General features: G+C 33.1%; 3 protein-coding genes across 7 annotated transcripts; all 3 read right to left on the bottom strand.

Moving 5' to 3' along the window:
* Positions 1-26589: 26589 nt before the first annotated feature.
* On the bottom strand, positions 26590-198400 carry LOC114336592 (voltage-dependent T-type calcium channel subunit alpha-1G). Of its 5 annotated transcripts, XR_007700207.1 has the most exons (30): positions 198174-198400; positions 180238-180472; positions 176181-176321; positions 163327-163442; positions 161965-162193; positions 160129-160306; positions 155721-156003; positions 153958-154050; positions 151253-151594; positions 148473-148626; positions 147530-147727; positions 146654-147083; positions 145996-146199; positions 113043-113202; positions 97534-97824; positions 93492-93665; positions 90152-90310; positions 83356-83694; positions 80266-80543; positions 74458-74650; positions 71310-71459; positions 69683-69844; positions 67799-68014; positions 63942-64134; positions 59956-60326; positions 55796-55997; positions 53182-53414; positions 51869-52042; positions 27221-31801; positions 26590-26986 (listed from the first exon to the last, which is right to left on the bottom strand). XR_007700207.1 is itself a non-coding variant. In XM_050658605.1 (29 exons), exons 2-29 carry the CDS (start codon positions 180380-180382, stop codon positions 31349-31351), a joined length of 6249 nt encoding a protein of 2082 aa, XP_050514562.1. In that variant the 5' UTR covers positions 180383-180472; positions 198174-198400; the 3' UTR covers positions 26590-31348. The 5 variants fall into 5 exon arrangements, 4 of the variants coding, with proteins under 4 accessions (XP_050514562.1, XP_050514561.1, XP_050514564.1 ...); XM_050658605.1 differs by lacking the exon at positions 113043-113202 and adding an exon at positions 134888-135035 and having other exon boundaries at positions 26590-31801; XM_050658604.1 differs by having other exon boundaries at positions 26590-31801.
* Positions 198401-219985: 21585 nt separating this feature from the next.
* On the bottom strand, positions 219986-241588 carry LOC126890185 (uncharacterized). Its single transcript, XM_050659040.1, has 5 exons — positions 241577-241588; positions 233973-234168; positions 229120-229332; positions 224361-224591; positions 219986-220256 (listed from the first exon to the last, which is right to left on the bottom strand). Exons 1-5 carry the CDS (start codon positions 241586-241588, stop codon positions 220087-220089), a joined length of 822 nt encoding a protein of 273 aa, XP_050514997.1. The 3' UTR covers positions 219986-220086.
* Positions 241589-241683: 95 nt separating this feature from the next.
* On the bottom strand, positions 241684-527410 carry LOC114336593 (uncharacterized). Its single transcript, XM_050658603.1, has 9 exons — positions 527235-527410; positions 370457-370754; positions 345062-345346; positions 294690-294906; positions 278527-278788; positions 265950-266134; positions 258952-259147; positions 257047-257259; positions 241684-248311 (listed from the first exon to the last, which is right to left on the bottom strand). Exons 1-9 carry the CDS (start codon positions 527305-527307, stop codon positions 247917-247919), a joined length of 2124 nt encoding a protein of 707 aa, XP_050514560.1. The 5' UTR covers positions 527308-527410; the 3' UTR covers positions 241684-247916.
* Between the last annotated feature and the right edge of the window lie 49306 nt (positions 527411-576716).

The following is a 576716-nucleotide window of genomic DNA, read 5'->3' as shown; positions in this document are numbered from 1 at the left end:
ATCCTCCTCGCCCCAATGAATTGTAGCACCCGAATGTCATTCTCTAGGGGTGAGCAAGTCTCTCAGGCTGGGTTAAATCACTATGCTTGCTTGCTTATTCTAGTACTGAATGGTACTCTAGCTTTAAGTCGGTAGGACACACCGCTTTCTAGAAAAATCGATTTGAAAATTTTTCGTCTTTTGCATTTGAAAAAAAATTTTCAAAAAGAAAACGGTGTATTTTACCAACTTAAAGCAAGAGTAACTTTTAGTACTAGAATACTTCATAATTTAATAATCTTGTGTCAAAAATGCTTAAAAATGAAACAAAAAAGTTATGCGATAAAATAACCGTTGACCTACCCAAATCTAATCACCCCTACTAATGAAATCAATTCATCTCTAGAATATAATTAAACTTGCCAGTTTTCGTTTTTCTAAATAAATTTTCTTTTGAAATTATTCAAAAAACGAAAAATTTTCAAATCCATTTTTATTTAAAGCAAGAGTACCTTTCAGTACTAGAATACTTCATAATTTAATAATCTAGTGTCATAAATGCTTAAAAATTAAAGACAAAAAAGTTATGCGATGAAGTAACCATTGCCCTACCCAAAACGGAAGCCTATGATCGGTAGTAGAAATTCGCAATGGATGGAATCGATTTATCTCTGGAAGATACCAATTTTTGTTTTTCTAACTAGAAGCGTTCTGGAGGTATTTAAGAAAAACTAATTACAAGACGCTATCTTCAAAGAGCTCTAACTCCCTTAGGCAGGGCCCCCGTAAGGGTTACTGGTGCCTGTGTGCAAAAAAAATTTTGGCGCCCCTTAAGACATTATAATAATTTTTATTTATTTTTTTAAGTTAGGTAGGTGCTTGAAATAAACCAAAAAGCTGAACTTTAGAAGTCATATTTACAGTCCATTCACACAAGGTAAAATATTGTTCTGAAGCTATTTCCTTGGATAAATGTGGATAAATATGGATAAATTGGAAATAAGCCACAATTTAACTAAAAAAATGATTTTATTAACGTTTCGACGTCCACATCGGATGTCGTTGTCAAAATACAAAATATGTATTAATAAATTAAACAAAAATGTTGTTGCTTAGTAAAAAAATTCTTCTAATAATTTAATTGAATATGACTAATTTATATCGGCAATTCATTTTAAAGTAGAAGACTTTAAAATGATGTTGACAATATTTATGAGTTGAGTTCCTGGGACGACTTTACTGAAACATTTGATTACATGAAATCAACCTAACCCAAAAATATCAGTCACAAAAAAATCATAGCATGCGTGATCTGTCTTTAAAAAGACAACCACATGCAACGGTGACAGTAAAATTCTCATGTTAGAGATTCCATAGTAAATCACCAGGAAAAAACCTCGTGATACTATGAACTATACTTTTACAATATTTTACTAAGGTAAAATATTGTAAAACCTCCGAATTTTAAAGAACCGCTTGGATTGACGTTTGGCATGACATTTGGCATACACATAGCTAACACATCACAGAAAAAAGTGATATTGAGCCGATATGTGCTTTTGCCCTGAATGTGACTTTCACCCCTTCTCGGGGATGAAAAACATATGTTCAAGAAGGTTCGGAATTTGATAAAATGGCTAATTTTAAACAACTTTTGTTCTGTAAAGTATTTTCACTAAGTCAATACTTTTCAAATTATTTGCGAGTAAATATGTTAATTTTTCAACAAAAAACACGTTTCTTATAATGAAAACTCATTATAATTTTTCTAAAGCGTTTTAAAGAAGCTATATTTTTGTTTTTTTAAGATTTTTTTTAACATCAAAAGTAAGTAAGTTACGCTCAAAATAATCATCCCTTTTTTGGCAAAAAAAAATCGGGAAAATCACCCCCTAATTGGCATTCTAAATGAAATTAATCGTTACCGCTTCACCACAAGTTACTTGCCTTATCTGTTGTTTATATGATCTAAAGCAGCGGTTCTCAATCTTTTTGAGTCATGTACCATTTAAAGTTTCTTTTATTATATTTCTATATTTTTAGATTGTATAATCAAGACTTACTATGTACTACTATTTTAAGTTTTTGTGTGTTTTCTGTACCACCGCAAATAATGATATGTACCACCAGTGGTACATGTACCACAGATTGAGAACCGCTGATCTAAAGTTTCATCGGTTCAGAATGCTTATATTTGAAAAGTCTGTACTTAAAAGGGCTTGAGCGAGCCACTATCAAGAGTGTATGCAAATTTTCAACAGCCATATCTTAACCAATTTTTGTCTTACAGGAAAAAAAATCCAAAATATTCAGAAAAGCAAAACCTAAATTCTTTACTGCTTGACATTTTTGGTATCACTAATAATTTTTAAGTTATTTGGAAAAAAAGGAATTTTTTCAAGATTAAAAAAAATTACTTTGAAATCAAATTTTTTCAAAAATGCTCACTTTAAACCGATGAAACTTACAGATCATATAAACAATACAGTATATAAAGTAAATGATAATGCGGTAACGATTAATTTCATTTGGAATGCTAATGAGGGGATGATTTTTACGATTTTTTTACCAAAAAAAGGTTGCTTGTTCTAGTTGCTAGAAACGTTTATAAAATCAAAACTAAAGCTTTTTCTTTTCTTTTCTTTTCTTTAGCTTTTCTTTAAAGAGCTTTTCTTTAAAGAAGTTGTAATGAATTTTACCCGAAAAGTGCTTAATTTTTTGGTTATTTCACGTTGAAATATTCTACTTGGAATTTGACGAATAATAACCTACTTTTAATTAGCTACAGCTCTGCTTCTACTGGGCTTTCAGGCTTCATATATTAATTATTTTTTTCACTTTTTTGTAAGCTATATTTTTGCTAAGAGTATTTTTCGATAAAATAATTAGTTTTTGACTTATTTGCGAAAAACCGTCTAAAAACGGGTTTTTTGTTGCAAAATGAACATGCAAATAACTCGAAAAGTAGTGACTCTATAAAACAAAATTTGCTTAGAATTAGTCAATTTATCCAATTCCGGACTTATTTTTAACGTATGTTTTTTACCCCCGAGAATACCCACAGGTATTCTCGGGCGTATTCTGAATATTACTTCTTTTCTTTTAGCTATGTGTATGACAAGTTTCATGTCAATATAAGCGGTTCTTTAAAACCCACAGCAAAAAACGTTAGTAAATGGACTATTATTTGTAGACTAAAAGATCAAAATGAAACAAACTTGACTTCGGTCATGTTCTCGCAAATGGGAATCGGCAGTAACTGGATGATATACTAATGAAATTTCGTGTGTGTTTATACTTAATCCTATTTAATTTCTCAACTTTTATTTTAAAATTAATTTTTGTTTTTTTTTTGTTTGTTTGTTGCTTTTGCGATTTTCGCCCCTGGGTTTTGGCGCCCCTAAAGGATGACGCCCGTGTGCATTGCACACTTTGCACAAATGGTAGCGGGGGCCCTGCCCTTAGGAAGCATTTTCGGACTACTTAGTTGAATTTGGTTAAATTGTCTTAAAATTATCTGAGGAATCTCCTGTCTTCGTTTGTCGGTAGAGTTTCTGGACACCCTGTATAATATGACAACTATCTCTATTTCTTGTGTTTGTATTTGTATATCGCAAGTTTTATAAAATTTTGAAACAAAATGAGGCAGGAACTAAAATTGGAATTATTTATGGTCTGCTCTTTTTAAGAAAAATAAAGCAGAACATAGTGGTGAAATACTCGACAAGGGAATCTATAATTTATTGCATTCACGACTTGTCGTCCACCGGGATAATAATATTTAGCGAACTAGTTCCTTTTATACCCACAAAAGTGAATAAAAATATAAACTAACACTAACAGTAAAGATTATTCAGATTTGATTACTGAATAGGGCGTCTACTATGTGCTTATATAGACCAGGGCGCATCTGTAAAAATATTAGTACATTTGGACGTTGAGAGGTGACTCAAATTTTTTTGCAGAAATTGCTTGAAAATAACTCAAATAATAATATTTGAGTTATCCTCCCTCTCAAAAAGGTCCGGAACATTGTTTAAATAATCAAAATGTCAAAAAATTAAGGAAAAATTCAATTTTTTTCTTCGTTTTTTGATTATAACTTTAAAAGTATTCATTTCCGAGAAAAGTTGTACTGACATAAAAGTTGTATAAATTTCCTACAATATAAAATTGGTTAAAAATTTCAAAAATAATCACCCTTGTTGCAAATAGCAATAATTGCGAAAAAACCATAGAAAAACAAGTATTCGCATTTTATGTTGTTCAACCCTTTATGCTAAACTTAGGACCTTCATATTTCACCCACAAAAACTGTATAATACAGTAAAACAATACTGTAAATTTAATTAAGATCGGTTCAACAGATTTTGCAAAATAAATTTGGCAATCCAGCTTTCGCAAAAAAAATTCATTTTTTCAAAATGTTACAGGACTGAAAATAAAGTAGATAGCAAGTTGAAATTTTTTTTGCTGATAGAAGTTTACTGTATCTTTTATTTGCAATTTGCAAAACTAAAATAGATTAATTACCACGGCGTCAGGAATTTTTTTAAAATAAACATTAATTATTGGTGCTACGCGCAGGACAGCGGATAGTTTTCTCTGATTGGGCATTCCAATGACATTTGATAATAGCCAGGGAGGTAGTGTCAAATTTGACAGGAGCATTTTAGCATGGCTATTTTCTTTTTATTTAGGTAGCTGTTCAAAAGCTTATTAACAAAAATGATGTGTCAGCTGGCCCAAAACCGGGGATTTTAGACAAGAAACGGTAAAATATGAAAGTTGATGGACAAACGCTACAACTTAAATGTCAATTATTTATATACGTTACTCAGAACATTTGATAGACTTGCTTACTTGGCTCCTACCTTTCACTCAGGAGATCCGGGTTCAAATCCTGGCGCGGAAAATTATTTTTGTTTTTTAAATTGACATTTTATTTTAAAAAATAGTTATTTTTATAATACCACGGCATGCCCACTTGGCCAGCTAACATTTTTTGCAACATACATGATGCAGCTGACGCTTTTTTATTACAATCTAAAATTCATAAATTATTGAATTATACTTTTTAATCTTTGCCACACTAGTCCAAGAATATTTTTTTATTATTAACTAGCTGACCCGGCAAACTTCGTACTGCCTTAAAACTAAATAATGTTTGAAAGTTTAATACCTAAAAATTACCAGAAAGCCAAAAAATACTAAAAAATATTGCGTACCTATACTTTTTCTACCAAATGCATAGTTTACGATTCTATAAGGAAAATAGGTACAGACAAACATTCATTTTTATGTATTATAGAGAATAGGGAAATATTTAGATTGCTATTAAAAAATGGGGGTTGGTGAGAGAAAAGTGAAAATTTAGGGTTGTATCTTTCGGTTCTACAACATATAAAATTAAGAAAAAACAGTTTGTCCAAAAAAATATCAAATAATGTCTCCCTTTCCACTTAGATTGTTGGTCTTACCAACTCAGGAACCTTCAGAGTTTCATGTACAACAAATTTGCTTATTAAGATCAATCATAATATTATGAAAATGCGTAGTTTGCGATTCTATAAAAGACAAACAGATTTTTTTATATTGTCTCGTATAAATAATAAAAACGTGGTATTATAAAAATAATTATTTTTCAAAATAAAATACCAAAAAAAAAACAAAACGAATTTTCCGCGCCAGGATTTGAACCTGGATCTCCTGAGTGAAAGGTAGGAGCCAAGTAAGCAAGGCTACCAAATGTTCTGAATAACGTGTATAAATATTTGACATTTAAGTTGTAGCGTTTGTCTATCAACTTTCATATTTTACCTTTGCTTGTCTAAAATCCCCGGTTTTGGGCCAGCTGACACATCATTTGTTAATAAGCTTTGGAACACCTACCTAAATAAAAAGAAACCAGCCATGCTAAAATGACTTTGACACTACCTCCCGGGCTATAATGATTGATACATTTTAATTTTTATTAAGTACATTTCGATATAAATAAATAAATTTGTTTATTGCAAAATAAAAACACATACTCTATCCTTTGAAATAACACTTTTTTTAGCAAAAACTTTCTTTGTTCATATATTTTAACTTGAGAATAAAAGTTTATTATTTTTAAACATAATATGCAATTGTTTAAACAATATTTCACAAACAATAATAAAATTAGTTTGATTTTTGTGGAATTAAAATATTAAAATACAACAAAATATAGAGTAACAAAATACTATATAAGATAAAGATTGGAAGAAATTTTGGTGGAAATCAACTTGTGTGAATCGAACACCGATGTCCTGCGCGTAGCACCAAAAATTAATGTTTATTTAAAAAATTTCGTGACGCCGTGGTAATTAATCGATCTTAATTTTGCAAATTGCAGATGAAAAGTACAGTACACTTATATAAGCAAAAAAAAAATTCAACTTGCTATCTGCTTTATTTTCAGTCCTGCAACATTTTAAAAAAATGAATTTTTTTTTGCGAAAGCTGGATTGCAAAATTTATTTTGCAAAATCTATTAAACCGATCTTAATGAAATTTACAGTGTTGTTTTACTATATCATAAAATTTTTCTGGGTAAAATATGAAGGTCCTAAGTGTAGCATAAATGGTTGAAAAACGTAAAATGCGAATACTTGTTTTTGTATGTATTTTTTCGCATTTATTGCTATTTTGCAACAAGGGTGACTATTTTTAAAATTTTTAACCTATTCTATATTGTAGGAAATTTATTTATGCAACTTTTATGTTAGTACAACTTTTCTCAGAAATGAATAGTTTTAAAGTTATAATCAAAAAACCAATGAAAAAATCGAATTTTTCCTTCATATTTTGATATTTTGATTATTTAAACAATGTTCCGGACCATTTTGAGTAGGAGGATAACTCAAATATTATTATTTGAGTTATTTTCAAGCAATTTCTGCAAAAAAATTTGAGTCACCTCTCAACGTCCATCTCAAAACAGATGCGCCCTGGACTAATAGGCGAGGCAACGAAGCATTAAACCTAGGAATTTTGTGCATAAGATGAATCGTCATGGAACTTGTTTGCATTCGATTCGAGAGCGTATCAGGAAATTTTGTGAACTAAATTAATCTCCGGCAAAAATTTTTGTGCATGAGAAAATGCAGTTTCAAAGTGCATCTAGAAGAGATGGAAAATGAAAAATTTAGAACTCAGGAAATATTGATGGAAATGAGTTCATTTTTATACTTGAACATTTTGGAGGTCACTGAACATGAATTTCATGACGGCGATGGTCTCCAAGGTACCTGATGCCCAGGGTGGAACTCATCGCCTAGGACGATCGAATAATTTGCGAAATAAAGATTGGATCGAAAAATTGAAAAATACGTGTTTAATATTTTTCAAAAATCTATCGAATGGCACTAAACACGACACCCCCCAGCTTTAAAATTTTAAAAGGAAATCCCCATTTGTTTTTGCAGATTTGGATTGCTTACGTAAAAAAATTACGTTAAAATAAGCAAATTTTATTCGAGACATTTTTTCGAATTGTGGATAGATGGCGCTATAATCGAAAAAATGATTTATCGTGATACCATAGGTAAATTATAGAAATGGTCTAATATCTCGAGAAATAGACTTCCAAATAAAAAACCAAAAAATACGTGTTTAATATTTTTCCAGAACCTATCGAATAACATCTAACACGACCCTCCACTCCACCCCTGAAGGTGGAGGGGAGTAACTTTAAAATCAAATAGGAATCCCCGTGTTTTATTGCAGATTTGGATTCCTCATGAAAATAAGTAACATTTATTTGAAACATTTTTTAGAATTGTTGACAGATGGCGCTAATAAATAGTGTTTTTCCGATTATAGCGCCATCTATCCATAATTCGAAAAAATGTCTCAAATAAAAGTTGTTTATTTTTAGGTAAGCAATCCAAATCTGCAATAAAAAAATGGGGGCTCCTATTTAAGATTTTTAAGTTACCCCACAGCCCACCTCCAGGGGGTGGAGAGTCGTGTTTGATGTTATTCGATAGGTTCTTGAAAAATATTGAACATGTATTTTTCAGTTTTTCGATCCAATCTTCATTTCGCGAATTATTCGATCGTCCTAGGCGAATAGTTCCACCCTGGGCACCAGGTACATTGGAGACCATCGCCGTCATGAAATTCGTGTTCAGTGACCTCCAATTCCCCCAAGTATAAACATTGAACTCATTTCCGTCAATATTTCCTGAGTTCTAAATTTTTCATTTTCCATCTCTTCGAGATGCACTTTGAAAATGCATTTTCCTTTTCACAAAATCTTTGGCCGGAGATCAATGTAGTTCACAAAATTGCCTGACACTCTCTCGAATCGAACGCAAAAAGTTGCATGACGATTCATCTTACTTTTGGCTGTTTAGTGCTTCCTTGCTTCGCCTATTGTACGTATTTCGGATTCACTTATTCTCATCAGAGCACTTGTGTAAAAGCACTCAACTAGAATCAAATCTTTTCATCCTTTCGGTGTGTTTATTAAAATAATTACAAAAGATGCAACTGTCTGTGTTACATAATACCTTAGACACATAGGCGTAACCAGGGGGTGGTTTTGGGGGTTATAACCCCCCCTTTGGATGTACTTTGAGCTCTATACGCTTAACACCACTATTATTCCATACTCCCCAGAGACCTTCAAGTAGATGTAACCCCCCCCCTTAGGATCATCCTGGTTACACCTCTGCTTAGACATCCTTCTAAAAGCGGTTCTTGTCTTCTAAACTCTGGATCTACTCTAATATCAAAGTAAACAATTTGATCAACTTGCTCAAACTTGGTACTATTTACATATGTATTATTGTATAGACGGTTTTATATTCTTTAGCTTACTTATTACGAGTATTTTGTTTTCCGTATGTTCAGATCCAGAGTCCAGATATTCTTCTTTACAGCTCTCAACGACACTGTCAAGTGATGTGTGCAGATCTTCTGAGTAGAAGCTACGAGTTTCACTGTGTCGTCCGCATATCGCAAATTATTGAAGACTTTACCTTTCACACTTATTTCTTCTTGTTTTCAGAAAGTTCATTTCGGAGTAAACGTTGAGGCGACAAGAGACACCCTGACGTGCTTCTCTTTTAATATTAAGAGCCTGTGATTCCAAGCCGTCATCCTGTATATTAATTGTATTTTGTAGCAATCAAGATATGTTCTAAAAAACGAAACTTCAAAATACAAAATCCAAACATGCAAAACTTGTTGCCGCTCTAAGTTAACAAAATATTGTAACCTGTTAATAGATGCTGTATCTTAATTTGGACCATAAATTACTCGGGAAAGGAAACAGAAACAGCTGAGATGAAGCTGCTGAGCCGCCGCTGTTAAAACTAATGTGATTATTCCACCCCTTCCCTGGGGACCTCGTTATATATGATTAGGTGCGCGTCATGCACTTTGTAAATATGAATAACAAACAGATACACTTGATAAAACTGTCACTTTACATTATTCTAAGTGAGAATGGCCAATATGTTTATCAAAATATAATATATAGAGGGCGAACATTATTTTTTTACCGAAGAAATTCAGTTTGAAAAAGTCAATAATTTCGTTTTCAACGTTAAAGAACGTTTTCCAACATTCTTTCACTGTTTTAAATAAATCAAAACGATAAATGCTAAATCCGCCATTATATTTTATCGAATGTACACTCACCGGCACAAAATTCCGCCACTAAAATGTTTGATTAAGTTTATAACTTTATTATTTGTACTCCGATTTTCAAGATTCTTGCATCAGTTTGTAGGTACATGTGATGGTACTGTGATTTCTGCTGTCTCTAGCTAGATCAAGATTAGTGGTTTTAATATTTCCATCAGTTTGCCATGTTTTATTCTATCGAACGCTTTTTGATATTCCAACTTCACTTGGTATCCCATTTTTATCTGCAGTTTTTTTATTCTTTCAAACGCGTTTCAAATGATTTTTGCACTTCTTGCGTCTTTATATTAACTTAATAATGAATAACCATTAACAATGTCGTTGCGACACAAAACTACAGCCGCGTCATCATCCCAGTTCAATCAGAGAGTGCAGCAAGCACCTCTACCGGTTTCGAAACTTATTAGTATCTAATCTGGAGGCACATATGCTGCTCTCTCTCTGACCCTACTAGGAAAAACCCCGACGTGCAGTCACGGATCGCAACGAACGAAATGGCAGGGATGCCCTAGCGGCAACTGCTAGCAAAAAACTAAGTTTTCAATCTAATAGCACATAAAACAACATCCAAAAATGTTATTAAACATCCTACCAGACTGAAAACAATGGGAACCTTCTCTGGTAACACCTCCGAGGCTTCTACAATTTGCAAGCCATAACGGATGCTGAGACTAAGGAAGATGAGGGAATTTTACAATTTATAATTCACGTCCCATCTGCTCAGCGCGGTAAAGTTCCAACGAGAATGGTTCCCTTCGTACTACAATCAGAGTAAACATATAAATCAAAAATGAATAACCATTTTCAATTTCGTTGCGACACGGTTTTTTTTATATTAACTTCTTTTCTTTTCACAATTGCTTCTACTGATTCTGGTTTAACGTCTTTTTTTATCCCCCTATATACAACTTCTAGATAGTGAATCCACTTACCTTTTTCTATGTTCTTCTTTTTCTTGATTTGCCTAACCGCGACGAATGTTGGTGATCATCACGGCAATCTTTATCTTATCTGCAGCAGTGCGGAAAAGCTGCACAGATGTCGTATTCAATCGGGTTCCGAGGCCCTTTTTAGCCAGGACCTCGCTTTTCAAATATTTTCCTTGCAGGATGTCTTGTAGAAGGACCAGTAGTAGAGTTGCACAAGTTTGACTTGAATGTTTAAACTTGACTTGAGTTTGACTTAATTTCAAGTCAAACTCAAGTCAATCCTTCTGACAAATAATTCAAGTCAAGTCAAACTGGTCAATAGTACAGGTTTGAAAATTCAAACTGTTTGTCAAACTAGTTTGAAAGAGTTTGAAAAATAATTTATTTAGTAGATATATTTTTTTGTCGAGATAGATATGTTAGTTGCCACTTAAGATAAGAAAATTAATAATACAAAAAGTGCCATATAAAAGTAACTTGATACAGGCAGCGAATATACTCAAAATGGGTCTTAAAATTCTTGAAAATGATTCATGTATGCTTAAAATTGCTTGCTGGCAAGTTTCGTTATATGTATCGATATCACTTTTTTTTTTGAGTGTGCCCGCACTTCACTCTCGCCGAAGTCGATCGAGGTTCAACAAGTACGAGAGTGTAGACGGCCACTTGTGTAACTTTGCCTAACTTCGTTCTACTTCCATTATCTGTCGGTCTGGCGCGTCCGAGTTTAAGGGATCTTTGTCAGTATCGCACCCTTTGAATGTGATCCTCGCGAAGTAGAACGAGTGTGTAGAGAGAGAGGCACTTCGGACTTCGGTCAACTTTGGCGAAGTAACTTCGCCGAGAGTGTAGAGCACGTTTTTGGTTTTTTTTATCATACCCAGCGTAATTTATTCTACTTTAACAAAAATTTATGAAGGAACAACAAAATATTATATTTTTGATAGAGTAGGTTTAATGAATTTTTTGTGACTTTGCAATGTCGTTTTAAAGAATTAGTTCACTATTTGTCATTTTATAACGCTGTTCTTTATTTTTACATAATACAAATATGTAGGTACTTTCAGAGTTGGGCGTATTTTAAATACATTGTATTTCAAATACTATTTAAAATACACTGACTAATGTATTTTGTATTTTGTATTTGAAATACCGGAGGCGAAAGTATTTTCTATTTCAAATACTCGAAATAGTATCTTGAAAATACTTTGATTGCAAAATACCCCTTTTGATATCTTGTAGTAATGTTTATGTGTTAGGATGAATCACCTCTTTGCGGCGTTAAATACCTGGACTTAGAATTAGGGGAGTAGGATTAGAAGATGAGTCAGTCATAAACCTGATCCCAGCAATTTAGTTTATGGCTGTGTTTGTGGCAATTCATTTTGGATTATTTTATTTTTGTCTCTATAACAAATTTGTATTTACACCAAAGAATATAAATTTTACACCACAAGTTAAGCACAACTAGTCTAACAATAGATAGATATTTAGTAAAACAATAAAGCCATAAAGCACAGCATGGAGCATAGTCCTATTTCCTATTATTCACTTCTTGCATTTTCGTCGTCAGCAAACATGTGGCCGGACAAATGATCCGCTCCACCCGGCGCTACGAAAGAAACAATTTACAGTGACTAGTGACTGCATACTATGGAGTGCTATGGATTTTTGTCTAAAAAAAACTAGAAAGATTGAAAAGTCAATTGAAATTTACATTTCGGAATATATTGAACCTAAGATTAAAAAAAAATAATCATTTTCGATAAAAAGTCGACGGCGATCAATGTGTTAGAATGTGTGTAACATATGTAATTTAAAATAACATTTTATTCAAACAAATAAGTTTTTCATTTTCGGTTTTTTGTTTTTGAAAAAAATTTAGGTTAACCTCCAAAAAAGTCTTGATAAAGAACACCAGATTGTAACCTCTTTGCATTAGCGACGGATCTACGGGGAGGGAAAAAGGGGAAATTTCCCCCTAACAAGGTTCAAAATTAAAGAAAAAAATGGTTGAAACATACAAATATATTACCTGATTGAAACTTAAACCACAGACAGACAAAGTCAACCCAATAAACACGCTAGTTAGAAAAATTGAGGGAACTTAATACATATAAGTTATTATTTATATCTTTTATGTAGTTTGGGTTTATCTTGCTTATTTTTTTGGTTGGTGTTTCACTGGAAGTTTCCCCCTAAAGCAAACTTCCCCTCCCAAGGCAAATGTCTAGATCCGCAACTGCTTTGCATTCTATTTTGAATAAAATTCGTCAGGAAGTAGGTATTTGTATTTTGAAAATATTTTCAAAATACCATTTTGTATTTTGTATTTGAAATACATCGGAGCAAAGTATTTTGTATTTGAAATACAAGCGCAAGAGTATTTTTTTATTTTGTATTTCAAATATTCATATACAGTATTTTGCCAAACTCTGTGCACTTTGCAATTTTCATTGTTTTGAAATCACCTGCCGCAACATCAAATAAATCAGTATATTTATTTTTCTTAATTAATTCTGCTTCAACTACAGATTTTTTCTTTTAATTTTTGCAGTGGGAATCCCTTTAAAATCAGACTTAATTTGTTCTGGTACTTATTCTGAGCCGAAAAATATTCAGGTTGAGATATTATGTTTTCACAAAGCACACGAACGTTATGTTTTCAAAACGAACGTAATAAACAAGCCAAACATCGACTTCTTAATATGAACTACAAACTAATTTGCGGAGTTACAGAGTACAGATTCAGGACTACCCAAATAAGTCAAAAGTCGGTACGCTCTTAATTAGAATTGGAAATAAACACGTTGCGCAACACGATATTCAAACTTCAAACTGTTTGAAGAAGTTTGATTTCAAGTCAAACCTAAAGATATCAAATTCAAGTCAAGTCAAACTTTTTTACAAAAAAAGTTTGGTTTTCAAGTCAAGTCAAGTTTGTTGAGTAAAATCAAACTAGTTTGACTTGATACATCTCTAACCAGTAGCGTACTGATAGATCAGCGGGCCCTGGTTCCAGTTGGGATGCGGGCCCCCGCTCAAAACAATAAATATAAATCATCGTATTATATCATAAAATATATCATAAAAACTCAAGCTAATTTATAGTCCATTTACTCACGGTTTTTGCTGTACCTACATTTTAAAGAACTGCTCGGATTGAGATGAAATTTGGCATACACATAGCTAACATGTCAAACAAAAAAAAGTGATACCTATTGTGCCGATGTGCACTTCTTCCCTAGGTATGTTTTACCCCTTCTCGGGTGAAAAACATACGTTCAAGATAAGTCCGGAATTGGATAAACTGACTAATGCTAAGCAACCTTTAAGTTCTATAGAGTTTTTTCACTAAATCAATACATTTCGAATTATTTGTGAGTGAATATGTTCATTTAAAAAAAAACACGTTTTGAGACGGTTTTTCGCCCTCAAAAAGTAAGTATTTTATCGAAAAAAATATTCTTAATAAAAATATAGTTTATAAAAAAAGTGAAAAATATGGAGTACCTATATACGGAGTCTTTAAACTCAGTAGGTCATGAAATAATGTAGGTTCTTATTCGTAAAATTCCAAATCAAATATTTCAACGTGAAATAACTAAAAATGAATCAATTTTCGAGAAAAAGTCATCACAACTTTTTTAATATAGGTTTGTTCCAACACGACGAAGAACCGAAGAACCGTCATGTTACTTGATAATTAACGTTCCATGGGTTCCATGAGAACGAAATAGTGCGTTCCATGGTACTGCGCAGGACGGTGATCGTTGTGTTGGAACAAACCTTATATTTTTGTCATTTTTTAGTTTCTAGCATCAATATTAACTATGTAACGCTCAAAATAAAGTTGGACACTTTCTTTGGTAAACAAATCGTAAAAATCACCCCCTAATTATCATCCCAAATGAAATTAATCATTACTGCTTCACAAGTTACTTGACTTATGTATTGCTTATATGATCTGTAAGTTTTACCGCTACAAAGTGCTCATTTTTGAAAACAATTTGGTTTTAAATTAAAAAAAATTTATAATAATTGTGAAAAATTTTGTTTTTTCAAAATAACTTTAATAATTATTGGTGATACCAAAAATCTTAACTATATTATAAAAAATATAGGTTTTGCTATTGTGAATATTTTGGACTTTTTGTTTTCCTGAAGACAAAAATTGGTTATAATATATGTCTGTTCAAATTTTGCATACACTCGGGATTAGTGACTCGTTTAAGCCCATTTGACTACAGCCTTTTCAAAAATAGGCACTTTGAACCAACGAATCTTACATATCTTATAAACAATAAGTAAAGTCATTTGTGAAGCGTTAATATAATTTTGGATGCTAATTAGAAAGTGATTTTCACGACTGTTTTACCAACAAAAAAAAAAAAGATACCAACATTATTTTGATCGGAATTTACTTACTTTTGATGTTAGAAACTAAAAAAAAAAAACAATAGACTAATAAAACAGTAAATCAATATTTATCCCATCATTTTTCATACTAATATAATTGATCACTTTACGCCAGCCGTTTTTATAAATAATGAAACTCAAAAATTTTCTGCATCCAAAATTCCAGTCATAATTAAAAACCTTATAAATAAAAACCTCATTAATATCGGAAAATTAACACAGCTTTTAAAAAATGGACATTGGAATACAATTTATATCAACAAAATAGATTCTGAAATTGCATAATATGATACATTTATAAATAAGTTAAATAATTACATACAAACCTCTAGGGAGATAAAACGCTTAAAAAATATATCAAAAAAACCCCTGGATAACGGTGGGGTTGATATCTTTTATCAAACGACGAGATTTTCTTAAAAAGAAATTAGTGTCTATATTATAGTGTCTTGTTATGTTTACCACTATTGTCTATTTAGAATTTAATTTCAATTTTTGAAATTAAATGTTGAAACATGGGTTTTGGAAAGCAGGTAAAACGTGTCAAACCTTACAACAGGGTTCCCTGTATTTCAATAAATTTTGTTTTCAAATTTTTTGAGGAATATGTATTCTTCGTTTTTATTTAAGTACCTACACAACAATTAAAATCTATTAAGCAGTTACATTTCCTATGTGTGTACTTGTGTAGTTCAAAATGTCTCCATCAAATTGCCCGCATCAAATTGTCCCCATCAAAATGCTCGCCTAAAAGCGGGCCCCTGCGGGGACCTGGCCCTGGTTCCGCGGAACCATGCTCAGTACGCCACTGAGAAGGAACTATCTGGATTAATTCGCATAATGTGTCCGGAATGTTGTAACTTTCGAGATTTGATGGTGGTCAGTACCTCTCAGTTCTTCTCTATTTTTCTGAGGACTTCATCTCTTAGTTCCCGAACTAGCCCAATGCCCAACCTGGAGAGCCAGGGACTCTTCTCAGTGGTGGATTTAGGGGGGGGGGCTAGAGGTGCTGTAGCACCGGGCCCCCAGGTTGAAGGGGCCCCCAGAAGACCTACACATTTGTCTAAAATTACGTATTTGGCATTCTGACGCGCCGTCGTACTTACCCTACCAAACTCCTCTTATTTATTGTAAAAATTACTTTAAAATTATTGTTGTATTGACAATTTCATATAATATTTTTTCTGAGAGAAAAGGAAAGGAACACCCGATAACCACCCTTTTATGACATGACATAAATGGCAACAGATTAGCAGGTATACTTTTACATCTCCTTTTCGGAAATCTTACAATACAATGCTTTTAAATCGCTCTGAAAGTTAAAGGTGTTTGACAAAAATACATGTCTTTCAATGGGTGCCATAAAGGTAAGAAATGAAATATAAAATATACCTACTTTACCCTTTAAGCTTAACAACAAGTAAAGCTTTTGTTTACAACCAAGTAAAGTACCTGAAGAACGTCAAAGACGACAATTAGTAATTAGTTTCGTTATCGATCTGCTCTATTGAGAATGACGTATTGGGGGAAATTGATTTTGAAAGTGTCATAAAAGCATTTGTTGAAAATAAACAAAGAAAAAAGCGTTACCTTGTCTTAGCCTTGTATCTTCTGCATAATTTTAAATGTACTGAAGTTTATATTGTTTTAATTTTTAAAGTGCCTTGTCAAAAAAGAGTTGGGTAGGGCCCTCTACAAGAATTAGCACCGGGCCCACTAATGAATAAATCCGCCCCTGACTCTTCTGTTAGGGTTACCATACCTTGGCCACGGGATTTCAGGAAGTAATACTACGGCTGCCTTCAGCGGAGTTTGTTAATATTCTCGGGTAAAGAAAAAGTGCTTATTGGTTCACTTTGATTATATGTATCGATCGAGGGATACTTAAACAAAAGAAAGTACAAAAAATATTTTTTGGTGGCTCTATATCCAAAATTTACATTCCCAAGCTAGTTATTTTGACTTATTTTGTCTACAAATACAAAACCATACGCATCCAATAAAAATGTCGTTAAAATTAAATTTAAGATGTTATTTTGTAACTAAACACATCTAGATATCCGTAAACAACGTGTAGAACATTTATAATCAAATCTGTGTTGTGTTATCTCTATTTCTAGTCTCGTAGTATTCGTTATTCGTGCCATAAGCATGCCATAAGCGGGGAGTTGGATTCCTCGGGGAATCCTGGTATTCAATTTCGCTTCATTATCGTCTAACGATTGACATTAAGTTTGGCCGAAGTGGGTAATAACGTGTTAAAAACTCAGTGGCGGATCACAAATTTTACTGGGAATATATTGAATTTATTTGAAATTAAAATTTTAATAACATAGTTATAATCATCCAAAATATTACAAAATCTACCTGCAAGGGATTTATACTAGGTACATGTAACAAACAGCTTTACGTGTACTGTTATCATGAACCATCAAATTAAACGTCCACAGCTGTCTCTTATAAAATGCAACCGATGATTTTAGATCTGAGTTGGTAAGCACCATTGAAGCTACGACAAATAATCCCCGGACAAAAAATCCCCACAAATTATCCCTGGACAAAAAATCCACGGACAAATAATCCCCGGACAAATAATCCCCGGACAAATAATCCCCGGACAAATAATCCCCTGGCAAATAATCTCCACAAATTTTTTTGGACAAAATATCCCCACAAAATATCCCGGACAAAGAATCTCCAAGGAATATTTGCTGCCGAATAGTGCTCTAAAAGTTTTCCCGAAATTTTACCAAATTTCGTATTCCAATTCCATGCTGAAAACTTCAAATTTTACATGACAAAAGAGTGTGAGTTTTTTCAAAAATTTTGGAAGATATGGGGAATGAGCTAAGGCCCCGTTCTCATGAAAGTCGCGTATCGCACGTTTTGATAACGCGCGATTACAACTAAATACATTTTACTTGAGACCGTTTACATGCCAACGCGCGTTTTACGTTAAGCGACTGTCATGAGAATGGGGCCTTAGCTCATTCCCCATATCTTCCAAGATTTTTGAAAAAACTCACACTCTTTTGTCATGTAAAATTTGAAGTTTTCAGCATGGAATTGGAATTCGAAATTTGGTAAAATTTCGGGAAAACTTTTAGAGAACTATTCGGCAGCAAATATTTCCTGGGGATTATTTGTCCGGGATTTTTTGTGGGGATTTTTTATCAAAAAAAATTTGTGGGGATTTTTTGTGGGGATTTTTTGCCCGGGGATTATTTGTCCGGGGATTATTTGTCCGGGATTTTTTGTGGGGATTTTTTGTCCAGGGATAATTTGTGAGGATTTTTTGTCCGGGATTATTTGTCCGGGGATTATTTGTCCGGACCCCGCACCGTTGTAAGTCGAAAGTGTATGTCCTTAATGTGGAACAGTCTTGGCAGTTTCTTTATCTCTCCTTTTTTCATCATATGCTTGATTAGCTTGTATTTGGTGTGACTTGTGATCTGAAGAGAGTTTTTTAATCTGGTCATTTGTACAAATTTTTAATTGCATAATAAATTTATCGCAGGTAAAACATGCATTAAGTTTTGGCTTTTTAAATCAAAGGTTAAGCTTTTTAAATTCCTATGAATAAATTCGGATAGATGAGTCCGCAGGTGAGGATAACAATTCGGACATATTTTGTAAAGTTATTCGAAGTGTGCTTTCGTGAATAGTGACTCACACAGTTGAAATTATATGTTTTTTTATATCTATTGGGGTTTCTTCACTAGTTTTAGTTTTTTGTATAGTATTTTCTCTCTTATCTTCTACAATACAACAATACCTGCTATCGTAGATTGTATCTTACTGTCAATATAGTCAAAATAAAGTTTTTGATTTCATCGAAAACGTTAAGACGACATATAAGCTGCTTTTTTCCATTTATAAAAAGAGAATAAACAAAAGTTCTTGATCTGCAGTTCACCTTGTCCAGATCCATTGTTCTTCGGCGACGTGAAGCAGTTTCTTTCACGTTTACCCCTGTCCGATTTCATTTTTAAGTCAGTTACTTTCACACAGAATATCTAGTAGTCCAGAAAGCCACTGCGCATCCGCTAGGAAAAATATTCCGATTCGGATTTTTTGCACAATCTTACTCAAAAAGGGCCCCTTTTAACAAATTTGCATGTTGCCAGGACCAAAGGTGGGTCAAAAATTTTTTAAACGTTTTTTTTGCTTTTTTCCTAAAATTATTTTTTTTGCATGGAATAAAGTTTTTTTTAGGTTTTTTGGATCATTCCAAACAGAAAAGGTCTTTAGTATCATTTCTCTAAAATTGATAGTTTTTGACATATATGCGATTAAAAATTGAAAAATTTCGAAATCGGCCATTTTTAACCCTGAAAAACTATGCGAAAAACTGAAAATTTGAATGTTGCCAAGGTAGCTAGATATTCTTTAAACATCGATTGATGAAATCCCGAAGAGTCTTTTGCAATGCAATATTCAAAACTCCTTTGTTTTTTAATTGCTAATATAATCAAGCGTGCGCGACACTATTTTCTACCGACAGTATGGTGCAAATGAAAAAAATAAATTCGTTATTTCATAAACCGACGACTTTAAGGAAAAATCTCGAAACAAGTCGATTTTTATTTTTAAGTTATGATATTGTGGCATATATAGTATACTAGTGACGTCATCCATCTGGGCGTGATGACGTAATCGATGATTTTTTTAAATGAGAATAGGGGTCGTGTGCTAGCTCATTTGAAAGGTTCTTCAATTCTATATTCAGTAATATAAACATTTACATAATTATTAATACAGGGTGTCCTACTTTTTTTTGTCAAACAATTTAATTCAATAAAAATTTTTTGGACACCCTGTATCAATAATTATGTAAATGTTTATATTACTAAATAGAGAATTGAAGAACCTTTCAAATGAGCCAGCACACGACCCCTACTCTCTTTTAAAAAATCATCGATTACGTCATCACGCCCAGATGGATGACGTCACTAGTATACCATATATGCCACAATATCATAACTTAAAAAATAACAATCTACCTGTTTCGGGATTTTCCTTAAAGTCGCCGGTTTACGAAATAACGAATTTATTTCTTTCATTTGCACCATACTCCAATACACATGCAACGGTGGAAAATAGTGTTGCGCACGCTTGATTAGCAATTAAAAAAACAAAGGAGTTTTGAATATTGTATTGCAAAAAACTCTTCGGGATTTCTTCAATCGATGTTTAAAGAATATGTACCTACCTTGGTAACATTCAAATTTTCAGTTTTTCACATAGTTTTTAAAGGTTAAAAATGGCCGATTTCGCAATTTTTCAGTTTTTAATCGCTTATATGTCAAAAACTATCAACTTTAGAGAAAAGTCACTAAAGACCTTTTCTGTTTGAAATGATCCAAAAAACCTAAAACAACGTTGCTCCATGCAAAAAAAATAATTTTAGGAAAAAAACAAAGAAAAACGTTTAAAAAATTTTTGACCCACTTTTGGTCCTGGCAACATGCAAATTTGTTAAAAGGGGTCCTTTTTGAGTAAAATTGTGCAAAAAATCCGAATCGGAATATTTTTTTGTAGCGGATGCGCAGTGGCTTTCTGGACTATAGGTATTTATATTGATTTTGTGTATGTATTTAGCTTTGAATGAATATTTTCATAGACTGTGCTTACTACACATTATACACCGTATATTATTAACCAAAACATTGAAAGAAATAAGAAACTTAAGAAACACAAAGTAATCAATATCCAAATTACAAATTAAATGAATAACTTACATGATATTCTTTTTTCTTGACTCCGTCAGCAGAGCCTATTTTACTTCAAATCAGACCCGAGGCACTACACAATTTTCGGGCCCCTAAATATAATTTAATAATAGATAATAATAATAGAAGAAAGAATTTTGAAAATTTATTTTGTTATTGTAATTAATTTTTTTTTTGGTGATCTTTCCGGGCCCCATTAAAATGCGGGCCCGAGCAGGGGCGTCATTTGATAGGGTCAGGGGGCATTTGCCCCCCCCCTGATCCTGAAAATGACTGAAATTTACAAAAAATAGATCAATTTTGTATTATGTTTACATATAAATGTATTGTATATATAATGCTTGTCCCCCCTAAGAAAATTTCAAATGACGCTCCTCATTGTTTAATAATATACAGGGCGAGTTGTTAATTTTTACAGAAATTTGTATTCGTCATAATTTTTGAACGGTAAGATCGATGTGTCTCTTATTTTGGTCAATTGTTACACTATTACCACCTAATCAACTCATTTATTCAAACTAGAAAAAAAGAACAGGTCTGGCTTTAAAAAATTAGTTTGTTTTGGTCTTAGAAAAAATTTCACCCTGTATACGGTTTTTGAAAACTCTAATAAGAATTTTACAAATTTGACAAATATGCAATTAAAATGGCATATTAATTTTTCCCCACACGATTACTTAATTTTTTATAAAAAAATCAAATTTTACTATGAATTAAAAGTTTGGTGAAGTGAACCATAGATTTAAAAAAATTAACTTTTATTACAAAAAGTAATTTTTTTTAACAAATATTTAATTTATAAGTAATAATACTACCACTGCTCGTGCTATACGTTTTAAATCGCACAACCCCTTTTAGCCAATTTCAAGAACTAAGTATTTGATAAAATTATTGATTCTTGTAACTAAGTAAGTAATAGAAATAATCACTAACTCTCAGGAGGTCTATTAGATAGTTGATGGTCCGACAAAGGTGAGTTTCATTTCGAAAATCTGCTATAAATCTCAACAAAAATTGTTTTATTTGTTTCGTTTTTTTATGTATGTTGTACACACACATATTTATTAAATTTAAACATGTAAATAAATCCGTTTATGTTTAACGTTCTACATATATGTACTTATTTTATTTTCCTTAATTTAAAAAATAAATTAACTGCATTTTGCCTTTTGAAATATAATTCTGAGAATTCAATAAAACGAGACTACCGATCAATCACTAAATAAATACTATAGAGGGCGATGTTTTAGTATTACTCAAAACAACCTGTTCCTTTTGAAATTCTGGAAATCAGCTAAAAGGGTTTTATTATTTACAACGTATGGCTCAAGCTGTGACAAGTATTAATACATAGTATGTATAAATTAAATATTTGTTAAAAAAAGAATAGATTTTGCAAGAAAAGTTAATTTTTTATTAAATCTATGGTTCACTTCACTAAACTTTTAATTCATAGTCAAATTTGATTTTTTTATAAAAAATTAAGTAATCGTGTGGGAAAAAATTGATACGCCATTTTAATTGCCTACTTGTCTAATTTGTAAAATTCTTATTAGAGTTTTCAAAAACCGTACACAGGGTGAAATTTTTTCTAAGACCAAAACGAACTAATTTTTTAAAGCAGGACCTGATTTTTTTCTAGTTTGAATAAATCAGTTGATTGGGTGGTAATAGTGTAGTGTAATGATTGACCAAAATAAGAGACACATCGACCTTACCGTTCAAAAATTATGACGAATACAACTTTTGTAAAAATTAACAACTCGCCCTGTAAATTATTAAACAATGGGCGCAGACACTTTTTAATGTTCATTTGGCACCCCATAGGGGCCACCATACGAGGTAGGTGTATGTACAGTTCCTCATGACTCACCCTATATAAAAAGTTGTTTGAAGTTAAAAACAATGTTCTAATATATTGCAATTAGGGGAGGGAAGGGCAAAGTGAAATAGTGGGGTAAAGCGAAATAGCCCGTTTTCAAATTCTTCTGCAAACGGAGCCATCACTGTTTACAATCCAATCAATGTTTAGAAGTAGTACGTGCTTATCGATCATTTTTTAACGGTCGTCTGTCGATGTTATTGAAAATATCACTATATATACATTTTTGGACGACCATTTGTAAAATCTGCAGGTGAGTGTAATTTCTAGTTCTTCTGTCTTATTTAACTAAACATATTTTTGAAAGCAACATACAAAAGCAATCATACTTAGCTATCTTTTATATAAAATATATATTATTAGGTTAGAGTTAAAAATTTTTACTGGGCAAGTTTGATTTTAAATCCATTTGGGGCAATGTGAAATGTTAATAGATGGGGCAAAGTGAACTATCGTTTCAGTTCGCCTCACTTGTAATTATACTTGATTGCTACGATTAAGAAGGAATATGTGTATTTCCAGGTGTAAAATGCGAAACTATAAACGAAAAACGACTCAATAACAATAGTCTGTGGAGCCAGTGACATCTGGAATCAAATCTTTGCGAACGGGGGACTTTGCCAAAATCAAGCTGATATGCAACACGGAATTTCTGTTGCTACGTTAAATTGGAAGATTAAATCCGGAAAAATAAGAAAGAAGCGCCAAGTAAGAAGCTAGGCCGATTTCAAACCGTACTCTAGACTATTTCACTTTACCCAACCATGCGGGGCAAAGTGAAAAAAAGACAATGCCTGACAAACCCGCGCATAACAAAAAAATTATTAACTTAATTTAATTTATATTTCGACATAATGATCTTAAACTATACTGTAATAAGGTGTGTTTTTTACAAAATTTCATTTCGAAAATTGTAAAATTTATTTAATTTCAAAGTTTAGCTTTCCACTTTACCCTACTCTCCCCTACTTATATATCCGTCTAATAAAAAAAAAATATTTGAAAATTTTTCTCAAATTAGGTACGGATACCAATATCATTTTCATTTATAACTCTTTTATTATTAATTTTACGAAGAAAAGTTATTCTTCATAAAAAGATCTGCATGGTGTAAAATCTAAGATGCAATCATCATAATAATATATCAAATGTTATCAATTTGGTTTGAAAAAGGAAGGTTTCTTACGTGACAATTTACAACAGTTTGACCAAAAAATAAAAAATAAGTATTTTTACACATGAAAAACTGAAGAAATACGAGCGATTCTTTCACAAAATTTTTGCAAATTTCCGTAAAATCTTTTTCCACCTACCTCTACCGAAAGTATACTTTTCCGGACCTGATTGTAGGGAGCAAAGTTGTACTTTTCCTCCCTAGGGAGGAAAATATTTTTCCTCCCTAGGGAGGAAAAGTAAAAGTGACGTCATGGTATTTCATTCATGAAATATAACTTATTGACGCCCTGTACATACATATTTTCTATTACGTAAGTATCTATACATTTTAACGTTTATTTAAAAACACTCTGTATTTTGCAGAATGGCAAAAAAACAGTAAATTGTTATTCTGATTTAACAATGTTTACATTAATAATTTGACTTATATTTGACAGTTGACAGTTATATTGTACCTACTTGTTAGTTTTAGTTCTAATAAATTTTGTTGGTTAGTTACATAAATAAATTAAGTAAAAATGAAAAAATTACTTGTTATTTGAGGAAGGTGGAAAAACCATATGTATAACATGGGAGTAAAGTGCCTTTTCCTCCCTTGAATGATTACTGCCCTCCGCTATGCGTCGGGCAGTAAACTTCATTCTCGGGAGGAAAAGTAGCACTTTCCTCCCTTGTTATACAAATAGCTATTTTTTGCGGAATTTTTCATTAATGGTGGTAAATTTTCACTACCTTCCTTTTTCAAATGCCGTACGATTTTTTTCCTGAGAACTGTCCGCCATCGGAACTACTTTTTTTCGAGGCCTTGACTTTGGCGCCCTCTACAGTATTAGTGTACGTGCATAAGGGAGCATTCACGTATTACGTAACGCAATTTTTGAAGATTTTTAACCCCCCCAACCTGCGTTACGTAATACTTGAACCGTCCCTAAATGAAAAATACTTTTTTTTGTGTTCTCTTATATTTAGAGAATTATAAGAGATATTAATATGTAAAAAGTTTTATGTTCATTTTTAATAAATGTTCTGAGAAAAAAAATCTTGAAAAAATACTTATTTTTGGTCTTCTAAAGTGTACTAGTACCTTAATACTATAAACAACTTTTCCTAATAGAAGTTTTCCATATTATGAATTAAAAATACGCAAATAAACAAAGTTTTCGTTATGATAATGCTCGAATTTTCAGCTTGTTTGGTATCTTTCTGTATTTTTCTTCCGTGTTCCTAGGCTTTTGCTTGCTTTAGGTATCTGTGTCATTTAGGTCATGAATCGGATTTTTTAGATTCTTTTTAGGCAGACTGAATCGATTTGGTAACCGTTTTGATTTCAAATAAAATTTTTAACAGATACTTTCTGACAGCGCCGGATAACTTGCTCCTTATATCGATCTTTAGAATTAGGGCCTATTCGACGCTCCTTAATAGGGTACAAGGAATACAAGAAGAAGTGGAAGAATTATGGATTCAAAATGGTATCATGTGCGACGATAGTTTTCAAATTATAAAAGTTTTCAAATTATAAAAAGTAAATAAAATCAAAATATTTTCGATAATTTTTTGATATTTAGGTTTTTACCGTTCTTTCCCATCCTAATGCTGTCTTTGTCTTTACCACTACAATATCTTTGTGCCTAATGTTGGAACTGGAACAACTTCCTTTTTCCTCACTTATTTTTCATTATTATTTTCCTCACTATTGCTGTGAATCTATTCCACTTTTAGTTTTTATATCAATGGATTATAAACAATTTCAATGGATTAAAAATAAAAATACAACAGGTTCCGAAATTTTTATTTTTTAAAACATTATTTCCTTCTAGTGGCGATAGCAAACAGCGTTCGAAAAAGTAGTGTTCTCTTCACTCATGGATGAAAATATATTTGTACCTACGGTGGCTTCTTGACTATTCGCTGATAGATGGCACTCGTAGTCGTGCTTTCTGGCATTTCTTTAATTATTACAAAAATGATTTCACTACTTGCTAATGAGAAATTAAAAAGGGAAAATCCCATGAGTTGACCATCGTTTAAACAAACTTAGGTACAATGAAGTAAAAAACTTCTTGTGTATGATGGCATATTTTTTTATTAAAAAATTTTAAAAATTCAAATGGATTATAAATCTTCAAAACGTTTTCGATCCAATCGGCAATCCGACCATCATCAGTGAAACGTCTTGATATTAGTTGAAACTAGCCACATTTTTGGTTATAAAAACCTTTAAGTTACTTTAATAAAATATTTATAAAATTATGATGACAAGAGGTCGATGTTAAAGGATTCGCTTTAAGGTAACATAAATGACTCTGCTCGAAAAATGAACAGTTCGTCCGATGAGTGATCCAAGACAACTGAGTTTTGATTCTTTCGGTATTTTTTTCTCTAATGTCTTGGCTTACTATGCTTTTTCTTATTGTCTTTTAAGTTCCTTATATTCTAGTAAATTTAGGTATGTAGTTATGTAGGTATATCCACGCAGTTTCTGTCCTTGATCTGTTCTGTTTCTTTATTTATTATTTTTTGGTTTCGGCTTCGTATGGGTTTTTTGATCGCAGTTTAAGTATATTCGTTCTTATCGTTTCTTCCAAATCATTTCTGCTTTTTCTTTTAATTAATCTATTGGCTTTAGCTGATTTTCAAGATGTTGTTGGTAAGTTCTTAGTAGATAACTACTAGAAGGCTACTAGAAGACTAAAATACAAATTCATTTTGCAAAAGGAACCCTAACTAGGGATCTTTTTGCAAAATTAATTTTTTTCTTTTTAATTTTTTTGCAAATAAAACAATCTAGTTAAAATAACACATTTTATTATACTTTTATACATCAAGTCTATAGACAGGTAAAAATTATATATCGAAAATACAAGACCGTTTAAAAAAGATTCTATTACAATATTATTTTTGAGTTACTTACTTATTTTTTATATTCTTACTTCTTACTTACTATATTTTGATAGTCCTACTACTCGTTTCAGTTTATCTAAATAATTTAAACATATCTAAGCACGGTGTGTGTAAACTAACAATAATAATAATTATTATATTTCTAATTAATTTAGTCTAAAACTCTATATTTTGATATAATCGATAATTTTGATATGGAGATCACGGAGGCTTAGGTATATTCTTTTTTCAATGAATCAAATTATAATTAATCGACTTGTAGAATGTTAATGTTTATTATCTACCTTTTTTTTTCTCTGATTCTGGCTTTGGTTTAGAACTAGAACCTTTAGCCACGTAATTGTATAACTTATCACTAAGTCAGGGGAGTAATGTGTAGTGTGTGTGTTGAGTAAGTGTCTTGTTACTTTGCAAAGTCGACGTCATTGTCTTTGCAAAGAGACGCTAATTGTTTCCGAACGTCTGCGGTCCCTCCGGTGAGTACCGATCCCACAAGGACAGAATTATTATCTACCTACATATATCTATATTTCGTAGGTTATACATAATCAGTAGTCAACGTTAAAATCTACTTATTTATGATTTAGTTCTGGCAAAACGTTTTTTGGTTCCATTTCAACATTTGCTGTAGATCAGCTTCAAGCAGCACAACTAAATCTTTATTGATAACTTCTTGAATGTATGGCTTACATTTGAATTTGGTGTCTTCTTTTTGTTTCTTTAACACTACTACCAAATAATATTCTCATTTTCTTATATCATTTGGTAATCCATGTTCACAATCCTATAAAATATTGCCTATTAGGTACGTTATCGCTTCTGCTTTCTACTTATTCTGATGCATCTATTTTCAAATATCTATTTGGAGGATTTTCATTAACTTTGACATGCATTCTCTAATTATAATGCAGTATCAGCTTATGTATTCATGACAATACTTTTGCAACTATTCGAAATGATTAATAAGAGATACCAAGCAATAATTGTCTAAGTTTTAATACTTGGATGTAGAGAAGAGGGTAAATAATAGGAAAAACTATTGATATAAATAATATCAAATACACTATCAGCAATTCTAGTAAGCAATGAATACTACCACATGCATGTATGTAACACTAAAGTATCCATACTTCATTGCATTCCAAGCAATGTTATTGGGATAAATAATAAATGCTACGATAGCAGATTTAGATGAGACACTTTAGATCTAGACCATTATTACCAATTATTTTTAAAAGTCAAACGTAACATCTAAGAATTTTTGTGCGTAGGTATACCAATTAATAAGTTGCAAATATTCTTTCTAAGACCGCTAAAAGAGCTTTTGGCGCTTTCAATATGAGTTATTATTTCATAGCTATTATTCCAGGTATCCTTAATATTGCAGCTCAAGTAGCATATTATTTTCTCCACTCTTTCTAGCAGTGTATAGCTTATTGTAATTTGGGCGTTTATGTTGGCGGTATTACTAATGATCATTATTTTTGTCTTCTTACAATTGAGTTTTAAGCAGTATTTATTACATGTTTCTACAACATTATCCATCATCCTTTGGAACCCTTTATAAGGTAGCCATTTACCGCAATACCATCTTCTGATTCATCCAAGCTTACTATAAATCTGTTGTCAGATAGTTTTTAAAAATGTTTACATTATTATGTATTTTTTTCTAAAAATATTTTTTGATTTAATATTTTCATGCCCAATCTAATTTCACCTAATTATGGTTACAATAAAATTTGGCTCAAATTATCACGAACTACTCACAAATTAAAGCAATTTGTTATAGGAAATGCTTAATAAATAATTAGGTATCGTAAAATAGCATTTAATGACAATACTACAATAGAGAGAAAACTTAGAAAATACTCATTCCAAGTTTCGACCAACCCTGTATATAAAAATTAAATATTTCGATATGTTAATGATTTTGGACAATAGCAGAATATATCAAAACAGTTTTGAATATGAATAGATTTTCTATGTCAAACCTGTACCATTCTACAGGGTGTTAATATTGTTAGGAAATTAATAAAAGTCGTAATTTTTTTTTAAACTAGGTAATTCATATAACATTACAAAACCTAATATTAAAAAACGAGAACATCGAGGAGAGTTTAAAGATGTAAAGATATATAGAGTGTTCCATTAAGTAAAAAAAATAGTTTGTTCCACCCGGTCAATATAGGTGGCCCTGTATATTTTAAAATATTTTTAGTCCTATTATCTATGCCCTATTTTTTTCCTTAACACTTTTTTTCGTATCTCCTATGACAAATGAGTACTTTTACTGCCTTTCACTAATGCCCCGCCCTGTATATAGCACACAATTTAGTTGTGGTTGTTATACAGGGTGTCCAGAAACTCTACCGACAAACGAAGACAGGAGATTTTACAGATAATTTTAAGACAATTTAGCCCAATTCACCTAGTCCGAAAATGCTTTCTAAGGGAGCTAGAGCTCTTTGAAAATGGCGTCTTATAATTAGTTTTTCTTAAATACCTTAAGAACCCTTTAATTTAGAAAAACAAAAATCGGTGCGTATATTTACCATCCAGAGATAAATCGATTCCATCCCATGCGAATTTCTAGTATCGATCATAGGCGTCCGTTTTGGGTAGGGCAACGGTTATTTTATCACATAACTTTTTTGCCTTTAACTTTTATGCATTTTTGCCACTGGATTATTAAATTGTGAGGTATTCTAGTACTAAAAGGTACTCTTGATTTAAGTTGGAAAAACACACGGTTTTGTAGAAAAATCGATTTGAAACTTTTTCGTTTTTTGAATTTGAAAAAAAATTGAAAAATTTTTTCAAAAAAAAAACGGTGTATGTAACCAACTTAAAGCAAGAGTAACTTTTAGTACTCGAATACCTCATAAGTTAATAATCTAGAGTCAAGAATGCTTAAAAATTAAAGACAAAATTGTTATGCGATAAAATAACCGTTGACCTACCCAAAACGGACGCATTTGACCCGTACTAGAAATTCGCATTTAATGAAATCGATTCGTCTCTGAAATATAAATAAACGTACCAGTTTTCGGATTTCTAAATAGTTTATTTTTGAATTGGTTTTGGAAATTCAAAAAAAAGAAAAATGTTCAAATCGATTTTTCTAGAAAACGGTGTATCCTTTCGACTTAAAACAAGAGTACCTTTTAGTTGTAAAATAACTCGCAATTTAATAATTCAGAGTCAAAAATGCTTTGAAATGAAAGATAAAAAGTTATGCGATAAAATAACTGTCCCCCTACCCAAAACGGACGCCTATGACCGGTACTAGAAATTCATTATGTATGGAATCGATTTATCTCTGGAAGATAAATATGTGTACCAATTTTTGTTTTTCTAAATGGAGGCGGTCTGGAGGTATTTAAGAAAAACTAATTACATGACGCCATCTTCAAAGAGCTCTAGCTCCCTTAGGAAGCATTTTCGGACTAGGTGAATTGGGTTAAAATATCTTAAAATTATCTGAGGAATCTGCTGTCTTCATTTGTCGGTAGAGCTTCTGGACACCCTGTATATTATAGTCTGTAGATCAACCCTAAAATATTATCCTCTACAGATAACAGTAATAGTGTCGAATTTGTTCACACATTTAAAAAATATAAATTTTAAGTATAAACAGTGGACCAAGAAATTTAACAATGTTTCTTAATTATTTCTCTCACTACGAAATATGCATGAGGGAGTAACAATAATTAGTGTTGGGACAGGTGTGGGAGATACTGATAAATTTCATATGTGACAGTAGGACTACACCGTGATTGGAAGGTTCGGTGTAGTTTTTTCGGAGTTCAGATTAGTTTTTATTTATTCTCATTTGTTTTGGATCAGGTAACAGTGAAACTACAGGGTAACATTCTTTGGTGTTGAATGTATGCTGATGAAGTCGTGTTAGTAGGAAATAGTGAAAGAGACAGAACAAAAACTGGAACAGTGGAGACAAGCTCTTAAGAAAAAAGGATTAAAACTTAGTAGGACAAAGACGGAATATTTGGAATGTCCGTTTAAAGATGGAGTTGCAACAAATAAAATGATATCTTTGGATGGTAAAATGATTGTGAAAAGTAAGAGTTTTAAGTACCTAGGATCGGTATTACAGAGTAATGGGGAAATAGATGGAGACGCTTGCAATAGAATTAGGGTTGGATGGTTGAAATGAAAAGAAGCAAATGTGTGTTGTGTGACAGAAAAATTCCAATGAAGCTGAAGGGAAAATTATATAAAACAGCCATACGACCGGCTATGATGTACGGAACTGAATGTTGGGCAGTTAAAAAGAAAGAGGGATAACGAATGCATGTGGCCGAAATGAAAATGCTTAGATGGATGAGAGGAGTAACAAAAAAGGATTGAAAAATTGCTGAATTGCGGGTTCCGGGAAGAGTAGGAGAGGAGGACCACAGATGACGTAGGGGGGGGGGAGACTTTTAGACAGGACATGTCGGTAAAGGGAATTGCTGTTGATATGACCCAAGGTAAAAACTTATGGAGTAATGCAATAAGGGAAGCCGACTCCGCATATGGATAATGCAAAGATAATGATGATCCCGTTACGAAATAATATTTTTCTTAGTTGTTCCTATTAACACAGTTCTTAAAGCCATTAACACCAAATAATAATTAAAAGTAACTTAAGTATTTTTTTGTCTTTTTTGAACTTTCGGAATTGATGGAATTGACAGTAAAACGGCGGATTCTTCACTGATATCCATCGACAGCTGTTTCCTGAGCAAGTTCTTGACACTGCCAGATCGTTGCAGCAGTACCTCTCTTTCCTGGGGAACCATCAAGAAAGACGGATTCTGTTCAACTTTCGGTTTATTTTTATGTTCGTCCTTCAGGAAGATATCTTTGTCTGGATTTTGTTGATACCCTTTGTCTCTTTTAATTTCTTCTGACACGGATCCTATACTATAAATGTCGGCCATGGATTCATCTGGACTCTTCAAGTTCTTTCTGCTAGGGCTGGGTGATGGTGAACTTTGAATAACCGAAATATTTTCGTTTATTATTGGATTTTCTATTTTTAAAGTGACCTTTGTCCCAGGAGGGGTATACGTGAAGTCGGATGGCAGTGACATAACCTGAAATAAATAAAAAGACAAACTTTTTTAAAAATGACATACTTATAATATAAATCGATATACTTTTATATTTTACATAAAACCATGCTTATGTTTAGATTGTTCTATCTAAATAACAATAGACAATTAAATGTTTTTCTAAAATATTTATCTCCAACAGTAATGTACGTTTTATAAATGACCCTTAAGCTGAGATCCCACGGAATGTGGCGTGGCACGCCATGAGAAATAGAAAATATGTAATCTTCTTCTTCGTCATGTGCCCCATCCTTTAAGGACATTGGCGATCCCTTGCATAACTAATCGCATCAACTTATATATTTTTCAGGTAAAGGAAAAGGAAGAGAAGGTAAATGCGTGGCAAAAGTGTCCTCTATTTGCTTTCTCCTAATTTCGTCGTCTCTTGTGCTTATATATTGTAAAAGCCGGAGATACAGGATGCAACCAGAAAGCAGCAGTTTATTAACGAAAAGTCTTAGATTTAAAATATTGTTTATTATACACTCACCGGCACAAAATTCCGCCACCCAAAATTTTTGATTAAGTTTGACAATTTATAACTTTATTATTTGTGCTTCGATTTTCAAGATTATTACACCAGTTTGTAGGTACATGTATTCATATTGTTCGGTATTATTCCGGTAGCAAAAAATTTTGCTTGCATGTCATTGTACAGGGGTGAAAGGAAGCGTTGTATTTTCTCCTAATTTTAAAAAATTCTGTGGAAAAATAGAATAGCTGATTTTGTTTCATAGTCCTGTCATATTTTCCCGGAGGCATCACCAACATTTTGTTTTTTGAATTATCCGAATATCTTTTTTCTTGTAAGAGCTGTACCATTTTTTGTAAATAAAAACACTGATTGACTCATACAATTGAGGTTGGATTGATAAGATTAGAATGACCCGCATGCAGCCCAGATCTCAATAATATTGAGCATTTATGGGATGAATAAAAAAAGCTATTTGCCGTCATCCTAGGCCTCCAGAAAATTTGTTACAGTTATGACCCTGGTAGAGGGATATCGGGCTATTCCCCAGGCAAGGAAAACACATCTTTATTAGATGCTAAACAGATTGCGAGCAGTCGTTGCTGCAAGAGGTGGACATAACCGCTATTGAATTGTTTTGTTGTTAAATTTGTTTTGTTTTGTTAATTTTAGTGCGTTTGATATGTTTAATTAAATAAACCTTCAAAGCAGTGTTTTTAATTACAGCTCTTACAAGAAAAGAGATATTCAGATAATTCAAAAAACAAGACCTTAGTGATACCTCCAGGATAATACAAAAGGAGTATGAAACAAAATCAGCTCTCCAATTTTTCCACAGAATTTTTTAAATTTAGGAGAAAAAACAACGCTTAGATTCACCCCCCGTATAATGCCATCTAAGCAAAAATTTTTTGTTACCGGAATAATAGCAATTGACATCAAAACATGTACCTACAAACTCGTGCAAGAATCTTAAAAATCGAAGTACAAATAATAAAGTTATAGATTGTCAAACTTAATCAAAAATTTTGGGTGGCGGAATTTTGTGCCGGTGAGTGTATTTTTATTTCAATTATTCTAATTGTTTAAAAAGTAGTAAACTTTGTATCTAGGGCTTTTCGTTGTTTTCCTCGAATTGCGAGAGATGTCGCTGGATTGCGTCTCAAAAGGTGTAATCATTGCATCACGATGGTTTTCCTTAAATAGGCAGGATTGTTGATATTCCTTTCAGAGTTGTGACTACATAGCTTCACTGAGGATGCATGGGATTCTGAAATAGGCTCTATGGAGATGGTGGTCCAACTCTGAATCAAATAAAAACAAAAACTGCCTTTATCTTTTTATATTTTTCATTTCTTAGTATGTAACCAAAATAGTTCATTTTTCTTTCTTTTATAGTGTTGAGTATTTCTTTTTCTTTTTTGCTAAATTTGTAATAATAAAAGATAAAAACTAAAAACGGGAAGCAACGTAACGTGAAATAGCATTATACCCCTCAAAATCTTGATTCACGATACTTGGGCTAGGACCGAACCATCTATTCATAGCCTTTGTAGATCGGCGCGAAGTCTCCCATCGTTTATCGGTAAATAAACGCGGTTCAAAGAAAGTCACAAGCTGATACAGGCTAGGTACGTACCCCTTCAACCCTTCTGACTCTGCTAGGTCTGGTACAGTCAGTACCACGCTAATTTTACTATGGAGTGGTCTAATGACGTTGTGTTGGAGTTTTTATTATTGTATGAATTAACCAACTTACTAAGATTGCTACCGCCCACACTGGTGGTGTATCCTCGCGCGTCAGCCGTGCTCTCGTTTTTTTCACTATTATCTATTTCCTATTTCTCTTTGCCGACATGAATTGGCGAAGAGTGCCACGTCCCATTCCATGGTATTCCGTCTACATAACTCATGTCATGGGATAGTTTTATGTAAAATGTATTATAGCTACTTATGCTGCTTGTGTCAAATATAATTGGAAGGTATACACATAATATCATAGGCGTAACCAGGATGATCCTAAGGGGGGGTTACAACTACCTGAAAGGGGGGGCTTACAACTACTGGAAGGTCTCTGAGGGCTATGGTGTTAAGCTTATAGAGCTCAAAGTACATCCCAATGGGGGGGTTATAACCCCCAAACCCCCCCCCCTGGTTACGCCTATGCATAATATAAATACTAATAAATGGTGAGAATTTGAAGACGATGATCATTAAAAGATATGAAGTAAATACATACGCACACCATAAAATTTAAAGAACTGAGTTGTTTGGATTTGTTCATAAATATTTTAGTCAAAAGTATAAAAAAAATGAAACAGATTTATTAAAAAGTAATTCAAAATATTTATGCCTGATTGCATCAACAAATCTTAAGCTCCAGCTTAGCCCAGCTTAGTTTATAGATAGGACCGTTAAGTATCACTTACGTTGCACCATAATTTTCGATTCTTATCTAAACACGTCTTGATTAGGACGAAGTTAAGATGCAATACACGTGGAAATCCATCGTGGCAAGCTGAAAATTGATCTAAGACTCAATGGTGCAACGCTTATATTTCCTAAGCTGAGCTTAAGGCACGTCTTACAAGATCTGTTGGTACAACCAGGCATAATTCCAGTGTGTTTTGAGAAACTGTTTTTGATCCTTTTAGTTAAAGTGCTCTCTCAATGGAGGTTGGCTACTAGAATTTCAAACTCTTCTTCTCTATCTCCAGCTGTTCTTATTATACGTCCAAAATTAGGCCTCTCCAGTTCTGTCCATTGTCAGATGTTTATCAGCCACGATAGTCTTTTCCTTCCTCGTCCCAAGTCGGAATCCGTAATCAACACCTTATCATCGGCGTATTTTGACTCAGCTCAGTTCAATAAATTTACTGGTGCGTTTATATTTTTGCTCATGACTACTATTTACTACTACTGCAGTGAATATTAAGCTAAGCTATAAACATGAATCAAATTTTGTTCATATCGAATTTTTTAAACTCCAAACTGTCAGTAAAGTTAAGCAAGTTTTTTGTAGCTTTGTAGTTTCAAATAGCCATATGAGAGACAAGTCAGACCATATGACTTATTTACATTTTTGTTTGAAAAAGGACTTTTTCTTAAAGTATGAGCTACAGGCAAACAGTAATGAGATTAGTAACATGCAAGAGTTTAGTATCATTTAAAAAGACATGCACAACAATCACAATGAGAATAAGATTGGGGAAAAGTCTTTTCAAACAAAATTTGTTTAAAGTAAACTATCTAATTTGAATGTACTTTTAAATATCTAATTTTGAATTTAAAATGAATGTTTCACGCTTCCAACAATTTTATTTCATGTACGCCGGTAAATATATGGTCTACTTTTCAACATTCAGTCATCTTTAAACATAGTGCCATACTAGCAATAATTACTAGAATTTTATCTTGTAGAAAACGGACTAGTGCGTTTTAGAAAATGTTCTCAGATAAGCTGCTTCACAGGATGATAAATTGGCGGAGTAGGTAAGAGATGGAAGTTAAAAATCAAACATATATTAGTATAAACGGTTCATCTGGTGTGGGAAGGTAAATCCTTCGAGCAATATATGCTCCTTGCAGAGATAGCATGACAAATGACTGAAGGCGCAGACACAACAGCGAGTTAGAGTCTCTTCGAAAAGGAAAATTTAGAAAGATATAATATATCTTTCTAAATTTTCCAAGAAATACCAAGTCAATTATAGATTATGTTATCACCAAACAAGAAACACACATACACGTTGAAGACGTAAGAGTATTAAGAGGACCGGAGTGTGGAACTGACCACTATATGGTAAGATCAAAATGTTTTCTACAGTATCGACCGCGACTACTACTTCAAAATGACAACCAACCAGCTCAATCAAAATCATTCGAGACGGATCTACCTAAATCTAAATACAATATTGATGCACTGCAAAACGACTCAACATCATTTTTATATAAGCTGCGGCTTAGCCAAAAATTGTCGAACCTGATCTACTCCTCAGCCCAGAATACATATAACGATATATTAAATAAAATTAATAAATCAGCTTATGAGGCGCTCGGCACAATCCAAAGGAACAAAAAGAATACTCCATTGTGGTGGACAGATGACATTGCTAATGCAGTACATAACAAGAAACAAGCGTATCAAAAATGGCTGCAAACAAATGACCCAGATAATAGACGAACGTATGCAAGATCAAACAGAGAAGTAAAAAATCTAGTAACGAAAGCAAAAAATATTTCCTGGGAAAGTAAATGCAAAGATCTCAACAAATATATAGGGTCAACAAGATCAAGAGAAGCATGGAAAACGATAAAAAATCTGAGAACAAACAGAAAATAAACTAGTAGAATAGATTTAATAGAAGAAAGATCTTGGATCGAACATTACTCGCAACTTTTGACTGAAATAAGACCGCAATTCACGAACATCAGTACAACAACATATGAAGTAGAATACGATGAAGACGATGAAATAACAGTACAGGAAGTCGAGAATGCAATACGAACTCTAGAAAATCGAAAGTCATGCGGACTACAAGGGATACCGAACGAATTACTAAAACACAGCCCACAAGTATTACGAGAATTACATGCGTATGTTTTCACCTTAGCACATATACAAAAAAGGAGATAGAAAAAATTGTTCAAACTACAGGGGGCTTAGTGTCATGAACTCACTCTCAAGACTCTATGGAAAAATACTAAAAAATAAAATTGAAAAAGAGATGACAGATGTAGAAGAACAAAATGGCTTTCGTGCAGGCAGATCCTGTATGGACAGCATATTTTCTCTAAAGCAGGTTATTGAGAAAATATTAGCCCACAACCTTTCCACCCATATAGTTTTTATTGATCTGGCAGAGGCATACGATAGTTTACCACTTTCAATGCTCTGGATAGCAATGGAAAAACAAGGAATAAGCAAAAAAATTATACAAGCAGTACAACAGCTTTACAAAAATATGACGGTAAACATTAAAACTGGAAACAAATTAACGAGAGAAATTCCTATTATTAAGGGCCTAAAGCAAGGCTGCTGCATAGCACCTACACTCTTTAAAATATATTTAAATGAGACACTCTCACTGTGGAGAAGAAAGTGCTGCAATATGGGCATCCCAATCGATGACGATAGATTGTACACAATACACTTCGCTGACGACCAAGCCATTCTAGTTGAAGACGAGAGTGATATAGACTATATGCTCAGAAAACTGGAAGAGGAGTACACTAAGTGGGGCCTTACAATTAATATACAGTCGGAAAAGTGAAAGAATACCCATGAACGAACATATAAAACACGCTGTATTTTCCTGTCACCGTGTCACACAAAAAATTGGCCAGCGCAAGTACATGTAATAATAATTATTACATGTACTTGCTCTGGCCAATTTTTTGTGTGACACGGTGACAGGAAAATACAGCGTGTTTTATATGTTCGTTCATGGGTATTCTTTCATTTTTCTTACTGTACAATAAACCGAGTACTTAGTTGTAGGAGAAACACCAGAACGCCTACAAATTGAAAAGGGAAATATGTATAAACCCAACAGAAGTCTTCAAATACTTAGGAGTCCAAATAACTTCAAAAGCAGGGAGTAACGATGAAATACATTCCAGGATTGGCCAAGCAAGATCAGTCACCAGACAGCTACACGGATTATTGTGGAGTAATAAAATAACAAAAGAAATAAAAGAAGAATGTATAAAACAATAATAGAAAGTATTGGGTTGTACGGCGCTGAACTCTGGGAAATCAACCAAAGAAACAAGTCAAAAATTAAGGCCATGAAATTGAACTATTGGAGACGATGTTGCCGACTCACTAGAGTTGATAGAGTGAGAAACGAAGATATTAGGAGACAAATGGAAATTAATCTAGATATAATAGACACAATCGAAGCCAAAAGACTTAACTAGTATGGACACCTTCAGAGATTGCCCGAAAATAGATGGCCGAAAAAAAATAGAAAAATGGACTCCACCCACTAGAAGAAAAGGAGGTAGACCAAGATGATCCTGGAGAGAAGATGTCGAAGATGCAATTACCACCAGAGACCTAAAAACTGAAGATTGCTTCGACAGAATACGCTGGAAATTAGGATGTGAGAAGCGGCGACAGATGTAGAAGACTCGCTTATTATATATTATATATGTAATATATCTTATATTTTTGACACGTGATACACAGTAACGACAATCGCTTTATAAACAGTGTGTTCTGGGAAAGGCCAGTTGGAAGAAGGTCTGTAGAAGGGCCTAGAAAGGGGTGGAAAGATTCAGTCAGAGAGGGTCTGGAGAAAATGGGAGTGAGACAATCGGAAATAGTGGCACAGAATAGACAATCTTGAAAGGCAATAGTAAACGTAGCAAAAATATATACAGGGTGCGCCACACCTTTGGTTTTCTTTGATTACGGCTAAGATATGGGATATACAAAAAATTTTTTTTAACAAAACTAATGTATATCAAAGCCGTCTATAATTTAAAATTATTTTCGATTATACAGGGTGAGTCAGAACGACGGTATGCACCAAAGTTGTATTTTTTAAATGGAACATCGTATATATTAAATTATTTTTGAATATAGTTTTAAAAATATGAAAAATTTGTATAAGGTCTTATAGGCCTAAAGTTAATAATTTTCAAAATATTTACATTTTTATTGAGAAAAATGGTAATGTTTATAGGGCTGTGGATTATGTTTCCAAGGTAATAAAAATTTAAGTGATAAGTTAAAGTTTTTATAATATAGTGTCATTTTTAAATAATTTAATATCTTTTACTTATTGCCATAAAATATACAGTGTGATCACTATTTGCAAATACAAAATTTTCTCATTTTTTTTAAATCGAACATCCTGTATATTAGTATTGCATTTTGTTGTCATTATTACAACCTTTCTTTTGGTATGAGGTTGTATGTACATAGCATGTTTGGTTTTGTAAATATTTAAACAAGAGCTATAGATTTTACTTTTCGCGGATATTTTATATCCGCGATAATTTTAATTAATTTTTTTTGCAAAAATACATACACTAAAATTATCAAAGATGAAAATAAAAACGTAATTAAAAACTAAAATAAAACGTATACGAGTGCACCTTAATTGAATTTAATAACTTTAAAATTATGTTACAACCAATATTTTACCATACTAATAAGTAATTAATATGGATAAATTAATTATTAAATTAAACAACTAACAACTATTTTAACATCTACCCTAGAAATTTTTCTACCCTACTAACTTTATTGTACCCAATTTTGTTAGTTAAATTGTATTTACGAGTAAGATCAGTTAATAACTTTTTAATTTACCTACATCTTGAGAACGTATAAAGTATGCTTTGAAACAGATGAACGTTATAGAAGTATATTATGAAGTAAATAGTATCTATGTAGTCGTGTCACAAAAGCTGGTACAGTAGACTCGCGATTATCCGAGGTAACTGGGACCGTGACTACCTCGGATACGGAAAAACTCGGTTAACACTGAGATTGGTTATATTGATAGAAAAACACGTAAATAATCATAACTGTGGATATTTTAATGACAAAATTAATACAGTACTGTCTATAAAAGATAAAAACATTTACCTTATCAATATTACTGTTTAAAAAGTCTTTGATTTTGCATAAGCTTTATTCCTCTTTTTGATTTTGAATCGGCGATGTTGCGTCAAGGTTGAAAATTGTAACTCACCTGTTATTACTTTTGCCTCGGTTAACCGAGGGGCTCGGATGACCGAGACTCGGATAATCGCGAGTCTACTGTAATAATTTCTAATGGGTTCGCCCAAAACATATGTCTTATCCATCAATTGTTCGGTTGAAAAATTGAAAATTAAAATATAAAAAATTGTTTCAAAAATTTCATCTACAAAAGTATTACCAGCTTTTGTAACACCAGTTAATACTATTTATATTAATAAATAATTTGGCTGATACATTTAACATTCATTTGTTTCAAAGCATACTTTATAATTATGTTCTCAAGATGTAAATTTTAAAAGGTAAATTAAAAGTTAACTAATATTACTCGTAAATACAATATAACTAACAATTAATTTGGTACAGGAAAGTTGCTGTGGTAGAAAAATTACTAGGGTAGATTTCAAATTTGGTTGTTTATTTAATTTAGTAACTAATTTAGGCATTCATTAGTATGGTAAAATATTTTTTGTAAAATAATTTAAAGTTATTAAATTCAATTGAATTGTACTAGTATACGATTTATTTATAATTTTTAATTACGTTTTTATTTTCATATTTGATATTTTAATGTATGTTTCTAAAACCAGATTATAATTATTTTTTTGCGAAAATTTTTTTTAATAAAAATCCGCAAAAACGTAAGATCTATAGTTTTTTTTTTAAATATCTACAAAACGAAACATGCTAGGTACATACAAACTTATACCAAAAGAAAGGTTGTAATATTTACTACAAAAGGCAATACTAATATACAGGGTATCCCATTAAAAAAAATGAGAAAATTTTGTATTTGCAAATAGTGATCACACTGTATATTTTATAGCTATATGTCAAAAATATATTAATTTATTTAAAAATAACAGTAAACTAAAAAAACTTTGACATGTAATTTAAATTTTTATTACCTTGGAAGCCTAATTCACAGCCCTTTGAATATTACCATTCTTCTCAATATAAGATATTTCGAAAATTGTTAACTTTAGGCCTATACTACCTTATATAAATTCTTAATATTTTTAAAAAATATATTCAAAAATGATTTAATATATAGGGTGTTCCATTTAAAAAAAACACAACTTTGGTTCGTAACGTCGTTCTGACTAACCCTGTATAATCGAAAATAATTTTAAATTATATACGGCTTTGATATACTTACATTCGTTTTGTTTAAAACATTTTTTTGTATATCCCATAGTTTAGCCGTAATCAAAGAAAACCAGAGGTTTGGCGCACCCTGTATAATACGTCGTCTATTAGAATTATCTATAAATTATCTTTTATTAGCCTTGAGATTTCTTGTGAATCAAGAGTCTGTTTTCCAAGAGTAACATCAAATAACGAATAATAGTTTTCCATTTGAGGGTTTTATTCATCTAATCATGGGATTAGCACTTTCTAATATTCTTCCAGTTCTTCTAGGTTTTTTCTTAAAACCTATGACCTATGACCTTTTTGTCTCTTTTCACTCATACGAATCTCTTCTTTCAATACCAAATAACTTAAGAAACAGAGCTCCGATTGAACAGTTTAAAGCATTATTGTAAACTTACGAAATACATGCAACCTATTTTGTTACATTCACTTCGAAACCGGGATCCAACGGCGCGTGGAGTGTCAGTCCTCGATCCAACACAGTTGGCGCGTCGAAATATAATAAGTCCATCCCTATGGAGCGTGAAGTATCGAGATTTTAGTGCCAGCTTCCTTTTGATCAACCGTGTTGATTTACCGATAAATAAAGGACTCACTGCACCGACCGTAGATCTTCAATGCTGGCTCTTGCGAAGACGGAGCCAACGGAGCGAAGAGTGGCAGTCTACCCGCCGTGGAATCCCGGTTTAATAGAGGTAAAGACGATACAACAAATTACTTATAAATGACATCTAATAAAGCATGCTTTAAAAGTGCAGTTATAAATTTTTATTTATAATTTTCAGTACAGGTTAACTGGGTTTATTATTGTAATAATTGCATACAAATATTTTAAGTATGTATAATGCTTTATCATAGTTAGGGACAGTTTATATTTTGTTAGTTATTTTGCGTATTTTGTTAAAAGGCGTTTAATAATTACTTACTATTTTTATCAAAAAAGAACATATTAACTTATCTGCTAAGGTTATTCTGGCTATATAAATTTACTGTTTTTATAAATATCATGTGACAATATGCTTATACTTAGAGCTACACAACAGTAAACAATTTTATCTACTCTATGTCATATTATGTATAACTTTTTAGTTTGTGAAAACTGTCATTATAGATAGCAGTGCGTGAAGGGTTTAAAGTGTGCGTGAAGTAACAATGTATTTTAAATGGGATTTACTTTTTCGCACACTTTCAATGGGTTTTTTGGCACACTTTCATATAATCAAATATCCTTAACTTTCGCGTTGTCATGGTGATGACAATATGAGCAATGACTTACAACAAAATTTTTGACAGTTTTGTGGTTTGAAAGTAGTTAGGATTTTTAAATGTCAAAGTTCTAAAAATTGTAGAATAGAAATGAATTCCAGTGACGAAGAGTTACAATTTTTTTATTTGTTCATGGTAGAGTAGATAAAATATTGTATGAAACTGTGCGTGAAGTATACTTTTTGCGAACTTACGCGATGTATAGCACTCGCTCCGTTGTCGCCCTTGCTCTAAAAATCGCGTGCGATCGCAAAAAGCATATTTCACGAACTGTTTCAAGTAAGCATTAAATACGATCTTCTAGGATAATAGCTAATTTAATAAAAAAGAAAAAGAACCTTAATAGAACCAAAAATTAATAGAACTACAGGAAACGCATCTTCTGAACAGATCTTCTGAAAATCAATAAGGATGTAAAAGAAGAAGATCCAATTTCTCCAATCTTCTCCATAAAATATCACTTCATGGTCAAAAATCATAAACAACACAGGATTACTAACAAAAAAAAAGAAGACGATCCAAGAATTTAGAAAAAGTCTCAAGCTTTGGTATTAGAAATAACTAAACGGTAAAGAAACAAGAGTGAAATAAATAAAGAAATAGAACAAGAAATTGGAGGAGAAATCAGAAATTAGGAAAATATTATAAAAGCAAGAACTTTAAAATAGATAGAACACATTAGGAAAGAAATAAGGAAAAAATCAAGAAAGAGGAAAATAATTAAAATAATTGACTGAAAAAAGAGATAGAAAGACAAAAAAAAAACAGACGTTGTACGAGTAGAGATACATACACAATTAACTCTCTAAAATAGATGTAAGAGGAATTCTTCTTTTTTCTTCTTTCTTAAGTTTTCCTTTTTAGGGATCGCTATTCTTTACTTTTCTTTACGACTCCTAAATAAAACGAATCCGCTATTATCAAATTATTTAAAAAGATATACAGGGTGTCCCGAAAAGATTGGTCATAAATTATACCACAGATTCTGGGGTCAAAAATAGGTTGATTGAACCTCACTTACCTATATACAATAGTGCACACAAAAAAAGTTACAGCCCTTTGAAGTTACAAAATGAAAATCGATTTATTTCCATATATCGAAAACTCTTAGAGATTTTTTATTGAAAATGGACCTGTGGCATGCTTATGGCAGCAACATCAAATAAAAATTAAAGTGAAATTTGTACACCCCATAAAAAATTTAGGGGGGTTTTGTTCCCTTAAACCCCTTAAACTTTTGTGTACGTTCCAATTAAATTACTTTTGTGACACCATTAGTGAAACACAATGATTTTAAAACTTTTTTGCCTCCTAGTACTTTTTCGATAAGCCACTGTTTATCGAGATATTTTGAATATTTGTCGAATCCACCACATATTTGTGTATGGTTAAATACGATTATAGAGACCTGTTAATAATCTGAAAATTTATTTATAATTTACATTTTCAGGGATATTTTGAAAAAGAAGCCACATCTCGATAAAAGGTGACGTATCAAAAAAAGACTAAGAGGCAAAAAAGTTTTAAAAACATTGTGTTTAACTAATGGTACCAAAATATTAGTTCAATTGGAACGTACACAAACATTTGGGGGGTTTAAAGGAAAAAACCCCCATAAATTTTTTATGCAAATATACTAAAAAAAAATAAGCCTTATGTCGATGAAAACTGGCTTATCGAAAAAATACTAGGAGGCCAAAAAGTTTTAAAAACGTTGTGATTAACTAATGGTACCACAATAATGAATTAATTGGAACGTACACAAAAGTTTGGGGGGGGGGTTTAAGGGAACAAAACCCCCATAAAATTTTCAATAAAAAATCTCTAAGAGTTTTCGATATATTGAAAAAAATCCATTTTCATTTTGAAACTTCAAAGGGCTGTAACTTTTTTATGAGCACATTTGTACTAAGGTAAGTTAGGTTCAATCGAACTATTTTTGGCCTCAGAATGTGTGGTATAATTTATGACTAATCTTTTCGGGACACCCTGTATAATAAAAATTGAAAAACACTATTCCATATACTATTGAAATAGAAGTTACTAAGCTCTTAGCTAGTTAATTGTTCTTTTTTAAAACACTATCTACAATATTTTGGTTGTTATGAGTGAAATGTTTTTAATTAGGAATAAAAATAATTACAAATGGAACATATCAAAAAATTTAAAAAATTTAAAAAATTCCAATTACTACTCAAAACTTACCTCTTTTGATTTTCTCCATGGTAACTTAGAAACAAGATATCCAACCGATAATTTGCTTCGTTTTTGCTACAAACAACGGGAGTAATCCAAAACGGGCATTTACTTAATAATATCACAAATCTTCTTTCACAATATATCCTTTTAAGTCAAATTTAGTTTCAGCTGTTTAGTAATATTTATTAAAGGGTATTCATTTTTTACAATACATAACTATTATGAGGGAAATTAAATGAATTAAATTATGATGTAGGTAACATAATTATACTTTTGTGTTTATGTTCTTAGTTTTTCTTCAAATATATTCCTGAATCCATATTCTGAATATCGGAAAGAACTTAAAGTAAATATTCAGTTTAAACAGCAGGAAATGAGAGAATCATATTTAAAACGTCATAGCCTCATAGAAATATCTTACCCCAGGCTGTGGGTGAAAAAACGTGATATAATTCAGGAATTTTTGCAACCTATCAGGTGTTGTAAAGGACGATGCCAGGAATAACTTATACTAAAATGTAACCAAAAATTTTGTGCGGTTTTTTATTTATGACGATTTTCATTTGTTAAATTTGCAATTTTTAAAGATTTTTAATTTTGCAGCTTAATATATTCATTTTAGAGAAAAAATTTTAAATAGAAAATTGTAGTAAATTAAAAAACCTACAATTTGAGCTATGGCAAGTTTAATTTGGTTAATACATTACTGCAAAACAGCCTGTGAAAAGTCCAAAATGGCCGTTTTTTGCAATTGCGTTATTAATTGTAAAAATAACTTTTATGTATTTTTTAAGGCTTTAAAATGAAGGTATTTCAATACTAAATATAAAAAAAATTGTAGTGCCCGATTTGTGAACTTGTTGCTTAGATATTATAATTTGTTTATCCCAAGAGGTCAAATGTCCAAGGCTATAACTTTTTGAAAAAAAAAATCGTACAGAGTTAGTCCAAGATCCACTCTACTTCTAAATACTTATATTTTCATATTCTGATGTAAATAAATGCGTATAACATTTTTCAACCTCCTATTTCGGGTTTGAAAATAAGGGGGCAAATTTCGTTATAAACATTTAGAACTGAAGCCGCCCCTGTACATCCGATGAGTTTTTAACTTGCAGGTTATTGTTTCTGAAGACAAAATAAAGATTCAAAACCAAATAAAAATTTCTTACGACCAACTGAAGCCGAGATAATAGTTTTTGTTTCCTTAAATCGTAGTGACTTTATTTATAACAATTAAGAAATTATTTCACAGTTATTGACCCAAGAAAGACTTATATTATCTTAAAATAAAAATTATTTTAACCGAAAATTACATTTAATTATTAAAAATGATTTTTAAAGGTAATGGAGATTTATTTTTCTTTTTTCTGTTTCTGTTTCTGTTTTTGCCTTAAATTTTAAAGCGACGCTTGGATTGACATGAAATTTGGCAAACACATAGATAACATGTTAAAGAATAAAAATGATATTGGGCCTCTGTGTGCTTTTGTCCTGGGGGTGAGTTTCACCCCTTATAAGGGGTGAAAAAACATATGTCCAAAGTAAGTTCGGAAATAGATAAAACGTCTAATTCTAAGCACCTTTCGTTCTATAGCATTTTTTCACCAAGTTAATACCTTTTGAGTTATTTTCGAGTAAATACCTTAATTTTTCAACAACAAAAAAAAACACGTTTTTAGGCGGTTTTTGACAAATAACTCAAAAAATAAGTATTTTATTGAAAAAAAGAGTTTTAACAAAAATATAGCAAATTAAAAATTGAAAAAAAATTATGTATGCATAAAATCTCTAGACCCAGTAGAAACAAAGTTCTAGCTAATGAAAAATAGGTTCATATCCGTTAAATTTCAAAGTGAACTATTTCAACGTGAAATAACCAAAAAATCATGCACTTTTTGGAAAAAAATCATTACAATTTTTTAAAGTATTTAAAAAAATATGTATATCTGTTTTTAAAAAATGTTTATAGCATCAAAAGTAAGCAAGTTACGCTGAAAATAAAGTTGATCCTTTTTTTATCAAAAAACTCGAAAGTCACCCCCTAATTACCAACTTAAATCAAATTAATCATTACCGCTTCACAAGTTACTTTGCTAATGTATTATTTATATGATCTGTAAGTATCATCGGTTCAAAGGGCTTATTTAAAAAAATGGTTATAAAGTAAATCTGTTTTAATTTTTAATTTTGAAAAAAATGTTTTTTTTAAATAACTTAAAATTTATTAATGTGACCAAAAATCACAAAGAGTAAAAAAAAACAGTTTTTGCTGTTATGAATATTTTGGATTTTTTGCTTTTTTTGGAAGGCAAAAATTTGTTAAGATATGGTTGTTCTAAATTTGCATACACTCGCGATTATTGACTAGTTCAAGTTCTTTTAACTACTGCCCCTTCAAAAATAAGCACTTTGAACCGATGAAACTTACAGACATAACCGACACATACACGTGTAAAACAACATTGAAGTAAAATTGATTAATTTCATTTTTGATGCTAATTAGGGGGTGACTTTCCCGAGTGTTTTGACAAAAAAAAAGAGATCAACTTTATTTTCAGCGAAACTTGCTTACTTTTGATGCTATAAACTTTTTTTAATAACAGATATACATATTTTTTTAAACACTTTAAAAAAGTTGTAATGATTTTTCTCCAAAAAGTGCATGATTTTTTGGGTATTTCACGTTGAAATAATTCACTTTGAAATTTGACGGATATGAACTTCTTTTTCATTAGCTAGAACTTTGTTTCTACAGGGTCTAGAGATTTCACGCATACACCATTTTTTTCAATTTTTAATTTGCTATATTTTTGTTAAAAGCCTTTTTTTCAATAAAATACTTACTTTTTGAGTTATTTGTCAAAAACCGCTTAAAAACGTGTTTTTTTGTTGTTGAAAAATAAAGGTATTTTCTCGAAAATAACTCGAAAGGTATTACTTGATGAAAAAATGCTATAGAACAAAAAGTGCTTAGAATTAGACGTTTTATCCATTTCCGAACTTATTTTGAACATGTATTTTTTCACCCATTATAAGGGGTGAAACTCACCCCCAGGACAAAAGCACACAGAGGCCCAATATCATTTTTATTCTTTAACATGTTATCTATGTATTTGCCAAATTTCATGTCAATCCAAGCGGTGCTTTAAAATTTAAAGCAAAAACCGTGATTAAATGTATTATAAGTTGCTAGCCGTTGCTAAGAGCAACCGACACAATAAAATCACAGTCGAAACGAAAAATAAATCTTCACTACACTTTAAAAATCATTTTTAATAATTAAATGTAACTTTCGGTTAAAATAATTTTTATTTTAAGATAATATGTCTTTCTTTAGTCAATTACTGTGAAATAATTTCTTAATTGTTATAAATAAAGTTACCTACTACGATTTAAGAAAACAAAAACAATTATCTCGACTTCAGTTGGTCGCAGGAAATTTTTATTTGGTTTTGAATCTTTATTTTGTCTTCAGCAACAATAATCTGCAAGTTAGAAACTCATAGGATGTACAGAGGCGGCTTCAGTTCTAAATGTTTATAACGAAATTTGCCCCCTTATTTTCAAACACGAAATAGGAGGTTGAAAAATGTTATACGCATTTATTTATATCAGAATATGAAAATATGTCTTTAGAAGGAGAGTGGATCTTGGATTAACTCTGTACGATTTTTTTTCAAAAAGTTAGAGCCTTGGATATTTGACCTCTTGGGATAAACAAATTATAATATCTAAGCAATAAGTTCACAAATCGGGCACTACAATTTTTTTTTATATTTAGTATTGAAAGATCTTCATTTTAAAGCCTTAAAAATACATAAAAGTTATTTTTACAATAAATAACGCAATTGCAAAAACGGCCATTTTGGACTTTTCGCAGGCTCTTTTGCAATAACGTATTAACGAAATTAAACTTGTAATAGCCCAAATTGTAGGTTTTTTTAATTTACTACAATTTTCTATTTAAAAGTTTTTCTCTAAAATGAATATCCTAAGCTGCAAAATTAAAAATCTTTAAAAATTGCAAATTTAACAAATGAAAATCGTCATAAAAAAAACCGCACAAAATTTTTGGTTACATTTTAGTATAAGTTATTCCTGGCATCGTACTTTACAACACCTGATAGGTTTCAAAAATTCCTGAATTATATCCTGAAATCGACCTATTTTTCACCCAGATCTTGCCGAAAGTAACTCAAAAGGAGAGATTCAACAAGTTGATAAACTTGTTTGTTGCCAAACAACATTGGTTTTATTTGACCTGTCGTCTTTGACAATAAAAAAAGACAACCAAATTTGGGCGAATTGATTTAAATGACACATTGGCATTGATGAATTTTTAAGCTAAGGATTTTAATTTTTACAGAATTTTTATTAAAATTTTATAGTGCATTTTAGATGCAGTCAAAACTACACAATTTAAATAAAATTTATTATCACTTCTGTACAAAGAACTTCAATTACATATTTTTGAGTGATATTTAGGAATGACACAAAATTTTCTAATATCGTTACAATTTAAATAGAATAACGAAAAGTTCGGGTGTAGGAGAAACTTAAGTATCCCCTTATTATAATATTGTGTCATGTGTCATTCACACAAAGCTAGTGCCTATTTTCACATTAAATCTCTAAACATGTGGTAAGACCATGCACTAGAGGTTTACTAACATATGTCAGAAGAAAAAGTGAAGAAGAAGGTTTTTGGGAGATAGAATATGTGATGCATTTAAATATGTTTACTTTTGATACATTGACTAAAACCAAACATAGTTAGAATGTCTTATTTAGGATTATTTTAAATAAATAATCATGTCATTGTAAAACGAGACAAGAGCCTTCTTATATTTTAGTTTGTTCAGAGAGCATCAAAATCACCTTAACCGGTTTCAAACTTTATTAGGTTATCACCAGAGAGTGCACATTTGACTATATCTTACTCATCGTGAGCCCATAGTCGTCCACTGCTGAACATAGGCCTCCCCGAAAAAACTTCCATTCAAACCTATCTTGCGCTGCTTCAATCCAGTTAGTACAAATCCTGTTTATGTCGTCAGTCCATCATGTAGCTGGTCTTTCCGGGTTTCGTCTATCCGCTCTCGGTCTCCACTCCATGATTTTATTTGGTCCACCTCTCATCTTTCATGGATCATTTCATCTCTGACTGACCACACTAAAATTCGGGCTGTCAGTATCGAAAAGGCAGTCGCTATAGTTCTTAATGTCTTTGATTGGAATCATGTAGCCTTAAGTCCTTGGCTTGTTATAGGTTATAGTGTAATGATGGTGTATAACCTTGGCATTTTGTGAAAGTTACATTGTCTGATTTTTCCTCGTTTATTTTTATTCTCCATCTACTATCTACTAGTACTAGACCATGTGTTTTTTCGTTCAGTGTTGTTTGTAAAGTGCTGGTTGTAATTTCGGGATTTTTGTGCTTCACCATAATTACATTATCATCTGCAAATGTAGCTGTTGGATGAGGGTCATCGGTTGGAAAGTAACTCCTCTTCTCAGTCGTTTCCTCATTGCCGAGTGTCGTGATTCCCTATAATACGAGCAACTATCTCTTTCCATTGGCTTCTGTCCTGAGCTTCCCTCATGGATTCAGAGAATGTTTTTCCACTGGCTTTCTGTACTTGATCCGTCCATCGAGTAGGTGAGCGACCTCTACTTCTGCGCCCTTTAACGTTTCCCGAAATTATAAGTCTCTCAAGATTATCATCACTTCTTCTTGCAATATGGCCGAAAAATTTTAAGACGATGGAGAGGCAAATAGAGGAAAGTCGAGTCTGAATATTAAGCTCTTGGAGGATTGAGTGATTTGTTCTGTGTTCCGTCCATGAGATCCGAAGCATTCTTTTCCAGCACCACATTTCAAAGGCGTCGATCCTTTTTCTGTCGTCCGATTTCATTGTCCATGTTTCGGATCCGTAATTAAATATGGGAAAAATTAAGGCACGTACTAATCTTATTTTGGTGTTCTTCGACAAGGAGCGATCTTTCCAGATTTTCGATAATCGACTCATAGCGTTTTTGGCCATGCCTATTCTCCTACGTATTTCTGTTTCACAAGATCCTGTATTACTGATGTAGGATCCTAGATAATTGAACTCGTTAACCACTTCAAACTGGTCTAAGGCTCCTGTTGTCTGAAGTGAATTTGAATAATCTACTATCATAATTTTTGTTTTTTGTTTATTGATCTTGAGCCCACATCTATTGCTTTCGGCTTCCACTAGCTGCAGCAGGCTGGACATTTCTTCTTCGGATGCAGTTATTAATGTTGTATCATCTGCATATCTGAGATTTGAGATCTTCTTTCCTGCGATAGAAATACCGCCATTCCATTTGTCGAGTACTTCTCATTATATATTCCCCATAGAAATTAAAACGACTTGGAGATAGAATACATCCTTGTCGGACTCCTCTACCTATTTTAAAAGGATCGGACTTATGGTTTTCAATTCTTATTCTGGTTTCACTGTTCTCATATAGGCTTTTCACCAGAGCTGACAGATGATCAGGAACCCCATATCTCATGTAGAACTTTTCACAAAACTGTCCAGTCTACACAGTCAAATGCCTTCTGATAATCCAAAAAGCAGATGATCATCGGAATTTTGAATTCTCGTGCTTTCTCAGTGAGTTGTCGCATATTAAGAATTTGCTCCCTTGTGCCTTTACCCTTCACGAAGCCTGCCTGTTCTTGTGGTATTTGTCTATCCAGGTATGTCTGCATGCGACACTTGATGATTCTCAACAGAATTTTACTTGGGTGTGAAATTAGTGAAATGGTTCGGTAGTTACTACATTTTGTGGTTACGCCTTTCTTATGAATGGGAGTAAATAGTGCGGTACACCAATCACTGGGCCATTTGCCGATTCTCCATACATGATTGCACAGTCTCCACATTAATTGGAGACCATGTCCACCCATGTTCTGTAAAAGTTCTGCCGTGATGTCATTGCAACCAGGTGATTTATTTCTTTTAAGGTGTTTTATGGCTTCATCGATTTCAGACCTTAGAATATCTGCTTCTAGGATTGTTGGAAAGTAACTATTCTTATAGTAAAAGAAATTATTATTAAAAATATTTAAATGCATCACTGAGTAGAATAGAAAATAAAGTATTTGTTAAGAAAATATATCTTTAATCCTCAATAAATTCTACAAGAACTACTAATTACATGTGTATAGGTAACACGATTAAATGCTAAATATCTAAAATCTTACTTTAACTAAGGTTTTCTTTTGTTGTGCCTGACATTCTTGGTCGGCTTGAAGAGCTAGATAGAGCTCTCTCGCGTTTCTTTCCTGTTTTTCAACAAATTCTCTCTCCAATTGAACGTCCATATCGTGTTCGTCTTCTAATTGTTTGTGAGATTCTTCTAGATGTTTCATTAGAACCTAGGAAGTGTACAGATATTTTATATGTCATTACACAAATATTCGACAAAATAAACAGAATCAAAAATGAAAAAAAGAGTTAATCACAAAGATGTACAAATGGCGTTTGTACAGGTTAGGAAGGTATACGACACCGTACCAAGGAAAGAACTGTACAAAGCAATGATAAAAATAGGGATCATTTAGGATCATCAAATGGGTAAACCAACACAATAATAGGTATGTATAAAAATCGGAAACAAAAAAGCCCTATCAGACAGAAACGTACTTATGGGAATGGTGGATTACCTCAACCGAAATGAAACGTAAGCTGTTTTTTAATTTTTCATTTTTTTATTTTACTCATATTTTGAGTACGCGGCATCAACTTTCGCTGGAATTTTTTCCTAGACGAATAGACGGGGTGTGACTGCATATTGTAGGGTCATTTCGTCTTCTTTATTCGTCGTCTCCTTGCCTTATAAATTGTAAAAGGCAGAGATTAAGGACGTTACCAGAAAGTGGTTCCAAGAGAATTTTCATGTTTAGATCTGGGACTTCTCATTTCTCTGTAATAGATGTCGCTACCGCTAGAGCGTCCGATACACAAAATTATTTTTACAATTCTGCTAACCCTAAAGGTACGAATTACGAAAGTAGCAGCAGACTGCAAACGGCAAACCGCAGACTGCAGCGACAGTGTCGTCTGCGGTCAGACCAATTCCGAGCAGAACTGCACTGAATCTGACAACAGCATTGCACGATAGGAATTTATAATAGTATAATATTAAAAGTCGTATAAGTAGGATGTCAGACGCAATGAACAACGATGAATTAATGTTATATCTTTTGATGGAAGAATCGCTGCGGTCTGCGGTCTGCCGTTTGCGGTCTTGTTCGGAATCGTCCCTTTAGTCTCTCATGCCTTTGTTTTTTTTATAGTTACTTCCCGACGGTACTTTTAAGTCCGCCTTATTTTTTCGGTCATAACTAAAAAAAAAGCTAAAAAAACTAGAAGTCAAACAATAAGGAATGCACGTAGTTTTCCCCTTGTTGCCATATTCTGAATTTGAAAAAATATATAGGGAATAATCATATTTTTTTGACATGCCATTTTACTGATCTACTACTGCTACTGTGCTACCGATAATAATACTTACTGCTACAACTACATTAACTAATACGAATTGAGCCATCAGGACGAATATAACAAAGAATATTGGAGCTATAATTGGAGATATGCAACAATTGTTGATACAGTCATCTCCGTGATCACAGTGTTCATCATCTAAGGTGTCTTTCATGATTCCATTCCAATTATCTCCGGTGGCTACCCTAAACAGAGTTAGAAATGCCATTCCAAAATTTTGAAAATGTGCGTGTTCACCCAATCCTAAAACAGAAATTTTTAATATTAAGACGAATATTTTTATTACATGTCAATTTTCTCTTAAACGTATAATTGAAACTCCCATACAATCACCCTGTATACAGGGTGAGGCAAATAAAGGGCCTATTAGAAATATCTCGAGAACTAAAGGCAACAGAATCATGAAAATTGGAATAAAGGGGTTTTGAAGAATGATCTATTAAATGAAAATATTTTCATCTCTTTGCAACTTCCGGTTATACCGGAAGTTGCTTATAACTTCGTTTTTTTAAATGGGACACCCTGTATATTTTTACATTTTTGGATTCTCTTCGATGTCTTCTTTCCTAAAATATGAGGTTTTGTAATATTATACAGGGTATTTTAAAAGATAATTACTTTTTTTTTATTAATTTCGTAGCAAAATTAACACCCTGTAGAATTGTAGTAGTTTGACATATAAAACTCTACTTACGTTCAAATGATTTTTAATATATGTACTCTACTATTGTTAAGAATCATTAGTATAGCTAAATTTTTAATTTTAGTATACAGGGTTGGTCGAAACTCGGAATGAGTATTTTCTGAGTTTTCTTAAATGGAACACCCTGTATTTTAGTATTGTAATGAAATGATATTTTATGGTACTTTTTTATTTCTGAAGCATTCCCTATACCTAACTGCTTTAATTTGTGCTTAATTGTTAATCGCACCAACAATCTTAACTACGTAGGTATTTTGATAGCTAAACCATTATTGGTAATTTTAAGGACCAGTCTGGATTAATATGTATTTATTTCTGAAAAATTATTTGGGATTGAGTATTTTCACGGCCAACCTAAAAAAATTTTACGTATTTTTTGTTGCAATTAATGTTTAGCTTGAATCACCAATAACTCACAAATTAAAGCAGTTAGGTATAGGGAATGCTTAAGAAATAAAAAAGTACTATAAAATATCATTTCACTACAATACAAAAATACAGGGTGTTCCATTTAAGAAAACTCAGAAAATACTCATTCCGAGTTTCGACTAACCCTGTATACTAAAATTAAAAATTTAGCTATACAAATGATTTTTAACAATAGTAGAGTATATTAAAAATCATTTGAACGTAAGTAGAGTTTTAGATGTCAAACTACTCCAATTCTACAGGGTGTGAATATTGCTACGAAATTAATAAAAAACGTAACTATCTTTTAAAATACCCTGTATAATATTACAAAATTGTATAATATTATTTTAAGAAAGAAGACATCGAAGAGAATCCAAAAATGTAAAAATATACAGGGTGTCCCATTTAAAAAAACGAAGTTATAAGCAACTTCCGATATAACCGGAAGTTCCAAAGAGATGACAATATCTTCATTTAATAGATCATCCTTCAAAACCCCTCTATTCAAATTTTCATGATTCTGTTGCCTTTAGTTCTCGAGATATTTCTAATAGGCCAGTTATCTGCCTCAACCTATATAAGTAAACATATAATACAAGATAATTATTAATATTAAGGGGGTAGGGATTGAAAATTTTGAAATTTTTTTATTATTTTAAATGAAGGTACATATCTTCAAGAACACTCTCTGAAAATTTCAGATTTCAGATTTTTCTTTTGTAAATTACTCCGCCATTCAAAAGCATATTCTGGTGTGTATCACTTTACGATTTGACAGACAAAAAGAAATTCAAAAGAAAAGTTTATCTCAAAAGTGTTCTTTTCAAAGGCGGTGGACATTGTGACTCAAAAACTATATGACCGACCCACCTGAAATTTTGATATTTTCTTTAGATATTTAGTGAGGTAACGCTGTCGTCGAGATACTTTTTGTTTTATGATTATATTTTGTTTAACAATATTTCGATATTTCGATACATAAATATTTCGATATTTATAAAAAATTTCGATATTTTGACTTTTGAGTGATACTAAAAACTCAAAACTCGTTAAAACAGACAGCATTACCTCGATAAACTCATAAGCTAATAAAATCTTTTTGAATTTTTTGTTTTACATGATCCAATGATTAGTTCTGATGTCCACCGCAAAATCCATTTTTTTAGGTGTCTGTAAAATTTGCAACTGTAGGCTTATTTTTCAATATTTTACTTTGAAATTTTTTTTGAATATTCTTTGAATTGTACTGAATATATTTATTTAATTTAAAAAGAAAGTAATTCGACCATAGTTGACCACATGTTCATTTTAATCCATACCCCCTTAACCCTTTCAGCTCCGGTGACGCGTATGCGCTTCCGAAGAAGACTATTGGCCAGTACCGTTGACGCGAAAGCGCGTCCAAGTATTCAAATGAAATTATTTCTGCCGTCAAGGGAGATGAGGCTGGAAATATTTCAGCGGATCTGAAAGGGTTAAACGAAACGTATTCGTAGTTTATCATATTTACCTTGACATGGAGTACAGCTGCAGTCCAATCTCCCAAATAATTCCACTCCCAGCGCAGCGAATATGAAAAACAATAAAAAGAACAGCAGTCCCAAATTTCCAACTTGTGGTAAAGCTTGCATGACGGTGTCTAAAAGAGCTCTTATACCTTTCGCCATTTTCAATAACTTCAAAACCCGTGCAATTCTCATTACTCTTAGAACCTAGAACAAAAATTTATTAATTTTCTAAAACGAATACAAAAGTACACTTCTTTATTCTCCTTGGTGTGCCGTGCTTGTTTTCAAACGTTGGCTATCGTCGTATTAATGAGCTGGTGGAATGTTTCAACAAAATTTTGAGCTCGTTACACTTAGCAGAAATTTAATATTTTAGTGTGGTGGGGGGTCAGCCCCCCACTACTTAAAAATAGGGATATTGAATCGATCTTTGCGACAGAATTACGAGCTATTTATGAGCTCTTGTAATGATATCGTTCCGATTTTTGAACTGAACCCCTTCACCCCCAAACAACTCTTTAATTGATTTAACTTAAGAGAAACATGCTGAAAAAAATTAAAATATATCGTATCGCGGATATAATTCCTATAGCTTATATATTCTAAGAATAAACTCTTAAATCACGCGCATTTCGATTATTGAGCTACAACCCCTTCTCAAGAAAACCACCCCATCTTCCCGGCTTAAGAGAGAGAGAGAGTTGTACTTAAAATGCATTAAATTAATTATTTGGCGACTACATATCATTTAATATTCTTTATTTTATCTGACTTTTACAAGTATTGAAATGTGTCAATTACAATACAATCAGTAAAAACTATAAGTACATAAAAACATTTAACATAAAAACATAATTTATGAGCTCCCAAAATACGCGCATTTAGATCATTAAATTGCAATTCCTTTGGTATAGTGCAGTCACTGAAGGTAAAAATCAACTATCACCTTCAATTTCGGTGAACCTTCATCCATTTTCACGAAAATTGGTGAATGGTTATAGGATACCTCAAGAAACAAAGGTGACATTGTGCTACCTTGCGTCTTTACCCTGAGGGTGGATACCGCCCCTTCTTGGGGGTGAAAATTATTTTATTAAAAATAACTCCACAAATCGATAGAAGGGCAAATTATAAGCAGAATTTGTTATATAAAGTTATTAAAATAAATCAATACTTTTTAGTTAGTGAAGATCAAAGGTTTTAATTTTTCGTGAAAAAATGCATGTTTTAAAGCGGTTTTTCATACATCACTTAAAAATTGTAAGTTTTTACAAAAAAGTTATCATTACCAAAATTAAAGCTTTGGAAAATCTTTTGTTATTAATTCAAAGGGAGTTATAGGTAATTAAATGTACCTACTCAAATCTAATTGTTGTTCTGAAGCTATTTTCTTGTGGCATTTTTGCAATTAACTAGTTTTGATGGGAAATAAGCCACAATTTTACTAAAAAAATTATTTTACAAATCTAATTATTCAAGCCTAATTAACAGGAAACCGATGCATTTTATAAAATATACTTAATATACATTTGTCAAAGTACTCAGAAATACCTATTAATTGAGCACCGAAAGAAGTTAATATGATCGAAGTTAAGCAAATGAACATGAAAATAATAGGACCCTTTCAAATTGTTTAGTAAACAGTGAAGAATAAAACGAACGGCATTTCCACAAAAATTAAAATCCTTAGTAATTCCTATAAGACTTTATTTACTTTATCATAAGTAATGACCTTAAACATTTTGACCGATTTAGAATGCATATTGTTAAAATATTTATATATATATGATTTAAAAAAATCAAAACTTTTTAAATTTTCGTAAATTATTTGCTTTTGATAATAACTCCAACAATACTCGAAACACGTAAAAAATTCTAGATAGGTAACGAAATTTGAGTTTTTTTATTATCAAGATTTTACTTGTCTTTTGATTTTTGTATGAATCAAAATAACCAAGATAGAAAACGTTTAAGTCTACATTTTACTGCGAGAACAATGTAACTGGAGCCCTTTAACCTATTATCCTAAAAAATAAAGTATTTGAATGATTAAATGTAATACAGTTTTATGGCTCTTGAAATTACCTTTCAAATAGTTGGATGTGCCTGATACCATAAAAATTAACAGAGTTATTCGAAGAAAAAAAAAACAAAATTATTTTTTAGTATAAATTTTGATGCTATTAACTTTTTCTGGAGCTCACTTGATAAGTATTTCTAAGTATTTAGTAAGTGTTATAAATTGCATCGTGTTCCCGTTATTTAAGCTTGGATCCTTAGATTTGAATACTCGCAGAAAAAAAAATATATATAAATATATTCAATTACTACTATAGCTTACTTTAAGTTAAGATTAAATGGTTTTACAAGTAAGGAATTTATTATGGTTTTTATTAGCTTCAATTTTAGTGATGAAAACTTCTTTGTAAAAACTTTTCTAAAACGCTTTACACCATGCATTTTTTCACCAAAAATTCGAATATTTGATCTTTAATAACTCAAAAAGTATTGATTTATTTTAATAACATTATTTAACAAATTTTGCTTAGAATTTGTCCCACTATCGATTTGTGGAATTATTTTTAATAAAGTAATTTTCACCCCCGCGAAGGGATGACATCTACCCTTGGCTAAAACTGCAAGTTGGTACCATGTTATTTTTGTTTCTTGAGGTATCCTCTATCCACTCACCAATTTTCGTAAAAATTAATGGAGGTTCACCGAAATCGAAGGTCTCAGTTGATGCGCGTGATTTAAGAGTTTATTCTTAGAATATAAGCTATACGAATTAAACTACTATTAACTTTTTTGGAAAACCTTACAGTTTTTGAACTTTAATAACTCAAAAATCTTTGAACTTTAATAACTCAAAAAGTATTGACTTATTTTAATAACTTTATATAACAAATTATGCTTATAATTTGTCCTTCTATCGATTTGTGGAGTTATTTTTAATAAGTAATTTTCACCCCCGAGAAGGGGCGGTATCCACCCTCAGGGTAAAGGCGCAAGGTAGCAACATGTCACCTTTGTTTCTTGAGGCATCTTATAACCACTCACCAATTTTCGTGAAAATCGATGAAGGTTCACCGAAATTGAAGGTGATAGTTGATTTTTACCTTCAGTGATGTAATGATCTAAATGAGCGTATTTTGGGAGCTCATAAATTATTAAATGATATGTAGTCGCCAAATAAATAATTTAATGCATTTTAAGTACAACTCCCTCGTAAGCCGGGAAGATGGGGTGGTTTTCTTACGAAGGGGTTGTAGCTCAATAATCGAAATGTACGTGATTTAAGAGTTGATTCTTGGAATATATAAGCTATAGGAATTATATCCGCGATACGATATATTTTATATATATAAATCAATTAAAGGGTTGTTTGGGGGTGAAGGGGATGAGCTCAAAAATCGAAACTATATCATTTTAAGAGCCCATAAATAGCTCGTAATTCTGTAGCAAAGATCGATTCAATATCCCTATTTTTAAGTAGTACTAAAATATTAAATTCCTGCTCAGTGTAACGAGCTCAAAATGTTTGATGTGCGGAATATGAAAGCTCATAAATAGCTCATAAATCAGCGCTACATATTTGTTTTTTAATTTTTGCAAGTGGGGGGGGGGGGGGGCAGCTCAACACGGGTCGTTCGTTGGATATGTGAACAAAAGTACACAGAGAACCCAAAATAGGCAAAATAGGCAGCTAATATTACATGAAAGTTACTAAGATACGAGAAGAAATAAAAAGAAGAAAAAGCCTGGTACAGAAAAGAAAAAACCAATTAAAAAAGAAACGATAAAATCATATAAGCTCAGAAACAAAGAAGTAGTAAAAATATTTGAGAAAAAAGTAAACTAAAAAAAGATATGGAATATAATCCAAGTAATAGAAGGAAACGAGGAAGACCAGTCAAGTCTTGGATGGAAACCATGACAGACAGAGACATTGATGAAGACACCATCATGAACCAATGATGGTGTCTACATGATCACCAAAGATGTAACTAGCACCGTCTATGAATAGTTAGTCAAAAGAAGCAGGAACTAAAACTAGAATTGTTATCCTCTACGCTTTTTAAGATGGAAAATACAAAGTAGAGCAAAGTGCATCCACGACCTGTGGTTCACCGTGATATATAATATTTGTTTATTTACTCACCCTTATTATTGTTGGATTAATCGGTATTATCTTCAGATCTTGCACTATCTCTTCAATAACAATTCCTACTACAGATAATATCACAATGGCTACATCAAGGAGATTCCATTTATCTTTGACGTATATCTTTATACCTAAGGCAACTAATTTCATTGTACTTTCTAAAATGAATACAGCCGTGAAGAAATAGTTAAAAATTCTGAGAGCGTATTCCCAATAATCTGGCATATGGTAACGTTCTGTGGCCATAGTAATGACATTCAAACCTATAACCAACGCTATGGCTAGATCGAAATACTTGGAAGTCACTATTTTATGAATCTCCAGTCTCCAAGGAGGATAATCAATGTAATATGGAAGCTCGTTCATTTCTGTAACAAAACAAAGTTAAGTAAGCATTCATTAGTTAATTCACAAGTCACACATATTCGATAGGATTTAAATCCGGTGAACAGGGTGGCCACGGCAAAACAGTAACACCTGCTTCTTGGAGAAAGTCCATAGTTATACGAGCAATATGGGTACGCGCATTGTCTTTCTGGAAAAGGACTCCGGTCGACGGCCGTCTACACAAGGCAGTCAAATGGTTTGTAAGATGTCATCAACATAACGCGTAGCTGTCATACTGCCTCGAATAAATACAAGTGGGGATCGGATACCATAGGCCAGTGGTGCTCAGACTTATACTGCGTGGGATCTACCACAGAAACTGCAAGCGTCCAGCGATCGACTGCTAGTAAAAAAAATTAAGATAAAAAATTTTATTGCACATTTCTATTTGATAAAAAGTTGTAACTACAGAGAGTTGTAATTATGCTTTTCATCTTAATTTGGTTTGGATATTGATGCATGGCCCTGTATATCATCCACAAGTTTTCATATTTGATGGTACGTAAATTACCGAGAGCCAAACAGAAGTATGATTATAGATGTTCGTCAGTTAGCCGATTACGATACTTTGATTTAACTACCTTAATTTGGGATAATGCAGACTCGCACAAGTACGTTGATTCAAAGAACGCTGTGCTGTGAGCTGCAGAGCTTGCGTCAAAGTTGGATATTTGTCAGACGATATGAAAGACCACAATTTCGTATCGGTCGCTCTGAACTTAGGTGTAGGGTAGGTATATCCAAAATTATTTTCAGTAAGGTACCCCATTTTGGACGGAAATGGTCTCCACATTGAAAGTAATGGATATTTCAGTGGCAATTTTTCGGGTCTAGGAAAGTTGGTCGACAACACTTCGTCGACAACATTTGGTCGACAAACAGTTGGTCGAATGCACAATTCATCGAATGTACAATTCGTCGACGAACATTTGTTCGAATGGATTTTTCGTCGACAAACTGTTATTTGTCTTTAGGAAAAAGGGCTTAATGGTGACAAACGACGGATTAAGCCAAGCGTCCACAGACCCGCATCGTACGCATCGTACGCAACGGATTTTAGTTTGACAATCGATAATGCGATCCGTACGATGCGGATCAGTGGACGCGGTTACATAAGTTTCTGTACAAGGCAAACTAAAATCCGTTGCGTACGATGCGTCCGATGCGTACGATGCGGGTCTGTGGACGCTTGCCTTTATTGGTTTTTATTTTGTTAACTGGAATATTGTATTATACATATCTGAATTTATTTATTTTTTTGGTTTTGTTAATTTTTTTTCTAAATCTTAATTATTTTTAAATTTAATGAAAAAATTGGCAGCAGTGGGAGAGCAGACAGCAAATATAAACCGATATTTTAATTAGTGATGTTGTACCGTTCTTCTTTTTGGTGTCGGCGCACTTGCGAACGGAGCATTTCCATACAATTGATACTTATCAATGATTTAGACTACAGCAGAAAATTTAAACAAAATCTTGAAAAAAAAAAATAAAAATCAATAATCATTCATTTGTCACAATTATTCCCTTTGGGTCTTTATCGACGAAAAATCCATTCGATCAAATGTCGACGAATTGTACATTCGATGAATTGTGCATTCGACCAACTGTTTGTCGACCAAATGTTGTCGACTAATTTTCCGTCGACGAAGTGTTCTCCACCAACTTTCCGACACCGCAATTTTTCCACGTCTTCTCAAGGAAATTGATTAGACATGAATGTAACAATATCAGTTTTTTAAAATCAGCGAAGCGTCTTTCAAACTCGCTATGAACTGCTTGTAGCTCCGTCTCGTAATAAACATAATTCAAATGAGGGGTTCATTTTCTTTTCTTCATTGATGGAAAGTTGTTTAAATCCTTCTGTTCATTTGATTAAATTAATAATTTCAATTTGCTGACAAAAGAATGTACTGCGCTTATCATATCGATAATTGATACTTGTTTTACTTTTACCTTGTAGTTCCAAATTAAGGAGGTTCAAATGGTTTGCTAAATCTGATACGAAAGCCAGATCACTGGGCCATTTTTCGTTTTGAAGTAGATGAGTGTCGTCCCCTCGATCTTCTAGAAAAGAAATTATTTCGGGAAGTAACTCCTGGAACCTATCTAAAAATTTTCCACGGCTCAACTACCTTAGTTCCTTTCCAAATTCCCAATTTTTGTTGTCATCTTTATTACAACATCCTCGTCCATATTTAAAATTTTGGAACACAAAACTTGCTGGTGAATGATGCAAGGAAATGAAAAAATAATGGAAAGTCTTCGTTAGCTCGACATAATGCATCAAATCCATTGATAACGCCAGTTATGGATGATGCACCATCTGTTGTAGTTACACTAGTTTGTAAATCGGTAGCTTGTAATGTTTTACAAAAATAAAAACGTATAATTTTCTCAGAGAGTTGTTTCTTTCAGAGACAGCATTTTTAACAATTCTTCTTTAGTCTACCTATTAGAAAATACACAACTGGATGGTATCAGTCATATCGGTTGACTCGTCAAATTGCAAAGGAAAGTACTCTACTGTATAATATCACTTTTAGCTTTGCTTTCCAAATATTTGCCCATGATTTCGATACGTCTTGTAATTGTTGGACGTGACAACCGGACTTCTTTGATATCACACATAATATCTGTTTTATTTTTGTCCCCAAATAAAACATTCGCAGCTTCAATTAATGCTTATTTCGTTACCTTTCCATTTTCAAACGGTTTCAGTTCCCGTCTTTTCCATTTGTATTTTTTCCGTGAATTACGATCGACTTCAAAAACTTTGGAGATCGACCGGTCGATCGCGATCGACCCTTTGAGCACCGCTGCCATAGGCAATAGACCCCTAAACCATTACTTCAACAGTCCTGTGTATATGCATTACGACCATCATGCATTCCTAAACAAAATCACGATTCATCGCTGAATGCTACATTATGCCTTTATGCCACCCAATGCTGCCGTTCTCTGCACCAATTCAAAAGTTGTGATGATAGTGGTCCGCAGTCAAAGGAAGCATTAGTCATGGGAGGAATGAAACTAGTCCAAAGGCTTGAATGCGACGGTATACTATACGCATAGGTCTACCTTATATTTCAAACTATTGGTTAGTATGGTCAACGATTTGACGCGTACTAGCAAAACGGTCTCGCAGAGCCAGTAATCTAAAGCTCCTATCTTGACGCTCCGTGGTGACCTCGGCTGATCGAGGTCATCACGACGAGGTTGTAGTATAGAATTCAGTATCTCAGTAGACTTAGTAAAATTGGTGAAAGCAACCCTCTTAACAGTCGACAGTAGGGTTATAATGCAGAACGTATTATCAAGAATATTCCAGGCACAGATAGGACTTCCACAAGGAGATAACCTATCAAGCTTTCTATTTAACATTGCCCTTGAAAACGCTATTAGAGAATCTGGAATTACAACAAGAGGAACCATTATTAATAGGAGTAAACAAAAACTAGCGTACGCCGATAACATCGGCATCATAGTAAGAAGAAAGGCGAATGTGGTCCAATCATTCAAGACATAAGAAGCAGCAACAAAAAACTTCAAAGTAGTCAAATGAGTACCGTGCTATTGTATCTTTTAATACTCACTTCTTCTTCGTTTTTCCATCTGCAACGCACGCTTGGCAGCTTTTCTAATCTTTTCTTCTTTTTCCTGTTCTTCTCTGCATCTATGAAAGTTTTCTACAACTACTCCAACAAACATGTTAAGTACAAAGAATCCAACTAATAGTATAAACGCTATAAAATATAACAGTCGCCATTCAGAATAATTCACCTTGGGCTAAAACAAAAAAATAATAGTTATAGAAGTGTTCCGTGGTGTGGTTATTGTCCACGAAAACAAATAAACGTAAAAACAACAAACTGTCAATAATATAATACTTTATTCGGTAAAAAACGTGTTTTGCTTATATCTCGTAAGGGTGTGTTATTGACCTATTCCGATGCACGCTGAGCCGTGACTGAACGGACTGAACTAGACTACAAACATTAATTTGTCATTATGTGGTTTTACCATATGGCCAGAAGATCTGGTATTTTAAAAGCTGAAAAGGCATTTTACCTGAATAGGGATATATTTCGTTTCTTAAAACTTAACAGGCCCTTCTATGCATATGGTTTGTATATTAAATGTAAATTTTAAATGGGACATCTTATTTCATTTTGAAAAAGTTATTAAAAATTAAAATTAAAATAGTAATAGTAATTGAAAATATAGTAATTGAAGCGTGTCGCCATAGAAGTATACAAAACTTTAATAATGTAATAATTTATATTAGACTGTTTGTAAAAACAAAACTTCTAGACAGGGAGGTATTGCAATTTTTAAGATATCCCAGGATAATGAAAAACAAAAAGTGTACTTATTATAGTGCTATTTTGAGAAAGGAAATAGACTGCAAGAGAACTGGACCACAATAATATTTTTTCCCCAGATCTACTGAAAAACGGAGCATTTTAACGTAAAAAACGGGTACATTTGACATATTTTACACTATATTTAACACCATGTTAAACGCTTTTTCTACGTCTATATATTCGGGCAATAAACGTTCGATATAAGTTCTGACTACATCCTGTATACTACAAGAATTGTTTTGAGAGCAGGAGAAGAATAATTGTTTTGATTTTCTGACTTACTATTACAAGAAGTGGCAGACGAAAAAAAGAAGAACGAATATACGTCAAAGTGTCTTTTTCGCACGACGCAAGTTTATTTTCTGACTATACCCTGTGAGCTCGTACGTAGAGGGGATATTTACAAATTCGCGAGCGCCAGTAGTGACAAGTTAAACCTTTACCGGAAATTTGAAATAAATGTCAAAGTGATTAATTTAAAATTAAAATTAAAAACATTAATTATAAATAAATATTAGTTGGTCAAAGCTATGGTATATATTTTTACCTTAAATATACTTACGTTTTAAATACTGAATTTAAGTTTTTTTAATGTTCTGTAATATGTAAATATAAATTAATCTATTAATCTTGGCGCCATCTACACGATAATTGTGAAAGTATCCGAAGTAAGAAATTAATATTTCATCAATAGAACGTAAACATTATTAGCAAAATCTTAAAAAAATCGATTACAATTTAATTATTTTTTTGCGTTGTAAATATTAAGCGATATCAATTAAATAATAAATTTAAAAATTACCGGTGAAAGTTGAATTAGTAGTCCGCTAGGAGCGACACCAGCGAAGCTCAGAGCGTATACCCTGTATATTACAAGAAGTAACAGAAGGAAAGAAGAAGAGTGTAATAGTGTCTTTTGCTATGTCTTTTGTCATGCTCTATGATTTTTCTATAGCATGACGTGACACCTCGCGCGTTAATATCGAGCGAATAGGAGCAAAGGTACGTATCTAATACCCCTTTAGCATAACTTCATGTTTGATTTTTCTCATACCTATTCGTTAAATCCTTTCATGTGATATGTCACACGTCTCCGTAAGTTAAACCGTTTAGGTTCTACAAGTTTAAGGCCCTTCTTATGACAATCCACTCTCAGCAACTATTCCTTACATAAACTCCTGGACAAAATTAACGCACCACTCATATTTCTCTCAATAATCTTTATTTATGTATAATTTACTGTACGACAAGTGGCCTATGGACCTTGTTTGACAGTGATAGTTGTTATGTAAGCTAATAATAGTCTTGTTCATAGAGAAATGTCTTGTTTTAACAATAATTTGTATTAAACTTCGTTTTAGACTAAAAGTGAGTTAAACTTTTCATAAAAAGTGCCGATTAAAGCAAAGTACTTGTGAGAAACAAGCTTTTTATTGGGATATTTTTCATCACATGCATGTTTGGAAGTTCATTTGCATAAAAATCAAATAAAAAAATGAACCTCCAAAGAAATTTGTCAATGGAGGAAGCAATGCGAGCATCGACTCTCCTAGATGAAGGATATTCAATGCGATACGTTGCAGATTTGTTAGGAAGACATATCATTCCAGCATCAATCGCAAAGTGAGGCGATATAATGAAACAAGGTCGTACCATCGAAGACCAGGACAAGGGCGAAAACGTTGTACTAATAAAATTGATGATCGTTTTTTGAGACAACGTGCTCTCAGATATAGGAGAGTCAACAGAAATTTGCTAAAAAATGAACTAGCAGATGTTCGAAATGTCGCAAAATCGTCTCGAACAGTTAGAAGACGTTTACATGAAGCAGAATTGAGCAACAGGAAACCGGCCAAAAAACCCTTGCTTACCAGAGAACACAGGGTTCAGAGATTGAATTTTGCAAGATTGCATCAAAATTGGACCATCGATGATTGGAAACGAGTTCTTTTCTCCGATGAGACTAGAGTAAGCCTAAAAGCTCCAGATGGTCGAGAGCGTGTCTGGCGAAGGCGAGGAGAAAGGTTTACCAGCTGCAATATCTCTCCTAAAGTACCTTTTGGTGGTGGCTCTAAAATGTTTGGGGGGGGGGGGGTGGATTTGTTTTGAAGCTCGTACGGAGTTGGTTCCCATACGTACGAGGTCTATGAATACCCATTATTACTTAGACAACATTATTGTCGAACATAATGCCTTTTGCTCCGTTTCTTGGACTTAATTTTTTATTCATGCAAGACAACGCTCGTCCTCATGTGGCTCGACAGGTTATTAACTACCTAAATGATGTTGCTATTCAATTATTAGAGTGGCCACCTAACAGTCCGGACATGAATCCTATAGAGCATCTATGGTACTATCTCAAAAAAAAGATTCGAACTCGTAGACCCCCTATTGCCAATCAAAACCAACTCATTGAGGCCGTTATTGAAGAGTGGGAGAATATTCCGCAAGCTTGTGTTGAACATTTGATATCAAGCATGCCTCGACTCATAAATGCAGTCATAAGAAGTAGAGGAGGACCTACACGGTATTAGTGTTGACCCAGATGGATTTTATTGTGTTACTTTACTGATTTTTTTCTTTTTGCAATTTGTAGTTATGCTAGCTTATTTACGCATTTCCGGCAAAAACAAATTTTTAAAGAAACAATAAGGAAAATTAAGGTCATGATAAAGTCATGTTGGACTTATTTGTAGATGTTTATTATTATTTCAATGTAACTTAGTTTTATTTTGTGTTAATATTGTAAATATTTAGATTAATTAAAGTGGTGCGTTAATTTTGTCCAGGAGTTTATTTAGTTTTCGAGCTATCGTTGTTCCAATGATCTCTCATAAAAAAGCGTTTAGCATGGTGTTAAATATAGTGTAAAAATATGTCAAAATGACCCGTTTTTGCATCAAAATGACCTGTTTTTTGTGTTACATTGCCCCGTTTTCCAATAGATCTGGGGAAAAAATATTATTGTTGTCCTATTTTCGTGCAGCCTATTTACTTGGGAAAACTGAGAAGAGAAAACTAAAGAAGTCCTCTAACAAATTTATAATATTGTGAATGATTGTTATCTCATTCTTATTGATTCTTACCTGTCTATCAACTCCTACCGCATCAAGTCCTGTATACATAATGTTTACCCAGCCATCTCTTGAGCTTAAGACGAATAGAGACATCAGAGCTTGAACTAAGTCATCAAAATTATATTTTTGGTTTTTCCAGTTGTATCCTTTAGCAATGCAGTCATCTTTTGTTTCAATGCCGGTTAAATTTTCAGCCACACAATAGTAGAAAGATCCTTTGAACAACTAAACAAGACACAATACATAGATAAATAGATAATATCATACATAATATGGCACGTGATGATTAAAACATATGTTTATCCGAAAGTAGGTCGCACTGTAGCGTGGACAATAAAACAGTCTGAACAGTGGCGGCTCGTCATTTTTTCAATAGGGGAGGCTATTCCTAACTGTAAATTATCTAGACAAATTTGCACCAGCAAAAAAAAAATCCGCCAAAAAAATCTAATTTAAGGCCCCATTTTTTTGACCATTTTTTATTTACATTTTGTAATATCATCATAATTCATAACTATTTCATAATATCATATCATTTTAAACATAGTTAGTATAATTGTAAAAGTGTATTACCAAAGTTTGTGTCGTTTAATTGTTAACAATTCTATCTCTGTAAGTAGATATGCATATCAAAATAAATACAGATTTGAAGTTTTGCAGTCCATACAGGTTGAAGGTTTACATTGTTTAAGATACTCAACTGAATTTTTTTAATTCTAAAAGCGGCTTACTCTGCGAATGCAAAAACACGGTAAATTACCGATATTTTGCTTTGCATTACAGATATCGGAAAAAGTTATTTAAACAAGTTGTTCCAAATATTATTCTAATTCCACATACCAAATTTCATCACAAAATTCGCACTTTTAGTTTTTTCATTATTTGTAGTCGGGATCCTAAAATCCGCAGAGGAGGCTGCTGGCCGAAAAATCTCACTTGACCGATCTCCGGGCAGCGTGTGAGTTAAGCGATGTGCAGCTCTAAGGAAACCGGGTCTCCTTAAACCATCCTTAAACGCTGCTGTGCTACGCGGAGCATTAGCAAGTGAGATTTTCCGGCCAGCAGCCTCCTCTGTGATTTTAGGATCCCGACTACAAATAATGAAAAAACTAAAAGTGCGAATTTTGTGCCGAAATTTGGTATGTGGGGTTAGAATATTATTTGGAAAAACTTGTTCAAATAACTTTTTGCGATATCTCTAACGTGTAGCAAAATAGCAAAGTAAACAAAACAGTGTAGCGTGTGTAAAAAATTTATGGGGAGGCTAAGCCTCCCTTGCCTCCTCTGACCAGCCGCCACTGAGTCTGAAATCAAAAAATTAAACTCCTTTGAGATGTGGTGCTACAGGAGAATCCACAGAATATCGTGGACTGAAAAAGTAACTAATATAGAGGTGTTACAAAGAATGAAGAAAGAATGTGAAGTTATAAAAACTGTTAAAATTAGAAAGATTCAATATCTGGGTCATATAATGAGGGGCGAGAAGTACGTATTACTTAGGTTAATTATGCAAGGGAAGATACAAGAGAAGGGAAACCCAGGACGACGCAAAATATCCTGGCTAAGAGATTTGAGAGAGTGGTTCGGTTGCAGCTCATTAGAATTATTTAGAAGTGCGGCCAATAAAATTAAAATAGCGATGATGATTTCCAACCTCCGATAGTGAAAGGAACCTGAAGAAGGTCGCACTAGCGAGGTGTCGCATTGTTATGTATAAAAAACGGTGAAGTTTAGTAGGCTTTATATACGACGTTGTAGTAAAAAGTATAAGACACGTTGAATCTAAAGGTCTAGAGATCGAGCAAAGATGTAAAATGCGAGAAGGATTGTTTAAGGGAATTTGAAATGTGTACTAATAAAAAATACTAAAAAATGTAAAAAGTTATTTCCTACCTGTACACCCAGTATTCCAAATATAATAAAAAACGTACAGCAAATGAGAACAATATTTCCGATAGGCCTAAGAGATGATAACAATGTCTGTACAACTAATTTTAATCCAGGAGCTCTATTTATTACTCTCAATGGGCGGAGTGATCTAAGTAGACGAAATACCTAAAACAAAATATTACATAATACATTAGAAAACTGACCGTAAATTTTCAAATAATACATACTTGAAATCTACGACTGGTTCAGGGTGGTATTTAAAAAATATGCCGAATGGTCTAAGTAGTTACGGACAACTTGTTATTGTTACAATTTTGATCTTTCTTTTAGTGAATCGTCTCCAATATATATCTTTAGTTGTAGTTCTGTTTCGTTTCTAAAATCATTACATTCCCAAAGCCAAAAGCATGGTTATTTTCTATAATATGCTTGCCTAAGGCTGTAATTTGTTTTTATTGTACACAATGTTTGTGTGCAATAACTCTTCTATGTAGATGTTGGCGTATTTGCCCAATATATATTGAACTGCAGTCTTTATAATTTATTTTATAAACAGCAACTTCACTTTGTTGAGAATTTTTTCAAAATTGTTAGAAAATAGAAAATTAGTTTTAAAATGCCTCATCTTCTTTAGTCCTAGCATCCGTTATGGCTTGCATTTTTAGAAGCCTTTAGTTGTAGTTCTGTTTCTTTTCTAAAATCATTACATTCCCAAAGCCAAAAGCATGGTTATTTTCTATAATATGCTTAGCTAAGGCAGTAGTTTGATTTTATTGTACACCATGTTTGTGTGCAATAACTCTTCTATGTAGATATTGGCGTATTTGCCCAATATATGTTGAATTGCAGTCTTTATAATTTATTTTATAAACAGCTACTTTACTTTGTTGAGAATTTTTTCAAAAATGTTAAAAAATTAGTTTTAAAATGCCTCACCTTCTTTGGTCCTACCATCCGTTATGGCTTGCATTTTTAGAAGTCTTTAGTTGTAGTTCTGTTTCTTTTCTAAAATAATTACATTCCCAAAGCCAAAATCATGGTTGTTTTCTATAATATGCTTAGCTAAGGCTGTAATTTGTTTTTATTGTACACCATGTTTGTGTGCAATAACTCTTCTATGTAGATATTGGCGTATTTGCCCAATATATGTTGAATTGCAGTCTTTATAATTTATTTAATAAACAGAAACTTTACTTTGTTGAAATTTTTTTCAAAAATGTTAGAAAATAGAAAGTTAGTTTTAAAATGCCTCATCTTCTTTAGTCTTAGCATCCGTTATGGCTTGCATTTTTAGAAGCCTCGGAGGTGTACCCAGAAAAATGGTCCCAATAGGTTTTAATCTAGTTGAATATAAAATTTAATTCAAATTTTATTGTATGTGCTATTAGTTTAAAACTTAGACATTTTTCTAGCAATTGTCGCTATGGCATCCTGCCATTTCGTTCGTTGCAATCCGAGACTGGAGACCGGGGGTTATTTTGGTTCAGTCAAAGATCGCTGACGAGAGACTCTCTGATTGAACTAAAGTATAATACGGCTTTAGGTTTCGTGTTGCAACGAAATGAAAATGGTTACGTATTCATTTTTATTAAAATCAGTTTTATTCGGCAAATGTATATATAAAACTTACTCTTAAAATTCCAAATATTCTTGAAGTTGTGTCGTTTATTAAGAACATTATGATATCTACTACAGATATTATTACTAAGGATCCATCCATGACATTCCATCCAGAAGTAAAGTACGCATTGGGTCCGTAACACATCCCAGATGCAACCACCTTCAAAAATATATTAAAATTACAATATAGATATAAAAATACTGTCATTCACAAATAGTTTTAAGATACGAGAGTCATCGTAGATTGCTACGTGCACTCAACTCTCCCACACTCTCACTCTACCACAGTCGTTCTCAATCTTTTTGAGTTATGTACCACAAAATACTTTTTATTATTCTTGGTACCACCTAATTGAAATACCTATCTAGCTAGGTAATCTAATTAACTACAAGAGTGGTGCTGATTGTGGCTGTTTTTGCGTTTTGTGTACCACCGCACATAATGATATGTACCACCAGTGGTACATGTACCACAGATTGAGAACCGCTGCTCTACCACTTCCGACTCGCTGCATTGCTCAGTGTCAGCCTAGCAGCCTTCAAGGATGCAGGTCTTGGTTGCTGTTGTGAAATTCATGCTCTGATACGTTTTTTTTAAATGCAAAATTCATTTCACCTATTGACATTCTCTTTCGTCTTCTTTAGCTGCCGTCTTCTTAGCGAAGCAAAGGTTGGCGATGACTTATGTAAGGTCTTCTCTATTTTGGTTTTTTTTTATTAAACTTTGAAAATCTAATCCTGTCCATTCTTTGATGTTGCGCAGCCAGGTCATTTGTCGTCTACCCGGGCAGCGTCTACCAGGTCATTTGTAACGGGTTGCTCTTTCAAGACGACAGACTCAGTGAACACAGGGTCATCAAGGGTCATCAAAACATAATAGTAATATTAAAACGATACAATACACAACACAATATATATACAACAGCAATCTCGCTACACGGAATCAACCTATCTACACATTCAGACTCGGAGCCATCGCATTTCAATCCAATGCGATAACATTAAACAGCGACACATAGTCACCCGTCCATCGTCACTACCGCTCACTGCAGTAACGGTTCCGGTGGAACGCCACGTCAACAATGAGGCGCCTACCTCGGCAAAGTACCGGCTCCATCCGCCGCATCTCTGGCATTGAGCTATTCTTAATTCAACACGTCAAGAATAACTGATTTTATGATTCTCCTCGTCGCCTTAAATACGCTCTCCATGACATTTCTCCTTCGGTTTCGCCTATTGGGGTATGTAGAGGGGATGCGCCAACATGGATACTCCTTCTACGGTCGACCGGCCGATCGCCAGCTGTGGGCATCATATCATTACACTATAATAAGCTGAAGGAAACAAATGCTAATGTTACGTGTTCTCTACTCTTCTTTATGGCTTGGAAGCGTGGACGTTGAAACAAATCCATTTGAATAAATTGGCCGCCTTTGAATTTTGGTGTTACAGAAGGATCCTACGAATATCATGGATTCAAAGAATGTCGAACGTGGAAGTAACTAGAAGGATAGGAAATCAACCGGAAATAATACTAACTATCAAAAGACGAAAACTTGTGTACTTGGGACATGTGATTAGAGGGCAAAAATACTCATTATTACAACTTATTATGCAAGGCAAAATCCGAGGAAAGCGAAATGTGGGAAGACGAAGAACATCCTGGCTTAAGAACTTACGGGAATGGTTCGAATGCAGTAGTGCAGAGCTATTTAGAGCGGCAGTCAACAGGGTCCGCATTGCCATGATGATTTCCAACCTTCGATAGAAGATGGAACTTAAAGAAGAAGAAGCTGAAGGAAGTTATACCTGCCGTGTCTAAATATATGTCCGTCCAAGATAAGATGTTTTACGTTTTTTGACAATTTCTGTCAGTTCACGTTCTCTATTCATACGCCTTAGAACTTCTTCATTTATATTGCGGTCGGTCTATGAAATTTTCAGAATACGACGAAATACCTACATCTCACAGCTCTCTAAACGTCGTAACGAGCTGACTGTTAACGTGGTATCATAGGGACAGATCAAGATTACGGATAGTGAGTATAACTGTCGCACCTTTAAGAAGATGTTTCTTGCCTGTTCCATTCTACATTTAACCTCTTGTTCTTGGTCTAAGATTTCATGTATCCAACATCCTAGGTTCTTAAACTCTTTCAGTTGTTCAACGAGATTGTTGTTGTCTAGTAGGTTTTTAACTGGTGTGTCCCTTTTTTTAGTTTTTTTTACATTCACCTTAAAGCTATATAGTTCTCCTTCTCGCACTACTTTGGTTAACAGAATTTGTAGTTCTTCTTCACTGCCAGCAATCAATACTATATCATCGGCGTACCTGATGTTGTTCACGATTTTTCCATTAACTTTTATTCTTTCTTGTGCTTCATCTAGAGCTCGTGCAAAGATTTCCTCTGAGTACAAGTTGAATATTGTCATTCATCGTCAGTTAATTGAAGTTTGTGGGTAAAAGTGCATATTATCTGCTCAACATGTTCACAAATGGTGCAAAGAATTCAGTAAAACCGGGACGGAAATTCACGATGAATTTGAAGGCCTTCCGCTCTGGTTTTTATCGTTAATAGGTCTTTACTGAATTCTCTACACCAGCGTACAATTGAGAACATGTTGAACAGATATGCACTTTGATTAACTGACGATAAATATCAATGGGTGAAACCCATTTTGCATTTAAAAAATGAATCACAGCATGAATCTCACATTGGCGATAACAGCGTCCGGGACCTCTCAGTACCGGATCAAGAAATTTTTTTCGGGGGGGGGGGTCATGGGTCTTGAGGGAGATTTAATTACTTGTCTTTGATGCACGGTCACTTAGTCTTACCAACCCTAGGATAAGTGGGTTTACAATTTGGGAGGGGTCATGACCCCCAGTGACACCCCCCTGGATCCGCCAGTGGGACCTCTATCTTAGAAGGCTGCTAGGCCGACACTGAGCAATACAGCGTGGCAGAAGTAGTGGATGACAGTGACAGAAAGCAGGAGTCGATGTGTAAGGCAGTGTTGTCAGATTTCTTCCAACACGTCGCACTTTTTCTCAGCAGAATAGAGAACATTTTTTTATGAATTACCCTCGTATTTTCTTGTAAATTGTTCTTCTTCTTAATTTGATAAGCATGTTTTTTGCGAATGTATATACTTACTTTAATAAACATTTCTGTAGCAAACACAATTGAAAAAATATAATTTGAACATTGTAAAAATATCTTTTCGGGACTGTCAGGTGGAATATTTGGTCTTTCCATTGCAAGTGTAATGCAATTCTGAGCTATGAAAATTAGTACCAAGTTATCAAACCAAGCTTGCTTTACTACCCAACAACAATATTTCCTAAACCTAAAATATAAATAATTTTTTTTTAAAAACTTACCATGAAGTGAAAGCTTCTAATGAAAAATGGTATAATAGTACGTTCTTTAAAGGTAAAATCTTGCAAAACCTCTAAATTTTAAAGAACTGCTTCTGTTGACATGAAATTTGGCATATACATAGCTGACAATTCAAAGAAAAAAGTGATATTGTGTCAATGTGTGCTTTTGCCCTAGGGGTGAGTTTCATCCCTTTAAGGGGTAAAAAATATATGTTTGAAATAAGTCCGGAAATGGATAAAATGACTAATTCTAAGCAACTTTTGTTTTATAAAGTTTTTTCACCAAGTTAATACTTTTCGAGTTATTTGCGAGTCAATATGTTAGCTTTTCTACAAAATATACACGTTTTCAGACGGTTTTTAGCAAATAACTCAAAAAGTAAGTATTTAGCTGAAAAAATAATTCTTATCAAAAATATAGCACGTAATAAACTGCAAAACATAGTGTATATATTAGGTCACTATACCTAGTAGAAGCAGAGTTATAGCTAATGAAAAATAGGTTCATATTCGTCCAAATCGAATATTTTAACTTGCCATAACCAAAAAACGAAGCACTTTTTTGGGGAAAACTCATTTTAACTTTTTTAAAGTGTTTAAATAATGCTTATTTTTGTTTTTGAAAAAAAAAAAAAATTAGCATCAAAAGTAAACAAGTTACGCTCAAAATAAAGTTAGTCCCTTTTTTTTGGTCAGAAATCGGGAAAATCACCCCCTAATTAGCATTTCAAATGAACTTAATTGTTATCACTTGACAAGTTTTTTACTCGCGTATGTATTGATCATATGATCTGTAAGTTTTATCGGTTCAATTGGTTCAAAGCCCTTATTTTCGAAAGAGCTGTAGTTAAAAGGCTTGAACGAGTCACTTATCACGAGTGTATGCAAATTTCGAAACACCGAATCTTAACCAATTTTGGTCTTACAGAAAAACAAAAAAATACAAAATATTCAGAAAAGTAGAGCCGACTTTTTTTATTGTTTAAGATTTTTGGCATCTCTAACAATTTTTATGTTATTAAAAAAAAACATTTTTTTCAAAATTAAAATTTTAAAAAATTTTACTTTAAAACCAAATTTTTTCAAAATTAAGCACTTTGAATCGATGAAACTTACAGATCATATAAACACAACATAAGTAAAGTAACTTGTGAAGCGGTAACGATTAGTTTAATTTAAGTTGCTAATTGGGGGGTGATCTTCCTGATTTTTTTTTTGCCAAAACAAAAGGGACCAACTTTATTTTCAGCGTAACTTGCTAGAAATTTTTTTTATAAAAACAGAAATAAAGCTTTTTTTAAATACTTTAAAAAAATTGTAATGTGTTTTCCCCAAGAATGCTTTATTATTTAGATATTTCACATTGAATTATTCTATTTGGAATTTTTCGAATATGAACCTATTTTTCATTAGCTATAACTCTGTTTTTGCTAGGTATAGAGACGTAATATATTATTGTGTATCATTTTGTCAATCAAAGATATAATAAAAACTTTATTTTTTTTAATATAACGCGGGCACATAAATTTGATACACCCTGTATATTGATTTGTAACTATTTATTATAAGTTAGTTTTAAGCAGTGGGTTTATCCTTAATGAGTTTTTCCCTGAAGAATTAAAGACATTAGTAAATAAAGTGATGTGAATAGACAATTTGTTTCGGGATTATAATTTTTAAAACGGTTGCTTTGTTACGGGAGAGGCCAAAAGCCACAGGTAATTATTATATTTAGAAAAGTAAGGTAGAGAAAGTTGGAATTTTAAGTCTCTTTGTTTAAGCCCCAAGTAAATTTGTAGAATTCCCGAAAAGTAATTATCATGAGTAGAAGTATTTGTTTGGAAGGATGCATGGGTTTTTCGAATTAAAAAAGTGGAATGGGGATGAGAGAAGGGTGAATGTTCAGATAGTTTGGAAAAGGAGATTATTATGTGACCGGCATCGGAGAAGAGTAGTCAAAGTTTTCGTGAATAGTTCAGAAGCAAGTACCAGTGGTTGTTAGATAGTGAAGAGTGTAGCTGAAAAGTGGAACGAGAGACAGATCAAATTGAGAAGAAATACCTCTTTGATTCTGTAAAGTCCAAGGGAGAGAATATTATTGTGAGAAAGAGAGGAGAGAATTTTGGAGTTGTTTTAACGAGTACTGGTCAAAAGAGGCCTGGCTCGTGTTTTGGAGAATTAGTTGCTGGTATGCTGTTGGATTGATGCTGAGAACGGAGAGGGCTTTGATGGGTAGCCTAACATAATCAACAAGGAAGAGCTGTTTGGGTCAAGAGGAGACATCATTGTGTGTGAATCAAAGGTCAGTCAATAACTTATGTGATAGATTTTCTTTATGTTCAGAAGTCAATTTTTTTTGAGTAAAAGCATATGAACTACAAATCAGCAACAAACCGATAAATATGAAAGCGATAAATATTGTTGAATTAAAATTAATTTATGTGGTAAAAGTTTCATTGGGACAGTTACGCCCACAGGATTTGATTGATAAATTTTCAGAGTATTGCTTTTGATAATAAAAGATATTTGTATTTGCTTATTTATGGTATTTCTATTTATTTCCTTTTCCTATTTTATCCCGATAAGGATCAACTAAGAGATACTGAAACCACGAGAAAGGATAAGTATAACCTAAGATAATTTAGTTATTTTTTTGTATGATAAAAAGACACCCTGAGATTTTTCTTAATTTTGTGTATGGTTTGCGACAAGTGAATAATTAATTAAATAAATACTAATTAATATAAAAGTAAGAGAAAGCAGATCATAACAATATACACCGTTTTTTTCACTTTTTTATAGGCTATAGTTTTGCTAAGAATAGTTTTTTTTGACAAAATGCTTGCGTTTTGAGTTATTTGCGAAAACCGTCTAAAAACGTGGTTATTTTGTTGAAAAATGAACACATTCACTTGCAAATAACTCGATAAGTATTGATTTGGTGAAAAACTCTATCGAACAAAAGTTGCTTAAAATTAGTTTATCCATTTCGGGACTTATCTTGGACATATATTTTTTCACCCCAGAGATGGGGTGCAACTCACCCCCAGGGCAAAAGCACATATCGGCACCATATCACTATGTACTATAATTTTATTAAATTTTTTAAAAAATATATCCAAAATGGATTTATAAAGATTCAGAACGTTTCCAGTCCTGTAGGGCCATCCTCCTTGAAAAACGTATATACATCTAGTAATTGAAAGTAGCCACAGAACGAGGTCAGATGACTCCTAAATTACATAATTGAAATTATAAATTTTATAACTATTGTGAAACTAGGTCGATTTTCGGAAAAATTGCCAAAATTACCAGAAGAATAAGATTAGCTTGGGCAGGATTTGGAAAACTGAGTTGGATCTTGAAAAGCACTAAAGCACAGTGTATCCTTCCTATGGTTCACAGACGTGGAGACTCACCAAGGCCAATATGGATAAAATAGTAAAGGCACAAAAAGCGATGGAAAGATCAATGCTGGGGGTGATACTTTTAGACAGAAAAACAAACAAATAGATTAAGAAGCAAAACAAAAGTAAAAGACGCAGGAGAAAATGCTGCAAAATTAAAATGGAGCTTCGCAAGACACAATGACCGACTGAAGGGTAATAGATGAAATCTCGAAATACGACAATGGAGACCATGGTTAGGAAGGAGAAGAAGAGGAAGGCCACAAATGAGATGGGCTGATGACATTAAGAAGATTGTAAGACACAACTAGAAGCAAGTGGAGCAAAATAGAAAAAACTGGATTGAATTGGGGGAGGTCCATGTCCAAAGTTGAATTACTTAAGGCTGAAGAAGAAGAAGGTTGTTTTTAAATAATTAAATTTTTAAGGGAAACCCAAAGATCCTTGCTCGAAATCATGGACGTAGTCCAACGAGTGGTAACAACCAACTAATAAAATCCTTGACTTCATTAGTTGATGAGACATGATTAAGGCGGATATGATATTCAAATCCAATAAATGATAGCAATGTTTTAGAGGCTATAACTTCGTTTTTCAATATCATTTATACCAGCGGACAACTACCTAATGGTTGGTCTAATTCACTGTTTATAGCTCTACCTAAGAAGACAACAGCAAAAACCTGTGGTGATTATATAGAACCATCAGTTTGTTAAACCATTTATTGAAAATTTTTCTGAAGGTAATACATGGTCGTATCTACAATAAATGTAAGGAATACCTGGATGACACACAGTTTGGTTTCCGTAACGGGTTTGGAACGAGAGAGGCACTGTTTGGAATGAACATACTTGCTCAAATATGTCGAGATATATCTGTAGATATATACTGTTGTTTTATTGACTTCCAAAAGGCAATTGATCATGTTAAGCACTCTATATTGATCGAAGCTCTAAAATACATTGGCTTGGACGGCAGAGATGTTCGAATAATTGCAAATTTATATTGGAATCAAACAACATCAGTTTTAGTAGATGGTGTGGAATCACAGCCTCTTAATATTAAAACAGGAGTACGGCAGGGATGTCTCTTGTCACCCCTGCTTTTCAACGTTAACTTCGAAAGAATTTTCAGAAAAGAACTTTCTGAAAAACAAGAAGGAATACTTGTGAACGGTGAAGTCATCAATAATTTGCGATACTCCTAGCTTATAGTCAAGAAGATCTGCAAACACTACTTGATAGTGTCGTTGAGAGTTGTAGGAACGCAGGTCTGGATCTGAACATACGGAAAACCAAAATACTCGTAATAAGTAAACAACAGCATATAAAACCGTCTATATATGTAAATAATACCAAACTTGAGCAAGTTGATAAAATCGTTTACCTTGGACAGCAATTAAATTGTAACGCAGAAAGTCACGGAGAAATTAGATCTAGGATAGAGCAGGCTAGAGCCGCTTTTAGAAGGATGTCCAAGGTGTTATGCAACAGAGACCTAAAATTGGCATTGAGGATCCGCCTACTTCGCTGCTACGTGTTGTCGGTCTTGCTTTATGGTGTCTAGTCCTGGACTGTGAATAAAATCGATCTAAATCGCCTTGAGGCTTTCGAAATGTGGTGCTATAGAAGAATTTTAAAAGTTTCCTGGGCGAAGAAGATTCGAAACTCCACTACGGAAAAGACTACTGAGATCATAAAAAGCATCAAGCAGAGAAAGCTGGAGTATTTTGGACATGTAATGAGAGGTCCCAAATATAGGTTGCTACAAAATATCATACAAGGAAAAATAGCAAGCAAACGCAGTCCAGGACGAAGAAGAACCTCCTGGTTGGAACTTCTGAGATTGGTATGGTGTTAATACAAGCATGCTATTTAGGGTGGCAGTGAATAAAATTAAGATAGCTATGATGGTAACCAACGTTCTGAAAGGACATGGTACATGAAGAAGTAGAAATCCACAAGGAAAAAAGTGTTCCTTAGCTGGCTGTATACCATATATCACAAAAAATTAATTAAAATCAGTTATAAAAGGTATATAATTTATTAAAATTCCCTTAAAGGGCTACATCATATATACAGAACGTTTTCGATCTTAATACAGATCATCATCAGTGTTGAACCTAAATTGATGTTGATCATATTGTAACCCATTCTAAATTCACGATTACTTACTTATTATCAGGTGAAAATAGATACAATGAATAGTCCTCTCTATTCTTTAAGAAATCAGCTGTCTGAAAAACCGAGGATATCTTTTTCTTTATTCTTGCCTTGATACCTTTGTCAATACTTAACTGTGGAAGTATTTTCTCATTAGATTTGTTAACAAATTTGATTGTATTAGTATTATTCTTCTTTGCGTGTACATTACTGTTTTTACTAACTTGGTTTTCTTGTATGGACGTTTTCTTAAAATAGTTTTTCCTTCTTAAATGTGCTGGAATTGGACTCTACAAAAAGTAAAACATAACATTACTAGTATCAGAAACATATGGAACTTCATACAAGAACTGTCTTGATTTTAAGATCCTACAGTATAATCATAGATAGATAATGCAGGGTTAGACTGTGGACAGCGATGCAGGAACTTAACTTTTCAAAAAAAAACTAATCAATTTGATATAGATGTGTATGGAACGGTTACGATGTAAGGTGAGAGTTGGATAACAATACTCGGAGACATTTGAAATAAACAATGGACGAAAACAGGGAGATGTACTTTCACCACAACTCTTCAACTTAGCTCTGGAAGACATAATCACAAGTGCAAGAATATTAAAACCGACTACAGTATTTCATCGAGAAGAACCAACTTACTGTTGGCATTTGCAGACGATATCGATATAATAGGAATTATTATATCGATTAAGGATAAAGGAGACTTTCGCCAGGTTCGAGAAGGAAGCAGAGACGATGGGTCTCCTAATCAATGAAAGTACAGCGAACTATATGTATATGAGCCGCAATAACCAAAACAGGTCAGGACATCACCATTGATGACTTTAACTTTAAGCGGGTTAGAGAATTTAAGTATCTTGGAACAACATTAACTGAAGATAATAACGGATCACAAGAAATAAACTATGGGATACAAGCCGGCAGCAGATGTCTTTATGCCCTTCAAAACCTTATAAAATCGAAAAAATTAACAAGACCTACAAAAATATAACTGTGTAAAACATTCATACGACCCGTAGTGATGTATGGCAGCGAAACATGGACGATAACAAAGGCAAACTAAGAGAGACTACGTGTTTGGAAAAGAAAAATTCTAAGGAAAATCTTTGGGCCTGTGCCTGATGAAGCAGCAGGGCAATATAAAATAAGAAATATACACAGACGCCAACATAATAAAAGAAATAAAGTCCAGAAGACAGAAGAATACTTAAATACCTAAATGGAATATTGTGGATAAAGTGGAGGAAACGTGGAGGATTAAAGATCATCAACGGAGAAAATAGAGGTTGCGGACGCTACGGTGATGGACGCCCTAAGACGATCAAACAGAACATCAAAGTTGGAGAAAATTCGAAATGAAATAATAAGAGAGAGAATGGGTGTAATAAAAACAATTACTGACGGCATAGAGAAAAAACAATTAATATGAGCTAGGAGAGACTCCCTAACAAGGAATGAGATGGACACCAAAAGTATAATGAAAAAGAGGAAGACCGAAAAAATCTTGGATTGGTTGTATACAGGGGTCTATGAGCGAAAGAAGATTATCTGATGAAGACTAGAACAACCAAGTGAACTGGTGCTTGGGCATCGGACAACGTCGCAGGACGTTATAAACCGACAACATATAAGTCCAGAAAACTCCAATGGGCAGGATACCTCAGAAGAGATTCTGATGAAACAACAGTCAGGCTGGTATGGTCCGAACTGGAAGAAGACCACATGGACGCCGTCGACTCCGGTGGTGGGATAATATAGCAGGAGACCTGAAAGCTATGGTTGTGGAGAACTGGATGGGGATTGCTCAAGAAAGAGATGAGTGGAGGCATGTTGTCGAGTCGGCTAACGCCACGGAAGAAGTGAGTAAGTAATAGTATAATTAAACATTTTTTACTGTTTATAACATTACCAAAAAAAGCAGGCCTACCAAATGTAGCGATTTTGGACTAATCACTTTGATGAGTCACACACGTAAGATACTTTTACCTATTATACAAAACCGAGTATTCCTTCTGTGCGAAACTAGAATGGGTAATAAGCAATTTGGATTTAGAAATGGTCTAGGAACTAGAGAAGTACTATTTTGTATGCTCGTTCTCTTACAAAAAAGTTGTGAATACCGAAAGAACGTTTATGTTTGTTCCATTGACTTCGAGAAGGCATTCGACCGAGTACAACATGACACATTTTTCGATTGCCTGCAGGCAGCCGGACTACGATATAAGACTGCTGAAATACTTATATTACAATCAAGTAGCCTCTATCCAAATTGGAGACAGTCGTACTGAAAAACTACCGATAAAACGTGGAGTACGACAAAGTTGTGTTTTATCACCCACCCTTTTTAATCTGTACTCTGAAGAAATCTTTAGGGAGGCTTTGGATGACAGACAAGAGGGAGTAAAGCTAGGCGGAGAAGTAATCAACAATATTAGATACGCTGACGATACAGCCATTCTTGCTGAAAATTTACAAGATCTTTACAAGATCTTGTTGAATGTAAATTGTAACTCTGATGAAGAGATAATAACTAGGATCGAAATATCACGAAAGGCTTTTATGACCTGGAAACCAGTTTTATGTAACAGAAACCTGTCGATGAATATTCGAAAGAAGGTCCTGAATTGTTATGTGTGGTCTATCCTATTGTATGGTTGTGAGACATGGACGTTAAAAACCACAATGCTAAACAAAATAGAAGCATTCGAATTGTGGTGCTTCGAAGAATCCTAAAGATCTTCTCCAAATGATGAATTCAGAACGTCTGCTCATAAGCATCATAAAGAGGAGAAAAACAGAATACTTCGGCCATATAATTCGAGGACCTAAATACCACCTGCTTCGCCTTTATAATACAATTAAAAGTGGATGGAAAGAGATGGATTGGTCGAAAGAAACTTTCATGGCTGCGTAATATTAGAGAATGGTGTGGCTGCAAAGTAGAAGAGTTATTTCGCGCAGCAGCCGATAGAGAGAGGTTTCAGGAAATTGTAAACACGATGACGGCCAACGTTTGAATACAGACACGGCACCTAAAGAAGAAGAAGGAACATTTTTCCAAATGATTCTAAAAATGTTACTTGCCTGCCCCTTTCCACTACATTGGGAATGATGTCTTCCATTATTTAATGGTATATTTTCGGCTGGTACTTCAGAAACGTTTTTGCTCTTTTTAAAACTAGACTTTGTAGCAACTTTTCTAGGACCTTCCCAACTACTTCGACTGGCTAAATGTTTGGTGCTTCCCGTGCAGAAAGCTGGACCAACCTTTTCTGAGTACGTTACTGTATTAGGTCCGCTTTTTTCATTATACGTGACTATTTTACATACTCTGCTGTTTGAATCGTCTACGCTACTGTGTTTAAATTGTCGAAAAGTCGACGGAGGTGGGGAGAGTTTTGGCGGGACTAGTAATTTCGAATTCTAAAAATTAAAACAATGATTAAGTTTTATATAAATTTAGTGTAATATCTCGATATTGTCAAAGTAACTTTCAGTCCAGGCGAGATATGTCGAAAAGCAGGCCATAATGGACATTTTCCATAGGAGTCTATTTTTTGCTGGAGTCACTTCTGGATATATTGACTCCAGCAATAATCACGATATCTTCTTATTTTTTAAGTGCCATCTCAGTGATGCGAGGTCGGCAATCATCATAGCTATTCGAACTTTAGAGACTACTGCTATGAAAAGTTCATTTATTGCATATCCGTACCATTATATCAGGGCCCGGATTACGTACACTCGATACGCATCGTATCCGCCATGTTTACCGTAGGGAGTGATTACAAAACCTCTTTTCCTACGTTGTCGATGCGAGTCAACTCGAAGGCACTGCTCGATACCTACGACCCTGTCGAGTTGCCAACTCGAACTATCTATCTCTCTCTGATAGATCGCTGATCTCCTATAACGCTTTCTCTCTTGCCGGTCCAAGTATAAAAATTAAGAAAAGTGAATACATAATGACATAACCTACTTACTTCATACTTTGATTTTTTCAATTTAAAAATAATGTAAATCGTTAACCAAACGATATTTAGATTATACACGGTTTTGATAATAATTCTCATGTTTTGAACATTAAAAAAATATATTGTTTAAATCTCCCAGTGAGGTGTTATTACACTCATTACACGGACAGAAGTTCTCTAATACATACTTTCCTATTTTAAAAATATGTGAAGGAAAGCTCTGACAGAATTCGATGAAGTGAATAGGTAGTTAGCAGTGACCATTACGACCTTTAGTAATATTTTTATATAACGTCTCGCATCTTTCCCTGGCCATTTAATCTTTAACGGTAAAAAATCATAATTAATCTCAAATTCTACTCAAGTTCGAAAATCATATATTTATATATCTAGGTACACGTTCACTGTATCATCCTTAGAATATAAAATAAACGTTTATAACAATTAAATATGTAATAAAAACTTTATTTTATATTCTATTGTAATAATGATTGAGGTTAATGAGAGAAATTCCTTGACATATAACGTGCACATCATTCCATTTGTTCGAAATATTATCCCGTAGGTTCAAAAATACGAAAATTGCCGATGATTTTCTGACAGTCTACTCGAACCCAGTTCGTAATCACTTTTTGGCTTCGATGCGTATTCGCATCGAGTTTGCCTACGGTTCGTTTTGCGATCTCGCATCGAGTGTTCGTAATCCCGCTGCAGGTTGCGCAGCCATAGCTATTCTATGTCTCCCTATGCTTCTTTTTCCTTGGATGTTTCCCTGCATAATAGTCCAAGTAATGAAGCTTGAAATAGGACAAAACCTCGCAATTTTTACAGAATGGATCGATTTGCTTGAAAATTTGAAAATAAGTAGTGGATAGTCCAAGGATCAAAATCTATATGATGCCGAAAGGCGCTTTTACCATGGGGGTGGTTGCCACCCCTGTTGGGGGTGGAAATTTTTAATTATATTTTGACCGCAAAAGTTGATAAAAACGTTCATTCTAAGCAAAACATGTTCTATACATTTTTTTGATAAAATTAATAGTTTTCGATTTATTTGCTATCGAAAGTGTTAGTATTATATCGAAAAATCAATGTTTTTAATAAGTTTTCTGCTAATAACTCCAAAAGTTTTCGTTTTATCAAAACAACCTTACTTAACAAAAATGTACTATTTGAAAAAATAAACAAAATCGTCTTTTTTAATTTTCTTCAAGACCAACAGTAATCAAGATATACATTATTATATGTAAGCTCTCCTTTGTCAAATGTTAAATATTGTAGTTTCAAAGTCAAAAGACGGGAAAAATATGCATTTTTCGAGAATAACTTGTAAAAACTAATTTAAAGAATTTAAAAATATCTATCTATAGAAATAAAAAAGAAGTCTCTAGCTCAAAAATTAAGTGACTTATAATGAAAAGAATGTCAGTCACTATTTTTTTCAGCGCAAAAGTGGTCGGAAGCAACCCCGTAACCACCACCCTAATTAAAACTAGTCATTGACCTTATTTGGTCTTATTTATTTATGTATTATTAATAAGTTCGAGAAGTTTGACTGACTTAGAATGATTCGTTTTCAAGAAAATGAAGTTAAAAGCGACTAACGATTTGTAGTTTGGAAAAAATGGCCTTTTCTTCTGAATAGAAAGATTAGCATCAGAGATGTGAAAAAATGTGCAAATATTAAATTGTAGCTAATTTAGTTCCCAAGAATTTGGTATGAAAAAATTTTTCTATGACAAAAATTAAGTGAGCTATTGACAATTAAAACTTGTAATAGCATGCAAAAGCCACCTTTACCAACCCTTTCAAAGTCACCTCTTTTTGTGACTAAGCATTTTAATAATATCTAATATTAATAGGCTTGTAGATCTTGTAAAATCCTACAAAATTCTTTTATACCAAACTTTTTAAGATACAAAATAAAAAAGTTACGGTTAAAAATCAACATATTTTTTTGAGAAAAAAAAAAAGGAGAAATTCAATTGTAAGCATAATAATGCAAGTTAGCGGTGTTTTTAGGCGTTGGCCTTATTCATTCTTCTTTAGTTGTGTATTATTATTAGATTCTAGAAGTTTGGCTGGCTTAGGAAGATTAGTTTTTAAAAATCTGAAGTTTAAAGCGAATAACGAATGTTTGCAATTTGGTAAAAAATGCCATTTTCTTCAGAATAGAAAGATTAGCATCAAAGATAAGAAGAAATGTTTAAAATGAAATTGTAGGTTATTTAATTCTTAAGAACTTGGTGTAAAAATTTTTTTTCTACGACAAACATTGAGTGAATAGTAAATGAGTATACTATAGAAGAACATTGATTTTTTCCATACAAAACTAACACTTTCGATAGCGAATAAATCGAAAACTATTAGTTTTATCAAAAAAATGTATACAACATTTTTTGCTTAGAATGAATGTTTTTATCAACTTTTGCTGTCAAAATATAATAAAAAATTTCCACCCCCGAGATGGGGTGGCAACCACCCCCATAATAAAAGCGCCTTTCGGCATCATATAGATTTTGATCCTTGGACTATCCACTATTTATTCTCAAATTTTCAAGCAAATCGATCCATTCTGTAAAAATTGCGGGGTGAAAAGCTTCGGTTCCTGGACTATAATGAGTTGGAGCAAGTTGTATCTCTCTCCACGTGTAATATGTCTGAGATATTAAAATTTTTTTGGTTTTGATTGTATTTAAGACTTCCATTTCTTTATTCATTTTTCCCAGAACCTCTTTGTTTGTGACGTGTTCTGTCCATGATATTTTCAGAATTCTTCTATACACCCACAATTCCAAGCTTCCATTCCATGAAACAAACGATGAGTCAACAAAATGTAGTACCTAGCCAACCTAATTCAGCGCTAACTTCAAATCTCTGGTGCAGAGCATTCTTCTCATTTTGTTAAAATTTGCTCTAGCCTTTTCTATTCTAATTTAATTTTCCTGGAAATAATAATTTGTGGAGTTGATCATTGTTCCAAGATATGCATATTGGTCCAGTTGTTCGACATTGGTTCCGTTTATGAGGAGATTCTCGTTATTTGTTTGAGATTTAGATCATATCATAAATTTTGTCTTCTTGATGTTCATAGTTAGACCGCACTCTTGGCCATACACTGCTATTCTATTCATCATTCTCTCACCAAGATCTTCAATATTTTCGGCTAAGCTGACAGTGTCTTCCGCTTATCTAATGTTGTTAAGTGGCTATCACGATATACATAAGCTTAATTTTTTATTTAACAAAATAAAGTTAAGACATTGTTTATTTATTAATTTTATTACGTTTATTTCTATTTATTACTTCTTTATTAACAAAATTCTTTAGGCTCTCCTAGTTGACGATTTCAATTTTTCAAAGCTTGATTGAGTCTTTTTTATATGTAAAAAATTTGAGACTATTTAAATTGCTTATTTTGGGCCCAGCATAATTGTGCAAATTTGAAATTTTTTGCGGACTCTTAGTTGCAAAATTATTACGCAAATGGGTCGAAAAAATTTAAAGTAGACACTATATTTTTTGCACTTTTTTTCCCAATTATTGCTATTTTTTAAACAATAAACAATAAATTTTCAATTTCGATTTACTCAAATATGTCAAATTGGAAAATAAACTTTTATCTTTTATATTTTTTTTTGTTAGAGCAATATCTCTCAATTTATAGGCCAAATATGGTAGCAAAATGCAAAAATTTTCGATTTTTTCATGATTATTGATATAGTCCATTCTTTCACGGGTTTCGCTCTAAATTTTAAAGAACCGCTTGGATTGAGATGAAATTTGGCATGCTTATAGCTTACATGTCAAAGAAAAAAAGTGATATTGTGCCGATGTGTGCTTTTGCCCTGGGGGTGACTTTCACCCCCTTTTGGGGGTGAAAAAATATATGTCCAAAATAAGTCCGGAAATGGGTAAACTGACTAATTTTAAGTAACTTTTGTTCTATAGAGCTTTTTCGCCAAGTCAACACTTTTCGAGTTAGTTGCGAGTGAATATGTTCATTTTTCAACAAAATAACCACATTTTTGGACGGTTTTTCGCAAATAACTCAAAAAGTAAGTATTTTGTCGAAAAAAACGTTCTTAGCCAAAATATAGCTTATAAAAAAGTAAAAAAAAATGGTGTACGCGTTAGGTCTCTGGATCTCGTAGAACCAGAGTTATAGCCAATGAAAAATAGATTCATATTCACCAAATTTCAAATAGAATATTTCGACGTGGAATATCCAAAAAATTAAGCACTTTTTGGGGAAAACTCATTATAACTTTTTTAAAGTGTTTTAAAAAATCTTTATTTCTGTTTTTAGAAAAAGTTTCTAGCATTAAATTTAAGCAAGTTACGCTCAAAATAAGGTTGGTCCCTTTTGTTTTTGCAAAAAAAATCGGGAAAACCAACCCCTAATTAGCAACTTAAATGAAATTAATCGTTACCGCTCCACAAATTATTTTACTTATGTTGTGTTTATATGATCTGTAAGTTTCATCGATTCAAAGTGCTTATTTTAAAAAAAAAATTTGGTTTTAAAAAAAAATATGCTATTTTTCAAAATAACTTAAAAATTGTTAGAGATACCAAAAATATCGAAGAACAAAAAAAGTCAGATTTGCTTTTTTGAATATCATGTATTTTTTGTTTTTCTGTTAGACAAAAATTGATTAAGATTTGGTGTTTCTAAATTTGCATACATTCGTGATCAATGACTCGTTCAACCCCTTTTAACTACAGCCCTTTCAATAATAAGGACTTTGAACCGATGAAACTTACAGATCATATAAAGAATATATACACGAGTCAAGAAACTTGTGAGGTCGTAACGATTAAGTTCATTTAAGATACTAATTAGGGGGTGATTTTCTCGATCTTTTTACCAAAACCAAAAGGGACTAACTTTATTTTGAGCGTAACTTGTTTAATTTTGATGCTAGAAATTTTTTTTATAAAACAAAAATGAAGATATTTTTAAACACTTTAAATAAGTTGTAATGAGTTTTCCTCGAAATGTGCTTCATTTTTGGTTATTTCACGTTAAAGTATTCCATTTAGAATTTGACGAATATGAACCTATTTTTTATTAGCTATAACTCTGCTTCTACTTGTTGTAGAGACGTGATGTATACACCATTTTTTTTAAAATTTTTTACAGGCTATATTTTTTTTAGAATGTTTTTTCGACAAAATACTTACTATTTGAGTTATTTGCGAAAAACCGTCTAAAAGCGTGGTTATTTTGTTGAAAAAATGAACATATTCACTGCCAAATAACTCGAAAAGTATTGACTTAGTGAAAAAACTCTATAGAACAAAAGTTACTTAAAATTATCCAGTTTATCCATTTCCTGACTTTCTTTGGACGAATATTTTTTCACCCCCAACAGGGGGTGAAAACCACCCCAGGGCAAAAGCACATATCTGCACAATATCACTTTTTTTCTTTGACTTGTTAGCTATGTGTATGCCAATTTTCATGTCAATCCAAGAGGTTCTTTAAAATTTAGAGGTTTTGCAATATTTTACCGTTAAAGAACGGACTAATACAAGATAAATATATTCTGAAGTAATTTCAGCAAAAAATGGGACTGCTATGGAAAATGTACAATTATTAAAAACAGATCTGGGTGAGCCTGGACTAATTTAATTTTGGTGAATATGTGTGTGTAGCCAATATAAAACACACTACAATTAGACCAGGGCATTTAGAACAAACACCGGAATAAATCGATTTTCAAATATAGCAACTACGTTTTGCAACTTTGCATTGTGTTCAGGATGAGGACTTTTCTCCTAATTTCATCCCGAACACAATGCAAAAAGTTGCAAGTCAATAGGTGATGTCAATGTTGTCAATGCAAATCGATTTATTTGTTCCTAAGTGTCCTGGTCTAGTTAAACACTTCCCATCTTACCTCAATTTTTTGAGTAATAACATTAACTGAAGGTTGAGTGCCTTCTTTTGTTGAGATTGAGTTGTTTACCTGAAATTGGAACTCCGAAAATTCTTTGAGTGTCATACTTGGCGAATCCTGCGGAGTTGCTGCAGTGTGCGTAATTATTGGAGGGGATGACTGAAAAGTAAATAAAATAATGATTAATCAACACCGTATTATTTTTTTGGATTAGAAAATAATATTTTATTTTGGAGACTTTGATTTTATATTTGCGGCAAATCCTGTTACCTCCGCCTCTGATAAGTACTTGGTGGATCGAGTAGTAACTATTAGCTATTGGGTGCGTTCGGACAACCACAGCGGCTGGATAGCTGAGCCAGCAGTAGCTGTCAGACGTCACCGCTGGAAGCCAGCCGCTGAGAGATTTACTAAGCTTTCCCTATCACGGCTGGATGCAACCACTCAGCCGATTTCTGCTGCCAGCCAGCCGCTATGGTCGTCCGAACGCACCCATTGTCGTGCTCAGATGAAAGAGGAGGTTAAGCGTAGGGATCATCCCTTTTCCGCAAAAAATATATTTTTACGAAATCCAGTCAGAGAACCTGAACGAGACTTTCGATGAAGATTAAAGCAACGAAATAAGGACAACGATTTGGAAACTATAACGTTGACGATACCGTGATCATAGCGAGTACCTTCAAGGGGTACACGACAATTAGACCGAAATCATTAGACCGAAAGCAGTAGACCGAACTCATTAGACCGAAAAGCACTTTACCGAAACCTCACTAGACCGAACCGCATTAGACCGAAATGGTAAATAAATTTAAAAAGTTTGCAGAAAATTATGCTAAGATTTTGTATATCTGTCTTTTTGTTTATTGTATTTTTTTTGTATTATTTTATTTATTATTGTGTTTCAATTTATCAATCAAAGACAGAATAACATTTTTTATTTTTTTAATATAACGTTGGCACATAAATTTGATACACCCTGTATATTGATTTGTAAATATTTATTAGAAGTTAGCTTTCAACGCAAGGTGGTTTCTCCTTAATGAATTTTTCCATGAAAAATATTAAAAATATTTTTGTAAATAAAAGTGAAGTGAAAGTTATTTAGGATTATTATTTTAAACCGATTGTTTATTACGGGAAAGGTCAAACCACAGGTAGATGTAATTATTAGTTTTTAGAAAAATAGAGGTAAAGAGAATTGGAATTTTAAATATGTTTGTTTAATGATAGGAATATTTAGATAATTTCCGAAAAGTCATAAGTTTTGAGTAGAATAGGGATGGCGGTTTTTGACAAAACACCGGTTTTCGGTTATACCGTTTTTTTTGCTGACGGTTTAACCTGGCGGTTATAACCGGCCAAAAAACCGGTTTTCGGGTTTTTTTAATCCAATAGGTTACAAAGTTACATTTACAATACACTTTAGTTTGCGATACTCCATTCGACTCGATATCAATATGATCAAAATTAGTACTATCGAAAGAACGTGTATTACTTTTAACACGTTTGTGTATTTGTAGAATATGTAGGTACATTTTAACTCATTTAATACTTCATGTATGAGAGTATCGTTTTGAAAACGTAGGGAAATTTTTGGAGATTCGTATTCGTAATCAGTAATTCGATATTCATAATAAGAGCATTATTTTTGGTAATCAGAAAAAGGCATTCACCCACTTTCAATGTCAAGAGTTAAGTGTGAAAAATAGATGATGTTTGCGTCTAATTCAACCAGATCACTTCTTATGTAAATATTATGATTACAAATACCTTTTCAAGGAAATATTATAATACAACTTAATTGTTTCTGGCTGATGTGAGATTGCACTTTTAGTTTGCTTCTGTATTTTCTAAAATAAAATAAAATTTGAATTATGGTTTTGTTTGGAATAATTACTTGAGAATAATAATTATGATTGGGATCCAAAATATTACCTAACCTAATCCTAATCACCGTAAAAAGCTAATAACCGGTTTTTACTTTAAAAAGAAAAAACCGGTTATAACCGGGACAAAAAACAACCGGTAAAACCGGTTATTGCGAAGTAAAAAAACCGGTTTTAGGCTTAAACCGGTAGGTTTTTCCCATCCCTAGAGTAGAAGTATTGTTTGATAGAATGACTAGATATTTTCGAATGAAACAGAGGAAGAGTGGAGAGAGAAATGTTTCTGATTGGCTTGGCAATTTGGAATGGGGAAAGTTTTGTTTGAATGTTGAGACAGTTTAGAAATGAAAAGATTAGTATGTTACCGGCAGCCGAGAGGAGCAGTCAAGATAAGGATCAACTAAAAGATACTGAAGCCACGAGAAAGGATAAGTATAACCTAAGAGAATTTAATTAATTTTTTTTTGACAAAAGGCACCCTGAGATTTTTTCTTAATAATTTTTATGTATGATTTGCGTTAATTAAATAATTGATCAAATAAATAATAACTAATATCATAGTAGTAAGAAGCAGATCATAACAATATAGACTGTGTAAATTGTTACTCTGTGCAGTCTGATATGAAATAATTTTCATCCGTTAAACAAATTAGTGAAGGTAAAAATAAATTAAGGGTAGAGTGACATTAACACCATTTTAACTGTTTATAATAACCATCCAAATAACATTTAGTTGTAGTTACATTAGTCTTATCTCTTTTACTGCGACGAGTAAAAAGAACTGCTTTTCGGTCTTCTGCTGTTCGGTCTAGTGAGGTTTCGGTAAAGTGCTTTTCGGTCTAATGATTTCGGTCTTTTTACAGTAAACCCCTTCAAGGAACAATAAACTATGGTGGAGTAACTCGCAGGCAGATCCCAATACGTCGGCCTAAAAATGAATATAACAAAATCAATGACAAACACAGACGAACCCAGACACATAACTATTAAATAGCACTGAGATAACTATAATTATGAATAGAAAGTCCAAGAGCAAATTTTGAAACTTGGCAAACAGAACAAAAATGCGGAAATCACAAGCAGACCAAGATTGGCAGGATTTGGAAACTCTGTTGGATACTTAAAACAATATATCATTCGATGGAAGGAGTTGGGAGACACCTATGTCCAAAAATGGACGATTAGAAGGCTGGAAGAAGAAGAAGTTTGAAGAAGAAAAGTGAACTCTTATATAAATAGTTGCTTGGAAATAAAAAAGAGCAGTTTACCTCAAACCCAAAATTATAATTATTATTTTGCGAATAAAAATAGATCTAAAGTAAAAAATGTATAAATTTTGCGGAAACAAATTTTAAATTGAATACCAATGGCCTTAGTTGTCGAGGCATTTTTAAGCTAAATAAAAAATTGATTGATTAATAAATAAATTAACTAAACTCTCTATATCAACTTACCCTTTTGATCGGAAGCCTTGCTAAACTTTCTTTTTGTATATTTGATTTCGGATCTCTATACCGAAATGGATAATTTCCGTTCAGATGAATATCCTTAAAATCACAGCTAGCTGCGTGCTGGTTCAAATTTTTGACATTTCTTGCTTCATCTGGCTTCCAATAATTTTTGTATTCCTAAAAGATGGTATTACTAAATACTTACTATGTCAGTCACCTGTTATGTCAGGTAGCTGCTGTCAACAAAAGAATAGCCAGACTAAAATTGAGATGGGCAGGACACATAGCTAGACTGATAGATGGGCGTTGGACAAATAGGTTATTGAAATGGAGACCAAAGAAATACAAGAGGATCATCGGTCGCCCACCCACATGATGGACTGACGATTTGAGAAGTCGAAAAAAAAACTTGATGTTACAGCTGGTTCCTAAAAAAACTGATAAGACTCTTAGTAATATTTGATTATTTTGAGCAGTGTATTTGATTGGTCTGATATTAATATTATATTTATTATGACAGACTGTCAAAGTCAGTTAAAATAAACAAACTAACTACTGATTACGACATATTATGTTAATTCATAAATTGTAATAATTATTAAGGTCTAAATTTTTATATTATTTTGAATTCCTGCATTTTCTAAAGAGTATTTAAATGATAGTTTTTACATAAAATAGGTTTGTTGTTATCATTTTTATTATTATTAAGGAATAAAACAAACGACTTAACTCAACAATATGTATATTAAAGCAATAATTGTAACCAACTTAAAAGATAACTGGGCACTACCAGAGGCTGCAAAACATTTTAACATAAGAAGAACCACAGTTTTTCTATAAAAAATGGAGGGAACAAGAAACTTTCGAAAGAAAGCGAGGGTCTGGAAGACCAAAACTTTACTGGACATCGCACACATTTTATGGAAAATATAATGTCACTCAAATTCAATAAAATTTATATGAATATATTCGTTTCAATTTAACGGTAAATTCTTATCATTGCGCAAACTCTTAATTTTCAATAATAAGAGCAGAAATTGATATAAATCAATCTGAAATCAAATGGGTAGGTACATAAGTTAGAAAGAGAGAAAATATTTTAAAATACCCAAATTATAGGTACTTCATAAATCTTCTCAGGCTATTAAGCATCTTACTATAATAGTTTCACTAATCCGCTTAGGCCCAGCGGGGTTTAAGCTGTTTTGAATAGCACCCAGAGCAATAGTGATTATAACTGACACGTTTATAGACTCCAAAAATGTGATTTCGATAAACTGTAATTGCAATTTGCGCCGTAATTAATCATAATTAAGAGTTGGCACAATGATAAGAATTGACCGTTAATTTAAAACGAATCTATTCGTATAAATTTTATTGAATTTGAGTGACATTATATTTTCCATAAGATGTGTGCGATGTCCTTTAGTTATATAAAAATAAAATTAATTTTTTGTAATATCTCCATCAGCAGTGGTAACAGCTTGTATTCTTCGGTCCATCTGTGTGAAAGGAACTCTGAGATTGTCTTCTTCAGAGAGCTCTTCCCAAACCTTGCTTTCTTTCGAGAGTTTCTTGTTCTCGCCATCTTTTATTAATATTAAAAACGGTTGTTCTGCTTACGTTAAAATAGTTCGCTACGGCAGATAGTGACCAATCATCTGCTAATTTCGTTACAATTCTTGATTTTAGTTCTTTGCCAGCATGTGGAGCCTTTTTAGGTTGAACAGAATAAGTTATCTGACAAATTTTAAGATTTGGCAATGACAGTGACAGTATGTAAATAATAGTTATTTACATAAATAGAAGTATTTATTATTCGGATACAATTAGCGTCTCTTTGCAAAGACAATGACGTCGACTTTGCAAAGTAACAAGACACTTACTCAACACACACACTACACGTTACACCTGAGTTATTGATAAGTTATCCAATTACGTGGCTAAAGGTTCTAGTTCTAAACCAAGGCCAGAATCAGAGAAAAAAAAGTATTTATTCTTCAAAATACACTGCTCAATTTTCTACAAAATACGCTTTAAGAGTCGTATCAGTTTTTTTTGGAAACAGCTGTACATGGATACACATGAAGTTCTGCGATGTCTCTTACGATACATTGGCCTATCAAGTTTGCATTGTCTAAGTACATCACATTCTATTTAGACTTATTAAACAATATATTATTTGGATTTACAGACATAATATTCTCTCATAATTCTCCATAAGGGACATCAGAGCCAGCCCATCGCCTTGTTTTAGCCCCCTAGTTATCTGGAGGGGACCTGAAGTGTGGGCCCAAGGCCTATTCATCATCAGCCTATAGTCGTCCACTGCTGAACATAGACCTCCTCAAAAAATTTCCATACAGATCTATCCTGCGCTGCTGCAATCCAATTGGTACAAATCCTCTTTATGTCGTCAGTCCATCTTGTGGGTGGTCTTCCCGGGTTCGTCTATCCGCTCTCGGTCTCCACTCCAAGATTTTTTGGTCCACCTATCATCTCTCATTCTAGCGACGTGTCCTGCCTAGTTCCATTTAATTTTGGCGATGTGTTTTATAATATCTTCTACACCACTTCTTCTAATTTCTTCTATTTTTACACTAGCTCTTAACGTTATCCCCAACAATGATCTATTATGGTATATTATTATATTATGGTATATCTTATTCCAAGGTCTACTATGTTGTTTTAAAAGCCATGATAATTTTTTTAGGGGTATTCTAGACTATTTAATGTAATGGTTATACGGTTTACCATTGGTTTTCTTCATCCGCCTTTGAGTCGAATTTTAAGGCTCTTTAGATTTACCATATCTTCCAGCCGAAGTTATTGGCCAGTAAGGGCAGTAAGTGTGTGATTGTGTAGATCGGTAACCACTCGGTACCTATCCGTGTTAGTCATCCATATTGTCCTATTATTAGGATTAAGACGTTTCGATGATTCCCTGCATCTCAAAAGCTTTCCCTCTTTCAAAAACTGTCATTGTAGGTAAGTTATTGTTATAATTGTTGTGTTATCTTATGTGCCAATCTTGTTCTTGATGTACCTATCCGTGACGAATGTGGGCGATCATCATGGCAATATTTATCTTATCTGAAGCACCGCGGAAAAGCTGCACAGTTGTTGTGTTGAACGAGGTTCTGTGATTCTTCAACTAGGATGTTCTTCTTCTTCCTGAACCCCGTTTTCCAAATATTTTTCCCACTAGGACGGCTTTTAGAAGGGCATATATGGATTAATTTAGCATAATGTGTCCGAAAAATTTTCGAGATTTGATGGCAGTCAGTACCTCTCGGTTATTGTTATTCTTCATTCTTCTGAAAACCTCCTCATTTGTGACTCGGTCAGTCGACGGGATTGTAAGTATTCTCCAATATAGCCATATCTCAACTGCTTCCAATTTTCTGCACAATCGCAGAAGATATGCCACATCTTCGTTAACCGTTCACGATTCCACACCATGAAAAACAACACAAAAGACATAGCATCGCCGAGTTCTTACTTTTATACTAAGAGATAGGTTGTGGCTCTTAAAAAAGGCTAACCATGGCTCTTAAAAAAGGCTCTTATCTCTTGCTTGTTGGTCCATTCTTCATTTATTATGGTGCCGAGGTAGTTGTAGGGCCTTACTCTTTCTACAGGGATTTCCTTTGTCTTCTTTACGTTTATATGGAGTTGTTATCATTCTTTATTTATTATGGTGTTTATACGTTTATATTTAGTCCATACTTTTGATTATAATACGTGATTTTGTTCATAAGGACATGTAGGTCTTCTAGGTTATACGCAAATATTAACGTGTCATTTGCATATCTGATGTTGTTTAGGTGCCAATATATTGTGTTAAATTTTTAAGTTTTGAAACTTTCAAGAGGAATGGCGACGGTAGATGCTTGACAAGGTGTTCATTGTTAGGTACATATCCTGTATAATAGACAAAATATATTTTATAAAAAATGGTAGTCATGTGAATGTGAATAAAGTCAAATGTACATGTAAACCAAACAAAGGTAAAGATAAACATAAAAATAAAGATAATACTTACCGGAAAACAATTCTCCGAGGAGCTAGATAAAGAATAATTACTATCTCCACAATTTCTGCGCAAACTGGCTTCAATAATGCACGACATTTTACGCTTTGCCAATTCTCTTTGTTCTCGTTCTCTGCGTTCATTTCTCTCTGAGCTAAATCCCTCGACAAGGATAGCAACTAACAAATTAAATAGCACATAGTTACCAAACGTCATTAAGGCAACAAAGTAAAGCGCGGCCCAATTTGAAGTTTTTGCCATTCCATTCGACAAAACTATGTTCCAGTCTTCTTGTGTTAAAATCTGGAATTGGTTGTATTGTATGATGAAAATATTTCATGGTTGTATTGTATGATGAATTGATTCTAATATTTTAAAAACAGCAACACATATGATTTACAAACAAAAAATAGAAGTAAATTAAATTACATACAATACGTTTAGTTTTAGATTAGATATGGGCGACTAAGGAAGTGCTTAAATTTGGCAACATTGCTTAGTTCACCATCCTTGTGACGAATGACAGCAGAGGACGGAGCGACGGAGTTAGAATCAGGTGCATTAAGGATCTCCCACACCGACGCGAAATTTTCGCAGCTGCATCCTACGCGGAAGCTTATAAACGTGTTCAGACCGGTTGGGGCGGTATTCGCAACGGTCGCGGCAGATCAGCGTTGTTTTCATGAAACGCTGCATGCAAGGTGGTTGACTCATTGTGCATCTTCCCAGGGGTTGTTGTCCTTAGCTCATTATCCATCCTGCTATTTCCAGGAAGGTAGAGAAATTACCAGGGGACATCTCCCCTATGTCGGCAGGTGTAGGCCGAGGCTCGCCGAATGCATACTCTCGTATTGACGATAACACCGGGCATTCACATAGTATATGCTCGACAACTTCGTCATCTCGTTCACAATTTCTGCACATAGCTGTGTCTACTAGCCCCAGTCTGTGGAAGTGTTTGCTTAGTTGACTATGGCCAGTTTAAAAATCAACTGTCAAGCGTAGATTTCTCCTAGTCATTCTCAAGTACTTTTCTGTTGCTGACTTCCTAAGGTTCCTTAGTGTTACCTTGGCAAGTCTATATCCTGACCCTTCTTCCCATCTTTTCACGGTTTGTGTGTGGGAATGACATTTGGCAATTTCCGCGATTGTTGTAGGAGACCAGCCAAAAAGATTACTAAGAGTCTTAGGCTTGTTGCCTTCCTCTTCCTAGCTAGCTGGGCCTCGATTTTTGACCCTTCACTTCGTTATCGAACGTACTCGCTTCGTATACTAAACAGATACGAAACGAATACGTTCGATAACGAAGCGAAGGGTTAAAAATCGAGGCCCTGGTCAGCAATGCGGTTGCCTTTATTTTTATTGTGCTCCGGATAACTACTTATCGGGAAGTTTATATGACAGATTTATTAAATATCTCCCAGATAAACTTCCCGATACTTAGTTATCGGGGGTAAAAAGACCGGTCCTAAAAATATAATTTATTCATATTTGTATGGCCAACAGCCGCGTCAGGTTTTACGCCAATGGGGGAAAACCTTGTCTGCTACCGCTACGCCTGCGAATGCTCCGCAACGGAAAATTGGCGTCGCAAAAGTTTCGCGTCGGTGTGGGGGATCCTTTAGAGATGGCAAGAGGGAACCGTCTCGTACTCTACGGCGCGCAGTGTTGCCATTTATAGTATTTATATCTAATTTAAAACTGAACATGCTGTATATGCCCGAAATAAAAAATTAAAATCATTTTAAAAGTGTGAATAAAAGCAAACACTTATAATTGCCTACAACAATTATATTCAAAATTGTGGGAAAAAATGGAATATGTAGCTGAAAACAGTGGTAAATCATGCATGAGTGAAAAATACATTAGTTGAGAAATGGAAATTGAAATATGGAATTACGATCTGTCAACAATTTTATTTGTTTGTTAATTCCTGAATACGGAGTATTAGCCCAGTAAATGAAAGGGAAATACGGCGATACCGTGCAATTTTCAGGGGCAACTCCGAATTGCATGAAAATTTGGATTTAGGTTCTACTTACCCTCCACTTCAAAGTTGAAATTGTGCCGTTGGTTGCTTTTACTTGGGGGGTGACAGTCACCCCTTCTAGTGGGTGAAAGAAACATACGTTCAAGATAAGAACGGAAATAGATAAATTTACTGATTGTAAGCATTTTTTGTTCTATAATGTTTTTTATGTAAGTCAATACCTCTCGAGTTATCTGCGATTAAAAATGTGTATTTTTCGACAAAAAAACTACGTTTTCAGACGGTTTTTCGCAAATAACTCAAAAAGTAAATATTTAATCAAAAAAGATATCCTTAGTAAAAGTATAGCTTATAAAAAACCTAAAAAAAATGGTGCACCAGTAAAGTCTGTCAAACAAGTAAAAACAAAGTTGTAGCTCATGAAAATACGTTCTTATTCGTCTAATTCCAAATCGAATATTTCAAGGTGAAATCACCGAAAAATTAAGCACTTTTCGGGAAAAACCCTTTCAGACTTTTTTAAAGTGTTAATAGAATGCTTTATTTTAATTGTTTACAAAAGTTTCTAGCATGAAAAATAAGCGAGTTACGCTCAAAATAAAGTTGGCCCTCTTTTTTTTTGGTAAACAAATCATGAAAATCTCCCCGTGTTTAGCTCCCCAAATGAAATTAATCGCTACCTCTTTACAGACAATTTACTTACTTATCAATTTTTTATATGATCTGTCAGTCTCGCCGGTTTAAAGTGCTTATTTTTGAAAGGGTTATAGTTGAAAAAGCTTGAAAGGGTCACTATAATCACGAGTGTATGAAAATTTTGAACAGCTATATCTTAACCAATTCTTGTCTCACGGAAAAACAAAATAAAACTATCATATTTATAATAGCAAAACCTACATTTCTTTACTCTTTAAGATTTTTCTTATCACTAATACTTTCTCAGTTATTTTGAAAAAAGTAAATTTTTCAAAAATTTTTAGAAAAATCTTTTACCATAAAACTAATTTTTTTCAAAAATATGCACTTTAAACCAATCAAATTTATACATCATATAAACAATACACATACAGTTAAAATAAATGGTAAAGCGTTAACGATTAATTTTATTTAGGGTGATAAATAGAGGGAGGTTTTCACGATTTTTTTACCAAAAAAAGGGGCCAACTTTTTTTTTCAGTGTAACTCTGTTATTTTTTTATGCTAGAAACTTTTGTAAAAAAACAGATGTAAAGCTTTTTTTAGTTGCTTTAAAAATGTTAATAAGCTTTTCCCGAAAAGTGCTTAATTTTTCGGTGATTTCGCGTTGAATTATTTTATTTGGAATTAGACGAATAAGAACGTAAATAATTGATGGATTCGACCGTTACTTGATGGAAGTTCATTTTATCTAACAATAAAACACTGAAAACGTTTGTTTTCTATACTTCCACAAAATTTATTATAACCAAGTGACTACAGCTGTTTCGGCGGAGTGCCTTTCTCAAGTGATATAGTTTACAATGTGTTTGCCTTTTTAAGTCTTCAACTGAAGAGGTTGAGGAGTGGGGAGCTGTTTGTCTCGAGTTGGTCATTCAGAATTATATCTGTATTTTTCAGTTTATTAATTTCCATAGATTCTAAAAAAGATAGCTTAAGGCCTTTATTTTGAATATATAGAATTTGAAACTCTTCATTGAAAGAATGATTATGATCTAGAAGGTGAAGTGCGTATGTAGAAGTGTCTGTTTTTCTATTGTTGAATGCCCTTTTGTGTTCTGCTATCCGTTTGTCAAAAGTTCTGCCAGTTTGACCGATGTACGTTTTCGGACAGTCACCACAAGTTAGTTTGTACACACCACTCTGTAGTTGCTTTCTCTTTCGGCTTTTATTGTTCTTAATATATTTGCTTAAGTTGTTGTTAGTTCTGAAAGCTGGTGTTATTCCTTTCTTTTTTATGTATCTGGCTATCTTTGTTGTTATCTTGCCAGTATATGTGAGAGAGCAGAAGGTACTGGGTTCTTTCTGTGGTGGTGGATACACTAATTTCAGGGCTTTCTTATGGAGTTTTTGGTTTAAAATTTTGTTAACTGTTTGTTCGTTATAGCCGTTGTTTACTGCTATTTGTTTAATGATGTTTAGTTCTATCTCGAAGTTATTTTTTGTCATGGGAATTTCTGTCAGTCTATGTATCATGCTATGGTAGGCGGCTAATTTGTGTTGTGTAGGATGGGATGATGAATTGTGTATAGTTGTGTCAGTATGGGTAGGTTTATGATATACGGAGAACTCATGTTTGTTGTGTAGTCTGGAAATCGTTACATCTAGAAAGTTTATGGAGTTATTCTGTTCTGTTTCTATTGTAAACTCAATATTATTATGAAGTGAATTAATATATGATAGAAATTGGTCAAGTTGTCTGTTAGTACCTGTAAAGCATACTAGTATATCATCCACGTATCTCCACCAATATAAGAACTGTTTAAATACGGGATGTTTAGAAATTGTTGTTTCAAGTTGGTTCATAAATATATCTGAGAGCAATGGGCTTAGAGGATTACCCATAATAAGTCTTGCACTGTTGTTTGTGTATATTTGATTATTGAATTCAAAATAGTCTTGATTTATGCAAATTTCAAGAAGGTGTAAAATTTCAGATGCAATGATAGTGAAATTTTCAAATAGAAATTAGCAATGAAGGTGTAAAATTTTCACCTAAATTCACCGTAAAAAATACACTAGAACTAGTTAATAAAATACAACATTTTCAATTGCCCAACAACTCCAGACTAATTTCATTTGACGTAAAAAATCTTTTTCCTAGTGTTCCTCCTACAGAAACTTTTGTTTTAGTTAAAAATCTTTTAGACCATAATAGTACAAATCCGATCATTGCATCTGAAATTTTACACCTTCTTGAAATTTGCATAAATCAAGACTATTTTGAATTCAATAATCAAATATACACAAACAACAGTGCAGGACTTATTATGGGTAATCCTCTAAGCCCATTGCTCTCAGATATATTTATGAACCAACTTGAAACAACAATTTCTAAACATCCCGTATTTAAACAGTTCTTATATTGGTGGAGATACGTGGATGATATACTAGTATGCTTTACAGGTACTAACAGACAACTTGACCAATTTCTATCATATATTAATTCACTTCATAATAATATTGAGTTTACAATAGAAACAGAACAGAATAACTCCATAAACTTTCTAGATGTAACGATTTCCAGACTACACAACAAACATGAGTTCTCCGTATATCATAAACCTACCCATACTGACACAACTATACACAATTCATCATCCCATCCTACACAACACAAATTAGCCGCCTACCATAGCATGATACATAGACTGACAGAAATTCCCATGACAAAAAATAACTTCGAGATAGAACTAAACATCATTAAACAAATAGCAGTAAACAACGGCTATAACGAACAAACAGTTAACAAAATTTTAAACCAAAAACTCCATAAGAAAGCCCTGAAATTAGTGTATCCACCACCACAGAAAGAACCCAGTACCTTCTGCTCTCTCACATATACTGGCAAGATAACAACAAAGATAGCCAGATACATAAAAAAGAAAGGAATAACACCAGCTTTCAGAACTAACAACAACTTAAGCAAATATATTAAGAACAATAAAAGCCGAAAGAGAAAGCAACTACAGAGTGGTGTGTACAAACTAACTTGTGGTGACTGTCCGAAAACGTACATCGGTCAAACTGGCAGAACTTTTGACAAACGGATAGCAGAACACAAAAGGGAATTCAACAATAGAAAAACAGACACTTCTACATACGCACTTCACCTTCTAGATCATAATCATTCTTTCAATGAAGAGTTTCAAATTCTACATATTCAAAATAAAGGCCTTAAGCTATCTTTTTTAGAATCTATGGAAATTAATAAACTGAAAAATACAGATATAATTCTGAATGACCAACTCGAGACAAACAGCTCCCCACTCCTCAACCTCTTCAGTTGAAGACTTAAAAAGGCAAACACATTGTAAACTATATCACTTGAGAAAGGCACTCCGCCGAAACAGCTGTAGTCACTTGGTTATAATAAATTTTGTGGAAATATAGAAAACAAACGTTTTCAGTGTTTTATTGTTAGAATAAGAACGTATTTACCATGAGCTACAACTTTGCTTTTACTTAATTTATAGACTTTACTGATAAAACATTTTTTCATTTTTTTATAAGCTACAGTTTTGATAGGAATATTCTTTTCGATTAAATATTTACTTTTTGAGTTATTTGCGAAAAACCGTCTGAAAACGTAGTTTTTTTGTCGAAAAATCAACATTTTCAATCGCGAATAACTCGAAAAGTATTGACTTACGTAAAAAATTTTATAGAACGAAAGTTGCTTATAATCTGTCAGTTTATCCATTTCCGGGCTTATTTTAGACACGCCTTTTTCACCTCGCGAGAAGGGGTGCCTGTCACCCCCCAGGTAAAAGCAACCAACGGCACAATTTCAACTTTGAAGTGGAGGGTAAGTAGAACCTAAATCCAAATTTTCATGCAATTCGGAGTTGCCCCTGAAATTTACACTCCAAAACGGTCATTTATTGGGCTATATTTGAAATTAATAGTTTATAAGTATTTATGCTCGTATTCTACAAATCTGAATGAATATCCGTCTTTAGTGAAAAATAAAATTACAGAATACACCACAAAGATAAAAATTGAAAATCTGCAGGACGACAAAACAAAATATTTTTATACCAAAAACGAATAGCAAAATAATGCAAAAATACATATTATTATATCATCCAAAGCGAAGGAGTAGGGGAAAGCTGGGCAAAAATTAAAGCAAACATCTAGAATGGGCTAAAGAAGCTGTGAGCGGAAGATACATAAATAAAGCAAGAATCTCTTCCAAAGCAAAAAACTCGAAGTTGATGTACAGAGATGAAAGAAAAGTGCAAGGATAAGAAAAAGATTACTTGATATACATGTCAAAGAAGCATTCGAAGATTACATGAGAAGACATGAAACAATACAATTCTAAGAAGAATTAAAAACGAACACTGGGACCGATTTTCAAAACTGTAGCAGAGTAAAGAGCGAAAGTGAAGGAACTAATAGACCCAAAACACATCGAAAAGGATTCGTGGATTCTTATATACAGAAGAACAACAAATGACGTTAGATACACAAACACCACAAATTATCAAAAACGAAGAATTTCACATAAGCAAGCATCAAGTACAAAAGACACTTGACAAACTAAGAAATAGAAAGCTGCAAGTAACGATGGGTTACCAAATGAATTGTTGAAATATGGTGGAGCGGCAACGATGGATCAACTGACAACATTAATTATTATTAACAAGATTATAGGACACAATAAAATACCAGAGGAATGTAGAAAAACATATAAAAAATTGTTTAATATTATATTACTGACAGATCATATTCTACAGATTCAAGATGAAAAAAAAGTGTTGAATGTTACGTTATGATATTGAAACGTTCCAGTTTTCGTGATAAATGCTGATAACTGGTGTAGACAGTAGAGGAGTCAATGTAAATCTTAAATTTTGTTTTGCCTTTTTACAGGAGAAGGGAGAATAATATGGAGAATAATAGGTAAATATTAGTTATAACTCACTTGATATTCATAATAATTATTCATTTTTAATACTAAAACCAGTGATTTTACATTATTACCTAAACAAAATATAGTTTATAATATTTTTGGTATACACAGAGTTGCTTATTTATATAAAAAACTCCAAACAAACCACTTTAAAGTTACAAGTATACTAGGAATATATGCTTCCCAATAACTTCCTTAAAAAATCCAAGAAAACATAGAGTTCAGGAAACATGTAATCCCGAAGTTTAAGAGAGATAGACTGAAGGAGGAGAGAGAGAGAAAGAAAGAGAGAGAGAGAGAGAGAGAGAGAGAGAGAGAGAGAGAGAGAGAGAGAGAGAGAGCCTGAATTTGTATTAGGCGAACATTGTTAGTAGGACTGAAGTCCTGAGGAAAATAGTCAGAAATTACCTTAGAATCAGACTACAAATTAAACACAAACATATGTGAACCACTTATTAGACTTGTACTAGTTAGTAAGGGTTCTGAAAAGGGAATTGTTAATAAAAGACGAATGTACATTTAGTTAATTACAAAACATTGAAGAAAAATCTTCTCGGTAAAAGGTATATTTATGTAAATAAATTAAATAAAATAAATATATACTAGGTATCTTTTACACAAAAGATTTTTCTTCAATTTTTTTGTAATCCAGGCTTTGGTGCTATTTATTTTGAGTTTTAATCGGCCTCCTTCATGAATTACCTGGTTTAGAAGTTGTTAAAGAACTTTTGGGTTATCAGCAATGTGGCAGTGTCATCTGCATACCGTAGGTCGTAGGTTATTAATTGAGACGCCGTCGTTTATGTTTGTACCGTTGCTTTGGCTGTATCTTGTAAAGCCAACTGGAAGATTTATTCCGATTCCATAACGTATAAAATAACAAAGACAGTAAGATGCATCCCTGATGGACTGCTCGTTGTATTAGTAATTAAAATTAATTAAATAAAAATATTTAAAATTAATAAAATCATATTGTATGACCCACTTGTCGAATGATAATCATTAAAAAAAGTTTCTTAATATAAATAGATAATTTAAGGAATACTTTTACTACCTATTCTCTCAATATAATTATAATAATAAACATACATAGTTTCAAAAGTTATGCAACATCTAAAATTATGCTCATTTTCATATTTGATTTTTTCATGGGCAGGTGAACGGATTCTGCTAATTTTTTTTATTATATTAGATTTTCCTTTGGCATTTACATGGCAAATGTTTACTCAAACTTCTTTTTTGTACTTATACCGGGTGGAAGAAAAGAAATGTCTTTCTTATGTAAAGTTTGAGACACCATGTAGGGAAGACAAGGTACAAGTGTGTGTACACATCGAAATCGTATTATAGTCTTGTGTTTTGTGAACATTTTGTTTTTCCAATGTCCATGATATCTTTTGAAACAAAGAAAATATACGGTTTTATTGTTTAACATGTGTTTTAACTGAAACAAAAGTTTGAGACACCCTGCAGGGAGGAAATGGTACAAAGGTGGGTATACATCGAAAGAATGTTGTAGTTTCATATTTTGTGAACATTTAATTTTTTAGTTTCTCTGATATCTTTAATAACAAAGAAACCAGACGGTTTTACTCTATAATATGTGTTTTAACTGAGGACATGTGATACGTGAGGATTCCATGTCTTTTCATACACTAAGATGAAATTATTTCATATATCATAATGCGAAAGGAACAAAATGTTCAAAGAAAGAAAATCAGCGCAATGTAAAGAACCTCCACGTAGACACCAAATCCGTACTTATTCTCAAGTAAATTCCACCCCTAAACATCACAGAGCCTCCATTAAACAATCTCGTCTCTATTATGTAGCGCTGCGCATACCGCTCACTTGGTCGACAAATAATTCTTAATGTTAATTTAGCTTAACTCTTTATTGTTAATCTAGCTTTGTATCAGTTAAAACATGTCAAAGTATAAAAGCTTATATTTTCTTTGTTTCTAAAGATATCAGGGACATTCAAATAACAAAATGTTCACAAAACATAAGACTACAATACCATTTCGATGTATACCTATACTTATACCTAGTCCGTCCTATAAATAAATGTATTATTTATTATAATTTTTGTGTCGTTGGATTTGTCTTCCTCGGGAATAAGATATTTTATAATAATAGTAAGTATATTTAAAGTATTTTTGTAGACTTCACTTGGTCTATTAAATTTGTCAGTATGTATGAGAAATCTTGTAACCTGTCAAAGCAAAGGGAAATAGCTCAGTGGTAGAGCGTGCGAACCGGAGATCGAGAGGTCCCGGCTTCAAATACCGGACGATTCATATTCTTTTTTGTTATCGTTTTAATAAAATTTTTTAAAAAGTGGTAGGTAAGAAAGTTAGTTTAATATTTAAATAAAATACAAATAACCTGTTAAGTATATTTATTTCTTTGAAATTATATATAGAAGTATAACTTCTTACGTGCGTACAAAGTACACACTCATTCTTTTTTTTCTTTCACCCAGTATAAGTTCAAAAAAATAAGTTTGAGTCAACATTTGCCCAACTGTGTAAATACCAAAGAAAAATCTAAAATAATAAAAAAAATTAGCGGAATGCGTTTATCTGTTCACGAAAAAAACAACTTGGAGAATGACCATACTTTTTAGGTGATGCATAACTTTTGAAAGTATGTGTACTATGTAAGTAAAATAAGACACAAACACTAGTACATCGTTGAATAAACTTATACCCACCCGTGGTTTTGCTAAACATTCCACATTCGAAAAAGCATACAAGTGTTTACAAAATTTTAATTAAACATGCACATAACAACATTGACAAGAGTGTAAAAGAAAATATTATATTATAAAAAGTAGTTAAGATGGTAAAAGCTGCACCCCGTTGAATTTTTAATCGGGATTAGGTATTCGAAATAACCCCTTTAGCAAAATGTTTATCTCCCTAGGTAGCCCCAGTGATCCTAGGTCACGAAAAATTTTCCTGAACGATTATTATTTGCTTTAAAAAATCTGAAAACACTCATGAACATACATTTTCATGCTCACAAATCCTTTGATTTTTTTTTCAGATTTTTTAGAGCAAAATTGAGCTCAGGAGAACTTTTTGAAATTTTTAGGATATGTAGGTAATTTTTGGCAAACTTGTATTTAATTATTTTTCGTATATTTTTTTCCGTTCTTTTGAATGGCTGTAAGTTTTAGAAGATGCCAAAGTTGTTCTTCCAGCGCTTATGAGAAGATATTTATGTTAAACAACATGTTTATGTTATGTTGTATAAGAGTATATTATGTTAAACTACAACGGCGATCGAATGCACACTTGTCTCACTCTTCTATCTATGGAGGGTGCCTGTGTCATCAAGTTTATTGTTTGCTTATAACCCAAAGATGGTATTAGAAATGAGAAATTGGACCTCTGACTTACGGTTCCAGTACCGCCGAAATAGTACCGGCGATATATTATTCGACGAGTCTTAGCAAAATACAAATGTATAGTTTTGGTTTTTATATCACATCCGCTTAAAATGTTGTAACCGGAAGTGCCATATTATAGTCGCAGAAATAGTACATAGCGATCAGAAACAGTGATATATAAAAAGACGCGTAGTGGAAAGGCGAGCTTGATTGTTTAGTTCCGGTTTTGACGTCATTTCCGGTTAAAAAGTTATGACCGAAATTTTGGCAAAATGACTCAAATTAGTGAAATCGTATATCAATCGACGCAAAGTGACACGAAGAATTTCAATATTAACTTCCGGTGCTATTCTTGGTCACGTTGGGTGAAAACCTAGGACTTATGAAATCCAACTACTTGTTTTGTTAAATATAGTTATTAACCATTTTATTTCTTGTTTATCTACAAGTTTCAAGAGTTCCGCACAAAACTTGTAAGACTCTACAGCTTTACCATCTTTAGTTTTTCTCATAGCTGACGAGACTTCTTTGATTTTCAATGGGGGTCCTGTTTGGCATTCCGTGTCCTCAATGGTGTTCTGAATTATTTCTGTAAAGTATATCAATAATATGCGTAAACCATGCTACCGTGTGTCAAAGTGATTTTATTTTGTATGCGTGAGATCCACAAAATATAAACGAAATCTGTTACATGCTGACATACACGTGTAAGGAATAACTACAACAACAATGCATTTTGACATGCACAGAGAATTGGAAACGAAAGAATAGGAGAATGCATTGACTTCTTAAAAGTGTTATAATTACTTGACCACATATCTCAAGATTATTACGCTATTTTTATTATTGAATTATGTATTGCATTATTTATCATATTTGTTATTATTTAACATTACTTTTATTAACTGCTAACTTTATTTATTAATAATGTCTAAATAATTTTATATTATTTAGTTATTTTTGCATAACATTTTTGGCAAAAAAAATCAAACATGGAAAATAAATTAAATTCAACAGATTAACGCACAAAAGAACAATAGTGAAAATGAAAAATTGATAATAGAAACAAAATAAATGGTAAAAAGATGGAAACAACACTTTGAAGAACTATTCACGGATATAAATCAAGATGATATTTGAAGAATCAAATAATATATTGTAAAATAACACAGAAAACTCAATAAACAAAAATAAGAACTAAGGTGGATAGCATAACACCAGAAATGATTATAAAAAACATGGGAAAAATATTACTAAAAATAATGAACAGAATATGGAAAAATTAAGACATTTCGGAAATTGGAAAGTGTTACTAATATACAAAAAAGTATGTTGATGGGTACTGGTGTGAAACTCATAGAAAAAATATTAAATGATTAAGAATATTGACAGAACACACATTAGACGAAGCACAAAGTGGATTGAAAACGGAATGAAGATAAATATCAACAAGACAAATATGCAGATAGGAGAAACAAGAGAAGAACTTAATATAGAAATTGAAGAAACAAAATAGAAAAAGCTAAGAACAAGATCGCTAGTAGCAGAAATCAATATCTGAGTAGAGAAATGGATACTAATTGAACGGTAAAAGAGCAAGAGCAAAACTATCAAGATGAAGGTTTTAAGAAGAGTTAAATGTGTTACCGAAATGGATAGAATAAAGAACACGAATATAAGGAAGGAATTGAAAATACAATCTACATTGAACTTTACCATAGAACATTGTAGAAGACAGATAGCTAAGATGGTGGAACTATTTATTTAAATACAAGAGTTACGTGGTCAAGTAATTTTTAATCTAGAAATTTAAATTCGTTTATTAAAAAAACTGCTTCCATATAATGTTTTCTCTATGATCTTGAACGCATGCAGTATAATATGATTTGTAGTATTCTTTGGTATACTGTGTGTATATATTTATCTTATACACCGTAAAAAAATATTGATTTTCTTTGTTTTCAAGAAGAGAAAAGAGAAAACGAATAGACGAAAATATGTTGACACTTGCGTGTCTATAGAACCATTAATAGAAAAGCTAATTGTAGAAGTAGTTTTCTAAATACAGAGTGAGTTTTATATATGGAACATCTCAATTATTTCGGAAACGGATTGCACGATTTTTATAGGTTTTAGTGAGTAAAGGTCCTGTGATGCAGTCGATATTATGGTGGCATTTACAATTTTGTCAGATATTTCGTGTTTCAGGAAATCTAATGACCTTTCTGATTTCAAATGGAACATCCTGTATATTTTTTGCATGCTAAAGTCCTTAAGAAATACTGATTATTTTTCATGTCATATCGCCAAAACTGGCGATTTTCAAAGCTCAAAAACACAAGTACAGTATTGGGCAAAATAAACAGTACTGAAATTAATATTGAAATGTTTATGATTATTTATACATTATGATTTATACATTTTGATTATTTATATTATGTATATTTCATTATTATCATTTGGCTCTACAACTCTATGTGAGTCTTGGCCGCGTTTACTATTTCCCTCCATTGTTGTCGGTACTGAGCAGCTGTATTCCCATTTTGCGTAGATCACTTGCTACTGCGTCCTTCCATCTCTTTCTTGGGGGACCAACTGACCTTTAGCCATCGGGCCTATGTGGCGTTCAGAAGTCTTTCGTCACTCGATCTCAGTACGTAGCCCGCCCATCATATTCGGTTTGCTTTAATGTAGCGTACTATGTTTTCATCTCCATATACTGTCTGGAGTTCATCATTGTGCCTTCTTCTACATTATCCTCAATCCTGTTGTCTCTTCTCTGCAAGGCCCATATATAGTCCGCAGTATCTTTCTTTCAAGTACCAGTAAATTTGTCTTTTCCCACTGGTTCAGAGTCCATGTCTCGCTTCCATACGTTATTGTGGGACGAATTATTGTCTTATATACTCTTATTTTTGCTGGTCTTGAAATTATTTTTGATTTAAGTACGGTCATTAATGAGTAATATGCCCTGTTTCCTGCAATGATCCTGGCTGCCACGTCCTTTTCATATTTATTTTCAGATGTTATGATCGCTCTCAGGTACTTGAATTCTTTGACGACTTCAAAGTTGTATTCATTAATTGTTACGTTTTGTCTAACCCGTGGTCTTGGGTTCTTCGTAACCACCATGTACTTGGTCTTGTCCTCGTTGACCTTAAGACCAACTTCCTTGGCTCCGTTCTTGAATAGGGTGAAAACTTCTTTTGCATCTCTGGTGGATTGTGCAATTGTGTCCATGTCATCCGCAAAGGCCAATAGTATCTTTGATCCTTGAGTGGCAAATCCGTTTGTCAGTTGTAGCTAAGCTTTCTTTACTGTATGTTCCAGTGCGAAGTTAAACAGCAGTGGGGCGAGAGGGTTTCCTTGTCTAAGCCCGGTGTCAATGAGGAATTCCTTCGACTTGGTGCTGCCAATTCTAATCCGTGCGGAAGCGGATATATTTAGTATATATTTAATAGCCTGGCAAACATTATTCACGACGACGTTCCCGATAAAACAGCTATTAAAGATGCCATCTGGCCCGGAAAAATGTTTAATTCTAGTCCGAAATTCCGAAATGTCAGACAGTGCATTGATCTGCCCCTTTGATCAGGTGGCGTTAGGTCTGATGAGCGGCGATTTCTCAAAATAATCTAGCAGTATTCGAAAACTCCACGATAAAATTTTCTTCTGCAAAACTGAGACCAATCCTGCAGTACCTAATACTAACATGACATTCACATACGTTATTAAAACGTTCGGAAACCTCTCAGTGGGTTTCGGCGCCTGACACATACAAATTTGAGGCATACTCATTTCAGTACTGTTTGTTTTGCCGCACACCATAATAAATATTATTTTTGAAATTACGAAGTGCCTAAATTCAAATTCAAACCTTCTATAAGTTCTTCCTATAAGAATTGTTGCCATGTTTTATTCTAAATCGATGTTGAAAGCGCTTATAAGAGGACGTGCGTTCGGGCTGCATTAGCAATTAAAAAACTATGTTTAAAAATGAAAAAATCCCAAAATATTTACCGGAGCTAAGAGAATAAGCTTTAAACTTTAATTTTTAAACTTGTAAATCGAAAACAATCAATTTTCCAAAAATATTACAAGACCTTTTTTGTTCCGAATGATCCAAAAATCTTAATAATAATATTATTTGCCAGGCCGAAAAAATTTATTGTTATAATTTGTTATATTAAAAAATGTTTAAATAAATTTAGCAATAATTTTGAAATTATGACATTGAGGTATAGGGAAAATTACATGAAAGTAATCAGTATCTTTTAAGGACTTCAAAACGCAAAAACTTTAGGTACAGGGTGTTCCATTTGAAATAAGAAAATTCATTAGATTTTCAGAAAATCGGAAAATCTGACAATGTCAACATCATATCGGCTGAATCTCGAGACCCTTACTCACTAAAGCCTATAAAAATGGTGGAAGCCAATTCTAAGGTAATTGAGGCGTTTCATATATAAACCTCACTCTGTATGTTGTTTAAATACATCTAATTGAAAGTTAGATCTCACTTGAAATACTGTGACAGTGGCCCAGAGGATGTTGTTGAAGTGTTTTCGGTCGCATCGACATCGTATATTGTCCATCGATTCACAGGTGCATTCCTTGGTGGAACCATAATCGTCTACATAGACGCAAAACTTACCGCCGAATAGATACATTCCCAGAATGCTATAGAAAATATTTATATAGTTTATATAGTGTTAATGTAACTGTGTAAGGCATTAAACAATTAACAAAATGGCTCAAAAACCTTTTTGGGTGCTTCAAAAACAAGAACAGGCCAAAACAATAAATAAAAGCGATAAGTAGTCCACCGCTGTCACCAATGTTACATAGCTTAAAGGCAAGCCTCCACAGGTCCGCATCGTATGCATCGGACTGATCGCTTCAAACGGATAAATTTTTCATAGTGCGTCCACTTTATCGGCAGCGATCGGATTTGCCGACGCGAGTATCAGTAACCAGTTTTTCAAATGATCCAACAAACCAATCTAATAGTCGCTGTAGATTGTTTCTCCGTGTTTCAAATAGTCATGGAAAATAATTTCTTGCGGGTCCCAAAATATAGAGGCCATTTTCGGCGATTTGTTGCGTCTTTGGTCGCTTTGGATGGCTATCCCGGGTGCTCTCCAGTCAGATGACTGCCGATTTGACTTTAAAGTGAAGTGATGGATCCACGTTTCATCCATTATGATAGATCCATGTTTCATCCATCCTATACCGATGCAAAAATTCCGACTTTTTCCGATTAAACTTGTTTACACAGCACCGAGATTAATTAAAACATTGTTGCTTTTGCTCTGCTGTGAGAAAACGCTGCACCAATTTGGAAAACAGTCTTCTCATACTCCAATGTTCATGTATAATAGTAAAAACGCTATCCTTTGATAACTTTAGAGTGTCAGCTATATGTTGCAACTTTCTTTGAGGTTTTACATAATAATTTTAAAAGGGATGGGAGTATAACAGACCCATACACAATCTCTTTTTAGACTTTCGACAGGCATATGATAGCGTAGAAAGAAGCCAATTATGGAATGCCATGGCGCAGTTCTCAATACCAAAGAAACTCATTCGGATGACTAAAGTATGTATGGAGGGTGGAATATCAAAAGTACGTGTAAATAATAAACTGTCTGACAGCTTTGAAATCAACAGTGGACTCAAACAGGGTGATGCGTTATCTCCACTACTTTTTAACCATTTTATTAGAGAAAGCCATGAGGTCGGCCGAAATAAGGACAGAACTGCTATCGGTTCAAGGTCCCAAGTTATTACTAGTTTACGCAGATGACATTGATCTCGTTGGAGACTCCATCCTATCCACAAAAGCCATTTTCAAAAAGGTGGAAGGAGCAACAAGCGAAGTAGGGCTGAGGATTAATGAAGAGAAGACGAAATATATGTGTATAAATAGAACGACACGAAGAGACAGGATAGGACAAAAAGTGACGGCTAGCACCTTCAATTTAGAAAGAGTACAACGTTTTAAGTATCTGGGGGCCGTAATCACAGATGTCAAGGATGTTACTGAAGAAATAAAAGAATCCAATCAGCAAATCGCTGTCTATTCGCACTGGATAAGCTTATAAAATCAAAAAATCTTACCAAGTTCTTAAAAGTTCCAAGATCAAAATTTATAAATCCATCGTCAGACCAGTACTAACATATGGATGCGAAACGTGGACGATGACCAAATCAAACGAAGAAAAGCTCAGACGTTTTGAACGAAAAATACTTAGAAAAATGTTCGGACCTCACCACGACATTAACACAAACCAGTATAGGATCAGAACCAACATCGAATTAAAAGCACTTTACAATGACACCGATATTGTCCAAGAAATTAAATCACAGCAAATTAAATCACAAAGATGGGCAGGCCACGTGCACAGACTTCATAACGAAAGACTTGTAAAACTGGCATGGGAGGAGATTCCTACAGGCAAAAGACCACTTGGACGTCCCAGAATGCGATGGAGAGATAACATCCAATCAGATCTCCGAAAAATGAATATTCCATTTGACCCTAGGTTGACGGAAGACCGAAGAAATTGAAAGAAAGTTGTACAGTCAGCCAGGACCCACCCAGGGTTGTAGCGCTACGTGATGATAATAATTTTCAGCGTTTTTTAAGTTTTCGGGAATAACTGCCTCATTTGTTCTCCGTCGGTTTGGCTGCATTTAAATTAGGCGAACCATCATTTAATATTTTTAATAGATAAAGCAGTGTTCCAGCAATACTTTTTGAGCCATTGCTCAATTGCTCAGATTGGACGGTAGTTTTCACCCATCAAATAATAGTGATAAATCAGCACACGAAATTGCTTTGAATTCATTGTTTATAAAAAATTCCACTCATCATCATCATCATCATCATCATCATCATCATCATCATCATCATCATCATCATCATCATCATCATCATCATCATCATCATCATCATCATCATCATCATCATCATCATCATCATCATCATCATCCAGCTTCTTCTCTTGTCTACTGCAAGTCATAAGCCTCCTCAGCACGTCTCTAGGGAGTTTGATCTTGTGCTAATTGTATCCATCTACCATCTATTCTTTTTATGTCATCTGTCCAGCGTGTTGGTGGTCTGCCTCTATTTCTCTTGTCCATGGGAGGTCTCCATTCTAACAGTCTTTTTGTCCACCTGTCATCCTGCAGTCTCGCTATATGTCCGGCAAAACTCCATTTTAATCTGGTAATTTTTTCTATGATATCTTGCACACTCGTTCTTTACCTTATTTCTAAATTTCTCACTCGATCCGCTAGTCTTATATTCCTAGTATGAATCTTTCTATTTTCCGCTGTGCTCTTCTAAGATGACACCCTTGCTTTGATTAATGTTAGTGTTTCAGTTCGGTACGTAATGACTGGAAGAACACATTAATTGTATACTTTCCTTTTAGGGCTTAAAAGAATTTCACTGCTGAATATGCTGGAAGAACTCTGAAAACATTTTATAACTTAGTTTTGAAAAACCAATTTTTTCAGTCGTATTATTCACTGAACATTCACTTTACCTGTTTTTTGAAGCACCCATTAATTTAAATATCTAAGAATATTAAAATTTTAGATCAGACAGTTTTTGGTTTCTGATCGTGTGTTAACTAACTCGCCAAAATTAATCTACCAATAAAGCACTCTACTGAAAATGGTTTATATTATTTATGTGAAATAATACAAGAAAAATATTTAAATATCAAAAATATACCAAACTTTGTTTCCACTTTTTTTGAACAAATTCTGCTTCCTCCTTTGTCACTTAGATCCGCATGTAAAAATATTTGAAATGTTTGTTTTAAGCCAGGGGTTCCCAACCTTCTAGCAACTGCGTACCACCTGAAATATTTTGAAAATTTTGGCGTACCACCAAACCCCCAGTGTGGGGAGGGTCATGGAATGGAAGGACCCCTCCCCCGATCCTATTTTTTTTAGAAACATATTTAGTATCAGAAACATGTCAAATCAACAAAAATCAACAGTAGTCATTGTATATCGAGATTATTGCCAAACTTGTTGCAGTTTGCTTGTGATTAAAGTGTCAATTGCAGGAATAATTGAGCTTACGTAATTGTATTCTTAACTCCTCTTCAACATTCGTTAGTTAATTTCTATATTTATTTTTTTATTTTTTACATACAATAGTTCAGAAAAACTAGTTTCATACATGTAACTATTGACAAATAGAATGGCATCAAAAACAGCATAGCTTGTCGGGAGAGCATTTCATACTCGGATTTACACCCGATATAGAAGTCAATTAACGATTTCTCTTTAAAACATGTCTAATAGAACTGTCTTCTGTAAAATCGATGAATGTTTTCTGTAATTCCAATTCATTTCAATTCTGATCCAGTCAAGTTTGGAATAATCTTCAGAGAAATATTTATTAAAACTTTCTTGAAGAGATTCCAAGAGAAGAATTATATCAGCAACCACATCTGATATGGGAGGTATTTCGTTTTCTTCAAAGAATGATGACAGCGTAGGAAAAGCAGAGACAGTCGTCTCCTGTATTTGAGAACATAAAAGAACCAAGTTTTTCTTGAAGGAGTTTATTTTCTCATTGGCTGTGAAGGGAGTTGTGTTTACTCCCTGAAGACCCTGTATGCAACAAAGGAGTTTTAAACTTGCCACCCACTTGATGTGTGAAGCTTTCTTAATTAAATAATCTTAAATTAAGAGACCAAGCCTTTATGAAAATAACTTTCACAGCATGTGATAAAACAGAGATCATATTTTCCGACATACCTTAAGCAGTTAATTCTTCTCGGTGTATGACACAATGTGTACTTCGGCATTCAGGAGCAATTTTCTTTAAATTTTCTTTATTTTTGCTGCTAGCTTTGTCAATTTTCCTGACAGAGCTTTTGCTCCATCTGTACAAAAACCAATACACTTTGATCAAGGAACGCGTATTTTGAGCCTTAAATACTTATTTATTGTATTAAAAATAAGTTCCGCTGTAGTGTTTGATTCAAGTGAATTGCAGAACAAAAACTCTTTGAACGGTTTGGGCCATTTCCACAGCGGCCGGTAGTAAAAGAGTCCCAGCTATTATATGAGACTTTCCATCCTTTGCCATTTTATAACTATAAACTTATAGCAAGGTATGTATAACGCCTTCATTAAGCTTGTATCAGTATTTACAAAGCTAGTCATGCATTTATTTTATTTTTTTAAAAAGTAGATTTTCTGTAAAAAAATTCGATCAGCAACCAAATCAGAGAGTGTTAAGTGTTGATGACGTAACAGTTTAGAAGGCTTTATGCTTTGGTTCGAAAGCGTTTCGAAATAAACAACACATTGAGGAATAGAATTGTCATTATTTTCTGTGCCAATCTTCACCGTATCGCCGCCAATCAAACCGTACTTTGAGTAATCGCTTGTTTCACCCACGCGACGCGTACCACCTGAAATATTCCCTCGTACCACCAGTGGTACGCGTACCACCGGTTGGGAACCCCTGTTTTAAGCAAGAACTTTTTTGAAGTTATATTTCTTTAGGCACGAGGGTGAATTTTTACATTCCCTGGCGCATGCGCACACCGACAGTACATTAGTCAATTATCGTTATATATGACAGTATATTTAGTCGCTCAAACGTTATACGGGATCGTATTGGGTGTTAAAATCATCTGTCAATAATTGTTGGAGATTATAGATCAACAAATGTTGTGTATATTAGTTTTTATTGTTGTGATGGCAGAGAAAAAAGCGAGATTATAATTGTAGTGACTTTTTAAATAGTTTTTAAAACCGACAAGTACGTAATAATTGTAAATGTTTCAGTATCCTAATAAAAATTACATAGGTACCTACCTATTTGGAAAATTTAAAATGAACCTATCAAAATAGCATGTAGTATATAGTGCTTTGATTTACATAATTTAATTAATATCAAAATTTCTGTCAATATTCACCTAATATATTGTTTTGTTGTATTTTAATATTTCAATATATCAATATTCTACAAAAATCAAAATAATTTGGTTAAATTCAGAACTGTCAAAAGTTTAAACCGTTTAGTTCGTTGATCTTCCCATATGATGCAGGTGTCTCCGTGGGTAGCATGATACTACGACAAACCTGGTTGTCGTAGTATCATGGTGGGTAGAAGTGTAAGATGAATGAATTCCAATACTAACTGCGCAAACATAAGCGGGTTCGAACCCCAATAGAAACTTTTATTTTTTTTGTTTTTTTTATACATTTTATGATTGTAAGTATATTTATTATATAATTTTTTCTCAGAAAATACGTATTTAGTTAAAACTTTTTTCGACAATTATTGTTCAGAAATCACTTGTGGCATTTTTCAATGTGTTTGTGTGTGTTTTATTATTTTATTTTTTTAATTTTTGGTACTGCTTTAATAAAATTTTTTGAAAAGTAGTAAGTATTAAAATTAGTTTAATATTTAAATAAAATATAAATAAACTGTTTAAAGTATATTAATTTAGTTGAAATCATATAATAGAAGTATAACTTCTTACGTGCGTACAAAGTACACACACATTCTTTTTTTTTTAATGAAAAGTGATCCTCTTCTCTCGATGGTTTTGTCTATTTATAGAGTTTATTCATTGACCTGGAGAAAGCCTATGATAGAGTTCCTCGATAGATTCTGTGGTGAGCACTCAATAAGAGAGGAGTCCCTCGTGAATATGTAAAGATTGTGAGAGATATGTATAAGGGAGTAACGACTAGTGTTAGGACAGGTGTGGGAGAGACTGATAAATTTCATGTGAAAGTAGAATTGCACCAAGGCTCCGGTCCTTATTTATTCTCATTCATTTTGGACCAGATAATAGCGAAACTACAGGGTAACATTCCATGGTGCTTAATGTATGCTGATGATGTAGTGTTAATAGGAAATAGTGAAAGAGACTTAGAACAACAATTGGAACAGTGGAGACAAGCTCTGGAGGAACAACGGTTAAAACTTAGTAAGACAAAAACACTGTATGTATTTGGAGTGTTCATTTAAAGATGAAGTTATTACAAATAAAATGGTATCTTAGGAAAGTGAAATGATTGTGAAAAGCAATAGTAAGTGCCTAGGATCGGTATTAGAGAGTAATGGAGAAATATATAGAGATGCATGCAGTAGAATTAGGGCTGGATGGATGAAGTGGAAGGAAGCGAGTGGTGTGTTGTGTGACAGAAAAATTTCAATGAAGCTGAAGGGAAAACTCTATAAAACAGCCATAAGACTGGCTATGATGTACTGAACAGAATGTTGGGCAGTGAAAAAGAAAGAGGAACAGCGAATACATGCGGCGGAAATGATAATGCTTAGATGGATGAGTAGAGTGACAAAAAAGGATAAAATTAGAAATAAGTATATTAGGGGAAGTCTAGGTGTGGCACTAATTGACTCCAAAATGAGAGCGCACAGGTTAAGATGGTTTGGTCATGTTCACCGTCGAGACGTTAATCACCCAATACGAAGAATTGCTGAAGTGCAGATTCCTGGAAAGAGTAGGAGAGGAAGACCAAAGAAGAACTGGGGGAAGATGATTAGACAGGAGATGTTGGTAAAGGGGATTAATATTGATATGACCCAAAATAGAATTGTGTAAAAAATGCAATTAGGGACGCAGACCCCGCATAGATATAAGGCAAAGAGAATGATGAAGAGCTATTTATAGAGTAATCTTTTGATCTAGAGATTTTGATATAGAGTTTTGATCCTCATGACTAGTAACCCACAGTGTGGGGAGTCCTACTTTGCCTGATGTAAAATCAAGGACTAGTTTAAACATAATATTTTATTAGTGCAGTCACTGAAGGTTTTCACTTCCGATTTCGTTGAACCTTAATCGATTTTCATAAAAATTGTTGAGTGGTCAGAGGAAGAAAAAAAGTGACATACTGCCAACTTGCTCTTTTACCCTGGAGGTGGATGCGACCCCTTCCCAGGAGTGACAATTTTCCCAGGATTTACTTGTTAATTGCAATTGAAATTCTTAAATTTGATTTTTCTGCTTTTTTATATTTCCCCATATTATTTCACATAAATAAACAATATATACCAAAAATACGAATAAACACTAGGTAATAATAAAAATAAGCGCAACATTTTGTAATACGTAGCTAAAGGATTGAAATTTTTCATACCTATACCATATACCATGAACATGAACACAAACTCTAATGACTCGTAGGGTGGTGGTTGGTGGTAACAAACAAATGCACTGTTTACGTGAGTGTTTCAATAGAGCTACTTAACTAATTATTAACTTTTTGTTGGATTTATATTCACTGTAATACATTTTACACGGATACCCTCAGCACAATGGGACTTACCGGGGGAAAACAGTAAGAACCGCCTCAGTTAAACTACCTAGATAGACAGCATATGGGATAAAGGGTACCCAAAATTCATTTTTTTTCATTTTTTACTTTCTATGTAAGAAGACTTATAACCATGCAGCACTTTTTCCCTTCACCTCACCGCTAAAAACGCCATTTTTTCGTTTTTATTTTTTTTTAGGTGGGATGCAATAAATTTTTCATAATAAATAAAAATTTCAAAAAATGCACAAGTATAGCTGAGACTTTTACAAAATATCTCTATTTTTATAGACCCGTATAGACAAGGTGAAAACGGCGGGTTCGAAGGGAAAAATATTCCCATGAGATTTTTTTAAATAATCACATTCGTGAGATATCCAATAATAAGGTGCAAGAAGTCGCCCACGTGAAAAGTGGGCCAATTTTTTTAACAATTTTTTTTAATCAAATTGTAAGAATCAATATTTTTGGCCCGAAAAATTTTTCTTTAATTTTTTTGGACCATTCTGGACAAAAAAGATCTCTTATAATTTTTCTTTAAAGTTGATCGTTTTCGACTTATAAGCAATTTAAAATTGAAAAAAAACGAAAAATGGCGATTTTCAAAGCCTAATAACTCGGTTAAAAGTTATTATTATGAAAGTCAATATATGACTAGATTAAAGTTTAAAGCCCCGCCTACAAGATCCTGAAGAAATTTTTGTGATTATTTTATTACTAAGCTGTTATTTTTAAGTAATAATAATAAGCGCCATGCACGTGTGCGGGGCTGTAAATGCTGAGTGCGAGAGAGAAGTCATTCCAGCAGTCCAATAATTGTGCATCTTACTCGCACTCACATTTACAGCAGCGTCAATACGATCTAACCACTCATTGTTATTAATTAAAAATAACAGCTTAGTAGTAAATTAATGACACAGATTTCTTCAGGATCATGTAACGGCGACTTTAAACTTTGACTTAGTCACTTTCTGACTTTCAAAATAATAATTTTTGACAGAGTTATTAAGTCTTAAAAATGGCCATTTTCGCGTTTTTCAAATTTTAAATTGCTTATAAGTCGAAAACGATCAACTTTAGAGAAAAATTATAAGAGATCTTTTTTGTCCAGAATGGTCCAAAAAATTAAAGAAAAAATTGTTCGGGCCAAAAATATTGATTCTTGCAATTTGATTAAAAAAAAATTGTTAAAAAACAATTGGCCCACTTTTCACGTGGGCGACTTCTTGAACCTTATTCTGGGATGTATCACGAATGTGATTATGCAAAAATATCTCATGGGAATATTTTTCCCAACGAACCCGCCATTTCCGCCTTGTCTAGTAGATTGTGTGTGCACAACACAATGCATTTTAATTTTTTTTTGGAAAAAAGCGTATAACTTTTTTTGGATATGGTTACAAGTCTATTTTTTATTTTGTGTATTTTATAAAAAACTATATTTTAAAAAAAAATTATAGGTTATAATTCAAAGCAACTGAGTCCTTTAAAACATTCCAAAATGGTAGAAACACGTTCAAATACCCCAAAAACTAGATGGGTTTTTGGATGTATTTTTTGGGGGTTTGAACGTGTTTCTTCCATTTCCCGGCATTATGAGTTATTAAAATTGAGGTTAATATACATGCCCATGGTGATGTAGGCAACATCCATACTTTGGCTGAAAAGATATGAGGATGGATGCCCTTTTCTGATTATTCTATGTGTTTCTGCATTATTTCTATCTGCTTTATGCGGTTCTGTGTATGGGAATGTTCGTATTGTGTTGTATATTATGTTGTTCTGAAGCTATTTTCTTGTGACATTTTTGCAATTAACTAGTTATGATGGGAAATAAGCCACCATTTTACTAAAAAAATGATTTTATTAACGTGTCGACGCCCAAATCGGGTGTCGTTGTCAAAATACAAAAAAATATTAATGAATTAAACAAAAATGCTGTTGCTTAGTACAAAAATTCTTCTAATAATTTATTTAATATGACTCACTTATATCGGCAATTCAGACATATATTATACATTTTAAAGTAGAAGACTTTAAAATGATATTGCCAATATTTATGAGTTGCGTACCTGGGACGACTTTATTGAAAGATAGTTCATTCGATTACATCAAGAATATCCGTCACAAAAACATCATAACATGTGATCTGTCTTTAAAAAGACAACCACATGCAATGGTAACAGTAAAACTCTCGCGCTAGAGATTCCATAGTAAATCACGAGGGAAAAAACCTCGTTACGATCACGGGATAGTATCACGAGGTTTTTTCCTGGTTTTCCCTCGTGATTTACTATGGAATCTCTAGCCCGAGAATTTTACTGTTACCATTGCATGAGGTTGTCTTTTTAAAGACAGATCACATGTTATGATTTTTTTGTGATGGATATTCTTGAGTTGGGGTTGATTTCATGTAATCGAATGAACTATCTTTCAATAAAGTCGTCCCAGGAACGCAACTCATTATTATTGGCAATATCATTTTAAAGTCTTCTACTTTAAAATGTATAATATATGTCTGAATTGCCGATATAAATGAGTCATATTAAATAAATTATTAGAAAATTTTTTTTACTAAGCAACAGCATTGTTGTTTAATTCATTAATATTTTTTGTATTTTGACAACGACACCCGATTTGGGCGTCGAAACGTTAATAAAATAATTTTTTTAGTAAAATTGTGGTTTATTTCCCATCAAAACTAGTTAATTGTACATTATGTGTTGCATATATTATATTGTGTATGATTGAAGACGTGCCTTTCACAATTTCTGATCCGCTATTGTTGGTATATTCGTGTTGCGCACTTCTTTAAGTATTGACAACCAAAGCTCTCTGCGTCCTGCTTCTAAACATTTTCTACATTTAGTAGGATGAGGGCTGCTTCTTTGATTTTTCTCTTTTTCATGTGTGTCTTCTTATGATTCTTGATGCATCTTTCCATTGTACCCTGTGTTCATTGGCCCAGGTATGTTTGCATATCTGTGATTTGTCGAAATCTCCCTTTTTGGTGTATGTCTTATGTTCGTTTATCCTGATGCTTATTGATCTTGTAGTTTCTCCCACATAGAAATTGTTTTTGAAGTGTTTCAATTGTTTAGATTAGTTTTATAGTGTGTTTGCTTAGAGTTTTTTTGTTTAAGTTGTATTCCATAATTCCATGTGTAAATTATAGAGTAACTCAATATTAATTAGAAATGTCTTAAATTCAATGAAATTTTTGATGATCGGCGTTTGGTAAATTAAAACTATAACAAATAATATTTTATTTAGATTTCAAACAACAATTACAAATATCACATATCTTTGGTGGGTTGCTTGTTGTACCCTCGTTATGGAGCCTATGTTTGGAGTTATTTCCCGCTGAAGGAAAGAAACATAAGAAATAACTATAATAAATGAAAACTGTAGATAGAAACAGCTACAATTAACTTTATTCTGACTGTGACATCTCATACAAATAATATGACTTTAGAATAAAGAAATAATAAAGTATGTCGAATAAACATCAAACAAAGAAATTAAAGTTAAAACACAAAATAATTTTTACAATATCACCATTCATCACCAATCTCATCCACCGCTGGACATATGCCTTCCTCAGTTTCTTCCAATTGGCCGCTTGTAACCAGTAGTGATGTTGATTATAGTTACTTTCGAGTATTCGTTAAAAATTGTTACTTTTTTTATAAAGTAATCATTTACAGTATTAGTTACTTTGATTTCTATGATTACTTTTGTTACTTTTGTATTTGAGTACCGGTAATCATATCGAGAATCGCATTTCTTAGTAGGTAGGTATTTTGTATAGGTATTCCGATATAATAACGACCTTCACGAAGTACGAAGTAATCAGAGTAATCAAAGTAATCAAAGTAGATACAATAGTCGTTACTCGCTCTGCTACGATTGGTACGAAGTAATCAGAGTAATCAAAGTAATCAAAGTAGATACAATAGTCGTTACTTGCTCTAATACGATTGGTACGAAGTAATCAGAGTAATTAAAGTAATCATAGTAGATACAATAGTCGTTACTAGCTCTGATACGATTGGTACGAAATAACGAAGTAATCAGAGTAATCAAAGTAACGATTTGCCTCTCTGTATAGTAATCGTTACTTTCGGTATTCGTAAGTAACGAGTACTTTGTAACGAATAGTTACTTTTTCAACATCACTAGTAGCCAGTATCCCTCTTCTCTTCTAGACAGTTAGTACCCCATTCCATGAATTGTCTTGTCCACCGTACATATTGTGTTCTGGCTAAGTGACTTGCCCAGTTCCACTTCAGCGTTGTGATTCTTTCGATGAAGTCTCTGATCTTTTCCTGATTTGTTGATTTGCTATATGGTTTCAAAGGCTCACGCCCAGTATTAACGTTTCATGGCTCTTTGGGTAACTCTGAGTTTATTTGCGGATTTTTGCGTCAGTGTTAAAGTCTCTGGCCCATAAGTTTGTACGGGCAAAACACATTGGGTTTAAACCTTTTGCTTGAAGTACCTGGGAATTGAACTTCTTATAATATGGCTTAGTTTGCTAAACGTTGGCCGTGTAGGTCGATTCATTTTGGTATGTTGTGTGTTTAATTATCTCTGCTTATTTTCATCTCGTGTTCCAGATATTTGTAAGTGTCTGTTATATGGTATTATTGTCAACGACAATAGGATGCAAATTGCTATTTGTGCCATATCCTACCCTGAAGCCTGACTGTTCTTTAAGCTGATAGAAATCAAGTTTAGGTGTTAGTCGCTTAATTAAGATTTTCATAAAGAATTCGTACATTATATTTTCATACGTGTCAAAAAGTTGATGGGTCTATAATTTTCTAAATTAGTAGTATCACTTTTTTGTGATCACTGCATGTGACCACAATGTAAAAGACCATTACTGCATGGTTTTAGTATTTTGGAATCGTAGCATCATGTAAGCATTTATTAAATAGTTCGCTTAGTGATTTTAGTAGAATATCTTCTATTTTTATTGCCTCAATAACGAGTCCATCATCACCAGGCGAAGGATAGTTCTTCATTTCCTTTAAAGCTGCTGTTACTTCTGACAATAATGGGTAAAAGTACTGCAGATTCTTGATTTATGAGAGTCCTTGTGGTCTTTTACCATAATAGAGGTCTTTATAAAGCTCTAGTTATTTTTCAAAATATCCCGCTTATCTGTTCTTGCCTTTCTGTCCTTGTTTCTCAGCGTGTAGGTATATTTCTTTTTTACTTTAAGTGATCATAGTAAGTACATATTTACAAGAAATAAACACAACATATTTTAATTACCAATCCAGCAATAACGTTAAGCAAACAAGGATATAACTTAATGCAAAACAGCTAACTCCAAGAATTTAAAATATCAATCCAAAATTATCATGCCAAAAATTAAGAACTTTTTTCAACTGGAAGATGCTAACTTACCTTACTTAAATGCTTATAATAGGTGAGCAAGCAAAATATATTAAGAAGTGGTGAAGTATAATGCTGTGCTGATAATGGTTTATAAACATAAACCAATGCACTCTGTTACAAATTAGTAAAGTAAGCTTTTGATTAGAAATCTGCTCATATGCGAAAGCTGCAACTGTTAAGTTTCTTTTTTAACGTATTTACATTTATACAAAGATTTAAATTGCCTTCAGAAAAATGCAATTCAAACACACTCTTATAATCACTTAAGAGTTTGTTCATACAATAGATCTGTCAAAGGTATGCTTAGGTTCAAATATTTTCACCTGAGAAACCAATGAACTCGTTCACAATGATGCTCTCGCTCAAATTCCACTTTATAATTAATATTTATAAAGTTAAATAAAACTGAACCTGCCTCTTCCTGTTTTGGATAGACTTCGGAAACCTGTCGGATTGCCTTCCCCATGGACCAGGATTGTTTTCAGCAGGATGCATTGAAATATATCTTCTTCTTCTTTAAGTGCCGCCTCCTAATCTGAGGTTGGATATCATCATCACTATCTTTACTCTATCTACCGCTGCTCTGAAGTTCTATTGAACTGCATTAAAGCTAGTCCCTTAAATTCTTCAACCATGACACTCTCCTTCTTCCTATATTCCTTTCGCCTCTTATCTTTCCCTGTATTATCAGTCTTAGCATTTCATATCGCTCTCCCCTCATTACGTGTCCCAGATATTGTAACTTTCTTATTTTTAATAGCTTTGTTCGTGCAGACAGTCCTTGACTGGTTCCTAACTAATTCGAATGCGCAGTTCCGTTTTGAAGCGCTTGCAAACGGAACTGCACATGCGAATCAGTCAGAAATCAGTCAGAAACCAGTCATGGACTGTCTGCGATTGTGTTTACTATTTCGCATTCTTTGTCCATTTCTCTCAATATTTCAGTGTTTTTTTCTGTGTCCGTTCTATTCTAAGCACCCTTCTATAACACCACATTTCAAATGACTGTAGCTTATTTATGTGTTCTTGCTTCAATGTCCAGCTCTTAGGTCCATTGAGTCATTGTCAGTCATTGAAATATATACATACATATAATAATTAACCAAAATAAAATATATAACTATACATGTATAGCTATGTATTTTCTTTGCGGATAGGGTGGTACAATGGCACCCTCTTACACCCCGCTGCCGGTGCCCATGTGTTCCCTGATTAACAAATAAAGATTGGAGCGATACCTGAGCGTATATGCATGTAGAGGTAATGGATTTTGACAAGAGCTATGAGTCACGCCCATGCATTACACAAGTTTACGTATTGTTTACAAGGTCATAGCTCTTACATAGGTCAAAATTCATAACCTCTAAATCTATCGAACTCTCTATCGAACTGAGAGCGGAGCGGTAGTATGAATAGACCATTAGCCTTTAAATTTTTTGAATAAATTGCCTTCAACAATTTTAATGAGGCATTGAAAATATTCATCATGCATGTGCATTGGATTGTGTTTAATGTTAAGAGGAAACAGTAGCGATCAACAGGTAGCGAAAACGCGTTCCAAGATTGCGGCTGTAATTTTGAATATTTTTTCGAGATATTTGGCACACGTATTCATAATATAATAAAGAATGGCGGTACAGAGCCCAATTTGAAAAATATATTAATATGTGGAAATTACTCTGTAATTAAATACAATATTAAAAAAACGAGCCTGTACCGCCATTAAGAAGAACAAAAAAGTACACTTTCTTCAAATAAACTTTTTTATCCGATGCCTAGATTTTATGTCATTTTGGAACTACTAAATTTTTTTATTTCATTAGTAGTTCTAAAATGCCACAAAATCTAGGCATCGGATAAAACAGTTTATTTGAAGAAAGTGTATTTTTTTGTTCTTCTTAATGGCGGTATAGGCTCGTTTTTTTAATATTGTATTTAATTACAGAGTAATTTCCACATATTAATATATTTTTCAAATTGGGCTCTGTACCGCCATTCTTTATTATATTACGAATACGTGTGCCAAATATCTCGAACAAATATTCAAAATTATAGCCGCAATCTTGGAACGCGTTTTGGCTACCTGTTGATCGCTACTGTATCACCTTAATATAAAAACTAAGCATTAATACTTTTAATATAAGTAATATTTTTAATACTAAAAAGGTGTATTATTATTTTTAAAGTGTGGAGTTAGCCGGTTTTACAAGTAAGTCAATATGTAGTTAATTCAAAGAATGATAATGTAAGTAGACTATGTTTGGTATTAAATGGAAGATCACATTAAAAACAAAAAAAAACATCAAATATAAAAAAAATATTAGTTACTTGGAAGGAAATCCAAGTTGTCAATATACAGGGTGAGTGGGGAGGAAATCACCAAACTTTAAGACTGTATAATATACGTAATAATAACTAAAAATAACTCATTATGTTGTTATTCGATTTTCATTTGTTTCCGAGATACGGGCTGTTAAAATTTCTCTTACAAACTAACGATTTATTTATTGCTCAAAAACCGATTGATAATTGCAAATGAAATTTGGTGGGTTTTAATACGTAGTTATTGCGCAATTTTTGAGATACAATTACGAATTTTATATTTACCATTGGCGCGCGTACAGGTAATGGTCTGAAAGTTTTTAAAGAAAAAAACATAGTACGCCACTGAGATATTTCAAATTAAAAATTATTTTTGAATTCTCCGTTCAATTTCTGAGAAACAATCTATCTTCCGGTTTTTTCATACGACGCTTCGTTTTCATGCAAAAAAAATATCTTTATGCTTACAAAGTATTTGAATTACATAATTTTCTACACATTCATATAGAAACTTCGTCGAATTCTGTGTAAACGTTGATATTTTATTTTTTGCATGAAAACGAAGCGTCGTATGAAAAAAGCAGAAGAAAAATTGTTTATCAGAAATTGAACGGGGAATTTAAAAATAATTTTTGATTTGAAATATCTCAGTGGCGTACTATTTTTTTTTTCTGTATAAAATATGTTTAAAACTCATTCGAAGTCATTAATCGATGTAGTATCTTTTCTTAGATTCAATAACCGCGAGTAACATTGGATTGTCATGTTTGTTATTATTTAAAGGTTTATACAAACATTAACTCGGGCGAGAAAGAGATTATGATTATTGTTGTAATTAGCAAGTATTCACGTTTAGGATAGGTCACGTTAATATTGTAAATAACTTATGGTTGAATCATCGATAGTTCGATTTAAATATAATGTTACCGGAAAAACCGAGTTTTAGTTAATTCGGACCAGAAGGCATTAACATCACACATATTTATGGCACCCCTTATCTCGGAAACAAATGAAAATCGAGTAACAACATATTAGTTATTTTTAGTTATTATTACGTATATTATACAGTCTTAAAGTTTGGTGCGTTCCTTCTCACTCATCCTGTATAATAAACTTTAAAAACAAATTCTAAAACCAGTCAGAAATTATGAAGTGTAACTATTGGGATTCTTTTTCTTCTGGAGCCAACTATAAGGTTGGCTATAACCATTGCAAATTCGTCTCTATCTTCTGCTGTTATTAAAACCGTCTGTGTTTAACCTAGTCCAGTCGCGAATGTTATTCAGTCAGGATATTTGTCGTCTACCAGCACCTCTTTTTCCTTCTATTTTATCCTTCATAATCAGCTACAACTCGTACTTATCATTTCTAAGTATCCCAATTTTTCTGTCATTCGCCTTTTAATATTGGTCAAAAGCTCCCTGACTCTTCCAATTCTGTGTAACACCACTTCGTTCGTAATATGGTCGGTCCATGGTATTTTCAACATTCTTCTTAACCCTTTCAATATCACAAAAGTTTCCAGATTTTTCATTAAGTCAATATTAATAGTCCAAGCTTCGGCACCACAAAGAAGAATAGAGAATAGAGTGGATATAAGATTTTACCATCCGATATCGGATTTGCAGAAAAGATTTTTTAAGACTTCAGTAATCCAGAACCAAAAGTATTTCGTTTTGTCCACTTTTGTTCAATAACCTTATTTTTTATCTGGATTCTCTTTATGACTTTACCCCTCTTACGCTTAGTGATGGTGTTTGTTTTCTTTATGTTTATTTTTGTTAAACCAAACTGTTACTTAGTTTCAGAAATTGTGTTTAGTAGCGTCTGCAGGTCTTTCTCACTTTCAGTGATAGTGTCTGTATCTTAGGTATAACGAATGTTATTTATATTTTCACCATTTATGTATCTTTATTCCTTCTGTTTTCAAGTGCTTGTGTAAATAACTATTGGGGTGCGGAGCTAAAACTAATATTAATATAATATAACTATTCTGAAGGTCTGAAGGTCTCAACAAGAAAACAAGAGATCATGAGGTATGCAATAAAGCAATAAAAGCGACTTCCATCACAATGAAGAGGCACTGCAGCTCCTTGATACTTGAATACAATAGTGATGTTGAAAAAGTAACTATTCGTTACAAAGTACTCGTTACTTACGAATACCGAAAGTAACGATTACTATTCAGAGAGACAAATGGTTACTTTGATTACTTTGATTACTCTAATTACTTCGTTACTTCGTACCAATCGTATCAGAGCGAGTACCTATTTGAGTATTGTATCTACAATCGGTTGATATCGGAATCGGACCGGTATTCCATGAGTGTTATTCCATGAGAGGGAGGTATATCATTTAACAAAGCATGAAAGCATGCACCCAGAAACAGATGTCTATACGATTTGTGGAGGTAGATCATTCACAGAATTTCATAGATGTTCGTTCCTTTAAAAATAAAAATGCAAAACATTAGATTTTAATAATAAATACACACTATTCTTATAAGGCCTAGAAAAAAATACCTTAGATTGACCGGAAAAAATGTAGAAATGATAATATTTGTAGACTATAATCATCAACTTTAATTGGTATGGCATTGTGTTTATTAGACCAGAACATTTAACATTAAAAATACAGGAATAAGTATATTTTTAAATATTACTATATTTAAAAATTAATGAAGTATTCGTGTTCAGCAATCCCAAAATCCCTCTAGTAATTAAAAAAATTGAAGAAAATCTTCTGTGTAAAAGGTATATTTATTTAAAACCCCAGTAAAGGCCTACATTAAAAGACAGAACGTTTTCGCTCTAAAGAGAGCATCATCAGTGTCCTAAGCAAGCTATACATGCTAGTATTGTTAGTCCTCTAGTAATTGTTTGCATCAATTAAGTGCCAAAACTCTCGAAACTATAGATGAAGTACCTAAGCAGTAACCCTGGGGACCAGGTGCTTCGGAGGTTGATTCTGATTGCGTAGTCGTGTTCAGTGATCCCAAAAACCTCCGAATAACAAAGTCTGGCCCTTATTATACTGATTTTGACATGTTTATGTACTTTTGGATGTATTTTTTACTGCAATTATGAATTTCCCATTGTTTTATTGAAAACTTTTCCTGTTTCACTATGTCCCTAAAAATCATTTATTTTTTCCTAAATGCCTTGGTCTATGTGTATTTTATTGTTATGATCCAAAAATCTTAAATATTATCTGCCCGGGCCAAAAAATTTAGTACAAATTAGTAAATATTAGTTAGTCTGGACAAAATTATTTTTTTTTTAAATAATTTGTATAATTTTTAACATAATAGATAACATATCATTTAATTTCTACCCATTAAATAGATCGGTGAAGGTCGTTGTTATATCGGATCTTATCCTTATACGAAATACTGAGAAATGCGATTCTCGATATGATTACCGGTACTCCAATACAAAAGTAATTATAGTGATCAAAGTATCCTACTAATACTAATACAAAATATGTTACTGAGAAATGCGATTCTCGATAGGATTACCGGTACTCAAATACAAATGTAACAAAAGTAATCAAAGTAACGAATACTGTAAATGATTACTTTATACAAAAGTAACGATTTGTAACGAATACTCGAAAGTAACTATAATCAACATCACTAGAATACAAGACTTAGAAGCAGGCTCATAATCTGAATCGATCCGCCTATACAGATGTATATTTAAAAACACATTTATGATAAAACTCCATATCTTAAGAGCATATGCGCAAAATTCTGGAACAATGATTTTTAAATGTAATTTTTTTCGAATCCTAAGAAAAATAATAAATATTTTTGAAAAATTTAAACACCGAAGGAAAGACTACAATGTTACCGAGGGCCGAAAGTTCCTTAGAATAAACAAAAAGTTTCTTTTGAATGAGATATTTGAAATTAAAACCACACTAAAATTTATCTTTTTTCTTCACCCTTGTAACTGATTAAAATAAACATTATAGAAGTTTTCAGGGACTTTCGGCCCTCGGTAATATTGTAATCGTTCATTCTGCATTTAAATTTTTCAAAAATACTTGTAGACCAGGGCGCATCTGTAAAAATTTTAGTACATTTGGACGTTGAGAGGTGACTCAAATTTTTTTGCAGAAATTGCTTGAAAATAAATCAAATAATAATATTTGAGTTATCCTCCCTCTCAAAAAGGTCCGGAACATTGTTTAAATAATCAAAATATCGAAAAATTAAGGAAAAATTCGATTTTTTTCTTGGTTTTTTGATTATAACTTTAAAAGTATTAATTTCCGAGAAAAGCTCTACTGACATGAAAGTTGCGTAATTAAATTTCCTACAATATAGAATTGGTTAAAAATTTAAGAAATAGTCACCCTTGTTGCAAAATAGCAATAATTGTGAAAAAAACATACAAAAACAAGTATTCGCATTTTACGTTTTTCGACCATTTATGCTACACTTAGGACCTTCATATTTCACCCTGAAAAATTTTATGATACAGTAAAACAATACTGTAAATTTCATTCAGATCGGTTTAATAGATTTTGCAAAATAAATTTTGCAATCCAGCTTTCGTAAAAAAAATTCATTTTTTCAAAATGTTACAGGACTGAAAATAAAGCAGATAGCAAGTTGAAAAATTTTTTGCGCATAGAAGTGTACTGTACCTTTGATTTTCAATTTTGTAAAATTAAAATCGTTTAACACCACGGCCTCAGGAATTTTTTTAAATACACATTAATTATTGGTGCTACGCGCAGGACAGCGGATAGGTTGCTCTGATTGGGCATTCCAATGACCTTTGATAATGATTGAGCCATTTTAATTTTTATGACATTTCGATATAAATAAATAAATTTGTTTATTGCAAAATAAAAACACATATTCTATCCTTTGAAATAACACTTTAATTAGCAAAAACTTTCTTTGTTCATATATTTTAACTTAAATAATAAAAGTTTATTATTTTTAAACATATGCAATTGGTTAAACAAAAAATTAAAAAATTAAAATACAACAAAATATAGAGTAAGAAAATAATATATTAGATAAAGATTGGAAGAAATTTTGGTGGAAATCAACCTGTGTGAATCGAACACCGCTGCCCTGCGCGTAGCACCAAAAATTATTGTATATTTCAAAAATTTTCTGACGCCGTGGTAATTAATCAATTTTAATTTTGAAAATTGCAAATGAAAGGTACAGTACACTTCTATAAGCAAAAAAAATTCAGCTTGCTATATGCTTTATTTTCAGTCCTGTAACATTTTGAATAAATGAATTTTTTTTGCGAAAGCTGTATTTCAAAATTTATTTTGCAAAATCTATTAAACCAATCTTAATGAAATTTTACGATATTGTTTTACTGTATCATAAAGTTTTTCCGGGTAAAATATGAAGGTCCTAAGTGTAGCATAAATGGTTGAAAAACGTAAAATGCGAATACTTGTTTTTGTATGGTTTTTTCGCAATTATTGCTATTTTGCAACTAGGGTAACTATTTTTTAAATTTTTAACCAATTCTATATTGTAGTAAATTGAATTACGCAACTTTTATGTCAGTACAACTTTTCTCGGAAATGAATACTTTTAAAGTTATAATCAAAAAACGAAGAAAAAAATCGAATTTTTTCTTCAATTCTTGACATTTTGATTATTTAAACAATGTTCCGGACCTTTTTGAGAGGGAGGATAACTCAAATATTATTATTTGATTTATTTTCAAGCAATTTCTGCAAAAAATTTGAGTCACCTCTCAACGTCCATCTCAAAACAGATCCGCCCTGGACTATTGTTAGTTTTCTCAGGATTCGAAAAAAATTAATGCATTTAAAAAGGATTCGTTGGAAATTTTGCGCCTAAACCCTTAATATATACAAGCATAAAATATAAATTTGGTAAAACTGGTATAAGGGATGAAAATATAAAATTCACAAATTTAAAATTTTCATTTTCGATTTATTTTTACGCTCACCTATCTCAATTAATTTAACCTATTAATTTAACCGAAAATATGAGTTTATATTATTTGGATAATCACTGAAAACAAGAGAGTTATAACAAAATACAAAGATAATATAATATTTTTAACATTGAATGAAGAAGTTTGATAGGATGAGGTCTGTTTAAATTTCGTAAAGTAGGAAAAGTTGTTTTCCATAAAAAACAGATAAAATATTGATTTTATTGTCGTTTTTTAGTGTTATAGATAGTGTTACTTAATAGGTTTTGTATTGGTTATTATTGAGGAAATGTAGCTGTTAAATAAGTTAAAATTGGATTAAGTAAAACCTTGATTAGAAAAGTGAAAAGTACCTGAAATACAGTAACAAGGGACCATAATAGAGAATCGAAATTTTTCCTGTCTTTGTCCTCATCGAGATTTGATAGACATTCTGTGTCATTGTTGTACGATGATTCGTCTTTGCAAAACTTGCACCCAAATATATTCATCCCGAGGATGCTAAAATATCCCAAAAATACAATTTTAGCACAAGCCGGTTTTAACAAAATATTGTAAACTTTATGTATAGTAGTACCATCTATCTAAGAGACTCATTAATCTTCAGCTCAAAGGGGTGCTATTGTTCGAGGTGTGGAATTCCATAAACAAGGGATCTACCTGTTTTATGAAATGATCCCTTGTTTATATAATTTCATACCTCGAACAATAGCACCCCGCTAAGCTGAATACTAATGAGTCTCTTAAATAGCTGGTACTACCAAATATAACAGGAATCCTACAACACAGCTACATTAACGTAATTATAAAATTTAACGAAAATAAATAATAATTAATGAGCATAATAGTTATCGTCAATTGAAACATTATGAATTTACTTTGCTCCGATTAATTCATTCACAGAATTTTGAAGCATCTTAATATAAACCTTATAGGCGAGCGCGAGATACCCCTAAAATGACCAGGTATTGACCACGGAGAGGTGAATGGATAATTTTATTCATACTTTATATTTTTGAAGATGCTGAAAACGAAAATGAGGTTTAGTTTGAATTTTATGTGGGGGAACATTGTCAAAATCGCAATTTTAACGTAAAAATAAAAAAAAAGAAATCACGTTTTTCTGCGTTTACCTCGCTACAACCTCGCAAGAGAATGGTACTTACTTCAAGCTTTCAGTCTTATTCTAATAAAAGTTATGAATTTTTTAAAGTGAAAGGTGCAGATTTCTGAATTGCAAAGTTCAATCGCAAAAGTTAAGCGACGAAGTTTGAAATTTAGCTTTTTAATCACGTGTATGTTAAAGTATAGAGTACAAAGAAGTTTTTTGGAAAGTTTAGATCGAAATGTTTTATAGAAAAAAAAATGGTGCAACTTTTATTATCGACATTAGAAATCCCCAATATAACGGTTATTTTTCGAGATACTGACCATGGGTGGTGAATGGCTAATTTTGGTCTTAGATTATGTTTCTGACGGTGCTGAAAACGAAAATGAAATTTATTTTAAATTTTATTTGGGGGGATATTGTCAAAATCGCAATTTTACCATAAAAATAAAAAAAGTGAAATCACGTTTTTTTTCGTTTAACTCGCTACAACACTGGTCGATTTTAATATTTTTTTCTAAGGTTTGTACACTATATGTGGCTTACTTTTTTGAAGACAACGGTATCTGTTTTAAGATTTTAGTCGTATTATAGTAAAAGTTATGAATTTTTTAAAGTACAAGGTGCAGATTCGTGAATTGCAAAGTTTAATCGCAAAAGTTGAGAGGCAAAATTTAAAATTTATCTTATTAATCACGTTTATGTTAAAACATAGAGTACAAAGAAGTTTTCTGGAAAGTTTTAGTTACAAATGTTTAATAGAAAAAAAAGAGGCGCAACTTTTCATATAGACGTTATACATCCCCGAAATAACACTTATTTTTGAGATACTGACCATGAGAGATGAATGGCTAATTTTGGTCTTATTTTATGTTTTCAATGGTGCTGACAATGAAAAAGTGGTTTATTTTGAATTTTATGTGAGGGAACATTATCAAAATCGCAATTTTAACCTAAAAATGAAAAAAAAGTTAAGTCACGAATTTTTACGTTTAACTCACTACAACTCTGTTCCATTTTAATATTCTTTTCTAAAATTTCTGCAGCATACATTTCTCACCTTTGTGAAGACTATGAAAGTAACTGTAGTCTTTCAGTCTTTTTTTATAAAAGTTATGCATTTAAAAAAATAAAAGTTGCAGATTCGTGAATTGCAGAGTTAAATCGCAAAAATTAAGTGACAAAATTTAAAATGTATCTATTTGATTTCGTTTATGTTAAACCATAGAGTTAACAGAAGTTTTATGGGGAGTTTTAGGTCTAGATGTGTTATAGAAAAAATATGTGCAACTTTTAATTTTAAGAAAAGCATGGTTTAACTTTTTTGTTTTTAGGGCAAAATTGCGATTTTGACAATGTTCTCCCACCTAAAATTCAAAATAAACTTGATTTTCGTTTTCAGCACCATCAAAAACATAAAGTAAGACCAAAATTAGCCATTCACCACCAATGATCAGTATCTCGAAAAATTAGCGTTATTTTGAGAATTTATAACGTAGATGTTAAACGTTGCACCATTTGTTTTCTATAAAACATTTTGATCCAAAACTTTGCAGAAAACTTCTTTGTACTCATGTTTTATTTTTGAATTTGATTTAAAATCTATATTTCAAATTTTGTCAGTCAAATCTGCACCTTGTACTTTAAAAGATTCATAACTTTTACTAGAATAAGACTAAAAGCTTAAAGCAGAAACCATTGTCTTCAAAAATGTGAGCGGTATATAGTGTACAAACTTTAGAAAAAAATATTAAAACGGACCAGAGTTGTAGCGAGCTAAACGCAAAAAAAACGTGATTAATTTTTTTTATTTTTAGGGTACAATTGCAATTTTTACAATATTCCCCCACCTAAAATTTAAAATAAATTTTATTTTCGTTTTTGTCACTGTCAAAAACATAATCTAAGACCAAAATTAGCCATTAACCACCCATGGTCAGTATCTCGAAAAATAAGCGTTATATTGGGGATTTCTAACGTCGACATTAAAAGTTGCACTATTTTTTTCTATAAAACATTTTGATCTAAAACTTACCAAAAAGCTTTTTTGTACTCTCTACTTTAACATAAACATGATTAGGAAGCTAAATTTTAAACTTCGTCACACAACTTTTGCGATTAAACATTGCAATGCACAAATCCGCACCTTTTCCTTTGAAAAATTCGTAACCTTCATCAGGATAAGAATAAAAACTTGAAACAGGTACCGTTGTCTTCAGAAATATTAGAGCTATATACTGTAAAAATTTCAGAAAAAAACATTAAAATGGAACTTAGTTGTAGCGAGATAAACGCAAAAAAACGTGATTTTTTTTTATTTTTAGGTTAAAATTGCGATTTTGACAATGTTCCCCCACATAAAATTCAAAATAAACTTCATTTTCGGTTTCAGCACCCTCGAAAATATAAAGTATGAATAAAATTAGCCATTCACCCCTCCGTGGTCAGTATCTCGAAAACTAAGCACTTTTTTGTGGGTGTCCCGCTCGTGTATTAATTTATTTGCCTCAATGAGTTTTACATTAGCCATAACGCAAAAGCTCACCTTCGCCACAAATTTTGAAGCAATTTCATTTACAGCAAGTTTAGCACAGTTATAATGGTAGGGGAGCCCAAGCGGGGATTTGGCACGTTACTCGAGCGCGCCAGCAAATCACATTGGGGAGAAACCTTGTACCCTGAAAATGTACCCCTACCATATATTGACTCTTAATGCATAGGTGCCCACGAGACTTTAGTATCTGCAAGTTTAGCATTCAAGGTTACTTACTATAATCAAATTTGGTTCTCAAAATTCAGATATGCCGAGAATTTCAAAAATTGACTCAAAAAGAACTCAGCATTTTTATAACAATATAAATAGAGCTCTACAATAATCTCAATGACATTACAAGTAGATAATGACGATTTAACCGTAAAAATAGGTAAATTGACATAATAGGGGTGTTTACATCTTCCGCTTAATTTGAGATAATATAGAAGATCTCTGTATAAACCAGCTCAAGTAGCCGTAGAGGTGGCCCCCACTTCTTTATATCATCTTCCATTTATCTTTAAGCTTTGTTGGACCTACTTCATCTATTTTTGGTTTCCTTTTTTCTTTGCTGTGCTTCAGTCTCTATTAACTATTAACTCTATAGATTTTTTTCTCAATCTCAATCTTTGAACTTTCGCAACTATTTCATCGTATGTTTTTCTTTGTACACACAGAAGCTCCTGATCATGATCAAAAGTAGGCACAGAGAAGTACGTAATATTGGTGGCAGAAAGATATATTCTACATGACTTTACAAGGGACAATGGACCACGATAGATATATTTTGCGACAGGCTAAAACTTAGTCATCAAAAGCACCCAGTTTGTTAGAAAAAAATCCATTAGGCAATATGGAGACCCACAGTTCTGCGCAGTACGATCAGGCAAAATTTGTAGCCCTTCTCTGCTGTCCGCAAGGAGTATTGTACCGTCTGCAATTATCTACAATATATAATAGTTTAAAAGTTGACGTCTAATTTATTCTCTAAACCTATGGCAGCCATGAAAACAAGCACAATAAGAGAAACTATTAAAATGGAAGCACAATGAAACTTTAGTAATAGAGACCATGTCCTCAACGGGTCTACCCCAAAATCCCGACAGCCAAAATCCTGACACGCCAGAATCCCGACAGGTTTGATAAGTTCCTTTTTATTAACATATAATTACATTTATTTCTGGTTTTTTGTTTATGGCCACCTGTTTTTTATTTTTTGTTACTAGACAAAAGTATTTACCATTTGATATGAACTAATTTTCTAAATAAAATTTCGAACATGGGTATATGAATTAAAAATTATTTTCTTTGCCAATATAAATATAGTCCAATAATATGTATATGTATAATCAAATACTGAATTCAAATTTACTTTCATGTAATAGATATTATCATGTCACGTACAACTTTCCATTTCAGTAAGTATAGCTTTTATATTATAAGATGAAGTGTTTAATAATTTTTTCTTTTAAAATACATAATAATTAGTACCCGTACTTATTAGTAAGTAACTAATTTTTCAATTTCAATACTCTATACTCTATAATATGATTTGGTATTGCATTTGAAAAGGAAACAATAAATATTCAAAATGTAGTGGATGGGATTTTTGCATATACGAGGATTGTTGCATGTCGGGTTTTTGGCCTGTCGGGATTCTGGCTGTCGGGATTTTGGCTGTCGGGATTTTGGGCGCCACCGGTCCTCAACACTCACCTAACGTGAAACTTTCTAATTTAAACAATCCCAACCATTAACCTTATAACGTTTACATTTCGACGAAAACGAAAAGAAAAACAGTCGATGAATCGAGTTCAGAGAAATTACAACATTATTGGAAAGAATACCAAGTGAAATGAAGGGAACACAAGAGAATACAGAGGTCAAATAGACGGTACTTCTAGAAAGCTGAAAGGTCTAGATCAGTGTTTTTCAATCTTTTTGATTTCGCGACCCCTTTACAGGTTGAAATATTCTGACGATCCCCTTGTGTCATAGGAAACCAAAGAAATACTCTAATAATTAAAAGACTACATACGTTAAGTAATGATTTTTTCCTATTTTGGTACATTTATCTGTTATTCACGCGAGCAAAAATTAAAGTACAGCCCACGGTACACAGAGAACGGGTATGTTCGCACGCTTGGAAGGCGAACGCGTGACGTCATAAATGGGAACCTTAATTTTGATCCGGTAACGCTAAATGAAGCGGTAGTATTGTTCGAATTTTAAAATTATGTACCTATCATCGCTTTTTGAAGTTATACTTCTTTACCGGCGATAGAGGGTAAATTTTTATATGGGAAAACCTAGCGACCGGGCGCATGCGCATTATAACTTTGTTCTGATTGGATGTTCAAATGACATGTCAAAAATTATTCAATATGGTGGCTGTGGCACAGCTGTAGTTAGATTATTTATGGTTGTTGCGTTTTAAAATTTGTGTGAAAAGAAACAACAAACAAAAGTTAGTTAATAGTTATACTGCCTTTTTAAATAGTTTCCATATACCTATATTTTTGGACTTTTGGACTATTTTGGACAAGGAAAACTCATTCTAATTTGGTAAGTAGTTTTTATTATAATCATATTGTAATTATACATTTGGATTAGGTTGAAATACATACATTTATTTTCTCAAGAATGCGGATTTTAGAGAGAAATCCCAAATTAGGTTCGATTTTTATTTTTAAATTATGATTTTTTGGCGTAGATTTATTTATCTAGTAGGTATGTAATGCTTTGATTTACATACTTAATTTGATTACCAACAAAAGTTCTACCAATCTTCATCTAATATATTGTTTTCTTACTGTTTTGTTATATTTTTATATTTTCTTCCACAAAATTTAAACTACATAATTTAATTTTCAAAACAACTGTCAAACAGTAAAACGTTCAGTTACCGTATTTTTCGTATTTTTCCACATGATAAATAATGTGGGATTGGACGAGTGAGTCTACGCTTCGATTACGGGTCAAAGCGGCACGAAATTCACGGGTTCAATTCCCGATGCAAGTTTTATTTTTTATGCATGTTATGATTGTAAGTATATTTGTTATATAATTTTTTTTTCAGAAAATGCGTATTTAAAATTTTTGCCAACAATTATTATCGTTCAGAAATCATTTTTTCTTTGTGGCATTTTTCAATGTGTTTGTGTGCGTTTTATTCTTTTATTTTTTTTAATTTTTGGTATTGACTTAAAAATCACATAATATGTAGGAGAAGTATAACTTCTTACGTGCGTACAAAGTACACACACATTATTGTTAAATAAGAAATTGTATTGTATATTCTTTTTACTGTCATTTTCCAATATGCATTTAATTAAAACATGAATTTCCATTGAAAAATAAAGATTTTAGGTATCTGTTGTCCAATATACATTTACCATAGTATATTAAAAAAATAAAACAGAAATAATATAAACATTCACTTTACTTCTGGGTCTGTAAAAATGTTTATAAAACTGTATCTACTTACTGTTATTCTAAATTGTTGAAAAATATTTGACTAAAAATAAAACCACAAATTAATTAAGAAATTTTAACTTTTAGATGAAGTACTTAGAACCAATTACTTGATGACTTTAAATTTTATTTACAAAATAGAAAAATGTTGATTTTAAGTTAAACCAGGTAAGGAATCTAAAAATTTCAAGTGCGAACATTTTATTAGACTGTAATATACATACATATACAGAGTGGGCCAAAGAAAACTCCACCTCGATATTTGGCAGTATTTATTAGATTTTAAGGAAATGACGAAACAGGTCGATTTTTGATTTAAGTGGGACACATTTCTACGGTACATAAATTTGTCATTTGTCAACCCCCTCCCTTCCACTTCCCCCACCCCTTATTTTTAAATTAGGAATAGGGATCGTGTGCTAGCTCATTTAAAAGCTTACTCGATTCTCTATTCAGTAATATAAACATTAACATAATTATTTATACAGGGGGTTCAAGAAAAAATATTCTAGTTAAATTAATTGACACAAAAAGAAGAATGTAGGTATGTAATTTATTTATTTCAAAATACATTCTACTGCTGTCACAAAACAGAAAAAAATGTTTTTTGATAAATAAACATTGCTCTTCGCCTAATTTCAATATTCAAGCTGCCACCCATCTGCCTTTTGGTAGGTTGAATATTGAATTTAAGAGAAAAACAATATTTATTTGTCAAATAAACATTTTTCTCTGTTTTCTGTCAGTAGTAGAATGTATTTTGATTTATATAAATTGTATACATTCTTCTTTTTGTGTCAATTAATTTAATCCAAAATAATGTTTCTTGGACACCCTGTATAAGCAATTATGTCAATGTTAATATTACTGAATAGAGAATTGAATAACCTTTCAAATGAGGTAGCACACGACCCGTATTCCCTATTTAAAAATAAGGGGTGGTGGAAATGGAAGGGAGGGGTTGACAAATGACAGATGTATGTACCGTAAAAATGTATCCCCCTTATATAAAAAATCGACCTGTTTCTTCATTTCCTTAAAATCTAATAAATACTGCCAAATATCGAGGTGGACTGTTTTTTTGGCCCACTCTGTATATGTATGTATAAAATGTTCGCACTTTTTTAGATTCCTAACCTGGTTTAACTTTAAATCAATTATGTATATTAATACATATTATGTATGTAATATTATAATAAAAAAAAAACAAATTTGCGGGAAAAGTTTTATTAATAATATTAGAATTAGTATCTATAAATAAAATCATTTTTTAAAATTAGAAAATTTAGATATCTTTTTGTCAAGTGCTCTCTGGCAGTTTTTAAAACTTATTTTTGTGTTAATATCCCTCATTCTAATATATGTTCGTGTTTTGCACATGCATAATATCACCTCAAATGGCATTATAGTCTCGGTTTTAATAAATTACTATAAAACTAATAGTTATATTATAATAGTTTTAAAAATACACAGTTATGCTAATAAACAACAATTTATAACTAAAATAATATAGAATTACTTCAATAGTAAACAGCTTAATATTTTAAAACCGCCTCAATCTATTCACTTTCAACGCCACCACATACGAAATAATGCATCCAAACAATAAGCAAATATCTGTTAGGTTCCCACGTGACGTGCTGCGCGGCCGAACCAAATTTAGCGACGACAATCGGCATACCGGTTCTCTGTGTATCGTGGAACAGCCCACATTTTTGTTTTGCAGTTTGACGAATCTATTGATGTTTCCGACTGTGCACAGTTTGTAGTATGTGCGCGATTTGAAGCGGATGCCAGTATCACTGAAGCAATCTTATTTTGCAAAGCAATTCCTGCCAACACTACTAACAAACTAACAAGTGTTAGTACGATATGTTTTGGGAAAACACTTGTGACTAAAATATTCATTTAAAAAAATGTATCGCTATTTGTAGCAATGGTGCTAAAGCTATTACTGGCGAAAGTAGGGTACTCATTGCAAAATAAGATTGATAATGCCAAACATATTCTGGACATACTGTTTTCTTTATCTACAGGCTCTAGCTGCTAAGTTAGTACCTTCTGATTTAAATGACGTGCGCAAGGACGTAATAAAAATGGTGAATTCTCTCAAAGGTAAAGCTTTGCAAACCCGGCTATTTAGAATCGTTTGTGAAGATGTGGGCTCGCTTCATCAAAATCTTCTTTATTGCACAGAGGGTGGCTATTCGAAGGACAGCTATTGACAAGAGTTCTGGAACTAAGAGCTGAATTGTTATTGTTTTTACACTATGCAAAATCTAAATATGCTCATCGTTTGACCCTATTGGCTCTTGAAATTAGCATCTTTGGCAGATCTTTTTAGTCGCCTTAACAGTTTGAACAAGAACCTTCAAGGAAGAGAAGCGAATATTTTAACAGCTGAAGATAAAGTAAAAGCTTTTTACGAATAATTTTGTTTGTGGTCAACTTCCCTGCAAAACAAAATATTTGAGTCTTTCCATGTGTTCAGAAGATTGTTGAAGATAATGCAATAGACCAAAGTTTTGCAGTATCGGCTCACATTCCGTGCATGATACAGAGCTTGCATAATTTACAAGAGCAACTTTTGACATACTTTCCAGACTTGCACTCCGAAGCTGATAATGGGCGTAGATAGATGTTAAAACCTTTTTTGGACAAATCAATAGATCTGGCTGGTGTCACCACACAAATGAAAGAATGTCTTCTAGATTTAGGTGCTGATGGCATGCTTAAAATGAAATTTTATTCACAAAGTTTCGACGTATTTGGATGAAAAGAAAACACCAATATCCGTAACTGACAATGGAAGCTCTTAAATTATTAGTGTAACTCGCTACTTTCTACTTGTGTGAACTGGCATTTTCTTCAATGGTAAACATTAAAACTAAACAGAGAAATATACTGCAATTAGAAAATGATTTGATTATTAACGTTTCAAAAATAGCACCACAATTTGATAAATTTTAAAAATGAATAAGCACGTCCTTCCAACTAAAATTGTTTCAATTTCTGTTTTAAAACTGTTTCTTTCAGTCGGCGACCCCCTGAGTAAGGCTTCGCGACTCCCTAGGGGTCGCGACCTACAGATTGAAAAACACCGGTCTAGATATTTAGATAGACCAAATCTAAATAGGCAGAACAAAGCAGGATACGATTATTAATTCTACATCTTAATAACTGAGTTTTTTTCAGGATCGCAACGAAGTTTTATTTTTTAATTATATACTTTAATTTTGAAACTAATCATTGAACTGTATAAATACCAAATTAACGAATTATGATAAACGCCGTAATTAAATATATTTTCATAAACAAGAGTGTCCAATAAGTGCAATAACATCATAAGAATAATCCTACATATGAGTGAGATAGTCAAGACTATTGAGCCTATCATTCTCTTGTTATATAGCTTATAAATGCTTAAATATTCGTTGCATAACAGGTGTCAGCTGCATATGCCCCAGTGGCAATGGCTGCAAAAATGGAAAAATACTAATTTTATGGAACCTTATTGATCTTAAAAAAGAACATTATGAGTTTTACTAATACATAACTATATTAGATGACTTGGGGAAATCTGCGTGCCACAGTTAAAGTACAATAAATATTTCGGTAGTTATTAGGAGTTTGGTGCTTGTTTGCGTATCGTTTAAAGAGTAAAACAAATCGTCATTTTATGGAAAACTTAACATTTATTGAAGATGTAACTTTGGGAACAACCAATGGTTCCTTAAGAAAAATCCGATACATTTTAAATAATTTTCAAATAAAAAAAAAATAAAAATCATTTACAAACATTTATATATAGGGCAAACAAAATATATAAAACATATTATACCACGTTCGTTCCCAAGATAATCTCAGAGGCCAGTTTCAGACGCCTGATCGGTAGCTGTGTCGTATCGTCAAAGCTTGTCTTTGGTTAGAAACTAATTTTTAGCTAATGGCACACCCACTGATCACGTGTTTAAAACTAGTGTCAGCTTATCTTGCGAATGAAATGAACGTAGTATAGTAACGGAATACATTACACTGGAAGATTACCTTGAACATTTTATCCCTAATTTGTTTTTTTTCTCTATTTTCCCTTGTTGCGAGATATGTCGGTACTCAATACTTTAGTTATAACTGTTTGTTGTTGTTCTACTCTATTATACTATTACACAGTGTATCTCTATCTGAAACATTGTTTTTTGCATGGCTAGTCTGATAACTGCTTCCACCCTTTTTGACTGATTTGATTAAATGTTCGTCAATAAAGACCACCATATTAAAAAATACAGTGCAAATAAAATAGTGTCTCACTGATTTCTAATTGCATTCACTAACAGAACAATGCTTACCTGAAGATAAAAATGAAGAGTATCAGTAAGGAGAAAAATATCGCTACATTGTCCATCGTTCTTAACATAACAAACAACTGCCTCCTCAAATTTGGCATAAATCTCACTAGTTTCAATATTCTCAATAGACGAAAGGTTCTCAGTACTGATAGTCCTGAATCTGTGTGAAGGTCGCTGGTGCAATTTCTGAATAGCTCCACAGCACTAAAAGAAATATATTAAAAATAATTCGAATAGCTAAAAAAATAAAAATAATGCAACCAAACATCATGGATGTTGTAGTTGGGGATGGTAAGGATCAGGACTTCTGTCTAGTTTTCGATAAATTTCAATAATATAAAACATGTGCCCGCTTTACCGCAAGCATACAAGTTTAGAACTCAACTGTTGAGTTGCAACTGTACAGGTCAGGCGTCGCGCACGTTGTTGTATACAAAATGAGGTTTTGCTCAGTTAGGTACCGTTATAAATACAGCCAAATTTAGATATAACTTCGTTTTTATTTCGAATTTTTTAATCACATTTTGGTCAAAATTTTTTTAAATTTAGAAAGTAAAAGTCTCTTAAACTTTTGCATCAACAAACCATTTTTAACGTTGTATATGTAATTGTTGTTACACAATTTGTTATAATTTAATGTGTAAAATAAACTTCTTACCTTAGAACTACAATAATCCCATCAAATACGTTAAACCCATTAGATATATAACCAAACGGACCTTCAGCAATGATTTTCAGAAGCATTTCGACGCCAAATATAGCAGAAAATATAATGTTAGTCACTTCAACAATATGTGTCAATATCTCCGCCTGATTGTGATGCTCAATGCCCATCGAAAGCGTATTTATCAAAATCGCCACAAGAATACCCTCCTGGAAACACTTATGTACCACTATCTTTTTAATTTTTTTCCTGAAGACTTTAAAAGCTTTTAGAATTCCTTTTAACACCAAGCAGCAATAGATATACAATTTTGTTCGTTTCTCAGTTTTATATTCCACTTCGCACTGCCAGAGATCTTGACAGCAGGAAAAGTTGTCGTCTGAGACGTGCTGAAGATAATTGTTTTCACTGTCTTTCTTGATACCTACAATAGAATAAAAATATTCTTTATTGTCATTGAAACTTTCACAATTTTATAGACAAAGCTTACAAGGAGTCAGAGAAAAAAAAACAATAACAAATACAAATTACTGAAATTAAATAAATCGTCAATATTATGAAATATGAGAGTCATAAGGTTCCCTATACCGCTGAGAAAGAGTGCAACGTGCTGGGAGATATCTGGCAACACTGCCTTATTCATTAATTTCCCCTCTCTCTTACAGTACCACTTTCGCCCTGCTGCATTGCTCAATGTCGGCCTAACAGCCTTAGAAGATGGAGGTCCCAGTCGCTGTTAGCGTTAATGTGAAATTCATGCTGTGACTGATATGCGGATACCTTTGATAGTCTAGCTAGGGTTTGCGATATTTTGGCTTAATTGTAATTAAAGGAATTACCTTACTGAAGAGACCTTTGGTAGACACTTACCTTTCGTAATTGAATTGAAAAATATATCTAGAAGTATTTGGCCAGTGGAGAGGGCTGCATTTATAGCCCCTAGAGCTAGTAGTTCTTGGCACGTTAGAGTTTCACCATTCATAAGATTGTTACATTGTTGCTGAATTTGTTGTGTTTGAATGTCAGGTTGGTCTGAAGCTGTGGCAATTTGCCAGATATTTCCGTCTCCTAAAATAGTAAAATATAATTTTTTTTTATAAAAGAACTAATGTTAAGTCATAAATAAATACCGAAATTTAACTTGTCTACTGCTAACTTATCAGGACTTAATATTTACAATTAAAGCGTTTAATGAGTGTGGAACCCAGTTTTGTTTGTTTTGAGAAAGATAGAGAGAGAGAGGGGGATCTTAACATACCCTCACACACTTGAGATGGAGACGGATTTGTAAATACAGCTATAAAAATACAAGAAAACCTTTGTAAAACAAGATTTTATTTGTAAAAAATGAAAAATAAAAAGGATAGGTATGTGGTATGTACACTTCCTGACAAGTGAAAGAATGGGAAAGAAAAGTATTTTTTAAGTGTGTAAAGTTTTTTTTAAATTCCTTGCTGAGCGCCGTCGGCTTACAAAGCCATCATCAGAGCTATAGTCAAAAGGTTAAAGTACCACTAAAAAAAAAAGGATTCCATCTTGAATTGCCAAAAAAGTTTGTTTTTTTCCAATAAAAAACTTTAGTTGTTTTAAGTTGTAGATGTATCATTTTAATAGAAACGTGACATGTTGATTCTATATCAGGATCAAGATCAAGGCTACAACAGAAGCAAACAGCCAACGAAAAAATAATTCAGTGTTGGTTAAACGTCATCCATCATTTGGCATGACACGTACCAACTAATTAAACTAATTTTGCACAATTTATAAGATAAAATTTTACTATGTTAGTAAAGTATGGAATTCAAATCGGTACCTGCTTGAGTTGTTTTCTCGCTTGAACATACGTTTTTCTTATAAGCTGTCGTGGAGCTATTTTGTCCGTGTAATATAATTAGATCGCTAAACATCACTGATGATCTTCTGGTATTACTTGAAACCGACGCTGGAGAAAGTAAATTTGCAGAGCTCTGTAAAAAATATTGTTATTATTATTCAACTCTTCCTCAACCTCTTACGGAAAAAGATTTAAAACTTGTCCAACTAATTCGAGTATCTGAATGCTCATTTATAATTCCTACAAATACAATGATATCTTTGGATGGTGAAATGATTATGAAAAGTAATACAATTCTATAAAACTACCCTAAGACCAGCTATGATGTACGGAACTGAATGTTGGGCAGTTAAAAAAAAGAAGAACAACGAATGCATGAGATGGAAATGAGAATGCTTAGATGGATGAGTTGAGTGACAAGGAAGGATAAAGTTAGGAATGAGTAAGTATATTAGGGAAAGTTTAGGGGTGACACCAATTGATGTCAAAATGAGGGAGCCATGATTTGATCACGTTCAACGTCGAGACGTTCATTATTATAGGTTTAATATAGTTAATATTTGACAGCAGTGTAAGATACCTGGGAAAATGATCGAAGATCATTTTCATGGCGCCCATGATTAGTTAGTTTTATTTATTTTGTTCGTTTTTAGTCATTATTCATCTCCATTCATTTTCAGTACATTATTCTTATTTTATTATTTCATCTTCTAGTCATCATTACTATCTATATAGAGCTACTGTTCTTCGAAAGGCATGCAAACGAGCCGTATCCATCCTTGAGTGTCAAGTTGCTCTCTTGCATCTATAGCTAGCCAACTCTATTCAGTTTGCCTCTGTCTCTTCCCACGTCTACTTCTATCCCTTCTAATCCCCCTTTCTTCAGTACTACTGCAAAGTAGTATTTTTCCTATTGCGGCTTCTCAATGTAGAAGCCACTTCACCCTTTTCTCTACACACCCCACTCTCTCTCTTCATTTTTAGTTACCTAGCCTTTTTTTTTCCTTACTTCTGTTGGAGTATATCTTTCTTTTTACTTTCACTCCAACAGAAGTTTTCTTATTTTTGTTACACTGGCTACAGTGTAACAAAATAATGTAAAGTAATGTTACGTCTACAGTGTTCTATACTATGGAGTGGAATCATGGACGTTAAATGTAGAGACAATGAGACGACTTAACGCCTTTGAAATGTGGACCTATAGAAAAATTATGAGGGTTTCCTGGGTAGATAGAGTTACAAACAATGAAGTACTGAGAAGAATAGGTAAAGAAAAGGAAGTTGAACTTACAATTAAAGAAAAGAAGCTACAGTATCTCGGACATGTGATGCGGGGCGAGAAGTATGGTATCCTACGACTCATAATGCAGGGAAAGATAGATGGCAGAAGAAGCATCGGAAGAAGACGAATTTCATGGTTGAAGAACCTGAGAGAGTGGTTTGGATACAGCTCGAAACAACTATTTAGAGCTACTGCCTCAAAAATTAAAATAGCTATGATGATTGCCAACCTCCGTAGCGGAGATGGCACCTGAAGAAGAAGAAACGTCGAGACGTTAATCACCAAATACGAAGAATTGAACTGCGGGTTCCTGAAAGAAGTAGGAGAGGAAGACCAAACAAGACCTGGTTGGATACCTTTAGGCAGGACATGTTGGTAAAGGGGATTGATGTTGATCCCCGCATAGGGATAATAGCAAAGCGAATGATGATGATCATAATGACTAGAGAGCGGAATATATGCAAAGTGCATATAGATGCATATATTGCATATTTTCAGACAACAAACAAAACATTGCATATTTAAGCTAAACACGATCTATTTTGCATATTTTAAAAATAAATTATATAAAAGTTTAAAATTTTCCTCTCTTAGTTGGAATTTTATAACTTCGATATGAGCGAGCTCGTTATTTATCTATCTATCGCTCATTATTATCTATCTGGACTTTCCCATTACTACCTGAATTTAACAATTATGGGTGTTCCCAGAAAAATATTATTTTATTAGCGTAGCAAGTCGTAGGTACCTACCTGCTTTTAAGGGTCTAATATTTATTTTGTCAGTTTCCAGCCAACATTTGTTTAAAGTAAACGTTGTATTGTATTTAGTGTTTTTGAAGTGATTGGTATATATTAAATTTAAATATGTCTACCATTCAAAAAAGTGCTTGGATAAAGTGTTTTCCCGAGTTAAAGCTAAGTGGAGACAAAGTATTTTGCAAGGCCTGTTCCAAAATCGTAAGTTACATTCATTTTCACATTTCATTCTTTAAATGAGGAACTGACAAAGAAAAGCATCATGTCCCACAAAAGAAATTTTTCTGGAAAAAGTGTTTTTATTCGACAAATTCGCTTTTACTTCTATAAAGACGGACATAGAGAGGACGTTTTTAGTGATAGAAGACAAAAGTTGCTAGTTGAAAATTTTGAAAAATATTTGATTATAAATTCATACTATAATTTAGATTCTTAATTTAATTAAAATATCAGTTTTTGTGTGTCATTTCATTTGTTTTTATGTGAAAAATAAATATGTATTAAACATAAATGTAGGTTGAATTTTTTAAACCTAAATGTTTATATTTAATATATTGTTTTATTTTTGAGTATTTTTAATATGCATTTGCATATTTAGACAAATTTAGAAAAAATATTTGCATATTTGTAGTAAAAGTAATGCATATATATGCGCATATTTTGTTAATGTTGTGTTGCATATATTCCGCTTTTTAATAATGATGAGTGTTTATACTCACAATTAACGTAAGTTTGGAGCAGTTGGGATGGTGCTGTTTACCATAGTTCAATCGAATAGTATCACCAGCTATCAACTGACTCCTCTGATTCCTCCTCAAAATGTAAAACCTAATTTTTATTAAAACCTTTCGTTTAGATCTTCGCCATAAGTGAGCGATGTATTTAATAATTTCAGCATAGCAGCTAGAAGGTTCGCTATTATTCGTAGATGATGCTAGGGTACTACTACTTTGAAATCTCGCTCTTTCTAGCCGCATTCGCTCCATTTCCCGCTTCTTTGTTTCAGAAAATTGAGTGGCAATGACGACAAGGCACAAGTTTATCATAAAGAATGATCCAATCTAAAAAATAAAGAATTACACTATAAAATTATACTCTCTAGCTCTCTAGAACTTATTATTTAACGATATTATCGTAAATGTCTCAGATTTATCTTTCTCATCCAATACTATAGCAGATTAAATTAATTTTACAACGTATATGTATACCTAAATCATTTGTGGAGTTCCTTTGTACTGTCACACGTTGGAATAGATGGTAAAGAAAAGGCAGATAGTCTAGATAATGTATTCTTAATAGCCAATACAGCCGCGTCAGTGGAATGTAAGGAGTAAATTTAGATTTAGTTTTTATTGCGCAATAATTGGCAAAACCACTCAAATAACACCAAATTAATAGAAATAAAATCTTCTCTCCTTCCCTGGAACTTCTGGCCATCGAAGCAACAAAATCAAGCTCTATATCACGCCTCAGATTAGGACACATAGCTGCAACTCTTAAATACGTGCTCGTGAATATTCTTCTTGTTCTTCCCTTTGTGCCTCCAGTAAGTTGTCGTTCCATCGTTTTCTTGTCTTCCCAGTGATCGTCTTCCTATTGAGGAACCGCCTCTCGCTGTCCTTACTACTCTATTTGTTGTCATTCGGCTTATGTGGTCGTTCGTCGCTCCATTCTACTTTTCTGTTTCTTACTGAGTTATTAATAAAATTATTAGTTATTAATGAATCTTCCTCTTATATCTGTACTTCTAGTTCTGTCCATAGTCTCTTACCATCGATTTTTCGAAGAGTTTTCATCTCTGCTGTTTCTAACTTTCTTTTTAAAGCGTTGTATATACTACTTGCCTTTGTCTTTGTCACTGTCTCCGCAAATTTTGTAATCCATTTTAAACAGAGTTCTAGGCTACCTAGGCACCTGAAATTTTCAGAATAGCTCAGAACTTGCTAACAATGCAATATCTAACTGCTATTATATGAATAAATCTTCTTTCTTCGTGCAACTATGATTACTCCTGTTTGTCTACCTCTTATTCAGTTTCAGTTGTTGTTGACTGTACATTGTCTTTCCACCTTTTCGGCGGCCTTTCAACGGGTCTTATGCTATACGGCTTGTTGTTTTTACAGATGTTCGCTAATCTATATAGTTCCATTCGGTTTACATGTTCGTTCCAGTTTTTCATTATGGATAAATCGATTTTTTTAATTTCAAACTATTTTAAAAATATGGCTAATGCAATTACATTTAGATTCCATTTTAAAGTACGTCAACAAATCGATAATAACAAATTGATAGTGGATCAGTATAAAAGTTAATATACTTAAAGTTCATATTTTATCAGTTAATTATTATATTATTATTATAATATATATTAAGTATATTATTATAAAAGTTATATATACCATTTTAAATATTTTCTTTGGTTTATATGAGTTTAAATCCGCTAGAGAAAATATGCCTCCAAAATAGTCGATTACAAAAATTCTTTTATGACAGAAATTAAAACAACAAAATAGTTTACACGTTTATATTGGGTCCTATAAATAATGAAAACGTTTTATTATAAAAAGTTCTTTTTTATAAAAGTGTAATTATTTCTCTCTGTATCAGGTTGTATTTCTTCCGCGTATGTCATTGTTGGTCTGATGCCTTTTGTGTAAATTCTTCCTTTCATTTCCGTTTGCTCTATTCACTTTATCCTCCACTTCTGTTTCGAGCTTTCCGTAGCAAGTTAGTGTGATGCCTAGATATTTAAACTCAATCACTTGTTCTATTATCTGATTCGACCCTCTAGCTCTAATTTACATCTTAGTAGATTTGTTGTTATAACCATGCATTTTGTATTTTTTGAGGAAATTAACATGTTACATTTTCTGGCGATTATGTTGAATTGGTGCAGCATACGTTGTAAATCATCTTCACTTTGAGAAATTAGTATTGCATCGCCTGCATAGCAGAATGTTTTAAGTTGTTTTTCTCACATTTGGTACCCTTTTTTAGTTCTTATTTTTTTTAACAATTCATCCATGATCAATTTGACCAATAGAGGTCTCAGGGAATCTCCCTGTCTTATCCCACTGCCAGTTTCAATTTGGTCAGTTAGTTCTTCTTCTACTTTTATTTTTATTGTGTTGTTCTGGTAGATATTTTCGATGGTTTTAATAATTACTCCCAAAGCTACCTCTCTTGCGTCCAATAAATGGATAACGTCCTTTAATGTTACTATGTGTTTAATTGACACTGTTAAATGCCTTCTTAAGGTCCAGGAAATACAAATATACCGGTTCTTCCCGATCTAAAATTTTGTTTTTCTTTTGCCAATGTTATAATTATTCAGTTTGTTTGTTATCACATTGGTTGTTAATTTTAATGTTGTGTTTAATAAATTAAATCATCTGTGAGTATTGACGGAATAAATCATACGTACCACTATAAGTAATACGAAATAAATCCAATCCCAGAAACTATGTCCGTCCTGGATGTAGTACATTATTTCTGTCCAACCTTCCAATGAAATTACCTAAAATTAAAAAGAGTGAAGAGTTTTCGACAATTTATACGATTTATTAAAAAAAAAGAAAAATTCAATGATTCTATAAAATCAGCCAAAAACAATAGAAAAGAAATTAAAAAAAAAAAATAAGAAAACATGGTTCGATGACGAATGTAGAAAAGATTTAGATGAGCGAAGTAAATTACGACTAAGAATGCTGCAACTGGGATCAGAAAATGCTGCAAGTGAGTACACTCAACAACGAAAACGAACAAAAAAAAATTTAAGCCAAAAATAGGAAGATACAATGAAAAACTGTTGGAAAAAATGGAACTCAATGAAAGAAATTGAGGTATTGATGTTTAAATATGGAGGAAATTGCATGCAAAAAGAAATGCAAATATTAATCGAAAAAATATTGAATGAAGAATATTACCGAAGGTAATAGTGGAAGAAATAAGAGCGAATGCAAAAATATTGAGACATAGCATTGCTAAACGTTTTATTTTAAATACTCATTCGTCTTCCTTGTGTCTGTCAAGTCATAAAGTGATGCACAACGGAATATATTTTTGAATCGCCGAATATTCGACAAATGAGAAGGGGACCAGCTGTTGAACGTTTCTCACTACGCCCAAGCGCGCTAAGAAGCTGCAAAAGCAAGTCGAATATTCAACATGCTGTGTCACCGGTAATATTTCTTCAACCAATCTGAAATTTTCTGTAAGTATTCTTCAAGATATAGGGTGTCAATTTGAAAAGTTGCCACCCCCTATAATTTGGTTCACAAAAACACGTCAAATTTATTTGTGAGGGGGACATTTTGTAGACCAGTTTTCAACTAAATTACATTAACCCTCTAGCAGGGCGGACACAACCCCCAAAATCTTTAATGGAAAGGGGGGTTGATTGATACTTCATTTTAAAAATCGTTCGATTACCCTTTCAAAAATACCACATATATTATATTTCGTTTCAGTACTTTTGGAAAAACCATGTGAAACCGTACAGATATTAAAAGTATCGAGTTTAGAACTCCAAAATTTTTTTTGGAGTATTGGACTCCAAATTGAATTTTTTTGGGTGTTGGAGTATTTAGAGTATTTTTCTGAAGAATTTTTTGGAAAAATCAAGTAAAACCGTAAAGATATTAAGTATCGAGTTCAGAACTCCAAAATTTTTTAGAGTATTGAGGCCAAGATTTTTCCAAAAGTACTAAAAATGAATACATATAAGGTATGTGGTATCTTTTAAAAGGTAATTGAATGACCTTCAAAATGAGGTGTCACTCAAGCCCCCTTTCCATTAAAGATTTTGGGGGTTGTGTCCAGGCACGGATCTAGAAATTCATAATAGGGGGTCCAGACTTACTTACTCATCGTTTAAAAATAAGAGTTGGCAGAAAAATCTAATAAATAATAGAAAAATGCTTATAGACTAAATACAATAGCCCCGTTGACCCCCTTCTGTATCCGCGCCTGGTTGTGTCCGCCCCCGTTAGAGGGTTGATGTAATTTAGTTGAAAACTGGTCTACAAATAAATTTGACGTGTTTTTGCATATTTTTAGATTTTCTCTAGGGACCAAATTATAGGGGGTGGTAACTTTTCAAATTGACACTTTATTAAAAATAATAAAAAATCTAAAATTTCAAAATTTTCAAAGCATACTACCTCCTAATATATTTTTACTACTTACTAAAAATATTGCAATCCATGCTAATCCTATATTATCAAAAGATATAGTGTCCTGAAAGGGATTGTGGTTTTTGTCTGAACACAGGGTATAATACTGATTCCAATTAACACAGTAGGAATCGTTATCGCTATATTGGGGATAGTTTTTTTCTTCGTAAGTCAAAGTGCATGCAATATTACCGTTTTTATAGTTTGGTAAATTTGCGCAGAAGTGCATTCCCGAATTGTGGCTTTTGCTACAAATGTAGTCGGAATCAACAGGTTTGTAGAAATAGATTAAATCTCTGTAACAAAAGTAATTATAAATATTAGGAAACAAACAGGATTAAACATTTATTAAAAATTACAAAAAAAAACATGTATCATATAAAAACTTGTAAAAACACGTCGCTCAGAGCAACAGTGGCCTGACCCACAATTCACAATTTTAGCAAAATGCTTTTATTACGTTAAAGTTATCCCTTATTTAAGTATTTGAAAATGCAGAGTTGTTTAAGCAACCATTGCTTCATGGCATATAAGCAAATGCGTTCATCAAAACTTTTCACATTTTCCGAGATATTCAGAACCTTTACCAAAAATGCTTCCGCTAGTTTAAGATTTTCTTGAATAGAAAACTTCGATCAGTCCCATTTAGTACAAAAAATCGAAAAAAAAACATTAAATTTAATGATAGGGATATATTTTATGATGATTTAATTATAAAATAAATGATCAGTCCCAGATCTAAACAATAAATCTGAAAATTTTTTTGGAACCAATTTCTGGTAATATCACTAATCTCTGCCTTTAACAATTTATAAGGCAAGGAGACGACGAATAAAGGAGACGAAAGGGACTCTACAATATGCAGTCACATTTCATCTATTCGTCTAGGAAAAATTCCAACGAAAATATATTCCGTGTACTCAAAATATATGAGTAAAATGATAATTTAAAAAAAACAGTTATGTTTCAATTCGGTGCAGAGGTGATGTACGATCCCCATACGTACGTTTCTGTCTCTCCAGACGTCTTCAGTGAGGCTACATGAACACTTCTGAATCGAAATGAAACCAAACTGCCTATTTAATCAGAATTATAAAAATAATGTGGCTCAACTGAAGACGTCTGGAGAGACAGAAACGTATGTATGGGGATGGTGGAAAAATTGAGCTTTGAAAATTTTGGTTTTTCGATAATTACGCAAAATTTCAACCTACGCATTGCGGCAATAACTGAGCGTTTGTTGGAGGACTCTAGATGTGTCTAACAGTGTATGGCTAATATCTGGGAAAATTCGAATAGTTGAGGAAAACGAAAAGCCCTAGATACAAAGTTTACTACTTTTTAAACAATTAGAATAATTGAAATAAAAATATAATAAACAATATTTTAAATCCAAGACTTTTCGTTAATAAACTGCTTTCTGGCTGCATCCCATATCTCCGGATTTTACAATATATAATCACATAGAGACGACGAAATAGGAGAAAGCAAATAGAGGACACTTAGGCCACGCATTTACCTTCTCTTCGTCTAGGAAAAGGACCGAAAGACAGTTTCTAAATACTCACAAATTGAGTAAAAATGAAAAAGATAAAAAAGGGTTCAAGGCAGGTTTTGTTTATATTCGATTCAGAGTTGGACTACCATCTCCATATAGTAACTATTTCAGCATCCTTATGCATCATCAGTGAAGATTATGCAGTCACAACTCTGAAGGGAATACAAACATTCTGCCTCTTGATGATGCATAAGGATGCTGAAATAGTTACTATATGGAGATGGTAGTCCAACTCTGAATCGAATATAAACAAAACCTGCCTTGAACCCTTTTTTATCTTTTTCATTTTTACTCAATTTGTGAGTATTTAGAAACTGTCTTTCGGTCCTTTTCCTAGACGAAGAGAAGGTAAATGCGTGGCCTAAGTGTCCTCTATTTGCTTTCTCCTATTTCGTCGTCTCTATGTGATTATATATTGTAAAATCCGGAGATATGGGATGCAGCCAGAAAGCAGTTTATTAACGAAAAGTCTTGGATTTAAAATATTGTTTATTATATTTTTATTTCAATTATTCTAATTGTTTAAAAAGTAGTAAACTTTGTATCTAGGGCTTTTCGTTTTCCTCGTAATACGAGAGATGTCGCTGTATTGCGTCTCAAAAGGCGGGTTCATCGCATCGCGATGGTTTGCTTTAAAAGAGGCAGAATGTTTGTATTCCCTTCAGAGTTGTGACTGCATAATCTTCACTGATGATGCATAAGGATGCTGAAATAGTTACTATATGGAGATGGTAGTCCAACTCTGAATCGAATATAAACAAAACCTGCCTTGAACCCTTTTTTATCGAATAGTTGAGTTATAGGCCTCATAAATATGATTAAATCCATTTCCTATGAGAAAAAACGGGTTTTCAAGCTTACTAAATCCTATAATATACACACAACCAAACTTATATAGAATCACCTGATATTTCTTATTATTTCGTGCGAATTTAATAACAATAAGCAATTTAATAACAAATACATAACAATTAAATAAAACAATAAAGTATTTAACAAACAAATTGAAATTAGTTGTTTTAAAGTCAATAGCATAAAAAATTTGAATGTAAAACGAATAATGTTTAAGTTGTTTTTATTTTTTTTTTGTTTTTTTTGGTAGTCAGTGTTATCACTTCTAGTCCTTATGCAAGCTTCAGTTTGCGAGGGCACGCTCCTAATCAAATTATCAACATTTTGTTGTGATAGGTTGCTCCATCCTTCAAGAGCAGCTTGTACTAGTCGTGAGGTGTTTTGTGGATTATTCTGGCGAGCTCTAATTTTTCTTTTAAGCATATCCCACAAATTCTCTATAGCGTTAAGCTCGGGTGAGCAAGCAGGCCACTCCAAACAAGGGATACCTTCTGCTTCAATGATGTCTCTAGTCACTCTAATGCTAATTGTATGTGGAGGTCCATTATCATGTAAAAAAATGAAATTTTCTCCTGTTGCACCTCTCCTGAGCCTAACTACAGGTTATTAACATACCGGTGAGCAGTTAAAGTTGATTGGATGAAAATTAAAGGAGTTTTTTTACGGATCACAATTCCTCTCCAGAACATTATACTTCCTCTTCTATATTTGTAAACAGATCAGACAGTTTTCGTTCTTGCTTGTCTTCCTTGACCTCTAAGTACACGATTTTGTGGGTCATCTGATTTTACACAAAATTTTTCTGAAAATAGCACATTTGGTCAATTTCCAATCTTCCAGCTTTGGTGGTGAAGACACCATTAGGCGATCAATTTTTTGCTGCCTGGATAACTCGGGAACCCATAACTGTCTCCTGCTGTATACTTCTTGGCACAATTTCTTCTTCTTATCGTTTCAACTGAAAGAGTTACACCTGTAGGTTCCAAAAGCTATCTTTGGAGCTGCACGTGAGAAATGGTTGGGCGTGTTCCAGCTGAATGGACAATTAAACGATCGTAGTGAGCCGCTATTACTTTTTGGCGACTTACCCTTGCTTTATTTTTGAGCTTTCCTTGTCCTGTTACCTAGCATAGCTTTTGGACAGAACGCCCTGTGTTACGTCTAGCTCTACAGCTATGTCCATCTGAGAACATTACTTGGTCCACCAGACCAATAATCTTTCCCCGTTGCAAGTTCTACAACTCCATATGACGCATATTTTCGTTTTTGGACGCAAAAGTTAGTTTTTTTGTTCAATTTGCAACTCAAGCAAATAACCTATATCGTACCGAGCTGTACTATCTGGTTGTCTTATAGATTTGTTTATTTTCAATAAAAACCTTTATTCTTCGCAACAATATCAAGTTTTTTTTCAAAAGAATTAAATAATATGTACTTTGAAATACATGGTGATATATAAGTGGTTCATATAGTTTGGTTGTGTGTGTATCTTCAGTCATCTTATTTGACCTTGGATGCCTCAGACACTGGGATGCATCAAAAGAGCTTCAAAATACAAACTGTATCAAAGTTACACTTTTGTGGCGCAATTTACTTCAAAATTAGCAAATATGTATTATAGAAAAATCTTTCAAAATAAAACTAGAATTTTATTTTTGATTAAAATGAAAACACATTTTTGCGCCACGTAATATTTATATCAGCTCTTTTGTAGCTGTAATATTGTGTGCGTCACTCATTTTTACGGCGTTTAGCGGTCGAACAGACGAACCACCCTGCAGCGCTACTCTGTGGACCCACAAAGTGGCTTAAACAGGCGATTTTGTAGCCCCAATGATTTTGTAATGGACGCCACAGTGGCGAGGATCGGCGAAAGTGGCCAGCCATTGTGGCGTCCATTACAAAATCATTGAGGCTACAAAATCGCTTGTTTAAGCCACTTTGTGGATCCACAGAGTAGCTCTGCAGAGTGGTTCGTCTGTTTTTGCGCTTATTTTTGTTATATACTTACTCAGGGAAATCAACAGTAGGGAACTCGACACGATTTAGAACACACCGCTGTCTCAAAATCCCTTGCCACAATTGGACTCCAATTATTCCAAAAATAAAGAATACAAAAAAGCATAACAATAGAACGTTTCCTAACATAGGTAAAGTATCTAAAAGTAGCATTACTAATATCCTCATACCTGAAATATAAAAAATCACCGTTAGTTATTTTACTGTTAAGAAGTGTTGCTCAAATGCAAAAACAAGACGAGACAGTCTTGGTCTTGGTCTTGCACCAATACACCTGGTCTTGGTCTTGGTCTTGCAGCAAGAGAGTTGCACTTCTCGCAGTTACTTAACAGAGTAGATACATTTTAAGCTTGAATTAACATAGCCATAGCAAAGACGAACCAAATTAATAAATGTCTAAACGACTGACACTGTGCGGTTTGAACCTTTCTGTGTTGCAACAATTTACACAAAGCAATTTGGGATGCATGAATTATTTCGAAAAACTCATCAAATTTGCTTTAAGGTCTTTTAGATATATGACTTCAACTCTCATTACTCATACTAGAACTCTTTCAGCGAATTTTACCGAATGATCTTATTGCAGACTCCGCAGAAACGATGTTTAGTCTTTGGCCGATAAAATTTGTGGTATTTAGATCCCTACTAACTAATTATCATTGAAAGAAAAATTAATTATTGAGTGGGAGTAGGTATGCTAACCTTATTATATTTTTTATCAGCTAAGGTGACATATTTTTAAAAAATTTCGATACGATATGCATTAGTATCGGTGTCGCAACGCAAGATGATTAATTTATGATTAGAAGGCGGCTATTCTCAAAATCTGGACAACTAATTTCTGAAGAAGTCGTCTGCTGGGAAAGCATGTACAATAGCTATTTGTATAACAAGGGAGGAAAGTGCTACTTTTCCTCCCGAGAATGAAGTTTACTGCCCGACGCGTAGCGGAGGGCAGTAATCATTCAAGGGAGGAAAAGGCACTTTACTCCCATGTTATACATATGGTTTTTCCACCTTCCTCAAATAACAAGTAATTTTTTCATTTTTACTTAATTTATTTATGTAACTAACCAACAAAATGTATTAGAACTAAAACTAACAAGTAGGTACAATATAACTGTCAACTGTCAAATATAAGTCAAATTATTAATGTAAACATTGTTAAATTAGAATAACAATTTACTGTTTTTTACCATTCTGCAAAATACAGAGTGTTTTTAAATAAACATTAAAATGTATAGATACTTACGTAATAGAAAATAGATATTGTACAGGGCGTCAATAAGTTATATTTCATGAATGAAATACCGTTACGTCACTTTTACTTTTCCTCCCTAGGGAGGAAAAGTACAACTTTGCTCCCTACAATCAGGTCCGGAAAAGTATACTTTCGGCAGAGGTAGGTGGAAAAATATTTTATTTTACATTGTAATTATGACTTCTGAGTACGTGTCAAATGTGTCAAGTGTTCTTTTAGTGGATATTTTGATTCGCTATATATGTTTATGGTATTGTTCGTAATGCGCATAAGTCCAATTTTACAAATTTTTGTTAGATATTTTTTTGCGTCTCATAGAGTCTCTAAGCATATACCCGAACTACCATACTTCCTAAAACGACACTCACTCCTAACTGCAAGACGCAAGAATCTCGCAGGCTTAGTCTTGTATTTGCTCAAATCTTGCTCGGTTAGTCTTAGTCTTGATATTGCTAAAATTAGGCGGTCTTGGTCTTGGTCATGCGAGAACGCAAGAACAAGAACAAGACTGTAAGGCCAAGACCGATTTTGGGCAACACTAATTATGTGTATTCTTAATTTACTTACTTGGTATCCTGTTAATAGCACGAAGAGGTCTCAATACTCTTATAGTCCTTATAGCTGAAAAATTAATAAAATTTGGCAAACCATACTCAACAGCTCCAGCAATAACAATGAACAAGTCCAGACGGTTCCAGGAATCAGCTAAATATGAACCAGGTCCATACACTCCCATGGCGATCATTTTAATAGTCATTTCAAGAGAAAAGAAGGCGAAGATAAATTCATCGAATCTCTAAAAATGTAAATTTTGTGTGATTAGTTAAGAGTGTAGGCGCGGACTAATGCATTTTAAATGTATTCATTTTTTTTTCGAATCCTGACAAAACTAATAAAATATTTTTGAAAAATTTAAACGCAGAATGAAAGATCACATTATTACCGAGGGCTGAAAGTCTTTTAGAATAAACAAAAAGTTTCTTTAGAATGAGATATTTGAAATTAAAAATTACAGTAAATTTTCTCTTTTATTTTTACCCCTTCTTCTTTACGTGCCATCTCCGCGACGAAGGTTGGCAATCATCATTGCTATTCTAACTTTTGACACTACAGCCCGAAAGAGTTCAGTTGAGCTGCATCCAAACCATTCTCGGAGATTTATCAGCCAGGACATTTTTCTCCTACCTATGCTGCGCCTTCCTTGAATCTTTCCCTGCATAATTAATTTTAGGAGTTCATATCTGTCACCAAGTATTATATGACCCAAATATTGAAGTTTTCTTATTTTGATGGAATCCAGTATCTCCCTGCTCTTCTGTATTCTTGTTAGTACTTCCTCATTGGTTATTCTGTCTCTCCAGGAGATTCTCAGCATTCTTCGATATGTCCACATTTCAAATGCTTCCAATCTATTGAGACATTGTTTATTAAGAATCCATGTCTCCACACTATACAAAAGAACAGAAAATACATAACATTTTAGTACTCGCTTTCTAAGATTTAGGCTGAGGTCTACTACATAATATTTGTTTCATATTAGTGAATGCACTTCTAGCATTTTCTATTCTAATTCTGATTTCTTTGGTATAATCGTTTGTTTCACTAATGTTTGTCCCTAAATAGTTATAATTCTGAACTCGTTCTATCGTCTTATTATTTACGTGTAGATTGATGTTTCTAATATTTTTCTTTGATATAACCATGAATTTTGTTTTCTTTATTTTCACCCCTGTAACTTATTAAAATAAATATTATAGAAGTTTTCAGGGACTTTAGGCCCTTGGTAATAATGTAATCCTTCATTCTGCGTTTAAATTTTTCGAAAATACGTATTAGTTTTCCCAGGATTCGAGAAAATTGAATGCATTTAAAAAGCATTGGCCCTAAATTTTGCGGCTACGTTCTCAAATAAATAATAAGAGAACTTACCTGTAATATTAAACATTTGTTTGTTGTACATGGATCTTTGTCAGAACAAGGTTGGTACATTCCTAAAGTGAAACAATTTAGTAGAATAACTATCATCGAAACTCTTTCAAACCATGTATATCTTAGTTAAGAAAAATTGTATACACAAGCTCACAATTAAAATATTTGTTTGTCTGGTCGCTGTTGAATTTACAACTAAATGAGAAAAATATCTACAATTATGGCGAACAGTAGTATGGCAATAGATCAAATAATCCAACGAAAAGAAGGAAGGAAATCGGCAGTTGTGGCGACTGGTTACGTTGAAGAGAGTATTACCAATAAGAAGAACGTTTCAAACATTATTGGAAGTACCATTAATATAAGTACAACCTCTTTGGCTTCCGAGAAGGTCGGCAGTATTAATTTGAACAGCATTTCCTCTGATTTAAAAAACGGAAGTACTAAATATTTCAAACAATACCAACTGTACTTTTCGCATTACTTTAAAAGATTAAAGCGCGTGATACACACGCAAACTTTAAGTACGCGGGTTTAAAGATCGCGGACTTACTCGGCTTGCCACCGTCCGTCGGTGATGCACGGCAGACTTAAAGTACGTGGTTTTAAAGATCGCGGTCGCCGTCGGTGGTTTTTGCTATTTAGGAATTTTATCGTATTATATACTTCGTATCGTATCCTATCGTGTTATATATTTGTAATACTAATAAAAAAAGACGAAATCGAAAAGTGTGGGTAACAAACAAAATATCATAGATAAGAGGGTAATATTTTTATCAGGAGGATAAAACAGCCTATAAATAATTAGGTTTACTCAAAAACAAATAATCAAAAATAATTTAGTATAGCTTAAAATAGTGTTTTACGGTTTTCTCAAAACTTATAAAATGTAACTTGTCTCCTTTCAACAATAAACGATTGAATTATCTCTAGGCAATTTGCTTAATTAGTGAAAATATAAGTGTAACTTTAAACGCAATAACATGATGGCTCGAGGCTCGCGGCTCGTAGCAGTGATACACGTACGGGTTACGAGTAAGATTTCAAACTTGTTGGATCGACGGCGTACTTACTCGGCGGACTTAAAGTACGCGTACTTGCTGTGATACACGCGCGAAAAAGGTCATCGAGCCATAAATTCGCGTACTTACTCGCGTGTGTATCACCCCTTTAAGATTTTCAAATATTCGAATAAAGCTTTTGTATTTGTTAATAATATTTTATTCATATTTTATTTATTTGACGTTATAACGTACGTACTCCTGTCAGGTCAGGTCAATATTTTAAACTGTTGATGTTGCCATGGTAACTTATAAACACGCGCGATTTTACACATCCGACGCCCTGACGGCCACTAAGGATTACGAGAAAGAAGAAGAACAACTTTGACACATCATTTAATTCTAAGGATCAGCTAGTTTATTATAAAAATTAATAAATAAATCTGATTTAAACCCCCTCTGTGGCTCAGTGGTAAGAGCGCCTACCTTTGGATCGAAAGGTCCAAATGGTCTTGAGTTCGAATCTCACCAGGGTCAGGAATTTTTCGTTTATTATAAATTAATAAATGAAAATAGTTTCCGACCTCGTGGGATCGGTACTCACCGGAGGGACCGCAGACGTTCGGATACAAAATTAGCGTCTCTGTGCAAAGACAACGACGTCGACTTTGCAAAGTAACAAGACACTTACTCAACACATACACTACACATGACACTAGGTACCTAACTGCAAAAGTTCACCGTACCTACCATGCCAATGGCCATTAGTTGTCGAGGCATTAGCTAATTAAAAAAAAATCTGGTTTAATGTATAATAATGATTCATTTTTCGTAAAGTTAATCTTTAGATTTCTACAGCTAAAGCTAATTTTTAGGAAAAAAACTACAGGACCTGTTATTTACAAACAGTGTATATACAAATCAGTAATTTAAAAATTTTAATCAACTTACTCACGACTAGCTTGTTTACGTAAAAATAGATTTATGCTCTATTTTATGGATGAAAAAGAAATCGTTTATGTTTGCCTTCAGAAAACACATCAAAGCATCTGACACATTTATCGAGCATGCTGTTTAAAAAAACGGTGTACATAATTGTGTTGTATGAGAATTTGATAAATATAATAAACTATGACAAACCAATATTTTTTTAATCAAATTTTATTCCAATATTTTTTTATTTTTTTGTAATTTTAATTTAAATAGCTTTTCATCTAATCAGCATAATTCAGTTGCGAATCAGTGTGCAGTTTGATGACACATTAATTTTGTTGAACCGTTTGCTTATGAATTCGTACCTGCCCAGATACTGACGAGTTAGGGTATAGCGAAACATATGTATCTATATCTTCTTCTTTGTGTGCCGTGCTTGTTTTCAAGCGTTGGCTATCGTATTAACCAGCTGATGAAATGTTTCTCGGTCGGCAGCTATATGAAACAAATTCTCGACCGTTCGACCTGTCCATTGTCAAATGTTACGCAGCCAGGACAGTTGTTTTTTTCCAATCCATCGTTTTCCTTTGATTTTGCGTTGCGATTTTTGGTCGAATGATCAACCGGAGTAAACGATATTTAGGTCCTCTCATTATAATTCTCGCTCTTTGTGCATGGTCTTCAGCACACGTTCGTTGCATATGTGTGCTGTCCACGGGATTCTGAGCATGCGACAGTAACACCACAACTCGAACGCTTATAATTTGTTAAGATTCTCCATTTATTTTGTCCAAGTTTCACATCCCGGACCAGACGTAGCAATTTAATTCTCTTAGACGTGTGGTCTAAGTCGCTGGAATATGGAAACCCAAACATTTATCTATTGTAACAAACAAGAAAAACCAAATGGAATTAGACCCTGAAAAACAGAAAGAAATATGGGAACAATATCTTAAAGATTTGTTTGGTGACCAGAGAACAGAAGAACCCCCACAAATAGATACAGATGGTGTTTAGGCAATACGTAAAGTATCCTTAACAATAGTAACCTATACTTATTGTACGGTTATAGAGTATATTCCCATAGGTAAGCTGGTTAAGAGTAGATAACGATTTTTCATATGTAATTTAAAGTATTATCTGCATAAATGGCACAAAGAATATTTGCTACGAGAGGTATATGGTTCAAAATGCATACAGTATCACGACTAATAAGTTATGTTCACATACATGTAGAGTACTTACAGTTTTATTCCTTGATGACGTGTCACATCAGAGCTCTGATTGAATTCCATAATCCATTTGGTTCATTTGTAAGGCACTCACTAATACGCTAAATAAATCATCGTCGATAATACTGAGCAGATTGAATTATCTGAGCGGTATAAAACGATAGCAAAAAAAGCCGGTAAAATGCGGCCTTTTTACGAATAGCGGGAGCGTCGATAGATTAGAGATGATTCTCGTTAGGAAGCTTTTGACGATCTGCCCCGGCGAGGGGTTCAAATGCGAGTCTCAACAATAACCTGGAGTTTCCAGAAAGGTTACATAAATACTACTTGAATTTTAAGTAATCAGTAGTACAGGGGCGTAACTAATTATTTTAGTGAGCCGTGTATAATATATTTATTGTACATATTGCCGGGGGCGACAGGCGAGAGAGATGGCCTATATCACCTCGAAGAGAGGGGATTGGCAAAGATGTGCACAACGATAAGAAATGTTTGAAGAAATTAGAGTTTATATACACAAGGGGTAACAACGATAAAATGGAGGAAAACGATAAGTTTTCCCCCTAGGGATAGATTTTAATCTTCCAGGGGAATCACAGCGATTTTCGTAATACCACGAAGAAAATCACCGTGAGTAGTGTGAATCTTGACAGTACGAACTAGACCATCCTTACCAGGCAATACATCTATTACCCTGGCAGTTGGCCATAAGAGTGGAGGAGTACCATCCTCCTTCAACAGAACCAAATCCCCGATCTTGACAGGGTCAGTAGGGTCGGTCCATTTATTTCTTTGCTGCAGGAGGCAAAGATAGTCTTTTTTCCACAATTTCCAAAATTGCTGTTGAATTTTACTAATACGCTGAAAAAGATTCAACCTATTTTCAGGTATCTCTGAAACACTTGGTTCAGGGGGCGCGGTTAAACTTCTTTGAACTAAGAAGTGAGCTGGAGATAGGAAAGCGAAGTCATTGGCGTCAGACGACATCCTAGTGATGGGTCTCGAATTTAGAATAGCCTCGATTTGGCATAATACTGTGTTAAACACTTCAAAGGTGAAGTGGGAATTTCCTATAATTCGATAGAGGTGATACTTCACACTCTTTATTCCTACCTCATGGAGGCCGAATTGATGGGGGTTGCGGGGAACACCCATCTTGAAAGTTATGGAGTTTTGAGTACAGAATTCCTTAATCTGTTCCGAATTATTTTGATTTAAGAAAAAATCATAGAATTCGCGCATTTCATTTTTTGCCCCATGGAAATTTGTGGCATTGTCGCTCCAAATAATACTGGGCGTGGATCTTCTGGCAATAAACCTTTTCAGAGTAAGAATATAGGCTTCTGCGCTTAATCCTGTGACGAGTTCGATATGAACACATTTAGTGCTCATGCAAATGAAATAGGCTACGTATGCTTTGTAAAGCGGTGCCTTCCTCAAATGTGAGGACTTAATTAAGAAGAACCCCCCATAGTCCACTGAGACGACTTGGAAGGGTCTAGTGGGGAGTACACGATCGGGATGCATATCTGCCATCTGTTGAACAGAATTGGGTGTCATGAATCGGAAACAGTTTACACACTTACGAATTAAGCGTTTAATCTGTCTTAATCCGTCAATTGGCCAGTACTTCATTTTGACATACGAAAGTACTGTTTGCGCGCCTGAATGTAATAACTTATGATGAGCTTGAGTCAAGATTAGTTCTACAACTCGACATTTAGAAGGAAGTAGAATGGGGTGTTTTTGATTATACGATATGGGGGCGTGTCGGAGACGTCCTCCCACACGAATCAGCCCATCATTATGTTGTAGGAAGGGGTTGAGTTTACGAATGGCTTTATTGGTCACGAGTTTAGCATTTTTCAATTCAAGAATCTCTTTTTTAAAGTAGATACTTTGGATATACCTGATGATCGCGTGATCAGCGATCTCCATTTCGGGTGGCGTCAATATATCCGTATCTCGTGGAGAGTTATTTATTTTCTTTTTAATATTACTGATGAATCTAAAAAGATAAGCGACAATTCTTTGAATTTTACGAAAAGAAGAAGATTTAGCGAATAGATTTTCAAAGGTGTCGTTGAGTTCGTGATTTGTTGCTATGTTTGAGACAACTAACTTCCTTAATTCAGGAAGATCATCCTGAAAATGAGGAATTTGATGAAGAGAAAAATCGATGGGATTGTCTCTAATAAAGCTAGGTCCGCATAACCAGTCTTCGGTGGTCTGGGGATTATCAAAGACATTTATCCCTCTGGAAGCGGGGTCAGCGATGTTTTCGTGACTTCTGACGAAATGGAAATCACAAGGAAAAGTTTCCAACAAGGAATTGACCTTTTGAATTCTGTTTTGTACAAAAATGTTCCAAATGTGTTTTTTAGAAAGTATCCAAGACAAGGCAATTGTAGAGTCAGCAAAGAGATGAGATGAAGATATACTCAAATTTTTCTTGAAGATGTGAAAAAGTCTATGAGCCAGAGTGACTCCCAACACTATTCCACAAAGTTCCAATTTGGGGATGGTGAGTTTATTTTTTAGCGGAGAAATTTTGTTTTTAGAAGCGATAAGCCGCGACGATACAGAAAAGTCTGAGTATGTCGCTTTGAGATACACACAAGTGCTGTATATTTTTTCCGATGCGTCGGTGAAAATAATTAATTGAACATCAACAACTTTCTTTTGTAAAAGTAAGCATCGAGGTACCTTGACCTCTTCTATAGTTTTGAATGTCGATAAGAGGTTTTGCCAATTTTTCATAATGATGGGTGAGTCAATGGGTTGATCCCAGTCCAGTTTCTGGGACCATATTTCCTGTATCAAGAGCTTAGCGTTCACAAGGACAGGGGATAACCATCCTAGCGGGTCATACAAAGTAGCAATGTAGGAGAGAATAGTACGTTTAGTAACAACATTAGCCAATTTGAAGATAGGAGTTTTAAACGAAAAGTGGTCGCGTTCTGAATCCCAGAATATGCCTAAGACTTTATCAGATCCCGTGAAGTTAAGACTGACTTCAGAGACGGGATTTAAATTGTGTTGAGACAGAAATTCTGAAGAACTGCAGTTCCACTTGTGGAGGAGGAAACCATGGGTTTCTAGCAAAGAAGTTAATTGTTCGAAAAGACAACTTAATTCATGAAGACTGTCAGCACCGCTGATCAGGTCATCCATATAGATAGATTCTTGCAGAACACTAGTAGCAAGTTCGTGGGTATGTTTGTTGTTGTCAGCGATGTGCTTGATAACTCTTTGAGCGATAAATGGGCTACTTGGGAGCCCGAAGGGTAATCTTTGAAATTGATAGCACCGTAAAGGCTGCTGAATATTGTCCCTAAAGAGAAAATTTAACAGAAATGTTTCAGTGGGACAAATGGCGATTTGTAGGAACATAGCCTTGATGTCGCCTACTAGTGCGAATTTAAACTGACGAAACTTAGCGAGAATGTCAAAAAGTTCATGTTGGACGACATAACCTTTGTCTATGACGTCACTGAGGGAGATTCCCGTAGACGATTTATTGTTTGGATCGAAAACTATACGAGTGGAAGTAGTAGAGTTGGATTTGAAAACGGGAAAGTGAGGGAGAAAGTAATTAGGTTTACCTGAGTCATTTAGCATTTTTAACGGCACTTGAATTATTTGTCCGTTATTGAGATATTCCGATATAATGTCCTGATATTTTTCCAATAAATCAGGGTTGAGTTGAAAACGTTTCTCGAGACTGAGAAAACGTCTTTTTGCCGAGAGAAACGAATTTCCCATGTCTATATCTTCGATAGGGAGTTTGAGATTGAGTGTGGACTCATATCGTCCATTGGGGAGAACATTAACATGTTTTACAAAATTAATTTCAGCGGGGTGATCATTAATGAGATCGGTGTTCTGAGGAGCGGCTTCTTCCAGCTCCCAGAATTTTTGTAAATGATCGGATAGTTCCTCGTTGGACACTACCGGCTCATTTACGGCGGAAGGAGTGTTATGAGAACAACAAGTAACGAGAGAGTTTGAATAAAATTCCAAAGCCTTTTTAGTATTTTTCGACTTAAGAGCAAAGTCTGGAACTGACCCTGATATCGTGTACCCGAGTAGAGTGCGTTGAAGAACGGGAAGACCTTTTCCCAAACGAATTATTTCAGGTTGAATGATATCGTTATACAGGTCTGCACCGAGCAGGATACCAATTGGGGATGTTACATGGAACATCGGATCACCTAATGGTATCTCTGAGGGTATGTTTAGTTTGCTCGCCGAAATAGAAATTTGAGGAAGCGGATTTGTTATCTTTGGGAGTACAGAGCACGAGATGTCAAAAGGAACGTCGTTAGCGACAGCGAAAATTGTTGTATCTACAATAGATTGAGACGAGGATGAGGTGGAGTTAATTCCATTGATCCGTAATTTTCCATCTCTAGTGGTGAGTGACAGTTCCTTTACGAGGTCAGCACTAATAAATGAAACCTGTGAGGCCGAGTCTAAAAGTGCCTTTGCGAAGACCCTCTTGCCGCTAGGAGCGACAAGATAGACCTGGAGTGTGCTTAATAACACCAAATGATTATCAAGCGAGGCTGCAGATAGAGCCATTGAATGTGGAGTCGAATTTTGAAGATTAACTTCCGTTTCAGGAGCTCTAACATGTGAGGGCCCCTGTTGTGAATTACCCTGTGTATGGGAGTTATTTGAGATAGCGGTTTTATTATGATTATTTGAGTTGTGTTGGCCAACAGCCGCGGAAGGGTTACTATGACCCGTTTTGTCGAAATGGAGCAACGTGTGATGACGAGATTTACAAACTATGCAAGAGAATTTGGATTTACACTGATCGAGCATGTGAGACCCAAGACAATTAATACAAAATTTATTTTGTTTGACAAAACTAAAACGTTCTTTAGAATTCAACTGCTTGAACTGAGGACAAGAGTAGATCGAGTGAGAGTCGTTGCAATAGGAACATTTCTTAGGACCTAAGCGAGGCGAAAGGTTACTGGTAGAAGTGTCTGAGGCTAGGTGTAAAGAGTGTCTGGAAGTAGTAGTCGATTTTGGTTTTGATTGAGATTGAATATTCTCAAGATGAACAACGCGTGTCTCGATTTCCCCTAGAAAATGGACAAAATCAGGGGTAGCTTGGCTACCACCGGATTGGAACTCAAGAGCCCTAATGGTAGGTGCGTCGAGTTTCTGAGTAGCGATATGTATGAGAAGTAAATGCAAGAGATCTGAAGGGGGCCTATTCAAGTTCAATAGGGCCTTGAAATTATTTGACATGACCGTATGAAAATTTCTTAATTGTGAGTGATTTGCGTTTCCAGAAATAGGAGGCGCATCAAGAATTTGAGAGATGAGAGTTTTGATAAGCGATTTAGAGTTGGCGTACCTTTGTGTCAGGTTATCCCGGGCTATTTTGTAATTGTCACCTGTGAGTGGGATATGCTCGAGAAGCGTCAAAGGCTCGGAAGTTAGAAAACTTTTGAGGTAAATGAGTTTTTCCAGATCACTTAATGTAGTATCAGATCCTATTATTGTATCAAAGGTCTCAATGAATGAATTGTATTCAGTAACTAAGCCACTAAATGGTTTTAACTGAATACGAGGGAGGTTTACTGTTCGTTGCCTAGCCATAGACTGTGAGGTTAGAGAAGAATTAGGGTCAAATTGGAGGGAGGGGGTAGCAGTCACATTAGAACTTTCAATGACCTCTAACCTTTCTTCCAATAGAGAAATTGTATCCAAATATTTATCAAAAACCACAGAGGAATCAGTAGAGGGGGTAGGTTCCTCGGGGATCGTCTCCAGCACATTTTGAGCATCGCGGAAAAGTCCGTAAGAATGTTTGAGTTGTGAAATTATTTCACGAATTTTATATTTGTTTAGAGAATTAAGAGTTGTGGGAACCGAATCAGCCAACTTGGTTATATCAAGTTTTGCGGTGAGCCTCTGTCGGTTATATTTTGATCGGTCAGCCATGTTGCGAGAATGTGAGATTAGATAGATTATTTGCAAATGTCTAAACCTATAAATCGATGCGAAAATGAGAGAATATGTACAATATATTATATATTACACGTTTAATAGTGTGAGATTGGCTTAATAGTATCACCCTGTATGAGCGCAGATTAGTATATGAAATGCAAAACTATAAAATTTCAAAATATATGCAATTTTCCAAAATGGGTATTTTTCAGCAAGTGTGAGACACCCTTAACAAGTATTTAAATTAATTAAATTGAAGGAAAAAACAATTATTTATTTTCTATAGTTTTCTAGAAGTGTAAAATGAGCTTAAGCGAAGCTAAATGTAGCAAAAACTTACAATTTATGCAAGAAAACAAAATTATTTTTAATAATTTTTGTAACCTGTGAACCAGGCTTAATCGGATTCAAAATTATAAATTTAATTTAAATCAAAAGGTTGAACAAACAATGTTAAAATTATAACACCCGTACTATCAGCCAAGAAATGAGTACACTTTTTGTATACTATAAACAGAAAAATATATTTACGAAAATAAAATAATGTAATATATGCAAATATTTTTTCATACAAACAAAACGACTCCTTTATTTGAACAAAGCAAGTAGTTTCTGAAATTGCACGTGTAGACCGGGCTTAACAACCTACCAGCTATTGTAGAGACGTGCTGGGTTAAATACTGAGAATTTGAGTGCAGAAAGAGAGGAATATTTTATTTTTGTGCCGGGGCGGCGTGGCTTGGAAATTTCCAAATGCAACAGAAAGACACTATAAATGAAAAACCGTTATTCTCAGAATAGAGATTATCAAAATATGCAAATACGAAGGACCTTGAGGATTTAATTAATAAATAATTAATATGATACGGCTCGATGGAACAGAAATGTTTAGGCAATACGTAAAGTATCCTTAACAATAGTAACCTATACTTATTGTACGGTTATAGAGTATATTCCCATAGGTAAGCTGGTTAAGAGTAGATAACGATTTTTCATATGTAATTTAAAGTATTATCTGCATAAATGGCACAAAGAATATTTGCTACGAGAGGTATATGGTTCAAAATGCATACAGTATCACGACTAATAAGTTATGTTCACATACATGTAGAGTACTTACAGTTTTATTCCTTGATGACGTGTCACATCAGAGCTCTGATTGAATTCCATAATCCATTTGGTTCATTTGTAAGGCACTCACTAATACGCTAAATAAATCATCGTCGATAATACTGAGCAGATTGAATTATCTGAGCGGTATAAAACGATAGCAAAAAAAGCCGGTAAAATGCGGCCTTTTTACGAATAGCGGGAGCGTCGATAGATTAGAGATGATTCTCGTTAGGAAGCTTTTGACGATCTGCCCCGGCGAGGGGTTCAAATGCGAGTCTCAACAATAACCTGGAGTTTCCAGAAAGGTTACATAAATACTACTTGAATTTTAAGTAATCAGTAGTACAGGGGCGTAACTAATTATTTTAGTGAGCCGTGTATAATATATTTATTGTACAGATGGAAAACGAAATATTCTAACCGAAGAAGTTATGCGAGCAATAAAAGACGCAAAGAACAACAAGGCACCTGGCGAAGATCTAACAACAGCCAAACATTTTAAACACCTAAGTGACGATGCTGTCAGGAAATTAACCTATCTCTTTCACATTATATATGAACATGACACTCTACCACATGACTGGCTAACATCCACACATGTAGCTCTTCCTAAAAAACAAAAAGCAAGGAAATGTGAAGACCATCGAACTGTATCCCGAATGAGTCATGCCGCTAAGATTTTTCTGCGAGTAATTTATAACCGCATTCACAATAAGTGTGAAGAATACCTGAGTCGTTCTCAATATGGTTTTAGAAAAGGTACAGGCACCAGAGAAGCAATTATGGGATTGACACTAATGGCAGAAAGGTATTTCGAGGTTCAAAAACAGCTGTATGTGTGCTTTGTTGATTATAGAAAGGCCTTCGACCGCATTAGACACGAAAAATTGATTGAGGTGCTAAAAGAAGTAGGGCTGGACGGACACGACATAGCTATACTAACCAATACATACTGAAACCACACAGGATGTGTTCGAACAGACAACGGAAATACCAATTATGTAAACATAGAACGAGGAGTGCGTCAAGGGTGCATTCTCTCCCCTCTACTATTTAACGTCTATGCCGAACATATCATCAGAGCTTCTCTTGAAGATCGCCCTGAAGGTGTCAGAGTCAATGGAATTATCATTACCAATGTAAGATATGCCGATGACACCGTAGTATTAGCGGAAACAAAAGAGCAACTAAAAATATTGATGAATATACTATCAGAAGAAAGTCACAGACTGGGCTTGGATATTAATCTTTCCAAAACCAAAATCATGGTATTCCACAAGAATCCCCATGAACAAATTGCACTCAACATACAAATCAATGGTATCATCCTTCAGAGTTCCAAGAGCTTCATATACCTGGGTAGAGAGCTAAACAGTCAGCTAGACCACTCAAAAGAAATTAGAAGACGCATTGAAATAGCAAGATTTGGCTTCATGAACATGAGTAAAATGCTCTGTAACCCCAAGCTATCAGTCACAATAAGACTGAGAACACTAAAGTGTTACGTGTGGTCTCTATTGCTATATGGCTGTGAGACCTGGACATTAAAACAGAATGACGTCAAGAAACTGAATTCATTCGAAATGTGGATGTACCGCCGAATGCTAAGAATAAGCTGGACCAGCAAAACTACAAATGAAGAAGTACTGGAAATAATGAACACACGTCCTCAGCTGGTCAATACAATCAAAATTAGAAAGACGTCATATCTAGGACACATAATGCGCCATAGGGAATTTGAGCAGCTTCAGGTAATATTAGAAGGCAAAATCGAAGGTAAAAGGGGTATAGGAAGAAAGAAAAAATCCTGGCTCCGAAACATCAGAGATTGGACCCACACAACAGGGAATGATTCCACACAATGAACAATCCATCAAGCCCAGAACAGAGAGAAATGTGCTATATTGATCGCCAACCTCAATAGAGAAGGCACTTAGGAGGAGGAGGAGATGTGTGGTCAATGACAGAATTCTACTGCACAATACAGAACGCCAGCTAATAAAGCTTTTTCGTGCAAGTTCTATTCTGGTCGAAATCACTGTCAACTCTGAAGTCAATCCAGCTACCCAGATATCTAAACTGTTCCACCCTTTCCAGGATTTTGTGATCTAATTTTAGTACTGAGTCGATATTAATTTTTCCGACCACCATCCATTTTGTTTTCTTTGCGTTGGTTGTTAAACCCTTTGCATACAGGGCTTAACAATCAACGCAAATACATTTAATGTTTACAGCGTTCAACAGGGTTTAAAGATCTTCCAGACTCTCTGCCACTATGGCGGTGTCATCTGCGTGTCTGATGTTATTAATGATTTCACCACCGATTTTAACGATTATTTATATATTTTTTTGATGTAGCCCTTTTGAGGGATTTTAAATATACCTTTTATAAAGGATTTTACTGTTTTTTGTATTTCATGGTATACAGCCAACTACAGGAAAACTTTTTCCTTGTGAATTTTTTGGATTATTTAACGTTTCCTCAAAAATTGGTTCGGTGTAGGCATTGAACAATATCGGTGACATAACTGATCCCTGTCTGACACCACGCTATATCCTGTATCCCTATAATAGTTGTAAACAATGATTGTACAAAAAGGATATGAGCTAGAAACTAGAGCTAAGCACCAACTTCTTGGTCTAGTTGTTTGAGACAGATATCGTAGGGTTACGGGTGCAATTCCTGGATAAGGAATATTCGGATCTATATTGGCTGCTGATTCAGAAGTGGTTCCTGACTCGGTCTCTGAAAAAAATAGCACTTAATTAGATTGATGTAAATATTGATCCATGATAGGATAGTGAGGCTCGTCTATGCATTAAACATTCCTTTATTTGGAAGCAGGAACTTAGTCAGAAGTAGCCCCATATGAAGCTCACAAAATTCTGATTACAATGGCAAAAATGCATGAGTGCTTCAAGCTTCAACGTGCTTTCTGCGGCTTACACTCCTGATTTGGTCCACTCCGATTATTATAATAATGATTCACTCTTAATCCTCTCTTGATCCACTCTTAAATAAAAGAATCAACTCGAACGAAAAAATAATATAAATAATTGAAGAAACAAATGCCTATTTTGTGGAGCTTCCAGAACCGTATTCTTCGGATGAATAAAGAAGTTGGAAATTCGGTGCAATCGTTGTATTCAGCTAAAAGAAGACTATATCGAATAAAATGAAACAATTTATTTCTTCATTTCAAAGAAGGTTAAAAATTGGACCACCTAGCATCAGCAACATCACTGTAAAATCGAGTATTTTTGATTACCAATACACTTTAATGTTGTAGGGCAGTATAGATATAGATTCTTTCACTGTCAAGGTAATGGTAATAAATGTAAGCATTTACTGGGAAAAACAACAAATGCCAATATGTTTAGAATAAAAATTTTAAAATCTAATACAACATACTGATGTTTATATCTGGTTTCCATCTTTGACATACTAACTTGATCAAAGTCTACACGTCAAACAAAAATAGTAGTAAGCAACTCAAACACAATACTTGTCTTGATCTATCCAACAAAAACAGCATATAAAAGATTACCTCTCATTTAATTAAATCTCCCGTCGCGTTACGTCTGCTGACGTGTTTATTTTAATTTCACAGGTTGAATTTTTTAATGTTTTTATGACCTCTGTTAACATTTGTGTTAATGATTTTCTGTGAGTTTCTTATTAATTTGTATCAGCACTTTAATTACACTTTCTAAAGAAATCAACCATTTGTATTTCACTTTTAAATTAATTTGAATATTGGCTAGAGTCCTATTGTCTTCTTCTTCTTCTTTCTTGTATCTAGGCTTTAAAGCTTGTTTCTTCTTCAATATTAGCCTCCTAAGTTGTTTAAGTTATCGCACCATCTTTTTCTTGGTCTGCCAATACTTCTTCGTCCATTTGGTGACTTATCTCGTGCTATTCATAATATCCTATCCTCTGCCATTCTACTAATATGTTCGTTCCACTCATGTTTCCGTTTTGTCACCCATCCATTTATGTCTTCTACATTGCATGATCTTCTTATGTTTTCGTTTCTCTCCCTATCCAACAGACTTTTTCCTGATATTCGTCGAAGTATTTTCATCTCTGTTGTTTCTAGTAGTCGTCTCGTTTTAGATGGCCAGGTCTTGTCTCCACCGTGGATGTCAATATAGGTCTAATTGTTGCTTTATATATTCTTGCTTTTATGTCTTGTTTTATGTGTTTGTTCTTCCAGATTGTGTCATTAAGAGATCCCGCCGCTTTACTTGCTTTTAAGCTTTGTTGTCGTACCTCTTCAACATCTCCGTAAATAGTTATATCTATTCCCATCAATTTCGATTTTACATCGTAGTGGGTATTTTGATGTTGTCATACATTTCGGCAATCTTCTTCTGTCTTGGCGATTAATGCGGCGTCGTCTGCATAACATAATATTTTGATTTCTTTGTTCATGATCCTGTAATCATGACCTTTACGTACTACTTCTTGTATTATTTCGTCCAGTGTTATATTACAGAGCAGTGGGCTTAACGAGTCACCTTGTCTGACTCCGCTTTATACTGGTATAAACTGTGTAAGTTTTCCATTTATCTTTGCCTGTATCCGATGGAAGTAGATGGTAATCGGTATGGTAGTTTTCCATGGTTTGTATAGTATTGATTGGTATGTTTCTTCTATACAGCAGGTTAAGAGGTCTTCGACTTGGATGCGATCGAAAGTCTTTGTCAGATCTATAAAACATAGATATGCTGGTTTATTGTACTCAAAACCCTTTTCTCTGATTTGTCTTAGTACAAATACGGCGTCTACGCAGGATCTTCCGAATCCGAATCCTTGTTGCTCATCTGATAAAGTTGTTAGTTTATTGATTTTGTTGGTTGAGACTTTTGTGGTTAGCTTAAGTGCGGTGTTCAGTAGATTTATACCTCTAATATATTTATACCATTTAATAGCAATTTTTTATATTCGCCATTAATTCAGTCCAGGGCCTATTTTACCACTAGGCCAGTGAGGCACCTGCCTCGGGCCCGCATTTTAATGGGGCCCGGAAAGATCATCAAAAAATTTTTATTGCAATAAAACAAGATAAATTTTCTAATTTGTCAACTGTGGTCTTAGAACCACATGAGCCACACTTTGAAAATCTTTCTACGTATCATCCACAGTAGAATAAGAGATAAATGTGAAGAAGACCAGGATGAAACACAATTTGGCTTCAGAAATGGACTGGGAGCCCGGGTCGCACTCTTTGCACTAAATGTATTATTGCAGAAATGCCGAGATCAAAGGAATGACGTATTTGCTGTATTTATTGACTATGAGAAGGCCTTTGATCGAGTACAACATCACAAATTGTTAAAATATTAAAGGATTAAAGAGTTGATAGTCAAGATGTACTAATCATGGAAAAATTATACTGGCGTCAAACAGCGACAGCTTGCATAAATGGAAAATCAACAGAAATATGCAAAATACAAAGAGGTGTCAGACAGGATTGAATACTGTCCACACTGTTATTCAATTTATATTTAGATAGAATATTTAAGGAAGCGCTCCATATTTTGGAATGGGGTGTGAAAGTTAATGAAATTCTGATAAATACAATCAGATTTGCAGACGATACAGTTATTTTAAGTGATGATATGAATAGATTACAACACCTTTTAAATGCCATTGACACAGTGGGAAGAGAGTTTGGCCTAAACATAAACTGTTCAAAAACAAAATACATGGTATTTAGCCGTTTGGCCCATCAAGATTCACAGTTATATGTTGATGGGCATGTAATTCAAAGAGTACCCAGTTTTAAATATCTTGGTTGCCATATTACTGAACAACTAGATCCAGATAAAGAGATAAAATGTAGACTCGAAATAGCCCGCACGACATTTTTAAAAATGAGGTCATTCTTCTGTAATGATAACTTGCAACTTAAACTTCGAAAGCGCATGATTAAATGTTACATTTGGTCAGTCCTCTTGTATGGTGTCGAAGCATGGACATTAAAAATATCGACCATTTATCGTTTGGAGGCCTTTGAAATGTGGCTGCACAGACGTATACTGAAAATACCATGGACGGCTACTCTGACAAGTGTGGCAGTCCTTAAGAGAGCAAATGCTGCCCGCGAGCTACTTGATAACATCAAATGTAGAAAGGTGGCCTATTTTGGACACGTAGTAAGGGGCGACCGGTATAATATTCTTCAACTTATTATGATGGGTAAAATCGAAGTTCGCAGAGTAATTGGTAGAAAGCAGGCCTCTTGGTTGAAGAATATCCGGGAGTGGACAGGAATAAAGAAAGCAGAACACCTATTTAGAATAGCTCGAGACAGAGACAGTTTCGCCATATTAATCGCCAACGTCAAGAGGACTTGATAGGGCACGTTAAGAAGAAGAAGAATGTCTTAGAACAATTAAAAAATTTGATATCAATATTAACTAATTAACTTAATTAATATTATTATTTTAATTATATTTAGGGGCCCGAAAATTATGTAGTGCATCGGGCCTGATTTGAAGTAAAATAGGTTCTGATTCAGTCATTGGCCAAATACTGTATTCGTCATATAAATGAAACAAAAAAAAAACAGGTTCTTAGGGAGAAACATTTGAATTAATAATATTATGTTAAAGCACAGCTTATTAAAACTTCCATAAAAAAACATTCGCCTTACCATCTAAGTCTGAAACTGTAGATTCTCCACTCTCTGACAATTCCCAACGAGAGCCCCTTCTGTATAATCGGCTGTCTGAATCAGAGCGGCAGTGGATATAGCTCGCATTGGAAAGTAGGGCACCAGAGCTCGAGTAACAATGCATTGTTCCGAAATGGTAAAATATATTTTCTTCAGTTCCTAATACCAACAGGGATTTACGTTTGTTTTCAGGTGGTGAGTCTGATTGGCTGTCCTGAAAACAAGAAGTAGTAATAAATTAGTAGTTCTAAAAAATATAGGTCTATAGTAACTAGTGATGTAACGAATATTCGTATTCGCATTCGCATTCGCGAATATTCGCATGTTTTTGCATATTCGCATTTGCATCCGCATTCGCGAAATTTGTGCGAATGTTTTGCGAATATGAAAACCAGAAAAAAAATAATTTTAAGATAATATTAGGTTAATAAAATCAAAATATATTCACTTCTCATCTTTTTTTATTAAGAAAAGGTAACTTAACCACAAACATGCAGCTACTCTCAAATGGAAATATGCAGGACACAACAACAGACAAACAGACGGAAGATGGAATAAAGCGATAACTCACTGGAGACATTACGACCATAAAAGAGGAAAGGGCAGACCACAGATGAGCTCGTCTGATGACCTAAAAAGATTCGCAGGGACCAGATGGACATTTAGCACTGAACCGAGAAGAATGAATGGAAAAATAAGGGGGAGACCTACATTCAACTTTGGACAAATGAAGGTCAATAGATAGATAGAACTTAACCTTGTATTAGCTTATTACATTATCAGCCTTCACTTTTTTTATTATTTGGTATTATGTAATAAAGCTTAAGATTCAGATTGATTTACACTAAATATCAATTAAACTTTCATTATATATTTAGGAAACATTACAAAATAGAAACAAATTAAAAAAAAACTGAATATTCGCATTCGCATCCGCATTCGCGAATGTCGGTAGCAGATATTCGCATTCGCATTCGTATTCGCGAATGTTCAAAAAATGACATTCGTTACATCACTAATAGTAACAGTTAAACAACAACGAGATATAGCTTATACCGTTTATGTTTCGGAAGAAGTACTTCAACAAATACAACTTATTTTATTTAAATAATCGGATCAAATTTAAAGCTTTTCAGCGATGGAACAATATGTTACAATCTGCAGTCACACAGGCCATGGAAATGAAAACAATGTTCGAGAGCAAGAGCTTCATTTCGCATATAGGGTGATTGATTAGTAGGGTAAAGCTCAATAGCTCCGCTGTAGTAATAGATAGCGATAAAAGTTGATAACAAAAATTTTAGCCACCTTTGAGCTTCACATTACAAAATTAGTTAGAATATTACAGGGTGTTCGGTAACACAGTGGCAGACGAAACTTATGTTTTTTTAAATGGATCACCCTATATTTTATTTTAAATTCGAAATTCTGTTAACTTCTCCATCACAAAAATATAAAGGTTTGTTATGTTATACAGGGCATTTACAAAGTTATAACCAATTTTATATGAAAATCGTAACAAGTTCAACTCCCTGTATAAATAAAAATAAGCAAAACAACAATGATTTATTAATGCCATATTTTTTATCGTATTGTCAAAATTTTCAAGAATGGTCGATATTGCTAATTTTCTTAATATCAAATACAGGGTGAGTCAAAACGCAAGTACATTATTTTCTCAGTAATTTTAAATGGAACACCCTGTATTTTATATCACTATTGAAAAGTACCATTACCGTACTTTAATTTTTAGATAACATTCCCTATGTCTAAATTTATTAGTTTTCGAGATATTTTCATTTCTCAATGGACCAGTAGCGTGGCCACCCAAATCACCAGAATTTAATAAACTGGACTGATTTTTTTGGGGTTACGTTAATAATGAAGTTTATAAAATACCTCCAACAACAAGGGATGAGATGAAAAATAGAATACAAAGTGTATTTCGATGTGTTAATTTACAAAATGCTCCGTAGAGTAAGTAGCTCATTCAATGATCGTTTTTAGGCGTACATAAATGTGTTAGGAGATAATTTTGAACACCTTATGTAATTAAATATTAAACATATTTTATTAAAAGTAGCTTCTAATTTTTTCAAACATGTTTTTTTGTAAAATGTATTACTGATAAATTATGTTTCGTTCTTTATTTGTTACATTGTTACATTTACATTCAAAAGTAGTGTTTAATTGTCTTCACAAAATATTGTATTTTGTGTTTGTGTGTTTTTTTGTAAAATTTATTACTAATTTTCTTTGTTTATTTGTTGCATTTACATAAAAAGATAGTTTTTAATTGTTTCAAAAATGTTGCATGTAGTGGTTGGGTTTTTGTTTGTAAAATGTATTACTAATAAATTATTTTTATTTCTTTATTTGCTACAGTGTTACATTGATTACCGGATTGATAATCGGTAATCTTTAATTGTCAATTCAGTCATGGCTTACTTAAAATTTAGATAAATTTAAACACCTAAAATAATTTGCTCTGAAAAATGAAAATATCTCTAAACATATTAAAAAAGAAGCCGTATCTCGAATAAAACTAGTTTACCAAAAAAATACTAAAAGGCAAAAATGTTTTAAAAACGTTGTGTTTAACTAACGGTATCACAATAATAATTTAATTGGAACATACATAAAAGTTTGGGGGGGGGGGGGGCGTTTAAGGGAACAAAACCTCCACAAAATTTTTATAGGGTGCACAAATTTCACTATAATTTCTTTTTAAGATGATCCTACCATAATAATGCTACATGTCCATTTTCATTAAAAAATCTCTAATAGTTTTCGATATATCGGAAAAAATCGATTTTCATTTTGTAACTTCAAAGGGCTGTAACTTTTTTGTGTGAATATTTGTACTAAATAAGTTAGGTTCAATCGAACTATGTTTGGTCCCAGAATATGTGATTTAATTTATGACCTGTATTTTTGTTACACCCTGTATATTTTTACATAGTTCTTTATACTGAAATTTTGATTTTTTGCCTTTTTTACTATTTTTTCTATTTGCAGTAAATTTGTATGTTAGTATGAAAGGGCGCCAAATTCTCATTTTGCCCGGGGCGCTCAAAACCCTAGAACCGGCCTTGGATAGAGTAAATATAGAGATGATGATATTCAAACTCCCTCTTGGGAGACGGCACTTAGAAGAATGTTTTTGCAAAATTTATGAAAAGTTTCATTGATTTATTACTAATCACAATCTATAAAAACTAAGAAAATGTTGCAAACAGTATTGTTTTAAAAAAGTTCTTTAGAGTAAAAAAAACGTAAGTTAGGGCACGTTCAACGACGAAATGATAATGACCAATACCAGGAATCTCGGTTGAAAGTTACTGATAGACATATGAGAGAAAGACCAAATTGAACTTTTTCCAGAGACGGTTAAAAAGACAGAATAGAGGCCAAAAAATGACAATGACGATAATCAGAACTTCCGTAATAGGTATTGGATTTCTGTAGGACTAGAGATTATTATTAAAAATTAACTTTCATTTATTTTTTACAATAAACATCAACCTAATGCCGATGAGTATTATATATAGTATATATAGTATATTTAGTTATATGTACCTAAGTTTACTTAACTTAAATACTTTCCAACTTTATTATTCTATATACCGTGTTTCAAAATATTTGTATAACATACACCTTGAAATATTGAACGAAGTTAATTGATTCGCTTAGGTTATTTTTGTCGGAAAGTCTTAACATTACTTTGTTTACAAAAAAGATACATATTTTACCTTTAATAATTTATTCGCAGGATAAACTTTAATGTTCTCTAAAATATTATTTAGAAAGGTGTTTGTTTCCCCTTTCTATTTTCGAGAAAAATATTATTTATTATATAAAGATTCTACAGATTCTCTAAAAACAATAACTATAAAACTGTAAAAAGACACGAAATCAAATTTTGGGCATTAAAGTATGGCTAGAGTAGGTACAGAAGATAACAGAAGATAGAGAATGTTTTTTTCAATTTTCAAAATTGTCAAAAAAACAGTACCTAATACAGACTATATATAGTCCTGTCGCCAGTGGGGGTACAACGGCCTCCTTAATTCAGATGGACTTACCCAAGTTTTTTTATGTACTTTGACCCGTAGAACACGAATTTTTTGGGTAACAGTCGATCCGGATGTCGATAAGGTTGTTATAAACACAGAACTTGAGGAATCACATAACAGCGATTTTTCGTAAAACAAAACATTGTTTTGTATTTTTTGGGTCATTCTAAGCAAAAAATGTTTTTACAAGATTTTTCGTAGGATGCATAGTTTTCGACATAAACGCGGTTGAACTTTCAAAAAATTGAAAAATGGCAATTTTTGAACCCGAATAACTTTTTATTGAAAAATAAAATAGCAATTCTGCTTACCGCATTTGAAAGTTCAAGTCAAATTCTATCGGTTTTGATTATTTGCATTGCTAAAAATTAATTTTTTTATTGTTAAACAAAGCTATAAACACATAGTGATTGAATGATGTTTTCAATGCATTTCCCATTTGAAATCGAACGAGTAGGCGCATACAGACAATTTCTACGTAGATTACGTACATTAAAACGCATGCATTGGCACGGGAAACACTGTGTTTATGGCTTTGTTTAACAAATAAAAACTTAATTTTTAGCAATGCAAGTAATCAAAACCGTTAGCATTTGACTTGAACTTTCAAATGCAGTAAGCAGAATTGCTATTTTATTTTTTAATCAAAAGTTATTCGGGTTCAAAAATTGCACTTTTTCGATTTTTTGAAAGTTCAACCGCGCTTATCTCTAAAACTATGCATCCTACGAAAAAACTTGTAAAACCATTTTTTGCTGAGAATTACCCAAAAAATACAACAAAATGTTTTGTTTTGCGAAAAATCGATGTTATGTAATTCCTCAAGTTCTTTGTTTATAACAAACTTATCGACATCCGGATCAACTGTTACCCAAAAAATTCGTGTTCTACGGGTCAAAATACATAAGAAATACTTGGGTAAGTCCATCTGAATTAAGGAGGCCGTTGTACCCCCCCCCCCCTGGCGACAGGACTAATAGTTACACAAAAGAAATAATATGTATTTGTGTATAGAATAAAAAAGAATAAAAAACCGCTAAACGCTGTAAAAATGAGTGGCGCATACAATATTCCAGCTACAAAACATCTGATATGAATATTACGTGGCGCGAAATAGTTATTTTCATAACTAGTGCGGAAAGTGATACTTTCAACGACGCGATAGCGGAGTTCGGGCACGCAGTCGAGTGCGGGGAAGACACTTTCCGCATGAGTTAGGAACACTATTTTTTCTAGGGCCGTACGTTTGGAAAAAAGCCACAAAATATAGAGTTATATCAATTTTTAATTAGAAGTGAAAATTCACAAATTAATTCTTTGACAAGGTTGTCAAAACCAAACTTTTAATATAATGGGTTACCACGACGACGATATTGGTTTCCATGACGACGATTCAAAACCATTGTAATTGTCTACTGATCTGACTTTTAAATAATATTATGTCAAAATAATTTTATTTCATCGAATTATCAGTAGTAATTGCACAAGAGCTCTAAAATTCTATATTAATTTTAGAGATCGAGTGCAATTTGTTGCGATTATTTCATGAATAAAACTATGTGAAAAATCAAAATTTTATTGTAATTTATTTATGTAAGTACAAAGTAGTACAATTAAACACACAGTTGTTATAAATACTTTACGGTTGAAAGTCATCACTTTTATAATTTTTAAAACATTAATTGTCGTTAATGTCACTGAATGTATTTTTTCGTAGCAACGAAGGGCATCTGACGTAATATACTTGACGGCGGGAAATTATCAAAAATTATCAATTTAATTTAGATTTCTGTAGTTTTCTATTGGTCAGAATCTCCTATGAATGAAATAATCGCGCTAATTTCATTAAAACGTGAACACAATAAGATAAATTTGAAATAACTTAGTAAATAATATCTAAATATTAGTTTATTGCATGTCTTATAATATATTATAATGCCATAATACAGGGTATTTTACTTTCCCGCACGCCTGCAGAATATGTCTTTTCATAAATCAGCTAGATTCTAACATTCCTTGGTTATTACAACATAATTCAAATCTTTCTTTCGCATCGTGATCTCTTGGTCTTATAGTATGAATAAATCAAGTAATAAAAAAATATGAGAAATTTTTTTTAAGAAACGCTTTTCTTATGAGTAACGCTTTAAACACTTAAACTAAAATTTAAAATATTATAAAAAAATCAACTAAAAACCAAAAAATTAAAAAATATTAAACTCGAAGGATTATTCGAAAAAAACGTTCGTTAAAAAATTAAAAAATCTAACACATTCGTTAAAGAAAAGCTTGGGGCGCTTCTTCGCCTCGAAAAGCAGATCCTCGAATAAACGGTTTGACGATAGCGCCCCACGCTTTTCTTTAACGAATGTGTTAGATTTTTTCATTTTTTTAACCAACGTTTTTTTCGAATAATCCTTCGAGTTTGATATTTTTTTATTTTTTACTTTTTAGTTGACTTTTTGAAATTATACTTCTTTACCGGCGATATGAGGGTGAATTTTTATATGTTAAAACCTATGATCCCGGCGCATGCGCATTATAACTTTGTTCTGATTGGATGTTCAAATGACATGTCAAAAATTATTCAATATGGCTGTGGCACAGCTGTAGTTAGATTATTTATGGTTGTTGCGTTTTAAAATTTGTGTGAAAAGAAACAACAAAAAAAGGTTAGTTAATAGTTATACTGCCTTTTTAAATAGTTTTCATATACCTATATTTTTGGACTTTTGGACTATTTTGGACAAGGAAAACTCATTCTAATTTGGTAAGTAGTTTTTATTAAAATCATATTGTAATTATACATTTGGATTAGGTTGAAATATAGTAGAGCGTCGATTATCCGAACTAATTGGGGGACATAATGTTCGGAAAACCGATTTGTTCGGATAATCGAACTACAATATATTGATACATATTTATAGTCATACATATTTATCCACAAGTGAATAAAAGCCATATTTATATACCTACATATTTATTTATATCTTGATAATGACAACTAGCAACTAAACAAAAAAGTGCAGTCTTTGCAACAACATAATTATTTTTGGATACAATATTGAAGAAAATTGAAGATATTTTAAGCGTCAATTACTAACGCTTGCTCGGATAATCGACGCTCTACTGTATGTTTATTTTCTCAAGAATGGGGATTTTAGAGAGAAATCCCCAATTTGGTTCGATTTTTATTTTTAATTCATGATTTTTTGGCGTAGCTTTATTTATCTAGTAAATTTATTTATTTTCTTCCCCAAAATTTAAACTACATAATTTAATTATATTCAAAACAACTGTCAAGCAGTAAAACGTTCAGTTACCCTATTTTTCCACATGACAAATAATGTGGAATTGGACGAGTGAGTCTAGGCTTCGATTACGAATCAAAGCGCCCAGAAATTCACGGGTTCGATTCCCTATGCAAGTTTTTATTTTTTTTAATTTTTTTATGCATTTTATGATTGTAAGTATATTTGTTATATAATTTTTTTTTCAGAAAATGCGTATTTAAAATTTTTGCCAACAATTATTATCGTTCAGAAATCATTTTTTCTTTGTGGCATTTTTCAATGTGTTTGTGTGCGTTTTATTCTTTTATTTTTTTAAATTTTTGGTATTGTCTTAAAAATCACATAATATGTAGTAGAAGTATAACTTCTTACGTGCGTACAAAGTACACACACATTCATTTTTTTTATAATATTTTTAATTTTAGTCATTCATTACTAAAGAATAGCGTTTCTTAAATTTTTTTTTCCATATTTTTTTATTTTTTTACTTTTTAGTCTTACACTTTTCAAACATTAAAATATATCGTCATGTTAAAAAAGGATGTAAGTATATGATAGACACATTTTTTGCATGTATTTCAACTTTTGATACATACAACATACATTGTATATTTTCTGCAATTTCTTCATACATTTCTTAAATCAAAATCATTATTTACACCTATTACAGTTTTCGCAGTCTTTACATCTCTTCTAATGCTTTACTATTGCACGGTGTAGACCCTGTTAATTTCTCGCAATGCAGTTCTTAGATGCACAGACGGCTTGAGCTAGTGCGATCATTAAGGTACGTATCCATACAAGGGTAAACCTCGTTCGGTGTAACAGCTCCACATAGTGGATACGTCGGTGATCGCCGCTCGGCGCTCACCCTCTTCGATTCAACCGGTTTTTAGTGGTTTATATGTAGTTGAGCATGCCGTATCCATTTGAGCAGCTACATCAAGGGGATTCACCCTTGTATGGATACGTACCTTAATGATCGCACTCGGCTCAATGCAACGTAAGCCTGTCCTTACGCAAAAATTTTCGGGCCCAAGTTCATGACAGCGTAGTCAACAGTCGAACCTTCCGTTTTATGGACAGTCAAAACCCACGACAATACTAAGGGCACCATTCGTCTCTCTGTGGTACCATAACTTTTTTCGCTGAAAACTGGATAGAAATCGGACAGAAACTGGATAAATTTGAAACTTTATTGTTTATTTATGAAGCATAACGTAAACAATTAACGTAAAAAGTGAACTTATGCATAGTTCCTATAATTAGCTACAATCTATAAAAGTTTCAAGTTTCTACATTGTAAAAAAACAAGAGAATTTAAGCATTTTCCATTAAAATTTTTTATTTAAACAATTAATAAACATAAAAAATTTTTTTAATAACTATTCATGTATTCTTAAAGGCAGTCAAATTAACGTCTAAAGATTTGACGCAAACGATTGAACTAAAGAAAAGCGTTTAAAAATAAACGGTTTCATTTTGATTCAATGCAAGTCTCTTACCATCATCTGACACGTGTTTTTAGGTTTATCCGTTATCAAAGAGGCTTTGTAGGAACACTGAACTGAAGCAAGCCAGCAATTTGATTCAACCCAGCATGTGAGACTTGTTCACTTGGTTATCCCTTAAAAAGACAGTCGGGTGTAACAATTCATTGAAGTGAGGGGTATTTATTCGTGTAAACAGGAATCACTCCACTGTGCTCCAATACTCCAGATGATCCCTTTCCCCTCTATACCACACTGATGCGCGATAGGGGCACGACTATCGGCAAAATGCTCTTCATGTGGGAGTCCTGGGTAATAGAACTCCAACATGGTACCCTAACCGATTTAAAATTCAGTCCAGCGTGAGGCGCTCTATTCTTGTTATCTTCTTGTGACTTATTCGCGAACTAAAACTTCTTGCTTGGGTCCCGAGCCTCTGCTCTGGGCTAGGCCCAGTTCAGAGACTTAGAGCTTACGGTTTTACGGTTCGAACTAGAAATCTTTATTTATATTATTGAATCGTCAAACTAAGTACCTACATTATTCACTTAATCAATATTTGATTATTTAACATAAGTGGATTAGAAGTTACTTTAGGATTGTAAATATAAGGTAGAGCAAACAACAAGAAAACTACCATTAGATCATTAAATGTTTCAAAAACTTGATATAAAATAAGTTAGAATTATATATTTAGATTAGTTTGAGTGGAGCTAAATATAAAAGATGTTAGTTTGACAAAAATTGATTGAATTTTTTCATAATTGTTGGATTCGACCGTTACTTGATGGAAGTTCATTTTATCTCAAAATAAAACACTGAAAACTTTTGTTGTCTATACTTCCACAAAATTTATTATTTACAACTATGTGACTAGCATAAACAACTAGCATAAATAGCAGTAAACAACGGCTATAACGAACAAACAGTTAGAACAAAATTTTAAATCAAAAACTCCATAAGAAAGCCCTGAAATTAGTGTATCCACCGCCACAGAAAGAACCCAGTACCTTCTGCTCTCTCACATATACTGGCAAGATAACAACAAAAATAGCCAGATACATAAAAAAGAAAGGAATAAAACCAGCTTTCAGAACTAACAACAACTTAAGCAAATATATTAAGAACAATAAAAGCCGAAAGAGAAAGCAACTACAGAGTGGTGTGTACAAACTAACTTGTGGTGACTGTCCGAAAACGTACATCGGTCAAACTGGCAGAACTTTTGACAAACGGATAGCAAAACACAAAAGGGCTTTCAACAATAGAAAAACAGACACTTCTACATACGCACTTCACCTGATAGATTATAGATCATAATCATTCTTTCAATGAAGGATTTCAAATTCTGCATATCCAAAATAAAGGCCTTAAGTTATCTTTTTTAGAATCTATGGAAATTAATAAACTGAAAAATACAGATATAATTCTGAATGACCAACTCGAGACAAACAGCTCCCCACTCCTCAACCTCTTCAGTTAGAGACTTAAAACGGCAAACACATTGTAAATTATATCACTTGAGAAAGGCACTCTGCCGAAACAGCTGTAGTCACATAGTTGTAAATAATAAATTTTGTGGAAGTATAGAAAACAAAAGTTTTCAGTGTTTTATTGTGAGAATTTTTTCATGTTTGTAAAATAATAGGGTTCATTTCTTATTCTTATTATTCGCTGTTATTATTAACGAATTAAAAGATGATTGGCTTCGATTTTATTATTGCCTCGTATTATTAACGAATTAGAAGAAAACTGTGTCGATAATCGTCAAAGTAAAATTACAATGGACTTATTATTATAGGGTTATTATGACACAAATTCTCTAAATGAAACTTAGAAAAGGTTTTTTATTGACCGATTTATATCTCGTTCTGAAATATTATTTTATAAATTACATAAAACGGTTTCTACTCAATTTATGTCTGTTACGTCTAAAACGAAATCTTGATTACTGTCAAGCTTAAAAAATAATGTCAGCAGAATATATTATATTTTCCCCATTATAAGCTGTTTCTAAATTGGATGATTATTGCTTGTATTACATTTCTAAGTTAAAAATCCACCCCGTACTCTTAAAATTACGGAACTTTCTTCGCAAATAATAAAATAAACAAGTAAAAATGTTCTTTAAGCTTTCTTTGTTATTTTTTTTCTTTATTTTTATTAAAAATATTTATTTTTGAAATATTCTAACCATTAAGAGCCATGAATAATAAAATGTTCCGATTTATAAATTCTCATGTTTTTAAAGGTATGTGGAAATTATACTGCAATATCAATCACCACAGTATATGTGTATAGACAGGTAACATGAAAAAAAAATGTTCACTCTGCAGCCTCCATTTATACCAAAAATATGTTACAAGAAATTATAGAGCCCTGGAGTATATATGTACTCAGGGGCGTAATAGACGCCCCCGCAGCATGAAGCTTGCAGGGGGCCCCAATATGTCATGGGCCCCATTTTGTCGTCTAATATAATGTAAAAATGTGTTATTGTTATATTATTTTGCGCATACATACGCAACGTTTTTTAAGCAATGTAGTATTGAAAATGAAGTTGCCCATCAGATGGATACAATGCATCGTGTGTATGTATTGTACGTATTAATAAAATTGTAGATATATTCGCTGATAGTAGTGCACGAAGAAGGTTGCTTATCTCATAGAATAATATTATGTAATAATGTAGTGATTTATTAATTTTCTTCCTATTTTATTCTATAACAAAAAAGATGACAAATGTAAGTTGTCATAAACAGTGCATGAATAAGTTGTCATAAACAGTGCATGAATACACTAATAGCCCAGTAAATGACCGTTTTGGAGTGTAATTATCAGCGTCACGACGTATTTGCTTGGCAATTTGGATTTCGATTCTACTTATCATCCACTTCAAAGGTGGAGTTGTACCGTTGGTTGCTTTACTTTGGGGGGGGGGGGGGGGTGAACAAGCAACTTTTGTTCTATAGAGCTTCTTTAGTCAATACTGTTCAAGTGACTTGCGAGTGAACATGTTTATTTTTCAACAAAAAAATCACGTATTCAGGTTTTCTACGAATAACTCAAAACATAAGTATTTTATCGAATTAAATATTATAGAAAAATTAAATATTTTTAGCAAAAATGTAGCTTATAAAAAAATAGTGTACCTATTCATGAAGTCTGTCGACACAGTAAAAGGAAAGTTGTATCTCATGAAAAATTGTTCTTATTCGTTCAATTTCAAATCGAATATTTCAACGTGAAATAACCAGCAAACAAAGCACTTTTTGGTTCTTTTTAATGTTTAAAAAGGAGCTTTATTTTTATTTTTAATATCCTTTTTATAACATTTTATAGCAAGCTTTTAGCATAAAAACTAAGCGAATTACGCTCAAAATAAAGTTATCCCCTTTTTTCCTAAAAAAACGTGAAAATCTCCCCTTAAATTGGATCGGTTCGAAGTTCTTATTTTTGAGAAAAATTGGTTTTATAGTAAAAATAGTTTTTTAGAAAAATGCCATTTTTTCAAAATAACTTAAAAGGTATTAGCAAGGGCGGATCCAGAGAGTCCCCCTCGAGAATTTAAAATAATATAAATTTAATTATTTGCAGTTCAAATGTGTTTAGTTTCAAACACATATCCAGTTTGCTACGAGAAAAATGTTTATAGTTTTGTGTTGAAAAAGGTTGTGCTAAACGAGGTAAAGTGTGAGGTAACCTAATCTATGCATGTATAATAAAAAAAGTTCATGACCCCCCGAAAATCGGTCTTGGATTAGCCCTTGAGTATTAGTGATACGAAAAATCTCAAAGAGTAAAGAAATGTAGGTTTTGCTTTTATAAATATTTTGTTTTTGAAGTTATATGTACTTCTTTACGATCGAGAGTGAAATTTTATCACATTCTGGGCGCATGCGCACACAGACAGTAGTATTTATTTCGTTGCTAATCTTTCTAAATGTATGTTTCAGCGCTGTCAGCGCAAATAAGTCATATTATATCATATAAAAGGATATATTAGTGTTAAGTAAATGTATTATTTATTATACTTTTTATGTCTTTGGGTTTGTCTTCATCTGGAATAAAATATTTTATAATAATAGTAAGTACATTTAAAGTATTTTTGTATACTTCACTTGGTCAGTATATGAGAAATCTTGTAACCTGTCAAAGTAGAAGGGATATAGCTCAGTGGTAGAGTGTGTGACCGGAGATCGAGAGGTCCCGGGTTCAAATCCCGGACGATTCATTTTTTTTATATTTTTGGTATCGTTTTAATAAAATTTTTTTAAAGGTGGTAGGTAAAGAAAGTTAGTTTAATATTTAAATAAAATACAAATAACCTGTTAAGTATATTAATTTCGTTGAAATCATAATAATAGAAGTATAACTTCTTACGTGCGTACAAAGTACACACACATTCTTTTTTTTTGTTTTTCTGTAAGAAAAAAATTGGTTAAGATATGGCTGTTATATATAAAACTTGCATACACTCGTAGTTAGTGACTCGTTAGAGCTCTTTCAAATAAAACCCATTTAAAAATAAGCACTTTGAACCGGTGAAACTTACAGGTCATATAAAAAAAGTTAAATAATTTGTAAAGCGGTAATGATTAGTTTCATTTGGGGTGCTAAATAAGGGGAGATTTTCACATTTTCTTTTACCAAAAAAGGCTTTAACTGTATTTGGAGCGTAACTTGCTTAGTTTTGATGATAGAAATTTTTATAAAATGTAAAAATACCTAAAACTTTTTTAAGACATTTTAAAAAAGTTTTAATGAGTTTTCCCCGAAAAGTGCTTCATTTTTTGGTTACTTCACGTTGAAATATTCGATTTGGAATTTGACAAATAAATAAGAAAAAATTTTCATGAGCTACAAATTTACATTTACTAGGTCGATAGACTTCATTTTTGTATGAACTACATTTTTGCTACTTATTTACGAATACTTACTTTTTGAGTTCTTTGCAAAAATCCGCCTGAAAACGTGTTTTTTTTGTTGAACAATGTTGAACATTGTCACTGGTAACTAACTCGAAAAGTATTGACTGGACCACTTCGGTGGTGACATTAAAAATTACACGGTATCACCGTATTTCACATTAAGATTTTGTTACACATGTCGCATTTAGTAATATTTTTTAAAGGGGGCCCCATTTCCAATTCTGCGGGGTACCACCAGTGTTACGCCACTGGTACCTACCCTGCTGAAAAAGACGGTATATTAGAAGCCTTTGGTATGTCTCTCGGTAGATTGTATGTACTAAAACAAATTTGGCCATTTTGTCCTATAATAAAATCTAAGGTTCATTCTGGTCATTTTGTACCTCATGTCCCTACAGTATCTTTAAATTATTTTATATTGGTTTTTTTATATCACCATTTGCGTTTAAGTCTTTAGTCTTTTATCATATCACGTTTATGTATCAATCCTCAGGCGATTATCCTCCGCATTATTTTTTATCATTCTTACCCAGCCCTTAATCCATCCATACATCCTTCTTAAAGTCCTTTTTGCATGTCCGTCGTATATCTGTACTTCTAGCTTTGTCCCATAGTGTCTTACCATCGATTTTTGTAAGGGTTTTAATTTCTGCTGTTTCGAGCATTTCTTTTGTCCTCTCTTCGTCAGTCGTGTTTCTGCTGCGTATGTCATTATTGGTCTGATCAGTGTTTTGTAAGTTCTGCTTTTCATTTCTTCGTCAACCCGTATTTCATTTTTCATATTTGTTATCTTGTCATCCCGCATTCTCCACGGTTCTGTAAAGAGGTGAAGGAAAAATGTAAAGAAAAAAAAACATTAAACAAAGTAAGTTATCAATCGAAGTAGCACAGAAAACGACAATAAATATCGTCTCCATACCATCAGATTGACTACAGGTGGAATACTTTCTTTGGTTACAACCTCCCGAGATTTTCAAAATTTATAAATACAGGATGCCGAGGAAATTAAGATGAAAGAATTTTAAATAATTCACAACTCATCTGCTCAGCGTGGTAAAAGTTCCAACAAGAAAGATTCCTTAATACTCCTACAAAAGAGTAAATGAATTAAAAATGTAACATTTTAAATTTCTTTGCAGCACTAAATGTTCATACATTTTTAATTCATTTACTCTTTTGTAGGAGTATTAAGGAATCTTTCTTGTTGGAACTTTTACCACGCTGACCAGATGAGTTGTGAATTATTTAAAATTAATCTTAATCTTAATCTTATCGAAATCTTAATTTCCTCGGCATCCTGTATGATTTATAAATTTTGAAAATCTCAGAAGATTTAACCAAAGAAAGTATTTCACCTGTTGTCAATCTGGTGGTATGGGAACGATATTTATTGTCGTTTTCTGTGCTACTTCGATTGATAACTTACTTTGTTTTTCGGTAGATGGCTCTAGTCCATCCGTGACGTTTCTTATTTTGCAATTCGGAAAGGCCCAAAGTTTGATACCTGGAGAAATCGGAGAGAAGAGGATATGGGACTACTGATGAGGGAGAAGGACCTCCGAAACCGGTATAGACTCTTCCTGCACTCTCCGATTTAACCAGAGTATTATGCAGCTGCTACATTTTCGTGTTGAAAAGAAATTGAAAATGTTTATACATTTTCTAAAAAATATTACCTAAAGTACATAAACAGGACTCAAGCGAAGCGTATGAAGATTACAAGGGAATAAGTTATTTAGATACAGCCAAGGTGCTGGAAACAGAAGAAATGAGCATAGGCAACATAGAAAATATAATGTACAGGGTATAAACTAGTGGACACTAAATAGGAAAAAAGGGTCGTAAAATAGCAAGAGACAAATCGCCAAATCACCAAAAGACAAATTGGTTAAGGAAGTATCTTCCATAGAGGCAAATTCAATAAATAAGCAAAACTGCTTATATAAAGAAAGAAGAGCTACACTGAGCGGCACAAAAATGGCCACCCCACAAAATGGGTAATTTTTGATGTCGTGAATTTTCTAAATCAGTTGTCCGATTTAAGTGATTTTTTTAACATTTTATAGCCTTATTCTTTAGCAATGTCGCTGTAATAAAATTATTGCTAGACAGGTAAATGATCATTGTATACCGGGTGTACCAATCAAACTCTGTTTTATTCTCAAAATTCACCACACCCTGTGTAATATTCTAGCATTTATAAAATATTGAAATTACAACCCAACTATAGCCGCAGGTTTTCTTAACATTATGTTTTCTGATTCATTCGCCCATGTTGGATAATAAAAAAGTTAGGTACTTTAACAACTAGCCATGCTCTTCATCAATACAGGGTGTTTCTAAATAAGTGCGACAAACTTTAGGGGGCAAATCTGCATAAAAAAATATTGGCCGTTTGCTTTATAAACACATGTCGGCAAATGCTTCGTTTCCGAGATACTGGATGTTGAATTATTTTCTTACAAACTGAAGATTTATTTATTGCTCTAAAACCGGTTGAGATATGTAAATGAAATTTGGTAAGTTTTAAGATACAGTTATTGCACATTTTTGACACGCAATTAAGGATTTTATATTCTCCATTGGCGCGCATACGGGTAATATGACGGGTAATATTACCCGCATGCACGCCAATGATGAATATAAAATTCTTAGTTGTATGTCAAAAAATGTGCAATAACTGTATCTTAAAACCTACCAAATTCATTTACATATCTCAACCGGTTTTAGAGCAATAAATAAATCGTCAGTTTTTAAGAAAATAATTCAACATCCAGTATCTCGGAAAAGAAGCATTTGCCGACATGTGTTTATAAAGCAAACTGCCAGTATTTTTTTATGCAGATTTGCACCTTAAAGTTTGTCGCACTTATTTAGAAAGACCCTGTATTAATGAAGAACATGGCTAGTTGTTAAAATACCTAACTTTTTTATTATCCAACATAAGCGAATGAATAAAAAAACAGAATGTTAAGAAAACCTGCGGCTATAGTTGGGTTTTAATTTCAATATTTTATAAATGCTAGAATATTACACAGGGTGTGGTGAACTTTGAGAATAAGACACAGTTTGATTGGTACACCCGGTATACAATGATCATTTACCTGTCTAGCAATAATTTTATTACAGCGTTATTGTTAAAGAGTAAGGCTATAAAATGTTAAAAAAATCACTTAAATCGGACAACAGATTTAGAAAATTCACGACATCAAAAATTACCCATTTTGTGGGGTGGCCATTTTTTGTGCCGCTTAGTGTATAATAAATAAATTATTTGTTTACTTTAATAAAATTTATGATGAGTATACATTTGTATGGATGTATTAAATTGCTCAGGAGCACAATAATTGTCTAAAACATAAAAAAAAAGAAAATCAGACAGAACAGTTTAAAATATTTTGAAATATTACCGAAAAATATTAATCAAGAATAAATATTATAACATTCGAAAACATGCGCAGAATCTTCCCGAATAAAAGAGGAGCAGAAAAATACGTATTTATAGGAGTACTAGACTGCATAATAATATCCTACGAGACTAATGATATCTACAACTACGGATAAAGTAAGAAAGAAGCAAGTCAAGTTTTTCTATAGCAACAGACTATAATGGCGGGATTATTTTTCCTATTTTGCATTCGTCGACCTTGGCAAGAAAAATGAACTTAGAAATGAGAGAAAACTAATTTTACAGGCATAAGGAATAATGTCGTAGTCAATTAAAAATAAGGGCATAAATTTTCGCTTTTAGGCTTATTAAAATATTAACTAAGTAATAACCTACTGTTACAATTAATTTTTTTAATATGTCTCACAAAGTAATATAAAAATTTAATACATTAAGTACATTTATTGTAACTATAATTTCAGTATTATTGCAGATTGAGCCATAAACCAAGTATCCAGTACAACTCATACATTTAGAGCTAGCTAAAATAATTTTTAATTTATATAAAATATAAATTCTACTTCAAATATGCTATAATTTGCTTTTTTTTAATCTTCAGCTTAGTAAAACGCTTTCAGAACCTTTAAAAAAATGTATTGTGTCTATTCTTCTGTGGTCGAATCTACTGTCTCTTAAAATGTTATTTCTCTAAAATATTATTTTGAATTTAAACATACCTTATTTTCCCTTACTGGTATCTACGATAATACAACACTACGCGAAAATTTTCCCTTTATCTTATTAGAGTTTTCGAAATCTTTATTATTTTAGAGACTAATTTGTCTAACATTTACCATTGATTTCATTAAAATAACTCATAAAAAACATCAAACATATAACTAGCAAAAAATAAGCTAACTTTGAACAGATATTGATTTCCCGGACCGAATTTTCCGTAGCTCAGTTGCTGACTGTTGGGAAATCGCTCATCGAAGAAGCAACAGCGTCCGTATCCCGAGGAAATTGCGCATGCTCAATAATCCCTTCAAGGAAATGAAAAGCGTAATGGTAATGAGTCTGTTGCATCTGCTATATCTCTCCAATTAGTTGTTTACGTTGAAACGGTGTGAGGATCATAAATTGGTTTATGGAGTAGCGAAACGTTTTTAAAAACCAAATTTTAATTTTAAACTGATCGCCTATATTTGTACGCACCAGAGATATCTCCATTCGTTACAGATTCAACATTTATTTGATTATGTAAGGACACGGGCACAAATTGTGGTAGGCTTGATAAAAGTGGGGTAAAATCTTGCAGAAAACATAATTTTTGATTGCTCGTATAACTAATCGTAAAAATCAGTGCGAATTTTTGCTCATTCTATTTTTATTTATAAAAATACAGGGTGTAACGAAAATACAGGTCATAAATTAAATCACATATTCTGAAGCCAAAAATAGTTCGAACGAACCTAATTTACCTTAGTACAAATATGCACATAAAAAAAGTTACAGCCCTTTGAAGTTACAAAATGAAAATCGATTTTTTCGAATATATCAAAAACTATTAGAGATATTTTATTGAAAATGGACATTTGGCGTTCTTATGGCAGGAACATCTTAAAAAAGAATTATAGTGAAATTTGTGCACCCCATAAAAATTTTATGGGGGTTTTGTTCCCTTAAACCCCCCCAAACTCTTGTGTACGTTCCAATTAAATTATTTTTGTGGTACCATTAGTTGAATTCAATTTCTCTAAAACTTTTTTGCCTCTTAGTATTTTTTCGATAATGCAGTTTTTATCGAGTTGCGGCTTCTTTTTTAATACGTTTACATAAACATTTTATGGGGGTTTTGTTCCTTTAAAACCCCCAAATGTTTGTGTATGTTCCAATTAAACTTTTACTGCGGTACCATTAGTTAAACACAGTGTTTTTAAAACTTTTTTGCCTCTTTGTATTTTTTCGAGAAGGTACCTTTTATCGAGATGTGGCTTCTTTTTTAATATGGTTCAAAATATACCTAAAAATGTAAATCATAAATAAATTTTCATATTATTACATCTCCATAATTGTACTTAGCCATATACAAATATGTGGTGGATTTGAAAATCTCTCGATAAAAACTGACTTTTCGAAAAAGTACTAAGAGGCCAAAAAGTTTTTAAAATAATGTGTTTAACTAATGGTACTACAATATTAATTAAATTGGAACGTACACAAAAGTTTGGGGGGGTTTAAAGGAACAAAATCCCCATAAAATTTTTATGGGGTGTCCAAATTTCACTATAATTTTTTCTTAAGATACTACTACCATAAGAATGCCACATGTCTATTTTTAATAAAAGATCTCTAATAGTTTTCGATTTATTCGAAGAAATCGATTTTCATTCTTAAACTTCAAAGGGCTGTAATTTTTTTATGTGCACATTTGTACTAAGGTAAGTTAGGTTCAATCGAACTATTTTTGGTCCCAGAATATGTGACTAAATTTATGACCTGCATTTTTGTTACACCCTGTATATATGTATAAATATACAGTGAGGGGTAAAATTATGGAATAAATTTATTTTGTCGAGAATGTGTCATTTTTTAAACAAATCCCGATACAGGTTGATTTTTAGATTAAAATTATGATTTTTTGGCAATATTTGGATCACCCAGGGTGACCAAAAATATATTTAATTTGTTAATTGTTCGTAATTTGTTTAAGGGGTTACATAGGTCTTGCGGGTAAAAAAGTGACTTTTAAAAAAAATTATATCTCGAAAACTAAAAATTATTTTTATTTATAATTGGAAAATGTAAAAGTATAGCACTTAAGGTACTCTCAAAAAAAATTTCAGCCAAAAATATTCATTTTTGTAGAATTGACTGCAATTTTTCAACAACAGCCCTTTTTTTGCGGTGGGCAGCATAACTAAGTCCAGTCTCATCTGAAATCAAAAAATCAAAAAGTTTCTTGTAGTTTATACCTCTGGCTAGTGAATGAACGAAGGAATTTAAAAAAAATGAAATTTTAAGATTTTACATCAGTTTAAACACATTTTCGATCCCAATCTTACTCATTTTTTCAAAAATGACTATTTTTAAAGTAGTTTTTTTGAAGTTATTTTTCTTTAGGCGCGATTGAGATTGAGGGTGAATTTATATTGATCTGCGCGCATGCGCACACCGACAGTTTGGTATTAGTCTTTATACGGGCTCTGATTGGGTGTTGAAATGATCTGTCAATAGTTGTTCAATATGGAGGTTATCGGTAAACAAAAATGTTGTATAATATATTAGTTTTTATTGTTGTGAGGACAGAAATAAAATCAAATTTATAATTATAGTGACTTTTTAAATAGTTTGGAAAAGCCATAGGTACGTAATTCTAAATGTTTCAGTTGTATTCCAATAAAAAATTATCTTCATACCTATTTGGAAAATGTAAAAAATATAATGTACTTACCTAGTACTTGCTATGCTATACCCCTAGTAGGCAATGCTTTAATTTACATAATCTGATTACGAACAAACTTTCTACAAATTTTCATCTAATGTATCGTTTTCTTACTCTATATATTGTTGTATTTTAATTTGACAAAAATCAAACTAATAAAAATTCATATAAACAAAATGTCAAAAAGTTGTTCAGTTTGTGTATATTCCCACATGACGTATACGCGAAGTTGGTGCAGTTTGAAATCGCTCCGACTCTCGCACGGCGGGACACACGGGAAGCAGGTTCAAGCCCAATGCAAGTTATATCATTTTTTTATTTTTTTTATAGATTTTATTATTTTTGGCAACAATTATTGTTCACAAATCATTTGTGGCATTTTTCAATGTGTTTATGTGTGTTTTATTCTTTTAATTTTTGGTATTGTTTTAATAAAAATTTTTGGAAAGTAGTAGAGAAACTGTTTAAAGTATATTGATTTCGTTGAAATCATATAATAGAAGTATAACTTCTTAAGTGCTTAACATCTTTGGTATATTACTTATACTTTGTGCTTATATTACTTATACTTTGGTATCCGCGGAAAGTTAAACCTTTGGATTCAGAATTTCCTATCTGATAGGTATTTCCGAGTTCGTGTTGGGGAAGCATATTCATCAGATAAACCTGTCAAGAGCGGAGTTCCACAAGGATCGGTACTTGGACCACTTCTCTTCTGTGTCTATACACGCGATCTTCCACTCATTATATCTAGTAAGGTTTCCATTTACGCTGATGATACCAAGTTGTACGTTAATCCTATTGTTAACCAACATGTTCTTCAACATGATCTCGATACAATATTGAAGTGGTCCTTGGAATGGTTACTTCCTCTTAACATTGAGAAATGCGTTGTACTACACATTGGCAAGAACAACCCGTCACTACCGTACTTTATAAATGGACATCCCTTAAGCTCGGTAACCTCCCACAACGACCTCGGAGTGATAATTAACAGTGACTTAAATTGGTCGGAGCATATTGTGTCGGTGTGTAAACGTGCAAACTCGAAACTATTTCTGATACGTAAGTGTTTTACACGTATTTCTTTAAATTCCATGTGCAGACTTTATTCAATATACGTCAGACCTACTCTTGAGTTTGCAGGACCGGTTTGGAATCCAGATCTCGCTCGTGACAAGGTATTAATCGAAAATGTGCAGCGTAAAGCTACAAGACTCGCATTCGGCCGCGTAAGACCTTGTTATGAAGATAGACTCACCATGGCTCATCTAACGACTTTCGAGCGTCGACGTCTTCGAGGTGATCTAATTTTGTGCTTCCGAATTCTGAAATACAACTTTGGAAACCTAAATACCATGTTTACCATAAACCGAGATGATAGATTAAGAGGCCACCAATACAAATTAAAGAAGGAGCAGGCAATAGCACGGTCCAGAGTAAACTTCTTGCCTAACAGGATATTTAATATTTGGAATAATTTAGATCGAGACACCATATCAGCAACTACAGTGAATACGTTTAAAAACAGACTGGATACGACAATATTTCATACATAAAAATTGCACGATGTTAAATTTTCTATGGATATTTTACTAATATCTCTTATTTTATGTAACTGTCAGTAGTTATTTTACATTGTTATTTTTCTTTGTTTTTGGGCATAATAGGAGCTCGCTCCTCTGCCCTTACTTGTTATGTAATAATAATAATAATAATAATAATAATAAGCGATAGTCTAGAGAACGAAATGGCTCGTGCCGTACAAGAGTTTAATGGAACAAATCCACTTAGCAGACCACCGCTACCACGAATAAACTCTTGTAAGAAACTAGGTGCCCTGTTACAAATTGTGAATACTGAAGTCCTACCCAATTATGTCGTAGAAGCCCACACATTGGAATATCTGCATATGCTAATCTACTGTGCAGCTACAGCAATTGCCAATGTAATGGGCGTTAAGATCAGAACACGACGGGGTACTAATAACGGAAGGACTGGTAACAGAATTGCACCCTGGGAAAAAAGACTTCTCGGAAAAATTGAATTACTGCGTAGGGATATTGGTCAAGTCACAGAATATATAAGAGGTGTTAAAAGTAGAAAAGTCATTAAAAGAGCTGAAGAAATAATGCGGAGCACTGCAAGACACTCGAGATACGATCCAGAAAATAACACAGCCCAACAGTGTCTGGATACATTAAAACAAAAACTCTCCGTCTATTCAGGACGATTAAGAAGGTATAAAGTTAGTAACAGCCGAAAATGTGACAATGCACTTTTTGAGAACTCTGAGAAGGCGTTCTACCGAAAACTCAATTCCACCGTAGAAAGTGTCGACAAGTCTTACCCAAGCCAAGAACAAATTCATGAGTTTTGGGGAAATCAACTTTCCACACCAGCTGCTTTTAACAACAATGCTGGCTGGATAGAAGATACGACGCACAACTGTCACCACTACGTCACTGCTAACTACGAACCATTCACGACTGAAGAAGTCTCAAATGTCATCAAAGAGCTTCATAACTGGAAATCTCCTGGACCAGACGGAGTTCAGAACTTCTGGCTTAAAAAGTTTTGGAGTATTCATGAGTGCTTATCAACATTAATTAATCATGTTATTTCTAATCCGCAGGAAATACCATCATTTCTAACTCAGGGAACTACTTATTTAATACCCAAGGATCAAAATAACACCCAAGATCCATCCAAGTACCGCCCAATTACTTGTCTTCCAACTTTGTATAAATTGGTCACATCCTGTGTAACCCGGCGTATCTACCAACACTGTGCTCTAAACAATATCATAGAGCCTCAACAGAAAGGATGCGCTAAGGGTTCCATGGGTTGCAAAGAACAGCTTATCATCGACTCAGTTATTTCTAACCAGGCATTCACTAAAAAAAGGAACCTTTATACTGCTTTTATTGACTATAAAAAGGCCTTTGATTCAGTACCGCATGAATGGCTAATAGATATATTGAAAATATACAAAGTAGATGATAACATAGTGACCTTTTTAAGACATATAATGAAAGATTGGAAGACTAAAATTCACCTCCAAATACCTGGTGAAAACAATATCGAAACCGAAAATATCGCAATCAACCGGGGCCTATTTCAAGGAGACTCGTTGAGTCCATTGTGGTTCTGTTTAGCTTTGAAGCCCCTTTCTCAGCTATTAAACTCCACTGACTCAGGTTTTAGCATTAAAAGCAATAATACTGTGGTAGCGAAGCTCAATCATCTGTTGTATATGGATGATTTGAAATTGATGGCTTCCACTCGAGAACACCTGGAAGAGATGCTAAAAACTGTAGAAACATTTTCTAATGATATTAGTATGCAGTTCGGTCTAGACAAGTGCCGTGTTTTGAATATAGTCAGAGGAAAGGTACAGCCCGGTGGATTCGATATGCAAAATGGCCAGAACATCGAGGCCATGGGCGACAACGATATGTACAAATATCTTGGAGTAAAGCAGGCGCGGAAAATTGACCATAAGCAAATGAAAACTGAGATAACTACTGAGTTTATAAGAAGGGTAAAACAGCTGCTTCGTTCACAGCTTAACAGTAAAAATTTGTTTAAGGCACTAAACACCTACGCTTGTTCCGCGCTTAGCTATTCATTTGGTATTGTTAAGTGGACAAAAACGGATATAGAAAATCTTCAGCGAAAAGTACGAACACACCTCACAAAGGCACATAAACACCACCCTAAAAGTGCAGTAGAACGAACGACATTACCCCGGTATTTAGGAGGAAGAGGACTTATGGATATAGGTGAGCAATTAGATAAACAAATTGCTAATTTAAGAACTTATTTTCAGATGCAGGCTGAGACATCTACTCTACATCGCGCTATCTGCGCAGTAGATGACACAACACCGATTAAACTGAGGGAAGCAGAACTGCGCATAAACCACCTTACTAAGGACGAAAAAGTGCGCGCCTGGATGGGTAAACCTTTGCACGGGCGACATCCCAATGAGGTCAGCCAAGATTATGTCGACAATATAGCGTCGAACTACTGGTTGACATCAGGAAAGATGTTCCCTGAAACGGAGGGTTCATTACTGGCCATTCAGGATCAGGTTATACCAACCAGAAACTACCTGAAATATATCATCAAAGACCCTCAGGTTCAAAACGACAGATGCCGATATGGATGTCAAGCCCAAGAAACCATCCAACATCTTACAGGGGGCTGCCAGGCATTTGCTGCAACTGAATACAAGGAACGGCATGACGCAGTGGGAAAAATCCTTCATCAAGAGATAGCTATCAAGCTGGGACTTCTCCAAACGGACCATCTCCCGTATTATCAATACGTCCCTGAGAGTATGCTTGAGGATGGCAACTACAAGCTATACTGGGACCGCACTGTGCTCACAGACCAAACAGTGGCACATAATAGACCAGATCTCGTACTAGTTAATAAATTAACAAGACAAACAACACTAATTGATGTGGCGATACCTAACAACAATAATCTACGTAGTAAATTCACTGAAAAGATCGCCAAGTACAGAGATCTAGAAATTCAAATACGAAGGCAATGGAGAATGCAAAGTACCCAGACGATACCTATTGTTATATCTACTACTGGAGTCATTCCGAAGAACCTCCTCGAAAGCATAAAAAGGCTGGGTCTAAATGAACATCTTTACAAGACCATGCAGAAAGCTGTACTACTCGCAACGGCCAGATGTGTACGAAAATTTTTGGGAGACACACCTGCATACCAAGTCACCTAGGGCTCGATAACACGGAAAGAGTCCCACCAGAGCTCAATCCTTTTGATACCGTAGGTATCTGGGATGAGTCAAATTTCCCCTTAGAGGGAGTGTGAGCCGTATGGCTAAATCTGGATAATAATAATAATAAAGTAAACACACTCTTTTTTTTATAAAACAAAAACAACTTCACCTAATAAAAATTCCTTCGTTCATTCACTAGCCTGAGGTATAAACTACAAGGAACTTTTTGATTTTTTAATTTCAGATATGACTGGATTTAGTTATGCTGCCCACCGCAAAAAAAAGGCTGTTGTCGAAAAATTGCAGTCAACTCTACAAAAATGAATATTTTTGGCTGAAAATTTTTTGAGAGTACCTTAAGTACTATACTTTGACATGTTCCAATTATAAATAAAAATAATTTTTAGTTTTCGACATATAATTTTTTTAAAAGGTCACTTTTTTTACCCGCAAAACCTATGTAACCCCTTAATATAAAATAGATTTACTGCTGATAGAACGCAGGAAGGTCGGACAGCCAAGCGATCTGAGGTGCTTAATCGACAAACCTAGAGGATATTCAATCGAGGTTCGATCTCCGACCGGTGAATAGAAAAATAAAAAGGCTAACGTAATAGTCTAAAATTCTAGGAGAATATACGACTTGGTCTGGAATAAGCTGGTGTCTGCTGGGCTTATGGAGGAGCGGTACGGGGGATAAGGGCTTGCGTCTTGGTGCAACTCCCCCATAGATCCCTACTGGAAGGGCGTTGACGCCTCAAAACGGTTTATATATAGAAAGCAGGAAACAATGTTATACAATATTTGACTAGTAGACCGGTCTGGTTAGACTCAAAAATAGGAGTGAGGCTACAATAATTACCATCAAGCTGAAAATTGGCAGGATTGTTCAAAATACCATCGTAAATGAAATCTAAAAAGTCCTCATAAATCCGACCCCTGCTAAAAGATTTACGCGGTGTCAAAGGTCACCAAATATGGTTTTTAGCGATTTTCAGCGAAACGGTAAGTTTTATCGTAAAATTAGTTCTAACAAAAAATGTAGATTAGATAATTATCTATAAAAAATATCTTAATAGTTTTTTTCCTAAGAGGTACTGTTTTTGAGATACAACGATTCAAAGAGTTGAAAGACTTCTAATCGTCATAATATATGTATCAGTACACCAAGTATATACATCACTGAAGCTGTAATACAAGTAAACATAATATTCTACGGTCAACTTCACTTATATTACACATAATAATATAAGATTATAAATATGATAATGTTTCTACTATACAGATTGCGGTCTACCGAGGGATGCAATCCATAAGCTGTATTATATTACAGTGCCAACAAAAAAATCTTTACCAAGTGAATATAACGCGAAAATAATAAGAATTATTTGAATTTTACGGCTTAATCTCAACAAAAATACACAACAAAATACAACAAATGACAAAGTATTAACTTATAATAATTCTTTTTATTTATGCGCCTTAGTTCAATTTGCAAAGATGGGTTTTGTCGGAATAAACACGTTCGTCAGCTAATCTAATCACCCTACCTATTTTCTTCTCAGAAGGGTTTGAACATAATAATGAAAGACAACTTTCTAGGCAAAATGTTTATTGCTAAGTACTAATAAATACTTATGCAAATTACACCGTAATTTTCCTGGGTGACGAAATCCTTCAGGTAGATCACACCCTCGAGGTATTAATTAGTCTTGAGTACTACTCCGGAGTCAAAATACGTGTTAAACCTATATTTTTTTTATCGTGTATTTCGTGTTATTGTCATTGTTGTAACAAAAATGTCAGAATATTGTTTTTTTGCGCTAAAATTTTAACTGAAGGTGAAATTGTTACCATTGAACGTGGTATAAAAACATTAATCAATGCAAGACTGAAAGAGCTGATGGATTTTTAGAATTTCTTAAAGAGCAGAAATCTGTGACCATACATGTAGAGTGTCGTAAAAGTTATACTCGAAAGTGTTCTATTGTTGCAGCCATTAAAAGACAATATGAAAAACAAGAAGCCAGTACATCGACCAAAAGTCCTCCTCTTACTGGAGCACGTGTAAGTGAACCAGCTTTTTGTTTTAAAAACAATGCTTATTTTGCGGCCAGGAATGTAATGAAGAGCGTGAAAAAAAATGGCCATCTCTTCTCTCTCTATATATGGAGCGCCTAAGAAAACTTCGTGCTTAGATAAGTTTCGATATGCATGTTTTTTTAAAAGTACATACTCGAAACAAAAAATAAGTGCAGTTATCTTGTCTTCCTCCAACCTCAGCGGCTGCTCATCAACATCTTTTTCGGGTATATTACCAAGTTCAAGTGTGGCTTGGTTATCAGCTAGATCCAAAAGACTGGGGATTGAAATTAGTCGACAGTTCATTAGAACCAATTCAAACTTTACTCCCCCCTGGGCCGGAAAAACTCCTGAACACAATTTTTTGCAACTGTAAAAAGGGATGTAGCGCTAAATGTGGTTGCAAAAAAGTTGGACTGTTTTGTTCGGTAGCATGCACTAATTGTCAAAACCGGTCGTGCTCCAATGTTGAATCACCAACAATTGAGGATTCATTTGATTCTATCGAGGAGCCATGCGATGTGTCATTATTGGGACAATTTACTTGCACCCAGGATGAACAAGAAGTAGAAGAAGAAGAACAAGAAGAATAAGAAGAAGAACTAGAAGATAAAGAAGAGGAAGAAGAACAATGAGAAGAAGAAAAAGGGAAGCAGAAGTATTAGAAAATTATGAACCAGTTTGATAAATTTCCCTTTTTTTAATTTATACCGCTTTATATAAAGTTTAATCATTTTTAACCCTTGCCAATATCAATTATTAAATAGCTTTAAATTAAACAGAATCATAACAGATCCGTGGAATATAGGTCTGGATCCCGCGTATGAAAAAAAAGTTGATTAATAGCAAGCTGAAAATTCGTTAGTAGCTTAAGGGTGTTTAGTCGGACAAACTTTGATATATGGGAACACTGGAACAGGGGAAGTTTTAATTGTGGAACAGGTTGAAAATTTGGAACGGTCAGACCACGAAAACGGCACATGTATTTTGTCCGACAGAACAGACTTAAACTCTTCGAACAGAGATTAAACTCTCATGCAAAAATCAGACTGCTATTTATCACCAAATGGGCGTTTTAATGAGTGGAACATGTAGAATATATCAAATGACAGGAATTATGACAGGTGATAAATAGCAGTCTGATTTTTGCATGAGAGTTTAATCTCTGTTCGGAGAGTTTAAGTCTGTTCTGTCGGACAAAATAAATGTGCCGTTTTCGTGGTCTGACCGTTCCAAATTTTTAACCTGTTCCACAATTAAAACTGCCCCTGTTCCAGTGTTCCCATATATCAAAGTTTATCCGACTAGACACCCTTAAGCTATTAACAAATTTTCAGCTTGCTATTAATCAACTTTTTTTTCATACGCGGGATCCAGACCTAATAGGCCTACTGGAGAAACCACGTTAAAAAAATGCGCTAAGTACACTACCTCAAAGGTGGTGTGGAAACGTGTGCGCATATTATGACGATTACCACTTTTTGAATCGTTATATCTCAAAAACGGTGGCTCCCAGGAAAAAAAGTAATAAGACATTTTTTATAGATAATTATCTAATCTACATTTTTTGTTAGCACTAATTTTACCATAAAACTTACCGTTTCGCTGAAAATCGCTAAAAACCATATTTGCTGATCTTTGACCCCGCGTAAAATTTTTAGCAGGGGTCGGATTTATGAGGACTTTTTAGATTTCATTTATGATGGTATTTTTAACAATCCTGCCAATTTTCAGCTTGATAGTAATTTTTGTAGCCTCGGATGCGTAAGTTGACCGGAGTATAGTTAAAATTTGTTTTTGGCTGAAATTAAGTGTTCTTTGCTTTCACCTACTTTTTAGCAGTAATTTAACCGTGGCCGACAATTTTCTTAAACGTGTTCGTTCATTTCGGTTCATTTTTTGAGTTATATTAATTAAGAATTTCTAATCTAATTATATTTTTTAAATCTTATACATTTTGGGATTGATCGACGTAAACTATTAATTTTAATTGTAGTAAATTGTAGTAAATTTTAATTGTAATTAATTTTAAGTATCCCCAGTAATCCCAGTAGTGTTAACTATTAATTTTAAAAATCAAGTGGGGTAAGATTTAAAGATCTTGGGGGAGGATCTAGTATCTGAAGTTTTGCCGATTTATTGTTCCATGTAAGCGGAAGATTGCTTCTTGGAAGCGTGGATTTTGATTATACAAATCTTTCATTATTTCGCAAAACTGCATTTGGCGATCTGGATTACTTATTGATTTCCCGGACTGAATTTTCCGTAGCTCAGTTGCTGACTGTTGGGAAATCGCTCATCGAAGAAGCAACAGCGTCCATATCCCGAGGAAATTGCGCATGCTCAATAATTGCTTTGAAGGAAATGAAAAGTGTAATGGTAATGAGTCTGTTGCATCAGTGTGAAGTGTGGCATCTCCGACTTTTATATCATCATCCTATATATAATTTTGTTTGTCAACTATCATATATTTAGTTAGTACTAAACATTAGTCTTACAATGAAAGTATTTTACGATATATCGTTAGAAAAATAGTGTAAGACAGGAAAAATCAAACAGCATTATCAATTTTTAAACAATATATTTTACAACATTTGATTAGAAATTATTTTAAATATTGTACTTAGGCATATTTATAATAGTTCATATTTGTAGTATATTTTTATGATCCTGAAATAATTGGAACCCTTATAGATCTGGATCCCGTGTACTCAAAACAAAGTTTATTAATAGCAAGCTGAACATTTGTTAATAGCTTAACGGTGTCTAGTCGAACAAACTTTGATTTATGGGAACACTGGAACAGGGGAACTTTTAATTGTGGAACAGGTTAAAGGTTTCGAACGTTACGAAAACGTCCCATGTATTTTGTCGGACAGAACCATCAATTAATTTGTTACCCTTTCATTAAACTCTCATGCAAAAATCCGACTGATATTTACCACCAATATAATTCCTGTTATTTGACAAGTTCTACGTGTCGGACTTAATAAAATTCCAACACATTTGTCGGACAAACATTTTTTCATATATACATATAGGGTGTCCCAAAAGTAGCGGAACGGTCGAATATTTCGAGAACTAAACATCGGATCGAAAAACTGAAAAATACGTGTTCAATAATTTTCAAAAATCTATCCAATGAGACCAAACACCAATCCCCACTACATCCCCTGGGGGTGGGGTGGGGGTAACTTTAAAATCTCAAATGGAAACCCCCAGTTTTTCTTGCAAATTTGGATTCGTTACGTAAAAGTAGGCAACTTTTATTCAAGACATTTTTCAAACTGTGGATAGATGGCGCTATAATTGGGAAAAACGATTTATCCTGATACCATAGGTAAATTATAGAAACGGTCTAATATCTCACGAAATACACTTCCAAATGAGAAACCAAAAAACAGATTTTTAATCTTTTTCGAAAACCTATCGAATAACACCAAACATGACCCTCCAACCCACCCCCTGGAGGTGGGGTGGGGGTAACTTTAAAATCTTAAATAGCAACCACCACTTTTTATTGCAGATTCGGATTCGTCATAAAAAACTAAGCAACATTTATTCGAAACATTTTTTAAAATTTTTGATCGATGGCGCTAATAAATCGTATTTTTCCAATTAAAGCGCCATCTATTAACAATTCTAAAAAATGTTTCGAATAAATGTTGCTTAATTTTTCATGACGGATCCGAATCTGTAATAAAAAGTGGGGGTTGCTATTTAAGATTTTAAAGTTACCCCCCACCCCACCTGCAGGGGGTAGGTTGGAGGGTCACATTTGGTGTTATTCGAAAGGTTTTCGAAAAAGATTAAAAATCTGTTTTCTAGTTTCTCATTTGGAAGTGCATTTCGTGAGATACTAGACCGTTTCTATAATTTACCTGTGGTATCAGGATAAATCGTTTTTCCCAATTATAGCGCCATCTATCCACAGTTCGAAAAAATGTCTTGAATAAAAGTTGCTTACTTTTACGTAACGAATTAAAATGTGCAAGAAAAACTTGGGGTTTCCATTTAAAATTTTAAAGTGACCCCCACCCCACCCCCAGGGGGTGTAGTGGGGGTTGGTGTTTGGTGTCGTTGGATAGATTTTTGAAAATTATTGAACACGTATTTTTCAGTTTTTCGATCCGATGTTTAGTTCGCGAAATATTCGACCGTTCCACTACTTTTGGGACACCTTGTATAAAGTTTGCTATTGAGTAAAGTTAAAAACAATCTGCTAGTTTTCACAATCGTAAACTTGTCAGGATGGCACGTTCCACAATTAAAATCACGTGCCACAATTAAAACTTCAACTGTTCCAGTGGTCCCATACACAGAGGCGGCTTTACCTATTGTGCACGGTGCGCGGTGCACCTTGGGGGCGCCGAGCGCATAAGAGCGGGTCATTTACTTTGTTTCAACATAAAATATGCTTTAAAACGAGTAATGAAAAATTACATTGGCACTTCAGCGCAATTTATAGATTGCCGACCGTCCGTTGGACGGACAAACGGACATACTTCTAATTTTGATAATGAAAACTATTATTTTTGAATTAAAACAAAATATTTTTCAATTATTTTAGATTGCACTGCAGATATTGTACACAAAGAAAAAATATCGGTTGTAGTACGGTACGTTCTTTTAAATGCAAGCAGCAATAAGGCTAAAATAAAAGAACATTTTCTAGGTTTTTTCTTATTACAGACAGATACTTCTGGTCAGGGGTTAACTCAATTTTTGTTAGAATATTTAATCTCAAATGAAATTGATATATAAGATATGAATGGTCAAGAATACGATAATGGGTCAAATATGGAGGAAAGAATATAGGTTTACAAAAACAAATTATAGATTTAAACCCGCGTTCATTTTATGTACCTTATGCAGCGCACAGCCTAAACCTGGTAGTGAATGACACTTTTTCGTTCCTTCAAAAATTAAAACATTTGAAGGATTTAGAGTTAGATACAAAATGAGCATTTTGTTCTAAATTAGAAAATAAATTGTGTCATGTTGGCTCTTCCGAGATAGATAGGTTTGATCTCTTTGAAATATAATTATTACCAATGTTTATTGTTTGTTCTACTACACCTTTGGATATTTTAAATTGCTTGTATACAAATAAATTACTCCCAGTGTTCCCACATTTGTTCACTGCTCTTAGAATTTACCTCACACTGCCAGTGACAGTAGCGCACAGTGAAAGATCATTTTCTAAATAAAATCTATTTGCATCTCTATTTTTGTTTACATTATAACTATTATAAGCCTACCTAATACCCTATGTACTAGTACTAGGTAGGTCTATTCGACTATTCCATTTTGACTGCGAGTCTACCAAAGGGCGCCAGGGCATCGACTGCACACGGGCGCTACATGGGCTAGAGCCGCCTCTGCCCATCATACATCAAAGTTTGTCCGACTAGACACCGTTAAGCTATTAACAAATTTCCAGCTTGCTATTATATTTTTTTGGTACGCGTGTTCAAGTTTTATTAGATTTGTTACAGTACTCCCTGATTTTATAAAAAGATGTTTTTAATAAGCCTTAAATTAAACAAAAGTTGTGGTATTTATTCTATGTTAATACACTTTGTTTAGAAGCAGTCACTACGTATTATTTATCTGCAAAATAAGTAATAAAATGCATTATAAATTAATGATAAATTTTGTGGGGTACATTGAAATCTAGAAGAAAAGCTAACAAGAAAGTATAAACAAGAAGTGTAAACGTTGCTTATATAGTGTGAAAAAGCCAAATGATATAAATTCATTATTTCCTAAATCAACGACTTGGAAACATCTCGAAACAGGTCGATTTTTATTTTTAAATTATGATTTTTGGCATACATATCGTACTAGTGACATCATCCACCTAGGAGTTAGAGACGTAATGATGGAGTGATGACGTAATAGATGATTTTCTTAAATGAGAATCATAGGTGAAACCTATCAACGGTGAAAAATATACATTCAAAATAAGTCCGGAATTCGATAAAATGACTAATTCTAAGCAACTTTTGTTCTATAGAGTTTTTCCCTAAGTAAATACTTTTCGAGTTATTTGCAAGTGAATATGTTCATTTTTAACAGAAAAACGGGTTTTTGGAAGCTATTTCGGAGATAATTCAAAAAGTAAGTATTTGAGCGAAAAAAATATTCTTAGCAAAAATATAGCTTATAAAAATTTTTAAAAAATGGTTATGCATGAGGTCTGTAGACCCAGTAGAAGCAGAGCTGTAGCTAAGGAAAAGTAGGTTCTTCTTCATCAAATTCCAAATCGAATATTTCAATGTGAAATAACCCAAAGACGGGAGCACTTTTTGGGGAAAATTCATTTTAACTTTTTTAAAGTGTTTAAAAAAAGGTTTATTTTTGTTTTTTAAAAAAACTAGTAACATTAAAAGTAAATTAGCTACGCTCAAAATATTGTTGGTCCCTTTTATTTTTTGGTAAAAAAATCGCGAAAATCACCCTCTAATTAGCATCACAAATAAATTTTATCGTTACCACTTCACAAGTTACTTTGCTTATGTATTATTTATATGATATGTAAGTTTCATCGGTTCAAAATGCTTAATTTTGAAAAGCTGTAGTTAAAATAGCTTGAACGAGTAACTAATCACGAGTTTAGGCAATTTTGAACAGATATAGCATAACCACTTTCTGTCTAAAAAGAAAACAAAAAAGCAAAAATATCCAGAAAAGCAAAACGTACATTTTATTACTCTTTAAGATTTTTGGTATTACTAATAATTGTTAAGTTAATTCCATAAACAATTCCATTTTTTTTTTCAAAATAAAAAAAATGTTTTATTTTAAACCTTTTTTTTTTCAAAAATGAGACTTTGAACTAATGAAACTTATAGATAATATAAATAATATAAAAGTAAAGTAACTTGTAAAGCGGTAACGATTAATTTTATTTGGGAAGCTAATTAGGGGGCGATTTTCGCAATTTTTGTACCAAAAAATAAAAGGGCCAACAATATTTTGAGCGTAACTCACTTATTTTTAATGTTACAAGTTTTTTTAAAAACAAAAATAAACCTTTTTTTAACACTTTAAAAAAGTTGTAATGAATTTTCCCCGAAAAGTGCTCTGTTTTTTGGTTATTTCACATTGAAATATTAGATTTGGAATTTGACGAAGAAGAACCTACTTTTCATTATAGTTACAACTCTGCTTCTACTGGGCCGCAGACTTCAAGCGTACACCATTTTTTTAAATTTTTTATAAGCTATATTTTTACTAAGAATATTTTTTTCACTTGAATACTTACTTTTTGAGTTATCTGCGAAAAACCACCTAAAAACATGTTTTTTTTTTGTTAAAAATGAACATATGCACTCGCAAATAACTCGAAAAGTATTGACTTAGTGAAAAAACTCTATAGAACAAAAGTTGCTTAGAATTAGTCATTTTATCCAATTCCGGGCCTAGTTTGAACGTATATTTTTTCACTCCCGAGAAAATATTTTTCACCCCATATTTCCCAATTTTTGTAAAATGGAGGGGATGTAGAATTGTAAACTTTTTCTTATATAATAATAGACAATTTCAACTACCTATTACCAAATTTTCATAATCCTTTATTTTTTTTTGAGGTTTTCTCTATTCAGTAATATAAACAATAACAGTTATTTATACAGGGTATCCAAAAATTTTTTGAACTAAATTAATTTACACAAAAAGAAGAATGTATTTAATTTACTTAATTACATTAATTAATAAACATTGTTTTTCGCTTAAATTCAATGTACAAGCATCCACCCACCTGCCTCTTCGCAATTTAAACTTGGAAATTTATGCGAAAAGCAATGTTTATTTGTTAAATCAAAATTTTTTGCTGATTTTTGAGAGCAGTAAAATATATTTTCAATTAAATAAGTTACATAAATTCTTCTTTCTGTGTCAATTTATTTAATTCAAAATTTTTTTGGACACCCTGTATAGTGTATACATACATAATTATGTTAGTGTTTATATTACTGAAGAGATTATTGAATAACATTTCAAATGAGCTGGAACACGATCCCTAGTCTCACTTACAAAAATCATCGATTACGTCATCACGCCCAGATGGATGCCGTCATTAGTAAGGTATATATGCAAAGAAATCAAAATTTAAAAATAAGAATCGATATGTCCCGGGATTTGTCCTTAAAGTCGCCGGTTTACGAAATAAGGAATTTATTCCATCTGGTTTAATCACACTGTAGAGTAATTTATTGATAAAATTGTGTTGCACAACTTTTTTGTCATGAAATTGTAAAAGTGTCTTAATCAATAATATGGCACAAAAGTGTATTAAACTCATTAACGGAAAATTTAAGTTAGGGCAATTATATATAGAGAAATAAATATAAATTCATTAATATTTTATATTTTGACAACGACGTCCGAAGTGAAAGTCTAAACGTAATAAAATCATTTTTCAAGTTAAATTGTGGCTTATTTCCCAATTATATGTAATAATAAATTACATAAATTCCACAAAGAAATAGCTTCAGAACAATAACAATAAATAATATTAATTGAATCAGGTCAAGCAACATTAACGTAGTGATGTCAGTTTTTATAAAAATACTGAAAACCACATAATATTTTATGTAAGAAAAAGAAATAAATAAAAAATATGGAACACAAATACATGCAAAAATAGGAGAAATAAAGATCAGTGAACAATAGGTTTGTTCCGATCCGTCACATTACCGTTTTTGAATGGTTACGCGTATGCGCAATAACATATAATTATGCGCAGTAACACATTTTTCTTTACTGCGCATACTCGTAACCATTCAAGAACTCTAATGTGACCGGTTAGAACAAACCAAGGATCAACGTTTTGAATTAGGGAACATCTATAAACTACGTCAACATTTGGACATTTTAATACACTCCTTCCCTAATCCAACAGAATTAGGGAAATAATGAATGTGAAACACACAATAGTAGATGACATTAGTACCAAACAGCTTAGATGGTATGGACACGTACAAAGAATGTCCGAAGAACGACTCCCGAAACAAATCCTAACGTGGACCCCTCATGGTAGACGAAAAAGAGGAAGACCCCGCCTTAGTTGGAGAGAAGGCATAAATCGAGAAATGAGAGAAAGAGAATTGGATGAAGACCTTTGGATGGACCGAAGTGAATGGCGACTAGGCATCGGAAGACGTAGGAGAACGTTTTAAAACCGATATATATATATATATATATATATATATATATATATATATATATATATATATATATATAAGATGTAGATCTTTGAAACACACTCAGTGAACCAAAGATCCAAGGTTAATGGTTTAACGACCACTCGTACCAAATCAAACAGATGAAATAGAGAATGTGGAAAAATCCCCTTACGAACAATTCACACATCCACCATTTCGGGCTGGGAAAAATTTTTTTTTTTGAATAGAATCAAAGATCCAAATACCAGCTCTTAGAAATGTGTTTCGCCCTCTTCAACCTCTCTGGGCTCGTCGGTAAAGACAAGAGGCTGAATATCTTTAGACACATTCTAATCAAAAAACAACATTCGAGACCTAGACATAGAAGGTGCGTAAGTCTACGGCAAATCCGACAATGACAGTCTCAAGTTTTAATTCCCTAATTACTTAAAGTAAGTAAAATATATGTTTAAAAACATAAGATGTAGATCTTTGAAACACACTCAGTGAACCAAAGATCCAAGGTTATTGGTTTAACGACCACTCGTACGAAATCAAATAGATGAAATAGAGAATGTGGAAAAATCCCCTTACGAACAATTCACACATCCACCATTTCGGGCTGGGAAAAATTTTTTGAATAGAATCAAAGATCCAAACACCAGTTCTTAGAAATGTGTTTCGCCCTCTTCAACCTCTCTGGGCTCGTCGGTAAAGAATGTGTTTAACTGAGTGTGTTTCAAAGATCTACATCTTATGTTTTTAAACATATATTTTACTTACTTTAAGTAATTAGGGAATTAAAACTTGAGACTGTCATTGTCGGATTTGCCGTAGACTTACGCACCTTCTATGTCTAGGTCTCGAATGTTGTTTTTTGATTAGAATGTGTCTAAAGATATTCAGCCTCTTGTCTTTACCGACGAGCCCAGAGAGGTTGAAGAGGGCGAAACACATTTCTAAGAACTGGTGTTTGGATCTTTGATTCTATTCAAAAAATTTTTCCCAGCCCGAAATGGTGGATGTGTGAATTGTTCGTAAGGGGATTTTTCCACATTCTCTATTTCATCTATTTGATTTCGTACGAGTGGTCGTTAAACCAATAACCTTGGATCTTTGGTTCACTGAGTGTGTTTCAAAGATCTACATCTTATGTTTTTAAACATATATTTTACTTACTTTAAGTAATTAGGGAATTAAAACTTGAGACTGTCATTGTCGGATTTGCCGTAGACTTACGCACCTTCTATGTCTAGGTCTCGAATGTTGTTTTTTTGATTAGAATGTGTCTAAAGATATTCAGCCTCTTGTCTTTACCGACGAGCCCAGAGAGGTTGAAGAGGGCGAAACACATTTCTAAGAACTGGTGTTTGGATCTTTGATTCTATTCAAAAAAAAAAAAAAAAAAATTTTTCCCAGCCCGAAATGGTGGATGTGTGAATTGTTCGTAAGGGGATTTTTCCACATTCTCTATTTCATCTATTATATATATATATATATATATATATATATATATATATATATATATATATATATATATATATATATATATATATATATATATAATTCACTCCTACCCCTTCATCGTAAAGCGTCCTCATCATAATCCACATTTTCAGTAATTTTTAAACTTCTTTTAAAATTAAAATAAAGTATATTATATATTCCTTTAATTTTATTTTGATTTATTCTCAATTTCATCTATATTAGCATGGCCCCTCCTTCCTGTCGTATACTATCGTAATAAGCAAAATCCAAAGTTCTCACTACAGAATCTCCACAAAATGCGATAAGGTTATTGGTTGCTCACAATTTGGATTTCGAAAAGGCCTGGGTACCAGGGAAGCACTAGTTGCAACCCAAGGGCTAGCTCAGAACTGCTAAGATCAAAGGAAAGATGTAATGATGTGTTTTATAGATTATGAAAAAGCCTTCCATCGAGTACAACATCATAAACTCGTACATATACTAAAACAACTCGACATAGATCAAAAAGACATTCGTTGCATAGAGGCTCTTTACTGGAATCAAACAGCTGTCGTCAAGGTGGATAATGAAACAACGCAAGCTCAAAAAATTCTCAGAGGTGTAAGACAGGGATGCATTCTCTCCCCACTACTATTCAATCTATATTCAGAAAGTATCTTCCAGGAAGCTCTTGAGGAATGCGAAAGCGGCATCAAAGTAAATGGTACCTGGGTCAATAATATACGATATGCGGATGACTCGGCCTTAATAGCAGACAATATAGAAGACCTCCAAAACCTTCTTAATAAAATTGGAGAGCATAGCGAGAATATGGGACTTAGCATGAACATAAAAAAGACGAAGTTCCTTATAATCAGCCGTCAATTATGTCAACATCAAAATTCAAGACTAGCATATAACAACCAAGATGTAGAGCGCGTAAGAAAGTTTAAGTACCTGGGAACCTGGCTATGTGAAGACTGGATGTCGGATATGGAAATTAAATGTCGGATAGAAAGAGCCAGAAGTGCATTCATGAAATTCAGAAACGTCTTTACGAACTCTGACTTTGACCTTAACCTAAGACTAAGATTCACAAAATGCTATATATGGTCGGTGCTCCTATATGGCATGGAAGGATGGACTTTAAAAATAAACACAATGAATAAGCTAGAGGCATTTGAGATGTGGATCTATCGATAAATCCTTAAAGTTCCCTGGACCGCAAGAATAACAAATGAAGAAATCCTGAGAAGAATTGGTACAAAACGACAACTGATGTGCACAATTAAACAGAGAAAAACGGCATACCTGGGGCACGTAGTTAGAAATGAAAGATACCAGTTTCTGAAAACCTTAATTGAAGGAAAGATCGAAGGAAGAAGAGGAGTGGGCAGGAAGAAAATGTCATGGTTCTGTAATGTCAAACAATGGACAGGACTAAAAAACATAGGAGACCTAATACATAGTGCAAGGGATAGAGAAAAATGGTCAAACGTGATCGCGAACATCCATTAGTGGATTGCATAAGAAGAAAAAGAAGCAAAATCCCCTCTCTTTTTTACTCCTCTTTTCTAGTACGTAGTTTATGGAGATTCCCTTATATGGATACATTTACCTCAATAAAATCATCATTTTAACGTGTTCTACCAGTTTCTCTAGACAAATGCTTTAAAACATATCATTATATTTTTTTCCTAATATTAAAATATTTGTACATGATATCACTGGTAACTATGGATCGCAGGCGGGGGCGTTATAGGCGGCAAATGATGACCACATCGAGGGAAACCTTCGGGTACAGGGGGCAAGTCTTGTTGAGTGCCTACGTGTACTATCAGTCCCATTCCTATTACTATATGGAAAAGGAAATGACAGTGGAATAGCCAAAAACCTGCAAAACATCAATTTATATTAAATTATCTCATTATTGTAACATATGTATTTATCATCATCATAATCATACATCTCCAGGGCCGGATTTAAGGTAGTGGGGGCCCCTGGGCAGAATTGGTGTGGGCTCCCTACCTCCGACCATTAAAAAAATGTTCATCTACTTTTATAAATATATTTTTAAATAATAAAAAGCACAAGAGCTGTAACTTGCTACAGTAAAATATTAAAAACAATAGTAATTTTATCACCATCCCATGATAAAATTTTTATAATATGTTATTAACAACAGCACTATGTATTTGTAGAAATATTATGAAAATTTTAAATTATGTACTTTTTGGAAAAAAACTTAATCAAAATAAAATTGTTTTGTCTGAGAAAAACTTGTTTATCATAGCATCGTATTGTATATATCGCTGTAGAGCTTTAAAAATTCTGCAAAATGACACCTCTAACATTTCTAGCTATGGCATTCTAGCTCAATTAGGACAGATGCTACAACCATTTCAAAAAAGCATGGTCGCGGTGTTTTGGATTTTTTTGGAAAACTTTACACAACCACATTTCGGAAACGGCTTAAGATAAATAGTAAGCTTAAGATAAATTTTGTATTTTTGTTTCCCTTATTAGCCTCTATGAGTATTCCAAATTATAACAAAATCTGAAGGGGGCGGAAATTAGGTGTGTTGAGTTGATATGGAATGACCCTTGTGACGAACTCGACAACTCATTTTCGCTGCGAAATGCTAAATCTCGTTCAGAAATAAACTTTATAACACTTAAATTAGTCTTTGAGTATTTTCCAATAATTCTTTATTGCTTCGACCTGTTTTTCTCTTTCAGTATCAATACGCCCAATTCTTTCGTATGCTTTAGATATTTTGTGATCCATAAGCCTACTATCTGCATGTTTTCAATCATTCCTCTGGGGCTAAAATGTGTACGAACACTAGATAAGATTTTACAAACGAAGCAATACACTCACCCGGTGGAAGATGAAAGACATAACCATGAACAATGTATTATATTATCACTCCTACGTTCCTTCATTTTATACTTGACATACATTGTCGATGTCGAGTTCCTGTATCTCCTGCCAATATCTGTTTAAATGAACCTCTTATGTTTGGGGCTTATGGGGGCCCCGGGCAGCTGCCCAGCCTGCCTTCCCTTAAATCCGGCCCTGTACATCTCCAAGTGGAGCAAAGGGCACCTTGCGGTGTTTTAAGTAGTATGAGGTATCATGATGCGGTTGCTAGTCCCACGCATCATCTGTTGAGTTCTGTCCAATTTTGTTTACTAGTTTTCTCCATTCTCTTGTTTTTTGCTATCTTTTTGGCATCTTTCCATGTTCAATTGTTTTCTTTGAGTTCTTTCTCTATTTTTCTTTTCCACGTATAAGATGGTCTTCCCTTTGTTATTTTGCCTTGAGCATTGTAATGTAGAGCTTGTCTAGCAATATTTTTTACTGGTTTTCGTAAGGTATGTCCTATCCACTTCCATTTCCGTTTTTTTATTGTATGTTCTATGCTTTCTTCATTTGTTAATCTCCACAATTCCTCATTAGTGATTTTGTTTGGCCAAAATATTCTCAGTATAATACGTAGGTACCTGTTAATGAAGAACTGTATTTTCTGAAAAAAAATGTTTATGGTGTTTCCATGTTTCTGCTCCATATAACAGGACAGACTTTACATTAGTTTCAAATAATCGTAGCTTTGTTCTTCTGCTGATGTTTGTTGAGGCTCATATCGTGCGTAAAGAGTTGAAAGCGTTTTGTGTCAAGCTTATTTTTTGTGTTATATCTTTTTCTGTGACTTCTGTTGTGTTTACCAGACTGCCCAAGTAACAGAAATCTTTTACTTCTTTTATTTGTTTCCTTTCTAAATATATATTATTTACCTTTATTTTCCCATTTGATAATATTTCCGTTATTTTGGGATTTATTTTTAAGCCGGTTGTTTTTGCTATGTTGTTCAATCTGGTAATTTTGTTTTGCGTGTGTTTTCTGTTTGATGTTATGAGGCATATGTCGTCAGGGAACTCTAGATCCTATAGTTTGTTAAATGATGACCATTGTATACCTGTTTTTTTATCTTCAGTTTGTTTTATTCTCCAGTCTATGACTATTAAGGGGGGGTATAGTATTTTTGATTATTTTTTTCGATTTTTTTATTGGCTTATTCGATTGTAAATATTTCCAAGAGTATACCATTAAAATTTCAAGTTAATCGGAGCAAAATTGACGGAGATTTGGATATATACAAAAAATTTCTTAATATTATAATGGTATTATTGAAATATCTTCCTGAAATTTTGCACACTTCTTTTTTAGATATTTTACTAGGTAGTGACGTCGAGTTTTTGCTAATTTTAACAACTTTTTTTTATATTACCATTTTTCTTTTTACCGAACACACTTTCTCACTGTTTTTTTCGATTTTTTCACTTTAAGTTATACCATGAATTTAAAAATCAATATAATCATAAAACCTCGACGTCACTACTTCAAGAAACTCTTAAACTAAAATAATCTTTTGGTTTGTATGCTTCAGATGATTCTGTCCGAAGATATAGTGTACACCGCAAATCATCTTTTTTTGGGATCGTCTACTTAAAAATGACACCACCACTTCTTGATCTTGTTCTTCTTTTTAAGATAGCTTCTTGAAGATAGCTTTTTAGCCATTTAACTTAACCCCACCACTTTCAAGGGAAAACGTTTTAAAATTATGCAAAAAAACGCAGAATTAACTATACCCCCCCCCCTTAAAAATAACGTCGGTGACAAGACAGACCCTTGTTTACCCCTTTTTTATGCTTATTTGTTGGGATAATTCCCCTTCATGTTCAACTCTAGCAAAACACTCGTCGTAGAAAAGCCTTATTACTCTTATATATTTGTCTGGTATTCCATAGAGTTTTAATATCCTCCACATCATATTACGATTTATTCAATCGGACGCTTTTTCGACGTCTACAAAGTTACAAAGTTGATAAAAACTTTCTGATTCATTTCCGCTGATTGTTCCAGGATGATTCATAGCTTATTTATATGGTCAATGCAGGAACTGTTCGGTCTGAATCCTATTTAGTTAATTCTTCATTTTTCATTTATGGGATCTTTAATTCTCTCCAATATTATCCTGGCCTTGATTATGGTAGCTACAGTGAGAAGAGTGATTGGTCTCCAGTTTTCACATAGTGTCAGGTTTTCTTTATTTGGTAGCTTTATTATAACTCCTTCGCCCCAATTTTTTGGTATCTTTTCCTCGATCCAAATTTTTAAAATTTTAAATCACCCGCGATGGGTGCGATTTTATCAGTTCTACGAGAATTCCATCAACGCCAGCCGCTTTGTCGTTTTTTAAAAGATTTCGTCCTTCGTAAATTCGTCTTTTCTAATGTTTAATCTTTCGTTTCTCTCAGTTTCTTCTATCTGTATTTGCAACTCAATTCCTCCCTCATAGAGTTGAGTTACCTGCGAAGAACTGTGTCCATCTTTGTGCGATTTCTTTTTGAGTTATGAGTGTTTCTCTTTCTTTTCCCATTAGTTTCATTCTTTGCTTGTTCTTACCCCCTTTAATTTCTTTTGTTATTGAATAAAGTGTCCTTGTGTCATGTATGCTCGCTGCTTCCTCTGATTATTCTGCCATTTGGTCCATATACAGCCTTTTATCTGTTCTGACTTGTTATTTAACTTCTTTATATTTTTTCTGTCCATTTTCCCTGCATTGGTCAAAGTTGTATGGCTAAAAGTGCATATCTGTTAAACATGTTCGCAAGTGGTGTAGAAAATTCAGTGAAGATCTGAGTTGAAGGCCTTAGATTCAGGCCTTCACGGAATTCTCTACACCTACACCATTTGCGAACATGTTGAACTTAACAAATATTCACTTTTAGCCATAAACTTTAAACCGACTTTTGCATTTTAAAAACGTATCACAGGATGAATTTCACATTGGCGGTAATAACGACTGGGACCTCCATCTTCGAAGGCTGCTATGCCGACACTGAGCAATGCAGCGAGGCGAACGTGGTGGGGTAAAATAAATGGAGAGTTAGGGAGAATAAATCAAATAATTAAATAGCAAACATTTACCTGGATTATCGGCTCTAAACCTAAATATCACATAACCATTATTTGGCACCGCTACGGTATCCTTAAGTGGAGGTAGATTAAATTGTCTGTGTAGTAGTCCTCTTCTATCGAGATCGAGGGCGTGTTTTAAGTTAATTTTTTTAACGTTCTGATCGGGTGATCGTCCAATACCCACAACGTTGAAGTTGTATCCATGAAGATGGAAAGGATGGCTTAAGTTTGGCGATTGAACTAAAAATAATTTAAAGATTAGTCATCATCTCGAAATATTTTTGAAACAAATCAATAATCATATTTTTAGTTTTATTCAATATACATATAGCTCATGGGCTCCAATAGTGGCACAACTCAAAAAATACATGTTTCGGACTAAGAATAGGTGTAAATGTTAAAATACACCTTCTTATCAACATAACTACTAGCACAACGTTCAATATTAGGCCGTAATATGGCGGCCTAAGTGTCGCTATTGTATAATAAGTGTTGATATTGTATTTTGTGATTAGTCTTAAATATTGGCTGCACTACTGAGACTACTCAGTTTTGCGTTCAACACTCGATAGGAACAGGGCACGTTCTTGTCATCAACAGTGGCACATTTAAGTTGGGTTAGTGTTGCATAAATATTTGGCTTTCTCTGGTGACATTTTTCGATTTCGTATTTTTACACCTTTTTTTAATAAAGTTTAATTTGGATTTTGCAATTTTTTTGTTACTACAGTTTTTATAATCCCTATTTAGTCTATTTAATGAAAAAAGGTTTTGCTGCAATCAATTTTTTTTTTCAAACCTGGCATTTAAAAGATGAATGATTTTTTTTCAGTTGTGAAGCTATTACAACCTATGAGCGATATGTCACGAAAGTTTTGACAATTATGTATAAGAAACAAGAACTAGATTTTTTAAATTTATATACTTATATGTGCTGACTGCTCTCCTTAAGTTATCTACCCTCAATATCTCTTTAGTTTCGGTTCTCACTACGTCTATCCATCTCTTCCTTGCTCTTTCTACTGACCGCCAGCGGCGTAGCTGGCAGGTGGGCCCCGACGTTAGGAGGGGCCTCTTAAATCCTTCAAGCTTAATACTTCTACTTTCTTTAAATTTGTGACCAAAACATATTTTCCTAATAAGCATCAAAATAGGGAATTTGGAAGGAAGTAATGAAGCGGATAATTGACGTAAAACTCTTACTCTTTCCGGGTGCAATTTAGCGTTTCGTGGACATGTTGGTAGTTTAGATGAAAGTGAATCCCAAAAAGATAATTTATTATGGTTCTTTTACTAGCTAAACATGATCCTGTTTTAGCTAAATTAATCGATAGGAACAATAACTTAAAAACAAATTACTTGAGCCTCCAGACACAAAACGAAGTTATAAATTTGCTGGTTCAAGGAACTAAAATCAAATTGATGAATTTAATCAAAAAGTTGTTTTGATTCAATAATTCTTGATAACTCAAGATATTTCAAAGCACGATAAGCTTATAGTCCAGAGAAATAAGGTTATTGTCGGGACACTTGAGCAGCCAGGTTGCAAATGGATTTTTTGGGTACTATATACTATACAGGGTGTCCCAGACTAATTTACCCACGCTATATCTCTTAAACGAATAGAGATTTTCGAATGGGACAAAAGGTGATATATTGTAAGGTTGTAACTAAGGGATGAATATTTAGGGGATTTTTTTTCTACGCCATACTAAAGTGTATTACAAATGTAATAGATCAGTTTTTGTCCCATTCGAAAGTCTCTATTCGTTTATGAAATATACCCTTGATAAATTAGTCTGGGACATATAATTAACAAAACTTAACTGATATTTTCTTGGTTATTTACGAACCGATTTTATTTTCAAAAAATGTGTTGAATAGACGATAGAAGACCACATCCAAAACTATAAAAAAATATATAGGGTGCTATTAAAAAAATTAAAGTTAGGGGTTTTAACTAAGGGATAGTTAATTACAGGATGATTTTTTTGTACGCCATATTAAAGTGTATTACAAGTAGAATATATCACCTTTTGTCCCATTCGAAAATCTCTATTCGTTTAAGAGATATAGCGTGGGTAAATTAGTCTGGGACACCCTGTATACCTAATACATTATAAATACAAAAATGCCCGTCACAGTTCGAACGTGAAACTTAGTTATTAACAAATAAGGGTCAAAAATAGCAGTTTTTCGTGTAAATCGCTACAAGTATAAATAGGGTAATTATAATATAATTCAAAAAGTGCCATTTTAAACCTTGGCTGACCTACTAAAATAAGAATACTCTAAATAATATGTATTATATATTATTTAGAGTATTCTTATTTTAGTAGATCAGCCAAGGTTTAAAATGGCACTTTTTGAATTTTGGTCCGATAATTTTTTGCTTCGGAAATTGCAATATAAGATTAAAATTACAAAAATAAAAAATGTGCTATAACTTTTGCAAAAAATGGCCTTAAGACTTTCATATTGCACAAAAAGTTGAGTCAAACATTCCATATAATGCACAAAAGATTTTAAAACGATTCCTCAATTAGTTTAAATTTTATTCAATTTGTTTATCGCACAGAGCTTTTTTTTCGCCATGTTATTGTTCAGAAAATAATAATGACATAGCAATTCTGCGGAAACCACATGCAAGAAGAATAGTCATATTTTCAAAGTGTTGAAAAAAATCATTAAAATGTCGTTTTTATCACTCCTAAAAAAGATTAGCAAAATAGAGTCATTTTTGGCTTATAAATAATTTGAATAGCTTTATTAATATTGACTATAGAGTAAATCTACCTTAGGATTTCACAAACTGGTATTTTTACACGAATTTTCAGAAAAAACTTTTTGCCTAGGTTAATTAGGCTCAAAGTTAGCCACTTTTATTATTTAATTCGCAGTTACTTCTATATACATCAAATCCTCCTGTAATAGTGTTAGTTACCATACTACTCCGAAACGGCTTGGCCGATTTTTATGAAATTTTACACGTATATCCTATAGGACACGGAGAAGAGGTTTTAACGTATTTTTTATATCTATAAGTTATAAGGGTCCCCTGACATTTTTTTTATTTTTTTGGACAAAATTATTTACCTTACTTTTATATGATGTAGAATTAAAAAATACATTCAACCCTTAATTTTCACTCTTTTATCACCAACCCCTATTTGTTAATAGCCATCTATATATTTACATCTATAAAATTCTCCTGTCACAGTGTTAGTTGCCATACTCCTCCGAGACCGCTTGACCGATTTTTATGAAATTATATATGTATATTCGGTAGGTCTTAGAATCGGTCGTAATCTATTTTTCATATCTTTGAGTGATAAGGGCAGTTCCCCCTAACATTTCATAATGTAAGGTGGGGATGTGTGTACATAACGTACTCTATAAGACTACGAGTACATACAAATTAAAAAAATTATGATCAAAATCCATCAACAAGCTCCGTCGATATTAATCGCAGCATATGTTTTCAGAATCAATTTCATTTTTTGAATGCACGTATTTTATTAATTCCCCTCCACCGACCACGAATTAACTCCGTTTGGAGCCATTTTTAAAACTTTATTAACCACTCTATTGAGGTTCAAAGTTTAGTTAAACTTTTACACATAAACTATATATCTTCAACTTCAAAATAGCTCAAGTTAGGTTGCTTAATTGTTATAAACAAAGTAGCCGTCAATGAAATAAAAAAAGTGGCTAACTTTGACCGTAATTAACCTAGGCAAAAAGTTTTTCTTTGAAAATTCGTATAAAAATACCAGTTTTTCAAATCCCAGTGTAGTTTTAGCCTACAGTCAATATTAACAAAGTTATTCAAATTGTTTATAAGCCAAAATAACTTTATTTTAGTAAAATGTTCTCTGAGTGATAAAAATGACTTTTTAATGATTTTTTTAAATGCATTGAAAATATGACTATTATTTTTGGAATAATCTAAATGGGTTTCATATTTCATTTGCATATCGTAGCTGTAGTAAGTATTAATAGCCTTTGTAAAAAATACCGAAATCGCACTTGTATATTTTTGTTATTTGTAGTTTTTTTAAAGAATTTTGAAAATTTTAAAAGGACAAAAAGCGTAAGTTTGAGCTTAGCAAATGTACGGCTTGCGCCCCTTGGACTTGGCGTCCGGGTGCCTCACAACCCCCCCGGGTTGAGACAGCCCTGACAATATACATAAAAAAAAATAATCAAATATATAATCTTAATACATGTCCGAATTATTTGCAATTTCCTTTCTTTTATTGTGTTTTCAATTTCCCTCTGACAAATCTCCTTAACACTCTTCGAAATGTCACACATTTGAAATGAAACACATTTCAAACGCGTTAAGTCGATTTATTGCATTTTGATTGAATGTCCATGATAGTAAAGCACACTTGATAGTAAACACTTTCCAAACGGCTACAAAAAATTCCAACAGATCTTTTAGCAGTGAATTGGCATAGGGACATAGATCACTTAGCAACAATAAAAGGATATTTGTAAAAATGGCACAAATCTATTAGCATTTCAGGTCTTCATTTGTTTTTGTAAATTTTAATTTTAATCGAGAATAGTTGATAATTATATTTTCTACTAATAAAAATAAAATGTCGTAGAAAAAGTATACTATTCTACTCGCATGTAATGACTATTTCTCACTCTGATGAATTACGAGAGTCGTAAACCTCATCATCGTGAGTAATAGCCATCAATACATGTTAGTTGAATAATATACTGAATAAATATGGATCTGGTAATTTCTACTCACCTTCGTCAACTAAAACTACTTCTACAATTGCGTTAAGCGGTATATCTACGGTATGCACACACTCGCAGTTTTTCCCACAATTGACTGGCCTGTTATCCCCATTACAAAACAGATCTTGATCCAACTCATCCAATTGTGAAAGGGGAGGAGCTGGTGGAAACACTAATGAAATTTCATCAATCAAACTTATGACATGGTCACCCGTAACGGCAGCTGAAATGTAAATATTTTCAAGTCTAAGAAAGTAAAAATTGATTTTGTACGATTATAGACCAGGGAGATTATAAAAAAATTAATCGATTTTTTAATACAAACCTAGAGACTTGTTACTTTATGTTTATGGTCAGGATGATGTCAGGAAAGAAGTCTACAATAGAAAAATGGATGGAAATGTATAATTGCATTTTAAAGTGCACAAATGCATCCTTCTTCTTCTTCTTCTTATTTTTTCTTGTATGTAGGCTTGTTTGTTGTAGGTATGTTTGCCTGTTTCTTCGTCAATATTAGCCTCCTAAATTGTTTAAATTATCGCACCATTTTTTTCTTGGTCTACCAATACTTCTTTGTCCAGTTGGTGACTTATCTCGTGCTATTCGTACCATCCTATCCTCTGCCATTCTACTAATGTGATATTTCTACTCCTGTTTTCGTTTTGTCACCCATCCCTTTATGTTTTCTACATTGCATGCTCTTCTTATATTTTCGCTTCTCTCCCTACCCAACAGACTTTTTTCTGATATTCGTCGAAGTATTTTCATCTCGGTTGTTTCTAGTAGTCGTCTCGTTTTAGATGTTTCAGATCTTGTCTCCGCCGTGTATGTCTTGCTTTTGTGTCTTGTCATAGGTGCTTGTTCTTCCAGATTGTGTCATTAAGAGATCCCGCAGTTTTACTTGCTTTTAAGCTGTGTAACTAGTTATATCTATACCCAGATATCTAATCTTTGCTTCCTGATTTATTATTTTCCCATCAATTTCGATTGTAAATCGTAGTGGGTATTTAGATGTTGTCATACATTTGGATGTTTCATCCAAAAGTAAAGAAACATGTTAAAAAAGTGTACTAACAGCCAGATTGTATTCCTCGAGGGTCGCTGAAGACGAATACACCATCAGAACCACCACGACCACAGGAGCACCTGGCGCCCAGGTTTACTGCTATGGCAGATTATAACGGGTACGAAAGTCATTAACGTTTTCGAATCCCTAGTATTAATCTTGCTCCACCCTGTATGTTAGAATCGTTGGATTCATGTGTTGTGTTTCAGAGTATTACGTAATTCGTTTTCTCACAATGTTAAATATTGTGTATTTTGTCGATCGTACGGTTCTCACGATTTTTAGCGTGGAATTGAATCATCCGATATTTTTTTGTTTGTCTTCGGCTAAATATCAAAAGAGTTTAATGGTTTTAAAGTCTTGAGTATTGTTTATGTTAGAGCTGGACTGTCGACATGGATAACGTCTATAGTATTGATAAAATCCTCAAGTGTCTGAGTTCTCAAAATTAGCCGTTGGAATAGAGTCAGCAATTTTGTGAGAACCGAAAAACTTGTTTACGGAAAATGAGCGTTTTTTCATTGAAGAAGAATTATAGCTTCAGTAGGATGTTCTTATTATCATTATTTCGCTATCTTATTGGCAAAAAAATGTTTGATTTATTCTTATAGGATAATGTATCTGATGGTTGCCGAAGTGGGAGGTGAATTCTTTTTTTGGGAGAAGGAACCTGGGCTTGAATGAGAACAGAAGGAGTTAGCTAAGTTTTGTCTGGCAGCGAGTTAAGTTTGATCAGGATATTCAGTTTTGGTTAGAGCTGTCGACAAGTTAGGAAGTTCCTAGGGCCTCGGAGGGCCGCTGAAAGCGGATCCTATTGCGTTTAAGTATAGTGAAGTTCTTGTTCACTTTGAATGCAGAAGTCTTTGTGTTAGTAGTCGAGTTAACCCAGATAGCACAAGTACTTTTTATGGACATCCAGTTGACGTACATCTGTGTATATTGGAACGTCCAATGGACGTCCCGCTAAGGTACAATGGACATCCGATGGACGTCCAACGAATGTCCAGAGTTCACAAAATTGGACGTCCATAGAACGTCCGCTACAAACGTACATTGTACGTTGTATTGGAGCTTTTAGTGTACACCTTATGTACATTCAATGTACGTCTTATGGACATTTGTAGGGCACTTTTCAGAAAGCAATCTAGTATCCATAATTTTGTGAATACATAGCAAAAAGCCTTTATAGGAAATAGTTCTTTATAATACTAACGCCCGGTTTCATAATCAACTTAAAGTGAACATTAACTAAAGTTCACTTTAAAGTTGACATTTACCCATATGAATTGCATTGATAAAGGTACCAACTTAAAATTTAAAGTCCACTTTAACTGATTATGAAACGGGTCGTAAACTTATACTTAAAAATATTACACAAAAGACCTTTTTTATTTCTCTTTACTATAACTTCATTATAATGTATACTTTATTATAGGAACTAGGAACTTCATTAATGCACGACTGCACTTGCACGATAAACAGAAAACACAAATATATCACAGGATGTATTTTCATAAAGACGAGATTCAGATAATGACGCCCTAGGAAGCATGCACATGAAAAGAGGTTTATTCTCTGTTCTGTTTCTGTTCCAAACTATTTTTAGAGTCAGTACGGTTGTTGTATATTACAAGCGGGTTTGCCATTCTGTAAATTATCATAAATAAATCCTTTAGTATTCCAGAACAATTAACAGCGATAATCCCCTAAAAGTATCTGCCTAATACTACCTTTCACGACCGATAGCGCGAAGAGCGACAACGTTGTAAAGAAGATTCTCATTTAGTTTGTATTGGGACTTATAATAATAGTCGCGTTTTGTGTAAAATATCCATGGACCCCAAATGGATGTCCAATGTACGTTGAAATCAAACGTCCAATGGACGTCCCGTAATGTACGTACATAGTACGTCCAGTTTTGGTCCATGGACGTTTGGACTTTAAATGTACGTTATATGGACGTCCATCGGACGTTGTGTGCTATATGGGAAGTATTCTTCAACGGTCTGAATACTAGACCATCATGGTCTAATCAAGGCGTGGACCACCGCGTGTTTCGCCGCTTTTAGGCAAACGCGATATTTCATACCAGTCGGTATACCTAATTTCTTCGCACCCAGTCAGAAGTTATTTAGAGGTTTTTTTGTTAGCCGTTTCTAACAATACCGCAAACGCCTGAAACAGTTTTGCTTTTTTTTTATCCAGTTTAATATACTGAAGAAATAATCTTCAATATTTTGTTCGAGCAATGCCAATTTGTTTTAATGAAAATAATTGCTGAAGGTTTCATAAAAAAAATCAATTGGATAGCAGATGTACATTCCATAGATCAATTCATTTGTATAGTGACTTTTGTGAGTGAATCTTGGACTTTGAAAATCAACCATAAACTTTTTATTTTCTTTTTTTTTTTTTGGTAATCACGATCTCTGTTTGTACACCATAAGAGATCATAAATTTAATTTCTTTTTGTCTTAATAAATAATGTTTTATTTGCTAATTACCATCTTATTATTTCTCTTTTCCTTCTCTCTTGCTTCGTAAGTTCAACAAAGATTTGGTTGAGTAAAGTACAACAATGTAAGTCACGCTATATTAATTTGTTTTCACGTAAAAGTATTTTAAATATTTTACATTGACTATTTTTTTTTGTTGTTTATTTTTGATCTAGCTATCTTTCCTTTAATATTTCTATTTTTCGTATATTTTTGGTTCCCATAAGGTAACCAGTGGCGCCCAATATTTTATTTTTTTTTATTTGACATCCTTATTTTGATTTTTCTATTTTTTTTTATTTCTAAGCTAATAAGAGTATACTAATAACATCCCTTAAAGATCCACCCCTATATCTCTTCCGACTCTGAACTACTGTGGCCATGTCCTCCAAAGTGCATAACACGTCACATCTTCTTATGACATATAAACATCTTGTCAAAATTTTATTTTCCATCAATGTTTCACTGGCATTTGACGTGTTAACGTTATAAGATCATCTGAAGTTTCGAACATTTTCGACACTAAATTCATGCAAACAAATTACTCGGGGAGTTTTGGAACCGCTGAACAAGAATACGTCATCAGAACCGACCTCCGGTGCACCTGGTGCCAAAATCCTGAAAGTAACATGCCTTAGCAGTGACATTGGGAACCAGGTGCTCCGAGGTTCTATTCTGATGACGTATTCGTATTCAGCGACTCCAGAAACTTCGAAGTAATCAGATTGCATTAATTTTGTGCCAATATCCCTTGAACATCCAGATGACGTGCCTTAACAGTGACCCTGGGCATCAGGTGCTCCGGCGGGTCGTTTCTGTGGGTGTATTCGTGTTTTTCGACCCCAAAAACACACAAGTAAATAAATCTGGTCTTTAATATACTTATTTAGACATTCTTATTCACTTTTGGATGAATTTTATGCACTTTAAACTATGCATTTCTACCCATTTGTCTATTTTTCTAGTGCATAATTTTTTTCATCCTAAACACAATGCAAAAAGCTGCTAGGTACTGTATTTAACAATTGATTTATTCCGGTATTTTTATTGCTAAATGCACTGGTCTATTAATTACTAATCCCATTATTATGACTAATTCAAACATTTGTATTTTAATAAATAATGAATTCACTGTTTGGTGTTAAATGATTAGATAACATTACTTCGAAGGCAATAAAATGTGAATTAAGAAGTACAAAAAGGCAAAAAAAAGGTAAATTAACAAAGTAAAAGGACGCAAGGGAATATAAAAATTCATATAATTACACAACTGATAAAAATTATACAAAATGAAAATCTTACCTAAAAACCTGTTGTATGTATGAGGTTTAAAAACTTCTTCTGGCTTATAAAATAAAAATCTAAATGGTAAGAATATCTTAACGTCAGGTCTTTCTTGAAGTATTGCTTTGTCAACCTTTTTTGCATTTTTGAGTTGGCTTACACATACAGCATCTCTTCTTGGCTTGTTGCAAATGGCGTCCAGTGGATTTAGTACCTATTTAGAATTTTTAATAAATTATGTTTGATATACGTTTTGTGTAATTTTTAAAAATAAACTAATATATACAAAAAATACTAACCCAAAATTTAAACTCTTTTACACGTCCAGCGACATTACTAGCAAATAAAGATGGATTTATTGTAGATACCGTTTAAAATATTAGCAGCATGAAAATCAAGTACTATACCTAAACAATATAAAGTAAAAAGTTGTTTCATATTGAAAATTAATCTTCTTCTTTTGGCATCACAACCTTGGATGGATCTTTGCCTGTCTGTCTATATCCTTCCATTCGGATCTCTCTTATACTCTTCTTGTTCATGTCTTATGTTCATGGTTTTCAGGTCGTCTTCCACGTCATCCAACCATCTCGTTCTGGACCTTCCTTTTTTTCTCCATCCTACCGGCTTCCATTGTAATATTTTCTTTGTTGTTTTTTTATTATCTTGTCTCTGCACATGTCCCAGCCATGACAGTCTTTTTCACAAATCGTACAATATCATAACCGTCATTCGATTCATTCACCTCGTTGTTTCTCCTGATTCTCCATGTGCCGCCTTTTTCTTGCACCGGGCCATACACTTTTCTCAGTATTTTTCTCTCGAATATCCTGAATTGGGCTTCATCCCTTTTAGTCATTACCCAGGTTCCAAAACGATAGGTTACTACGGATCTAATCAATGTTCTGTAGATAGTTATTTTGGTTATTTTGTCTATAGTGCTGTCACTGAAGGTGGATATGAGCTATTACCTCCGATTTCGTGAACCTCCATCGATTTGCATAAAAATTGGTGAGTGGTTAGAGGATATCTCAAGGAACAAAGGTGACATGGTGCCAACTTGCGCTTTTACCCTGGGGGTGGATGCCACCCCTCCTCGGGGGTGAAAATTATTTTATTAAAAATAACCCCACAATTCGATAGAGGGACAAATTATAAGCAAAATATTTGTTATATAAAGTTATTAAAATAAATCAAAACTTTTTGAGTTATAAAAGATCAAAGATTTTAATTTTTCGTGAGAAAAATGCATGTTTTTAACCGATGTTTTATAAATAACTCAAAAACTATAAGTTTCTACAAAAAAGTTATTATTATTAAAATTGAGGCTAATAAAAAATCAAATAAACTCTTTACTAGGGAAACCTTTCTGTGTTAACTAGAAGTAAGTTATAGGTAATTAAATGTATATTTCTTTCGTCGAGTACCCAAATCTAAGTACTCAAGCTTAAATACCCGCAAAATGATGCACTTTATAACATAAAATTAATAAGCAATTGTCAAAGTTCATAGAAATATCTATCAAATAAGCCTTCGAACAAGTTGATAGCTTTTAAATTTATGCACCAAAAATGTTTCAAAATGTATCTTTTAAAATTTTTTTCAAAAAATGTTATTGTTTTTTTGTAAATAACTCCGTTAATTTTTAAGATATCAGGTTCACCTAAAAACTAGTTAAAAGTTGACCCTAAGAGCTATTAAAAAATGTCAAAATTAGTCTTTTAAACCTCTCACTTTTTTAACAATCAAAGGTTAAATGGCCCCGGTTACATAGTTCTCGCAGCAAAATTGAAATTTTGAACGTTTCTATCTCGGTTATTTTTTACTCTACGGAAATAGTAAAATGAATAAAGTATTTGAAACAAAAAATACTTAAATTTAGTTATATACAATTTTTTACGTATAGTGAGTATTTTTGGAGTTATTATCGAAATAAAATGAAAAGTACGATAATTTTTAAAATTCTGATTTTTTTAAATTGTATCTTTTTTTCAAAAATATGCATTCTAAACCGGTGAAAATTGTTGAAATCATTAACTATGTTAACCTTAAGAAATTTTTGTGAGGATTACTACAAATTTTAATTTTTGTGGAAATGGCGTATGTTTAATTTTTCACTTTTTCCTAAAAAAATCGAAAGGGTTCTCTTATTTTCATCATAACTTGCTTAATTTTGATGCTATTAACTTCTACTGGAGCTCGTTTGATAGGTACTCCGAAGTACTTTGACAAGTGCTTTACAAGTATATTCGATTATACAATGCATCGTTTTCCCGTTATGTAAGCTTGAATACTTAGATTTGAGTACTCGTCGAAAAAAATATACATTCTATTACCCATAACTCACTTTGAAGTAACATTAGTTTAGTTCTTTAAGTGGGGAGTGTATTAAATTTTTTATTATATTTAATTTTGGTAATAACAGTTTTTTTACAAAAGGTTATAGTTTTTGAGTAATACGTGAAAACAGCTTTAAAACATATATTTTTTATAAGAAAAAATAAAATTTTTGATATTTAATAACTCAAAAAGTATTGATTTATGTTAATAACTTTATATAACAAATTTTGCTTAGACGTTGCCCCTCTATCGATTTCTGGTATTTTTTTTATTAAAAAAATTTCACCCCCGAGAAGGGGTGGCATCCACCCCCAGGGTAAAAGCGCAAGTTGGCATAATGTCACATTTGTTCCTTGAAGTATCTTCTAACTACTCACCAATTTTCATGAAAATCGATAAAGGTTCAACGAAATCGGAGGTGAAAACCTTCAGTGACTCCACTACTAATAATTTCGATGTCTTTAATCTTTTATTAGCGTACGTGCATTAATTTCGCTACTTATGTAATTCTTCTGATTGGTTTTTATGCCCAGATATGTGAAGGAATCCACACGTTTAATAGTATAGTTGTCTATTGTGATATAATTTTCATTGTCAGGTGTTCTTTTGACGATTATGTACTTCGTTTTTGCTTCGTTTATTTTAAGCTCCCTTTTTCGTGCTTCAGGATCAATTTTTTTGAACGCTTCCATTAGTCGGGGCTTGTTTCTACTGATGATCTACAGCATCTGCATATGCCGTAATTTGTACTGTCTTGGTGTTTATATGGCCGGTTACATTGGTTTTTCTGATGACTGACTCAAGAACTAGGTTGAATAGCATGGTTGATAGTTGATAGAGCATCTACCTATCCCATGGAAGGTAGCCAACACAGTTATGATTCCTAAGCCTAGGAAACCACCCACCAGCACAGAATCCTACAGACCAATATCACTTCTTAACACACTAGGTAAAGTCTACGAGAGGATCCTTAAGGAGAGACTCTTAGAATTCCTAGAAACAAACCACATTCTTCCTAGTTTTCAATTTGGATTCAGAGCTGAACACTCCACAAACAATGCATTGATTGAAGCAATCACTTCTATCTCCCAAACTATCGATGAGCATAGAAAATATGCTGTAAACATTTTCCTAGACGTCCAAAAGGCCTTCGACCATGTCTGGCATACAGGCCTGATTGAAAAACTCCACCGATTTGGACTGCCTATAACCTTCATCAAACTCATTCATTCCTATCTCTCAAATCGAACAATACGCGTCAAGGTCGCCAAACAATTTTCCACACCATTCACTCCACAAGCAGGAGTACCACAAAGCTCGATGTTAGCTCCAACATTATACACAGCATACAACAGTGACCTCCCATATCCCAATAATCGAACCGAGTCAATCCTACTATACGCCGACGATACTGCATTGCTCACTGCAGGAACTGCATACGGTACGCTGAGACACCCCTCTGTCTTCGATAGGGCCCAAACCTGCCTAAATAAAATGGTTAAATGGTGTAACGAATGGAGAGTCAACCTCAATCCAGCTAAAACACAAATGATTGCCTTTAGGTATTCTCATAGCACCAGCAACGAAAGGGCTCGAATAACCCTCCTGGGCGAGGCTCTTGAATTCTGTTCGTCAGTGATCTATCTGGGGATTCACTTTAGCAGGACACTCAACTGGAACATTGACATCCAACACACCTTAAACAAGGAAGGAATAGGGCTAAACTCTTAGAAGCGCTGTCTGGAATGTCGGGAGGTATATCAAGCAAGACCATTCACACATATAAAACATACATAAGGCCCATTATCGACTACAGAGCTGTTCTTTATGCCTTTATCAACCGTCTACATAATAACACCATCCTGGCCTGTGAGCGAAAAATACTCAGAAAATGCCTCGGGAAGCACTGGAGATAACCGTCGGTGTTAGTACATCCACTCCCAAAAATACTCCCTATCAACGAGAGAATCCGTTCCCTCAGCGACAAATACGTCTCGCGCACGATTAATGGTAACAACCATAGAACAAAAGATGTTCTAACAACCCCTTGCTGTCAAGGGGTTGTCAACATACTACCAGGGTTCCCAAAAACAAAGTTCCATTCCCTCCAGCCAATTTTCTACAATTGGCCAGAAATGAACTTCCTGATAAGTATTAAAATATCCTAGAAGAAATCGCCCTAATATATCGCAGATATCTTAAACTGCATCCCTCTACACGCTGAATCCAATAGCCGTTCCTCACTGGTGGCAGCATTGAATCCTTCCTGGTTGATTTGAGCAAATTTACGGCAGCTTCTTCTCCTTCACCTCTACAGCTTATGTGCTAAAACAGCCTCCACCTTCTAAACTCCTGTTTCCCTAGCAATTTTGCTCCTCCACTCACATCAACCTAACACTCAGAAACAAGCTTACTTTCATCGTCCTCACACTCCTGAAAAGGAGTTCCCAGCACCCTGAAAAGGCAAAGGCCTAAGCGGGCTATAAATAACGATTTCCATTCGATTTTCCTTCTCACTCCCATGTTAATGTCCCATGTCAAACAGGGCGGTCAGTTCTCTATCTACTCTGACTGCGGCTTTTGAACACTGCAACGTCATTTTTATGAGGCCGATATATTTATTATGTACCTATATTACGAAGATCTTCCAGCATTTTGTCTCTTTTCACACTTTCAAAAGCTTGTTTAAGAGGGGGGGGGTATGGTTTGAAATATTTAATTTTTTTTATTATTTCAAATAAAAGTGCATACTTCCAAGAATACTCTCTGAAAATTTCAAAATAATCGGAATAAAATTACCAGAGATACAGGGTGTTGAATATCCCTACCCTCGACTCGCGTTGCCGCGACTTCGCGCCAGCACGCTTGAGCATAGTGAGAAACGTTAAACAACTGTTCGCCTTATCTTTTGTAGATTACTCCTCGATTTAAAAAACATATTCCAATGTGCATCACTTTACGATTTGGCAGACAAATAAGAAGATGAAGATGCAGTTGTCAAAACTTTAAACGCATTTTTCTCAAAACTGCTTTTTCAAATGCGGTGGACATTGTAACTGAAAAACTACTGGGCCGATCTACCTGATATTTTGCACATATTTTCTTTAGACATTTCATGAGGTAACAACGTCGAGATATTTTACTTTCTTTGCTTATTTGTTGTTCAACAATAATAAGTCTGTTGATTTTCGCAAAATTTTTACCAAAAATTTCATTTTTTTGATTTATGAGTGATACCAAAAATTCAAAAATCCTTATAAATAAAAAACTCGACGTTGTGACCTCGTGAAACTCATAAGCTTATTAAATCTTTTTGAATTTTTTGTTTCGTATGATCGAGTCTGATGTCCACCGCAAAATCTATTCTTTTGTGAGCTGCCTGTCAAAATTTGTCACCAATGGCTTATTTTCCAATATTTTGGATTGGATTTTTTTCTAAGCATTCTTTGAATTGTACTTAATGTGCTTATTTAATTTAAAAATAAAATATTTGTACCATAGCTTCGAAAAAAATTCACAAAAATGTACTTGATACGTTGATTTCAAACCATACCCCCTCCTTAAAGTCTATTATAAAGTCTATACCTATTATACAGGGTGTAACAAAAATACAGGTCATAAATTAAATCACATATTCTGGGACCAAAAATAGTTCAATTGAGCCTAACTTACCTTAGTCCAAATGAGAATACAAAAAAAGTTACAGCCCTTTGAAGTTACAAGATAAAAATCGATTTTTTCCGATATATCGAAAACTATTAGAGATTTTTTAATGAAAATGGACACGTGGCATTTTTATGGCAGGAACATTTTAAAAATAAATTATAGTTAAATTTGTATAGTTATTGTTGTGGTACCATTAGTTAAACACAATGTTTTTTAAACTTTTTTGCCTCTTAATATTTTTTGGAAAAGCTAGTTTTTATTGAGATATTTGAATATTTTTCAAATTCGCCACATATTTGTATACTGTTACGTACGATTGTAGAGACCTGGTAATAATATGAATTTTTTTTATAAATTACAGTTTGAGGTATATTTTGAACCATATGAGAAAAGAAGCCACATCTCGATAAAAGGTGCCTCATCGGAAAAATACTAGGAGACAAAAAAGTTTTAAAAACATCCTGTTTAACTAATGGTACCGCAATAATAGTTTAATTGGAACGTACACAAACATTTGGGGGGTTTAAAGGCACAGAACCCCCATAAATTTTTATGTAAACATATTAAAAAAGAAGCAGCATCTCGATTAAAACTGGTTTATCGAAAAAATATTAAGAGGCAAAAAAGTTTTAAAAACATTGTGTGTAACTAAGGGTACCGCAATAATAATTTAATTGGAACGTACAAAAAAGTTTGGGGGGTTTAAGGGAACAAAACCCCCATAAAATTTTTATGGGGTGCAAAAATTTAACTATAATTTATTTTTAAAATATTCCTGCCATAAGACTGCCACGTGTCCATTTTCATTAAAAAATCTCGAATAGTTCTCGATATATCGGAAAAAATCGATTTTTATCGTGTAACTTCAAAGGGCTGTAACTTTTTTTGTGTGCATATTTGTACTGATAAGGTAAGTTAGGTTCAATCGAACTATTTTTGGTCCCAGAATATGCGATTTAATTTATGAGCTGCATTTTTGTTACACCCTGTATAGTTCTATGTCGCATTCAAGAGCTTTTTCTTGTATCTGATATAATATATAGATAAACAACGTAAAATGCAGATCAGTTACTTTCATTTTTCTATGTTCTCTCTCTTTTCTATGTAGACCACTTCTCTTTAGCGACCAGATTTTTATTCCCAGAGAGTGGTCGCTATTGGAAGGTTTTACTGTAGTTCTAAAATACCAAAACTATCATTTTAAAATATTAATTTTCTTCATATTTTAGTGGACAAACTTATTGTTTCATAGTCTAAATTTACTATATACAGAAATATGTATAACTTTTTATACAGACTTACATACTTACATACGTACATAAATGCATACTCAAAATCCTATATGTATGTATATCACTTATTTTTTAAAAAAGCATACATCTATAGAACGTTTCACGTTAAGCATAGAACATCGCGGAGATAGCCCCATGTATTTCTCATGGACGATAGAAGCGCGCCGATGCCACGCCGTACTGACTAGAATGAATCGTATATTGGCAGTCGAGTATCCACTCATGCGCTAGAGATTTGGCAACACTGATCTTCGTAAACGTAACGTTCTATTCTTAACGTGAAAAAAGTATAGGATACTTACTAAGAATCTACATTTTACTTACCTGCTGAAGCATTTTTGCAGCTTTGCAAAAGCCAAAAGAATATATAAAGCTCTTCTACCCTGTATTAAAATGTACAAAGTGTAAATCAAAAACCAACACCAAAGATATATATACATTATGCATATTTTTATTAATAACTTTATACAAATATTTTAAAACCATACAAAACATTTATTACAAAGTATGTTACTGAGACGGCATAGACTAGAGGACGGAATCGTGGTGGAAGTTGTGTGGAAGGTGATATGGAAAATTTGTAGGAAGGAAAAATTACATTCTAAAAACATAACAAAAAATGAACTAATTAACAAAATATAACAATACTGTAACTATTCTTGGACGCATGTTTATTAGTCTGGGCTTTATATCATATACATAATTGTCTTCCATAAAACAGACAAGAGTTGTAATTTTTAAAGATAAATCAAGCATTTATGTAACTACTTTAGTGCAAGGACAGGAAGAAATGGAAAAGAGTCACTACAACAGCAAAGGACACACTACAATCCACTAGGGATTCTAAGCTTAACGAATGAATAATTGTATCTACTATAGTAGAATAATATGACATTTATATGTATAAATAATTACATACTAGAGAAGAAAGAAGAGAAGAAAAGACTGGAAAATAAGTCCAAAGAAATGGTAGAAATATATTATGGAAAACATCAGAAGTTGGATAAATAAAAAATATTGTAATCCAAGAGGATATAAAGCAAAACAATAGAAATACATGACTAAAAAACGAGTCAAAATAACCAAGCTCAAGTCAAAATGACTTGGAACCAGTCAATGGAACCAGTTTAAATTTCAAGATAACGTCACGATGTTTCATATTTAACTCATTTGGTCGACTGCACTGAACTGAGGTGCCCCACCGGATTGCATCGATTGTGCAATAGCAAGCGGTAAAGGGATTGCAGTCGAACAAATGAATTAATTTTCAAACATCGCGACGTTATATTGAAATTTACACTGGTTAATTGCAAATCAGAGATCTCAGTTCGGTGTAGTCAAACAAATGAATTAAATATGAAACATCGAGACGTTGTTTTGAAATTTACACTGGTTAATTGCATAACATATTAAAAATATAATGATATCATTGTAGTTACATAAATGGTAAGATACAGAGCTACAGACTTGTTTACAACTGAAATATCTTCTATCTTTGTTTATTACGTGATTATATAAAACGTTTGTTAATTTCCAGACTACAGTTATCTACGAAAACAATAAAAACTGTAGAATAGATAGCGTAAAACAAATTGTATACCGATAAAGTTTTGTTTTGGTTATAAATTTATAATAATTTTTATAAACATTGAGCAAAATTAGGTAATACTGTTTTATTAGGTGTCGCACAGGAATCTAACCATCAAAAATTCTAACTGGGCTTATTATTTGATATTGCGTGTACTTCAACCGAAAATCAACGAATATACGAGGTTCATTCGTAAAATAATGTTCCCTATACCGCTGAGATAGAATGCGAGGTTCTCGAAGAACTCTGGCAACATTGTCTCACGCATCAACTCTCGCTCTTTCTCACCCACCACTTTTGCCTCTCTGCATTGCTCAGTATCGGCCTAACAGCCTTGAAGATGGAGATCTTGGGCTCTGTTACCGTCAATGTGAAATTCATTCACAAAGTGGTGGGGTAAGTGAGAGGAAGAGTTGATATATAAGGCAGTGTTGCCAGATTTCTCCCAGCATGTCGTACTCTTTCTCAGCGGCATAAAGAACCTTTTTTTTATGAACAACCCTCGTATCTACGTTTTTACGCACCACTCAGCGTTGATTACTACGACCAATTAGCCAGAAATTAAATTTATAATTGAGAAGAAAATTATGTTTAATTAGAAACATTGATTAGCGCTGGAGATACCAAAGCGAAAACTATTTAACAGATAAGTAAAGTAACAGAATATGGAATCTACGAACATACAAAAAGGCTGAGATTTCTCAGGCGGCAGTGAGCCGTGTTTTGGCCTACATTACAGAAACAAGACCCGATACCATAATCATGAGAAAATTAATGTGAAAACATGTGAAATGAAGTTACAGTTGAGTCCGGGAATGTCTACCCGTTCGTCATCATTTAAAGCATACGAAATAAGTCGATGATAAGTCGGAAATTGAAATTTACTAAACGCAACAGCAAGTGACAGTAAGTGACTTGCTGTTGCGTTTAGTAAATTTCAATTTCTGAGTTATCATCGACTTAATTCGTATGCTTTAAATGATGACGCACGGGTAAAGATTCCCGGACTCAACTGTAGCTAGAGATATCACAGGAAATTGAACATGGGACAGACAACACAATAGAGATCTCAAGCAAAGACGTAACATAAAGAAAAAGACTAAAAAATGCCAAAAAGGTAAGAGCCAAAAAATACGTAAAAATATTCATTTTTAAATAGCAATATGCAAAAAAGAGAACGCAGATCAAAAAGAGAATTTAGATTAAAATATAGTACATAATATGCTTACACTTACAGTACAGTATGCAGCATTACTGTACAGTACTTAGCGTACAGTATTAAAGCTGTACATTACAAGAGTCAAGTTTTCACTGATATTTTAAAATTAGAGAGGAGTAGAAATTGATGAAGTGAATGATTTTTTGAAAAACTCTGACAAATGAAGGTATAATCTATGCCACATTTTACAAAATTTGTATAAAATTCAATAAACCAATTACTAATATTCTTCTCTGATCTGATGTACCCATCTGCACTTAAATCCTCCTCTAGGTTTTGTATTTGTAGGTTTGCATTTAAACATTGTCTTTCTTAATTTATTTTCTCATCATCTTAATACATGCCCAAGCCATTTCAACATTTAAGCCTTTTATGTCTGTATCTACTCCATTATCAGGTTATTTGTCTCGTTGTTATTTATCTTGTTATTAATCGTAAAAACCTCCTGTTCTGGATTTTTTGGCCCAAGAATTCTTCTGATGATCTTCCTTTCTATTATTTTTAGTTTTTCTTCGTCCCGATTAGTCAAGCACAGTACCTATCTGCTGTGTAGGTATGAGTTGAGAATGAAGAGGGTGGAACATGCTAATATACTAAAGCTCAACGGTTTGCGTATTTTCAAGTTGAGTACACGCTGCGAGCAAGCTGCTTGTTTTCAAGCCTTAAAAACACGCAAATGTGCATCGAGTCTTAGGTCATTAGAAAAGTGACTGTATTTTTGCAGTAGAGTTGCAGTTGCGTTGCAGCGGTGGACGAACAGCCAGGAACAAATACTCTGTTTAAAGTTTTAGATTTAGGTTGATAGCTGTGGATAGAGTCAGTTGAGTGGTTATAAGCAATGTTTTCTGTAAAAGTACACACAGTATCGAAATAAGAAATCAAGCATTGGCGTGCTATTAAAATACTTCTTATAAGATTTGCTAATATCTACAGATCATAGCACCAATCTTCTAGTATTCATATTTCGGAAATTTTGATTATGGGAAGCTAGTATAACATTTAAATATACTATAATACTATACATTACTCTTATATATTATGGCGCCACTTTATAAATACATAAATTATATTTAACATAGATACAATAACGAAGAATTAATACATATAACAGTTTTTTTGTGATGGCAAGATCAAAAATTTTAATTTTTAATCAATAAATAAAATACCAACAAATTTAATAAAGGTAACTTTTTATATAAATGTTTAAAATAAGTCTAGTGAATTAATCAAAAGCAGAATAAGTATTTTAAACGAAAATCTGTATATATTCAGTATTTCCACTGGGATAACTAGATATGGGATGTAAAGAATAAATAAGTGGACGAGTTGACATGATTTTAAAGTACATAGCAATGAAAACAAGGAAAATGCTTTAGAATGGTCCAAATCAGATTTAAAATTCATCATCATCAACAGCTATTTCATTTAACGGTGAATGTAAGCCTCCCTTAGGTGTGTTCATTCATTTCTGTTCGTTATTTTTTTCATTTTGCCACTTTATCAATATTCTCCTTGCTAATGTTATTCTGAAGCTATTCCTTGATAAAGTGGCAAAAGCGCAAAGATCGATGGAAAGACAGATGCTGCATATAAAACTATAAAGATCGCAAAAGAAACGTTTGGATCAGAGGAGTAACCAAAGTGAAAGATGTTGAGGAACAAGTGGCAAAACTCCAATGAAAATTTGCAGGTCACACTATCCGACAAGCAGATGAAAGATAGAACAGGCAGATGATCTCCTGGCGACCATGGGAACACAAGAGAGAAAGAGGAAGGCCTCAGATGAGATGGAGCGACGACCTCAAAAAGCATGCTCGATCCAGATGGATGACCACAGCGCTCGATGGAAACCAGTGGAAAAGAGAAGGGGAGGCCTATGGCCAAAGATGGATATATATTAAGGCTCGAAGATAAATAAATAGATTTTTTCCATCTGTTCGCTTGATGTCATCAGTCCATCTGGATTGAGGTCTGCCTCTATTTATCTTATTCATTCTTGGTCGCCATTCAACAAATCTCTTCGTCCAAAAGCTGTCTTCCATTCTTCCTATGTGTTCTTCCCAGATCCATTTTAACATGACAATCCTCTGATTGAAGAAGATTTGCCAAACAGAAGAGCTCCCCTAGAATGGTGAGATTCAAAGAAGATAGATTCAAAGAAAGTGAGCATATTTTAAGACTGATACAAAGTAGTCAAGTAAAATTCAAATTATTCATGCTTTTGCATTGTTCAAATTGTTTTCTTGAGGTTTTGTCGACATAGCTTCACTGTAAATTACTCGACGGCAACCCCGTAAACGCTGTGAGAGAGACTCATAATGCAATATCGATAGCAGCAGTGCTCAGAGAATTCCTGAAAATGGTTCGCTTGTTATCTGCCAAAGCGTGTTATGCTGAATGTGGAGATTTTGTTACGCGGTAGAGAAGAGTCGCTACTCTGTCATATTCTTAACACGTGTTTTTGTTTAATTATACCAAATAGTACGTATCCGTAGAGGTTTGAACAGCATGAGTGATGCAACGAAACAGCTAACAGGTGAAATTTTTGTATTTCAGGTGATTGTCATCTATTTCCTGTCGTTCGTTATTTAAAAATTCTCGAGCTTTTCAAATTCTAGGCCCTTAAAGCCCGAATTGGCGCCAACATTCTTCTCTCCTTGTCGTACTTTTCACATCACTTTATTTTCATCGTTTTTATCAAGTTGCCTTCCATTTTTGGATTAACAGGTCTCATTTTCTCCCTTGTTTCCATCAGATCATTATCCAATCTATCTGTTTTTATATCTCTAAAGCCAATATTCAGTGTATTGAAGCTGGCCCGAATACTCACTTGAGATTTAGTGTCTCTCTGCCCATTTGATTTGTTCTTCTGAGCTAAGCCACTCTTCACTAGTGTTTTAAATCTCTTCTCTTCTATTTTCCCCCTATTTCGTCAGTTCCTTCTCTTCAAAAATCTCAATACCCAGAGTATAGAGGTTTCATTTTTCATTTACAAAAAATGAATCTTAAACGAGTTAAATAGTGAAATAATAGAATATAACCAATTGGTTAAAACGACCTACTTTTATATAACCTACATGTTAGAAAAGAGAATGAGAGTTGGACACGAGGTATACAAAAAAAAGCAAACAAATACACAGAACTCTTAGAAATGATTTTTAAAACCAATGATGAGATGAGAATACCGAGCACTGGAATAAACTGGAGGATTCAGTTATTGAACCTACTTCCCCAAAAGAAGGTTTTGTGGAAGTCAAAACAAATATGTATATGGGAAAAAACTTAAAAAAACCGAACAATTTAATCTCGGAACCAGAGAAATCTTTATTTAAATTTATCACCAAACTAATCAATAGATTATATTTATACCATCATTCAGAATGTGAGTTTACTTACCATGGTGTAGTTTTATCGCTAACAAACTGAGGCCTAAAGTATTATTTCGATAAATAATACAAGTAATCTAAGGGAAATTTAATAAAAAAACTTAATACTGTCAATCTTTGTAGTAATTCTTCTGATTTGAAGGCTAAGGAGGTAATAAATTAGGTCTATCTTCACTGGGAATAATTGTTCTATATTTCTATCCTACGTTCATTTCCAAGATAAGCTCAGACGAAAATTTCAGGCACGCGACCGGTGGATATGTCGAGTCGTTGATATGACAAATGACAAGCTGCGACGACACGACACACCTACTGATCAGTGTGACATCGAGCTCATCTTGGGACTGAACGTAGTATTGTATTAGCATTTGCACTTTAATTACAACGCCTTATTTGTTTGATATGTTTTTGATTAATTCACTTTAACTATAGGAAAGGGAAAACAAAATGGGTAACAAGATAGTTTAATCATTACTTAAGATAGTTTTTATCAAAGTTAATTGGAGGTAAGTGGTCACCGCACTTGGGGAAATTTGGAGGGACGGGAGGAAGATCTCTGTGGCTACCGACTTGGAAGACCAAGTTCATTCCGATTACGATGTGGAACAAGAAGTGACAGTGGAATAGCCAGAATCCTGGGTTGTCTGCTCGGAATCGTAACACTACGTAACCGTTGTTGGGGACGGCTATGGTATCTTTGCCGGGAGGTAGATTGAACTGCCTGTGTAGGAGACCTTGTCTGTCGAGATCCAAAGCGTGTTTTAAGTTGATTTTCTTAACGTTCTGGTCGGGAGATCTGCCGATACCGATGACGTTGAAGGCGTAACCGTGTAAATGGAACGGGTGACTTAGATTGGGTTGTTGTACTGAAAAAAGGAAACAAAGATTATTTAATAGTTTAATACAAAGCGTAAATTATACAAATAATAGTCTAACAGCTAATAGTGAACCATACGAGTAACGGTCTTCCTGTAACGCTAGAAATTTGTATAGTGATAATTCATAGCCCACCAAGGCTAAAAACCATGACCTGGCAGGCATCAGCCCTGCACGTGTATCTACCAGGTGAGTCGAAAAGTGCATAGTTTAGGGGAAAAATAAACTTTCTCCTGTAAGTTTAAATTTAAGTACTTATCTGTTTGAGTAATTCATTTAGAAGAAATGTGTACAATGACAGGCAATTCTGAACAGCATAAGATCTTGCCAGGGGAGGGTAAAGATTAGGGGTTTTTCCTAAAATTATTTTTTTTGCATCGAACAAAGTTTTTTTAGGGTTTTTAAATAATTCCAAACAGAAAATGTCTATAGTCACTTTTCTCTTAGGATAATAGTTTTTGACATACCTATATAAGCGATTAAAAATTTACAAAATCGCGAAATGGGCCATTTTTAACCCTGAATCGGACATTTAACTGAAAATTTCAATGTTGCCAAGGTAGGTACATATTCTTTAAAAATTGATTGATGAAATCCCGAAGAGTTTTTTACAATACAATATCGAAAACCCCTTTGTTTTTTAATTGATAATCAAGTGGGCGCGACACTGTAGTATAAGTGAGGACGTTTGAGCTTGCATAAATTCATTATCTCGAGAAGGGGCAAATTTGAAGAAAAATCCTCAGACAGGTCGATTATTATTTTTAAATTAGGACTTTTTGGCATATATATAATACTAGTGACGTCATCCATCTGGGCGTGATTACGTAATCGATGTTTTTTTTTAATGAGAATAGGGTTGTGTGATAGCTCATTTGAAAGGCTATTTAATTCTCTATTCCGTAATATAAACACTAACCCCTGCTCCCATTTAAAAAAATCATCGATTACGTCATCACGCCCAGATGGATGACGTCACTCCTAATTTAAAAATAAAAATCGACCTGTCTGAGAATTTCTCTTCAAATTTGCCCATTTCCGAGATAATGAATTTATGCAAACTCAAACGTCCTCACTTATACTACAGTGTCGCGCCCGCTTGATTAGCAATTAAAGAACAAAGGGGTTTTCGATATTTGTATTGCAAAAAACTCTTCGGGATTTCATCAATAGATGTTTAAAGAGTATCTACCTACCTTGGCAACATTGAAATTTTCAGTTAAATCTCCGATTCAGGGTTAAAAATGGCCGATTTCGCGATTCTGTAAATTTTTAATCGCTTTATATGTCAAAAACTATTATACCCCAGGCTGTGGGTGAAAAAACGTGATATAATTCAGGAATTTTTGAAACCTATCAGGTGTTGTTAAGGACGATGCCAGGAATAACTTCTACTAAAATGTAACCAAAAATATTGTGCGCTTTTTTATATTGCGATTTTCATTTGTTAAATTTACAATTTTTAAAGATTTTTAATTTTGCAGCTTAGGATATTGATTTTAGAGAAAAACTTTTTAATAGAAAGTTGTAGTGAATTAAAAAACCTACAATTTGAGCTATGGTAAGTTTATTTCCGTTTATTGGTTATTGCAAAACAGCCTGCGATATATCCAAAATGGCCGTTTTTACAATTGCATTATTTATTGTACAAATCATTTTTTTATATTTTAAAACTTTAAAATGAAGTTCTTTCAATTCCAAACATAAAAAAATTTTTAAAGCCCGATTAAGGAATTTGTTGCTTAGATATTATAAATTGTTTATCACAAGAGGTCAAATGTCGAAGGCTATAACTTTTTGAAAAAAAAAATCGTAGAGAGTTGATGAAACATCCAACCTCCTTCTAAGGAGTTATGTTTTCATATTCTGATGTAAATAAATGCGTAAAACATTTTTAAGCCCTTAGTTTTTAAGTTTGAAAATAAGGGGGCAAATTTCGTTATAAACATTTAGAGCTGAAGCGGCCCTGTACATCCCATGAGTTTTTAACTTAGAGATTATTGTTGCTGAAGACGAAACGAAGATTTATAAAAAAATAAAAAATGTTTACGACCAACTGAAGCCGAGATAATTTTTGGGTTTCAAAATAAGGGGGCAAATTTCGTTATAAACATTTAGAGCTGAAGCGGCCTTGTACATCCTATGAGTTTCTAACTTACAGATTAAAGTTGCTGAAGACGAAACGAAGATTTATAAAAAAATAAAAAATTTCTACAACCAACTGAAGCCGAGATAATTGTTTTTTTTTTCTTAAATCGTAGTGCCTTTATTTATAACAATTAAGAAATTATTTTTGCAGCCATTGACTAAAGAAAGACTTATATTATCTTAAAATAAAATTTATTATAAAATATAATTAAATTTAATTATTAAAAATTATTTTTAAAATCCGTGCTTTTGCGAGCGGCCTAATTTTGCAAATCGCCCGGCTCGCTTCAAATCCGCGCGCTCGGAAAATTTTTACGTAACTTGTATTAAATTTTGACAGAAAACAATTTAATAATATTACCATTATAATATACAGTCTGTTTACCACTGTATTTGTTTTTCTTGATAAACTTTTATATGTGAAATCTCATTTCTGAAGAAATAATATTAGGTACAAAAATGATACATATACATATATATGAAATATATAACTATATTTTTAATTTTCTCATTGTTATATAAATATAATAATAATAATAATGTTACTTCTTATTATACAATATAAAACTTTTTCTTCTTGTAGTGACTATCCGTTTTGGATGTTGGCGAACATCCAAAACGGATAGTCACTACGAGAAGAAAAATTTTATATTGTATAATATTCTTATTATACAATATAAAACTTTTTCTTCTTGTAGTGACCATCCGTTTTGGATGTTGGCGAGGCGAACATCCAAAACGGATAGTCTCTACAAGAAGAAAAGGTTTTATATTGTATAATAAGAAGTAACATTATTATTATATTTATATAACAATGAAAAAATTAAAAATATAGTTATATATTTCATATATTTTCTTCAGAAATATTATTCAGAATATTATTTCCTCAGAAATGAGATTTCACATATAAAAGTTTATCAAGAAAAGCAAATACAGTGGTAAACAGACTGTATATTATAATGGTAATATTATTAAATTGTTTTCCACCTACCTCTACCGAAAGTATACTTTTCCGGACCTGATTGTAGGGAGCAAAGTTGTACTTTTCCTCCCTAGGGAGGAAAATATTTTTCCTCCCTAGGGAGGAGTGACGTCATGGTATTTCATTCATGCAATATAACTTATTGACGCCCTGTACAATATCTATTTTCTATTACGTAAGTATCTATACATTTTAACGTTTATTTATAAAACACCCTGTATTTTGCAGAATGGTAAAAAATAGTAAATTGTTATTTTGATTTAACAATGTTTACATTAATAATTTGACTTATATTTGACAGTTGACAGTTATATTGTACCTACTTGTTAGTTTTAGTTTTAATAAATTTTGTTGGTTAGTTACATAAATAAAGTAAAAATGAAAAAATGACTTGTTATTAATTTGAGGAAGGTGGAAAAACCATATGTATAACATGGGAGTAAAGTGCCTTTTCCTCCCTTGAATGATTACTGCCCTCCGCTACGCGTCGGGCAGTAAACTTCATTCTCGGGAGGAAAAGTAGCACTTTCCTCCCTTGTTATACAAATAGCTATTTCTATCAAAATTTAATACAAGTTACGTAAAACTTTTCCGAGCGCCCGGATTTGAAGCGAGCCGGGCGATTTGCAAAATTCGGCCGCTTGCAAAAGCACCGATTTTAAAAATAATTTTTAATAATTAAATGTAACTATATTTTATAATAATTTTTATCTCAAGATAATATAAGCCTTTCTTTAGTCAATGACTGTAAAATAATTTCTTAATTGTTATAAATAAAGGCACTACGATTTAAGAAAAAGAAAACAATTAACTCGGCTTCAGTTGGTTATAGAAAATTTTTATTTTTTTTATAAATCTTCGTTTCGTCTTCAGCAACTTTAATCTGTAAGTTAGAAACTCATAGGATGTACAGGGCCGCTTCAGCTCTAAATGTTTATAACGAAATTTGCCCCCTCATTTTCAAACCCAAAAATTATCTCGGCTTCAGTTGGTCGTAGAAATTTTTTATTTTTTTATAAATCTTCGTTTCGTCTTCAGCAACAATAATCTGTAAGTTAAAAACTCATAGGATGTACAGGGCCGCTTCAGCTCTAAATGTTTATAACGAAAGTTGCCCCCTTATTTTCAAACCCAAAAATTAGAGGTTTAAAAATGTTTTACGCATTTATTTACATCAGAATATAAGAATATAACTCTTTAGAAAGAGATTGGATGTCTCACCAACTCTCTACGATTTTTTTTTCAAAAAGTTATAGCCTTCGACATTTGACCTCTTGGGATAAACAATTTATAATATCTAAGCAACAAATTCGTTAATCTGGCTTTACAACTTTTTTTATGTTTGGAATTGAAAGATCTTCATTTTAAAGCTTTAAAAAATATAAAAAAATGATTTGTACAATAAATAATGCAATTGTAAAAAACGGCCATTTTGGACTTTTCGCAGGCTGTTTTGCAATAACCAATCAACGAAATTAAACTTACCATAGCTCAAATTGTAGGTTTTTTAATTTACTACAACTTTCTATTAAAAAGTTTTTCTCTAAAATCAATATCCTAAGCTGCAAAATTAAAAATCTTTAAAAATTGCAAATTTAACAAATGAAAATCGCAATATAAAAAAAGCGCACAATATTTTTGATTACATTTTAGTAGAAGTTATTCCTGGCATCGTCCTTTACAACACCTGATAGGTTTCAAAAATTCCTGAATTATATCCTGAAATCGACCTATTTTTCACCCACAGCCTGGGGTAGTTACCTAAGAGAAAAGTCACTAAAAACCTTTTCTGTTTGGAATGATTCAAAAACCCTAAAAAAACTTTGTTCGATACAAAAAAAATAATTTTAGGAAAAATCCCTAATCTTTCCCCTCGCCTGGCAAGGTCTTATGCTGTTCAGAATCGCCTGTCATTGTACACATTTCGTCTAAATGACTTACTCAAACACATACTTAAATTGCAACTTTACAGGAGAAAGTTTATTTTACCCCCTAAACTATGCACTTTTCAATTCACCTGGTAGATACACGTGCAGGGTTGATGCCTGCCAGGTCATGGTTTTTAGCCTTGGTGTGCTATGAATTATCACTATACAAATTTCTAACCTTCAGGAAGACCGTTATTCGGAGGGTTCACTAGCTCTTAGACTAGGAGTACAGTTGAGTTTCATTTACTTGGCGAGATAAAACAGATACTTTCTATCTAGCATCATTGTCTTCCACGCATGAAACTAAAGACAAACCAGCTACCGCCTGTTATTAAGTAAAGACACATGTTATTTTAATGAAGGCTCTGAAAACGCTTTTATGAACATCGAAAAGAGGAGACAAAAGTGATGCTTGGGGACGTTTTTAGATTTGAAGTACAATTTGTGACGTTTCTGGTTTGTTTACTTGTGGCTGTCAGTGTGTTGGATTTTTTGCTGTTTTTTGTCCTATTTGTCCACTTTAAACGTTATTTATACTACACAAACAGTTGTTTTCTTTTCTATAAAAATTCTATTAATGTCTAAGCTGCAGGTGGTGAAAATCTTCTTCTAATGATGCCTTTCCGTTACGTATGTTTGGCATTAACATGTCTATTTTGACTTTGTTGAATGCTGCCCTTAAAAGTACTGTAGTAGTCATATTAAACCATTTTCGTAGGTTATGAAGCCAGGATATTCTTCTTCTTCCTGGACTGGACTGGACTGGAGTAGATATAAAGGGTTGTCTACAGCTAGTGCCGTTTACCTTCCGTCAGCCGGTACGTCCATTTTTTACGATCTTCCCAGTCTCCGTCTTCCAATCCTTTCTTTGGCATGGCTTCGTCGACTTCATGTTTCCATGATCTTTTTGTTCGTCCTCTATTTCTTGTTCCTCCATTCTGCAACCTTGTTTATCCATGTAATTTCTGCTCAGCGTACGTGGCCGTACCATTTTAGTATTCACTCTTCTATGTATATACTGCAGGGCATATTTCTTCACTTTCATTCTTCTTCTTTTTTCTTAATTTGATATTCTGTCTGTTCTGGTGAGACCACAGCATCTTCTCCAGTATTCCATTTCGGTGGCCAGAATGCTGCTTTGGTTTTTTTTGTTTATGACCTAAATGTCTGCTTTATATTATATAATAATACTTCGTACTCCTGTTTGGTATATCATATTTGTTTTGTTTTTTCTTTGATGTTTTTATTCCATATTACACTATGGAGTTGTCTTATACAAGATCTTGTTTGTCCCAATCTATTTTTTTACCTCTTCTTCTGTTGTTACGTTTTTCGACATTATAAAGACCAAATACCGGGTGTCCACTTATATTTTCTCCCATTTTAACTACCTCTAACTTCTAAACGGCTCAAGATGGAAATATGCGGTTTTCGCTGAAATGTTTTATTTTAGTAAAAGTTTTGTCTGAATGGACTGAATTTTTTATATCGCTTTCAAATACGAAAAGAAAAATGGCGGATTTTTGAAAAAAACGTTGTTGAATTTTTTTTAATGGAACACCCAGTATATTTATTGTAAATTGAAAGAAAGGTCATTAACCTATCCAGCGATATAAAGCTTTTCAAAATCGGTTGTCAAATCACTGAGTAATTCATTTTTAAAATGAGAGGTGCAACGTGGATATCACATACCTAAATAACATAACTAAGCAAATTGATATTATGTTATGTGATTTCCACATTGCATCTCTCATTTTAAAAATTAATTACTCAGTCATTTGACCACCGATTTTAAAAAAATTTATATCGTTGGATAGGGAAATGACCGTTTTTTCAAGTTTTTAGGTAAATGACCATATTTTATGTCGCTTTTAAATAAAAAATGGCGGATTTCTGGAAAAAAACGTTGTTGACTTTTTTTATTGAAACACCCAGTATATTTTTTTGTAGTTTGAAAAAGCGGTCATTTACCTATCCAGCGATATTAAATTTTTTAAAATCGGTTGTCAAATGACTGAGCAAATAATTTTTAAAATGAAAGATGCAATGTGGAAATCACATAACATAATATCATTTTGCTTAGTTATGTTATTTAGGTATGTGATATCCACGTTGCACCGCTCATTTTAAAAATTAATTACTCATTGATTTAACAACCGATTTTGGAAAACTTTATATCGCTGGATAGGTGAATGACCTTTCTTTCAATTTACAAAAAAATATACTGGGTGTTCCATTAAAAAAAGTCATATCCGCCATTTTCCTTTCCGTATTTGAAAGCGATATAAAAAATTCAATCCATTCAGACAAAACTTTTACTAAGATAAAACATTTAATCGAAAACCGCATATTTCTATCTTAAGCCGTTTAGAAGTTATAGGCAGTTAAAATGGGGGAAACTATAAGTGGACACCCGGTATTTAAAATTCTTCATTTCTTTTATTTCTACGTGTTTTTCTATTACCAAATTTTTGACGTCTTCTTCCAATATAGCTACGTGTTCCGTTTTTTTCATATTTATTTCCAGGCCCACTTTTCTGTATCCCTCTTTGAGTTTTCTTACCATGTAACTGATATCTTCCTCATCTTAAGCCATTACCACCTTCTCGTCTGCGAAACACAATGTGTAGAGATAATCGTCCCTTATGGGTATTCCCATACCCCTACATTTTGACTTCCAAGTTGTTAGTGCGTGTTCTAAAAATATTGTAAATAGAATTGGTGACGTTGGGCATCGCTGGTAGCGATGTGACGCCTTTTGTTGTTTTGAAGGTAGCAACTATCGTATTTCTAATTTTTATATATACTTCGTTTCCCCTGTATATGGTCTTGATTGCTTATGTTAGGTTAGCTGGTATTCCTATTTTTGTCATAGCTTTGTACAGTTCTCTCCATAGAGAAATATTCTTTTTATTTCTCTATGGTTCTCTCCTTGGCACGGTGTCGTCTGCCTTCCTAAGGTCTATAAACGCCATGTGTATGTTTCTGTTCTTAGCTCTTTTCTTCTCTATTGTATGTTGTATTGTATAGATATGATCTAGTCTAGACAATATTCTCTTGCTGTGAATCCTGCTTGATCTTCATCGATTCTGCCTTCTATACTTTTCTCCATTTTGTTCCCGAGGATGCTGTCATACACTTTTCCCATTGTAATGATGACGCTTATTCCCCTGTAGTTCTCGATTTTCTTTTCTATTTCCCTTTTTATGTATCGATGTTATGTAGGATTCCTGCTATTATTTAGGAACGTCCTTTCTATTTATTGCTCTTTCCATGATTTAGCATACCATTCTTATTAATTTCTTTGTTCCGTATTTGATTAGCTCCGCCACAATTCCTCGTGTCCTCCAGCTTTATTGTTTTTCCTGGAATTTATTGCTTGTTTCATCTCTTTTGTCTGTTATGACTATTTTTCTTCCTCTGTGATCATTGTTTTTTGCTCGTCAAAGCAGACGAACGAAGTGTTTTGCTACGGTTCGTAGCAAATTACTACAGACGCTTAATGCCGGCTAAAGAATACAGGCTAAAGAAAAATACAAGTACAGTAAACAACATTTATCTGCAACCGCGAAAAAAGGACACGACAGACGTTCGTTGATTCGGTGCAAGTGACCTTAAGGGTTTCAGTTAAATCTGTTCAGTTATAATATAAATGAAAATATCTTACCTTCATCTACTAATACTACTTCCACGACGGCATTTAGAGGGATGTCAACTTTGTGTGTGCACATGCAATTGGGACCACAGTCTGCAGGTCTGTTATCACCGTTACAGAATTGCTCTGGATCAATATCGTCGTACTGTGAGATAATTGGAGCTGGAGGAGACATGTAGGAGATTTCATCGATTAAACTCAATACAGGGTCTCCACTTGGTGCGACTGTAATTACAGAATTGATTTAGTATTCATATTATTCACAATAAAAAAGTTCGAACTTAATACTATAAATGGACGGTGTTATGCAATAATGTTCTAACCCACACCTCGTACAAAATTGAGATTTTTAGTGAAACAGGTTACATATGAGGTGTACTGCAGTAAGCAAAAATGTTTTAAGCTGATTGGCGCTCTCATGCGCGATGTATAGCACTCGCTCCGTTGTCGCTCGTGCTCTAAAAATCGCGTGCGTTCGCAAAAAGCATACTTCATGAACTGTTTCATAAATAACTATTTTAGATACATTTTGAACCACATTAAAAAATAAGCCACATCTCGATAAAAGGTGCCTTAACGAAAAACTACTCATCATCATCTCGACAACACTTTTTGGGTCCTGGCTTGTTCTAGGATTTTCCGTCATTCTGTTCTGTTCCTTGCTTTGTTCTTCCAGTGGGTAATCTCAAGTGTTTTCAGATCTTGTTCCACTTGTTCCATGTATCTACGTTTGGGTCTTCCCTTTGACCTCTATTTATTTCTTTGACCTTCTCTACTTTATGAAATTTTTTAAATAAACATTAATTTTAGGGGCTACGCGCAGGACAGCGGTGTTCGATTCACACAAGTTGATTTCCACCAAAATTTCTTTCAATCTTTATCTAATATATTATTTTCTTACTCTATATTTTGTTGTATTTTCATATTTTATTTCCACAAAAATCAAACTAATTTTATTATTGTTTGTGAAATATTGTTTAAACAATTGCACATGTTTAAAAATAATAAACTTTTATTCTCTAAGTTAAAGTATATGAACAAAGAAAGTTTTTGCTAAAAAAGTGTTATTTCAAAGGATAGAGTATGTGTTTTAATTTTGCAATAAACAAATTTATTTATTTATATCGAAATGTAATAAAATTTAAAATGTATCAATCATTATCAAAAGTCATTGGAATGCCCAATCAGAGCAAGCTATCCGCTGTCCTGCGCGTAGCACCAATAGTTATTGTTTATTAAAAAAATTTCTGACGCCGTGGTAGTTAATCGATTTTAATTTTGCAAATTGAAAATGAAAGGTACAATACACTTTCTATACGCAAAAAAATTTCAACTTGCTATCTGCTTTATTTTCAGTCAAGTGTCAGTGAAATATGAAGGTCCTAAGTGTAGCATAAAGGTTGAAAAACGTAAAATGCGAATACTTGTTTTTGTATGGTTTTTTCGCAATTATTGCTATTTTGCAACTAGGGTGACTATTTTTTAAATTTTTAACCGATTCTATATTGTAGGAAATTTAATTACGCAACTTTTATGTCACTACAACTTTTCTCGGAAATGAATACTTTTAAAGTTATAATCAAAAAACGAAGAAAACAATCGAATTTTTCCTTCATTTTTTGACATTTTGATTATTTAAACAATGTTCCGGACCTTTTTGAGAGGGAGGATAACTCAAATATTATTATTTGAGTTATTTTCAAGCAATTCCTGCAAAAAAAAATTGAGTCACCTCTCAACGTCCAAATGTACTAATATTTTTACAGATGCGCCCTGGTCTAGAAGGAATCAAGACGATGTAGTAGCTGTTAAGGCAAAATATTAAGCCATACATTATAAAATCGGGTGAATTATTTTGCGTTTAAATTTTAATAAAGAAATAAAATAAATAATATTGAAAATGGTTTATTCGCTTACCTAAATGTCTCTGGTAGGTATTAGGAGCATACAAATCTTGAGGACTGTAGACGAAGAATCTGAATGGTAAGAAAATTTTAACGTCTGGCCTCTCTTGCAAGAGTCCTTCGTCAATCTTCCTTGCATTTTTAAGTTGACTGACACAAATGGCGTCTGCTCTTACTTCGTTACATCTTGCATCCAAAGGATTAAGTACCTATTTAGGGAATTTATACACAACTATTTACACTGTATGTACACGCAATGTATATATAGCCAGATATATGGTTTTTACAGCGTTAATTTTGAATAAATATTTTAAAAATAGCTAGGTCATCAACTGACGTCATCAAGGTCGTACGAAACGCTAATTTAGATAGCAGGGGAACAATATTCAATAGATCAGTCCAAATTCTAGCATATGCAGACGACGTGGACATTATAACAAGAACCAGAGCGAGAACTTTAGAAATCCTAACCGAGCTAGTAGCAGCAGCAGAACTAATGGGGTTACATATAAATCGAAATAAAACTAAATTCATGGCGACTAACACAAACACAAGAGCTGGAAATGTTGACTCAGATCTATCATCAATGACCAAAACTTCGAAGCGGTCAAAGAGTTCATATATCTAGGGACATCGGTTAACCCCAATAATAACACATCAGGCGAAATAAAAAGACGAATAATAATTGAAAACAGGTGTTATCATAGTCTATCAAAGTACTTAGCTAACAAACGTCTGTCCCAAAAAACTCGTTTAAGGCTGTATAGAACATTGATAGTCCCCGTTCTCATATATGGATCAGAGGTATGGACGCTAACTAAAGAAAGGTGCTACGCAATATATTCGGAGCGGTCTGTGAGAACGGAATATGGAGGCGTAGATATAACTTTACATTGCAGAATATCTACAAGCATACGTTTGGTGGTAAAGATATTATAACTGTAATTAAGCGAAACCGCCTGCAGTGGGCAGGACATGTAGGCCGGGCCCATGAATCGAACATGATAAAAAAGATTCTAACAGCTCAACCCGTGGGAATGAGAAGACGGGGTAGACCAAAGCTGAGGTGGATGGACGGGGTAACACAAGATGCCGAGAAGATCAGAGTCGGCAACTGGAAAATACAAGCAAGGGACAGAACAGAATGGCATAGAAACCTTGAGAAGGTCGAGGCCCTCTAAGGGTTGTAGCACCAAGATGATGATGAATGACAGAACGCCTAGTAGAACGCTTAGCGGAACTATGGTGGGGCGTTGGCTAGTAAGAAGACCAAGGAACAGCTGGTTAGACGAAGTGAGAACCGATGAGATATTAAGGGGGGACAACTGGAGGAGAGCAGCCAGGGACAGGGATACTAGGAGGTGGATGCTGGAGGAGACCAATCTCCTATGGGCTGTAGTGCCATAGGAGAGGGGGGAGGTCATTAAAACGTTGTACTCTTTCGAAATTGAAGGTGTTGACCGTCACATTTTGTCCTATCCTCTCTCTTCGTGTCGTTCTATTTATACACATATATTTCGTCTTCATTAATCCTCAGCCCTACTTCGCTTGTTGCTCCTTCCACCTTGTTGAAAATGGCTTTTGTGGATAGGATGGAGTCTCCAACGAGATCAATGTCATATTTGGTCCCGCTAATATTTGGTTTGAAACAATTTCAAACGACTTGTAAAGGAAGACGGGACAAACGAGTGCTGAAATTCAGATAAGAGAACGGAAGTGGAGATAGCTTGGTTACACCCTTAGGAAATCAGATACCGCTATTAACAAGGAATCTTTGACTTGGAGTGTTCAAGGAGTGAGAAGACAAGGTAGACTCCAAGGTACTTAGAGGAAGACCATTGACAAAGAAGCGCAAAGAATGAGGAAGGAGCATGAAGCTTTCAGCTGACAAACCTGACGGAATAGACATAAATTGCGGACTTTCCTGTACTCCCTATGCTCCTCATGGAGTTATGGAACCCTAGCTATCTTATCGTTCGTATAACAACATTAAACTATGGGCTGTGAGTCTTGTAGCAATAATTTATATACAACAATATTACTTATTGTGGTTCTATAAACCAACAGTTCAAGCCAAAAATGTATGCAAACACCGATACACAATAAGAAGCATTTTGACATAATAATCTGAACAAATCAAAAAGTTTTTACAAATATACCATATTCTAAAGATATTTATAATATATAAAAGTAATTCTAAAACTGTAAAAAACATATATACAGCAAAGCTTACTACTAGGCTATTGATTATTTATTTTAGAGAGGAACTACAACGTTAACGGGGTTTTATTGTTTCATATAGCTAATAGGCCTCTAAATATGAAAAACCCGCGAAGTGCTACCATTTAAAGGGGTGCGTTTTTGACAAAAGGGTGAATTAGTCCCTAGGCACAGGGCGGATTAGAGTGAGTTCTATGCTCTTTTGGTACAAACACGTCTACAGGAAAATTGTTCCAGGTTAAATTGACTATCGAAGCATCACCTTTTAAAGTCAAAAATATTTTTTTTACAAAAACATATTCAAAAAAAGCAAGAAAAAAACACGAAAAATAACAATTTTGTTTGTTGCCCCATAACTTTTTTCCACGGGGATATAGGTATAGGCATTGCTTCATAGAAAAGAAAACTATCATCCTTCCTCTTTAAAATGACGTTTTGTAGAAGTCTTTAGATTTATAATTTCCCAAATATGATTTTTCAAACTTCGCTACTCACAGCGATTTTGGCCCATTTTCCTTGTTACTTCTCAAACATTGTTCTGTAATTTTTTTCTACGTAGCTTTAGGTATACGCAATGGTACATTTAGTAGAAAGAGAAGTCAATTACCTTTAAAATGTTCTATTGTAGAAGGCTGTGTGACTATTTTTAAGCAAGATATGCTTGTTCAAAATTTTATACTTTTAATGATTTTTGATATAATTTACGATTATTTTTAAATTTCTCATTATAGCCTTTTTTATTGTATATTTAGGTATATATATACACAGTACAATAAAAAGAAAGCTTACTTTCTTTGCTTTAAAATGGTGTATTGTAAAAAATTCTAGGACTATTTTTAAACAAGATATGCTTTTTTAAAATGTGACATTATACACAAGCAATAATAGGTCACACTAAGTTGGAACCATATGGAAAACTTTTTTATTATTAACTTTATGAAAAAAAATATCCTTTATAATATGCTCTGCATAGTCTAAAACCTAAGATGCAATCATCAGATATCAAATTTTATCAATAGTGTACGAGGTATGTTAAAAAATATGAATTTCGCTCAAGAGTAAAGTACCTTTATATTTCACAATATCGAAAAGTGTTCTTAAGAAAAGTTATCTGGAATTAAAAATTATGTTATAATATGCACTTATATTCTTCCAATTGAAAAAAATAAAAAAATTTAAAATTTTTCTCAAAACATGGGTACCCTTGGATATCCTACGGTTATCTTGTTTAAAAATAGTCCTAGAATTTTTTGCAATTCACCATTTTAAAGTAAAGAAAATAAGCTTTTTTTTATTCCACAATGTTTATACCTAAATGTACAAGAAAAGAAGTCATAATGAGAAATTAAAAAAATAATCATTAAAAATATCAAAAATCGTTAAAAATATAAAACCTTGAAAAAGCATAACTTGCTTAAAAAGAGCCTTATAGTCTTATGCAATATACCATTTTAAAGGTAATTAACTTCTCTTTCTATTGAATGTACCATTGCATATACCTAGAAATGCGTAGAAAAAAGTTACAGAACAATGTTTGCGAAATAATGGGGAAAATGGCCCAAAAATGCTGTGAGCGGCGAACTTTGAAAAATCCTATTGCGGAAACTATAAATCCTAGAGACTTTTACCAATCTGTATTTTAAAGAGGAAGGACGGAAATTATTTTTCGATGAAGCAATGCCTATACCTATAAATATCCCTGTCGAAAAAAGTTATGGGGCAAAAAACAAAATTGCTTTCCTTCGTGTTTTTTTCTTGCTTTTCTTTTGAATATATTTTTGTACAAAAAAATATTTTTCATTTTAAAATGTGATATTTCGATAGTAAATTTAACCTGGAACATTTTTTCTGTAGACGTGTTTGTACCAAAAGTGCATAGAACTCACCCTAATTCAAGCTGTGCCTAGGAACTAATTCACCCATTTCTCAAAAACGCACCCATTTAAATGGTAGCACTCCGCGGTTTTATCAAATTTAGAGGTCCATTGACCATATGAGACAATAAAATCCCGTTTACGTTGTAGTTTCTTTTAGCCCTTTTATTTTGAACATAATCAATAGCCTCTACTAAATATATAAAACTATATAAATATAAAATTATTTACAAATTTATGTATCATTGGAAGCAAATTGTAGCTAATACATACGTAGTCTATGTGCAAATGTGCATTTATGGTAGAGGTTTGTAAATTACAAATTTTTTTGAAAATTTTTGTATGAAAAAATTTATATTTCCGCGATTTATACATACTTCTTTTACTAAAATTAAAAGCCTATAATCATTGTTTATCTACACAGTCTAGTTATACAATGCTATAATATAGATCTATCTATCAGTATCAGCTATATCTATCAGTACTGAAACTATACACTATGGAAGTAAGCCAAGGGCGGATCCAGGACCGATTTTCGGGAGGGGCCATGAACTGTTTTTGGGGAGAGGTACCGGAGGTACGGGGGTAATTTTTAAAAATTAGGGTTACAATGGTGAGTATTAAGGCACTTTTCACACACTTTTACCGTGTGTGAGAAGTGCCTTAAAATTCACCATTCCTGCCGTAGTACCGATTCCTACACATTTCGTCGGATCCAAGTGCAGTTCATTCACCAAGTTTAATACTGTTTTTCCCAATGCTTCTTCTGTCAGGCATTGTTCTTTCCCTCTTTCTTGATTTTCACTAATTATTATTTTTAGATTCTCATAAGCGTCAATGAACTTGACAAAGTCTTCACGAATGTTGTTATTGTGTATGTATCTCAAATTTAGAGAAAGCTGTTCCACGTGGGATACGTCGGTCGTTTCGTCAAATATGACAGAAAGAGTAATAATTTGCACTTTGAACCTGATTCAGTATTTGCTCAATTATTTTTTCACCACAACATTAATTGATTTATTGATTTTTGACTGGTGCTACTAAGGTATGTTGCTCAGGAAGATGCTGTGGATAGGTGTTATTTAAGAGTCTTATCTCCTGATGCGATTTCAAACCTTAAAATTCCCCTTATTGCTAGGTCCAGCATCTTCGTCCAGAAGCAGAAAGCCATCATCACGATGGTCTCTTAGAGGAATATTTTGTCGACCTAAGATAAGAACACTATAGACCCTACTATTGGTAGTAGTCTTTCTTTATTTTTTTTTGTATCTGTTTAGACCTCTGAGAGTCTATCTGGTTAATGACTCACTTTTGAGGGTTGCGATAACTTTGTAGAAAATCCAACTCAACCTGAACGCACTCCTTGGGGTATGATGTTTTTTCGTGGGTTTGTATGGCTCCGTCTTTGCTCATGAGTTTGGTGAAAGATGTTAAAGGTTTCGTGACAAGGGTTTGGGCTCATCCCTTTATTGTGACCATATTTTTCATTAGAAAAATAAAATGCAATACTTGTAAAACAATTCCTTTTGACTGTGCGAAAATACTAACCAACTCCTTTGTTCTAAGAGCTAGTGACCCAAGTAACGCTTCATTTCTTTTTTATTCTTTGTGTGTATAGAATATGGAAATTGATACGATTTTGATGGCTGTCAAAGTCGTTCGAACAATTGGCACTTTGTAAAATTATTAACATTTTGATTTATAAAACATCCTATGTCATTCGTGAAGTTTCTGTTACTGTCTTTGTTCAATTCTAGTCCAGAAAACATATTTATCCCCTGTTTTGTACATATATATGTGTTTGATATTAAAAACATTTGAACTGCAAATATTTAAATTTATATTTTTTTAAATTCTCGGAGGGGGCCATGGCCCCCATGGCCCCCTCCCTGGATCCGCCCTTGAAGTAAGCATAATTTGATTTTATAAGTAGGTATATTTTTTTCTTATTTAGCAACAATTCAGTTCAATACCATGCTATAGTATGTTTGGTATTTTTTATCTGCAGTGACTTATTTACAACATCGAAATTAAAAAGACGAGGAAAATACGCTCACTGTGGAAATTTACATTTTAAAAAGCTAAATTTAACTATTGCAATATTATATATTCACTAACCGTGGAAGATAGAAAACAAAACAATAATTATATAATTTCACGGTTTTACGATATTCGATAACACAGAAGAACAGTAGAAATGAAAGAATTGGAGTGAGTTGACAAAGAGAGAGAAATGAAGAGGGTTTATGGAGAAAATTTCAAAGTAATAACAAAAAGTGACAAAATAATGACACTAATGACAGATGAAAAGTTAAATAAACTTTGTGTTTTGACAATAAATAGTAAACTATTCCTAACTAATAGTCTCACTTTTATACCGCTAACGCAGCTTTGGGATTATAGCAGTGTAGTCTGCTATCTCTAGGGTCTACGGTATACAAGGAAAATAACAGGGCCAGTGTTATGCTTTAACCGCCTATTATTACACCTGGTTTTGCCCCAGGTACTTATTTTATTCAGGCTGAGTCAACCTGGGGCTTGTAGACATTTTTAAAAATGTCCAGATGTTCTCTTTAAAATGTTTGATGCGCCATCACCAAAATGGAACATAGATAACAACGAATTTTTCGAGGAGTGGCCCTACTGATTCTTTAGTATTATACTGTGACCATACTGTGATACTGTGGCTGTCATTTTATATACCTTTATAATTTATTGACGTTTAACTTTTATTATCTCTTTATTCAGTTCAGACAGAATTTATTTAATATTTACATAATTTCATTTCACTTCTAATATATTTCTGTAACATGTAAAAAATTTGTACAAAAACATTTCCCACATCCATTTTTTGCTTCCAACATTTTAAGCTTCAAAAATGCTAATTCTAATAGCTACTAACTAAGTCTACACTTACCACTCCTTGTCTTATACCAAAGTCGTAGGTTGGAGGTGACGATGACGGCTGGTATGGTCCTCTAGCGTATCTCAGGATAGCAAGTTGCTGAACTCGTCTGATACCACACTCTCCCAAACCTCTTAATTGGATCCAATAGGCTCCGGGCGCTTGGTCGGCATTTATGACGAAATCGTATCGTTCACCTGAAACATTTCAAAGTGCAAAATTAGTATGGATGACCAAGTGCTCTCCTTAAAAGTTTTTTTAAATCTCATAAATATTATAATATTATTAAAATATTTTTTTAATCTCATAGAATCATTAAAATATAAAAATCCATAAGGAAAAAATTTCCTGTAACTGGCTGTATACCATTAATTACAAAAATTGAAGAAAATGTTCTGTGTAAAAGGTATATTTATTTAGAACCCCAATACAGGGCTACATTAAAAAACAGAACGTTTTCGCTCTAAAGAGAGCATCATCAGTGTTCTAAGCAAGCTCTACATGCTAAGCCAGCAAAAATACATGGGTTAAAACCCTTAAAACGCCGACCAAAAGTCTTACATTGGCGTGTTATATTATATTAAACCCTGGCGATGGGTGAAATTTAAACAAGATATACCTCAAAGCATCATATGACTATACCACGTGTATGTGGGTGGTTGAGTTGATTTCTCTGTCTTCACAAAGAGAAAATCGCCAGGGTTTAATATATAACACGCCAATGTAAGACTTTTGGGGTCGGCGTTTTAAGGGTTTTAACCCATGTATTTTTGGTGGCTTAGCATGTAGAGCTTGCTTAGAACACTGATGATGCTCTCTTTAGAGCGAAAACGTTCTGTTTTTTAATGTAGCCCTTTATTGGGGTTTTAAATAAATATACCTTTTACACAGAAGATTTTCTTCAATTTTTATTAAAATATAACTTTATTTATTAATCATATTTACTTGCTCTACGCCGCTGAATGCACGTGGCAAGTACAGATACTATACTCTGGTGGAGAATTCAAATTGAACCAGCCAGTACTAATCTACCCCTGTAGTTAGAAAGAGAAATCTTAAAATCGGTGAAAAAGCTTTTCGCCTATCTAAAACAGTGAGGATTTGTGCAGTTCACCCCGAGACCAGCGGATCGTTTCGGTTCACAGTTTGGAATTTTCTGTTGAGGGATTTAGTTAAATACGGTTAAATCTTAATTACAATATTAATAGTTTTATGATGGAGCCTTCATCATCATCATCATTCTCTTTGCCTTATCCCTATGCGGGGCCGGCTTCCCTAATTGCATTTCTCCACACAATTCTATCCTGGGTCATATCAATATTAATCCCCTTTACCAATATGTCCTGCCTAATCGGCTCCCCCCACGTCTTCTTTGGTCTTCCTCTCCTACTCCTTCCAGGAATCTGCACTTCAGCTACTCTTCGTATTGGATGATTAATGTCACGACGTTGAACATGACCAAACCATCTCAACCTATGCTCTCTCACTTTGGCATCAATTGGTGCCACACCTAGACTTCCCCTAATATATTCATTTTTAATTTTATCCTTTCTTGTCACTCCACTCATCCATCTAAGCATTCTCATCTCCGCCACATGCATTCGTTGTTCCTCTTTCTTTTTCACTGCCCAACATTCAGTTCCGTACATCATAGCCGGTCTTATGGCTGTTTTATAGAATTTTCCTTTCAGCTTCATTGGAACTTTTCTGTCACACAACACACCACTCGCTTCCTTCCACTTCATCCATCCAGCCCTAATTCTACTGCATGCATCTCCATCTATTTCTCCATTACTCTGTAATACCGATCCCAGGTACTTAAAACTATTGCTTTTTGCAATCAGTTCACCATCTAAAGATACCATTTTATTTGTAGTAACTCCATCTTTAAATGAACATTCCAAATACTCTGTCTTTGTCCTACTAAGTTTAAACCTTTTTCCTCCAGAGCTTGTGTCCACTGTTCCAGTCTTTGTTTTAAGTTTTTTTTTACTATTTCCTACTAACACGACATCATCAGCATACATTAAGCACCATGGAATGTTACCCTGTAGTTTCGCTGTTATCTGGTCCAAAACTAATGAGAATAAATACGGACTAAGCACCGAGCCTTGGTGCAATCCTACTTTCACATGAAATTTATCAGTCTCTCCCACACCTGTCCTAACACTAGTCGTTACTCCCTCATATATATCCCTCATAATCTTTACATATGCGCCAGGGACTCCTTTCTTATTGAGTGCCCACCACAGAATCTCTCGAGGAACTCTATCATATGCTTTCTCAAGATCAATGAATACCATATGAGCGTTTGCTTCTTTACTCCTGTATTTTTCCATCAACTGCCTTATAATGAAAATTGCGTCTGTTGTTGATCTGCCCTGCATAAAGCCAAATTGATTCTCGGATATGTCGGTCTCTTCACGTATCCGTCTATCAATTACTCTCTCCCATATTTTCATGGTGTGGCTACGCAGTTTTATAGCCCTGTAGTTTGTACACTGCTGTATATCTCCCTTGTTTTTGTAGACAGGTACTAATATACTGCTTCTCCATTCGTCTGGCATTTGTCCAACTTCCATAATTCTATTAAATAAACCTGCTAGCCACCTTGTTCCTGTCTCTCCCAATGCTCTCCATACTTCCCTAGGAATATCATCTGGTCCTACCGCTTTTCCTTTCTTTATTTCTTTATTTTTTGAAGCGCTTGAGCCACTTCCTCGTTTGTTATTTTGGTGATCATTGCTGCTACTGTCTCCGTTGACTCCACAGGCTGTCTGTCAAATTCTTCATTTAATAAACTGTCAAAATACTTTCTCCATCTCTTTTTGACATCCTTTTCGTGAACTAGTATTTTATTATTTTCATCTCGGATACATCTAATCTGATTCAAATCTTTTGCTTTCTTTGCTCTCTGTTTGGCTATTTTATATATCTTCGTTTCGCCTTCCCTGGTATCAAGTTGATCGTATAGGTTTGAATACGCTTCTGCTTTAGCTTTTGCTACTGCTACTTTCGTTTCCTTTTTCGCGACCATATGATATGATGGAGCCTTATTCGCGACCATATGATGGAGCGACCATATTCAGTAGAATTTATAAAAGAAAATGCAAATAGTTTTGAAAATCGACTTCTTATAAAAAAGAATGGTACACTTCGGCCGGAGATAAAAGAATGTGCTATAAAAAACAAAAAGTTTAAATGTTGCTTTAAAGTTGAACAATATAAAAAAACTTCGTGGTTGTGCGGATGTGATAAACTACATTCTTTGTTTTGTTTTCCATGTTTAGTATTTTCAAAGAATGAAACTATTTCTTCAGGGTGGACAAAAACGGGCGTTCGGGATTTATTTCATTCATCAACAAAAATTAAAAAACAAGGATCTTCCCAAATTCGTTTAAAAAATGAATTGCAACTCTCAGATATTGGCAATATTGATGTTCGCCAATTATTAGATTCCGGGTATAGAAAAAAAACGCGCCTTGCATTTTACCTCAATGGTGGTGTGGAAATGAATTCATTATTTAATCGAAATTAGTTACAGATTTAATGTATACCTACCATACCTAAATAATAAAAAATGATTAATATTCCACAACATTTAAACAGGCGAAGCACTCACTATTGATAATTTTTTAACGAACGTCTATGCAATAAGTAAATATATAATTTGGTGAGAAGCAGGAAAGTGTAATAGTTTCACTAATCCGCTTAGGTCCCGATAGGTTTTCTTCCCCAAAAATTTTGCTCCTGTGCCGCAATTGCCCGCGGCTTTTATTCACCGTTTCTATAATTATATTCCTTAATTGAACACCCTTTTTAAATTACCACGAGCCGCCACTGCATGAACACATTACGATTGATATGGCTTTGTGTAAATAAATAATTGTCATTTCTTACCAAAATAAACCAGAATGGCATAACATTCTCATACAATAATAAATTGAATTACACAGTTTTTTTTTGAATTTGCTTTTCGATTTTTTCGATCGACTCCATGAATTATTTATATCCTAATAATCTTAATATATTTTCTTGGTTGGTGCTTGAATAGACATTGTTTTGTTTGTTTATTAGACTATTACACACCACACCATTGCCACACCATTTAATATGTATTTAGAGATTGCAGAAATATTTAAAGTATGTATTGTAATATTAAATTGTATACTGATATTAGTCTAAAACATAAACTGTGTCAAGTATCATAGTCACCTTGCAAAAAAATTATAACTACATATTTATACTAACGGTATCTTGATATGTATTTGATTTTAGAAATCTTTCATTTTTGTACATTTGGAGAGCAGTCATCGTCATCTAATGATTTTTACATATGATATTGCACCCGATTTAATTCTTGCGCAAAATATCTCACTGTAATTCTGATCGTCTTTTTGGTATGTATGTAACAAATTTTGATACATCAAATAAACATTTTTTTTATTTTATCTTACAATAAAACATTGAAAAACTTTCGTTTTCAACGATTCCACAAAATTTATTACACTACAGCTGTTTCGACAGAGTGCCCCGTCAAAATAGCCCCGTCGAAAAAGCTCCGACAAAATAGCCCCGAAATATCCCGCACACAAAATAGCTCCGACAAAATAGCCTGCAGACAAAATAGCCGCGGAATAATAGCCCGCCGACAAAATAGCCCCGACAAAATAGCCCCGACAAAAAGCTCCTTCAGAATTCATCATGAAATAATCCCTTAAAAATACATTTTTTCGGAAAGGTAATTATCCTCTATTCAGATGTTTATCTTAACCACATTAAATAAAAATGGTCTTTTCAGAGAACTCGAGTCCTGTCTTCTCTGCCTCTTGGAAGTTTGAACATTTCATTTAAGCGAAAATCAATGTTTATTTGTGATATAAACATTTTTTCTGTTTTCGGGCAACAGTAAAATGCGTTTTAAATTAAATAAATTAGATATATTCTTCTTTTTTTGTCAAATAATTTAAATTAAAAAAAAGTTTTTGGACACCTTGTATAAATAATTATGTAATTGTTTATATTACTAAATAGAGAATTAAATAACCTTTCAAATGAGCTAGCACACGACCCCTATTCTCATTAAAAAAAATCATCGATTACGTCATCACGCCCAGATGGATGACGTCACTATTATGACATATAACAGAATATCGTAATTTAAAAATAAAAATCGATCTATGTATTTCAGGATTTTCCTTAACGTCGCGGGTTTACAAAATAACAAATTTATTCCTTCCATTTGCACCATACTGTACGTCTGAATTGCCGATATGAATGAGTCAGATTAAATTAAATTATTAGAAGATTTTTTTACTGAGCAACAACATTTTTGTTTAATTTATTAATATTTTGTATTTTGACAACGACGTCCGAAGTGGATTTCGAAACGTTAATAAAATAATTTTTTTAAGTAAATTGTGGCTTATTTCCCAATTAGAATAGTAATTTAACATAAATGGTACTCCGTTAAAAGGTAAAACTTTTTATTGGAGGTGTTTTGTAAGAGGCTGTTTTAGCCGGGGCTGTTTTGACCGGGGCTATTTTGTGTGCGATCTATTTTGTCGGGGCTATTTTGTTTGCGGGCTATTTTGTCAAAGCTATTTTGTGTCCGGGCTATTTTGATGGGGATTTTTTGACGGGTCACGCAAGAAGTGATATATTTTACTGTGTGTCTGCACTTTAAAGTCTTTAACTGAATAGGTGAAGGTGTGGGGAGCTGTTTGACTCAAGTTGGTCATTCATTAAAATAATGATTATGATCTAGAAGATGCACGCAGAATCTGGATTTTTATTATCGAAATTCGTTTTGTGTTTTGCTATACGTTTGTTAAAGGTTCTGCCAGTTTGACCGACGTAAGTTGTTGGACAATCGCCACATATTGGTTTGTGAACACCACTCTTTAATTGTTTTTTTTGCTCTTTCTGTTCTTTATGTATTTGCTTAAGAGCCCTTTCACCTGACAGGCTTTAAGAACCCGTTCAACTACATACATACATTTTACTTGAGACCGTTCACATGCTAACGCGCATTTAATAATAATAGTCTCCCGTTTTATACCGCTGTGGCTTTGGGAGTATAGCAGGGTAGTCTTCTATATCTAGGGCCTACGGTATACAAGGAAGGTATTGTCGAAGCGAAGATCGGTGGAATATGCGCATTTTATCAATGAAATTCGATATTTTTAAGATATTCCAGAAGCCGCTACAGATAAAATGTTTTAACGACCTATTAATCATTCATAATTACTCAACGGATATTAGTACAGTTAAAATAATTAAGACGACAATCGGACAACATTGATTTAATGAGTAAAATTTAGTTTTTTTTTACTTTAATGACAAAAAAGCAAGCCCATTAGCAGAACCCAATTAAAAATTATTTTGCACATTATATTTGAAACCTTATTTTGTTGAAAAATCTCATTTTTGTTGGCAAAAAAATATATTAATTTGTTTGGACTAAATTACAGTTGTGCTTATCTTAAAAAGGATATGTTACTATCAACATTCGCACAGTGTTGCCAAACTGAATTTTGTTATTTTGGGTGTAAATTTTTTCCACGGATCTCCGAGGGTACTATAACAGGGCCAGTGCTACGCTTCAACCGACTATTATTACCCCTGGTTTTAACCAAGGTACTCATTTTATTCAGGCTGAGTCGACCTGAGGCCTATAAACATTTTAAAAATGTCTAGTTGTTCTTGCCGGCGGTAGGATTTGAACTCTGGACCACCGACATGCGAGCCAAGCACACTACCACTTATGCCCTTTTACGGCATTTTAGGTCATTAAAACTAAATAGTTTGACTGAATTATTCTTTCAATTCTTCCATGGAATCGTTATCTCCTGTGATTGTTATTCCGAGATATTCAAAAATCTCGACTCTTTCATAGTTATACAGGTCTATTGTTACATTTGGCTCTATTATATTAGTTGTTAAGGTACCAAGGGTATTATAAGGATAATAACGCTTGAGGTATATACGTTGACCGAAAGCGTTATTATCTATAATACCCGTGGTGCCTTCAACGTTTAATGTCCGACTAAATTCTTCTTTACATGCAAAAAATTTGAATGAATGTTGAATTAATTAGTTTTCAAATAAGTACATTTAGCAGCAATAGTCGTAACGTAATTGTGGTAACCATAGTTTTACTTAGGTTTTTATTTGTCAACTTGACAGTATTTAACTAGTTATTTGCCCTAGGGCATTGTATCATATTTAACTCGCTTCGAAATCATGCCATTATTTGTCAAATAATATACCAGTCGGACATTAAAGCTTTTTTTGTCTGCGAATGCACATGTGTTTTTGTCTTCATTGATCCTTAGATTGGTTTTTTGCCTTTATCTCTAATTTAGTTTGAAAAAATTTGAAATTTTATTTTACATTGGTGATAATGTTTCCCACAAAGTCAATGTCATCTGCATATACTCGTATTGCTCCCAATTGCATTTTTCTGTATACCAGGATCCCTGGTCTATATTGAACATCAATATATAGCTTTCGCGGATGATCTAGCAATATTAGCAAAATCAAAGAAGGAATTAAAAATAATTGTGAAAAAATAGAAAAAGAAGCAAATAGGTTTGGCCTAAAGATAAATGAAACGAAAACGAATTACATGATAATGGAGGACACACAGCAAGACAATGAAGAGTTTATAAAAATAAATATATTATATATACACCGTTCTTAGGCGTCAACGCCCTTCGGTAGGGATCTATTGAGGAATATCACCAAGCCGCAAGCCCTTATCCCTTGCCGTACCGCTCCTCCATAGGCCGATCAGACGCCAGTTTATTCCAGACCAAGTCGTAGACTCTATTGAGTTTTATACTACGGTGTTGGCCTTTTATTAATTTCATGACCTAGCTGAGGCTCGAACCAGCGATCGCAAATCGCAAATCCACTAAGCTTGTCGATCGACTGCGCCTCAGCTAACTGGACCGTCAAGACCGACGGTCTTAACCCTCTAGCAGGCAAAACTGAAATAATAGAGATAGAAAGTTGGGAATTTTTCTCTAGGCAATTATTGGTAAAAGAAACTAAAAAAAGCAATAAAACAGGTAAAAAAGTTTATTGGCTCACTTTCTTGGTAAAAACGGTGAAGCGTTCTTTAAAGAACACTTGCCGGATTGAGCATGAAAAGTTGGTTGGTGAAGCGTTCTTTAAAGAACACTTACCGGATTAAGCAAAAAAAGTTGGTTTCAGTAATAATATATTTTTTATTATATAGGCAAGCGTTCTTCAAAGAACGCTTCACTTTGTCAAACATTTTTTACAACTGTTTTTTTCTGTAATCGAACTAATAATCCCTTTCTAAAATAAAAAAACAAAAATAAGTTCACTATTTTTTTTTTCCTTAAACCGGCAAGCGTTCTTCAAGGAACGCTTCACTTTATCGAACATTTTTTACAACTGTTTTTTTCTGTAATCCAATTAATAATTTTTATTGATAAAATACATTTATGTTACTTACTAAAAAAATTCCCAAGTCGATTGGATATTCAGAATACAAATTATATTTGATACAACACGTGGTCGTTTCGACAAATAATTATCGATGCGTCTACACTGACTTTTTGAACAATATTGAAAGCAGCGTGCAAACCAAATTTTGGATTGCATGAATCTTTTCAGCAAATGTTAAACACCTGTTGACGGACGGAACGGCACAAGTTTAAACGATAATAATATTCAGGTATAGGTTTTTCAGATTTCCAAAGACGAGTTCTTTAAAGAACGCTTGCCGGTTAGAGGGTTAATGGTCTATAATAATAAATAAAGATAATATATACTAAAAAAAATCAGTAAAATCATGTATAAAAGGTATATTTAAAAACCCTCAAAAGGGCCACATCAAAATCACATAACTAGTTTTTGACTGGTTTACCAGTCATCATCAGTGCTTACGTGCAATGTACATGCTAACCACCAAGACAGTATTTAACAAAAATATGTGGGTCAAAGCCCAGTAAAAGAAGTCCGTCAAGGAAACATTGGTTTAAAAAGCTACATTAAATATGGATGTTTAAAATATTTAGCTAATCTGCTCTAGGTAACATCTGAGATGTGGATTTGACTTGTTTACATATTGAAAGAGTGACGGCAAGTGAAAAGGAAAACTTTTTCCTTGTGAATTATTATATATACAGTTTTGACAGAGTGGAAGAGTTTACCTACCTTGGTGTGAAAGTAAAGGAAAATGGACATGGAGATAAAGAAATAGAATCCAAAATTACAAAAGGCAACCAAAAATATGGAATGCTGAGATCCCTAATGGAGTCTAAGTCTGTTTCAAGGAAACCAAAAGAAAGGATTTACAAGACAGTGATTAGAGCTACGGTTGTATATGCAGCTCAATTATGTGTTTTGAGAAAGGCAGATGAAGAAAGATTAGAAAGATGGGAGAGTAAAATTCTCCGTTCAATTTACGGAGGCATAAATACACAAATGATATGAAGAAGAAGGACAAACAAAGAGTTGGAAGAGGTGTGTATGGAATCAAAAATCACCGCAATAATAAAAGCGCATAGAATAAGATGGCTGGGACATGTGCAAAAATTGGAAAACCATAGAATGACCAGGATGATATTGAACAGGAAACCAGTCGAAAAAAAAAGTAAAGGAAGATCTCGTAAAAGATGGTTTAACAGCCTCCGAACAGATTTACGTGAATTAAAAATAGATACTGGAGAAACAAAGTATGAGACAGAAGAGAATGGAGAGGAGTGGCAAGAGAAATTGTAACACAAGAATATGCCATGAACTGTACAATGATAGCTATATTTATTTATATAATGTATTTTTAATAGACAAATATGTACATTGTATGTATAGTAAAACAATGGAATAATTATGTATTTCACGCCCAGGGTATACATGGCCTGTTGAGCAAAATAGAAAAAAGACCAGGATTCCTACTGTAAGGACTGCCCTCTATTTATTACACAAAAAATGCTTGAAAATCATAAATTCTTTTTAGAAGGTTTTCGTCTTAAATCAGTTGGTTGCTTAAAAAGCTACCATTGTCAATCCACCGTGTGAAAACAGATTTATACATATTCTGTTTAATTCTTAACTATTGTTTTTAACAATTTAAAATTGCACAAAATGTATATTCAGATTAAATAATTGCAATATTGTTTTCTTTTGTTCTTTATACATTGTAATACATTATGTAGTTCACACAATTTTCTAGATAAGACTATGTCGAAAAATTTTTGATATTGTTTTATTTTAACCATATTGTGACTAAAATATATTTATAAAAAAAATCAGTATTAATAAAATGATATTTAATTTATTCGTGATATATTAACTTTAAAGATATTTTGAATGATTTGAATAGGAATTTTTTTTATTTATTTATTAAATTAACAATGCATCTAATCCTAAGACTAACCAGCATTTTACATTAAGTACTACTTAATGTAAGTCTACTACTGTACTACTACTGTACTGTCCTAGGTATTCCCAACGGTTCACCTTAGAATTTAATAATTATTGTTGCACACATCACTATTGTGGCTAGGTGCACTGCCCGAATTTAAACTGACACTGACATTTATAGATTCATCACTATCACCCAAGTTCAAAAGGTTTGGTGCGTTTGAGCCTGCGAACTAGGTTTTGATTATCTAAAAGTTCTAACACTTCCCTGTTTGTATGGTTGTGGAGTCGATTTTCGTGAACCTTGGCAATATTCTTTATTTCTTCTTTGATTTTTGCTATACGAAGTTCCCTATGTAGGTCTTTGTTGCGGATTTACCATGGAGCGTTGACTATGTATCTTAGTATTCGGTTTTGGACTCTTTGAAGGCAAGCATAGTTACTCTCACTAGTACAGCCCCATAACTGGAGCATTTGTTTGTAAACTAATACTTTGTTTTTGATTGTAAGTTGTGAGCTTCTGCCTAATAACCAATATAACTTCTTGTACTTCAGTTTTAGTTCTTCAGTTTTCTTTCTGATATGTTCCTGCCACTTTAATTTGCTATCCAAATGTAGCCCTAGATATTTAACTGTTTTCTTTTACGGAACGATTTTATTGTTTATTCTAACTGGGTGACTATTTATTTTTTTTGTAAGTGAAATCGGTATGGGCACATTTCCCTTCATTGATTTTTATGCGCCATATATTATTCCAAGTGTTTATTTTGTTCACTGGATTTTGGAGGTGTCTAGTTGTTTCTTCGAATGTTTCACCGACTGCTATTATTGCAGTGTCTTCTGCAAATGTTGCCAGTTTAATATTTTCTGTAACAGGTATGTCACAATTATATAATAAATATAGTATGGGTCCCAGAACACTGCCCTGTGGAATTCCTGCTTTAATTGGTCGTAATTCTGATTATGCGCCTTCCTGTTTAACTCTAAAGTTGTATCTTCCAAATATGATTGTATTAGATGTACATATCGGATGAGAAGATATCCTTTTAATTTTAGTAACAAGCCTTTGTGCCACACTTTGTCAAATGCTTTTGATATGTCTAGAAAAATAGCTGAGCATATTTTATTCTCCTCCAGAGACCTCTCTATAATATCTGTTATTCGATGAATTTGGTCTATTGTTGAATGTTTATTGCGAAATCCAAATTGGTGGGAAGGAACAATTTCCCTGTGGTCGAGTATAGGTTGCATTGGTGCTAGCAATATCCTCTCAAATAATTTGGATATAATTGGTAGCAGAGATATTGGTCTGTATGATTCTACATTCTACATTATTGATTGGTTTCCCGTGTTTGGAAATAATGATTAATTCAGATGTTTTTCACGTTATTGGTACATACTGCAACCTGAATACTGCATTTATAAGGTTTGTGACTTTTACGATGGCCTTTCTAGGTAATTATTGTAGTATTTCTCATGTTATTAAGTCAAATCCTGGAGCCTTTTGGGATTGATATTGTTTTTGATTACGTTGGTTACCTCTTTAGGAGTAGTAGGCTTTATTATGTTTTGATCGGTATTGTTCAAATCAATTTCAGTACTTTCATGAAAGTATTTGAATAGGAATGAAACTTAGTTTTGACTTTTTGGTATCACTCAAAGTTAAAATACCGAAATAGTTTGTAAAAAACGGTGAAAATCAACTAAAAATATAAACAAAAAGCTAAAAATATCTCGACAGCGTTATCTCACGAAATGTGTAAACAAAATCTCTGCAAAGTTGCAGGTGGATCGATCAAGAAGTTTTTGAGTTCGATGTCCATCACCTGCGAAAAAGGCAGTTTTGAAAAAAATACGTTTAAAGTTTTGTCAACTTTTACTTTCAACTTCTTCTTTGACTGTCAAATCGTAAAGTGATGCACACCGGAATATATTTGTGAATCGCGCAGTAGTTTACAAAAAAAGGGAAGAACTGTTAATAGTTTTTCACTACGCTCAAGCGCGCTGGCACGAAGATACTGCAAAGCGAGTCGAAGGTAATAGAGATACATGCTGTATTTTCGGTAATTTTGCTCCAATCAATCTAAAATTTTCAGAGAGTATTCTTGAAGTTATGTGCTTTCATTTAAAATAGTAAACAATCGAAAATTCCAAATTTCTCAAACTATACCCTTCCCTGACAACTTACCTGAGAATGAGATGACAGTGTTAACTTTGACTGGTTGCACTGGTTCACCGTCGGTAGCGATGAGCGTTAAGTCATGACCCTGGATTGTCAATTGAGCGGGACAAACTGAAGCAAATGAGTTGATCATTCTGAACCTGTATCTTTTGCCAGGAGTGATGGTGAAAACTTCCAAAGGCGTATTGGTCATAAAGCCAGTGTTGGGGTCTCTGAATTGTCCTTTTCCGTTGATCAAGCAGCTTTCGGGATCTTGTCCAGTATTTACCTGTAAAGTAAATATATAAAAACATTAAACTGATAATTGTAAAGAATGATATGTCATTGTACACACGTAGGACAACTGGATGATTGAGAAAAGAAAAGTATCTATGTAAGTGTGTAAAAGTTATTAATTCCCATCTTCAGAGCTATGGTCAAATGTTTATGTACCACCATAGGGAAAGGCATCCCATTTCTTGTCTTGAAAAAAATTGTAAAAAAATTCCTTAAACTTATTTTGTAAACGGTCAGAGATTAAATTTTAAATTTAAACAAGTAATTGGACTTCGTAAGTCCTAGGTTTTCACCCAAAGTGATCGAAAGTATAACCGGAAGTTGATATTTGAACTCTTCGTGTAACTTTGCATCAATTGATGTACTGTTTCACTAATTTTGAGCAATTTTTCCTAAACGTTCGGTCATAAATTTCGATTGATATGTCACATGTAGATGCTACTCCTGCGACTATAATATGGCACTTCCGGTTAGAACTTTTTAACTGGAAATGATATAAAACCGAGATTATACACTTGTTCTCATCTTGCTAAGGTACGTCGAGTAATATATCGCTTGTCGGTGACTTTAAAATGGTACTTTTGGTCTCAACTCTAAAACCGCAAATCCGTGGTCAAATTTCTCATATTTAGTACCATACTTGGGTTATAAGCTTTCATTCGACACCTCATTTGTCATTATATCTGTATTAATAACGGAGGAGTTATATTTACGGACGGACGGAGACAGTCATGAAACCGGAAGTGTATATTTTTTCGCGTCTTGCTAAGGCGCGTCGAATAATATATCGCTTGTATTATTCCGGTGACTTTAAAACCGTACTTCTGGTTGCATTTCTAAAACTGAAATTTCGAGATCAGATTTCTCATCTTTAATACCATCCTTGGGTTATAAGCTTTCATTCGACAGCTCACTTGTCATTCTATTTGTATTAATAACGGAGAAGTTATATTCGCAGACGGACGGACAGACATTCATAAAACCGAAAGTATATACTTGTTCTCGTTTTGCTAAGGCGCGTCGAATAATGTATCGCTTGTATTATTCCGGTGACTTTAAAACAGTCCTAGGTGAAATTTCTCACCTTTATTACCATCTTGGATTATAAGCTTTCATTCGACGTCTCATTTATCATTCTACATGGTATAATGACGGAGGAGTTGTGTTTACGAACAGACAGACAGACGGACGGACTTACAAACTTCTTCTTCTTCTACGGCACTACAGCCCAAATTTAGCCTTGGCCTCCTTTATTTTTTGCCTCCACCCTTGCTTGTCTGTGGCTGCTCTTCTCCATACACGGGCTCCTAAAAGGGCTTGTGCGTCGCTATTTACTGGGTCTTCCCAGCGCTTTCTTGGCTTTCCAACCGGTCTCTTTCCCTGCATTCTAGCATTCAGTGCTCTTTTTGGTAGCCTATCCTCTCCCATTCTTATCACATGTCTGGCCCATTGCAATCTTTGTATTCTAATGAAGTCTGACAGGGGTCTTACCTTATAAAGTTGATAAAGCTCGTTTTTGTATCGACTTCTGAAGATTCCGTTTTCGGAAAACAGTCATAGGTCAAATTCCTCATCTTTAGTACCATCCTAGGATTATAAGCTTTCATTCGACACCTCCTTTGTCACTACCTGGTACGGTAGGAGGAGTTGTGTTTACGGACAGACAGACAGACAGACGGACAGACTTACAGACGGACGTGGATAATTTAAAGTTTTCACATTTTTTCAAAATTGGGTGAAAACAAAAGTGGTACAAAAGGTTAAAAGCATTTAGAACACCACATGGAACTTTCACAAAAAAGCACTTTAAAATTTTGGATCATGGTTGGGTTGCATCTTTCCATCTTTCTGCATCTAGATGTTGCCACCAGTTATTTTAAACTAACCTTTAGCTCTTCAATGAGTATCTGAGAGTCCAAATAATAAAATATTGTTTGCCATTTCTTGTTCAATTGTTTTAGCTTTCCAAGCTGTGAGAGTTCATCTACCATCTGTGCACACAGATGGATATAAACAACAAATTATTAGAAGGAATAAACAGGTGTATGGTACTGACAAATAGATGCTACCTTATTGTATCAAAATGTGTATATAAGAAACGTCCAATAAATCGCTTCAAGGCTTTTAAAGCATTGTAGGTAACACCATTGATGGTCACGAAGAATTATATCAATTTGTAACTCATTGTAAAAATTCCAAAAGAACACAACAAATTATTTTTATTATCAGCAGTAATCCTACGAATGGCAGCAAAGATTAATATACAGGGTGTCTCAAAAATAGCGGCACGGTCCATTTATATTTCGCGAAATGAAAACCGGATCGAAAAATTGAAAAACTTGTTCAATATTTTTCAACAATCCATCGAATGACATCAAATATGACCCCCAGTCACACTCCCTAGAGCGGAAGGCTACTTTAAAAACTTCAGTAGGAATCCCCATTTTTTTAAGCAGATTTGGATTGCTCATAAAAAAATAAATAACGTTTGTAAGGAATATTTTTTCTCGTTGTATACTATCTCGAGAGATAACACTTCAAAATTAAAATTTCAAAAAACCATTGGTTAAATATTTTTTAAAAATCTATTAAACGGCACCAAAGGTGACATCGTCCTCCTCCCTGGAGGTCCCTGGAGGTCGCCCTCCTCCCTCAAATATTCTATGTGAAAAAGTAAATAAGTTTTATCTGAACTTTATTTTCGAATCGTTATAGATGGCGCTGTAATCAAAGGAAAAGATATACAGATCCGAAGTTTGTAAAATAATTTTTATCGTACTGAATCTGCAATAAAAATTAGGGGTTCCTATTAAAGATTTCAAAGATTGCCCCTCCCCTACCTCCAGGTGGTAGGGTTTGGGGTCATATTTGGTATCATTCTATAAAGTTTTGAAAAATATTTTGCTTATTTATTATTTAACAAGTGTTTTTCATCTTTTCATTTCGACCGTCCAGCTACTTTTGACACACCCTATATATAAAAATATAATTGATTTTATTATTTATAAAATTCTGGTTAATTTATCTAGCCACAATTAATTGTAGATAAAAAATTAAAACCTAAAATAATATACAAATTTATATATTCATTAAAAATCTTATCAAATAAATTTCTTCTTGCTAAGAAATGTAACTATCTCGTAGTAAAAAGAAACTAGTAAGAGTTTATTCAATGTAATTTTTATCAGTAAGTCATACAATTTGTAATTTGAGATACTAATCTGCAATAGGAACTTGCTTTATATTATACCAGAAAATCTTTAATCTGCGTTATATAATTGCATAATTGTTAATAATGGTTTTCAGTGTCATGGAGAAAGCTATATTGTATTTTAAAAACACCATTATTCGTTCCATTATTTCAATTAATTGTAAATTTAATACATTTATTGTTTTACATTATTTATAAGCGCTCATAAGCACTTAGCGAGTGCTTGTTTATGGAATTTTTAATAGATTACAATCTAAAAAATGGTGGATGCTCATTCATACGGTTTAACATATACACGGTGAATTAGTCCTTATTTCTTGTATCTGTGCAACGATTTCAATGTTTTTGTATTTTTTCCCATAATCATCACTACGATAATAATTATTACAATTACAATCTGGTCATAAATGACCAATGAGAAATTTTAATTTAACCTAAATTACTACTGTTCCTTAAAATTAAGAGCTCACCCTCTAGCGTCTCTTATCTAAACTGACAGGATAGTGGCACTATTCTTACATACGCCCACAAGCACTATGCTTTGCTTTTCACTATCACCAATCACTCAAACTGGTTCAAAAAGCTTTGTCCTCTTCAATCTTCTAGTTTGCCCAGTGGTATCGAGGACCTGGATTGCCTCAATATTCTCGTGCCTGTGAAGTCGTTGCTCATTACTTCCTGCCATGTTCTTGATCAATACTATATCCATAGTTTTCATTCCTAGGTCCTTATGGAGGTTAGTTTGTCACATACCAAGGAGCATCTACAATATTTGTCAGTATGTTGTTCTGGAATCTGTGTATTATTGTTATATTACTTGGATACTTGGTCTACTACACCTCCATAGTGGACATCCACAAGTCCATACAGGTCTCAACATTTGTTTGTAGAGTAACAACTTATTATGTATCGACCAACTTTTATGCATGTGGACTTTCTTCCAACTAGCCAATACATTTTTTATGTCTTAAAATAAATTCTTCCCTTTTTTCCTTAATGTGAGCCTTCCAGTGTAGTTTTGTATCTAATGTTATACCCAAATACTTAGCAGTATCTCCATATGGTACTTGAATATTGTTGATTATACCTGGTATAAATTGTATTTTTTTGTTGGTGAAATTAACATGGACAGATTTAGTTTCATTCAGCCTGATTCTTAATTTTTGTGCCAATTCATGGATTTGGTTAAGTGCTATTTGGACCTTGTTGGTCGTCTCTTCACTACTCGTCCCTACTGCTTGGATAGCTGTATCATCAGCAAAGGTGACAACTGTGTTGTCTTCCTCTATAGGCATATCACAGATCACACATGTATAGTAGGTATAGGACCGGATCCAACACACTGCCTTGTGGAACACCTACTCTAATTTATGTTTTTTTATGATAGATTATCATAATTTTCTCTACTCTCCATTATCTATTTTCAAGTTCTGTATAGGTATCTTGTTTTACTTAGTCTTTACATCTAATTCGAGGTTTCTCTCTTTTTTTTTCATAATGAGGATTGCATTCTGTGCTAAATCTGAGCATCGCATTTTTCCCTCTTCCCTTATTCAAGCAAAGCATATTAGCTTTTCAGCATGTCGTGGTCTATGCCTTTCATAATTGACCTTGGATATTATTTTGTATGCTGCCTTCATCATGATTCCACGATAGATTCCATACTCCACACCTATTCTAACTAGTCTTCTTTTTTATGCACTGTTTTATTAATACGTTACCTCCTACATTCAGTTGCTCCTATGGTTTTGATTTATTCCCTGTGAATTTGTTATATTTTACAAATTGAAGAGTCTCAGATGCAGAATCCATCAATTTAATAAAATTAAAATGGTAAATAGTAATTTAAATCTGAGACTTTTCGTGTTGAAAGTTCTTTCTGGTACATCCTTAATCTGCGACTTTAACAATTTGTAAGACCGCAGACGACGAATGTAGAAAACAAAAAGGATTCCTTGCAATCACATTTTGTTTTCATTCGTCTAGGAAAAGGACACAAGAGGAACTTTCTAGTACTCAAATCTGAGTAAAGATAGAAAAGAAAATAGATGGTTTTGCTTGTTTTCGATTCAGAGGGTTGCACAATCGCTGGACAGCTGTTTCCACCGTTTCAGGCTTCTTCAACAACGCTAGCGTGCACTCATCTGAATCGAAAAACAGCTCAACCATCAATTTAAGGGGAATTTGAAAGATCATTCAAATTCCCATTGGGACGCGATCCAGCGACATCTCTTAACAAATTGAAGAGTCTCAGCACGCTAGCGCTGTTGAAAAAGTCTGAAGCGGTGGAAACAGCTGTCCAGCGATTGTGCAACCCTCTGAATCGAAAACAAGCAAAACCATCTATTTTCTTTTCTATCTTTACTCAGATTTGAGTACTAGAAAGTTCCTCTTCTGTCCTTTTCCTAGACGAATGAAAACAAAATGTGATTGCAAGGAATCCTTTTTATTTTCTACATTCGTCGTCTGCGGTCTTACAAATTGTTAAAGTCACAGATTAAGGATGTACCAGAAAGAACTTTCAACACGAAAAGTCTCAGATTTAAATTACTATTTACCATTTTATATATATATATATATATATATATATATATATATATATATATATATATATATATATATATATATATATATATATATATAATCGGTTCATAACGTTCTACGACGTCTTCCGATTCCCAATCGCCATTGCTCTCGATCGTAGCACATGTTTTCGTTCAAGCCTCTTTCTCTGATTTCCCTATGGATTCCTTCTATCCAGCTTTTCCTAGGTCTTCCTCTTTTTCGCCGTCCTTTTGGTGCCCATCGTAGCACTTGTTTGGGTAATCTGTCTTCTTCCATACGTTGTACGTGGCCAAACCATCTTAGTTGCTTTGTTTTTATATCGTCCATTATTGTATGCTTTACATCCATTATCTCCAATATTCTTGTATTTCTGATTTTTTGTATTCTTGATATACCAGCAGATCTTCTCCAGAAGTCCATTTCAGTTGTTCTGAGCATATTTTCGGATTTTTCTTTAAGTGGCCAAACTTCGCTGCTGTATGTTATAATGCTCTTAACAATGCTGTTATAGATGTTACGTTTATTTTCTTTGGAGATACTTTGGTCCCATAGGATTTTGTTCAATAATGCGATAGCTTTCCTTCCTTGTGTGCACCTTTCTTGGATATTCTTGTCCAACGTTCCATCTTGTGTAATTTTAAGACCCAAGTATTTATATTCCTGACCGTGATTAATAGTTATTTCATTTTCCAACGCTAGATCCTGCTGTATACCTCCAACGCACATATATTCCGTTTTCTTGGTATTCACTTCTAAACCCCAGTTCCGGTACTCTTCTATGATTTTTCGGGTCATATATTCAATATCGTGATAATCCTGGGCCATAAGAATCTGATCATCCGCAAAACATAGAGTGTATAGCATGTTATCATCATTTAGCGGTATACCCGTATTCTTACATTTCCTTTTCCAGGATTTCAAAACTTACTCTAAATATATTTTAAATAGTGTCGGCGATAGACAGCTGCCCTGTTTAAGACCCTTATTCACTTCAAATCCTGACGAGATTTCCTTGCCTAGCTTAACTTTTGCTATATTATGTTGGTATAGATTTTTTACAGCTTTAATGAGGTTCAGACTGATGTTAGTTTTTTCGAGGGCTTCCCAAAGTTTACTTTGTGGTACAGTATCGTATGCTTTTTTTAAGTCTATGTACACTAAATGCAGTTCTTGATTGTAGGCTATTTGTTTGTCTATTAACTGTGTTACACAATATAGGTGGTCAGTGGTGGATCTGCCAGCGCGGAAACCGGCTTGCTCTTCGGCCTCTAAGTCCTTGTATTCTTCTTCTATTTTATTTTTGATAATTTTTCCGTAAACTCTGCTGATGGTGCTTGTGACAGATATTCCCCGGTAATTATCGCATACATTTTTACTGCCTTTCTTGTGTATTGTAGAAATTACAGACAATTGCCATTCTTTTGGTATCACTTCGCCATTCATACATCTATTAAATAGATCTCTTAGGTATTCATACAGGGTGTTGCTACCGTATTTGAGCAGTTCTGGTGCTATGTCGCCAGGCCCTGACGCTTTTCTATTTTTTAGGGATTTGCATGCATTTCGTACTTCTTCCAGTCTTAACCGAATCGGTGAGCCACTGACAATTACATTGAAACTTTCGTGATCTTCGTTTTTAATAAAATCTTCTCTATTTTCTACTAGTAACTGCTTGAAATAGCCATCCCACTTTTCCAGAGTAATCGGTGTTATTATATCCCTTTTGGTATCTGTTCTCAACGTTTTAAGGAATTTCCAGCTCTCTGTGTTTCTTGTCCCCCCTATATAGGCGTTAAGTTGATTGCATTTTTTTGTCCACGTTTCGTTTTTCTTCTGTGTGATTTTTTTCCGCACTCTTGCTTGTGCTTCTTTGTATAAAACCTTATCGGAATCTTTCTGTGTACTCATATATTTCCGGTACTTTTCTCTCTTATCGTCTATTTCGGTGGCTATTTCTAAGTCCCACCAGTATGGTTTACTTCTTATGTTGTCTTTGTACTCCCCCAATGCCTCATATGCGGCTTCGTGTATACATTGTGTTATATGTGTATGAAGATGTTCCGTATTTATAAATGTATATTGTCCTTTCAGTTTCTCGTCCAGTCGCTTTTCGTATAACGTTCTTATGCTTGTTTGTTGTAAGCTTTCTAGGTTGTATTTCTTTTTTGGTTCCAATTTGTTTCCTCCTTGTTCTCGTGGATTTAGATTTTTTTGAGATTTCATTCCGGGGAAAAGTACTTCCGCTTTTAGAAGATGATGGTCACTGCCGCATGTTGCTCCTCTATAAACCCTTACATCGTTAATTTTCATTCGACTCCGTTGTTTTATCAAAAGATAATCAATTATACTTTTCTGGTTCATAGTAGGTTGGGTCCGAGTATATTTATGAATGCATCTATGCTGGAAGAAGCCGTTCATAATTCTTAAATTGTTCTGTTTACAGATGTTAATTATTCTTGTTCCATTATTGTTGAGTACTTCCTCGCCGTATCTGCCTACTACGTCATCCTGTTTTTTATTGCCTGTTCTGCCATTTAGGTCTCCTAATAATATAATTTCTCTGGCATTTCCTATTTTGACGATTTCATCGTTGAGCTGTTCATAGAACTCATCTTTGTTAGCTACCAGTGCGTCCTAGTTTACACCATATACTCCCAAAATAGTTATCCTATAGCCATATATGTTCATGTTGACCTTTATCATTCTTTCATTTATTCCTTCCCACGATGTTATGTGCTTTCTTAATGTCCTGCGTATGAAGATCGATATTCCTTGTTGAGCTCTTATGTGTTTTGGAACTCCACTATAAAAATGATCATAGTGCCCAATTTCTGTGATCCTTGGCCTTTCCTCTTAGTTTCTGTCACTACTGCGATGTCCATTTTCATGTATTTTAGCTCTAGTATAACTTCATCCATTTTATTTGAGAGGCTTTGAACGTTCCACGTTCCAAAATTCATAGTCCTTTTTCGTCGCTTTTTTCGTTGCCGAGTGATCCGTCCATTCATCCGAGTCTGACTATTGGGTCGTTTAACATTTGCTTGTTTTTACAAGTATCGAGGAGTTAGCCCGATGCCTTAACCCCCAACTTGGAGGACCAGGGTTTGATTTCAGAGTTCCTTCTCTTAGAGAGGTTGCTTTCTCCACAGCTAAGGAGTCCTCTCTACCCCACTATTTACCATTTTAATTTTATTAAATTGATGGATTCTGCATCTGAGACTCTTCAATTTGTTAAGAGATGTAGCTGGATCGCGTCCCAATGGGAATTTGAATGATCTTTCAAATTCCCCTTAAATTGATGGTTGAGCTGTTTTTCGATTTAGATGAGTGCACGCTAGCGTTGTTGAAAAAGCCTGAAACGGTGGAAACGGCTGTCCGGCGATTGTGAAACCCTCTGAATCGAAAACAAGCAAAACCATCTATTTTCTGTTATATTTTAATTTGTCTACTGCTGTTCTAATTTCGGCTATTGTTGGTGAAATCTTTTCTATGTTGTCTGCTTAGTCTAATGGTTTATCAAAGTTCGTGTCCCTCCTATCTTCCTCAAGCTTTTACTTACATTTCTTCTTCTCCTTCTTCTTCTGGCAGCAGTACAACCCGTGGTACGTCTTGGCTGACTGCACAACTCGCTTCCTTCTCGAACAGTCATCCATGATAGTTGGGTCAGTGGGTAGTCCCATTGTTCTTAAATCTGATCATATGTATGCGTCCTAAGGGCCTTCTTCCTGTGGGGCTTCCTCCCAGATCAGTTTGGCAAGGCGGTTATTAGGGAGTCTATGGACATCGCCAGCCCGTCTTAGACTCTGAGATTTAATTTCTTGGACTACGTCGCTGGCCCTATACATCTGCTTGACTTAGCATTTGTTCTCATTCCGTATTGGTTGATATTAGGGCCGTCATTTACGATGGCTGTCGATTTTCTTAGTATTTGTTGCTGTTCTGTCAATATTACCCTCTTTATCTCTACACATCGTTGTTCTTGTACTGAATTCTGTTCTGCTTTTTGTTCAGTTTCTGGTAAAAATTTCTTGTCTCTGTTGGCTAATTAATTCTTGTAGTTAATGAAGTTTCTTCTTCTTCTTCTTCTTCTTCTTCTTCTTCTTCTTCTTCTTCTTCTTCTTCTTATAATAGGCCTCTTGGCCTGTTCCTTATCGATTTTGAGCTTGTATTCGTAGCTGTGATGTTGACTGCCAGCTATCTCGCCACCTTTTAAAGGGCCTTCCTATTGGTCTCTTGCCTGTTGGCTTCGAATCCCTGGCTATACGAGCTATTCTTTCGCTGTCCATTCTCATTACATGCTGATTCCACTCTCGTCGTCTCTGTCTTCCCTACACCGTACTATATCTTGTATGTTACAGAGATCTCTTATTATGTCGTTCGGTATTCTGTCTCTCAGTGTTTTCCCAGTTATTGACCTCAACGTTCTTATTTCTGATGTTCTCAGTATCCTCTTGGTTTCTGCTGAGTCACATCTTGTTTTTATCGCGTACGTCATGATCGGTCTTACACATGATTTGTATATGCATACTTTTCCTTCCAGCCTCATATCTTTTTTTCTCCAGATGACATTCCTCAGACATCCTGACACGTAATTGGCTTTATTTGCTTGCTTTCGGACGCTCTCTTTAACATCTCCATAACTACATATTTCGACTCCCAGATATTGGAATCTCGAGACTTGTTCAATTAGTTCGTTGTTAATTACTAATTTGCATCTTATGGGTTCCCTTGACACTACCAGGGATTTTGTGTTGGCTGTTGATATTTTCATGTTGTAGTTCTTCGCCACTGTATTGAAAGTTTGTGCCATTCGCTGTAGGTTATCCTCGTTACCGGAGATTAAGGTTGCGTCGTCAGCATAACAGAGGATTTTTATTTGTTTTTCCGCCATCTTATATCCTTTTCCAGTACCTTTAATGTTTTCTATGATTTTGTCCATGACTAAATTAAAAAGCAATGGGCTCAAGTTATCCCCTTGTCTGATTCCCGAGTTGATTTCTACTTCCTATGTTAGTTCATTCTCGATTTTTCCGAAAACCTTGTTGTCTAATTGTGTATTCTTCATTTATTTTATTGGCAAGTATTTTTGTTAAGGGTTTAAGAGTTGTGCTCAGCAAGGTGATGGTACGGTAGTTGCTAGGGTCTTTGCTGTTTCCTCTCTTGCGTATAGGTATTGTTATACTCGTCCTCCACTGGTCTGGTACACGCTGGCTACATAATATTATTTCTTGAAAGAAGATCTCTATGTTTTCAATTAAGGTTTCTCCTCCGTATTTCGGGAGTTCATTTGGTATCCCATCGGGTCCTGATGCTTTTCTGTTTTTTAATTTACGTATGTTATTCCTTATTTCTTCTTTTGTGATTTCTAGTTCTGTATCTATGTTGGATTCGTCTTCATTTCCTGTTTCTTCCTCTTCTTCAGGTATTATAGTATTTTCCTTATATAGTTCTTCTATGTATATAGGCGGTCCATTGTTCTGCTTCTATTTTATTTAAACTTCTATATTCGTTAATGGGTTTTTTCCTATTTTTTAGTATTTTCCAAACTTGTCTTTGCGCCCCATACAAATCGTGTTCCATTTCTTTGGTAAAGCGTGTCCAATATTCCCTTTTTATATTTCTTATCTTAGAATTGATGTAATTTCTTGTGTCTCTGTATTGTTGGTAATTGTTTGGTATTTTATTAGTGCAGTATTGTAGGTATGCTTTCCTCTTCTCATACGCTAGATCTCTTATTTCAGTATTGAACCAGGGCTTTGATATTTTTGTTGCATTCAGGTTAATTTTTCTGACCCCTATGCTTTCCTTTGCGGCTTATAATATATTATATTATATTTTTGCCCATGTCTCATTTACTCCTTCGCCTGTTGTTACTGGGTTTATCTCAAATCTTTGTTCTAAACGTCTTTTATACAGCCATTTTGTGTTTTGGTTCTCTAGAGACTCAATGTTTAGTTTTTCGAAGTACTTGGGTGGTTTTTTCTTGTTTTGTGGTATTTTGAGTAAAAATTTTCCAAGCACCATTTTATAATCTGATCCGATATTGGGCGATGTTAATGCTCTTACGTCTAGTATTTGTTTAGGTATGATTTCTCTATTTGTAATTAGTCTATTGTTGATTGTTGGCCTTGCGTGTTTTGCCACGTGTATTTGTGTTGGGGTTTGTGTGGAAAAAACGTGTTGTTTATTCTCAACAAATTTTGGGTACAGGATTCATCAAGGTATTCTTCATTTCGGTTCAATGTATCTTCGTTAATACTGAAGATATAACTGATACTTCGCTGAATTGAAGTTTACTGTTCATATTTTCTCCTTCTTTCTTCGGGGTATTTTCTTATCTCTTTTACATAGTTGTTTATATTCCTCATCTGTTTGTCAGGTTGTGTGCCCCTGTTGTATCAGTAGAGATGATTTCTTTTTTCTTTTGGTTGTAATACTCGAAAAGGATGGTTGACGTCAAAAAGAGGCGAAAAAAGTAATTTGATCGTTTATTAAATAAAGAGTTTGGCAGAAAACTAGTCGAGTTAACAAAAACAGTAACAAAAATAATAGCCAAAAAAAAAGAAACGAGAGAGTGAAAGCAATAGAAGAAATAAGAACAGGTTGGCCTGACAGGTTTATTTAAAAAAAATATTAATTAATTATTAATTTTATAAATTAACAGAAAAGGTTAAATTGAATAAGCATATTAATAAACTTTATTTGGTTGTTAACAGCTGTTTTTTTTTATTCAAGGCACACTTAGAATTGATTCCATTTTTGGTATCTACAACTTGTCGAATGCTTTTATTTATGACATATCAACAATATCTAGATTAGATTGGCGGTCATTCACGCATATAAACACAATTATTAAAATTTGTGCCTGATCAGTATATGAAAGTACTAATTAATTATTAGTTAGGAAAATGTAATCAACCGAGTTCAATATAGCAATTTTGCTTTCGTTATCTTTATGCATATGCCTCTATTATCTTTTATATAACAGATACTATCCACTAATAAGCAATTAAATGGTTATTAATGAGCTATACATTGTTGATTTAAAGAAAATTTGCTATAATAATTAAAAATGTAAATGTGGAGTAGAAAAAAAAATGTTGTTCCTATAAATATTTTTTTTGAAACATGTTTTTAAATTTTAAAAGATAATTGCCAAATTTACATCTTGCCAAAAATAGGAAGCTTTGAACTTATACAACTAATAAAGCCATTGAAAAAACATAAATTAAGGAGGATATTCTTCTTCTTCTTCTTCTCTAGGTGCCGTGGATTTCTACGTAAGCGTCCACTGTATATTTTCTTCTGATTCATTGATGACACAAATGTAAGTCACATACTTCTCTATATTTGATTAATTGATCACCTGTCAGATAACTCCTAAATAAGCTGTAGTCCTAAATGGAGAAGAGAAAAATGCGATCCTAAAATTTAGCACAGAATACAACCGTCATTATGGAAAAAGAGAAGAAAACCACGAATTAGATGTAAACATCAAGTAAAAGAAGATATATGAAATTTGAAATTTCAAAATAGACAATTATAAAATGTAGTCTATCATACAAAAATATTGAAAGCGTTGTACAGATTCAAGAAGCAGAGACTAATTCACCGTCTAAAATTGTAAATGGGTTCAATATGAATAGATCCTCCACCATTTTTTAGATAATTTATTTTTTTAGATTATAATTTAATCTATGAGGGCCGGTGCGCGGCGTAGCTAAGCGGTAGTGTGCTTGGCTCGCGTGCCGGTGGTCCGGAGTTCAAATTCTACCGCCGCGCCGGTAAGAACAACTAGGCATTTTTAAAATGTTTATAGGCCCCAGGTCGACTCAGCGTGAATAAAATGAGTACCTTGGGTAAAACCAAGGGTAATAATAGGCGGTTGAAGCGTAGCACTGGTCCTGTTACCTTCTTTGTATACCGTAGGCCCTAGATTTAGCAGACTACCCTGCTATACTCCCAAAGTCACGTGAGCGGTATAAAACGGGAGAGAATTATTATTATAATTTAATCTATTAAATTTAATATTCCATAAATATTATGACATTCAAAAATATAATCAGATAACGCCATACTGATACATTTGCTTCTGGATTATTAATTTCGAATGTATTATTTGCCTATTTATTGAAGAGTTGTTCAGTACAATATTCCGTAATATAAATTGACAATAATTGTCAATGAGCGTATCAACCAGAGTATTTGATGTATTAAGATTGTAAACTCATTGCTTATAGTGGTCTATAAAATTGTTTCAAAATTGTCTCATTTTAGAAAAACAACTTTCGGAAAATACTAACTACAACCTTAATTATAAAAAAAACTTATATTAAATCAGCTCAATTTACAATAATATATTCCTCTAATAATATTGTTGACCTTAGTACAGAATATTGTCGTATTACGACATGATCTCCAGTAGAAATTGCGCCGGATTGATCAGATGAATTCAGGTCATTTTGACTTCAGTCGGAGATCGGAGACTGACTATTGATTGTAAGTAAAACAGTAATTATACCCAAATACGTTCTATGGCTTAACTCTTTAAGGAATACAGCAATTTCTAAGGATCGTATTTATATAAAATCGATTTCTACGCCTTGTACACTAAACGCTTAAAATTTACAACTTGTAAAGACGATAAATATATGTTAACACCCGTCGCGTATCAGCTGTTAGTACGTAATAATAACCGTTTTATCTGTTTCGCGGTTGTATGCAGTATGTAGTAAGACGTCACGTAGCTAATGCATCTCATTGTATATATTAAATGGTATAAAATAATAGTAAAAAGTAATATAATGGTATAAAATAATAGTGATAAGTAATAAGTAATAAGCACAGATACTTATTTAATTGAAATTTACTGTACCGATTGTCTATTAGTTGCGAAATTTAATATTACATTTTATGTTACGCTAATTATTTATTAAAAATGCGTTTATGTTGTTTTTCCTAGATTTAGTAGAGTCTTTTGTTGAGGCTATTTTCCATTGTGAGGATCTTTGTTTCGTTATAGTTCATTATATTATGTTGTTCGTCATTTACGTGATTTCCAAGGGCGTATCTATCAGGGTATAGTCTACTGTCACTTTTGTGTGAAGTGATACGGCCTTTTAGATGTCTGTTGGTTTTGCCAATATAGTGTTTGTTGTAACTTTCACAAAGAATACAATCGACTATGTTTGATAACTGTGGACCGATTCTATAAGATCAACGCGAAACAATTACGTTCGTTATCCGACGGTTTGCTATTCTGTAAGCTCATTCGGGAAGAATCGGAGAAGCAGATCACGAAGCCGATTACAAAGCGAAAGCGATAACTTTTGACTTGCGTTTCGTTTCGCTTTCGATAGTGATTGGTCGATCATTTTCACGTGGTAAACAAGCGCAGGCGCTAAGCAGGTTGTTCGTTGTTGTGTTGATTTCACAAGAATTCTGTGTTCTTTGTTTTGTTGATAATGAATTATGAATTAGTGATGCTCTTACACCACCTTCCCAATCTTCCGTAAGTTCCTGTAGCTCATCAAAAAGGAATCAAACTAGTTCTTTGCTTAAGCGAAAAATATCAATAAACCTTATATCTGTTAAACCAAATGGGTCACTTCTATCTCGAAGGAACCTGCTTTCCTCTGGCGTTAACCGCAGATCGCAGATGGTTTCTTCGCTCGAGTTCTCCTTCTCCATATAGAACAAATTGCACCGGCAACATTTTTATTAAAATATAATAAAAATTTAATCAAACTTGTGATTATAAGGTTATATAGGTACGTCATGTAACTCTCTAGTTACTCTTCTTCTTTCTTTACTTCTTCTTTTTTTACTTCCTGCACATATATTTGCAATGTTGCCGTAATTATTTATTCATAGATCGTTTAAACTCGTATATTATCGTATGCCGCTATGATAACGAAGCGAAAGCGAAAACTAACCTTATAGAATATGAACATAAATCAACTTCGCTATCGTTTAGCTTAGCTTTCGCGGTAATAACGAAAATTATAGAATTAGCCTACTGGTTTAGCCTTTTAAGTTAGTTATGTTTGTTAGAGAATTATCGATATTTTAAACTGTAAGAATTAATTTTATAAAATCCAATAAAAGTGAAGCTTACCGCCAATCTTCCTGGGAATCTTTCCGCGGCTGCTTCGTGCATCCAGTCACTTATGAGAACTACATGAGTGGTGAGATCATAGTCGTACAGATGGCTATTGGGATCGTGAGAAGGAGGTTGACGGATAACAATGCTGCCGTATAGACCATCCATCTTCTGTAATCCTGTATGGGCGTGCCAGAAGTGTGTACCAGCATTGCCAGCTAACCACTGATATCTGCAACAAAAATTAATTTTTTAAAATATACTTCTTTAGGTGCGATTGGGAGTAAATGTACAGCTGGTTCCAAAAAAAAAACTGATACGACTCTTAGTAAGATTTGATCATTTCGAGCAGTGTATTATTGGTCTGACATTATATTATATTTATTATGACAGACAAATAATAAAATAAACAAACAAACAGTCATTTTTGTGGTTGAACAGAATAAGTTATCTGACAAATTTTAAGATTTGGCAGTGACAGTGACAGTTTGTAAATAATAAATATTTATCCTTCAAAATACACTGCTAAATTTTCTACAAAATACGCTCTAAGAGTCGTATCAGTTTTTTTTGGAACCAGCTGTATATGTCCGCGAATTCATCAAAAATTTTTAGTGCTACGCGCAGATACGTTATATCATTAAATGTAAAAGCAAATTAAAAAATAATCGTCTTTTAAGGCTAAAATGCCACCGAATTGGAAGCAAAGGGTAAAAAACATCCTACAGTAAAGTAAGGATATAATGAAAGTATCATCTCGTCATTGTTCTGAGCATACACTTATCCTATTGAACATGTACTGCAACATTTTGTTAGAGCAGTAAGTAGACAGATTTCATACAGAAGTAAAAACTTCGTTTGTATACTGGTATAAAAAAGTTTTATTAAAAAACATTAAAAGTCATCCAAAAGGATTTGCAAAACGTTTTCAATCTGGATCAGATCATCCTCAGTGCCTAGAACGAAGTATTTCCACGTTAGAATGAATGCAAAAGGTTAAAATTGTGACTAGGTTAAAGAACAATGTGGTAATACTTACGTTCTGCTTAGTAAATGAAACTAGCAACTTTTTGAAATAGGTTACATCGAGAATTATGGTTTACATAATAATTTTATGGTATTTATAGCGACTCCAAGTCGATGTTACAAGATTAAATGTGTTAGGAGTGCTCAAAGGGCAACATGGTTCACTGCTCGATAAGAACTTGAGGTTCTTGCCAGTTCAATGGACACAGACCAACAAAAGTGAAGGAGATGACAATATAATTATTAGACCGAAGTGACATGACAAGACAGGTAATCAATTTTTGGTTATGAATTTCAAATTATTAGTGTTGTTTAAAATTTGGATTATATATTAGTAACTGTATAAAAGTGAAATTTAAGTTATAATAAATTAGATTTTATTGTAAAAGTCTAAAAGGCAACTCTCTACTCTCTGTTACAGAAAGAACTGTTGTTAGTGTTAGGTTGATAAAATACTAGTCATAGTAGATGATAGATTTCGACTACAACTCTTAAGAACTTCATTTTAACTTGAATGAAAGACAGCTTATGTTTCATTTTGGTTCAGAGATGATCCATCATCCCCATACGTACGTTTCGGTCTCTTCAGACCTCCTCAGTGGAGCTACATGAACACTTGTCTATTTAAGCTGAATTATAAAAATAATTCGCGTATCGGACGCTGTAGCGACATCTATTCTTCTTCTTGTAGTTACTTCTCCTATCGGAGGTTGGCTATCGTCACAGCTATCCGTACCTTATTGGCGGTGGCTCTGAAAAGATCTACTGAGCTGAAACTATACCACTCTCTTAAGTTTCTCAGCCAGGAAATTTTTCTTCTACCAATGGAACTTTTCCCCTTAATTCTGCCATGCATTATGAGCCTTAATATCTCATATTTCGCAACTCTAGTAATGTGGCCCAAATGTTTCAGCTTTCTTGTTTTGATGTTCTTTATCACCTCGCAATCCTTTTGTAGCCTTCTTAACATTTTCTGCTTTCGTAACTCGTTGGATCCATGGTATTTTCAAAATCCTTCTATAGTACTACATCTCAAATGCTTCCAACTTCTTTATGTTGTCTACTTTTAATATCCAGCTTTCCATTCCATACAACAAAGTCGAGAACACGTAGCATCTTAAGGCTCTTATTCTCAGATCCAGATGTAGGTCTCGATTAACAAACATTTTTTTCATTTTTATAAATGCTTTTCTTGCAATTTCGATGCGTGTCCTGATTTCTCTACCTTGGTCGTTGTTTTCTGTTATCCAGGTTCCCAGATATTTGTAGTTGTTCACTCTTTCTACTTGTTTTCCCTCGATATCTAGTCTTCCTACTGTGTGTTGCTTAGAAATAATCATGAACTTGGTTTTCTTAACGTTCATTTGTAGTCCATATTTTTTACTGACTTGATGTAATCTATTTACTAATTGTTGCAGTGCTTCTAGACTGTCTGTAAAAATAGCGGTGTCATCTGCGAATTTTATGTTCTTCCTCTGATATTGCTTCCTTAAAAATAGCTTCGTTGTACAGATTGAATAATAATGGAGACAACACGCAACCCTCTCTGACACCGCTTTTGATTTCTATAGTTTCCATTTCGACATTTTTGATTTTAACCTTTGCTTATTGGTTCCAGTACAGATTGACAATAACTCGTATATCTCGACTGTCCACATTCTTTTCTTTTAAAAGTTCTACGAGTTTCTGATGTCGTACTCTATCAAAAGCGTTTTGATAATCTGCAAAGTAGACATAGAGATCCTGGTTTATATCTAGTCTTCTTTGTGCGAGAACGTTAAAAGCGAACAGAGCCTCTCTCGTTCCTAGTCCTCATCTGAATCCAAACTGGGTGTCATCTATATCATCCATTTTTTTGCACAGTCTTCCCTGTATTATTTTGAGGAATATCTTAAGTGTGTGGCTTATTAAGGAAATTGTTCTATACTGGGAGCATTCTGTCGCATGTACTGACTTGGGTAGTGTTACAAATGTGGACAGCAACCAAGCATGGAGTATTGCTCCTGTTGTGTATACCTTGTTGAATAGATCATTAAAGAAATGTAAGATATTAAGATGTAAACAATAAATCTGAAACCTCTCGAGGAACCAATTTCTGGGTACATCCTTAATCTCTGCCTTTTACAATTAATAAGAGAAGAGACGACGAATAAAGGAGACGAAATGGGCTCTACAATATGCAATCATACTCCGTTTACAATTCAGTTTAAATAGACAGTTTGGTTTCGTTTGGTTTCGGACCGAAACGTAGGTATGTATGGGGATCATCAGCGAAACATAAATTGAATTCATTTTTCATTTTACTCATATTTTGAGTACGCGGAGGCAACTTTCGTTGGAATTTTTCCTAGACGAATAGACGCAATGTGACTGCATATTGTAGACTCCCTTTCATCTTATTTATTTCTCTGTCCTTGCCTTATAAATTGTAAAGGACAGTGATTAAGGATGTACCCAGAAATTGGTCTTACGGGAGGTTTCAGATTTATTGTTTACATCTGGGACTTTTCATTTCTTTCATTGTAACTGTTTAATAAGCGTGACAAAATATTTCTTAATCATTTATTGATACGCAAATAATTCGTACCATGTCAAAATGGGCTAATCATTTCATTACAAGAAAAGGCAATCATACAGACTATAGACTATTATTATTGTTAGTATTGTTTTTTTTTAGAAAACAATCCTGTTTGTATTCACATTGTTTATTTTTGAAGTTTTTGAGGTATGTATACTCGTAGGTTAACTTATTTTTTATTTCGTTACAGTTATCGCAATTGTCTCTTATGCTGGGGCCACACTAGCGTCTAATGCCGTTAATTATTGCATTATTTGCATCACAGAGATGGCAAATAATGCGATAATTAACGGCATTAGATGTTAGTGTGGCCCCAATATTAAGTATAGGTAGGTATAAATTTTTAATTATCTATAAATCCAAAAAAAAAAAAATCATAAAAATGATTTATACAGGGTGTTTCATTAATAATTGTCCATAGAGTAACTGGAGAAACCTTAGCACAAAATACGAAGATTTAACCTAAAACACTTTAATAAAATGTGGTTCCTTACTGAGTTACATGGTGTTTTATCTAAAAATTTAAAAACTATTTTTGCTCAGCATTTTAAAACTATTCGACGTATCCTTTTCATACTTAGCAGAAAGTATAGGTACTGTACAAACTACTAAATTACGTTAAACAAACGTTTCTGGCTGTTACCAGAGGCGTACGACGGGGGAAAGTGAATGGTTGACCCTTTCCAAATTCTACGCCACTGGCGGAATTGCTATTTTAGTTCAATTTTTGGATTGTCCTATACTTTCTCTGAAAATAATATACTCTTTTTTCGTAACGATAAAATCATTAGTTTTCGAGATATTTGAAGTTAAAAATGAAACGACACGGTTATTTTGATTAATGTATTGTGTCGCTTAATTTTTAATTTCAAATATCTCGAAAACTAATCATTTTATTGTTACGCATGAAGAGTATATTATTTACATAAAAAGTATTGGAAAATCAAAAAATTACACTAAAATAGCAATTTCGTCAGTTGCGTAGAATTTGGGAAGGGTCAACCAGCCACTATCCTCTGTCGTACGCCTCTAGTAGTAGCTAGAAACGTTTATTTATCTTAATTTAGTAGGGTGTACAGTGCCTACACTTTATACCAAGTATGATAAGCCAGATAGTTTTAAAGTACTGGGTACAAATAATTTTTAAATTTTAATCATATGAATCATATTATAACTTAATCAAAATAACTGTGCCGTTTCATATTTAACTTCAAATATCTCGAAAACTAATAATTTTATCGTTACCAATGAAGAGTATATTATTTACGTAGAAAGTATTGGAGAATCTAAAAATGGCACTAAAATAGTAATTTCTCCAGTGGCGTAGAATTTGAGAAGGGTCAGCCATTCACTATCTCCTGTCGTACGTCTCTGATAATAGCTAGAAACGTTTGTTTATCATAATTTAGTAGGGCGTATAGTAGTCGCACTTTCTGCTAAGTATGAAAAAGATACGTAAAACAGTTTTAAAATGCTGAGCAAAAATAGTTTTAAAATTTTTAGATAAAACACCCTGTGACTCAGTAAGGAACCACATTTTATTTAAGTGTTTTGGGTTAAATCTTCGTATTGTGCTAAGGTTTCTCCAGTTACTATATCGGCAATTATTAATGAAACACCCTGTATTTAGACTTGTTTGTCATTAGTTAATGATAAATCCTTATACACATTTTTTTTATATAATTTACAAAGGAATAAAATCATATAATATGATTTTTTTCATTAAATTCCAAGACACTATGCATATAGAATAAAAAAGACAATTAAATTAACTTAATAGTTGTATTAAGATTTATTAAGCAGAATCAATGTATATAAATTAGTCAATCTATCTAAATACAAAATAAAGAACGTTTTCCTCTCTATATGACTCACAGCAATAATATAAATAAATAATGAGAATCTAAAAAAATCACATAAAACTGTTATACTATCGGTAAATACTATTTAAATAAAACGATATGCATTAACACGTTAGCATAAAAATGCAACATATACAGGGTGAAGAAAAATGGTAGGTTTTAAATTAAATCACATATGGGACCAAAAATTGTTCAAATAAATTTAATGAAAAATTTCCTTGATAAAAGGTATATTTATTTAAAAACCCTTAAAAGGGCTACAATTATCACAAACGTTTTCGCTGTCTAAAAAGAGCATCATCAGTGCTGTTACATGCTTGACGTGCTGAGCCACCAAAAATGCATAGGTTAAAACAGGCGCGGATCTAGAAATTCATAATACGGGGGCCAGACTTACCTCAAATACAAATATTATATTTTCCAGAATTAGCCATACGACTCACACTTACTCTAAGGAATCCCAGATACCTACGGTATCAAAAGGATTGATAGACAATTCAAGACTATTAATCTCACTGGTCGTTCTTTACCATAAAGATTAACCTTTCTACCATCAATGGGTAGGTACGCATGGATTATCTAGTAAAATACAAATTTTTATATCTTTATTGTATCGCAAATTTGAAACGTGACTTTTCATGAGGTAATGTTTATTCCCAGTGTAATGTATTTGCATTTTAAAATATCATTTTTGTTATTCTTTGAATTGAAAAAAATATTTCCGTTGTTTATGGTTCCACCGGTACCCAAACAAATGCCTGCAGATTATTTTTCAGAGAAGAGCGTTTTATTAGATTTTATGGCTTCTTTCAATTCTTTGGAAGCGGTTGTCGTGTAATTTAGTGTTGTACTGATGGTTTAAAGTTTAGAGTTAACAGAAAAAAATAATAAATAATAAAAAAAATAATTATAGAGTAAATACAATAGGGGGATCCATGGACCCGTTGACCCCCCCTGTATCCGCGCCTGGGTTAAAACCGTTTAAATGTCTTACATTGGAAAAATAATTGAGAAATCTCAAGGATGGATATAATCACTGGGGATATGGCCCTGGCGCATAATGTGACTCCCACGGAGCAAACGGGTTGCTAAGTGAACAATACTATGTCTTCACATTGAGAACGATGAGTGGCAACTGATACCGAATGGTAACTAATACTCAGTTGCCACTCATCGTTCTCAAAGTGAAGACATAATTGTTCACTTAGCAACTTACATGCCTGGTGGGAGTCATATAATACCCCATATCCTTAGGAATTATATCTATCCTTCGCATTTCTTAATTATTTTTCCAATGTAAGATATTTAGATTTCAGCACTACATAAAATATTTAATTTTATTTATGAAACTGGTTGCTATCCTCAACAGTGGTTGATCTCTACATTTACTCCCCTACCCAAAGAAGTCAATGCAAAAAGTTGTGAGGATCACAAACTCATTAGCCTGATGAGTCACACTTTAAAAATATTCTTAAAAATACTACGTCAAAGATTATACAAAAAATGTGGATGGGACATCAGTGATTCTCAGTTTGGGTTTAGGCAAGGTTTAGGAACAAGAGAAGCAATAGTAGCAACACAGGTGTTGGTCCAAAATTGTTGCGATCAGAGGAAGGACGTATTCCTGTGCTTTTTAGATTACGAGAGAGCGTTTGATCGTGTCCAACATCACAAGTTAATGCAGATCCTCAAGAAGCTTGATATAGACCAAAAAGACATAATATGCATTGAAATCTTGTACTGGTATCAGGCAGCACAATTAAAAATAGACAATTCTATATCCAAACCCATACATATAAGAAGGGGTGTTCGGCAGGGATGTGCGCTTTCCCCTCTTTTATTTAACATTTATTCGGCAGCCATATTTCAAAAGTCTTTGGAAGATGCAGAGATGGGAATCAAAGTGAATGGAGTATTGATCAACAACATACGATATGCTGATGATGCTGTCTTAATTTGTGACAACATAGCAGATCTTCAACAACTTGTCACTATAATCGGAGAATACAGTAAGCGAATGGGATTAGAGATTAATACCAAAAAGACCAAATTCATGATCATCTCCAGAAACTTGGATGCATTTGAAAACTCCACCATAACGCTGAATACTAAGTCCATTGAAAGAGTGAGCAAATTTAAATACCTGGGAACGGGGATTTTTGAAGACTGGGCATCAGACAGGGAAGTAAAATGTCGCATTGAGCAAGCTCGACAAGTTTTCGTAACATTCAGGAAAGTACTGACCGGTTCAGAGTTCGACCTTATACTGAGACTAAGGTTTTCTAAATGCTACGTATGGTCGGTGCTTCTCTATGGCATAGAGGTCTGGACACTCAAAACGAGGGATATAAACAGATTAGAAGCCTTCGAAATGTGGCTTTATCGCCGTATCCTGAAGATACCATGGACGGTGAAAGTCACAAATGTAGATGTCCTGAAAAGAATCAACCAAGGACGCCAGCTTTTCGAAAACATCAAGAAAAGAAAAACGGCGTATTTGGGTCACATCATGCGAAACGAAAATACCAGTTCCTTCAACTTATAATCCAGGGTAAAATTGAAGGCAAGAGAGGAATGGGACGCAAAAAAATGTCCTAGCTCGGAAACATAAGGCAATGGACAGGGATTAACGACATACAATCTCTGAGACGCATTGCAAGAAACAAAGAGTTAATGGAAAATGTGATCGCTAACACCCATTAGTGGATTTGCATTTGAAGAAGAAGAAGAAGAAGAAGAAGAAGAAGAAGAAGAAGATATTTAGTCAATATTTAAAAGAATTTAACCTATTTATTTTTGATGGCTCAGCATGACAAGCATGTAAAAGCACTGATGAAAATGTTCTGTGATAATTGTAGCCTTTTTAAGAAGGGTTTTAAATAAATATACTTTTTATAAAAAAAAATTTTCATTAAAATTTGTAAGTAATTAATGGTATACAGCCAGCCATAGGAAATTCTTCCTTGTGGATTTTTCAAAAATAGTTATATAGACATACATAGATACAATGCCACTTGAAAGCTGAGTAATGACGAATAAAAAACTCTAGAAGCCAAGCTACCCAAATGAGATCGCTCAGAAGAGTGGAAGGCATTGCGAAACAGAGGAATAAAAAGACATGAGACAACAACTGAATATCGAGAATGAGAAAATCATAGAGTACAGAACAAGATGGAAACAACACATAAACAGACTGGATGAAACTAGACGAATACAAGAAAAAAAGAATATATAACATGTGGTCCAATCAAATCAAAGTTTGTTAGGTAGGTGCCTCTTTCTTAAGTACTCAGCTATAGGCCTGGATCCAGTGAACAAAAAAAAAGTTTATTAATAGTAAGCTGAAAATTTGTTAGTAGCTTAACGGTGTCTAGGCGGACAAACTTTGATGTACGCCAACACTGGAACAGGGGAAGTTTTAATTGTGGAACAGATTACAAGTTTCAAACGTCAGACTACGAAAAGGTTCCATGTATTTTGTTGGACAGAACTTCCAATTGATTTGTTACCTTTTCATTAAACTATCATGCAAAAATCAGACTACAATTTATCACCAACATAATGCATGTAACTTGACATGTTCTACGTATCGGACTTATTAAAATGCCCAATATATTTGTCGGACAAACATGTTTTCATATATTATATAAAGTTTGCTATTGAATAATCTTAAAAACAACTTGCTAGTTTTCACAATCATAAACTTGTCAGGATGACACGTTCCACAATTACTTCCCCTGTCCCAGTGTTCCCATAGATCAAAGTTTGTCCGACTAGACACTGTTAAGCTATTAACAAATTTTCAGCTTGCTATTAATACACTTTTTTTGGTACGCGGGATCCAGGCCTACTATTTCTGGGTGTGAACGACTTCCGTCATGTTAATGCTTATACTAAATAGTTATTGGTCAACCTAATATTACTGTACGCAATTCACACTATAATAATAATATCACTAAGTATATAATTATTATTTTAGGCAATTTATAACATTTAGGTCACTGGTTATAATTACGCAACGAATAAGTGCATAACAATAAAAAAACTTTGCGTGTTAGAGGAAACTCAAAGACATATCTGAAGCAGTTGCAACAATAATATATAGAAAGTAGATATTTGTATAAGTTGTTTGTCAATAATGAACAATAATAAATAACGATGTTTGCCTATGTGATATGGTTTTAGTAATTTGAATTTATTTCACTTATTTTTAAACCCGAATAATACGTAAACTTTTGAACAGAGTAATTGATAGCTTTTTTTGTAAATTTTCTCAATCTATAAAAATTATTTGTTCTCAATATTATTCCCCTTCTACTATTTCCCTAAAGTTTAATCATCAGTGGCGTTACAGCTCTTTATGAGCCAAAGTCTTCTTCAGAACAATCCTCTATTCGCCCCTGTCTCTGGCAACTCTTCTCCATGCTCCAATTCCAATAGATTTTAAATAATTTTCTAATACCGCATTTACACTCAGTCCTGTTGGACAGGGAATTGGGCAGGGGAGTGGGCAGCGTGAATGTGTAAATAGCTCACTCGCGCTGCCGCTGCTCATGCTACTGCCATTGCACGGCGCTCCCCAAAAAGTCGGTTTTCGGGAAGGAAGTCAAAGGACTGGCAGCGCGAGTGCGAGTAAGTATTCACATTCAACTACTCTCTCTCTCTCTCTAGCAAGTAAGTAAGTAAGCAAGACGATGCTGTCGTCACATTCCATTCTTGAGAGTCGTTCGGTAAATGAGTTGTGAGGACATTGGCGAGGAACTGACGTGAACAACTCACTCGCGTCGATATCGTATTTCGGGCAATATTTCTGGCAGCGGCAGCAGCAGTGGCAATGGCTGAGTATAAATCCAGCATAAGTTGACTATGGTATCTTCCTCTTGCCTGATTCCATGACCTATCCATCTAAGGCGTGCTGCTTTAATGAATTTTACATCGTCAGGATCTCCAAAACTTCTATACAAGTCAAAGTTGTAAAGCCTGCGCCATAAACTTTGTTCTTTTATGTCTCCATATATTCGTCTTAGGATTTTTCGTTCAAAACGTTTGAGCAGTTTTTGGTCATTCTATGTAAGTAACCGAGTTTCTGAACCATATGTAAGCACTGGTCTTATTAGCGTTTTGTAGAGATAGACCAGGGCGGATCTGTAAAAATATTAGTACATTTGGACGTTGAGAGGTGACTCAAATTTTTTTGCAGAAATTGCTTGAAAATAAATCAAATAATAATATTTGAGTTATCCTCCCTCTCAAAAAGGTCCGGAACATTGTTTAAATAAACAAAATGTCAAAAAATTAAGGAAAAATTCGATTTTTTTCTTGGTTTTTTGATTATAACTTTAAAAGTATTCATTTCCGAGAAAAGTTGTACTGACATAAAAGTTGCGTAATTAAATTTCCTATAATATAGAATTAGTTAAAAATTTAAGAAATACTCACAATTGTTGCAAAATAGCAATAATTTTGAAAAAAACATACAAAAACAAGTATTCGCATTTTACGTTTTTCAACCATTTATGCTACACTTAGGACCTTCATATTTTACCTTGAAAAATTTTATGATACAGTAAAACAATACTGTAAATTTCATTAAGATCGGTTCAATAGATTTTGCAAAATAAATTTTGCAATCCAGCTTTCGTAAAAAAAATTCATTTTTTCAAAATGTTACAGGACTGAAAATAAAGCAGATAGCAAGTTGAAAATTTTTTTGCACATAGAAGTGTACTGTACCATTCATTTGCAATTTTGCAAAATTAAAATCGCTTAACACCACGGCGTCAGGAATTTTTTTAAATAAGCATTAATTATTGGTGCTACGCGCAGGACAGCGGATAGGTTGCTCTGATTGGGCATTTCAATGACCTTTTATAATGATTGATACATTTTAATATTTATGACATTTTGATATAAATAAATAAATTTGTTTATTGCAAAATAAAAACACATACTCTATCCTTTGAAATAACACTTTTATTAGCAAAAACTTTCTTTGTTCATATATTTTAACTTAAATAATAAAAGTTTATTATTTTTAAACATATTCAATTGTTTAAACAATATTTCACAAACAATAATAAAATTAGTTTGATTTTTGTGGAATTAAAATATTAAAATACAACAAAATATAGAGTAAGAAAGTAATATATTAGATAAAGATTAGAAGAAATTTTGGTGGAAATCAACCAGTGTGAATCGAACACAGCTGTCCTGCGCGTAGCACCAAAAATTATTGTTTATTTCAAAAATTTTCTGACGCCGTGGTAATTAGTCGATTTTAATTTTGAAAATTGCAAATGAAAGGTAGAGTACATTTCTATAAGCAAAAAAAAATCAACTTGCTATCTGCTTTACTTTCAGTCCTGTAACATTTTGAAAAAATGAATTTTTTTTGCGAAAGCTGTATTGCAAAATTTATTTTGCAAAATCTATTGTACCGATCTTAATGAAATTTACAGTATTGTTTTACTGTATCATAAAGTTTTTCAGGGAGAAAGCTCCTAAGTGTAGCATAAATGGTTGAAAAACGTAAAATACGAATACTTGTTTTTGTATGGTTTTTTCGCAATTATTGCTATTTTGCAACTAGGGTTACTATTTTTAAAATTTTTAACCAATTCTATATTGTAGTAAATTGAATTACGCAACTTTTATGTCAGTACAACTTTTCTGAGAAATGAATACTTTTAAAGTTATAATCAAAAAACAAAGAAAAAAATCGAATTTTTCCTTCAATTTTTGACATTTTGATTATTTAAACAATGTTCCGGACCTTTTTGAGAGGGAGGATAACTCAAATATTATTATTTGATTTATTTTCAAGCAATTTCTGCAAAAAAATTTGAGTCACCTCTCAACGTCCATCTCAAAACAGATCCGCCCTGGACTAAGAGTCAATTTAATTTTTCTAGGTATTTTTGAGGCCATCTGTCTTCTTAAACCATAGTAACACTTATTGGCGAGCACTATTCTTCTTTTAATTTCTTTACTGACATTGTTATCTTTAGTTAGTAGCGAGCCTATGAAGGTGTCGATACCTTCCAGTCCTAGGTCGTCAATTTAATGGGTCCCTCCAGTAACGTTCCAAGCGCCAGTTTAAAAAATTTTCATGAAGTGAAAAAAACATTTTTTTCTATAAAAAATGAGTTAATACACTAAATATTATAACAATATTATTGTAAACCTTTTTATAAAACATTGCTAGTAAAACTTTTAAGTTACACAAACTACTAATAAAGTTATAACCAAAATAGTAAATTTTTAATTGCAACAACGTTGTAATCGATAGACGCTTAGAACGTTGTTGTAACTTTTTGCGGGAATAATGGCAGTTGAAATGTTATTTTATATTCAAATAAATAAGGTTCCCCTGCATTTCTAGAAACCTTATGAACGCTTCTATACTAGTTGGCGATGTTAAGTGTCCTGCTTTTACTTCAGTTTAACCGATTTATATCAGAGGGTTTCAAACTAACACGCGGTGATGTAGACATCTTCAGGCGCTTGGAACGTTACTACGCGACAAGGGGCAAAAAGTGACGGGGAGACGCTAGTCACAGGGCTGCCAACCTCAATAACAATAACATTAAAATACCTCTCCAATGTCTGGTTAAATGAAAATGCCTCTCCAATCTAATGCCAAGTTAAATAAGAGACACGATAGTCCATCACCAACACGTCTTAGTCCATTTTTGCAATGGAAGGGTCTTGAGAAATCATTTTGGATTTTTACAATGCTCTCTGCTCCTATGAGTGTAAGTTCAGTTAATTGGACATGATGAAGCGGTATTTGAAATTCTATCATAGCACGTAGAAGTTTACCTTTATTAACTGAGTCGTATGCAGCTTTGAAGTCAACGAATATGTGGTGGGTGTCGACCCCGAACTCTAGGGTTTTTTCAAGGATCTGCCTCACTGTAAATATCTGGTCCGTTGTTGATTTATTAGGACAGAAATTGCACAGATATCCTCCCATTATTTGTTCGGCGTAGGGGAAAGAGTCTTTTGTACAATACATTGGACAACACTTTATGTATATGCCATAAGTGCATAACAATAAAAAAACTTTGCGTGTTAGAGTAAACTCAAAGACATATCTGAAGCAGTTGCAACAATATGTAGAAAGTAGATATTTGTATAAGTTGTTTGTCAATAATGAACAATAATAAACAACGATGTTTGCCTATGTGATATGGTTTTAGTAATTTGAATTAATTTCACTTATGGCCGGTTTCACCAACGAGAAATAGTAGTTTATTCTATGAATAAAGTTATTCGAATAATAAACTGATATTTCTCAATTTTAATAACGTCAAATAAGACATATTTTATTTATTTATCAAATTGGCAAGTTAATCTCGCTGTAAATATCTAAGAAGAAAGTAAATTTGCCAGTTTAACTTTAAATTATCAAAATTATATTGAAACAAAATAAAAATATACACGTCTAATAAATTTTATTCGATGGATAAATATTCATTGATTTATTTGTTGTTAGTGAAACCGGACATTATTTTTCAATCCGAATAATAAGTAAAGTATGAGCGCTCTAATAACCGGCACAATAACGCCAAATATGGAAAACATATTAAGTGGTGATATAAAATGAAACGAAACTAGTGGAGGTGGGAGATTTAGCGATAAAAACCTATAAACTTACATTATATTTATTGTTTCCGACCTTTAGACGCATCAGAGGAGTATGTCAACTAAAATTGTCACTGTCAGTAGTTACCAAACGAATCCAATACGTCTAAAGGTGTAAAACAATACGTAGAATGTAAATTTATAGGTTTTTATCGTTAAATCTCCCACCTGCACTAGTTTCATTTCTTTTTATCTCATAACTTAAATGTGTTTTCCATATTTTGCGTTATTTTGCCGGTTATTAGCGCTCTCATCACTGTATATCAGTCGTATGTGAATTTATATTATCCAAGTTTAATAAGTTATTTTTTTTACTGCAGGTAAGTCATAAGGAAAGCATATAAGAATGACCTTTAAGTGAGTATAACTAATTATTATTATTGAGTATATATTCACAATATTAAGCCTTCATCTTAGTTAATGTTAAAAATACTGCCGACGCACTGTTGCCAAAGTTTCGCAGAACTTTCCTTAACCCAGATGTGCCTGACGTACAATAAATTGTACACCATAAACATGTTTTGACTTGTACATATATGCGCGTTCTTTGTCTTGGTAACAGCTTAAATACTTTCAGTAAGTCTTAACCAACCATAAGGTGTAGTTTTGAATTGCTCACTTTGTGATATCTGGCGATAATTTTGTGATAAAGATTTAAGTTTTATAATACGGCTGAATTTGGAAAACAATTTGCTAAATAATTAAATATTTGTTGAAGTTATACTTCTTTACGATCGAGAGTGAAATTTTATAATGCCGGGCGCATGTGCACACAGGCAGTATGTATTTCGTTGCTTATCTTTCAAATATGTATGTATCAGCGCTGCCAGCGCAAATAAGTCATATTATGTCATATAAAAGGATATATTAGTGTTCTTAGTAAATGTATTATTTATTATAATTTTTGTGTCTTTGGATTTGTCTTCCTCGGGAATTAGATATTTTATAATAATAGTAAGTATATTTAAAGTATTTTTGTATACTTCACTTGGTCTATTAAATTTGTCAGTATGTATGAGAAATCTTGTAACCGTTCAAAGCAAAAGGGATATAGCTCAGTGGTAGAGCGTGTGACCGGAGATTAAGAGGTCCCAGGTTCAAATCCCGGACGATTCATATTCTTTTTTTTTTATATTTTTGGTATCGTTTAATAACAATTTTTTAAAAGTGGTAGGTAAAGAAAGTTAGTTTAATATTTAAATAAAATACAAATAACCTGTTAAGTATATTAATTTCGTTGAAATCATAATAATAGAAGTATAACTTCTTAAGTGCGTATATATATATATATATATATTTGTACAAACCGGTAGACAACAGGTATGTTTTTCTATTTAGATTTAGAAATTGATTAAATTTTTATTCTACAATATGCGTTGGGCTATTTCATTTTGATGTGCAAAATATTGTACGCCAGGAAAATACCATACTATTTATTATCACGGGCTTTTCACTGGAGGATGCGCTAGGTATGTTGGAGAATCATGAAAACTTAGTAGTAACTGTAGACAGTATTACTTTGGTGTCTCCAGTAAATGCATGTGATGTTCTAACAGACGAAGACTGATGATAGAGATATATTGGTAATGGATAATTTACCTGGCTCGCAACTATAACCTCGTTCTCAGATATATGTGCAAAGTAATAACGAAGGCGTATTGTTACCTGATTCTCAATAAAACATTCCATTCTCAGAGTTGAGAAATAAAAGAACAGGTAAAGGATCAAAGAAAAATACCTATCACTAAGTAAAAGAAAACATGCAGAGAGAACGTCAATGTATTGGTAAAAGAGGAACTTCCAAAATATGATTCTAAGTGTTCCGCTGAATGTTTTTCACTTTTCTTTGATAAGTAACTTATACTAAAGCTTATAACGTCAGCAACTAATCGATATGCTTCACAGAAGAATCGCCAACAAGAAGTTCGGGAGTATGAGGTCAAAGCTTTTCTGGGAACTCTACTATCGAGTGGTTATGTCAACATTCCTTGGAGGAGAATGTTTTGGCAACGTGAAAGGATCCTAGAAATCGAGCTGTGATAAGCTGTGACAGATGTCCTTACTTAAAAAATTGGATCAGTTATAATTTAGAAGACGCTAATTTAGATTAGGTCGTCCATCTGCCAATGAAGATGTCTAAATTTGCTATGATCGACTAGACCATTTGGTGATTCCACAGGAAAAAAGAACTCGATAGTATGATTTGTGCCATAATATATCGTCGGCTTACTGCCAAAACCAACCAACTCCATTTTAAAAGTTTTGGGAAATCTTCCTTTTAAACTTTAATTTGAAATTGAAAATCAACTCAATTTAAAAAAATTATTTAATAACTGAAAAATATTTTTGTCATATTTTTCAATTATTAAATCATTATTTAAATTTAGACGATTTTTCATTTCAAATTAAAGTTTAAAAGGTAGATTTCTCGAAAACTTTTAAAAATGGAGTTGGTTGGTTTTGGCAGTAAGCCGACGATATCATAAATAAGGTTTTCAACAACGTAGAATGAAGTAAAAACTTCTGTTGTATGTAGGTATATTAATTACCTTAAGTTGACAGTTGAGGTAGTTTAATTTTCCATAGTGGTTACATATCTCCTCCTTCATTAATTTAACTTGTAGTGAGCTCCTGATGTTTGGAGGTACATTTTTTGATGTTTTTACTCTGCAAAAATTTGGAATAACTTTGTGGTTAAGGCATTGAGATATGAACCATATAACCAATTTAGTGTTGTTCCTCTTTGTAGCTAGCCTCAAGTACTTAAGAGCCAAGTTGACCATATCGTCATTAATTAAAACTTAAAAGGGGTAAACCCTGTAGTTGGCCATATACCTTCATTAAAACAATGTAGAATGAAGTAAAAACTTCTGTTGTATGTAGGTATATTACGGTTTTCAAAATGCAATGTCTGCCTAACGAGTGTTTTGTTTTATACTATACCCAAACCTAATAGTAGCTTATATGCCTGGTATACCATATTTTGTACAGCATTTTTCAACGAAAACTTTTCGTTTATAAATTTGCAAAAGTCTGTGTGTTATTGCGTTGCCGCTCCTGCAATACTTAGAGCAGGTGTATCGATGGATTCTTATGTAGTTTTGCCTTCTGAATCCAAATCTGAAAACGGCATTTCGATATCTCTAACCGTCTTCGAGATAATCGACCTCAAACTCTAAAATGTGACGTCACAATCCGGTTATCTCCTACCGGCGACGCACTAAATGTCAGCTCAAATGGTTGATTAGGAAGTAGGCTACTTTTTTTTTTAAAATCTCGATTTGCCAAGCATAGGTTATTTACATTTGAGTTTGACACTTCGTGAATGTCAAACTAAATTTTAAATTAAGTATTATTAAAACATCAGTGACATTTGATAGTGAATTTAATTATTATATAAAATAAATAAGATGTTGAAAAATACAATTTGAGTATAAATATTTTAAAAGCAATAATTTATTAACAGTTTTAAAAAGGTTTATACCAGTATAAATACGGCCTCCCCTTTATGATAAATAGACTGTTCCATTTCCATAGGCGTAACCAGGATGATCCTAAGGGGGGGGTTACAACTACCTAAAAGGGGGGGTTACAACTACTGGAAGGTCTCTGAGCGCTATGGTGTTAAGCGTATAGAGCTCAAAGTATATCCCAATGGGGGGGGTTACAACCCCCAAAACCCCCCCCTGGTTACGCCTATGTCCATTTCTAGTCGTTCGCTAAACTTGACACAACTGGCTAGTGATTGTAGAAATTGGCCAAATTACTAATTATTTAGTAATAATTATTAACTATTTAGAAATTATTTTTTGTCGAATTGGCAAAATTATTGACTAAAATCACTAGTCAGTATTGTGTCTGTGTACATCCTTCTAATGGAAAAAATATATTTGAAGATTTTTCTCAAATTATGGATACCAAGAACATTTTCATTTATAACTCTTTTATTTTTAATTTGACAAATAAAAGTTATTCTTCATAAAAAGCTCTTCATGTTCTAAGATTTATGATGCAACCATCATATATAGGGTGTCCCAAAAGTAGTGGAACGGTCGAATATTTCGCGAACTAAACATCGGATGGAAAAACTGAAAAATACGTGTTTCAATCATTTTCAAAAATCTATCCAATGACACCAAACACCAACTCCCACTACACCCCCTGGGGGTGGGGTGGGGGGTAACTTTAAAATCTTAAATGGAAACCCCTAGTTTTTCTTGCAGATTTGGATTCCTTACGTAAAAGTAAGCAACTTTTGCCAAGACATTTTTTCGAACTGTGGATAGATGGCGCTATAATTGGGAAAAACGATTTATCCTGATACCATAGGTAAATTATAGAAACGGTCTAATATCTCGAGAAATACACTTCCAAATAAGAAACCAAAAAACAGGTTTTTAATATTTTTCGAAAACCTATCGATAAACACTAAACATGACCCTCCAACCCACCCCCTGGAGGTGGGGTGGGGGGTAACTTTAAAATCTTAAATAGCAACCACCACTTTTTATTGCAGATTCGAATTCGTCATGAAAAATTACACAACATTTATTCGAAATATTTTTTAAAAATGCTGATAGATGGCGCTAATAAATCGTATTTTTCCAATTAAAGCGCCATCTATCAACAATTCTAAAAAATGTTTCGAATAAATGTTGCTTAGTTTTTCATGACAAATCCGAATCTGTAATAAAAAGTGGGGGTTGCTATTTAATATTTTAAAGTTACCCCCCACCCCACCTCCAGGGGGTGGGTTGGAGGGTCATGTTTAGTGTTATTCGATAGGTTTTCGAAAAGTATTAAAAAAATTTGTTTGGTTTCTTATTTGGAAGTGTATTTCTTGAGATATTAGACCGTTTCTATAATTTACCCATGGTATCAGGATAAATCGTTTTTCTGAATTATAGCGCCATCTATCCACAGTTCGAAAAAATGTCTTGAATAAAAGTTGCTTACTTTTACGTAACAAATCCAAATCTGCAAGAAAATCTAGTGGTTTCCATTTGAGATTTGAAAGTTACCCCCCACCCCACCTCCAGGGGGTGTAGTGGAGATTGGTGTTTGGTGTCATTGGATAGATTTTTGAAAATGATTGAACAAGTATTTTTCAGTTTTTCGATCCAATGTTTAGTTCGCGAAATATTCGACCGTTCCACTACTTTTGGGACACCTTGTATAAAATTTGATTAATTTTATACGAGGTATATAAAAAATATGAATTTCGATCAAGAGTAAACTACCTTTATAGTTCATAACATTTAAATTAGAATGATATAATGGCACATTAAAACATAATTATTAATATTGTAAACTACTTTTCATAATAGAAATTTTCCATATTATGAATAATTAAAATACGTAAATATACAAAATTTTCGTTATGACAATGCTCGCATTTTCAGCTTGTTTTTACTTATTTTACATAAATATTTTGTTTTAACGACAAATATGTTCTTGTTACCTTACATAACACGTAAATTTGAAGAAAAATATTAAAAAATATTGTAAGGTAAGTTTTAGGCATATCTGGGTTAAAAAGCTGTGCTACTATCTCCCGAAGAAATATTATGACGCGCTGATGTGCCTCTTAAGCAATGTTTGTGTAAAATAATATCGAACAAACCCAATGCATTGAATTTTAATCACATTCAAAGCCAAAAATATGAATAAACATTAACATTTAATGAAAGGAAAGACTCTAGTTCTCTCGAAGGATTGGAACTTCTTAATCGCCAAGGTACGCTGGCTTTCTGTGATCCAATTCCATTAGCTAAAGTGCATAGGCAAATAGAGTTTTCTTTTTTGTGCATAAACTACGTTAAATAATTTAATTTACTTATAAATAACAAATTCTCTGTTCGTGCGTATTAGTATTTTAATCCAAAGTTTCCTAGTTAGTTCGTTTTTTATAATTGCCCATTCATGCAACAAGCACAAATTAGAAAGTAACATGAAATTGTAGATTAATTTGCATTACTTAACAATGGTTTATATACGTAGGTACTCGCCTTTGGCCAGTTACCACAAGAAACTATTTAGATCACATAAAGATTACGTAACTATAGTACCTATATATATTTTATTTGTAAGGCTTCAAGGTTATCTAGAAGGACAAAAAGCGGTAAAGCTAGTCACGTTTTTTAATTTTATTAGTTAAGAACCAAAAAACACCTTTACTTTTATTAATATCAAAGAATGGTTAACGAAGAAAAACTCGAAGAGTGCGGCGACTACCGCACCATTAGCTCGATGTCCCATCTGCTAAAGTTGCTACTGAGAGTCATCCATAACCGAATATATCATAAACTGGACATAAACATTAATTATACGAAGTTTAGTTTCACAAAGACCTAGGAACGCGTGAAGCTCTTTTTTCACTTAATATACACTATAGTCCAAGTAATGAAGCTTAAACATAGGATAAAACCTCGCAATTTGTACAGAATGGATCGATTTGCTTGAAAATTTGAAAATAACTAGTGGATAGTCCAAGGATCAAAATATATATGATGCCAAAAGGCGCTTTTACCATGGGGTGGTTGCCACCCCATCCTGGGGGTGGAAATGTTTTGTTATATTTTGACTGCAAAAGTTGATAAAAACATTCATTCTAAGCAAAAAATTTTCTATACATTTTTTTGATAAAATTAATAGTTTTCGATTTATTCGCTATCGAAAGGGGTAGTTTTGTATAAAAAATCACTGTTTTTCGATATAGGCTCATTTACGATTCACTCAATTTTTGCAGTAGAAAAAATTTTTTCAAAGCAGTTTCTTGTGAATTAAATATCCTACAATTTTATATTTAAACATTTTTTCGTATCTCTGATGCTAATCTTTCTGTTCTGAAGAAAATGGCATTTTTTACCAAACTACAAAAATTCGTTATTCGCTTTTAACTCCAGTTTCTTAAAAACTAATCATTCTAAGCCTGTCAAACTTCTAGAAACTATTAATATTACATAAATAAAGAAGAATCAATAAGGCCAATGACTAAAAACACCGCTAAATTACATTATTATGCTTCCATTTGGATTTCTCCTTTTTTTCAAAAATATATATTGATTTTTTAACCGTAACTTTTTTATTTTTTACTTTAGAAAGTTTGGTAAAAAAGAATTTTGTAGGTGTTTATAAGATCTATAAGTCTATTAACATTAAATCTTCTTAAAATCCTCAGTCGCAAAAAGAGGTGACTTTGAAAGGGTTGGTAAAGGTGGTTTTTGCATGTTATTAGTTTTAATTGTCAATAGCTCATTCAATTTTTGCCGTAGAAAAATTTTTTGCAAATTAGGTACAGTCGAACCCGCTTATTGGAATAGCCTTCGTGCCAAGCAAAAGTATTCCTATTACCGGAATATTCTAATAACCGATCATTAATGGCTAGCAGAAACGTTTCCGGACCTCAAATTTATTTTTCTTAAACCGGGATTACCGGGAATTAAACAAGCTACAATTCAATTTCATATTTAAACATTTTTTCGTATCTCTGATTCTAATCTTTCTATTCTGAAGAAAAGGCCATTTTTTTCCAAACTACAAAAATCCGTTATTCGCTTTTAACTCCATTTTTTTTTTTCAACTAATCATTGTAAGCCGGTCAAACTTCTAGAGCCTATTAATAATACATAAATAAAGAAGACCAAATAAAATCAATAATGAATTTTAATTAGGGTGGTGATTAGGGGGTTGGTTCCGACCACTTTTTCGCTGAAAAAAATAGGGACTGACATTCATTTCATTATAATTCACTTAATTTTTGAGCTGGAGACCTTTATTTTATTTCTAAAGATAGATATTTTTAAATATTTTAAATTATTTTGAACAAGTTATCCTCGAAAAATGCATAGTTTTCCCGTCTTTTGACTTTGAAACTACAATATTTAGCATTTGACGAAGAAGAGCTAACATATAATAAAGTATAGCTTGATTACTATTGGTCTTAAAGAAAATTAAGAAAAACGGTTTTGTTTATTTTTTCAAAAGGTACATTTTTGTTAAGTAAAGTGGTTTTGATAAAACGAAAACTTTTGGAGTAATTAGCAGAAAACTTATTAAAAACATTGATTTTTTCGATATAAAACTAACACTTTCGATAGCGAATAAATCGAAAAATATTAATTTTATCAAAAATTTTCACCCTCGAGATGGGGTGGCAACCACCCCCATGGTAAAAGCCCCTTTCGGCATCATATTGATTTTGATCTTTGGACTATCCACTACTTATTCTCAAGTTTTCAAGCAAATCGATCCATTCTGTAAAAATTGCGAGGTGAAAAGCTTCGGTTCCTGGACTACTAATACAAAGGTGCCTGGATGTCAATCAACATTATAAGGTGAACAATTAATGCATGTCTGGAAATCAAAAAAGATAGACTACAATAACCTCAGGATTATATCGAATCTATACTATAAGCAACGCTCAAAAGTACGTGTTACCGAACAGCTCAGTCAGAGGAAATTGAATTCAGAAGTGGGGTTAGACAGGGATGCGTGTTGTCGCCAATTCTTTTTAATGCCTACTCGGAAGCGGAAGAGATCTTGAAGGTGAAACAGCTGGAATAAAGTTAAATGGAGGTCCATTTAACAACATTAGATATGCGGATGACGGTGTTATCTTAGCCAAAAATATTGAGGACCTTCAGAGGCTGGTGATCAGAATAGTGGAGAGTTTGGACAAGAAGACGGTCTAGCACTGAACGTCAAGAAGACAAAATTTATGAGAATATTGAAAACTCAAAGAAATAACAAGAATATCTTCATAAACTGACTAATGTCAAACGAGTAGACCAATATGCATATCTTGGAACAATGAGTAACCCCACAGGTGATTACTTACAGGAAATCAAGATCAGAATAGAAAAGACTAGAGCAAATTTTAACAAAATGAGAAAAGTGCTCTACACAAGAGCTTAGAAGTTGGAGCTAAGAGTTAGGTTTGGCTATTGGATACGTTTTCTCGACTCTGTTTTACGGAATTGAAGCTTTGAACTTGAATGCGCTATCAATGAACTAGAAACATTCGAGCTGTGGGTGTACAGAAGAATTCTGAAAATATCGTGGATAGAACACGTCACAAACAAAGATGTTCTGAGAAATATGAATACAGAAATTGAAATCCTAAATACCATCAAGATAGAGAGAACGGTACGAATGTACATCAAATGAAGTCCGAATCTCTTTATCAAGAACTTTAAAAGTTTCTTGGGTGGAGAAGTTTCGAAAGTCCACAATACTATAACGCCTCAGCAAGAAATCAAGTATATAAAAGAATCAAGAAAATAAAACTGGATTATTTCGGACATGTAATGAGAGGCCCGAAATATACACACACCCAAACTTATATGAAATCATCTGATATTTCTTATTGTTTGGTGCGAATTTAAAAAAACGAAAACACGAAGTCAAACATAATTTATTTTAAAGCAATTTAATAACAAATACGCAACAATTAAATAAAACAAATAGTTGTTTTAAAATCAATAGAATAAAAAATTTCAATGTAAAACTAATAATGTTTAAATTTAAATTGTTTTTATTTATTTTTTTATTTTTTTTTTTGACAGTCAGTGTTATCATCTCTAGTCCTATGCAAGCTTCAGTTTGCGTGGGCACGGTCCTAATCGAATTTCAACATTTTGTTGTGTTAGGTTGCTCCTTTCTTCAAAAGCAGCTTATACTAGCCGTGCGGTGTTTTGTGGATTATCCCAGCGAGCTCTAATTTTTCTTTAAAGCATATCCCACAAATACTCTATAGGTGTTGCTTGCTTGGGTGAGCAAGCAGTCCACTCCAAACAAGGGATACCTTCTGCTGCAATGATGTCTCTAGTCACTCTAATGGTATATGTATATGGAGGTCCATTATCATGCTTGAAAATTAAATTTTCTCCTGTTGCATCTCTCCAGAGCCTAACTACAGGTTTTCAACATATCTGTGAGCAGTTAAAGTTGATTGGATGAAAATTAAAGGAGTTTTTTTACGGATCACAATTCCTCTCCAGAACATTATACTTCCCCTTGTATATTTGTGAACAGATCTGACAGTTTTTGTTCTTGCTTGTCTTCTTCCACCTCTAAGTACACGATTTCGTGGGTCATTTGATTTTACACCAATCCTGACTTTTTCTGAAAATAGCACATTTTGTCAATTCCCAATGTTCCAGTTCAGGTGGTGAAGACACCAATTTAGGCGACCAATCCTGTAGCTTCCAAAAGCTGCAGGTGAGAAATGGTTGGGTGTTTTCCAGCTGATTGGACAATTAAACGATCGTGGCTAGCCGTTATTACTTTTTGGCGACTTTCCCTTGCTTTATTTTTAAGCTTTCCTAGTTCCTTTTACCTAGCATAGGTTTTGGACAGAACGCCCTGTGTTACGCATAGCTCCACATGTCCCTATGAGAACATTACTATCTCCACAAGACAATATCTTTCCCCGTTGTAAGTTGTATAACCCCACATGAGGCACATTTTCGTTTTTGGACGCAAAAGTTAGTTTATTTATTTTCGTTCAATTTGCAACTCAAGCAAATAACCTATACCGTACCGAGCTGTACTATCTGATTGTCTTATCGATTTGTTTATTTTCAATAAAAACCGTTATTCTTCGCAATAATAGCGCACACATCTTATGGAAAATATAATGTCACTCAAATTCAATAAAATTTATACGAATAGATTCGTTTTAAATTAACTGTCAATTCTTATCATTGCGCCAACTGTTAATTATGATTAATTACGGCGCAAATTACAATTAAAGTTTATCGAAATCACATTTTTGGAGTCTATAAACGTGTCAGTTATAATCACTATTGCTCTGGGTGCTATTCAAAACAGCTTAAACCCCGCTGGGCCTAAGCGGATTAGTGAAACTATTATAATAAGATGCTTAAGAGCTCGAGAAGATTTATGAACTAACTATAATTTGGGTATTTTAAAATATTTTTTCTCTCTCTAACTTATGTACCTACCCATTTGATTTCAGATTGATTTATATCAATTTCTGCTCTTATTATTGAAAATTAAGGGTTGGCGCAATGATAAGAATTGATCGTTAAATTGAAACGAATATATTCATAAAAATTTTTAATGAATTTGAGTGACATTATATTTTCCATAAGATGTGTGCGATGTCCTTTCTTCAAAAGAAATAAATATTACTTTGAAATACATGGTGATTCCATATAAGTTTGGTTGTGTGTAGCTTGCTACAAAATGTTATGGTCCAGGAATAAGAAACAGTTCATAATTGAAGAACTTGCGAGATTGGTATGGTATTGATACAAGGATGCTATGTAGGGTGGCGAGGAATAAGATTAAAACAGCCATGATGGTAACCAACGTCCTGAAAGGACGTGGTACATGAAGAAAAAACCTAAAATGCAACTAAAAATGCAGTTTCCTATTCAAAAAAATTGCGTCGAAGACACTAAAAGTGTAAAGAAGTAATAAAGTGAAATAATTAAAAATTAATTTAATTATTTTACAAGTTTATCAGATAAATCAATGATCTTTATTATAAATTATTGTTGTTGTCTGAAATTAATACTTTTTTATATGTATAAATAAAGAGAAAACTGACTGATTGTGCATAAGACATAAATAATTAGGTTCTGTTAATGAATCGATGCGATGGTAACATACAAATTATTATCAAAGGAAAACTGTGAAACTCAGCATTGCCAATCGTGATGCGCATATGTGATAAAACAGTTGTTTTATATCGGATTGATTAGGATCTGATTTATTTTTACTTTCCTTTTGACTTTCCCTTTGTATTTGAAAATTGCGATTTGCAAAACCGACGGAAAATAAGATTTGCACTGATTTTTTAATCTGTTTTTACATATACATATGTATACCATGTACAACTGTTTATAACAATGAGTGTCAATGTATGCCATGTTAAAAAGACAATCGCTCGATTTAAAAATAATAGCAGTGACTTGGTCTTTATCTGGGTAAAAAGGCATGCCGGAATCAAAGAAAATGAGATAGTGGATTAAATGGCAAATAATTCAGCATCGTTAAATGAAATAAGAAAATTTAACAATCCCCAGCGATTACATTTCAGAATTGCATAAAAAATTAAGAAAGAAATGGGAAACTATTTGGGTCAAGTTTGTACAAACTTCGAGGAATCCATATACTTACGTATACCCACAACTTCCGCAAGATATCCCACATATATTTGATTATCACGTTACTCGATTTTATTCGACATCCCTAAGTCGCCAAAGATTAAACCATGGCAACTTTCCTGCAAATTTAGCTAAAATTGGAATGCGTATCAACTCTCTCTGTCCATATGTGATAACTACTCTATTGCAGATTTAAATCATATAATATTATTAATTGTGCACTTAATAAATACCATACGAAAGCACTAATTGCTAGACTTCAAGAGCACAATGTAAGTTTACCACTGAATATTTCACACCCACTAAGCTTTAATACCAAAACTATTAATGATATTATCATACAATTTCTTAAAGATTCTAAAATGAAAATTAGGTACGTTGACAACTAGCCATGTTCTTCATCAATACAGAGTGTTTCTAAATAAGTGCGAAAAACTTTAAGGTGTAATTCTACATGAAAAAATATTGACCATTTGATTTATTAACATATATCTGCAAATGCTTCGTTTCCGAGATACGGGATGTTGAATTTTTTCTTACACACTGACGATTTATTTATTGCTCTAAAACCCGTAGAGATATGCAAATGAAATTTGGTGGGTTTTAAGAAGTAGTTATTGTGCATTTTTTGACATACAATTTTGTATTTTATTTTCACCATTGGCGTGCATATGGGCCATATTACCCGGTCATATAATCTGTATGCACGCCAATGGTGAATATAAAATTTTTAGTTGTATGTCAAAAAAAGTGAAATAACTACCTCTTAAAACCCACCAAATTTCATTTGCATATCTCAACCCGTTTTAGAGCAATAAATAAATCGTCAGTGTGTAAGAAAAAATACAATACCCCGTATCTCGCAAACAAAGCATTTGCGGATATATGTTTATCAAGCAAACTGTTATTATTTTTTCACGCAGAATTAACCCTTATAGTTTCCCGCACTTATTTAGAAACACCCTGAATTGATGAAGAACATGGCTAGTTGTTAAAGTACCTAACTTTTATATTATCCAACAAAAGTGAATGAGTCAAAAATCAAAACGCTACAATTGAGTTTTAATTTCAATATTTTTTGAATGTTAGAATATTCCATAGGGTGATCCGAACTTTGAGAAAAAAACATAGTATTATTGTTACACCCGGTATACAACGATATTTGCCTGTTCTGCAACAATATTACTACTTCGAGATTCTTAAAGAATAAGGTTATAACATACTAAAACCATCACTTACATCGGACAACAGGTTTAGGAGATTCGACACATCAAAAATTACCCATTTTTTTTTTGACCAGGTGTGTAAATAAACAAAGTATATCTACTAGATGGTCCATAGATATGATTCCGTTTTTGTTTGCGAGGTCTGCCGGATTCAAACCGTGGTTGAGTTCACTTTTTTTTTAATTCTGTAGAGAGATTATCTATGTCGTTGTATGAATTTATTACAATGTAAGGCTTTTAGTCGGCATTTTAAGGGTTTTAACCCATGTATTTTTGGTGGCTTAGCATGTAGAGCTTGCTTAGAACACTGATGATGCTCTCTTTAGAGCGAAAACTTTCTGTTTTTTAATGTGGCCCTTTATTGGGGTTTTCAAATAAATATACCTCTTACACAGAAGATCTTTTTCTTCAATTTTTGAATTTATTACTGTTAAACACACATCCAGTAGTTAACCCCACATACAGTAGTGTCTGGCTAAATCTAGAAGATTGGCTGGAGGGAATCAAACTTTTTTTTAGAAGGGCTGGTCAGTATGTGACCTAGTCGGTGGCATGGTGTTTCGAAGGTCTCTTTAGCCCTGGTGTTAGAACTTTCTATCGTACGTAGTACGAATTTTTGCTGAGAGAATGAATTCTCTCCTGTATGGTGGGTAGTTTAGCGAGTGAATGTATCAATACTGACGGGTACCACCATTCCTTTCTCAAGCACTTCACTCACTGTCAAGGGTGGTTTTGACATCAGTGTTTCAATTGAGAACTCTCAAATAATACACAATATCATCATCCAGCCTTCTCAATCCAAAGTTGAACATTCCCCTAATTTCTTCCAGTTTTGTCGATCTTGGGCTTTCTGCAACCAATTCCTAGCAATCCTTTTGACGTCGCGTCGTCTGTCCATCATGTAGGTGGTCTACCTCTACTTCTTCTGTCTTCTCTTGGTCTCCACACTGTAATTTTTTGGGTCCACCTCCCGTCCTTCATTCTGGCTACATGGCCCGCCCAATTCCACTTCAGCCATGCTACTCGCTCTATGACATCTGTGACGCCTGTTCTTCTTCTGATTTCTTCGTTTCTGACCCTGTCTATGAGAGTCAGTCCACGTAGTGACCGTTCCATTCATGTGGTAACGATAATGCAACTGTGGTCTGGGTTAACGATAATGTTTCGGCGCCCTAAGTCATGACTGGAAGCACACATTGGTTGAACGTCTTCCTTTTCAAATAATTTGGCAAGTTGCTCTTGAAGATGTCTGATAGAGCTCCATATGCGGCCCATGCTAAGGTGATCCTTCTCTGTAATTCGGCAGTTTGATTGTACCTGGCAATTTGGATTTCATACCCTAAGTATTTATATTTATGGACCAATGCTATTTCGTTGACGTCGACTTTTGGATTTTTTTTTGTAGAAAATCCAAAAAAATCCAAAATACACAATATAGGACCAAATTAATACTCAAATAACTGTAATAAAACTAAAACTGTTACAAACTGGAAGCAAAAGATGAAAAAAAGTAGTTTATCGTATTTTACCGATACTTAGTATCGCTCCTAAAACGACAACAAAAGTACAAAAATGTCATGACACATACTTGTAAAAGAGTTTAGAATCTAAGTATTACGTTCACTTTCATTCTTAGACATTCTAGATACATAACAAACACGAAGTAAAACTAACATGTTTCTCATTTAAATGGCGATCGTCGTAACGTATGTAACAGCGAGTTTTCCTAATTTATCGAAACAACGCATCTTACATGTAATTAACAGAGAAATAGGTGCTTCCTTTGGTCGAAGAAAATAGGTTTCCGTATTTTATACATAAGCTACAATCGATGATTTCATGTAAATATATTATGGGTTTTACTTTCTACTGTAATATCTACTTTTGGTTTATTATTGGTGTATAGAGTGATGATCGCGCTAATAACCGGCAAATTATCGCAAAATATAGACAAAATAACGGCGTTGTGAAATAAAAAAAGATTAAATTAGTAGAGGTGGAAAACTATCGGTTTAAACCTATAAAACATGACCACTTACAATAGTTACCCACCTTTAGACGTAATTTTGTTTTAATTTCGACTGACACAAATAAACATCAAAATATGACAAGGTAGTAGCTGAATTAATAGATATTCTGCGGAAGACAGGTATTGACGACAAGGATTGGTGTCAAAGAGCAAGATCAAAAATTGGCAACGAACTTACTGAAAGTGTTGACATCAAAAGAGGTGTCCAGCAGGGATGTATCTTATCCCCACTCCTATTCAATATTTATTCCGAATATTTAAAAAATGTATGGAAAATGCAAGTGAGGGCATAAAAATAAACGGTGAGTTAACGAACAATATAAGATATGCCGATGACAGGGTGATCCTTTCCAGTAGCATATATATTCCAACAGGTAATGGAAAGGTTTAATTCAGTTAGTGATGAATACAACTTGAGCTTCAACTTCAAGAAGACAAAATTGATGCTGATAAGCAAAAAGGAACAACAGGCAACAACGTAAATGCAAAATAGGAACAGAGCACAGAAATTAAGACGAGAATATAACGAGCTAGATCAGTATTTAACAATAAGAAAAAGTTCCTCACAGGCAAGGATTTGCTTCTTCCCCTAAAACTCGTCTTCATCAAGGCTATCCTGACCTTGTTTACAGCTGACCTAAAAAGTTCATTAGTGGTGCAGCCAAACCACTCTCTCAAATTCCGCAACCATGACATTCTTCTACGGCCTGGATTGCGTTTTCCTTCTATTTTTCCTTGCATTATATTTTCAAGTAATGCGTATTTACGTCCTCTCATCATGTGACCCAGATTTTCGAATTTTCTTCGTTTTATAGTTGACAAAATTTCTGGGTCTCTTCCTATCCTTCGTATTACTTCAAGATTTGTGATTCTTTCAACCCAACTCATCTTCAGCATTCGACGGGAGCACCACATCTCGAAAATTTTAATATTTTTTATGTTGTTTTGGTTGAGAGTCCAGGTCTCTACACCGTATAATAGCGTGTTAAATACGTAGCCTCTTAGCATTCTTAATCGTAGATGGATGCTTATATCTCTGTTGCAGAAGAATTTTCTCATATTTATGAAGGTAGCCCTGGCAATTTCGATACGTCTTTTTATTTCATTGTTTTGGTCTCCAGTTTCGTTTATTGAAGTTCCCAAGTACAGTCCCTGCTCAATTTATTAGTCTCACCCTAGAAATATAAGTTTTTTTTAATTTGAAACACCTCAAAAATATGTTCAAATTCATACGGAACTGCTGAATGGGTAAAATAGCAATTACTCAATAATCGTGCTACATTATTCAGTTAAAAATGGTAAAACTTTTTGATTGAATTGTGAAAACTTGACAGATGGCAATAAAATGGGCTAAAAGGGTGCAATGGATTGGTGTTCAATTTTCGTAATATTTGCAGTGGTGAGTGTTAATATTGTTCTATATTAATGGTAGTTTTTAATTTGTTCATTTTATTTTAACATATTGATAGAAATATGATAATTTCTAAAAGTAGTCCTGTCGCCAGGGGGGGTACAACGGCCTCGTTAATTCAGATGGACTTACCCAAATTTTTTTTATGTATTTTGACCCGTAGAACACGAATTTTTTGGGTAACAGTTGATCCGGATGTCGATAAGATTGTTATAGACCAAGAACTTGAGGAATCAAATAACAGCGATTTTTGGCAAAACAAAACAATATTTTGTATTTTTTGGGTCATTTTAAGCAAAAAATATTTCTACAAGTTTGTTAGTAGGATGCACAGTTTTCGAGATAAACGCGGTTGAACTTTCAAAAAATCGAAAAACTGCAATTTTTAAACCCGAATAACTTTTGATTAAAAAATAAAATAGCAATTCTGCTTAGCGCCTTTGAAAGTTCAAGTCAAATTATGTCGGTTTTGATTATTTGCATTGCTAAAAATTTATTGTGTTATTGCTAAACAAAGCTACAAACAACTAGTGCGTGAGTGATGTTTCTATGATTTCTCATTTAAAATCGAACGAGTAGGTAGAATAGGTACTAGTGCAATCAAGACTATTTCTACGTTACATGCGTTAAAACGCATGTAAAAGCACGGGAAACCCTACGTGTTTATAGCTTTGTTAAACAATAAAAAAATAAATTTTTACCAATGCAAATAATCAAAACCGATATAATTTGACTTAAACTTTCAAATGCGGTAAGCAGACTTGCTATTTTATTTTTTAATCAAAAGTTATTCGGGTTCAAAAATTGCAATTTTTCGATTTTTTTAAAGTTCAACCGCGTTTATCTCGAAAACTGTGCATCCTACGAAAAAACTTGTAGAAATATTTTTTACTTAAAATGGCCCAAAAAATACAAAATATTGTTTTGTTTTGCCAAAAATCGCTGTTATTTGATTCCTCAAGTTCTTGGTCTATAACAATCTTATCGACATCCGGATCAACTGTTACCCAAAAAATTCGTGTTCTACGGGTCAAAATACATAAAAAAACTTGAGTAAGTCCATCTGAATTAACGAGGCCGTTGTACCCCCCCTGGCGACAGGACTAAAGAGGAATATCCTCGATTAGATTTTTTTCATATGGGTGATTGTAAAACTCTTTCTGTTGAGCAAATCTCTTCTGTTACTGCTCTATTAGAAAATATTACATGTTGTCAAATAGAAATAGTAAAAAAATGTGGTGTATCTCAATCGTTGGTTCGAAGGTTGAGTCAAAAACCTAAAGAGAAATATCCTGTTACATCAATATGAAGGGGTCGGTATGACAGAAAGATTTCAGTCACCCCCAGAAGGCAACGAATTTTAAAGAATTTGGCTGTAAAACATAGAAGAGTCACCCAGAGCAAGATAAGGAATAAATTGGAAGAATCAGAGTGTTCAGTATCGGAGTCCACTCTATGCCGAAATTTGTAGAGTATGGGATTCAAATGTCATAGGACAGTTAAGGAACTAACCAAACAATAAACTATCACCACAAATGCTCAAAAAACGCTTAGTTTGGGCCAGTTTGCATAAAGACTCTACAGTCATATAATATTTATGCAAATTGGCCGAAACTGAGCGTTTCTTGAGCATTTGCGGTGATGGTTTTGGTTCCATAACTGGCCTATGACATTTAAATCCCATACTGTACAAATTTCGGCGTACAGTGGAGTTCGATTCTGAACAATCTGCTTCTTCCAATTTATTCCTTATATCGCTATGGGTGACTCTTCTGTATTTTACAGCCAAATTCTTTAAAATTCATTGTCCTCTGGGAGCGACTGAAAACTTTCGACCATACCGACCCCTCCAATCGATGTAACAGGATGTTTCTCTTTAGGTTTTTGACTCAACCTGCAAACTGACGATTAGGGTACACCACACTTTTTTGCTATTTCTCTTTGACAACATGTGACATTTCCTAATAGAGCAGTAACAGAAGAGATTTGCTCAACAGAAAGATCTTTACAATCACCCATATGAAAAATTCTAATCGAAGATATTCGTATTTTAGAAATTATCATATTTCTCTTAATATGTTAAAATAATATGAACAAATTAAAACTACCATTAATATAGAACAAGATTAACACTCACTACTACAAAGTTTAGGAAAATTGAACACCAATCGCCAATTTAACACAAAAACTAAAGTTTAAAAAAGTTGAGTCACTACACCCTTTTAGCCCATTTTATTGCCACCCGTCAAGTTTTCTAAATTCAATAAAAAAAGTTCATCATTTTATCTTAATTATGTAACACGATTATTAAGTAAATGCTATTTAACACATTCAGCAGCTCCGTATGACTTTGAACATACTTTTAAGGTGTTTCAAATTTAAAAAACTCATATTTCTAGGGTAAGTCTAATAAATTGAGCAGGGACTGTATTTGTATTGTACTTTTTCAATTTGAATGCCGTTTATACTAATATGTGCTGGTTGTATCATGTTTTTACTCAAGACCATATACTTGGTCTTTTTGATATTGATGTTTATGCCATAATTGTTGCAAGCAATATTTATGTTTGTAAATAATCGTTGTAATTCTTATACTGTTCTTGCAACTAGCACAGTGTCTTCCACGTATCGAATATTATTTACAACCTCTCCATTGATTACGATTCCTTCGTTTGCTTGCAAAATGGTTTCCTGGCAGATGCTTTCACTATGTACATTAAATAGCAGTGGTGACAAAATGCATCCCTCTCGTACTCCTCTACGTATTTCTATTGCTTGTGATGTCTCATTTTCTATTTTGATGTTAGCTTTCTGATTCCAATATAAATTGAGAATTATTCTCAGATCTTTATTACCTATGTCTTTTCTTTCAAGAATGTCTCTTAGCTTATCGTGGCGCACTCTGTCAAGCGCTTTTTCAAAATCGATAAAACATGCATGTACTTATTGATTAACGTCTAGGCATCTTTATGTAAGAACTAAGAACATTCAAACCGAAGAGAGCTTCTCGAGTACCTAGTCCTTTTCTGAACCCCGTCTGTGTATTACTAATATCCGCCTCCAATTTTTGATAAACTCGGTTGTGGATGATTTTTAGAAATATCTTTAGTAGATGGCTCATTAAAGATATTGTTCGATGTTTTGAACATTCCTTTGCATTGGATTTCTTTGGCAGTGTAACGAATGTAGACAACAGCCACTCTTGAAGTACAATACCAGTATTGCATACTGTGTTAAATAAGTGCAATGTTATACCTATTGATTCATCATTCAACAGCTTTAGCAATTCAGTAGGAACCTCATCAGGTCCATTTGCCTTTCCAGTTTTGGAATTTCTAAGTGCCATTTCTACTTCACATTTTAGGATTTCAGGTCCCGTTTCGCCATTTACCTGGACAATGTTATTTCTGTTGTCCTCAAACAGTTCTCTTATGTATTCACTCCATCTATTAATTTTCTCTGTTAAATCTATAACAATATTTCCGTCTTTTGTTCTTAATTTGATGTCTTCTTTGGGTTCCTGTAATTTCTTTTACTTTTTTGTGTTTATTGAATGTGTCATACTTTCTTTCATAGTATTCCATTTCTACACGTTGTTCTTTAATCCATGATCCTTTGGCCTTCTTTATTCTTGGCTTTATGCTCTTATCAACCTCTCTGTATTTTTTTACATTATTCTTCATTTTACGTCTTTCATCCATTAGTTCTAGTATGTCTGGTGTCATCCACACCTTATGTTTCTTTGTAGATTTGGTTAGGTGTTTCTTTCCCGTAGTTCTTATTATAGTGTTTATATACTTAAGTTTTTCATCTATTTTGTCTGTTTTGCGTATTTGACTTTCTGTTACACTGAGGCTGGTGTTTATTTCTTCTCGCACTATTTGTCGTAGGTGTTCACTTTTAAGCTTGCTTAAGTCTAACGCTGGGATGATGGTTTTTCTCATTTTCTTTGGTCTAGCTTCTAGCACTGGATTATGAAAACTCGTCTAGTTGAATATTATATTTTTCCGATCTAACTACAGTCGGAAAAATGAAAGAATACCCATGAACGATCACATCAATCACTTATTTTGAATTTGTTGTCTTTTTCTATAATAAACGTTTGTTATTTATATAAAAAGACAGCAAATACAAAATAAGGGATTGATGTGATCGTTCATGGGTATTCTTTCATTTTTCCGACTGTATATGGTATGGAGGCCCTGAACGCTGACAGACGCTCACGAAAAAACTAGAAGCATTCGAAATATGGGTGTACCGACGCATTCTTCCTATATCCTGGATCAAACATGTCACCAGCACAGAGGTAATCCACAGAATCGGAAAAAAGATAGAAATCGTGAACACAGTTAAACAAAAAAACTTGAATATCTAGGCCACATATTGAGACATGATAAGTACCGTCTACTGCAATTGATTGTCCAGCGGGAAATATACAGTAAGCGAGGACGAGGCAGGAGAAGAGACGCGAGACTCACATCGGTCGAACTATTTAGAAGTGCCGTAAGCAAGGTCAGAATTGCAATGTTAATCGCCAACGTTGTTCGCAACGGACAGGGCATTTGAAGAAAAAGAAGAAGTAGCTGAATATTTTTTGCCTGGGGGAATAGGAAAACTGTGTCTGTTTAATTTTTGTTTTTGATTTATTTATGGCCTTGCTTCCAAACTGACTCATTTTATTCGTTCTAACAGCTCAGTCAAAATTATTTATAATTAAAAAAATTTTAATGTCATGTTAACCTCTACTATTTTCATCCCTTTTATTTCACAATGCATTATGTTGTCCATCTTTTGAGAGAACTGATGAGTTCTGAAAAGATCTGAAGAGTTCTATAGAACTGCATTTAAAGCAGTCCCTTAAATTCTTCAAGCAGAATGCTCTCCTTCTTCCTATATTTCAAGTTTATATAAAAATACTTCCTCAAAGATAAGAAGCTTACTCAGAATACAAAACTGAAAATTTACAAAGCAGCAATTAGACCAGAAAATAATTCGGAGGATAGCAGGACCACTAAACTTAGGTAATAATGAATTTAGAAAACTCATGAACCACGTAGTAAGAGAACTTCTGAAAGGAGAAGACATCGTCAGATTTATCAAGGCACAGAGACTCGGATGGATGGGACATATAGAAAGGAGGAATCCAGAAGCCAATGTGAAGAAAATTTCCAAATGGAGACCTGTATCAGGCAGACCACGAGGAAGACCCAAAACTAGATGGGAGAAGCAGATAGTGGAGGACCTTGTAGCATTACAAATTTCCGCTACAATGTTTTGTAAATAGTATCCATTAATTTTATATCCTATCTCAAGAAAAATATCTATTTTTCTAATTTATTTTGTGAGTTTATATATCATTAAAATTTCTAACCCGCCCCTGAACTGTTTCACAATATTAAATACGCCGTTACATTCTAAGAAGAAATGCGTGTTTTGGAAATAGAGGTAATTTTCCATGCGTTCTTCTTGTAGCGAAGATTGCGTTTTGTCATTAGAATATTCTAGTGTGACAGAATAAGAAAGCAGTCATTGGCCTATTCAAATGTCAAGTAAAAATGGTTAGTCATGATTGGCTATGACGAACGAAAACCCGAAGTTGGTACGACATGGATAGGAAGATTTAGAAAGAAAAATAGTTAGTTCTAAAAGTATGTTTGAAGGTTGAACATCTTTTTGGGTAGAACTCAACAGACTCGCAGGAAATCGCACTTGCCGGCTTGGAAATGGCTTTTTTTGTTATGGTAAACGAAGAAAAGGACTTTCAATTTGTCCTATAAATATTAAGGAACACTGGTGCAAAATTTCACAGCATTACGTTGGATATATTCATTTGAAAATCGAGTACAGTATTGTGTCGTAGTAATGCCGGTAAAGTAGTGTGCGATTCTATGGTATTGAGAAGCTTTTCCAGTTTTTATGATGTTATGGTAATATTCCTGTATTCAATTCCTGATTCCCGGATAAGATTTCTGATTTGGTATCAACTTTATCCTGTTTTGTTATGATTTGAATGCCTCCCCCCTCGTCTTAGATGGATGGAAAATTTTTGGTCAAGTGTGACGTGTGACAATGGATTTTGTCTTGACAGCATAAGTCAAACGTTGTTTTGATACACTGCTCTAAAAAGTTATTATGTATGTAAAAATAATAAATAAATAATAAACTTTGTGTATTTTTGGAAATAGAAAAGATTGTAAAATCTTTATTGTCCATGGTAAAGTCTAAAGGTTTAAATAAACATTATAAAATGAACCTATTTTTATTTCTGTAGCCTTTTTTTGGAAAGTTATTAACCAGATGTCTAATACAAACGAAATAAATTTTAGAGTAGAGAAAAAGAAATGGCATAGAAGCCATAGGATGGTCAATAATAGCCCAGTTTGACCCAACAAGGAATCTAAGATGAATGTCCCTAAATTGGTTCCCATAAGAACGGAATATGTCTAGTAAGTACTCGATATGTGAATTTGAGGATTTTTCAAACGGCGTCCAAATTTCTTTAACCCGAGAGTAGTCGCGCTCGCTTCTGTAACGTCGATAGTCGCGTGTGAGATTCTATCTCAAAATACGAATTTAAAACAAATTTTTATTTTGTACTATTTTTATCTACTTTTTATATTGAAAATATATATTTCTAACAATTTTATTAAAAAAACCTGTGTTAACGGCCACCTGCCAACATCGGCCACCTGTCCTAACGGCCAGTTTAAAAATTTCCCAAACCAATTTATGTAGACTACAAAAACTGGCAATACCACTGGCGTCCACCTTTCTATATCGGCCAATACTTTCATTTTTAGTGGCCGTTACTGACAAATTTTACTTTACAGTAAAACCTGTGTTAACGGCCACCTGCCAACATCGGCCACCTGTCCTAACGGCCAGTTTAAAATTTCACAAACCAATTATATGTAGACTACAAAAACTGGCAATAGCGGGCCATCTTTCTATATCGGCCAATAGTTCTTTCATATTTAGTGGCCGTTACTGACAGGTTTTACTGTATTAAGAAAAAGGATACAATGTGAGATTCTATCTAACGGCGCGACTACTCGCGGGTTAAAGCTAATTAGTTCTCCCCAAAGCCATAAATTCCACAAAAAGAAGAAAAAGAAAAAAAATTCCTACGCATTACTACACCCTTCCTCGAAGCACTTACGAAATTTTTTCAAAATTGCAAAATTTTTCATCAAGTTATCGCGAAAAAGGATAAAAATTGAGATTCTATCTCACCGCGCGACTACTCGCGGTTAAATAGTAGGAAAGTCCTCAAGTCTGTGTAAGTATCCTTTGCTTATTTGGTTATGGTAGTTAGTCTTCTTTAAACCCTCTTACCCCCCCCCTAACGATCCACGACCTGCCACCGCACAAAAAATGAGCTGCCGTATGCATGAAGCTTTATGTGTCTGTTCCTTCTACTAGCCCCATTTCGACCCAAAGTATCTATATAGTTGGTTCTATCCCTGTTCCCATTTGAGCAGACATGTAAAACGCTTCAACCTTAAGAAGATGGGAGTCAGAGAATGGGTAACCAGAAGCAAAAGCAGGAAAGAATTGAGGGAAATTGTAGAATTTGCCAAGTCACACAACCAATTGTAAAACCAAAATGTTAATTCGGATTGATTCACCGCGACAAACGAATCGGAAGAGCCCAAAGAGGGCGGCAATCACTCCGCTAGGAGTGTGGATGTCATGATGATGATGATGATGATGATGATATAAAAATATTCAAAATATGACTGTGAACATTTGCCCAAACATGCTAATTAACCACAATAAATATGTTTTAGCTACCAACTAGACAACAAAAATGTAAGTTAATAGCCTTTGATTTCATAATACACAACATATTTTTAATCATTATAAATTAATTGGGAATAACATAATCACTTTAGTGCTATAAAAATCAGAGCAAATATGAATATTGAATATATTTTTAATTATATGATACATGCTAATAAATGTCATTAGAATGTATGCTAGCCTTAATTTAAATTAATTATACCTTACTCGTTCCTAATCAATTGCATACTGGAACATATACATATCGATTATTTGCATGACAAAGTTTTAAAATAAAAACATAAATGTATTGCAATACACAGAAAAACTTTACAAGAAAACATAATTGAAATTGCATAGAAGGTTGGCACTTGATCATGATCATCTTTATGAGCCAAAGCCTCCTTCAGAACAATCCTCCAAACAACGTACGATGAAATGGGAAGAGCCATAAAACTATCAAAGAGTAGGAAAGCAACCAGTCTAGATGAAATTCCAAGCAAATTAATTAAATTGCTCTACAACAAAGGTAAACATTCTTTTCTAAGTCTATACGAAACTCGAAACGGTATATTCCAACAGACTGGCTGTCAACATTTGTAATGATACCGAAAAAAAACACTAGACAATGTAGCGCTCATCGCACTATCATATTATCAGTCTGTTGAGCCATGTACTGAAAATTATCTTTTTCTACAACCACTATTCAAAGTCAGGGTCCCCGCAAGGCTGACTGGCGCCCGCGTGCGGGACATATTTTAGCGCCCTTTAAATCTACTATATAAAACTAATAAATATTTTTTAAATATTTAAACGCAGAATGAAAGATTACATTATTACTGAGGCCGAAAGTCCCTGAAAACTTCTATAATGTTTATTTTAATAAGTAAGCGCCGGCTCCACTTGCAATTTGTAGTCGCGCGATTGTTTTGTCGCGAAAATTGAACACATTGTTTCATTACAAGTCAATCCATTTGCGACTAAATAATCGTGGATTGACTTGTATTTGAAACAATGTGTTCAATCTTCGCGACAAAACAAACTCGCGACTACAAAATCGCAAGTGGAGTCCGGCGCTTTCAGGGGTGAAAATAAAAGAGACAATTTAGTGTGATTTTTAACCTGGGAGCAGTCGTGCCGTTAGAAAAAATCTAACATTTTTTCCTTTTTCGTGATAACGCGATAAAAAATTTTGCAACATAACTTTCCACTCGTCAGTGCTTCGAGGAAGGGTGTACTACTGCGTGTTTTTTTTTTCTTCTTTTTCATCTTCTTTTTTTGGAATTTATGGCTTTGGTGAGAATTAATTAGCTTTAATAATTGTTAGAAATAATATTTCTAACATAAGTAAATAAAAATACTATAAACTAAAAATTTGTTGTAAATTCGTATTTAAATTAGTTTTGTTAGATAAAATCTAAAGCGCGACCGATTACGTGACAGGGCGCGACTGTTCCCGGGTTAATTGCAAATATTTAATTCAAAAGAAACTTTTCATTTATTCTGTCAGCCCTCAGCAATAACGTTATCTTTCATTCTGCGTTTAAATTTTTTAAAAATACTTATTAGTTTTCTCAGGATTCGAAAAAAATTAAAACATTTAAAATACATTGAAAATTTTGACAGGCGATATTTTGCGCCTTTCCCCTTAAATTTTTTTGCTACATTAATGAAGCACCCTGAATTAAATTAAAAATATACATTTAAGTAAATAAACAATAATATTTTGTCATTTCAAAGTTTTCAAACAAATTTTATATGGACATTACTAGGAACCATATGGGAAACTGTTTTATTATTAATTTTACGAGAAAAAGTGATTCTTCATAAAAAGATCTGCATCTAGAACTCAGAAAACAACCATCAAATATCAAATTTTAGGAATATTATATGAGGTATGTCAAAAAATATGAGTTTCGGTCAAGAGCAAAGTACCGTTAGTTTTCAAAATATTGAAAAGTTATTATGAAAAGTTGTTCAGCATTAAATACTATGTTTCTATAGATTTTAGACCATGCAAAGCTTTTTATAAAGAACTTTTTATCGTACAACAATTTGTACTTTTCAATAATTGTACTTTTCGTTTATTAGAAATATTGTAATAAGTATTTTATTATTAATAATTAGCCCTTTTCATTTATTACAAATAATATGATAACTCTTTTATTATTATTAATTGCTTAATCATTAATAATAAAAGAGTTATCACATTATTCGTAATTAATGAAAAGGGCGTTGGGTATCTGTAATTTGAGAAAAAAAAATTTCAATTAAAAGAACGTAATTTTAAAACATAGTTTTTAATTAATTCCAAACAACTTATCATAATAATAATTTTCGATATTGTGAAATATAAGGTACTCTTGATCGAAATTCATATTTTTGATACCTACTCGTATAAGACTGATAGAATTTTATATTTGGTTGTATTTTAGTTTTTAGACTATGCAAACCATTTTATGAAGAATAAATTTTTTCCATAAAATTAATAATAAAAAAGTTTCCCATATGGTTCCAAGTTACGCAGGCACAATGTTTTAATTTTCTTTTTTCAAAATAAATTGTGGATTTTATTGGAGGAAACCCGATTATATATAAAATGAATTATTATTATTATTCGATGCAATGATTATGATACTTACCATTTTTAACTGCTTGATCCAGCAAGTTTTTTTGTACGAGTAAACTGCTAAGTTGCGTATTATGGGTGTTAATGATTTATGTTTCTACTCGTCAAGGAGTGTGATTTGATGTTTATTTGACCATTTTGAGTGTGGCTTTTTAGTTTACAAATAACAACATAAAATCGATTGGATGGTATGCCAAGCGTAATTCAATCTACTTCCAAGAAAAAAATTAGGAAGGAACAACAAAATATATTTTTGACGGAGTAAGTTCAACATTTCAGGACGGGAATAATTATTTTTTCAGTAATAACACAATATTTGATTTTTGAGATTTCTCTAGCTGTTCATGAAATAATTAAAATTGTATATAAAAATGATTGTCTCATTTAAAATAAATATGTCTTATTTACCACCCCTTCGGTTTGGCGCCCCTTTGGGTTTAGGCCCGCGTGCGCCGCACGCGTTGCACGCCCGGTTACGGGGGCCCTGTTCAAAGTACACTTTTCTGCACAGTTTTATGTTAACAAAGTTGATATTTTCTGACAGTATAAGATTTATGACATTAGTGTGCAGAAAAGTGACGTTCCTTTGCCGAAAAGTTCTTTTCTGCACAGTACCATTACATTCCACAATAAAATCATAAATATAATTATAACATGTTTGGATGAAATGGTTTTATTTAAGATATTAGATTTGATAGTGCTTTTCAGAAGCACCGAGAAACCATGTCCGAGAAACCTGCAAAATTCGCTACTTTAACACATTATTTTTAAACTTTACATTAATTTGGTATTTTAAAAATGACTACCTCATTCTGAGTAACGTTATATATTCTGTTTAAATCTGTGGTTAAAATGTAGATAAATATACAACCTGTAAGACAATTATTATACTTAATTATCGAATATAAATTAAATTATGGATGTTAAAACTGTTATATTTTACAATTTTATTCTTAATAAATATTTTATAATTATCAATTAACCAATAAGGATTTATCAACCTCAGCAAGATACAATGAAGTAGGTCTGGTGGAAATCCGTGACTGCATAAATATAACGTCAAATGTGACATTATTTTGTAATAATTTATTTAAAATAGTTTAAATTCAAACAAATTAAGGCAGTGCATTAATTTTTTAACTGATTTCTGTGTAATTTGTTTACGTATAAGGAATTTAAATTGATTAGTATTAATTAAATACAGTTTAAAATTTATAATTTATTATTATAATAAATCTTCGATTGGAAATTGTGATTTTTATTTTTAGCAAAAACTGTGGTTGTACCTTTGGTGGTAGTACCTTTCTGCACTTGTTGCACATTATCGCCCAATTGCACAATATTCGACAATCTACAAAAAAATATAAGTGCAACTAAGCGAAACACAGTTTGGTTTCAGAAACAACCTTGGAACCAGAGAAGCATTAGAAAATTAAGGTTGTCATAAAATAATCAGATCTGTTGTAAACTGAGATGGCATATCAATTTAAAACTTTCATTGATTGTCAATAAAGATTTGCTTTTAAAGTACATATAGTAATGAGACAATTATAGTATTATGTTAGTCAATTTTGCAATGAAGTATGTTTTTGTGAAAATATCGTACAGTTGATTTGTGAGAGTAAAGACAGTAAGTGATAGTGAACTAACAAAGCTGAAACATATATGAGACCGAATAGTGAAGTGACAACAATCTATTGTCAACAAAGCACCTGCTGTAGTTTATTGGTGAAGAGTAGTCTATAAGAGAGTAAGAGTAGTGAAAATTAACCAATTGAAGATGTTAAGAGACAAAAAGATTTAAACGATGGATGCTAATTAGAGGTTCTTTATGTCATACGTTATAATCAATACAAGGTTTCGTTAATTTGGTTCGGGTATACACAGAGATAATATTGATTCTTTAGGACATGGACATCTTCTTACTATAATCAAACTATAATAATAATTCTATCTTTTATTACTTTGGCTTTAATATTTAATCAAATAAGTAATCAAATAATAATTGAATTTAAATATTTCAAATAAGCAATTGCTCATAAAGTTGCCCATTGACAATTTGACAATAATTGAGGGCAACATTATGAGTTTTTGCTTAATTGAAATAATTAAATTAAATTATTATTTGATTACTTGTTTTTCATAACTTTGTTATTTTTTATTATATTGTAAATGGTAGGGAATAAAAATTTGAAATTTGGCAGTTGTGTATAACTTTTTACACCCTATCAAAATAGCTATCAAAATGACAGTGTTGCCATTTAAGAAAATCAATGATGACGTCATATCTTTAAAATGGGACGCCCTGTATAAATTATTATTGTATGTCAAAAATGACAATTTGAAATACTAATCGACGGGTCTGAGAATTTTTCAAAAAAACAATTAGTATTTTAATTATTGAATTATACCAAATTACAGACATAACTTTGATATTTTCTATTATCTTGTAAATGGTAGAGAATAAAAATTTGATATTTTGCAGTTGTGTATAACTTTATACACCCTATCAAAATAGCTATCAAAATGACAGTGTTGCCATTTAAGAAAATCAATGATGACGTCATATCTTTAAAATGGGACACCCTGTATTCATTGTTATTGTATGTCAAAAAGGACAATTTGAAATACTAATCGACGGGTCTGAGCATTTTTCAAAAAAACAATTAGTATTTGAGATATTGAATTTATTCCAAATTACAGACTCTCTCTGTATTAATAAATCTCATAAAATTACATAAAAAACTTGTTTTATTTTAATTTAATTTAACGCTACTTTACTACTTTTCTTATTTAATAGATTAATAATTACTTATAAAATTAAACTTTTAAATCAGTGAAAGGCCACATGGGCGATAATTTACGGCGCCGTAAGAGCAGTAAACCCATTGGTTGACTAACTCCTCCGCCAATTGTAGATGAAAAAATAAGAGTTAGTCAACCAATGCCTCGTCAGGTTTACTGCTCTTACGGCGCCGTAAATTATCGCCCATGTGGCCTTAGCCTATAAACAGAAACTCAGGCGGTTTTTACGATATGACTTTATACAACACCATATTCACAATGAAATCTAGCATTATTGCCTTTTTCTATTGATAATTATTTTTTGTTTTTATTACCAGTGATATAAATTAAACAAAAAAAAACATTTTTTTGTTTAATTTGTATTTTGAATGATATCCGATGTAGAAATCGAAACGTCAAAATAAACGTAGTTTATTTAAATTTGTGATTAATTACCAATAAAAATAGTGAATAATACTAAGATGCCATAAGAAAATAGCTTCAGAACAACAAGTGTATACGTGTCTATATTATATAATTGATGCCCAAAATTGGCTGATTGTAAACAGTGTATATATTCATATCAAAATGTTACACAATTCACCCAAAATTGACCAAATATGTAGTCGGCGTCTGATATAATTAGTGTAAGGTGTAACCTAATATTACGCAATTATATTTTCTAAATTTCAGCATTAGTACCAACTCTTTTAAAGACATTATTTTTGAACTAATGTCTAAACATACATTTTATTATACAGGGTGTAGCAAAAAGGCAGGTCATAAATTAAATCACCAAAAATAGTTCGATTGAACCTAACTTACCTTAGTACAGATGTTCACATAAAAAAAAGTTACAGACCTTTGACGTTACAAAACGAAAATCGATTTTTTCCGATATATAGAAAACTGTTAGGGACTTTATATTGAAAATGGACATATGGCATTCTTATGCCAGGAACATCTTAATAGCAGTGAAATTTGGGATCCCCATCAAAATTTTATGGGGTTTTTGTTCCCTTAAACCCCCAAATGTTTATGTACGTTCCAATTAAATTATTATTATGGGACCAGTCTTCGTGCCATCTCCGCGGCGGAGGTCGGCAATCATCATGGCTATTCGTATTTTAGAGACGGCTGCTCTGAAAAGTTCATTTGATGTACATCCGTACCACTCTCTCAGGTTGCGCAGCCGCGATATTCTGCGTCTCCCTATGCTTCTCTTTCCTTGAATGTTTCCCTGCATAATCAATTGGAGCAAGCTGTATCTCTCTCCACGTGTAATATGTCCGAGATATTCCAATTTTCTGGTTTTGATTGTATTTAAGACTTCCATTTCTTCATTCCCATTCTATTCATCTTTCTCAGAACCTCTTTGTTTGTGACGTTCTGGCCACGATATTTTCAGAATTCTTCTGTACACCCACATCTCGAATGATTCTAGTTTTTCCATTGACGCAGCATTCAAGTTCCAAGCTTTTATTCCATAAAACAAAGTCAAGAAAACGTAGCACCTAGCCAACCTAACTCTTAGCTCCAACTTCAAATCTCTTGTGCAGGGGACTTTTCTCATTTTGTTAAAATTTGCTCTAGCCTTTTCTATTCTGATTTTGATTTCCTGTAAGTAATCTCCTGTGGAGTTGATCATTGTTCCAAGATATGCATATTGGTCGACTCGTTCGATATTGGATCCGTTTATGAAGAGATTTTCGTTATTTCTTTGAGATTTCGATATTCTCATAAACTTTGTCTTCTTGACATTCATTGTTAGCCCGTATTCTTGTCCAAACTCTGCTATTCTGGTCACCAGCCTCTGAAGATCCCCAATATTTTCAGCTAAGATGACACTGTCATCTAATGTTGTTGATGGGAACTCCATTTACCTTTATTTCAGCTCTTTCACCCTGTAGAGATTTTTCAATATCTCTTCCGAGTAGGCATTAAAAAGAATTGGCGACAACACGCATCCCTGTCTCACTCCACGTCTGATTTCAATTTCCTCTGACAGCTGGTCGTTAACAGGTTCTTTTGCTCGTTGCTTATAGTATAAATTCGATATAATCCTGAGGTCGTTGTAGTCAATCTTTTTTGATTCCAGGACATGCATTAATTGTTCATGTCGTACTTTGTCGAATGCTTTATTATAGTCAAAAAAACACGCATATATATCTTGACTGACGTCCAGGCACCTTTGTATAAGTATGTTAAGTGAAAAAAGAGCTTCACGAGTTCCCAGGCCTTTCCGAAATCTTTTGCGTATTGCGAAAGCCTTTGCATATCATTAATGTCTATGCCCAGTTTATGATACATTCGCTTATGGATGACTTTCAGGAGCAACTTTAGCACATGGGACATCAAACTAATGGTGCGGTAGTCGCCGTATTCTCTTGCGTTTTTCTTTTTAGGGAGGCAAATAAAGATCGACATCAAATGGTACCAGTAGTTAAACACAATATTTTTAAAACTTTTCTGCCTCTTAGTACTTTTTTGATAAGCCAGTTTTTATCGAGATATTTTGAACATTTGTAAAATCCACCAAATTGTTGATCCACCACAGGTCAAAAATATGTGGTGGATTTTAAAAATGCTCAAAATATCTCGATAAATCTGGATTACCGAGAAAGTACTAACATGCAAAAAAGTTTTAAAAACATTCGGTTTAAACTACTGGTGCCACAAAAATAATTTAATTGGAGCGTACACAAACCTTTGGGGAGTTTAAGGGAACAAATACCCCATAAAACTTTGATGGGTGCGTAAATTTCACTAATATTAAGATGTTCCTACCATAAGAATGCCACATATGTATTTTTAATAAAAAATATCTAACAGTTTTATATAATATATCGGAAAAAATCAATTTTTATTTTGTAACTTCAAAAGGGCTTTAAATTTTCTATGTGCACATTTGTACGAAGGGAAGTTAGGGTGTGCTCACTACGGAGAGCAATGGATTGTATCCTCGCTCCGACCCTTGCTCCCTGGTATTTATATTCGTGAATTCTCGCATTTAAAATAATGTATTTATTTTAAATGCGAGAATTCACGAATATAACGAATATAAATACCAGGGACCAAGGGTCGGAGCGAGGATACAATCCATTGCTCTCCGTAGTGAGCACAACTTTATAGACGGAGAGCTAGAGCCGAAAAATCATCGTCATAAGTAATATGGAGTTTTTCCTGTGAAATGTGTCCATTGTATATTGACAATTATGACCCCTTTCAGGCTGACATCTCAGTGGATACAGGAAGTAGCAATATAGATGAAAGGGGAAAGATAGTGCAGTCATTAAAGGTTTTCACCTCCAATTTTGTTAAACCTCCATCGATTTGCATGAAAATTGGTGGCTAGTTAGAGCATACCTCAAGAAACAAAACTGATTTGGTGCCACTTGCACTTTTACCCTGGTGGTGAATACCACCCCTTCCCGCGGGTAAAAACCATTTTATTAAAAATAACCCCACAAATCGATAGAGGGACAAATTTTAAGTAAAATTTGTTATATCATGTTATTTAAATAAATCAATACTTTTTGAGTTATTAAAGATCAAAGATTTGTCTATTTAAGAGCATATGCGTGAAGTTACGGATGATAAAAAGAACATGTTAATTAATTGTATGTTAGTAAAATAATAGGTTTATTCTAGCAAACAGTCAAACTAGTCAGAGACCGTCAGCAAACAGTTGGTCAGTGAGAGAACATAATACATTCACCAGTGCTATCCCCTCTACTCGCGCTGGTCCTCTATTCGCTGATGGTTTCAAACCGTTTGAAACTGATGCTAGAGCAAACCTAATATTTTTATATTATTTCGATATTTAATTGAATTTTTTTTATTATAAACTGAATATGTCCATAAAGTGGGTGTGTCCAATAATGGGTACATTTGACATATTCGAATACACTTTTCCTAAATTTATAACATCGAAATAATATAAAAATAATATTTTAGTAACATACAATTAATTAATATGTTTTTTTATTATCCGTAACTTCACGCATGTGCTTTTAAACAGACAAATCTTTGATCTTTAATAACTCAAAAAGTATTGATTTATTTTAATAACATGATATAACAAATTTTACTTATAATTTGTCCCTCTATCGATTTATGGGGTTATTTTTAATAAAATCGTTTTCACCCCCGAGAAGGGGTGGTATCCACCCCCAGGGTAAAAGTGCAAGTTGGCACTAAATCATTTTTATTTCCTGAGGTATGTTCCAACTAGTCACCAATTTTCATGCAAATCGATGGAGGTTTAATAAAATAGGAGGTGAAAACCTTTAAAGACTACGCTAACTTTCCCCTTTCCTCCCTTATTGCTACTTCCTGTATCCACTGAGGTGTCAGCCTGAAAGGGGTCATAATTATCAATATACAATAGACACATTTCACATGCCAAACTCCATATTACTTATGACGATGATTTTTCGGCTCTAACTCTTAGACTATTAGGTTCAATCGAACTATTTTTGCTCCCAGAAAATGCGATGTAATTTATGACCTGCCTTTTTGTTACACCCCGTATATTTTACTTCCCAGAAGGAAGTATTATATGACATCCGGTACCACATTATAAAATACATTAAAATAGTAAATTGCCCTCAGTTATTTCCCGTTTTATGGCGCTTTTTAAGCAGTTAATATTTTCTTATGGTATTATTCAAATTCTCTCTCTAAGCGCTAGAGAAATCGGTAATTAAAATTAAACCTGTTATTTGAAGAAATATTATATTCAAATCAGCCAATCATGAATGAAAGTAGAACAAGATTTTAGGATATGCAATATTATGTGTCTCTTTTAACAACATTCATTAGAACGTGTGTAATTAATTAACAAATTCCACAAAATCTATATTTCAATGGACATGTTTCCATTACCATTTCTTACATCACTTTTAGATTACGATATGCATATTTGGTGCAAAACAAAATAAAATTGTCGGTAAACCTTCACTGCGGCAAGCACAAACAGCTACACAAAAACAAAAAAAGTTACACCTAGCTAGAGGGTATTGCTAAAGAACTTTCATCTCTACAAGCACATTCCTCAAAAAATTCTTCCTGAGGATAACTTGAGTTGGTCTGTGCAATTGAACTGGCAAGTACCTAGTTTTTCGAGCAGGGAAGCATGTTGCCCTTTAAGCATGTACTGATTTTAATCTTTTAACATCGACTGGTATTCACCATATTTTATGAAATCTAACATGTAAACCATATATTATGATGTTACCACTTTAATTAGTGTGCTAGTTTCAACTACTTAGCAGAATGCACTGAAGATGTTCTAAATTAGATCGAAAACGTTTTGCACGATATTTTATGAAGTTTTTTAATAAACGATTTTATACCAGTATACAACTTGAAGTTTTTACTTCTGTATAAGTTTTTTAAAATGAATATTATAAACATACATTTGAGCAAACCACAACAATACATACAAATCAGTTTTGAGGCCGACAATCCTCTACGCAAGAGCGAATCATGAGTGGTAAAACAAACACAAGAAGAAAAAATAAATGCATGGAAAAGGAAAATATTGAGAAAAATTTTTACTATTTTCCTACCACTATAATATATATTCTTCTGTTTCGACAACGTGAAGAAAATCAGGTGTAAAATACCGGAAGTTACGATGAAGGTAAATCGTGCCAAAAACCAAATAGTCAGACACATGTATCCGTGAAGGACAGTCTTTAGAAATTAGACAAATTCTCATTGACATTTTATCCTTGTTCCCATATGCCGGGCTATGCAGGAATTGACTTATTTTCTCCAGCTACTCGTGGGAACAACCCACCAACATGCAAGTACCGACCAACATGCAAGTCAAGCGCGGTGTTATAATGCCAAAAACCCAATCTCAACCAAACTTCACTCAAAACTCGTTAAAGTCATCAACCAGACGATTATTTCATCATTATCTGCTGAAGAAATATTCGAGGAAATTAAAATGGATCCAGCAAAGAGACATTGGGATATTGTAGGAATCAGTGAAGTAAGGAAAAGAGGAGAAAATCTTAACTACAGCCCAATTAGACCTTGTGGTATGATAAAGAAGGAGTTCTCCTCGAACATTAGAAAGAAGCAGAACTAATCTGCCTTGAAAATGGCAGACGTGACCTAGCAGAAACGTCGTCAAAATAATGGTTTTTCTAAAGTCACAAGTATTCAGCACGGAGTCAAGCCTGGAAAACTATAGAAATTCTATGTATTTTTTATTGTTGCTATAAAAAAATTTATAAGAACATTTTTAACGCAAACCACTTACCTAAATGTATTTCCTTGTTGAATGGGGCACTGCGTAACAAATGGCACACCGTCATAATACTGAGACCCTTTTTGGAAAATACCGTGCCAGTGAAGAGTAACTTCCATGCCTTCCATGTGATTTTCAACGTCAATTACTACCTTATCACCTTCACATACTTGAATACTGGGACCAGGTAACATGCGATTGGCTGTTAGAAGACCCCTTTCGACACCGTCAGCTAGCACGCATTGACAATTTGACCATACTGCGTTTGTTGCGTTTGGTGTACATACTTGGCAAGCTCTAGAAGATAAGAAATAATTTTAAAATGTATTTTTCATTAATTTGTTAAAAATCTATTTTTATAAATATTTCTTTTAAGTCATAAACTAGACATATTATGCCTAGTTACTCCACGTTACACCAACAGATTTTAGGCTTAAGACGTGCCTTAAGCTCCGCTTATGAAACATACGAGTTGCACCATTGAGTCTTAGATCAATTTTCAGCTTGCCACAATGGATTGCCATGTGGAATGTATCTTAAACTTATCAGTTAAGACGTGATAAGATAGACGAGATATAAGCTGAGCTGGGCTAAGCTAGAGCTTAAGAATTGTTGGTACAACCAGGCATTACCTATACACAATTTGAGTTTCACAAAGCAATACGTGATCTCTTCGTTCACTTAATATACTAATACAAAGGTGCCTGGACCTTGATCAAAATATACCTATATGAGTGTTTTATTGACTAGTAGAGGATGCGATAAAGTACGACATGAACAATATTAATGAATGTCCTGAGATCAAAGAAGATAGACTACAATGTCCTGTATGTATTGTAACGGTACCAAAGTTAATTGAAATTTCGATCTAGTTTACATTGTAGACATCTAGACTGCTGAGTGTGTAGGTATGACGTAGTTTGTTTCTCACAGTATTGAATCGATAAATTCTTATTTCCTTGATTCTCATGCGTGTTCGTATCTCTATTTTTTTTTAATTCATCTAACAACCGACAAAGGAATTTTGGTCATAATTCTTTGGTAAGTAGTGTTAAAGTCGGGGTTTTTTTTATTTTAGAGTTGGAATGTCGATAAGAGTCTTTGAGTGTGCTTATATAATCCAACAAGTGTTATTTTTGATGACACATATGAGAACGGGCCTTGGCTGTGAATACGTCCAAGTCAGCGTTTTTTTTGTGAGAAAATAGGCGGTACGAAGTATTGAAATCTGCTTGTTTGTTTTTTTTTTGTGATTGGTCGAGCTGTTTTGGTATACACCACAAGGTTCAACTTAAAGCGTAAATTGCAACTTCTTATTGGCAAAGATTTAATTTATTGAGTGTTTTGAATCTGTAACTGATCGTTGGATTGTCGATGGGAAAGATCGTGTGATGATTTTGGATAGGGCGTTTTGGTTAGAGTCTGAGGAGAGAAGATTCAGTCCCATCTGGGCCGTCTTCAAGCTAGTTCTGTTAGGTCCGTCTTCGAGTTCAGTTCTGTTAGGTCCGTCTTCAAGTTCAGTTCTGTTAGGTCCGTCTTCAAGTTCAGTTCTGTTATAGTCGTCATGAAGTGAAGTTCCAGTTAGTTTCCAGTGAAGTTAAAATGTAGTTGCAAGTTTTTCCAGTCTGAGAGTTTGGCTCAGCCCGGCGACACATGGCGGACAGAGACGTAAACTCCGGCAATTTTAGCTGTTGTTAGGCTATTGTCGATATTTGTTTATCACTTTTGGTATCATTTTTTTACATGCAGTCAGATTCAGGAATTATGCAGAAGAAGTTTTCGTTTTATGTTACTAGATTCAACACCCTAGTTAAAGCATGAAGTTTGCTTTCCATTCTAATATTTTTTGATTCCTTTAATGAACTATAAAACAAATCACTTTTAATATATTTGTTCGAGTAGAACTAATTTGTTTTTGAGAATGCAGAATGCATGCAATGCTGCATTTTTCTATAAAGATTTTTCTATGAACTATGGTTTCATCAATTATGTACTGTTGCTGTATCAATCATTTATAAAGTGACTTTAATCGCATCTTGGACTTAACAACCACCAAGAAGAAGCAGGACAAAGATTGTAACACAAAGTATAATTTTTTGTTATGTAGAACTTTTCTTTCATTTTTTTTTGTTTGGTAATATCGATCTCAATTTGTAACACCATGAGATCACAGATTCATAAATTCACTTTTTTGTTCTAATAAATAATGTTTGATTTTCAAAATACAAATCTTATTATTTCTCTTTTCGTTCTCTCTTGTATCGTAAGAACAATAAAGAATTGGCTGAGTATAGAGTAGATAAGGTAAGTCACGATATATTTGTTTTCACGATATATTTGTTTTCACACCATATTTGTTTTCATATGAAAGTATTTTACATATTTTTTATTTGACTATGTTTTTCTTTTTAGTTTTTGATTTAGCTATCTGTCTTTTAATATTTCTATTTCTGGTATATTTTTGGTTCCCATAAGGTAACCAGTGGCTCCCAATATTTTATTTCTTTTTATTTGACATTCTTACTTTGATTTTCCTATTTTCTATTTCTAAGCTAATAAGAGTATATTGATAACATCCCTTAAAGATCCACCACACATCAATTCCGATTCTGAGCTACTGAGGCCATGTTCTTCATTGTGTAACATCCCCTTATATGACATTCAACATCTTGTCAAAATTCTATTCCCCTTTTCATGTTACAGTCTGACACAGCTGTGGGGAAATTGAAATTAAACGTTGAGTGAGACAGGGATGCGTATTGTAGCCAATCCTTTTTAATGCCTACTCCGAAGAGATTCTACAAAAATCTGTCGATGGTGAAAGAGCTGGAAGAAAGGTAACTGGAGTTCCCATTAACAATGCTCGTATGAGATTATGGGGATGACACTGTGACGTTAGCCGAAAATATTGAAGATATTCAGAGACTAGTGACCAAAATAGCAGAGAATGGGCAAGAATACGGTCTAACACTGAACGTAAAGAAGACAAAATTCATGAGAATATCGAAAACTCAAAGAAATAACAAGAATCATCTCATAAACGGAACCAATGTCGAATAAGTAGACCAATTTGCATATATTGGAAAAATGATCAACTCCACAAATTATTACTTCCAGGAAATCAAACTCAGAATAAAAAGGTAGAGCAAGTTTTAACAAAATGAGAAAAGTGTTGTGCACAAGAGATTTGAAATTGGAACTAATAGTTAGGTTCTCTAGGTGCTACATTTTTTCGACACTGTTTCATGGAATGGAAGCTTGGACCTTGAATGCAGCATCAATAAAAAAACTGGAGCCATTCGAGTTGTTGGTGTATAAAAGTATTCTGATGAAAGTATCGTGGACAAAACACGTCACGAACAAGAAGTTCTGAGAAAGATGAACATAGATATGGAAATCTTAAATACTTTTTAAAACGGGTGAAAACAAAAACGAGTTTCTTAAGGTAAACCAGAAAATAAGCTTAGGAGACATATTGCCATAATTACCCAATTCTTCGAACCATTGATTTGCAACAAAATAATTTTGTTGGTGCTTGACTAAACACCGAAAGAAAGATTCGAGGTGTGGCAAAAGATTGGCGCTGCATTTATAGATAACAGCAACATACGATGCAGTATTGCTAGAGCGACTAATGTTTATTGTTTTAAATAAAGTCGCAAATCCAAAACTAGAATAAAAAATAATTCATTGCGAAATAATATTTAAATTGGTACTTTAAATATCGGTGCCATGTCGATGCGAGTTGAGTGGTGTGAAATATGAGACCGAGCAGGAAGATGTAGGCGATCAAAGTATATTTTTAAGAATTAGGATAATGGAGAATACATTTTAAAGGTGTGAAAGAAGCCGTGTCCCACCATGCATTAATGTTGTTAAAGATATGCCGAAGCCAGCAAATTTTATGTAGTAGAAAAAACTTCTTAAGGAGAATATGTTTATTATAATATTTTTTGTACAAATGTTTTCGACCGTACTGTGTTAAATTGTAGTTTTGAATATCGGCAATTCGGCCTTCGGGAAATGAAACTCTATTTGTTATATCTCAATATTTCGTCACTCATTTTGTGACTTTATGATGATATTTTTCATTATGATGTTTTATTTTTGAAAAATAAAATATAAATAAAAAAATGATATGTTCCAAACCTAAATTTTTTCTTTTATAGTTTTTCTCTTGACGAAGTCACAAAAATAGTGACGAAATATTGAGATATAACAAATACAGTTTCATTTCCCGAAGACCGAATTGCCGATATTCAAAACTACAATTTATCATAATATACACAAGTAAACAACTTCTAATGTACAAAAGATGTAACGGATTAAAAATAGAACGATTTCAGTCTTATCAAACCATCATCATTGCAAACATCATTAGTAATTGAAAATTCTACCATTAAGTATTAAAGCCACATAGTAAGTTCTAATATCCCTTAGATTAAATGTTGGATTTATTAAATTTTAAAATTGAGGCGACACAAAGTTGTATTGATGCTAAAACATTTCACAGTCAATCAAGTTTTATTTTTTCAGTGATCCAAAATAGATTGCTTTTTTAACCTTTTCTTCTATTTAAAATTCTTTATTAGCACATTGATGCATAGCTTCCGTTAGCAAGTTGCTCTGCTAATAAGTTCTTAAGTTTCTGGTTTAATCGATTACTTTGCGATTCTTTTAGCAACTATGTTTTAAAACGCGAGCTCTTCTCTATTTTATGAGCTTTATTTTGTAGCAGTACTAATTTGTAATCTGATCCACAATTAGCTGCTCTTTTAACTATAAAGTCCCTTACACCTTCTGTCATTGTTTGTTGAATTCTAAAGAATCCATGTTTGATCTTTGATTAAGGATATGTCTTTCCCATGTATACTGATGAATTCTTTTATACACATTAGAAAAATTTATTTTGTACTTTTAAGTACTATCAATCCAGTTTCGAGTCTTCACATTATTTTTTTGAGCAGCCTTCGTTTTTACGATTGGTAGAGTGCTCACATTGTCAACTACCCTTCACATTTTGTGCGGGCTTGAAACCGGCCGGAATTTTATTAAACTTAACACAAAAATTAACAACCAAAGTGATAACAAACAAACTCAATGCAATTATAACATTAGCAGAAGAACAACAAGGTTTTAGGTCGGGAGGATCATTCAGCGTTGCCATATTTAATATTTATAATGAAAGTTCAAGAGAAATCATTAGAATACAACAAACCGGCATATTTATATTTGGTGGACCTTAAGAAGTCATTTGACAAGGTCAAATTAAAGGATGAAATAATAAAAAAAGTAAGATCTAAAAAAGCATACCAAATGGGAGAAAACCAACTTAAAATAATAATCTGCTATACATCAACGCAATATTAATCTCTCAAAGTAAAGATTATTTACAGCTTATGCTACACCAATTTAATATAATCGCCAGAAAATTTAACATGTTAATTTCCTCAAAAAAAAAGGACTAAATCCATGGTTATAAAAGCAAATCTACTAAAAGGTAAATTAAAGCCAGACGGTCAGATAATCGAACAAGTATGGAGTTTATATATCTAGGCATCACACTATCTCGCTACGGAAAGCTCGAAACAGAAGTGAAAGATCAAGTGAACAGAGCAAACAGAGTGGCAAGTGGCCCGAATGAAACAATACAGAGCAACAAAAATATCGGAAAAGAAATGGAAGGTAGAATTTACAAAACAGTCATCAAACCAACATTCATATACACATAGAACAAAAAGAATCAGGAGAGAATCAGCAGAGAATCAGATGAGAACCCTTAAAAAATTGATGGTAAGAGACTATGGAACAGAGCTTAAAGTATAGATATATGATGGAGATGCTAGGGAATATCAGGGACTGGAGAATATCAAGGACTGTGTAAGAAAGAGAAGAATATAATGGAACAATCATATAAGCTGAATGACAGCTGAATGAAAAGGTGGCGAGAGACGGTTTCCCAATAGTAGTAGAGGATCCGATATAAGGTCGATTTGCACCGATCTGTTTAATGGATAAAAATTGTTGGATACGTAATTTAGCATGTTAACAATTACAAAAAACAAGGGTTGTTCGTTCTAATCTTGTTCTAACTATAATTAATTAATAATTAAAAAATTCCATTTTTTTATGAATTTAAAAAAAATCGACCCAGGCAGATATTATTTCAAATTTTTTGGATCATTCTAAACAAAAAAGGTCTTTTGTAACTTTTCTCTAACGTTGATCGTTTGCGAGTAATAAATAATTTCAAACTGAAAAAAGAACGAAAAATGACAATTTTCAAGGCTCAAAAACACAAGTAAAAAATATCATTTTTATAATCATCAAGTACATAAATTCAAGCTCAAACCTTTTTCTATCAGGGTCCAGAGCACGCCAAATAGAATTCTATTTTGCTGAGGTCACAAAATAGAATTTCATAATGAGAAAATCGACGGTTGCTAGGAAACGCGACGTCACTAAAATATAATTCTATTTGGCGTGCTCCCACAGCTGGTCTCGATCCGATTTTTAGGCATGTTTTATTCTAAAACATATTTTTTTAATTGAGGGGATCAGATGCTAAGGGGTACAAGTGATAAAATGGTTCAATTGAGAAAAACGAAGTCAAAGTTAAATTTACATAGTAAATTCTACAGCAAATTAATCACTTATGAACTTATTTTGAATTAATTTTATACCTTTTATTTATCTAATTGTAAAAGCTTTTGTAAAGTTAGTATTTATTTTCATTCAAAATATTTGAAATTTGATAAAAACGTTCGCACTCGTACCCTTCTGCTTCAAATTTTGCACTTGTTTCTCTTTGCCACTTAAGTACCTTACGAATTTCTTAAATTCTTAAACTAAAATAAAAGAAAAATTACGTAAAAATTAAACATTTTTATTTATGAAAACTTACTTGGTACATTTTGTGTTATTATTTCACTTATTTTGAATACTTTTTTAAGGGCTTGATTTGCAAAGATACTAAACAAATCACCAAAAATAATATCCAACACCTTACAGGCAAAGGGATACAAGTGAAGTTATACCTGTTTGTCGCAAACTGTTTTTAAATATTTCGTATAAGTAGTCAAACTAGAACCTGCGATATGTCGCCACCAGTAGTTTAAATCGTCTGTATCTCTTTCCCACTAAATTTTTAATACTATCTAGTGTTATTTTGTGCACTTAACTCAGTTTACAATATTTTGTCACTTGTACCCCTTAGCATATAATCCCCTCAATTGTTAATGAGGAAGGTTTCTTATGGTGAGACGGGCATGAACAACTAAAAAACAATGTTTCAGGATGGAATAAGTCCCAAAGACTTATCAAGAACTGATATAATAAGGTTTGAACTTGAATTTAGATACTTCGTAATTTCAAAAATGATATTTTATACTTATGTTTTTGAGCCTTGAAAATCGTCAATTTCGTTCTTTTTTCAGTTTTAAATTGTGTATAACTAGAAAACGATCAACTTTAGAGAAAAATTACCAAAGACCTTTTTTGTTTAGAATGACCCAAAAAATCTGAAATAATATCTGCCCGGGTCGAAAAATTTTTTTGGAATTTATAAAAAGAAGTCATTTTTTAATTATTAATTAATTATAGTTAGAACAAGATTAAAACGAGCAACCCTTGTTTTTTGTAATTGTTAACATACTAAATTACATATCCAATAATTTTTATCCATTATACAGATTGGTGCAAATCGACCTTATATCGTATCTTAAGGTAGACGATCAGTGGGAAGACCATGAAAACGATGGTATGACAACTTATTGCAGGCACATTGATAAAAAGAGTAATGTCTACACAAATAGAGAAAAAATAGGAGTAACATTGTTTGGACATGGCTAATGATGCTTATAATCTATTTTAAATATCATTTTATTATGAACTATGATCGCTAAAAAAGTAATACTTAAATACAAAATATACCACAATATTGCATTATTATAGTATACTTATCCGATACCGTGGAACAAATTAACTAATAAATCGGTATATTAAATAATATAAATAGGAGAAATTTAGCTATTGTTATTATCAATCAATCACGTAGAGGTCTGCTATGAATTAATTTGATATAGATATATCGTAATGATAATTCTATTATAAAACAACCTTTGTGCAATAAATAATGTTACTAAAAATTAAATAGACATTATATTCGTAATGACTTGGTTTTATTCAAGGGTAACCAGTTTGAAACACCCCTTATGGGCACAATCACTTGTTACAATACGGTCGCTTTTTTTGGAACAATCTTAAGTCACGACTATACATGTAATAAACATTGAATGGATTTATATATTATCATTTAAAAGCACTTCCGTTCGATTTTAATTACCGTTCAATTTTTTTATTTTTTTTTATTCGACAGTTACTTTTGAATAAAAAATATTTAATAGACTGGTAAACTAATGCAATCCATTATTTGGCAATTAATAATTATTGTAGTCCAACTATTTGGTAATTTTACCTGGAAAGTTTTCCGGTAGTTTTGAAAATTGGTAGCTTTATGAATTTTGATATGCTCTTTTCGAATTTCAATTTTGCTACCTCATATTTAAGCCGCTAGTGCCGTTATATTAAAAAAAAATGGCGCCTAATAACAGTTTTTTGGAAATATCTTATATCCGATGTATTTTATGAAAGAAAAATAGTTATTAAGGTACCAAGGGTATTATAAGGATAATAACGCTTGAGGTCAATGGTGTATTTACCGAGGGATATACGTTGACCGAATGCGTTATTATTATAATACCCGTGGTGCCTTCAACGTTTAATGTCCGACTAAATTATTCTTTATATGCGAAAAATTTGAACGAATTTTGAATTCATTAGTTTTCAAATAAGTACATTTACCAGTTACTACCAGTAACAGTAGTAACGTAATTGTGGTAACCATAGTTTTACTTAGGTTGATATTTGTCAACTTGACAGTATCTAAGTCGTTATTTAAATTTAATGCACAAGGGCGTTATTTTTCAAAATAACGCCGTTTAGAGATATTTTTGAAAATTTCAAAAAATTAAAAAATTCCTATTTTATCCAATTTAAGTCCAAAAGTTAAACAGTTGCCCTTTTCTTCGATGAAATTTGTCGCTCGTTCTTCTTCTGTCCTCAGAATATTTCTACGGCTTGAGATATTGTATTTCGGACACCGATTGCGCTAGAGAATTATTTAGTACAGTTCTGATCGGAAAGCAAGGAGTCTACCTACTTAATTTCGTATTTTTCACGTCATTATTATGAGAGTTATGGCGTCATGGGCAACCCCACTTATGACGTACGGGCATGAAAAATAGAAAACAACCTATTTTCAGTCCTGACGAATAAAGGTGTAAAATTTCATAAAAATCGGCCAAACCGTTTCGGAGGAGTATGGCAACAAACACTGTAAAAAGAGCATTTTATACATATAGACGTAAACAATTTGGTTACTACTAAAATGACTATATAAAACCGTATAAACCTTTCCTGAACTTCCACAAATAATTCAACATCAAAATTAGCCAAATCGGTCCAGCCATTCTCGCGTTTTAGCGAGACTTACGAACAGCAATTATTGATCTTTATATATTAGCCCAATAAATGACCGTTTTGGAGTGTAATTTCCAGGGGCAACTCCGAATTGCATGAAAATTTGGATTTAGGTTCTACTTACCCTCCACTTCAAAGTTAAATTTGTGCCGTTGGTTGCTTTTACTTGGGGGGTAACATTTACCCCTTCTCGGGGAGTGAAAAACGCGTGTTTAAAATAAGGCCGGAAATGAATAAATTGACTTATTTTAAGCACCTTTTGTTCTATAAAGTTTTTTACGTAAGTCAATACTTTTCGAGTTATTCGCGATTTAAAATGTTGATTTTTCGACAAATAACTACGTTTTCAGAAAGTTTTTTCCAAATAACTCAAAAAGTAAATATTTTATAAAAAAAAATATTTTTAGCAAAAGTGTAACCTATAAAAAGACGAAAAAAATGGTGTACCAGTAAAGTCTACAAATTGAGTAGAAGAAAAGTTGTAGCTCATGAAAAATACGTTCTTATTCGTCTAATTCCAAATCGAATAATTCAACGCAAAATCACCGAAGAAAGAAGCGTTTTTCGGGAAAACCTTATTAACATTTTTAAAGTATCGAAAAAAAGCTTATTATTTGTTTTTTACAAAAGTTTACAGCATCAAAAATAAACGAGTTACACTGAAAAAAAGTTGGCCCTTTTTTTTGGTAAAAAAAATCGTGAAATCCTCCCTCTATTTAGCACCCTAAATGAAATTAATCGTTTGGCTTTACCATCTATTTTAACTGTATGTGTATTATTTATATGATCTGTAAGTTTGATTGGTTTGAAGTGGTTATTTTTGAAATCATTTAGTTTTATAGTAAAAAAAAATTTCTAAAAATTTTTGAAAAATTTCATTTTTTCAAAATAACTTAAAAAGTATTAGTGAAAAGAAAAATCTTAAAGAGTAAAAAAATGTAGGTTTTGCTATTATAAATATGTTAGTTTCATTTTGTTTCTCCGTAAGACAAAAATTGGTTAAGATATGACTGTTCATAATTTGCATACACTCTTGATAATGACCCATTCAAGCATTCTCAATTGTAACCCTTTTAAAAATAAACACTTTAAACCGGTGAGACTGACAGATCGTATAAAAATAGATAGGTAAATAAATTGTTTGTAAATCGGTAGCGATTAATTTCATTTGGAGAGCTAAACACGGCGAGATTTTCATGACTTTTACAAGAAAAAAAGAGAGCCAACTTTATTTTGAGCGTAACTCGCTTATTTTTAATGCTAAAACTTTTGTTAACAATTAAAACAAAACTTTTTATAAACACTTTAAAAAAGTTAAAATGGGTTTTTCCCGAAAAGTGCTTAATTTTTCGGTGATTTCACCTTGAAATATTCGATTTGGAATTAGACGAATAAGAACGTATTTTTCATGAGCTACAACTTTGTTTTTATTTAACTGATAGACTTTACACTGATACACCATTTTTTTGGGTTTTTTATAAGCTACACTTTTGCTAAGAATATTTTTTTCGATAAAATATTTACTTTTTGAGTTATAACTTTATATTTACTTTTTGAGTTATACGACGGTTTGCGAAAAACCGTCTGAAAACGTAGTTTTTTTGTCGAAAAATCAACATTTTTAATGGCAAATAACTCGAAAAGTATTGACTTACGTAAAAAGCTCTATAGAACAAAAGTTGCTTAAAATCAGTCAATTTATCCATTTCCGGTCTTATCTTGAACGCATGTTTTTTCACCTCCTAGAAGGGGTGACTGTCACCCCCCAAGTAAAAGCAACCAACGGCACAATTTCAACTTTGAAGTGGCGGGTAAGTAGAACGTAAATCCTAATTTTCATGCAATTCGGAGTTGCCCCTGAAAATTACACAGTATCGCCGAATTTCCCGTTCATTTACTGGGCTATATAAGATTAATTAAGTATTTATTAATTTTTATGGATATCGAGCATCGAATGTATTAAATCTTGCCCAAGCATTCTTTCGCTTCTAGAACATAATCAGGAACAATTCGTCATATTAGGGAGAAATCCTCAAATGTCGTAGACATTTGTTTGAAGTAATGGAGGAAAAATTTAACGTAATATAACATATTATAACACACATCGTACAAAGGACAAACATATTAAAATTAATACCGCTACTACGTTACTACATAGCGAAGATGGAGGTACAATGATACCATGATACAATGATATCATCTTCGATACGTAAGGTAGTACCGGCATTTAATTTTAATCTGTTTGCTCTTTGTCCAGTGGTGTGTTCAGTGATATCCAGGATATCTTCTTAATATGTCGAAATGCCCCTGACGATGCTCTAGGAGCGAGAGTATATTTGGGCAAGATTTAATAAATTCAGTGCTTGACATCTGCCTTTTATTTCCATAAAATTCATATATTCCAACAGACAACCATTTCCTATTTTTTTTAAATGTTAATTTACAAAAATACTTTGAAAACTGTTTGATGAATTTAGAAATTTTTAACTTTTTCTATAGTAATGTCAGTAGACTTAGGCAAATATGCAAATAAAAAAGTATGAAATATGCGCACAAATATGCAGTATTTTACCCAATGATATGCATATTTATGTAGAAAATATACATGTAATAAAAGCAATATTTACAATATTTTTTATTTACAAAAATATTTACAATATCTTCACATGTTTTATTAATTAACATGTAAATACCTACCTATGTATTTTACAAACCAAGCTTATGTAATTAAATATTTAAGTATTTCAACAAATAAATGATATTATTTCGAAGTGTGGTAACAATAGACAATAGATAAAATGCTGTTCAAAATTTTCATTTTTTTTTCAAATTTAAGATAATAGGTGGTTCTAAATTAAGTGGTTCGGAAAATGTCCCAGTTTGTACTTGAATTTCTGGAGAAAGAATCTGGTAACTACTGTTTATTTCCATGGTTGCTTTAAATTTTTGGAAAATTCCCTTCCCAATATGTATTACTTTTAATGTTTTGGCACAATGATTCCAATTCTTTTATTAAAAATATACTGTCTAACAATGATAATTTGGAAGATTCTAATAGTTTTCTGAACAAAACTTTTTGTTGATTTTATGAATGGTACTGAACTGTATATTTTCGGCATTTTCAAAGCACAGTAATTATTCACAATTACAAAGACACTACTTATTTTACAACAAAAATGAAATCGTCTAAATAAAAATTTTTACCTAGAGGTATAAACTGGCAGATTTTGGAACCATTGTATCATGGACAAAACGTGACAAAATTTATAAGCCGGTATCTTTTATTAGTTAGTACATTGCGATACCAAAAATTTATATATAAAATATATCCAAATATATAATTTGGATTATAAAACTAAATAAAATATTGAGATTTCCAAGATATTTGTTATCTGAATATAAAGAGATGTATAGTTACAACCAAAATTCCAAATTATATGCAGTTTATGCATACTTATATAAAAATATGCAAAATTGGAAATTTTTGCATTTTTTATGCATAATATGCAAAATATGCAATTTGTATATTTGCCTAAGTCTAGATGTGCAATTGCATTTTGCCAGCTGCTTTTATTAATGTTTTGTACTTCACTGCACAAAATTTTATGGTGATACTGCAGCCATTTGGCTTCTGCATATCTTCACGGTACCCATTTCAGGATTCTGGAACCCTGTACTAGCTTATACAGGTCTACTGGATACGATATTTTTTTTGGAGTTACGTGGTTTTGGTTATCTCCAAAAGCTTTATACCACATACGATTTATTTATAAAAACATTATATTTAAATAATTGATGGATTCGACCGTTACTTGATGGAAGTTCATTTTATCTAACAATAAAACACTGAAAACGTTTGTTTTCTATACTTCCACAAAACTGATTATAACTATGTGACTACAGCTGTTTCGGCGGAGTGCCTTTCTCAAGTGATATAGTTTACAATGTGTTTGCCTTTTTAAGTCTTCAACTGAAGAGGTTGAGAAGTGGGGAGCTGTTTGTCTCGAGTTGGTCATTCAGAATTATATCTGTATTTTTCAGTTTATTAATTTCCATAGATTCTAAAAAAGATAGCTTAAGGCCTTTATTTTGAATATGTAGAATTTGAAACTCTTCATTAAAAGAATGATTATGATCTAGAAGGTGAAGTGCGTATGTAGAAGTGTCTGTTTTTCTATTGTTGAATGCCCTTTTGTGTTCTGCTATCCGTTTGTCAAAAGTTCTGCCAGTTTGACCGATGTACGTTTTCGGACAGTCACCACAAGTTAGTTTGTACACACCACTCTGTAGTTGCTTTCTCTTTCGACTTTTATTGTTCTTAATATATTTGCTTAAGTTGTTGTTAGTTCTGAAAGCTGGTGTTATTCCTTTCTTTTTTATGTATCTGGCTATTTTTGTTGTTATCTTGCCAGTATATGTGAGAGAGCAGAAGGTACTGGGTTCTTTCTGTGGTGGTGGATACACTAATTTCAGGAAAAGCATCATTGCAAAATCTATTACTGATGTATGTAGTGAAACTAATAATTCCTGTTTCAAAGAAAACCAAATAGCCGTTTCAATTAAAAATAAATCAATAAAACATGACATAATATTTACAAAAGCAGACAAAGGTAACACTACTATTGCTATCGACAAACGAGACTATAATAACAAAACAATAGAATTTTTAACTAACCAAAACAGTATAAAACTAAACAAAGACCCCACAGAAAAATACCGAAAACAAATTAAACTAGCCATTGAAAATTCAAAATCAATACTAAATCCAACAGAACAGAAATACCTTAATATTATGAACCCACAACCTCCTAAATTATACTCTTTTATTAAACTACACAAACCTGACCACCCAATAAGACCTGTAGTTTCTTTTTATTATACAGCTCCGTCATATAAACTTTCAAAAAAACTGTCAGATATTATTACAGAATACACTAAATTTTCACCTAAATTCACCGTAAAAAATACACTAGAACTAGTTAATAAAATACAACATTTTCAATTGCCCAACAACTCCAGACTAATTTCATTTAACGTAAAAAATCTTTTTCCTAGTGTTCCTCCTACAGAAACTTTTGTTTTAGTTAAGAATCTTTTAGACCATAATAGTACAAATCCGATCATTGCATCTGAAATTTTACACCTTCTTGAAATTTGCATAAATCAAGACTATTTTGAATTCAATAATCAAATATACACAAACAACAGTGCAGGACTTATTATGGGTAATCCTCTAAGCCCATTGCTATCAGATATATTTATGAACCAACTTGAAACAACAATTTCTAAACATCCCGTATTTAAACAGTTCTTATATTGGTGGAGATACGTGGATGATATACTAGTATGCTTTACAGGAACTAACAGACAACTTGACCAATTTCTATCATATATTAATTCACTTCATAATAATATTGAGTTTACAATAGAAACAGAACAGAATAACTCCATAAACTTTCTAGATGTAACGATTTCCAGACTACACAACAAACATGAGTTCTCCGTATATCATAAACCTACCCATACTGACACAACTATACACAATTCATCATCCCATCCTACACAACACAAATTAGCAGCCTACCATAGCATGATACATAGACTGACAGAAATTCCCATGACAAAAAATAACTTCGAGATAGAACTAAACATCATTAAACAAATAGCAGTAAACAACGGCTATAACGAACAAACAGTTAACAAAATTTTAAACCAAAAACTCCATAAGAAAGCCCTGAAATTAGTGTATCCACCACCACAGAAAGAACCCAGTACCTTCTGCTCTCTCACATATACTGGCAAGATAACAACAAAAATAGCCAGATACATAAAAAAGAAAGGAATAACACCAGCTTTCAGAACTAACAACAACTTAAGCAAATATATTAAGAACAATAAAAGTCGAAAGAGAAAGCAATTACAGAGTGGTGTGTACAAACTAACTTGTGGTGACTGTCCGAAAACGTACATCGGTCAAACTGGCAGAACTTTTGACAAACGGATAGCAGAACACAAAAGGGCATTCAACAATAGAAAAACAGACACTTCTACATACGCACTTCACCTTCTAGATCATAATCATTCTTTTAATGAAGAGTTTCAAATTCTACATATTCAAAATAAAGGCCTTAAGCTATCTTTTTTAGAATCTATGGAAATTAATAAACTGAAAAATACAGATATAATTCTGAATGACCAACTCGAGACAAACAGCTCCCCACTCCTCAACCTCTTCAGTTGAAGACTTAAAAAGGCAAACACATTGTAAACTATATCACTTGAGAAAGGCACTCCGCCGAAACAGCTGTAGTCACTTAGTTATAATAAATTTTGTGGAAGTATAGAAAACAAACGTTTTCAGTGTTTTATTGTTAGATTATATTTAAAATTGATAATAAATAACAACTAAGTCATTCTTTTCTTTTAAAGACAAATGCAAATGTAATTGCCGTGGTTGAGTGTGATTAAACAATAATTGTTTATTAATTAATTCAGTACGATTTATTCAATTACTTAGTTGTTTTTTTACTTTATGACATTTGCATATAAGAAACGTTATTTGTATTCGTTGTTTTTCCGTTATTACCTACGTGTGTGAACGGAATCTGTTGATAGCTTTCATTCCTGAAATTATGCTGGTGCAGATTATTGTTTGTTATAGATGATTAATCGCTTTCTTACTATCACTGTTTCCACTTTTACTACTTATTATAGTTATTACTTATTGTAGTTAGATACGCGGACGATACAGTACCTAGGTAATTCTGTCAGAACGTATCGAAGGTCACCAAATTTCGCTGGATCGTATGCAAGGAGTAGGGCAGGAAATGGGCATTAAAATAAACTAGCACGGTTCTTTTAAAAGGTCAAAGCTTCTTAACCCTTAACCGTTTTCAGACGGTTTTTCGCAAATAACTCAAAAAGTAAGTATTTGGTCGAAAAAAAATTCTTATCAAAAATATAGCACGTAAAAAAGTGAAACATATGGTGAATATATTAGGTCACTATACCTAGTAGAAGCAGAGTTATAGCTACTGAAAAATAGGTTCATATTCGTCAAATTCCAAATCGAATATATTAACGTGCCATAACCAAAAAACGAAAAACTTTTTTGGGGAAAACTCATTTTAACTTTTTTAAAGTGTTTAAGAAATGCTTATTTTTGTTTTTTATAACGATTTTTTAGCATCAAAAGTAAACAAGTTACGCTCAAAATAAAGTTGGTCCCTTTTTTTTGGTAAGAAATCGGGAAAATCAACCCCTAATTAGTATTTCAAATGAACTTAATTGCTACCACTACACAAGTTTTTTACTCGCGTATGTATTGAACATATGATCTGTAAGTTTCATCCGTTCAAAGTTCTTATTTTTGAAAGAGCTGTAGTTAAAAGGGCTTGAACGAGTCACTTATCACGAGTGTATGCAAATTTAGAAACACCGTATCTTAACCAATTTTTGTCTTACAGAAAAACAAAAAATACAAAATATTCAGAAAAGTGAAGCCGACTTTTTTTATTGTTTAAGATTTTTGGTATCTCTAACAATTTTTAAGTTATTTAAAAAAAACATTTTTTTCAAAATTAAATTTTTTAAAAATTTTACGTTAAAACCAATTTTTTTCAAAAATAAGCACATTGAATCGATGAAACTTACAGATCACATAAACACAACATAAGTAAAGTAACTTGTGAAGCGGTAACGATTAATTTCATTAAAGTTGCTAATTGGGGGGTGATCTTCCTGATTTTTTTTTGCCAAAACAAAATAGACCAACTTTATTTTGAGCGTAACTTGCTTACATTTGATGCTAGAAATTAAAAAAAAACAAAAATAAAGCTTTTTTAAAAAGTTTAAAAGAGTTGTAATGTGTTTTTCCCAAGAATGCTTCAATATTTGGATATTTCACATTGAATTATTCTATTTGGAATTTTTCGAATATGAACCTATTTTTCATTAGCTATAACTCTGCTTTTGCTAGCTATAAATACCTAATATATACACCGTTTTTTCACTTTTTTATAGGCTACAGTTTTGCTAAGAATATTTTTTTCGACAAAATGCTTACGTTTTGAGTTATTTGCGAAAAACCGTCTAAAAACGTGGTTATTTTATTAAAAAATAAACATATTCATTTGCAAATAACTCGAAAAGTTACTTAAAATTAGTCAGTTTATCCATTTCGGGACTTATCTTGGACATATATTTTTTCACCCCCGAGATGGGGTGAAACTCACCCCCAGGGCAAAAGCCCACACATCGGCACCATATCACTTTTTTTATTTGACATATCAGCTATGCGTATGCTAAATTTCATGTCAATCCAAGCAGTTCTTTAAAATTTACAGCAAAAACCGTGAAAGAATGTACTATTGGTTTACAGCTTATACCACAATTATATAAATCTAGGCACTATAATAATAATTGTGAAGCTTATTAAATATGTTTATAAGTAGTCATTTATCCAGTTTCCTTGTTATATAATTATTCAACTACTTTTTACTTAAAAAATTCTAATTGCTTGAATATTGACAAATAATATCAAATATATAAACTACATGTGAAGGTAATTTCTCAAGGACAACTAGCAATTAGTCAATAATATGCACACTACACGTCCCATATTACTTGCATACTTGCTCTACTAGTCTACTGGAAGTAGTAAATGTTATCTAATAGGATTGAATTCTATAAATTGAATGAAATGTCATAACCTAAAGAACTTCTTATTTCCGGAAACAATATGCATTTACCGCTCATATTAGTTCAAATGTGTAATTGCATAGAAAAAAAGCAACTTAACTTTGGTCTAGAATTTTGTAACCCACAAGCAACTCCTCGCGTACTAAAACGGAAGCAATTTAGAAAAGAAAGAAATATACGAATAGAAGAAGGAAGCAGAAAAAATAGGAAGGTCAAGAATGGTAAAAGAAGGTAAAAAATGTAACCAGGTGTAAATTTTCTATAAGCGTCATAAGCTTGGCAGGCTGTTAACACCTGCTTTATTGTTATTGCGTAAGGTTGCAATGACCTAAGCAAAGACGGACTGGGATTATAAAATATGGTGAGATCTGTTAATTGGATATGGATTGCATGAATCAGTAGGTGTCTTTTTTTATCTCTTAATTTAGAAAAGTTGTGCAGTATGTATTTACTTAATGTATCTTTATAATAGATAGGTTTATTATTTTATTTATTTATTTATCAACGGGCAATCACCCAATTAAAATACAGTGTAAACATTAATCACAGGAGATTTATAACCTAACCTAAAGTAAATTTAAAAATTTGAATCATACAAACTAGGAACATTAAATAAATAACAAACATTAACAAAAAATGTACAAAACATCAAGTTATCACATACAGTTAAGCTGAGCTTTAAATTCATTTGGAAAACTATAACAATCTAAACCCTCCGAATATTGGTTAACAAACCTAGGTGTTCTGGACATGAAGGAGTTGTGTCCGTAGTTAGTGCGATGGGGTCTAATGTAAAAAGGTTGATTTAGCCTCGTTTGTCTACTGGGAACATGGAGGCTAATTTTCTCCAATAGTTGAGGACCAAAATTATTGGAGTGTAGTATATTATAAAACATTGTGAGATCCTTATGCATGCGTCGGATTTGGAGAGAGGTTATTTGAGAGACTTTTCTATATTAGAATAGTTAATTTCATCAACCCTCTGGTTTTGTTTAAATGCAGCAAATCTTAGGAACTTGTGCTGAACTCTCTCAATAGCTAGACTATGGGTGTTATAGTGTGGAGACCAAACACATGAACAGTAATTTAGGTGAGGTCTCACAAGTGAACAATACAATACTTGTATGGATGGGATATTTGTACAACGTTTGATAAACCCTAAAAGTTGAAGTGATTTTGAGACAATAGATGAGATATGGGGGATGTAGGATAAGCCGGAATCGAGCACAACACCTAGGTCTTTTATCTGAGATACAGAATCTAAAGGACAATCCTTAATAGTATAGATATAATTTGTAGGAGTTCTATTTGGACCAAAAACCATTAAGTGACACTTTTTAACATTAAGTTCCATTCCGTTGCCATCACACCAATAGCTCAACCGATCCAAGTCAGATTGTAATTTTTGATAGTCACCATCATTCCTGATTTTCAAATATAATTTTAAATCGTCAGCAAACATTAGGAAAAAAGCAAAGTGGAAACAGGAGGCAATATCATTAACATAGATATTGAATAGAAGGGGTCCAAAATGTGACCCTTGTGGAACTCCTGAAGGTACCTTAATTTTGTATTTGTTGTTTTGTTTTATATTTGTATTCTTGCAGATAGGTAGGATAACAACCATTCTAAAAGTTTACCCTGGATACCCAGATCTCTCAACTTATTGATTAAAATCTTGTGATTTACACCTTCAAGAGATTCCACAAGGAAGTCGGTAAATGTCAATAAATTAAGTTCAGTGGAGCGGCCAGAGAGAAATCCAAATTGCTGGTCGATAAAACAGTATTTTAAACTTGCTGACAAATAGTCACAAACAAGACTTTCAAAAACTTTGGGAATACAACTCAGAATGCTAATCGGACGATAATTGTTCACTTGAGACTTATCTCCAGATTTTAGTATTGGAGTAATAAAGCTAGTTTTCCAGTAGGCTGGGAACATCCCGGCCTTTAATGACAGGTTAAAAATGTGAAAAAGAGGTCTAGAAAGTAAAAAGCTTAAGCGTTTAAGAAAAGAAGGTGGAAGACCATCTGGACCTGGCCCCTTGTTGCTATCCAAAATGAAAAGTTTTTCATACATAGACGAAATAGAAATGCCAAATTGAGATATAGTAAATTGTGATAAGTTGATGTCACCAGAATCTAAAATATTATCCTGCAAAACACAATCTCTATCACTATAAGTTTTTTAAAAAGTTATTATGTTTATTATGATTATTTAAATCCTGCAGATTGTCGTAATAATTTAATTCGAAAGTTTGTGCGACAGATTCTTAATTATTTCATGTTTATTATTTCTCTTCTACTTCTTCTTCCTCTTTATAAGCAATGTGATTTATCTCTAGCTATTTTGACCACACGCGTCTCCCTTCTTCTGCTTATGTTTTAATTTCATTCTTTTTTGTATTTAGTGCCCATTCGTTTATACACTATAAGTTACATTTTCCTCTAATGTCTTCACTCATCTTTCAACATATTCATTTTTTATAGATAAGGTCTTTAAAATTGGGATCATAACCACGAAATAAAAACTCGTATGGAAAAACCCAGAAGCTCTTTTAACAGTCTTACGAAGATTCTGTTAACTTATCTTTAAGTACCAATATACGCATAAGAATTCTTAGATGTTTCCTCCTCTATGGAGTAGAAAGTTGGAGTCTTACAGAAGATGCCATAAAACGATTAAATGCATTTGAAATGTGGTGCAACCAACATATCGCTCACTGAATTCTATAGTGGCACAACCGCAAAAATGAAGTTCTGAGATAATAATTGACCATGAAGTTTCACATCATAAAATACCATTAAAATTACAATTTATGGATAAGAGGTCCACAGAAGAAAACAAATACTTGTCAATGAATGGTTAGATACATATTACATTTTTTTCCATTATATGAATTTCGAGAACTTTGGTATAAATATGCCAGTATTGAATTCAAGTTTTATAGTGTTTTGGCAAAGATGGTAGGTCGTAAGTAGTAGCATAGAGTTCATAAAAAAAACGATTTTATTTTTTAATCATGTTTTTATTCGCACTGAAGATATACTATATGAACATAACAATATTTTTCTTACTAATAACTAAAAAAGAATTTTAAAATGATTATTAGTTATAGAAAAACCTTGTTTATAGAAACAAGAATAAAAACGTGGAATGTAAGTTGATGTAAAATTCACTGTGACTTTTACTAATTGCATTGGATCGAATAGGATACATTATACCTTTTCTGGAAATTGGAGACCCTTTTAATTTCAATGTCTTTAAAAGAGAATACTTTGCTAGGATTTATGGTTCGTATTTCTGTGAATAAGTTCACCATTTTAAAATAAAATTCGTCAAAGGAAGTTTTATACAGGAAAATGCTATGATTATCCTTTTCGACGTTAAGTAATGAAACATCACTTAATAGAGACTTCTCCCTAAAGACCTAAAGGAATACATAAAGTCGAAGTGAAAAAACTTTGCACATCCTTACTTTTGTACATTGTTTAACAAAATAAAAAGCATTGTTATTGGTTCTTTCACCAATCTTTGCTACATTAACCTGTTCCATCAATGACATTATAATGTAGTTTAGCTGCTTGGAAATGTCTACCAAATCAAAGTATAACTTAAAAACGTTCGTCTCTCTTCTTCTATTCTATATATTTCCGGTAGATGTTTGCCTGCATTTTGTGATGTCACACGGATTTTTAACTGATCTGCCTGGAACGGGTTGTAAATTTGTCCAATTGAAGATTGTCCAGAGTTTCGGAGGCGTTTAATTCGGTTTTGTATCCACTGCTTACATTCTTCTTCTTCTTACACTCTAAGTGAAATAAAAGAAAAAGTAAACCTATACTGGCACAACTTTGTTCTTTCATGGCATAAAGTGAAATATTTGAATTAAAGTAAATTCTATACCGACACAACCTTATATTTTGGTGACCCAAATAGCATGCTTTTGCCAAAAAATTCATTTCATACTGTTACAACTTTTAATGTGCCGGTATAGACTAAAATATAAGATATTTTTATTGAAGCTTATAAAAATTAAAAGTGGCATAACATTAGTTTTATGAAAATGTGCCGGTATTCCACGTAGAAGCAACACAAACACACCTAAAGTAAACGTCATATTAAATATGTGACGGTATAGTGCTGCCGCTCGAGAGAAATGGAGGGAAATATGCACGTGGTACAACTCTATCTATAGGGGATTCTATGCAAGCTATACTAGGGGATTCTATACTAGGGGATTCTATGCAAGCTACCGTTATGCCGGTTTTGTTCAATTATAAAGTGAAATTTTGTGATTTTTAAGTACTAGTGATTATTACAAAATACCATTTTCTGAAAATGTGCCACTATAGAACTCAGTGAGCGATATGTTGAGGGTCTCATTTATACACCACACAACTAACATAACCATTCTCCAGAGGCTTAGAAAAGATAAAGAAATTATTAACACCGTAAATAACAGCAAACTGGTTTACTTTGGCTACATTATGCGTAATAATAAATACCGACTTGTACAGTTGATTCTATATGGCAGTTTTTTTTTTATAAAAATATGAATAAATACTGTTTTTCAAGCCTCTGGTATTAAATACAAAACCTCTTGTACTTAACAAAACCGTTAATTTAGTTATCACTTCTCAAATAATTTATTTCTTTCTGTTAATTGAGGACCGCCGACCGATCTAGAGAATTATAATCTTGGTGAAAACGCGAAAGAGTCATTATGTAAATGATATAAAAAAAGAATTGGGTCACTGATTTGTCCAATGAAGTATTAATACTATTTCCTTTACTTACAAAACTACTATTAAAGTAACACATTAAAATTGCAGTATCGTTTACAAAGTCAATAAATCTGCAAATCGTTTTTATATGCTAATATTTCATACTTGTTTAACCGTTTAAAGCACAAGAATTCACCTATACAAATGGAGATATATTTCTGACAGAAAAAATTACGGTGCATCGATTAACGGTATAAATCATTTCTATTGATTGATTGTAGCAAATTATTTTTATCTTCTTCTTCTTCTTTTTCTTTTATATAGGCAGTACTGCCTGTTTTTCTTCAACGGTGCCTTTCATTCTGTCCCTAAATGTTCATTCAATCTTTTCGTTGGGCGTCCTATACTTCTTCTGCCTAAAGGTGACTTTTCCATGGCTATTATTACTATCTTTGATTCAGACATCCCGCTTATGTGTTGATTCCACTCTTCTTTTCTGTTCTTTACCCAGATAGTTATATATATATATATATATATATATATATATATATATATATATATATATATATATATATATATTGTCTACCTCACATATGCGTCTGATTTCCTCACTTCTTACCCTGTCCTGCAGTCCTTTTCCAGCAATCCTTCTTAAGATCTTTATTTCGTTGGTCTCCAGATGTATTTGTGTTTTGCTTGTACCTGGTCTTGTTTCGGCCGTGTAAGTCATAACTGGTCTAATAACTGACTTATATATTGGGGCCTTTGTTTCCAATCTTAGGTGTTTATTTTTCCAAATTGTGTTGTTTAGGCATCCGGCCGTTCTACTGGCTTTAATTATTTGGTATTTTTCCTCTTCTTCGATATTATTGTCGGCTGATAGATTAATTCACAGGTATTTGAAAGTCGCTACTTTTACTTGCTGTATAATTTAATTGTCTAAGTCCAATTTGCATTCTTATTGGTTCATTGGATATTACTAAGCTTTTTGTTTTTTGGGCTGATATTTTCATATTCATTTCTTTTGCGTTAATGTTGAATTCGTGCAGTAATCTTTGTAGGTCTTCTTCGCACTCTGCTACTAACACGGTGTCATCAGCGTAACAAAGTATTTTTATCTCTCTATCGCCCATTTTATATGCCCTTTTTTTTTCTTCACTTGTTTTATTATTGCATCCAACATTGTGTTAAATAGTAGAGGACTTAGTGAATCTCCTTGCCTGATTCCTGTGTTTGCTTCTATGCGTTCTGTTATTATTCCATTGACTTTCATTTCTATTTTATTTCTTACACATAAATATGTTTTCTATCAGATTTATGATATCCAGTGGTAAATTTTTATCATATAGTAGGTGTATCACATCTTATAAATGTATTCTATCAAACGCTTTCTCTAGGTATGTGAAACAGAAAAAGGCTGGCTTGTTATATTCTAATGATTTCTCCGCTATTTGCCTTATCACAAAAACTGCATCGTTACATGATCTTCCACTTCTAAATCATTGTTGTAAAATGTTTCGTTTTTTGAATTAAAATTTTTTTTTAAATCGGTGTATTTTACCGACTTAAAAGCAAGAGTATCAAAAAGCTTAAAAATTCAACACAAAAAGTTATTTGATAAAATATCCGTTGTCCTACACAAAGCGAGACGCATATTACTAGTACTAGAAATTCTGGAAGATAAATAGGCGTACCAGTTTTCGTTTTTCTAAATAAAAGCGTTCTGTAGGTATTAAAAAAAACTAATTTCGAGACGCCATCTTCAAAACCCCCTCTCTCCATCTCTGTAACTCCGTCCAGGAACCATTTTAGGACACGGTGAATTGGGTTAAATTGTCTCAAAATTATCTGAAGAATCTCCAGTCTTCGTTATTCGGGAGAGTTTCTGAACACCCTGTATATACAATACCAGAATCAAACCAAAATATAGAAATATAAAATAATATCCGTTGTACACTTCATTACTATATTACAAAATTTTCATTAGAAAACAAACTGACCATCCCTAAAACAATACTCAAACTAGTGTGGACATACGGAATCAAGCTGTGGGGCTGTAGCAAACCATCCAACACCAAAATACTACAAACATTCCAGTCAAAAATTATTTGTATCTTAGCTAAAGCCCCATGATACGTGTCAAACCACACCCTTCATGCAGACCATAACATTTCTTTCATCAATGATGTGATCGTTGATCACTCCAAAGATACATGAATCGCAGCACAAACCATTCAAGCCGTCTCATAGACGAATTATTCAACCCTCCACTGATTGACAGACGCCTAAAAAGACTTTGGTCAGAAGATGTAGCTGCTAGGTGAATTCCAGAGAGTCGTCAATGGACGACACCTGCCACAAGCCAAGAACTTATAGCATATTTACTTGTAGTAGATTGTAAATTAGCAATGAATAAATACATAAATAAAAAACTTACGCTCCAAGGACAGTATAATATTCCAATGTGAAGTGATAGTAACAAGTCTTTGGAGGTTCACCTTCCCTACAAGCTCTTGCACATTCGTCAGGAGATGATAAAGAAGGATTATTTCGTAATTCGTTCGTCGCCGATGTTTTAAAATCTAAATGTTTTACGAAAGTGTGTGTCTTGGCGGGTCCTCTTTGTCTGGTATTGGGGTGAGACTGTATCACACCCTGCTGGGACGTGAAAAAATCTGGATTATCTACCGACGAAAAATCCCAATAGCTGGCAGCAGTTGACTGGTCGTCGGCACCTGAAAGGAAAAAATATTTTTTAGTAAAAAATCCACAAGGAAAAAGTTTTCCTGTAGTTGGCTGTATACCATATAATACAAAAAACAGTAAAATCCTGTATAAAAGGTATATTTAAAATCCCTCAAAAGGGCCACATCAAAATCACAACATAACTAGTTTTCGACTGGTTTACCAGTCATCATCAGTGTTTACCTAAAATGAATATAACCTGATAAAATAATTCAAAGATATTGAAATTTTGACTACGGTTAAGAAAGTTATAGGTTATACTCACGTGCAATGTACATGCTAACCACCAAGATATTGTTTGACAAAAATATGTGGGTCAAAGCCCAGTAAAAGTTGTCCGTCAAGGAAACATTGGTTTAAAATGTTACATCAAACTAGGATGTTTAAAATATTTGGCTAATCTGCCCCAGGTAACATCTGAGCTTTGGATATGACTTGTTCACATGTTAAAAGTATGACGGCAAGTGACAATGCAATGGATAGAGACCTCCGAACGATGACAAGGACAAGACAGAAATGACAGTTCCACAGGAAGTTGAAAATTAACCTGTCATATTTAAAGACTTAAATGTACAGCTTGTTAAAATTAGAAATGATGTAATAACACACTCCATTGTAAAAATTATCATTTAAAATTCGTTGTTATAGTTAAAAATTTTCTTCACGTATACTTTAGTGGAGTTAGTTAGGCAAACCACATTACACAAAAGTTTGGTATTCGAGAACTGAATTCAGTAATAAAATCTTATTATCAAGAGATCTAAGATTTAAAAAAGTAATTTTGTGTTGATTTAAAGTTATCGAATTTATTTAACTTATTGGTAGCTGTTGGAATTTGTGTAGGTAAGTGTGTAACAAATCACAATGGGGGTGACTCAGGTGTAAAAATGTCTTAAATACCTAAGCTGCCCGGATACCTAAGGGTCCAAAAACCAAGACCGTAATAGGATGATGACAATAGGGGCTGGGGGTATGAGATGTCTGTGAGGAAATTAGTGAGAAAGGAACATGAACGAGACCCAAAAAGAAAATTAGACTTTTGATTTGGTTTTACTAAAGATGAGTGTTATATGTTGGTAATGATAGATTAAACAGGTAGGGTGAGAATAGCCATATGTAGAAATATGGTGGTGGGATGTATGTAGATGAAAATTTGTAAAATATGGATGTCTGTGGATGATGATATCAGTAACATATATGTATGTTATGAATAGATAAAAGTGGTTAGATGGCTGAAGATGACAAAAGAATTATTGTGGCTAGTACCAGATAAATTATTATAAGTGTGAAAGTGAACGAAGCAGTAGAAGGGGGGTGAAAAGTGATATTGTAAATGTGTTAAGAAAAAAGTTGTCGATGGAGTGGTTGGAAGTTGCGATTGAACGAAACATGGCGGTTGACACAATTCGGACTTTTCTGTTTTTTCTTTTAATATTTCTAGGTCCTCGTACAAGTCTAATTTTAAGAAGTCTTTCTGTGGGATATTGTGAAGTAGAGCGACATCATCTGGGATATTCAACGTATGCTTTTTTTGTTTGAGATGTTAAGAAAATGTAGAGGTGTTCTCTCTTTTGGTGTGTTTAAGAGAGCGATAAGCAAGTGATCTACAAGTTCTTCCTATGTAAGTAGCATCACAGTCAGAACATTGCAGTCTATAAACACCACTACGATTCATGTAATTGATACTATCTTTGGAATTGGATAGAGATTGTCCTAAGTTGTTGGATAATTTAAAAGAAATTTGGATGTTGTCTACTGAAGATCTGTTGTCTACTTCACAACATCCCACAGAAAGACTTCTTAAAATTAGACTTGTACGAGGACCTAGACATAATAAAAGAAAAAACAGAAAAGTCCGAATTGTGTCAACCGCCATGTTTCGTTCTATCGCGACTTCTAACCACTCCATCGACAACTTTTTTCTTAACACATTTACAATATCACTTTTCACCCCCCTTCTACTGTTCACTTTCACACTTATAATAATTTATCTGGTACTAGCCACAATAATTCTTTTGTCATTTTCAGCCATCTAACCACTTTTATCTATTCATAACATACATATATTTTACTGATATCATCATCCACACACATCCACATTTTACAAATTTTCATCTACATACATCCCACCACCATATTTCTACATATGGCTATTCTCACCCTACCTGTTTAATCTATCATTACCAATATATAACACTCATCTTTAGTAAAACCAAATCAAAAGTCTAATTTTCTTTTTGGGTCTCGTTCATGTTCCTTTCTCACTAATTTCCTCACAGACATCTCATACCCCCAGCCCCTATTGTCATCATCCTATTACGGTTTTGGTTTTTGGACCCTTAGGGATCCGGGCAGTTTGCGAAGTCTTTAGGAATTAGTCGCCTAAGTTTGAGCTTGTGCTTTCTTAATGATACATCCCCCTAGATTATTTAAGACATTTTTACACCTCAGTCACCCCCATTGTGATTTGTTACACACTTACCTACACAAATTCCAACAGCTCATTCCTCACAGACATCTCATACCCCCAGCCCCTATTATCATCATCCTATTACGGTTTTGGTTTTTGGACCCTTAGGGATCCGGGCAGCTTGCGAAGTCTTTAGGAATTAGTCGCCTAAGTTTGAGCTTGTGCTTTCTTAATGATACATCCCCCTAGATTATTTAAGACATTTTTACACCTCAGTCACCCCCATTGTGATTTATTACACACTTACCTACAGAAATTCCAACAGCTACCAATAAGTTAAATAAATTCGATAACTTTAAATCAACACAAAATTACTTTTTTAAATCTTAGATCTCTTGATAATAAGATTTTATTACTGAATTTAGTTCTCGATTACTAAGCTTTTGTGTACAGGGTTACGCAATTGAACTGTTAGCAACTTCACATCAATATATCTGGCAAATCGATAATGACAAAGTTGACAGTACGTCAAAGTTGGCCTGATAACACTTCAGTATATTGTTTAATACGCCGCCAAAAGCATTTGCATCTAAGTTTTATACATACAACAAAAGTTATTCGCAATGGAATTTAATAGTGTGATGGCGTTATATTTGGCGGGAAAATCACAACCAGCTATTGTAGGTCAGCTCAAATACCTCAAAGTGAATAAAATGTTTGTGTATCGCACCATACCTCGTTATAATGATACTGGTAGCATTGCCAAACGCTATGGTGGTGGACGAAAAAAAGCAGCGACATCACTTGAAATGGTTCGGAAAGTGAAGGCTTCTCTTGAGCGAAATCCACGTCGTAGTGGTAATCAAATGGCCAAAGAACTGAAAATATCCCAGCGAAGCATGCAACGAATATTGAAACAAAAGCTCAAGGTCAAGCCTTACAAGTTTCAAAAAGCACACAATCTTACATCAAAGCAAAAAAAAGTTCGGCTTGAAAGAGCAAAGGAATTGTTACGCCTGCACGAACGTGGCGAATTTCCGAACATAGTGTTTAGTCCTGTCGCCAGGGGGGGTACAACGGCCTCCTTTATTCGGATACCCAAGTTTTTTTCATGTATTTTGACCCGTAGAATACGAATTTTTTGGGTAACAGTTGATCCGGATGTCGATAAGATTGTTATTGACCAAGAACTTGAAGAATTACATAACCGCGATCTCTCGCAAAACAAAACATTTTTTGGTATTTTTTGGGTCATTCTAAGCAAAACATGTTTCTACAATTTTTTTCGTAGGATGGCTAGTTTTCGAGATAACCGCGGTTGAACTTTCAAAAAATCGAAAAATTGCAATTTTTGAACCTGAATAACTTTTGATTAAAAAATAAAATAGCCAGTCTGCTTACCGGATTTGAAAGTTTAAGTCAAATTATATCGGTTTTAATTATTTGCATTGCTAAAAATTTATTTTTTTATTGTTTAACAAAGCTATAAACACATAGTGTTTCCCGTGCCTTTACATGCATTTTAACGCATGCTACGTAGAAATAGCCTCGATTGCACTAGTACCTATTCTACCTACTCGTTAGATTTTAAATGAGAAATCATAGAAAACATCACTCACTCACTAGGTGTTTGTAGCTTTGTTTAACAATAACACAATAAATTTTTAGCAATGCAAATAATCAAAACCGATATAATTTGACTTGAACTTTCAAAGGCGCTAAGCAGAATTGCTATTTTATTTTTTAATCAAAAGTTATTCGGGTTTAAAAATTGCAGTTTTTCGATTTTTTGAAAGTTCAACCGCGTTTATCTCGAAAACTGAGCATCATACGGGAAAACTTGTTAGAACATTTTTTACTTAGAATAATCCAAAAAGTACAAAAAAATGTTTTGTTTTGTGAGAAACCTCTGTTATGTAATTCCTCAAGTTCTTGGTCAATAACAATCTTATCGATATCCGGATCAACTGTTACCCAAAAAATTCGTATTCTACGGGTCAAAATACATGAAAAAAACTTGGGTAAGTCCATCTGAATAAAGGAGGCCGTTGTACCTCCCTGGCGACAGGACTAGTTCTCTGATGAGAAAAATTTTCCTATTGAACAGTTCATAAACTCTCAAAATGATCATGTTTACTTGACTGAACGCACCTACGAAAATTTGAGCCTACGAACGGCCACCCGAAGTAATTTCCCATCTCAAGTAATGGTATGGGCAGCTGTAACCGTCGATGGACGCTCTCCAATCGTTTTTATTGAATCTGGTGTCAAAGTCAATGCAACTTATTATCGGGAAAATGTTTTAGAAGATGCTTTAGAGCCGTAAGCACGCAAACATTTCGGTTGTAGACCATGGACGTTCCAACAAGACTCGGCACCGTCTCATAAAGCTAGTGTGAACCAAGAATGGTTAAAAAACCATGTTCCACACTTCATTTCATCCACACAATGGCTTTTAGTCCTGTCGCCAGGGTGGGTACAACGGCCTCCTGTATTCAGATGGACTTACCCAAGTTTTTTTTATGTATTTTGACCTGTAGAACACGAATTTTTTGGCTAACAGTTGATCCGTATGTCGATAAGATTGTTATAAACCAAGAAGTTGAGGAATCACATAACAGCGATTTCGTGCAAAAGAAAACATTTTTTTGTATTTTTTGGGCCTTTCTAACCAAAAAATGTTCCCAAAAATTTTTTCGTAGGGTGCATAGTTTTCGAGATAAACGCGGTTAAACTTTCAAAAAATCGAAAAATTGCAATTTTTGAACCCGAATAACTTTTGATTAAAAAATAAAATAGCAATTCTGCTTACCGCATTTGAAAGTTCAAGTCAAATTATATGGGTTTTAATTATTTGTATTGCTAAAAATTTATTATTTTATTGTTAAAACAAAGCTATAAACACCTAATGCTTGAGTGATGTTTTCAATGATTTCTCGAAAATCGAATGAGTAGGTAGAGGAGGTAAAAGTGCAAGCGGGGCTATTTTTACGTAGCATGCATTAAAACGCATGTATTAGGCACGGGAAACACTATGTGTTTTTAACAATCAAAAAATAAATTTTTAGCAATGCAAATATTCAAAACAGATCAAATTTGACTTAAACTTTTAAAGGCGGTAAGCAGAATTGCTATTTTATTTTTTATTCAAAGGTTATTCGGGTTTAAAAATTGCAATTTTTCGATTTTTTGAAAGTTCAACCGCGTTTATCTCGAAAACTATGCATCCTAGGAAAAAACTTGTAGGAACATTTTTTGGTTAGAATGACCCAAAAAATACAAAAAATTGTTTTTTTTGCGAGAAATCGCTGTTATGTAATACCTCAACTTCTTTGTTTATAACAATCTTATCGACATCCGGATCAACTGTTACCCAAAAAATTCGTGTTCTATGGGCCAAAATACATAAAAAAACTTGGGTAAGTCCATCTGAATTAAGAAGGCCGTTGTACCCCCCCTGGCGACAGGACTATTTCGAATTCGCCAGACGCAAATCCGATGGACTATTCCATCTGGTCCATTTTGGAGAGCAAGGTGAGGACTAAAAAATATGCCAGTATGGATGCGCTGAAGAAAGACATTATACGTGAATGGGCCAAAATACCGGAAGATCACATTCGTGCAGCATGCAACTCGTTTTTTGATCGTTTGAAGGCCATAGTCAAGGCAAAAGGTGGCCACATCGAGCTAAAATGAGTGGATTCTGAAATTCTGGAGTAGGTACATATACATGGATTCAGAAAGAAATACACCACAACAGACCACTATTGAAAGCGTTATTGAGTACAGACTACCGCTATAATAATATATTGCTTTTGTGGATTTTGAAAAGGACTTTGGCTGTATTACACTGGGCTATACAATCCTCGCTAATAAATGGATGGATCGACTATCGATACACAGAAATACACTCGCGATCATAAAATCCGGGTCACCCTGAAAATTTCAAGTTTCTTGAACATTTTTGCCTCTGGTACAGTAATAACATTTTTTTAGGCTAAGCTAATGTATTTTTTATTTGTCATCAATGTTCGTTTGAAAAAAAAAACGGTTTTTTATTGAAACAGTAGATAACAAACCAAATTGTTGATAATTCAGACAAACGAAAAAAAAATGGAAAGTACAGAACGTGGTAGAACATCAGTGAAATTTCAATGTCTAATATCGTGTATTGCCTCTCCTTGCTCTAATAACCTCTTGCAGACGACGGGGCATACTCTCAATTTTACTCCGGATTACATGTTGTGGTATGCTATTCCACTCTCTAACTAACAGATCCTTAAGCTCCTGTGCGTTGTTAGGAGAAGGTATATGGGTTTGAATACGTTTTTTTTAAATCATCCCAGATATGTTCGATAGGATTAATGTCCGGAGACCTAGCTGGCCAGGGTAACCTCGTAATTCCAACCTCGTCCAAGTATTGCATACTGATCCTGGCAACGTGCGGTCGCGCGTTGTCCTGCATAAAAACGGTATCTTCTCCAAGCCCCACTATGGCGGGCATAACATGTTCCTCCAGAATCTCCGTAATCTACCTTCGTTCAGTTAAGGACCCATTTTCGACAAAAGTTAATTCTTTGCGGAAGTCGGAAGCCACACCTCCCCAAGCCATAACCGAGCCACCACCAAATGGCATTCTTAGCAATGCAAGCTTGTCAAAATCGTTCGCCGGTTCTCCTCCAAACTCTTACAGGTCCATCGGATCGAGTTAGGCAGGATCCTCGATCCTCGATTCATCTGAAAATAACACTTTGCTCCAATCGTTAATTCCCCAATGCGCGTATTGTCGAGCAAAAGCTAGTCGTGCAACTCGATCCTCCCGGCGAAGTGGCGGTCCTGTAGCCATTACCCGAGAAGATATTCCAGAAGAGCGAAGTCTTCTCCTGACTGTTGCAACGCTAACGTTGCAATTTCTTACTTCCTGTAGATGATTTCGATGCATAACTGCAGTTGAGGTCAGGTTTCGTAAAGCTTGACTCACAAGGAAACGGTCATCTCGTGCCGTGGTCTTTCTTCTTGGTCCAGAGCCAGGCCGTCTGGTTAGCAAACCCGTCTCCTGAAATCGTTGAAGTACTCGTTGAACCGTAGAAAGGCTTACACCAAGAGTTCTTGCGACTTGCCGTTGAGCTTGACCGTCTTCCACAAGCGCAACAATTCGTGCCGTTTCAACAACAGTCAAAGGCATTTTTGGCAAAAAATAAACAATAATAAACACTAATAATGACACTAATGAACAATTATAACGGCAATAATAAACGGTGTTCGCTGCGTTTGACAGTTATAGATACCATTCATTTTGACACGTTTGCACTTTTCTGCGAAATCGGCATTATAGGAATTCTTTGTTACAAAGGAAATCGCTAAGCCGACAACAATTGTCAGAAACATGTATTAGTTTGTATTTGTGTTATTATTATTTACGATAAAGCTCGTTAAAAATGAAATATCGGTGATTTTTAAGGTGACCCGAATTTTATGATCGCGAGTGTATTAAAAACACATCTACGAAAAAGCAACAATCACAATAAAACATCCACACCAAAACACCAAACAAATAAAATTAAATAGAGGAATTAGGCAAGGGGATACAATATCTCCAAAATTATTTACACAAGCACTAGAAGATACATTCAAAAAACTTAAATGGCACAACAAAGGAATCAACATCAATGGTCAACTCCTGAAAAACCTGAGATATGTGGATGACATAGCGGTGATATCAGACAATATGAAAAATATTAACAAAATGAATAAATAATAATGAACTACACAAAAACTAAATATATGACAAACGTAGAAGAGGACAACAAAACCATGCAAATAATATCAAGTATAATACAGAAAAGTTAAGGAGTACATATATCTACAGCAAAATTAAATAATAAAACTGAGTATAGAAAATCAATCAGCAGAAATAAAAAGCATTTTTTTCAAAATAAAAGTTTTTAAAAATTTTAATTTAAAACCAATTTTTTTCAAAAATTAACATGCTGAATCGATGAAACTTACAGATCATATTATATAAACACAATATAAATAAAGCAACTTGTGAAGCGGTAACGACTAATTGCATTTAAGTTGCTGATTAGGGGGTGATTTTCCCGATTTATTTTGTCAAAATAAGAGGTACCATCTGTATTTTGAGCGTAACTTGTTTACATTTGATGCCAGAATCTTTTTTATAAAAACAGAAATAAAGCTTTTTAAAAACTCTTTAAAAAAGTTGTTATGAGTTTTCTCCAAAACTTGTTTCATTTTTTGGTTATTTCACGTTAAAAACTATTTGGAATTTGCTGAATATAGAACTATTTTTCTTTAGCTATAACTCTGCTTCTACTCGGTCTATAGACAGCATGCGTACACCATTTTTTCACTTTTTTACATGCTATTTTTGCTAACAATGTTTTTTTTTCGAGAAAATACTTACTTTTTAAATTATTTGCGAAAAATTGTCTAAAAACATGTTTGTTTTTAAACTCGTAAACACACGTAAATAACTCGAAAAATATTGACATGGTGAAAAACTGTATAGAAAAAAATTTGCTTATAATTTTAGTTAGTCAGTTTATCCATTTCCGGACTTATTTTGGACGTATATTTTTTCACCTCCGAGAGGGGGTGAAACTCTCCCCCAGGGCAAAAGCAAACATCGGCACAATATCATTCTTTTTCTTTGACATGTTAGCTATGCTTAACTTTATACTTTATTTATTTTTTAAAATTTTATTTTAAATAAAAACACTTAGGGCCGGTTGTTCGAACGCTAATCAAGAATGATCATTATCAAATAATTAATTACTGTCAATGTCAACTTTGTTTGGGTTGTTAAAAAGTCTGTGGAGTCTATAATCAATTAATATATCAATCATTATTAACATAATTAATAATAAATCTCATAATTGTAATTAATTATGTTTTCAGCAACCCAAACAAAGTTGACATTGACAGTTTTGGTGACAGTAATTAAATATTTGATAATGATCATTGTTGATTAGCGTTCGAACAACCGGCCCTTAATTTGTGTTGTGTTTATTATTTACAAGAATTTATAAATGGCCGCATATGAAATGCCTCCCGAAAAAGGGTTTCTTACCTGTCGCTAAAATGGTCACATACGAATTGCCTCCCAAGCTTTAAATAAATTACATGCTTTTAATCTTTATGTGAAGGTGAGACGTTCCCACATCTTCGTTCCTTTGTAAATTTTTGGCAAAATTGGGATTTTGTTATTTAATTTATTTTATTTTCAACCTTTATTGTATTAAACATTATCGACACTATACGGTATTTATAAATTTCAACTAACTTAAACTTATACATATGTAATTAGTTTTATAACCATTATAATATATTTTATAATAACCATTATTTTTTGTTAATAATAATTTAACAAAAAATGCAAAAACATAATAAGTATTTTATAAGAATCCTAAAGATTGACGATTTGTTCAAAGCTAGTAAGTTCATCAGCAATAGCTGTATATTCAACAAATTTCTTTTTGTCACATATTTGTCACGTGCACAAAATATATGATCCAAGTCACTTATTGTATTGCAATTTTTGCACAAATCCGACTGTATTATATTAATTTTATATAGATGTGCGGGATAACAGGCATGTCACAATTTTAGTCGAGAGATAGTAACAATATCGTGCCTTGAAAAATCTAAATTTTATGCCAATTATCTGTCGGGAGTTTCGGATGTAAAAGAAACCTTTTCGGACAATTTATACAGTATTGACTCCATTGAAATTTCCAGTTATCATGTAATCTGGTTTTACTTATGGTCTGGTTTTCTTGAAGTCAAATATTATTCAATGTTTCCTCGCCACTGAAAATGCTCTCTTTTGCCAACTGATCTACTTTTTCATTATTTTCGAGTCCGATATGAGCTTTAATCCACGTGAATACTATATTACACTGCATAGTTGTTAGATTAGATATTCTTTTTGTTTGTTTATATTCTCTTTTTTAAATTGTGCTAATGGGCTAAATGTTGCCTAAATACTTGAAAGTTTATTAGTTCCTGCATCAGTCAGTTTGTCTATTTCAATCTTGTCAGTTCGTCGATTTCAAGATCAAATTGTGTTTAAGTCATAACATCCGAAATAATGGACAACGATAAATGTCAGTCAAACCTTTACTATCAATTGATGGTTTTACATTCGGTTTTCAAAAAATGTTGGCCAAAGTTACAGTAAAACGGTGGACATGTACTAAAAAACCTGCAAATCATTTGTGAAAACACAAGGGTGTGAAAATACGATAATTGAATCAATATTAGATCATAGCCACGAGAATGCTTCAAAACAAATTGATGGTGTGGGCTGTGCTTTTTATATACCATCACTAGATGTCAAAGAAAAATTTAAACTGAATTCCAATACATCAATATTTTCAGCAGAAATCATAGCTATCATAAAAGTATGCCAACACGCCGAAAATAAAAATCTAAAAAATAAATATATTATCCGACTCATTATCAGTTTTAAAAAGTTTCTCTAGTCAACTAGACGAAAATTCTGTTAACGTAAATCCCTACATCAAAGAATTAAAGATATTTTAAGGTAAAAGTACCTATCATGGAATTATAAAATGGAATTATAAATATGGGAGAGATTAGAATCGGAATTGGAATTACCCAGAAAAGCTGGATATTAGATTGTCGGGTAACAACTTTCTTTTCTAAAAAGAAATTTGTCGTACTGTGAAATATGTATGTGAAACAAATTTTATGTACACTGCATTAAGAATTAGAAAAATCAACATAGATAGATACTACCTATTTAAATTATGATTTGGCAACATTGTGTCATTATATAGAGATTAAATAGACAGAATATCAGTCTAAACGATTAACGAAACGGAGACATTTCGATTGTACCTGGGAGGCATTTCATGTATGAAAATATTTACCTGGAAATGTGGGAGGCAATTCGATAACACCGTTATAAATCACACTAAACATATATACTAAAAAAACATTTAATTTATTTATCTAATTAGGTACAAGTCATTTTTAAATTAAATTAATTGACAGAAATAAAAGATTGTATGTTGTTTATTTAATTCAAAATTCAAAATTAACTTTGCTTTTCGCTTAAATTCAATGTTCAAGCTGCCACCCACCTTCCTCTTGGCAGTTTGAACGGTACACTGAATTTAAGGGAGTAGGCGCAGTACCTTGGGCCAATTCCATTTGAATGCATTAATTTTTTTCGAATCCTGAGAAAACTAATTAGTATTTTTGAAAAATTTAAACGCAGAATGAAATATTACATTATTACCGTCGGCCGAAAGTCCTTTAGAATAAACAAAAAGTTTCTTTTAAACGAGATATTTGAATTTAAAAATTACACCAAATATACTCTTTTTTTTTTCACCCTTGTAATATATTAAAATAAACATTATAAAAGTTTTCAGGGACTTTCGGCCCTCGGTGATAATGTAACCTTTTATTCCGCGTTTAAATTTTTCAAAAACACTTATTACTTTTCTAAGGATTTGAAAAGAATGAATGCATTTAAATAGCACTGAAGCCGAAATCTTGCGCCTACTCCCTAAAATCTATGTCCAATCTATAAGTGACATTTCCAGAAATATGTCTTGTCTATACAGTAGGCGTGGATCGAATTTTTTACACCTGATTGTAAATTTGTAGAAACACGTTCTAGTTCTAATGATCGTGTGAAAATTATTAATTATTTAACAATATTGTAATATATTAACAGCAACATTCTGCATTATTAACATAAAATGCTATAATATCCTGATCAAAGAGAGAAAGCAAATATTGTAATTAATGACTTAGAATTTTTCTTTCCGAATCTGATAAATCTGTCTTAATCAGGTTAAGAAATATGCTACAATCGAAGAGAAGACGAAATGCGGAAGTTAAGCGACGGACGATCTAAACTACTTCTAAAAATTACGTACTGCTATTTGTCAAGCTTCATTGTAACAGTGCCTAGACAACACTGCAAGTCCATATACATTGGATTTATATAAAAACACTTCCTTTATAACAGGAAAACAGTTATTTTTTCATGGAACCGAAAGAAAAAAATCAAATTTACCAATAAAATTTATTGTAATAGTGACATTTGCTTTGACTGGTATTTTTTCTTTTTGTTAACTACTTAAAAAAGAGGAAAAAGTAAAACGAACTAAAAACAGATATATAAAAACGAGGTAATCAAGAAAGAATAACTATATTGTCTTTTACAAAATTTTATAATGTGGAAAAAGTAGCTCTACTCATTTTAAACAAAATTTTTCAATGTTATAGGGGAGTGCAATTAGAACGAAAACATGCATTGTTTCGGTAAAATTCAAACAAGCTTACATTTTTCTAAAACTTTTTTTGTTAGTTTATATAAATGTTAAAGTAAAAAGTTCTACTCGCGGATTTGGCCGCTAATTGTTTAAACAATAATAATTGCTTTGTATTAATAATTTTAAAAATGTCGTTAAATTCATCATTTTACTTTTATCAAATATGTTTCTATTTTGTTTTTGATTATACTGAATCCGAATATGGCATTGTAATTTGAAAATTCTTATACAGAAGCTCTTATACAGTATGTCTGCCTAGCTAGGAACCACATGGAAAACTTTTTTATTATCAATTTTACGAAAAAAAAAATTCTTCATAAAATGCTCTGGGGAGTCAAAAATCTAAAACTCAATAATCAGATATCAAATTTTATCAATTTTATACGAGTTATGTCGAAAATATGAATTTCGTTACACAGTAAAGTACCTTTATATTTCAGAATATCAAAAAATGCTATTATGAAAAGTTGTTTGAAATTAAAAACAATATACAATTACATTATTGTAATCGAAAATTTTTTTCAATTTTTTCTCAAATACGGATACTCATCATCACTTTATTATAATTATGATAACTATTTTATTATCACTTTTACGAAAAAAAGTTATTCTTCATAAAATGCTCTCTCCCTGGTCTAAACTCTAAGATACAACCATCAGATATTAAACTTTTTTAAATTTTATACGAGGTATGTAAAGAATATACATTTTTCTTTAGAGTTAAGTGCCTTTATTATTCACAATATTTTAATTAGAAGGATGCAATTGAACACTAAAACAAATTTTTTAATTCCAAACAACTTTTCTTAACAACAATTTTCGATATTGTGAAATTTAACGATACTTTACTCTTGAGTGAAATTCATATTTTTTGACATACCTCGTATAAAATTCACTAAATTTGATATTTGATGATTGCATCTTAGATTATGTACGATGCAGAATATTTTATAAAGAATAACTTTTTTTCGTAAAACTGATAATAAAAAAGTTATCAATAGGTTCCAAGTTACGCAGACATACTGTATAAGAGCTAAAAAAAAATGTTTGCTGAACATTTATTATTGTTGAAGTTTATTATTAAATGTATTTTAGGTAAGTTTTCCAGAAAAAAGTTTTGATCACTTTATATAAACATTTTTTTAGCTGGTAATTTTCGGGTTTTTTATTTAATTTTTGTTATCTTTCTTAATTTTCTCAAAAAGAAATAGTCTATTTTATTTCTAAAGTAAAATAATTTAGTACATTTTAAAGACTACATCCTAAGCTTTAAAAAAGCGCTTATAAAACTGTAATAGATCTGTTGAAACTTGAGTAATACCGTCTTAAAGTGGTGGTAATTCTATAAAACTACGAATATTTCAAAAATTACATTTTTTAAGACGTCATATCATTTGAATTAAATTTTTGAGATTTTTTTTTAATGAAACATCATTTAGTACGGTGCTAGAAAGGTAAGTTGTGCAAAATGGAGGGTTTTATAAGAAAAATTGTAGTAGTTACACATTTTTAAATCATTTTTAAACAAAATTCATGTAAGGCTCACTTTCCGCCCCCACCGTACTTATGCCCATATATTTCATTTCTTTTTATTATAACCACAAGATAGCTTAATTATTCTTCTTTTAGGTTCAATTTGTAAAATTTCATTTGATTCATGAGTTAATTATAGAATTACATTAACATTAAAGAATTACATTAAAATAACTCAACCGTGCACTTCGCCGTACGCTAGTTTGCGGTGCGCCAATGTAGAAAATTCTTTATATGGACCATTCCACGAACATACGCCTGTTTTGAATTCATTCGACAACGAATATTTTACTGTGCAACATAAGAAGTACGAAAGTAAATGGTGCTAATAATTGTTCCAATAAACAACAATGTAATTTGCAATTTACCTTCGTTCTTCTTATTTTGCACAGTAAAATATTCGTTGTCGAAGTAATCCAAAACAGGCGTATGTTCGTGGAATAGGGTATATAAGGTTTTTTTTGTAAAATTTTCTGAATTTTTCAATGATCAAGTCAGTTTTGTTCTAAAGTTTATATTTTCGGAGTTATTTAAAAAAACATCAAACTTAGTAGTTCATTTGTTTAATAAAAAATGAAGCACCCACTTCACGAGTAGAACTTTTTGATATGTTGTTTATTAAACATTTCTTATTGAATTTACAAAAAATTCAACAAAAAAAAAGATATACAAAAAAATCTTGTTTGATTTTTTCCGAAGTGAAAATCTATGTGCACTCCCCGATTAAAAGTATTTATTACAGGAAAGAAACCTGATTCACAGTAAAAATAATATGACTCATTGCTTAATAGAGATGGAGATATTTTGGAAATCTACTGAATTAAAACTAGCTCACAACTTCTGAACTGGTCTCGCCTTCAGTATTTAAAAATTCTACTGAAGAATTCAATGCTCAGTCATAATAGAAACCCCAATGGTGCTTTATAAAAATTATTATATTTTAAAAATTACTGATCACTCACAACATGCACCAGTGTTCAACTCTGCCGAAGACAAAAATTTTCTTTTTTGTGTGGATAATCTTCAGTCTCATGCTGGTACAAGCTTTTGAGAAGAGATCCATCAATATCTGTTGATGCTCTTCCTATTTTGCTAGTTCTACGGAATTATAAACTTAGCATGTTAATAAGCATTTCATTGATCTTGGCATCCTTTGCCTTGACCATAAAAATTACTATTCGATGTATTTCGCATAATTATAGGTTTAATAATACGAGTATACCTTTATCTTATGGTAATTTCAGTTTTTATATTTTATAATTTTATGAGAAAATGCAGAATATTCCTTTCTTTTCATTTTAACAATTTTCTAGTAATGCGTTAAAAAATATTGCAGATAATCTACATATTTTAAAAGAATACTATTTCTATAGTTGATCCGGTGGCTGATTTAAATAAATACTTTTAAGAAAGGATAGAGATAGGAAAAATCCATATTTGATAGTATATCTCACTTTCACGCATTTTTTGCATTTTGTGGATATTCGTACTTTGGTATTTAAAGATAAAATTCAAATGAGAGCTACTTTTGCAAATAATTTATGTAAAAGATATAAGACTGTAAATATTTATAACCTTCATGCATGGATATAATGGATATAATGACGATTGTATAGTAAATCTAATGTTATTACATTTGTGTATTTATATTATGTCTTTGCGAACGTTTCTTCTTCTTCCTGTGTAATGCTCGATCATCGTGCGTTGGCTATCAAATTCTTTTTCTTTTTCTTTTTCTTTTTCTTTTTGTATAGACATGAATAGAGTTCGGAATTAAAAGCATAAAGAAACGCAAAAAAGAGCTTAAAAATTATAACGATTTTATGAAAAAAAGCATTTTATTATACAAAAAAAGCATGAAAATAAGCATATAAATTTTGACAAACCATTTTTTTAAGAAAGTATATATAATAAAAAATATATATAATAGTTTCGGGGCTTATCACTCAAAACATTTTTGTATATGTATCGAAAAGCTTCTTTCAACGTCCACACTGGTTATCGGTACATACTACATATACTTTGCCACTACTGTCGGATCCATATTTATATCTTCAACGTGTTATCCATTTAAAACTAAAAATATTTTCTTCATCTTTTCAAACCCTTGCTAATACATATTTGACTTTTGTTAATACTATCTGAAAAAATTTTCCAGGGATCTTTTTTTTAATTGTTCATTTTTTGGATCGACTCAACTAATGACATTTGCTATTTCTCCAAATATTTTAATGTTTATTGTTCCAAAATAATTTGGATTTGGATAAAACACTTTAAGATTTGATGCTGTTTTGATCATATCTGGTTCAGCGTGGGAAAGCATTAGAATAGTAGTAGAATACTATTTTGTTGGTGGTCACAGCCTCGGGAAGATAAAAATTTGTTAGAGCTTCATTTACGAATCTTGAAACTGTATTGTTATTTGTTGCTTCTCGTTCTTTTAAGCACACTAAATAGCTATTCGTCAAGATTTCTTCGTTTTTACTTTATTTCTGGTTTCCTCGCAAACGCAATTAACATATATTTTCGCAAGTATTTTCATCCGGCACATGTCTTTGACAATACTTTTCAAAAAATGATTTAAAACTTTCATTTTGAAATTTATTTAGTGGGAGATCAGAGTCCATCATTGTACTGCATAGATCAAAATTAAATTGCTGCTGTTCGCAAATGCAAAAATTATAATAGCATTTATACTCTGGGCTAATTAGCAAAATTCATGGAAAAGTTATTTACCAGCAATTTTATTGCTGGAATCGAATTATAAGATCCTATATATTAATAATATAGGTATGCAAAGTCCGCAGATAGTGTGCTACTTTTTTTATAAACAAAATGGCGCCGACAAATCGTATTTTTTTCAATTATTGCTCTATAACTCCGAAGATTTTAACTTTACAACAAAAACACTCAAATAAAAATTCACCGCAATTAAATTCTGCATAGAGATATGTTTTTCACGATTTGCTCCGACGAAAATTTTCCTCGGAAAATGCGGGTTTTCCTAACAAAAACTATAATTTTCAAATAAAGTTTTAGGTAAGTAATTATTAATCAATAATTAAGTAACTTAGTGACATCAAAGATTTCTTGGTATAGATTGTAATTCCAGAAGCCGGTGAAAATTAAACGAATATTTTAGCAACAATTCAATTGTTAATTAACAATTTACGATCTCAATAATAACCAAAATAATCACGATACATTGATCAAACTTATAAAGATTATAAATAGTCCTGTCGCCAGGGGGGGTACAACGGCCTCCTGTATTCAGATGGACTTACCCAAGTTTTTTTTATGTATTTTGACCTGTAGAACACGAATTTTTTGGGTAACAGTTGATCCGGATGTCGATAAGATTGTTATAAACCAAGAAGTTGAGGAATCACATAACAGCGATTTCTCGCAAAACAAAACATTTTTTTGTATTTTTTGGGCCATTTTAACCAAAAAATGTTCCTACAAATTTTTTCGTAGGATGCATAGTTTTCGTGATAAACGAGGTTGAACTTTCAAAAAATCGAAAAATTGGAATTTTTGAACCCGAAAAACTTTTGATTAAAAAATAAAATAGCAATTCTGCTTACCGCATTTGAAAGTTCAAGTCAAATTATATCGGTTTTAATTATTTGTATTGCCAAAAATGTATTATTTTATTGTTAAAACAAAGCTATAAACACCTAGTGCTTGAGTGATGTTTCAATGATTTCTCATTTAAAATCGAACGAGTACGTAGAGGAGGTAAAAGTGCAAGCGGGGCTATTTCTAAGTAGCATGCAATAAAACGCATGTATTAGGCACGGGAAACAGTATGTGTTTATAGCTTTTTTTAACAATCAAAAAATAAATTTGTAGCAATACAAATATTCAAAACAGATATAATTTGACTTAAACTTTTAAAGGCGGTAAGCAGAATTGCTATTTTATTTTTTATTCAAACGTTATTCGGGTTCAAAAATTGCAATTTTTCCATTTTTTGAAAGTTCAACCGCGTTTATCTCGAAAACTATGCATCCTACGAAAAAACTTGTAGGAACATTTTTTGGTTAGAATGACCCAAAAAATACAAAAAAATGTTTTGTTTTGAGAGAAATCGCTGTTATGTAATTCCTCAACTTCTTTGTTTATAACAATCTTATCGACATCCGGATCAACTGTTACCCAAAAAATTCGTGTTCTACGGGTCAAAATACATAAAAAAAACTTGGGTAAGTCCATCTGAATTAAGAAGGCCGTTGTACCCCCCCTGGCGACAGGACTAAAAGATGAGATGCTTGTTTAATATTTTATCGACAAAATATAAATTTTTCTTTTTTTTGCATAATCTTTAAATTTAAAAAAAATAGTTATAATACGTTGGTCTAATTAGTAAAGTACAAAGAAAGGTTATTTACCAGCAATTTTATTGCTTTAATCGAATTATAAGATCTTATATATTATTAATATAGGTATGCAAAGTCCACAGATAGTGTGCTACTTTTTTATAAACAAAATGGCGCCGACAAACCGTATTTTTTTCAATTATTGCTCTATAACTCCGAAGATTTTAACTTTGCACCAAAAATACTCAAATAAAAATTCACCCCAATTTAATTCTACATAGAGGCATGTTTTTCCCGATTTGCTCCGACGAAAATTTTCCTCGGAAAATGTGGGTTTTCCCAACAAAATCTCGAATTTTCAAATAAATTTTTTGGGCCAGTAATTATTTATCAATAATTATATAGCTTGGTGAAATAAAAGCTTTGTTGGTATAGATTATAAATTCAGAAGCCGGTTAAAATGAAACGAATATTTTAGCAACAATTCAATTGTTAATTAACAATTTACAGTCGCAATAACAACCAAAATAATCATGAGACATTGATCAAACTTAGAAAGATTATAAAGGTGTGATGCCTATTTAATATTTTGTCGACAAAATATAAATTTTTCATTTTTTTGCATAATCTTTAAATGTTTAAAAAAATTGTTATAAACAAATTAACATTTCTTAGAAATTGTTTATTATATTCTAATTTTAAAAAATACTTAAAATGCGTATTTCATAAGTCTTGAAAATGAATGCTTTAAAAAAAATTTCCAACCATTTGCAAAAAAGTTAGGAAGCAGCAAAATAAATATACGATATCTCCATTGTTTATAATTTGTTTTAATTGTTTCAAAGCTTAAAAGTGAGTCATGGTACAATCTAATTACTCACAAAGAATGTGAAAAATTACTGCAATGGCTATATTTTAATCAAAGATTAAAAATACTTTTTTTTGTAATTTTTAGCGCGAAAGTAGGCTTGATACAGAGCCGGAGATAAAATGTTCACTCGAAGCGACTGACACGCTTAAACTCGCGCGAGTTGTGTATGTGGGCGGGTAGCTACGGTACTGTATTATTCTACTTTCTCGCGTGTAAATTACAAAAAAATATATTTATAATCTTTAATTAAAATATAACCATTGAGCTGATAATCGATATTGTTTTATAAATAATTAGCTTGTACTTTAAACTCACTTCTACGCTTTGAAAGAATTAAAAAAAATTATTAACACCGTAGTAATAGTATGTTTACTTTGCTGTTTCATAACTTTTTTGCAAATGGTTGCAAAAAAGTTTTAAAGCATTCATTTTCAAGATATTTGAAATGCGCATTTTAGCTATTTTTTAAAATTATAATATAATAAAAACTTTCTGAGAAACGTTAATTTGTTTATAACTATTTTTTTTAAACATTTAAAGATTGTGCAAAAAAATAAAAAATTTATATTTTGTCGACAAAATGTCAAATAGGCATCTCATCTTTATAAGATTTCAAAGTTTGATCAGTGCATCATAATTATTTTGGTTATTATTGCGACCGTAAATTATTAATTAACAATTGAATTGTTGCTAAAATATTCGTTTAATTTTCACCAGCTTCTGGAACTATAATCTAAACTAAGAAGGCATTTAAGTCACCAAATTATTTAATTATTGGTAAATAATTACTTATCTAAAACTTTATTTGAAAATTAAAGATTTTGTTGGGAAAACCCGCATTTTCCGAGGAAAATTTTCGTCGGAGCAGATCTGGAAAAACACGTCTCTATGCAGAATTTAATCACGGTGAAGTTTTATTTGAGTGTTTTTGTTGTAAAGTTAAAATCTTTGGAGTTATAGAGCAATAATTGAAAAAAACACGATTTTCGGGTGCCATTTTGTTTATAAAAAAAGTAGCACACTATCTGAGGACTTTGCATACCTATATTATTAATATATAGGATCTTATAATTCGATTCCAGCAATAAAATTGCTGGTAAATAACTTTTCCCAAAAATAGCCTATTCTCCGATAATCAGCCCAGACTATTAAAAAAGCACCAAATAAGCACATAAATTCAAAAAAGGCATAAAGATTAGGAAAAAAGCAAAAAGGCATAAAAAAATGGTGTCAAAATGACTTATTTTTGCATATTTCGTTCATATTTAAAAAGAGAATAGTCCTGCTTGTATTATTTACCATAAGCATTATGCTTACAAATCTGGGCTCTACACATGACTCTATCTGTTTTTTTAATGTGCCTCCAGTAAGTTGACGTTCCATCGTTTTCGTGGTCTTCCCACTGAACGTCCTCCTATTGGGGAACCGTCTCATCTTCATGGGGTTTCATCTTCAGGGATTTCATCTCAGCGGTTTCGAGCAATCTTTTTGCCGTGTATGTCATTATTGGTCTGATGACTGTTTTGTAAATTTTGCCTTTCATTTCTTTTCCGATATTTTTATTTCTCCATATTGTGTCATTCGGGCAACCTGCGGCTCTATTTGCTCTATTCACTTGATCTTCCACTTCTGTTTCGAGCTTTCCGGGAGCTAAATATTGTGATGCTTATATATTTGTGTATATGTGTGTGTTTCTGTTTTATTGGCACTGATGCTTATATATTTTTAAACTTCAGCATTTGTTCTATTATCTGACCCTCCAGCTCTAATTTATTTCTTATTGGATTTGCTGTTATAACCATGCATTTTACCTTTTTGGGGAAAATTAAGATGTTAAATAAATGTCATGACGGTTATATTCAGCATATTATTATATGTAGCATGAGTTGTAAATCATCTTCACTTTGAGAGATTAGCATTGGATCGTCAGCATAGCAGATTATTTAAGTTGTTTTTCTCCCATTTGGTATCCTTTTTTAGTTCTTATTTGTTTTATTTTTATGTATCCCATTTCCAGCTTCAATTATATTGTCGCATGTTTGATATTTTAGTTTTATTATTTTTAATATCAGATTAAAATTTTTAATATCAGAATAAATTAAATAAGATGCCAATGGACATTAGTTGTCGAGGCATTAGCTAAATAAAAAAAAATAAATATAGGGTGTAGAACAGCTAAGGTTTTTCAATGGTTCTAGCGAGTGAAACTAGTGAGTTAAAAAAATTAATTTAAAAATAATAGATATGGTTTTACGATCTCAGCTTTACAAGCATAAAATCAAATAGCATGAAATTGAACAATAAACTTTTTTATAAATTATTTATTAATGCCCAGTATTTATTTACATTTATAAGTTTTTTGTAGTGGGGTGTTGAACACCGAAGTGTTTTTCCCATATCGATTGGATTTGTTTAATACTATTAAATATTAAATATAGCAATATTAAATTTACTTTATATTATAATTCTGTGACGAATACATGTCTACATATGTTTGAGACATGTTTTCTTACTTTTCACATCACTGTAACCGTATAATTGAAAGAGAAAACAATTCGTTTACCCAGATTCCCAGATATTTATACTTATTCACTCTTTCTACTTGTTTTCCCTCGATATTTACCCTTCCTACTGTATGTTGCTTAGAAATAATCACTGCAATCGTTGCAGTGGTTTTAGACTGTCTGCAAAAATAGCGGTTGCTTCAGATTTTTCCGTTTTCTGATATCTATTCTTCCTCTGATATTGCTTCCTTAAAAATAGCTTCGATATACAGATTGAATAATAATGGAGACAACACGCAACCCTGTCTAACACATCTTTTGATTTCTATAGTTTCTGCTTCAACATGTTCAATTTTAACCTTTGCTTTTTGATTCCAGTACAGATTGACAATAACCCGTATATCTCGACTGTCCATATTCTTTTCATTTAAAAGTTCTACGTTAGAGTTTCTGATGTCGCAATCTATCAAAAGAGTACGACCTCAGAATCTATAGGTCATCAAAATGAGATCATCTGACTGGAAAATATTAATAATCGGCGGCAATAGTAGAATATTTTTATACGAAAAATACGTGGTGGTGTAGATAGATGAATAATATTTTCTGACGCTGGCACGCGAATACTATTGATTTTATAGAAAAAGTTATAAATAAATAAATTGTAGGAAATTTTTTCTAGTTTAATTATGTGTTTTTTTTTCGTAAAATGCGTTGGAAAGGAGATACTCTCAAAAAACTGTTATTAGGCGCCATTTTTTTCAATATGGTGGCACGAGCGGCGAAGATACGTGAAATTTAAAAAGGGCATACCGAAATCCGTAAAATATCCAATAATCCAATTTTCAAAACTCCCGGAAAACTTTGCAAGTAACCCCCTTTTTTTTCGACCAAAATTTATGACTGAACAGACTACTTTTTTACTTTATTGAATTTTTGCACTAAATTGTTAATAATTTAAAAAATCACGATTACTGAAAATCTGTTTAATTCCCTGGTTGTTGTGAAGTCCTGAACATGGTTAAATTGTGGTTATTGTAGAAATATGCAAAGAACGAAAAATGCTTTTAAAAAACTCATTTTTTTACAAAAAAATTCTCCTGCTGCGTTATTATTGAGTGTTTAGAATGTATTTGACATCGTATACATACATGTTCTTTGTGTACAAGTACAATATATACCTTCTTAATTAATGCAAATCTGTCAAAAGTACTCAAATCAACCAATTATCTATTTACAATGTCAAGCAAGCTTTTTAAGTAAATACAAATCATGTCATATTCTTGTTCACTGCTTGCTCCAGTTAACTATGTATAATTAAACAGGTAACTATATATAATTATTAGCGGTATTATCTAGCAAGAGAACCTGTCAGATAGTTCGGTGAACAATAAAAATGTAGGTAATTGTTTGTTTAAGACTCAATGCGAAAGAAAGTAGCATAAAAATGAGATCAGTTTTAATTCAAGTATGTCAAATCTTAAAAACGCAAGTGACCCTGAAGCGGTTTAACTGTTCCTTTCAAATGTAAAATTCCTTTTAGTCCAATCACTCAAGCGGATTTCAAGAAATGAAAAACAACACATCGCCTGGAAAAAAAAAAGAATAACTGCAAAGATGATGAAATATGGTGAAAAAGTGGTAACTAATACTGTCCATTCCCGGTTTAACAAAATATTAAAAGAAAAAAGAATCCCAAACAACTAGAACGAATCCGTAACCATTATCCTACACAAGGAAGGGAACAAAGCAGATACAAAAAAACTACCGTCCTATAACACTACTCAATGTAATGTATAAACTTTTGACAAAAATTTTAACCAATAGATTGACGACAAAATTCGACGGATACCAGTGGAAAGAACAAGCTGGTTTGAAAAAAGGGATTCAGCACAAGTGACCATTTATTAAGAAGTATGGGAAATGGGAATCCTTATGCCTTATAGAATGAGCAAATGAATACTACATTCCCTTATACATATATAGCATATCTAGATTTTCAAAAGGCTTTCAACAGTGTCGAACATTGAGTAGTGAAAAGGTCTTTGATTAACAGTAGAATTGACCACAGAGATACAGACCTAATAACCAAATATAAGGAAGCCAAAACAACAATTAAAGTATAAGAAGGAACAAAATCAATACAAATAAATAGAGGCGTGAGACAGGGTGACACAATATAATATAATCGAAACTTCTTAATCAGTCTCTGGAAGATATTTTTAAAAGATTAGAATGGGAAGAAAAACGTATAAAACTTTTTGGACAACACTTGAACCATCTAAGGTACCCTGATGACATCGTATTGGTAACGATAAAAAATAAGGATTGTTTGAAATGATGAAAGAAGAGGACATAGAAGCTGGAAAGATAGGCCTTTATATGAATTACAACAAGACCAAAATCATAACAAATACAGATAAGGACATCACAATGAGGATCATCATCATTCTCTTTGCCTTATCCCTATGCGGGGTCGGCTTCCCTAATTGCATTTCCCCACACAATTCTATTATGGGTCATATCAATATTAATCCCCTTTACCAACATGTCCTGCCTAATCGTCTCCCCCCACGTCTTCTTTGGTCTTCCTCTCCTACTCCTTCCAGGAATCTGCACTTCAGCTACTCTTCGTATTAGATGATTAACGTCTCGACGTTGAACATGACCAAACCATCTCAACCTATGATCTCTCATTTTGGCATCAATTGGTGCCACACCTAGACTTCCCCTAATATCCTCATTTTTAATTTTATCCTTTCTTGTCATTGCACTCATCCATCTAAGCATTCCCATCTCCACCACATGTATTCGTTGTTCCTCTTTCTTTTTCACTGCCCAACATTCAGTTCCGTATATCAGAGCCGGTCTTATGGCTGTCTTATAGAATTTTTCTTTCAGCTTCATTAAAACTTTTCTGTCACACAACACACCACTCGCTTCCTTCCACTTCATCCATCCAGCCCTAATTCTACTGCATGCATCTCCATCTATTTCTCCATTACTCTGTAATACCGATCCCAGGTATTTAAAACTATTGCTTTTTTACAATCAGTTCACCATTCAAAGATACCATTTTATTTGTAGTAACTCCATCTGTAAATGAACATTCCAAATACTCTGTCTTTGTCCTACTAAGTTTTAAACCTTTTTCCTCCAGAGCTCGTGTCCACTGTTCCAGTTTTTGTTATTAGTCTCTTTCACCATTTCCTACTAACACGACATCATCAGCATACATTAAGCACCATGGAATGCTACCCTGTAGTTTCGATGTTATCTGGTCCAAAACTAATGATAATAAATACGGACTAAGCACCGAGCCCTGGTGCAATCCTACTTTCACATGAAATTTATCAGTCTCTCCCACACCTGTCCTAACACTAGTCGTTACTCCCTCATACATATCCCTCACAATCTTTACATATTCACCAGGGACTCCTTTCTTATTGAGTGCCCACCACAGAATATCTCGAGGAACTCTATCATATGCTTTCTCAAGATCAATGAATACCATTTGAGCGTTTGTTTCTTTACTCCTGTATTTTTCCATCAACTGACTTATAATGAAAATTGCGTCTGTTGTTGATCTGCCCTGCATAAAGCCAAATTGATTCTCGGATATGTCGGTCTCTTCACGTATCCGTCTATCAATTACTCTCTCCCATATTTTCATGGTGTGGCTAAGCAGTTTTATAGCCCTGTAGTTTGTACACTGCTGTATATCTCCCTTGTTTTTGTAGACAGGTACTAGTATACTGCTTCTCCATTCGTCTGGCATTTGTCCAACTTCCATAATTCTATTAAATAAACCTGCTAGCCACCTTGTTCCTATCTCTCCCAATGCTTTCGATACTTTCCCAGGAATATCATCTGGTCCTACCGCTTTTCCTTTCTTTATTTTTTGAAGCGCTTGAGCCACTTCCTCGTTTGTTATTTTGGTGACCATTGCTGCTACTGTCTCCGTTGGCTCCACAAGCTGTCTGTCAAATTCTTCATTTAATAAGCTGTCAAAGTACTTTCTCCATCTCTTTTTGACATCCTTTTCGTGAACTAGTATTTTATTATTTTCATCTCGGATACATCTAATCTGATTAAAATCTTTTGCTTTCTTTGCTCTCTGTTTGGCTATTTTATATATCTTCGTTTCGCCTTCCCTGGTATCAAGTTGATCGTATATGTTTGATCACAATGAGGATCGAACAAGATAAAATAGAACAAGTTCACGATTATATATATTTGGGTCAAATAATAAAACTTAACAAGGAAAACCAAACAGTAGAGATCAAAAGACGAGTCAGACTGGCATGGGCGGCATTTGACAAACTAAGCTACGTCCTTAAAAACAAACGATATCCACAGCATCTTGAGATTAAGTTTTACAATCAATGCGTACTCCCTGTTCTGACTTATGGTTCCCAAACGTGGACGTTTACAAAAGCAAACATGGACAAAATCATAAAAACGCAAAGAGCAATGGAAAGACAAATGTTGCACATAAGACAAACAGAGAAATGAGTGGATAAGAAAGAAAACAAAAGTTAGGGATGTTAGACAAGAAGTTGCAAAATTGAAATGGAGATTTGCCGGACACAATATAAGACAAAAAGACCGATGGAATAAAATTGTTATACATTTGAGATCGGGGGAATATAAACAAAGCAGAGAAAGACCCCAAATGAGATGGGCAGATGATATCAAGAAGCACGTGGACTCTAGGTGGATGACTGTAGCGACAGACAGAGAAGAATGGAAAAGGATTGGGGAGGCATATGTCCAAAAATGTACCGAAGAAGGCTAATTAGACTCAAGAGGATATAGAGTATAGAGCCTTACAATACCTCCGAATTCTATCAGACTGCTCAAAAAGCAGAGTTATAGCTAATGAAAAATCGGTTCATATTCGAAAAATTCCAAATAGAATTATTCAATGTGAAATATCCAAACAAAGAAGCATCTTGGGGAAAACACATTACAATTTTTTAAAGTGATTAAAAAAGCTTTATTTCTGTTTTTATAAAAAAAAATTCCTAGCATCAAATGTAAGTAAGTTACGCTCAAAATACGGTTGGTCCCTTTTGTTTTGGCAAAAAAAATCAGGAAGATCACCCCCTCCTCCCCAATTAGCAACTTAAATGAAATTAATCGTTACCGCTTCACAAGTTACTTTACATATGTTGTGTTTATATGATCTGTAAGTTTCATCGATTCAAAGTGCTTATTTTTGAAAAAACTTGGTTTTAAAGTAAAATTTTTAAAAATTTTAATTTTGAAAAAAATGCTTTTTTTCAAAATAACTTAAAAATTGTTAGAGATACCAAAAATCTTAAACAATAAAAAAGTCGGCTTTGTAAGACAAAAATTGGTTAAGATTCGCTGTTTCTAAATTTGCATACACTCGTGATAAGTGACTCGTTCAAGCCCTTTTAACTACAGCTCTTTCAAAAATAAGGACTTTGAACCGATAAAACTTTCAGATCATATGATCAATACATACGCTAGTAAAAGACTTGTGAAGTGGTAACAATTAAGTTCATTTGAAATGATAATTATGGGGTGATTTTCACGATTTTCTGCCAAAAAAAAGGACCAACTTTATTTTGAGCATAATTTGTTTACTTTTGATGCTAAAAATTTTTTTTAAAACAAAAATAAGCATTTTTTAAAATATTTTAAAAAAGTTAAAATGAGTTTTCCCTAAAAAAGTGCTTCGTTTTTTGGTTATGGCACGTTAAAATATTCGATTTGGAATTTGACGAATATGAACCTATTTATTAGCTATAACTCTGCTTCTACTAGGTATAGTAACCTAATATATACATATACACCATGTTTTTCACTTTTTTACGTGCTATATTTTTGATAAGAATTTTTTTCGACCAAGTACTTACTTTTTGAGTTATTTGCGAAAAACCGTCTGAAAACGTGGTTATTTTGTAGAAAATTAACATATTCACTCGCAAATAACTCAAAAAGTATTAACTTGGTGAAAAAACTTTATAGAACAAAAGTTGCTTAGAAATAGTCATTTTATCCATTTCCGGACTTATTCCGAACATATATTTTTCACCCTCAAAAGGGGCAAAAGCACACATCGGTACAATATCACTTTTTTTCTTTGACTTGTTAGCTCTGTTTATGCCAAATTTCATGTCAATACAAACGGTTCTTTAAAATGTAGAGGTTTTTCAATATTTTATCTTTAAAGAATGTACTATCACTAAATTTCATTTGAATGGGTTCAAGATACCGGACTATTTGAAGTGTACCATTGAAAATAAGTAAAAACATATTGATTTTTACTTAAATTATTTGTGGCATTGTTACCTATACAGGGTGTTTCATTAATAATTGTCCATATAGTAACTGGAGAAACCTTAGCACAAAATACGAAGATTTAACCTAAAATACTTAAATAAAATGTGGTTCCTTACTGAGTTACAGGGTGTTTTATCTAAAAATTTAAAAACTATTTTTGCTCAGCATTTTAAAACTATTCGACGTATCCTTTTCGTACTTGCCAGAAAGTGCGACTACTATACACCCTACTAAATTATGATAAACAAACGTTTCTAGCTACTACCAGAGGCGTACGACAGGGGATAGTGTATGGTTGACCCTTCTCAAATTCTACGCCACTAGAGGAATTACTATTTTAGTGCCATTTTTAGAGTCTCCAATACTTTCTACATAAATAATATACCCTTCATTGGTAACGATAAAGTTTTCGAGATATTTGAAGTTAAATATGAAACGGCACAGTTATTTTGATTAATTTATGATATGATTCATATGATTAAAATTTAAAAATTATTTGTACCCAGTACTTTAAAACTATTTGGCGTATCCTTATCATACTTGGCAGAAAGTGTAGTCACTGTACACCCTACTAAATTAAGATAAATAAACGTTTCTAGCTACTACCAGAGGCGTACTACAGGGGATAGTGGCTGGTTGACCCTTCCCAAATTCTACGCAACTGCCGAAATTGCTATTTTTAGTGTAATTTTTTGATTTTTCAATACTTTTTATGTAAATAATATACTCTTCATTCGTACGATAAAATGATTAGTTTTCGAGATATTTGAAATTAAAAATGAAGCGACACAATGCATTAATCAAAATAACCGTGTCGTTTCAGTTTTAACTTCAAAGATCTCGAAAACTAATGACTTTATCGTTACGAATGAAGAGTATATTATTTTCATAGAAAGTATTGGAGAATCAAAAAATTGGACTAAAATAGCAATTCCGCCAGTGGCGTAGAATTTGGAAAGGGTCAATCATTCACTTTCCTCCGTCGTACGCCTCTGGTAATAGCCAGAAACGTTTGTTTAACGTAATTTAGTAGCTTGTATAGTACCTATACTTTCTGCCAAGTATGAAAAGGATACGTCGAATAGTTTTAAAATGCTGAGCAAAAATAATTTTTAAATTTTTAGGTAAAACACCCTGTAACTCAGTAAGGAACCACATTTTATTTAAGTATTTTAGGTTAAATCTTCGTATTTTGTGCTAAGGTTTCTCCAGTTACTATACGGACAATTATTAATGAAACACCCTGTATAAACCGTTTTGCTTTTTATACAATATTACGGTAAAAAATATGTATTTGAATTAAGTATGTAATACCTAAGTGTGTCATAAACTATGTGCACATTGGAATTATTATACTTTCCTTCATATTACAATAACAATTTAAAAATGTCAATTCCTGTCGCTAACTAGGAAATTTCACAAACTAAAATAATTAACTATGTGCAAGACAAGCTGTAAATTATATTAGTCAATTAACAAGAATAATCAAAACCAGTTTCAACCAATTAAAAAGTGTACTATTAGTCCAAGTTGTATGCTCGCCCCCGTTAGATAAATTATTCCGATTATTTTTTTTGCACAAACTTACTCAAAAGTGGCCCTTATAACAAATCCACAGGGTTCCAGGAGATACCGTGGTTGAAAAATTGTTTAAACAGTTTTTTTAACAAATTCAAAAATACATTTTTTCACTTCCGATAATTTTTTTACATTCTTTGGGTCATTCTGAGAAAAAAAGGTCTCTTGTGATTTTTCTCTAAAATGGATTGTAGTCGAGTTACACGCGATTTAAAATTTGAAAAACGCGAAAATGTCCGTTTTCAAGGTTTAATACCTCGATTTAAAATTATTATTACGAAAGTCACACACTGAGCAAATCAAAATTTAAAGCCGCCTCCCTACAAGAGCCCTAAGAAATTTTTGTCATTATTTGATTACAAAGCTGTTATTTTAATTACATATTAACAATGATTGCCAAGCGTGTATTGAGACGGTCGTCCAATGGTGGATGTCTCTCGCGGACGGCCGCCTCGATACGCGCTTGGCTTAGCGCTCATTTTTAATGATTAAAAATAACAGTTCTGTAATAAAATAATGACAAAAAATTCTTCAGGATCTTGTAGGGGCCTTTAAATTTTGATTTTCTCAGTTTGTGATTTTCAATAGTAATACCACTAGTGATTCAATTTTCGCGATAAGTCTGTCGATTTACTTCTAAACGAAACTGAGTTGCTTGAAAACACCACGAGTCCGTAGGACGAGTGGTGTTTTCTTTAAGCAACTCAGTTGAGTTTAGAATTAAAAGACAGACTTATAAGATAAATTAAATCACGAGTGGTATTTTATTAGACTATTTCACGAACAAAGTGATAGGTCAAAAATTCAGTAGAATGAGAGGAAGGAATTTAATAATAATACATTTGATCTAGGTAACCCAAATCTACCCATTTTTTGAATAATTCACAATTAGTCATAATCATGAAATATTTATTACTACCATCAATTTTTCGCATGTTGAAGGCCCAGTCTTTTAGAATGAATGCTAGTCTTTCGTTGTTATTTTCTGCATCTAATTTGTAGTTGCGATCCACACAGACCATCATCAATTGTCTCCATATATAAGATTTAGATTTTCTTGTGTTACTCGGTATATTTTCTTCAATGTTTTGGTTTATAACTTCGTTTGAAGTACCACCGAAACGACTCATTTTGACGTATACAGCTACAATAATTTTTTTGGCAAACGTCAAACTTTGCTTTGCGATCGGTATCCATGGTTACGTCGTTGAAAACACGAAGCTGATAGACCAATCAGAATTGAAAGACAGTTGGTGTTTTCGCGATAACACAAGCTGTCTTTGGTTTGTGATTGGTCAGATTATGTGAAAATTTTAAGATGAGTGAAATAGTCGTAATAATAATTTTTAACCAAGTTATTAAGCCCTGAAAATTTTCGCCCATTTTCGCGTTTTCAAATTTTTTAATCGCGTATAACTCGACAACAATCAGTTTTAAAGAAAATTCAAACCAACCTTTTTTGCTCAGAATGACCCAAATAATCGAAAAAAAAAATTTGTCTGAAGTGAAAAAAATAATTTTTTGACTTTGTTTAAAAAATTGTTTAAACAATTTTCCGACCGCGGCACTTCCCGAAACCCTGTTTGATTTGTTATAAGGAACTGTTTTTGAGTAAGTTTGTGCAAACAAACGAATCGGAATAATTTACCAAACGGGGGCGAGCATACAGGCTGGACTATTATGCGTATATTTTTCTACTTACAAATATTTCCATAAGACGTAACATTATTAGAAAAAAAAAAAGATTAGGTAAAATAATTAAGACATAGTCGGTTCGCTAAACTCAGACACAACTTGCTAGTGATTTTAGTCTGTAATTTTTTTGATTTTTGACAAAATTGGCAAAATTACTGACTATTTAGTAATTATTAACTATTTAGTAATTATTTTTTTTGCCAATTTTACCAAGTTGGGAAAATTACGTACTAAAATAACTAACCAGTTGTGTCTGAGTTTAGCGAACCGACTATAACTATTATTTGTATTTTGAACAGTAGTCCAATTAGTACTATCTGTTCATACATTTTAAAATCTGTTTTAACTTACTTCAGCTTTGCATTTCATATTTTGTTCAGGGTAATCTTCTTGATAACAGAAAAATATTTTTTAGTATAATCACTGAAGGCGAAAATGAGGTTAAGGCTACATTTTTTCCCATTGCACAGATTTTCCTGAAAATTAATATACCTACTAGATCATTTGGCTCACCACGTCAAAAGATATATTGTCTCGATGTGTATTTTTGCTTCTTGGCGGTAAAAACTTTGTATGCAGAAAATTCTAATATGTAGTCTAAAAATGTTAAAAAACATAAGAATGTTTATTTGACCAACAAAAATTTCTCATCTTTTTGCTGTTTTCGCTTTGGGATATATTTGCTTGTATTTATCATTCTTTGATCCAGAGCTTATCTGAGTCTAAAATTATTGCTTTAATGTTTGTTCAGCTTTCTTGACTCCATCGCTTTGGATGGTATATGTGTTTCTCATTTTTCTGCTCTTTTTTGGTACAAATACCTTGTTGTATCGGCCTGCAGATTTTCAAATTTTGCCTTTGTGGCGTATTCTGCAATAATTTTATTTTTATGATACTCATATATGAGTTTTGTTTAAAGGTTTAAATATCCATTGCCATTAAATATCTCTTTATATTGCACTTATAACATGGTGGTAAAACCCACAATTACATATGCATCAGTGGTATGGTGGCCAAAAGTGCAGCACAAGTTTGAGTTTTGTTTAAATGTTTAAATAGCCATTGCCATTACCTATCTTTTGATATTGGACTTATAACATGTGGTAAAACCCACAATTACATATGCATCAGTGGTATGGTGGCCAAAAGTGCAGCAAAAAAGTGCCATCATCAAATTAAGCAAGGTGCAAAAACTTGCTTTTCTCGGGATCACGGAGGCTATGAGGGGTACACCTACGGCAGCTATGGAGGCACTATTGGATCTCCCCCTTTACATATAACAATAACAGGTGAGGCGAGAATGGGATATTATAGACTGCGAGAAAACCTGAGCAACGTACCAGTTAAATCAGGACATAGTAGAATAACGAATGAAACTAATGATGCCGAATGGATGATGATTTCTGACCATATGACATCAAGATACAAGCCTGAAGTACCTTTCCAAGTGGACATTTGCCCACGAGACGAATGGGACAGAGTGTACAAGAATTCATCTGTACTCAGTAGATATATCTTAAAAACACCCTGTAATTATCTACGATAATTACTTTCAGTTATTTATGTCATCATAACAATATTACAACCTTCATTCGATTATACAAATATTGTTATCCTAGATCACGATTCACTAATAATTGCAGAGTCAATTATAAACACTTTTCATGGTCGATGCTGAATAGGCATTTCTAAATATATAAACAGCAAAACTATAACAAGGGAATTCTTATTATTATATTAGACATTCGTCATTCTATTTTGTGATCAGACGTAATATTTCCACATTAAAGATAGTGTCTCTTTTTCTTCACGAGACGTTCTTTGGGTGCGGTGCTACCAGCTTATGCTCATGCGAGTGTAAATAAAACAACTCAACAAGTAAAAGCGTATCAATTATTCCACCCCTCGGATAAGGGATAACCACCCTCACCGGGAGCAGATAGCCTTAATGCCAGGGCTGTCATATGGCGATCCAAGACCAGGCGAGAACATAAGGAACAAGCAGTCTAGAACGAGAAATGGGAAAACACGTCAATGTTCGTGCTCCTCGACCACCCTAGAACAGTGTGGTATATAGAAAAAGGATGGAGACGTCAGGCCCGAGACGGAGCTGAGGTATGGAAAATGGAATGGTATGGAAAATGGAACTTGGTATGGAGATGGAACATCGTGGGACAATGGACAATGCTATGGAACGTGCAGCGAGGACTTTTTGGTGATACGAACACAGACCGTGTAAAAGTGGTAAGTCCATATTAGCTATTTTTATGGTATTTCCTGATTAATATAAAGTATAAAGTATAAACATTATATGCTACCTTAATTACATTAATATATGTTTCAAGTTTACCTATTTTTACTTAATTATTCTATTCTATTACCAATATTTATCAATATACAAAGATTTTTTTTTACCCTCATATTAAGTTATTATAGGACGCAATGATACAATTTTATATGATTTTTTTTTTTACATATTTATCAACGTATACTTTATCCTTGCTGACTTTTATTCATTTATTATTTGACTACTGATGTTTAGTACATTTTTGCAATTTTTTATGATTTTAATATTTGCTATCGTAAATATACCTATCAAAATAAATATACGATATATAACAAATATACGCTATATGCATAATACATTTAAATTATTATTCTAACTACTTATTTACAAGGGTTAATATAACGTTATTTATTTTTGAATTTTTTATTACCACTGCAATTTTTACATATTTTTACCATATATTGACGTATTATTTTATCTCCATATTTTTTTACTATATATCTATATACTACATATCTATATACACCGTAAGACTATCGAATTTATATTTTCGCTAAGAAGTGCAGGAGCTGAAAAAAAATTATGTATAAATGAGTAGCAACAAAGTTACTTGGGAAGATTTTGTCAAAATAGTTGAGGAAATTGCACAAGAAATAGACAGGCAAAGCAGAAGAGTCTTAAAGAAAAAAGTTCCGAAATCTAAGGACATAAAGGAAGAAGTGACGACACAGCTAATTAAAGCTTATAACAAGTTCACGCAATTGACTAGGAAAAACTGGGAAGCACTTTCGGACAAACAAAGGGAATCGTGCAACAAATATTTTGGAAAAATCAGAGACAAAGTTATACGATCATTTCAAACAGTAAATGTGAGAACAGTGGTTCCAAGTTCAATACATCAACCAATCGACAAGGAAGTTGAAGAGGAACAAAGCGATGAGGAAATAGAAGAAGGAAAAAGCGACGAGGAAGGAGAAGAAGAAATAATTAACGACGGAATAAAAGAGGAAAAAGGTGACATAAAACAAGATATAACAATATTAAACATGGCTTTGACAATCAATGAATTTTTGAATATCGCAAGCAAGATATTGCCCAACGAGTTCGATGGAAGCGCAGGGAAATTACAACCATTTTTAGACGCATTAGAACTACTTGGAAAATTGGCAGAAGGTCATGAAGACACAGCTGTAACGCTAATAAAAACGCGACTCACCAATAAGGCTAGGAACCTAATAACCACAGAAGATACGATTCCACGGATAGCTGAAGCACTAAAGAAAGAATTAAAAGGTGATAATCCGAAGAATTTAATAGCCAAATTAGCCAAAAAAAGGCAAGGGCATAGAGATGCAGCAGTGTACGCATCTGAAGTGGAAGAGTTAGCAGAACAATTAAAAGTAGCATACATAGCGGAAGGAATGCCACTTGACTTAGCAAAGAAATATACGACGGAAGCAGTAGTAACAACAATGAAACGAAACGCTAATGCAGAGAAAGCTAAGCTAATACTGGAAGCAGGTAACTTTACATCACCGCAGGAAGTAGTATCTAAATTTTTGTCGATCGATACGACTGAAGAAAATGCACAAGGAAGAGTCTTAAATTATAGGACAAACTACGAGAATAGGAGAGGACAGCAGCAATACAGAAGAGGATACCATAACAAATATGACAGAGGAAGAAGAAATAACTTCGGACAACGGAACGAAGGAGAAGCAACGGACAATCAACGAAATTATTCGAACAGAGGATACAGACAATTTAACAATCAAACATACAGAGGAAACCAGAGAGGCGGACGTAACAGGAACGTAAGGTTACTAGAAATAGAGGACAGTCAAGAAGAGCAAGAAAACAAGCAGTTGGGGTTTTGAATGAACAAGAAGTTGGAAGCACACAGGCAGAAATAAAATATAACATTTACAACTTCGACCTAAACCTAACGAACTTTGTACGAATGAAAACAGGAATTCTTGAAAACACAAGCACTTTTATCATAGACACAGGAGCTGACATTTCAATACTAAAATGTTCACAAGATTTTATGAAGGAACAGGTGAAACCAAACACAAAGGCGAAAATAAAAGGAGTCACTAAAGGAGAGTTGCAAACAATGGGAGAAGTTGAGACAACACTCGAAGTAAAAGGAACTCGATTCGAATACATCTTTCAATTGGTAGAACCTAACTTTCCAATTCCAACAGACGGAATCATTGGGAGAGACTTTATTTCTAACTTTCAATGTATACGCTGTGAGCTTCGCTGGTGTCGCTCCTAGTGGATTACTAATCAAGTTTCACTGGTAATTTTTAAATTTATTATTTAATTGTTATCGCTTAATATTTACAACGCAAAAAAGTAATTAAATTATAATCGATTTTTTTAAGATTTTGCTAATCATTTTGACGTTCTATTGATAAAATATGAATTTCTTACTTCGGATACTTTCACAATTATCGTGTAGATGGCGGTAAGATTAATATATTAATTTATAATTAGATATTACGGAACATTAAAAAAACTTAAATTCAGTATTTAAAACGTAAGTATATTTAAGGTAAAAATATATAACACAGCTTTGACAAACTAATATTGTTTATAATTAATGTTTTTAATTTTAATTTTAAATTAATCACTTTGACATTTATGTCAAATTTCCAGTAATCGTTTACAGACTTGTCACTACTGGCGCTCGCGAATTTGTAAATATCCCTTCTACGTACGAGCTCACAGCGTATACTAGATTACGCAAACCTTAAAATGCACATTAAAGAGGACAACGATTGTTACATTAGTACGAAAATTCTGGATAATATAGACAATGACACCATAATAATACCGCCTAGATGTGAAATTTACAGAATCGTAAAAATTTTTCAAACGTTAAAGAAAGACAGGATAGTGGAACAGCAAGAAATACAACCAGGAATATTCATAGCAAGAGCAATTATTTCAAGTAATAATCCATACATCAAAATTTTGAACACAACGTACGAAACAGTAAATGTAGACGCAAGCACAATCAGGACGTTGGATATTAAACTATTCAATATATATAGGCTAGTCAACGACAGCAAGGACAGAAAAAAAGAATTACGAGAATCACTGAAATTAGACATACCAGAATACATACGAGACAACTTAGTATCGTTATGCGAGGAATATTCAGACATATTCGCCCTAAGGCATGATATGTTAACCTGTAACAATTTCTACGAACAAAAACTAAGAGTTAAAGACCAAACTCCGGTATATATCAAGAATTATAGGACACCTCATGCGCAAACAGAGGAATTAAATCGACAAGTACAAAACCTAAGAGACCAAGGAATCATAGAACCATCTACATCCGAGTACAACAGCCCAGTAGTACTGGTACCGAAAAAAGCTATAGATGGAGGAAAAGCATGGAGATTATGCATAGATTTTAGACAACTGAACAAGAAGATAGTTACAGACAAATTTCCATTACCAAGAATAGATTCGATATTAGATCAACTAGGAAGAGCAAAATGGTTTTCAGTTATAGACTTAATGTCAGGCTTTCACCAGATACCATTAGAAAAATCATCGAGAAAATACACATCGTTCAGCACAGAAAATGGAGCATTTCAATTTACCAGATTACCTTTTGGATTAAATGTAAGCCCAAATAGCTTTTCAAGAATGATGTCAATAGCATTTTCAGGATTAACACCAGACAAAGCATTTCTTTACATGGACGATATCGTAGTAATTGGAATATCCGAAAAACATCACTTAAGGCGGGTTGACACGATCCAAGTTGCATCCAAGTGTACTTGGTCCAAGTCAACTTGGACGCTGCGCGCGCTACTTGGAAGCTACTTTGATCGTGTAAATTACTTGGATGTCAAATAAAATCACAAATAACCATTGCAAAGATGGGGAAAGTGATTATGGAGGGTACTCAAGTGGTTAAGTACTGCTGATATGTTAATACATAAGCTTCAGATCCAGAAAAAAGAAATTAAAAAGAAAAAAAGGAAAATTTGGATTCTTAATTGGATACGTGAGGCGTTTGGAGCTTAGTCTAATTTTCTAAGTGAAGTAGTAAAAATGAAGATTAAAATACATTTAAAAACTATTTAAAAATAACTACCGAATAATTTGAACAACTATTGCAAATGGTCAATCCAAAAATTTAAAAAGTTGATACAAATATGAGATAAAAAAAATTGTATGAACATGTGCATAAATCATTCAATTATCATGTAGTGTAACTCACGTAATGTAACGTCAAGTAACGGATATTTGTACATATAGACAAGGCGAAAATGGCGGGTTCGTCGGAGAAAATATTCCCATGAGATTTTTTTACATAATCACGTTTGCAAGACATCCCAGAATAAGGTTCAAGAAGTCGCCCACGGGAAAAGTGGGCCAAATTTTTTTTAACAATTTTTTTTTAATCAAATTTCAAAAATCAATATTTTTGGCCCGGACAAATTTTTTTAGGTTTTTTTGGACCATTCTGGACAAAAAAGATTTCTTATAATTTTTCTTTAAAGTTGATCGTTTTCGAGGTATAAACAATTTAAAATTGAAAAAAACGAAAAATGGCGATTTTCAAGGCTTAATAACTCTGTTAAAAGTTATTACCATGAAAATCAGAAAGTGACTAAATCAAAGTTCAAAGCACCCCCTACAAGATCCTGGAGAAATTTTTGTCATTATTTTATTACTAAGCTGTTATTTTTAACTAATAATAATTAGCGCCTGTACGTATCAGGCGCCCGTCTATGGTGAGTGCAAGAGAGATGCCATTCCGGCAGTGCATCTTACTCGCACTCACATTTACAGCTACGTCAATACGATCTTACGGCTTATTGTTAATAATTAAAAATAACAGCTTAGTAATAAAATAACGACAAAAATTTCTCCAGGATCTTGTAGGGACAGCTTTAAACTTTGATTTAGTCACTTTCTGATTTTCATAATAATAACTTTTAACAGAGTTATTAAGCCTTGAAAATCGCCATTTTTCGTTTTTTTCAATTTTAAATTGTTTATACCTCGAAAACGATCAACTTTAGAGAAAAATTATAAGAGATCTTTTTTGTCCAAAATGGTCCAAAAAATTTAAAAAAAAATTGTTCGGGCCAAAAATATTGATTTTTTCAATTTGATTAAAAAAATTGTTAAAAAAAATTTGGCCCACTTTTCCCGTGGGCGACTTCTTGAACCTTATTCTGGGATGTCTTACGAACGTGATTATGCAAAAAAATCTCATGGGAATATTTTCTCCGACGAACCCGCCGTTTTCGCCTTGTCTAATACATAACAATACACAAAGTGTAAATAGACCAGGCCATTTAGCACTAAAAACACCCGAATAAATAGATTTTTAAATACAGCACCTAGAGACTTGCAGTTTTTTGCATTATAGGATCACTTCAGAAAAAATGTCTACTATTCAAAAATGGGTGGAAATGCATAATTGCACTGTAAAGTGCATAAAATGCATCAAAAATTGCATAAATATAAAAATAAAGTCAAAATCAGTACACTAAGGAACACAATATATTATTTGGGGGATTTTGGGGTCACTGAATACGATTACGCCTTAAAAATTTACCACCGGAGCACCTGGTGCCAAGGGTCGCGACAAAGGCACGTCATCGTCTGGAGTTTCGATGGATTTCGGCACTAAATTGACGTAACTGGACTATTCGGGGGGGTTTTTGACGTGGTTAAACACGAATATGCGATCAGAACACACATCTGGATCACCTGGTGCTCAAGGTTACTGCAAGGGACGTCATCTTCGGGAGTTTCGAAGACTTTCGATATAAAATTGATGCAAGCGGATTACTTACGGATTTTTGAGGTCGCTAAACACGAATATGCCATCAGAATTGTCCTCAGGGTACCTGGTGCCCAGGGTAGCTACAAAGGCACGTCATCATCTGGAGTTTTGATGGATTTCGGAACTAAATTGATGTAACTGGATTACTCGGGGGGTTTTTGAGGTGGTTAAATACGAACATGCCATCAGGACAGACCTTAGGATCACCTGGTGGCCAAGGTCACTGTAAGGGACGTCATTTTCTGGAGGGCTTTCGGTATTAAATTGATACAAACGGATTACTTGGGTTTTTGGGGTCGCTAATCACGAATATGTCATCAGAATTTAATTTCGGAGCACCCGTTGTCCAGGATCGCTACTAAGGCACGTCATCTTCTGGATTTTCGAGGGTTTTCGGCATAAAATGGATGCAAATAGATTAGTCGGGGGTTTTTGAGGTCGCCAAACATAAATATGCCATTAGAACAGACCCACGGAGCACCTGGTGACCATGACCACTGCAAGGGACGTCATCTTCTGGAGTTTCGAGGGATTTCATCGGCATTAAATTGATGCAAATGGATTACTGGAAGGTTTTTGGAATGGCTGAACGCGAATACGCCATCAGATCTGACCCACGGAGCACCTGGTGCCTAAGGCAGCTCATCTTCTGGAGTTTCGGAGGGTTTCGGCATTAAATTGATGCAAACGGATTACTCATGGGTTCTTGGGATTGCTGAACACAAGTACCTACGCCATCAGAAGAGACATCGGAGTACCTATAAGCCTAAGGCACGCTATCGTCTGGATTTTCGAGAGTTTTCGATCGAAAACACATTTCGAATACAAATACACCATCAGAACAGACACCAGAGCACCTGGTGGCTAAAGTATATCATCTTATAGAATTTCGATAAATTTCGGTGCTAAATTGATGCAAACAAATTGCTCATAGGTTTTTGGGTTTGCTGAACACGAATATTAAATCAGAACCGACCCCCCGCGTTCCTAGTGGCTAGAGTGGCTGCTATGCACATCATTTTTTAGAATTTTGAGGCATTCCGACACTAAATTGGTACACACCGAGTACACCGAAGTTTTATGAGTTGTTGTTTAAAGAAAACGTTCAAATTGGTAACATGCGGACGTGCCTTAGTAGCGACCCTGGGCACCAGGTACTCCGGAGATCAATTCTGATCGCATATTCGTGTCTAGCGACCTCAAAAACCCATGAGTAATCCGCTCACATCAATTTAGTGCCAAAAATCCTAGAAATTTCAGAAGACGACGCCCTTGCAGTGACCTTGGGCACCAGATGATCCATGGGTCGGTTTTGAGGCGTACCCGTGTTCACTGGCCCAAAAAACCCCCGAATAACAAAATTTGGTCCTTAGTATACCATTTTATGCACTTTAAAGTGCAATTATGCATTTCCATCCATTTTTGATTAGTAGACTTTTTTCTGACGTCACCCTGAACGTAAAGCAAAAAAGTGCAAGTCTCTAGGTGCTGTATTTAAAAAGTGATTTATTTTGTGATAAATGCCCTCGTCTATTATGTATATATCAAATTTATATAAACTTTATTTATATCTGACAATGTATTTAGCGACCCCTAAAACCCGTTAGTAATCCGTTTGCATCGATTTAATGCCGAAAACCATCGAAACTCCAGAAGATGACGTCTCTTGCCGTGACCTTGGGCACCAGGTGATCCGGGGTTCAGTTCTGATGGTGTAATCGTATTCAGTGACCCCAAAAAACCCCAAATAATAAATTTTGTTCCTTAGTATACTGATTTTGACTTTATTTTTACATTTATGCAATTTTGGATGCATTTTATGCACTTTACAGTGCAATTATGCATTTCCATTTATTTTTTAATAGTAGACTTTTTTCCTGACGTCAACCTGAACATAATGCAAAAAACTGCAAGTCTCTAGGTGCTGTATTTAACTATATATATTCTTCTATTTGTACTTATATCCCGTTTTATAGTTTCCGATGACACGCCATTGTAACTATACTTTGATGCTACTTGGAAGAAAGTTGGCCACCGTCCTACTAGACTTTGATGCGACTTGGATAGAACCTGTTGATGGAAATATACTTGACGAGGGTGGTGACACGGTCAAAAGAGCCTTCAAGCGTTGCGCGCGCAGCGTCCAAGTAGAGTAGGAGAGTGGACTTGGATGAAGATGAAAAACACTTGGAACGTGTCAACCCCGCTCATACTATCAAAGTAACATCCAAGTATTGCGCGCGCTGCATCCAAGTGGACTTGGACCAAGTACACTTGGATCGTGTCAACCCAGCATTAGACAACCTGAAAAAGACATTCGAGACATGTCGAAAATTCAACTTGAAACTTAACCCAGGAAAATGTCAATTCTTTAGAAGGGAAGTAACATATTTAGGACATGATCTTTCTCAAGAGGGAGTATCACCAGACAAAGCGAAGTATGCAGCAATTGAACAATATCCGACACCTAAGACAGCGGAAGAAACAAAGAGATTTGTAGCATTTTGCAACTATTACAGACGTTTTATTAAAAATTTTGCGGAAATATGCAGACCACTCAACAAATTATCGAGGAAAGGAGTAGAATTTTCGTGGACCGAGGAGTGTGAAAAAGCATTCAAAAAGCTTAAAGCATCTCTGACGAAACCACCAATTTTAAAATATCCTGATTTCAACAAACAGTTTATCTTAACAACAGACGCATCCAATGAGAGTTGTTCAGCAATCCTAAGTCAAGATTATAACGGAATTGACCTAACTATAGCATATGCATCAAGAAGTTTTAGTAAAGGAGAATGTAATAAACCTATAATCGTTAAGGAATTACTAGCGATTCATTGGGGAATTAATTATTTTAAATGTTATCTATATGGAGCACCAACATTCAAAGTAAAAACAGACCATAAACCTTTGACACACCTATTTGCAATGAAAGAACCAACCTCAAAACTCACGAGGATCATATTAGACCTAGAAGAATATGACTTCGAAATAGAGTATATAACAGGGAAAAGTAACTACACAGACAGCCTTTCAAGAATAACATTGCATCAACTAAAAAACCTATACATAGACAACGCCCATATACTAGCTATAACAAGAGCTCAAGCAAAAGAAAAGGAGAAAGAAGCAAGACAAACAAAGGCTGAAAGTGAACTCGCACTACAGCCAGAAGCCACCAAACAGACAGTAAGGAAGGTACTAAATAATTTAGAGGCGCATAGACTACCAATTTTGTCCTTTGGAGCAGAACTAATCTCACCAAGACTGAGCATTAGGGCCAAAAACAAAATAAAATGCAGCAAAAGCATAGCCACAGGATTGAATCGTTTCGATTTAAACCAAGCGTTGGTACAGCTTGATAAGCTGGCGGTAGAGAATGCAGTACGTAAAGTAAAAATATACGTAAATGGTATTATTTTTAAAATGTGCACAATTGATGAATTTATTAAAGAAGGAAATAAAAAATTGAAGAATATAGAAATATACATATGTGAAGTACCAGAAACAATAAAAGATGACAAAGAAAAACACAGATTAATAGGAGAATACCATAATCACCCGATGTTCGGAGGACACGTAGGGAATAACAGACTAATTAAGAAGCTAAAGGCAAGATTCCGATGGAAAAATTTGGAAAAAGACGTAAGAAAATACGTAAAACAATGCCACAAATGTCAAATTAACAAACCGAAAAGAACACATGTCGAAGAGTTCGTGATATCGGACACATCTTCCAAACCATGGGACATAGTATACATAGATACAATAGGTCCATTCACGAGAAGTAATGAAGGTAATAAATACTGTATCACAATGTTGTGTGAACTGACAAAATACGCGGTCAGCATACCAGTGTGCAATAAAGAAGCAGAGACAATAGCAAGAGGAATCTTTGATCATTTCATACCAACATACGGACTCATGAAGCAAATAAGAACAGACCAAGGCACAGAGTATAAGAACGAAGTAATGCAGGAATTAACAAAGCTATTAAAAATAGAACACAACTTTTCAACGGCATACCACCCACAGTCCATTGGAAGTTGCGAAAAACTACACAGAACGTTGAACGAGTACGTAAGAGCATTCATAGACGAAGACAGAGAAAATTGGGATGTGTGTTGCAGAATGTTCACATACTGCTACAATACAACCCCTAACGCGTATCATGGATACACACCGTTCGAACTGTTATATGGCAGGAAGGTTAACCTGCCGGAAGACCTTACACATGAGATTCAACCATGTTACAATATAGATGCCTACTACAATGAGTTACGATACAAACTACAAAGCGCACACGAGAGAGCCAGAACCTTCTTATTAAAACACAAAAAAGAGCGGCAAGAAAAGAATAAGCTCAAAGCAACACCACAACACTTTAAAATAGGAGACCTAGTCCTTGTAAAAAGGGAAGAGAATGGTAAGTTTGATAGTCTTTATGTAGGTCCTTTCACGATAACAGAAGTAAATAGCGTTAATTGTAAAATCAGAATAGAAAACAATAAAATCAAGGAAATACATAAGAATAGATTATATGCTTACAATCCGAAAACACAGTGAGTGACAAGTGTTACGAAACAATGTTGTTAAACGAACATTTTATATTATTTATGTATTTGCGTAGGCTTAGGAAGTTTGTATATAAAATAAATTTTTTGTATTGATTACAACACAGTATGGGTTGGTAGCACGACTTGCAAATTTCCCTCCCCGTAGTCGGAAAATTCCTAAAAAGGGAAGGTGTACAAGAATTCATCTGTACTCAGTAGATATATCTTAAAAACACCCTGTAATTATCTACGATAATTACTTTCAGTTATTTATGTCATCATAACAATATTACAACCTTCATTCGATTATACAAATATTGTTATCCTAGATCACGATTCACTAATAATTGCAGAGTCAATTATAAACACTTTTCATGGTCGATGCTGAATAGGCATTTCTAAATATATAAACAGCAAAACTATAACAAGGGAATTCTTATTATTATATTAGACATTCGTCATTCTATTTTGTGATCAGACGTAATATTTCCACATTATAGATAGTGTCTCTTTTTCTTCACGAGACGTTCTTTGGGTGCGGTGCTACCAGCTTATGCTCATGCGAGTGTAAATAAAACAACTCAACAAGTAAAAGCGTATCAATTATTCCACCCCTCGGATAAGGGATAACCACCCTCACCGGGAGCAGATAGCCTTAATGCCAGGGCTGTCATAAGAGGAAACTCTCGACCCAGACTACAGGGTTGCACCTGGTATACGGACGGGTCTAAAACTGCAGACGATTCGGGCGCAGGAATATTCTGTAGTGGTGGAAATTTCAACATTTCTATTCTACTGGGAGAACATACCTCCGTATTTCAGGCAGAGATTTTTGCAATCTTGCAGTGTGCAAGAGAAAACAACCTGAGAGCATTCGAACTGCAGCGGGTTAACATATGCACAGAGCCAAGCAGCCATTGGGGCTGTTATAAACCCTAAGGTGAACTCTAGGTTGGTGTGGGAATGTCGACAAGAACTTGATAGACTGGCATAACATAACAGTGTTATACTGGTATAGGTTCCAGGTCATCGGGGTATATACGGCAATGAAAGAGCTAATGCACTTGCCAAGAGAGCATCAGCTACAAAATACCTGGGTCCAGAGCCGGCCATGGGAGTGCCAAAAAGCACCGTCCTTGAACGAAAAAAAGCCTGGATCCGAAGCCAACACAACTCACACTGGGAGAGTGTACCCGGTCAAACACATGGCAAGAAGTATATCGGACGGACATGTGCTAGTAGGGCTCAGTTACTGCTGAAAACAAGCAGGAATCAGCTCAGAGTCATAACAGGTTTCCTCACTGGACATGCGCCAGTTAAGGTTCACCTGCATACAATGGGGCTGTTTCATGGAGACTTGAACTGCAGACTCTGTAACAGAGAACCTGAAACAGTCAACCATATTTTGCATGACTGTGAGACACTTTTCGGAGACATCGAAGTGACTCCAAATTTATATGGCACCCACCCACTAGACCTGTACAAGCTGGTACAGGGTTCCAGAATTCTGGAATGGGTTTCATAAACGAATGGAAGATGTACAATAAGCCAAGTGGCTGCAGTACAACCGGTTCACAACAGACAGCTTCCGGTTCACAACAGATGATACAATCTTTGTGATCATTGGGGATTATTTTTACACATAATTTTGACAGTCTTACTGTATTTATACGGATAAATATAAATAGTATAAAATAAAGAAACGGAAAATTTTGTTATCTAATTAAAGTTTTTTGACTTGTTTATACCAAATCAAATTAATATTGTTTTTGAGAATATTGAGAAAGAAACTGAATATTGAGAAATACGTTAATCCGCTTGGTGTTTTTAAGTGAATCATCAAAAATCCATTTCACAAGTTAAAAACAATTTTTATTCTAAGAAGTTTATGTTGTCACATAAATAATCAAAAACACGAATTTTTGACCAAATTATTTGCCCATAATATTTACATTTAAAATTGATTTAATATTTTTCGCCTGAATTTCTAAACATAATTTTCCATAGCTTTTTAAATATAACTTACATCTGATTGATCCACCTCAGGTATTTCACACATTTTCTCAGAATGCGAAATAAAAAACTAAATTCATAAAACATATCGAAAAATCCCTCAATTACTAAAGATTTTAAGCAATACTGATTGCCCCTTTTTGTGGTCAATTAGACGAAACAAGTTATAAGATATGCAAGATAAAATGTAAATTACTAGTAAATTACCTTAACGATGTCACAAATTATACTTTATAATTAACCACGTCGATAAAGAACATATAATAATAGAAGAAGATAAACAAAAATCGCAATATATTTCCACGAAAATCAAAGAAGAAACTTATTAATAATAACATTCTTCTTCTTCTTACAGTACCTTATGCTTAAGGCCGTTGGCCATTATACAGGGTGAGTCATGAGGAACTGTACATACTCCTACCTCGTATAGAGGCTCCTATGGGGAATAACAAATGGCCATTAAAAAGTGTCTGCTCCCATTGTTTAATAATATACATGGCGAGTTTGGCATTTTGACAGAAACTTGTATTCGTCATAATTTTTGAACGGTCAGATCGATGTGTCTCTTATTTTGGCCAATCGTTACACTATTACCACCTAATCAAGTAATTTATTCAAACTAGAAAAAAATCAGGTCCGGCTTTAAAAAAATTAGTTCGTTTGGGTCTTAGAAAAAATTTCACCCTGTATACGCGTTTTGAAAACTCTAATATGAATTTTACAAATTAGACAAATAGGCAATTAAAATGGCATATTTATTTTTTTCCGCACACGATTACTTAATTTTTTATAAAAAAATCAAATTTCACTATGAATTAAAAGTTTGGTAAAGTGAACCATAGATTTAAAAAAAATAACTTTTATTACAAAAGTTAATTTTTTTTGCACAAATAAGTAATTTATGTTACCATCCAATCAACTGATTTATTCAAACTAGAGAAAAATCAAGTCCGGATTTAAAAAATTAGTTCGTTTTGGTCTTAGAAAAAATTTCACCCTGTATACGCTTTTTGAAAACTCTAATATGAATTTTACAAATAAGACAAATAGGCAATTAAAATGGCATATTTATTTTTTCCCACACGATTACTTAATTTTTTATTAAAAAATCAAATTTGTCAAAATCGGAATTTTAAGCTAAAAATGAAAAGAAATGAACTCACGGTTTAACTCGCTACAACTCTGTTCCATTTTAATATTTTTTTCTGAAATTTTTACAGCACATACCTCTTACCATTGTGAAGACTATGAAAATTGTTGTAGACTTTCAGTCTTCTTCTTGTAAAAGTTGCAAACTTGTAAATCGCAAAAATTAGGTGGAAAAATTTAAAATTTATCAATTTGATTACGTCTATGTTAAACTATAGAGTCCAAAAGAAGTGTTATGGGAAGTTTTAGATCTAGACGTGTTATAGAAAAAAAAATGGTAAAACTTTTAATTTTAAGAAAAAAGTTGTTTTTGTAAATTAAAATTTGTAAAAAAAGTTAATTTTTTTAAATCTATGCAAAAACTTTGCCAAACTTTTTATGCATAGTCAAATTTGATTTTTTAATAAAAAAATAAGTAATCGTGTGGGGAAAAAATAAATATGCCATTTTAATTGCCTATTTGTCTTATTTGTAAAATTCATATTAGAGTCTTCAAAAAACGTATACAAGGTGAAATTTTTTCTAAGACCCAAACAAACTAATTTTTTAAATCCGGGCCTGATTTTTTTCTAGTTTGAATAAATCAGTTGATTGGGTGATATCATAAATTAAATATTTGTTCAAAAAAAATTAATTTTTGTAATAAAAGTTATTTTTTTTAAATCTATGGTTCACTTTACCAAACTTTTAATTATTCATAGTCAAATTTGATTTTTTTTATAAAAAATTAAGTAATCGTGTGGGGAAAAAATAAATACGCCATTTTAATTGCCTATTTGTCTTATTTGTAAAAATCATATTAGAGTTTTCAAAAAGCGTATACAGGGTGAAATTTTTTCTAAGACCAAAACGAACTTATTTTTTAAATCCAGGCCTGATTTTTTTCTTGTTTGAATAAATCAGTTGATTGGTGGTAACGTTAATTAAATATTTGTTCAAAAAAAATTAATTTTAAAATTAATTTTGGTAATAAAAGTTAATTTTGTTAAATATATGGTTCACTTTACCAAACTTTTAATTCATAATCAAATTTGATTTTTTTATAAAAAATTAAGCAATCGTGTGCGGAGGAAAATAAATATGTTATTTTAATTGACTATTTGTCTAATTTGTAAAATTCATATTAGAGTTTTCAAAAAGCTTATACAGGGTGAAATTGTTTCTAAGACCCAAACGAACTAATTGTTTAAAGCCGGACCTGATTTTTTTCTAGTTTGAATAAATCAGTAGATTAGGTTGCAATAGTGTAACGATTGACCAAAATAACAGACACATCGATCATACTGTTAAAAAATTATGACGAATACAAATTTCTGTCAAAATGCGAAACTCGCCCTGTATATTATTAAACAATGGGAGCAGACACTTTTTAATGGTCATTTGTTATTCCCCATAGGGGCCTCTATACGAGGTAGGAGTATGTACGCTTAAGTCTTTATCGTCGATATTGCAAACTTTAAAATATCTATTAGTTTATCATGTTTACCAGATCAAAAGCCTTCTGAAATTCTATAAAATGCAAGTGTTCATCAGAATCGACATCTCTGGATATTTCAACTAGCACACGTATTGAAAAAAGTGCTTTTCTTGTTCCGAAGCCATTTTTAAAACCAAATTGAGTTTGACCAGTGTGTTCGTCTATTTTATTGTATACTCTATTGCAGCGGTTCTCAACCTTTTTGAGTCATGTATATGACTCATGTATTTTTGGTATCACCTATATTTTTGGATTGTATGATCAATACTTACTAAATACTACTATTTTAATTTACTTTATGTTTTGTGTAGGTACCACCGCAAATGCTGATATGTACTACCAGTGGTACATAAACCACAGATTGAGAACCGCTGCTCTATTGTGTATTATTCGTAGGAAAAGCTTCAGCATATGATTCCTCAGATTAATAATCCTATGGTCTTCACATTTCTTTGAGTTTCTCTTCTTTGGTAGTGGTATAAACACCGATGTGAGCCAATCATTTGGTATTAGGCCTGTTTCTATTTTATTTTGTTAAATAATATATTAAAGTTGATGCCAGTAAAAAATTACTTTCTTTATAGTTTAACTTAAAGGTAGTTAAGTGAGTATCAATAATTATTGTTCAAGGTTAAGGCAATTTTAACATAGCAAACTTTTCCTGCCCCTTTTTAAATTATTAACAATAATAATAAACCTTGACATTTGAGACATTATTATAATAAATAAATAGGTAAGTACTCATGATATATAATAATGCATAAGAAGTATGTTCAAAATTCGTTTAATTTCATAGCATTGCATTTTTTGTGCAAATATCTACGTTGATTGCACCATTCTCAAGCCCACTGCTAGTACCGCTTGAGCTTGTAACACCAGACGCATGTGGTAACAAGAGGAAGTACCGACCAACACAACTCATTTCTATGCAAGCAATTTAAAGAGTGTAAAATGTAAATGACGATAAACATGATCTAACTTATAAACATAAACAAACATTTTTACGGACTATAACCTCAAGTTAATTACGCGATGAGTGCACACGGTGAATGAGTTATCAGATTAAGAGATTATCAGCTACGAAACGTTTTTTTATGATTCTTGGTGTTAATTGTTAATATATCATAGACCTGGATCCCGCGTACCAAAAAAAGTTAATTAATAGCAGGCTGAAAATTTGTTAACAGTAAACGGTGTCTACTCGGACAAACTTTGATGTACGGGAACACTGGAACAGGGGAAATTTTAATTGTGGAACAGCTTAAAAATTTGGAACGTCAGATTACGAAAACGTCCCATGTATTTTGTTGGACGGAGCATCCAATTGATTTGTTACTCCTCATTGTTACTAATCAGATTGCTATTACTAACCAACATGATTCCTGTCATTTGACATGTTCTTCGTGTTCCACTCATTAAAATACCCAGTTGGTGATAAACACCAGTCTGATTTTTGCATGAGAATTTAACGAAATGGTACCAAATCAATTGGAAGTTCTGTCCGTCAAAATACATGGAATGTTTTCGTTGTCTGACGTTCCAAAATTTTAACCTGTTCCACAATTAAAACTTCCCCTGTTTCAGTGTTCCCATACATCAAAGTTTGTCTGATTAGAGACCGTTAAGCTATTATCAAATTTTCAGCTTGCTATTAATCAACGTTTTTTTTGGTACGCGGGATCCACGTCTATCATAGAAAGGAATATGAGGAAGCTCGAAATACTTCATTGATATGGAAGTCAACTGAAATGATTTAACCTTCGGATGACCAAGGGGGGTAAATTTTGACCCCAATATATGTTTTTCTTTAATAAATTCAGAAATGTTTTCAATTTTAAGTTCATTATTTTTTTATTTGACTTTAATATCATTCTAGATACCCTCATATTATGTAATAAAAAAATTTCCTATATTTTACGAAAAAAAAAATTCTGAATTTGAAGTCAAAGACAAGCTCCCTTGGTCTTCCATGTTCCAATTTTATATTAAGTAAATACCGTCTATTATGTGGAATTGTTTGTAAGATTGTGTATACATATTTTAAAATGTCTTTAGTTCTATGTTCAGAATTATGATTCTTGTTTTTGTTCAGTTGTAATTAAACTATATTTTCCACCTACCTCTACCGAAAGTATACTTTTCCGGACCTGATTGTAGGGAGCAAAGTTGTGCTTTTCCTCCCTAGGGAGGAAAAGTAAAAGTGACGTCATGGTATTTCATTAATGAAATATAACTTATTGACGCCCTGTACAATATCTATTTTCTATTACGTAAGTATCTATACATTTTAACGTTTATTTAAAAACACTCTGTATTTTGCAGAATGGTAAAAAACAGTAGGTAAATTGTTATTCTAATTTAACAATGTTTACATTAATAATTTGACTTATATTTGACAGCTGACAGTTATATTGTACCTAGTTGTTAGTTTTAGTTCTAATAAATTTTGTTGGTTAGTTACATAAATAAATTAAGTAAAAATGAAAAAATGACTTGTTATTTGAGGAAGGTGGAAAAACCATATGTATAACATGGGAGTAAAGTGCCTTTTCCTCCCTTGAATAATTACTGCCCTCCGCTACACGTCGGGCAGTAAACTTCATTCTCGAGAGGAAAAGTAGCACTTTCCTCCCTTGTTATACAAATAGCTATTTACTAATGTTTATTTATCATTTATTGATACAATACTAACATTAAAATTACAAATACATTATTTTATTTCTTAAAACAACTTAATTTTTTTGTCAATTGTCATGTTTAACTGGTGGTCATTTTTGACCCCGTTGGTCATCCGTGTAACAAAAAAAGGTTGGTCATCGGATGGTTAATGTGGCTAAACACGTTGTCATAAATACACTTCTCCAGAAATTAACGCATCACCTTAAAAACTAGTCATTTTTAATATCTCGAATTTCCTAAACCTGTTGCCTGATTTAAGTGATTTTTTTTACATTTTATAGCCTTATTCTTTAAAAATATCAGCATAATAATATTTTTGCTATAAAGCTGATAAATTGTCATTGTATACCGGATGTACCAATCAAATTGTGATTTTTTCTCAAAGTTCGTCTGACCCTGTGGAATATTCTTGCATCTATAAAATACTCAAATTAAAACCCAACTATTGGGACCGTACAAGTTCGGCAAAGCGACACCTGGTTTCTACGCTCAGCATTATTATTCGCACTTTTAATTATATTGGCCAATTATATTAATCCTGGTTACTGGAAAATTGTCAAGGCCATAGTCCAAAAAAATAATAAGAAGAAAAAATAAGATTCAGGTTATGTTATTAAAACGTAAACAATTGTATGTAGTAAATAAAATTAGTTGTTAAAATGCAGTACTGCAAGCAAAATACAATTAATTAAATTTACCTTTATATAATAATTGCATATCATATCAATATTGAATAGTGTACATGGGCTAGTGTACATCGACACTAGTTACTTGAAACAGGGTACTTTAACAACTAGCCTTGTTTTTCATCAAGTATTTAAATAAGTATAGCAAACTTTAAGGAGTAATTCTGAATGAAAAAATAATGACAGATAATGTATAACCGGAATGTTAATGTATAAATGTATGTCCGCAAATGCTTTGTTTCCGAGATAGGGGGTGTGTTAAAATTTTTCTTACAGACTGACGATTTATTTATTGCTCCGAAACCGATTGAGATATGCAAATGAAATTTGGTGGATTTTTAGAGGTAGTTTTTTGGCCACAATTTTTTAACCATGAAAAACTGAAGAAAAAAGAGCGATTTTTGCACAAAAATTTTCAAACCACCGTAAAAATTTTTTTTGCGGAATTTTCACTGACTGTGGTAAATTTTCACGTAAGAAACCTTCCTTTTTCAAATGTCGTACGAGTTTTTTATTTCAGTGATCCCAATCATGAGATTAACTGTCCGCCATCGGAACTACTTTTTTTCGAAGCCTCGAGTTTGGAGCCCTCCACAATATTCGTGTACGTGCATAAATGAAAAAATATATATTTTTTGTACTCTCTAAGAGTTACATATTAATATGTAAAAAGTTTTAAGTTCATTTTTAATAAATGTTCTGAGAATAAAATTCTTGAAAAAAATGCTTATTTTTCGTCTTCTAAAGTGTACCAGTACCTTAAAAAAACCTTAAAACTTGCACTTGATCTATTTATGATACTTAACCTCTTTTTTTCAAACTAAATCCATAGCTAATTACACCTACTAGCTACTTATCGTATGGACTATATTTCTTAAATGATATACGGATAAGTAACAATTTAAGCGTTTATCGACCAGGGCCATCTACATGAGAAAAAAGTTTCGTAAATTGGCAGTGTCCCGACCCGAAGAATGTACACTGCGAGAAATCCTTTCTAATTAGAGAGAGATTATATCTTTATTATTACACCATTTGTATTTAAATAAGTTTGTTAACGTCAAATTATAATAGGCTTTTGTTAATGTATTGATTGATATAATTATTAGAACTAATTAAAAAATAAATACTGTTGAATATAATCAATTTAATATAACCTTTACATATATCTTACATCCTGTATATTTGTAACATAGCACCTAACACCAATATATAATATACTAGCGAGAGATAAAGACATCTGGTAAAAGACCTCTTAGGAACCAAGAAACTTTGTGGTGAAATGATGAAGTAGCTAGGTACAACAGAAGGTTGCGAAGAATAAAGAGGCTAAAAAGAGGTATCTTCTTCTTCTTCTTTTTGTATAGACACGAATGTCTGTTTTTTCAATGTGCCTCCAGTAAGTTATCGTTGCCTCGTTTTCGCAGTGGCGGATCTACGGGGAGGGAAAAAGGCGAAATTTCCCTCCCTAACAAGGTCCAAAATTAAACAAAAAAAATTTTGAAACATAGAAATATATTAATCATACAGAACAAGTAAAAAACTTCGTTTGTATAATGGTATAAAAAGTTTATTGAAAAAACTATTAAAGTCATCCAAAAGGATTCGCAAAACGTTTTCGATCTAGATCAGATTATCTTCAGTGCCTAGAACGAAGTATTTCTACGTTAGAATGAATACAAAAGGTTAAAATTATGACTAGTTAAAGAAAAAATGTGGATAATACTTACGTTCTGCTTAGTAGATGAAACTAGCAACCTTATAGAATAGGTGATATCGAGAAATATGATTTACATTTTTAAAAACTGATGTTAGTAGCGACTTTAAGCCGATGATAAAAGATAAATTTAAGGGTGGTCAAAGGGCAACATGATTCACTGCTCGATGATAACGTGTGGTTCTTGCCAGTTCAATGGACACAGACCAACCAGAGTATAGGAGGTGACAATCTATTTATCAGATTGAAGTGACATGACAAGACAGGTAGTCAATTTTTGGTTATGAATTTAAAAAATATTGTAGTTTATGAATTTAAATTATTAGTTAAGCTGATTGGATGTTAATAACGGTATTAAAGTGGAATTTAAATTATAATTGTAAAAGTCTAAAAGGCAACTCTCTGTTACAGAAAGAACTGTTATTAGATATTGTTATGTTAATAAAAATGTTATTCATAGTAAAGTCAATTACATCATTGATGACAGTTTAAAAAAGAAGAAGAAAGTTTAATTTAGTTTGAAATAAAAAGAGAAATGAAAAATACTTGAATATAAACAACTTATAGACGGAAAAATATAAGATACATAGTAAAGTTGTAAGAGATGAGAGGAGTAATGTTGGTTGCCTAATATTGAGGTTGTAATGGTTAACAAAGAGAGAGAAAATTTGTAGATTTAGCTGATTATTTAAAATAGTTAACTAATAATTTGAAATCCACAGATGGTACTGGAGTGAACAGACTGAAATGGGTGAAAAATATGTTGCTGTAAAAGTTTTATAACAGAGAGAGAGAGAGAGGTTTATCCACATTATCCACATTTTTTCTTTAACTAGTCATAATTTTAACCTTTTGTATTCATTCTAACGTGGAAATACTTCGTTCTAGGCACTGAAGATGATCTGCTCTAGATCGAAAACGTTTTGCGAATCCTTTTGGATTACTTTTTAATAATTTTTCAATAAACTTTTTATACCATTATACAAACGAAGTTTTTACTTGTTCTGTATGATTTTTAATTATGGTATACAGCCAGCTACTGGGATTTTCTCATTGATTTTTTTTTAAATATATTAGTTGACATGAGACTTAAACCACAGACAGACAAATTCAACCCAATAAATACGCTAGTTAGGAAACTTAAGGTAACTTACTGAACATAAGTTATTATTTGTCTTTTATCTACTTTGGGTTTATCATTTTTATGTGTTTTGGTTGGTGCTTCATTGAAAGGTCTCCTTTCTAAAGAAAATTTCCCCTCCCAAGGCAAATTTCTAGATCCGCCACTGGTTTTCGTGGTATTCCCACTTATCGTCTTCCTTTGGGGAACCGTCTCTCGCCGTCTTTACTACTCTATTTGTTGTCATTCGGCTTATGTGGTCATTACATTCTACTCTTCTGTTTATTTGTTTCTTACCCAGTTATTAATGCTCTGCACCTTGTATCTCCGTCGTATATCTGTACTTCTACATGTTCTCTGTTCCATAGAGCCTTACCAACGATTTTTCGAAGGGTATACATCTTCGGATTGCATCTACCAATCTGTTTGTCCTCTCTGTGTCAGGTGTTGTTTCTACAGCATATGTCATTATTGGTCTAACAATAATGACAGACTGACAAAGGTATGCCATGTCTAAAACAAAGGGAGATAAGGATTCATACAAAGTAGCAAAGAAGAAAAACGCAATGTAGCTATTGCTAAGGAAATATTGTCCACAACGTTTTATATGAAGAGTTGGAAACACCAGAGGCGATGAAAAAATGACTTAAATCGGACAACAGGTTTAGGAAATTCTAGACATCAAAAATGACCCATTTTTAAAATGGTGTGTTAATTTCTTGAAAGTGTATACAGTGATGAGCGCGCTAATAACCGGAAAAACAACGCAAAAGATGGAAAACATTATACATTTCGAAATAAAAGAGATCGAAGTATTTTATATCCTGTCACAGTGACAGTTGTTATAGTCCTCTGATACGTCTAAAGGTGGGAAACTATGTAATATAATGTTTTTTTTTTGTTTTATGACATAGACTTGGGTTTCAATTAGCCAGTCACAACTTTTTTGTTTTCTTTCCATACATAAAGAAGGCAATGAGGTCCTTAGAGTTCCATAGCAAACTCTTCCACAGCTCTCTACTCAGTTCAAAAGCTGCAGTTGGCCGCTATGGACTATCCAAGTTGCTTTAATTAATATAATGTTAATTATATTGTTATTAATATATGTTAATTTATACGTTTACATCAATAATTTCCACCTCTACTAGTTTCAACTCTTTTAACTTCACAATGTATTATGTTTCCATCTTTTGCGTGATTTTGCTGTTTATTAGCTCGCTCATCACTGTATAGAGATAGAGTACAGAGTATTGCTAGATGGAAGAGTGTTAAAAGGCGAGATGCAAATAAAGTAAAGAGGGTATGAATAGAAGAAAGACAGACGATGATGCGAAACGCCAAATAAGAATTTAACTCCGTAAATAGCGAGAGATCATGTTCATGTTGTCAATGCTTTAAATAGGATGAGAAATGGCAAGGGAGTAGGACTTGGTTGAATACTTGTGGAGATTTGAAAGGCGACTACTGCTTTATTTTTAAATTTTAGTTGAGAATTTTTTTTAATTCCTTTTTTTTTACTTTTTAAACCTTTTGCATACAACAACCGGTTGTTGTGTTATTCATAATTTATCGTTATTGAACATTTGAATTTGAACATTTTCGAAATAAATTGTCAAATTATCATTTAATTATTCTTTAATCGCTTTGTCCCCTAGACCATTTTGGGACACGCGCCAACTCGTAACTCTTAATGACAAACTTTTTCAAATCAAAATGTACACAGGCCAATTCGTAACTTTTTTACTACCTGACTGTCCCAACTCGCAACTTTATACAGGTGAATTCGAAACCATTGTTTAATTCTAATACCACAGGTAGATAAGTTAAAAGGTAAGAAATAAATTTGAACAGTAACGGATTAAGCCAACACGGGGCATATATAGTATTTTTACTACAAAAACGTTATTACGTAGGTCAAAATTTTTGACGTAAGAGAACTGTCAAAACATTAGAATGTGACTTTTCATTATTGCCGTGTTTATAATAAACATAGCATAATGAAAAGTCAGATTCTAATGTTTTGACAGTTCTCTTACGTCAAAAATTTTGACCTACGTAATAACGTTTTTGTAGTAAAAATACTATAGCATATTATGTAAGCGAATGGTTCTTGGTTTGCTTCAAACATGTTGTGTATTATATGTACCTATAAAAAAATAACAAAAATTAAATTCTTTTAATAAAATAATTGAAACAATATGATATGTATATACCAGGGCGGATCTGTAAAAAAACGTCTATTTGCGGATTTGCGAGGTGGCATTCGGATTTTTGCAGATAAAGTTAGGTGAAAACTTCAATAATAATAATTGACTTATGCTCCTTCTCAAATATGCCCGGAACATTAATAAAAAAATTAAAATATTTAAAAATTTCGAAAAACATTGATTTTTCTATTTTTCTTTGCTTATAACTTTAAAACGATTCATTTTGGAGCAAAGTCGTAGGGAAATAAAATAAAGAGTTGAATTTTGTATGATATACCACTAGTTAAAAACGTCTTAAATTATTACCCTTTCTGTAAAATAGCAATAAATACAAAATAAGGGGTCAAAATAAGCTTCTTTTTATTCAGTGTTTTTCAACAACTTTGGTTGCACTTAGAACCTTCGTAATTCGCATAGAAGATCCTTATAACATACTTAAATCGTCCACCAAATTTCATTAAAATCGACCTGATAGATTTTGCATAATAATTTTGCAATCTAAATGTTTTTAAAAAAGTTCAAATTTTTCATATAAAGAGAAAGATAAAGAGAAAAGTTCATATAAAGAGGCTCTCTACCTATGTAATACACTTTACAGAATTAAAATCGGATTATCTAAGCGGCTGAGCACTGTTTTAAAGTTATAAACAATTTTTTGGCTTATAAACAAATACAATGAGGACGTTTGAGTTGAAATAAATTCATTTTCTGGAGAATGTGCGTCGCTGGAGATAAATCCCGAAATAGGTCGATTTTTATTTTTTAATTCTAATTTTTTGGTATACATATCATACTAGTGACGTCATCCATCTTGATGGATGACGTCACTATCGTGACGTGATGACGCAATCGATGATTTTTTTAATGAGAATAGAGGCCGTGTGTGTAGCTCATTCGAAAGACTATTCAATTTTGTATTCACTGATATAAAGATTAACATAATTATTTATAGAGGGTGCACAAAAAAAATTTTGAATTAATTTAATTAAGACAAAATAGCTATTTCTATAACAAAGGAGGAAAGTGCTACTTTCCTCCCGACAACGAAGGTTACTGCCCGACGCGTAGCGGAGGGCAGTAATCATTCAAGGGAGAAAAAGGCACTTTACTCCCATGTTATACATATGGTTTTTCCACCTTCCTCAAATTAATAACAAGTCATTTTTCATTTTTACTTAATTTATTTATGAAACTAACCAACAAAATTTATTAAAACTAAAACTAACAAGTAGGTACACTATAACTGTCAACTGTCAAATATCAGTCAAATTATTAATGTAAACATTGTTAAATCAAAATAACAATTTACTGTTTTTTACTACTCTGCAAAATACAGGGTGTTTTATAAATAAACGTTAAAATGTATAATTACGTAATAGAAAATAGATATTGTACAGGGCGTCAATAAGTTATATTTCATGAATGAAATACCATGACGTTACCTTTACTTTTCCTCCCTAGGGAGGAAAAGTACAACTTTGCTACCCACAATCAGATCCGGAAAAGTTTACTTTCGGTAGAGGTAGGTGGAAATAGTTATTTTCCTAACTAGTGCGGAAAGTGATACTTTCACGCACGAGACTGCCGTTGACCCGAACGATGCGATAGCGGAGTTCGGGCAAGCAGTCGAATGCGGGGAAGACACTTTCCGCATGAGTTAGGAACAATATTTTTTCTAGGGCCGTACGTTTGGAAAAAAGCCACAAAAAATAGAGTTATATCAATTTTTGTTTATAAGTGAAAATACACAAATTAATTATTTGACAAGGTTGACGACGATTCAAAACCATTGTAATTGTCCACTGATCTGACTTTTAAATATTATGTCAAAATAATTTTATTTCAACGAATTATCAGTAGTAATTGCACAAGAGCTCTAAAATTATTGAATTTTTCCCGAGTGATACTTTGACAGTTTTAATTTCAAGAGCCGAAGGCGAGCGAAATTATGTCGAAGTGTCACGAGGGAAAAAATTCTATATTAATTTTAGGGATCGAGTGCAATTTGTTGCGATTATTTCATGAATGAAACTGTTCAAAACCAAAATTTTATTGTAATTTATTTATGTAAGTACAAATTACTACAATTAAACACACAGTTATTATAAGTATTTGACGGTTGAAACTCATCATTTTTATCATTTTTAAAACATTAATTGTCATTAATGTCACTGAATGTATTTTTTTCATAGCAACGAAGGGCATCTGACGTAATATACTTGACGACGGGAAATTATCAAAAATTATCAGTTTAATTTGTATTTCTGTAGCTTTCTATTGGTCAGAATCTCCTATGAATGAAATAATCGCGCTAATTTCATTAAAACATGAACACAATAAGATAAATTTGAAATACATTAGTAAACAATATCTGAATATTAGTTTATTGCATGTATTATAATATATTACAATGGCATATTACAAGGTATTTTACTTTCCCGCATATCATGCGGGAAAATTTACATTCACGCACGCCGTGCGGGAAAGTGCAACTTTCGGAAACGAAATACGTGCGTGAAAGTGGCTCTTTTAGCACAGCCGTAGAAAAAAGAATGTAGGTAATCTATTTAATGCAAAATACATTTTACTGCAGTCAGAAAACAGAAAAAAATGTGAATTTGAAAAATAAACATTGCTTTTCCCTTAAATTAAATGTTAAAACTGCTAAGAGGCTGGTGGGTGGCAACTAATATTGAATTATATGAAAGACAATAGTTGCTTATCAAATAAAACACTTTTTTTTCTGTTTTAGGACAACAGTAAAATGTATTTCGAATTAAATAAATTATATACCTACATTCTTCTTTTGTCTCAATTTAATTAAAAAAAATTATTTCGACTTTCTCATGTAACTAGTCCAAGAGACAATACACATAAATGATGAATAACTTTTACACCACCTTCAAAGAGGGTAATTTATACAAGTACATACCTGAAATACCAGTATTAGTTTATCAACATCGTTAGTAACTACTTAGAAAAAAAAGTTACAAATTTACCGGTACTTGATGGGTTACCGAAAAATTATCTGCGCGGCAGGGTTACCAGTTGGCCTGTAATTAGGATGGGGGATTAAAATAGTTACGAATTCACCGGGACCCCCATTTTGATGTGTGTATAAATTATAAATAATGAGCAATAATATTTCTTTGAGTGTAATTATTTGTATACATTTCATAGATTTCTACCGTTAAGATACCGCCACAGCCACAGCCACAACTGTAAAAATCTGTGTCACGCTTACCACTCATATTACTACCTAGTTATTTTCACTTTCAGCGGCCTGTGTTGCGTTGTTGGCAAATACCTTGAAAGTAACTTGAAAAAGGATATGTTGTTTAAATGGTCTAGAAACGGCATTTTTTAGGTATAAAGGTGACTCAGCGATAAACTAACTTCTGGCCGGAACAGGAATTACATTACAGACCTTTACTTAGTTTATTAATTATCGTAATTAACCGAATCCTCCAACAGCAAATCAATTAATGACTAATTATAATTGCGATTACGAAATTGGGCTACCTTGTAACAAAGCAATTAAACAAAGTAATCAACTGTGTCAGTAGGCGAGGAAATAAAGCACTAAAATCTCCTAACTTCTAACTTTTCTAAAGTAATACTGATCGTTATGAAACCTTTTGCATTCGATTTGGGAAAGCCTCAGCACATTTCTTGACCACTTGGTATGAATGACAAATGGAAAACATTTTCACTTGAAAAAGGATATATCGCCGGTCCGGAATATAAGAATGACGTAACTGCAAATTTTGTCAATTCCTGTTTATTGCCTAATTAACTTCTAAAATATTGTATACAGATGATACAAAAGCGACAGAACTGTAACTATGTGCTGAGCCACTAGGGTAGTTGCGTCGTTATTGAAATAAGCACCATTTTAGACCTTGTTTCAGATGAATAATGACGCAACAGTAAATAGGGTTGAAAATGGAGGAACTGAATTAATATAATAAAATTCGGACCAATAGGGATGAAAATAAAAGCCATGGCTGTAAGAATAAACGGCATTCTAAATATTTAAAAATAGTTTTTTTCTACAGAAAAATTTTCAGATTAAGAATGACGCAACTGTAAATATTGTTGAAAATGGTGGGATTAAATTAAGATAATGAAATTCAAACTAATAAGGATGCAACTAAAAGCCATCATTGTAAGAATAAACGCCATACCGATGGTCCGGATGGTTACTATTTATATAATCACTATTTTGAATATTAAAAAATTTTTACATGAAGAATGACGCAACTGTAAAAAGGGTTGACAATGGGGGGATTAAATTAAGATAACGAAATTCGAACTAACAGGTTTAAAAATAAAAGTCATCATTGTAAGAATAAGCTCCATACCAATGCTCCTGGACGATTACTCCTCATTTAATGTCTATTTTAAATATTTAAATATCGTTTTTTTGATCTCCTGAGAAATTTGGCTTTTTGCAGTTACGTCATTCTTATTCCGGACCAGCGATATGTTGTTTAAATGGTCTAGAAACGTCATTTTTTAGGTATAAAAGTGACTCAGCGATAAACTAACTTCTGGCCGGAACAGGAATTACATTAAAGACCTTTAATTAGTATATTAGTTATCGTAATTAAGCAAATCCTCCAACAGCAAAGCAGGTCCGTGTATTAATGACTAATTATAATTGCGATTACGAAATTAGACTACCTTGTAAAAATGCAGTAATTAAATAAACTAATCAACTGTGTTATATCGTTACTATCAAATCGTTAGTTAAAACGGACTGATTTCGAAGAGTTTGTTTCGAACATTTACTTCCTCAAGAATGCTTTTGATTATAATTACACATATTTAGCTAAAAATATATGGGAGACTTCAATGTCCAGCTATAAAAGAAACCTTAGAGCTAGATAAATAGTACTCATAGTTTACAGCTAAATTTATTGTATGTCAGAAGTAACAACTACTTCATGCTAAATCTGAATGTGTCAAGTCATGAGTTTTTTTGTTATTGTCGCTCCTTTTACTGTTCGTGTTGTTTTTTCCCATTTGTATTTCGGTTATTTCCTCTTCCTTTGTTTTTGAATCCGCTACTAAAATTATTAAGCTATACAGTAAGCCAATAATTACAAATACAAGCCAAAAATAATTTGTTCCAAAACACCCCTAGACAAGTACTAGCAAAATCTGTCCTACCAGTCACTACCGGAGACCCTGACTAAACTTGGGTACTAGAGCACTAAAGCCATTAACAACAGAAACCCTAAGGAAACAATAGATAAGAGATAAGAACAAAGATAAAGTCGAACTGTTCAGTTAAAAATATTGTCGATAAACGTTCAGTTTTTTGCTTACATAATATATTGGTTTTAACTTAAACTGTGCAGCTGTAGTCGCCTTAAGAGAAGTAAAAGAAACAAGGTATGAAGAAAAAATTAAATGCAAAGAGATGGAGCAGTTAACATCAAAATACGATTAGCATGAATACGAATAACCAATGAGGAAGTACTAAGGAGAATACAGAACAGCAGGGAGATACTGGATTCCATCAAAATAAGAAGACTTCAATACTTGGGTCATATAACACGTGGTGACAGATATGACCTCCTAAAATTAATAATTCAGGGAAATATTCAAGGAAGGCACAGCATAGGTAGAAGAAAAATGTACTGGCTGAAAAATATCAGAAAATAGTTTGGATGCAGCTCAACTGAATTCTTTCGGGCTGTAGCGTCAAAAGTTAGAATAGCAATGATGATTGCCAACCTTTGTCGCAGAGATGCCACGTAAAGAAGGAAAACAGTATTATCATCAACCTGTACGCGTCCACTTCTGGACGTAGGTCTCCCTTAGCTCGTTCCATATGTCTCTGTCTGGTGCGATTTGCATCCAGTTTTACCACGCTTCAAATCGTTAGTCCATTTGATTGGTGAATGTCCTTTACTCCACAGAGCTTCTTTTCGTGGCCTTCACTCGGCAATACGTTTTGTCCATTTGTTGTTTGATAATCTGACGAAGTGTCCTGCCCAATTCCACTTTAGCGACACGAATCTTTCAATAGCTACTGATTTTTTTTGTTCTACGACGTATTTCGTCGTCTGAGATTCGGTCTCTCAGAGAGACATCCCAACATCTAGTGATTCATAGCCCTTGTTCACTGTCCTTTTTGTGAGTGTTTCCGCTCCATAAGTGAGTACAGGTAATACACAAATGGTCAAAGATTTTCCTTTTGAGGCATATGGGTAGGTCTGATTTAAATGCATAGTTTATTTTTCTAAACGTTCATGGGAGCTCATATGTCTGGTTATCTCTCTCTAACCGAATTTCATGTTCTAAGTACTTATAAGATGCAATTTGCTCAATATCCCTCCAATCAACAGTAATGTTACGATTTAGCTATAGATTAGTTTAGCTATAGATTAGATTCGCGCCTTGTTTATGTTTATCTTTATTCTCACCTGTAAGGAAGCCTGATATAATTTTTCCAACATTATTATTGCATCACGTATACGATCAGCTATAAGGACGATGTAATCTGCGAATCTCAAATAACTGATTTTCATTTCTCTTCATTTGTCAATCAATGACAATGACAATCTCTTCATTTATGTTGATACCATACTCAGATCTGCCATCTTACAAGTATGTTCTAAAAGCTTGATTCAGTCTTGAATAGCTTTCAAAGATAGTGTTTTCTTGCAGTACTCCTCGCCGTATACAGAATTTATTTGAGACATCGAAAGAAGAGTGAAGACATTAGAAGACGTTGTAACGTGCAGTGTTTAAACGAATGGACACTAAATAGAAAAAAAAGGAATAACGACATAAGCATAATTGGGGAGACACTTGTGGTCAAAATAGCAAGAGATCACCAAACGGTAGAAGAATCGGCCGACTAAGCAAAAGATGCATTATGTATAATTGTAAATAATTATTTTCTCATATTTAAATTTTTTGTTAACATAACTCAGCTTGTTTTTTAAATAACGATACAATTTAACACAGTTTCTAGTGCAATCACCAAAAACTTTACCGATTTATAACAAATTTCTCTAATCAATTTAACAACTAATTTCATTGCAAAAATGTTATATAATCGATTTTCGATCTTCCTGAATTAAATTAATCGTTCGAATTAAATCTAATCCTATACAAAATTGTGCAAATAAGTAAATAGTAGCCAAAATTTCTATTTTTAATCAAAAGTAAATTTTACGCTTGTTAAAACCTAATTTCATGGTATGGCTACAGAAATAATAGATCCGGGACCAGATTTATTTATTAAATAATACGTTCTGTGATGTGATTTCTTTGTTTTTAGTTAAAAAAAAAAATGTGTCGCTTGGTTTTATTGTTCTACGATCAACCCTTTGTTTGATATTTTAAAATTTGTGAGATTTTTGTTTTTATTAAAAAAAACTCTTTCAAACTCCTTAAAATAAACATTATCACATTCTTTGCCTTTACCCATATGCAGAGTCAACTTTAATATTTATGTATTTTTTAGCAACCTCTTCTAGTCGAGTCTTGAACACAGGACTCCTCTTGTGTTCTACTTGTTCGCCTGTCTTAGTCTTAAGCTACCTTGTTCCAGTTTCTTGGTCTCCAGTGTATTATTCTCTTTGCCCACTTCTTTCTTTGCTTTCTCTTGATAAATGTCCTGTGTCCTGTCCATTTCCATTTAGATTTTGCGACAGCTTGTGCTAATTTTGCATGGGCGGATACAGGACCGATTTTCGGGAGGGGCTTGAACTTTTTTTGGGGAGAGGTACCGGAGGTACGGGGGGTAATTTTTAAAAATTAGGGTTACAATGGTGCGTTTTAAGGCACTTTTCACACACTTTTACCGTGTGTGAGAAGTACCTTAAAATTCACCATTTCTGTCGTAGTACCGATTCCTACACATTTCTGCGGATATAAGTGCAGTTATTTCAACAAGTATAATACTATTTTTTCCAATGTTTCTCCTGTCAGGTATTGTTCTTTCGCTCTTTCATGATTTTCACTAATTATTTTTAGGTTCTCATAAGCGTCAATGACCTTGACAAAGTCTTCACGAATGTTGTTATTGTTTATGTATCTCAAATTTAGAGAAAGCTGTTCCACGTGGGATACGTCGGTCGTTTCGTCAAATATGACAGACAGAGTAATAATTAGCACTTTGAACCTGATTCATTATTTGTTCAATTATTTCTTCACCACAACATGTTATTCATTGATTTTGACTGGTGCTACTAATGTATGTTGCTCAGGAAGATGCTGTAGATAGGTGTTATTTAAGAGTATTATCTCCTGATGCGATTTTAAACCTTAACAATTCCCTTCATTGCTAGGTCCAGCATCTTCTTCCAGAAGCAGAAGGCCATCATCACGATGGTCTCTTAGAGGAATATTTTGTCGACCTAAGATAAGAACACTAAGGACCCTACTATTGGTCGTAGTCTTTCTTTATTTTTTTTTTTGTATCTGTTTAGACCTCTGAGAGTCTATCTGGTTAATGACTGACTTTTGAGGGTTGCGATAATTTGTAGAAAATCCAGCTCAACCTGAACGCACTCCTTGTGGTATGATGTTTTTTCATGGGTTTGTATGGCTCCGTCTTTGCTCATAAGTTTGGTGAAAGATGTTGAAGGTTTCGTGACAAGGCTTTGGGCTGTCATCCCTTTAGCCTGACCATATTTTTCGTTAGAAAAATAAAACGCAATACTTGTAAAACAATTCCTTTCGACTGTGCAAAAATACTAACCAAACTTTATTCTAAGTGCTAGTGACCCAAGTAATGCTTCATTTCTTTTTTATTCTTTGTGTGTATTTTGATGGCTGTCCAGGTCGTTCTAACAATTGGCACTTTGTAAAATTATCAACATTTTGATTTATAAAACATCCTATGTCATTCTTGAAGCTTATGTTACTGTCTTTGTTCAATTCTTGCCCAGAAAACATATTTATCCTCTGTTTTGTACATATATATGTTTTTGAAATTAAAAACATTTGAACTGCAAATATTTAAATTTATATTTTTTTAAATTTATGGAGGGGACCATCCTAAAACCAGGATATCCAGGTTCTCCGAACAATAATGTAAAAAGTAGTTAAAGGATATGACCAGTAGATTAGACAAAGCTTCAAGAGGTGTAGAAATCAACGAAACAAAAAATAAATATACGGTTTTCAGAGGACATAAAGAAGGTATGGACGAAGGTTTAGTAGTAAGCAACGAAAAACATGAATTAAACTGAATAGAAAATGTCACTTATCTGTGTACTGGTACAGTATATGTGTACTGAAAAGTATCCTAATAACTATATACAGCCTAGATAAAGCAGAACTTCTGAAAAATGAGATACACAAAGTTGGTGCATGTAACATTATAGCCTATCCCCTACTATGTCTTAACTACAAGTAAATTAGTCACAAAAAAGTAGGCCATAAGACTTCTTACGTTCTTCTTCTTCTTCTAGTGCCGACTCCGCTAATAAAGGTTGGCTATAACCATTGCAAATTCGTCTCTAACTTTTATATTTATCGTGTAGGATATTTATCGTCTAGCAGGACCCTTTTTCCTTCGATTTTACCCTTCAGAATCAACTGCAACAATTCGTTCTTATCATTTTCAAGTATTTGCTCCAAATATGTTGTCTTTCGCCTTTACTGTTCTCTGTGTTTTCCCATTCTCTGGAACACCATTTCGTTCCTAATATGATCGGTCCATGGTATTTCCAAAATTCTTCTAAAAGCCACATCTCAAAAGCTTGCAGCTTTTTCATAAAGTCAACATTAACGGTCCAGGCTTCGACACCATAAAGAATAATAAAGTGGATACAACATTTTAGCATCCGATATCGGATTTGCAGATTGAGTCTTTGGTTACTCAGAAATTTCCTCGTCTTCAAAAAGGCTGTTCTTGGTTGCTCTATTCGTTCTTACGTTGGAAAACCAAATTCTGGTGGCAACCTGAATCCGTGCTTTTTACAAAGCAAACGGAACGGTAAATGAATAGACATGGGGGAATCTACAATATGTATTCCACAACCCGACAATTTATCTAGATATTAAAAAAATATGAAAATTTTTTTTAAAAACGCATTTCTTTGTTTACGAATAAAAAAATCAACTAAAAAGCAGAAAATAAAAAAAAATTGAAAAAATCTAACTAACACATTCGTCAAAGAAAAGCGTGGCGCGTCTTCATCGAATGAACGGTTTTCGCCCCACGCTTTTCTTTAACGAATGTGTTAGATTTTTAAATTTTTTTTTATTTTTTGCTTTTAGTTGATATTTTTATATTTTTAAATTTAGTCACTCGTAAACAAAGAAAAGCGTTTCTTAAAAATTTTTTTTCATATTTTTTTATTTTTTACTTTTTAGTCTTACACTTTTCAAACATTAAAATATATCGTCATGTTTATCAAAATATCTATAAAACATAAAATATTATGATGTACAAACATGAAAAGTAGTAGGAATCGGCAAAAAATTTGAAACTTTATTGTTTATTTATGAAGCATAACGTAAACAATTAACGTAAAAAGTGCAATTATGTGTAGTTCATATAATTAGCTACAATCTGTAAAAGTTTCAAGTTTCTTCATTGTAAAAAGCAAAAAAATGTAAGCATTTTCCGTTAAAATCGTTTTTTTTATTTAAACAATTAATAAACATAAAAAAATGTTTATTGACTATTCGTATATTGTTCCCGCGAATGCATATGTCTGCTAATTTTTAGTCATTTGCATTGAAGAAAAGGCAGTTAAATTAACGTCCAAATATTTGACCCAAACGATTGAACTAAAGAAAAGCGTTTAATTAATTAATACGTCAAAACGAATTATAATGTTAATAGTAGCACAAAACGTCTCTACCGGTGGTTTTTCTAAGACTACGATAAAAACACGAATTTTTTGAATTCGAGTTTTGGTTGAAGTTTTGTTTGGTATCGTATTGAAATTTGACACGAATAAGCGCCGATTTTTATATAAACAAATATATGAGCGTTCAAAATTTGAAACTTTATTGTTTATTTATGAAGCATAACGTATACAATTAACGTAAAACGTGAAATTATGTATAGTTCATATAATTAGCTACAATCCTTAAAAGTTTCAAGTTTCTACATTGTAAAAAACAAGAAAATTTAAGCATTTTCCATTAAAATCAGTTTTCTTTTATTTAAACAATTAATAAACATAAAATAAAATTTTATTGACTATTTGTGTATTGTTTCCGCGAATGCATATGTCTGAAAATTTTCATTCATTTGCATCGAAGCAAAGGCAGTCAAATTTTAACGTCTAAAAATTTGATGCAAACTATTGAAGTATAGAAAAGCGTTTAATTAATAAAAATCCAAAAAATTTTGATTCCTCGGAATTTGATTGTTATTACAAAATTTAGTTTATTTTAAGTTTTAGTCTAAATTTTAATGTTTACAGCACTGAACGCCACTGCTTATATAAAATAATAATAGCAGAAGCTCGTTAGCACGTTGTTGTTGAAATCACACGTTGCGTTGCGTTTCATTAACCGAAGTAACAGACTTCACTAATTGGTTAATTATACTACGTCCAAAATTTATTTCGTATACACTAATAATTACGGTATTCGATGAATATGTAAACATTGCAAGTGTATTAGCCTGTACATAAAGCGTATAAAGCTTATATAAAAAATTGCATGCCTTGTGGGTGTGTTTCAGGGGATTCGGTGGACTGCTTTAAATTGGTGATTACTCAATATGGAAATACTGTTGTAAATAGACCATAACAATATCTTAAACTATGTTTTAAGTGAAATATTTTAATATTATTTATTGCCAATGGTTTTTTGGCAAATTGGCTAAATGAAAACGAACCAGCACAATCAAAACCACAAAAAAGAATCCACCTAAATACAATATAGACCTGGAGCCCGCGTACCAAAAAAGTTGATTAATAGCAAGCTAAATATTTGTTATAGCTTAACGGTGTCTCGTCGGACAAACTTTGATGTACGGGAACAATGGAACAGGGGAAGTTTTAATTGTGAAACAGGTTAAAAATTTGGAACGTCAGACTACGAAAACGTCCCAAGTATTTTGTCGGACAGAACTTCCAATTGATTTGTTACCCTTTCATTAAACTCTCATGCAAGAATCAGACTGCTCTTTATCACCTGTCATAATTTCTGTCATTTGACATGTTCTACGTGTCGGACTTATTAAAATGCCCAGTTGGTGATAAATAAATTGGAAGTTCTGTCCGACAAAATACATGGGACGTTTTCGTAGTCTGACGTTCCAAATTTTTAACCTGTTCCACAATTAAAACTTCCCCTCTTCCAGTGTTCCCGTACATCAAAGTTTGTCCGACTAGACATCGTTAAGCTATTAACAAATTTTCAGCTTGCTATTAATCAACTTTTTTTGGTACGCACGATCCAGGCCTAATATTAATGCACTGCAAGACGACTCAGCATCATTTTTATTTAAGTTACGGCTTAGCCAAAAATTAATAAACCCGATCTACTGCTGAGCCCAGAATACCAATAAGAGATAATATAAATAAAATCAAGGAATCAGCTTATATGAAGCTCTCCGTACGAAGAAGCAAAAAGGATATTCCATTGTGGTGTACAAATGACATCGCTAATGCAGTGCACAACTAAACAAGCATATCAAAAGTGGCTGTAAACAAATGACCCAGATGATAAACGAACATATACAAGATCAAACAGAGAAGCAAAAAAATATAGTAACTAAAACAAAAAAAAAACTGCTAAGAAACTAAATTCGAAGATCTAACAAATCTTTTGGAGAAAAACCTGAGTACAAACAGAAAAGATGCGAGTGGAATGGACTGACTAAAAGAAATATCTGTGATCGAACATTACTCAAAACTTCTTACTGATAAAAAAAACGCCATTCACGAACACCCTTACGAGAGATGAAGTGAAATACAATGAAATAATCAGGGCCGGCGATAACGGGACTGCAAGGGATGCACTGCAGGCGGGCGCACCTGTTTGGGGGGCGCCAAAATGAGCGTCTTTTTCTGCTGGTGTTATGCAAAATCATAGAAAAATTAAGAACCTTAGTACATTCTCCGAAGCAGAACAAGTACAATAGAGAGATATTTGGACAGAAATAGTCAAGAAAATTACATGATACCACTACATTCTCACGAAGGAGAAAAGATAGGGGACGAATTTGTACATTAAAGGGTACAGGTGGACAAATCCTATTTTTACATAAGTAAAAGGGGACAAATCCTATTTTTACATAAATAGATCTAGTGGTGCCATTTTGTAGGCATTTTAACGTAGAACTAGCTATCGGCTTGTACACGTTCTAAAATCGCTTAGTGTCTGTGAAATAATAATAATTCTAATTTACGCACACACCCAATAGGGGGGCAAGTCCTTATCAGGCAGGTCCTAAAAAAGTCCATATAACCAGCTGATAGACGTTGATCTAATACAAGCAGTTTAGAGTTAGACTCGTTGGCGTTTGGCGTAACTAGTGTTTTCATTGTTTTCCAAGTGATTTGAAAGTAAATGACAATGAATACAAAAACAATAATAGTGGAAATAAGACTGAAGTAGTGCCTAGACAGAATGAGTCAAAAAAGAGGAAAAAGCACGGCATAATGAGAGATGTCATGAAAAATTTAGACTGTAGAGTCACGAGGTGAAATCTGTAATAATTGTCGTAAACAATGTTTTCAAAATATGCCCAAAGAAGGAAGAAAAATTATACTCAAGAATTTTAAAATAATGACTTATATTAATGAGCAGAACTCATGCTTATGTGGATTGATTACGGTACGGTGTGGAGGACAAAATAAAAATTACACCATGTTTCATATTTTGCATTACATTGTCCACAATATACGTAGACTTGATTATGTTAAAGTTACTTTCCCTATTCGTGGGCATTCCTACATGGAACCGGATAAAAAATGAGCTTAATAAACTCCAAAATACGAGCTGAGACTTCTTTAGATTGGGTTGAAATTTTTAGAAGTGCTGGTCAAAACCATCGCCATTTGACGTTGTGGAAATAGATCAATCCTACTTTTTTTTTAAATTAGATAAAAAACTACTAGATTTAAAAAAAAATATTGAAATATTTGCTGTTTTCTTGTGAAACTTTGTGACTCACTCATTTCCTTACGCCCCGCTCAAACCGTCAGATTTTTAAAATATGCACTGTTCTGCTGCATGTACTTAACTAACCTTATCTTAATCTGACGATTTCCAGTTTTTCTAAGGATATATTTTTTTCGGACCCCCCTTAACGAACTCCCCTGTATTAAGATCCAATATATGGTAGGGGTACATTTACAGGGTACAAGGTTTCACTCCATGTGATTTTCTGACGCGCTCGAGTAACTGCAAAAATCCCCACTTAAGCTCCCCTACCATTAGGTTTGATACCAAACTCGGCTAAAAAGTTGAAATGTCTTCAAGGTTTAAAAGGATTCTGTGCTGACGAAGCAAAACAATTTTTTTAACCTGCCCAAAAATTAGATATATTTCATATTAATAACTTTTGTCTACTTGTCATTTTAACTTGATTTTTTTGGACTTAGCCCCTTTAGGCCAATAATGTTTGGTGGTTTGACCAATTAAGGCTTATGTTCTATTTTGCATAAGATCAATATAAGTTTAATTTCTTGTGTGTGTCTAATTAATTACCCAAGTAACTGACCTAATCAACACAGTTCATGATAAATATCAATAATTGATCAATAACTGGTTTTAAAATTTAAACTCTGTTTTGTACGAAATAAACATTTGGTGACTTAGCTCTTTATGGACCTGTACCCTTCGTCTATTTTACTCTTTTTACTTGTTCTTTATCTTGTAGAATTTTATTTCTTTAATGCTTTTACTCAGAATAGTTTATTAAAAAATACCACATATTTTAATAGTAGTCTCTATATAAATATTCGAGATTTTAATGAAGTAATTATCTGAATCTTTTACTTACTATAATTATACGGTACCGTAACAATCTTGATATTTCACCAGCAGCTTGCTAACCATCAGGTGTTAACAACATATTATTTTTGCCACCCAGTGGCACCTCACGATTTTGCACAGAATTTTTGCAACTTTTATATAATGCACATTAAAAAAAGTACGGTAATTGAGTATATCATTACATGGTTAAACACGTCAATTTTGTTAATTTAATTTCCAAAAACTGTTTTCATTATTAGTCCCGAGCTGATAATTTTTGAGACCAAAAGATAGCAACAGTATGCAAATCATTGGAAATGAAAGCAGACATAACAAAAATAAAAGAAAAAATCATTTACGGGTGATCTGACTGAGGTCAGGAAGTGGAAGGAGGTGAGTTTTTTAAGGATAAAAACGGATTATCACGATTTACAGAAAAGCTTCAGTTATATGAGAAAATGTTAAAAAGTAAAGTAGGTACACTGAAAAAAATATTGTAATTAGTACCAATGAACGCCAATCATTGACTTTTTTCACATTGATTCAATGAAAATTTCGTTAATACTATAAACACGTAGTCATTAAGTAATGACCATATTCATTTTACAATGTAATTCTATTCATTAAAAAATAATGAATAGAATTATTAATATAACAATAAAACACTGAAAACGTTTGTTTTCTATACTTCCACAAAATTTATTACAACTATGTGACTACAGTTGTTTCGGCAGAGTGCCTTTCTCAAGTGTAGAATCATTAATCCAATGAATCGTTTTATCTACCCAATGACTTTTTTCATGATACTATCATATTTTTTCATATTATGAAACTGTGCATCAGGATTATGCGGTTAAATTAATGAATATAAAACGTTGCACTAATGTACAGTGTTCTTTAAATTACGAACTCGTTTATTGAATCAATGTTTTCGTAACATTAAATAAATGTTTTCGACTTTGATTAATAACTCGATACATTGTTTTGATGTAACGCAATCATTGTATTAATGTAATATACCTGAATCAATGATCAATACATTGTAGCAATAATCTTGTACATAAACCGATACATTTCTTAAAACTCTATAAGTGTTTTTATTGGTGTAAAAAATCACGTTGCAGCCTCACGTTGTAGATCCTTTTGTTACACTGAACCAAAAAAGTACGTAAATTTAATGAAAAAACATTGATTCAAAAACGGGGAGCATTAATTTTCGTCCAAAGATCAGTATCGTTGGTCCAATGTAAGTAGATACATTAACTAATGCTCAAAAACATTAACTTCTATGAATTAGTACGTTCATTCAATGTACTTTCTATTTAAGAATTAATGTACCGATCCATTGATTCAATGTAACGATGCATTAAATCAATGTACATTGATTCTTAACTAGAAAGTACATTGAATGAACGTACTAATTCATAAAAATTAATGTTTTTGAGCATTAGTTAATGTATCTACTTACATTGGACCAATGATACTGATCTTTGGACAAAAATTAATGCTCCCCGTTTTTGAATCAATGTTTTTTTCATTATATTTACGTACTTTTTTGGTTCAGTGTAACAAAAGGATCTACAACGTTTGTATGTAAACGTTTTTTACATAACAAAATTTTTTGAAAAAAATTCAAATAACTTAGTTAATCTCTTGTGTAAACGATGGAAAATTCTCACGGAAAATATCTGCTTTTTTTTTAAAAAGTCGGTATTATTTTTGTTCGATAAAATTTCTACTTTGTGGTGGTCTAAAAATATACATTAATTTGGCGAATTTTATATAAAAAATGGGACTGCTGCAATTTGTTTCAGTAAAAAAGTTGATTTAGTTAACTCTAATTACATTTATAGAAAATCTCATCTTAGTAATGTCATATACTGAGCAAACTACTGTTCATTTTAGTTCCTTCCGTATAAAAATTAGGCATAAACTGTATGATGGTGTACTTTTACTGCGACTTAATCAGGCACATTTCTCAACGAAATCATTTTTAATGTATTTTGTTTTTGAATATGCTGTAACATAGTTATTATAGCCGTGTATTGTTATTTTGAACAAACAAACAAACATTCGTGTAAAATATTACTGATTATTTCATTCATAGGATATTCTGACCAATAGAAAGCTACAGAGATGCAAATTAAGGTGATAATTTTTGATAATCTCCCGTGGTTAAGCATATTACGTCAGATGCCCTTCGTTGCTATGAAAAAATACATTCAGTGACATTAATGACAATTAATGTTTTAAAAATTATAAAAGTGATGGCTTTCAATCGTCAAATATTTATAAAAACTGTGCGTTTAATGGTACTTACATAAATAAGTTACAATAAAATTTTGGTTTTGAACAGTTTTATTCATGAAATAATCGCAACAAATTGCACTCGACCTCTGAAATTAATATAGAATTTTTGCTCTCGTGACACTTTGACATAATTTCACTCGCCTTCGGCTCGTGAAATTAAAACTGTCAAAGTGTCACTCGGGAAAAATTCAGTAATTTCAGAGCTCTTGTGCAATTACTACTGAAAATTCCACCGCAGAGAAAGAAATGAGATTGGAAATTAAATGTAAAAACGTCTTTAATAATAATTACTATTCCTTTTCCTTCCTTTGACTTTTATCTGTTTTGAGACCAACATCTCTGAGACCATATTTTAGTTTTATAGTCACCTACTGAACTTGTAACGTAAAATGCTAAATATTTAAATTTTTTGTGTTATTTTATGCGCTGTTGATTTTTGTGATTTTGCGTTTTGTAAATAATACTTTTTAGGTGCCAAATCCATGGCTAATATTATATTGTTCGATAGCCTTTCGATAACATTTTACCTCTTCATGATATTGATCTTTATTTGAAGTAGGTACCTCGATATAATAAATGTAATCGTATATTTACAATCTACTCTTTAACATTACATTCAAAGAAAAAGGAACTTCTTGTAGGCTTAAACATACCGTTGCCGCAATAGGCATTTTTAAATTTATCGATTGTCTTAGCCATAATTTTTATTAGCTTCAAGGTTCTAAACTATTGCAGGATGTTGACGAACTGTATTGATTTAAATAACTAATTTACATCTAGGATATATTTGAACTTGGGTTTAACGTCGCCTAGAGTGAAAAATGTTAATACTTATCTAAATGTACTAGCTACTGACATGTACTAATTAATTGTTCTTATATTTTATGTTTTTGTGTCTTAAAAGTATGATTTCTTTATTATTCTTGCAGATAATATTATTGCACGGATTAGTGATATTTTCAACGAAAACATTTCGTTTATAAATTTGCAAAGTGTGTGTGTTATTGCGTTGCCGCTCCTGCAACACTCAGATCAGATTTATCGATGGACTCTTATGTAGTTTTTTCTTCTGAATCCAAATCTGAAAACGGCATTTCGATATTTCTAACCGTCTTCGAGATAATCGACCTCAAAGTCTAAAATGTGACTTCACAATCGTTTTATTTTCTGCCGACACACTACACGTCCAGCTGAAATCGTTGCTAGTAAGTAGGCTAGTTTTTAATGTCGATTTGTTAAGCAAAGCATAGGTTATTTACATTTGAGTTTGACACTTCGTGAATGTCAAACTAAATTTTAAATTAAGTATTAATAAAACATCAATGACATTTGATAGTGAATTTAATTATTATATAAAATAAATAAGATGTTCAAAAATACAATTTGAGTATATTTTAAAAGCAATAATTTATTAACAGCTTTAACCCTTAAGTACTAACACCCCGTCTCTCAGACGGCATCGCTTGTCAAAAGTGGGATATTTCCCTTCCTAGAAAATTTTGAAGGTCACCCGTTTATGACTTTTCAATTTGGGTTGTTCTTTAGTAGTATTGAATTAGGCAATTTGCGGCAGGTGGTTATTCGAAAGATATTTAGGCTCAAAGTGTGATTTCCGTCTAATAGACGGGGTGTTAGTGTTTGTGCCCAGTTCGTCATTACACATAATGTGCCCCAGTTCATCAAGAAACATCAAATAAGGGAATAAAGACCCTGAGAAAACCCTTTTGAAATGGGTTTGATGAGGTAGAAGACGACATAAGCGAAGTGGAATCAATTTGTGATGAAAACGTTGCCACTGACTACCATTGATACACTGTACTAAATATAGAACCTGTCAGTTTTTTTTTGTTTTAACATTTTTTAAAAACCTTTTTATTTTCATTTTTCTTACTCTTTGTTTAACTCGATTATAAATTTTTAGGGTACACAAAAAAAGGTACACAAACAATCCTTCCATTCTTGTTATAATGTTTTTTAGATAACTAATACTTTCAGTAAGTCACCGAGATAGTTTTTTTGCATTAAAATATTTAACAAAAACAAAACTTACCACTAAAATGTTAAACCCGTCTGTCAGGCGGTTAGTTAGTGTTTACTTCATTGATTTAAGATGTTAGTATTTAAGGGTTAAAAAGGTTTATACGAGTATACGGCCTCCCCTTTATGATAAATGGACTGTTCCATTTGTTATGAAATTAAAATACAGGGTGTCCAGAAACTCTACCCACAAACGAAGAGAGGATATTCCTCAGATAATTTTAAGACAATTTAACCCAATTCATCTAGTCCGAAAATGCTTCCTAAAGGAGCTAGAGCTATTTGAAGATGGCGTCTGGTAATTAGTTTTTCTTAAATATCTCCAGAACGCTTCTATTTAGAAGAACGAAAATTGGTACACATACTTATCTTCCATGGATAAATCGATTCCATTAATTGCAAATTTCTAGTACCGGTCATAGGCGTCCGTTTTGGGTAGGGCATCAGTTATATTATCAAAAAATTTTCAAATCGATTTTTCTAGAAAACGATGTGTCCTACCGACTTAAAGCAAGAGTACCTTTTAGTACTAGAATACCTCACAATTGAATAATTCAGTATCAAAAGTGCTTCAAAGTTAAAGACAAAAAAGTTACGCGATAAAATAACCGTTGCCCCACCCAAAACGGACGCCTATGACTGGTACTAGAAAGTCACCATGGATGGAATCGATTTATCTCTGGAAGATAAATACGTGTACCAATTTTCGTTTTTCAAACTAAAAGCGTTCTGGGGTATTTAAGAAAAACTAATTACAAGACGCCATCTTCATTAGGAAACTTTTTCGGACTACCAGGACTGGACACCCTGTATAGCCGGTTCGCTAAACTCGACACAACTGGCTAGTGATTTTAGTAGGTAATTTTTTTGTTTTTTGCGAATTTTGCCAAAATTGGCAAAATTACTAATTATTTAGTAATTATTAACTATTTAGTAATTTTTTTGTCAGATTGGCAAAATTGTTGACTAAAATCACTAGCCAGTTGTGTCTGAGTTAAGCGAACCGACAGTATATAAAATAATATTGTTTGGTATAAAAATTATGGTCTGATATGTGCAATTACATCCTTCTAATGGAAAAAAATATTTGAAGATTTTTCTCAAATTATGGATACCAACAACATTTTCATTTATAACTCTTTTATTTTTAATCTGACGAAGAAAAGTTATTCTTCATAAAAAGCTCTTCATGTTCTAAGATTTATGATGCAACCAACATATATAAAATTTTATTAATTTTATACGAGTTATATAAAAAATATGAATTTCGATCAAGAGTAAACTACCTTTATAGTTCATAACATTTAAATTAGAATGATATAATTGCACATTAAAACATAATTATTAATTCTAAACTACTTTTCATAATAGCAATTTTCCATATTATGAATTAAAATAGGTAAATAAACAACGTTTTCGTTATGATAATGCTCGCATTTTCAGCTTGTTTATTCTTGATAATGAAATGAGCTATGGTTGTAGTTGGGATCACCTTAGGTGGAACGGTGGTCCCAAGAATTATGACAGTTGCTAGATACCAACAACAAAGCCTATCGAATTACTTATCGAATACATTTACTGGTATAGAGAAAACTGTGACAAAACGAAAAAAAAAACGAAACGTGAGACAAAAAATGTGAATAAATAAACAGATGTAGAGGTAGAACGTAGAACTAAGTATCTGGAACATGGAAGTTTATAGGGAACCTCGGAAAAGATCACAAAGGAACAGGGATATTAAACCCCTTACGTATGTCAGAGTAGGAACAATACTACAAATCCCTCTATTGGGGGAAGCAAGACCACATTGCGAAATAAATTACAGTTACTTCCGAACAGATCCAATAGATAAAGACGAAATACAGCTAATCATTGTGGACGAGATAAGATGAACCCGGGAAAATGAAAAATGGGAATGAAACACTAGCTGTCTTTCATTTTCTCAAATTGCTCATATTGTGGGTAAGGTAAAGGAGGGTAAGAGTACGCGGTCGGCTAAAAGTACGCAGCGAATTTTTAAACACTTGCATCACTGCAGGAGTTTCGTGATATCACGTTTTAGTGTGCTTTCAACTGGAAAAGAACCCGCCATATTGTCATCCACCTGACACTCTATCTTTGGATTTTATAAGGTAAATTGTTCTTTTTCACCTTCGGAATGTGATATTTTTACTCTAAAACGTAAGAGTTTAAGGTTACTTAACATGTATATTTTGTATTAATATTAATGCAAAGACCATACGATTAGATATCTAATGAGTGGAGTTAAAGAGAAGAGTCTGTTTAGTGCAGGCACGTAGCGGCCATTCTTTGAATCATATCACATGAGTCTAAAAGTACGCAGTCTAAAGATTTCAAGGCTGGAAAAGCGGATCAAAAGGAAAAATATGAAAGATAGTGAAAAAGAAACCAAAAATAAAGCTTCAAACGTCAAAACTAAACTAACTTTTAATATTGAGCAACCCAAACCATCTACCAGCTCAAACCGAGAATCAGAAGAGACTGTTGAGTGCCCAGGATGTGGACAGTCATTTAATGATAATTGGATTCAATATGGAATATGTGCAGAATGGTGGCATGAGGCCTGTTCAGCGTATGAAGGAAGCGGACCTTTCGTTTGCGACCATTGTAAGACTCTTGGTCAGAAAGAAACATGAAACGTAAATCACGTTTCATGGAAATAAAACACTGCTAAACAAATAGACGTCAGGCCATTTATGAAACTTTTCGAAAATAAAAATGTGTTATGAGCATGAATCACACTCGTTTCATTGGTAGATGGACTTAAAGATTTGTTTAGCCGTGTTTAATTTTCATGAAACGTGTTTTACGTTTCATGTTTCATGTTTTTCGTTTCATGTTTCGTTGGTGTGCGGCTTGCCTTAGCTAGTGCGTGCTTTCACCCTAACTCATTCGTACTCTTAGCCTCCCTGGAGCTCAAGAGTACGCAAATGACACTTTTTCAAAATATTTTTATTACAGGGATCTTTTTTTGTTTAAACATAATAAAATATGATTTTATTGTAATAAATAAAGATCGATATTCAACAAATATGGTATTGTTACGTCTTCCTTCCTCCAAGTTACAACCCAAAATAAACTAAGTGCGTACTCTTACCCTCCTTTACCCTACACGGAACCAACTTTAACCCGAAACATGCCTTATACTATGTTCCATGGAATACACGAAGGACAGGAAGACCAGCATTAGAATGAAGAGTAGGAATCAGAGGAATAATGAGAGATAGAGCCATAAATGAAGAAGAAAATTGTATTGCAAAAGTGTAAAGATATTTTTGTCGAGCAGATTGGCTTTATCAAACGCTATAAAACAGAGGGAAAATGAAAATAAACATAAATTATAATAAAAAAAGACTAAGTTTTCACTCTAATGGCACATAACATATCCCACCAGAATGAAAACAATGGGAACCTTGAAACGGGCTGTTCTTTTCTAATTTGTTGGGGTTGAGAGCGGACTGTATTTCTAATCGGTTGGAACAGCCACGGTGAGCAGACCTAGAATCACTATTCGTGTAGGTATCTGCTCGTTTGGGGTAGAATTAAAAGGATGGCTAAATATTATGCCGTTTAATCAAGCGAAGAAAAATTATGACAATCAAATCAATTTACACCGCGTCGGCCAAGGTTTCTGTTTGTATTGAGCGTTGCTATGGGACTAAAGCCGCGTTCGCTCAGCATGTAGGGACAACGCATTAACCAAACCTTCTCTGGTTACACCTCCGAGGCTTCTACAATTTGCAAGACATACGGATGCTGAGACTAAGGAAGATGAGGGAATTCTACAATTTACAATTCACGTCACATCTGCTCAGCGCGGTAAAGTTCCAACGAGACTGGTTCCCTTCATACTCCACACAGAGTAAATGTAAATCAAAAATGAATAACCATTTTCAATTTCGTTGCAAAACGAAAATACAGCCGAACCATATTCCAGTCCAATCAGAGAGTGCTGCAAGCACCTCTACCGGTTTCGAAACTTATTAGTCTCTCATCAGGAGGCACATATGCTGCTCTCCCTGATCCAACCAAAACAAACCCCAGCGTGCAGTCCCGAATTGCAACGAACGAAATGGCATAGATGCCCTAGCGGCAACTACTAGCAAAAGACTAACTGATTTACGGATTTACTCTGTGTGGAGTATGAAGGGAACCAGTCTCGTTGGAACTTTACCGCGCTGAGCAGATGTGACGTGAATTGTAAATTGTAGAATTCCCTCATCTTCCTTAGTCTCAGCATCCGTATGGCTTGCAAATTGTAGAAGCCTCGGAGGTGTAACCAGAGAAGGTTCCCATTGTTTTCATTCTGGTGGGATATGTTATGTGCCATTAGAGTGAAAACTTAGTCTTTTGCTAGCAGTTGCCGCTAGGGCATCTATGCCATTTCGTTCGTTGCAATTCGGGACTGCACGCTGGGGTTTGTTTTGGTTGGATCAGGGAGAGCAGCATATGTGCCTCCTGATGAGAGACTAATAAGTTTCGAAACCGGTAGAGGTGCTTGCAGCACTCTCTGATTGGACTGGAATATGGTTCGGCTGTATTTTCGTTTTGCAACGAAATTGAAAATGGTTATTCATTTTTGATAAATTATAATCTATATAATATGTACATATTATTATTACAATCTAATATATTAAATATTGATATTCGCCTTGTTTTAGCATACGATTAATTGAGTAATATGATGTATTTGATTCTCAGAATTTTTAATAAGTAGTAAAAGTTCTACAAAAAAAAACACCTTATTCTATGTTTTATAATATGAATAATAACCGGATCATCTATTTAATAAACATACTTCCCACATACCAGAAAGTGAAATTTTGTGTCAATAAAATTGCTATTGCTTAATTAAAATTTGAATGAACACCTTTAAAAAAAAATTATTTTCAAATTGATACATTTTTGCTTTTACTTTTGGTACGCGCCTTCAGGCTATAATAACTTTTCTAATATGTAGAACCACAAAAATTCCAAATCTGTTGTAATTGTCATTTCTTTGTTCATTTCTTTCGTTAATAGCCTTTAACCGGATATCGGTATTTTATTGCATCATGGGTTAGTTTAAATTTTGTTTATACAGAGTGAAAACTACTTACTCATGAAGTAGTGGAGAAACGTCTACCCTTTGATATAATTTGGTACTCTATAATAATACCCTCTCGATAATTTGGTGGTGGTACTTACTGATTATTAAATGGAAAGTACTGAATCAGACACTTACCTAAAAATAAAAAAAAAAAAATACATAATTATAAAAGCATTTTGAAAAATGAAAAGAATATATTTTTATAGTAAAAAAATATTGAATAGATTTTCAATCTTCAGAATATTCTCAGCTAAAAAAGTCTGTCTCATATAATACATGAGACAAAATGTAAAATTACATTGACTCAGCTTCTGTCTGAGCATAGTCTGCTTAAATAGATGAAGGGCTCGGGGAAATAAGGGACCTAAGCCACATTTTCTGAAATTTGAAGATTTTAGTAAAACGGACTCTGTAACAATGGTCTCAAGCCACCAGCGAAGTTTTACGGCTATTGGGCAATAGATGTGGCCACCAGGCTATAACGACCTTGTTGCCGACTTGCAAAATCATGGAACATTTTTAAGCAAGAACGTCATAAGCCACAGTAAAATCAACATAGCGACACATGATCGAAGAGTGTTGAAAGAAAAACAATTATTTTATAAGGAAAAATACAGTAGTTCAGGTTCGGATTTTGACTCCGACGATTCTGTAAAGGATCGAGAATATTCTCCGCACACGAGTTCCAGTGAAAGTCATGATTCTTCTCCGAAAATGGTAAGTAAACATTTTAGTGGCTTGAGACCTTCTTGCTGTAGGATATGTGGCTTGTGTCTTAATAAGTTATAATAACATTAAATTTACTTTTTTAGTAAAACGTAGCCATAATAACCTGTTTTAAATTTTTTTATTGATAAAGAGCCATTAACACTAATGTTCTATTTAAATTCGTTTGTCAATAACACGTTTTAAGACCAAAAAAGAATTTTATTTAGTAGGTGGCTTGGTCCCTTCTTGGTTCGATAGCGAACAGCCAAATTCCATATTCATAAACACACCCTAAATGGAGCGTTTTTGATTAAGTAAATGTTGGTAAGAGGGTTGTAAAGTTTGGTGAAAAAGAAAAGCTTAAAATATATATATATATATATATATATATATATATATATATATATATATATATATATATATATATATATATATATATATATATATGGAGGAGCAATAGTACTGAACATCAAAACAATTCAGGATATAAACAAATTTTTACAATATATTCCTCTCATAAATTGAACAATTGATTCATTGAACAAGACTATAACCAAGTTGATGAAGCAGAGGAAGTAGACAGGGATAATGAAACCGATTTTTTTTAATAAAAAATAATATTGTAGGTGTATTCTTGATTTTAGAATGATTCATTTTGTTATTTTCAAAAAGGTCATAAGCCACATTTATTTGTTTAATAATTTTTTTTCTTAAAAAATGCAGTTTCATTTTATATCTTTCTTTGAAAAAATATATTTAATAATTTATTATGCATGTAAGGAATTAAGGTAAACATAAAATATAATAAAAAATATGAAAAAAATATTTTTAAGAAACGCTTTTCTTTAGTTACGAGTGACTAAAATTAAACATACAAAAAAATCAACTAAAAAGCAAAAAATAAAAAAAAATGAAAAAATCTAACACATTCGTCAAAGAAAAGCGTGGCGCGTCTTCATCGAATAAACGGTTTTCGCACCATGCTTTTCTTGAACGAATGTGTTAGATTTTTTCATTTTTTTTTATTTTTTTGCTTTTTAGTTGATTTTTTTATATGTTTAATTTTAGTCACTGTTAACTAAAGAAAAGCGTTTCTTAAAAATATTTTTTTCATATTTTTTTATTTTTTATTTTTTAGTCTTACACTTTTCAAACATTAAAATATATCGTCATGTTTATTAAAATATGTATAAAACACATGATGTACAAACATGAAAAGTAGTCGGAATGGGCAAACAATTTGAAACTTTATTGTTTATTTATAGCATAACGTAAACAATTAACGTAAAAAGTGAAATTATGTATAGTTCATATAATTAGCTACAATCTGTAAAAGTTTTAAGTTTCTTAGTTTTGCGTTTCATTATGCGTTTTGACCGGATGCGTTTCCACCGCATCCAATCAAAACACATAGTGTGACAGGTCGTTCCGGTTGCGTTGGAAACGGATGGGTTTTGAGACATCGTCACGCGCTTACAAACTGCACCAGACTAAACGCATATTGTGACAGATAGGTCCGGTTGTGTTGGAAACGGATGCGTTTCCACCGCATCCGGTCAAAACGCATAATGTGACACCGCACAATGTGCGTCTAGTACGCTGTCATAAAATGATTGTAGGATGTTAAATACCCTATTGTTAAGAGAATATTTACACCTCTAAACATCGTTTTACGATTCTCTTAGGGGAATTTTAATATGATTTAAATCAGATCCAGTAAATCAGTACAATTAGTCACCTTTAATCAGTCAATGCGAATGTTTAGTTTTTGCTTAAGAGTACTTTTGTTTGTGAATAGTGCAATATGCCGAAAGATTCTAGCCTAGTTTATTCCCAGATCAGAATCTAACCCCAGCTTCTTTACACCAATGGAAATTATTCTGCAAAGCATGTAATAAAATGGTGAGTTTAAGATTGCTTACTTCCTCTTTTTTCTTTAATAAATAATATTTGGCTGATTCCTCAACGTTTTAAGTTTAAACAGTTTGAAAAAGTATGTGTTATTGCCGTAGATACCACCATAGCGAAAATTTTCGGTTACACAACACGTCGTGACAGAACTACATAAGTCAAAATGCAACAAGATAAGCAAATCGAAAGTAGTTTCGATTAGTAACTCATTGACAGTAGACAATCGTTGATGACTTCATCCAATGAACAATATAAATTTAAGTTGGATTTAAAATAACTGGAAAATCCTATGATTAAAGGTTTTTTGGAAATATATTGCAAGAAAAGTGTGCGTGCCCGATGAAAGTTCATTAAAAAAATTACGTACCAGAACTTTACAACGATACCATAAAAAAAATCAAAAAGATAGTGGAAAATCGATACATTCATTTTATTGTAGATAAATATTTGATTTCTCAAAATGCGCATTCTTTTTAATTCTTGTGCATATCTTGAGCATATTTCGTAATTTTTTACTGCATATGTATGCGCATAAGGTACCCCGTCAAAATAGCCTTGTCGAAAAAGCTCCGACGAAATAGCCCCGATATAATATCCCGCACACAAAATAGCTCCGCCAAAATAGCCTGCAGACAAAATAGCCGCGGAAAAATAGCTCGCCCACAAAATAGCCCCGACAAAATAGTCCCGACAAAAAAGCTCCCTTCAGAAATCATCTTGAAATAATCCCTTACGATGATTCCGCAGTTCTGGATTATCTTAGAAAGATTTCATGCAATCTGGAAATGTGAACGTCAATTCTTCATTATTTTGTTTTATAACTACTTTTATCTTATTCGAATTAATAAACTGAACCTTTTAATTTTTATATTGAAACATTATCTAATTATTATGTAGGTTTATTACTAATTTGTTTCACAAATTTTTTGGATTTGTTATAATAATGTTTTGGACAAGAATTCAATATTAAATTCTTGATGTGATAAAATAAATAGTACTCCGTTAAAAGGTAAAACTTTTTATTGGGGGTGTTTTAACCGGGGCTGTTTTAGCCAAGTGTGTCTTGGCCGTTGCTATTTTGTGTGTGATCTATTTTGTCGGGGCTATTTTGTTTACCGGCTATATTGTCAAGGCAATTTTGTATCCGGGCTATTTTGACGGGGCTTTTTTGACGGGGCTGTTTTGACCGGGCCATTTTGACGGGTCACGATGCGCATATCACGATGTCATTGATTAATAACTACATTGGAATATTTATAATCAATGATGATGTGCATATTTCATCAAAATTACTCGCATATAAATCCGCTCCCTAGGAATTACACTGTCCTGCTATGGAAACGTTGAAAAAGAAGGAAGAGATCAAGTACAAAATACAAATAAATTAGCAACTTGCCTTAATAACACTATATTATGGCGTAACCGATACATTAACACTGAGATGAAATCAAGGATCTATAGGGCAAGTACAAGACCAAAAATGACGTATGTATCAGAAGCAAGACCCGCCACAGACAAAATACAGAGTACTGGAATCATGAGAAATGAGAATACTCAGAAGAATTACAGGAAATACGCTAAGAGATCGAATCAGGAATGACGAGATCAAAATAAAATGTAATGTATAGGATATAAACGAGTAGACACTAAATAGACAATAAGAATAGAACAATCTCATCACTAGAATGGCAGAGTCATTAAAATAGCAAGGGACAAATCACCCAGTGAATGACTTGTAATCTATTCGTCTGTGGCATTATTTGCTGTGTTATCATTAAAATAGTATCTCTACATTCTTTGGTTATTTGTATTAATGGTGCTCTCAAAACAATACCGATTATGTTTGCAAAACTTTTTTTATTATATGTACTACTTAAGTCTATAATAACTAAAATGCTTTTAAATTCAAAAAAATGTAACACTAACCTAGACAACTAGACTTTTCTTTACACATTATTAAAAACGGTACTTAATATCCAACATTGACACTAAACATGACCTTAACCTCTAGTTTAGCAATGATACACTGAATAAATTACCAAAAATTTAGCTATTACTATTCATTGGGTGTTTATAATTAAACATCCTGAATTTTAAGTGAGTCTAACATAAACATAATATCTTCTATTATACATTAGAATGTAATTTGTAAACGGTTTAGGAAATATTAATATTATGTGTTTTTAATTATTTGATTAAATCAAATCCTCCAGACCACTAAGCGCGTCATCTTTGAATTATACATTCCCATATAAAAATTACCGAATCGTGTATTAAAGCAAAAATATTGTGTTTTTTTCTAATAATACGAGCTAATTACCTATCTATATCAATAAACCAATTGATTGGTTTCTTTAATTATCATATTTTACAATATTGACAGATAAGCAATCTCCTTTGAAATGAAAAACAAGTTTTCCCAGAAAAGTATTTATTTTATTCCTTTTAGCTCGATACAACGATTCCAGAGATTTTCAAATTTCTACTATTCTTGTGATAGTCGTTTAATCATCTTCTTCTTCTTCAGATGCAAATCCACTAATGGTCCATTAACTCTCTGTTTCTCGCAATGTGTATCAGAGATTGTATGTCGTTAATCCCTGTCCATTGCCTTATGTTTCGGAGCCAGGACATTTTCTTGCGTCCTATTCCTATCTTGCCCTAAGTTGAAAGAACTAGTATTTTTCGTTTCGCACGTTTTCCTTTTCTCGATGGTTTCAAAAAATTGGCATTCTTGGTTGATTCTCTTAATGTGCAGGGATAATGTGCATAAAGGGATGTGTTAAGGACATCTACATTTGTGACTTTCGGTGTCCATGGTATCTTTAGAATACGGCGATAAAGCCACATTTCGAAGGCTTCTAATCTGTTTATATCGCTCTTTTTGACTGTCCAGCTCTCTACGCCATATAGCAGCACCGACCATACTTAGCACTTAGTAAACCTTAGTTTCAGTTGAGGATCGAACTCTGAACAGGTCAATACCTTCTTAAATTTTACGAAAGCTTGTCGAGCTTGCTCAATGCGACGTTTCCAGGTACACAACTATATTTAAATTTGCTCACTCTTTCAATAGACTTGTTATTCAGTTTTATGGTGGAGTTATCAAGTGCATCCAAGTTTCTGGAGATTATCTGATTATCATGAATTTTTAATTATCATTAAGCAACACTTAAGTATGATACAAGTTTCATCAAGAGTATTTTAAATAAAATTAAACATAATATATTATACTCATTAATTTTAACCTATTTGTTGATGCACTAAGATAAACTTGACTATAACATCATAATATAGTGGTAAAATTAAGCTGAACTTTTTATTACGGCTCTGAATAGACACATCGCATTTTTAACTACTTTCTAAACGTTTAATAAATTTTACTAACTCGGCTAATGTATTACAAAGAACTATATGAAATAAAAAATAAACTAGTTGTTTCAAATAAAAATTCCTTGTTAAAATATTGAACCTACTTTTCGTATTAATTACTGTTACTATTACGCCCTAAATGATGTAACGATCTATAAGATAATAAAATTTTTATTTATTGTCGTGACATAATGACACTTTGATATTTTTATTACAGCGTATAAACCAAATGCAGTAGAATACAAAAATCTTTTAGAATGGGTACTTCATTAGACCTGTTAGTACCTACATGTTTTGTAACAATTGGGACATAAGTTGATTAAAAAATTTATATTGCAAAAGTTGCTGTATGGTGTTAACTAGTTGCCAATAATTAAATCATGGTATGTCATATCATATATCCTTATTATTATTATCAATCTATTTACAGTGCGTCCATAAAGTAACGCATAAATTCATTATTTCGTAAACCTGCGACTTTAGGGAAAAATCCCGAAACAGGTCGATTTTTATTTTTAAATTAAAATTTTTTGATATATATTTCATACTAGCTACATCATCCATCTGGGCGTGATGACCTAATCGATGATTTATTTAAATGGTAATATAGGTCGTGTGATAGCTCGTTTAAAAAAGTATACGATAAGGTATAAGGGGTTGTAATATAAACCTCGTATATACCTCGTATAGGTATAAAGGGTTGTAATATAAACATAAATATAATTATTTAGACATGGTGTCCGAAAAAAAATTTTTTTAATAAAATTAATTGACACAAAAAATTAATGTATGTAATTTATTTAATTCTAAATACATTTTACGGCTTTCAGAAAACAGAAAAATGTTTTATTTGAAACAAACTACCAAGAGGCAAGTCGGTGGCAGTTTTAACATTGAATTTAAACGAAAAACAATCTTTATTTGTCAAATAAACATTTTTTCCTGTTTTATGACAACAGTAAAACGTATTTTGAATCAAATAAATTATATACATTCTTCATTTTGTCTCAATTAATTTAATTCAAAAACATTTTTTGAACTCCCTGTATAAATAATTTGTACCTAAAAGCAATTGTTCCCAAAAGATTAAATACTACTAAATAGTCATCTAGAAGTAATGCCGCAAAAGTACTAAATAGTTGAATGTTATAATCAGAGTAATGGACCATTATCCAAAATTTCCTTCTTCTTCAGGTGCCATCTCCGCTACGGAGGTTGTCAATCATCATAGCTATTTTAATTTTTGAGGCAGTAGCTCTACCTAGCTGTTTTGAGCTGCATCCAAACCATTCTCGCAGGTTCTTCAGCCATGAAATTTGTCTTCTTCCGATGCTTCTTCTGCCATCTATCTTTCCTTGCATTATGAGTCGCACGATGTCATACTTCTCGCCCCGCATCACATGTCCAAGATGCTGTAGCTTTCTTTCTTTAATTGTAAATTCAACTTCCTTCTATTTACCTATTCTTCTTAGTACTTCATTGTTCGTAACTGTATCTACCCAGGAAACCTTCATAATTCTAGGTCCACATTTCCAAGGCGTTAAGTCGTCTCATTGTCTCTAGATTTAACGTCCATGATTCCACTCCATAGTTTAGTACACTGTATACATATTTTGTTAGGCGTACTTTAAGAGCTAATGTTAAATCTTTGCTACATATGACCTTTTTCACTTTCATAATATTAGAACGTGCGTTTTAGTTTCTGACTTTTATTTCTGCAGTAGATCAACATTTTTTTTTATTTATTAAAGGGAAACCCGTAGTTAGCTGTATACCATAGTTGTAACAACAATTTTTTTAATGGTAGGAGGTAGGGCCACACATTAATTCTGACCAGGGGCCCTCACTGCCTTAAATGCGGCTCTGTGTACCATATTAGTTGTGTTGTTTTTATTATTGTATGTGTGACTCCCATCATTTCTCGTATTCTCCCATTTGGTATCCGATCTCTTCTTTATTTGCCTGCTGCTCTTCTCCAGGGGTAGTATTTTCGAATTCGATCGAATTTATTTGCATATCTGTTAACTCAAATGAAAAATTTCGTATACGAATCTGAATCTGTATTTTTGAACGTCCTTCGAAATGTTATACCTATACGAGAAGAATTTGCACCGGCAACACTGCAAATTCGAACAACATTGGGCTTAACCTTCATCTGAAGAGTCACAGTGTTGCCATACTTTTTTTGTTTATTTCTTGTATAATTTCAATCAATAGTATAATAACTTTATTAAAAAAATAGCTAAAATATTAGCTGGAATCGAATCTTAAGCTTGCATAATATTAGTAATATCGGTTTGCACATTCCACTATTCTGTTTATTATTATTTTTGTATCCAGTATTTACTTTGAGATATTTTACTAGGTTTTTGGTGTTTCAAAACGATTTTTTAAATGCACGTTTATGAACTGTGATAGTATGAAAAAATTGAGAATTTACACTGATATTTTACTATTTACCTTTCAAAACTTTTTTGGGTGTTTCAAAACTATTCTTTTAATAATTGGATAGTATGAAAAAATTGAGGATATAGCAACGGTGTTATTTGCCAAGATTAGAGCTAAGATCCAATGCTAGAATAAGTACATAAAGTTAGGTTAGGTTATAAATTCAATGCATTATCGTACAGTATGTCTTTTCTTTCTATTAAAAAATTATTTTAAACCAGCCATTGAAAAGAAAGTTCAATGTAAAAATATTGTATACAACAACTATTAAAACTATCAATGACAACTGAAATGACCTTGAAATGACAACAACAAAACAATTCGTATATACGAGCATCCAAATTCGAATGGTTCATACCCATTCGAGTCATCGTATACGAAAAAATTCGTACTTATACGAAGTATTCGAAAATACAAGAAACTGGATTTCGAGCGCAATTCTTCTAATTTCGTATGCGAAATATGCTCGAATGAATTCGAAAATACGACCCCAGAAGTCCATTTCTGTTACTAGTAACATTTTCTCTGTTCTTTGTTTCAGGGCCAAACTTCACTGCCACTGATTATACTTTAAAGTATGGTATTGTGTATGAGCTGTTTGTTTGATTTAGATAATTGTTTAGTCCCACAGTATGCCGTGCATCATGGATATGACTTTTCTACTCTGTATGTTTCTATCTTTTATAGCAGCATCGAGTGTTCCATCTTGAGTTATCTTGATGCCCAGGTACTTGTATTCATCACAGTGTGATCACACACATACAATTTCTACCTCATCGTCTAATGTAATATTTGCTTTGTTCCTCCAATACACATGGCTTCAGTTTTCTTAATGTTGACTTCGAGACCTCATTTGTTATATTCTTCTATTAGTTTCCGCCTCATGTAACTCTAGTCGTCATGATCCTGAACAATGAGAATTTGGTCATCTGCCAAACATAAAGTGTATAGTGTTGTCTCGTCATTGATAGGTATTCCTAAGTCATTACATATTCTTTTCCACAGCTTGAATGCTTGTTCCTGATAAATCCTGCTTCAATCCTTTCGTGACCTTAAATGCCCCAGACATCATTGATCCAGTTTTAATTTTTTCCTTATTAATTTTTTAAAAGTAGAAATAATATCGACGTAATACCAAAATACCCTTTAATCTGCCTTTTATGCATATGATAACTTTATCGAACGGTCGTATAGTGTACTTAACAAGGTAATTACTCAGCCAAAGAATGGTAGCCTATTCGAGCATGTACTCTGCTTCTGCTATATTGAAATACTAATTGAAATGTGCCATGGGCGTTTAATTAATTAAGAAAAAAATGTATTGGTCAGGAAGTGAAAGTCTATTATTTGTTCATAATTTATGAAAAATTACTACATGTTATTCTCTTTTAATGAATGACGTTTACTACGTTTTTGTCGTCAAATTAAAATGCTAGATCATGGGGAAAGTATAATATTTAAGCTATTTTAAAGTAATTAATCACTACGTATATACAAATATGATCACAAAAAGTATCGCAAAATTTTTGAAACAGAATTTTTAGCAGAATGTTATAATACTCGTCTATAGTCTCTTTTAGGTGTCTACAAACCCATAACGTTTCAAGTTGAAGCGTGTTTTTTCCGAAAAAAAAAACAGTAAGCAAAACGTTGTTAAAGGTGAATATTATTTAAAAATGAATAACCATTTTCAATGCCGCTGCAACACGAAACTACAGCCGCGCGATATTCTAGTTCAATCAGAGAGTGCCGCAAGCACCTCTACCGGTTTCGAAACTTATTAGTCTCTCATCAGGAGGCACATATGCTGCTCTCTCTCTCTGATCCAACCAAAACAAACCCCGGCGTGCAGTCACGGATCGCAACGAACGAAATGGCATAGATGCCCTAGCGGCAACTGCTATCAAAAGTCTAAGTTTTCAGTCTAATGGCATATAAAGCAACATAATGCTACTCTACATCCCACCAGAATGAAAACAATGGGAACCTTCTCTGGTTACACCTCCGAGGTTTCTACAATTTGCAAGCCATACGGATGCCGAGACTAAGGAGGATTGGACTAGAATATCGCGAGGCTGTAGTTTCGTGTTGCAGCAACATTGAAAATGGTTATTCATTTTTGATTTACTTTACTCTGTTTGGAGTACAAAGGGAACTATTCTCGTTGGAACTTTACCGCGCTGAGCAGATGGGACGTGAATTATATATTGTAAAATTCCCTCATCTTCCTTAGTCTCGGCATCCGTATGGCTTGCAAATTGTAGAAGCCTCGGAGGTGTAACCAGAGAAGGTTCCCATTGTTTTCATTCTGGTGGGATGTAGAGTAGCATTATGTTGCTTTATATACCATTAGACTGAAAACTTAGACTTGTGAATATTATTTATTTTGGACATTTGTGTTCGAGAATTTGATCTGTGCACTATGTCTGCTTGACTTGAGCTTTCGATGAGGAGGTGCTTTCTGACAAAAAATGAGTAATATTACGTCAGAACAAGCAGCCCAAATTCTAGGTTTAATTATAGATGGACGATCGCAGCAATATATTGCTGATGGTATGATGGTATATCCACTGGACGTAAGCCATGGATATCCGATAATACGTGGGCTGTGATTCAACGCAGAAAAGAACATAAAACTAGTTACGGAACAAACGATGAATACAGAGCGTTATAGAGAGAAATCAGAAAACAGTGCCGCAAAGATAAAGCTGATTACATCTCTCAAATATGCAGAGAGATAAAGGAACATGGCTGTCGAAATGAACCGAAGGACTTATTCCAGAAGATCAAACTCCTTACCAGAGAATTTAAACCTCAAACGTGGTCTGTAATAGATAAGGAAGGTAATTTAAAGACCGATCCTGATGAAATATTGGAAACATGGCGAAACTACTGTAGCGAGCTATATAAAAATAATGAGGTATCAGCAGAAAATCAGTGGCCTTCTGATTACCCTAGAGAACCTACTGTCTTACTCGCTGAAGTCAAAGATGCAATTAAATCACTAAAGAGAAATAAATCCCCAGGCATTAATTCAATACCATGTGAATTAATACAGTTACTAGGTGACAAAGGATTACATATCATCCATTCTATCTGTGTCGCTGTTTGGAATTCAGGAAAATGGCCATCTGATTGGTGTACCTCAATTTATATCCCACTGCACAAAAAAGGAACTACTACCAGATGTGAAAACTAACGAACACTGTCACTAATAACACATGCTAGTAAAATCTTGTTGCATATCATCAAGAACAGATTAAAAACCTATCTACATTACCAAGTACCTCAGAAACAAGCGGGGTTTGTAAAGGGTAAAGGTACAAGGGAACAAATCCTGAACCTGAGACAACTCATTGAAAAGTCTAGAGAATTTCCAGTACCTATGATTATATGCTTCGTTGACTACCAAAAGGCATTTGATTGTGTAAGCTGGATAAATCTGTGGTCAATTTTAATAGAAATGGGCGCACCAATGCACCTGGTGACACTTATTAAAAATCTGTACCGGTCTAATATAGCGACAGTACGACTAGATCAGAAGTTCTCAAACTAATTCAAGACCGAGAGAGGTGTTAGACAAGGATGCGTTTTGTCACCTGACTTATTTAACATTTATGGTGAACATGCCATGAGGATGGTTTTAGAAGGATGGGCCGGTGGAGTAACAGTAGCTGGTAGGAAAATCTTAAATTCAAGATTTGCTGATGTCACTACACTTATAGCAGCAAATGAACAAGAAATGTTTGATCTTCTGCGAAGAGTTGAGTACGAAAGCAATAAAGTTGGTCTAAAAATCAGTAAAGCTAAGACAAAAATAATGGTGGTCGACAGATTTGACACTATTCAACTGACTAACATATTACAGGAATACCAGATAGTAAACACCTTTGTCTATCTCGGGTCTAGTATAACTAACGATGGTAACTGTGAAGCAGAAGTTCGGAGACGTATTGGTATGGCAAAAATGCGATGAGTCGCCTAACTAAATTTTGGAAAGACAAATCTATCTCTCAAAATATCAAGATGAGACTGGTGAATGCCCTTGTGTTCTTAATATTTCTATACGGAGCAGAGACTTGGTCGCGCATGCTAGCGCCAAATAATTTATGCTTTTGAGATGTGGTACTGGAGAAGAATGCTGCGCATACCTTGGACAGCTCATAGGACAAACGTTTCAATTCTAAACCAACTCAGTATTAAAAAAAAGGCTGTCCACAATATGTCTGCAACGAATTCTGCAATTCTTTGGTCACGTGGTTTGCAGAGGTGACGACAGTTTGGAGAGATTAATTGTTTCTGGAAACGTTCCGGAAAGAAGATCAAGAGGACGATCACCAACTAGATGGTCTGACCAAATAAAGCATTCAGCTGGAAACTCATTCTGCGAAGGTCTTAGAGCAGCTGAAGATAGAGACCAGTGGAGAAACATTGTTAGGAATATTGGAAGAAATCACGATCCTCAGTAATGGGGCAACGACAGGGGAGAGAGGTATGGAAATCCACCAATCCAGCGTTTCAAGTACTTTAAGAAGGTATAGAGAAAGTGGAGGATACACAAGAAGACCAGATCCAGGACGTCCCAGGTGCACGAACCCTGCAGATAAACGTTATTTATATCTGCAGACTTGGCGTACACATCATGTTATAGCTAGACAACTGCGAAATGATCTTTTCACAGCCGTAATGTTCGAATAAGTGCCAATTCGGTTATAAAAAGATTAAGAGAATTTGGAATCAGAGCCTGAATGCCTGTTACTGCTCCAGTGTTAACGAGGGCACACCGTAAGGCACAACGAGGGCACACCGTAAGGCACATTTAAGTTTTGCACCAGAACATGTCGATTGGGATATTAACGACTGGGTTAATATTCTTTTTATTAATGAGTCAAGATTTGCACTTTGTGGATCCGACAGTGCCAAGTGTCTGATCGTTCTACCGTACAAATTATAGGAATATAGCGTTCGCAAACAGTTCGGCTCGCATATGTGTACTGACCTTAATAGTATCTAACAGTATATCTATAACCACTATGTTATAAACGATTGATTTTGCGTCCTAAATGCAAAAATGAATTTCGTAATCGTCATCATACATTGATTACTAATACAGTGGGCGATATATTTATGTTAATTTAATGTGCATCTTGCAACTTCACCACATGGCTTATAAACACAAATAATTTCTTCTAATATTTTTAATAGTACATATGTATATAGTAATAGTAAGTAGAATTAAGGAAATTTTTAGATGAGTATGCTTTTATTGATTTCATTGTATTTTATTATTTTATTGCATTTACAATCTCAGTCCAAAGCTCACTATCCTCTTTACAATATGTTTGACAAATAAGTAATGTACAAAACCCATAATATTTAAAATAAATAAAATGTTAATGATCTTAAAATATATAAATAAATACCATAAATATTCAATATAACAAAGAAGGTATTTTTTAGACTCTTAAACTGTTAAATAAGTATGAACCAAAGAATATTTTTTTTATTTTACCACAGGAAATGCAGAAGCTAACTAACAATTCGTTATTTATAAGTTGTCCCGAATTGTGTTGTCGTTAAGCAGGTAGGAGTCTTTGAAGATAATAATATAAAATTAACTTAATTATAACTATTAGAGCGACTAAGCAAGCAGCTCTTACTATTTACAGCATGTAGGTATAGCTAATTATTTGTCATTGATGTATACGTATACATATTATGTCATTACGTTGTATATTAATATATCATATCATTATAACAGAATAGGTAAATATCATGAAATAGCCTGAGCCGTCCGAGATTAGCATCAAAAAATAAAATTTTTGATATTGGCAATGAAACTTATTCCACCAAAAAATTTTAATTAACATTCAAATAACCCGTAATTGGTGCATAAAATTTTTCGTCAATTTGTTTTTTGCCAACATAAATAAATTTTGATGATATACCTAACAACACGTGAACTGTCGTGAACATGTAACATTATAATTAGACCAGAAAAATTCACTAATAAAATGCCTTTTTCGTGACTTTTATTGATAAAGGTATCCAACAATTACTTTTGTTAAATTTGGTGATAGCAATATTATGTAAGCAAAACATGCAAACGATTAACTTTATTTTTTAAATTAATTTCACTTTAAAAACATATAAAATCCTTTAAATGATAATTTGTAAAGATATTTTTGTTAATTTATAGTTTAATTATTGTAAAAATAGCTCCAAAAGTCAATTTATTGAAAATTATTAATAACTTTTTTAAAACTGCACAAAATCGTTAATTTAATTCAGCTATAAAAATTTCAAGAAGTTTCACAATAGTGATTGCAAAACTGAAACAGTTTAGTCCAGAAAGCTTTTATCTACAACATTATTATGCGAAAACTATTAGATCTACATAAATGGATTTTGAAGGCACCAAATTTTAAAGAAAGGCTTAATTTATCAAATTAAATCATTTTCCACAATTAAAAGATTAATGAGACCTATTGGAAAATAGAAAGGTACTATAACTTTTAGTTTATAAACATTTAGAATACCTCAGGCGCGTCAACGTATAGGAAGTTATTTTTTATTGGAATTTTGGCATTTTTACACGCATTAAAAAAATAAAATGTCCTACGCCCCGTAGAATCCGAGTTAGCCATTTATCTTTATTTTTCGATTTTATTATTCACAAATTCAATTCATAACTTCAAAATAAAATCCACGAGGAAAAATTTCCTGTAGTTGGCTGTATACCATTACAAAAACATAAAATCCTTTATAAAAGGTATATTTGTTAAAATCCCTATACAGGGCTACATCAAAGACAGAACTAGTTTTCAATCGGTTGACCGATCATCATCAGTGCAATCCTAAAATGTGTACAACCAGATAAAATGATGCAAAGTATTTGAAATGTTGACTAAGGTTAAAAAAATTTTATAGGTTATACTCACTTAGAATCTACATGCAAGCCACCAAAGTAAAAATAACAGGGTAAAAACCCTTTACAATTGATCCGTCATCGGAACATATGACTAAGATGTGAATTATAACATGGATGATTAAGATATCCAATGTTTTTCGCCCGAGGTACCAATGAGCTCTATCTGACAAGTTCACATCATGACTGTATGGAAGCAAGTGATTTTGATAACGGAAATTCTGAATGGTGACATGACAAGAATGACAGTTCCACAGGAAGTTATAATTTCCCTGTTGTTTTGTGGTATTTATTGTAAAATTTGTTAAATTAATAACAATAAAAACAGTCGTTCCCACTGTGGTAGATAGTCTGTAAAAATGGAAATAGACTTGATGTAAATGTTAAAATATTGTAATGGAGGAAGTAGGCAAACCACATTACACATAATACAGACAACTTAATAAACGTTATCAAACCCTTTATATGTGATATCTAGGGCTTAGAAAAGCAGTTGTGTGTTTATTTAAAAGTTATCAATTATATTAGAATAATTGGAAGTTGTTATAGTATGTGGAAGTACCATAAAAATCACCAATCTTGTCATGTCACCATTCAGAATTTCCGTTATCAAAATCACTTGCTTCCATACAGTCATGATGTGAACTTGTCAGATAGATCTCATTGGTACCTCGGGCGAAAAACATTGGATATCTTAATCATCCATGTTATAATTCACATCTTAGTCATATGTTCCGATGACGGATCAATTGTAAAGGGTTTTTACCCTGTTATTTTTACTTTGGTGGCTTGCATGTAGATTCTAAGTGAGTATAACCTATAAAAATTTTTTAACCTTAGTCAACATTTCAAATACTTTGCATCATTTTATCTGGTTGTACACATTTTAGGATTGCACTGATGATGATCGGTCAACCGATTGAAAACTAGTTCTGTCTTTGATGTAGCCCTGTATAGGGATTTTAACAAATATGCCTTTTATAAAGGATTTTATGTTCAAAATAAAAATCACAATATCCCAGATTCTACTCAATAAAAATTAATGTTTTATATTATATTAATGTATTGTTATATTTCTATTTGATCTGAAAATTAAATTTTGATAATTATAAGCAGATTTCAATTTAATATAAAATATTTTCAATTTTCTCAACCACGGGCATATAAATTTAGAACAACCTGTATACAACAAATTGTTATATTTAATTTTAAGAAGTGATTAGACGAAGCTTACGAAACTCGGGACAATGCGCTTAGAATAAACAAAGTGAATGGCGCGTACCATTATCGTTGTTCGCGGAAGGTTCGATCATTAGCCTATGCTAAATAAGACTCAGTTGAAAAAGATAATAGGTCATTATCGTTGTTCGCGGAAGGTTCAATCATTAGCCTATGCTAAATAAGACTCAGTTGAAGTAGATAATAGGTCATTAACTTTTGTAAATAGTAGAAAATAATTTTAGAATGGGAATTAACTATTTTTTTTTGAAATCCATTAAGCATATTTAGAAAGATTAAAGATTGGTTTTGAGGAATACTGCGAATGAGAGTTGGTGGTGGAAGGTTGATTTGTGAATCTGGAAGGGATATTTAGAAAGTAGGGGAATGAATGACAAATAGAGATCAGAATGTTTTGAGCTGTCGAGAAGAGAAGTCGAGTAGTAGACGGTAGTGTACGGAGAGTGAGAAAGCCGGTGTAGTTCCGTGAGTGTGGAGTATCTATCGTGGAACGAGAGGTAGGCCAGGTTGAGAGTAAAAGAACCTCCTTGAGCCAAGAGTGTCCCGGTAGCTGATTGCAGTTTCGAAAAAGGTAGAATACAGCATCACGACAGAAGCAGGAACGAGAGCTATACGAGCTAGTTTTCAAAGGAGAACATTACTGAAAGCCAGGACGAGGTTTTGATCGCAGCCAAGGATAGCAGGAAACGGGTCTTGTGTGAAGACATTCTCAGTTCACCAGAAAAAGGTCAGTCTCATTTGTTTGGACATGAATGTATGGGTTTTTCGTATTAAATACCACATTATAAATTGAAGAACATAATAAATAATATCAGAAAAGCTTCATCAAACTTAAATAGAATTGTTGCTAATAAATCCTAATAGTTAAATGTTAATAAAAACTTTCAATTGGAAACCAAAAGGAAATAAGATTCCCATTTGTAAATGTTATGTTTAAGAAAAATAAGATCTAGCAAATATTAAGCAGTGATTGCCATTTAAATAAAATAAACAATATTTTGATTATAATTGTAACCCATATGTGTGTATTATTTTACTCTTTTCTTTCCTATCCCGATTAGGAACCATTGAGAAATACTTAGAAGCCACGAGAGTAAGTAATTAATTTTATAATTCATCCTGAGATTGAAAACATATTGATATGTGATCTGGTAAATTAATTAGATTATGATTAATGCATTGATTAAATTAAATGACATATAAGAATATTATCTCATATCAATAATAAAGATCACATCAGTATGTACGTTGGGAGTAAATTTATATGTGCGCGAATTCATCAAAAGTCTTGGTCCTAAGCGCAGCTCAAACGTTAAACATGCTCTGATTGGGCAATTAAAATGACCTGTCAATAATTGTTCAGTATGTCGGTTATGGGTAAACAAATGTTGTGTATATTAGTTTTTATTGTTGTGAGGGCAGAGAAAAAAGCAAGATTAAAATTGTAGTGACTTTTTAAATAGTTTTTAGAAGCAACAGGTACGCAATTCTAAATGTTTCAATTCTAGTATGTAATGCTTTGATTTACATAATTTGATTACCACCAAAATTTCTACCAATATTCATCTAATATTGTTTTCTTACTCTATGTTTTGTTGTATTTTAATATTTAAATTCCACAAAAATCAAACTAAGTAATTTGGTTAACTTCAGGACTGTCAAAAGTTTAAGGTACTAGTACACTTTAGAAGACCAAAAATAATAATTTTTTTCAAGAATGTTTTTCTCAAAAACTTTTTTAAAAATGAACATAAAACTTTTTACATATTAATATGTAACTTTTAGAGAATACAAAAAATATATCTTTTTTCAGTTATGCACGTACACTAATATTGTAGAGGGCGCAAAATTCGAGCCCTCGAAAAATGATGGCGGACAGTTAATCTCAGGATTGGGATATCTGAAACAAAAAAATCGAACTGCATTTGAAAGAGGAAGGGTTCTTACGTGACAATTTACCACAATTTGGCCAAAATATAAAAAATAAATATTTTTTAATCAAGAAAAACCGGTGATTTCTTCACAATTTTTTTTCAAATTTACGTAATTTTTTTTGCGGAATTTTTCAGTAACTGTGGTAAATTGTCACGTAAGAAACCTTCCTTTTTCAAATGCCGTACAACAGAGATCCCAATCCTGAGATCAACTGTCCGCCATCGGAACTACTTTTTTTCGAGGCCTCTACTTTGGCGCCCTCTACAACATTAGTGTACGTGCTTAAATTAAAAAGGATATATTTTTTGTATTTTCTAAGAGTTATGTATTAATATGTAAAAAGTTTTATGTTCATTTTTAATAAAGGTTCTGAGAAAAAAATCTTGAAAGAATGTTTATTTTTGGTCTTCTAAAGTGTACTAGTACTTTAAAACGTTCATTTCGTCTATCTTCCAACATAATGCATATGTCTCCGTAGTCAAAATCTAAAGATACTTGAATTTCAAAACTAACCGCGCCCATGGTCCGCCGGTTCAATCCCCAATACAAACTTTTGTTTTTTTTTTATTTTTTTTTATACATTTTATGATTGTAAGTATATTATTATATAATTTTTTTTTTCAGAAAATACGTATTTAGGTTAAAATTTTCCAACAATTATTCAGAAATCATTTGTGGCATTTTTCAATGTGTTTGTGTGTGTTTTATTCTTTTATTTTTTTAATTTTTGGTATTGTCTTAATAAAATTTTTTGAAAAGTAGTAAGTATTAAAATTAGTTTAATATTTAAATAAAATATAAATAAACTGTTTAAACTATATTAATTTCGTTGAAATCATAATAATAGAAGTATAACTTCTTACGTGCGTGCAAAGTACACACACACATTCTTTTTTTATTTGGGGTACATTGTTGCATTGATTAGAATTATTAATAGAAAAGGTTAATTCTATAACAGCATTTAATTCCCTAAAAAATTTAATTTTAAAGTAATTTTATAAATTTTAGAGTCCCGAAACTCATAAATTCAAAAATATGTAAAAAATTCTTAAATAAAGACAAATATGTCTACCTAGTTGTGTTGATAATAATATTTCCTGATACGCAGTCTCAGATATTTTAAAATATCTAGTTTATTTTATATTAAATAAAATATTTAGTACTTTAAATAAATTATAAAACATCAATTATTATTATAAAGAGGTCTGTTGAGACCGAAACGGACGTATCTATGAGTACACGGAATCCAACTTTTGGTTGGAATTTTTCCTAGACGAATAGACGGAATGTGACTGCATATTGTAGAGTCCGTTTCGTCTTCTTTATTCGTCGTCTCTTTGCCTTACAAATGGTAAAAGGCAGAGATTAAGGATGTTACCAGAAAGTGGTTCCACGAGAATTTTTAGATTTATTGTTTACATCTGGACTTCCAATTTCTTTAAAAAATCACTTTCGCGGGTAATACGAATTTTTGAAAATAATATTGTTGCAATAAAAAAAGATTATTAGTGTCATTAAAATGTGCATAGCGAAAGCCAACACTCATTTACACATAAATGCATCAGTAATTGTTATAATGCACAAATATTGAAGCAGTTGAATGAAAGTTACGTATAGAAATGCATAGTTTTAAAATTGGAAAGCAATCGATTAGCTTCTATACTTAACTAATTACAATAATTTAAATATACATTTAATGTAAAATACATATATTCCAAAACAAAAACTTTAAAATATTTGTGAAAGTACCTATGTGATTAATTTCTTAATTGTTGCATGGTGTTTATTCGCGGTGCTCTCATGGTCAAGAAAATTAAATTAACGCACTTGAAATGTTTGTTGAACCAAGTCAGTAGAATTTTCTGTTCTGGAAATTTTTTCCATACTCCATTATTACAGATACTCGTCATCATCATCATCATCATCACGTAGTGCTACAACCCTGGGTGGGTCTTCTCCATAGACATAGGATAGACAAGGCATACTGAGCAAAAAAGCGTAACGCGCGGGCAGTCGAGCGGTGGTCTATCTATCTCTTTTGACTAAGCAATCCCGCTCATGTGACAGACAAAGATGGCTAGACCACTCAATCCTTAATATTGGCGTTACACCTCGATGCACAGAGCGGCCCATACTTTGCCTAATCTAATAATATTATATCTATGGTCTTGGTCGACTCTACAACTTTTTTCCAATTTATTCAGTCTTCCATCAACCTAGGGTCAAATGGAATGTTCACTTTCCGGAGATCTGCTTGGATGTTATCTCTCCATCGCATTCTGGGAAATCCGAGTGGTCTTTTGCCTGTAGGAATCTCCTCCCATACCAGTCTTACAAGTCTCTCGTTATGAAGTCTGTGCACGTGGCCTGCCCATCTTAGTCGCAGTCATATAATTTATTGAACAATATCGGCGTCATTGTAGAGTGCTTTTAATTCGATACTGGTTCTGATCCTATACTGGTTTGTGGTGATATCGTGGTGAGGTCCGAAAATTTAAGGTATTTTTTGTTCAAAACGTCTGAGCTTTTCTTCGTTTGCTTTGGTCATGGTCCAAGTTTCGCATCCATATGTTAGTACAGGCCTGACGATGGATTTATAGATTTTGATGTTTGAACTTCTTGTAAAATTTTTGATTTTATAAGCTTATCCAGTGCGAATAGACAGCGATTTACCGATTGGATTCTGTCTTATTACACATATATTTTGAATTCTCTTAATTAATCTTTAACCCTACTTCACTTGTTGCTCCTTTCACCTTGTGAAAAATGTCTTTTATGGATAGGATTGAGTCTCCAACGAGATCAATGTCATCTGCATATGCTAATAATACCTTGGGACCTTGAACTTATAGCAGTTCTGTTTTTATTTCGGCCGACCTCATGGCTTTCTCTAATACAAGGTTAAAAAGTAGTGGAGATAACGCAACGCATCACTCTGTTTGAATTCACTGTTGATTTTAAAGTTGTCAGACAGTTACTATTTAAAATAAATAAAAATAAATTTCGACCACGAGTCAGGATTCTGTTAACCGAGATACGATAGTACCAAGCGGCGCCGGTAGGAGGAGCACTCCAACAATGCGTCTCAGAATACTTTAACGAAACGTGGTCATTTTGTACTCTAAACCGAGTAAGATATGAAAAAGAAAAGAAAATAATCGTTTTCGTTTTGATTCAATTCGAGTCTCTCGCCATCCTCTGACACCGTGTTTCGGGGTCTCTACCCCTTATCAAAGAGGCTATGCAAGTAGACTGAATTGAATCAACTCGAAACGAAGAAGAACTGCATATATTAAAATATCTGCAGCAGAGTGTGGTTAGACTGTCCTCTAACGGGAGTTGTTGGAGTGCTCCTCCTAGCGGCGCCGCTTGGTACTATCGTATCTCGGTTAACAGAATCCTGACTCGTGGTCGAAATTTATTTTTATTTATTTTGTCATTCCCCGTTAGAGGACAGTCTAACCACACTCTGCTGCAGATATTTTAATATATGCAGTTCTTCTTCGTTTCGAGTTGATTCAATTCAGTCTACTTGCATAGCCTCTTTGAGAAGGGGTAGAGACCCCGAAACACGGTGTCAGAGGATGGCAAGAGACTCGAATTGAATCAAAACGAAAACGATTATTTTCTTTTCAGTTACTATTTACACGTACTTTAGATATTCCACCCTCCATACAGACTTTGGTCACTTCGAATGAGTTTCTTTGGTATTGAGAACTCCGCCATAGCATTCCATACTTGGCTTTTTCCTACGCTATTTATACCTGTCGAAAGTCTATGAAGAGATTGTGTATGGGCCTGTTATACTCCCATCCCTTTTCTAGAAGCTATCTCAGCGTGAAAAGTATATCTATTGTTGATCTGTTTGCCCTAAAACCGACTTGATATTCTCGTAGGACATTTTAAGCATAAGGGGTAGTCTACTAAGAATGATGTTTGAGAGGATTTTATATGCCGTGTTTAGGAGTGAATATCGTGGTATCTACTTATTGAAACACATTAATTATCTCTTCAGATTGCTATTCTTCTATGATTCTTAAGTTTCATCTTCTATTGAAGGTTGGAAACCATGATGGCTATGCGGACCCTGTTGACATCCGCTCTAAATACTTCTGCACTACTGCATTCGAACAATCCCATTCTTATTCCATTCTTCTATGCATATGTCTTATTTTCTGAATATTGGCCAAATAAAGAAACAAAAGTTTTTATGTTATATTTATAACCTAAATGTGAATGTGATTTAAATGTAAATGATTTCGTCGAAATTCCGTTATGTTTCAGATCCGACATATCTCATAATAATTTGTAGCCTTTGTTGTTAATTAAAAATCCGCTGTCGTCAATGGATTTTTTTTAATATTGATTAGTTACATATTTTAAAAACATATTAATAAATTTAGTTTTGGATATATAGCAGAGTTCTTGCATTGACAGTTGTAATTTTGAGTGATATATTATGATGTCTATTACATACTTTAACAGCTTACAGATGTTGATTTGATTCTAGATCCTATAGTTAGGTTCTCGTTAAGTGTAATAGGAGAAAATTTAATTTTCAAGCATGATAATGCACCTCCATATACCGTCAAAGTGACTACAGACTTTCTTGAAGCAGAAACGAAGATATCACTGTTCTGGAGTGGCCTGCTTGCTCACCCGACCTTAACCCTATAGAGCATTTGTGAGATAGGTGTAAAAGAAAAGTTAGAGCTCGTCGGGATAATCCACAAAACACGGCACTGCCAGTACAAGCTGCTCTTGAAGAATGGAACAGCTTATCATAAAAAAATGTTGACAACTTGATTAGGAGCATGTCCACGCAAAATGGAAGCTTACAAAAGGCTCAGGGGTGAAAACACTGACTACTAAAAAACCATTGACTATTAAAAGAAACGTATCTGGTTTTTTTCTTGAAGAGACTATCATAAAGCAAAAACATTTTTCATTTAAATCAGGTCACCGTGATATTATACAATATTCAAAGAGTGCATGGGAAAATATTTACCATAACAGATACCTCTATCTGTTATTTGAACAATGGCAGTTGGTTTCCCAAAGAATATGTTTCCTCACTATAGTGTTTTGTTTCTTAATATACAGTATTTCTCTAGAGTCTATTATTATCAGCAAGGTAATTATACATTTATGTATCTATTAAGATGTTCTGAATCTGAATATTTAAAAGAACGTGATCCCGTCATCTAAATGAAAAAAAATCGGATTATAGATAAATCTAACAAAACGAATGCATAGATAACTTCAAATCAAGTGGCAGAGAAATGCACAATATTTATTATTGTTTTGTTTGACCAGTGTTTATTGTGAGATCTAGGTTTAAATGGAGTAAAAGTATTTTAGAATAAATAAATCAAGATTTTGAAACCATATGCTCAAAAAGAGGGAATAATAAAAATACAGATTATTTCATTCATAGGAGATTCTGACCAATAGAAAGCTACAGAAATCTAAATTAGACTGATAATTTTTGATAATTTCCCGTCGTCAAGTATATTACGTCAGATGCCCTTCGTTGCTATGCAAAAATACATTCAGTGACATTAATGACAATTAATGTTTTAAAAATTATAAAAGTGATGACTTTCAACCGTAAAATATTTATAACAACTGTGTGTTTATTTTGTACTAATTTGTACTTACATAAATAAATTACAATAAAATTTTGGTTTTGAACAGTTTTATTCATGAAATAATCGCAACAAATTGCACTCGATCTCTAAAATTAATATAGAATTTTAGAGCTCTTGTGCAATTACGACTGATTATTTCATTCATAGGAGATTCTGACCAATAGAAAACTACAGAAATCTGAATTAAATCGATAATTTTTGATAATCTCCCGTCGTTAAGTATATTACGTCAGATGCCCTTCGTTGCTACGAAAAAATACATTCAGTGACATTAATGACAATTAATGTTTTAAAAATTATAAAAGTGATGACTTTCAATCGTCAAATATTTATAAAAACTGTGTGTTTAATGGTACTTACATAAATAAATTACAATAAAATTTTGGTTTTGAACAGTTTTATTCATGAAATAATCGCAACAAATTGTACTCGACCTCTGAAATTAATATAGAATTTTTGCACTCGTGACACTTTGACATAATTTCACTCGCCTTCGGCTCTTGAAATTAAAACTGTGAAAGTGTCACTCGGGAAAAATTCAATAATTTCAGAGCTCTTGTGCAATTACTACTGATAATTTTTTGGATCAAATTAAATCCAAAAGAGTTTAGCTGGAACAAAATATATAATTTTTTAATATACAAGGTGTCCAGAAACTCTCCTAGAGTTGATCTTTGAAGATGGCGTCTTAGAATTAGTTTTTTAACCTACCTCCAGAACGTTTCTACTTAGAAAAATAGGTACCCCTATTTATCTTTCAGAGATAAGTCGATTCCATAAATTGCGAATTTGTAGTACCGGTCATAGGCGTCCGTTTTGGGTAGGGCAACGGTTATTTTATCGAATAACTTTTTTGACTTGAACTTTTAAGCATTTTTGACACTAGAGATTATCAAATTATGAGGTATTCTAGTACTAAAAGTTACTCTTGCTTTAGGTCGGTAAGATGCATCGTTTTCTAGAAAAATCGATTTGGAATTTTTTCGTTTTTTGGATTTAAAAAAATTTTTCAAAAAAAAACGGTGAGAGTTTTTTGGATTAATTTTAGATTGCGAATAAATCATCTCTGGTGCCCATACCATTTCTGAAACCAAATTGCCTTTTACAGTTCTCTTCATCTATCTTTCTCCATAGCCTAGAGTGTAGGATACGTAGAAATGGTTTTAGAGAATGACACATACGAGTAAATAGATTAGTATCCTGTTAATCTATTTGCTCTTTGTACTTGATCTCTTACTTGATCGGCTTCCATCTTCTTCTTTGTGTGCTGTGCTTGTTTTCAAGCATTGGCTCGTCGTATTAACAAGCTGATGAAATGTTTCTTGGTCGACAGCTATATGAAACAATTCCTCGACCGTTCGATCTGTCCATTGTCTAATGTTACGCAGCCAGGACAATTGATTTCTTCCAGCCAGCGTTTTTCTTCGATTTGATCGACTTCCAGTTTATATCTTATTGGTTCTTTACTTTCAATAAATCAATAAGCGATTCAATAAGGGTTTAACAAATATTTTCTTACGAGGGTCGAGATCAAAACATATACCTACTTACTAGGTGTATACCTAATGTATTACCTGTTAACTTATATCGACTAAAAACAAGAACTACAAAAAATTAGGTATATTGTTTAACCCAGTCTGAAAGACATGCACACGCCTTGAGAATGAGATTCGGGTGATACAAATTCATTGAGGCAAGGAGGATTTACTCTTATAAGCGGGCGTCACTCCATCCCGCCCCAATGCTTCATACTATCCACTTCCCCTCCGATAGCACTCTGATGCGCTATATGGGCTCTCTATCAGCAAAGTGCTTATTATATGGGAGTCCTGGATACAAGGACTCACAAACGAAATCCTACCCCGATCAATGCAGGTTAGTGACTCTAGTGACTTAGTATATCGTATATCTAGTGACTTATCATCGATCTGTACTGCTTGCTCAGGGTCGAGTTCCTGCTCCAGGCTTGGTTTCTTTAAACTTAAAAAGAAGAGTTCTATTCAAAATTGTTTTTATATTCCGATTTCGAATCACCTTCCATAACACACAACTTTCAACAATATGATACTTATTTACTTATACTTGAGTCCTATTCTCTATCAACCAATGCAAATTTTTTGTCGATAACATCGTCGTAAAATTTTGGATTTTCTGATAATTGTTTAATAAATGCACTCTTTTTCAATGGATAATAGGGCTAACTTGGAAAGTCTGTCTTCACTTGTAAAATTTATTGTAAAACTTTTGATGCGTTTTAATACTGAAAAACTTCGTTCAACTGATGCACTTGTAGCTGGGATAGTTAGTACCTACTACTTAATTCACACAACTTGCCCACTTCACACAGAGACTGATTTAAACCAGTAGTATTCAAAAAATTCAACCGATTCCTAAGTATTTCTTTATCACTAATTTCAGGTGTTTTATAAATGACATTTAACTGAGAATGCAAAGCTAGATTATCAAAAAAAATCATAATTTAATCGTACTGAATTAAATAGGTACATACCTCTGTGGGAGATTTTAATGAATTATAATTAGACATATTAAAATTACATAATTCTACATATTTTATTTCTTTAAAATTTTCAAAGTGATAATTCATTTGTTTTAGAATATTATCAAAAATCTCGATGTATAATCGTCGATAGGTCTCTCTTTCGCCGACAACATCAATCATCATTATTTTTCTTTTTAGGTTCGAAGCCCATATTTTCAGCTTTATCCCAAATATTTTTAAACAGCTCATTTTTTTAATCATCATAAGTCATCAAATTGTCTTATACAAAATGCAATGTCACTTGACTTCGTCTGTAAAATGTCGTAGGTACTATAAAATATCAATAAAAGGAAAAATATCAAAATGTCAAATAAAATATTAGTAAAAATATTAAGCAAAAAATTGAAATCGAGCCATTTGTACCTAAATACCTACCCCTTATAACAGCAGTAACAGACTCCGCATCTCGTTTTCGAATTGGAAGCGGTCGGACGAGCGCTTCCAGGCGTATCAAAATTCGCGTGAAAGGAACATGACTAGCGAGTGAGGTTATTAAACCCTGACCAATTTTTGAACGGGACAAATGCATGACAAGCAGCGATTTTGAGATGCGCTTCCGTCAGGACCGGACTGAATCGTTGAATTGTGTGCTTATTTGAGACCATTCGTATGCGATCAAATTTTAATAATGTTTCAATGCCTATTAGTTACATAATAGATTACTTAGATTAGGGAAACATTGTTGATAATTAAATACTAATTAATAATATATGTATTTTCTTATATGGAAGTATAGGGAAGCGGTGCTTCCCCCGCTTCCATGGACCGCACGCCTCTGCTTATTACTATTGTTCTAGAATCATATTCCTTTTTTGGCACTATTTATGACTTCTTCCATGATTAGATGTCCATAGAAATGATCATTTATATCAATACTTGAATGGTAAAAGTTAATTTGAACAGATTTACGTTAAATCCTCGTTGGTCATAAATAATAATATTACACTTTTACTATTATTTTTAACCTATTAAACAAACCCAATAGCCTAAAGAACATTATAACAAACTGCGTTATTTCATTATTTTATTATATAATACCTTGTAAATTGTAATAACACATAAAACATACTGAAGATGTTTTTTAAGTGAAATTAAAGAGAAAATTATATATTGGCACTTACTGCAAATGTTAATTTGGACAGAAATACATTTACTCATCGCTGGCCATAAATAATTGCTGCACAGTTGCAAATTTTAAGCCTTTGCTTCTTTCGAAGTTGAATTATGCACTTTTGTTTTTAATTACTGCTATAAATTACAGCTGACTGATTTCAACAAACAAGTTTTTTAACACAATTATTAATGTCAGCATGAGGCAGAAAAGCTTGACAATATCCGGAATTGTTGTTAATGGTAAAGACACTCTTAACATCAATTTCTTTACTTCCTTCTTAGTGAATTTAGTCCATTGAAATGTTACATTTAGGGTTGCATTTCTTAGAGGAGTCAATTTTATTTTTTTAATGTGTAAGGGGTTCAGTAGAAGCTTAAGTTCAAGTTTTTGCGGTCGCCATCTTGGAAAAGGGGGTGCAATGGGCTTTTGCACTGTATCTCCTAAACTACCCTACAGAAAATTTAATTTTACGTAAAATGTAGCAAATTAAATTTTGTACAATTTTATATCTACCACTTTTATCGTCAAATGACCAACAAAAAGTTATAAACAAAAATAAGAGAAAATTTTGTAAGAACTTTCCTTTTGGAGGTTATAACTTTTTTCCGTTCATTTCACAATAAAATAACATCATAGCGATTTTGTAGAGGATTTTTCAACAAACAATTTCCACTATAAAGTTGTTTAATTTTATTTACTTATCTTGGTTTTACAGCGCTCCAAACTTGACCATGTTCTCGAATTCTCATAGGAATACGATATAAACAAAACCTTAGGCTTAGATACTTTTCTATCTATATGTTTATTTATTATAATTTTAACGTTCCTATGCTATTATTAAGCTATTTTTGACCCTTTTCCCCGCCACCTATGAGGTAGAGTCTGGAGGCGCGATTTTTGTGTGGTATCCCCAATAGGCCTAATCCACTGACAATTTCTAGACAAAATAATACTATTTATTATTACATCTTGAAAAAGATCTAGCATAGTTATTATTTTTTCATTTTTTTCGATGGTGGAGGCTGGGAGTCAAGATCTGAATCAGTATCCGAGGTGAATTTTTGTGGTATAATGAGAGTTAGAGTTGGCGTCATTGTCGGTAATTCATCTTCCAATTCATTTTCTTCAATAATTAATGCTGATATGTCCACGATGTTGCTGCAACTTTCACCACCACAATGTAGGCACATTGCTGGACATTTGAGGTCTGCTTCTTGCCAACCACATGCACTTCCAATTTCCATTGCATCTGCAAAAGATGAATTTAATAAGCTCAGGGTACTGGATGCTTGGAAGTTTCGATTGGTATCCAAAATTTTCCGTGCTTTTTCCAGCCCCAATCTTTTGGATCACAATGTTTACCGAGCCATGACTGAATCTGGTGATACACTCTGAGTCTGTGAAATCGGGCTCCATCTTGTGTTGGAGGAAGTGAGAAGAGATTAAATGCATTTTTTGTCACTGTTTTAGCAAATCGTTTGTATCTCAGGGTTTCCAGAGAATCGTCTTTATTTCCGGCATATAAAGAGACGAAAAGCGTTTGCCCACAACAGTAAGTAAAGATTTTAAAGTAAAAGTGACTTTCCCACTGACAAATAGTTTTCGCCAGAGGTTTCTTACAAATAAAATAACCACCACTCATGATGCGCGCTTACAAAAAAAAACACAAAATGCTTATCTAATCACAAAAATATAAATTTTACCCACAAGACTCTCAATAGTATTATCTATAAAACTCAAAATACTTTTCACAATTTTTAATAAGACTTCACGTGGCCAAATAGGTAGCACAACTGTAAGAATAAGTTAAGTAGAGGGGAACCGACGGCTGTGCCACCCAGGATAAATAATAATAATAAAACTAATATACCCTATTCCACGAACATACGCCTGTTTTGGATTACTTCGACAAATAATATTTTACTGTGCAAAATAAGAAGAACGAAAGTAAATTGCAAATTACATTGTTGTTTATTGGAATAATTATTAGCGACATTTACTTTCGTACTTCTTATGTTGCACAGTAAAATATTCGTTGTCGAAGTAATCCAAAACAGGCGTATGTTCGTGGAATGGCCCATAGCAGGCAGATATTCAGTCCGGTATGGAGAAAGAATGACGTAACTGCAAATTTTCTCAATTCCTGTTTATTGCGAATTAACTTCTAAAATATTATGTACAGATGATACAAAAACGACCGAACTGCAAAAATATACTGAGCCACTATAGGGTAGTTGCGACGTTACTGAAATACGCGCTACGTTAGACCTTGTTTCAGAGGCATAATGACGTAACTGTAGATAGGGTTGAAAATGGGGCGATTAAATTAAGATAATGAAATTCGAACCAATATCGATGAAAATAAAAGCCATCGTTTTCAAAAAACAAACGCCATACCGATGCTCTTGGACGATTACTCTTAATTTAATCCCTATTTTAAATATTTAAAAATCGTTTTTTGCTCTTCTGAAGAATTTTGCGGTTGCGTCATTCATCATCTGGACCCGCGAATTTGTCCTCAAACAACTTTTTGTGCTTTTTTCATATATACTTAGGGTTTTAAGTTTTATAGTGGAGATAAAGGTAAAAATATATTAATAATAGCATAGGAATGTTAAGATCATAATAAATTGTATGAATAAAAAATATATAGATAGAAAAGTAAGACCAACGTTTTGTTTTTATTGTATCCCTATGAGCATTCGAGAATCTGGTCAAGTTTGGAGCGCCGTAAAACCTAGATAAATAAATATAATTAAACAACTTTATAGTGGAAATCGTTCGCTAAAAAACCCTCTACAAAATTGGTAAAATGTTATTTTATTGTAAAATGAACTGAAAAAAAGTTATAACCTCCAAAAGGAAACTTGTTAAAAATTTTTTACTTATTTTTGTTTATATCTTTTTTGTTGGTCATTTGACGATAAAAAGTAATTGAAATAAAATTGTAGAAAATTTAATTTGCTACATTTTATGTTTTATTAGATTTTCCGTGGGGTTGGTAGTTTACGAGATATAGCGCGAAACCCCTTTGAACACCTTTTCCAAGATGGCGGCCGAAGGACAAGGGTAACGACCCCAAAAACTTGAACTTAAGCTCCTACTGATCTCCTGTACATAATAAAAAAATAAAATTGACTCCTCTAACAAATGCAAGGTACGGCGTAAAAAATGTAACATTTCAATGGACTAATTATCGTTACATATCACTGATCAGAAATAAAAGTGTCAGAACAAAAAACAACTCTATTCAGGAGAGACAAAAATGGATATTTTAGATCTTAGGTAATTATAATAACAGCAACACATATAAAAGTATCACCCAGAAATACCAAACAGAAATGGATGACAGAAGAGATTTTACAACTAATGGACAAACGAAGGGAATCTAAAGGAAAAGATGACAAGGATGGCGAATACAAAAGATTAAATAGAATAATTCGAAAAAAATAACCGAGATAAAAGAGAAATGGATGGAAACAAAATACGTCGAAACAGAAAAACTGCAACAAAGGCACGATTTTTTAATTTACATAAAAAAGTAAAAACGTTTACATTGACTACCACGAGAATATTTTTCCACACCCTGCTGAAAACGGATGGCAAACTGCTAGAATCAACGGAAGATAAATTGAAAGAATGGGAACCCTATATCAAAATTCTTTTTACGGCATACGAGAAGAACCAAGAAGATTGGAAAATATCGGTTTATTATATATGTTATAGTCAAAGCCCGAATTTCAGGCATTCCTAGGTTTGACTAGGCAATCCTCAGGTCTGACTGACGGTCTTAGTCAAAGCCCGAAATAAATTTAATTTTCGGCCTCTGACTAGTCAAACCCCGATCAGCTATTAAAATGTCGTAATTTGTTAGGTTAGATTTAATAGAACGTCATTTTTAATTGTAATGTTTATTATTTTTATATTGTCGTATTTAAAATACGTGTTAAAAAATACCTGTAAAAAATTAGTGTTTATTCTCGCGTGTTGACGCATTATGGCATTTAGAGTTGCACAATACGTTAGAACTTTTACACTTACATGGTTTAGAAGAGCATTTCTTATTGCAGTGGTATTGTATAAATCCTTGTCCTTTTCCTCCAAATTTAAAATCTTTTGTACTAATTTCTCTTAGAGACAGCTTAACGTCTGGAAAATCTTCGAAATTAGGAAAATTCTCTTTGCATTCTCTTATTTGATTTCTTGAAAAAAATTGTTCCGTATTTCGTACCAACTCTATATTAACCGTCAATTATTGTTTTATCTTGTATGATACCCAAAATCGAGCATTTCCTTGGCACGCGTTCGAGCATGCGTTGTGCACAGACAGAAAAGATTAAAATAAATAAAGGAAATGCGATTGAAGGTCTTCATGCCCAGGCTAATGCTATGAAACAAGTAAGTGGAAATAAAAATTTCCTCCAATTTCAATCGGAAAGACTGTAACAATACCTATCCCCAGCTGTGCTACAGCCAAAAAGGATGCTCGAAATATTTTGAGTAGCATGTAAGATAAAACAATTGACGGCTTATATAGAGTAGGTACGAAATACGGAACAATAAACACACTTTTTTCAAGAAATCAAATAAGAGTATGCAAAGAGAAATTTCCTAATTTTGAAGATGTTCCAGACGTTAAGCTATCTCTGTCTCTAAGAGAAATTAGTACAAAAGATTCTAAATTTGGAGGACAAGGATTTATAAAATGCTACTGCAATAAGAAATGCTCTTTCAAATTACGTAAGTGTAAAAGGTCTAACGTATTGTGCAACTCTAAATGCCATAATGCCTCAACATGTGAGAATAAACACTAATTTTTTCTTTTAATTACGACAATATAAAAATAATAAACATTAAAATTAAAAAATGACGTTTTATTAAACTTAATCTAACAAATTACGACATTTTAATAGCTGATCGGGGTTTGACTAGTCATACCCCGATTTCATAAAATTAAATTTCCACCTCGCCTCTCCTAGGTTTGACTAGTCAAAGGCCGAAACTGTAATTTATTTCGGGCTTTGACTAAAACCGTCAGTCAGACCTGAGGATTGCCTAGTCAAACCTAGGAGTGCCCGAAATTCGGGTTTTGACTGTAACATACATAATAAATGGTAAAAAAATAACCGTAAAAAAAGTAACACCACAAATATGGTGATGGGATGGGTGCAGTCCCTCGGACGAGCCGAGTAAAAAGTGAATTCTCCGTTTTCTCCGCTTCCCGGCATCTCCATTTTTGCACTTTTTCTTCCCAATTATTGCGAGTTTTTAAACAAAAAGCATTATTTATTGTGGTTTTATATATATAACAGCTTAATTTTGCGATACTGCATAGTTTCTGAGAGTAAAAAAGAGAAATAGTATAAAAAGTAATTCGTGAATAATTTCATGATTGTGTAATAATCCCTCGGAAAAACTGTATATATTATATTCATATTAGATTTACACTGAGATAAACACCTTCATTGCAATTATTGCTCTATTTCTTATATAATATATATTTATGAGTTCTTTGTTCACGAATAATTGATTAATCTCTCATAGATTGTCACCACCTACCTTACCCGACCTTAGGCGATTAGATTGCTCGATTTTAGATAGTTTATCTGACACCCGCCCATGTAGAAAACTTCTTGAATCATTTAAAATATATTCAGAAATAGACCAGGGCATTCAGCACTAAAAACACCGTAATAAATCGATTTTTAACACGTTGACGGACAGAACGTCTATAGACGTCTAATTTCCATTGATGTAATATGACGCCACGTATATAGACGTCATTTTTAAAATAACGAGTTGTGACAAAAAATGTCACGATATTACACGTACAGATGCATATTAAATGTGACACGATGTCCATGGTCGTCGTCCACATGTTTACAAACAATGTTAAAAATTCAACTCAAAAAATTCAACAATTTCCCTAATCTACTTTGCAAAATACAAAATATTGTCACAACACTTGCTTATACATTTGACGCACTGTCCGTCAACGTGTTAAATATAGCACCTATAGTTCAGCGAAATAAGGAAAAAAATATAATGTTGGTGACACAACCCCCTCCAGGCCGAAACCAAATTTTTTGAGTAGTATGGACATCTATATTAATAACCTATATGTTTCCTGCAGCCGATTTTGATGGTATACATAGTTATAAACAAATGAAGATCAAAAAATGGTAAATTTTCGCTTTTTTCGTCTATAACCAAAAAGTTAACTATTTTAAACAAATTTGAGAATGAGAAACTCATAAATCGTATAAAAAACTTCAATATGGCGTTCACTGAATATATGTCTATCCTTATTGGTTGCTTAGAAAATTGCAAAATAAATAATAAATTTTGAGTTTTTATAAATATTCATAACTTATGTAAAAATTAACTTAGAACGTTCTTATTATACGGAATGCTGAGACTTCTGGTGCTTAAATCATACCCAAAATTTCAAAGCAATTGGTCAAATAATTTAAAACGTATTTAATTTGTTTATCCCAAATTTATTTTTTTTTTGCAACGCTATAAGTCAGAAAATGATGAAGTTACAGTAATACTTTGGATAGTTTATGAAAGAAGAAGATTTATACTATTAATTTAATTAAAAAAATATGACAAAAAATAATTCTAAATACTGCAAAATTATTTTGCAAAAACATGTGAATAAAAAAAGGGGGGCTAACTTCGTCCCTAATTGTCCTAGGACAATTGTTTTTCTTTCTAAATGTGTATAAAAATTCAGTATTTCCAAATATGAAAAAATAATTTTTCTACGGGTAACGGTTAAAAAGTTATTCTAATTGTTTATAAGTAAGCAAAAAATTGACGTGTTTTTGCAAAATAATTTTACACTGTTTAAAATTACTTTTTGTCATTTTTTTTAATTAAGTCAATAGTATAAATGTTCTTCTTCCATAAACTGTCAAAAGTCTTACTTTAACCTCATAATTTTCTGACTTATAGTGTTGCAAAAAAATGAATTTGGGATAAACAAATTAAATAACTTTTAAACTATTTGACCAATTGCTTTGAAATTTCAAATATAATTTAAGAACTAGAAGTCTCAGCAACTCGTGTAATAAGAAGGTTCTAAGTTAATTTTCACATAAGTTATGAATATTTATATAAACCCAAAATTTATGATTTATTTTGCAATTTTCTAAGCAACCAATAAGGATAGACATATTCAGCGAGCGCCATATTGAAATTTTTTTGACGATTTATGAGTTTCTTACTCTCAAATTTGTTTAAAATGCTTAAATTTTTGGTTATAGACGAAAAAAAGCGAAAATTTGCCATTTTTGATTTTCATTTGTTTATAACTATGTATATCATCAAAATCGGCTGCAGGAAACATAAAGGTTATTAATGTCCATACTACTCAAAAAATTTGGTTTCGAACTGGAGGGGGATGTGTCACGAGAAAAATCTTATTTCTCTGGACTACTAGAGCCTTGCAACTTTTGCATTGTGTTGAGGATGATTTCAGGAAAATAGTCTACAATAGGAAAATGGGAGGAAATACATAATTGCATTTTAAATGCATCCAAAAGTGCATAAACATGTCAAAAGAAGCATATTAAGGGTGAGATTTTGTTACTCGGGGAACAGTTAGAACGTTAGAAAAAGAACGTTACAGAACCGACCCCAGGAGCACATGGTGCCCAGTGTCAATGCTAAGTCAGGTCATATTCTGCAGTTTCTAGAGTTTTCGGTACTAAATTGACGCAACCAAATTACTTGGAGGTTTTTGGAGTCGCTGAACACGAATACGCCATCAAAACCGACGCCAAAAGGACCTGGTGCCCAGTGTCACTGCTAAGGCACGTCATCTTCTGGAGTTTCGAGAGTTTTTTGGCTTTAAATTGATAAAAACAGATAACTCGGGGGGGAACGACACCTGAAGAAGCACCTCCTGTCTAGAGTCACGTTTTTTTCTGGAGTTTCGAGTGATTTTGTCACTAAATTGGTGCAAGGGGCTTACACGGAATTACACGGGGGCAGTAGATCACAAAATACTCCATAAAAACCGACCCCGGAGCACCTAGTGCCCACTGTCACTGCCAAGGAAGTAGGGATGGCGGTTTTTGACAAAACAGCGGTTTTCAGTTATACCGGTTTTGTTTTCCTTGCGGTTTAACCTGGCGGTTATAACCGGCCAAAAAAACCGGTTTTTCCAAAAACCGGTTTTTCCAAAAACCGGTTTTTGGTTTTTTTAATCCAATAGGTTACAATGTTACATTTAAATGCACATTATGTTTAATTTACCATTTAAAAATATAATCCTCTAAAATACCCACCAATTTTCCTCTCCTCCCAAACCCAAAAAATTCCCCAACCATTTCAACTTATAAAAATTTTTCCAGACTCTTTCAAATGGGATTTAAAAAATAATAATATCAACATAAATATTTTACTTAAAAATAAATTGGATAATGCAATTTATCTTTTATTTTTACGGCCATCAAAAAAATCTATCATGTATTATTTAACACATTTGTATATTTGTATAATAGGTACATTTTACCTCATTTAATACTTCCTGTAGGGGTGTATCGTTTTGAAAACGTTGGGAAATCCTTGGAGATTCGTATTCGTAATCTTTAATTCGATATTCATAGTCAGAACATTATTTTTGGTACCTAATCAGAAAAAGTCATTCACCCACTTTCAATGTCAAGAGTCAAGTGTAAAAAATAGATGATGTTTGCGTCTATTTCAACCAGATCACATCTTATGTAAATATTATGATTCCAAATACCTTTTCAACGAAATATAATAAAATTTAATTATTGTTTCTGGCTGATGTGAGTTTGCACTTTTAGTTTGCTTCTGTATTTATAAAATTAAATTTGAATTATGGTTTTGTTTTGAATAATTACTTGAGAATAATAATTGGGATCCAAAATAGTACCTAACCTAATCCTAATCACCGTAAAAACCTAATAACCGGTTTTTACTTTAAAAAGAAAAACCGGTTATAACCGGGACAAAAAACAACCGGCAAAACCGGTTATTGCGAAGTAAAAAACCGGTTTCAGGTTTAAACCGGTAGGTTTTTCCCATCCCTACAAGGAAGGTCATCTTCTGGAGTTTTGAAGGTTTTCGGTACTGAATGCCATGCAACTAGATTAATAGGTGGTTTTTAGGGTCGCTGAATACGAATACGCCATAAGAACTGACTCTCGCACCACCTGATGCCCAAGGTAACTGTTAAGGCATGTTATGTTCTGGAGTTTGGAGGATTTTTGGGCATCAGCATTCAACAGGGTATTCTTGCTCAGCAACCTCAAAAACCCTTAAGTAATCAGTTTGTATCAATGTAGTGCCGAAAACCTTCGAAACACCAGATGCCTGAGCCCTGGGCACCAGATGCTTCAGGGGTCAAGGAATAATAAAATCTGGCCCTTAATATACTGATTTTGACATTTTTAATCACTTTTGGATGCCTTTTAGGCACTTTAAAACGCAACTATGCATTTCCATCTATTTTTCTATTGTAGACTTTTTTTCTGACTTATCTCAAATATAATGCAAAAAGTTGCAAGTTTCTAGGTGTTGGATTTAAAAACCCATTTATTTTATGCTAAATTCCCTGGTCTATTAGGCGATCAGATTGCTCGTATTTAGATAGTGTCTCTGACACCCGCCCATGTAGAAAACTACTCAAATTTATGCAGAAACCTGTTCAAAACAATAATATAATTAAGAGCCAATCTAAATTTAGACAAAAAGTCGTGTGAGGTTGTGTTACTACTTTCTTTATGTTAATTCAAACGGTGAATTAGATGAGTTTAAATGATCTGTAGGTGTGTCCTCGACATTTCGGGCTATTTGTACAAATATTTAATTAGATAAGATAGGTGTAAAAGATGATTGAAAAATACAGGAAGTGCTATTATTCATTCACAAAAAAAATGATAATTATGTACAACAGATGTCCCATATCGGCAGGTTCAAATTTTGGAAACGTTATCTAGGTTGGTTCAATTTGTTCTTCTTTTGATTTTACAACTACACTTCTCCAAGAAATTAACTCAGCACCTTAAAAATTGGTCATTTTATTGTCTCGAATTTCCTAAACCTGTTGCCTGATTTAAGTAATTTTTATATGTTATAGCCTTATTCTTTAACAATATCGCTGTAATAATACATATTATTGCTAGACAGGTAAATTGCCATTGTATACCGGGTGTACCAATCAAACTGTAAAAAAAGTTTGATTTTTTGATTAAGATTTTTCTTAAAGTTCGCAGTTCGCGTGACCCTTTCGAATATTCTAGCATTTATAAAATACTGAAATTAAAACCCAACTATAGCTTCATATCTTCTTAACATTCTGTTTTTTGATTCATTCGCTTATGTTGGATAATAAAAAAGTTAGGTACATACTTTACCAACCTAGCCTTGTTATTTTGTCAATACAGGGTGTTTTTAAATAAGTATGGCAAACTTTAAGGGGTACATGAAAAAATAATGACAGTTTGCTTTATAAACGTATGTCTGCAAATGCTTCGTTTCTGAGATAGGGGGTGTTGAAATTTTTCTTATAAACTGACTATTTATTTATTGCTCTAAAAAATCGGTATTGATCGATCGAGATATGCAAATGAAATTTGGTTGGTTTTAAGAGGTATTTATTGTACAATTTTTGATATACAATTAGGAATTTAATATTCACCATCACACGCATACGGGTAATGAACCTTTATCTGCGCAAAGGGTGAACATAAAATTCTTATTTGTATGTCAAAAAATGCACAATAACTACCTCTTAAAACCCACCAATTTTCTACCACCAGCCTTTAAAAAAAGTGCCTAGACTCTTCTAGTTCACCGATTTGAAATTTTTGAAGTGCGTTTGAAAGATTGAGACTTTCTTTATATCCATAAATATTTTTTACCGATTTAAATGGTTTATTTTATTCCGAGCACAATTTTGCAAATTAACTTTTTTTTGTAGACCCTGAATTGTAAAATTATTATGCAAAAACTATTAAACCAATCCTACTGAAATTTAGCACATTGGTGAGTCGTATTATAAAGTTTTTTAAGCCCAATATGTAGGCTCTAGTTTATGTTTAAGGGGTCGAAGAAATTTAAAGGAAAAACTCCATTTTTGCACATTTTTTCCCAATTATTGCTATTTTTAAATAATAAGCATTCAATTTTCAATTTTTAGCTAGTCAAATAATATGTAAAATTGAAAAATGAAATATGTGCGCAAAAAGCAAAAATTTTCTATTTTTTTCAGATTTTGTTAAATAGAAAATTAAGCACAAGCTTTGTGACTGGTGTATATCATTATTACTGATACAAGGTACATTGTGATTCCAGCAAAAAATAGACTCCTATTATTGGACTATTAGAGCAGAATATGTTGAATTTGTTGATATTTTTTGAGCAGAACTTGTTGATATTTAAAAAAGATTACTGTTCGTTATTGAAAGTATATATAACACGAAACAAGTGGTACTTATGATCAGATTGAATGGTTCAAACCAAGCCCCACATTAACACACATCCTGAGGTAATTTTTGACCTTCATTTTTTTTACCCACATATCTATACTTTATATATAATTATATACTAACTATTATTTTCTAGGAAACTAGGAAATTACTAAAAAAAACTTTTATATCTTATTGGTCTCTGACTTCCTCAGATCCAATACAAGCGAGAAAGTTGAATTTTTATGTAACGAGATAATACAATCTAACAAGTTAAAACATTTAGTATGTACATTCTTTCACGGTTTTTGCTGTAGATTTTAAAAAACCACTTGGATTGACATAAAATTTGGCATACACGTAGCTAACATATCAAACAAAACAAGTGATATTGTGCCGATGTGTGCTTTTACCCTGCGGGTGAGTTTCACCCCATCTCGGGGGTGAAAAAATATATGTCCAAAATAAGTCCTGAAATGGATAAACTGACTAATTTTAAGCCACTTTTGTTCTATAGAGTTTTTTCACCAAATCAATACTTTTCGAGTTATTTGCAAGTGAATATGTTCATTTTTCAACAAAATAATTACGTTTTTAGACGGTTTTTCGCAAATAACTCAAAACGTAAGCATTTTGTCGAAAAACATATTCTTAGCAAAATTATAGGCTATAAAAAAGTGAAAAAACGGTGTATATATTAGGTTTCTATACCTAGCAAAAGCAGAGTTATAGTTAATGAAAAATAGGTTCATATTCGAAAAATTCCAAATAGAATAATTAAATGTGAAATATCCAAATAATGAAGCGGTCTTGGGAAAACACATTACATTTTTAAAGTTTTTAAATAAAGCATTATTTCTGTTTTTATAAAAAAAATTGCTAGCATCAAATGTAAGCAAGTTACGCTCAAAATAAAGTTGGTCCCTGTTGTTTTGGCAAAAAAAATCAGGAAGATCACCCGCCAATTAGCAACTTAAATAAAATTAATCTTTACCGCTTCACAAGTTATTTTACTTATGTTGTGTTTATATGATCTGTAAGTTTCATCGATTCAATGTGCTTATTTTTGAAAACATTTGGTTTTAAAGTAAAATTTTTAAAAATTTTAATTTTGAAGAAAATGCTTTTTTTCAAAATAACTTAAAAATTTTTAGAGATACCAAAAATCTTAAACAATAAAAAAGTCGGCTTTACTTTTCTGAATATTTTATATTTTTTTGTTTTCCTGTAAGACAAAAATTGGTTAAGATTCGGTGTTTCTAAATTTGAATACACTCGTGATAAGTGACTCGTTCAAGGCCTTTTAACTACAGCTCTTTAAAAAATAAGGACTTTGAACCGATGAAACTTACAGATCATATGACCAATACATACGCGAGTAAAAAACTTATAAAGTGGTAACAATTAAGCTCATTTGAAATGCTAATTAGTGGGCGATGTTCCCGATTTCTTACCAAAAAAAGGGACCAACTTTATTTTGAGGTAACTTGTTTACTTTTGATGCTAAAATTTTTTTTTTAAACAAAAATAAGCATTTTTTAAACACTTTAAAAAAGTTAAAATAAGTTTTCTCCAAAAAAGTGCTTCGTTTTTTGGTTATGGCACGTTAAAATATTTGATTTGGAATTTGACGAATATGAACCTATTTTTCATTAGCTATAACTCTGCTTCTGCTAGGTATAGTCACCTAATATATACACCATGTTTTTCACTTTTTTACGTGCTATATTTTTGATACGAATTTTTTTTTATCAAATACTTACTTTTTGAGTTATTTGCGAAAAACCGTCTGAAAACGTGGTTATTTTTTAGAAAATTTAACATATTCAGTCGCAAATAACTCGAAAAGTGTTAACTTGGTGAAAAAACTTTATAGAACAAAAGTTGCTTAGCCATTTTATCCATTTCCGAACTTATTTCGAACATATATTTTTCACCCCCAAAAGGGGGTGAAACTCAACCCTAGGGCAAGGGCACACATCGGCACAATATCACTTTTTTTACTTGTTAGTATGCCAACTTTCATGTCAATCCAAGCGGTTCTTTAAAATTTAGAGGTTTTGCAATATTTTACCTTTAAAGAACGTACTAATTCAAAGATTCATAATTGCAGATTTTAATATCGTCAATCGAGAAGAAATAACGAAATATAGAGGCATGCAAATAACTTTGAACTAAGAATAACACAAACAATAGGGAGGGAAAATATTCATAAACTTAAAAAAAACAAACAATATGCTATGAATATCTTCTGGTACAGAAAAACACAACGAAACTGGATATGGGATTACTCTTACTGACATCTTCTTTAAGTGCCATCTAGGGATGGCGGTTTTTGACAAGAAACCGGTTTTCGGTTATACCGGTTTTTTTTGCTTACGGTTTAACCTGGCGGTTTTAACCGGCCAAAAAAACCGGTTTTTGAAAAAACCGGTTTTCGGTTTTTTTAATCCAATAGGTTACAAAGTTACATTTACAATTACAATTTTCCTCTCCTCCCAAAATCAAAAAATTCCCCAACTATTTCAACTTATAAAAAATTTCCCAGACTCTTTGAAATGGGATTTAAAAAAAATAATATATATATATATATATATATATATATATATATATATATATATATATATATATATGAAAATTACTAAGTTCTCGGGAAGAACCGCGTTGAGAATTTATAACTCGACGTTTCGGCACCCTTTTTGGAGCCATTATCAAGAGGGGTATGGTTCCGTTCGAGTTCGGGGTCTCAATCTGCCTACTCCCCTCACTCGTGACGTACCAGTAGTGTCTTGTTCTCTAGGAGAACGGTCAAGCGGCACTGAGGTCTCAATCTGCCTACTCCTCAGTATCGAGTGACATATATATATATATATATATATATATATATATATATATATATATATATATATATATATATATATATAGATATTTTTAAAAACATAAGATGTAGATCTTTGAAACACACTCAGTGAACCAAAGATCCAAGGTTATTGGTTTAACGACCACTCGTACGAAATCAAATAGATGAAATAGAGAATGTGGAAAAATCCCCTTACGAACAATTCACACATCCACCATTTCGGGCTGGGAAAAATTTTTCGAATAGAATCAAAGATCCAAACACCAGTTCTTAGAAATGTGTTTCGCCCTCTTCAACCTCTCTGGGCTCGTCGGTAAAGACAAGAGGTTGAATATCTTTAGACACATTCTAATCAAAAAACAACATTCGAGACCTTAAGTGGTCGTTAAACCAATAACCTTGGATCTTTGGTTCACTGAGTGTGTTTCAAAGATCTACATCTTATGTTTTTAAACATATATTTTACTTACTTTAAGTAATTAGGGAATTAAAACTTGAGACTGTCATTGTCGGATTTGCCGTAGACTTACGCACCTTCTATGTCTAGGTCTCGAATGTTGTTTTTTGATTAGAATGTGTCTAAAGATATTCAACCTCTTGTCTTTACCGACGAGCCCAGAGAGGTTGAAGAGGGCGAAACACATTTCTAAGAACTGGTGTTTGGATCTTTGATTCTATTCGAAAAATTTTTCCCAGCCCGAAATGGTGGATGTGTGAATTGTTCGTAAGGGGATTTTTCCACATTCTCTATTTCATCTATTTATATATAGATATATATATATATATATATATATATATATATATATATAAAACAGGTATATAATATATAAAGGTTATAACTTAAAAGTTATAAGTTATAACCCTTTATATATATATATATATATATATATATATATATATATATATATATATATATATATATATATATAAAGGGTTGTCTACAGCTAATGCCGTTTCCCTTCCGTCAGCCAGGACTTCCATTTTTTTCGATCTTCCCAGTCTCCGTCTTTCAATCCTTTCTTAGACATGGCTTCGTCGACTTAATTTTTCCAAGATCTTCTAGGTCGTCCTCTTCTTCTCGTTCCTCTTGGGCTCCATTCTGCAACCTTGTTTATCCAAGTGTTTTCTGCTCTGCGTACGTGGCCGTACCATTTCAGTCTTCTCTCGTCTATATATTGCAGGGCATCTTTTTCCACTTGCATTCTTCTCCTTATCTCCTCACTTGTTATTCTGTCTCTTCTGGTGAGACCACAGCATCTTCTCCAGTATTCCATTTCGGTTGCCGGAATGCTTTTTTGGGTTTTTTTGTTTATGACCCAAATTTCTGCGGCATATGTCATGATGCTTCTTACTATTGTTTGGTATATCATTCTTTTTGTTTTCATAAAAAAAATAATATCAACATAAATATTTTACTTAAAAATAAATTGGATAATGCAATATATCTTTTATTTTTACTACCATCAAAAAAAATTTATCATGTATTACTTTTAACACGTTTGTATATATATTTCTAAAATAGGTACATTTTAACTCATTTAATACTTCCTGTATGGGTGTATCGTTTTGAAAATGTAGGGAAATTCTTGGAGATTCGTATCCGTAATCAGTAATACGATATGCATAGGCAGAGCATTATTTTTGGCTTGCGTCTAATTCAAACAGACACTTCTTATGTAAATATTATGATTACAAATACCTTTTCAAGGAAATATTAAATAAAACTTAATAACTGATTCTGCTGGCTGATGTGAGATTGCACTTTCAGTTTGCTTTTGTATTTATAAAATAAAATAAAATTTGAATTATGGTTTTGTTTGGAATAGTTACTTGAGAATAATAATTATGATTGGGATCCCAAATAATACCTAACCTAATCGTAATCACCGTAAAAACCTAATAACCGGTTTTTACTTTAAAAAGAAAAAACCGGTTATAACCGGGACAAAAAAATAACCGGTAAAACCGGTTATTGCGAAGTAAAAAAACCGGTTTTAGGTTTAAACCGGTAGGTTTTTCCCATCCCTATGCCATCTCCCAGTAGAACGGCCAGTACAAAACACATGAAACAAAGTCCCGAATATATGTCTTGTTAGACCAGTGATGACTTACACGACCGAACAAGACCAGACAGAAGCAACATACAAAGACATCTGGAGACCAACGAAATGAAGATCTTAAGAAGGATGGCTGGAAAAGAACTACAGGATAGGGTAAGAAGTGAGGAAATCAGAGACTATATGTGGGGTAGACAATATAAATATCTGGGTAAAGAACAAAAAAGAAGAGTGGAATCAACACATAAGCATGGTGTGTGAATCAAGGATAGTAAGAATAGCCAGGGACAAATCACCTTTAGGCAAAAGAAGTTTAGGAAGCCCGAGGAAAAGATAGAACGACAATAATTTAGCGGCAGAATAAAAGGCATCGTTGAAGAAAAACAGGCAGTACTGCCTAGGTAAAAGAAAAAAAAAGAAGAAGAAGATATTCTAATAGACTAATTATAGGTTATCCAACAATTCAAAACATTTTAAAAACATTGACCGTGATTCCCAATTGCAAATGTATATTTTTCCTATTTAAAGAACAAATAAAAAATAATTTATGACAATTTTCTAAAACAAACTATAAAAACTGTTTAAACAATTCAACATTTCGTACTAAGCAGTATTCAAATAAGTTGTTAAATTCTCGTGCCAGAACGCGTGGCGTTAATTTTGCATACTTTTATGCAAAAATACTTTTTTGTATTTTTAATGCTTTAGTATCATCATCATTCTCATTCTCTTTGCCTTATCCCTATGCGGGGTCGGCTACCCTAATTGCATTTCTCCACACAATTCTATCTTGGGTCATATCAATGTTAACCCTTAAACGCCCAACCTTTTTTAGGTTCCATGTACGCCCAAGGGTGGGTAAAAAATGTCCACCTCGAAAATAGCTAATATATTTATTGAGAGTTGTTGGAAATGGATTAAACTTAAGAATCTTATGCCTAATAAACACAGCATTTTCTACAATATTAATATAGACAATTTACAAACCTTACAACAAAATTACAATGTACATCAAAATTAACATACCAGTAAAAGCCAGTAATTGAGATTTGTCGATTTTCTCCACATTCTTCCTTTCAACCCCCTCATTGGCGGTTAATTATGTAAATTATGTAATTATACGTCGATAATTATATGGATTATCTTCTTACGAACGAGAAATTATATAGAAACCTTTAGTAACAAGTTTTACCAAGGGTGTACTTTTTATGCCCACCCATATTTAACTCAAGATGCTACTTTTATTTTCAAAAATATCGGTAAAACCAAATTAGCATTCGATAAAGGGCTGTCTTTTTAACAATAAATAATTTTTAAAAAAATTTTAAACGCGTAATAAATATGTTACAAGGGAATACGCATTAGGTGGACATTTTTTACCCACCCTTGGGCGTTTAAGGGTTAATGCTTAATGCTTTAGTACAGGTATGTAAATTTTTTGACAAAAACAAATTTTGGATCTTAGATGCCCTCAGATAAAATAATCACTTGGAGCTAGATCTTCCGATCTCGCAGGCCACCTCCACTTCGGAAGTCGTTATCGAACTAAAATAAATTTCATTTTGAACTTAAAAATTGTGGCTTATTTCTTAATAAAATAGTAACATGCAAATTTTAAAAGTTATTATTATTAATGAAACAATACTAAAAATCACAAAAAATACTTATAGAACAGGAAGGATCTGTTTTTAGGTGGATATGAGAGGTGGCATTCGGATTTTTGCGGATAAAGTTAGGTGATAACTTCGTTAATAATAATTGACTTATGCTCCTTCTCAAATATGCCCGGAACATTAATAAAAAAATTAAAATATTTAAAAATTTCAAAAAATTTCGTTTTTTTTTCTATTTTCTTTGCTTTTTAATTTAAAATGATTCATTTTGGAACAAAGTCGTATGGGAATAAAACAAAGATAATTAAATTTTCTATCAGATACGATTGGTTAAAAATGTCTTAATTTAACACCCTTGCTGCAAAATAGCAATAAATATAAAATAAGGGTGCAAAACAAGCCTGTCCTTATTCAATGTTTTTCCATCACTTAGGTTACACTTGTAACCTTCCTAATTCGCTTAGAAAATTTTTGTTATATGCTAAAACCGTTCACAAAATTTCATTAAAATTGACGTACTAGATTTTGCATAATAATTTTGCAAACTAAACTTTCTTAAAAAATTAAAAATTTTTAAAATCTTGCACAACAAAAACTAGTACATACAAAGATTTGTCTTTTTTGCATATAAAGAAGCACTCAACCTATCTAATGCACTTTACAAAATTGAAATCGGATTATTTAAGCAGCCTCAGCAATGTTTTAAAGTTATAAACAATTTTTTGGCTTATAAACAAATTAGTGCTGTGTCCAGGAGGGGGCGCTACGGGCTCCTTTATTTAGATGGACTTACCCAAGTTTTTTATGCATTTTGACCCGTAGAACATGAATTTTTTGGGTGACAGTTGATCCGGATGTCTATAAGATTGTTATAGACAAAGAACTTGAGGAATTACATAACATCGATTTTTCGCAAAACAAAACATTTTTTTTGTATTTCTTGGGTAATTCTAAGCAAAAAATGTTCTTACAAGTTTTTTCGTAGGATGCATAGTTTCGAGATAAACGCGGTGGAACATTCAAAAAATCGAGAAATTGCAAGTTTTGAACGAGAATAACTTTTGATTAAAAATAAAATAGCAATTATGCTGACAGTATTTGAAAGTTTAAGTCAAATTATACCGGTTTTAATTATTTGCATTGCTAAAAATTATTTTTTTTTTATTATTAAACAAAGCTATTTGTTTATAAGCCAAAAAATTGTTTGGAATTTTAAAACATTGCTAAGGCCCCTTAAATAATCCGATTTTAATTCTGTAAAGTGTATTAGATAGTTAGAGCACCTCGTTATATGTAAAAAAATTAGCCAACTTCTAAATGGTCTACTTTTTGTTCAGAAAGATTTTAAAAAAATTGAACTTTTTTAAAAACATTTATATTGTAAATTTATTATGCAAAATCTATTAAGTCGATTTTAATGAAATTTGGTAGACCATTTAAGTAAGTTATAAGAATTTTCTAAACGAATTACTAAGATTCTAAGTGCCACCAAAGTGGTTAAGAAACATTGAATAACAACAGGCGTATTTTGCCCCCTTTGTATTTTGTATTTATTGCTATATTGCAGAAAAGGTAATAACTTAAGACATTTTTGACCAGTCGTATATCATACAAAATTCAATTATCTTTTTTATTTTATTTTATTTCCCTATGACTTTGTTCCAAAACGAACCCTTTAAAGTTATAAGCAAAGAAAGCAGAAAAAAATCGATGTTTTTCGAAATTTTTAAATATTTTAATTTTTTTATTAATGTTCCGGGTATATTTGAGAAGGAGCATAAGTCAATTATTAGGGAGTTTTTGTGCACACAAATACGTAAACGTAACGCATCTTTTTGACATATACGCTTGCGCATTAATGGTTTAATTCCCGTATCGCCATACGTATTACCTGTATTACCTAAGGTTACGGGCTGGTACGTTAGGTGCATACGCATCCCTATCGAGCCGAAAGTCACCGAATGCACACGAGGATCTTGCCCGATTACCTACCAAATAAACATTTCATCAGCGTACTACCTGTTTATAAACATTTTAAGGTTATATTGGTTATTGGTTTAGTCTATTTGAGTAAAATTATTCTGTGTTTGTAATTGGAAATTGGAGCTTCATAATCGATTTAAAATTTTATTGTTTTTAAGTTGTCTATTAATAAAGCAAAACAAACAAATCTTGTATTAATTTAAGAAATACAGTGATCACCACAATTAATAACTAGATAAACAAATGGCCTAGTTTCAGTAAAATTTTCAAATAAATATTACCACACTATTTACATTATACCTACTGGAATTCTGATGTAGGTATACAATAATTTACACCTAAAAAGTAGGTATAAACAAAAATAAAACAATTTTAACCTAGGGAAAAATAATATTTTTATATTTAAATAGAAGCAATTAAAACCATACAATTTCATCATTCATTTATCTTTTTTTACATTTGTATATTAATTGTATATTGTGTGAATATTGTTTTATTTTTTTAAATGTCAACGGAATTTAAAAATGACTTTACGATTTGCTTTACGTTACGTTAAGGCAGTTACAAAAACTACCTATTTTAACATTCATCCTCTACGACACGTTAGTTGCTTTACGTATACGGAGATGCGTACGTTACGTAGCAACAAAAACTCCCTACTATTAGTAAAGGTGTCACCTAACTTTATCTGCAAAAATCCGAATGCCACCTCTCACATCCAAAAATACACGTTTTTTTACAGATTAGTCCTGATCTATTAGTAATCAATAACCTTTAGTGTATGGGCCATTCCACGAATATAGGACTGTTTTGGTTTATCGCGACAACGAATATTTTAGTGTGCAACATAAGAAGTACGAAAGTAAATAGCGCTAATAATTATTCCAATAAACAACAATGTAATTTGCGCTTTCGGTCTTCTTATTTTGCAGAGTAAAATATTCGTTGTCAAAGTAATTCAAAACAGTCGTATGTTCGTGGAATAGAGTATATCTTGAAGATTTCACTGTTTTTTGTTGACGACCTTCAAATTATATAATTTGCATAAAAACTTATAATTAGTGCTGATTGATAACAAGCAATCTAATACAAACCAAACAGTAAACCTATACATCTGTGCACTTTTCTCTTAAAGTAATTAGCAGACACTGGTACCTGTATATTCTCATTACAATACGAAAGAATTATAATTCTAATAGGCCTGGATCCTGCGTACCAAAAAAAAAAGTTTATTAATAGCCACCTGAAAATTTGTTAATAGCTTAACGGTGTCTAGGTAGAAAAAGTTTGTTATACGGGAACACTGGAACAGGGGAAGTTTTAATTGTGGAACAGGTTACAGGTTTCGACCGTCAGACTACGAAAACGTCCCATGTATTTTGTCGGACAGAACTTCCAATTGATTTGTTACCCTTTCATTAAACTCTCATGCAAAAATCAAACTGCTATTTACCACCAATATAACTCCTGTCATTTGACATGTTCTACGTGTCAGACTAAAATGCCCAATATATTTGTCGGACAAATATTTTTTCATATATTATATAAAGTTTGCTATTCAATAAACTTAAAAGCATCCTGCTAGTTTTCACAATCATAAATTTGTCAGAATGTCATATGTTCCACAATTAAAATGACGTTCCACAATTAAAACTTCCCCTGTTCCAGTGTTCCCATACATCAAAGTTTGTCCGACTAGATACCGTTAAGCTACTAACAAATTTTCAGCTTGCTATTAATCCATTTTTTTTGGTACGCGGGATCCAGGCCTATAACATTCTCTCTACAGAAACAATACACCTGACGCCAACCGTTCTGGTTGAATTAATTATTCAAAACCAAACAATATCTATGAAAATCCAGTTATAAAACAGTGAATGTTCGTGTTTAAATGACAGCTGTTGAGTAATTAAAGGATATAGCTATGCACATAAATATTAATTGTCATTTATCTTATATATAAAAATCAATTGCTGTGCGTTAGTCTCGCTAAAACTCGAGAATGGCTGGACCGATTTGGCTAATTTTGATGTTGAATTATTTGTGGAAGTCCAGGGAAGGTTTATATGGTTTTATATTGTCATTTTAGTAGCCACCAAAATTTTTACAGCTATATGTATAAAATGCTCTTTTTACAGTGTTTGTTGCCATACTCCTCCGAAACGACTTGACCGATTTTTATGAAGTTTTGCAAGTATCTCGACCAGACGGGGAGTAGGTTGTTATCTATATTTCATACCCGTGCGTGTTAAGGGGGGCTGCCCCCTGATATTTTTTTCTGTTTTTTCGGACAAACTCTTTTTTTTAATTTTATATGATGTGGAACGTAAAGATACATACAACCCTAAATTTTTACTTTTCTATCACTAACCGTTATTTTTTAATGGCCATTTAAATATTTTACATCTATACATATAAACAAAAGAAAGTCGTGACAGTTACCAACACATAACTCGAGAACGACTGAATAGATTTTTATGAAATGTTCCACGTATATTCGACCGGACCGAGAACAGGTTGTTATGTATTTTTCATATTCGTACGTCGCAACGGGGGCTGCCCCCCTAATATATATTTTTTTATTTTTTTGGTCAAACTGTTTTTTCTTAATTTTGTGTGATGTGGAAGGCAAAGGTAAATACAACCCTAAATTTTTACTTTTCTATCTTCGACCGTTATTTTTTAATAGCCATCTAAAATTTTGCATCTTATATATAAAAATCAATTGCTGTGCGCTAGTCTCGCTAAAACTCGAGAATGGCTGGACCGATTTGGCTAATTGTGATGTTGAATTATTTGTGGAAGTTCAGGGAAGGTTTATACGGTTTTATATTGTCATTTTAGTAGCCACCAAAATTTTTACAGCTATATGTATAAAATGCTCTTTTTACAGTGTTTGTTGCCATACTCGTCCGAAAGGACTTGGAGTAGGTTTATATCTATATTTTATACCTCTACGTCATAAGGGGGTTGCGTATGACGTCATAACTCTCGCAATAATGACGTGAAAAATACAAAATTAAGTAGGTGTACTCCTTGCTGAATTCCGAACAGAACCGTACTAAAATTTTTTCTCTAGCTCAATCGGTGTCCAAAATACAATATCTTAAGCCGTAAAAATATTCTGAGGACAGAAGAAGAACGAGCAACAAATTTCATAGAAGAAAAGTCCAACTGTTTAACTTTTGGACTTAAATTGGGCAAAATATGAATTTCCTAATTTTGCAAAACTTTCAAAAAATATCTCTACCGAACTTTTCTGACGAACGGCAAGCAGGAGAAAAGTTCTGAGCACACGAAAAGAAAAAGCAGCAAATTATAAAATTGTATTTATTTTAATTAATTTTGTTTCATTTTATTTAAGTATTTTATTTATTTTCGTTTATTTTATTTTATTTCATTTTATTAAATTTTAATTATTTTTATTAGATTCTATTTATTTTTTTTATTTTATTATTTATTTAAATTTATTTATTATTTTTATTTAAGTTTATTCAGTTTTATTTACTTTTATTCAATTTTATAAAATTTTGTTTCATTTTATTTAATGATATTTAATTTTAATTTTATTTTATTTTCATTAATCAACACCTAAATAATTGGACAACCCCGAGCCCAATTATAAATACAGGGTTGTTCTGAATGTAAATAAAATAAAGCTGTTATATTCATTATAAGATAAACAAATTTAAGATTGCAACTGTTGCACTGCAAACTTTATTTTGTTACTTCTAACTAAACTTTATTACTTCAAACGTCATGTGTAATTCATTAAAAATAATAATAAAAACTCATTCACATCGAGCATTTTTTGTTTATTAATTACGAATTCCTTTTGTTTATTTTAAGTTTATTGTTTACAAAAGTTTGTTTTTATCTATTGAGGCAGTACGAAGTCTGCCGGGTCAGTTAGTCTGTCATATTTTTTTCTTCCACTTATCTTTTAATAGTAACTGGTTAAAAAGTAAAAAACATAATAATAATAATACATTAGCACTACAGGCCTTTACTAGGAGGCCCACGGCTTGATGGTTGACTATTATTATTCTCCATTCGTTTCTGTTCCTTGCTTTTTTCCCAGTTGGTCACTTTTAATCTTCTGATATCTTCTTCCACTTCTTTCCATCTTGACCTTGGTTTTTCTATTCTCTTCTTTCCTCCTATTGCACTGATTAGGAGGCACTTTGGTATCCTGGATGGAGTTATTCTCTGCAAGTGTCTTAATCTGTGTGAATTTATGTCATAATTTATGTTGTATCCTTTTATGTCAGGCTCCTTGTTTGTATAGTTCTTTTAATTCTTGGTTTGTTCTGCGTGTCCATATGCCATTTATGGTTTTTCCGCCATATATTTTTCTCAGCACTTTTCGTTCCCATATCTGAAGTTTCAACTGTTCTGCTGTTGTTAGTGTCCATGTTTCACTCGCATAGGTGACTACAGGTCTGATTACGGTTTTTAGATCCTGATTTTGGTACCTCTAGATGTGTGGGTACTTCTCAGCACTCTATTTAAGGCAAATAGACAGCGATTTCCAGCCATGACTCTTGTTTGTATCTTCTCGTTGTTACCAGGTTCGCACGAGAATACCGCTCCCAGGTACTCAAAATTCTTGACTTTTTCAAATTTGTAGGTTTTATTCTTTGATGTAGTCAGAATAAGGTATTGCCCATTAATGAACGGTTCATCTGTTCATTCCATATATTTGGTCTTCGTTTCATTAATATATACAAGCCCTTGCTATTTGCCCTTTCTTCTAACTTCTAATCTTCTCACTGTCTCTTAATTCTGTTTTACTTGTGGCAATGATCACAATATCGTCTCCCAATGCTAGGCACCGGTATTCTTGGAATATACGAGGTCAGACCTGTTTATGTGTGCCTCTTTTAGGGTTTTTTAACAATATATTAAACAACAGCGATGACAATGGGTCCCCTTGTCGTACTCCTTCTCCGACCTCAAATTTTTCAGTTAGGTTGTTATGTACTTTGACTTTGTTTTCTGTTTTATCTAATGTTATTTTTATTATTTTAGTCAGTTTCGTACTAATGTTTAATTAAGTCTCTGAGTGCTTTAAATATGTAGTTCTTTTCTTTTCACTCTGTCGAATGCCTGTTTAAAGTCTATAAAGAGTGCTACTGTATGTTTTCGATATTCGTGACTTTCTGCCAATACAATTTGCCGAAGGGTGAAGATTTGATCTTCACTTTTGATTTGATTAAAGGCCATTTTGAAGGTTTTTATATCTACACTAATCATCAAAATCAACGCACCATCTTTAAAATGGGACATTTTTGACGTTTCATATTTCCTAAACCTGTTGTTTGTTTTGAGTGATTTTTTAGTATATTATAGCTTTAGTCTTCAAGAATATCGTCGTAATAATATAATTGCCAAAGAGATAAGTGTCATTGCATACCGGGTGTAACAATGTTAGTGTGTTTTTTCCTCAAAGTTTGGAATACCCTGTGGAATAGTTTAGCGTATATAAAATATTGAAATTAAAACTCAACTGTAGCCTTAGGCTTTTTTAACATTTTGCTTTTTGATTCATTCGCTTATGTTGGATAGTAAAAAAGTTAGGTACTTTAACAACTAGCAATGTTATTCATCAATAGAGGGTGTTTCTAAATAAGTGCGACAAACTTTAAGGGGTAATTCTGCATAAACAAATAATGACCGTTTGCTTTATAAACATATGTCCGGAAATGCTTTGTTTCCGAGATACGGGATTTATTTATTGCTCTAAAACTGGTTGAGATATGCATATGAAATTTGGTAGGTTTTAAGGGGTAGTTATTGAGCATTTTTGACATACAATTAAGATTTTTATATTCACCACTGGTGTGCATACGGGTATAAACATTTTAGATACATCCCGTGTGCACGCCTATGGTAAATATAAAACTCTTAGTTATATGTCAAAAAATGCGCAATAACTATCTCTTAAAACCTACCAAATTTAATTTGCATATCTCAAACAGTTTTATAGCAATAAATAAATCGTCAGTTTGTAAGAAAACATTCAACATCCCGTATCTCGGAAACAAAGTATTTGCGGACATATGATTATAAAGCAAACGGTCATTATTTGTTCATGCAGAATTATTCCTTAAAGTTTGTCGCACTTATTTAGAAACACCCTGTATTGATGAATAACATTGCTAGTTGTTAAAGTACCTAACTTTTTTATTATCCAACATAAGCGAATGAACCAAAAAGCAAAATGTTAAGAAAGCCTAAGGCTACAGTTGCGTTTTAATTTCAATATTTTATATACGCTAGAATATTCCACAGGGTGTTCCAAACTTTGAGGAAAAAACACACTATCATTGTTACACCCGGTATACAATTATACTTACCTGTTTAGCAATAATATGATTACATTAATATTCTTGAAGAATAAAGCTATAGTATACTAAAAAATCACTAAAATCGGATAACAGGTTTAGGAAATACGAGCCATCAAAAATGTCCCATTTTTAAGGTGGTGCGTTAATTTTGATGCTTATTGTATAAATTTCTTACTCTCTTTCTTTCAAATTCCTCACTTTTTGCTAATATGTATACAAAAAAAAAGAACATTGTTAAAAAACTGGACTCGTCCGGACGGAAAATATATTTCTTATACATATTTCGACGAACTGCAGAGTAGGTTTGTCCATTGTCGAAAAGTTACATATTGGTTTTACACAAATCCGTTCCACATATAAATATGGTAAATTTGAATTTCAAACAGTTATCCAACTTTTGCCAAATAAATTATTGGTTAAAAATAATTACAAAGTAGCCGACACTTAATTACACCCTTGTAAATGGTTCGACTTACCACAGAAATATAGTTCTGTAATATATAATTATTTTGTCTAGCGAAAATAATTATTATTGTGCGACAACGACAACACAGGCAAACAGGTGCCTTTCTCTTTCGCAGATTAAACATTTGACAGATAGAGCGTTAAACATTTTTGCACATTTGTAATTTGCAACTAAAAAGTATGTAAAAGTGGGTATTGTATTCATTATATTATACTCTAGACTCTAAGACAAAAATATTGCATATATGCATATGGAATGAAATTTTTTGTGCTGCTATCCTTAGCCCCCTGCATAATATTAATAGGATTTTTTCCGAATGCAATATTTTAAAGTATCACATAAATGCTATAATCGGATTTAAATCTGATCTGGGCTATATACTGGCCAGTATAATTTTTAAATTGAATCTCATCAAGGTAAGATTCACTATGCTAGCGACATGAAAACGTGGATTAGCACCAATATGTCATATCCAATATGGCTTTCAAATGGCAAAACATGATATTCTAAAATGTTTTCAATGTACATATCAGTTGGCATTCGCCTAATCACCTTCACGTGTTCAGTATGTCTTTTCAAAGCAATACCGCTCCGTAGCACTATGCCGCCACCACCAAAACTAACGCTCTGTATGAGGTTACAACTGACATACTGCTCGCCAACTCTTCTGTAGACGAAGTTTTGAAATCTTGCTTATATATTATGGTGAACGGTATGGCAGATGTAACCTCATACAGAGTGTTAATTTTGGTGGCGGCGTCATAGTGCTATATGAGGTGGTATTTCTTGGAAAGGAGATACCGAACTTGTGGACGTGATTGGGTGAATGACAGCTGATATGTACATTAAAAACACATTCGTGTTAATGCATCATGACGCAGGTCTTTATGCCGGTAGTATAGTGAATTGATGAGATTAAATTTAAAAATTATGTTGGCCACCATATAACCCATATTAAATTTAAATCCGATTATACCATTTGAACTGTGTAGATGCAAAATTCACATTCTCCAAATTTTCATATTTTCATATTTGTACATCAAATATGTTTGATGAATATGAAATATGAATTGATATACATGTTATGTATATCAATGAATTCGTCTTTTCAAGGCGAATCGAACCGTGATAATATTTTGAACCAAAACTCACATTTTAATATCGAAAAACCATACTGAAAATGAAGTTCTGAAACATAAGTCACATTATCCAACACACGATTTGTAGCAAAATTCTCCAATTCGACCAATCAGAGGGCGTAGGGCGCATCACTTGATTGTCGTCACTCTGGTGATGTTTTGTCAACGGTTTTTTGAACCTCACCTCACTTGTTGCATTTACATGTGCTTGTTAATATTGATTAACGTTTTATGATTGTGATTTAAATAATACGACTTTTATTACTAGTTAATAAACTAAATTATTGGTGCATAATGGCTGAACTAGTAAAGCCCTCGACTGGTCAAACAAGGAAAAAGAAAATAAGTCCCGAGAAGTGGAAACGAAACAAATCTGAATTAGCAAGATTAGTTGTTAGTAGTCTACAGTCTAGTTAAAGCAAATTTCAAATATTTTGCATCATAACTAACATTATCCATGAGATTTTGATGCAAAACTCACAGTTAACCACATTTTGGTACAAAACTCACATTGTCTGAATTTTAAATTAAATTTACGGTACAATCTTCATTAAATACACCCATAAAGTTTAGGCAAACAGTTTCTATTACAGCAAAGTTGTTACACAAAAAAAATTGAAGGATTATACCATGGCCTCAGTTTTTCTCATTTTTCCGAAAGTTGAGTAACGTGTAGAATGTGAATTTTGCATCTATACCATTCATTTATATGATACATTAAAACATCGCATTCGGATAAGAAAGCATATTTCTGTGAAACTGGGGGCAGCACAAAAAATTTTATTTCACATGTTAATTTCAAAATATGCAATATTTTTGTCCGTGAGTGTATATTATAATCATATTCTAATAAGCCAAATATATTTTTGAAATATGTTTTGTTGAAAAATTATACAGAAATTATACAGTATAGAAAAGAATTTAACACAGGTATACGCTTTCAATAGGAGCAACAGATAGAAGCTTATTTAAAACGATATAGAAGATATTATACAGTATGTCCCTGTAAGTTGTATCCATATGGAAAACTTTTTTATTATTAATTTTACGAAAAAAAGTTATTCTTTATAAAAAGCTCTGCATGGTCCAAAACCTAAGATTTACCCATCAAATATCAAATTTTTTGAATATTATACGAGGTATGTCAAAAAGTTTGAATTTCACTCAAGAATAAAGTAGCTTTATTTTTCACAATATTGAAAATTGATATTATGAAAAGTTGTTTGGAATTAAAAACTGTATTCTAGTATGCAATTACATCCTTCTAATTGAAAAAATATTTTTTTGAAAAATTATGGATAACAACATTATTTTCAGTTATTTTAATTCAGATAACTCTTTTATTATTAATTTTACGAAAAAAAGTGATCCTTAATAAAAAGTTCTGCATGGTCTAAAATCTAAAATACAACCATCTTTTGTCAAATTTTATCAATTTTATACGAGGTATGTCAAAAAATATGAATTTCGCTCAAGAGTAAAATACATTTATTTTTCACAATATCGAAAATTGTTAATATGAAAAGTTATTTAGAATTATAAACTCTGTGTCAGTATCTAATTACATCCTTCTAATTGAAATATTCTGAACTATAAAGGTACTTTACTTTTGATCTAAATTTATCTTTTTTGACATACCTCGTATAAAATTGATAAAATTTGATTAAAGATGGTTGTATTTTAACTTTTGGACTATCCAGAACTTTTTATTAAGAATTACTTTTTTCGTAAAATTAATAATAAAAGAGTTATCAGAATTGAAATAACTGAAAAAATAATGATAGTTATCCATAATTTCTCAAAAAAAAATTTAATTAGAAGGATGTAATTGCATATTAGAATATAGTTTTTAATTCCAAACAACTTTTCATAATAGCAATTTCCAATATTACGAAAAATAAAGCTACTTTACTCTTGAGTGAAATTCAAACTTTTTGACATACCTCGTATAATATTCAAAAAATTTGATATTTGATAATTAAATCTTAGGTTTTGGACCATGCAGAGCTTTTTATAAAGAATAACTTTTTTTAGGATACAACTTACAGGGACATACTGTATAAGAAGGCATGGCCACTAAACCAATTTGTTTCGTAGGTATGTTTCTGTTTCTACAAGAACAGCGTTGCCAAAGTAGAGACAATTAAAAGAAATAATTAACAAAGCAGAAGAAATTATTTAAAACAAAACTTAACATAAAAAAAATATTCACTATTCAGTTAATGTGAACTCAACTGTGAACAGTTCATAATCATCATCTTCTTTTTCTTTATTGTATAAATTTGTTGTATTCAGACTTATAATTATTATTTCTAACGGTGTAAAATTGACACAACCCTTTTGAAGATAAACTCATTGGGATGAATGCATAATGCCATATAAAGTGTCTGTTACCAAGCGGTTCCTGCACTTCTTCTTTATTAAATTTAAATATGTACTTTTGAAAATTGCCTTTCGAATCTTACATTTTGAATGAGGTAAAGTGAACACAGACAATACAAAGACGTTTGTATTGAGGTGAATAAACAAAAGTATTGAGGTGAATTGATTATTAATGGGTGATTTGCCATAATGACAATGTTATTTCTCTTTTAAGAGAACTAAATTCAGGTCCATGATTTTCATATTTCGCTTGATCGTCTTTCTTATTTATTGTTACAAAAGTATTTTGATACGGTTACTGTAGTCTATGCTTCCTTCACTATTAGTCTAGTCGCAACATAGGGGGTCCCGTGGACACTTTTAGCTCGCTTTGATTTGATGGTGGTATTATAGGTTTTTTGGGTCGCTGAATCCAATGGAAGTGGTCTGGAAGCCCAAATGTAGTGCGTTTCATTGTTATTAACAAATTATGGTAAAATTAGGTGTTTTTCAGGAATTATTAGAAGCCCTGTAAATAAATTGGTAGAGTTAAGGTCTTCTCTGGTGTATTTTTGGTCGCTGAATCGAATGCGACTAGTCGCGATTACTTAAAATGTGTTCTTATTTTGTTAATAACAAAATAATTGTTTATTCGCCGAAAATCTCGAAATGCGTTATCTACAGCAAGTTTGTAGTCTTTTTCATAGTATTTTTATACGCTAAATCGATTGCCGCTAGTCGTTCCTACTTTGTTATTAAGAGGATCGGTACGTATTTTAGGCTGCAATGCTATTCAAATGGGGATTCATTTTTTTCGAATTCTGAGAAAACTAATAAGTATTTTTGAAAAATTTAAACGCAGAATGAAAGATTACGTTATTAGCGAGGGCCAAAAGTCCCTGAGAACTTCTATAATGTTTATTTTAATAAGTTACAGGGGTGAAAAACTAAGAGAAAATTTAGTGTGATTTTTAATTTCAAATATCTCATTCAAAATAAACTTTTTATTTATTCTAAGAGACTTTCGGCCCTCGGTAATAATTTAGTCTTTCATTCTGCGTTTAAATTTTTCCAAAATATTTATTGGTTTTTTCAGGATTCGAAAAAAATGAACACAATGCCGTGGTAATATTTTCCAAATCTATCTTTGTCTTACAACGCACTCAGCCGAATATAATATTGTCAGCATATATTGTCAGTCAGACACTGACAATCAGTGACAATTTTAAATATTTGACATTGCATCGGGAATATTTTGAGTTTTGATTAAATATTATTGATATATAGTGTATTTGATAAATAATTGATTTAAGACGTGAACTTAATAAAAAGTTATTTATTGTGTATTATTTGTGGAAGATCCAAGCAAAGAATACATCAGGATAATATATTCTGTGATCCAAGTATTTTGTTGTTAAAGATGTTCAAAATTCTAAGCGTTCCATAACAATATATTATTAAAAAATCACTTTAGCACTTTTCCTCTTTTCTCGATTGAGTATTAGTTTTTGTTGTACAAATAAATTATTAAAATCACTGAATACATAGTTAGTGAAAAAATTATCACATTAATAACTGAATTAATAATTTGCAATTATAAAAATAACAGTTATCCAAACATTTAAAACCCATCTCTTTAAATTAATGATGACATTTTCAAGTAGAATGACATTTTAGTAATGTTTACATATCCATACCAGTGTGAATTTTACTACACGTAATTTGCCGTGTAAAGACAGAAAAAGTAGGGATACACGTAAAATATTTGCGAATTATGTACCCATAGCCTTAATAAATGATTGCAAAAATAACGGTTTGTAGTACGTTCACTCACGGTTTTTGCTCTAAATTCTAAAAACCAATTGGATTGACATGAAATTTGGCATACACGTAGCTAACATGTCAAACAAAACAAGTGATATTTTGCCGATGTCTGCTTTTGTGACGTAAAAAAAGAAACCTTTAAAATAAGTCCGGAAGTGGATAAACTGATTAATTCTAAGCAACTTTTGTTCTATACAGTTTTTTCACAAAGTCAATACTTTTCGAGTTATTTGGTCTTTTTGTTGAAAAATGAACATATTCACTCGCAAATAACTCGAAATGTATTGACTTAGTGAAAAAACTGTATGAAATAAAAGTTGCTTAGAATTAATCAGTTTATCCAATTCCTGACTTATTTTAAAGGGTTCTTTTTTCACCCCCGAAGCGAGGTGAAACTCACCCCCAGGGTAAAATCACACATCGGCACAATATCACTTATTTTGTTTGACATGATAGCTACGTGCATGCCAAATTTCATGTCATTCCAAGTGGTTTTTTTAAATTTAGAGAAAAAACCGTGAGTAAACGTACTATAAACCGTTATTTTTGCAATAATTTATTAAAAACAAAGTAGGAACGTGGTTTAAGCTATCACGACTAGCGGCAATCGATTTAGCGTTTAAAAATACTATGAAAAAGACAAATTTGCTGTAGATAACGCATTTCGAGATTTTCGGCGAATAAACAATTATTTTGTTATTAACAAAATAAGAACACATTTTGAGTAATCGCGACTAGTGGCATTTGATTCAGCGACCAAAAATACACCAGAGAAGACCTTAACACTATCATCAATTTATTTACAGGGCTTTAATTTATTTACTAGACTATATTGTATGTCTATAATAACTATAATACCTATTATAGTAGCCTCTTTTACCTACTTCTCCTAATAGCTTGATAACTTTAGGTCTTGTCTAACTTTTTCTATTTTTTCTTCTCTTCCATTTTTTTGGGCATGAGCTCCTGTTCTTCTCAGTTATGCTTTTTGTTCTCAATTTTTTGTTTATATTATTTAAGGTATTATGAACAGATATATTTGTTTTTTAGGTGATTTTGTGATTACTATAAAGTTTTTTCTTTTCTTTAAATCCGTAGTTTACACGAGAATTAATTATGTTAATAGTTTCTATAAGAGACTTTTACATTAATATAAACACAACGACAATTTTTAAGAATTACGTAACATAAGCTAACGTAACATGAAACAATAAATTTCCAGAAATACGTAAAAAAATAAAATTGGTCCACACTTCCGTGTTACGTCCTACACCTACACCATTATAAAATAATTGCCTAAGAACGCTTTGCACTAACTAAAAATATTTATATTAACGACAAAAAATTGTATCAGTTCGTTGTAAGACAAATTTGACTAGTTGTTATACACAAGAACAAAGTAAGGTCACTTTCTCTAACAAACGCCTTATTTCTATATTGTAATTTAAAGGTTTAGTTTTTTATTGCTTCGGTTTTATTTACTAATTAATAAACTTTCTAAAGAGTTTTTGGTAGTTTCGTTTATTGTATTCCGAATATCTTATCTTTATGGTGATCTAAAAGTCGATCGACAGAAGAGTATCGAGGCGTCAACGTTGATTGATTGGTCGGCATCCTGCAGAAAATTATTCATTGTAATAATATAATGAGCGAAACTGTATATAGTACATAAATATTACAATCATCAGTAAAGCAACGCAAATTTGCAAACAACCATGCAAATACAATAGTCATTCTGATTAATTTCAATTAGTATCAAGTCTTCTTCAAATAGAAATATTGGTAATTCGATATTAGCAAGGATTAGAAAAAAACTATGTTATAAGGTTTACAATTTTGTGTTGATTCAGCATTCCAGCCCAAACTTTGTGCGTATTAATTTACCATTCATGCTATTTGTTAAGGAAAATATCATTCCATGACCACTAGAAAAGACCAGCATGAATGTATCTATTATTCGGGCACTCAAAGAACTATACAGAAAGTCGACATGCAAAATTAAAAGCGGAAATAAAATATCAAAAGGTTTCCTGGTCACTAAAGGACTAAGACAAGGATGCTCTGTATCGCCAGTATTATTCAATATATATGTTACAGTTCAAGTTGATTCTCAGTTAGAGTTGACTATTCCTAGTTCGAGTCAACTCAAACTAAAACGAGCAGTAAGAGTTGACTTGAAAAATTTAACTCAACTTTTACCAGTTGAAGTATAGGTACTCTTCCTAACTCTTGTTAGTAAGAATAACTCATAGAATGAAGTAGATAGCGGAAAAAAGAGACTCAACTATTACTAGTTTGAGTTGACTATTCCTGGAGGAGGATTAGTGCGCATACTACGCATCTCTTTGTTTTGTCTTGGTTAACTACTTATCACGATTTGAACATATACAATAACATTTTATTTCTAGAATCGGTCGTTTGTGTTTATGTTGTGAAAGAATCAACTCTTACTAAATGGCATTGGGAAGAGTATACTTTTTCTAGTTGGAGTCTACTTTTACTAGGAAATGTTGAATAAAAATCTTCGCTGCACTATAAAAATGACCAAATTGTAATTCCAATTGGTCATTCCAAAGAAACTAATACAGGAATAGAGAAAATGGGGTCTGAAGGTGAATTCCAAAAACACACAATATCTGTTTTTTGGAAGAAACGTAAGAAACGGAAAACCTGAAACTGGAACAGGAGACAATTACAAGTTGCAATGAATACATATATCTGGGAATAAAACTAACTAGTACAGGAAACGAAGAAAATATTAAAGATAGGATTGTAAAGGGAAAACAGGTGATAAGAGCCCTGAATTCGGTACTGCGGCAAAAAATATAAGAACAGAAAATAAAAACGAATTTTCAACACAATATTAAAACCAGTCCTATGGAGCTGAAGTCTGGCAATTAACCAAACAAGTACAAAGATAAATTACTAGCCACTGAGATGGATTTTTGGAGAAGGTCGGCAAGAAAATCTAGACTAGAACACATAAGAAACGACGACATTAGACAACAAATGGAAATAGAAAGAGCAATCATAGATGATATCGAAAAACAACATCTAGTATGGTACGGACACGTAAGATTAATGGAGGAAAGAAGAATCCTAAAAAAAGTGTTAGAATGGACCCTCGCAGAAAAACGAAAACGAGGAAGACTAACAACTACATGGATAAAGGGCATTTCCAAGGCGATTTCCGAACAAAATTTAAGGGAGGAAGACTGCCACAATAGAAAGGAGTGGCGATTAGGAATGGAAAGGCGTAGAACGCTATAAAGCCGGTTTAACATGTATTCTTAATGCTAGAGCACTTCTTAGCTAGAGCTATTCTTAATGACTTCAGCGTTAAATTTGTTAATTGTTGTTCATGCTGATCAAAATTTTGTAGAACAGATTTTAATTATCACGTTATATGATTTGAATTTTATTTCAGTGCAAATTACTAGGTATGTAATAAAATATGTTGTCGGTTCGCAAACGGTCGAGTGGGTTACTGTTACCTTCAAGAGTTGAAATCAGTCTCAGTGGATGAATACCATGAAATCCATATAACATTTTTATTAAGTCATTACAGTAAGAAAAGCTAAGAAAAATAATACAAAAAAAGGATTAGAATAAAAATAATACGAGTAGAAAAGAAAGAGTATGAAAGTAAACTAGAAAAGGATAGAAAAGAAAATTACAAAAACAACGAAATTAGAATAAATTATATACCTAGTGGTTTAAAAAAATCAATCTGCACCTGATCACTATTAGACGAATCAATAAAGCACTAAAATCGGCCTTACCTCCGAAAATAAAACGACAAGACGGATCTTAATAATTATTTTTGCATTCGATTCGTGAATGCGCCAGGAAACTTTGTGAACCGGAGCCATGATATAATATTGAAAAACTGCATACAAAAAAATGCATTCTTAAAGTGCATCTCAAACAGACAATAAAAAAAATTCAGAACTCGTCAGTTATCGGCGGAAATGAGTTCAATTTTGTTACTCGGGAGTTATTGGGGTCGCTGAAAACGAATATGACGTCAAAAGTGATCTCCGGAGTACCTGTTGTCAAGGGTACCTACTGATTACCTGTTTAAACAAGTATTTCTGCAAGTTCGAATTGTGTTCAAAACATGCAAGTATTCTTCTTCTTCTTTAGCCCATTTCTATCCAACTTTGGACATAGGCCTTCCCCAAATCTTTCCATTTCCGTCTGTTCTTGGCTGCGCTTTTCCAGTTAGTTCCTGCAGCTTTTACAATATCGTCCTTCCATCACATCTGAGGTCTTCCTCTTCCTCTTCTTCCTGTCCACGGTCTCCAGTTTTGTATTTCAGCATTCCATCTTTTATCTTCCTGTCTCGCATTGTGGCCCGCAAATCTCCATTTTAACCCTGTTATATGTTCAGTTAAATTTTTTACTTTTGTTTTCTCTCTTATCCATTTGTTTGATTTTCTGTCTTGTAATTTTATTCCCAACATGGATCTTTCCATTTTTCTCCGAGTTAGTTCTATTTTGAAATGGGTGAAAAATAATTTTCTTTTTTATTTCTATTTTGTTTATGTTGGCCTTGGTTAATGTCCATGTTTCTGAGCCATACGTCAGAACAGGAAGGATGCACTGATCAAATACACGGATTTTTAGGTACTGTTATATCTTTGTGCTTTTTAGTATCCATCTTAACTTTCCAAACGCTGCACACGCCAATCGGATTCTTCTCTGATTCTTGCATCAGCATCCGATGCAAGTATTACCAGATGCAATGTTATACCAAATCCATAAGAAAGGTGACAAATCATAATGTTAAACGACAAACGTATAACCCTTCTCAAAATTACTAACAAAATATTGGCTGTACATATCAAAATATGTACATAATAATATATATGTCAGTGTAGTTTCAGAAGAGGTAGAAGTACTAGAGATAAAATGTTCACTATTAAATAAGAGTGATATCGGTGCCAACGGAAAGTGTTGACATTTATTAGGTATTAACAGGGGCGTCATTTGGGCGTCCAGGGGGGGCATTTGCCCACCCCTGGCCCTAAGAAATGACTGAAATTTACAACAAATACATCAATATTCATCATAACATCATATATAATGTATTGTATATATAGTGCTTGCCCCCCCCCCCAAACAAAATTTCAAATGACGCTCCTGGGTATTAATAAAGTTTTTCTCATTGTATTCAGTGAATGTCATAATTACGTTAATGTGATAATAATTTTAATGAAAATTCCACACCTGTAATTTTGAACCAATCAAAATACGTTATTTTGACAGATCACCATGGCAACGGAGGTATTTTATCGGAAATTTTTTGCTCGTGGGGTACCCAACAGCGAATTATAGTGGAAATTTTTTGACGTTTACAATAACAGAACATTTTTGACAGACTGGTTTTTATTTGTTTACATAATTTAGTTTTGATTCATTTTCTATCACTTGTAGTTACTCAAAACTTATGTAAAATTGAAGAATATACTATTTTCTATCTTGAAATGGTATTCCCATGCAACTACAATGAGTAGAAATTACGAATTTGAAAGCCTAAATAATTGCTGACAAAGCTATGGCGCGCTATTAATCTGTTCATGCAGCTTTGGATTTTCAAATGCAAATTTGGTGTGGAATTTTCTTACCGAATACCACGCGAAGTCAAATTAATATCCGGAAATTTTTTTTTGATCATGACTATTTTTAGAAAATTTCCCTCGTCTGCGACTCGGGAAATTTTCAAAATATTCATGATCTCAAAAAAATTTCCGGAAATAATTTGACCTCTAGTGGTATTACTAGTGAAAACACCACTATTTTAAGTGCACACTTGGCTTTTTTTTTCTTTAATAAATCCATAATTTACAAAGTTTATATCCATTACATTATCACTACGTTTCTTAAAAAGAAATTTAACATTAATAATCCGTAATTTTGTTACCAGAATGCTTCCACTCTTTATGTTATCCATAGGTTATTTCAAATTGGCGCCGCTAACTTGACGTATTGATGTCATGCGCAGAACCGAACGAATTAGAAACACTTTGGTGTCATATCTCTTGAATTTATTGTATCATGATTGTAAAGAACATTCCGAAGAATGGCCTCAGGCTGGAGCCCTACTATACTCGTATAATAGATGTTTCATTTTCACAAATTTTGCTCTTGCTATTTCTATACGTTATTTCGGATATTCGCTTAGGGTAGTTAGGATTATTTAGGTAAGTTAGGGCTATAATAAGTAACTTGTGACTGGCTGAATCACTAATGTGTATGCCAAAAAAAATATTTCTATACTGCTTTTAATCTCTTTTGTTTGTTTCTAGATGTTTTTATTTATCTACCCTTTCTATCAGGACATTATTAATATGGAGTGTCTCGTTGTCTTTTGGATGTTTTGTAAATAAGTTTTGTAATAAATCCTTGGAGGAGTTAGAGGGCTATTTCTTGTATATTACCATGGATCAAATGAATGAAATATGCGGCAGTTATATAGCTAATTTGATTATTGGAGTTTGGTTGAGAGTGCAGATATATAAAGAAAAACTTCTCCGTATCCCTTTGCCACCTAAACCAGTAATTACAAGGTGGACAACATGGCTCGAAGCAGCTTTTTTAATTTCAACACTACTGCAATGAAATAGAATTAGTAATGTCAGAATGAGATAATTATATTGCCAAAACCACTGCATGCCATGCAAAAAAATGGCCATTCATCCCAGGCACCTGGAACTAATGGCCAATTCATTTTAAATTCATTCATTACATTTTGATTCAATCTTCTCTTACCATGCATCCTCTGACACGTGTTCTAGGTGTACCCGTTATCAAAGAGGCTTTGTAAGAAGACTGAATTAAATCAAAATTATATCTGGTTGGTAAATATATTTAAAAATTCTACCAACGTATGCCATTGGCAACTTCTAACGAGGAAAGATGAAGTAAGTGAAATAGAAAAGAATGGAAGAGATGAACGATTGAAAATTAAAATAGCTAACCCAAATGGGACACTCTGATAGGGTAAATGGAAGGGAATAAACAAAAAAAGAAATTATTTATCTAATCATAAATACATTAAACAAATATGTACATTCAGTCAGTTAATCGTTCACTTACTAATCGGCACGAAGATGCTGTACCACAAACACTACATTATCTACACAACTATCATAAAAAATTGTATTTAACTACCATATTATTGTAAAATATAAATAATAATCCGTTGTTTATCGTTTGCAACTGTAGATAAAATTTGTTATATTTGCCTTTTAGATTTGTTTGAAAAAATTTGAATAACATTTTTAATTTCGTTAAAACCTTATGTCATTTTTACTAACAATACTGTTAATACCATACTTTGACGTACTTATTTAGAAAGCACCAAGTATTTTAACAATTTTGTATGTAATTACATTTGTTTTAAGTTCTGCAATGGTTGGTTTCCCTTTCACTTATTTATAATTTAATACCGAACTGTATCTTAACTCAACTCATTCAAACCAACTGAAACTGACGAATCGAGAAATCAGATCGCAAGGCAAGGACAACAATTGTAAAATGTAAACGTGACAGTGTGAGAAAGAAACCGAAAGGAACAATCACAATCACTTTATTTAATACCATTCCTTAAGTCGAACTGTCATGTCAAAACTCTGTCGTCCTTGTTAAACTTTTCTCCAGATTCGCGAATTTTCAAAATACAAACAAAATAGGACCGTTATGACGATTTCCATTCTACTTGTAGAGCAGTGGCGGTTCAATTCATAAGTGCACATGTCCACTCCCACAATTATTTTTATACAGACATTTACATATATGTAAAATTAATCATTCTATGAATATTAAAGAAAAATCTTCTGCTTCAAAAATATATTTATTTTAAAAACCCCAAAAAAGAGCTACAAATGCAAAACAGAGCATTTTCGCTCTAAAGAGAACATTATCAGTGTTCTTTGCAAGCTGTACATGCTAAACCACCAAAAATTCATGGGTTAAAACCCTTAAAATGCAGCCTAAAAGTGTTACATTAAAATGGTATAAATATGATATGCCAAGATGAGAATGTATAACAAGACTAATATTATTATACGCAGCAGAAACAGTGACGATGACTAAAAAAGATGAAGAAAACTTAAGAATAGTGGAGAGAAAGATATTGAGAACCATACTGGGACCAATCAGAACAGCGCAAAATGAATATAGAAGCCGAACAAATGCAGAGATTAGGAAAGTACTGAAAGAAGATATCGTGACCAAAATAAAGCAATGCGGAGTTAGATGGTTAGGTCACCCCTGGCGGGCAGGATATGAAGCAGTGACATATGCTATGATATAATGGAATCCAGGAGGAAGAAAGAAAAGAGGAAGACCAAGATCAAAATGATTGCAAGAAGTTGAAGAAGACTTAAAAAACGCAGGAGTCAGAGAATGGCGGGGAAAAACTAGAGACAGAAAAAGAATGGAGAGAAATCGTTAAGAAGAGAATATAAGTAAAAGGGATTGATCCTCCCAAGAAATAGGATCTAGAAAGCTTTCGCGACTTAGCCCCATATCAGGGCAGGGCCGGATTTAAGGTAGGGCAGGCTGGGAAGCTGCCCGGGGCCCCTACATTTTGGGGGCCCCCACAAAGCCCCATACTTAAAAAAAATCAGCACATTTTTCCCATAGAATAATTTTGTGAATAAATTAACTGTAATATTTCGTTATATGGAAGGTTTCTCTCCTATTAAAAATGTATTTTTGGCAAATTACGATCATAAAGCAGAAGATATATTTAAGACATTCTTGCAAGAAGATGATATTGATTTGAAAAGCTGCAGGGGACAGTCCTACGGCAATGCGTCAGTTATGAGTGGAAAATACAATAGTGTTCAGCTAAAATTTAGATAACACAATATCTTGGCGTTGTAGATTCAATGTGTCGCCCACTCTCTAAATTTAGTTGCTAAAGCTGCAGCTAAGTGTTGTCCTGCTGCCATAGAATTCTTTGATTTTTTTAAGCACTGTATGAACCCTATGTATTTTTCACTTCCTTTACATATAGATACAACTTGTTAATCGAATGTTTAAAAACGTCTTTAAGCGAGAGCAACGCCGACCATGGCAGAAATATTATTGTTCCTAAAAAAGAGTAAATACTACTAGATGGTCGTCTAGAAGTGATGCCGCAAAAGAACTAGTTAAAGGTTATAATCAGATTAAAGGAGTATTATCCAAAATTTCAAAAGACGATGGGCAACAATTTGAAGCTCGTAGCGATACAAATGGTTTGTATAATCGAGTGTGTTTACTGAAAACAGGGATATTTGCAATATTTTGGAACGAAATCTTAGAGAGGACAAACAGTACAAGTCGTATTCTCCAAGATCCAAATATTGACCTTAATAGGGCTTTTCATTCACAGTCATTTGTTTCGAGCTTCTGTCATATGTCGTATAATCCGTGTATATTAATATTATACACAGATTATACAACATTTGACAGAAGCTCGAAACAAATGACAATCGATGAAAAGCCCTATTCAGGAGTGGCGGCACTTAAATCAATTAAAAAATTTATATTTTTTTAAGGAATATTTCAGAGACTGAAACGACATTTCCTCTTCAACTCATAGGCTTTCGGCATATGAATCCATTCATTGCAATTTTGGATTTTTACATTATTTGGAAAATTTAACTCCCAATGAAATTGAAGCTCACTCACTGAAGCTTACTGACAATTATAGCAATGATTTAGATAAAAAACCAGGTGTCGAACTAGTACAATTTGTAGAATTTTTCAATTCATTTAAAGAGGAAATTAGCTCATCAAATATAAGTAAAGAACTTCAAATGTACCGACGGTTAAAAGAGAAAAATGTGAATAATGCGGTTCCAAACGTTGTAGTGACACTTCGTTTATATTTAGTTCTGATGGTAACTAACTGCAGTGGAGAGAGATCATTCTAAAAATTTAAGTTAATTAAAAATCGACTTCGGTCTATGATAGGCTAAGAGCGTTTGAACCATCTCTTTATAATGAGCATTGAACACAATGCCTTAAAGCAACTAGACATGCCCGACATAATCAAGGAATTTTCAGTTAAAAAATCTCGAAAAGTACCCGTACTTTAGCATACCATAGTCATAACAACAATTTGTGTAATGGTAGGAGGTAGGGCCCCACACCAATTCTGCCCAGGGGCCCCCACACCAATTCTGCCCAGAATCTGCCTTAAATCCGGCTCTGTATCAGGGTGTACAGTCACTATATACATCTTGTTAAGGATCTTCCTTGTGATCTTCGGCCTTCGGCCTTCCACGTTTATAAGTATTTAATAGGTAATATTTAATTATTTTTATTCTATTTCGATATACGGAAACTTCACGGATTCGAGAGATGAGACAAAATCTCCCATGCACTGCTCAGCTAGCAATGAATTCTAATAGGACCAAATATCAACCACCGCACAACCCACTTTACGCAATAACCCATCGGTTTAGGTGGACTGATCCCGAATATCTGCACTCGCAATGTTATCAATCGGAAGAAAAGCCCCAAGCACTATTGTCTTCTTCTTTTTTTTTGTATAGACATGACTGTCCATTTTTTCAATGTGCCTGTAGTAAGTTGTCGTTCCATCGTTTTCGTGGTCTTCCCACTGACCGTCTTTCTATTGGGGAACCGTCTCTTGCTGTCCGTACTACTCTATTTGTTGTCATTCGGCTTATGTGGTCATTCCATTCTATTCTTCTGTTTCTTACCCACATATTAATGTTATCCACCTTGCATCTCCGTTATATATCTGTACTTCTAGCTCTGTCCCATAGAGTCTTACCATCGATTTTTCTGAGGGTTTTCATCTCCGCTGTTTCGAGAAATCTTTTTGTCAGCACTATTGTGACTTGTAGGTATTATTCTAGCCTCAACGAAATTAGAACGGGAGTTCCGCAGGGTAATGTCCTGTGGTCGGTTCTCTATTTACTATTCAGAAGTAACAATTCCAGAGTTAGATGACAATAATATAGCTACTTTCGCTGATGACACTACAATTTTGGCAGTTAGTAAAGATATGTGGGAGATGTGGTGCTACAGGAGAATCCACAGAATATGGTGGACTGAAAAAGTAACTAATATAGAGGTGTTACAAAGAATGAAGAAAGAATGTGAAGTCATAGAAACTGTTAAAATTAGAAAGATTCAATATCTGGATCATATAATGAGGGGCGAGAAGTACGTATTACTTAGGTTAATTATGCAAGGGAAGATACAAGGGAAGAGAAACCCAGGACGACGCAAAATATCCTGGCTAAGAAATTTGAGAGAGTGGTTCGGTTGCAGCTCATTAGAATTATTCAGAAGTGCGGCCAATAAAATTAAAATAGCGATGATGATTTCCAACCTCCGATAGGGAAAGCAACCTGAAGAAGAAGAAAGATAATACAGACTCAGTTGTTAGTTTACAAAATGCAATCAATAAATTCGATAACTGGACTAGGAAGTGGAAAATCTCCTTTGAAGGTAAATCGGTTCATAGAATTTACTATCAGACGTGAGGAACACAAATCTGTAAATATAAACGGACATGGAATTCCATATTTACGCTAATACAGCTAAATATCTAGGTCTAACCCTAGATGCAAAGCTGAACTGGAAAACGCACGTAAACCAAAAACGGGATGAATTGGGTATCACATTCAAAAGGATGTATTAGCTTCTGAAAAGAAACTCAGCCTTGTCAATTCATAACAAGCTTTTACTCTACGAGCAGATTCTAAAATCTAAATGGTCGTATGGAATCCAATTATGGGGTTGTACCAAAAAAACTAATATTAAGGTAATCAAGGCTTTCCAAGCTAATTCTTTATTTTTCTGTTGTGGTATGTTTGTATCCACAGAGACCTAGGGGTGGGGTATGTTCAAGGGGGTGCAGGCAAGAAGAAAGGCCTCACAGCACCAAAAAGTCGAGACCATTCAGCTTCTCGATAACTCTAGCGAAAAAAGAAGACTCAAGAGGACAAAGCCATACGAGTTAGTGTACTACATAGTGCTAAGATTGATAATACAGGGAAAGATAAGAGGCGAAAGGAGTATAGGAAGAAGTAGAGTATCATGGTTGAAGAATTTAAGGGACTGGTTTCAATGCAGTTCTATAGATCTCTTCAGAGCAGCGGTAGATAGAGTAAAGATAGGAATGATGATATCCTACCTCCGATTAGGAGACGACACTTAAAGAAGAAGAAGATGTGCAAAATAAGTGAAAAAGCTATTGTGATTGGTGCACGAGAAAAGAATTCTTTAAAAATTAGAATAAACTAAAGAATACCCCACTGGGTGAATCTTAGAATGAATTAGATAGTAGGTTGGGATCTATAAAATAGTTAGGTACTGATTAGTCTTTGACTAGATTGTAACCTTAAATAAACAACATAAAAAAATAAAAAAAGGATTCAAGAATTTCCAAATTTTAATAAATTGGTTATTAAAGAATTTGTCTCAAAAAACAGGCGACTTGTCTTTTAATACAAATCTTCCTTGTGATATTTTATTGGTCACAAATTGGTTACAAAGGTCCTTTGATTTTTACAATTTGAATTTGAAGCTGATAATGGGATAAGGCAGGGGGGTTTCCTGAGTTCTTTATTTTTCAACCTGATCGTGGATGAAATAATATAAAAAGTAAGAACTAAAAAAGGATACCAAATGGGAGAAAAACAACTTAAAATAATCTGCTATGCAGATGACGCAATACTAAATTCTCAAAGTGAAGATGATTTACAACGTATGCTGCACCAAATCGCCAGAAAATTTAACATGTTACAAAAAAAGACAAAACGCATGGTTAAAACAGCAAATCCAAGAATATGTGAATCAGAGCTGGAAGTCAGATCATAGAACAAATGATGGATTTTAAATATCTATTAGTCACCACACTACCCCGCTACGGAAGCCTCAAAACAGAAGTGGAAGATCAAGCGAATAGACCAAACAGAGCCGCAGGTTGCCTAAATGACACAATATGGAGAAATAAAAATATCGGAAAAGAAATTAAAGGCAGAATTTACAAAACAGTCATCTGACCCATAATAAAACACGCGGCAAAACACGACCCCACATAGACATAGGCGTAATTCGGGGGTGGCAAGGGGTGGCAAGGGGTGGCAGCTGCCACCCCACAGTTTTTTACCGTCCTATTTTGCCACCCCAAAAATTGACCCATAAAACTAAATTTTATAAATAAATTATGTATAAAAATCACACAGCGCAATTGAGATACTACAAAGTTTTAGGATAGACCAATACTTCCACAAGCTGTTTGATTACTGCTCTAAAATTACTGAAAAATGTGGGTTTCGTCCAGCGGAACTCCCAAGGAAAGAACAAATCCCAGCTAAACTTGGCAGAGGCTCTAAAGATCCATTTGAAATGGTTAAATAGCACCTAAAAGTTACCGTTTTTTCCCACTTCTTGACACTTTGGAACAGGAAATTGAAAATAGGCTGCAGGAAAACAATTTGGATGTACTTAACCACCTGAGCCAATTGTTGGGAAGACATGAGGTAGTGGAGGAAAGCATCAAGTTTGTTTCAAAATACTACTCTTTGGATGAGGAGTTACTTTTATGTGAAATGAAAATTTTTCATAACATGAAAGAAATGAGAAACAAAACAGTTGAAGAAAAATCGTCAGTTTTTGTGGAAAAGCCTCTAAAAAATGTCTTGTTTGAAATATTCAGGCTATTTTTCACGATACCACTAAACTCAGGTGGGTGTGAAAGGACCTTTTAATGCCTGAAAAGATTAAGAACCTACACCAGAAACGTTAGCGACCAGGAAAGAATGTCTGCATTGGGGCTTTTAGCAATTGAAAGGAAAATCCCAGTCGATATTGAAAGTGTCATTGATGTATTTAATATCCGGAAAAAAGGACTTCATTTAAGTTAGATTTGAATTCATCGCCCCTAAAACACACATTGTTTCTCTTATCTTACTAAAATACTATTGTAAATAAAAGCCTATTTTAAATATTTGAATTATTGTATTGAATTTATAAGATTTAGACCTGTATCCAGTAGAATCCTAGGTTGATACACAAGGTTGGGGCAGATATTGTAAAAAATCGAAAATCAGGATGTGTAGGTACAGCCAGTGTGTATAGTTATAAAAAAATAGTGTATAAATTGCGTTAAACCCTTCTATTTTGCATCAAAATTTACAAAAATTTTCCGGATCCCGGACCTCCTTTCCCTTGTGGCTATTCCATACCCCAAAACCCCACAGTAGGTTTTGTCACCCCAATGAAATTCGTGAAATGACGCCTATTCACATAGAGAGAACAAAAAAGACTGCTAGAAACAGGAGAGATAGTAAAAAAAACCTTCGAAAAATCGATGGTAAGACACTATGGGACAGAGCTAGAAGTGCAGATATACGACCGAGATGCAAGGTGGAGAATATTAATAGCTGGGTAAGAAACAGAAAAATAGAATGGAATGGCCACATAAGCCGAATGATAACAAATATAGTAGTAAGGACAGCGAGAGACGGTTCCCGAATAGGAAGACGATCAGTCGGAAAGCCACGCAAAAGAAGATGGAACGACAACTTACTTGAAAAAACATAGTCATGTCTATACAAAAAAGAAGAACAAGAAGAAGAGTTTTACAATTTGACGACACTCAAAAAATTGTTGCATAGGAAAATAGAGCTCAAGGGGAGGCGCACTGTGTTTTTATATTTTTTTATATCCTAAATGTGTGCAAGTGTGCACCCCAATATTTTACACTAGGCGCCGTCACTGTTGTAGAGAGCGCTTTTATTATAAAAAAGTTAATTTTACGCTAAGTTAGGAAATAAAAATAAAAAAATTAAAAGAAACATACCGGTTACCCTCACTGCATCGCTTTCCACTAAAAAAATTACAATCGCAAAGACAATACCAAGTCCACCATTCATCTTGAACAGATTAAGTCACTTCGTGAGTGACTACGCGCACGTTTCAATCGGTCTGTAACACACTACCCTATATTTACACGGTGCAGCGACTGGCGATTCTTTACATTTTCTGTCTTTTTAAAACCTCCGTTTCCTCCACTTCGAGGCCTGTCAGCGCCTTCTGGTGATTGCACTGGGAGTTAGTACCTACGGTCTCGGAAAGCCGCAAGGTTAGCGGTCCGCCGTCTAAGAATATGACTTTAGTTGTTAGGAGTGGTTTACTTTATTCATATAATATTGATGTAATCTAATTCACTAGATTTAACGTACTTACCATATACTATATTAACAATGTTTTATTTTATGCTTCTACACATAAATAAAGATATCAATTAAGGTCCTTTATGTGTCGCAATCCAGATATTGCGGTCAATAATCTCTGGTCATACAAATTTTGTCTTTCTTTCTCCCCTTCCTTATACCCTTTGAGGTATCGGATTTGGGTTTAGTTAAGCTACATATTCACATTCACCCATTTCTTCCATTTTTTACTGTCTTGTGCTATTATTTTCATTTTTCCAAGCGTTTTCTGTTTATTCTTCCACCATCTACTATTTCATGTATCCATGTCTTCCTCGGTGTGCCTTTTTTCTTTTTTGTGATATGTCTTGTTTTCTTGTTTCGTGAATTTTCTCTTTAGTCTACTGGGTTTCATTCTCATCCGATGTCCATACCACTTTAATTGTCTCTTTATTATTTTGTTCATTATTGGTAACCCGTTAGGTTATCCCTCATATTGTCTTATTTCTTTTTCTATCCCATTTGATATTTTCGACTATAGTTCGTTCTCATCTTCATCCCGTTTATCCTACTATTATACATTTTCTGCAAAGTCCAATTTTCACTCTATTATATTATATATTTTCATTTTTGTTTCTTGAGACAATTCTTTTTTCCTTAGAAAGAGAAAGAAATACCGTACTGCGCTAGTGCGTGGTACGATTTGTTCTATTTTTTGTTCTGTTTGTTACTTCGAGGTCTATCATTGGTAATTATTATTAGGTACTCTTCCAGTATTTTTGCATTTTATATTTATTTCATTTTCTTCCTTTAGCCAATGACCGTTATTTTACTTTTCTCAGTGTTAATTTCCATTTTTAGTTTCTCTATTTTCTTTGTCTATATGTTTATAAGTTTTTTCATTTTGGTCACGGAATCTGCTGTAAGGACTATTATATCATCCGCATACAATAAGGCTTCTATTTTTACTGGCTATAATCTTTGGTATCCTATTATTGTCCGTATTTGGTTGGTTCTTTCTCCAGTGTTTCGAATCAGTTCGTCCATGGCTATTATGAAAAGTATCGGGCTAAGACTGTCTCCTTGTTTGATACCTCGTTCCCAATTGAATTCTTCAGATCTTTCTCCTGCTATCTGTACACGTTCTTTTACTACTCAGTAAGCACTTTCAATTGTTTTTATCAGTGTAATTGGTACTTTCATTTCCTCCAAGCATTGCCATACAATTTCTCTTTTTATAGAGTAGGAAACTGCTCTTAGATCTATGAGCCAGAATGAGCTTTCCCCGAATCAGTACTTCCTTCTAATGAAGTAAATGTTATCATTTGTCTGTCTTTCTGGTCTAAACTTTAACTGTTCCTCTACCAGTTTTTTTTTCTACCTCTTGTCTTAGAATCTTCTCTGCTATTTTCGTGTAAGTATATACTTAAACATACCGATAACAAACATATTGCTCTATTATTTTCGCAATTGACTCCCTTTTGTTTGTGTTGTGTTCTCCCTTTTTGTATATTGGGACTTTAATGCTACTTTGCCAGTCTTTTGGGATTTGTTGCTTTTTCCATGCCTCTTTGTATATTTTCCATAGCCAGTTTATCTGTTCGTCTCCCATGTATTTTACCATTTCCGGGTCTATAACAGCTTTGCCTGTTTTTACGTTTGATACTTCTTGTATTGCTTCCTCTCTACTTATTTGCTCTATTTCTTTGTTATCATCATCTTGATATGCTTCATTAATATATTCTTTTATTTCTAAATTGCTCTTCTTGGTATTCTTTCCATACTTTAGCTATGTGTTCTGCATTTGTGTGGATTTGGTTTGTTGTATCCCTTACTGCTGTTATTTCTTTATGTTTTCCTGTAACACCCTACCCTATATTTTTCGTTACATTTTCTGTCTTTTTAAAACCTCCGTTTCCTCCACTTCGTGAGCTGTCAGCGCCTCCTGGCGATTGCACCAGGAGGCGCTCGGAGAGCCGCAAGGTTAGCGGTCCGCCGTCTAATATGACTTTATTCATATAATATTGATGTAATCTAATTCACTAGATTTAATGAACTTACCTTATACTATATTAACAATATTTTATTGCTATCGTTTATTTATATGCGTCTGCTATAAATAAACAATCAAATAAGGTCTTTAAAGTGTCGCAATCCAGCAATAATCTCTGATCATACAAATTTTACGTCAAAATACATTAAAAAATCCGCTGAAAGCCAAGTCAGAGTGTCAGAGAGTTCCCATCAAAATTAGTTCATCAGCCAGCCTTCTGTATCCAAAGTTGAACATGGGTCTCCCCTAATTTCTTGCAATTATGTCGGTCATCAGCTTCCTGCAGCCAATTCCCAGCGATTCTTTTGACGTCGTCTGTCTATTGTGTAGGTGGTCTACCTCTGCTTATCCTGTAGGCTCCTGGTCTCCGCACTGTCATTTTTTGGGTCCACTACCCGTCACTTTTGCTTACCACCCTATCTCTAAGAGTCAGGCCAAGTAATAACCGTTCCATTCTTCTTTAGGCCACTCTGAGTTTGATTGCTGTGGCATGGTTGAAGGAAAACGTTTCGGTCCCCTAAAATTGTGGCTTAAATATTCTCAATTTTTTAACAGCCTCTTCTGGCAATCCTCAACATAGGCCTCTCCTTGTCTTTTCCATATTGGCCTGTCTTGAGCTATCTGGCATCAGTTTCTTCCTGATTTTTCTTTAATGTAGTCGATCCTTTTTTTCTGTCTTCCTGTGCCTCGTTTTTGTGCTTTTGATCGCCATTGTTTTAATTTCTTTGCCCGTAAATCGTTAATTCTTGCCACTAATTCCTGTGGCTTGATCCCAGCGTGTGGGAGACCTTTCTCACGGCCCTTGACCATCGATTTTTCCCCGAAGATTTGTTCTTCGTGCTATGTATCCAAAGTATCTGAGATAGGACCTTTAGTTTCTTGATTCCCAATTGAAATGGTGATGCAATCTTCTATGTATGATATTTGCAAACAAATTTTAAGACCACATTTTAAAGACATCTGCTTATTCATTTTGCTTATTCATTGCTGGGTTGCTGCCTCTATGAAGATTGCCACTCCATCTCTTGCCGATACTTCTACCACTTAGCGATTTGTCTTATTATCATTAAGCAAAACATTAATAATTTCTCTATGGAATTTTCAACAATCCATTTCTTTTGTGAAAATCTACTCGATCAATAAGAAAATATACGAATACTAAACATAACGGAAACATGTTGTAAAAATAATGGATGAAAATCGACGAATTAAATAAATAATGCTCATTTATAAACCGAAAGGAAGAAGAAGTAGAAAGAAAGGAAGGAAAAAAGGAAGAAAAAGACACCTCGGAAAAATATGAAGCTAATTTGGAATGAAAACAAGCAACAAATGCTTAAGCTCTGAAAGGAAGAGAAAGAATAATTTGCAGGTAAAATAAATCACAATTTTTTACTCGACCTCGTATTTTTTCTGTTCAGAGAAATAAGGAAAAAATTTTTTGAGTAGTATGGACATCTATAATAATAACCTATATGTTTCCTGCAGCCGATTTTGATGATATACATACATAGTTATAAACAAATTAAGATCAAAAAAACGGTAAATTTTCGCTATTTTCGTCTATTACCAAAAAGTTAAGCATTTTAAACAAATTTGAGAGTAAGAAACTCATAAATCGTATAAAAAAGGATGTGTGTGTACTTTGTACGCACGTAAGAAGTTATACTTCTATTATGATTATATGATTATAAACGAAATTAATATACTTACTTTTTATTTATATTTTATTTAAATATAAAACTAATTTATGCTTACTACTTCTCAAACATTTTTATTAAAACAGTGCCAAAAATTAAAACAATAAAAGAATAAAACACACACAAACACATTAAAAATGCCACAAATGATTTCTGAACATTAATTGTCGGAAAATTTTTTAACTAAATACGTATTTTCTGAAAATAAAATTATATAATAAATATACTTACAATCATAAAATGTATAAAAAAAATAAAAAATAAAAGTTTTATTGGGATTTGAACCAACTTACCAGCGCGGCTGGTATTGGCATTGTATTGGGGTTCACTCGCATTAAACGCTTCGCCACGGAGACAGTGTGTCATTATGTGCGAAGATCGACAAACTAAACGGATTAAACTTTTGACATTTTTAAATCATGTAAATCAAATTATTTTGATTTTGAATTGAAATGATTTAGAATTGAAAAAATACAACAAAACATAAAGTAATAAAACAATATATTAGGTGAATATTGATAGAAATTTTTATGGTAATCAAATTATGTAAATAAAAGTATTACATACCATGTATTTTGGTAGGTTCAAATGATAGTTCAAATGATATTACATACTATGTATTTTGGTAGGTACCTATGATACAGTTACAATTATTACGTACCTGTTGCTTTAAAAACTATTTAAAAATCACTACAATTATAAACTTTTTTGTTTTGCCATATTGGATAATTTTTTTCATGTCATTTGAACATCCAATCAGAACAAAGTTTTAATGCGACTGCTCCGGGATCAAAGGTTTTAATTCTATTAAAATTCACCCTCATATCGCGCGTAAAGAAGTATAACTTCAAAAACTTCAATATGGCGTTCGCTGAATATATCTATCCTTATTGGTTGCTTAGAAAATTGCAAAATAAGTCATAAACTTTGAGTTTTTATAAATATTCATAACTTATGTAAAAATTAACTTAGAACCTTCTTATTACCCGGAATTCTGAGACCTCTGGTGTTTAAATCATACCCTAAATTTCAAAGCAATTGGTCAAATAGTTTAAAAGTTATTTAATTTGTTTATCCCAAATTAATTTTTTTTGCAACACTATAAGTCAGAAAATGATAAAGTTACAGTAATACTTTGGATAGTTTATGAAAGAAGAAGATCTAGAGTATTAATTTAATTTAAAAAAATGACAAAAAATAATTCTAAATATTGCAAAATTATTTTGCAAGAACATGTGAATTAAAAAGACGGGGGGGCTAACTTCGTCCCTAATTGTCCTAGGACAATTGTTTTTCTTTCTAAATGTGTATAAAAATTCAGTCTTTCTAAATATGAAAAAATAATTTTTCTACGGGTAACGGTTAAAAAGTTATTCTAATTGTTTGTAAGTAAGCAAAAAATCGACATGTTTTTGCAAAATAATTTTACACTCTTTAAAATTACTTTTTGTCATTTTTTTAATTAAGTGAATAGTATAAATGTTCTTCTTTCATAAACTGTCCGAAGTATTACTGCAACCTCATAATTTTCTGACTTATAGTGTTGTAAAAGAAATGAATTTGGGATAAACAACTTAAATAACTATTAAACTATTTGACCAATTGCTTTGAAATTTAAAATATAATTTAAGCACAAGAAGTCTCATCATTCTATGTAATAAGAAGGATCTAAGTTAATTTTTACATAAGTTATGAATAAATTATAAAAACTCAAAATTTTAATTTATTTTGCAATTTTCTAAGCAATCAATAAGGATAGATATATTCAGCGAACGCCATATTGAAGTTTTTTATACGATTTATGAGTTCCTTACTCTCAGATTTGTTTAAAATGCTTAACTTTTTGGTAATAGACGAAAAAAGCGAAAATTTACCGTTTTTTGATCTTCATTTGTTTATAACTATGTATATCATCAAAATCGGCTGCAGGAAACATATAGGTTATTAATATAGATGTCCATACTACTCAAAAAATTTGGTTTCGGCCTGGAGGGGATGTGTCACAAGAAAAATCCTATTTCTCTGGACTATATTATTATGTTACTGTTTTGTGTATAAACCGTGTTTCTTGTTTTAGTAATGTTTCTTATTCTGGTAATCTAAAAATATATATTTACAAAAAGAACCACACAAATTGAAAATTACCTAACCAGAAATATCAATCCAGAAAATAAGTGTTAAAAAATATAGAACAAATTCTTGATGTGTCAAAAATAATAAAAGATCTAGAGACAGCCCCTACAATTTTGCTGAACCGTGTCTAATATAATTAATATTTTAAGGTGTGTTAACTCTAATGTATAACATTGCAACTTTTTATACTCTGTTATTAACGCATTTATACGAATGAGTCAGCTAAACTATTGTATGCTTGTTATTATTATTATTGTTTACTATTTTCTTTCCACCTTTGAATATAAATTAATGTTGCAGCATTTCAAGATTTTTTGACTTTTGATTCTATACATTATTTCTATATTTATTACACGTCAGGTCGCAGACGAATATGATTTAGGTTTATTATTGTCTTCTTTTTCTTCTTTTTTCTTGTATGTAGGCTTTAAAGCCTGTTTCTTCTTCAATATTAGCCTCCTAAATTATTTAAATTATCGCACCATCTTTTTCTTGGTCTGCCAATACTTCTTCGTCCATTTGGTGACTTATCTCGTGCTATTCGTGCTATCCTATCCTCTGCCATTCTACCAATGTGTTCGTTCCACTTTTGTTTCCGTTTTGTCACCCATCCATTTATGTCTTCTACATTTCATGATCTTCTTATGGCTTCGCTTCTCTCCCTATCCAACAGACTTTTTCCTGATATTCGTCGAAGTATTTTCATCTCTGTTGTTTCTGGTAGTCGTCTCGTTTTAGATGTGTCAAGTCTTTTCTCCGCCGTGTATGTAATATAGGTCTAATTGCTGCTTTATAGATTCTTGCTTTTGTGTCTTGTCTTAGGTGTTTGTTCTTCCAGATTGTGTCATTAAGAGGTCCCGATACTTTTAAGCTGCGTTGTCGGACTTCCTCTTCAACATCTTCGTAACTGGTTATATATACAGTCGAACCCGCTTATTAGAATAGCCTTCGTGCCAAGCAAAAATATTCTTATAAGCGGGATTTTCTAATAACCGATCATTGGTGGCTAGCTCTAGCTGAAATAAGTGTACCGAATATACGTTAAAATAGTAAATAGTACATACTATGTCAATATGTATATGCATATGGTTTCAGGTCTTTTTATGTCAATAAAAATTTATAATCTATTTACAAAAATAATTACGAAACTATTAGACAATAAATTGGAATTGGGTTTTAGAAAAGACTTCCGAACAAACGATCAATTATTGATAATAAATAATCTTATAGAAAAATGCTGTTTCTAAAAACAGCCAAGTGTGTGGCAATGTACCTACAGAAATTTGTAGACAAATGAAATTATTTTATGACTTTGTCGGTATACGATTAAATTTTCTGTGGGAAAGGACCGTTTACTCCTAACACAGCAATAAAGTGTTTATTAGGTACCTGAAAAACCGTAATAATATTCAAAACAGCAGGCTTTCGAAGCTCTTACCGACAAACCATTATATCAGGCAAATTTAAATTTTTTAGAAAATTGTACGTAAAAATTTATTTGTTGACCTGAACAAACTATTCTAAAAAGCGATATTAGGTTACTAAACCATATTCCAATAAACGGATAAATTTATTAAAGGGTAAATGGAAACGTTTCGGTACCTCGAATTTATATTCCATAAACCGGGATATTCCTATAACTGGTACTCTAATAAGCGGGTTCGACTGCATTCCCAGATATCTAAACCTTGCTTCCTGCTATATTATTTCCCATCAATTTCGATTTTACATCGTAGTGGGTATTTAGATGTTGTCATACATTTGGTTTTTCTGCTAATATTAGCATATTGTATTTCTTAGCTGTTGTATTGAATATGTGTGTTAATCTTTGGAGATCGTCTTCTGTCTCGGCAATTAATGCGGCGTCGTCTGCATAACATAATATTTGGATTTCTTTGTTCCCCATTCTGTAACCATGACCTTTACGTACTGCTTCTATTATTTCGTCCATTATTATATTAAAGAGAAGTGGGCTTAACGAGTCACCTTGTCTGACTCCGCTTTGTACTGGTATAAACTATGTTAGTTTTCCATTTATCTTTGTCTGTATTCGATTATGAAAGTTGTTATGATGTTTTCGATGGCTTGTATAATATTGATTGGTATGTTTCTTCTATATATTAAGTGTCTTCAACTTGGATGCGATCTCCTTTGTTGAAATGTCTATAAAACATAGATATGCTGGTTTATTTTACTCGATGGCCTTTTCTGTGATTTGTCTCAGTACAAATACGGCGCGGCGTCTACGCAGGATCTTCCGGATCTGAATCCTTGTTGTTCATCTGATAAAGTTGTTAGTTTATTGATTTTGTTGGTTAAGACTTTTGTGGTTAGCTTAATTGCGGTGTTCAGTAGATTTATACCTCTACTTTACGTAGATTTATACCTCTTTGTTCTAGTCTATTATTGAATATATATAAAGAACTATGTTTAATATTCCCACAATTTTCACTGCTAATTTAATAACAATGTATACTTTTGTTATAAAATGTAACAATAGTGTACACTGATATCCTTTCAGTAAAAATTTAGAGATGCGTTATACAGTGAGGGGCAAAATTATGGAATACATTAATTTTTTCAAAGCTTTAAACTTTAAAAACACTTAACAAAATAGGTCGATTTTAATTTTAAATTATAATTTTTTAGTATATCACACAATAAATTAAGTAACTTATTTAACAGATACAAAATGCATATTACTGCTGTCAGAAAACAGAAAAAAATATATTTTTGCACGATTGATCATTTTTGACTGTTTACCGTGACAGATTTTACGTCAGTAGGTGACATTTACTAGCAACTCGACGGTAAGTAATCCAACTCGACGGTAAGTACTCCAACTCGACGGTAAGTAATTCACTTACCGTCGAGTTAAAAAATCTCTTAATTTTAATTTATTTTTTGAAAGAATAAAGAAAACTAACCAATTATTTATTAATATTGAAACTTATGGTACAATTTGTTAAATTATTTTGCAGAATTTCTAAATATGGAATTTTATCGTCTGGTTTATTAACGACTGTAAAAGTACGCTGGATGTTCGTTTTTGTATTGGGTACTTTTACAATCATTAAACCATCGGTTTGTTGGATGCCATTCATAGTAATATTATATAATTCTTCTCTTCTACAGGCACCAGATATTCCCAATATCATTGCGACCTACAAATTATGAAAAAATCTTCATTAGAATATTTCTTTTACCTAAACTAGCTTATATTACCTTGTGAACTAGAAATTCTTCATCCGGTGCTTCAATCAGAAATTTTTCTAATTGCTCCCGTGTAAAAATGCTCGCTTTCTTAGGCCTATAGCCAACATTTTTTCTCTTCAAATACGCGATCAAAGTTGAAAACTTGGAAATATCAATGCCATCATAAAGAAAAACGGTGGATTTACTCATTGAATATTCTGCCCAGAGGCTTCCAGGAGCTTTCAACTGCATATGTCTTTGAACGAAATATGCCAATAGAGTCTTTTCTTCGATTCTTAAATTCTTGCCTTCGCACCATTTTTTAAAACTTTGGTAGGTATTTTGATAACGGATTTTGGATTTTTCGGGAATAATTGCGGAACACCCTTCTTCCCAAGCCCGTTCAATTTCTTCAAATTCACTTTCGCTCATAAGTATTTTAATTTATAATAATCAAAATTGTACTTAAAATTATTGACAACTAAATAAAAACTCAATTCTCCATTGTTGTTATGCACCCTAGTTACTACCTAACAACCAAAGTATCTATCTTGATAAAATGAATGAAACTAGTCAATATGACGAAAATGTTTAATTTTATAATTTATAATGGTATCAATCGTGCAAAAAACGTTATAAGCATGTCGAACGTTAAGGGTAACCGATCTCAGACAATAATTGGAGTCGTGGCTCCGCTCCTCCTCCAAACAATTGTCTTCGATCGGTATAAAACCCTTACCATTCTCCATACTTAATATACTATTACTTGGCAAATAAAATCTGCTTTTTGTTTAAAATCAATTTTCAAGTTGCCTCCACCGGTTTCTTGACAGTAATTATACCGACTAACACTCCTTAATCCTTGGGTCATTTATTGTGTTATACTACGAATTGTAAATGTACTTCTATATTTTAAATCTTGTAAATTTTGTAATCGATCGATGTAAACTTTTGATTTTAAGTATCCCCGTAGGAAAATTCTAGTGGTGTAAGATCTGGAGATCTTGGGGGCTACTCTATTATTCCTTGTCTACCAATCCATGTCCTAGCAAAATATCTATTTTAAAGTTCAGGAACAGAAGATACAAAGTGCGGAGGCACCATCTTGCCGAAACAATATGTTTTCATTTCGAAAAATGTCCGTACGAGAAGGTAAAGATCATTTTCTCCCCTATAAATTTGATTTACTTTACGAACTATTAGAAGATGATTCGGATATTCATTTAGAATTTTGTGAGATTATCACATAGTTATTTAAACAATTAATAAACATAAAAAAAATTATTGACTATTCGTGTATTTTTCCCGCGAATGAATATGTCTGCAAATTTTCATTCATTTGCATTGAAGAAAAGTCAGTAAAATTAACGTCTAAATATTTGATGCAAACTATTGAAGTAAAGAAAAGCGTTTAAAAAAACGAGTGAAAATTTCCGGTTACAACCTTGGTATCATTTTTAGTGGAGAGTGTTATACATATATTATACATTTTTATTTATTACCTTTTTGTGATGTTAGTTTGTTTTACATAAAGTTATTACTCTTACTTTACTTCGATACTTATTTGAATTTTTATAGTAATTTTTTTAACCTACTTTCACATATTTAACCACACTACTTCTCCTCTGAATAATCTTTTCTTTTTTACATTCCAAATATTTTATGGTAAAATAACATTATTGTTCAGAAAATAAATATAATGAATCATTGTTTTGAGAGTCTCTTAATAAAGTAATATATTTTTTATTTACTTGTTTATGATTTCTTTATAACCTAATAATGTTGATTACTATGTCAATATTTTAATAAATCAGACGAGATGCAGTTTTATAATAAAATATGTTGCTATTATTTCAATATTACAATAAAACTTTATTAAATTATAAAAATAAGTGTAGTATGTACCGGGTGGCCCAATAAGAATGGCCCTCGGCCATATCTCAGGAACCGTTTATAGTACAGCTTTGAGAAAAAAAAATTATAACAAAAGTTACCTCGGGAAAAGCCTGGAAATTATTTTCATAATCGTAGGTCCACCACTAGAGGGCGTAATTGAATACCAAAAATCAAAATTTTACTAAATTTATCTAATGAAAGGGCACTGGAAATCCAATCATCGTATTCTTCATAAAATTCTGCGCATATTTGATTTCACAAGTTTAAGTCTACCTTTGCAAATAAGAGGTGGGGGTTAGTGGGAACCTTCTTATGAAAAAATGGCTGTAAGTCCGGTTCAGCTAAATAGAATTTTGCATACTTGGTCTTGTTGAAAACAGCTCTTTTTTGTGAATGTAAGAGTCTTATTTTCAAAATAGCCTAATAAGTAATATGCAAGCTAGGAGGCGTTATTTAATTATTTTCAGAAATCTAGTTTTCTTTGGAAAATAATAAATACAACTATGCATTTATAATCCTGTATTACAAAATTAGACCAAATTAGCAACATAATACCGAAAACCGCATGTCCATACCTTTTTTCTATCTCGAGATATCTTAAGAAATGTGTAAATTTTAAACATAACTGTTACTGTCACCGGTAAACGAGGTTAAGGAAAAGTAGTGTGCTATGGAAAAAACAAATAAACATTTTCCAAATGTAAACGTATATAATTAATTAAAACAACAATAAGACAAACAACACTATAAAACAGCGGTTTTCAACCTTTTTAGCTTGAGGCACACTAACTTAAAAAACTGGTTCAGCCACGGCACACATAAGTAAACAATCCCTATAATGATAGTGAGTATAATCAAATTTCGCCGCATACCTACAGGGACTTCAGGGCACACCAGTGTGACGCGGCACACTGGTTGGGAACCTCTGCTATAAAATATAACAAAGAAATAAAAGCAACTAATTACTTAGTCTTAGTGACTGCCTAAATGTTCAAATTGTTGCCCATCATTTTCGATGCAAGCATTTACTCTTTCAAGAGTAGATTAAATAGCAACATATTTAACTGATTTAGACTTTTATTTATGGGGCGGATTAAAGACCTTGTTTTTGCCGTTAGGCCCACTACTCGAGAAAACATGATCTAGAATCTAGAGAATACGAAACCCTATTCAAAGCATTGCAAAAGCAGAAATTGAGACTGCTGTTCAATCTACTCGTGAAAGAGTAAATGCTTGCATCGAAAATGATGGGCAACAATTTGAACATTTAGGTCGTCACTAAGTAAGTAGTTGCTTTTAGTTCTTTGTTATATTTTATGGTTTGTCTTATTGTTGTTTTAATTATTTATATAGCACACTACTTTTCCTTAATTTCGTTTACCGGTGACATTAACAGTTGTTTAAAATTTACAAGTTTCTTAAGATATCTCGAGATAGAAAAAAGGTATCGACATGCGGTTTTCGGTATTATGTTGCTAATTTGGTCTAATTTTGTAATACAGGATTAAAAATGCATACTTGTATTTCTCCAAAGAATACTAAATTTCCGAAAATAATTAAATAACGCCTACTAGCTGGCATATTACTTATTAGGCTATTTTAAAAATAAGACTCTTACATTGACAAAAAAGAGCTGTTTGCAACAAGACCAAGTATGCAAAATTCGATTTAGCAGAACCGGACTTACAGCCATTTTTTCATAAGAAGGTTCCCACTTACCCCCACCTCTTATTTGCAAAGGTAGACTTAAACTTGTGAAACCAAATATGCGCAGAATTTTATGAAGAATACGATGATTGGATTTTCAATGCCCTTTCATTAGGTAAATTTTGTAATATTTTAATTTTTTAATTTTTTGATATTCAATTACGCCCTCTAGCGGTGGACCTACAATTACGAAGATAATTTCCAGGTTTTCCCGAGGCAACTTTTGTTATAAATATTTTTCTCTCAAGGCTGTACTATAAACGGTTCCTGAGATATGGCCGAGAGCCATTCTTATTGGGACACCCGGTACAACTTAAAACGTGTGCGTTTTAATAAATAAAAAGTACAAAAATGTAATATCTTTTAGAATAATTGTTGGTCATGCGATCGGTCTATAGAATTCGTAACATTCTTCTCCAGCTGAACATCTCAGTGGCGTCTATTTTTCTTCTTGCTGATCCTTCCATATCCAAAATTCGCATCCATGTGTCACTAATGGAAATATTAAGAGGAAACAGTAGCGATCAACAGGTAGCAAAAACGCGTTCCAAGATTGCGGCTGTAATTTTGAATATTTTTTTGAGATATTTGGCACACGTATTCGTAATATAATAAATAATGGCGGTACAGAGCCCAATTTGAAAAATATATTAATATGTGGAAATTACTCTGTAATTAAATACAATAAGTATTAAAAAAACGAGCATGTACCGGCATTAAGAAAAACAAAAAAAATACACTTTCTTCAAATAAACTTTTTTATACGACGCCTAGATTTTGTGTCATTTTGGAACTACTAAAATTTTTTATTTCATTAGTAGTTCCAAAATGACACAAAATCTAGGCATCGGATAAAAAAGTTTATTTGAAAAAGTGTATTTTTTTGTTCTTCTTAATGGCGGTACAGGCTCGTTTTTTAATATTGTATTTAATTACAGAGTAATTTCCACATATTAATATATTTTTCAAATTGGGCTCTGTACCGCCATTCTTTATTATATTACGAATACGTGTGCCAAATATCTCGAAAAAATATACAAAATTACAGCCGCAATCTTGGAACGCGTTTTCGCTACCTGTTGATCGCTACCTGTTGATCGCTACCGTTTCCTCTTAATGAGTTGACCAATCTCATTTTTCGGGTTTTTGAAATATTGGGGTCTTTCCATGTTTTGGTCATATTAGGGCTGTACCGTCTATTTATTTGTTGAGATGCTTTCCCATCCTTCAAGCGCTCTTCTAATAGTATGTTCTTCGTATTTTTCGAATTCAATCCACTGTTTTCTATTTTGCGCCAAAAAAAATGTATCACTAAGCATTTTTGTTGAACGAACAAATGTGAGAGGAGTTTTAGTCCAATCACTATCAACTCCTAGTAGGTTTGTTACTAATAACTAAAAACACTTTAAAACACTTATGTTCTAAATGGCAAGCCAAGAGGAGTTCTAATTTTCAGTCTATTTAGTTGTGTAGAGGGGTCATCCATAAACTACGTCGTTGAGAAGAGGGAGGGAGGGGGGCTTGCTTATTTCGACGATATACGACAGGGGGGGTGGGGGGTATGAGTGCACATTCGACGTCGTTTAATATATTGGTATATTTAAATTTGTCGCTTTTGTCTCTATAAATATAATTTTTTACTAGCTTTTACCAGCATTAAAGTATCAGATATTCATATAAAAACGTACCTATAGTTTTTGAAATGAAATTGAAAATAAAACAAAACGTTTACGAATAAATACACCTTTGTTAAAATTAAAAAGAATTCTCCTAGGCAGGCTGCACATCAAAGAAACATGAAACGTAAATTACGTTTCATGGAAATAAACCACTGCTAAACAAATATACGTCCGGCCATTTATGAAACTCTCCGAAAATAAAAATGTGTCATGAGCATGAATCACACTCGTTTCATTGGTAGGCGGACTTTGAGATTTGTTTAGCAGTGTTTTCTTTTCATGAAACATGTTTTTCGTTTCATGTTTCATGTTTTTCGTTTCATGTTTCTTTGGTGTGCGGCTTGCCTTATAGATACTTTTATCACATAAATTTCGTATTTATCAGTCACAGTCACATTAAAATAATATTAGGTAGCACTTTTGCAAAAGTTTAGCACAGGACAACAAACAGTAAGACATTGTTCTTTGAGTTTAAACAAGCGCTTCTACAGGGTGATCAACTTCTGTGACAAAGTCCAATATATCTGTTATTATACAATATATGAAAAAACGTTATTAATAAAAGTTATAGACACCTTTAATGTACACATTTTAAAATTAGTGAGAAATATACAGGGTCCTCCATAACACGGTGCCAAACCAAAGTTATGTTTTTTTAAATGAAACACCCTGTATTTTATTAAAAATCTGGTTTCTCTACATTTTTCTGATTCTAGAAATATAACACTTGTCTAGGATTATACTGAGTGTTTCAAAGTTACGAGCCCTTATATTAAAAAATCATACTGATTTGATCGCCCTGTATGTTTCTAACGGTGTAATATAAACTTATTTTTTTAATGCTTTTGACTGTCAATATTAAAGTAGTTTTGCAAAAATGTACAATTTTTTTATAACTACACAAATTGTATACAGGGTAAGTCAAAATTTAAATACAAGATTTTCTTCATAATTTTAAATGGAACACCCTATATTTTATATTATTATCGAAAAGTTCTATCACTATACTTACATATCTTTTAAATATTCCCTATACCTAAAGTTATTAGTTTTTGAGATATTTTAGTTTTATTGTTGATAGCAACATGTATTACTTAGTTATTAATAACAATACTTTAATTTATCAAAATTTATTAAAAAAACTAAATTAAATAAAGAAAAATGTTCATCGTACCTCTTATGTTATAAAAGGTGTTCAAAATGACCTCCCATAACGTCTACACAAGCCTGGAGACGAGTTTAAAAAGACCTACAGATGTTTGTAAGCATTTGTTGTGTGACACTTTGAAAGGCGTTTTGAAACCTTACTCTCATATCATCAACTATTGTTGGAGGTGCCCTATAGACTACGTCTTTAATATAACCCCAAAAAAAGAAGTCACCTTCGTTTAATTCTGGTGATCTGGGTGGCCAGTGAACTGGCCCATCTCTTCCTATCCATCTTTCAGGAAATAGTTCATCGTTGAGAAGTGCGTTGTGGTGAGCAGGGGCTCATATGTTGGCGGATGTTTAATGGTACATTTTCAAGTAGAATAGGTAAATGATTCACTAGAAAATTTAAATAAACCTCACCACTTACCGATTCCTCATAGAGAGAAGGACCTATAACGTAATTGCCTCTGATTCCACCCCAAACATTTAAGGACCATCTTGTTTGACTATGTGTCTGAGCACAGTACGGATTGGTTGTGGAATAATAATGAAAATTGTGTCTGTTTACACTACCATTTTTGTGGAATGTTGCCTCGTCTCCAAAAAAAAAGGACAAACTCAAAAAAATCTCTCAGTATCACTATTTGTTTTTGTGACCATTGACAAAATTGTACTCTTTTGTATATGATATGGGTGCTTGTTGTTTTTCTTGACTATGTTCTGGATAGATCCATAACTTATATCTTGCTCTCTTGTAATATTTTGAATACTTGTATGAGGATTTTCTGTAACAGGCAGTAAAACATTTAATTAATTTTCATTCGTAATAATGAATTTTGTTTTTTCCTTTGCTTCATAAACAGAGCCAGTACGATTAAACCTGTCTAATAAGTTGTCAAATGCTATCTTATTTGGTTGCTGACGCTGTGGACACCATTCCTTATAAATTCTTGTGGCAACTAATGAGTTTTTGAAACACTCTCCTAAAAACCATATCATGTCTGTCATTTCTTCACGACTAAAATTCATTGTTGGGTAACAATTATAACAATATGGCAAACAATTATAATCAATAACAAAAGTAAAAACGTACAGATATTTAAATTCTTACATCTGACAGTTCTTGTGTCAATTATTTCAAAGCCACCTTAAACAAAAACTTGCAGCAATTTATAGTTTCCATTTCTTCGCGGAAAATTAATATCATTTTGTCAGTAAATATAAAATTGTCGTTATTGTATATAATTTACCATAAAATTGGAGAAAAAATGAAATGCAGTCTAATTTTAATTATCATTAACAAACTCATTGGAGGTTTCTCATATTATGGGTAATTAATTTACTGTAATAAACGTATCTATGAGTTATCGACAATTAAACTAAAATATCTCGAAAACTAATAACTTTAGGTATAGGGAATATTTAAAAGATATGCAAGTATAATGAAAGAACTTTTCGATGGTAATATAAAATACAGGGTGTTCCATTTAAAAATATGAAGAAAATCTTTTATTTGCATTTTGACTTACCCTGTATACAATTTGTGTAGTGATAAAAAAATTGCACGTTGTTGCAAAACTACTTTAATATTGACAGTCAACAGCAGTAAAAAAATAAGTTTATATTATACTGTTAGAGTCATACAGGGCGATCAAATCAGTATGATTTTTTGATAAAAGTGCTCATAACTTTGAAACACTCAGTATAACCCTAGACAAGTGTTATATCTTTTTAATCAGAAAAATGTAGAGAAACCAGATTTTGAATAAAATACAGGGTGTTCCATTTAAAAAAACATAACTTTAGTTTGGCACCGTGTTATGGAGGACCCTGTATATTTCTCACTAATTTTAAAATGTGTACATTAAAGGTATCTATAACTTTTATTAACAACTTTTTTTCATATATTTTATAATAACAGATATATTGGACTTTGTCACAGAAGTTGATCACCCTGTATATACAGAAAAATGTTTGGAAGCAAACAATATTCAATTGTTAGTTTATTTATGTGCTGCATACTGTGTGTGGAAAAATAGTTCTGAAAGAATGAATGGAAATAAAATATTGTGTTATATTTAGTAGTAAGTCGTATTTATACTTAGAGAAGATTTATAAGCAAAATCTTGATCCAATGCTATTTAAATGCATTAATTTTTTTCGAATGCTCAGAAAACTAATAAAAATGTTTGAAAAATTTAAACGCAGATTGAGAGATTACATTATTACCGAGGACCAAAAGTTTCTGAAAACATCTATACTTAATGTTTATTTTAATAAGTTACAGGGATAAAAAAAATATTTAGTCTGATTTTTAAGTTCAAAAATTTCATTCAAAAGAAACCTTTTGTTTATTCTAAGGGACTTTCAGCCCTCAGTAATAATGTAATCTTTCATTCTGCGTTTACATTCTTCAAATATATTTATTAGATTTCTCAGGATTCGAAAAAAGAATGCATTTAAATAGCATTGGACCAAGATTTTGCGCCTACCCCCTTAATTGTTCTTGTTGTGATACATTCGCAAATAAAGTTTCAAGGTTGATTAAAAAAAACAGAAATAACATTGAATTTGTTTAAATCACTGAAAGGGGGGTCGTGTACTGCAATGACGACGTCGGCATGGGGGGGGGGGGGTTCGTCTGTAACCGACGAATTACGACGGAAGGGGGGGAGGGTATTAAAAAGTCCAAATTTTTTACGACGTAGTTTATGGATGCCCCCTAGAATTGTCTAATAAATTCACTGCTAATTGGTTGGGGTGCTTTTCCAGTCATTTGAAATATTTATCACTGCATTTGATGAGCATCTGCTTCACTGTCTCGATCTTCGAGTCCCTGTAAATGTCTGCATTTGAAATGAACCACGGTACATTTGTGATAGCACGAAGAACCTTGGATTGAAACCGCTACAGTATTGCTAGGTTGCTGTCTGCTACAGTTCCCCACAGTTCAATCCCGTATGTCCAGATGGGCCGGATGATTTCTTTATATACTAATATTTTGTTAGATAGAGATAAGGTAGATTTTCGGCCGAGTAACCAGTAGTGTTTTTTGTATTTTATTCCTAATTGCTTCCTCTTCATCCAGATGTGTGTTCTCCATGTTAGCCCCTTGTCAAGGTGTAATTCGAGATATTTTACAGTATCATTTTTTGGAATATATGACATTTAGTGAATACTACGTTAACTGATTTTGCGTCGTTGATCTTTATCTTCCATTTCTTAGCCCATATTTAAATTAGATGTATGTTTTGTTGCAATATTTCAGCTGCCTGTATGGGATCTGGGTTTATTACCAGAATTGCAGTGTCATCTGCGAATGTTGCGATTGTAGATTCTTCTCCAGTTGGGAAATCAGCTGTAAATATTGATCATATATTGGTGGAGATACGTGGATGACATACTAGTCTGCTTTACAGGAACTAACAGACAACTTGACCAATTTCTATCATACATTAATTCACTTCATAGTAATATTGAGTTCACAATAGAAACAGAACAGAATAATTCCATAAACTTTCTAGATGTAACGATTACCAGACTACACAACAAACATGAGTTCTCCGTATATCATAAACCTACCCATACTGACACAACTATACACAATTCATCATCCCATCCTACACAACACAAATTAGCAGCCTACCATAGCATGATACATAGACTGACAGAAATTCCTATGACAAAAAATAACTTCGAGACAGAACTAAATATCATTAGACAAATAGCAGTAAGCAATGGCTATAACGAACAAACAGTTAACAACATTTTAAACCAAAAACTCCATAAGAAAGCCTTGAAATTAGTGTATCCACCACCACAGAAAGAACCCAGTACCTTCTGCTCTCTCACATATACTGGCAAAATAACAACAAAAATAGCCAGATACATAAAAAAAGAAAGGAATAACACCAGCTTTCAGAACTAACAACAACTTAAGCAAACATATTAAAAACAATAAAAGCCGAAAGAGAAAGCAACTACAGAGTGGTGTGTACAAACTAACTTGTGGTGACTGTCCGAAAACTTACATCGGTCAAACTGGCAGAACTTTTGACAAACGGATAGCAGAACACAAAAGGGCTTTCAACAATAGAAAAACAGACACTTCTACATACGCACTTCACCTTCTAGATCATAATCATTCTTTCAATGAAGAGTTTCAAATTCTACATATTCAAAATAAAGGCCTTAAGCTATCACTTTTAGAATCAATGGAAATTAATAAATTGAAAAATACAGATATAATTCTGAATGACCAACTCGAGACAAACAGCTCCCCACTCCTCAACCTCTTCAGTTAAAGACCTCCTTTTAAAAAGGCAAACACATTGTAAAATATATCACTTGAGAAAGTCACTTTGCCGAAACAGCTGTAGTAATAACATAGTTGTAATAAATTTTGTGGAAGTATAGAAAACAAACGTTTTTCAGTGTTTTATTGTGAGATGTAAAGATTGTGTAGAGAATTGGTCCCAAGACGCTGCCTTGCGGGACCCCAGCATTTATGTTGTGAATTTCAGACACAGTTTCTTCGTATCTTGTGTAAAATAGCCTTTCTTCGAGATATGAATTTAGTATTGTATGTAGCGGCTGTCAGATTTCTTTTTTTCATTTTGAATAACAATCCTGGATGTCAGACCTTGTCAAATACTTGACTTACATCCAGGAAAATGGCATTGCAATAGCTCTTTTCCTGGAAGGCTTTTCTACCACCATATACACTTGTTCAGTTGTGCCGTGGTTTTGGCGAAAACCGAACTTATGATTTGGTATAATATTGTTTGTCTGTATATCAATAATAATTAGTCTACTTGCAATTAGTGTTGCCCAAAATCAGTCTTGGTCTTGCAGTCTTGGTCTTGTTCTTGCGTTTTCGCAAGACCAAGACCAAGACCAAGACCGCCTAATTTGAGCAAGACCAAGACCAAGACTTACCGTGCAAGATTTGAGCAAGAACAAGACTAAGCCTGCAAGACTCTTGCGTCTTGCAATTAGAACTGAGGGTCTTTTATGAAGTATATTAGTTCGGGTATATTCTTAGGTAGGTACTCTATAAGAAGCAAAAAAATTTGTAAAATTGGACTTATGCGCCTTACGAACAATACCATAAAGCATAAACAAACATACATTCTTCGCTCTGAAATTAATTGTCCAGGTTTTGAGAATAGCCGCCCTCCATTCATAAATTAATAGGTCTGGATCTCGTGTATGAAAAAAAGTTGATTACTAGCAAGCTGAAAATTTGTTAATAGCTTAAGGGTGTCTAGTCGGACAAACTTTGATATATGGGAACACTGGAACAGGGGAAGTTTTAATTGTGGAACAGGTTAAATATTTTTAACGGTCAGAACACGAAAACGGCACATGTATTTTGTTCGACAGAACAGGCTTAAACTCTCAGAACAGTGATTAAACTCTCATGCAAAAATCGGACTGCTATTTATCACCAAATGGGCGAACATGTAGAATATGTGAAATGACAGGAATTATGACAGGTGATAAATAGCAGTCTGATTTTTGCATGAGAGTTTAAACTCTGTTCGGAGAGTTTAAGTCTATTCTGTCGGACAAAATAAATGTGCCGTTTTCGTGGTCTGACCGTTCCAAATTTTTAACCTGTTCCACAATTAAAACTGCCCCTGTTCCAGTGTTCCCATATATCAAAGTTTATCCGACTAGACACCGTTAAGATATTAACAAATTTTCAGCTTGCTATTAATCAATTTTTTCCATACGCGGGATCCAGACCTATAATGTATCGAAAGTTTTTAAAAATATGTCATATGCTGATAAAAAATATACCTACAATAAGTAGTTAATTTTTTTCCTTAATTAGTTTTGTAGGAATTAAAACACATAAAAATCATATCGATATATAAAACAATAAGACTACTATTATGTATATTTTTTCTGCTGAGTGTGATTACGATAACCAGACAGACTATAACAGTCGTGCCGTCTATACCGGGTAACCAAATACATACCCAAATATTTAGTCTACGAGGCATTCAACAAAGAAATATTTACAGTGAAATACATGGAAAACAAAAGGACATTTATAGCAGTTTTTCTGTAGGTAGTTAAATTAAACTGGTCATTTTTTTTATCAATCGACTCACTGTTCTTTTGTTATGCTCTTTGGTTGCTATACACTATTCCAAGAAACGGGTCATTTTTGGTCTCTCGAATTTCCTAAACTTGTTCGATTTAAGTGGTTGATAATTTGATTTCTTATTTATTTGATTTTAATGTTTGATAATAATATAGCCTTGTTCTGTATAAATATCGCTGTAATAATATTGTTTCTAGACAGGTAAATTTTTCATTGTACACCGGGTGTACCAATCAAACTGTATATTTTTTTCTCAAAGTTCACATCACCCTGTGAAATATTCTAGCATTTATAAAATATTGAAATTAAAACCCAACTATAGCCTCATATTTTCTTAACATTTTGTTTTTTTGATTCATTCGCTTATGTTGGATAATAAAAAGTTAGGTACTTTTTTAACTAGCGATGTTTTTCATCAATACAGGATGTTTTTAAATAAGTATGGCAAACTTTGAGGGGTAATTCTGCCCGAAAAATAATTTGACAGTTTGCGTTATAAGTGTATGTTCGCAAATGCTTCGTTTCCGAAATAGGGGGTGTTAAAATTTTACTTACAAACTGACGATTTATTGCTCTAAAACCGGTTGAGTTATGCAAATGAAATTTGGTGGGTTTTAAGAGGTAGTTAGTACGCATTTTTGACATACAATTAAGAATTTAATATTCACCATTGGCGCGCATACGGTAACATGACCCGTTTGTTTAAAATTACCCCTTAAAATTTACCATACTTATTTAAAAACACCCTGTGTTGATAAAAAACATGGCTAGTTGTTAAAATACCTAACTTTACTGTTATCCAACATAAGCGAATGAAAAAACAAAATGTTAAAAAAATATGAGACTGCAATTGGGTCTTAATTTCAGTATTTTATAAATGCTAGAATATTCCACAGGAAGATGCCTACTTTGAGAAAAAAACACAGTTTGATTGGTACACTCATTAGTACCGATAAGTTATCGGGATACAACGACAATTTAACTTCTAGCAACAATATTATTACAGCGATATTGTTAACGAATAAGGCTATATAATATTAAAAAATCACTTAAATCAGACAACAGGTTTAGGAAATTCGATACATCAAAAATGACCCATTCCATTTTTAAGGAGGTGCCTTAATTTCTTGGAGAAGTGTATTATTCCCGGTTTGGTATTCGGTACCAAAATGAGAACTGGCGTTAACATATGAAGGGCCAGGGGAAAGAACGATGAATGCCTATCTGCAAGCATTTTCGGTAAAATGAGAAATAAAGTTACATATTCATTGTTTTTACCCCTTGCGTCCAAACTTGTGACGTGATTTTAAGACGATTATCATATTTATGTCCCCTTGTCCATTCACAGGTTGATAGTACCCTTTCTAAGCTAACAGATTGCACAACAATGTCAAAATGACCAAAAATTTACATTCATCCTTTTTCCCTCTGACCCTTCATATTGTGCACATCTGTCACTGATTTGAATTCTTTTCAAATCACACATTGTCAATGGCAAATACTCGAAAAAATACGTAAGTTCCTAATAAACTTTGGTTAGTTGGAATATAGACACGGATCGCTTAGATCGTAGGTTCAAACCCCACCCGGTGTCAGTTGTTTAGATATTTATTAATTTGGTTGGTCTTTACTACGGCTGTGATATTAAAGCTTCAAATTGACCTACTCTGTTACGTTGTTCTAGTTCTAAGATATGTAATAGGCTAATGGGCAACTGCGAGACTTGCAAGACTCTTGCTGCAAGACCAAGACCAAGACCAAGACCTGGAGCGCAATACCAAGACCAAGACCAAGACCAGGTGTACTGTCGCAAGACCAAGACCAAGACTCTCTAAGTCTCGTCTTGGTCTTGCACTTGGGCAACACTACTTGCAATGATTTACTCTGCAACTTTGGACATAATTGCTAATAGGCTAATGGGTCGGTAGGATGTAATCTCATGTGCAGGTTTTCCTGGTTTTGGAATCGTTATGATTTCTGCAATTCTCCTTCCTAACCATATTCTCCATTGTTGTATTTTGTGGTTCCATCTTTTATCCTTCAACCGGGCTCGGGCATTGTGTCCTGCGAAGCTTCATTTTCATTTCGCAGCATGTTCTCCTGCGTCTTTTAATTTAGTTTTGCTTTTAATCCATTTGTTTGTCTTTTGTCTATAAGTCTCCCCCGAGCATTGATCTTTCCATCGCTCTCTGTACCTTTACTATTTTATTCATATTGGCCTTGGTGAATGTCCACGTCTGTGAACCATACGTAAGTATAGGGAGGATACAATGATCGTAAACTCTGGTTTTCAAATATTGTAACTCTATCTTCGGCAAACCCGATCTGTTCTTCTAAGTTTAACGTTTTACCAAAAAAATATAGAACAATGAATAAATATTTCTTTAAGAAATCCATTAAAAGCTTATTGCTTACCAAATTATGTTATTATACTGTGGAAGAGTTTGTTTCGGACAGAAATATTACCTAAATGTTATCAATTCTATTTACCTTACAGTGTTTATAAAATTTATAAATGTATTAATTTTATTTTTTGTTTGTTTGTAAAGCTAATGATATGTCCTATACATTGTATCTTTTAAAGGATGAATAAACAGATTTAGCCATACGGCTCACACTCCCTCTAAGGGGGAAATTGACTCATCCCAGATACCTACGGTATCAAAAGGATTGAGCTCTGGTGGGACTCTTTCCATGTTATCGAGCCCTAGGTGACTTGGTATGCAGGTGTATCTCCCAATAATTTTCGTACACTTCTGGCCGTCGCGAGTAGTACAGCTTTCTGCATGGTCTTATAAAGATGTTCATTCAGACCCAGCTTTTTGATGCTTTCGAGGAGGGTCTTCGGAATGACTCCAACAGTAGACATAATAGTCGGTAGATCTCTGTACTTGGCGATCTTTTCAGTAAATCTACTACGTAGATTATTGTTGTTAGGTATCGCCACACCAATTAGTGTTATTTGCCTTGTTAATTTATTAGCTAGTACGAGATCTGGTCTATTATGTGCCACTGTTTGGTCTGTGAGCACAGTGCGGTCCCAGTATAGCTTGTAGTTGCCATCCTCAAGCATACTCTCAGGGACGTATTGATAATATGGGAGATGGTCCGTTTGGAGAAGTCCCAGTTTGATAACTATCTCTTGATGAAGGATCTTTCCAACTAAGTTATGCCGTTCCTTGTATTCAGTTGCAGCAAATGCCTGGCAGCCCCCGATAATATGTTGGATGGTTTCTCTTGGGCTTGACATCCATATCGGCCTCTGCCGTTTTGAACCTGAGGGTCTTTTACGATATATTTCAGGTAATTTCTGGTTGGTATAACCTGATCCTGAATGGCCAGTAATGATCCCTCCGTTTCAGGGAACATCCTTCCTAATGTCAACCAATAGTTCGACGCTGTATTGTCGACATAGTCTTGGCTGACCTCATTGGGATGTCGCCCGTGTAGAGGTTTACCCATCCAGGTGCGCATTTTTTCGTCTTTAGTGAGGTGGTTTATGCGCATTTCTGGTTCCCTCAGTTTGATCGGTGTTGTGTCATCTACTGCGCAGATAGCGCGATGTAGATTAGATGTCTCAGCCTGCATCTGGAGATAAGTTCTTAAGTTAACAATTTGTTTGTCTAATTGCTCACCTATATCCATAAGTCCTCTTCCTCCTAAAAACCGTGGTAATGTCGTTCTTTCTACTGCACTTTTGGGATGGTGTTTTGGTGCCTTTGTGAGGTGCGTTCTTACTTTTTGCTGAAGATTTTTATGTCCGTTTTTGTCCACTTAACAATGCCAAATGAGTAGCTAAGCGCGGAATATGCGTAGGTGTTTAGTGCCTTAAACAAATTTCTACTGTTAAGGTGTGAGCGAAGCAGCTGTTTTACCCTTCGTATAAACTCAGTAGTTATCTCTGTTTTCATTTGTTTATGGTCAATTTTCCGCGCTTGCTTTACTCCAAGATATTTATACATATCTTTTTCACCCATGGCCTCGATGTTCTGGCCATTTTGCTTATCTAGTCCTCCGGGCTGTACTTTTTCTCTGACTATATTTAAAATACGGCACTTGTCTAGTCCGAACTAATATCATTAGAAAAAGTTTCTACAGTTTTTAGCATCTCATCGAGTTGGTTTCGAGTGGAAGCCATTAATTTCAAATCAAAGGACGAATAAATATTATTATTATAAGAATTACTCTTTAGAGTGGAGGAAAGTTTTCAGCTTTTCATGAATGATTTATGAGCTGGTGATGATGATTCATGATTTATTCCCTTGCTGGGATTTGAGATAAGAATAAAGAATGAAGAAAAGAGATTACCTGAATATTTTGCCTAAATAATATATTCTTTATTTTTTATTGTATTAATTATTTTAATTGGTTAAGAAATCCTTAAAATTTTGCATATATTATTTGCATATTTTTACTTGGTCAAAATCCCCATTACGGATTTTCCATTTTTTATTTAATATTGTAGCGGTTATTTACTGTAATTACTTCTAATTACAATCAAACTAGCGGTTCGTAATTTATATACGACTTTATTTTTTATTTATACAAGTTTACTTTACAAACTTTAGCTTAAGACTAACTCTATTTACAAATATGTCCTATTTATATATGCGATACAGATATTCCAGAAATATCTATATATCTCCAGCTATGTCCATGTGACCGCTTGCACGTCATCGGCGCTGCATCGGCGTATCTCGAAACATCGATAGTGTTCTGTCTGTGCGGAGACGGGAGCTGGTATACGAGGGTAGGTCAATAATTATTTTGTTACACTGCTCCCCTCTTAAGATCTGAGCGTCCCGATCAGCAACTCTAGATGGCCCAGGATGGCGGAATCTACAGGATTCTCCAGCTCTGCATACACCCCTAGAAAAGAAGTAACAGTCTACTGTCTTTGAAGGGTATGACATCTTCGGGTTCATGCAACACACAGTAATCCGTACGCCAGTTTCTCTGAAGATCACTTCCAGCATGCTTCTCACAATCTTCCAATCCAGATTTTCTACTGCATGGCCAATTTTTGGTAAAGCCAAATCTTTGATGTCATAATTACAGACCATTTTCTTCAAATTAGTTAGAGCACGCCATATGTTCTCGTAGCTTGGCGTGTCCGTATAAGACTTCCTGGTCACTATATACAGCAAAGATCGAGGACCATCTTCCAATCGCAATACTCTTCCAATTTTAGGTTGTTGATTCCTTAACTCGTCCAGGCGGCCGAACTTTCTATTGAATACGGACGAGATTCCTTTAGTCATCTCGAGGTCTTGTGCAACACAGTGGGCTAGAGAGACGTTTTCTGGAACACCAAACAGATCTTGCTGAACTTCTGTGGTCACGCCGAATCTAGCACTCTTTCTTTCTGCGTAATTTGACATAAATTCCTTAAAACTTGGCTGTGGTGCATCTTTCATCTCCTGTTGGAGGACTCGGGCTTCCTCTGTTTCATTTGAGCCAGCATATGGTGCAAGACGATTTATGTGAATAACTTTTGGTTTACCGTTTGGTAACTTCTTAATTCTGTATATTACGTCATTTATTTTCTTCTTAACTTCATACGGACCTTCCCATTGTCTTTGCAGTTTAGGACACAGGCCTCGACGACGTTGTGGATTATAAAGCCAGACAAGATCACCTACTTCGAAGCTTTCATTCTTGCAGCGAGAATCATATTGATCTTTCATTCTGTCACTGGCTATCTGGATGTGTTGTCGGGCAAGTTCATGAATGTTGTTCATTCGTAACTTCAGGCGGTCTACGTATTCTTCGCCTGCAACATATTCCTCGGAAGGTCTGCAGCCAAACTCTAGGTCGCAGGGCAAACGAACTTCACGACCCAACATCAGGCAGGTTGGTGTTTGACCTGTAGTTTCATTCACGGCCGAGCGGTAGGCCATCAGGAATAAATGAATGTGTTGGTCCCAATCTCGCTGATGTTCAGATACAACTTTGGACAAGTGTTTACCCATCGTTCGGTTCATCCTCTCGACCATTCCATCTGATTGAGGATGCAGGGGTGTTGTTCTGGTCTTATTGGCACCAATCAATTTACAAACGTTTTGGAAAAGAGCTGACTCAAAGTTTCGCCCTTGGTCGGAGTGGATCTCCAAGGGAACACCAAATCGGCTGAAGAATTCTTTAACAAGTACCTCTGCAACGGTAGCAGCTTCTTGATTCGGTAATGCATAGGCCTCGGTCCATTTCGTAAAATAGTCCATGGCTACCAGAATGTATTTATTTCCAGCATCGGTTTCTGGAAATGGACCTGCAATGTCGATTGCTACTCTTTCCATAGGACTTCCAACATTGTACTGTCTCATGGGTGCTCTCTTTTTACCAACTGGACCATTACCGGATGCACACAGTTCACATTTCCGGCACCATCTTCTTACATCATCTTTACAGTTCACCCAATAGAACCGTTCTCGAACCTTTTGCAGAGTCTTCGTAATACCAAAGTGTCCACCTGATGTACCGTCATGCAACTGACGCAATACTTCTGACACTTTACTTTTAGGTACAATCAACTGAAGCTTAGATTCTGTACCATCATCGTTCTCAAAGGTTCTGTACAGAAGATCATCTTTTAGTATCAGGCAATTCCATTGGCTCCAGTAGGCCTTGACTTCCGGACTACATGCACTAATGTTTTGCCAACTAGGTCTCTCACCTCGACGCATCCAATCCAATACTCTTTTTATACATGGATCGTCTTCTTGGGCTTCTTGTAACTGTTGTGGCTGCCATTGCTCATTAACGACGGTGGTTCGTCTCACGGGGCAAAATCGTTCCTCTAATTTGGCACAGTGATTACAATTTGCACTGCATGGTCGTCTCGAAAGGGCATCAGCATTTGAATGAACTCTTCCGGCCCTGTGTTCTATCTCATAATCATATTCTTGAAGTCGTTCTAACCATCTTGCCATCTGGCCCTCTGGATTACGGAATTGTATGAGCCATTTTAGAGCAGCGTGATCTGTTCGAAGAAGGAACTTTCTGCCGTACAAGTATTTATGGAAATGTTCGCAAGCCTTCACTACACCCAGCAGTTCTCTTCTGGTAACGCAATAGTTTCTTTCTGGTTTCGACAGGACTTTGCTGAAATAAGCGATGACTTTTTCCTGTCCATCCTGGATTTGTGAGAGAACAGCTCCTATGGCACTGTTGCTAGCATCGGTATCCAAAACAAATTTTCCTGCCTGTCCCGGGTAGCTTAATATCGGTGCACTGATCAGAGCCCTTTGTAGTTGTTCGAAAGCTTTTTGACACTCCTCACTCCATGTATATTCTTTGCCCTCCTCCGTCAACTTTGTTAGGGGCTTGGAGATATTGGCAAATCCTTTGACAAATCGTCGGTAATATGTACATAGGCCAAGGAAACTTCTAATTTCATGTTTATCTTTTGGTACTGGCCAATCTTTAATTGCATCAATCTTTTCAGGATCAGCTGTTACACCATTACTCGATACAATATGTCCTAAGTACTTAACTTCTCGTCGAAACATGTGACATTTCTTCGGACTTAACTTCAAGTTCGCTGCCCTCAATCGTTGAAAGACGTCTATTAGATTCTTGGCATGTTCATCAAAGGACCTTCCAACCACAATTACATCATCCAAGTAAACCAGGCATGTTTTCCATGTTAGACCTCTTAAAACTGCCTCCATTAATCTTTCAAATGTGGCAGGGGCATTACATAAACCAAACGGCATAGCCGTAAACTGCCAAAGCCCTGATCTTATCGAAAATGCGGTTTTCTCCCGATCGGCTGGCTCCATGTCTACTTGCCAATATCCACTTTTTAAATCGAGTGTGGAAAACCAACGAGAACCGGAGAGAGTATCCAATGTATCGTCTATTCTGGGCAAAGGATAACTATCTTTTTTTGTTACCGCATTGAGCTGGCGGTAGTCGATACAAAAACGCGTTGAACCATCTTTCTTCTTTACCAGAACTACTGGTGATGTCCATGGACTGTTCGATGGTTCAATTACCCCTTGTTTGTCCATATCCTTGATAATCTCTTCGGCTTCATCTCTTTTCGCAAATGGAAGTCGTCTAGGCCGTTGTCTGATTGGCTGAGCGTCTCCGGTATTTATTTTATGCGTTACTATGCTTGTTTTTCCCTTATCCTTCGTGTCAATAGCAAAAACATCTTGATACTCTATCAGCATAGATGTCACTTTTTCCGTTTGTTCACGATCAAGATCTTGGCATCTTTCAATGATCATCTCAACAAGCTCCTTTGGATACTTCGCCTTCGATGATTTCTCATTGGTATTCACAGAGCAAATTGAAGCCACGGGAACACACTGCCCGATCAAAGCTCCTCTACTTAACTTGATAGCAGTTTCCCTTAAATTCATAACTCTTACAGGGATCGCATCTCGAACTTTTACCAAAGTTTTCGCCGTTAGGAACTCGACATTATCCACATCTTCGACCATCCTTAAACTTCCCTCTCGGCAGTGTCCATCAAGCATGGTCATCAGAATTTTCTCATTATTACCGGGTATGGTTACGTCGCATGTAGTAAGTAAGCGGATGACATCTTCTTTGTCGTCGTGAAAGGGCAACTCTTCACCATTGATCTTGAGAACTCCATTTTGAACATCCAATATTGCCCCCACTTTCCTTAGTACGTCCATCCCCAATATGAATTCGTCGGAGATCTCGGCAATTAATACTTGATGTTCAACTGTGGTCTGGCCAATGGATACTGACATATTAGCCTCGCCATATGTATTAATTAGCTCACCAGTCGCTGTTCTAAGCTTTACTGTTGCAGGTGATAATTTATTATGGTCTCGTACTACATCTGGACGTGCGATAGTTCTCGTTGCACCTGTATCCACCAAAAATGATCTACATCTATTACTGATACGACCTTCGATGTATAAGTTGTGGATTCCACCGGAGGACGTAAGGTTGACAGTTACTATGGGGGCTCTAGTTCTCGAGGTCGGCAGTTGCCCCTTGGTGTCGACCCGCTCTAGTTTTCCGACGGCTGTACGATCTTCTTACAATTACGACGAATGTGGCCTACGTCTCCACAATTCCAACATCTAGGCTCGCGTCTCTTTGGCATCTGATTACTTAATACTCTCCGTATAATTTCCTCCAGACGTTCATCGTTGTGTTCGTCACTTTCTTCAATGGTTCTTACTCTATGGCCTCGTGAAGTTTGACTAGCCGTTTCGTGTTCCAATGCAATAGCAAGTGCTTCATCTAAAACTTTCGGTCTTGCTAGTCGTAAAGCTTTCTGTAGTTCATTATCTTTCAGCCCATTGACGAAGGTATCTACTGCAATTTCTTCTAAAACGCTGTCTGGCACCTCTGGATAAGCCAACCGCACCACACGAGCCACATCTGCTTCAAATTCTTGCAGATTCTCACTTGCTCGTTGACTTCTACTTCGCAGTTGTGCTTTGTATACTTGTTGTAGATGGGCATCTCCATAGCGTTTTTCTAGACGAGTGAACAAGGTCTGGTAACAATTTTCTTGACCCTTGGGAATTGACCTTAATATATCTGCAGCATCACCTCGTAAAGCAGCAGTCAAGGAAACAGCCTTTTCCTGTTCGGTCCAATGATTGGCGGTCGCAATAGCTTCAAATTGTTTAAGGTATATGGACCAAGAGGACTTTCCATCAAATGGTGGTAATTTGAATCTCATATTATGCGACGTTTCGTCTCTCGGTAGTTCATCTTTCACCACAGGATCTAACGCTGCTGCATTAACTGATGGTAGTACTTTTGTATCGGTTATCATGCTCTCTAGTTGTTTGATCTTTTCTTCTACGGTCTCTACACTTTTCTGCATCTTATCGAATGTTCTAGAAACTTCTTCAAATTTCTCGTCGTTCTGTCTACAAACTTCTTCAAGTTTTTCGTTGTTTTGTCTACAGACCTCTTTAAAAGTTTCGTCAATCTTTTGCGAAACACTTTCGAATTTCTCATTGTTTTGACTACATACGTCTTTAATTATTTGAGAAGTCTCATCGAATCTTTGAGAAGTCTCGTCGAATCTTTTAGCAACATTTTCGAATTTATCGTCGCTTTTTCTAGAAGTTTCATTGATCGTTTCAGAAACAGTTTTTAATTTCGATAAGGTTACTTGTTCTGCTGACTGGAAGTGGAACGTCTCTGGGTCATCTCCGTTCTTCGTGAGGACATCCTTGAGTCGTGCTTGTAGGACTATCTTGCACCCACTGCTGTCTAATTCGTACTCTTCTAATTGTTCACGGAGCTGTTTTATGGTCAGTTCTTGTAGCAACATCTTTGGTCGGCACACACGTACTTTTCAAAATGTCTAAGTCTTTCCGAATACCGAACAATCAACGCACTTCAATTATTCCCGACGAATAAAGTTCAAAAGTCTTTCCGAATACCGAACAATTAACGCACTCCGATTATTCCCGACAAATAAAGTTCAAAAGTCTTTTTTTTACTTTTCATTTATTTACACTCCACACCGTTAACACCACTGTAGCGGTTATTTACTGTAATTACTTCTAATTACAATCAAACTAGCGGTTCGTAATTTATATACGACTTTATTTTTTATTTATACAAGTTTACTTTACAAACTTTAGCTTAAGACTAACTCTATTTACAAATATGTCCTATTTATATATGCGATACAGATATTCCAGAAATATCTATATATCTCCAGCTATGTCCATGTGACCGCTTGCACGTCATCGGCGCTGCATCGGCGTATCTCGAAACATCGATAGTGTTCTGTCTGTGCGGAGACGGGAGCTGGTATACGAGGGTAGGTCAATAATTATTTTGTTACAATATCAGTGTTAATTCTTGGCATTTCTACCGGATAAATTTTTGGTTTTTCATGCACTAATTGTCCTGCTGATTAATACCACAGCTTCATTATATTAATATTACCTACTCTCATTTTCATGTCAATCATCGAATCATCTTACATTTTAATGTTAAACAAACCCATGCAAATCCGTAAACATTATAATTTTGGTATTTTCATCGTTTAGTTTTATGGTAGCAAAAAGTACTTCCCACATTTTAAAACCATCTTCTTAAAATACCCAATAAACATCTTTTTGTTTTTATTTCACAGGTATAATTTGAATAAAGTAACTTTCCAGTTCATTATACTAACGATAAACAATTAATTATACACCTGATTTGGCACTAGATATTTTTAGAATGTAATATCCTTCATCCAGATGAAAAGCTTTAACTAAGATTTTTCAAATCCGCTACAGGAGATTTAAAAATCGAACTTTTTAAATGTGGCCACAGAAAAAAATCGCAGGGAGTCAAATGACAGGATCGAGGGGGAAGTTGACGTAAACAGTCAATTACCTAATAAACATCTTTTTGTTTTTATTTCACATGTATAATTTTAATAAAGTAACTTTCCAGTTAAAAAAAAGTTTATTAATAGTAAACTGAAAATTTGTTAATAGCTTAACGGTGGCTAGGATAGGGTGACCAAACGTCCCGTAAAAACGGGATTTTCCCGTTTTTTAACGATTTGTCTCGGCGTCCCGAAAAAGTCTCTCGGAACGCCTAAATGTCCCGTATTTGCGTTAAGTTGATTTTATCTGACTATATTTTCTCTCTTTAATTCTTCTTCAATTTCGGAATTTGTTTTCATTCTTATTTCTCCCTTTCTTGTTACATTGTGATCCAGTATAATTGTTCTCATTATTTTTCTTTCAAAATTCAGAAGGCTATCTTCCTCTTTCTTGTTAATCGTCGTTGTTTCCATCCCACATGTAACAACAGGTCTTATATTAGGATATTATACTTAGAGTCTTGATTCTCAGCAGATTTCTATTCATTTCATATGTTTTTCCGCCTTTCGGAATTCTTTCCTCTGTACTCTATTTTCCGGTTTCCCCTATTGTTACTCCCAAGTAGCTAATGATGGATACAGTTTCAAATTTATGGTTCTGTGTTATTAGATATTTCTAAGTGTCATCCTTCCCTATCGTTATGTATTCTTTTTGTGCTGGTTTATCTCCAGTCCTATTGTCTTTGCTTTCTTATCTAATTTCCAACTGCTTTCATAAGTGTCATCTTCTTCATCTTCGCTATGATGACTAGATCATCTGCATATGCTACTAGTTAAAGTTGATAGGTAATAATGTTTTTGTTTGCAAAGTTTGTCCTCCTTATGATTACTTTCAAAATCGGATTAAATGATCTCGGGGAGATAGGGTCACCTTGTTTCACGCCTTTGTTTACATTGATACCCTTAGAAATGAAGTTGTTCCGTTGAGCACTGTTAGCATATTGTCTTAATTTTTCTGGTATTCCAACATTCTCTAACTCCTCTATAATTTTCGTCCGATTGATTGTATCAAAACTGCTTTTGAAATCTATGAATATTAGGTGCATTTCTCTGTTGCATTTTCCCTATTTTTGAATTATTTGCTCCACTGCTGTACCTACTTATGTATGGAATTAATCGTTGACCTCCCTGGTCTTAACCCATTCTGGTATTCTCCTAATATTCGTTCGGCGCATGATTTAAGTCTCGTGTTTAGTATATTTGCTAGAAAGTTATACGTGGCGTTTAATAAAGTTCCTCCCGATTTCCTTTTTAAATATATACCGGGTGGTGAATTGGAACACGGGCCATAGGAAACTCAATGTAAAATTCTAAACTGTTAAATTCCTGCTTCCCTAATTATTTTACAGCAAAAGTCATAAGAAACTATTTGTAGAGAATTGAAATCTGTATTGAAAACAACTGTTAATATTGTTCTACGAACAATAATTATTCAAAGTTTTGTAAAAATATAATACAATTTTCAGAGAAATACGCCAAAGTTACGCCACACACAGTGCAATAATGTGTATAAGATTGCATTCGGTGACAATGAATTTATTATATTAACAATTTGAACTGTCAATTTTTTTATTTATTTTATCATTTATTGTTTAAAACACAATAAAGTTGATCAGATACGCTCAGTTAAGGAGAAAGTATTAATAATAAAGATATTTTCTTCAGTCAATAGTGTGCTCACTGTCAGTTAAATAGTAACGTGTGGCCTAAGATGCCCACACATAAATACATTATATTTTTCAAAATTTTGGAATGTGTTTAAATCGTAGAACAATTGTAACTTCTGTTTTTAATACAGATTTCAATCCTCTACAAATAACTTCTCATGACTTTTGATGTAACATAATTAGGGAAGCAGGAATTCAACAGTTTAAAATTTTACATTGAGTTTCCTATGGCCCGTTTTCCGATTCACCACCCTGTATATATATATATATATATATATATATATATATATATATATATATATATATATATATATATATATATATATATATATATATATATATACATCTTTATATCATACCTGAACCATCTGGAAAACCGTACAATCCTGAACCTCAATTATCTAGAGTATTTATAGTTGCCCGCGGCACGCTTATATTCATTAATTCTAGCGGGGATTTCAAAAATGTATATATACAAAAGAAATTTTTAATATTTTTAAAGATATATAAATAGGGATTTTACATATTATTGACATAATCCTGATCCCCTTGTTATTTCAGTCAATTCTGAACCCAAACATATGTGTATATATACAAACCTGAGCCTAATAGATGTTGCCAGTTTTAAGTGAAATGGGATTCTTAGGGAAATTTTCGTATGGCTTCAGTAAGTAGTCAAAATAAAAATTAACAAAAGAAATGCAAGAATTATCTTTTACATATGCATAAGTTTACACCTTTTTGGATAGTTACAATTTATCTAGTAAATTATTTGTATTGTTCATGAAGTGAACAAATAGACAAACCCCTCTGTTTATTTATTTTCCGGAGAAGAATAAATTGAATAAAACTTAGTGTCTTATAATGGTGGTCCCTGGGATTGGGATCTCAGATTACAAGAACACTCGCCTGTGGAGTAATGACAGCAGTAATTTATTTAGTTATTTAGTTAGTTAGTTTATTTTTCAAAATAATAAACATACAGGCTTTAAAAAATTACAAATTATAAATATCTCAAAAAAACAAACTATTAAACTGATTGTAATAAAATATTATATATAAGAAATTAAAGCAACCTCTTTTATCAAACAAAATGATAAACTCGTTGGCGTAAGTTTTGATTGTATCTCAACAACAACAAATGTTTAAAAATGCAAAAAAATGAAATACATAGTGGATTGCACAGTAACGTTATATAGTATTTAAAAATAATACCTAATATAAAACTCATTAGTTAAAAAAGGGTTTTAAACAGTAACAAACTTGTCGGCGAAGGTATCACATTACTGCAAAAGATCCGTCCCACATAATGAATATCATAAAGAAGGCGAACCCATCATAATATTGCAAAACGATATTATGTCCCACCGAATTAACAGCAATGGCAGCATCATATTACTATAAACTATAGGTTCCAGTTCTTATAAAGAAATGAATGTCAAAAATATGACGTACCTATGTTGACAGCAATTTATGCAGATTAACAAAAAAGGAATAAATCAGGAAAGTTTTCGGTACAATAATTTATTATCAAAAGTAGGTACATTTGTACATTACTTGATTTTATTATTGATTATAGCTTAAGTAATGGCAATTTCAATTGCCTGCAAGCGTAAGAATAATGTGATACAGATCAAAAATAAAACAATAATGTCTTTCAAAATAGTGAAAAAAAAATTAAACATCAACTAAAAAATATTTGAAAAATAGTGTTTAATATTTAATGTTTTCCTTTATACATATATTATAAACGACAGCTTTGATACTTGTGCATTTTCTTTCTTTAAATACCTCGAGACTCCAATAAGTTGATGCACTTCTACCTCAACGGGAGGCTTTCTGTTTTTAATATGGTCGGAAAAATATTCTGCGATAATGCTTTTTTGTTGCTTTCTCCATGGTTGTCTCCTATCAATAAATATTTTCTTTTTTAAATGGCCCTTTTTTTTGGTGGTTCTTTATTATTATCTAAGTTAGCTGAAGTAGATGGAATCTGGTAATCGGCGTTTAGATTATAATCCAATATATATTTTCCATTTCTTCACCTTGCGCGTCAGAGAGAGGAGGTAAGTTAATGTCAATTTCGTCTAAAGTTTTACCTTTGTATTTTTCAGCTCCTTCCATCATTAAAAGTAAAAGTTTAGAAATTTTAGCAGTTTGATATACTTTTTCAGACAAACGATAATAATTGCAATGCGTTTGTAATGTATGTCCATGAATTTGCTTAATTGCTCCATATCATTATTGTAAAATTGGAGAAGTTGAGTAATGGTGGCCAAATGCTTTCAAAGTATTGTTGCTGTTATACTCGCACTGACATTTCTTGGCATATTTATGAATAATTTTAGTTCCATCAACAAATCCTCTTCCAGTGGTGTGAAATACAAAGTCACTTTCAATTACAAAGCTATTTCTACAGTGTAAAATATAATCGAAATGCATTTTCATTGATAGTGATAGAACATGGTTACTCCTCTTCCACGCTTACCTCCTCTAACTAAACGACTGTAAGTTTTTAATAAACATTTTTCAGCTTGAGTTAAACATTTTTCGAATTCGGAGCATTTTCACCCCCTAAATTAATACATTTAAACGTTTGGATCTTTAGCTGAGCCATCTCTGCTGGTCTTCGTCTGTTAAGAAGAATGACTTGCGCATACAGTGTGTCTTTTAATGAATTATAGGTCTTAAAATCATACTCATCTGATTTCAATTTGTCAAATAATTCTTCTGCAGTTGTTTGCAAAAAAATGTTAAGTTTCTTGAGGTCGTTAGTAAGCGGCAGAAGTTCTTCCTTGTTTCATTTATTCTGATTGAAGTTGGTACATGCTTGTGCAGAAACTTTATTGCACCATTGGGATTCTATAAGATTTTTCAATATTTTAAGGTCTTTTCTCTCATCGCTTGTGTCCTCAATCTGAACAAGATTAATATCTGCTAAGTCGCAAGATTTTTTTTATAAGTGTCCCAAAATTTAGGGCCAACGTTGGTGACTCATAATTTTCTGTTTCTGGATTATATTTTGCCAGTTTATTAACTCCAAAAATTATTAGTTGAAAATGCTTTAGGCGAAGAATACCTATAAGTTTCTTAATCTCTGGATTTTGTAGTCTTGCAAAGTGTAAGAGTTTTTCAAGTTTTCGCATATTCTTTCTTACCAAATCCATATTGCCTTTACTTTGACGGCCTTTTATGTACAAATATGTATACTGACAAATTAAGGGATCTTTTTTGGCAATAATATTTATGTCATCTGCGTGCATCCTGAATTTTTTTTTTGATTTTAATAAATCGTCATGTTTAAGAAAATGGTGTAGAAACAAAGTAGTTTGTCCGTCGCTTTGGGACGTTTGTCTTCTATTATTATCCTTATCATAATTATTAGACGGACAAATTTTGGTATGCTTAAGTAAACATTTTTTATTATAGTATCCCAAACAATACTTGCACGGTAGATATATATCTGCACTTGACGACTTATCAGTAAGGTTTGTCCTTTAACAGGTCTTAATGCGGCATCTGCCCGATTTCTGATAAAATTTCCCTTCTTAAGTTTGATAAAGCCAATCGTCTCTCTTTCAAATTAACTTTATGACATAATATTTTAACTACCTCAATTTCTTCTGAGTGCCATTTAGAAATATGTCTAGCAAAATGAGATTGTACATCCTTTTCGCAATAGAAGCAAAAATCCCTTGGATCTTTGTAATTTTTCCTCAACGTTTTTTCAACAAGTGGCTAAAAAAATGTACAATGAATCGAACACGTTAAAAGAAATAGGAAAGATTTAAGTAAAGTAACATTAAAAAAATAATCATAATTGATTTTAACTTATTAGACACAGAATCTTGTGACCAAGTTATTTCGTCATTTACGACTTGTCATATAGGCTTTTTATACATGCAGCTGAGTTTGGTTTGTTTTGTTGGACACAAAAAACCGTCTTACGAGCCGTAAACGACAAAACAAACTTACCAGGGTATGTCATGTCTAATGGATTAAAATCAATTCTGCTTCTTTCCTTACGTTATAGGCTTTCTCACAGATTATTAGTTTGACAATTATTGGAGTTTAGGAAAACGTAAAGTACCAAATTGTTTTGGATGCCATATTATACTGCTTATATCGTAATTTAAAGCCATGGAATGGAGCCTCAATGTTAGGCATTTCTCGTAGGAATCGAATTACGAACAGGGAGATAAGACGGAGAAGAGGAGTGACGGATGCCATACTAAAGTGGAACTGGGCTGGACACATAGCTAGAATGTCGGATAACAGATGGACACAGCAAATAATACACTGGAGACCAATACAAGAAGCATATCGAAGTAGAGGTCGTCCGCCAACCAAATGGTCTGAAGAAATAAAACGGATCGACAAAAATTTGATGCAAACAGCACAAAACAGAAATGCATGGAAAATACTGAGGGAGACCTATATCCAGCAGTGGATAGATCCGGGTTGAATGATGATGATGATCGTAATTTAATTGAGTTATTACCTTCTCTTCTAAAACAAGAGATGATATCCTTTTAACTACAGAACTGCTGCTTGTCTGTTCACTTTTTTGTTTACTATCAAAATTTAAGAGTTTCTTTATTATTAGGGATTCGTCCTTCTCGCGCTTCTCTCTTTCAACCGGTTTTTCAAATGATATTGAAGAAACGTTATTCCCGTGATCCGCTCTATCAACCACTTCTTCAAATATTAACGAATCGTTCTCACGCTGCTTGCTGTCAACCAATTCTTCACATATATTATGTGGATGGCTCTTTCTTAGTAGAATATTTAAATTTGAGAACTGCAAGAATAGTCTGGGCAGATTATCGGAGAATAAGCAATTTTTGGGAAAAGTTATTTACCAGCAATTTTATTGCTGGAATCGAATCTTATGATCCTATATATTAATAATATAGGTAGGCAAAGTCCACAGACAGTGTGCTACTTTTCTATAAACAAAATGGCGCCCGAAAATCGTGCTTTTTCAATCTTTGCACTACAATTCCAAAGATTTTAACTTTACACCAAAAACACCCAAATAAAAATTCACCGTAATGAAATTCTGCATAGACAGATTTTTCTCGATTTACTTCGACGAAATTTTTTTTCGGAAAATGTGGGTTTTTTTCAACAAAATTTTTAATTTCAACTAAAATTTTAGGTTAGTAATTATTTATCAATAAATAGATCTATCTACCAAAAGAGCTTTTACAGTTTAGCAACAATTAAATTGTTAATTAAAAATTTAGGGTCGCCATAATAACCACAGTAATTATGATGCATAAGAATAACTATGATTTTTGTATAAAATGGCACTATACCTATCTAATGTACTTTACAGAATTGAAATTGGACTATTTGAGCGGCCTTAGGAATATTTTAAAATTATAAACAATTTTTTGCCTTATAAACAAATATAATATCTCGGAAAATATTAAATTAAATTAAATTATGAAAACGGTCTTGGGAAGAAAGCGGCAGGACGCTTCTTTTAAAAGAAAAACTATTTAATTGCGATGAGTGGTTCCTGAGATACAACCGGTCAAAGTTGACCGGCATGTACGGCGAAGATATACATAATAGGATGGTAATTTTCGAATCATCACCTTTCTATTTCGGTTCTCTTTCTCCGCACAAATTTTCATATCGTCAAAAGACTCATAACATATATTATAATAATAAAACTATCGGTATTACGAGTGAAAAATACCAAAAATACCAAAATTTCAATAAAACATCAGGTTGGAGAAAATGGAATGTCAACGTTCAAAATCGGTATACGTTAAAAAAAATTGCATTTTCTCGGCTTCCCATGGAGCAATTTTCTTCAATTTTTTTGTTCCCAATTTTGTTCCTTTGACATTAATAAATGTCAAAGTTGTTTTTGTTTTGTTAAATAAGATTTAAATTTTCTGTTATGTTTTGTCTAGAAATAAATTTAATATACATTTAATCCTTAAACCATTATTGTCAAAGTGAGAATTTATTTTAATCCCTTCTGTATAACTAAACTTTACCTAACTTACAAACACATATCAACCATCAATTTACAACGTCCTTTATTATTCATATTCACTTTTACATCGAGCGCACACAGCGACGTTCCTGAACCAAAACAAACGAATCTTGCAAAGTTGCAAAACTAAAGTATATAATATATACCTATTAACAAATCTGTCTGGCTAAAAATAGAATTCGCCGAATCTTTACACAAAATAACGACAAAGCAATGTTGCCACATGGTATGGATCAGGATGGTATTAATTGTGATATATACATAAAGATCATGTATATTCGAGAAATTGTTTCCAGCGCCAAAGTGGCAAATGTCTGAACTAAAAGATACAATGCTGAACCATACTACAAACAGGTTTCTCTCGGATTCCAAGTGACATATTGAATTGAAAGTTAATCAGTTTTGTCCGCTGATGACACCACTAGTTTAAAAAAATTATTTATATTGTAAGTTTAAAAATATATGTCAGTTATAAAAGGAAAACAATCCTGAACCAATATACAGGTTCAGGATGGTTAACGTGGTTCAGGTTTGTGTTTAAGTTTTACTATCGAAGGCTCAGGATTGTACTATAAATGAATGTATATATATATATATATATATATAGATACCTGTGTTCCAGTCATCTGGTAGTCTGTACTTCTGTGAAAATTTCGACTTCATCGTTATCTTGTACGGGCTTACTTCTTCATCGCAATGTGTTTCCTTCATAGTGAACAACATTTTTTCGTAATATTCTTCTGCTTGTCTTCAAATACGGTTTCTCCTTTATGGTTTTTTAGTCTTGTTGTTTTGTTGCTCTGACTTGTTTGTAAACTTGTTTTATTTTATGGTTTTCTCTGTCTTTATCAACATCCTCCAGCCAAACTAGTCATTTTTCTTCTTTTAATTTGTTGAGTTGGCTTTGTTTCTCGGTATTTTATATTCTTCCCTGTCTTGTTTTGATCGGTTGTTGATGTTGATCCATGTCATTCTGGCGGAGTTTTCTTTTGTTCTGTCTTGATCGTAAATTGCATATTCAAAGGTAAATTCAAAAGAATTTATAGGTCCCAAATTAGCTAAAAGACCATGTTGTTTCAATCACCCATACCTGACAAGGTATCGCTCCAACGGGGGGTTAAAACCCAATCCCTCAGGGAATATGAAAAATATATAAAGAATAGTAGGAAAATGTAACTTGTCTACAAAAAAAAGTTCGGTGCCTAAGCCAACCCAGAGAAAAATGAAAAATTCTAGGTGCGCTACTGCTCCTTGGATGTGTCCAGTTTTTTCAAGTTTATGATTTGGTCACCCTAGGCTTGGGCAAACTTTTATGTAAGGTGGAGTGGGATAAGTTCGAACCGGTTTTCGTTCAGTTTGACTTTATATTTTTTTTTGTAAATTATATTTCAAATATTTAACATTTTCTTGGTATCAACGTGAAGTAAAATTAATACGCTATAATTCGCATTGCCAAAAATACCAATTTACATTGGAAATTAGAACTTTTGTAATAAATTAGAAAAAACAGAAACTATTTCGAACTTGCCCCATACATGGGTCAAGTTCGTAAACAGCTATTTAAAACTCAGTGATACTTATCTTCATATGCTATATGACAAAATTGGAATTACTAGTCCGTCATTTATGAAATGCGTTTTGCCAGATTAAAATAAGTTGCTTAGTTTAAAAGTTATACATTTAAATATAGAGAATGGTTTTTTGCATGGCATATTGGCCTGCCCGAATTTCTATCATTGCTCCTTTAATTATTTCTGCTGATTGCGCTCTTCGGTTCGTTTTTCTAACATAATATCTAACCATTTTGGATCTAAAAAAGGTTATAAATAAATAATTTCACCAAGAAACCATAAAAAGTACAAAAAAAACCTTTAAAATTTACTGGAAAAAGCACAAGTCGGGTCTTACCCCGCTACATGCTCCGAACTTGCCCCGTGCACTAATATTTGCGTAGCAAGACCAGAGTAGTGCTTTTTCCAGCAAATTTCAAATAATCGAAAGGAATTATTTCTATCAACGGTAATAGAGTCAAAAAATCAAAGCTGGGAAAGAAAATGTCAGGAATTAGATACGTACATCGGCGGCCGCAAATCAAGAGAATCCTGGAGGTTTATAAAAAACATCAGATCCAATAAAACAGAACAAATAGCCATACACTCCATAGAACCTGAAAAATGGGAAAAACACTATAAAACACTGTTAGTAGAAGAAAGACCGGAATACAAAAACATAGAACAACATGAAGTCCTGATTCAAGGGGAGCCATTAGCAATCAACGTAGAAGACACTAAAAAAGCTGTATCACGGCTGAAAAATGGACGTGCTCCTGGTCCAGAGGGGATATATGCAGAGTTAATAAAAAATGGAACCAACAAACTATTCGAGATTCTAACAGAAGTTTTCAATAGGCACTTGCATGGAGAACCAGTGCCACAAAGTTGGAAAGAAGGATGGATTACATCTATCCATAAGAAAGGAAATAAGGAAGATTGCAATAACTATCGGGGTATAACTGTTACGAGTACGCTTAGCAGATTATATGGAAGAATTATAAAAGAACGCATATGCGAAGAATACCGCCCTTTTGAGTCAGAAGAACAAAACGGATTCAGAGCAGGACGATCCACAATAGACAGTATTTTCTGCTTATCCCAAATACTTGAGAAAAGAACACTGAGATCTCGAGAAGTGCATTTACTCTTAGTCGATTTAACAAAAGCATATGACACCGTGCCTGTTGCGAAGTTGTGGAAAGTATTGGAGAAAACCAGTATCAGCGTTACACTAATCGATGCTATTAAAGAGCTTTATAAGAACACAATAGCAAAAGTTAAAATAGGAAAAGAGGTGTCTAATGGTTTTCAGGTAACAAAAGGACTTAAGCAAGGTTGTTGTTTATCTCCCATACTGTTCAACATATATATCGATGAAGCACTCAGGCACTGGAAGAAGAAGTGTAAAGGGATGGGGCTATCTATTGGGGATGAAACGTTATATACGTTGCACTATGCAGATGACCAGGTAGTTATTGCCCAAGACAAAGAAGACCTGGAGTATATGGCTAGAAAACTAATGGAAGAGTACAAAAAATGGGGCCTCGAAGTAAATGTCCAAAAAACACAATATCTTTGCGTAGGAGGAGAAAATAATCCAGATGACCTCGACTTAGAAGATGAAACTATTAAGAAATGTGACCAATGTACATATTTGGGGGTAAAACTGACAAAGACAGGACGAAGTGATGAAGCCATAAAAGACAGAATAACCAAAGGAAAACAAGTTATAGGTGCGTTGAATTCAGTATTATGGCAAAAAAATATAAGACCGGAAACGAAAAAACGAATATATAATACCATATTAAAACCAGTAATCGTCTATGGCTCAGAAGTGTGGCAGTTATCACAAAAACTTAAAGGTAACCTATTGGCAGTTGAAATGGATTTTTGGAGGAGAGCAGCGGGAAAGTCTAGATTAGAACATGTGAAAAATGAGGACATCAGGAGACAAATGAAAGTACAAAGATCAATTATAGAAGACATCGAAAAACAACAACTAATATGGTACGGACATGTTAGACGTATGGGGGAAGAAAGACTACCCAAAAAGATATTAGAATGGGTACCACCAGAGAAAAGAAAACGAGGACGACCACCAACAACATGGATCCAAGGAATCTCAAAAGCAATGTCAGCAAGAAATCTATCTGAAGAAGACTGGCAGAATAGACAGGCTTGGCGAACGGGAACCCAAAGGCGTATTACGCTGTGAACGGGATTTATATATATATAATTATTTCTTTAACGTAAACTTTAAGCAATGTTCTTAATACTTATCAAAAATAAATGCACAAGACACCAAATTTGCTGTAAAATACAGGCACTTTCTTCAACAGCTCTAGGTTAGATAGTTACTACTCATGTACTCACATTGTATAAATGGCAAAATAGTGGTAGAATTACTTCTGAGTGAGAGACATCTATGTCAATCAGTTCATACTAATCTAGTAGAGATTTCTACTTCTTAACTTGTACAATTAAATGTATCTTATGACAGATTTAGAGCTAATACGAACTTGCCCCGTTTACGATCTTACCCCACTCCAGCTTATATGGGAACACTGAGAACAGGGGAAGTTTTAACAATTGTGGAACAGGTTACAGGTTTCGAACGTCAGACTACGAAAACGTCCCATGTATTTTGTCGGACAGAACTTCCAATTGATTTGTTAACCTTTCATTAAATTGTCATGCAAAAATCAGACTACTATGTATAACCAACATAATTCCTGCCATTTGACATGTTCTACGTGTCGGATTTATTCAAATGCGCAACATATTTATCGAACAAATATTCTTTCATATATTATATAAAGTTTTCTGTTGAATAAACTTAAAAACAACCTGCTAGTTTTCACAATCATTAACTTGTCAGGATGACAAGTTCCACAATTAAAATCACGTTCCACAATTAAAACTTCCCCTGTTCCAGTGTTCCCATACAATAAAGTTTGTCCGACTACTAGACACCGCTATTAACAACTTTTCAGCTTACAATAAACTTTTTTTTTGTACGCGGGATCCAGGCATATTGGCACTAGATAGTACAATACAGTTACTCATTTTCGGCATATTTGCGGTCCCGTTCAACTTTATAACGTGTGATCCAAAATTATTGTCACCATAGGTGGCTCTGAACGACAGAGATAGCTATACAGTGCATGTCTATTCTTAATTCAGATATACTTTCCAGTTCACGTCAACATTGCAGTGTACGTCAATCGTGAATCTAACAAGAAAAGTTAGGTTATGTAGATCTAGATAGTCAGTGTACAGCATCTTGTTTGATTTTATTTATTATTGTTGGGTACTTATAATTTTGTTAATTCTTTTTATTTTTGATTAAAGTTCTGTGTTAAAGATTTTGACTGATTTTTTATGTTTTATAATGTTAATCAAAATTAATTGATAAACCAATGATATAAATTCAAATTAAAACAAGACATACGTAATTTTTTGCACGGCTAGCTTTGATCCCAATAATTGTGGATCGCTCGTTATAATAGGCTATCGTTTTCTAGTTTATCTATAATCCTTGTTCTTGCTCTTATAATGTCATTTGAAACACGTTTTTTGAAGTTATACTTCTTTAGGCGCGATTGAGAGTAAAATTTCATAATACTGCGCGCATGCGAACACAGACAGTATGGCGTTTAGTTGCTATCTTTCAAGTTATGTATAAATATGTCAGTGCAAGAAAAGGTGTGAAAAGAATATATTAGTGTTTTTAGTAAATATATTTATTATAATTTTTGTGTCTTTGGATTTTTCTTCCTCATGAGTAAGATGAGTATTATTAAAACATTTTATTGTATATTAATTTATTATACTTCACCTTGCCTGTTTGTTACCGTGAATTGTCATTAGGTACGTCCGAACCGATATAGACACAGTCCTCGTAGCGTATTTGGTATAGCATTCGGCCAGAGATCGAGAGGTCTTGAGTTCGAATCCGGAGCAATCCTATACTTTTTTTTATTTTTTTGAAAGCGGTAAGCACAAAATTAGTTTGGTGTTTAAAAAAAATTAAAACAAACTGTTTAAAGTATATTTATTTTTAAGAAATCATATAATACAAGTATAATTTCTTATGTGCGTACAAAGTACACACACATTCTTTTTTTTTTCTTAGCGTTAATTTCAACATTAACAGTCTGCGGCTTACTGAGTCACACTGGTTTTTCGACAGATTTTTTTGTTTAAAGTTCCTAGTTAAAGTTTCTGCTCGATGGGTCAATACTAAGATCATCATCATCATCAACCTGTAGGCGTCTACTGCTGGACATAGTATACTCAGCATATATATATATATATTGTTTTGATTCTACTTGTTGATATCTACTTTGATTGGGCTAGCTCAAATTAATAAATTTATCTCAAGGTTTTACGTCATCCAATCACAGAAATGCAAAACCAATACTCAGAAAAAACTCATGGAAAAATAAAAATAAAATATAACCGTATATTAAAGAAAAATTAATTATACCAAATAATTCAAACACAAATGTTTAATAATAGAATAAACTGTGAAAACAGACAATTTATGAATCTAGAAATGCTTGTGCAAAATAATGAAAACAATTCTGAAAAATACCGCAAATTATTTTGAAATCAAAATTACCCAGTATGAATACAAATTAAATTATAACTAGTAAACAAAAGTCAATTTAAAAATCACGAAAAGGTTTCTGTGAAAGTTTATGTCAATTTAAAAATCACGAAAAAGTTTATGTCCCATTTCACTTGAGTCTCCACATAGAGGTCGATGCAACCAAAGAAAAACCAAAAGTGTGGCAAACAGAGACTATTGACGGAGAGAACAATGTATTTTGGATACCTTAGTACAGCTGCTTTCACTTGACATTGAATTTTCTTTTTACTTCCAAAAATAACATTTTTACTTTGTGCTTTTTATATACGGGCACCTAAATATAAGGCTTTTTAATTTACGAAGACCGACACTTGTTACTCATTCTTCAACAGTACCTTCTATTTCAGCTCTCTAAAACACACCCTCACTCTCGTTCTTTTCTTGTTAACCCAAAAATTCAAAATTCTCACATCCTTCAAACTATATCCTCCCTTCAGTTCCATTCGTCTCAAACAAATATCCTTACTACGTCATATATCAATGCCTCCAAACGCTTTTGCCGCTAATTGTTCTTAGAAACACTGTCTAGTGAATGTAACCGCACTGTTAACATGATAAACGCATTTGTCCAAAATTCATAGAATTATTTTAACATTATGAAAAAAAAAACTTATATCTTACAACACAATACTGGGTAATTGAAATCGGTATCTATTTTACAGGGTGAATGAAAAAATTAAATATTAAAAAAACTATTTTAACGTAATAGAAATTATCATACAATTAGATAATTAGATTTTCTTCTTTTTCCTCTCTGCTTTTCTTTATCTATGACAACTTCCCCGACCTTGGGTATGAATAAAAATCGAGATTGAAAAGAAAAGAATTTTTTTCAGACCCAAATTACTCAAGTAAACTGTACATAAATTCCAATTACGGACTCCTAGATAAATACTTATGCCCCCATTACTTTGTTTCATAATGACTACTAGATTTATGTGTTGTGAATGGCATCTTTCAATTATTTTATCCCTCAACCTGTTATCTATTTCATGACCTACATATTTTCTATATTTACACGGATTAGAATATGTCTTCGAGCAGAAATTAGATAAGTTTTTCCTTTTGATTGTGTGTTCGTATTTTGTCGCTACTCTATTTTCAGTTTTGATTTCTCCCGCATGTTCTGTCAATAATTTTTTTAAGTCATGTGCCATTTCTTCTCCACAGACTATTATTGATGTCTCTTCTTCCTTTTCGCAATTCCTTGTTTTTATACACATATTGAAGTCAACTTTGTTCTCATTCTCCTCCGATCCTTCTTCTCCAAAAACTACAGTTTCTTCCTCATCCAATATTTCAACTTCTTTTTTTGTCATGTTTGTACACACCATTTTCGGCGCAGTACTGACATTTAAATTTTCTTCTTCCTCTTCTTTCTCTTCAGGTCCTACAATTGTGTCCACCTGTATCGGTGTTACACTTCTTTTCTTCCTATTTCTTCTCCTCCTCTTCTTCCCCTCTTTTCTTTCATCGGTGTACATCGTTTGCGATGCCACACTTCTCATTTTATTAGATTTAAAATTTGTTGTTAAAACATTTACTTCATTTCCTGTGTCCTCTTCTTCCTTCTCCTCTTTATTTTCATCTTGCTTGTTAGTCATTGATGTACACACCTTATTCGGCGCTGTACTAACTTCATGTTCATCTTCTGTTTCCTTTAAACCTTCTTCCAGTATGTCCTCTCCAAATTTTATATAGTTGTTTTCAAAATTAATTTCCGTTCCATACTTATCCAATTCATCCATTCCAATGACAATATAAGGACATTCCATGTCCTCAATTATAAAACAATTTATCAAATATTCTCTATTTTTAAATCTCAATGTCAAACCAATAGCCTCATTCGTAGTCGAAATCTTTTTTGAATTAGCACTCACTAACCTTATTCGAGAAATATTATACTTTTGAGAATTTAGTCCTAAATCCTTTATCAATTGTTTATTAACTAATGATACCTCTGAACCATTTTCCAAAAGGATATCCAACTTTTTATTTTTAATATACCCCTGTACCATAACCAAATTATTGCGCCCGTATTCAACCTTTTTTTTTGCTAAAGTGATAAATTCCCTAGGGTGAGTATATATTCCTGAATTTGATTTTATCCCTGTTTTTAGTGAGTGCTCTCCCGAAAAGACGGCCCTGCTCTATTGCTTTCTACTTTCACATTGTCTATTTCTTGGTGTCCTTGTTCATCTTCTCCTTCTCTGATTAAACTTAGATTGTTTATTTCTCTGTTTTGTTCTCTTCCTTGTCCATTGTGGTT

Source organism: Diabrotica virgifera, chromosome 8 (genome assembly GCF_917563875.1).
Source record: "Diabrotica virgifera virgifera chromosome 8, PGI_DIABVI_V3a".
NCBI classification, from domain to species: Eukaryota; Metazoa; Arthropoda; class Insecta; order Coleoptera; family Chrysomelidae; genus Diabrotica; species Diabrotica virgifera.
Note: the sequence above shows the minus strand (reverse complement) of the source record. Positions and strands in the feature narration are given on the sequence as shown.

Coding starts and splice junctions, on each gene's coding strand:
- LOC114336593 (XM_050658603.1), bottom strand. CDS start 527,307: ATGAATGGTGGACTTGGTATTGTCTTTGCGATTGTAATTTTTTTAGTG. Junction 259,148..265,949: donor TTGGTATAAGACAAGGAGTG/GTAAGTGTAGAC, acceptor TTCCCTAAATAG/GTACTTAATCCTTTGGATGC. Junction 248,312..257,046: donor AGTAGTATTAGTAGATGAAG/GTAAGATATTTT, acceptor TCCTTTTTTCAG/TACAACAACCCAATCTAAGT.
- LOC114336592 (XM_050658604.1), bottom strand. CDS start 180,382: ATGCATTGTTACTCGAGCTCTGGTGCCCTACTTTCCAATGCGAGCTAT. Junction 97,825..113,042: donor CCACTGTCACAGTATTTCAA/GTGAGATCTAAC, acceptor AACCAATTCCAG/ATTTTAACACAAGAAGACTG. Junction 55,998..59,955: donor TTAATCCAACAATAATAAGG/GTGAGTAAATAA, acceptor TTTTTGTTCTAG/GTTCTAAGAGTAATGAGAAT.
- LOC126890185 (XM_050659040.1), bottom strand. Junction 229,333..233,972: donor TACATACAACAGGTTTTTAG/GTAAGATTTTCA, acceptor TTTACATTTCAG/CTGCCGTTACGGGTGACCAT. Junction 224,592..229,119: donor AGTAGTTTTAGTTGACGAAG/GTGAGTAGAAAT, acceptor AATTATTTTTAG/TTCAATCGCCAAACTTAAGC.